Below are 535,991 nucleotides of genomic sequence, written 5' to 3'. Positions count from 1 at the left end.
AAGGTCTTGCTGTGTCACCCAGGATGGAGTACAGTGGCACAATCACATTGCACTGCAACCTCAATATCCTGGGCTCAAGCAATCCTCCCACCCCAGCCTCCCAAACTGCTGGGACTATACATGTGTGCTACCACGCCTGGCTAATTGTTTTAATTTTTTTATAGAGATGGGGGTTCACCATGTTGCCCAGGCTGGTCTTGAACTCCTGGGCTCAAAGCAATCCACCTGCCTTGGCCTCCAAAAGTGTGGAATTACAGGTGTGAGCCACTGTGCCCATCCTTATTTTTTTTTTAAGATAACATTGTTAACATTTTGTATTTCTCTGCGTAAATATATTTCAAAAATAAAAATAGAGCTCATGATGTATGCTGTTTTGTAATGCTTTTTTCACTTAATAGGAATTTTTTCCGTATCATTAAGTACTCTGATTTAATGGGTGCATATTATTCTATAATCTGGCTTGTCGTAATTTAATTAACTCCCTGCTGTTAGACAAAATCATTGTTTCTGTTTGTTCCATCTTGTAAATAATGCTGTTTTAACATCCTGGTGGATTATTACCATTTTCTTTTTTTATTATTATTTTTTAAATTTATTTCTTGTTTTTTTTCCTTATAATCTCATCAGAAGCTGGCAAGATCACTGCTATTTTCTTAGATTTGTTTCTGTAAGTGCAATCATTGAATCAGAAGGCATCCATGTTTATGTACATTTTTAAAGTCAGTGGTTTAAACTGTATACTTTTTGGGTTTTGGAGATGGAGGTTTGCTCTGCCCAAGCTGGAATGCAATGGCGCGATCTTGGCTCACTGCAACCTCCACCTCCTGGGTGCAAGCGATTCTTCTGCCTCAGCCTCCTAAGTAGTTGGGCTTACAGGTGTGCACCACCATACTCGGGTAATTTTGCATTTTTAGTAGAGACAGGGTTTCACCATGTTGGTCAGGCTGGTCTCGAACTCCTGACCTCAAGTGATCCACCCACCTTGGCCTCCCAAAGTAGTGGGTGGGATTATAGGTGTGAGCCTCCATGCCTGGCCTAAACTGCATACTCCTAACATCAGTATATGGAAATATTTTCTCTTTACTTCTATTAAAATTTTTAAACATCTTTATCAATTTAGTAGGCAAAGAATGGAAAATGTTTTAATTTGATCAGCCACTTTAAATTTAGTATATGTCTCATTTCAAAGCATATAAAGTATACAAGTTTCAGGTCCTAGCTTAAACCTATAAAAGGCCTTATTATGGGCTTATTTCCTTTGCAGCACTTTACCATAATGTGTTTCTTCTACCTTCCCTGCACATTGTTTATATGCCCCCTAAAATGTAACTTCTTTAGATTCCATTGTTACATGCAACACTGTATATCTCTCCATAGCACTTAATCAGAGTTTGTAATTAGGCATCTTTTTGTGTGATTATTTGGTAAATGTCCATCTCCCCTACTAGACTATAAGCTCCATGACTTCTAGGGACCCTGTCTAACTAGGTGTATCACTGTTCCTACCGCCTAACATTGCCTAGCACATTCATTGCTTCACAGGCATCTGAATATGGTTTTATAAAATACATTGCTCTAGTGCACAGGATTTTAAGCTAAGGATTTCATGAATGGGATTTGGGGTGGGGGTATCTATGAAATTCCTGAAATTGTGCAGAATTTTGAGAATATGTGTTTTCCTGGTGATAGAGTATGTAGTTTCTCAGCAACTCATTAAAGTCTGTCACATCATGCCCTAATTCTACTTGCCTGTAGCTAAACACCTAATAACATTAGAACTAAAATGATAGTGATACGCAAGATAGCACATGCGGTTTCCACATATTCTAAGAGGCATCTTCAATTAGATTCCAAAAATTTTTAAGAAAAAAAAAAAGATATTATGTGCCATCATTTTGGATGGTTCTGGGCACTTCAGGTAAACCCTTACTCAAAGAATACTTTTTCAGTTTCAATGTGTATTTTTAAAATTTCCAGAAGATAAGTTGAATATCAGCCCACAAACACTAGTAGTAAGCAAACTATTTTATTTGCTAAAGGCATAAATAAATGTCTCCATTGCTTTCAGGCAAAGGGAATGCTTCTTCAGATTTTTTTTTTTTTCCTAGAAGTTCAAAATAACTTGCTCATAGTCTTCCCAAAATAATTTTCAAACATTCTAACACCAAAGAAAGATCTTCCCAATTGAGCTCAGCCATCAGCCTCCTACTATTTTTTAATGTGCTGTTTAACCTTCTGAATGTGAGAATATTTTGAATGCACTGGGAAGGAATACTCAGGAACAATATGTAATGTGCTTTCTAGTTTTGCACAAAGGCATTCATTTTGATTTAGTAACAACCTCATACTTATATAGCATATCCTCCTGCAGAAATGCTTCACAGTCATGACTGCTTGAATTCTTGTCATGTTGCTTGTAAATGAGCTCCTGTTTTTAGATGGAGAAATGGAGGCAAAGTCTCACAATTATATATGAGAATAGCAAGTAGAAACCTTATGATTACTTCTGAGTGTTTTTTTTTTTTTTTTTTTGAGATGGAGTTTCACTTTTGTCACCCAGGCTGGAGTGCAGTTCAGTGGCGCGATCTCGGCCCACTGCAACCTCCGCTTCATAGGCTCAAGCGATTCTCCTGCCTCAGCCTCCCGAGTAGCTGGGATTATGAGAGTGCACCAGCATGCCTGGCTAATTTTTTGTATTTTCAGTAGAGATGGGGTTTCACTGTGTTGTCCAGGCTGGTCTTGAACTCCTGACCTCAGGTGATCTGCGCACCCTGGCCCCTCAAAATACTGGGATTATAAGGGTGAGCCACTGTGCCCAGCCTCTTCTGAGTCTTCAGTTCATCAAGAATGTCTCTTTTTTTTTGAGACAGAGTCTTGCTCTTGTTGCCTTGGCTGGAGTGCAATGGCACAGTCTCGGCTCACTGTAACCTCCACCTCCCGGGTTCAAGCGATTCTCCTGCCTCAGCCTCCCAAGTAGCTGGGACTACAGGCATGCAACACCATGTCCGGCTAATTTTTTGTATTTAGTAGAGACAGGGTTTCCATGTTGGTCAGGCTGGTCTTGAACTCTTGATCTCAGGTGAACCACCCGCTTTGGCCTCCTGAAGTGCTGGGATTACAGGCATGAGCCACCATGCCCAGCCAAGAATGTCTCTTCTTTATAATGTCTCTAAGCATGTAATCTTTTCGGCAAATTTTATTAAGCACCTATAGAGTTCAAACTACTGTGGGTTCAAAGATAGCCCTCATTCCTGATTGACAAAGTATCTTGCCCAGACCATCTCTTCTTTCCCCTCTAGTCAAAATTAATCTCTTCTTCACTCATAATGCAAAGTACATTGGATTACTATTATGCCACTTGAAATAATTGTCTTGATGAGTAATATATTTAGTAACATGGTAAATGTGGCAATTTGGATTGATCCCATTGGACTTTTCAATTGCTGTATCCAGGTGTAATTATCATAAGAGTGTAGAAGATAGAATCGTAAAGCTGAAAGACATCTTAAAGATGATTTTTGGGGACTGATATGGAAACAGATCCAAAAAGACTAATTGACTTGCCCAAGATCACAGATTGTGGCAGAACCAACCAATGTCTTTTTTAAACATTAAGGACATCTTATATGTATATTTATGCATATACATACTGATAAAATGTGCCTTTAACAATAGATGTGTCCAGTGATGTACTAATAAAGGTTTAACAACTGGTTCTAACTTGTAATGTTTGCCAGTTTCCATGACTGGATCTTACAAGTTGTTGTGCACTGACTCCATCATTCCACTGGATGTGCCCCTGAAATCATATTTACTACTAAAAGCATTAGATTGTTTCCTTACTTGTTCTAGTTATGCATTCAGATACTTTACCTTATTTTCTGATTACATTTGCAGGGAGAAATAACTCCTTACTTGTCAGTCTCAGCCTTCACTTTTAGTTTCTTTTTCTTTTCCTTTTTCCAACCCAGTATACCTTAGAAACTTTCAGTTTCTTTTAAGGATTTAATAACTTGCTAATAAGTGTTTAAAATGACTTAATGGGTTGTATCTTTTAAGGGAACTTTGGATGAATCCTTGAATATCAGTTATCTGTTGCTAATTAACAAATCACCCCAAAGCTCATTGGCTTAAAACAACAATCTTTCATTAGTTTGCGTTCTTCTAGGTAATTCTTCTAGGCTGGATCCAGCTCAGCTTATCTTGGCTGGACTTGCCCATGCAGCTGAAGTCACTAGTTGGGTTGTTGAGGCTGGCTGGTCCTAGATGGTGTCACTCATATGTCTGGTATTGAGTGACTGTCAGCTGGGGCATTAGGGGGACTGTGTCTCTCATCATCCAGCAAGCTAGGCCTGGATTATTCACATGGCTTTAGGGTTTCAAGAGTACAAGATTGGGGCTGGGCATGATGACTCACACCTGTAATCCCAGCACTTTGGGAGGCCAAGGTTGGGGGATTGCTTGAGCCCGGGAGTTCAAGACCAGCCTGGGCAACATAGTGAGAGCCCATCTGTAAAAAACAATTTTTTGAGATGGAGTTTCCACTCTTGTTGCCCAGGCTGGAGTGCAATGGCGCGATCTCAGCTCACCAGAACGTTTGCCTCCTGGGTTCAAGCGATTCTCCTGCCTCAGTCTCCCAAGTAGCTGAGATTATAGGCATGCGCCACCACGCCCAGCTAATTTTGTATTTTTAGTAGAGACGGGGTTTCTCTGTGTTGGTCAGGCTGGTCTCGAATTCCCCACCTCAGGTGATCCGCCTGCCTCAGCCTCCCAAAGGGCTGGGATTACAGGTGTGAGCTACCACGCCTGGTCTTCTACAAAAAAATTAAAAAAAATTAGCTAGGGGTGGGAAGGGTGGGGTGGTGGTGCTGCATGTCTGTAGTCCCAGCTATTTGGGAGGCTGAGATGGGAGGATTGCTTGAGCCCAGGAGATTGAGGCTGTAGTGAGCCATGATTGTGCCACTGCACTCTAGGCTGGGCAACAGAACAAGCACCTGTATCAAAACAAACAAAAAAGTGTAAGATTAGAAGCTTCAAGGCTTCTTGAGGCCTAGTCTCAGAACTGGCACAATATCACTTCATAAGGCTATCTCAGATTCAAGGGAGTGAGAGGAGAGATGCTACCTATTAAAAGGAGAAGCAGCAAATACTATGGCCATTCTCTTCACAATAGTGGTCACCAAAACGTAATTGATTTGTTTATGGGTTTACATTGTCATGTCTCCACAGGACAATGCACATGGTATGTTTGTCAGAACCCAGTTGGTTTTGTTTCCCAGCATCCAAAGGAAATCCCTAACTTTTGTTTTTTCTTCCCGTAAGCAGCCCCAAACACTTTTACTTATAAGCCATCTCTACCTGAATTAGCAATCATTGATAAGCTCAATAACTGATCATTTCCTTATCAGTTTAAACCATATATATTTTAACACTGTCTCTTTTTCACACACACTAGTTAGCTAAGAATGAGCTGGGGGGCTGGGCGTGGTAGCTCACACCTGTAATCCCAGCACTTTAGGAGGTAGAGGTGGGCGGATCACTTGAGGTCAGGAGTTTGAGACCAGCCTAGCCAACATGGTGAAACCCCATCTCTACTACAAATACAAAAATTAGCTGGATGTGGTGGCAGGCATCTGTAATCCTAGCTACTCAGGAGGCTGAGGCAGGAGAATCCCTTGAAACCGGGAGGCAGAGATTGCAGTGGGCCAAGATCACACCACTGCACTCCAGCCTGGGTGACAAAACGAGATTCCGTCTCAAAAAAAAAAAGAAAACTGCCAAACCGCTTTTTGCAAAGTGGTTGTACCATTTTATATTCTCACCACCATGAATGAAAGTTCCAATTGCTATATTCTTGCCCTCATTTGAAAATATTTTTAGTTTTAGTCATTCTAATGGATATATAGTAATAATTTGATGGTTTTAATTTGCATTTCTCTGATGATCAATAACATTAAGTTTTGATTCAGGTACTGGTTGGGCACTCATATCTTTGGTGAAATATCTGTTCAAATCATTTACTCTTTTTTTTTTTCTTAGCACTTAAAAAAGACTTTTTGCCAGGACAGTGGCACATGCCTGTAGACCTAGCTGTGCAGGAGGCTAAGACAGGAGGATCACTTGAGTCCAGAAGTTGTGGGTTGTAGTGAGCTATGCCGATCAGGTGTTTGCACTAAGTTCAGCATAAATATAGTGACCTCCTGGGTCACTGGGATCCAGAGTTGCCTAAGGAGTGTCAGAAATGGAGCAGGTCAAAACTCCTGTGCTGATCAATAGTGGGATCACACCTGTGAATAGCCACTGCAGTCTGGCCTGGGCAACATAGTGAGACCCTCATCTCTAGGAAAAAAAAAAAACTTTAGTTTTTAAAAGCAGTTTTAGATTCTGAGCAAAATTGAGAGGAGGGTACAGAAATAACTTATATATCCTCAGTGCTCCCCTCCCCTATGCCTCCCTCATCACCGTCCCCCAGCAGAGTGGCACATTGGGGTTACAATTGATAAACCTACACTGACACATCATTATCACCCAAAGCCTATTGTTTCCATTAGGGTTTACTCTTGGTGCTGTACAATCTATGAGTTTGAACAAAGGTATAATGACATGTATCCATCTTTATAGTGTCATGCAGAGTCTACACTGTCCTAAAAACCCTTGGCTCTGCCTCTTCGTCGTGTCCTCCCCACTAACCCCTGGCTACCACTGGTCTTTTCACTGTCTCCATAAGTTTTTCCTTTTTCAGAACGCCATATAGTTGGAATCATAAAGTATATAGCCTTTTCACATTGGTTTCTTTCACTGGGTAATATGCATTTGTTTCTTCTATGTCTTTTCACAGTTTGATAGCTCATTTCTTTTTAGCATCGAGTAATACTCCATTGTCTGGGTGTACAACAGTTTATCCATTCACCTGCTGAAGGACATCTTGGTTGATTGCTTCCAAGTTTTGGCAATTATGAATAAAACTGCTATAGACATCCATGTGTAGGTTTTTGTGTGCATTTAAGCTTTCAACTCCTTTGGGTAAATACCAAGGAGCACAATTGTTGGATTGAATGGTAACAGAATGTTTAGTTTTGCAAAAGACCACCAAACTGTCCTACAGAGAGGCTGTACCATTTTGCATTCCCACCAGCAATGAATAAGGGTTCCTATTGCTCAACATCCCTGTCAGCACTTGGTGTTAGTGTTCTGAATTTTGGCCATTCTATAAGGTGTGTAGTGGTGTCTCACTTGTTTTGTGTTGTTTTTCTCTGCTCAGACAGCTCATCCACATCACAGTTATTTTAGTTTGCATTTCCCTGATAATATGTGATATGGAACATCTATTTACTCTTATTATTTTTTCTTCTTATGATTGAAGTTATAATATTTATTTAAATATTTTGGATAAATCTTTAGTCAGATGTATGCACTGGAAATATTTTTATGGGGGACCAGTGTTAAGATTAGGTGTGTTTAAAGAGAAAGGAGAGAACGTTTCAGGCAGGGAATGCAATCAATGTGAAGGTTTGGGGTAATTTGTTTCATTTATCTTTAACACCAGGTTATGGATGGCAAAAATAACTTCACTGGCTTTTTTATCAAGAAAAGACTTACCTTTTCTGAATGCAGCAGTATTAGTAAACCCAATGGTGACAATAAAAGTGATTCTGAATAAATGAAAACCAAGAGATTGTTCTAATTTTACTCATAAATATAATTCTTCATATACTGAGTTCAGTTTTTTAGCCATAAATGAAGACATGGGAAAACCATAACTTGTTATTTGCTGAGAAGTTCTGGCAAATATAGCAATAAAATCATCAAAACTAAATCAACATTTAAATACAGAACATAAAGAGATAAGTCCAAAACCAGAAGATCTCTTTGAAAGAAAAACCTAAGTAATTAAAAAACTGAAAGCACAGATATTCAGTATTTCACAAATAAACGTTAATGTTTTTTAGCCATCTTATAAAGTAAGCAACTTTAGATTGCTAAAACTAAAAAAAAAATAAATGCTGTTATTAAGACAATAGTGAGAAACTGCATCAAAGATTCTTAGAAAATGTTGGGAGACTGTGTAGCAAAGAAAGTACCTCAACTACCAGTTACCAACACACAACAATTTGAAATATCCAGGAAGATCAACCCATAGAACAAAGAAAGCTAATAAATTACCTTTTCTTGCAATTGGTTTGATGTACCATTAATATATAGATATTGCTAATATGGCAATTAGTTTATATGCTATTTGAATATAATAGTAATATGAAGGAAGAATTCTCTTTTTTCCTCTTCATTGCCAACAAACAGCTAACTCTAAACAACAGAAAAGTGTGGAATAAATTACTTTGTCAATAAATGTGGTTTGAAGCTTTGTGTAGGAATACAATTGGATGGATAGCTGCAGTGGTAAGAAAACATTCCAGAATAATTACCTAAATTAAGGAGCTTGCCCTAGAATGTAAATCAACGTACTATATCTTTATTTGAAAAAGTCTTGGTAGAAAAAGCATATCAACTGAACTGTACAGTGTGTTCAGTGACTTAGTAAAGACTATAACTTGTGTAAAGGCTAATGCAATAAATTTGAGATTGTTCTCTTTATGTAATAGTTTGGAAAACTTAAACGACTGTGATTATATTTAGAGATATGATGGTTATCTAGAGGGAAAGTTCTGTTGAGCATATCTGAACATTTATTATTACTGCAAGAAGCCAGTTTGGTCCCAGCTTTATAAAGATATACATTGGGCCAGGCGCGGTGGCTCATGCCTGTAGGTAATCCCAGCACTTTGGGAGGCCGAGGCAGGCGGATCACCTGAGGTCAGAGGTTCGAGACCCGCCTGGTCAACATGGTGAAACCCCATCTCTACTAAAAATACAAAAATTAGCTGGGCATGGTGGCACACACCCGCATTCCTAGCTACTCAGGGGGCTGAGGCAGGAGAATCACTTGAACCCAGGAAGCGGAGGTTGCAGTGAGCCAAGATTGTGCCACTGCACACCAGCCTGGATGAAAAGAGTGAAACTCTGCCTCAAAATAAAATAATAAAATAAAATAAAGATGTAAATTGGCCAGCTAGAGTTACCATCAATTATCTGAAGATAGTTCTGATAGCTTCAGAATTCTTTCGTACAAGGCAGGAATGCAACTTGTTTTTTAATGGTAGATGAAATCAAAGAGCAAAAGCAAAAGGTAGAAGCTTGAAAGACCAGAGTTGCTACAGATTGTTATTACATGTTCTATAATTTAACAATTGTCATTGAAGTTGGTGATTATCTTGATATTGCACATCTGTAAGAAGTAATCAAACTATTATGAATTTGATAGAATGCTTTAAGTTTTATTTTCCAACAAAAGAATGTCTACATAGGGCAAATTCATATATCTGGAATCCATTTATTTCATCAAAAGAGGATTTAAATTTAACTGTAAGCTTATATGATACATTATTCTAACTGGCAACTAATGAAGGATTAAAAATGAACTTTGAAAATACCGCATCACTTGCTTCATTTTGGATAAAAGTTAAAAGTGAATATTCTGAGTATGCTGAAATTAGTTTAAAAACTTTTTTTTCCCATTCCGACCATTATTGTTTTGTAAATCTGGTTTCATCTTATGAATAATATTTTTAAAAACCATGGAAACAGTTTAGATATACATCAATCCATGAAAGTAGCATTATTGTCAATCTACCCTGGATTACATATTTTATTGAGGAAGAAACCAGCTCATTTGTGACATTTAGAACTTTTTTTTTTTTTTTTGAGAGAGAGGGTCTCATTCATTTTATTGCCCAGTTTGGAGTGCAGTGGTGCAATCGTAGCTCACTGTAACCTTGAACTTCTGGGCTCAAGCAATCCTCCCACCTCAGCCTGCAGCTGGAGCTTCAGGTGTCTGCCATCACGCCTGGCGAATTTATTTTTTGTAGACACCAAGTTTCCTTGTGTTACCCAGGTTGGTATCAAACTCCTGGCCTCAAGTGATCCTCCCATCTTGGCCCCCACAAGTGTTGAGATTACAGGTGTGAGCCACCTTGCTTGACCTAAAAACTTTTAAATATTAGTATGCATTGTGATTATTCAAAGTATATCTAATGGTCTAATAAACAATCACTACTTCAATTATAATCTTCAGTTATAATTGAAGAATGACAAAAAGTTGAGTTGTAGAAATTGTCTATGTTAATCTTAAATTCACATTTTCAGTGAAAAAGTTTCTTAATAATTTTTTTCTTTCCCTTTTATGTGTGTTCCAATTCTATTTATTGAAATTTAATTTTATATCTATTAACATAATTAAAAATTGGGGCTTTTAAAAAAATGTTTTTTCCTTTTCATTCTACTAGTTTCATTTTATAATTTATAAAGGTACTAGACCAGAATGGATTAAAGAACTATCCTTTCATCACAGATAGTTCAATGACTCTTGTTTTTTTTTTAGACCGAGTCTTGCTCTGTCACCCCAGCTGGAGTGCAGTGGCGCGATCTTGGCTCACCACAACCTCCGCCTCCCAGGTTCAAGCGATTCTCCTGCCTCAGCCTCCCGAGTAGCTGGGACTACAGGTGCCCACCACCACACTCGGCTAATTTTTGTATTTTTAGTAGAGACGGGGTTTCACCATGTTGGTCAGGCTGGTCTTGAACTCCTGACCTCATGATCTGCCTGCCTCGGCCCCCCAAAGTGCTAGGATTACAGGCGTGAGCCACCATGCCCAGCCAACTCCTGTTTTATAGTGTACATTCTGGAATATTATTCAGCTTTCTCTTGAATTCTTTCAGTAACTAGGAGTTCACTACGTTTCCATGGACCTAACTCCATTACTGGACAGTTTTCTCTATTTCTTTTTTTTTTTGAGATGGCATCTCCTCTGTCGATCTCGGTTCATTGCAACCTCCGCCTCCTGAGCTCAAGAGATTCTTGTGCCTCAGCGTCCTGAGTAGCTGGGATTACAGGCACCCACTACCACACCTGGCTAATTTTTTTGGTAGAGACAGGGTTTCAACATGTTGACCAGGCTGGTCTTGGACTCCCGACCTCAGGTGATCCGGCTGCCTTGGCCTCCCAAAGTGCTGAGATTACAGGCGTGAGCCACTGCATCTGGCCATTATTGGACAGTTTTAATGGAAAGTGTTTCCTTATATTGAGTGGAAATCAGTCTGCTTATGGTTTATAATCCTCAGACTTGATTCTGCCCCTGAATCTATATGAAATAAATTTACTCCTATTTGAAAATATTTGTCATATTCCTTCTTACTTTTCTTTAAGCTTTATTTTTTCTTATTATCCATATGACATGTTTCCAGAACCCTCCCTATCCTGGTTGTCCTCCTTTAGACACATGCTTTTAAAGAGATATTTCTTAAAATGTATTACCCAGAACAACATATTTTTTTTTTTTTACTGTGGACAGTATACTTTTATGAATGGTGCCAATAATGCATTACATTTTTTAGCAGTCATGTCATCCTGTTGATTTGCATTGAGTCATCATTTCTTAAGAGGGAATCAGGATATCAAAATAGTCTCCAAACTCAGCTGATTCCTTCTGCAAATACATTCTCCACCCTTCTTGATTCCTTTTCGGGAGAAAAGAAAAAAGTTTATTTTCATTGCTAACCTCACTGATTTTTAATTTTACCATTTAAATGTTAGTAACACAGCTGATAATGTAACCAAAGAAGATTTTTGGCAGGGGATGATGCATTCAGAGCCTTCATTCTGGCTACAGGGAGACCATGGAGGGTGGGCTGGAACGGAAGCACAATGGCATGCTGGGCACACCGTTAAGTGACTGATGGAGTCATTCAGCTGACAAATGATAATGGCCTGGATTAAGGAAGGAGAAGAGGGGACCAAGAGATGCCAGAGATACATAGGAAGTAAAAATTAATAGGCCTTGGCAACTAATTTTTTTTTTTTTTGAGACAGAGTCTTGCTGTGTTGCCCAGGCTGGAGTGCAGTGGTATGATCTCAGCTCACTGCGACCTCTGCCTCCTGGGTTCAAGCAATTCTCGTGCCTCAACCTCCTGAGTAGCTGGGACTACAGGTGTGCGTCACCACTCCCAGGTAATTTTTGTATTTTTAGTAGAGATGGAGTTTCACCATTTTGGCCAGGCTGGTCTCAAACTCCTGACCTCAAGTGATTCGCCCGCCTCAGCCTCCCAAAGGGCTGGGATTACAGACGTGAGCTACTGCACCTGGGTTGGCAACTAGTTTATATGGAATGACAGAGAGTGATTAATGAAGAAGGGGGGAGAAAAGCTGCTCTTGACATCTGAAAGCTGACTTGGCATTCACAGCTAGACTATGTTATTTTCCTATTGGGCATAAATCTCACAGAATACCAACATTAAACAAGATGACTCTGAGACCTTAATAAAGTGAGAAAAAACAGGTCCACTTCGTAATTTTGTCTAAGCACAGGCAAAAAGAGGGTCATGGTGCCATCCAGAAAATACGAAAAATCACCCTCTCAGCTAAAATGAGGAACTGCTACTTTACCAGTGACAGCTTTGTCCCAGCTCTAGTCTGCCTTCCCTATAGAGAAGATGTATTGAGATAATCATGAAATTCTCCTTCTTTCTGATAGTATCCAATCTGGAGCAAACCCCTGTTTCTTTAAACCCTCTCCCAATCCCAAATTCTATACTAGCTTCTTCTAAACACTCTTACTGAGACACCCCCTGGTTCCCTATGTTGTGTGTTCTTCTTTGCTGCAGTGAGTAATAAACTCAACTTGTTTAACTAGAGGTGTGTTCCTGTTGGTCTCTGGTTAAAGAGCATTGATGTTAGGAATAATTTCAGAGTTTCTTGCTTGGACAGTCAGGTGTGAGTAGTGCCAGTAATAGAAATAAAGAATACTGGAGAAGAAGAAAATGTCTTCAGTTTTTAACAAGTTACCTTTGAGATATTAGTGGGTTACTCCAAGTGGAGATATCCAAGAAGTAGTTGGATAGATTTATGGCTCTGGAGCTCAAGAGAGATGTCTGTGCTGAATCTATCTATCTATCAATCATCCATCTCCCTACCTACCTACCTACCTGTAGCTACACATAACATACTCAGAAATATATATATTTGAGAGCCTTTTTTTTAAGGCAGGATCTCACTCTGTTGCTCAGGCTGGAGTGCAGTGGCTCAATCTGGCCTCACTGCAGCCTTGACCTCCTGGGCCCAAGCAGTCCTCCCGCCTCAGCCTCCCAAGTAGCTGGGACTACAGGTACATACCACTACATCTAGCTAATTTTTGTGTTTTTAGTAGAGATGGAGTTTCATCATCTTGCCCAGGCTGGTCTTGAACCCTGGGCTCAAGCAATCTGCCTGCCTTGGCCTCCCAAAATGTTGGGATTACAGGTGTGAGCCACTGTGCCTGGCCCATTGTGTATATGATTGCTGAAGCTGTAGGATTGGTAAAGAGCATCCAGAGAAGGAAAACAATGAGAAAAGAAAAGGGCTGAGGACAGGGCAGCAAGGAATATCCCATATACTTATGGGATGAGCAGAAAATGAGATACAGAAAATGAGAAAATGACTCTTAGAAGGAGCCGTCATTGAGGAAAGATAATCAGAAGCAGAAGACCAGATGTTAGAGGAGAGAGTTTCAAGGAGGATGAGATTAGTAGTTTAATAGGCTGCTAAAAAGTCTAGTAAGATAAAGTGCCCTTCAAGCTATTTGATATATATCCCCATCATTTTTCGAGCACCTCTATTTTTTGGCACAATAAGATGTTCAGACTCCTCTTATACTTTCCTGTCCTAGCCCTGGAATCAGCCATTTCTTTAAGGAGTCCTGTATCCTTTTAGTGGAAAGTTATCTAGAAACCAAGATCTGGTGTAGTATTCCTTTCAAGAAGCTTCTCTGTGAAGGGTTATGGCTGTATGATCACACGTGGGACTGGAAGTACAGAGGGGATACCTGGCTCAGGTAAAGATGAACAAAACATTGCTGGGCATGGTGGCTCATGCCTGTACTCCCAGCACTTTGGGAGGCCAAGGTGGGAGGATTGCTTCAGCCCAGGTGTTTGAGACTGGCCTGGGCAACATAGACCTTGTCTCTACAAAAAATAAAAAAGTAGCCAGGCACGGTGGCAGGCACCTGTAGTCCCAGCTACTCAGGAGGCTGAGGTGGGAGGATCCCTTCAGCCTGGGAGGCTGAGGTTGCTGTGACCCATGAGTGTGCCACTGCACTCAACCGGGGCAACAGAGTGAAACCCTGTCTCAAAAAAAAAAAACGCGAAGCAGAGATAGTATGATCAGAACTGAAGCTTAAGACCAGGTGTGGTAGCTCACGCCTGTAATCTCAACAGTTTGGGAGGCCGAATTGGATCACCTGAGGTCAGGAGTTCGAGACCAGCCTGGCCGACATGGTGAAACCCCTTCTCTGCTAAAAATATAAAACTTAGCCTGGCATGGTGGTACACACCTCTAATCCCAGCTACTCGGGAGGCTGAGGCACGAGAATTGCTTGAGCCTGGGAGGCGAAGGTTGCAGTGAGCCAAGATTGTGCCACTGCACTCCAGCCTGGGCAACAGAGCGAGATTCTGTCTCAAAAACAACAACAAACTGAAGCTTAAGGTCAGAAGCAGGTTTGAAGATGATTTGACCTTGAGTCCCAGATAGCGAATAGAGCTCCTTAAGGTTGGGATTCATTTTTTAAGAAATGTGGGTGAAGCTCTGCTTCTCAATAGACGTGAAGTGATCTCAGCAGAGGAAAGAGGCCATCTGCCCAGGCTGGGCACCAAGCAAAACCTGAAACCACCTTTGAAATGTTTGGGAAAGCTACCTGTGCCAAGAATTTTATCCTGGTGTAAAAGCTTTGTATAAACAAAGCAATTATAGCTTTGTTTATTAAAGTGAGAATTATTATTATTGTTACTATTTTTCTTTTGAGACGGAGTCTCGCTCTGTCGCCCAGGCTGGAGGGCAGTGGCGCAATCTCAGCTGACTGCAGGCTCCGCCCCCCGGGTTCACGCCATTCTCTTGCCTCCGCCTCCTGAGTAGCTGGGACTATAGGTGCCCGCCACCTCACCCGGCTAATTTTTTGTATTTTTAGTAGAGACGGGGTTTCACCGTGTTAGCCAGGATGGTCTCGATCTCCCGACTTCGTGATCAGCCCGCCTCGGCCTCCCAAAGTGCTGGGATTGCAGGCGTGAGCCACCGCGCCCCGCCGAGAATTATTTTTATTGACTTTAATATTTTTCATTATTAAGGAAATAATGGAATGTTTTAGTTCCATTATTTGAATTAAAATCTTCCAAAGAAGGTTGAAGCTGTACTTCAACCTTGATCCCAACCTTTTTTGTTCTGGAAAATGCCCATTTTCCTACCGCAAATGCATCTCAAGGGGATTCCCTCCTCCTGGCCATAGTAGATTGGACTCGAGGTGAGTAACTATATTAAGTAGGGCTGACCCATTTATGGTGTTTTGTTTCTTGGTAAGCACATGACTCACACCAGGCCAGTGAGGGTCCTTTCTCAGAATTTGAAAAACCAGAGCTGGCCCAAGAGGCTTATTCGTTTTCTAGGACCAACAGAGACAGGGGACATTAGGTTTGTTTGTGGCGTAGTTCCTAGTAAGAAGCCAGTGCAAGAGAAACAGAGATGAAGAGAGAAGATTCCAGGCAGTGTTTGAATCTCTGATTCCTGGTCTTTGAGGCCCGGGTGTGCTCTTGCCATCTCAGAATCATGTGAACCTCTCTTCCAACACAGATTCCTTTTGGCCTTTGCTAGTTTGACTTTGGGTTTCAACCACATTTCACCAAAAAAGAGAGACTTTGCTCATAAAGTGACTTCAAATAAGCTTGGTTTCAATTTACATTGTCAAAAGCTAACTTCCTTTTGATAAGTATCTCAAATATCCCACCTAAAATGCCAAGAAATAAAGTGACCACAAATGGCTGATGTGTTTTTGCTAATAAAAGCAGCAATTGTTCAAAATAATTTTTTTCTATCTATACCTATTAGAACATTTATGCAAGCAACCCCCCAAGGATCTCTTTCTTGTAAATCACCTTAGTCTAAATTGTATTTCCACTTCTTCCTATCGCATGATTGCATTGAATGTATATTAACACTTCATTCAAATACTTTCTTCTCTAAAGCAACAAGAAGTAAATCATTTGTAAGAAAAAGTACATATACATTCTTATTTTCTTCCCTTAAGTTACATATAATTTCCCAGATGCCTACTCAAGCTTTTAGTATCTCTAACCACGACTTATTTTAATAGGTTGGACTGTCCCTATTTGCTCTTTTAGATTTTCAAGTCCTTAAGGTTAAGCAGAAACCCTAATCCTTGTGTTTATCCAGGCAAGTGCTAATTTCAAAGACAGCTATCTAATCTGGTTAGCGGTTTTGTTCTTTGAAAATAATCCTGGGTTTGCTTATAATAGCAGGGTTAATCATTCCACCGATAGTTTTTGGTTTTTGTTTTTGTTTTGTCTATACCTTCATAGAGAATCAGTCTCCTATTTCCTTCTGGGATTCACCCTTTCCCCATTTCCAGTCTGAGATCTCAGTGGGACTCTGATCCCCCGCATTAGGAATAGAGTCATGGCCCAGGGCCAAGACAGCCTGCACATGTGTTCCTGAAGTGGGCACATGACCTAAACCAGTACAATTAGAGGATATTTCAAGACATTTATGAACGCCACCAACAGATAAGCTTTTTCTCTCTGCTGGACATGACCTTGAGGGACTATGAGGCTGGCATTTCTGCAGCCATCTTATGATCATGAAAAGATTATCTGAGAATGAAGTCAGCCCAAAAGTCTTCTGAGAGATGGAGAAAGGGAAACCAGGTCCTAATTATTTGCTAATTACCTAAGCCAAAAAAGTGACTTTTTTGCTAAAACTCATTCAAATGGATCTTTGTTACTTACAGCCAAAAGATTCTTAACTGATATTATACTTATCATGTGAAATTCAATTAAGAAGAAAAAGTGAATAAATACATGTGTATCTGATTTTTTTTAAAAAAATTAAGATCTGAGAAACGAATGAAAACTCAGAATCTATTGGCCATATCAGCTTATACCTATATGTTTGCCACAATTATTTATCTGGAAAGAGAAACAAGGCTCTGAGCATTTTCTTCTAAGACAGTCAGTGTCTTGGGACATCTAGAGTTGGAGAGATTCAACCCAGTCACTTACAATCGCTATGGCAACAATCTACTACAATAAAACAGTTGTTCTGAATAGTGACCTTGAGATGCACTAAAGCCGGTCGTCAGAAAAAGATGCATAGTCTTACAGAATTTTAGATCACCTACTGCTTAGTAATGCCATTTTCAACAGTATAGATTGAAATACATACGTAGGGCTGAAACTTTAAATAACTAAAAGATTAAATATATGAAAACAATGGTTTTTCCAGTGCCTTCCCTTCTTGATGAAAATCCCTTCTTGACAAAAACTACTACACAAGAGAGTTTTTACCATGGCTGGGCCTTCTTAGGTCTTGCAGAACATAGAAAACTAATAAACACTACCTCTTTTTCCCCATCCTATAACTCCTATGCTAGGACTGGAAGATAAACAAATCTTTTTATTTTTTGAAGCAATCTTTAAGAAATATGATACATTTTCTTTCACATTACCCAGAAGGAAGCATATGGAGTAGAAAATGGAAGAAATTTACAATTAGCAGATTCATCTGAATTCTATCCCTGTCCATAACTGTGAGAACTACTAGATGTAGTTCTAAGCTAGACATAGGGTAAGCCCCACTGGGATATGGCCCAGATCTGTCTTAATTCACTGACATACAACCAATGCCAAGCACAGTGCCTGGCACATATACTAGGTGCTCAATAAATTTTCTTTAAATAAATTCATATATGGATTTTGCATGAGTTTCTTATCCTTTCTTAGTTAGGTTAACTGCTGTAACAACCACCAAAACCACAGTATCTTGATACAGTAAATGTTTACGTCTCACCTTTGTTACAGTCTAACTCTGGCCAGTGAATGGAGAGAAATGTGTATGCTCCACAGTGCCATTCAGGGATACAGCCTCCTTCCAAGTGGTAGTGGTGGCTTCCCCATTCCTTGGGGCCGTGGGCTCCTCTACTGGATTGAGGGCACCCAGCCAGCTGGCAAGGAAAAAAGAATGTGGAAAACAGAGGATCATGCACTAGGTTTCAATGGCCAGCCCTGGAGGGGACTCAAATCACTTCCACTCCTATCCCATTGGTCAGAACAAAGTTTTTTGCAAGCTCACCGCTGCAACTGCAAGAGAGCGGTGTGCCCTGGAAGAAGAGAAACTCAAACACTGGTGAATGTTAGCTTGCTTGGCTTCACTCTCTGAGCCCCAACTTCTTTTGAAAGGGGAATTAATAATTGCTATTTGCCAGCACTTTATGATTAAATGAGGCAATAAATGTGGAAGCACTTGATAAAGTGCCAGTTAAATCTTAGCTATAAATATTCCTGGGTAATTTGGTTAGTTACATTACCTCTGCACATCATCTGTGAAATGTGTAGGCTGAAATGTACTCTAGGAGTCCTTTCCAGCTCTAAAACACTTAGATTCTGTGTTTCTTTTAAACTTTCAGCAAGTGCCTTTGAAACTTTGTCGACCCTTTAGGATCCTACATGTGATTCTACAAGCTAACCCTCCTGCCCTCAAATCCTCTTTCATTGCTATAATTTTGCCTATGATCTTTTTGAGACATAACCTGACTCTGTTTTATCTCATTTTAATTCTGTTATTTCCAACTATAGATTAAAGATAATCTTTACCTTCCTATTACATTAGCCAGTTTCAGTCTGTTAGATTTCTTTCTTTCTTTTTCTTTTTTTTTTTTTTGAGACAGAGTCTCACTCTGTAGACCAGGCTGGAGTGCAGTGGTATGATACTGGTTCACTGCAACCTCTGCCTCCTGGGTTCAAGCGATTCTCGTACCTCAGCCTCCGAATAGCTAGGATTACAGGGGTGCACTACCACGCCTGGCTAATTTTTTTTGTATTTTTAGTAGAGATAGGGTTTCACCATGTTGGCTATGTTGGTCTCGAACTCCTGACCTCAAGTGATCTGCCTGCCTCGGCCTCCCAAAGTGCTGGGATTATAAGGGTGAGCCACTGTGCCCAGCCTGGTCTGCTAGATTTCTTAATTTCAGAAGGAAATTGTAGCTGTGAGGAAAAGAACCCAAGGAGATATTTGACAGATTTGAAATATTAAAAACAAATATGATTAATCCTGCCTTCAAAGAGTCTATATAATAGAAGTTTGGTTCAATCTGTCTTTTTTTCCTGTGGCTTCCTTAGTTGTCTTACCCCAGCTTCCCAGCCTTTTTTCTCCAGCTAAATTCCCCTTGCTGTCCATTGACAGCTGTTTTGAATGGTTCCTAAGGGAGTCAGCCAGGTGAAGTCTGAAATCTTCTATATTAAATTCAGGCGAGGGGCTGACGTTCATTAATGCTCAAGGGTATACTGGCTCCTAGGTCATTCACATAAAGGAGAGAAACTGGTCTATCCACTTCCATTATAGCCACTTCTAATCTTTCTCTAGACCAAAACCAGGGTGCTCTTTTTGCAGTGCAAATCTGGTGTCATTTCTGTGCTTTCAACACTTTAGCATGTGAATTTAACTTTTTAAAAACTTTTTGATATAGACAAATAATAAAATGCACAGATCTTCAGTACAGTTTGATGAGTTTTGATATACCTGTGAAACCACCACCCTAAACAAGATAATAGACTAGACCATCATCTCAGAAAGTTCCCTTGCTCTCCATTTCCTGCCATTTCACCCTCTTCTTACCCGCTACCCAAAGAGGCAACCGGTTTCTAATTTTTGTCACCATAGATTTGTTTTGTCTATTTTTGGATTTCATACAGTCATACAACATAGACTTTTTTTGTGTCAGGTTAATTTTACTGCACATAATCTTTCTGAGATTTTCCTGTGGTGGCGTGTGATCAGTAGTCTGTTTAATTTGTTTATTTATATGGAGTTTCACTTTTGTTGCCTAGGCTGGAATGCAGTGGCGCGAGCTCACCACAACCTCCGCCTCCTGAGTTCAAGCGATTCTCCTGGCTCCGCCTCCCGAGTAGCTGGGATTACAGGCATGTGCCACCAAGCCCGGCTAATTTTGTATTTTTAGTGGAGACGGGGTTTCTCCATGTTGATCAGGCTGGTCTCGAGCTCCTAACCTCAGGCGATCCACCCGCCTTGGTCTCCCAAAATGCTGTGTCACCCAGGCTGGAGTGCAGTGGCACGGTCTGGGCTCACTGCAACCTCCCTGTCCTGGGTTCAAGTGAATTATCCCTTCCCCAGCCTCCCTAGTAGCTGGGACAACAGGCACGTGTCACCATGCCTGGCTAATTTTTGTATTTTTAGTAGAGATGAGGTTTCACCATATTGGCAGGCTGGTCTCAAACTCCTGACCTCAGGTGATCTGCCCGCCTCAGTCTCCCAAGGTGCTGGGATTTCAGGCGTGAGCCACTGTGCCCAGCCTATGGCAATTTATTTATCTACTCTCCTGTTGATTGACATTTGGGTTTGGTTCTAGCTTGGAGCTATTTTAAGCCTGCTATGAATATTTGTCTTCAAGTCCTTTGTGGATATAAGTTTTCGTTTCTCTCAGGTAAATACTCACCAAATCATAGGGCCTTTGATAGTCTAAAGAGCCATTGTTTTTAGGATGAAGACCCAAACCTAAGGCCCCTCACGGTCCTGACCACTTCTCTGGAGGCGTCCTGCACACTTGCCGCTTCCCTTAACTCTGAATTTCAGCCTCTACGTATATGTTCTTCCCTATGCCCAGAACATGCTTCCTTCCCTCTTTTCCTGTTAACCTTGACTCATCCTTCAGATCTGGCAACATTAAGGTAAAGCCCCTTATCACAGGCATTCCCAGCTCTGTGTTCTTGATGCCGTAGCACTTACCAAGACTGTGGCTTTATATTGACATGTATGCGTATTTGTTTAATGTTTGCTTCTCGTACAACAGCAAGCGTCACTAGGGCAGATGTTGTGTTTGTTTTATTCACTCAGTGCCTAGCCTAGCTTCTGGCACATACTAATCACTCAACAAACCATTGTGGGATGCATGAATGATGACTGCTCTATACCCCACGGCGAATTTTCTTCTCTACTTTGGTGAAGTCCCATTTGGTCACCCAGAGAAGAAACCCTCTGTGCCCTCATCATGGATTTCTTCATGACCTGGACACACAGCAAGAGGGGAAAAGACCAGGCAATCAGTTACGTTCAGGCTACCTGGCTTCCAGGAAAGAGAAAAGCTTAAACTTCAATCTTGATCATTCTTGTCCTAAACCATTATGTAAACCAAATTCCTGCTAAACGGGCTTCCAACCCAAATAAGACAACGAGGCAATGCAGTTAGCAAATATTTCACCTTGAAGGAGGCCAAGAGATTTGCTCCTGGTGTTTTTTCCCCTTGGTTTGTCTTCTGGAACAACCGGGTACTGGGGGCATTCTGAAGACGGCACTGCGTTTCTTGGAAAGTGGGACTGTTTCTTGGTAGAAAGTTGTTCCAGAGGCCGGGTGCGATGGCTCACACCTGTAATCCCAGCACTTTGGGAGGCCGAGGCAGGCGGATCATCTGAGGTCAGGAGGTCGAGACCAGCCTGGCCAACATGGTGAAACCCCGTCTCTACTAAAAATACAAAAAAAATTAGCCAGGCATGGTGGCGGGTGCCTGTAATCCCAGCTACTCCAGAGGTTGAGGCAGGAGAATCACTTGAACCTGAGAGACGGAGGTTGCAGTGAGCCGAGAATGTGCCATTGTATCCAGCCTGGGTGATAAGAGTAAAACTCCGTCTCAAAAAAAAAAAAAAAAAAAAGAAAGGAAAAAAAAAAAAAGAAAAATTAGGGGCCATAATGTTCTTCCATCAATAAAATTTGTTTCCCACGTGGAAATGCACAACCATAGGGCATTTTTACTGTCTGAGTGGCCACAGCAGAGGTGCTGAGTCGAAAGGCACATTTAACAACGTGTTGTTATTGTGAGCAAGGCTAATGAGGGATGTGTTTTGCTATGCATTCCCCCAAAATCCCAATACGTGCAGTAATGAAGATGATTAATATAATCTTACATAGCTGCACATGACTCTGTCTTTTTCATGGATAATTTCCTCCCCAGGTGGGCATTTTGTCTGTCTCAAATGATAATGATGAGTAGACAAGTGTGTGGATACTGTCTCTTCTTTAGATGTTTTGCCTTTGCAAAAAGAGTGCAAATCAAAGTGATCCTACAGATGAGCTGTGTTAAAGAAAACATTAGTTTGTATCACCACCAGACTACTTTTATTGCCAGCAGAAAATGAAAGTGTTTTAGAAAACAGCAAATCCCTATAAAAGGAATAGAATGATGTCCGCCCGTCTTGAAATAGGGATGGGTGATTCTTGAAGAGGATTTGAGGAAGTCAAAGGTGACAATATACGTTAGAAAGTTTTGGGGGGTACAGGTGATGGATTGCTTTTTATTTTAAAATATTTATTATTATTCTTTTGTACTTGATCTTAGCCAAAAGGCTGAGAAGCAATTATTATTATTTTTTGAGACAGGGACTCGCTCTGTCACTCAGGCTGGTGTGCAGTGGTGCTCACTGCAACCTCAACCTCCCAGGCTCAAAGGATCCTCCTGCTTCAGCCTCCTGAGTGTGTGTCACTGTGCCTGGCTAATTTTTTTTATTTTTTTGTAGAGATGGTGTCCCACTGTGTTGCCCAGGTTGGCCTCAAACTCCTGAGTTTAAGCTATCCTCCTGACTCAGCCTCCTAAAGTGCTGGCATTACAGGCATGAGCCACTGCACCCGGCCTGGATTGCTTTTATAATTAAAACAGAAAATGATTTAAAAATCTAGCAGAGAAATGAAGGTTAACATAAAACAACAACAACAACATAGATGATATTAACACTTCCAGAAAAGCATTGAATAGAAGAAAGGAAGATGAAAACAACTCCTTCCCCTCCCCCAAAATAAACAACAAAAAACTTGATCTTGAATACGGGCCCATGGAGGAAACTCTCTTTCAGGACATTTTGGATGGAAATACAGTCCATATGCAGTAATGGGTGTGCTTTCATCTAAAATGAGCTTCTGTTAATAATAGTTCTAGAGCACTTTGTGTGTGCTAAATTTTTTTTCCGAGATTTTGGTTTGAGGATGTTTCCTAATTTAAGAGAATTTTATTCGTTCACTGTTTTGTTAGGTGAAGAGTTGGAAATATTTCTGTCTCATTAAACAGCCTCGATTCAAAGACAGACCACCTGCCTGATTTCCTACTCTCGTCCTCTAAAATAAAGACAGGCAACTGTGGGCGTTCCTGAAAAGTGTTTCCCTTGTCCATTTGAGCTCATTTTTAAAGAATGACTCATGGCCAATCTGCACTCCAGCCTTTGATACTTAAGAGTGTGTGTGTGTGTGTGTGTGTGTGTGTGTGTGTGTGTGTGTAGAGGAATGGTGGAGAGAGGTATAAAAAGAAAATGAACAAAGAAGTGTGGGTTATAAGCCATACTCTGAGCTAAGGGCTGCACTTCATTGGAAATCAGGGGCCAACCTACAACTACAATGCTATAAAACTAAGATCAGGACAAAGCCATCAAAGTCCAAGGTTACTCCGGGGGATAGAGACATGAGTCTGAAGCAAATGACACTGTGCCTCAGTGTGTGGGCAGACCTAGCTTTGAGGAGACTGGGGAAATGTTATAATTTTGGAAACCCTCTTGAATAAAGAATACAATTTTAGGATACAAATACAGGTGCTCCTCAACTTAGATGGAATTGCATCCTGATATACCTACCATAAATTGAAAATGTCCTAAGTCAGAAATGTAGCCAGGTATGGTGGCTCATGCCTGTAATCCCAGCATTTTGAGAGGCCAAGGTGGGAGGATTGCTTGAGCCCAGGAGTTCTAGATCAGCCTGGGCAACATAGACCCTGTCTCTACAAAAAAATTTAAAAATTAGCCAAGCATGGTGGCACATGCCTGTAGTCCTAGCTACTTGGGAGACGGAGGTAGGAGGATCGCTTGAGCCTGGGAAGTAGAGACTGCAGTGAGCCATGATGGCACCACTGCACTCCAGCCTGGCAACAGAGTGAGACCCTGTCTCTTAAAAAAAAAAAAAAAGAGGGAACAAAAAGGAAATGCACCTAACCTACTGAATATCGTAGCTCAGCCCAGCCCACCTTAACTGTGCTCAGGACACTTACATGAGCCTACAGTTGGACAAAATCATCGAACACAAGCGTGTTTTATAATGAAATGTAGAACATCTCATGTAATGTACTGAATACAGTACATTGTAGAGTACAGTATCAGTTGTTTACCCTCCTGATCTCATGACTGGCTGGGAGCTGCGGTTGATACCACTGCTCAGTATCTTGGGAGTATCTATTGCATATTGCTCGCCCAGGAAAAGATCCCAATTCAAAATGCCAAGTATGATTTCTACTGAGTGTATACCACTTTTGCACCATTGTAAAGTCAAAAAATCATAAGTTGGGGACCATCTGTACAATAACAAGACGACATGGCAGTGATTACTAAACACATACATATATCCACTACACCCGACTTCGTGTATCCCTAAGCCAGATTCCATAGTGTCCAGGGGCACTCCAGAGTTCCCTGACACAAGGGAGATTGTGAAGAAAGAAAAGTCAGAGAGAAAGGACTTATTTGTTAAAATGCATGACCAGGTGAGGTGGCTCATGTCTGTAATCCCAGCACTTTGGGAGGCAGAGGTAGGTGGATCACCTGAAGTCAGGAGTTAAAATAAAGGCCGGGTGCAGTGGCTCATGCCTGTAATACTAGTACTTTGGGACGCCGAGGCAGGCAGATTGCCTGAGCTCAGGAGTTCAAGAGCAGCCTGGGCAACATGGTGAAACCCCATCTCAACTAAAATACACACACACACACAAAAGACAGCCGGGCGTGGCAGTGGGCACCTGTAGTCCCAACTACTCAGGAGGCTGAGGCAGGAGAATCACTTGAACCGGGAGGTGGAGGTTGCAGTGAGCTGAGATCACACCACTGCACTCCAGCCTGAGCGACAGAGCAAGACTCCATCTCAAAAAAAAAAAAAGAATTTTATTTTTATTTCTCAAAAGGTATGCACACTTTCTATTTTGATACAGTCAAAATGCCCTCAGAAAAGTTGATGTCTGTGGGCCCACAATGGTATACAAGTGTTCTCTTATCCCTCAACAAAATTAAGTGAGATTCTTTTTTAATCCCTGTAAACCTGCTGGGTAAAAAATAGCTTATTGTCAATCATACTTGCTATTTTTATTATTAGCTTGATGGCTAATTTTATGTGTCAATTCGGCTAGGCTCTGGTACCCAGTTTTTGGTCAAACACCAGTCTAGATGTTGCCATGGTGGTGTCTTTTTAGATGAGACTAATATTTAGGCTGGGTATGGTGGATCATGCCTGTAATCCCAGCATTTTGGGAGGCCTAGGGAAAGGATCACCACTTGAGCCCAGAAGCTCAAGACCAGCCCGGGCAACATGACAAAATCTTGTCTCTACAAAATAAGGAAAGAAAAGAAAATTAGCCAGGCATGGTGATGTGTACCTGTAGTCCCAGCTACTTGGGAGGCTGAGGTGGGAGGATCACTTGCTCCTTGGAGGTTGAGTCTGCAGTGAGCCATAACTGCGCTACTGCATTCCGGTCTGGGCAACACAGTGAGACCCTGTCTCAAACAAAACAAAACAATATTTAAATCAGTAGACTTTGAGTAAAGCAGATTACCTCCATAATATGGGTAGGTTTTGTGCTGCTTATGAGAATCTAATACTTGATGATCTGAGGTGGAACAGTTTCATCCTGAAACCATTCCCCCCGACCCCTGATCTGTAGAAAAATTGTCTTTCATGAAACTGGTCCCTGGTGCCCAAAAGGCTGGGGACCCCTGTCCTGGAAGAAGTCATGTTGGGATTAAGAGTGTATCCGCCATCATCCATGTGTCCTCCACTTGAGGGATGCCCTTTTGCTCCTCCACTACCTTTTCTTCCACGTCTCAGACATATTGGAGGGCCTCTGTTTCTCAAAGGAGGTGGTGGTCTCCACCTACCACCACTTTCAAAAGATGGTTGGTTGGCTTGCTCTACTTGAATTGCTTTTCCATCCAAAGACTTTCCATTCATATTGTTGGCAGCATTCTTAGCATCTGCAGGGCTCTCAAAAGTAATCAGTGCAAAATCTCTGGATTTGATTTCCCCATCCTTCATCAAAGGAACTTCCGCTATGCGGCCATATTTCCCAAATACTGCTTCAAGAGCCTTTTCATTAGGTTCTGTATTATGGCCACCTATGAACAGCTTACCAGGTGGATCTGCTTCCACAATTTTGCTCCTTTTCCAGATTTTCTGAGATCTTGCCTTTATGCTTCCCTGGGTGATCACTAGCTAAACTAATCTAAATGTCTCTTTATATATAATTACACATACACACATACATAAACACACACACACACACACACACAAACACACACCCATCCTATGGGTTCTGTTTCTCTGGAGAACCTTGTCTAATACAATTAGTGAGGTTACCTAGGTCAAATGTTTACTGGTCATCTGTATTTCATTTCATCTTATTCCCTTCCCCCTTCCCTTTCCTCCTTTCCTCTTCCTCCTCCTTTCCCTCTTTATCTTTTTGTTCTTTGCCCAGAACTTTTTTTAGATCCTCTGTGTGAACAGGGGTCCCCCAAAGTGAGGGGCTCTGGCCTATGTTCCCTAATTTGCTGGGAGTGAAGAGCCTTTTTGACTAGGGACTTGTACTACCAGTGAGATTGTGCAAATAAATACATTAAATAAATAAAGCTAAGTAATGGAGAAGACTGCTTAGTTATGGGAACGTACTTTCAAAACCAGTTCCGCCTTCATTTATCAGTTAACAGCTGAATGCAGAATTTCCTGTTGTTTCTTTTTTTTTTCCTTTCCTTCATAGCAAGTGATGTCATCACAGCTACCTAGAAGAACGATTTCCCACAGTGACGGAGGTTCTGTGATGTCACTGGGATTACAAAAGCCAGCAAAGAAATTTGCTATCGGTATTTGTTGCCAGAAATTACAAAGCAAATTAATTTCAAGCTTTCTGGGAAGAAACCCTTCAGTGAAAGTAAACATTTAAGAAATTATTATTATACAAGGAAATTCTGTCCTTTATCTGCCAGAGAGAAAATGCCTGCAACCTCAAGGTACTAAATAAACAGGCCTGGTATAAGAGAGAGTTCTATTTTGGGGATATTTAGTGGGCTAAGTATCTGTGCCAGCGGTCCCCAACCTTTTTGGCACCAGGGACCTATATCATGGAAGATCATTTTTCCACAGACTGGGGTTGGGGATGGTTTGGGGATGAAATTGTTTCACCTTAGATCATCACACATTAGATTCTCATAAGGAGCGGGCAACCTAGGTCCCTCATGTGTTCAGTTCACAATAGGGTTCGTGCTCCTGTGAGAATTTAGTGGCGCCACTGATCTGACAGGAAGCCACGCTCAGGTGGTAATGATCGCTCACCGGCCGCTCAATTCCTGCTGTGTGGTCTGGTTTCTAGCAGGCCGTGGACGGGTACTGGTCCGCAGCCCGGGGGTTGGGGACCCCTGATCTGTGCCAAAACACTAACTGTCTTCAGATTGGCTAGGCTGGTAACTGGACTATTTTTCAAGAAACCAGACCTGTCCTGATGAAGCTTTGAAGTGTCTCGCTTTCTCTACCCTAGGTCAGATCTCCTGAACAAGGTCTTTCTTCCCTTTAATGGAAGTAGAGGTGCTAGTTTTCTGTGACTGCTGTAACAAATTACCACAAACCGGGTGGCTCAAAACCCCAGAAATTTATTCTCTCACTGTTCTGAGGCCAAAAGTCCCAACTCAAGGCGTCGGCAGGACTGGCTCCCTCTGTAGCATGTGGGGAGAGTCCGTTCCACGCCTGGCTCCTGTCTTCTGGAGGCTGCCGCCATCCTTGGCGTTCCTTAGCTCATAGGCGCATCCCTGTGATCTCTACCTCCATCTGCACGGCCCCTTCTCCATGTGTCTTCTCCCTTCTCTTCATGTCTCTTTTTTTTTTTTTTTTTTGAGTCAGGGTCTTGCTCTGTTGCCCAGGCTGGAGTGCAGTGGCACTATCATGGCTTACTGTAGCCTTGAATTCCCAGGCTCAGACGATCCTGCCTCAGCCCCCCAAGTAGCTAGGACCACAGGCATGTGCCACAACGCCTGGCTGAATTTTCAATTTTTAGTAGAGATTAGGGGTCTCACTCTGTTACCTAGGCTCATTTTGAACTCCTGGGCTAAAGCAATCCTCCTGCCTTGGCCTTCCAAAATGCTGGGGTTACAGGCGTGAGCTACTATGCCTGGTCATGTCTCTTTTATGGTGATAGTTACCATTGGATTTAGGGCCCACTCTAACCAGGATGTTAGGTCATATTCTCAGGTGAAAGGGGTTAGGGCATGGACATATCTTTTTATGTCTTTTTATGCCACAATTTAACCCACTACAGTGGATAAGGGTTTATGACCGCCAGGCCCCATCTTCTCCCAGAGGTGATGGTGACTCTTGAGAGCTGACTCTTTCAAGTGGTGGCATGTGGAATCTTCACAGGTTCATTCATTCATTACCGTAATGGGCTGAATTGTGTTCTCCCGCTGCTCTCAAATTCGTATCTTGAAGTCCTAACTCAACACCCAGTACCTCAGAATGTGACTGTATTTAGAGGTGGGGTCTGTATTAGTCCATTTTTATGCTGCTGATAAAGACATTCCTAAGACTGGGTAATTTATAAAGAAAAAGAGCTTTAATGGACTCACAGTTCCACGTGGCTGGGGAAGGCCTCACAATCACTGAGGAAGGCAAAAGGCACATCTTACATCACAGCAGACAAGACAGAATGAGAACCAAGCGAAAGGGGTTCCCCCTTATAAAACCACCAGATCTCGTGAGACTTATTCAATACCATGCGAACAGTATGGAGGAAACTCCCCCCATGATTCAGTTATCTCTCACGGGGTCCCTCCCACAACAGGTGGGAATTATGGGAGCTATAATTCAAGATGAGATTTGGGTGGGGACACAGCAGAACCATATCAGGGTCTTTAATTGGTATTAAGGTTAAATGAGGTCATTGGGGTGGGCCCTGATGCAACATGACTGGTGTCCTTATAAGAAGGGGAGATGAGGACACGGGAGAAGGCAGCCATCTGCAAACCAAGGAGACAGAACTCAGAAGAAATCAACGCTGCCAACAACTTGATCTCAGACTTCTAGCCTCCAGGACTGTGACAAAGTAGATTTCTGTTGTTGAAGCCACTCAGTCTGTGGTACTTTGTTACAGCAGCCCTTGGGAACTAGTGCAGTTACTAAGAACCCACTCTCTGCCACATCTTCCACAAGGCAGAGGCACATCCTGCCTGGGGAGTGGCTGTGAGTCTGGAGATGGTTACCATTTTAGTCCAGATAGTTAGCCCACCGAGTACCCCCAGAGCAGGACTATTTGTCTCTTACTAACATCTCATTGATATGGTTTATTGTTCTAAAGATTTGGGTGTGAACAAGAGGTTATTATGTCTTCAAATATAAAAAGCTACAGTAAAGAGCTGATTATTGAAAGTATAATGAGGAAGATGCCATAGAAACTGTGAAAGGGTTCAGTGAAACTAGAGGAGTCCACCTGGGCTTAGACAATGTGATGTTTAAGCCGGGATCAAAAATGAATAAATCATGGGTGAACGAGGAGGAATGTTCCAGTCAGGGAAAAGTAAAAGTCTAAAGAAAGCCTGAGCAACATGGTGAAACCCTGTCTCTAGGAAAAATACAAAAAATTAGCTGGGCATGGTGGCGTGCCTGTTGTTCCAGCCACTCGGGAGGCTGAAGTGGGAGGATTGTTTAAGACCGGGAGGTGGGGAGTGGTGATTGCACCACTGCACTCCATCCTGGGTGACAGAGTGAGACCCTGTCTCAAAAAAAAAAAATTCTAAAGCAGAAAAATATTAAAAAAACTAGAGAAAGCTAGGGAGATAGGCTGGGCCATATTGTGAAAGGACAATGAGAAGACCCCAAAGGTTTTGGGCAGGGATGTTCTTATTGGAAAGATCACTCTGACTGCAGTGTGGAGCCAGAGTTAGATAGGAGAAGACTAGAACCAGGAGACTCAGTTAGGAGACGTCCCAGGGGTCTGCGAAGGGGGATGGTGGATGGGGTGAGATATTGAGTGCAGATGGAGAGAAATGGAAGAATTAGATATTTAGGAAGTTGAAGAAAACACATTTCCTTATTAGTTCAGTGTAGAAGGGTTGAGGAGGAGGAAGGAGTTAAGTATGATTTGGATAATTTGATGGGTAATGAGTCATTTACTTTGGGGAATATTGGGATGCTTATGGGGAAAGGGATTATATTTATCAGGACTTCCATGGTTGCAAGTGACAGAAACTGAATTCAAATAATTTAAGGATATAGGACTGATGTGAAGAAACAGAGCTACTCTACCCTCTTTCTCTCTTTTTAAAATTTTCACTTCTCTTGGTGTGTTGGCTTCATTCTTTCCTATTGCAGACTTGCTTCCTCCAGGCAATGGAGAGAAGGTGGTATTGTTGCAACTTGACATTTACGTCTTCCCAGCTCAGGGACTCCAGAGAGAGAGCTTTTTTCTCCCAGCATCTTAGTTTGAACTTCACTGTGCAAGGTTTAGCCCCACCCAATTTTAACATTTCTGAAATTGGAAGTGTCTTTTAATAGATGTCATCTTCCTTTTTTGTTGTTCCAGTTGGCAGTATTATTTCTTAGTGATGGATAAAATAATAGTGTTTCTTACTGTAATGGAGTCTTAGATGTAATGAAATCCATGTAAAATTTTAGAGAAGGGCTCTGACTGGTTTAGTGTGTGTCATTGACTGTCCCTGGGCCAATCACGGTGACCCAAGAGATATGGGAGTATGATGATCAGTACTGGGATACAGGCCCATCCCTGTGGCCAGTGCCATAGGGTGCTATGATTGAAAATCCCATCTGAACTACACTTAGTAGGGAGTGGCAGTTGCTGCAAATAACAGCAATACTGCTGGGAACACATGAAGCTGGTCAGGCCCAAACACATGAGGAAGAGTGCTTGAGAAAACAGTGAGTTCAATGTAGACTGGTAGCTAAACTGGCTGGTGAGATACTGTATTAGTCTGTTCTCACACTGCCATAAAGAACGACCTGAGACTGGGTTATTTATTTATTTAGAGACACAATCTCGCTCTATCACCCAGGCTGGAGTGCAGTGGCACAGTCTCAGCTCACTGCAGCCTCCACCTCTTGGGTTTAAGCAATTCTTGTGCCTCAGCCTCCAGAGTAGCTGGGACTACAGGCGTGCACCACCATGCCCGGCTAATTTTTGTATTTTTAGTAGAGACAGGGTCTCACCATGTTGGCCAGGCTGGTCTTGAACTGCTGACCTCAGGTGATCCACCCGCCTCGGCCTCCCAAAGTGCTGAGATTACAGGCATGAGCCACCGCGCCCAGCTGAGACTGGGTACTTTATAAAGAAAAAGAGGTTTAATTGACTCATAGTTCCACAGGATGTATAGGAAGCATGGCTGGGGAGGCCTCAGGAAGCTTACAATCATGGTGGAAGGTGAAGGAGAAGCAGGCATGTCTTACATGGCCAGAGAAGGAGGAGAAGATAAAGGGGAGGTGCTACACACTTTTTTTGTTTGCTTTTTTTTTTTTTTTTTTTTTTTTTTTTTTTGAGATAGAGTCTCAGTCTATTGTCAGGCTGGAGTGCAGTGGTGCGATCTCAGCTCACTGCAAGCTCCGACACCCTGGTTCAAGCAATTCTCCTGCCTCAGCCTCCCAAGTAGCTGGGATTACAGGCACACACCCAGCTAATTTTTGTATTTTTAGTAGAGACGGCGATTCACCATGTTGGCCTGGCTGGTCTCGAACTCCTGACCTCAGGTGATCCACCTGCCTTGGCCTCCCAAAATGCTGCATTACAGGCATGAGTCACTGCGCCCAGCTGCTACACACTTTTATAAACAACCAGAACTTGTGAGAACTTACTCATGGGAACAGCAAGGGGGAAATCTGCCCTCATGATTCAATCACCTCCCATCAGGCCCCCCTTCCAATATTGAGTATTAAAATTCGATATGAGATTTGGACGGGGACACAGACCCAAATCATATCAGATACCCAAATGATGAGTCCCCTGCCCATTAAATTTGGCAGCAAATTTGTCACCTTCAACTTCACTGAGAAAATTTTCAATAGAGTGCAGGGCAGGAGACCAGCTAAAGGGAGTTGAGGAATGAATGAGAATTCAGGAAAAGGAGAGAGGGTGGTCAGAAGCCAAAGAGAATTAAGGTTTCTTTGGGGACATTCTCTGCATTGAGGACAGAATTGCTCATGCAGCCCTTCAGGATCCAAGGCAATGCCCTAGAGCAGTAGTTCTCAAAGACCATCAGCAGCCACCACCTGGGATTTACTAGAAAAGCAAATTTTGGGGACCCACCCAAGACCTACTGAGTCAGAAACTCCAAGGTGGGGTCCTGTGATCTGTATTTTAACAAGCACTCCAGGTGATTTGGATGCAGGCTAAATTTGAGAACTAGGGCCTTAGAAGCCTACAGCAACAGGCTTTTATGGAACTGAACTATGATATCTGTCTCAGGGAGGCAAATGTGTGTGTTGTTAACATGTTTACTTAGCTGGGCTTGCTGGAAGCAAAGAATCTGGTTTGAGTTGGGGCTAAGCGGGGTAAGGGCACAGATTTCTATAAGGCAATCAAATGAGAAAAAGGACTGTTGCCTTTCCAGGGCAGGATCCCTGCTGTCTGAGTATGAAATCCACCTATTTGGGTTTTTCAAGCGGATGAGCAATTTGACATCTTTCCACTCCTCTGAGCAACACGGTGTTAAGTGGCTCTCTTGAAGGATGAGCCTGGTGCTTGGCTGAAGCTGTCACAAAGTGGCATTTCTCACAGTATTTGCAGAGGCCCTGGGAAACGTTAACCAGAGACTCAGTTTGCTCTTTGATTTCAGTCTTTATGGTTGAAAACCTTTCTCAAATGCATCTTTTTACCACTTTAGAGGCTAGAATAAAAACCAAAAGAGCAAAGTTTGTGTAAGATTTTTTTATCTTTACAAATCAGAATGGGTTTAAGATGTAGCTCTCTAATGTCACTCTTACTCACTTGCATTCTGATTTGCTTTCTTGAGAGAAAGAGATTGGGATGCTTGGAGTTCCTGCTGGCTGCTGGGATTTGCATGTGATCCCCAACATACAATATCTGTGACACACGCTGGTATGCGTGTCTGTAGCTGATGTCCTATTAATAGCTGATACATGAATGTCATTTGTTGGTTGGGCAGATATAGGAAGTGTGGCATGATATAAATTCTGTGAAGACAGGACTGGTTGATTCAATGTTTTATCCCCGATATCTAGAACAGCACTCAATAAACATGTTGAATGAATGAAAAAAATGATAATTATAATTGAATCTTGGATCACTCAGAAATCTACAGATTCAGGGTCACTAGTCTGAGCATTAATTCTCACCATCTGGGATCCTAAATATAGCATGTGTAGGCAGCACTGGCTGCATAATTTGTTGGGGCCAGTGCAGAATAAAAATGCAGAGCTTCTTGTTCAAAAATTAATAACTGTGAGACAGCATTAGCAAAGTATTCAGCCAAGCATGCAGCTCTTCTGAGTGCAGAGCCCTGTGCTCCTGCACAAGTCACACCCACGATGCCAGCCCAGCAGGTAAGGAATGGGACAAAATTTTACCAATTCTGGTAATTTTCTGGAAATGGCTTTACAATTTTTTCCAGAAATCCTTGAAATGACTTTTTAATTTAATTTATTTTAATTTTAAGATGGAATCTCACTCTGTTGCCCAAGCTGGAGTGCAGTGGCGTGATCTCAGCTCACTGCAACCTCTGCCTCCCGGGTTCAAGTGATTCTCCTGCCTCAGTCCCCTGGGTAGCTGGAATTACAGGCACCCACCAGGACGCCCAGCTATTATTATTGTTATTATTTTTTTATTTTTAGTGGAGATGAGGTTTTGCTAAACCCCATTGGCCAGGCTGGTCTCCAACTCCTAACCTCAGGTGATCCACCCGCCTCAGCCTCCCAGAGTGCTAGGATTACAGGCATGAGCCACCGCACCCGGCCATGACCTTTTTATGTAGTTATTTTCTCCTTTTCCATGAAAAAGAAGGCAACATTAAAAATGAAGGTTGTCTGTGATAGGATTGGATTATCCCAATTCTTTTCTTCCTCCTTGGAATGTATCCTTTCTTTGCCATGTTGCTCTACAATGCCTCCTACTGGAGAGATTGGAGTCTGTTTCCCCACTTCCTCATGTCGGGCTGGATCGTGAGGCTTGCTTTGGCCAATGGAATGTTAGTGGGCATGATCAGAGGCTTTAAATGTGCTCATGAGGTTTGGCTTTGCTTCTCAGGCTCTGTCCTTTACCATGAGAACTGTCCTGGGCAGCTGTTGGCTCAAGCAAATGACAGAAATATGGGGTAGACTTGATCCCAATCAGCTGCCCCAACTAACCTGCAGACCTACATAGAAAGATGAAAAAGAAATGCTTTTGGTAAGCCAACAAGGTTTTGGAGTCTTTTGTTACGCAGCATTTACATAACAGAAACCTAACAAGGTATCCTTCAGGAGGATCCTAGTAAAATGAATATCAACTGTGTTTTTTTTTCAAATTTTGAGGATGCTGAAAAAGAACGACAAAAGAGACTAGAAAAAGAATCAAAATTAATGCTGAATATTGGTATACAACCCTGCTCAAAAGATGGTTTAACCTGATGCTCAAATCAAGTCATTAAGTCCTAAACAAACTCAGTGCTAAGCACTTTGCAAACTTTAATTCAAGTAATCCTCCCAGTAACACTATGAGTGAAGTTGCTAATATCATTGTTGTTTTCAGTTGTGGGAGCAAAAAATCAGAGAAATGTAAGTAACTCAGCTAAGGCCACACAGCTTAGAAGTAGTGAAGCCAGGATCCTAACCCAGGTGGGATGGATCCAGAGCCGCACACTTAATCACCACGCCTTGCTACACTGCCATCTAGAAAGCAAGGGCCACTGAGTGGCTCATGCCTGTAATCCCAGCACTTTGGGAGGCCAAGGGGGGTAGATCACTTGAGGCCAGGAGTTTGAGACCAGCCTGGGCAACGTGGTGAAACCCTGTCTCTACAAAAAATACAAAAATTAGCCAAGCCTGGTGGCTTGCACCTGCAGTCCCAGCTACTTGGGAGGCTGAGGCTGGAGAATCACCTGAGCCCGGGAAGAAGAGGTTGCAGTGAGCCGAGATCGCACCGCTGCACTCCAGCCTGAGCAGGAGTGAGACCCTGTCTCAAAAATAAAAAATAAAAGAAGGTCCTGGGGAAATTCAAGGTACTTTTATCTCCGTCCTGAACTTGACTTCAGACCACTTCTCCTTCTGCCTCCTCCTTGATGATCAACTCAAATACCTGTTTCTTTGCTCTTGCCTTCACCCACACCTTGAGTTTGATGCCCAAGTGGATGATACTCCCAGCTCCCAGCAGCCCAAACTCCACTCTCCTTACCTAGCATGATGTGTCTGAGGAAACTGAGTCAATAACTCACTTGTTTGCATAGCCCAGGGCTCTTTCTCCCAGGATGTAGCTACCAATCCCAACCTTAGAATTGGGCCCACAAGAAGACCTTGAGATACAAAAGCCTTCAAGGTATGTGGGAACGGTTTCCAAAAGGGGAATCAGGTTTATGGCTAAATGTCAATAAGAATGTATGCCCCTGCCTTTCTACACTTCTCTGAATGCCCCTCAGCCAGGCTTCTTGGTGACTGTGTGGTGCCCGAGGTCATTCCTATAGCATGAATATATTAAAACATGGTATAATCCAGACATTTGTCATTCTCCCTCCAGGTCATTACATATGAGCAGGTCTCTTTGACAATGCTGTAATATGCCCTCAAGGAGGCTTCATTTATTTAGAGCTGCATACAGATTTCGAAGAGAATGTATTTAAGACAAGTAGAAAAAGAATCTTTCATCCTTATTAGAGATTATGTAAACTCCTAGCCAGATTCTAATTTTCTTGCTGATCCCAAACTTGCCAAGAAAGCATTTTTTTTGGACATCATTAAATAGATCTTATTCTAGTTGTCTTTGTTTGTATTTTAGAGATTGTAAGTACTCCATAGGATCTCCTTAAAGAAGCAGCAGGAGGAAGAGGCCTCATTTTTAAGAAAGCTTGTCTTATGCTTGGGCAAAGGTGGACACATCAGCTACTGGTGCATGGGCCGGCAGTGGAGAGGAAGGATATTCACAAGACTTAACAGCTGGTACAGAAAGGGTTCTGATCAATCAGGGAGAGGCCCTTTTCTTGACCCATCTGCCAAGCAGATGGGCTGTGATCAGACCGGTCATCAGAAGGGGAACATCTCTTTCCCAAGAATCCCAGTCCAAGTTCCAAGCCTGTGCTGGGAGCCACTGTTGTTGGGTTGAACTGATCCAGAATATACGGTCTGAGAGTAGAAAGGGAAAGTTCCCTGCATTAGGCAGAATAATGTCCCCAAACCCACCCCAAAGAGGCCTATATGCGAATCCCCAGAATCTATGAATATGTTACATAGCAAAGGGGAATTAAGGTTGCCAATCCGTTGACTGTAACATAGGGATACTACCCTGGGTTTTCCAGGTAGGCACAATGTAATCCCAAGGATCTTTAAGAGGAGAAGAAGGAAGTGGAAAAGGAACCACCAAAGAGAAGGCAGCATAAGAGGGATCTGCCCTGGAGTTGCTGGCTTTGAGGTTGGAGGAAGGGACTACCAGCCGAGGAAAAAAGAAGCTGAAAAAGGCAATGAGACAGATTCTCCCTAGGGCCTCCAAAAAGAACACAGCCCAGTTAACACTTTGATTTTAGCCCACAGAGATCTATTTTGGACTTCTGATCTCCAGAACTATAAGATAACAAATTTGTGTTGTTTTAAGCCACTAAGTTTACGGTCATTTGTTGTGGCAACAATAGAAAAGAAATGCATTCCCCAACAGGAAATTAGGGCGCTCTTACCAAAAGGAGGAGGAAGATGCTGGGCAGGCCAACAAAAAGATCAGAACAGATGTGTACTGCAGGTGAAATCTCTGGGAGTCCTTGTTCTATAGCTCCCTGGATGGGTATTTTCCCAGGGGAGCCAGAATATACTTTCAAAGTATCAATAGTGGCATGGACCTGTTCCACAAAGCAAAAGCTAAGCTCACAGCACCTGTCAGCAAGACCAGAAGAGCTGGAGTTAGGAGTGTGGCCTCTGAAGGCGCTCCACACAGGTTGGAAACCTGGTTTCCTCATTCACCAGTTGGGTAACTCTGGGCAAGTTACTTAGACTCTCTGTGCTTCGGTAAAATGAGGATGATAAATATCTGACAGCATTTTCATGAGGATTGATGACATTTATACACATAAGGAATTAAGAATCACTTCTGGCATATGGTTAAGGCTCAATAAATGTTAATGGTTGCTATTATGACCAATACTATAACCTAGCTCTGGAGCCAGACTACCTGGGTTCAAAGCCCAGCTCTGCCACTTAGAACTTCTATGCTTGGGCAAATTACTTAGCATCTCTGAGCCCCAGGTTTTTTCATATGTAAAATGGGGATATTAAAGTACTTACCTCATAGAGTTGTGATGAGGATTAATACATTAATTTATGTAAAGTACTAGAACAATGCCTGATATGCATGATACATGTTATCTAGCATCATCATCGTTAGTACTAGTATGAGGTCACCATCACTCTAGAGGACTAATAACTAAAGCACCACCACCGTGATGATGCAATGGCATCTTATGTGATCAGTAAGACCTATTAGGTTGGGAAGAACCATGGTTCTCAAACTGTGGGGACCTCTGGGAGCAACATTATCTATCTCCCTATCAGAAACTCAAACCATGGAAGCACCCTGGTGAGATGGCTATATAATATATGAAAAGAAAAGAAAGTGGAAAAATTCGTCATCAGAAACACACTGTAAGACTCCTAAAAGGGATGTAGAGAGAACCCACTTGCATCTCCTATTTCTCTGCTCTGCAGTTCTACAGGGTTGCATTTGCCTGATGCTTTTGATTTAGTGTTTTTACACTATGTAACATAGTGAGAACGTTAGGTTAAGGAAGCTTGCCATTTCCCTTTTCAGAGCAGTCCTTTCAACAATACCAAGAATTTGCACTTTGGTAGATAATGACAAGAAATACGACAGCCCAGCTGTTAGTAAACAAGCAAATCATCTAATGGCAAAGGCTGATTTAATCAAAACATTCTGGTTCTCCCTCATCTGAACCCACACAAGGAATGAACCAATCCAATTGGAAAAAAATATTTGTTTTATCTTTGCCACATTTATTTACTCTTAAGGACTGTTTAACTTGATGGGGCAGAGAAGTTGGAAAGAACAAAAATACTCGAGGCAGTGAACAGCCTCTCAGGTCTCTGGCAGCAGGCAGGAATGCCAGTGGCCTGGAGGTATTTCCACAGGGGCCTGTTTGTGAGCAGTTTCTGAAGTTCTTTGCCCTCATCTTGAGGGGTGGAGAAATGACCTGCTTATGTGGCAGGTTTGCAGGGCAGGGGGTGCAGAATAAGAATTAGAGAAAATAAGTCAGGAATTTAACCCCTGCTCTGTAAATGATTCCAAAATATGAAATACTTATTCCAAAAACTTTACTGAGCATTCTATATGTGCAAGACCTTGAGACAGGTGTTACAGGAAGACAAAGATAAAGTAGACATAGATTCGAGCTCAAGAAACTCTTTGTCAAATAGGGCATGAGAAAGAAACACAGATACCTACGGGATGTAGAAAGCTCCAGGTGTGTTTTATTTTATTTTTTATTTTTTTGAGACAGAGTCTTCTTTCATTGCCCAGGCTGGGGTACAGTGGTATGATCTTGGCTCGCTGCAACCTCCACCTCCTGGGTTCAAGTGATTCTCCTGTCTCAGCCTCCCAAGTAGCTGGGATTACAGGCATGTGCCACCACGCCCAGCGAATGTTTGCATTTTTAGCAGAGATGGGGTTTTGCCATGTTGACCAGGCTGGTCTCAAACTCCTGACCTCAAGTGATTCACTTGCCTCAGCCTCCCAAAGTATTGGGATTACAGGCATGAGCCACTGTGCCCAGCCTCTAGGTGTGTTAAATTTGAAGCCCTAGAAACAGGGCTGGAGATGGGGCTTGTGTACAGGTGCTTACTGTTGTAAATTGTTTTCATTTTTTTAGAGACAGGATCTCATTCTGTTGCCCAAGATGGGTGCAGTGGCATGATATTAGCTCACTGCAGCCTCGACCTCCTGGGCTCAAGCCAGCTTCCTGCCACAGCCTCCTGAGTAGCTGAGACTAGAGACGTGCACCACCACACCTGGTTAATTTTTTTATTTTTTGTAGAGACGGGGCCTCACTATGTTGCCCAGGCTGGTCTTGAACTCCTGGGCTCAAGCCATCCTCCTACCTTGGCCTCCCAAAGTGCTGGGATTATAGGCATAAGCCAACGTGCCTGGCTTTATAGGTGCCATCTTGAAGAAGAGCTCTTGGGTGGAACCTTTAAGGATGCAAGTGAAGCAGAGTAGGGAAGGGGAGAAGCTGGGCAAAGAGGTGACCGCAGCCCCAGCCTGAAGCCATTCTTAGATCTGGAGGGTGATTGGTACCTGTGGTATAATACAAAATACATATTTAATCTTGGTCCCTGGTTCCCAGCACAGAGCTCCTAACACCCTTAGAAATTACTTTTTTGCTAATCAGATGACTCTTGTTGGGGAGAGAGGGCCTAGGTGGCTTTAGGATGGGGCCTGGACACAGGAAAAACCAACTGTGTACTGAGAAGGTTAGAACTTCCAGCCTTGCTCTCCCACCTCTGAGAGCAGGAGAGGGGCTAGAGATTGAGTTCAATCACCAGTGGCCAATGATTAATCAATCATGTGTACTTACTGAAACTGCCATAAAAAATCCCTACACAATGGGGCTTGGAGAGCTTCTGAGTTGGTGAACACATCCAGGAGAGTGGCTCATCCCAACTCCCCAGGGACAGAGGCTCCTGCATTCAGACCTTTCCTCAGTACCCCTCCATCTGGCTGCTCATGTGTGTCCATCATAATAAAGTGTAATAGTAGGTATGGCATTTTCCTGAGTTCTGTGAGGATTCTAGTGAATTATCAAAGCTGGGTGGGCAAAGTCACAGAACCCCTGAATTTATAGTCCACTGGGCAGAAGTGTGGGTCACCTGGGGATCCCATTTGTGGCTGGTGTCTGAAGTCTTGTGGAGCTGAGCCCTTTAACCTGTGAGATCTGGGCTTGGTAAAGGGAATCTGGGCATGACACAACAGCATTTACACAAGGTAATGTTACTGAAACACCAGGGGTCCAGTCTAGGTTCTGCTGCTTGTTGCGCAGAATGCCAATCACTGGGACAGTAACTATTGCCAGGGAAGAAAGCTTTAATGGGGTGTTGCAGCCAAGGAGAACAGGAGATAAATTCTCAAATGTGTTTGTCTGACCGACTAAAATTGGGGGTTTCGTATAGCAGGAAAGGTGGGAAAATAGGAATTAAGGAGGAGTATGGAAGCAATAATGGTGGATGAGGGGTCTGGCGTCTCTGTCTGGATACGGTGATCTGATGAGTTTTAGGTTTTTGTTTTTGCCTGACTCTCTGTTTTTTGAGGAAGGAATTCAGATGAGATAAATGTAAGTTTAAAATTTTAAAAACAGGAAGGGTTAATTTTTATGTTGCTTTTAAAAACTGTAATGTCATTTCTATGGGACAATTGGGCTGCTTTTAATCCCTTTTTTCTATTCATCAATTTTTCAATCATGGGGAATATGGTTGTCTGCCATTTTGGCTACTTAATGCTAAGGGGGGCATTGTGGGATAATGATGGGAAATGCAAACATCACCCCTGAATCTGAAGTGCTCAGGAGTACCTGATTGGCATCCTGCTTGTTGGAGCACCATGATTTAAAAAAAAAAAATACCCAAGAATTAAAGTGGATCCCTTAAGGAATCCAAGAGAACAATCCTAAGCCTATTAAAAAGTATTTCTGATTCATGGCTGGGTGCGGTGGCTCATGCCTGTAATCCTAGCACTCTGGGAGGCCAAGGCAGATGTGGCTCACTTGAGGTCAGGAGTTCAAGACCAGCCTGAGCAATGTGGTGAAACCCTGTATCTACTAAAAATACAAAAATTAGCTGGGCATGGTGGTGCACACCTGTAGTCCTAGCTACTTGGGAGGCTGAAGCATGAGAATTGCTTGAACCTGAGAGGTGGAGGTTTCAGTGAGCCTAGATTGCACCACTGCACTCCAGCCTGGGTGACAGAGTGAGACTCTGTCTCAAAAAAAAAAAAAAAATTACTAAAAAGTATTTCTGATTCATTACATCCTGCATGCAAGAAGGGTTTTGGGGAGAATAATACCAACCTGAAAAGCACATGTTCCCTTTATGACTTCTTATTTAGGGTCTTTGGCTGGGCATTGAATATTAAGGCCATCTTAGGGTTCACAAGAGCATGCCCATTTTTTTCTGGAGGGATCCCAGAGGGACAGGTTTTATCTGAGCGTGGTGAATCCATGGCTTAACACTGGCTAACTTGGCAGATGAGTGGGTAGTCAGCAGCATCTCAAAAGGGCTGACCCATTGTGGTTGCAGCTGGTTTGCAGCCTGCTGGGATTTCCAGGTCTTCAGCATGACTTGGTTTCTCAGCTTCAAAGAGAAAAGAGGCACATCTGTAGGACACTGGAGCCTGTTGGAAGCAAGCTCAGAAAGACTAGTTAATATATTTTTAAAACACAAGGTTAATATTCTTGTCATTATAAAGCCAGTTCCCAATGGCTTGCACATGAAGCATATTGGTTGCTTCCTCTGGGGTGTTCCACTTAACATTGATAAGTGGAGTTGGGCAGTCCCCTTCTCAGGGTAAACAGATCTTACAGTGGCTTTTATCCAGTTGACCAGGCTGGCCATTCTCTCAGGAATAGCCTCCTGTGTGTCTGAATTATATATACCCATCTGTGATTGTTCAGTAGTGAGCTGCGAGTCTTGTATTAACCAAAACATACTCTTTCATTTTGCAGCATTTAAAACCAAAGACATTCCTCTCGAATTAGTTATTTTTACAATTCATTTTAGAAGAGGTTTTTTGGGGAAGCTGATGATACCAGTTGGTATACCAACACAAGATGGAACAATCCCTTTGCATCATATCCTCTGGTTTTAATAGTTATTTGGTGTTGCATTTCCCCCCACTTTGACTACCTTCTTGGAAACCACAGATGTGAGAGGTACTTTCTGGTGTACTGGCATAGTTTTTGCTTTTGTGGGTAGCCTTGAGGCTAGTGATCAGAGCTTAGACACACCCACATCTGAGCTTGGTCCAGCCTTAAGGCCCAACTCAGTGTTTTTAAATTTTTAATTTTAGCTATTATAGATAATGATAACCAAGGGATTGAATATTTCACTTTTTCCTTATTCGTTCACATTAAAATAGATGTGTATTTAGTGAACCAACTTCCCTGGGAGTTGAATTCACTTTTATTTTACTTTTATTAATTATTATTATTGTTATTTTGAGACAGTGTCTCGCTCTGTCACTAAGGCTGGAGTGCAGTGGCACGACCATAGCTCACCGCAGCCTTGACCTCCTGGGCTCAAATGATCCTCCTGCTTCCACTTACTGAGTAGCTGGGACTACAGGCACATGCCACCATGCCAGGCTAGTTTTTTTTTAAACTTTTTGTAGAGACAGGGTCTTGCTATGTTTCCCAGGCTGGTCTCAAACTCCTGGCCTCAAGCAATCCTTCTTGCCTCAGCTTCCCAAAATGCTGGGATTACAAGTGTGAGCCACCATATGCGGGTGAATTCATTTAAATTTTTTTTCTGTTAATTTTTACCTTTAATAATTGAATGCAGCACAGACGCACCTCCATACCACAGAGGTCCGCTATTAGTTTAGTCTGTGCAATTAACTCTTGTTTTGCTTTATACTGGGTTAGCATTCCCTATGTACACATCAGCCTTTTAATTGCAGTCCTGGAAGTTTTTTTCTAGTTCAACGGCACAATGTCTAAACTTACCAGAAACCTACATTCAAGAGTCTTTTTATGAATTTTCCTAAAGAAGTAAGCTTTGGATTGTAACTGATTCTAAGCCACTTTTTGAGAAGAATCAAAGTAAAATAATAACTATAGATGATAAAAATTTTAGGACAGCCATAAAGACACAATTTGGTTATTTTGTGGCATATAATAACTTAATGTAATAATCATAATAATTACAGAAAACATATACTGACATATTAGAGTTTTAGAAATTTTGTGATTTGGGAATACATATTAACAATATATTTATATAACTATAACTCAGAATGGGTGGACATGTACCTTAGAACTTAAAGTATAAAAAATAAATAAATAAATAAATATAACTCAAGAAAGTTACACATAATTTTATATTTGACATATAAAATATGCTTTCTGTATAATTCCAAAATACCAGATAAGCATAATATGTCTCTCTTGGACTTTTGGAGACCCTAATGTCTTAAAAGTTAGTTTGAAGTCAAAAAGACTGAATTTTGAATTTGACATTTTTGCTTTTGGAAAGTTTGTCAAATATCAAAGGTTTAAAACACTTGATATCACAAAATAGAATCACAGGTCATTTATTTAGCCAAAACAATAATTTAAAGATTTAAAAAAACAAAAGCCTTTATTCTTTGATAAAGGGGGTACTCAGTTTCCCAAACAGTAAGACCAAATAAAGGCACAATGAGACCAACTAAATCTGTCTCTCTCCTCTTTTCCCTGCAGTTTATTCAAACGGTAAAATTTTTAAAAATTATTTTTATTAATTATACATGAAAATTTTGTTCAAAAGAGAAAAATTTTACTTTTGTATAGTATATTATTAATTTTGAAGCTAATTTTAATAAAATCTTAAATGTATCTAATTTTAAGCAGTTTGACCATAAGTTAAGACTTTTATAACCTTTCATAGGTTTTTACAATTTGTTATTAAAGAGTGGATCAATATTCTAAGAAGAGCCTGTTATTCTGACACAGGGGTCCAGATGCTGGCCTTGGAGCAGTGTGCTTTTGATATTAATGTTTAATTTACAGAAAAGCTCTGAACTATTGTTATCTCTCAAAATTGGCCCTTACAAGCTCACATGCCCACCTCTTCAGCAGTAGTCCCCAGGGCTAGAGGGATTGAATAGTTTTAATTTCTGGTCCTGTGTCTCATAAAAGCAGTTTATTTTGATTGTTGCCTTTTCCTGGGTCTGAAGATGAGGCTTTGACTAGTGCCAATGTTCAAGATTTAGCAGGAGTCAGTGAGTGTCTGTCTTTCTTTTCTTTTGCTTCCTTCCTTCCTTCCTTCCTTCCTTCCTTCCTTCCTTCCTTCCTTCCCTTCCTTCCCTTCCCCTTCCTCCCTCCTCCCTCCCTTCCCCCCTCCCTCCCTCCCTCCCTCCCTCCTCCCTTCCTTCCTTCCCTTCCTTCCTTCCTTCCTTCCTTCCTTCCTCTTAGATAGGGTCTTGCTCTGTTGCTCAGGCTGGATTACAGCTCACTGCAGCTTCAACCTCCTGGGCTCAAGTGATCCTCCCACCTTAGCTTCTCAAGTAGCTGGAACTACAAGCACGCACCACCACACTGGCTCATTTTTTAATTTTTTGTAGAGATGGAGTCTTTCTATGTTGCCCAGGCTTGTCTCAAACTCCTGGACTTAAGCTATCCTCCCACCTTGGCCTCCCAAAGTATTGGGATTACAGGTGTGAACCACTGAGCCAGGGCTAGAATTCTTATTCTTAATAACCTTAAATTCTAGTGAAAAACCTCAGAAGCAAGAAATCCTAAACTGTCTATCAGATAATAGCACTTTATTAGAACCTTCCACAATTTTTTAAAAAAATGTTTATTTTTATTACAACGCTCCACATTTATAAGAGCCTTTCACAATTAAAAAAAAAAGGTTCTCCATATCATAACCTTCTTAAAATTGGCCAAACATCTAACGAGTATCCTAAATTATTTTAAGATTTTAAATTACACAGAAGTTTATTTATAGTATTTATTCCATTAACGTTATTCATTTTTAGCAGTTTATCTAAATGACTTATGAGAACTGAGATATTAGACAAAGCTAGTCATTATTTCCTTGTTAATCATTTTTACAACCTGTGCATATTAGGTGTTCACCTAAGTAAGAAACTTAAATACACGGATATTTTCACCAATAACTCAGAAGATTCGGCTGTTTACATTAAACCGACAATATTAAATTGTTCTTATTTATCAAAAAATCATACAAACAAAGATTATTTTGTTTTTTGGCTGGGTTTACAGTATTATAACCTATTGTGCTAAACCCTGATACCTTAAAATATCTAGCACAGACAAACATAAAACCCAGACAAAAATATATGCTAGCCGGCACCTGAGCTGAGATCGTGCCACTGCACTCCAGCCTGGGCAACTGAGCAAGACTTTGTCTCAGAAAAACAAGAAAAAAGAAAAAGAATATGCAGAGGCCTCATCCTAGGGTGGGGAAGTCAATTTCCCCTTCCCACTGGCTCAGTGACCCAGTCCATAGCAGACAGGCCATCATGCCCACCAACACTAATTGCAGCTTCACACCAGGACATGTTGAGCACCTGGATCAGGGATGGCAAGAGGCCCCCGATAAGTAGCCCATGGATTGAGCTGGTGCTGCTACCCTAGAGTGGGGACAGCTGCTGCCTGGCCCTGGCCTGGGCACCATGCAGTGTGCATGCAACCCCGATCCTCTCTGTGTTTGTGCCCAGGCCCCCACTGGGGGCAGAGGGCAATGGCAAACACAAGCCTCCTCTCATCAACACAAGCTGGCTGCCACCTCGAGTGGAGGGTGGCAGTGGTTACTGGGCAGGGTGGGAGACCAAGTAGGGTGTGGAGGATGGGGTGCAGGTGCTGAGAACCCAGGGTGGAAAGGGGAGGCAGGATGTGAGCCAAGTCTCCAAACCCCCATGCTTGCTACGTTGTCCAACTGGACTTAGGAAGCACAAATTAGAAGGTAAAATTAAACTTCAGGTTCGAGGCTCTGTGTGGCTATACTAGTTGCACACCCATGAATTCAACTCTGGCCAGATAATATTTATATTTCTAGCAGGTTCCCAGGTGACCCTGAGAAGCACTTGATCTTTCCTTTCTTTTCTTTTTCTTTCTTTCTTTTTGTTTTTTTCAAGACTGCCCAGGCTAGGACTATATGTCCCTTCTTTTTTTTTTTTTTTTTTTTTTCCTTTGAGATGGAGTTTTGCTCTTGTCACCCAGGCTGGAGTGCAATGGTGTGACCTCAGCTCACTGCAACCTCTGCCTCCCAGGTTCAAGCAATTCTCCTGCCTCAGCCTCCCGAGTAGCTGGGATTACAGGCGCTCGCCACCATGCCTGGCTAATTTTTGTATTTTTAATAGAGATGGGGTTTCACCAGGTTGACCAGGCTGGTCTTGAACTCCTGACCTCAGGTGATCCACCCACTTTGGCCTCCCAAAGTGCTGGGATTACAGGTGTGAGCCACCATGCCCGGGCAGTCCTTTCTTTTGAAAAGGCGCAAAGCATTGCTCCACAGTGTGACTTTCCTCTTTTCCTCGGTAAAATGGTGATGCTACTTCCCGCATGTCCTGCCTCATAGGCTTTGGTGAGAGGACAAAGGGAAGGATGCCTGAAAGTGCCTGGCACCGTGGTTGGAATAAAGCATGCACTCAGGAAATGTTAGCAGCAGCACTAATAGTAATAGTTATAATTATTCTTGCTGCCATCACTTCCACTTTTGTTCGGGCTGTTGTGTCTGATGACTTTCTACTGCTCCCTATTTATCCTCTGCTGTCTTCAGAAAAGGAACTAGAGAAGTATAGGGGCAGGGCAGGGCTAGGGAGGGACACCTCAGGTCAGAGCCAGTTATTGCCAAAAGCCAAATCATGAGGAGATATGTAAGGATGCTGAGATTTGCCAGAACAAACTAAAAGCTCAGATCCTCTGAAACTGGCCCTGGAGGAAGAAATCTGAGTGTGAGGAGAATATAGGCAGACCATTGCACCCCATTGTTCCCTGGAGATTGAGTGCCCAGTTTGTAAAAGACACATAAATATCTCTAAGGGGTAGTAAGCTCCAGGTGTTCTTCAGAGGAGGACAGATCAAGTCCTGGAGATAAAGATCCAACTCCCACGGCCACCCTCTCATGTCCTTTCAGGAGTGAGTGGGGAGGTACCACTTTCCCTGCAACATTTAGACCAGGTTATGACGTTCAGAGCACAAGAACCCTGCACGGCCAGCCACAGAGGCAGGCTTCTCCCCACAGGGCTTTACCACATTCAAGACTACATGGTCTTGCTTGCTCTCCAGGGCTCACTCATCCCCTCACATGGCAGACATCCACTGTTCTCAAACTCCAGGCCAGGGGACCAAGGCCAGAGAAAGAGAACAAGCCTGAGTGCCTCTGCAGTGGGTCTTGACTGTGGAATCTTCCAGGGTGCTTAAAAAATACTGATGCCTGGGTCGCTTCCCCAGGAATTCTGATTTAATTAATTTACAGTACATTCTATATGTCAGTGTTTTGAAAACTCAGCAGGGGTTACTACTGTGCACTTGAGGCTGGGAGCCACTGCTGTCCCGCCCACTCAGTTCTGGGATATTCTCTGAGGATCCTTCTCTGAATGGCTGACAGGTAGGGTGAACAACCCCCTCAGAGGCACCTCCATTAATCGGATGCATGAACTTGCCTTAGTAGCTATCCAGGAAGGTCTTCAGGAACCGCACTGCATTACCACAAGAGAGAGCCAGCCACTGCAGGCGAGGTGAGGATGGCCTGTGCACACAGAATTATTTTGGGAAGAAGTGGGAGGATCATCAGGTCAGTACAGTCGATTGTAGGGCTGTGTCTAGGGCATGTTCCCTGGAAATAAAATAGCTTCTTGGAGCTGTACTGAGAGCAGCTTTCGACCATGCTAAATTCCTATTAGTATTTTTTTAATGAACTAATTTGCTATTAATATGTATTCTTTGGTGAAACTGTCTGTTCAAATATTTTGACCATCTTTTATTTTATTATTATTATTATTTTTGAGATTGAGTCTCACTCCGTTGCCCAGGCTGGAGTGCAGTGGCGTGATCTTGGCTCACTGCAACCTCCACCTCCCAGGTTCAAGTGATTCTCCTGCCTCAGCCTCCTGAGTAGCTGGGATTACAGGCGCCCACCACCATGCCTGGCTAATTTTGGCATTTTTATTACAGATGGGGGTTTCGCCATGTTGGCCAGGCTGGTCTCGAACTCCTGACCTCAGGTGATTTGCCCCACCTCGGCCTCCCAGAGTGCTGAAATTACAGGTGTGAGCCACTGCGCCTGTCTAGTTCAATTTTTTAAAAATATTTTTTATTGGCCTGGCACGGTGGCTCACACCCGTAATCCCAGCACTTTGGGAGGCCAAGGCAGGCGGATCACCTGAGGTCAGGAGTTCGAGACCAGCCTGGCCAACATGGTAAAACCCAATTTCTACTAAAAATGCAAAAATTAGCCAAGCGTGGTGGTGGGCACCTGTAATCCAAGCTACTCGGGAGGCTGAGGCAGAAGAATCACTTGAACCCAGGAGGTGGAGGTTGCAGTGAGCTGAGATTGCGCCACTGCACTCCAGCCTGGGCGACAGAGCAAGACTCCCTGTCAAAAAAAAAAAAAAAAATATTATTGAGCTGTAAAAGTTCTTTTTAAAATTAAAAAAAACTTTTTTTTTTTTTTGTAGAGTTGGAGTCTCACCATATTGCCCAGGCTGTCCTCGAACTCCTGGGCTCAAGCAATCCTCCCACCTCGGCCTCCCAAAATGCTAGGATTACAGGTGTGAGCCACCATGTCCAGACCAAAAGTTCTTTATATGTTCTGGATACAAACTGTCAGATATAGAAGCCTTCTTCTGGCTCCAAGCAGTTGTGCTAGAGAGTGTTCACCAAAGCCTGGTATAGGCACCCTGTGTTTATGAGCATTTGGCCCGGTCTGCCCTCTCTTCTCTGCCAGGCAGCACTGCCAGCTCAGGTACAACCTGCTCACATCAGATCAATTCCACAAACATTTACTGAACATCTATTCCCTGACAGGATCATGCTAGGAACCAGGGGGAATGAAATAAATAGCTCTAGTTTATTAATATTCTTTGTAGAATGTTGACCTCGAGCAAGTTACTTGCTTTTCGATATTTCAGTTTCCTGATCTGTAAAATGTGACTGTGAAAGGGCCCACCCTGTAGGATTGTAGTAAAGTCTAAGTGAGTTAATACATCAAAATACTCAGTAGGATGTCTGGCATATATTAAGTACCTAATAAATGTTAGCCAATGTTGTCATTATTTTAAAAATTCTCATTATTTGTTATGGCCTGAATGTTTGTGTCCCCACCCAAATTTTTATATACATATACATATACACATATATATATATATATTTTTTTTTTTTTTGAGACACAGTTTCACTCTGTTCCCCAGGCTGGAGTTCAGTGGCACGATCTCAGCTCACTCCAACCTCTGCCTCCCAGGTTCAGGCAATTCTTGCACCTCAGCCTCCTGAGTAGCTGGGATTACAGGCGTGTGCCACCACGCCTGGCTAATTTTTTGTGTGTTATTAGTAAAGATGGGGTTTCAATATGTTGGCCAGGCTGGTCTCGAACTCCTGACCTCAGTTGATCTGCCCGCCTTGGCCTCCTGAAGTGCTGGGATTACAGGTGTGAGCCACTGCACCCAGCCTCCAATGCAATATTATTAAGAGGTGGAGCCTTTTGGAACTTATTAGGTCATGAGGCAGAGCCCTCATCTATGGGATTAGTGCTCTTATGCAGGAGGCCTGAGGTAGCTTGTTCATCCCCACTGTCATATGAGTATGTGGCCAGAAGGCACCGTCTTTGAAGCAGAGTGCAGCCCTCACCAGCAACTGACTCTGCTGGCGCTTTGATCTTGGACTTCCCAGCCTCCAGAACTATGAGGAATACATTTCTGTTGTTTATAAATTGCCCAGTCTAAGGTATTTTGTTATAGCAGCCTGAATGGACTAAGACATTATGACAACCGCTACCACAGTGAGACAGAACTTAGAGGGTAATGGGGAAAACAAGCAATTATAATAGAGTGGCAGGTACTAATATACCTGGAAGCAGAGGTGCCATGGGAATATTCTGGAAGGGCCCTTATACAGGATTGGGGGTTATTGAAGGTTTCCTAAAGAAAACAATGGCTTAGCTGAAAACAAGAAACGATCAAGACATTTCCAGGTGTGGGAGAGACTGTGTATTAGTCCATTTTCATGCTGCTGTTAAAGACATACTCGAGACTGGGTAAGTTACAAAGTAAAAGAGGCTTAATGGACTCACAGCTCCACGTGCCTGGGGAGGCCTCACAATCATGATGGAAGGCGAAGGCAAGAGAGAGAATGAGAGTCAAGTGAAAGGGGTTTCCCCTCATAAAACCATCAGATCTCATGAGACTTATTCACTACCATGAGAATAGTATGGGGGAAACTGCCCCCATGATTGAATTATCTCCCACCGGTCCCTCCCACAACACGTGGAAATTCTGGGAGCTACAATTCAAGATGAGATTTGGTTGGGACGCAGCCAAACCATATCAGACTGTGAGGAGGAAGAACATTCCAGGCAGAGAGACTAGCAATGTACAGTCTTCAGGTGACAGAGGAACGGCTTGTTGGAGAAGTTGTGGGGTGCTGAGAGGAAGAACGGACACAGCGGTGAGGTCGTCCAGGCCTGATAAGCCATGATAAGGAGTTTGGACTTGATCTAAAGATGGAGAAGTCATAGATCCTGCCCTTTGAGTAGCTCCAAGTTAAACAGGAGATATGGACATAAAACAGATCATTTATTAATTATGTCATAGTTTAATATAATGTGAGATGACAGAGGAGAGACCCCAAACCCTGACTATGGCAGAGAAGCACTTCTAGAAAAAGCCAAGATGAAATGCCCAGATCAACATGGACAGGTGTCACAAGGGAACACTTCCTCTTCCCAAGCACGCCGTCTTGCCCCTCTTCCCAGAGTCTTTTGGTGTAACATCATCCTTCACCAAGTCAGAAACCTTAATGTGATCCCCCATGCTACTTTCTCCCTCATCCCTCCCTCACATTCGACCAATGGCAAAGTCCCACTGAGTTGTTGCCTCTAACTCTGTCTCTCCCAATTTCCCTAGGCAAGGGCTTCAGCATCTGTTCAAGGGATACTTTCAGCAACTGCTTCTATCTATCTGGATTTGCCCTATTCCCTTTCCACACTGTGACTGCCAGAGTGTCTTCCAGCACTTCCAACATGTCAATCCAGTCATGTCTCTCTCTTGGGCAAAACTATTTAGTTCCACAACATCTTGCTGTGTCTGAATTTCTACGCATCCATAGATCTATTGAGAGCTAAGAATGAATGTGTGTAAAATATCTTTCCCTCCTTTGGGGAACTGTAAAAGACCTCTTTTTAATCCTATTTTTAGTATTAAAGATATGTCAATATCTTTTCCTGTGTGTAATTTCACTAAACCTGAACTATTCTTTCTTGAAAAACCTGAATTAAGGTTGGAAGGTGTGTCTAGACCTTCTGGTAGTAGGGATTAAAAAATATATATATATAAATATGAATTCTTAACTTCCTTATTTGTTTTCCCAGGGTGAGCACCATATAAATGCTAAATTATTGGTTAGTGGGAAGGAAGGTTATTCCGTGATGGAGTCCTCCATATACACTGACCTCTTAGCCTGAATAATGTAAGATTTCAGCATTTTCCCCCTTCTTCGTTCTTCTCTAAGGTGGTTCTTTTCTACGTTTGCTTTTGCTTTTAAGAGGCAAGTTTATTAGAGACTAATTTTAATAAAATTTACCCCTGTACAGTACATAATTCAGTAAGTATTGTTGATTGCCTACAGTCATATATCTTTGTGAAGATATAGAATACTTCCATCAACTCCAGAAATCCTCTCATGCATCTTTGCAGTTGATCTCCTCATCCACCCCCATTTCCTGGCAATAGCTGATCTGTTTTCCAGAATGTAATATTAATGGAATCATATAAAATATAGTCTTTTGTTTCTGGCTGCTAATAGTATATTGGTTTTGAGAATAATTAATATTGTTGCATGAATCAGTAGTTTGTTTTTCTTTCATTGCTGACTATTATTCCATGGTCTGAGTGTAGTGGAATTTGTTTATCCATTTCCTTGTCGATGGACATTTGGGCTGTTTCCAGTCTTTAGCTATTATGAATAAAATTATAATTGTAATGTGAATACAGGTCTTTATGTAGACATATGAATTCATTTCTCTTGCATAAATCCCTGAGAGTGGTATTGCTGGATTATATAGTAAATGTGTATTTAATTTTATAAAAACTGCCAAACTGTTTTAAAGTGGTTTTATCATTTTTCATTCCCACCATCAGTGTAAGAGAGTTTCAGTTACTCCACATGCTTGCCAATGTTTGATAATGACACTCTTTGTAATTTTAGACATTCTAGTGGGTGTGTGATGGTACTTTGTCATATCTTAATTTACATTCCCCAAAATTCAAATTAGCATCTTTTAACGAACAGATTTTCCATTTATATATATATTTGTTGGTGAAAGTGTCTATTCAAATATTTTGATCATTTTTTAGTTCAATTTAAAAAATATTTTTATTTTTCAGCTGTCAAAATTCTTTATATATTTTGGATGCAAGTTATCAGATACAGAATTTTATAAAATTTTTCTGTCTCTGGCTTTAAATTTTTTTCTTGATATTATCTTTTTGCCCAGGCATGGTAATCCCAGCACTTTGGGAGGCTGAGGTGGGTGGATCACTTGAAGTCAGGAGTTTGAGACCAGCCTGGCCAACACGGCAAAACCCCTTCTCTACTAAAAATACAAAAATTAGCTGGGTATGGTGGCACATGCCTGTAATCCCAGCTACTCTAGAGGCTGAGGCAAGAGAATTGCTTGAACTTTGGAGATGAAGGTTGCAGTGAGTGGATATTGTGACATTGCATTCCAGCTTGGTCAATAGAGTAAGACCCTGTCTTAAAAAAAAAAAAAAAAGAAAGAAAGAAAGAAAAGAAAAGAAAAAAAGTTTATCTTTTTATAGCAGCTTTATTGAGATACATTCATATGACATCTTTTGAAGAGTAGAACATTTTAATTTTGATGAGGTCCAATATATCAGATTTTTCTTATATGGTTTGAGATGTTTGTGTCCTTTCTGAGAAAGCTTTGCCTAACTCAAGATCATATAATTTTATCCTATGTTTTCTCAGAAGTTTTTTTTTTTTTTTTTGAGACGGAGTCTCGCTCTGTTGCCCAGGCTGGAGTGCAGTGGCACAATCTCAGCTCACTGCAAGCTCCGCCTCCCAGGTTCATGCCATTCTCCTGCCTCAGCCTCTCCGAGTAGCTGGGACTACAGGCGCCTGCCACCACACCTGGCTAATTTTTTGTATTTTTAGTAGAGACGGGGTTTCACTGTGGTCTCGATCTCCTGACCTCGTGATCCACCCTCCTCGGCCTCCCAAAGTGCTGGGATTACAAGCGTGAGCCACCACGCCCGGCCTTCTCAGAAGTTTTATAATTTTGACTTACATGTAGGTCTATAATCCATTTCAAGTTAATTTTTGTATATGGTATGAAGTAATGATCAAAGTTCATTTGTTTTGATGTATGAATGTCCAGTTGTGATAGCACCATTTGTTGAAGAGCTATCCTTTCTCCATTGAATTACCTTGGCACTTTTGTTGAAAATCAATTGACTCTATATTTGTGGTCTATTTCTGGACTCCCTTGTCTGTTCCTTTGGTCTATATGTCTAATTCTTACACCAGTATTGCTCTGTCTTGATTCCTGTAGCTTTAGAATAAATCTTAAAATCAAATAGCATGACTCTTACAACTTTGTTATTCTTTTTCAAAATCATCTTTAGGTCCTTTGCATTTTTATATAATTTGTTAATTTTTACCCCAAAAAAGGCTGTTGAGGTTTTGTCTAGGTTATGTTGAATCTACAGACTAATTTGGGGAGAACGGACATTTTAGCAATATTGACTCTTCCAAGCCATGAGCATAGTCTGTCTCTTCATTTGTTCTACCATAATTTCTCTCAGTATTTAAAAACATTATTTCAATGTAGAGGTCTTACATCACTAAGTATTTCATGTTTTAAAAATTATTATAGGCCGGGCGCAGTGGCTTATGCCTGTAATCCCAGCACTTTGGGAGGCCGAGACGGGAGGATCACAAGGTCAGGAGATCACGACCATCTTGGCTAACATGGTGAAACCCTGTCTCTACTAAAAATACAAAAAATTAGCCGGGCGCGGTGCTGGGTGCCTGTAATCCCAGCTACTCAGGAGGCTGAGGCAGGAGAATGGCGTGAACCCAGGAGGCGGAGCTTGCAGTGAGCGGGGAGAGCGCCACTGCACTCCAGCCTGGGCGACAGAGCCAGACTCTGTCTCAAAAAAAAATTAAAAAAAATAAAAAAAATAAATAAATAAATAAAATAAAAATTATTATAAATTGTGTTTTTAACATTTTAAATTTCCAATTGTTTCTCACTAGTAAATAGAAAAACCGTTTTTTATATTGACTTCATATCTTGAAGCCTAACTAAATTTACATATTTTATTTTTCTAGCACAGGCTAGAACCTTAGGGGGGAAGCATTTGATCTTTTACCATTAAAAATGATGCTAACTGTAGGTTGTTTATAAATAAGATTTATCAGATTGAGGAAGTTTCTTTCTATTCCTAGTTTGCTGAAATTTTTTTATGATGAATGTATGTTGAATTTTATAGACACTTTTTTTGCATGTATTAAGATAATTATATAATTGTACTATTTTAGTCCATTGATATCAAGAGTTTCACTGATTGACTTTTAATGTTGAACTAACCTTGCCTTCCTAGAATATGCCCAAGCATGTCCCTTTTAAATATTTCTGGATTCAGTTTGCTAATATTTTGTGACTATGCTCATGAGAGACATTGGTCACTAGCATCATGATGACAGGATCAAATTCACACATAATAATATTAACCTTAAATGTAAATTGGCTAAATGTCCCGATTAAAAGACATGGAATGGCAAGCTGGATAAAGAGTCAAGACCCATCAGTATGCTGTATTCAAGAGACCCATCTCATGTGCAAAGACACCCTTAGGCTCAAAATAAAGGAATGGAGGAAAATTTACCAAGCAAATGGAAAGCAGAAAAAAGCAGGTGTTGCAATCCTGGCTTCTGAAAAACAGATTTTAAACCAACAAAGATGAAAACAGACAAAGAAGGGCATTACATAATGGTAAAGTGCTCAATTCAATAAGAAGAGCTAACTATCCTAAATATATATGCACCCAATACAGGAGCAACCAGATTCATAAAACAAGTTCTTAGAGATGTACAAAGAGACTTAGACTCCCACACAATAATAGTGGGAGACTTTAACACCCCACTGTCAATATTAGACAGATTATCAAGATGGAAAATTTAAAATGATATTCAGAACTTGAATTTAGCTCTGTAGCAAGTGGACCTGATAGATATCTACAGAACTCTCCACCCAAAAATAACAAATATATATTCTTCTCAGTGCCACATGGTGCTTACTCAAAAATCGATCACATAATTGGAAGTAAAACACTTCTCAGCAAATGCAAAAGAACTGAAATAATAACAAACAGTCTCTCAGACCACAGTGCAATCAAATTAGAACTCAAGATTAAGAAACCCATTCAAAACCACACAACTATGTGGAAATTGAACAACCTGCTCCTGACTGACTCCTGGATAAATAATGAAATTAAGGCAGAAATCAAGAAGTTCTTTGAAACCAGTGTGAACAAAAAGACAACACACACACCAGAATCTCTGGGATGCAGCTAAAGCAGTGTTAAAAGGGAAATTCATAGCACTAAATGCTCACAACACAAAGCTAGAAGGATCTGAAATTGAAATCCTAACATCACAACTAAATGAACTAGAGAACTAAGAGCAAACAAAGTCCAAAGCTAGCAGAAGACAAGAAATAACCAAGATTGGAGCAGAACTGAAGGAGACAGAGACACAAAGAACCCTTCAAAAACTCCACAAATCCAAGAGCTGGGTTTTTGAGAAAATTAATAAAATAGGTAGACTGCCAGCTAGACTAATAAGGAAGAAAAGAGAGAGGAATCAAATAGACACAATAACAAATGATAAAGTGGATGTTACCACTGACCTCACAGAAATACAAACAACCATCAGAGAACACTATAAACACCTCTGTGCAAATAAACTAGAAAATCTAGAAGAAATAGATAAATTCCTGGACACATACACCCTCCCAAGACTAACCAGGAAGAAGTTGAATCCCTGAATAGACTAACAAGTTCTGAAATTGAGGCATTAATACCTACCAACCAAAAAAAGCCCAGGACCAGATGGATTTAGAGCTGAATTCTACCAGATGTACAAAGAGGAGCTGGTAGCATTTCTTCTGAAACTATTCCAAACGATTGAAAAGGAGGGACTACTCCCTAACTCATTTCATGAGGCCAGCATCATTCTGATACCAAAACCTGGCAGAGATGCAATAAATAAAGAGAACTTCAGGCCAACATCCTTGATGAAAATTGATGCAAAAATCCTCAATAAAATAATGGCAAACCAAATCCATCAGCACATAAAAAAACTTATCCACCACAATCAAGTTGGCTTCATCCCAGGATGCAAGCCTGGTTCAACATATGCAAATCAATAAACATAATTCATCACATAAACAGAACTAAAGGCAAAAACCACATGATTATGTCAATAGACACAGAAAAGGCTTTTGATAAAATTCAACATCCTTCATGTTAAAAACTCTCAATAAACTAGGTATTGATGGAACATACCTCAAAATAATAAGGGCCATTTATGACACACTCACAGCCAATATCATACTGAATGTACAAAAGCTGGAAGCATTCCCCTTGAAAACCTGCACAAGACAAAGATGCCCTCTCTTACCATTCCTATTCAACATAGTATTAGAAGTTCTGGCCAGGGCACTCAGGCAAGAGAAAGAAATAAAAGGTATTCAAATTGAAAGAGAGGAAGTCAAACTATCTCTTTTGGCAGATCACATGATCCTATATCTAGAAAACCCCATCATCTCAGCCCAAAAGCTTCTTAAGGTAATAAGCAACTTCAGGAGTCTCAGGATACAAAATCAATGTGCAAAAATCGCTAGCATTCCTAGACACAAACAATAGACAAGCAGAGAGCCAAATCATGAATGAACTCTCATTCACGACTACTGCAAACAGAATAAAATACCTAGGAATACAGCTAACAAGCAAAGTGAAGGACCTCTTCAAGGAGAACTACAAACCACTGCTCAAGAAATCAGAGAGGACACAAACAAATGCAAAAATGCTCCATACTCATGGATAGGAAGAATCAATATCATGAAAATGGCCATCATGCCCAAAGTAATTTATAGATTCAATGCTATTCCCATTAAACTACCATTGACATTCTTCACAGAGTTAGAAAAAACTACTTTAAAATTCATATGGAACCAAAAAAAGAGCCCCTGTAGCCAAGACAATCCTAAGCAAAAAGAGCAAAGCTGGAAGCATAATGCTACCCAACTTTAAACTATATTACAAGGCTATGATAACCAAAACAGCATGGTACTGGTGCAAAAACAGACACATAGACCAATGGAATGGAATAGAGAACTCAGAAATAAGACTGCACATCTACAAGCACCTGATCTCCAAACCTGACAAAAACAAGCAATGGGGAAAGGATTCCCTACTTAATAAATGATGCTGGGAGAACTGGCTAGCCATATGCAGAAAATGGAAACTGAACTCCTTCCTTACACCTTATACAAAATTAACTCAAGATGGATTAAAGACTTAAATGTAAAACCCAAAACTATAAGAACTCTAGAAGAAAATCTAGACAATACCACTCAGGACATAGGCATGGGCAAAGATTTTATGACAAAAATATCAAAAGCAATTGCAACAAAAGCAAAAATTGACAAACAGGATCTAATTAAAGAGTTTCTGCACAGCAAAAGAAACTATCATCAGAGTGAAGAGAAAACCTACAGAATGGGAGAAAATTTTTGCAATCTATCCATCTCACAAAGGCCTAATATCCAGAATCTACAAGGAACTTAAACAAATTTACAAGAAAAAAAGCCAAACAACTCCATTAAAAAGTGAGGAAAGGACATGAACAGACGCTTCTCAAAAGAAGACATTTATGCAGCCAACAAACATATGGAAAAAAGCTCAACATCACTGATCATTAGAGAAATGCAAATCAAAACCACAATGAGACACCATCTCATGCCAGTCAGAATGATGATTATTAAAAAGTCAAGAAACAACAGATGCTGGTGAGGCTGTGGAGAAATAGGAACGCTTTTACACTGTTGGTGGGAATGTAAATTAGTTCAACCATTGTGGAAGACAGTGTGGCAATTCCTCAGAGACCTAGAACCAGAAATACCATTTGACCCAGCAATCCCGTTACTGGGTCCCAAAGGAATATAAATCATTCTATTATAAAGACACATGCATGCATATGTTCACTGCAGCATTATTCACAATAGCGAAGACATGGAACCAACCCAAATGCCCATCAATGATAGATTGGATAAAGAAAATGTGGTATATATACACCATGGAATACTATGCAGCCATAAAAGGAAAGAGATCATGACTTTTGCAGGGACCTGGATGGAGCTGGAAGCCATTATCCTCAGCAAACTAACGCAGGAATAGAAAATCAAACACCACATGTTCTCACTTATAAGTGGGAGGTGAACAATGAGAAAACATGAACACAGGGAGGGGAACAACACACACTGGGGACTGTAGGGGTGATGGGGGCAGTGGGAGCAAGAGCATCAGGAAAAATAGCTAATGCATGTGGGGCTTAATACCTAGGTGATGGGTTGATAGGTGCAGCAAGCCACCATGGCACACATTTACCTATGTAACAAACTTGCATGTCCTGCACATGTACCCCAGAACTTAAAATTTAAAAAAAATTTAAAAATGAGAGATGCTGGCTTATACTTTTCTCTTCTGTCTTGCCTGTCTTTGGTATGACAGACTACATAATGTTGGCCTCCTAATACAAGTTGTTAAATGTTCTCACATCTCTGATTTATTTTTTTTTAAAGTTCATGTAGGGTGGATATTATTTTTCCATGAAATGTTTGGTATAATTCATCAGTGAAGGCTTCTGAACGTGAAGAGTTTATTTCGTTAATATAAACAGGGCTATAAAGTTTTTTATTGTTTGTTTATTTATTTATTCTGAAGGTACATCAGCAATCTACTTCTTCTTCAATAAGCTTTGGTAGTGTGTGTTTTATTTTGTGGTGGTCTTTGTGTTGGATGTTGGTATATAACTATTTTCTGACTTCCCAGTGCTATAGTGATCATCTATATATTCATATCATCTTATGCTATTGTTATTTTTGTCCATTCAGTGGCTGGAATCAATAGATCACAATATAATCTGTTGTCAATGAAGATGTGGCAGGGGGAAGTTTGTGGTTGTGGCAAAGTAGAAAGCATTGTAGACTTCGGGCTAAAAATATAAGAAAGACAAGGATTTGCCCGATGGCTTTGTCAGACAAATTTGCCTCTTTTAATTAGTATGGGTTTTAAAAATGGGAGAAAAATTTAGAAAAGAGTAACTGGCTCAGAGAAACTTGTAATAAAAAAAACGCTCCTTCCCTGCAAGCATTGGAAAAGCCAGAGAAAAGCCAGATAAATTGGCAGGACTTATCAGCATGATGCTTTCTCTCTCTCTCTTTTTATTTATTTATTTTTTTTGGTATTGTATGAGAAACAAGACTTGACTTTAGTATTTATTTTAGAATTGTTGGCACATACTGAAATGTAACTTTTTTTCGATTGAGAGTTTTTGATAACAACACAGATAAAAAAACAATTTTCCTCAATTCTTTATCCCTGTCCTATGTTTAAATATTATAAATCACATTTGAGAATATTATAGTTATATTTGTTGGAATAGTACTCAGTGATTTGAATCATCTATTTTAAAAGCAACTTACTTGCCAAGCTACTTTCTCACTTAAAATGTTACTTTCATTTATACTAAACCCTATACTGTCTTCCTAAGGACAATTTGTTTACAAGTACAGAATAACCTACTTAATGTACTTTGGTTTAATTTACTTACATGTGAGGTAAGTATTTTTTTCTACCATCATCGAAGGGTTGCTACAAGAATAAAATCAGGCATATGCTATAATATGTTGGTGAAGAGAGATTAAAACCATAAATAAAGGCAAAGTGATAAAGGCAAACTGATATTATTACATCACATTCCTTTATGGTGGGACATGATCATTATGATTGTAAATTTAACGCAATAGGATAGCAGAAAAGGCCTATATGTGTGATCAGCTGGCCTTTCCATGTGGAATGTATATAGAAGTTGTCCTGTGGTTTGAGGAAGCAGCTACTATTTGCAGGGCCTCCCTCATGTGGTTCTGCCACAAGCCTTGGCTAAAGGTAGCCTCACCCGTGATTGCCAGCCTGCAGGTTGGTTCACTGGGTGCTGCTGCTTCTCAGAATTCCATGACTAAGCCAGGAGTGGTGTTTGTTCTTTACTGATAGGTATTCTTCTGCCTGCTCTGCTTACCACATCATCACACCAGGCCTTGACCTTTGTGAACCTCTCTGGAAAGTCAAACATACCTAGAGGCTGACCAGGCTTAGGTCTAATAACACCATCAACTGCTCTTTGCAAGGTCATGGAGAAGAGGCTGGAGGTGATTCAAATGAGAAGGAAACTTAATAGCTCATCCAGTCCAAATTTCTCATGACATGGATGGGAAAACAAAAATGCAGAGATGTTAGGGGCCTCCATCCAGGTCCCCTTTACTGTGATGCCGTTCTGGACATCCCAAGGTGATTGCAGTGGTGCTTCTGGCTGTTTGCAAAACATTCTGTGCACTCTCCCATGACTTCTCACCCTTTGTTAGAATTATCTGTTGATGGTTTCTCTCTCACTAGAACTAGACCTCTTTAAGAGGAAGGCTGAGCCCCCCTAATGGGTTCTGCAAGGCCTGGAACATTGTAAGTATTCATGCATGTTTGTTGACTTGATGAATCTCTCTCATGCTGTCTACTAGGTACTATTGTTTTGGGGCCAGGCTCATGGAGATTAAGCAGAAACTTCAAGAAAGCCAAGCTCCTCTTGGTAGCAGACCAGAGTCTGAAGGGTAAGCCAAAGAGTAAGCTGGGAAGCACATCGAAGCAGGGGAAGATAAAAAAAGTGGATCCAGGGCAGAAAGAAGGTGGCAAAAGTGTTTCAGTTCCCTCACTTACAGATGCATTAGATTTATTTATTCATTCATTCATTCAATAACTTTATATTGGGCCAGAAGCTGTTGCAGGCACTGAGGATATACGGGTGAATATAACAAAATCCCTGCTTGTATCACAGTGGGAAGAAAGACAGTAAGCAAATAAATGAGTAACCATTATATGGTCAGAGAGTAGTAAAGTGTTAGGATAAAAAAATAAAGCAGGAGGAAGAAATGGTCACTGGTGGGGCTTCTATTTTACATAAAGTGGGGAGGGAAAGCCACTCAGAGCAAAGACGTGAATGGAGTGAGGGAGCAGCGACATGGGACTACTAGGGAAAGAGCATTTCAAAGAGAACAGCAGGTACAAAGGCCCTGAGGCAGGATTGTTGTGTTTGGGAAATAAGGAAGCCAGAAGGCTAGAGCACCATGGCAGAGGAGAAAAGAGATAAAGAAATTTATTCTGCATGAGTAAAATAGTGTCCTTCCCAGCACCAAAGTCTTATTGATTGATGATCCTCTGACTATACAAACCAATTCCAATAAAGAGAGTCCCAGCCAGGTGCAGTGGCTCACGCTTGTAATCCTAACACTTTGGGAAGCCGAGGTGGGAGGATCACTTGAGCCTGGGAGTTTGAGACCAACCTGAGCAATAAAAGGAGACTCTGTCTCTACAAAAGTACAAAAATTAGCCAGGTGTTGTGGTGCACACCTGTGGTCCCAGCAACTAGGGAGGCTGAAGTGGGAAAACTGCTTGAGCCCAGGAGTTTGAGGTTGCAATGAGCCAAGACTGTGCCACTGCACCCCAGCCTGGGTGACAGAGACAGTGTCTCAAAACAAAAACAAACAAACAAAAAAGAGTCCCATACAATGCTGAAGGCAGACTTTTATTTCTCAGGAGTATCTTAATAAAGACCTTCCACTCCCTTAGAACAAGTGTTCTCACCTGAGGTCAACAGACCCATGCGGATTTAGAGTGAGGTGTCAGGTTGTCAATCAAGCCCCCAAATCTGTGCATCTAGAACATTTTTCTGCAGAGAAAGTCTTAGATGTAGCCTGCCAATAAATGCCTGCAGAGCCAGGTGGGAATATAGAAGAATGAAATACATCAGGTGTGAGAACCCAGTCTCTTAAACACAGAGGAATATTATTTTCTTCCACAGAGAAATATGCCTTCTCCCTTTTGTTCTGACATATTCAGTCTTCTGGGTCTGTCTTTTATTTTGTCACTTCTGGTAGAGACTTGGATCCAGATAAATATCTCTCCACCATAAGAAACACAGTAATGCAAGACTGATGACAAAAGGCAAGCAATGCTCAGTGTTGGGGAGACGTTGGGGCTGGTGAGGATTGGGCAAATGGGAGGGCACATGCCTTCTAAGGCAGGCAATCACTCCTCTGCTTCAGTTGATCACTGCCTTGAGGAAATGGGACCCAGTATTGACAGACCTTATGGCTGGTTAAGAGAAAGCAGAAATCTGGTTCTCTTTGGAGATGAAATCTCAATTTTATTCACATTTTCTTTAGAGAATCCTGGCAGGCCAACCAGAACACTCTGAGTGAGTCAAATATGGTCCCCATAGGCAGGTGGTTTGTGACCTCTGGTTTCTAGATTCTACCAGAATTTCGGATTGATTTGTGTCTTAAATAAGATTGTTGACCGCTGTCCTAGAACATGTCTCCCCTCCATTCTGTGGGCAGAAAGACAGAGGGCATGGACATTTACCATGTTCTTGGGTCCCAGAAGTCTAGGAGAAAGCCATCTGCCTCACTGCTCCCTGCCCCATCCTGGGCCCAGAGCACTAATGCCAGTGGCATGTGCTCTGCTCCTTTCCCTCTTCCTTTGTCTACCAGTGAGTGTCCTCCATTATGGGGATGGAGCAAGCAGTATATTGTAAAAGGGACTTAGTGCTGAGAAGCACCAGAGGAAAAGTAGGAGATGCTCATTAAAGTGGAAGGCAGCTCTCTTCTTCCCCTTCTCAATTCTGCATTCTGCTCTCTCCCCTAAATGCCCCCCACCCAACCCCCAAACTCTTGAGAATGCCAAAATCCAACCAGGTCAGGAAAAAATAAACTCAGTGGCTCCTGTATTGAGAAGCCCAAGTGTGGTGCGGCTTCCGGCATGTGGGATTCAAGCACTCAGGAATTTCTCCCTCTCACCCACCCTCAGCTCTGCTCTCTTCTCTGTTGCCTTTGTTCTTTGACAGGCTCCCTCCAAGTGGTGGAAAAGTTGACTTGTATGGTCATTATCACTCACCATTTCAGAAGGGGAGAGCCTGCTTCTCTTGTAGCATTTCCATCAAATCCTGAAAATAAAAATAATCTGGTTGGTTCTACTGGACTTGTGATACTGGACAAACCTCTATGTCCAAGAGCTAGAGTCATTCCCATTGGCTCACCTGGGTCACACACTCTTCGTTGAGTGCATCCCAGGATCACAGGGAGTCCTGAGGGTGCTGTGTGTGGTAGTGGTGGTAGGGAGATGGCAAACTCTAAAAGGAAGAGATGGTAGATACTTAAAGCCTACCTTCTGCCCACAGGTGTGTCAGACACAATCTCCAAAGGCCATCCTATTGTTACCCTATCCCCCAAACACACACTGAAAAACCCTCCTGGCAATTTGGATCAGTGTGGAGCATTTGTCAATTCCAGTACTAGAACGTCTGCATTGCAAAACCAGAAATGTCCAGTTCTGGTTGGCACACAGAAGAGATTTTCAAGCCTTGGCAACTCCTCAGTGCAGGCAGTGGAGGAAATGCTCCAGCTTTGTGAAAATCTTCTCCCTTCCCTCCTCATGGAGAATAACCGTTCATCACTGCAGCCATGAACCTGCCACACTGAATAGATATGGTCTGAAAATCTAGGGACAAATGGAATCACTTTGGAAACCTGTAAATTTTAAAGCCAAAAGGGCGCTCCAGGGAACCAACTACATGACGTTCTCTGGAAGCCACAGGATGGGAGGTTTGGTGGGGGTGGAGGTGACCATTGAATTTTACATAGGCAAATGTAAGACAATCTTATCCATAGAGAGAAAAATCCAAACTCACCGAGAGTAAAAGGATGACAGTTGAAATAACAGCTAATTGTTATTAAGTATTTGCTAAGTTCCAAAGCACTTTTCATAGATTAGCTCGATTAATTCTCACAGAAGCCCTGTAAGGTAGGGGCCATGATCATCTCCAGAAGAGGCTAAATAAATTGCCAAAGATCACACATGTAGCAAGTGGTGGCAGAGTGAGGATTCATACCTGGACAGCTTAACTTTAAAGCCATGGTGATAATGCATTCATTCATTCATCCATCCATTCATTCAATGATTATATAGGATGCCTACTACATGCTAAGAACTATATTCAGGGTGCTGAACTACAGCTGTGAACAATGCAAGTACAAATACATGAAGCAGAGTTGGGGAGAAAGTAAGTTGGAGAAATAAGACATAAACTAGGTTAGATGGTGATCATGATTAACGAAAAAACTAGAGCAGGGAGGAGACAGAAATGTGCAGGGGGAGGGTCAATTCTGAGTGAGCCAACAGGCAAGGTCTCACTAAGAAGGTGGCATTAAATAAAGATTTGAGGAAGTGAGGGAGTAAACCTTGCAGCTATCTAAAAGAAGAGCATGACAGGTAGAGGAGACAGCAAATACAAAGACCCTGAAGCAGGGGCAAGGCTAATGAGTTCTAGAATTAGCAAGGAGTCCAATGTAACTTGAACAGAGTGATCAAAGAACAGAGCAGGAGGAAATGAGGTCAGAGAGGTAAACAGGCTGGAGTGCAGTGGCACCATCTCGGCTCACTGCAACCTCCACCTCCCGGGTTCAAGCGATTCTCCTGCCTCAGTCTCCCTAGTAGCTGGGATTACAGGCATGCCCCACCACACCCGGCTAATTTTTGTATTTTTAGTAGAGACGGGGTTTCACCATGTTGGCCAGGCTGGTCTCGAACTCCTGACCTCAAGTGATCCACCCGCCTCGGCCTCCCAAAGTGCTGGGATTACAGGCGTGAGCCACCGTGCCCGGCCAGGATTCTTTTAATCAAGTGTGATGCAGCCATCGGGGTTAGAGCATTCTAGGAAGAGGGAACAGCATGCACCAAGGCAACAGGAAAGCACATAAAAAAGGAGTTGCTGGAAGATTCATTTCAACCCACTATCAAGTAGATATTAAACTTACTTTATAAAAATGTTAGGGCCAGGAGGGGTGGCTGACGCCTGTAAACCCGGCACTTTGAGAGGCCGAGGCGGGAGGATCGGTTGAACCCAGGAGTTCGAGACCAGTCTGACCAACAGGGTGAACCCCGTCTCTACTAAAAATACAAAAACTAGCCAGGCGTGGTGGTGGCGCATGCCTGTAATCCCAGCTTCTCGGGAGGCTGAGGCAGGAGAATTGCTTGAACCTGGGAGGCAGAGGTTGCAGTGAGCTGAGATCGCGCCCCTGCACTCCAGCCTGGGCGACAGAGAGAGACTTGGTCACGTCCCCTCCCCCGCCTCCGCCAATTTTAGGAATAAATACCTTTTTATTTAAGCTAAAGTGTGGGTACACCCTTCCTCTAGGATTCTCCATCAAGGAAGAAGAAACCATATTAGGATAATTTAGAGGGCAATTAACCCTAGTAGACATAGTGGTTCTTAAAAGGCTTGGGGCCTCAGACTGTACACAGGCTTCACATGGAATCTGATTTGTTCCTTTATCCCAGTCCCTCACCCAGAACCCGAATCTAGCCCTTCATGTTATAAAAAGGGCCAGAGGTCCAAAGAGGGTAAGTGCCTTGTGCAAAATTATTCAACTACTTTGTAGAGGATTTTAACTAGGGTTCAGTTAGCTCCGCCCACACTATAAAAGGCTCTTTCTAAAAAATGAAACATGATTAAGGACACACGGCTCCAGCGTTAACAAAGCTCTTTGTTAGCTGGGAAATGCCCCCCTCCCCGACTCATCTGCTTATCATCTGCATAGAATTATGTACTCAAAAGCAGGAAAATTATTGAGAAAACCATTGGTCCCCGGCTGCAGACCCCAAGGTTGGGAGCTGGTTCACGTTTCCTCCAAGAACCGGCAGGGGGGGCACCAGGCAAGGTTTGCAAGATGCGCCTCCCTCCCACCCCTCCCCCTTCCTCGCCCAACTTCCCATAGCCACGGCCTCAACTCAAAGTGGCCATTGACCTTTCAAGCTTTTGAGCAGTGATGCAATAGAATAGTATTTCAAATAAAAATGCTTATCGAAATTTTGGATCCGGTTTTCCCGTGATTGTTAAGGGCTTCTTTTAAAAAGTAGGTCACATTTCCAGTAGGTCATATTTCGGGGGCGGGTGCGCAGACAAGGACATGAGTTTCCACTAAGGTCAGGGGGCCTCCAACGGGGTTGGAGGTGAGAATCCCAGGTAGGGTAGAGGTGCGGGGATCCTTCCGAATCCCGGCCCTGGGGCGTCAGCCCTGCAGGGAATGGTAGAGACACTCCCTGGACTGCGGGAACCGAGGCCAGTCACCCAGCCCCTTCCGGGCGCGCAGGTAAGGGCGCCCCCTTAGCAGCCGGCGCAGGTGAGCGGGGCGGGCCGCCGGGTCTACCGGAGACGTAGGAGCAGAGGGGAGGAGGAAGGGAGGAGCCGGGTAGGTGCGGGTGACAAGGAGCCGGAGCGCCAGGGGGAGGGGACTAAGGACAGCTGGCGCGGCTTAAGGAGGCGCTGCTCTCCCGCTCGCTGCCTTCCAGGACCTGATCAAGGGGACCGCCTCCGGTCCCCGGCCGTGGGCACCGGGCCGAGCACGGCGTCCCCACGCCATCAATGTGTCTTAGAGCCGGAGAGGCTGGTTTCCGAGGACCCACAGTCGCTCCTGCACGCCCACCCCCCGCAAATGGGCGGCCAGGAGGGTCGCGTCGAGGGGGCGCCGCCGGGATGTTTAGAGGAACCCACCCCCGTGGCAGGCCAAGGGCCAAGGATCGCTATCCTTCCCTGAACCCGGGCGCTCAGCTGGCCCGGGTACGGGGCGGGCTCCAGCCGCCGAAACGGGCTTGGCTGTGGCCGGTGGCCGGGGACATCTCTAGCTTGTGCCCGAGCACCCCGGGGTGTGGGGTCAGAGGCAGACGGACCTCGGGCGTGCATACCGCCCGTCCTGCACCCGAGCGCTCTCGCCCGGTCTTCCCTGAAGCCTGTGTATTGCGACCGAGCCTCTTTAAAGCGGTAGCGGGGCCCGCGGTCACGTGAGGCCGATTCCTGGAAAGTTCCTGGAAAGCGGCCTCCGCAGCAGCCGGGCGGGGCGCGAGCGGAGCGCTGACTGGGGAGGGAGGCGGGGAGCAAGGGAGGCGCGTCGGGCTGGGAAGTCGCGCGCACTCGCTGCTCCTGGGACCGACGTTTAACTCTTGCCAAGTCTCGTCGCAGCCGCCGCGGCTGGCGGGCCTTGGGCTTTCCCTGAAGCATGAGCCCTCTCGCCCGCAGCCACCCTCACCGCGTGGCCCGCGGACAGTGCGCGCCGGGATCTCGGGCGCACAGCCTCAGGATCCCCCGTGCCCGCAGCTCGGGCGCCCGCGGCAGGTACCGGTAGCGGGGGAAGCCCGAAGGCTCCGCCCCGAGGAGAGTTGCCGGGGAGGGCGGCGAGGCGCGGCCGCGTGCGCCGAGGAGCGGCGGACGGCCTGGGCTTCCGCAGCTCGGAGCGCCGGGGAAGAGAGAGTCCGAGCCGCGGCTCTGCCCCCGCGGCCTGGCGTTGCTGCCTGCTTTCTCCGGCCCCTTCTCGGCGTCTGGAAGTGTCTGGAGTTTCTTTTTTTTTTTATTTCCCCTAAACTGCCATTCAAATTAATAATCCTCCTAATAACCTAATCTCCCGCTCCTCCCCACCGGCCTGCCTCCCGCCCTCGCTCCTTCCTCCCTCCCTCCCTCTCTCCTTCCCACCTCCAGGGTCGCAGCCGGAGGGAAACCTGGCAGCAGTCCGAGGGTGGGGGTGTCCCAGCCCGTAGGGGGCGTCGCGGCGCGGTGGGGGATGGGGTCGAGGCAACGATCCTCGAGGCTTTTGTGTGCTCTCTGCGCACGGAACTCCGGCCGCCGCCTCCGAGCGCGGGGCTGGTTGCATCCCCGGGCATCTCGTTCCCAAATTAAACGTTAACGGGGGAAACAAGGGCAGACGCCCCTCCTCTCCCGGGCCCCTCCCGCCTCCCCTTTCCCCCCCACCCCCCCCGCCCCATGTCCGCTGAGGAGGCTGCCTGGTGCGGAGGCGGCGGCGGCGGCCGCGGCCGAGGTCGAGGTAAGAGCGCGGCGTTGGTGGTTTGCACTTTCGGCAGCGCTCGCGACCGCCCGCTCGGCCCCGGCCTCGGCTCGGAGCCCCGCGAGGGCTGCGCGCTCGGGCCGATTCCTCGACAGCGCCCGCGGCGGCGAGAGCCACCGCAGCCATCCTGGTCCGGGAGCGACCGCCGCGGCGCCCCCAACCCCGCCAGAGCGGGCACCAGGAAGCAGGGGGAGGGGAGCGAGGAGCCTGCCGGGCGGAGATGCGGCAGCTCCCGCACCTCCGCACCCCGGGTTGGTGCCTCCGGGCCCCGCAGCGCTTTAGGGCGGAGAACCAAGTTTGTGTGGGTGCTTCTTCCTGGGGGCCCTCGGGCTGCGCCAGGTGTGAGACCGGAATGCCAATTTGGGGAATCTCTCCTGTTCTTTCCTTTTTAATTTTTTCCACTTGTCCTTGACAAGGGCCTATTCCCACTGGATCTGCAGGTGACTATTTGCTCTTCCTAGGTCGCCAGTCTTTGATTTCAGCTAGTGGCCCTGGGCGGGAAGACACCCTGTTCACCCTCATCCTGACCTCCGCCCCCCACCTCTTCAGCCAACTTTGTGTCTTGGAGCTCTGCTCTTTGTCCTTTCTCTAGAGCTGGGCCAGGGCGCTAACTGGAAGCTTGGGGTTAAATGGTGCAGGAACGTAGAGGCGGAGGAGTCCCTGGGATTTTCCACGTCTATTTCCCCACCCCCACCCCAGCCGCAGGGGTCCAGTTTGGCCTGACCCAACCTCCCGCTTTCTCTTTGTAGGCGATCAGTGGGTGACCGCGGCTGCGAGGGACTTTGTCATCCGTCCTCCAGGATCTGGGGAGAAAGAGCCCCATCCCTTCCCTCTCTGCCACCATTTCGGACACCCCGCAGGGACTCGTTTTGGGATTCGCACTGACTTCAAGGAAGGACGCGAACCCTTCTCTGACCCCAGTTCGGGCGGCCACCTGTCTTTGCCGCGGTGACCCTTCTCTCATGACCCTGCGGTGCCTCGAGCCCTCCGGGAATGGCGGGGAAGGGACGCGGAGCCAGTGGGGGACCGCGGGGTCGGCGGAGGAGCCATCCCCGGAGGCGGCGCGTCTGGCGAAGGCCCTGCGGGAGCTCGGTCAGACAGGTAGGGAGCCGACCGGCCGCGACGCGTGCGGGAAGGGGCGCCTCCCCAAAGACGCAGCTAGGAAGCGGGGTCGAGGTGGGAAGCAAAGAATAAGATGGAAATACGTCCCTTGCTTCCAAGGGACCGCGGAGAGCACGCTCGCAGGGTCCTGGGTCCTTGGGAATGCGTAAGGAAAGTGGTTCTCCAGGGACTCAGGCCTGGCAGAGCGCAGTAAGGGCTTCTTGGAAATAGCTTCTTAGCACGCTGGAAGCTTTACTGTTTTCCGCAGCTGCTCAGGGTTAGGCGCCCGGGCTCGAACCCCGGCCGGGGAAAGCGTCGGGCGCCTCCCTTTGCGCGGGGTGCAATCAGCAAGTGGGTGCCTCGGGCCCCGCAGGCCCAGCAGCATCTGGCTCCCGGGCGGAGCTGCGGCTGCAGCCCAGGATCTTGGCGGCCAAGTTCAGGGACTGACACTGCCGCGAGGGTGGCTGCCCGGGCGTCGAGAGTAGGCTGCGAAGCCCCCGCCGAGCGCGGCTTCCGTGGTCGGCGCGCCCAGGGGACTGCCGCTTTCAAGTACAGTCAGGCAATTTGCGCGGCACGTTATCTCTAGGCATCTGAAAAAAGAAAAAAAGTAAAGTATCTGACAAATCATTCTGGCTTTCCAAATCCGTATCCTAAAAGCTTACAGTTGTGGCACAGCTGAAATTTTGCTGGCAACAGGGGGAGGGAGAGGGAAAAGTTCTCTCGCTTGCGATTCCGGTCTTTAAGTGTGGGCCACGGGCTTTCCCTCCCGGGAAGGCACCGGCAGATTGCAAGTATCCTGGTAATTGTGGGGGTGGGGGGAGCACAAATGTTAAGACTTCTTAAACATGGACGGTCTTTGAGCCTCCTTAGAAAGCAGGGTGGGCCGGGGAGATGGTGCAGGCAGATGAAATCGAGAATGCAGGGGAGAGACCGGTGGTTGTGATTGGATTTGGATTAGGGCAAAGTTCAAAAGAGTTTAGGGAAGATTGTAAACTTGAAGCAGTAATTATCACTTGGGACTTCCCATTTCTTAGTGACTGGTAAGGTAGTCATAAAGCAGTGGACAGAAGCTATTGTACTAGAGCTGTGCTTTTACAAGTACATAGCAGTGTTTTCTACATAGAAGGCTGTTCATAGCAGGCTTTGCAGATTCTTTTTTGTTTTTGGTTGGGGGGACACCAACTATCCAAAAAAGTTGCTTCTGTTTTTACTGTGGTTCAATTACAGGAGTCGGGTTTTCCACTTTTTAAAGGGCTTGGCTTTTATTTCTAACTTCTGATTTTTTTCTAATTTACCTTTATTTTACTTAATGTTAAAAGTGTCATGCTTCATCAGCCAGTGTGTCATGCTGCAAATGTTGTTTTGGTTCATTATAAGAAAATCTTAAGAGCTTCAGAAAGTTAATTTTTTAAAAAAGAAAGAAAGAAAACTGGCTCGCCGTTTGTGTTCATAAAATTGACCCAAATTTTTATTAAATTCCTACTGAAAGTATTTGTGGTGGCCCCTGGTAAACTTTCACTCACACACCACCTTTTTTTTTTTCTTTTTTAGAGCTAAAAAAATTATTGCCAATTACTTGCTCTGTTCTAAAAATTCTTAATAATAACTGTTTTACCCTCTTTTCTTTTTCTTTTTGAACGAAAACCCCAGGATGGTACTGGGGAAGTATGACTGTTAATGAAGCCAAAGAGAAATTAAAAGAGGCACCAGAAGGAACATTCTTGATTAGAGATAGCTCGCATTCAGACTACCTACTAACAATATCTGTTAAAACATCAGCTGGACCAACTAATCTTCGAATCGAATACCAAGACGGAAAATTCAGATTGGACTCTATCATATGTGTCAAATCCAAGCTTAAACAATTTGACAGTGTGGTTCATCTGATCGACTACTATGTTCAGATGTGCAAGGATAAGCGGACGGGTCCAGAAGCCCCCCGGAACGGCACCGTTCACCTTTATCTGACCAAACCGCTCTACACGTCAGCACCATCTCTGCAGCATCTCTGTAGGCTCACCATTAACAAATGTACCGGTGCCATCTGGGGACTGCCTTTACCAACAAGACTAAAAGATTACTTGGAAGAATATAAATTCCAGGTATAAATGTTTCTCTTTTTTTAAACATGTCTCACATAGAGTATCTCCGAATGCAGCTATGTAAAAGAGAACCAAAACTTGAGTGCTCTGAATAACTATATGGAATGCTTTCTAAGAACAGCTGAAGCTAATCTAATTTAAATGCTTGAAGAGGTAGCTAGGTGTTTAAAGTTCCTCCAGATACTTTTACCTGAGTGATGCTTTCCTTCCTAAGGCTGACCAAGACCAGTTGATCCTTTTAGATTAAAAATAAAATGTCTCATGTAAAGGCTGAAGGCGCGTTTTATCGGAATGCCTTGCCTTCTTAGGTTCCTTTCCATTATAATTGTCAAAGGTCCAGGCTCCAGCAGGTGAGAAAGAACTCCTCATAGGAATACTGAAGAAGTGGGAGGAGCCAAGCTGACACAGGCCTCACTGCAATTTGATATGCCTGCTGATCAGAGTCTTTTGGGCATTTTATATTTTGCATTCTGATGTACCTAGGAGTTTTGTTAAACAGATTATGTATGTGAGTATTTATCGCATTTTATGCAATTAACCAAATCAACCAAAAAAAGTGACCATAAAGTCCTGTATTTGTCTTTTTACTACATGTATGAACTCTCATGTGAATGAGTACTGTAGTAATCCATTTTAAGGGAGCCTTATTTCAGAAATATTTCAAACTGGTGCAAATGGAAAAGACTTTCTCTTTTCCTTTAAGGCTAAAGACAAGAATGTCATGCTATACAGGTGCAACTCAATCCCTGTTAATAAAAACCAATGTAGGTATAGGCATTTTACCCTTTGAAATAGCTGTGTCCCAACCTGTTGCCATTGATTTTTTGGAAATGGCTTTAGAAATATCCAAGTTGTCCTTGAATTGTCTAACCATGGACATAAACAGTTGTCTCCCTTCTACTGTGTAGAATACTTTGACTTAATTTTCTTCCAGATACAGGGGGATACCTGCCTGTTTTTCAAAGTGTTTATTTACTGCTGTTACTATTTGATTAGAATGTATTAAATAAAAAAAAACCTGATTTCTACAAGTTGCACTTATTGAGTTCTAGAGAACGTACACTTTCATGGTAATAGAGAATTGCCATAAAAACTTATGCCAAGTGAAATAAGCCAATTATTCAAGAGGTAGAACATTACTTGCCCTTCTGTAAAGTTATGGGCTGTACCTGCCCCCTTTGCAATTTAGAAAGCATGGTTTAGAAACTACAGGAATTGCCAAGTGGCCGGGTCTTTTACAATTTGAATAGGCATAACACTGATGTCCTCTGTGTTTCCAAAAACATGGTTTAGAAACTACAAACATTATGGCATGGCCAGTCTTTTACAAGTTGAGTAGGCATAATACTAAAGAAAAATACGAAGTTTTATGGCCACTTATTTTTTGCTATGTTAATTTGCATAACTGTTATAAATGTACCATCTTTTCTAGAGTTCAGACATTATTCATTTTATGACTTTAAGATTTTCCTGCATAGCTACAATACTATGGTGTGTCACCACAAAGGTGGACCCTGTGTGAATGAGAAAATTCAGTTATAAATTATAATAAAAACTGCTTACTGCATATCTTACCTTATTTTCATGAAGAAGTTGAAAAATGGTTTTGTGCCTGGCAGGAAACATACTATGTATATCCAAACAGCAGAGCCAAACACAAAAGATTGCTAGGTGTGCCTTAGGAAGAGTTTATTTGTGGCCTAAAACTTCAAGAAAAGCTAGACATTTGGGGTCGGATCTATGATGGGGCCATAACCGTTTGATTAGGATGCTCAGAATCTGTGCTTCATTCACCCTTTTTCTCCCACTGACAACATCTGTTTAGTGTTGGATGTTTGATTTTTCTGGCAAAACTTCTATATGATCAGTGCCAAGGGGCTTTGTGGAATTTCTTTAAAGGTCTTTTGCATTTCTATTGTCACTGTTTTGAACACTGTATTTCTCAGTTACTGGGAGTGGGAGACAGTTGTGGGGCATGAGTACCTGTGAAATTGGAAAAAGTTCTGAGTTACTGCTCGCAAGTGACTAATTGTGAGAGGGCTGGAGGACAGCACAAACATCTCTGGAGTGTGCCATGAAACCTATTGCCTTATATTTCAGTCTTCCATATTGCAAGTAAGTTGATAAACATCAGCAGGTAATTATTTTTGGTTTGGTTTTGTTTTTTTACGATGACTGACATCATTTATTTATTGAGTTTATTGTGAACCAGGTTCTTACTCAGCACTTGTATTATCTCATTTAATTTTCCCAAGAACGAAATGAGCAAAGTACAATGATGATAGGAGGTTCCCCTCCTGATTTGTGAGTCAAGAGGCATTCCAGGAATATCCTAGCTCTTTTTTTTTTTTTTTTTTTTTCTGGGAGAGGAATTGGGAAGAGCAAATTGCTGCTGAAAATTTCTACATTGATCCAGACAAACAAGTTACAGCAGGCTGAAAAAGAACCTGTGGTGTTTTTACTGCTGCTTCAACCAGATCAACTGGAAAAGTATAGATACCTTAATTAGCACTGTGCTCTGTGGAATTCTAGTCAGCCTGGCCCAGTGGTTTTTTTCCCCTGAACACCCCTGAAAGGGAAGCTCATAATGACTGCTTTGCAGGTGGGCGGGGATGGGGCTTCCTATGTTATTTAGTGGCTGATCAATGCCAGTTACCAATTATTGGTAGCCCCATTTATACATGGTGGAACAAAAAGTACACTTGTCTAAATTATCCTCACCAAAGCCTGGAAAAATATCCAGTGTTTTCTCCCAATGTAGGGCAATTTAGGGCATTTGTGAGGATATTTATTATTGTTGTTGTTGAAGAATATGGTATACAAGACTTATATATCCCCAAACTCTGAAAATATTTTGACCTCGGTTTCTGTTCTGGGCAGAGATGAGGCAGTGCCGTTTTTCATGACCATTACAGTGAGCAGCGGTGATTGCTTTTTAGGGACTTGGAGATTTTTTGGCACTTTGGATAGTGGAGAAAAAGGCAGTTCAGCTTATGAGATGAGAGGTCTTTTTTGGTGTGTCAGTAAGAAAGTCTTGACTTCATAATAATTATGTAATCCAAATAGGTAACAGAATGGGACAGTTGTTTGGGAGTGTTTATTTTCTTGGGAAGGATTTTCTCTGCTTTTAGAAGCAGGAGGGTAGGAGACAGAGACGTCATCTTCGTCAAATAATCCAAAGGATGGAATGTCCTGAGACCAGGCTGTGCCCTTCTCAGTTGTGAGTTTAGGCACGGGATAGGTGGGGTTTGAGTGGCTGTGGTTATGTCTAACAGCTGGGCTGAAGTCTCCGTCTTTAAGCGGTCCTTTCTATCCTTCAGAGCAAAACAACGTTGTTGTAGGCCTTTAATTTACTTAAGAGGTCTTCTGTATTCTCCTTTCCCGGTTTTTTTTTAACTTCTTAGAATTTTAAAGCTTGAAACCACTTTTTAGATCACATATTATGGATTTTATGGAAGACTTTCAGATCCAGAGGGGCTGGGAGATTTGCATGCTCGCACACACATATACACACACACACACACACACACACACACACACAACCCAGCCAATCAATGACAGAGTCAGGATTCAAACGCAGATATTTTAGTCTTAGGATTACTATTTGTAAAAGTTGCATGCTCCTACCCTTTGTTAAAATTGCCGAGACTCTTCTTTGCTTTCCTGCAAGCCTTACAGTTCTCTTAACATCATGTATTTCTTCCGCTGGGATTCAGAAGCCAGGCCTGTGGAGTACCCTGTGGGATAATTACAGCTCTTGGCCTCCTCTACCCGAGTCTGAAAAATCTGCCTCTGCTGGATTTTATGATGTCTTGATCCACATTAGTTTTTTGTTAATTTTAACTCCTTAACATTTCTAATCTGTTTGCTGTTTTAAAATCCAAAACCTCCCATCCATGCTGTTTGATGATCTGATTTCTACCTCCGCCAGATGTGACACACACCCAGCCACAATGCCCGGGCGACTGCCCACCCTCCCATCCTTACCAGCAGGACCCATTCTTGCTTTTGCCCATTCATGGGCATAAGGGATAGTTAATTCCTGCCTTACTTTCTCCCTTTCCTATCATAAAGTCGCCCTCTTGACTCATCTAACACAGCCCTTCTGGCCGCATGATACTCCAGTGAAAGAGGATAATTATACTCTCCTTGAGTTGGGTAATTGAATGATTTGGACTATCTTAAGATTACATCTCTTTGTATCTCTTTTTGGTTCCATTCAGGTTGTGAAGCAAGTAGCCAGCCCCAGATGCCACACTTTTGTTATGGGCATTTTTTTTTTTTAATCTACTTATTTTTTAAGTATGGCAGGCTCCTTTTTCAGTGTTAATTAACTTCATTTGCACGGAATAAAAATGCCCTCCATTCCTTTGCTTCTGCTGCTGTACGTCTATAAGTAAGAATGATTCTGTGAGAGTTTTGTTTCATTTCTTCATATGCGTGGTTCTTATATTCTCATCTTCACATATTTTTGATTTTTCTAACTTGTCCTCTGTGTGGCTTGAGTTCAGGTGACTTTATTACTAAGGTAATAAAGGTAACAACTATTGTTAGAGTGGCCCCTAAAAGTCCTGGAGTCCCCAGTGTCTGAAGTCATGGAGCAGAGCTGGCTTTTCCTATCTACCCCTTCCTGAGCTTTGTCAGCAAAGGAGGCTGGATCAGCTAAGTGTGCCACAGAGAATAGGACTTACTTCAATAAACATGTATTTATAAAGATAAAACTAACTGCTTTTACAGACAACTCTCATTTTGACCCACATCCTTAACTTACAGGCATTCTGACTTGCCCTAGATCAGGAGTGCATTTTGTGATGTATTATTCACGTGGCTTTGCCTCTCTTAGAGAAAGGCTTGCCAGAGTCCTAGTGAGAGAAAAGGAAATATCACCAGCTGCCTTCTTCTCCTGTCTCAGCATAAATGCCACCCAAGGAGCCCCCTTGCCATGGTGGGGTGAGACTTTTTCGCCAGTTAAACCATCACACAACTTCATAAAATTTTCCTACATCTCCCCAGTTTCCAGTTTCCTACAGTGTTAAAGATAAAAATTTGTTTGTTTGTTTTTGCTAAGCATTTTTTCCCTTCTGTTAGTTTGGTATCCTTTTTCCTGTTTAGTGTTTGGTCCAGAATGCTGCTGTGATCTTTAACATTCAGAAAAAGTCCATGTTAGCTGGGCACGGTGGCTCATGCCTGTAATCCCAGCACTTTGGGAGGCCAAGGTGGATGGATCACTCGAGGTCAGGAGTTCGAGCCAGCCTGGCCAACATGGCGAAACCACGTCTCTACTAAAAATACAAAAATTAGCCAGGTGTGGTGGCACGCGCCTATAGTCCCAGCTACTTGGGAGGCTGAGGCAGGAGAATTGCTTGAACCTGGGATGCAGAGGGTGCTGTGAGCGGCAATCTCGCCGCTGTGCTCCAGCCTGGGCAACAGAGTGAGACTGTCTTGAAAAAAAAAAAAAAAGAAAGAAAAAGAGGCCATGTTATTTCTACCCAGAGAAAGTTGTTTGACTTCCCATTTTAACATTCCCCCCTGCCATCTTGATGAACTTGGCCCATCTTGGGTTTCCAGCATAGTTTGTTTCTCTTCATTTTTATTTCTAGGTTGTGGCCATCAATTCTATATTTGGTCAGAAAGTGTCTTTGTATTTTGCATATTGGATTAGAGCATCTGCTCTTAATTATCTGTAGGAATAAGAGGCAGAGAGAATGGGGAATAATAGGAACCCATAAACACATCTAGCCAATAGTTTCAACTTCCTCCCCATTCTATCTCCTTTGCTAGAACCACTAACAGAAAAATCAGCTGCTTCTCTGTTCTCTCATTTTATTTTCCTTGTCCGTCATGTGATAGGGATGTTAATATGCAACAAACTGGCTAAAAAAATATCAAGAGAGAAAAGTAAGGGAGATGGAGCATCAGTAGTGTGTGGAGGCTCTGAGAGATTTTGTGAGCTCAATCATTATGCATAAATTATTGATAGATTGAAATCAGCCATGGTGGGAGTATTACACCACAGAAATAGGCAGATGCTATAAATTAAGACTCCCTGCCACCAGACAGCTGATTTAACAACATAGCACTGATCTAGGTATTATGTCCTCCTCAATAATTGAGACCTCGTTAGGGTAAGATGAGTTTATTTGTAGCCTCTTTTATACCAAGCCCAGTGCTTAGAGCAGAGTAGGAGTGAACAATTCAAGGAATGATTTTTTTTTTTTAATGTGTGTCAATCTTATATTGGGCTACATTGTCTTCTACTGTGGATCAGGCCATCTCCTGATTCTGTGTCTTTTTCTAGTTACTCTGGGGTATCTGTAGCTACCTTTTCAATTTCTTAGTAGGAAGGTGTTAGGCAATCTCAAAATCATGTGATCATTGTTTACAACAACTCAGCTGTAATAGATCAGGGCCTCTTTTTTCCTTCTAGCTTCGTTCATTTATCTCATTAGTTTTCTCATTTTTTCCTCCCTCCCTCCCTTCTCACCTGCTTTCTCCCTCCTTCTCTCCTTTCTGCCAACGTTTATTGAATGTCTACAGTGTTACTTAACAGTAGGAAGTGTTCTTTCATTGAGGGAGCTCTTACAGACTATGAGAAAGGATGGAGAGGAGGGGGACTAACATTTATTAAACAGTCTAATATATCCCATACCCTGCTTAGCCATTGCATTTAATCTCACAGCAACCTGATGAGGTATGTATGACCCTCATTTATTCCAAATGAAACAGAAACTTAGGTAAAATATCCTGCCCAGTTAAGTAGGGAAGTCATGAATCAAACCCAGGTTCTGCATCTCAGGATACCATATTGTATAGGAGCTGTAATTACATGAATAACTTATTGTAAAATGCATTGTTAAAGGCAGTGTAGTTACTTTGCGGACAGGGTGCCATTGACCTGCTTTGAGGGTTTATAGAAGACAAGCCCCCAGAGGAAGGTATCTTGTGTCTGAGTGTTAATAGGCTGGAAGGAGTCCTCAGACCTGCTGAGTGGGGAAGATCTTTTGGCTGAAAGGTTGAAGAAGAGGGTAGAGATGAGGCTTGTGGGAGGTGCTGTCTGAGGGTAACGTGGGGCAGATCTTGCAGGCCTGGCTGAAGACCTTGGAATTTATCCTGAGGGCAGTAGGGAGCAGAGGCCTGCTTTTTAAATGGAGGGGAAAACAACAGAACTAAGTTTGTGTTTTATATCATCCCTCTGGGGGTCCTTTGGAAAAATGGCTTGGAACAAAGCAAGGGCGGAGTGAGGGAGACTGGTTAGGTGTTAGGTAGGAGGGAGGCAGTCCTTGTGAGAAGATTGGAGAGAGAGTCAGAGGTTGACTCTTTCCTTCCTTGGCTGCAGGCTCAGATTTGCCCTGGAGTTTGGGGCTTTGAGTCACACAGATTGCACGCTTCCACTTTGGGCAAGTTGGGGTAACTGGCACAGATTCTATTCTCAAGAAAGCAAGAGGTCGTGGTGCAGTGGGCACAACCCTGAACTAGGATTTGGAAAACTTGGGGTCCACTCTGGTTCTCTGACCTTGGGCCAAACATTGAATCTCTGTTATCTGTAAATTGAAGAGCCTAGAGCCTTCAGGATTTTTGGTCCCTTCCAAGGAGGTCCCCATCTGCCCAGATGTGATAGCACACTGGGATGGGAGTGCTCAGAGGAGAAGCAGGCTCCACCTATCAGTGGAATCTCAGTTTCTACGTAGATTGTAGTATAGATTTTACCTCTATGCCATAATATATTCTCATTTATTTTGAAAATATACTTCCTTCTTAACTCTGGGTTTTTTTTTTTTTTTTTTTTTTTTTTTTTTTCACAGCCAGCTGTTTTTTATCCTGGTTAGAAGAATTTTGTGTTTTCTTTTAGCTATGGATCTTTGAACATTACCCTATCATTGAAGAGTTTTGACTTGGGTTTTTAGATCTTGGTTGTCATGGAGAAACAGGAATCTGGTGTATGCCAGCCATCATCATCATCATCATCGTAACCCTTTGTATGAATTTTCATTATCAAGGTATCTGGAGGGCTGTCTTTGCTCTGCTCCCCAGCTAACAAACAGATGTGTTCCCAGAAGATGATGGGCATAGGGTGTGTTTTTGCAAGTCATTTTTCCCATTTACATAGATTATTCTTATTTCCAATTGATCCTCAATAGATAAGAGTGCCATTGAGCTTTATTTTCATCTGTCAAGCAATTAAGAAAAAAGTAAGGGAAACAAGCTATAATATACTAAGGAAATTCTTAGATTCTTTGGTAAAATTAAAAGAATCTTGGTGCATGAATGATCCGGCCCCAATCTATCCATCTTGCACATTTGGGTTTTCCTGGATCTCTCTTAAAGTGGGGCACATCTCTGGTCTTGATAGGCAAGGAGGAAGGTGGGGGTAATCAGATGTCTCAAGCAGAGGTGCATCATTGAGCCTGGGTAATGGCTGAAAGCCCCCCAGAGATCCAGTTTGAAGCTGCATTGGGCAGGCCATGGGATTTATTATGTCCAAGGCGTGACAGGAAACCATTCTATAACAAACCAACTCTTGGGCTTCCAGAAGACTGAAAAAAGCTAGAACATTTATTAATGCCAGGCGTTGCATTTGACACTTTATAAGTATGACCTCACTGAAAGTTCCCAACAAATCTCTGAAGTGGATTCTTCTTTTATCACCATTTCAGAGACAAGGAGATTGACACTTTCACAGATTAAATTATTTAACAGTGTCGAAAGACAAAATCACAACAATTTCTCTTAAAGATCTTAATTACCTTTATTTGCAATTCTAGAATTGGGTAACACTTTATTCCATAAAATAGAGTAAGTGTTCCAATGAGCTGAGTGGAAGAGGTTGGTTTTACATCCAGAGAGGAGCGGAAGAAAGCAAAAACAGAACCCAGAGCGGATTGGTCCTTTCAAAGTTAAGTTCCTTGTAAGGTGGGGACAGGGAGACAGAACAATAGAAAAGTAACTGATTGGTTAACATCAGGTTACTCCAGGTTACTTTTTTGTAAGGATTACGGTAGAGGGAACTTCATTATCATGCTGATTGAAACTAGCCTGCTTGGGAAATTAGGCTGTTATCTCTCTCCGGATTTCTCAGAGGGTCAGATAACAACTTAGTTTCAGTTTGGTAAAAACCTCAGCTTGAGTGACTCCATTTTGATTAGATTAGATTTTGGGGTCTAGTGCAAGACCTTAGTCCAAAACAATGACTTTCTTTTTTTTTTTTTTGAGACGGAGTCTCGCTCTGTCGCCCAGGCTGGAGTGCAGTGGCGCGATCCCGGCTCACTGCAAGCTCCGCCTCCCGGGTTTGCGCCATTCTCCTGCCTCAGCCTCCCGAGTAGCTGGGACTACAGGCGCCCGCCACCACGCCCGGCTAATTTTTTTTGTATTTTTAGTAGAGACGGGGTTTCACCATGTTAGCCAGGATGGTCTCCATCTCCTGACCTCGTGATCCGCCCGCTTCGGCCTGCCAAAGTTACAAGCGTGAGCCACCGCGCCTGGCCCAAAACAATGACTTTCTATAATTTTTATTTAACAGGAGGGAAACTTGAGATTTGAATTCAAGCCACTCTGACTCAGAAGCCATGGTTTTCTCACTCTTCTGTTCATTTTCTCAATAAGCTTACAAATGCTTTTAACCTCTGATGCTTGCAGCCAGCATGTACCTCAATATTGTCCACTAGTCACATGTAGGTAATATTTCATCATGTGGTTAATACTAAGAGGGCTATGACCTCTTAATAATGATGCATCTTAATAATGACGCTATTATTGGGACTTTGATTTCAGAAGTAATGCAAGATCTGCCCAAATCCTGATTATCCAGTTTGGAAGAGTCCCTGACATCTGAATTTACACCTTTTCTTCCCTTCTTTTTTTTTTTTTTTTTTTTTTTTTTTGAGACAGAGTTTTGCTTTTGTTGCCTAGGCTGGAGTGCAATGGCATGATCTCAGCTCACTGCAACCTCCGCCTCCCAGGTTCAAGTGATTCTCTCGCCTCAGCCTCCTGAGTAGCTGGGATTACAGGTGCCTGCCACCACACCCGGCTAATTTTTGTATTTTTTGTAGAGACGGGGTTTCACCATGTTGGCCAGGCTAGTCTCAAACTCCTGACCTCAGGTGATTCACCTGCCTCGGCCTCCCAAAGTGCTGGGATTACAGGTGTGAGCCACCACGCCTGGCCATTCCTCCCTTCTTTTAATCTCCTTTAGGTGTCTATCTAGTGCAACCATAACCCACAAGCTCTTCCCTATCACTCCTTTCCTTTCTCTGGAGGTAAATTTTATAAATGATGTGTCCATCATAATAGCCATTTTATGTTGTAGAACAAACAACCCCAAACTCTCGGTGGCTTAAAACAATAAAGGTTTCTACATCTATACACATCTGTCATAATCACCAGGGAGGCTCTTTTAGCCACTCAGAACCAGGCTGATGAAGCAGCTGCAGCACCTCCTCAAACAGCTGGTCTGAGGTGCTGAGCCAATGGGCAAGGAGAATCAGAGGATCTCTTACTGGTGTTTAAATGCCCTGTCACTTCTGCCCCTGACAGATTGGCCAGAACTCTGTCAAATAGTGCCACCCAACCATAAGGGGGCCAGGAAGCACAGTTCTCCCCTGTGTCAAGGAGGAGAGAAACAGAAATGTTTGCTGAGCGAAATGGTGTAACCACCACATATACCATGCCATATATATCCTGCTTCCTTCTTTTTTTCTGCCTAGCTTGGCAAATATGACTTCATGTAAACTTTCTAGGACACGTATAGCCTCTTTAATTCCATTTCTCTTTCGCCCTTGTCTTCCAAAAGTTTTTCAGGTACTGCAAAATAGTGTCTGTCCTTTGTGTAAGCCAGAAGGAAAGATCGGAAGCCTTGAAGTGAAATTATACATAATTCATCCCTCAGTATCTTCGGGGATTGATCCCAGGACTCCCGCCCCCGCCCCCCTAAAAGCCCTGCCAAGGATACCAAAATCTGAAGATGCTTAAATCTCTTATATGAAATGGTACAGTATTTGCATATAACCTGCATACACCCTCCCATATACCTTAAATCATCTCTAAATTACTTAATAATACCTAATACATGTAAATACTATGTAAATAGTTGTACTATATTTTAAAGGTTTGGATTATTTATTAGTATTGTATTGTTATTTTTTATTGCTTTTTTTTCCCTCCCCCAAATATTTTTGTTCTGTGGTTGGTTGGATCCGCGGATGGGAAACCCACAGGTACAGAGGACTGACCATATTAAAGAGCTAGGGCTACTAACCTCAAAAAGTTTCTGAATGACCGGAATTTCTTCTGATCTTCACAAACATCTCTTGGGCTTCCTCACTTGCTAAAATTAAACCTGTCTTTTCTCCAGTGTCAATATTCAAGGTAAATAAATTATGTTCACATTCACTCCTATTGTTTACTGTTTTGCTTAATTGGCTATATTTCAATAATATTAAATAGTATTATTTTCTACCAGTTTTTAATCAGACTTGAAGCTTTTCAGGCACATTAGAGAGTAAATGGACTTTTGTGTGATAAATTGGGTACCTAATCCCCAATTTTAATTTACTTCTGAGGAAAATTGTGTTGTAAATTCTAGACAACTGGTTTGCAAACCCTGCTTTAGAATGCAACCTTTTTCTAGGATAAGGCCTTTTTCTGTAGCAAATTTCTGTATAACGAAAATACCAGAATAAATGCTGTGTTTTAATGGACAATTATGCTCTACTACATTCATGGATCACTATCTCTGAAAAAATTAGAATATGAAAAATGTACTTAATTTACAACTCTACTGAACACAATTCAGTTTTTTCCTTCGTTCAATTTTTTTCATTTCAGTTTTTCTACTCTAAACCAGATTGAAACTTTGCATTATCTTTAACTTCTCTGTCTTTATATTTATTTCCTTCATTTATTTAGTTATTCATGTATTCAATCATTCATTCACTCACTCATTCAATAAATATTTACTGAGCATCTACTTCTAGTCATGAGGCAAGGTTCTGGGGAATGTTAAAAAACACAGTCCCTGGCCGGGCACAGTTGCTCACACCTGTAATCCCAGCACTTTGGGAGGCCGACATGGGTGGATCACTTGAGGCCAGGAGTTCAAGACCAGCCTGGCCAACATGGCAAAACCCTGTTTCTAGTAAAATTACAAAAATTCGCCGGGTATGATGGTGTGCACCTGTAGTCTCAGCTACTCTGGAGACTGAGGCATGAGAATAACTTGAACCCGGGAGGCAGGGATTGCAGTGGGCTGAGATGGCACCACTGCACTCCTGCCTGGGTGATGGAGTGAGACTGTCTCAAAGAAAAAACAAAAACAAAAACACAGTCCCCGACCTCAAGGAGATTCTGTGTAGCAGAGAAACACACAAGCCAGCATGCCATGATACATGGTACAATAAGATAATGGCTGCAACGGAGGTTTCTGCAAAGAGCAGCTGAGCAGAGAAGACCTATCTGGATCTGTCTGAAGGAGTCAAGAAAGAAATGAGAAAGGAGGCAGCTTTTCATCTGAGACTTAAAAAATCAGTTGGCGGCTGGGTGCAGTGGCTCATGCCTGTAAGTAATCCTAGCACTTTGGGAGGCTGAGGCGGGCAGATCACGAGGTCAGGAGATCGAGACCATCCTGGCTAACACAGTGAAACCCCGTCTCTACTAAAAATACAAAAAAGTAACCAGGCGTGGTGGCATGCGCCTGTAGTCCCAGCTACTTGGGAGGCGGAGGCAGGAGAATCGCTTGAACCCGGGAGGCAGAGGTTGCAGTGAGCTGAGATTGCGCCACTGCACTCCAGCCTGGGTGACAGAGCAAGACTCTGTCTTAAAAAAAAAAAAAGAGTTGGCCTGGCCAAAAACCCAGGCAAGGCAGTTCCAAATAGAGCAGACCACACGAAGGTGTGAGAGAACAGAGTTTGTTCCCACAAGTTCTACCACTGTGGGTGGAGCTTCAAATGCAAAAGAGGAAACCAACTAGGAGATACCCTAAGCTGGTGGGCAGGGAACTGAGCACTCAGGGCTTTGCCTGCCTTTCAAGAGTTTGTATTTTACCTGGGAAGTGAAGGTGCTATCTAAGGCTTTTGAACAACAGAGTGACTGCATCAGATTTGGTGGCAATGTGGAGACTGCTCTGGAGGGATGTGACTTGAGATCAGGGCTTCTGAACTTTATCCCTAGACTTGCAAGGGACCCATGGATAAGATGTCTGGGATCTGTGAACTTGGATTGGAAAAAAGTTATACTGTCATTGTCACTATCCTCTAAACTGAAATTTAGCATTTCCTTCAAATACGAATCTAGGCAACGGATCACAGTAGAATTAACAGAAGATGTGAGTTTGTCACCAGGAGAAATGTTCTGATAGCATATTACGGTTCTTGTAGGTATCTCAAAATATCTTTTACACTTATCACTAAACTGAAATTATTATAGATATTAGACTCACTGCCATAAATTGTTACTTAATGAATTAATAAAGGAGCACATCTATAACTGTGTGACAACTATAAAAAATAATTTGATATTTACATTTTAATATAATTTATCTGTGTATTTTATTTTATGATTTAAGCACAGTATTCTGAGAAGGGGTCCATAAAAAAAGTCAAAACTCAACACACCAGAGGATGTGAGTCAAAACTCACATCACCAAAGGAACGTGATCGTTGAGGAGGTCAGTGCATCCTAAGGCAGCAATGGGGAGAAGGAGGAAGAGGAGTTGGAGGAATTTGTGAGAAATTCTGGAGACAGTGATTTTTTTTTTTTTTTTTTGAGCCAGAGTCTCGCTGTGTTGCCCAGAGGCTAGACTGCAATGGCATGTTCTCGGCTCACTGCAATCTCCACCTCCCAGGTTCAAGCGATTCTCCTGTCTCAGCCTTCCAAGTATCTGGGACTACAGGCATGCAACCACCAAGCTTAGCTAATTTTTTTTTTATCTTTAGTGGAGAAGGGGTGGCCAGGCTGGTCTTGAACTCCAGACGTCAGGTGATCCACCCGCCTCAGCCTCCCAAAGTGCTGGGATTACAGGCGTGAGCCACCGTGCCTGGCCTGACAGAGTGAATTTGTTGATAGATTTGGGACATAAAGCAGGGGTAGGGGTATGCATAGACCCCATTTCCTCCAGCAGGTTTCTGGCTGGAGCAGAATTCTTATGCTTGTCACATGTGTTCCTTTCTTCCCAATGCTATCATTATTTACCTTACAGCATGGTTTAAAACATGGAAAACATCCATCCTTTGCTTCCCTCCTCTGTGCCTGCCAGTCCTACACCTTTCTCAACTCTTTTAGTGTTATCTTCTCCAGCTAGACTGCAGATTCTGGGCAGGCAGTGCCTTGCAGTCTGCAACCCCTGTCATATATTTTTCACAGTAGATGTCGAATACATGACTGATAGATTTCAAAGGCATTTCCTGTTTTGAGGTCACCATGTACACCATATTCTAGTTACAGAAATTATACCAACCTTGACATTCTGGGAATTTTTTTTTAATTCCCATGGGTTCTATCATTTGTCTTCTCATAAAATAATACAAAATGTGCAAATAAAAAAAATCCATATCCTTGGGCTGCCTGATTGTTTTTATTAAAGTGAGTTTAGTGATGGTGGGTTAAATAATGCTGTAATCTTAAGCCAGAAATTGAGAATATAGATTTGAAATGTCCTCATTACCTTTTTTTGGTTTTTGTTTTGTTTTGTTTTTGCTGTTGCATGTTCTTGGCAGCAGTGGTTGATGTCAGTATCGTTGCCCACGTTGTAGACTGCAGATGTTGCAGTGTAGCTGAGTACTTTGGTTCGCTTGCTGTAATTCCTCACTATGCTTCTTGTGAGGTCCAGGAATGTATAGATTTGCAGTCTGATGTATTTCGATGATTGCCAGATAAAACTGATGTCTGGCACTTTTTCTAGGAGAAACACATGTAGACGTTTCGAAGTTGATTTGTAGGCACTTAGTGTTATTAGAACTTTGTGGCAAAACTTTTTCTCAAGTGGCAGACGAAATAAAGGAACTTCAGTTTTGAGGGCTGTTAACAGCACTCCCATTAGTGCCAAAGCTGAGATGGTTGACAAAGTACTGGATTGTTAAGATGGACCTTCTAGGCCGGGTGTGGTGGCTCACGCCTGTAATCCCAGCACTTTGGGAGGCCAAAGGTGAGCGGATCATGAGGTCAGGAGTTCAAGACCAGCCTGACCAACATGGTGAAACCCCATCTCTACTAAAAATACAAAAATTGGTCGGGTGTGGTGGTGCGTGCCTATAATCTCAGTTACTCAAGAGGCTTGAACCCGGTAGGTGGAGGTTGTAGTAAGCCGAGATCGCACCACTGCATTCCAGACTGGATGACAGAGTGAGACTCAGTCTCAAAAAAAAGAATAAGCAAGTACTGTATTTGGAATTTTAAGCATTATGGATACAGTAAAATACAGTTTCAGCTACCGATGCAAGACTAGCATCCAAGATTTTAGAAAAAGGCACTTTTTCCCTTTTATTTTCCAGTAACATTTCTCAATCTGGTAACCAGAGAGACTACTCTGGGGTTGAGTTTGATTGCTGTTTACTGTTCTTGTTTTTTGGAGAGGAGAGCAGAGTTTAGGAGAAACGAACTATTAAAAGTTAGCTTCCCATATGGGCGTGGTGGCTCACGCCTGTAATCCCAGCACTTTGGGAGGCCGAAGTGGGCAGATCACGAGGTCAGGACATCGAGACCATCCTGGCCAACATGGTGAAACCGGTCTCTACTAAAAATACAAAAATTAGCTGGGCGTGGTGGCATTTGCCTGTAATCCCAGCTACTCGGGAGGCTGAGGCAGAAAGAATCGCTTGAACCCGGCAGGCAGAGCCGAGATCGCGCCACTGCACTCCAGCCTGGGCAACAGAGCAAGACTCTGCCTCAAAAAAAAAAAAAAAGTTAGCTTCCCAATGTACACATGAAAAGTACAATCCTTTTCTTCATTTATATTATAAGTATTTGAAGAGCAAATTAGATATTGTTAGTGAAGAAATGAGAGTGATTACCTGGTAATATGATGAGTTACTTTTTCTTTAAACTTACTGGCTTTTCCCTTAACACTAATGGGCTGGATAACAAGTTTTTACTTGTTGGCAGTGCAGTTTAGCCTCCGAATACTCTTGGAACAAAATGACTAATTTTTTTTAACGCTTTATTGAAATATAAATTTTAGGAGAGTAAACATTTTCGATTTGGAAGAAGTAGATAGGTTACAGACCTTCAAATCCAGCTTTTTCGGGAGACTTGACATGTAATCACTAGGCTAACGAAGCGCCAGAAGAGAGAGCTTTTATGGTTAGAAAAGGAGGTTTTAAAAAAAAAAAAAACAAGGCTCAGCCGGAGATACTGGAAGCGACTTGACCTTGATTTACATATACAAGGAACAGAAATGAATTAGCCCGGCTAGATACTTCTAGGAACTAGTTAAGGGAGAATGAACAAGATGGGAGCGAGAAGAAAGCGTGTGTGCGTTCGTGTGTGGCTGTCTGGCTGTCTGTCTGTCTGTCTGCGGCAAGAGGAATCTCAGAGTTTCGATTATTTCTCCTTGAAGAATTTTCAAACGGAGTTCCTGCAGGGGCTGGCTCTAGCGTCTACGATGTGCACACACTGTCTCTCAAGAGGGAAGTGATCCTGGCGCCACGGGGTGATGCAGCAAAAGTTCTGTCTGTGGCCAGGGTCGAGTGCGGAGCCCCACGGAGCTGTGGCGTGGCAGCTCCTCCCAGACGCGTCCGGGGCGCCGCTTCGGTCTCCCAGGACCTTATGTAACCCAGCGTCGGCAGCAAAGAGCCGGTCACAGGCTGACCCACGTCAAGGCGTTTCACTTTGGAAGCGCACCAGATGAGTGTGGTATTGAGAGCAGACGGCTGGGTGCGACGTTTTTGCCGCATATCTCATGGGTTATTTTAATCTTTTCACGTAGTCTTAAGGGTCTCACTAGACCGTATATGAGAATGTGGCCAGGGATGTGGCTTCCATAGATTGTCCCGGATAAGAGCATCCCTTTTGTTTTTGTTAATGCAGGGTAAATACAACCTCTCCTTAGGAGCTGGTTTTTCAATTATTCTAAAAGTGATAACATGCTCATGGTTCAAAATCTAGTCAGTTCGGAAGTGCACAAAATGAAAAAATTGTCCAACTCCCGTCCCACTCCCCAGAGGTAACTATTATTAAAAGTTTCCTTTTTATTGTTCCAGAATTTTTTTAATGCAATCGAAGCCTCTATTTAAATCATTTTTTAAATCACACACAAATATTATTGTACTATATTTTCTGCTCTGCAATTTGCTTTTAAAATTTAATATTTGGACTCTCTATATCTACCTTTATCTATCTATATCTATTTATATCTTTATGGCAACATAAGGCTTTGCCTCATTCTCTTCAACAGCTTCACAATATTCCATGATACGAATGTACCATTGCTGATTGAATCAGTCTCCTGCTAGTGGATATTCAGGTTGTTCCCAGTTTCCTGCTATTACAAACAATGGTGCGGTACAAATCTGTGTGCTAATTGTTGCTGTGTGCTTATGGGAACATATATGTTGAGTACATTCTTAGCAGTGGCACTTTGGGGCCCAAGGGTACATGGCACTAAACATTTTACTAGATATTTATTTCCAAATCACATTCCCAAAAGGTTGTACCCATGCATATTTCAGATGGAAATAAATTCTGTCTTTCAAGTTGTACACATAGCTGAGGGTTTTCCTTAAAATACTGTTCATTTTTAAACAGCATATTTTCCATTGAGATCAAATAAACTTGTTTATTTGCTAATTAATAGCCCTTGAAGTTAAATCTCTATTCTAGAAAAGATGTCTCAGAAACCTAGTGGAAAGGCCTCAACAACATCGTCCCAACCTTGATCAGAGACATTCACAGCTATGGGACAGGCACATGGCTCTATGCCTTGACTATGGCTTCATAGACAGCTGTCTTTAAAAACCCTAGGGTAGGACTGAGAAAGCTTTTTTTTTTTTTTTTTTTTGGTATGTGGAATAATATCATCTTCAATTAGTTCTGTTCAAAGGACATTGATTAAGCACAACTATAGTAAAAGTTTCTCCAGTTCCCCACTCTCTGTCCCCTTATCCTGGTTTCCTGTCTTCTCTCTCCCCTTTTGTGTTTGTTTTTTTTCATACCAGTTATCCTCTGCACCCACTCCTGATACCAGATTGGGTGGCCAGTTCTAGGAACAATAAAACTGATTTCCTACAACTGGAGGGTGGTTCTGGAGAGGGAATTAGCTTTGCCTAAGATTATTATCACACTGATCTGACTCTATATCTAGATCCTGCCTCCAATGGGATACTTGATCTGCTATGACTCCAAAATGCTTAAAGCACTCCACCTACACAGAAACACAGCATCTTCTTTAAAGCTCTAGAAGAGAGAGCTTTTATGGTTAGAGAAGGAGATTTAAAAAAAAGACAAACAAATAGGGCTCAGCCTGAGATACTGGAAACAACTTGACCTTGATTTACATATACAAGGAACAGAAATAAATTAGATATTAAAATTAATTAAAATCAAATTTTAATTTAGATTTGTATAGGTAAGACCTATTACAGATGAAACCAGATACCAAGATATGTTTCAAAAAACATGTGGTTCACATTGCTATTAAATTGCTTTATAAATGATCATAGTAGCATCCCAATTACCTTTTAGATTATAGCCAACTTTTTGGGAATTACAGGACTTTTACAAGTATTTTACTTCCCAAATCACCTGCTTATCTGGAAAATAACCCTAGTAAGACCAAGCCCACTCATCCTGAAAACTCATCTTAAACGAAGCCAAGTCAAGTCAGAATAGGATCTGGGTGTCAGCAAAAAGGAAAACAAACAAAAAAAATCAAATCAAACCACACTAAAATAAAATAAATTTCCCATTTAAGGTCTGAATCTCTTTGGCTTTGTAAGCTACTGTTACCATACAGAGGCATCTGCCTTAAAATAAAAGAAATAAATCAAGAGCGTAGAAAACCTGTTTAATCAAAACTCTTAATTTCAAATCAGTGTTTCCATAACACATTACAAGCCAGCAGGAAGAGAGGGGAGGCAAAATGTGCGGTTCCATGATGTCCCCAAATAGAATGTTCACAACTGACAGGAAGCACCTGGGGGATTATGATTATTTGCTTTAGAAATTCAAAAATAAATTGTTTTTTGAAATAAGAAGGGAAGAACAAATCTGTTTCTCAGTTCAGGTTGTTTTTAACATTTCACACACATCCCTTTTTATAATCCCAATTCAGAAGACAATGAATTCAAGTTAATAATGTATTTAAATTTAAGGATAATGCGGAGAATGTCAAAATAGGAAATTGCAATAGAACAGTTGAGCTGAACTCTGAGGCTCCTTTTCTTATTTTGACTCAAGTTGACCTTCAATATTACAGTACTTTCATTTTTACAGCTCTTTACATATTCTGCAAAAAAGCTTTTAAAAAGTGAAATGAAGATGTTTCTTAACTATTAAAATTTCTATTGCCTAACTCTTTTAATTTTTTGAGTCCATTAAGACTTTAGAAGATATTCTTTCTCAAATCTGTCATTTAATTAGCAATTTGCTAATGGCCCTGATAGGATTTTTCCATTTTTATTTTCCAAATCAAGAAATCTCCAGGTTCCTTTTATTATTCTCATTTTATTTCTTTAGATATAATTCTTTTTTTTTCCTGGATAATTAGTATAGAATTTATGTATTGTAGAGAACTCTGTTCTGACAGCTGCTAATATAAATATATGTTTGACCCACATTACTAGAAAGAATGTTATGTAAGGGAGTTTGTTGGGGAATATCAGCTCTCGAACGCTGGGAGTTCAGGGAAAGAAATGAATTTGTAGGTCATTGATCTTTGTGTTTTAAATAAGAATTAACCAAGAATTTTATGATTACGTAACCAGTACATGAACTAGGTTTTACTACATTTTGTTAATACATCGAATTGACTAATCCAATTCAAAACATAGGGTACCAATTCCTCTTGTCAGCAATACTTTGAAAGTAGGGATTTATTGAGAGTTCTTTTATTGCCTTGACTTCCTTACGTTTGTAAACTACGTGATGGGTATTACACTTAGATTTATTAGGGTACTTAAAATCTTGCCAAAATGAAACAAGCTCTTTTTGTCATAAGTATTGCCGATTTAAAAGCATTTGTGAGGGGACGGGGGGTGATTTTGCTTTTGGAGTCTTACTCGTTACTGAAAATAAAATATGCTCAGCTTTTTCTTTTTCCAGTAGACATTTATTTTACTGAGTTCCACGCTGATAGTTAACTTTAGGAAATGCTTCAAATATTTTAACTAATTTTATGATTTAATTTTTAAAAAGGAGTTACATTTTAGAATTTTTTCCCCCTTTTAGATACTTGACTTACGTGTTTCTGAACATAAATTGCAGATCCAGTCACTATAAACTCAGCTGGAAGACCAATCTTTCTACCCTTCTTTGTTGTTCTGATTTCAGAACTCCAGGCCGGTTTGTTGTCAACTTTAATGTACCTTTTGAGAAATAAATCGAGTCTCACATTTCTTGCATGTGTTTGTGCCCCTAGAGCTGGAATGCTTTTCTTCAGCCAACTGAAAGTAGAGCCTGCTCCTTCTCCTCTCACAGATTAATCTGCTTTCATTCGTGTTAAATTCAGTTAGTTCATGACCAAAAGAAAAGACGTGCTCTCCTTTTTCTTTTTAATTTTAAACAACCACCATCTATAGTCTTCCTGTAGTTTTTGAGGGCTTCAAGTTATATAGCTATTTTTGACTTTGTGTTTGCTTCATCTAATAGATCTACATTTTTGAGGGGCATTTAATTTGTGATTATCCCTTATTGCAGGCTACAGAGTCACATCAACAAAACGAGCAATTTTATTTTATTTTATTTTACTTTACTTTCTTTTCTGGTCTTTTTGTTTTTTAATTTATTTTTTAGTAGGGATGTGATTCTTCCAGCTACTTTCCAGTGGTAAATAGAGGGCATAAACCGTCGTAATTTTATTGAATTTGCCTCACCCCTGTGTTTGCCCCTGCTCCTACTTACTCACAATTTAATACTTCTCAGAACTTTCACATTTCACCTAGCACGGGAACCTGATTGTTCAATGGCTGGATAGTACCGTGTGTAGGAGAGTCCTTGGGATCAATAATAGACATATTTGGATTTATTTCACAGGTATTAGGCTGTGTTTCTTGACTTTTAGTTGAGTGCTTACTCTTGCCAGATTTTATGCCATGCACTTTACATGCATTATTTGATTTAATCCCCGTAACACCATGCTTGGCATGAAACCACATAGTCTCTACATTTTGCAGATGAAGAAACTGAGGCTCAAAGGAGGTTAAAGTAGAAAGGCATCCCTTTACTAAGTGGCAGAGCCGAGATTTGAATCAGCTTATCTGATTTTAATACCTGATTTAATATTTAATATTTGGAATCTTAAGCTATGCCATGCAGCCTGAGTTACTAACTGGGAAGTCATTGTTATATGAGATTCCTAAGATAAGACTACCAAGAGACCCAGGCCCATGCATTTGATCTCTTGAATGTTCAAAGAAAACTGCAGGGGCTGGGCACAGTGACTCACACCTGTAATCCCAGCACTTTGGGAGGCTGAGGCAGGCAGATCACATGAGGCCAGGAGTTCGAGACCAGCCTGGCTAATATGGCAAAACTCCATCTCTACTAAAAATACAAAAATTAGCTGGGCATGTTGGCCTGCGACTGTAATCCCAGCTACTCGAGAGGCTGAGGCGTGAGAATTGCTTGAACCTGGGAGCCAGAGGTTGCAGTGAGCCGAGATTACACCATGCACTCTAGACTGGGAGACAGAGCAAGACCCTGTCTCAAACAAACAAACAACAACAAACAACAAAGCTGCAGGTTCTGCAGGCCTTTCTGCCCTGCACCCTCCACCACCTACTACAAATTGTCTTTCTTCTTGGGGGCCTCGCTTGTCTCATCTGTAAAACAGAAGTATTATTTCATGTGGACTATATCTCTCCTTTAAAAGAACACATTTTTTAAAATTTCAAAATCATTATAGATCTAAAAGGAAGTTGTGGAGATAGTACAGAGAAGGCCTGTGTACCCGTCACCCGGTTTCCCCCCAGTGGTTGGTTACATCTTTGGTAACTATAGCACAAGTAAACCAGAAAACTGATCTTGGTATAAAGTGTTTGTGTAGTTCTGTGCCATTTTATTACTTGTAGATTAGTGTAACCACCAGTGAAATCAGGATACAGAGCATTCATTACAAAGATCTCCTTTGTGCTACCCATTTATAGTGACTCCCACGTTCCTAACCCTTTGCAGCTGCTGATTTGTTACCTATCGCTATAAATTTTATCATTTCAAATTCCTCTTTTTTTTTTGAGACAGAGTCTTGCTCTGTTGTCCAGGCATGATCTTGGCTCACTGAAAAACCTCCCTCTCCCGGGTTCAAGCAATTCTCCTGCCTCAGCCTCCTGAGTAGCTTGGACTACAGTTGTGTGCCACCACACCTGCCTAATTTTTGTATTTTCAGTAAAGATGGGGCTTTGCCATGTTGGCCAGGCTGGTCTTGAACTCGTGACCTCAAGCGATCCACCCACCTCAGACTCCCAAAGTGCTGAGATTACAGGCGTGAGCTGCCATGCCCGAACTCAAATCTCGCTTTTAAAAAATAATTTTTTGTATTATGAAATAGCTCAATCAGAAAAGTACAGGGAATATTGTAACAATACTTATGTAATCACCACTCAGCCATAACAGATAGCCAGATTTAATAAATATTGTTGTACTTCCTTTGCTGATTTATTTTAAGGCATCTTTGTCCTACTTTTTGACCCTACTGACCTCCTACCCTCCCTAGAGATAAACTCTACCCAAAAATTATTGTATATCCTTCCTGTCCATGTTTTTTCTCTTTTACTGCATAACTAGGTGTCTACAAACACTATGTAGTTTAGCTTTGTAGGTTTTAAAAATTCACATAAGTCACCAAATATATATTGAGTGCCTACTGTGTGCTAGACCTCAGGAATATGGTAGTGAACAAGGCAAATCTTTTGTTCTAAATATGTAAATATTTGAATACATGAGATAATTGCAGGCATCTGTAACGGTGTGAAAATGATAATATAGGATACTGTGCTTCAGACTGGCAGGGGAGGTGGGGAAGTGAGGGGATTGGCAGGGCACTGAGGAAACGCGTTCCTGATGATGCTGTGTTTTAGATAAAAACCTGAATGATGAGAAGGAAGAGCAAGTGTTGATGCCCTAATGTAAGATTGAGTTTGGTTTGTACAAGGAAGGGCAACAAGCACGATGTGGCTGGAACAGCGTAGACTCCAGGGAGGAAGTAGGAGATGAGCTCAGAGGGGTAGAAGGTGAAGGTGGGAGGAGAGGGGGAGATTAGAAAGGGCCAAAGAGATGGCACTGAGGAGTTTGGGTTTTATTAAGGCTGCAGTGGGAAGCCATTGAAAGGTATAAGCAGGGTCATGACATAGTTACCATGTAGGGGATGGCATAAAAGGCATTCAAGTGGGAAGAGTTAGGACAATGTTTCCATTTTCCAGGGAAGAACTCAACCAGAGGGATGGTGATACCTTCTATTAAGATAGAAAGACTTGATATTGATTTATCTGTCTGGATTTGCCTGAAGGATTCAACACTGTGTTTCAAAATTTACTTATGTTGATACTTTTAGATAAAGTTAACTCATTTTCATTGCTATGTATATTTCAATCTATGAGTACAGTATAACAAATATTCTTTATCTATTAATTTATTTACTAGTAGATGTTAAAGAAATATCTAACTTTTTTACTCTGTACACAATTCTGCCAAAGCATCCTTATATAGAGAGGTTTGTGGATAGGATACTAGAGTTTCTCTAGTGTATATCTAGCAATAGAATTGCTGGGGTCTTTTTGATATGCTCATTGTCAACTTTGTCAGATAGTTCAAAATTGCTCTCCAAAGAGGTTGTACCAATTATTGTCCCTAGTTCCTAGCTGTATATGAGAATTTCCATTTCCTCACATCCTCAACAGTTAGTGTTAAGCTTTTAAGCATCGCTAATCTGATGGATTTAAAATCTTATGTCATTGTTACAATTTGCATTTCCTGTTTACTAGTCACTATGTTTTTTGACCCTTTAGATTTAGATTTCTTTTCTAATTCCTATTCATATCCTATGTCCAGTTTTCTGTTGTGCTGTTTGTCCTTTTTTTTTTTTTTGAGGCAGGGTCTCACTTTGTGGCCCAGGATGAAGTGCTTACTGTAACTTCAAACTCAGTCTCAAGCAATCCTCCTGCCTCAGCCTCCCAAGTGGCTGGAACTACAGGCATGCACCACCACTCCTGGCTAGTTTTTAATTTTAATTTTTATTTGCATAGATGGGGTCTTGCTATGTTGCCCAGGCTGGTCTTGAATTCCTGGCCTCAAGTGATCCTCCCACTTTGGCCTCCCAAAGTGCTGAGATTACAGGCATGAGCCACTGTGCCCAGGCTGTTTTTTCTTTTTGAGTTATAGGACTTCTTTGCATATTCCAGGTAAACAATCCTTTGTTGGATTTTAAGCATTGATATATACATTGAAAAAACCTTTGTTGGCTTTTATGCACTGCTGTGGTTTGAATGTATCCCCCAGAGTTAATCCCCAGTGCAACAGTGTTGAGGAGAGGTGGGACCTTTAATAGATGATTAGGTCATGAGGGCTTTGCCTTCTTAAATGGATTAATGTAGTTACAACGAGAGGGAGTTTATTATTTCAAGAGTGGGTTTGTTATAAAAGCAAGTTTGGCTTTCTCTTGCTCTCTTGCACATGCATGCTCTCTTGCTCTTTTGCCTTCTACTGTAAGATGATGCAGCAAGAAGGCCCTTGCCAGATGCTGGCACCTAGATATTAGATTTCCCAGCCTATAGAAGTGTGAGAAATAAAATTCTTCACATGTTACCCTGCCGCAGGTATTGTGTTATAGCAACACAAAATGGACTAAGACATGCACTGAAATTTTTTCTTCCAGTTTCAGCTTGTCTTTTCACTGTTTAGAGTAATGCTTTACATTTACAATATTACTGTAGTCAGATTTACCAATCTTATTCTTTACATTTTGTGTTTTCCTACCCTGAGGTCATAAATATATTCAAGTCGTGCTTTTCACTTTAGTTGTTGAATTCACCTGAAAAAAAACTTCATGAATGGAGATAAAGGTATAGATTTAAAAAAATTTTTTTTCTTTTATTTAAGGAAAATGAACTAACCCAGTACCATTTATTGAATATTCTTTTCCTTTCCCTACTGATTTTTAATGTTATCTTTGTAATATATCAAGTTTTCCATAAGCATGGATCTGTTTATGAGCTCACTATTCTGTTCTGCTCTTCTATTTGTCTGTCTCCACACCAGTGCCATTCTTTTGCAATTACTATAGCTTTATAATAACTTTACTATCTAGTGTGGTGAGTGGTTTTTCTTTATTCTTCTGTGTTATCTTGGCCATTTTTGATTCTTTACTCTTTGATATTAGCTTAAGGATCAACTTGTCAAATGCTGTGATGGGAAAATGTATAGATTTTAATTATAATTGCAATGAATTTATAGATTAATCTGAAAACAATTGCCATCTTTGAGCTTTTCTATCCCATACATGAACATGAATATCCTTTCATTTACTGAGATTTTTTATGTACCACAATCAAGCTTCACTTCATAATGATCTTGTATTTCCTTTGTTAAATCTGTTTATAAGTTACGTAAAGTTTTTTTTTTTACTATTGTTAATGGAATCTTTTAAAATTTTTATTAAATAAAAAATTTTATTATTTATTATTTTCATTTTTTTTTTTAGAGATGAGGTCTTGATCTGTCACCCAGGCTGGAGTGCAGTGACGTGATCATGGCTCACTGAAGACTTAACCTCCTGGGCTCAAGGGGTCCTTTTGCTTCAGTCTCCCAAGTAGCTGGGACTACGATTGTGCATCACCACACGTGACTAATTTTTTAAAATTTTTTTGTAGAGACAGGGTTTTGCTAAATTGCCCAAGCTGGCCTTGAACTCTTGGGCGCAAGTTATTCTCCTGCCTTGACCCCCGAAAGTGTTGGGATTATGGGTGTGAGCCACCTTGCCTGGCTGGAATCTCTCTCTCTCTCTCTTTTTTTTTTTAAATATACCTTCTATTAGTTTTGTGCTGGTATATGGGATCACTATTGATTTTTGGATATTCATTTGTATCCAGCGACCTTTCTGAATTCTTACTAATTCTAATAGTTTGTCTGAAGAGTCTGGATTTTTAAAAAATTTTATATTTATTTATTTATTATTATTACTTTTTTGAGACTGAGTCTTGGTCTATCACCTAAGCTGGAGTGTAGTGGCGTGATCTCAGCTCACTGCAACCTCCACCTCCTGGGTTCAAGGGATTTTCCATCCTTAGCCTCCCGAGTAGCTGGGATTACAGGCGCCTACCACCATGGCTGGCTTTTTAGTAGAGATCAGGTTTCATCATGTTGGCCAGGCTGTTGTATTTTTAGTAGAGACTGGATTTCACCATGTTGGCCAGGCTGGTCTCAAACTCCTGAACTCAAGTGATCCACCCGCCTCAGCCTCCCAAAGTGCTGGGATTACAGGCGAGAGCCACAGTGCCTGGCCCAAGTCTGGATTTTTAAAATGTAGTTGTTCATATTGCTTATAAGTAGCTATTAGTTTTCTTTAAGAACGAGCATTTAGATAATCTCTTTAAGTCTCTCTTCCAAACTCTATGATATATGATTCTATTCAGTGCTTTTGTATCTATATATGGGTAAAAATTAAGCATGACCACTCATTCTTGGTACATTGTACAATATCTTGATGCATTATACAACTGTCTTTTTTTATTCCTGCCTCCTATTCCCATCTCTATTGAATTTACTAGAAAATTTTCACATAAATTTAGATTAAGATTTTAAAAATATATAGCAAAAGTAAAAATCTTTAAGAGATTCAACAACCTTATATCACTTGCTGATGACCATCAGCATGTACAGTTACTGACAGTGTGTGACTATAGACTCAAACACATACTAGACATATTACAGATTGCAAGATGGGGCCAAGAAAAAACAAGAAAAAGAGAATTATGTCAGTCCTTAGTATTCGTTTGTTTTTTTTAATACAAGGGCTTGCTGTGTCGGCCAGGCTGGAGTGCAGTGCCGTGATCACAGCTCTCTGAAGCCTCCATCTCCAGGGCTCAAGCAATCCTTCTGCCTCAGCTTATCCTAGACTACAGGCGTGTGCCACTCCATCTGGCTAACTTTTTTTTTATTTTTATTTTTAGTAGAGACAAGGTCTCACTATGTTGCTCAGGCTGTTCTCGAACTCCTGAGGTCAAACAATCCTCCTGCCTTGGCCTTTCAAGGTACTGGGATTACAGGCATAAGCCACTGTCACTGGCCAATCCTCAGTATTTGTAGCATATACATACACATGCCAACCACACATATGTATGTAGGTGTATGTATAAAGTCACGTGACCTGTACAACATATCCGCATGAGAACACGTGAACATGCTTCCTGTGAATGAATAATCTACTCCAGGAAATGGAACCAGTTTCCAATTAAGATTGAAAGGTATATGACAGGTCTACAAGAGACTTTGGGAGATATTATTTCAGGGTTGAGTCTCTCCACTTCAACAGGCCTTTCAGACCAGGAGTGGCTCAAATTTGGGTAGTACTCACCACTTAGGATTATGGTCAGGGCAGTTCACAGGGTGCTTTGTAACAAAACTCCCCTTCACTTCTCAGCTCCCAGGAAAGAAGGGGGCTCTTTCCTGCCTCAGAGCCCTGCATTCTGTAATCCACTAAGATACTCACCTTGACTCTGCGAGGAGAGGGTGGTGACAGGGAAAACACAGAAGTCAGTGAACTCATACAACTCACAGCCAGGTTGTGATCTGGGTCCTTTCCATCTTCGTAGTTTTCTAGGTGAAGTAGCTGACAAAGGGCCTGGCCTAGAGAGCGCTGCTGGGCCTGCTTTACTGGATTGTCCAAACTTCCCTGGAGTGAGGTCCATTCAAGATGTGGGCTCAACTAAGAGGAAGTTACCAGACTATTTAGTCCACTGCCAAACCTTGGTCTGAGACCAAGTCATAGCTGTTTCCCGAAGCTATGAGAGTAAACACTGCCTCCTATTTTTAGTAGTTAATTGCTTGCAAAAAATAGCTCGAAATCCAGACCTTTAAGTCTCAGCAGCCTTTAGCTTCACAGATCATCCTGTGGCAACAACAATCTTAACAACAACAATAAAAAAAACCACTAACACTTATCTGGGGCCACTGTGTGCAGGGCACTGTGCTATATGCATTGTTTTGTTTGGTCCTCACACTGGGTGGTCATTGTTCTTATCCCTACTTTTTCAGATGGGAAAAAGAAGACTCACAAAGGTTAGGCCCTCTGCCTCAAGTCACATAGCCCTTCAGAAGCAGAGCCAAGCCCGAGTCCAAGTTAGTACAGCCTAAGGCTACAGCCCATGGTTTTGACCACTTCTCTTTCCCACCTTTCCCCATCCTATAATGGCATCCGTGGTGGGATGTTTATTACATGGATCTGGTCCAGTTTCCTCAAAGCACTTTTGTTGGTAAACTGGATTCAATCAAGTTAAATAATCAAGAGATTATTACCTTTCTGATTGTTTTATTATTTTTTTAAAAGCCATTGGATTTACAAGTTACCTTGTCTTCCTCATCATGTTCCCTTTTTACAGAGAAACCCGATATTTTTCCAATGCAGTATTATTTGGGGTAATGCTTGACAATTTAAAGGGCACGCAGCAGTTGTGTGGAATGTAGTCTGAAAATGGCCAATAAAACCATCAGAGTATGAGCAAGCTCCAGGGCGGAACCAGAAATGTGGCCGCCCGCTCCTTGGGCTGATTGCTTTAGCAGAAAAATCAAGTTCAGGATCCCGTGTTTACTGAGATGATTGGCATGCATCATCAGAGTAGCTGCACCTGGAAGATTTCTGACCTAAATCTATTGACTTCATGTAAATGGCATATGGAAAACAACAAATGATAGTTTGGTTGCCAAATAAAAGTACACGGAACACCCACATGGAGGCAACATGCTTGTTTCTATTTTGACAGCTCTCAGAGGGAAAACGTTGCGGTGTTGGCCTCTTCCTGGTGAGTCCTCATTGGGTATATTGGTATAAAAAAGCTTTGAAACATCCTTTGCTCCTATTCTTCTGCACTCATAGATTCTTAAAAACAAAACAAAAAAAAACAAGAAAAAAAGAGTTTTTCTCACTGTTAATCCTCTGATGTGTGGAAAGAATGCGAAAAGCAGATGACATTCTTACATGAATAAGCCGTATATAAATGAAATACTGGGCAATGCCTATTTAAAAAAATTAACGCCCAATAATCTGCATTTTTATTCCCCAGACCAAGCAGAAATGATTCATTTTATCCTAATCTAATATTTTTATGCTTGAAAGAGTTTTATTGTTCAAATTAACAACAAAAACTACAATAAAATGTAGTTTTGTCAGACAAATGATTTTATAGGCACAGTTATGCCTATCAAATATACCTAAACTCGATGTTTTAAGAAAAAAAACTGTGGTGGGTATTTTAGAAAGTTAGACTTACATTTGTAAAGTGTTTGGTCACCCATTAACCTATGAGCAAGTTCAGAATTTTTGCATGTTGGGTTTTTTCTTTTTCTTTGCTTTTATTTATCTATGTTTTTTTGAGACAGGGTTTCGTTTCGTCGCCCAGGCTGGAGTGTAGTGGTGCGATCACAGCTCACTGTAGCCTTGACCTCCTGGGCTCTAGTGATCCTCCCATTTCAGCCCCCATTGTAGCTGGGATACAGGGGCACAGCCCCACACCTGGCTGATTTTTTTTTCTTTTTTTGTAGAGACAGGATCCCACTATGTTGCCCAGGCTGGTGTCAAACTCCTGGTTTCAAGCAATCCTCCCGCCTTGGCCCCACAAAGTGCTGGGATTACAGGTGTCAGCCATTGTGCTGGCCTGGAATTTTTTTTTTTTTAAGTTGATTGCTCACATGTATAGGGAAAAGTTTTTAGGAAATAAGCAGCCATGCCCGCTCCCCACTCCAGCCCCAGTAGTCTTGTAATGTTATATGTCAAAGCAGCTCTCAGTGCTTTTACATTTTCTTACTTTTAATTTAAAATTGTATTTATAATATATTTCAAATATACAAAAAGCACGGAGCACAGTAATTACCAATGCCATCACCACCTACATTTAACAAGGATAATTGTTGCAGCTTGTCTTTATCACTCTCTTAAACGAGCAGGTTGCTGAGTGTTACACACGCTATATAACTAACGTATATAAGGTAAGAAATTACCCCAAACTCTAGTATGTATTGCTTATGGGTACTTATACTTCTTAAGACATAAATACACAATGGGGAAAATACTTAACCACTTCTGAAGGGCCATTACCTGTCAGAAATTGGGTGGATGAGGCCAGGGGCTTCAACCATATCTATGAAGCCTTATTTTTTAAAAAAATCATCTGAGGTGAATATGGGAAATGTTAATAGTTGTTGATCCCTGGAGATTTTCATTGTAAAGCATACGGTGAGACAGTTTGACTCTTCAAGCAGAAACTAGTCCCTTAGAAATGCACCTCCTCCGCCAATCAGGCACATTTGTAATTAACAAAATGGAATTATGTGAAATGACCACAGGTGGATGCCTCCTGCATTCATTTCTGTGGTATGAATATCACTTGAGTCAGGTAATGGGGAAAAAGCAAATGTAAAAGAATGGGAGCAAGGGGCCGGGCGTGGTGGCTCACGCCTGTAATCCTAGCACTTTGGGAGGCCGAGAAGGGTGGATCATGAGGTCAGAAGATCGAGACCATCCTGGCGAATACAGTGAAACCCCGTCTCTACTAAAAAAAATACAAAAAAGTAGCCAAGCATGGTGGCGGGTGCCTGTAGTCCCAGCTACTCGGGAGGCTGAGGCAGGAGAATGGCGTGAACCCGGGAGGCAGAGCTTGCAGTGAGCTGCACGCCACTGCACTCCAGCCTGGGCGACAGAGCGAGACTTCGTCTCAAAAAAAAAAAAAAAAAAAAAAAAAGAACAGGAGCAGGGAAAGGAAATATACTTCAAATTGTGTCCTTCCTAATTTTATTCTGTCTGACACTCTTCTGAGGGGCAGTAGGGGCAGAATTCATAACCCCCACCATCATCATCATAGATGATATTTACTGAGTGCTTAATAATGTGTCTGTCACTTGCCAAGTACATTACTTGAGATATTAGATAAGGTATAGTTTCATCTGCCTGAACAGAGACCCAAAGTAACAGCAGCTTAAACAAGATAGAATTTTATTTCTCACTCACATGACAGTCTGGACATATGTATTCCACGACTGATATGATGGTTCCACGTGGGTCAAGGATCCAAGCTCCTCCTATCTTGTGGCTCTGCTCTTCCTAGAGTATCGCCCTTTTACTCACGACCCAAAATGGCTCGACTCTCCACTACAACATATAGTTGTTGCTTGTATTTCATTGGCCAGAATTTAATCATGTGAGTGCATCTGGCTGCAAGGAAAGCTGGGAAATTTGGTCTTTGTTCTGCACAGTTTTGGATGGCAGCCATAAAAATTGGGGTTCTATTCCTGTAGAAGGAGAAGAGATGGATATTGAGGGCCACTAGAAGTGCCACAAGTGGATAGTTTCTGTTAATCCTTCTGACACTAGGAGTCATGCCCAAGTTACCCCATCCAACACATGAGAAAAAGACTAGGTCGAATGCTGCAGGTCACACAGTTAGTACTTTGTGGAACTGCTGAGGTGTGGCTTTATTTTTGTTCCTTTTTGCTTTTGCGTCTAGTTTGCTGAGAAGCTCTAATACTAGGACCAGGGCTGAGAGTTCTTGGCCTCTTTGGGATTACCACACCTCATCAGTGCTTGCTTGATTTCATCACACCTTTTATTTTTTTTTCTATTTATTTATTTTTTATCTTTTTTTAAATTTTTTTAATTTTTTTATTATACTTTAGGTTTTAGGGTACATGTGCACAATGTGCAGGTTTGTTACATATGTATCCATGTGCCATGTTGATTTCCTGCACCCATTAACTCGTCATTTAGCATTAGGCATATCTCCTAATGCTGTCCCTCCCCCCTCCCCCCACCCCACAACAGTCCCTGGAATGTGATGTTCCCCTTCCTGTGTCCATGAGTTCTCATTGTTCAATTCGCACCTATGAGTGAGAACATGTGGTGTTTGGTTTTTTGTCCTTGCGATAGTTTACTGAGAATGATGTTTTCCAGTTATCCATGTCCCTACAAAGGACACGAACTCATCATTTTTTATGGCTGCATAGTATTCCATGGTGTATATGTGCCACATTTTCTTAATCCATTCTATCGTTGTTGGACATTTGGGTTGGTTCCAACTCTTTGCTATTGTGAATAGTGCCTCAATAAACATACGTGTGCATGTGTCTTTATACCAGCATGATTTATAGTCCTTTGGGTATATACCCAGTAATGGGATGGCTGGGTCAAATGGTATTTCTAGTTCTAGATCCCTGAGGAATCGCCACACTGACTTCCACAATGGTTGAACTAGTTTACAGTCCCACCAACAGTGTAAAAGTGTTCCTATTTCTCCACATCCTCTCCAGCACCTGTTGTTTCCTGTTTTTTTAATGATGGCCATTCTAACTGGTGTGAGATGGTATCTCACTGTGGTTTTGATTTGCATTTCTCTGATGGCCAGTGATGATGAGCATTTCTTCATGTGTTTTTTGGCTGCATAAATGTCTTCTTTTGAGAAGTGTCTGTTCATGTCCTTTGCCCACTTTTTGATGGGGTTGTTTGTTTTTTTCTTGTAAATTTGTTTGAGTTCATTGTAGATTCTGGATATTAGCCCTTTGTCAGATGAGTAGGTTGCAAAAATTTTCTCCCATTCTGTAGGTTGCCTGTTCACTCTAATGGTAGTTTCTTTTGCTGTGCAGAAGCTCTTTAGTTTAATGAGATCCCATTTGTCAATTTTGGCTTTTGTTGCCATTGCTTTTGGTGTTTTAGACATGAAGTCCTTGCCCACGCCTATGTCCTGAATGGTATTGCCTAGGATTTCTTGTAGGATTTTAATGGTTTTAGGTCTAACATTTAAGTCTTTAATCCATTTTGAATTAATTTTTGTATAAGGTGTAAGGAAGGGATCCAGGTTCAGCTTTCTACATATGGCTAGCCAGTTTTCCCAGCACCATTTATTAAATAGGGAATCCTTTCCCCATTTCTTGTTTTTGTCAGGTTTGTCAAAGATCAGATAGTTGTAGATATGCGGCATCTTTTCTGAGGGCTCTGTTCTGTTCCATTGATCTATATCTCTGTTGTGGTACCAGTACCATGCTGTTTTTGTTACTGTAGCCTTGTAGTATAGTTTGAAGTCAGGTAGCGTGATGCCTCCAGCTTTGTTCTTTTGGCTTAGGATTGACTTGGCGATGCGGGCTCTTTTTTGGTTCCATATGAACTTTAAAGTAGTTTTTTCCAATTCTGTGAAGAAAGTCATTGGTAGCTTGATGGGGATGGCATTGAATCTATAAATTACTTTGGGCAGTATGGCCATTTTCACGATATTGATTCTTCCAACCCATGAGCATGGAATGTTCTTCCATTTGTTTGTATCCTCTTTTACTTCATTGAGCAGTGGTTTGTAGTTCTCCTTGAAGAGGTCCTTCACATCCCTTGTAAGTTGGATTCCTAGGTATTTTATTCTCTTTGAAGCAATTGTGAATGGGAGTTCACTCATGATTTGGCTCTCTGTTTGTCTGTGATTGGTGTACAAGAATGCTTGTGATTTTTGTACATTGATTTTGTATCCTGAGACTTTGCTGAAGTTGCTAATCAGCTTAAGGAGATTTTGGGCTGAGACAATGGGATTTTCTAGATATACAATCATGTCATCTGCAAACAGGGACAGTTTGACTTCCTCTTTTCCTAATTGAATACCCTTTATTTCCTTCTCCTGCCTGCATCACACCTTTTAAAACAATTATCCAGCAAGGAACTTTGCAGTGTGTTCTTTAGAGTTGAAAACAAGCACACATTTAATTGTTTTTGTTTTTGTTTTTGAGACAGGGTCTCGCTCTGTCACCCAGGCTGGAGTGCAATGGTACAATCTTGGCTCACTGCAACCTCTGCCTCCCAGGTTCAAGTGATCCTCCTGCCTCAGCCTCCTGAGCAGCTGGGACGGCTGGTGCCCACCACCACGCCCAGCTAATTTTTGTATTTTTAGTAGAGATGGGGCTTTGCCATGTTGGCCAGGCTGGTCTTGAACTCCTGGCCTCAAGTGATCCATATGCCTTGGCCTCCCAAAATGCTGACATTACAGGCGTGAGCCACCGCAACCTACCCATTTAATTTTGTTCAAGGAATTCTGTGACACTTATTTAGCAGTGGATAGTACATTTGGGTATTGCCTAATCAGAACTGGGGACCTAGACCAGGGAAATGTCATTCTACAATTTGATTCAGATTATACCTAGCTTCTGGTTAGGCTAGAATATGTGCTCCCAAAATATTTTTAATAAGGACTTCTTTTAATAAAATATGTGTCTTTTTTCTATAACATCTTTTTCTAAGCCCTATCTTGAGACCGTAGACTATCTCCTACATATTAAATAAAAGATGGCAGATTTTCTAGGAATGGTTTTATTTGAAGGAGAAAAAAGTAGCATTGAAACCAGCTGTTGCTGGCATCTTCCATGAAACACAATTTGATAAGGGAGTGATCCCTTTTTTCCACCCAGGGTACAATTTCCAAGAGATGGCATGTGCTGAAAACAAAACTTAAAAAGGGAACCTGGTTCCCAAGAGTTCACATTTGACATTTTTCAAGGTCATGCCAGATCAAAAGGATACACCCTAGGAAGAAGAACACAAGCATACCTGCTGTAGCCCTCTGCCTTTGGAAACGTTAAAATTGGAATCTTTGCATGGTACAATACTGGAGTAAGGAATAGGGTGAGGCAAATGAGGCATTCACTCCTGGCAGCAAAATTCACAGGGGTGCCAAACCCTTTGTAATCAAAATCAATATTAATTTAATGCAATAGTTGAAACTTCATGACAAACAAATATCAACATTTTAAATAAAAATATGCTGTCATTTGTTTGTTTTACCATTCTGCATCGTTGTGTGATGGGAACAGTCATTTCCAATCAGCCTGAGGTTCCTGGCCCCCTGGAGTACCCCTCACTGTGTGGATTTATGAGGATTGACAATTGTGAGAACAGACTGGATGATGTGGGGCTTTATTATGGTTAAGGCTTCTAAAAAATTTATTCTCAACTTTATGGAAGAAAATTAGTATAGTCTGTCGACTAAATTTTGTTTTTAGTAGTTGTGGCTTTTGACTGTAAATCTTTTTTTTTTTTTTTTTTTTTTTTTGAGACAGGGTATCACTTTATCGCCCAGGCTGGCATGCAGTGGTGCAATCACAACTCGCTGCAGCCTTGAACTGCTGAGCTCAAGTGATCCTCCTGCCTCAAACTCCTCAAACTCCATGTGCCAACATGCCGGGCCCTTTTTTTGGTTTTTGGTTTTTGTTTTGGTAATGACAGGGTCTTGTTATATTGGCCAGGCTGGTCTTGAACTCCTGTCCTCAAGTGATTCTCCCACCTTGGCCTCCCAAACTGTTGAGATTACAGGCATGAACCACCATGCTTGGTAATGTTAAGCTTTTATTAATTTTTCTCACTTGGCTGAAAATACAGAAGGATATTTTGATGAACGTATATAGGAGGGCACATTTTTCTTTTGCTCCTGGCTCTAATGTGACTCTACAGAGCACTGTTCTGGACCTCTGAGAAGGCTGTTCTTCATGCTAGATGAGTCATGGCTCATCTAGGTTCTAATTTCAGGATGACATCACTTACTAACTCTGTGACCTTGGGGCCTCAGTTTCCTCATCTGTAAAACCAAGGATGATATTACATAGTTCATATACATATACTTCATATACATGAAGCACTATAGAACATGACGTAAGCACTGTATAAACATGACATAATCAGTGTTGAACTATATAAGTATTAGCAATTTTTGGTATTATTTCTTACAATGCGATGTCTTATTTATTGCTATGCCTTCTACCTTCTAAAAATCACCTCCTATATCACATTAAATCATCTCCTATTCCCTGGTGGGATGCATCCCACTCGGTGCAACATCAGTTTAATGGAACCACCACAGGCTCTGGAAAGTTACATCCCTGAACCCCAAAATACTAAGCTTAATTGGTGTTCCTTTAAGCAGGTCACTAAGTTCTCTAAATTTGAATTTTCTAGATGAGGATAAAAATATCTACTTTCCAGGGGTAAGTATTTACCTTAATAAACACTGTAAGAGGCCAAGCATGGTGGCTCATGCCTGTGATTCCAGCACTTTGGGAGGCTGAGGCGGGCAGATAACTTGAGTTCAGGAGTTCAAGACCAGCTTGGGCAACATGGTGACACTCTGTCTCTATTTAAAAATAAATAGGCCAGGTATGGTGGCTCATGCCTGTAATCCCAGCACTTTGGGAGGCCAAGGAGGGTGGATCACGAGGTCAGGAGATTGAGACCATGGTGAAACCCCATCTCTACTAAAAATACAAAAAATTAGCCAGGCGCGGTGGTGGGCACCTGTAGTCCCAGCTACTTGGGAGGCTGAGGCAGGAGTATGGCATGAACCCGGGAGGCAGAGCTCGCAGTGAGCCAAGATCATGCCACTGCACTCCAGTCTGGGCAATAGAGCGAGACTCTGTCTCAAAAAAATAAATAAAATAAAATAAAATAAAATAAAATAAAATAAAATAAAATAAATAAAATATCCACACATATGTTACAACAGTCGTTCTCAGACTTTAGCATACATAAGAATCATGTGGAGCTAGGGCAACCAAGTCATCTCAGATTGCCCTGGACTTTCCAGTTTTAGCACTAAAAGCCCCTCATCCCAGGACACCCCTCAGTCCCGGGCTAACCTGGATGGTTGGTCACTCTGCCTGGAGGATTTGTTCAAACACAACTTCCTGGACCCCCACCTTTAGAGATTCTGATTCATCAGGTCTGATCTGAAGGGGAGCCTGGGAGTTTGTATTTCTGACAAAGCTCCCAAGTGCTGCAGGGGTGTCTGAGACCACAGTTTGAGTAACATTGTGCTATGACTTGAGTCCATATGTTCCTCCAAAGTCCATATGTTGAAACCTAATACCCAATGTGATAATATTAAGAAGTAGGGCCTTTTGGAAAGTGATCGAGTCATGGGCACTCCAGTTCATGAATGGGCTCAGTACTCTTGTAAAAGAGGTAGAAGGGAGTGCCCTAGTCCGTTTTTGCTCTGCCATCTCTTTTGCCACGTGAAGACACAGTGTTCATCCCTTTTCTGACCTTCTACCATGTAAAAACATGGCCATAAGGTGCCATCTTTGTAGCAGAGAATGGACCCTCATCAGACACTGAATCTCCTAGATCCTTAATCTTGGACTTCTCAGCCTCTGAAACTATGAGCAATGAATTTCTGTTATTTCTAAGTTACCCAGTCTAAGGTGTTTTTTTTAATAGCAATAGGAATGGACTAAGACACACTTTCACAATATCATACTAATGCCCATACTTGGTGTTTTATTTCTAAAAGTTGAAAATTGCTCAATTTTTAGAACTCCACAGGGTTCCTTACATCCCTATGAGGCTGGTGTTTTAACTCTCATTTTATAAATCTTCAAGGAGGTGTCCTAGTTCCCCCCAGTCCCCCTAGTTTCCTGGCCTAGACTGGCCAGGAGATGAACTTCTGGCCAGTCATTACCATAGATCTGCAGTGGACACATAGAGACTCAAGTGGGGACCTCTGCTGAGGAAATTTTGCTTACATATCCCTTTTCTAATTAGGAACTGTCAAAAAATGATTTTTTTTTCTTTTTGAGGCGGGAGATGGAGTCTCACTTTGTCACCCAGGCTGGAGTGCAGTGGTGTGATCTCAGCTCACTGCAACCTCCGCTTCCTTGGTTCAAGCGATTCTCCTGCCTTAGCCTCCCGAGTAGCTGGGATTGCAGGTGTGTGCCACCACGCCCGGCTAATTTTTGTATTTTTGTAGAGACGGGGTTTCACCATGTTGGCCAGGCTGGTTTCTAACTCCTGACCTCAAGTGATCTGCCTGCCTCGGCCTCCCAAAGTGCTGGAATTACGTGCACGAGCCACCTCGCCCGGCCAAGAAGCAATGTTTGCTTTGCAGACGGCATTATTTCAACAAATTTCACACCATCAGCTATAGCAACCAAAGCACCTAATTGCTTACCAAAAATGTATTTTAAAAAATTATCTTTCATTACACTGTAATTATTCGTGGCCCCAAGAGTCATATTTTATTCTGATTTTATGTTTCAGCACAATTTATCCAATTTCTGCAGTCCCCAAAATGCGGAATTGCTAAATGAATGCAGAAATAAACAAAATCTAATATTTTACTCTATTCTGTTTCAATAATCAGTACTATTATGTGTAAATTTGATAAGACTTCCTTTGATATTCAGTTTATATTGATTTTTTTTCATCTATCACAAAGGAGGCCTCCGTTGGTTTGCTTCTCTGTTTTCTTTACAACTCCTCCCTCTGCTCAGAGAACTGCTTTTTTTGTTTGATCAGCCCCCATCTACTGGTTATACTTTTGATTCAATGCTCAGTCAGGCCTTGTCATTTCTGGGATTGGAGCTTTTCCACGTAGCTCCAGGGAATGTTGTTCTTTGATTCCAGGAGATGCTAGAACGATCCTGTGAGCAACACCTACTTCATCGGGTGGGAAGCAAAATAAAAGGATGTATCTAAACTGCTAAACATGAGACCTGCCCATTTTGCACTAAAAAAAGTTCTCCGATCTGTCCATTTCCTTTCACACTCCCTCCCAACCCACTGCCTTTCCGTGAATTCTCCCCCTGCCTGAAATTCAACCTCTCCTGCAGTCTAGGTTGATTCCTTGATGGTACTTTTCCATAGTATCATGCACCTGTCTTTGGAGCACCAATCACAGTGCCATTGTACTTTTTTTTTTCTGTGATTACTTCATGGCTGTCTTCCTCCTCTACACTGGGGACAACACTGAAAGGTCATCCCATCTTTACAACTCCTTGTGAGGCTGGCCCAGGCTTCCTTTGAACCAGTTTCATATTTTGACATTGTCCCCTGCTCAATCCTGCTATCTTCACTTCTTTCCATGGTGTTAATCCTAAGTGTACTCCCTAACGCAAGCTATGCATTCTAATCTCTGTCTCAGAATCATCTTCTTAGGGAACCCAACTTGTGCCATGGTACCCCCAACATAGGGAGGAATTGTATCATTTTTTTCCAATTGTGTATATTCTCTGTCTATCATAGTCCCTGGCACCAGGAGGATGTCAGCAGATAGTTGTGAAATGAATGAACAAATGAATCAATGAATCAGTGGTGGTAGTATCATTGGTAATTTCTGTTTTATGCCTCATCCTTCTCCTTTCTTTAAAGGCAATGTAACCCCTACACAGGAATTTCTTGGATTTCTGCCCAGTGAGCTATTTTATTGCTCTTCATTTCTTTCCCTTTTCCTTTTCCAGCCGCTTTTTCTCCTACCCCTCCCTTTTCTAAAATCTCTTCCTAGCAATAGCTCTTAGCTGTAGCTAAGGAGTGAGGAGGAAGCCCAAGGAAAGTGGCTGAGAGACAAAGAGGGAAAACAGCTAAATTAGTTTAGAGGCCAATTCAGGAACTCCGGCACTACTTTCTATCAGAGCCTGCGTGGAGCCCTGCAAGAAAGGGCAATGCCAAGGAACAGAGGAAGCCAATATCTGAAGGCTCTGCTAATTGCATGGCTGTCCGAAGGTATTTTCTCCTTTTGAGTGAGAATAAAGAGCCTTTTAAAACAACAAAGCTTCTGTATAAATAGAAAAAAGGGAGAACTCACATTTTCAGTCCATATGAAAAATGGCCTCTTTATTAGTGATTTCTCATCCTCATGTACAGCCTACTTCAGTCAATGCTTTATTTCTGCAGCCCTGTTTTTTGCTTTTATGGTCCTTTTTTTTCTTTTTCTTTTTGCTCCTTCTGCCCCTCCCAGAGAAAAACAAAAACAAAAACACACAAACAAACAAAAAAACAGATTCAAGCTAGAAGACTTGAGTTTGAGACCTAGTTCTACCACTTTCGTAGCTGCATAGTGTCTCTGAGCCTTAGTTCTTTATCTGAAGGTGGGCATTTTTTAACCAGCTCACAGAGACGGGCTACTGAGAAGCTCAAATGAAACAATGGATGTGAACAAGCTTTGAGAATTGTGACATTCTAAAGAGAAATTGTCATTGCCACTTAATTTTTAGTGAAACGGAACAGCATGCTGAAGATAGTTAACAATTGAGTACTCTGACTTTCAATATTGGTAAGAAAGTAACTTTCTAATGTTCTCATCACAAAAATGTTAAATATTTCTGGCAATAGATATATTAATTAGTTTAACTTAATCACTCCACACTGTATTCAAAAATCATAACACCACTTTGTACCCCATCAGCATATACTACTATAGTGTGTCAATATGCAATAAAAAAATAAAAAGAAAGTTAAAGCCGGTACCCTCCCAAAAAAGAATAGAACACACTTCAAAGCTAAATGTAAAAGGTTTTTTTTATTATTCCTCATTTTGCATGATGTTTGGAAAAGGTCCTTGTTAGCCCATATGATTAGGAATCCACTATACTTGGAATGGACTGAGAATGTCAAACTTCTAGGTTAACCAGCCTTTTTTTTTTCATTTATTCATTGATACATGACAGACTTGGAAGCCACTCGCTCTCTCAACCAGGGTTTTCGGTTAATCAAGTAGATGTTATTGTCACAGCTCAATGAATACTTCTTATTTCTCATCTGCCTAAGGCAGCCCTGGTGTTCAAACGTATCTTTGTTTTTCCTCCAAACATACGATGCTCTGAGGATTTACACCATTAGGAATAATCTCCTACCCTCAACTCTGGGTGTATAGGGATTCAAGATTTCCTTTGTGTATAGCAATTTTCTTTTCTTTTTTTCTTTTTTTTTTTTTTTTTTGTGATGGAGTCTGACTCTGATGCCCCGGCTGGAGTGCAGTGGTGTGATCTCAGCCCGCTGCTACCTCTGCTTCCTGGATTCAAGTGATTCTCCTGCCTCAGCCCCTGAGTAGCTGGCATTACAGGTGCCTGCCACCATGCCTGGCTAATTTTTGTATTTTAGTAGAGATGGGGTTTCACCATGTTGGCTAGGCTGGTCTTGAACTCCCGACCTCAGGTGATCCACCTGCCTTGGCCTCCCAAAGTGCTGGGATTACAGGCGTGAGCCACCGTGCCTGGCGCCTTGTATATAGCAATTTTCTATTAAAAAAAAAAAAAAAAAGACAGACTGATGAGGGTCGTGGAGCAGCCAGCAAAGGATCCTAGGGAGAAATTGTCATTACCACTTAATTTTCCAGGTCCTGTTTGAAATCTCCTTCTTTGGGATGACTTCTCTGAATCTCTCCTTATCTCCTCATGCCTTAACCCTCTCTCCCACTGGGATAGGTGCCCCTTTTCTGAGCTGCCTTATCATTCTGCCTCTGCCCTTGCTTGACGTTCTGAATTGTTCATCAGTGATCTACTCGTCTGCACCCACCTCAAGACTGTTGTCATAGACAGCAAGGACTTTTTTTGGTTCATTGTTCATTCCCAGAGTCTAGTACAGCTCTTGAGATATAGGAAGTATGTCATAATTGTTGGTTGAATTTATACTTGTTTAATACAGATTATTTAATCCTTATAATATGTCGGGGGCTGCAGAACTCTTGGATTGTTTTATAATCAGATGTGCAAAACTTGGGACTCAGATGTGGCCACATTTTCAGCAGAGATTTATAGATTACCTGGAAGCATTTCATGATCAAGGATGGGCTTTTAAAATGCCCTTCTCGCAGGTGCAGGCATTTTCCTGAAGGGTGAGCTTTATATTTCATGTGGGATAAGGTGAAATATGAATAAACGGCTATACACAACACAAACATTACATAAGCAAGCAGATACTGTGCATAAAGTGCTTCTCCTTCTACTATTAAGATAGTAAGATTATAGGCCTCTTGAAGGCAGCCCTCTGGTCTTATGTCTCCCTGACCTTGCATAATACTAGTAGATCCTTTGGAAATATGACATTTTGTTATTCCCCTGCTAAAAATCTTTAAATGCTTCCCCACGGTCTCCATGATGAAATCTAGTTATCTTGGTTTGGCACTGAGGTCGCTTATGATCAGGCCTGACCTCATCTCTTGACATTGCCGCATTTAAAATTCCACACTGCAGTCACTTGGCACAAATTATAATGTCCTGATCTTGCCCAATTAGGTGCATTTGTGGATATTCTTTCTCTGCTTTTGTCACCAGGCCAAATTTTTCTCTTTCTTCTTCCAGGCTCTGTTTGGGATCTCCTTCTTTGGGATGACTTCTCTGAATCTCTCCTTATCTCCTCATGCCTTAACCCTCTCCCACTGGGATAGGTGCCCCTTTTCTGAGCTGCCTTATCATCCTGCCTCTGCCCTTGCTTGATATTCTGAATTGTTCACCAGTGGTCTACTTGTCTACACCCACCTCAAGACTGTTGTTTTAGAGAGAAAGGACTTTGTTTGTTTCATTGTTCATTCCCAGAGTCTAGTACAGCTCTTGAGATACAGAAGTACGTCATAATTGTTGGTTGAATTTATCAATGAATAGATGCTTCAGATTCCATCCATTTCTCTCCACTGGCACCAATCTCTTTGGCTTGTTTTCCTATGACATCCCTGGGCAGGGATCCTACAGAGTAGATAGAAAAGGCCTGTGTCTATCATGGAACTTGTCCCTCCCAATTGGCTTATACAGGCAGTTATGTCACTACAGATCCTCATTTTAATTGAATTAAGGTATTCTCTGAGAAGGGAAAACAGCATATAATTTACAAGGGATATTAGGTGAGGTTATAAAGTGTGAAAGTATTTGTTTTGTTTTGTTTGAGACAGAGTCTCGATCTGTCGCCCAGGCTGGAGTGCAGTGGCATCATGTCAGCTCACTACAACCTCCACCTCCCAGGTTCAAGCGATTCTTATGCCTCAGCCTCTCAAGTAGCTGGAATTACAGGTATGCGCCACCATGTTCAGCAATTTTTGTATTTTTAGTAGAGATAGGGTTTCACCATGTTGGCCAGGCTGGTCTCAAATTCCTGCCCTCAAGTGATCTGCCCGCCTCGACCTCCCGAAGTATTGGGATTACAGGTGTAAGCCACTGAGCCTGGCCTGGAGTGTGAAAGTAGAAAGGACCTTAGAAGTTACAGGGTCCATCCCTCTTATTTTACAGAGAAACCAGGCTTAGAGGTGGAAAGATTTGTCCAAGCTCTCATGATTAATTCATGGCTAAGGAAGATATCCATTGCTTTAGCCTGCCTCAGTCCCTGTGGGGAATCAGCCCTTCCCACTTTTGGTCCTAGCATTTTGGCTGGTGCTGACTTTACTCTGAAATCCAGGATGAGCATGAGAACTAGGCCTCTTCAATCAGGGCACCAGGACTTATGTTCCCAGAAGGCAAATCAAAGCCAGTGAGACATGATTTCAGGACATTGGAAAGAGAAGTTTATATGCTCCATTGGGGTTGCTGAGAGGATGAGATTCAAGCTTGAGACTGTCGACAGCCATCTTGTCACCAGAGGCAGACAGCCAAGGGAAGCAGTGCCAAGAGATGGAGAGAATGAAATCCAGTTTTCTTGGTTTGGCACTGAGGTCTCTCATAATGACATCATTGGAGACCCTGATACAGCCATGCCTGACCTCTGATCTCTGTAGGAGCTAATTAATTACTGGAGTTTCTGTTTATTTTTTGCTCAGTCAAGTTTCTGTCACTTTCCACTAGTTAGCCTAAAGAATTCAACATTAGACCTAGAAGCAGGCTTCTTAACTTTCAAATGCTGTCCTCTTTCCACCAAACCACACCAGGCATTCCTCTGATTAACCCAGTACCAGCCACTGTCACATAACAGAAAGCAGAATTAGGCGGGAATGGGAGACAATGGACTGCATTTCAATGAGTGGGGGTATGTGTGAATCCAGTGACGTGCTCCGGGGACAAGTGGGAGGCATGAGGTCATGGGGTAATGAAAGGGTTACATCAAAACAAACTTTGGCTGCTTCCCTGTTTTAACCCTGGCAGTCTAATGAATAAGAATTGGTGGGTAGGAGATGGGGAAGTACATGTGACTAGAAGCTGATTCAGCTGGATGTTTCTTCTCAATTAATGGAAAAACCGTTTGGTCTGGACCTGGCAAAACCAAAAATCAAGGCATCACTGTTTTACTGTTAACCTCTCATGACTCACCTAAGGCTTGGGAAAATACAAGGCTACAGAAGAGCCACAGCCTTAATCAACAAACATTATGCAAACCCAGTACTACTGAGGTGGCTGTGCTGGGTCGTGTCCATTGATGGGGATCAGGCAAACAATGATATCACTGTGATATGCTAAGCACACTGTCTCATGCTTTGGGGATAACCTGGTTGCAAGTCTCTGAGATGAGTTCTTCATTACCAGGCACAAGAAGCAGGAACTGAAATTGTGGGCCTGTTCCTGGTAGGAATCCCATACTAACCACATCCCAGGGTGGGATTTTTAGCAATCTGCTTTCTCCTGATTTCCCCCCTTCTCTGGTACTGATAAATTTCAACAATCCGCTAAACTAAACTAGGGTGTGGGAGTAGTGACTTGGAGAGGACAGGAGAGGGGTTCCTGGAGTCTTGGTGATGTTGAGTTCCTAAACTGTGCTGCTTCTATGGAGATGTTCAGTTTGTGAAAATTTATTGAACTATGCACCTATGAATGTCGTATTTCCTCTAAGTATATTATGTCTTAATAAAAACACTACAGTATGTTAAATGCTGTCATTGTAGGCAATTATTTGGCACTGTGGAGGTCTTAGAAATAAAATTAAATGGGGCCACTGAAATTATGTGATAATACTATTCCGCTCTAAGGTGGCCATACAGATACTCCACATATTTATATTAACTTCAAAATATGTGGGGCCGGGCGTGGTGGCTCACGCTTGTAATCCCAGCACTTTGGGAGGCTGAGGTGGGCGGATCACGAGGTCAGGAGATCGAGACCACGGTGAAACCCCGTCTCTACTAAAAATACGAAAAAATTAGCCGGGCGTGGTGGCGGGCGCCTGTAGTCCCAGCTACTCGGAGAGGCTGAGGCAGGAGAATGGTGTGAACCCGGGAGGCGGAGCTTGCAATGAGCCGAGATGGCGCCACTGCACTCCAGTCTGGGCGACAGAGTGAGACTCCATCTCAAAAAAAAAAAAAAAAAAATGTAATAATCAAAATGAATATATAAATGTAAAAAATTTAGAGTTTTCACAATCCTCCAGGAGCCTAGGATACTGATTGGGAAAAACTGAAGCATTGTTATAGTTCAGAATCACAATGTAAGTTGACCTCAAATCTATTACATCTCTCTGCTTCCACTGCCATCACTCTAGTTCATGCCACTAGTAACTGTGGCCTGGACAGGAGCAGTACCCTCCACTCTTGCCTGATATGTAATCCTTTGTCTACTGATATGGTCTGGATCTGCATCCCCGCCCAAATCTGATGTCAAATTATAATCCCCAATATTGGAAGTGGGATCCACTGGAAGATGATTGGATCATGGGGGCAGTTTCTCATGAATGGTTTAGCACTAGTGCTAAACCCCTAGTGCTGAGGTTGTGATAGAGTTCTCATGAGATCTGGTTGTTTAAAGTGTGTGGCACCTCCCACTCTCTCTTCCACCTGCTCTGGCCATGTAAGATGTGCCTGCTTCTCCTTTGCCTTCCGCCATGATTGTAAGTTTCCTGAGGCCTCCCCAGAAGCTGATGCCACCATGCTTCCTGTACAGCCTGTAGGATTGTGAGCCAATTATACCTCTTGTCTTTATAAATTACCCAGTCTCAGGTATTTTTCTTTATAGCAGTGTGAGAATGCACTAAGACACCTACCCAGTAGAAAATCAGAAGATGATAGTTTTCAAATATGGCTCAAATTACTCTCCTTTCCCCCAGGCCTCCCACCCAAGCCCTTCAAAGACTTCCTGACACAAAGTCCAAATCCTTCTCCATGGCTCACTGTGTCCATCCTTGACCAGTCCCCACCTGCCTCTCTGACCAGCTGCCCACCACCCTTCCGCATCTCACCAGTCTCAGCCCCACTGGCCTCTTTTCATTCTCACAGCACCACATGCTTGTCCTAGTCTTAGGGCTTTTACATGTATGCCTCTAGTGCCTAAAATAGAAGTCTCCCAGATCTTTGGACTGCTGGCTCCCTCTGATTCCTTAGGTCCCAGCTTAAATATCATTCCCTCAAGTAGCCCCTCTCAGCCATTCTATGTCACTGTCTCACTACTTTACTTTATTTTCTTCATTGTATCCAAAGCTATTATGTTAATATGGTTGTTTACCAGAACATAGGCCCCATAAGGGCAAGGATCTTGTCTACCTTGTTTATGGTTTGTATCAGTCAGGGTACCAGCAAGGGGTCTCACTATGTTGCCCAGGTTGGACTTGAACTCTTGGGCTAAAGCAATCCTCCCACCTCAGCCTCTAGAGTAGTTGGGCCTGCAGCACACACCAGCACACCCAGTGAGATGGCATTCTTAAAGGAGTTTAACTGAAGGGAATTTAAGAAAGGAACCAGGTACAGAAACGTGGGCAGGGTTAAGGGAACACATGATGCGGCACCCAGGGCCTTCCACGGTGGAAAGCTATCCTCACCGGTAGAACTGAAGGGGCAAGAGTGCGGAGCTGTGATTGGAGATGGTAAGAGCTGAGGCTGTGGGAGAGGAGCTACCCACCACAGCCATGGCAATGCAGGGGACAAGTGGAGACTGGGTAAGTTGCCCCGCTTCTTTCTCCTCCCACCCTCACATTTCCTGCCATTATTTCCTGGCCAAGCCCAACTGGACGCCAGAGAGCAAGAGAACCTTACACAGTCCATAGAGGTCAGACTCTGGGGCCCCAGAACAGGGCAGGAAGGGTGGGGCAAAGGGCAGGATTGGAGCAAACAGAGCCTAGCCAACCCTACAATGCTTGCTACATAGGTGCTCCCACATGCTGATTGAATGAATGGTTGACCGAATGAATGAATAAATGAACCACAAAGAAAGCTGAAGAGAAAGACAAAGGGATATCCACAGGAATTAACATTTAGGAAGCTCCTGGTGGGTGCCATGTGGGCATCATATATAAATAATTTTGTTTAATCCACACAGGAATCCTATGAGCTACCTTACTGTCCCTGTATATGGCTGAAGATCCTGAGCCCTTAGAGGTTAACATACCGTATTAAAGAGAAATCATGGAGCCAGGATTCCACCTGAAGTTCCAAGTGTTTTTCCCTTGCATTACACTAAACATATATTGCATGTTTCCATGCTTGCATCAGCCTGGAACCTGCATCCCTCCCATTCCTGCCTGGAATGCTCTATAGCCTGCCTAAATCCCAGTTAACTTCTGGTTCAGCTCATGCTCCTCCTCTTCACAGCCTGCCCTGGATCACCACAGCAAAAGGTAATCTTTCTCTCTTCCGGATATTATAGCAACTGTTATATATCTTCACGTTTCAATTGCCATCTATTTCTTCATAATCTAATTATTTGAGAGCATCTCATCTCCTCAACTATATTGAAATATCTTGGAATTGGAAATTTTTGTGGGTTTTTTTGTCTATTGCTTTGTGTCTTTGTTGTAGGTAATCAATAAATATTTGCTGGTTTACTTACCTGTCTTATATAACTCATTTTCAATGTCTTTTTTTGTTTAAGAAAAAAATCACTTAAATGATACATTTTTACATATACTGTATAAACAACTTGTATCATTTTCTCATTTAATATTGGATCATAAGTATTTTTTATTACACATCATTTGTAAGCAATGTTTTGATGGTAGTCTAATAGTCAATTCTATGGCTGTACCAAAATTTAAATCATTTTCTATTGTGGACATTCAGGTGGATGGCATCCCCCGTCGTCTCAATATCAATGTTGTCCTGAACAGTTTGGAGCTACATTTCTTTTCTTTATATCTCTTTTTTTTTTTTGAGATGGAGTCTTGCTGTGTTGCCCCAGGCTGGAGTGCAGTGGCACAATCTTGGCTCACTGCAACCTCTGCCTCCCAGGTTCAAGCAATCCTCCTGCTTCAGCCCCCCAATAGCTGGGATTACAGGCATGCGCCACCATGCCTGGCTAATTTTTGTATTTTAGTAGAGTCGGGGTTTCGCCATGTTGGCCAGGCTCGTCTCGAATTCCTGACCTCAGGTGATCCACCCACCTCGGCCTCCCAGAGTGCTGGGATTACAGGCATGAGCCACCGCGTCTGGCCTGGAGTGACATTTATTTCTATGGAATCAATTTCCTTCACCAAGCCCTTCTTTAGGGAATGCTTAGTGAAGATTTGATTAAACACTATAATTGTTAACCACACCAGATAAGTTTAACTTTGACACTCTAGTTTATTTTGTAATTCATCTTATAATGGAAGAGTCAAAATAACAGTGTCTCCTGGTATATGCAGATAGATGAATACCTTTGGGAAGCCCATTCATTCATCTATCCATTCATCCATCCATATCCATCTATCCAAGTCTGCACTACTTGGGAGCTCAGGTGAGGAGAGCTGCAGTCATGATGGGAGGTTGGTGGTCTTCTCTGAAGATGTAACATTTCATCCTCTTCAGTGCAGCTCTTGTGCTTTGGCGACTAAGAGCTGAGCATATATGTCCTCGTGACTGTTCCAACTCCCAGTCAAGACTATATAGATTCCATGTCTCATTATACTGATCACCTATCTAGACATCACAGTAGTTTTTGAGATGCCTAATTGAAATGACAACTTTCATTAGTATTTAAAATACCCAACTGTCTTTCTTTAGCATCAGAAAATCCCCAATTCTGTTTCTGAAGTTGCCTCAAAGCACATGAGGGGATGTTGGGAAGGGAAATTACACAGACTATCTATCAGGGATCAGAAGCTTGTACTGCAAGCATAATGCATTGATTAAGAGAGGTGAAATCTGAATCCAGATTGCCTGGGTTCAAATCCCTGCCCCACGTCTTCATGACTGTATGACCAGAACAAGGTTACTTAACTTCTCTCTCTCCTTTTTTTGAGACAGAGTCTCACTCTATCACCCAGGCACAGTGGAACAATCATAGCTCACTGCAGCCTCGAACTGTCAGGCTTAAGAGATCCTCCTGCCTTAGTCTCCCCAGTACCTGGGACCATAAGCGCACACCATCATGCCCAGCTAATTAAAAAAAAATTTTTTTTTTGTAGAGATGGAGTCTCACTATGCTGTTCAGGCTGGTCTTGAACTCCTGGCCTCAAGCAATCCTCCCACCTTGGCCTTCCAAAGTGAGTGCTAGGACTATAGGCATGAGCCGCCATGCCCAGCCTACTTAACTTCTCTTATCCTTGCTTTCTTTATCTGTAACATAGAGATAGTAATTACACCTCCCTCATAAGGTTGTTCTGAGACTTAAATCAGTTAACATATGAACACTAAAGTGGTGAAGTGAGCAGAATAGTGCCTGACACATATTAAGTGTGATGTGAGTACTTGCTATTATTATTACTGATTTTATTTTAAACTCATTTAATTTAGTTCTTACAACAACTCTTAGTTAGATCGGGGCTGAAAATTGTCAGCCTGTAGGTTGAACTTGGCCTGCAGATGTGTTTTGTTTGGCTTGCACAATTTTCTTTAGTTTGAGCCAACATTTAAAACTCTGGAGTTTTATGTAAAAATCTTGATTTTTGGCTCTTCTTGTAAAATCCTTATCTGGCAGCAACCCACAGGAACTAAGGGCTGCTGATTTCTTTAGATAAGGAATGCACCTTGGTAGTGTGCCATGATTCTGTGGGGATGACGTCAGTGGTGAGTGACAGGAGACCCAACTAATAGTCGCTTCAAGTAAGAATTTATATCTCAATTAAGAGGTCTGAGGTAGGGTAGTTCCAGGTTTCATACAGAGGCACAAAAGCGTTGTCGGAGACTCTTGCTCCTTTACTGCTAATGTCTTCCACCTGTCCTCTCTGACATCGTTGGCATGTCAGCTATGATGCTGCACTCATACCTACTGATGCCTCCAAAGGCTCACACGTGTCACATGCAGATACATGACCAGTGAAGAGGTGTCTTTTTACTGGTCTCTTTTCCTTATAAAGGAAACCTTTAAAACAAAACAAAACAAAAAAAACCCTAGCTGAGTGTCTCCTGAGCTCACAATTGGCCAAGACTGGCTTCTATGCCAATACCCTGGTTGGAAGAAAGCCTAGGAAAGCTGGTCTCACACTTCCTGCCCTTAAGTGGGAAGGCAGGATGTGCCTATGAGGGATGAGGCAAGGGGTAGTGAACAGGCCAAGACTGCCAGGCACATCTCACTCAGAAATTGCTCAAGCACACGCACCCAGCTTCCTCCACCTATTTACCTAACTGAGGGCAACTGGATAAATGGAATCTGTATGTCAAGTTCAGGATTCAGCCCTATAAACTTATGGAAGGTTTGAGGCATGACTGGTTTGAGGCATGACTAGTTTCGGTGGATTTTTTAAAATAAAATCACTTTCAGTTCTTAAAAAAGGAATCCAGTTTAGGTTCGAAGTAGCATGATAACTTTGCTGTTCAGAGTTTGAAATTCAACAGGGATATTTACTCTTGCCTGGATAACCTGCAGCACTGATAGCATTTGGCTCTTTGTCCCCACCCAAGTCTCATCTTGAATTGTAACCCCCAAATGTCAGGGAAGGGCCTGGCTGGAAGTAATTGGATCATGGGGGCAGCTTCCCCCAGGCTGTTCCCATGATAGTGAGGGAGTTCTCATGAGATCTGATGGTTTAAGTGCCAAGAAGTTTTCCTCCTCTCACTCACTCTTTTCTCCTGCTGCCATGTAAGACATGCCTTGCTTCCCCTTCACCTTCAGCCATGATTATAAGTTTCCTGAGGCCTCCCTAGCCATGTGGAACTGTGAATCAATTAAACCTCTTTCCTTTATAAATTACCCAGTCTCAGGGAAGTTCTTTATAGCAGTGTGAAAACGGACTTACACAAGCACCAACCAATATTTATGGTGTCTCTGGGTGAACATGTAAGACGCCATTTAAAATGCTGTACAGAGACGTGCGTGCTACCCTCTAGGTACTAGCTATGGTCTAAATGCATCCTCTGAAATTCATAAGTTGACATTTAATCACGGATTTTTTTTTTTTTTTGAGACAGGGTCTTGCTCTGCTGCCCACGCAGGAGTGCAATCACGATCTCAGCTCACTGCAACCTCTGTCTCCCAAGCTCAAGTGATTCTCCTGCCTCAGCCTCCCAAGTAGCTGGGATTACAGGCACCCACCACCATGTCCAGATAATTTTTGTATTTTTAGTAAAGACAGGGTTTTGTCGTGTTGGCCAGGCTGGTCTTGAACTCCTGACCTCAGGTCATCACCCACGTCACCCTCCCAAAGTGCTGGGATTACAGGTGTGAGCCATGGCGCCCAGCCTGAGCCACTGCGCCTGGTGTTGATCACGAATATTAATAGGTGGGGTCTTTAGGAGGTAATTAAGTCATGAGAGTGAAAGCCTCATGAATGGGATTAGCCACCTTGTAAAAGGTCTGGAGGAAACTAGTGTTTGTCCCTTGTTATCCTTCCATCCCTTCCACCACATGAGGACACAGAGGTCAAGGTGCCATCTTGAAAGCAAAGACTAGGCCCTCACCAGACACCAAACCTGCCAGCGCTTTGACTTTGGACTTCCCAGCCTCCAGAACTATGAAAAATAAATTTCTGGCCAAGCGTGGTGGCTCACGCCTGTAATCCCAGCACTTTGGGAGGCCGAGGCGGGTGGATCATGAGGTCAAGAGATCAAGACCATCCTGGCCAACATGGTGAAACCTTGTCTCTACTTAAAATACAAAAAATTAGCCACGTGTGGTGGCAGGCACCTGTAGTCCCAGCTACTAGGGAGGCTGAGGCAGGAGAATCACTTGAATTTGGGAGGCGGAGGTTGTAGTGAGCTGAGATTGCACCACTGCACTCAGCCTGGCAACAGAGCGAGACTCCATCTAAAAAAAAAAATCTATTATGTGTTAATTACCAATTCTTAGGTGTTTTGTTATAGCAGCACAAATAGACTAAGACAACACTCATCACCCAAGTCACTCTGGAAGGCACTGTTTTATAAGAGCAGAACAGAGTGTGATACATGAATGCTGCAGGCATCAGAAATTGCTGGAACCTTTAGTAGGGCTCCCATTAAGTTGGGGGCAGGGTGGAATAAGTAGAAGTACACAGTATGCCACTGTGTGGGCAAAGTTGTTTCTGATTTCATATTAAAGATAGAACCCTAAAACAAGACCTAACAATAGGTTTCTTTGTGGAAACAATCTTCTTGGGTTAATAGCTAAATACAGTGGCTAATGCTTCTTCCTGTTCTTTCTCAACTATACCTTATGAGCCACCTTTAGAACAAGCAGGTTGAAGCTCTGCCTTTTACTAATCCCCTGAGATAATCTTTTTAAAACTCTCAGTGGCAAGTGAAGACCCCATTGTTTTCCCCATCTCTGAGATTTCTTTCATATCCCTTTAGCATTTGCATTTGCTCTTACTGGTTATTTCCCATGCTGAATCATTCACTGACTATCTGGTCATCTCCTGGGGGAGCCAAATAGTTTTAAACATTCTCAGTGACTCATCTATCCTCACCAGTTCTTTTATTTATTTGTTGTTGATGTGTCATACACACACACTCTCTCTCTGTCATTAAAATGCTAAAAAAAAGTTTCTATTTACCGTCATAGTGTACTCCACTTTCTCAGTGCATGTCTTCACTTGTTTTGTAGTTTTCTAGTTCATGCAATTGAAATAAAGGTATAGTTACTTAATCTTCAACCAAGTCCCAGGTTTAGCCGAAATTGTCAAACTCAGGATTCAGCCCTTCAAAGCTTACAAATTTATTGAGGGCCAGGCGCGGTGGCTCACATTTGTAATCTCAGCACTTTGGGCGGCCCAGGCGGGTGGATCACCTGAGGTCAGTAGTTTGAGACCAGCCTGGCCAACATGGTGAAACCCAGTCTCTACTAAAAACACAAAAATTAGCTGGTCATGGTGGCACATGCCTGTAATCCTAGCTACTCGGGAGGCTGAGGCAGGAGAATTGCTTGAATCCGGGAGGCGGAGGTTGCAGTGAGCCGAGATCGCGCCACTGCACTCCAGCCTGGGCAACAGGGTGAGACTCCATCTCCAAAAAAAAAAAAAAAAAGAATTACTTGGTGAAAATAATTCCGTATCATTACTATTTTGTAAAAAGAAAGCTGGTCTCTTAGCGCATTGTGTTGGTTGCTTTGCTACCTTCAGTTGCTCTGCGTCAAAACCCTGTATCTGAAATCCCTCAATAATGAGACTAGCTGAGGTAGTGGTGCTACTCTATCTTGTTATTTTAAAGCAGCCTGCAAATACTGGGTGCTCAGTAACCACGAGAAAAAAGGCCTGATACAAGCAACAACAGAAGCAAGTGGGACCCAAAGTGGACACCACGGCAAATCCTCAGCGCCTGGGTTTTAGACTGTTCTGCCAAAGATTTGGTTCTTTCCAGCCTGAGATCATTGCTTAGATCTTTCTGGGGTGTAGTTAAAGTAAAATGAGCCTCTTTCTACTTATCCCATAGATGCCGTTCTCTCTTAACAATGTACTCCTTGAAGGCTTCTTAAGGTAATGTCTGGTCTCTGCTGAATGCAGCCATAAAGGCAATAGGACACTACCTTTGCTGAATGTGCTCAGTCCTCCCTCCTTAGCACAGCTCACCCTGCTAGCCTTATCTTGCTGGCCTTCCTCTACCCCCACTGCAACCTCCCAACAGCATTTAAAATCCAGACATACCTAACGAATCACACAATTACCAAGCAGGTCAGGATGCTTTACACCAGAGCCTCTGAACATGCTGTTCTCTTCCCAGAATGCCCTTCTCCACCTCATCCACCTGGAGAACTCCTACGTATCCTTCAAGACCCAACTCAAGCTTTTTTGGTTTTAACCCCCCTACAACCTTCTCACCTTTCCAAATAGCACCAGAACTTTTCATCCACCACTGTACCTTGTATGCAACTGTGTTACAGCACTCTCTAAACCTTCATGTCATCTGCCTTACATTTTGAGCTTTATGAGAGGAGTGATATGGTTTGGATGTTTGTCCCCTCCAAATCTCATGTTGAAATGTGATTCCCAGTGTTGGAGGTGGGGCCTGATGGGAGGCGATTGGATTATGAGGGCGTATCCTTCATTAAGGGGTTAGCACATCTTCTTGGTGATAAGTAAGTTCTCACTTTCTGAGTTCACACAAGTTCTGGAGGCCCTCACTAGAAGCTGAGCAGATGTTGATGCTGTGCTTGTTGATATAGTTTGAATATATGTCCCCGCCAAATCTCATGTTGAATGGTAATCTCCAATGTTGGAGATGAGGTCTGGTGGGAGGTGTTTGGGTCATGGGGTGGATCCCTCATGGTTTGCAGCTGCCTTGGTGATAGTGAGTTCTCACAAGATCAGGTCATTTATAAATGTGTGGCACCTCCCCAGTCTTGCTCCTTCTCCCCCCCATGTGAGATACCTGTTCCCCCTTTGCTTTCTGCCATGATTGTAAGCTTCTTGAGGCCTCCCCTGAAGCTGATACTGGTGTTATGATTCCTGTACAGCCTGCAGAACTGTGAGCCAACTAAACCTCATTTCTTTATAAATTACCCAGTCTCAGGTATTCCTTTATAGTAATGCAAGAATTGCCTAACACAAGGAGGGACTTACATTATTTTCTGAATCTCAGTACTTATCTCCTGGAAAGTGTTTACAAAGTATTTGTTGAATGAGTAAATAATTATTTTGAAATATTTATAACTCTCTGATGACATAACATTATATGGTAATAGAGAATTTAAGAAATGCAGAATTATACAAAGAAGAACTAAAAACCATCTGTAATCTCTGGTTAATGATAATTAACCAAAGTTAATTACTATTCGGTAATTTTCTCTGTAGATTTTTTCTATATTTTTAAAATAACAGCTTTATTGAGATATACTTTACATATCAGTCACCCATTTAAAGTATACAATTCAATGATTTTTAGTATATCATAGAGTTGTATAACCATAATAATAAGTTTTATAACATTTTCATCACCCCAAGAAGTAACCTCATATCCATTAGGAGTCACTCTATTTCCCTCTAACTCTACCCTCCTCCCATCCCTAGGCAATCACTTACCTTTTTTTGCCTCTAAAGATTTGCCTATTCTGGACATTTCATAATAAATGAAACCATACAATACGCAGCCTTTCATGTCTGGCTTCTTTCACTTAGAATAATATTTTCAAGGTTCATTCATATTATAGGATGTATTAGTTAGCACTTCATTCCTTTTTATGGCCAATAGTATTCCATGGCATTAATATACCACATTTTATTTATATGGTCATCAGTTGATGGAAATTTGGGTTGTTTCTACCTTTTTGGCTATTGTGTATAATGCTGCTATGAAGATTTGTGTACAAGTTTTTATATGGACATATGTGTTTGTTTTTCTCTTAAGTACATGCCTAGGAATAGAATTTCTGGGTCAAATGGTAACTCTATGTTTAACCTTTTGGGGAAACTTCTAGACTTTTTTCTTTCAAAGGTGCTGTACCATTTTACATTCTCATTAGCAGTGTACCAGTGTTATTCTAGATTCTCCACATCCTTGCCTGCACTTATTATTAGCTATCTTTTTTATGTGGTATCTCATTGTGGCTTTGATTTGCATTTTCTTAATAGCCAATTATGTTAAGTATTTTTCCATGTTTTTATTGGCCATTTATGTATCTTCCTGGGAAGATCATTCAAATCCTTGGCCAATTTTTAGTTGTGTTATTAGTCTTTTAAATTATTGAGTTGTAGGCATTCTTTATACATTGTAGTTGCAATTCCTTTATAAGATATGTGATTTGTAAATATTATCTCTTATTCTGTGGGCTGTCTTTCCACTTTCTTGATGGTGTACTTTGAAGCACACAAGTTTTTAATTTTGGTGAAGTTCAGTGTATCTATTTTTCCTTTTGTTGCTGTGCTTTTCATGTTAGATCTAAGAAGCCATTGCTTAACCGAAAGTCAGGAGGATTTCACCTATCTTTTCTTCTAACAGTTTTATAGTTTTAGCTCATACATTTAAGATGTCTTTGATCTAGTTTGATTTAATTTTTGTAGATGGTGTGAGATAGGGGTCCTACTTTATTCAGTAGGCTATCCAATTGTTCCAGTACCATCTGTTGGATAAATTATTCTCCCCCCACTGAATTGTTTTGGCACTCTTGTCAGAAATCAATTGGCTGTAAGTATGGTTTACTTCTAACTCTGAATTACATGCTGTTGATCTATATGTCTGTCCTGGAGCCAATACCACACTATCTTGATTATTGTAGCTTTCTTGTGAGTTTTGTAGTTGGGAAGTATGAATCCTCAGCTTCATTCTTCTATTTCAAGATTGTTTGGATTATTTTGGGGACTGTTGAATTTTCATATGAATTTTGAGATTAGCTTGTCAACTTCTGCAAAAGGGCCAGCTGGAATTTTGAAAGGAATGGCATTGAATTTGTGGATCAATTTGGGGAGTATTGCTAGTCTAACAATATTAAGTTTCTAATAAATTTCCATTTATTTAGGTCATTTTCAGTTTCTTTTGTATGTTGGGCTTTCATTTTCATTTGCCTCAAAGCATTTTCTAATTTCCTTTGTGATTTTTTCTCTGATCCATTTGTTATTTAAAAATCTGTTGTTTAATTTCCACATATTTGTGGATTTCTAATTTAATTCCATTGTGGTCAGAGAATATTCTTTGCACAATTTCAAACCTTTTATTGGATAAAGCAAATATGGTATATATACACCATGGAATACTACACAGCCATTAAAAAGAGAATGAAATCATGCCCTTTGTTGCAGCACAAATGCAACTGGAGGCCATTATCTTTTTTTTTTGAGATGGAGTCTCACTCTGTCACCCAGGCTGGAGTGCAATGGTGCCATCTCTGCTCTGCAACCTCTACCTCCCGGGTTCAAGTGATTCTCCTGCCTCCGCCTCCTGAGTAGCTGGGATTATAGGCACGCACCACTACTCCTGGCTAATTTTTATATTTTTAGTAGAGATGGGGTTTCACCCTGTTGGTCAGGCTGGTCTCGAACTCTTGACCTTGTGATCTGCCCACCTCGGCCTCCCAAAGTGCTGGGATTACAGGCATGAGCCACCGTGCCCAGCCGAAGCCATTATCTTAAGCAAATTGACCCAGAAACAGAAAACGAAATGCTGCATGCTCTCACTTATAAATGAGGGCTAAACATTGAGTACACATGAACATAAAGATGTAAACAATAGACATGGGGGGGCTACTAGATGGGAGAGGGAGGAGAGGAATGGGGCATCAGTTGAAAAACTACCTATTGGATACTATGCTCACTACCTGGGTGATGGGATTAGTCAGATCCCAAACCTCAGCATCATTTAATATACCCATGTAACAAACCTGCACATGAATCCTCTGAATCTAAAAAATAAAAGTCGAAAAAAATTTTCAATCTTTTTAGAATTTATCGAGATGAGTAGGGTTGACCAGGCAAGTTGGCTCACGCTTATGTTCCCAGAACTTTGGGAGGCTGAGGTGGGTGGATTACTTGAGGCCAAGAGTTCAAGACCAGCCTGGGCAACATGGTGAAAACCCGTCTCTACTAAAAATACAAAAATCAGCCAGGTGTGGTGGCACTTGCCTGTAGTCTCAGCTACTTGGAAGGCTGTGGCAGGAGAATTGCTTGAACCCGGGAGGCAGAAGTTGCAGTGAGCTGAGATTGTGCCACTGCACTCCAACCTGGGTGACAGAGTGAGACCCTGTCTTGACAACAAAAAAAAAAAAAAAGAAAAAGAATAGGGCCAATACCACATCATGTATGCTGGAAAATGTTCTCTGTGCACTAGAAAACAATATGTATTCTGCTGTTGTTTAGTAAAGTGTTAAGTCTAGTTGGTTTATAGTGTTGTTCAAGTCTTCCTTTTTTGTTGTTGATCTTCTGCCTAATTCTATTAATTATCGAAAGTAGCATATTGAAGTCTCTAGCTATTATTGTTGAATTGTCTATTTCTTCATTTAGTTCTGTTATTTTTCACATTATATGTTTTGGAGCTCCGTTGTTAAGTGCAGAGATATGTTTTTAATTGTTATATCTCCCTGATTGATTGACCTTGTTATCATTGTAAAATGTCCCTCTTTATTTCTAGAAACATTTCTTAAAAATCTATGTTGTCTGAAATTGGTATTGCCACTTCAGCTTTCTTATGACTGCTGTTGGCATGGTATATCTTTTTCTATCCTTTAACTTTCAACCTATTTGAATATTTAAATCTAAAGTGTGTCTCTTATAGACAGCATGTAATTAGATCTTGTTTTTAACATACTGGCAATTTTTGCCTTTTGACTGGCTTGTTTAATTCATTCACATTTACTGTTATTATTGATGTAATTGCACTTATATCTGCTATTTTGGTTTTTGTGTTTTCTGCCTCTTGTCTGTGTTCCTCTATTCTGCTTTGCTGCTTTCTTTTGCATTAAGTGATTATTTCCTAGAGTAACATTTTAATTCCTTGATTGATTTTTTTTGCATTGCATTTTTGAGGTATTTTCTTAGTGGTTGCTCTAGGTGTTCCCGTCTATGTCTTAGCTTATCAGAATTAACTTCAGATTTATACTAAATTAATTATAGTAACATATAGAAACTTTATTCCTACATAGCCCTATTTTCTCCTTCCTTTTTTTGGTGCCATCGTTGTTACATATATAATATGTGTATATAATAGAAATCCAACAATATGTTATTATAATTATTACTTCATATCATTTTATGTCTTTTAAAGAAGTCAAGAGAAGAAAAGAAAGCAAGTATATATTTACAGAGTCTGTTATACTAACCTTATTTACCTTTTCTGGTTATCTTCATTTATTCCTTTGGATATGAGCTACTCTCTGGTATTACTTACTCCAATATGATTTTGCTACCATCTACCTCCTTTGTGTTGTTATTGCCAAATATATTACATTACTTTATGTTGTGGGCCTAACAATACAATTATATATGTATTATTTTATACAATTGCTTTTATAAAAAAGAAGAAAGGGAAAGAAATATGTGTTTCGATTTTCTCTTATAATCACCTACATAATTACCTTTATTGACGCTCTTTGGTTTTTTTGTGTAGAATCAAATAATTCTTTGGGATCACTTGCTTTTAGCTCAAACAACTTTCCTTAATGGTTCTGGTAAAGTGTGCCTATATTTTTTGCATTGAATCTTTGTGTGTTTCCCATAACAGTCCACCATGTCATTTCCTGTCAATTCTTCTTTCAAAGCACAACTTACTATGTCCACATGAAATGTTGTGACCAGCATGTATGTAACTATTCTCCTAAGGGGTTGTTTTTAACTTTTAATCACTGCAAATGATGCTATCATAAACACCTTTGCATATACATCCTTTAGAAAACTTTTTTAAAGTATACAAGTGATATGGTTTGTCTCTGTATCCCCACCCAAATCTCATCTCAAATTGTAATCCTCACGTGTCGAGGGAGGGACCTGGTGGGAGGTGATTGGATCATGGGGGGCAGTTTGCCCCATGCTGTTCTCCTGATAGTGAGTTCTCATGAGATCTGATGGCTTTAAAAGTGGCATTTCTCCCTTTGCTCTCTCTCTCCTGCCACCTTGTGAAGAAGGTGTCTGCTTCCTCTTTACCTTCTGCCATGATTGTAAGTTTCCTGAGGCCTCCCTAGCCATGCAGAACTGTGATGCAATTAAACCTCTTTTGTTAATAAATTACCCAGTTTCAGCAGCTCTTTATAGCAGTGTGAAAATGGACTAATATAGAAAATTGGTACCAGGAGTGGGGTTGGAGACCCCATACAGAGTCCCTACTGGGGCACTGCCTAGTGGAGCTGTAAGAAAGGGCCACTGTCCTTCAGACCCCAGAATGGTAGATCCACTGACAACTAGCACCATGTGCTTTCAACACCTGCCCTTGAAAGCATCTGTGGGGGCTGTACCCTGCGGAGCCACAGGGGCGGAGCTGCCCAAGGCCTTGAGAGCCCACCTCTTGCATCAGTGTGCCCTGAATGTGAGACATGGAGTCAAAGGAGATCATTTTGGAGCTTTAAGATTTAATGACTGCCCTCTGGGTTTTGGACTTGCATGGGGCCTGTGGCCTCTTTGTTTTGGTCAATTTCTCCCATTTGGAATGGGAACATTTGCCCAATGCCTGTACCCCCATTGTATCTTTGAAGTAACTAGCTTGTTTTTTATTTTAGGCTCATAGGTGGAAGGGACTTGCTTGTCTCAGATGAGACTTTGGACTTGGACTTTTGGGTTAATGCTGGAATGAGTTAAGACTTTGGGGGACTGTTGGGAAGGCATGATTGGTTTTCAAACGTGAAAAGGACGTGAGATTTGGGAGGCGCCAGGGGCAGAATGATATGGTTTGGCTCTGTGTCCTCACCCAAATCTCATCTCAAATTGTAATCCCCACATGTTGAGGGAGGGACCTGGTGGGAGGTGATTGAATCATGGAAGTGGTTTCCCCCATGCAGTTCACATGGTAGTGAGTGAGTTCTCACAAGAGCTGACTGTTTTGAAAGTGGCACTTCCAGCTGAGTGCAGTGGCTCATGCCTGTAATCCCAGCACTTTGGGAGGCTGAGACAGGTGGATCACCTGAGGTTGGGAGTTCAAGACCAGCCTGGCCAACATGGAGAAACCCCGTCTCTACTAAAAACACAAAATTAGCCGGGCGGGGTGGTGGGGCGCCTGTAGTCCCAGCTACTCGGGAGGCAGAGGCAGGAGAATCGCTTGAACCCGGGAGGCGGAGGTTGCAGTGAGCCAAGATCGCACCATTGCACTCCAGCCTGGGCAACAAGAGTGAAACTCCTTCTAAAAAAAAATAAAAAAATAAAAATAAAAATGGCACTTCTCCCTTTGCTCTGTCTCCTGCCACCTTGTGAAGAAGGTGCCTTCTTCTTTACAGCAGTGTAAAATCAGACTAATACAACAAGTAGTCTGAGAATATATTTATATGCAAAACCATTCAGACAACAAAATCTCCCTCCAAATCTGCTCTCTCTGGACATCCCCAACTCCTTCCCAAACATAATCGTGCTTATGGGCTTAGTGTGTGCACCTTTTTTCATGTTTGTCTATGCATTTACACATACGCAGAGAGATGAAGAGGAATAGGGATGATATGGTTTGTTTTCCTGTCCCCACCCAAATACCCAGGTGTTGAGGGAGGGTCCTGGTGGGAGGTGATTGGATCATGGGGGTAGTTTCCCCCATGCTGTTCTCATGACAGTGAGGGAGTTCTCATGAGATCTGATGGTTTTATAAATGGCAATTTCCTCTGGGCTTCTCTGTGTCTCCTGCTGCCTTGTGAAGAAGGTGTCTGCTTCCCCTTCACCTTCTGCCATGATTATAAGTTTCCTGAGGCCTCGCCAGACATGAGGAACTGTGAGTTAATTAAAGCTCTGTTTTTTATACATTACTCAGTGTTGGCAGTTCTTTACAGCAGTGTGAGAACAGGCTAATACAAGGGAGAAGGTTTTATATTTGTTGTTTGTTTTGGTTCTGGTTTTAGTTTTACATCAATGGGATCAGCTTGTACATCCTCTTTTTCACCTTGTTTTCTTCATTTAACAGGTCTAGGATATCTTTCTAAGTCATAATTGGAACTCCTTTTTATTTTTTTAGCTACCACATAGAATTCCAGAGTCAGTTAACAAGTACTTGTTGATCCTTACTAATGTAGCAGGTCCTGGGGATTCAGAGACTATGTTCTCATGGAGGTCAACTATTCATCACAGTATGAACATATCAAATTTAGCATTCTCATTTTGATGAATGTGTAGGTTTTTCTCCAAGGATAGATGCTTAGATGAGGAATTACTGAGTCAAAAGTCTCTTGACAAATAGTATGAAATTGCTTTCCAGGAAGTAGAACCAGTTTATATTCCCAAGAGGAGTGTATGAGAGTGCTGGCTTGCTAATTTGGTAGAGGGGAAATTTCAGTTTTAATTGCATTTTTTTATACTACTACTGAAATTGAATATTTTTTCATGTTTATTAACCAGTTTTATTTTCTCTGTGGATTGTTAAAAATTTTTTTCTCTTGTTCAACTTTTAATAATATTAATATTTTTGTGTTTTCTTATTTGCATAAACCCATGTATTGACTGTATTTTCTTCTTTTGTAGTTTTTGTTGCAAATATTCTTTCCTATTTGCTTTTTTACATCTCATTTTTTGTGATTTTTTGATAGACAAAAAGATTTTTTTAAAGATTTCATTTTTAAAGTCATTTTTCTCCTTTTTTATTTCTTTTATTATCTTTGTGCTTTCAAAATCCTTCCCCAGATTGATAAGATAATCTGTTTACTTAGCTATCGGTTTCATTTTTAGCATCAAACTTTTTAACAGACTTGAAAAAATATATTGTAAAGAGTAAAGAAAGATTTAACATTACTTTTATTCCCAAAATTGTGCTCAAACAGAATACTGCATGCCCCTTCCTTTGCCTATTGTATCTGATGCCATGGGATTCTGTCCTCCTTCATCCATGTGAGGCCCTTCTCTTTATTTACATTTTTTACTTTCATCACTGATCTCACTCCCATTCTATGTGATCTATAGACACCCATTTTAGTGTATTTGCTTTAGATCCTTGAATAATATGTGCATCCTTCTAAAATGTACCTAAAATATGCATTTAATGGTAAAATCCCACAGATCATTCTCTTTCTTACCTGATGAGTCTTACTATTAATAGTGTTATGTCTATTTTGTTCATCTTTTCAAATAATCAATTTTTGGCTTATTAGTATTTTTTATTTATTTTCTGTAGCTATCTTTATTATTTCTTTCCTTTATATTTCACCAGACTGATTAGACTTTTTCCCCAGTTTCACAAATTCAGAGTTTAGCTTATTTTATTTTGATTTCTTGTTTTCTAACAAATGTATTTAAAGTTGTAAACTATTGTTTTGGTTCTGTTTTAATTGTGTTTCATGCTTTCTTTTTTTTTTGAGACAGGGTTTCACTCTGTTGTACTTTCTTTCATGCAACATGTTCAGTGTGGTTCAATTCTAAGCACATTAAATGCTGCTGAATTTCTTCTCTAACCCAAGAGTTACTTTAGTAGAATACATTTTGATTTTCAGACATAAAGAATAATTTTAATATCTTTTTGTCAATGGTTTTTAATTTTATTAGAACATGATTGGTAAGAGGCTAACTCAAAAATAAAATTATTAAATTTTATTTTGGGATTAATTTTTATGAGGGTTCTATATTTGGTTGGAAAGAATGTTATATTCATTAAAGTTTACTTTGTGGTTTTTAGAATGAGAAAATTCTATACTTGCTTGGAAATAATTGGTTTATATTTAACTTTATTCATTGTTTTTTCAAATGATCCATATATTTGTTTTTATCTGCTTGATCTATCAGTTTCTTTTCTTTAAACTCTGATATCAAGAATCAGTCCAATGATCTATTGGTTTCTGAAAAGAATATGTGAAATATTCAACAATTGTACCTTCTGTTTCTTTCCATAGTTCTGCCAGCTCTTGCTTTATTTAATGGAGAGATGCTCATGTCATTACGTTTTATCGAAGTTAGTCTCTTTTTCTTTTTTTCTTTTTTGAGATGGAGTCTCACTCTGTCACCTAGGCTGGAGTGCAGTGGCGCAATCTCGGCTCACTGCAACCTCCACCTCCTGGGTTCAAGCAATTCCCCTGCCTCAGCCTCCTGAGTAGCTGGGACTACAGGTGCACACCGCCATGCCTGGCTAATTTTTTGTGTTTTTAGTAGTGACGGGGTTTCACCATGTTGGTCAGGCTGGTCTCAAACTCCTGACCTCGTGATCCGCAAAGTGCTGGGATTACAGGCCTGAGCCATCGTGCCCAGTCTCTCTTTTTCTAATGCATAATGTCCCTGTTTATCCCCTGTGCTTTTTGGTCTTGAATTCCATCTTGTCTGACAGCAAATGTTTCTAAGTAATTTACTTTTCTTTATCTTTTGTTCTTTTTTTAAGCATTCTTCTATATTTATATCTCTTTTTTCTAGGGTTTTTTAAAAAAGGGTTTTATATGGTAAGCCTTCTGACTCTTTTTTATATTTTATTTCACAGTCACATGGAAAAGACAGTTCAGCTGGATATAAATTTCAACATAGCACATTTAGGTGTTGTTTTTTCCTTAATCTTATTTGGCATTGTATAAGGACTTTCAAGCTGAAAAAATTTCCTTAATCCTGGTAATTCTCTGTCATCCCTTCAAACATTGACTACTCTCTTTTCTTTTTCCTCCTTCTGGTACACTCATTATATACATGTTGACATTACTATTATCTGTCAACTTTCCTTATATACTTTTATTATTATTATTATTTTATTTTATTTTATTTTTTGAGAGAAAGACAATCTTGCTCTATCGTTCAGGCTGGAGTACAGTGGTGCAATCTTGGCTCACTGCAACCTCCGCCTCCCAGGTTCAAGCGATTCTCCTGCCTCAGCTTCCCAAGTAGCTGGGACTACAGGTGAGTGCCACCATGCCCAGCTAATTTTTGTATTTTTTAGTAGAGATGGGGTTTCACTATATGTTGGCCAGGCTGGCCTTGAACTCCTGACCTCAGGCAATCCACTTGCCTTGGCCTCCCAAAGTGCTGGGATTACAGGTATGAGCCACTGTACTCGGCCTATTATTTTATTTGTTCTGGGTGTGATATGGCAGACTTCCAGCTCAGTAATTTGTTTCTCAGGTGTATTCCTTGAGATATTTATCTTAATTACTGAGTTATTTTATTTCAACTCTCATGTTTTTTGTAATCAGGTTTTCCACTTGGTTCTTCCTTATTCTGTTAGTTCTTATTTCATTTTGCCAATATTGTCTCTTATTTGTTTGAAGATTTTTATGCTTATTTAGCATTTGTTATTTACCTACTACATTCATTCTGTGTCTTTTCTTTTTGTCCTATTTCCTTTTATAGTGATGCTCTTCAGGTGTGTGGGTTTTTTTTTTTCTTTTTTCTCTCTCTTTGGGCTTCGATGCCCCTGGGAACATCAGCTTCTGTGGTTGGCAATGTGCACTGGGGAGTGATCAGTACACCAAGGTTGTGATGGAGTCAGGTCCTGTAAGGGAGTGGGGCTACAACCCCCCAGGTTGTTAATAAAGATTGGGTCATTATCTCTACCTGGAAGGAGAATTGTTCTTTTGTCCTCTTCCATTAGTATATAACTACGTATTATTTGATCAGATAAATTCTCTTCTACTTTGACACTCAGAAGTGACTTTCTGGACTTACCTGAGAAGACATAAAGTAAATCAATTTTAATGTGAGCTCATAAAAGGGTTCAGCACAAGGAACAGCAGACCTAGGAGTTTGGAATTGGCACCTTAGGTGATGTAGGGGGCAACCCTGGGAGGAAGGATTCTCAGAGAACCCCTCAGTTTCTATAATCATTCATTCTGCATCTTGGCAGAGAGGATAACTGGATATTGAGAATAGTGGCAAAAATGCTTACTTGACTCTGACACTTGATAGCTACAACCCCTCTGGGTAAGCATCTTATTTATGATCCTCAGTGTTCTCATCTGGAAACTGGGGTCATAATACTCACCTTAGAATGTTGTTGTTAGAAGTTTGTAAAATACTATATAGAGAGCCTATGAGTTTCAAGCACTGTGCCTGGTCCTCAATATATGTTTAATAAATTCTAGATCCTTCCCCAAAATATTCCCCATCACTTTCCTTTCCGTCCTAAAGTTATAAACATAAGGCAAGAGAATGAATGCTATTACTTTTCAGCAAATGTGAATATCTTTACATTTCATTTTTTTTCCATTTATATCTCAGCTCTGTTTCTTTACGCTATTGCTAGTCAGGAACACAATTTGCAATTCCCTGGGTTCATGAGTTCTGAAATTCAAGGGAAACCTATCTTCACACATGCCTTCCTCTTTCACCCCATTTCTGTGCACTTTCGTCCAAGCCTTTTTCTTTCCTGAACACTGTCGTTTTGTCACATACTCTGGTCCTAAAGGATAAGCAGATGAATTGTAGAGGAGTCCCCTTTGTATCGAAATATTTACAGCTTCTATTCCAAGAGTTAACGTGGCGAATTTTCACAATCTGTTTGTTGTTCTCATTCTTCAACCTTCTTTTGCACTTTTTGCAAAACAGCTGCTATTGTTAGTTTTTCTCAGTACTCTTGTGAACATTGGGAGCTGTTCTGTTGTCAAAATCTTTGCAGCTGGCTCCTGGCTAGTATTTTGTAATCCATTCTGAAAAGTTTAATAGCCCCTAGTTTTTCATGTCAGCTGTGTTTCTCATTTTAGAGATAACAGTGAGTAATGGTCAAGGCTTAGTTGAGCCATCCATTCCCTTTTTCAACATGTCTTTGAAAGTCAGAGAGTTCAGATTCCTACAGCTGACAGAAACTGACTAATCCTTTTTTGTTTCCTGCTATGACTTTGCTCAAAGACGTTGCTGTTTACTTCTTGAAATTTATGTGGTTTATCCTTTTAATATATATGGGTGTTTTCTTCGTTGTCTTCTTTTTTTCTTTTTGTGAATGATTCTTAGAGAGTTCTGGGTATTTGCATATGTACCAGACTTTTAAATTTCATGGACCAGTAAAAAAGAAAAAAAAAAAGCTGAGGACTGATGGAGTGTTGCCAACATTTTATTTCGCCATGAATATAAGAGAGAGGAAAAAAAAAGAATACCATCTTCTATCATCTCTTCACAAAAGGAGATTTAACATCAAAACTATGAAAGAAGAAATCTTGGAATAAAGGACAGCCTCAGTGAAAGGTATAAGGGAAACTTGCTACATTGTCCTTTTTTGTTGGGGACCAGTGAAAACCTCCACAAAGATATTTGGGAACTGCTGCCTCAAGAGCTGTATCCACATCCTCTTAACAGTTTTATTCCAGCACTTTCTGTTGTTCACTTTATTCTGTCAAGGTTGTTCCTACCTGGCACTTTCCTTTCTCACTCCAGTAACATTTAAAGACCTTTCCCCCGGCAAAGGCTTCGCTGCCACACGGGAGAGCCTTGATCATCAATTCTGTTAGGCTGGTTGTCAAAGGAGCTGGTGGTGGAAAAAGCCCAGCAGAGGTGGCAGCTGTTAGCTCTGAGGAAACCGAGCAGCTGTTTGCTGTCGTTCCAGGGTTATCTCATCATTTATTGTGCACAAAGGTGGCTTTACAGTTCTCCTTCAACCTTGTCCTCATCACCCAGGCTGTGACAACCCAATGCCTTTCATCTGGGTGCCATGACTCAAGGTCTTCACCATTTGTCTTGCTTTTCTTCAGGGCTTTCTGTAAGTTATTCGTGTCAGACACTGGAGTGTCTTCCAATGTCAAACACAAAATGCAGCCCTCCATAGAGAGAGGAGTTCTACCCTTTTGGCTTTGATTGGATTTCTTTCTGAGTTCCAGCCAAAACCTCTGCAAAATTATGAAGAAGATGAAGTGCGTGGTGTGCCTGGACTTTCCTCTTTGCACCCTTGATTTCATTTCTACTTACCCTTTCTCTTGAGAGCTGGTGGCTTCACGCTGTCATTCTCTCTTCCTCCAGACTGTAAGTAATCTAATAAAATCACTCACACTAAGGGGTTAGGAGTCTAATTCTGTCTCTCCCAGCAGCTTTTGCACACAGTGAAGTGGAAAGAGAGCCCAGCTTTAGAGTTTGAAGGATTTAGTTCCAGCCATGGGTCTACTTGCTGTTGCAGGACTTAGGCAATTCACATCATTTCTCTGGGACTCTGTTTCTCCTTCAGCAAAATGGGAATGATAGTAAGATCTACCTCACAGGTTTGATGTAAAAGTTAAATGAGATTGTCATAATGTTTTATCATCTGAAAGTGTTTTGATTATTTGCTAGTCCATAAATACTAGAAGCTCACTTGTGCTAGCTTGAGTAAGGATATTGGATTTGACCAATCAAGTGTCATATAGCACAAGATCAAGAAGGAATCCAAGACGTTATCTTTCCCGTATGTAGCAGATCCTTCTAGGGTTCACAAATATCTGGTTGTTTTTACCTTTGTAGGCACAAAGTGAAGTTAAATTTTCTAGTCTTCTTTGCGTCTAGATAGAACTGTTACCAAACCAAACTGGGTTCGTTTGCCTGCATGCAATGGAAAGCGAAACACTGAAGCACTGAGTTTTTGCAGCAAAAAGGCTTATTGCCAGTGAACTGGCAAGGAGACAGGAGGAAATGCTCAAATCTGTCTCCACAAGCTGGGGGCTGGGTCGGGTTTTATAAGCATAGTGTAGTGAGGTGTGATCTGATTGGATCTTACAATGCGGTGGTGCCAGGAGACATGACCTGATGGGATTCTGCCATGGAGTTACACCAGGGCTCAATCTGATTAGATTCTGGATCCTACCATGAAGGAATCCAAGACGTTCCAAGATGTCTGCTTCTTGATTCAGTCCTTGCCTCTCAGTCCAAGCACTTTGGTTCCACTTGTGGTTGCACGCTTGGTTCATCTGGGCATGCTCAGGTTACATGAACTTCAACCTGGGCAGGCGGGGGCGGGGGGGGAGGTGCCATAGCAACTAAAAAATAAGTCACAACTTTGTTACATAGGAGTTGAACCAGATTGATCCAGGGCAGTTACAGAACTATGTGATTGAGTTCTGGCTAATGGATAGTGGAAGGAAGTGAGGTATGCCTATTCCAGCATACATCACAAAATGTCTCTTGTGATCTTTCGCATTCTCTCTCTTCCTCCCCTCTCCTGGTTGGGATGATGTCATGGGGCTCTTGAAGCCATAAGATGATGGAGACATGAGATGGAAGGAGCCTGGGTCCCTGAGTCACCACTTGGAAAGAGCTCACAGGAGAGCTGTCCCACCAGCATCATCAGATTTGAATTTTTGCATGAGCAAGAAATAAACTTGTATTGTCTTAAGCTACTGAGATTTGGAGCTGTTTCTTATAGTAGGTAGTCTACCTTAATACATACAGTGTATCTCAGGTCTGCTTCTCCCTGCCCCCTGCATCATTCATCTATCTTGCTGCACACCACTTTCTCTGCCTTCTTATTCATCATGATGGAAAAAGGGCCTCCAGGAACACTCTGGAGTGTTGACCACTCTTCTATTCAGGGAAACAGGCTGATTGCAACTAAAAACACCTCAATTATTTCAAATTCCTTTGAGAAGACTGGGTTAGGTCCAGCTGGTATTGGATGTTGACTGAACCAATCAACATGTAGTGTCTATGAGGATATGGGAAGGACAATTCCCCAGAAAAATGGTGGTTGGCAGCCATCCTAAAACGTAGTTGACACTGTGCTCCATGCTTGCAGTTAACATTTTTAAAAAGAAACATGGGGAGAGTGAAGACATACATTTCTTTTTGTATACCCCAAAAGAATGAATCTCTATGGATGTCTTTTCAGTGTTCAGTTAGTGATTTACATTTTGGGGCTGGGTAGCTTTTCCCAATTGCTCTCAAATTATATAGCTTGAATGCAACAATATTGCCCATCCAGTGTTGGAAGGCACAGAGTTAGGGGCTGCAGGCTTTGGCCTGTGGGCCACACTGGACACGAGAACCATGCTAAAATATGCAGGTAAGTAAGGGGTAAGAATCATTATCCATGCATTGGTACTTAACGTGTGGTGCAGCAAAGTCCATAAAGTGACCTTGACATGGTGCTGCAAGACATGGAGGACAAAAATTGGAGTTTGATTCTCTCCGAAGCTGATTCTCCATGTATGTTTTCTCCTCTGCCTGAAATACCCTTTTCCCTTCACCAGCAGATAATCCTGGCTGACTTCAGGACTCAGCTCCAGCACAACTTCTAGAAATGGCCCACTCCCACTTAGGGTTAGGCCACCTCTCCTTTGTGCTCTATTATAACACCCAAATGTGATTCAGTTTTTAAAAATAACATTTTTTCCCTTCAGTTGCAAAGGGAAAAAATGTTAATGCTACAAACTGAAAAGTCCAAATGAGCTCAAAAAAGAAAATAAGAGTCTCTCATTATTCCACTGTCTAGGGGAATATATGTACACACACACACACACACACACACACACAAACACGCTTCTAAAAATTTTTGCTTTTGTACTTTTATCTCTTAACAGTATGTCATGAAGATTTTCCCACTCATTTACAATATGATTTATGAATATGTAGTAGCTTATGGATGTCTCATAATTTCTTAACCAAATTCACATTGTTGGACATTTATGACTGTTTCTAATTTTTCATTATAGTAAATGAACTCCATTCAAGGCTGTCCTATTCAAGAGAACAGCCTGATTGCAACTAAATAGACTTGTATGTAAAGTTTTGCATATTTTCTTAGTTATTTCTTTGAGATAAAAACCTAGGATTAGAATGCCGGATCAAGAGGTATATAAACAAGGCAGGAAAGCAGAGAGTATTAATTACTGTCTTGGGTCCCTTTCTAAGAAAGAAGAGAATCTTTCTAGGTACCCCCTCTCCCTAGCAGATTTCCCTTTGTGTCTCACGGACAGAATTCCATCACATGCTTTATCAGTCTGTTCTCACGCTGCTAATAAAAACATACCCCAAACTGGATAATTTATAAAGGAAAAAGGTTTAATTGACTCACAGTTCCACATGGCTGGGGAGGCCTCAGGATCATGGCAGAAGGCAAATGAGGAGCAAAGTCATGTCTTACATTCCGGCAGGCAAGAGGGCTTGTGCAGGGGAACTCCCATTTATAAAACCGTCAGAGCTCATGAGACTTATTCACTACCATGAGAACAGTATGAGGGAAATCACCCCCATGGTTCAGTTGTCTCCACCTGGCCCTGCCCTTGACACATGGGGATTATTATAATTCAAGGTGAGATTTGGGTGGGGACACAGCCAAACCATATTACATGCATATGCAGAAACTAGGTACCGGCAAGGGTAGTGCGATTATGATCAGTTTAGACCATCCAGATATTTCCTATAAGATTCAATACCTCAGAATTTTTTTTTTTTTTTTTTTGCTGTTAATTAGGAAGATTTGGGAGTAGCTGTGGTATAGGAACCAAGTCCCTTTCACACTTGCTACAGAATAATAAAATGTTTAAAAATCTGTTCTAAGTTAATAGGTGACAGTTCCTTCTTGTCATCTTTGTTTATATTTTATTGATTACTGGTAGATGTGAACAGTTTTTCAAATATGTATTGGTCATTGTATTTCTTCTGTGATTTACTGAGTCGTATTATACCTATGCATCCTTTAAAAAGTGACTGTTTTATTTTTTAATTCTACAGAGCCACAGATTATGTCAGCCATATAGTTAGCACAAAGTAAAAGCTCATCAGGTGAATAAACATGTATGTGCCTACACACAGTTTGCTGTGTGTTTTGTAGTTATAAATAATAATAGATGGGAGAGTGGTTCCTAGTGCAATTGGCCTACAGAGACTAAAAAGTTATGGAGAACAGACTTAAGGTAGTCCTGAAACAGAATAAGACATCGGGCAGTCATGTCTAAAATTCAGCTTTCTGGGCCAGGCACAGTGGCTCACAACTGTAATTCCAACACCTTGGGAGAAGACCAAGTTGGGTGGATCACTTGAGTCCAGTAATTCGAGACCAGCCTGGGCAACATGGCAAGACCCTGTCCCTCCAAAAATACAGAAATTAGCCAGGCATGGTGGTGCACATCTGTAGTCCCAGCTACTTGGGAGGCTGAGGTGGTAGGATCCCCTGAGTCCAGGGAAGTTGAGGTTGCAGTGAGCCGTGATCATGCCACTGCACTCCAGACTGGACGACAGAGTGAGACCCTGTCTCAGAAGTAAAATAAAACAAAACCTGACTTTCTTTTCTGTTAGTCTAGTATATTTTTTCACTGGCTAGCTTTTGAATCAATTTTACAATGACCACTACAATGTCATCTTTATTTAAGCTGAAAAATCTTAGTTGGGTTCGGAGAAAAAAAATCTATCACTCAAAGGAAAAACAAGAACAATAACAAAACCTAGACATTAATTATGGAATTGTTCCCTGACTGTAATCCTTTTGTTAGTGAGTCCTTGCATAATTATCACCCAGTTTAATGAGTGTGAATTTGCAGGTAGGAGAAATTATCATGATATCTTAAGGCTAAAATTACAGTGCTCTAGAGAGCAATGGCGAGAAACATCAGTCTATTGCCAGAAACCTAATACGGTGAGTCATCAGTTTGAATCCTGAGGTTTATGGAAATGGAATAAGCAGGAGGGACTCCTAGAAACTTCTTTTGACAATAGGAGGCTTGGCAGTTGGTCTTACAAACCCAGGAGCTTGAAGTTCTAAATGAGGAAAGTACACAATTTTAAAATGTCATGATAAAAAATAAAAAAGGAATCTTTTTTGTTTAGAGATTAAAAAAAGATCTACCTTCCATGGAGCCTTAAGCAAGTGAATAAGGTCTTTTTTAAAATGTGGCTAATGATATACATCAGCACAGTGAGAAATCAGCATTGCATCCAGGTAATGAATAATTATGTACCCTAGGGTCTATCAGTAACCAATTACTTGATTATGCTAACCTACCCAACCGTCATGTGCAAGTAGTTATTTAGATTTGGTAATAATTGATTATTGAATGACTTTTACAATAATTTATCTAATTCTAACTGCTTATGCTTATGTTTTTTTACCTTAAAGAATGAATGCATCAAATCACTCTTTCTTTTTTAAAAAAATAATTAAAAATTGAAATGACTTTTGCATGAAGGATATGCAGACCATTCAAGGACTGTGTAATTGATTAGGAGAGTCTATAATTGTTTGCAAAAGCTAAAATTCTCCATCATCTTGACGGGAGAGCAATCAATGGCAATGACAAGCTGATGAGAATTACAAAGCACATATGTGTTGAAATTCACTTATTCTTCAGGCATTCAGGTATGTGAAGAGATTATAGAAACATGCCAATAAGAAAAAGGCCATACAATTCTGACCAGTTTCCTCCCTGCCAAATCCACATGAGTCTCTGACCAGAGGTAGCATCCCCTAGAGCAGAAACCCTGCCTGCTCATTCTGTAAAATGATCATGGGTAGAGAATTAACTCTGGACTGATGTTATAGACTGAATGTTCGTGTCTCCCCCAAATTCATATGTTGAAGCCTTAACCTCCAACATGATGGTATTTGGAGGTGGGGCCTTTGGGTGGTAATTAGGGTTAGATTAGAACATGAGGGTAGGGCCCTCATGATGGGATTAGTGTCCTTATAAGAAGAGGAAGAGACACCAGAGCTCTCTCTGTGCCATGTGAAGATACAGAGAGACGGCAGCCATCTGCAAGCCAGGAAGAGGGCTCCCACCAGGAACTGAATCAGCTGACACCTCATTCTTGGACTTCAAAGGCTCATGAACTGTGAGAAATAAATTTCTGTTCCAGCTGGATGCAGTGGCTCATGCTGTTAATCCCAGCACTTTGGGAGGCCTAGGTGGGCAGAGCACCTGAGGTTAGGAGTTCAAGAGCAGCCTGGCCAACATACTGAAACCCCATATCTACTAAAAATACAAAAATTAGCCAGGTGTGGTGACACACACCTGTAGTTCCAGCTACTCGGGAGGCTGAGGCAGGAGAATCGCTTGAACCTGAGAGGTAGAGGTTGTGGTGAGCCGAGATCACGCCACTGCACTCCAGCCTGGGCAACAGAGTGAGATTGTCTTAAAAAAAAATTCTGTTCTATAAGCCATCCAGCCTATGGTATTTTGTTGTGGCAGCCTGAGGATTTGATCAACAACTGAGTTTATCAGGGTTATTGTTTCATGACTGTACCTTTCTTCATATGCATTTCCTTCCTCATTTTTATCAGCAACCATCAGCACACCTCATCAGCAATTATGGAATATGTAAGTTGGTTTCATTACTTTATTGAATAAGTATTTTTTAGGCATATAATAATGCAGCCATCCTGGACTTAAGCTTTGAGTAGGATACAAAGAGGAATGAGGGCCAGTCACTGCAATTGAGATCCTAACACTTTACACCTGAGTCATAAATAAATAAATGATGTGGGCCACAAAAGGGTACTGAACTGAACAGGACCTGTGGGAACCCAAGGAGGGAGATTTCCAGAAGATTCCAGCAAGGTTTCCAAGGGAGGTGATATTTGAGTTTTACTAAGTAATAAAACTGCATGTAAAAGTTAATATCAATACTATAAATGTTATTATAGACCATAAATTATGAAAAAATTAAGCATACAGAAAATATAGAAAATACTCTAATAGACTTTCATGTATCCTAATTTAATATAGGTAAGCTTTATTTTAGATATCTCCCTGAAATAGTTTGAATGTTTGTCCCCTTCAAATCTCATGCTGAAACCTGTTCCTCAATGTTGGAATTAGGGCCTAGTGGAAGCTAGGTTATGGGGGCAAATCCCTCATGAATAGTTTGGTTCCCTCTATGGTAATGAATGCGTTCTCACTCTATTAGTTTACAACAGCTGGTTGTTTAAAAGAGCCTGGTACCTCTCTTGCTCCCTCTCTCGCCATGTGACATGTCATCTCCCCATTTGCCTTCTGCCATGATTGGAAACTTCCTGAGGCTTCCCCAGAAACAGATGCTGGCACCATGCTTCTTGTACAGCCTACAAAACCGTGAGCCAAATAAATGTCTTTTCTTTATTAATTATCCAGCCTGTATTCTTTTGTAGCAATGCAAGATGGACTAATACACTCCCCTTCATTTTTTTTTTAATTTTTAGAAATAAAATGCAGTAGTTACAGCTGAAGTTCTATCTTTCTTCCCTTTATCTTTTCCTTGTCCAGAGGTAATAACTATCCTGAAATGAATAGGTATCACCACACATATTTTAGAATGCTTACTGTATTGGTAAGTAATATGTATATATAATATTGTTATATGTATTTTTATTTTTATTTTTTTTGAGACAGAGTCTAGCTCTGTTGCCCAGGCTGGAGTGCAGTGGCATGATCTCAGCTCACTGTAACCTCCATCTCGCCGGTTCAAGCCATTCTCATGCCTCAGGCTCCCAAGTAGCTGGGATTACAGGTATGTGCCACCATACCTGTCTAATTTTTGTAAATTATATGTATTTTGTAAATGCACATGATAGTATTCCTCTAAAACTTGTGTTTTCATGTAGCCATACATGTTTGAGATGTGTTCAAATGTAAATAGGTTATTCCTTCACTTTTTTTGGAAGGGCTATGAATTAGTAATGTAATGGGCATTTATACCTAATGCTTCTTTAAGAGCACAAGGGAGATATATATATATATATATATATATATATATATATATAGTAATTAATTACTGTATATATATGTTTGTGTATATATGTGTGTATATATGTGTAAGTGTCATAGATCATAAATCACGAACAAATTAAACACAGAATTAAGAGCACAAGGGACATATACAGACACACATATATATATACACATACACACACACATATATATACACTAATTAATTACTATATATATCCCTTGTGCTCTTAAAGAAGTATTCTCTAGGTGCCTAGAAATGGAATTTTTAAACCCCATTTTAAAGAAACTCTCTGACTGCATTTTAATTGTTTCAAGAAGGTGTTGTTCCTACCTAGGAAATTGCTTCATCATTTGAATGCAAATTGCAGTAGGAACCTTGTCAGTAACAATAATAAAACAACACAATCATTAATTATTGGGGCTTCATATATGTCTGGCACTGTTACAAGTGGTGTTGTAAGTGGTCATGTGATTAATTTACATGAGTTAATTACATGAATTAATGCAAAATGTACATTTAATACACAATCATGTGGATAGTACCACCGATCCTCTAATTTTACTGGGTTGGAGAGGAGTCCATCACACTCATAGGTAGGGTGGCTGAGAACAGCTAAAGCAATGGTTCTCAGACACGAATGTGTCTGGAAGAATTGTTGAAACATCTTTGCTGAATCCCACTCCCAGACTTTCTGACTCAGTAGGCCTATGGTGGAGCTCAAGAACATTAATTTCTTTCTTTCTTTTTTTTTTTTGAGACGGAGTCCCGCTCTGTCGTCAAGCTGGAGTGCAGTGGCACGATCTCGGCTCACTGCAACCTCTGCTTCCCAGATTCAAGCGATTCTCCTGCCTCAGCCTCCCGAGTAGCTGGGATTACACGCACACGCCACCACGCCTGGCTAATTTTTGTATTTTTAGTAGAGACGGAATTTCACCATATTGGCCAGGATGGTTTCGATCTCTTGACCTCGTGATCTACTGGCCTTGGCCTCCCAAAATGCTGGGATTACAGGCGTGAGCCACCATGCCCGGCCGAAGAATATTAATTTCTAATAAATTCCCCGGTGAAGCTGATGCTGCTGACCCAAGGACCACCCTTTGAGAACCATTGATCTAAACCATTCCCTTAGGCCCCAGCATCAATCACCACAAATCTTTAGGCATGAGCATAATGAAATCAATCAATCTTCCCTCCCTGCCTCCCACTACCCTGCTCCTTTTCTCTCTCTCTCTTTTTGCAAACATTTATTTCATGCTTATTAGTTGCACAGTACCAAACTGGGTGCTATGAAAAAAAATCAAATGATAAATATTGAGTAGTACATATGAAGAAAATATTTAGCGATGCTGGCAATTAATGAAAAGTTGCTGGCTTCAAGTGGATTTCACTTTATCTGAGAAGACATTCACACGTGAAAAATTAAATAACAACTGTGATTAAATGACAAATTAAAGTTAAAGAAATTACTCAGACACATCATAGTAATCCTGGCTAATGAGTATACAATTCAACATTTATAAGATGCTAGCTTTGTTTTTCTTCTAATAAGAATATCCCAGTAGCATTTTCAAGTAGAAGTGTAATAATGTGTAGGTTCGGACACTTTAACAAAGATCAACTTAATCTGGTTTAAAACAAAATAAAACTTTCTCTCATGTGACAGCCTGAAGGTAGTGATCCAGGGACGTCCATATTTCAGCTTCTGGAAAGGGAAAAGGGAAATGCAGGGCATGCCCCCCTTTTTTATGGATTTACCTGAGAAGTTTCACACATGACTTCTGCTCACATCCCATTGGCCAGAGCTCAATCATATGACCACATCTAGATGCAAAGGAGGCTGGGAAGTGTATCTTTAGCTTAGTGGCCATGTCCCCAGCCAGAACTTGGGCGTTCCCTTATCAAAGATGGAAAAGGAGAGTGGATGTTAGGGAACAACTACCATCTTTGCCTAAGAATTACTGTCCATTTTTATAGATGTAGAAAACTGAAAACAAAGAATGTAAATGACTTGTCCTTAATTACGTAATCAATAACTGGTGGACTTGGAGTTGAAGTTCTGGCTTTTTTGTTTGTTCATTTTTGTTTGTTTGTTTTGTTTTAAGTCCATTGGACTTTCCCTTCTATTAAACTCTTCAAGCGTAAAGCCATTCTATGTTAAACAATCCATAAAAGAAAATTTGATGTTGGTTTCTGTGATGGTTAATATTAGATGTCAACTTGATTGGATTGAAGGATGCTTAGATGGCTGGTAAATTGTTGTTTCTGGGTGTGTCTGTGAGGGTGTTGCCAGAGGAGATTGACATTTGAGTCAGTGGACTGGGAGGGGAAGACCCACCCTCAACGTAGTTAGGCACCAGGTACTCGGCTGCTAGTGCAGCTAGAGCAAAGCAGGCAGAAGACGGTGGGACAAGCTGGCTTGCTGAGTGTTCTGGCTTCCTTCTTTGTCCTGTGCTGGATGCTTCCTTCCACTCCTACTGCCCTTGGACATCAGACTCCAGGTTCTTCAGTCTGTGGACTCTTAGACTTACACCAATGGTTTGCCAGGGCTCCTGGGCCTTTGGCCACAGACTGAAGGCTGCATTGTTGGCTTTCCTGCTTTTGAGGCTTTTGGACTCAGAATAAGCCACTACCACCTTCTCTCTTCCCCAGCTTACAGACAGCCTATTGTAAGACTTCACCTTATAATCATGTGAGCCAATTCTCCCTAATAAACTCATACACACACACACACAAACACACACACACCCTACTTGTTCTGTCCCTCTGGAGAACCCTGACTAATACAGTTTCCTACGTACTTTTTTTTTTTTTTACAATACTCATTGTTAGGAATATTTTTCTGGAAGTAAATTAAGTTTCCATTTGCTGCAATTTCAATTCACTCTATTTTATTTAACCAACAAAATAGGACATAAAATATTAAAGACTCACTGTCCACTTTCTGACCAGACGCTAAGCTCTCACTTGACTTATACAGAATCTAAGTGTTCATAACCTCCAGCAGACACAAGTCATCCATTGATACGAGACCAAGGAGACTGAATCTACTTCGCCATTTCAAACCCATTCCAAATAATGCTTCCTTGTCAATATCTCAGACTGTGCCATCATGACTGAGATGGTTTTTTTGAACATCGATGGTTTGCAGAGCACTGTAATAGTTTGTGTGTGTGAAGGTGAATGTGCAACGTGACCAAACAAATCAAAGATCACTCTCCTTCTAGCTAAGAGTTTTCTTGTGGGGCTAATAAAAGCCACAGCTGGTCAAGATTAAAAAGTTACTCACAAGAAGGTAGTTTGAGAAAAAGGAAATGACAAACAAGGAAAATAAAAAAGTTGTGAGCTTCTGTGGTATGAAAATAGATTTAATTAAGAATGTTTAGGTGAGGCGCAGTGGCTCATGCCTGTAATCCCAGCACTTTGGGAGGCCAAGGTGAGTGGATCACTTGAGGTCAGGAGTTTGAGACCAACCTGGCCAGTGTGGTGAAACCCCATCTCTACTAAAAAATAAAAATAAAAAAAAAATTAAAAAAACTAGGTGGGCATGGTGGCACATGCCTGTAATCCCAGCTACTTGGGAGGCTGAGGCAGGAGAATTGCTTGGACCTGGGAGGCGAAGGTTGCAGTGAGCCGAGATCCGCTGCTACACTCCAGCCTGGGTGACAGAGCAAGACTCTGTCTAGAAGGAAGAAGAAGAAAAAAGAAAGAATAGATAATCTGAAATTGTGTTACAACCAGATTTGAACCCAATAATGATTTTCCTAACAATGTTGGCCAGGCTGGTCTTGAACTCCTGGCCTCAAGTGATCTGCCTACCTCAGCCTCCCAAAGTGCTAGGATTACAGGTGTAAGCCACTGCACCTGGCCTCAGTGATTTTTAAAAATACATCTGGGTCATTTCCCAACCAATAGGTCAACAAGAGTTCAGATGATTTGGTGAAGATATTGACTCTTCCAACCTTTAATAAATAGTGTTCAATGATAGTCTTATTAAGCTACCACAGATGAAAATAAAACGTAAAAATCAGAAAGAAATCAGGAAAACAGTAACATAAAACTAAAAAAATTATTGAGATACAATTGTGTGATATTCATATATAGCCATTCATGGATATATTCAACATTTTCCTGGCCCATACAAGAATTGCAACAGGATTCACCTTATTCTTACTACATTTTACAGATTAAAAGTTTTTCATATAATTATTTTATTTGACATGAGGATGAATCAGATAGATAGCAACTCAACTCAGGAGATTATGGTGGAGTAGAGGATGTGAGAGTAATACGCAAATAACGGTAATATACAGTCCTACATCACATAAGCACATTTTGGTAAATTATATACCACAAATATGACAGTGATTGCATAAGATTATAATGGTACTGCTCTATACAGATGTGCCATTTAAAATTTTTATACTGTATTTTCACTGTACTTTTTTATGTTTAGATATGTTTAGATACACAAGTACTTACTACCGTGCTACAATTACCTACGATATTCAGTACAGTAACATGCTGTACAGTTTGTAGCCTAGGAGCAATAGGCTACACCATATATCCTAGGTGTGCAGGAGGCTATGCTTGTATGATACACTCTATGATGGTATCACCTAATGATGAAATCACCTAACGATGTATTTCTAAGAACGTATCTTTGTCATTAAGTGATGCATGATTGTATTAGAAAAAGTGGTGAATATCATCAGGGAAGTTGCAAGGGAATTCCGAGAAGGGAGTAATGGTTTTTCATTGAGGAGGAGGGAGAGAGTGTGTCTTTGATACACAAGTGATACTTCTATCTGCTATACTCTGTTCCAAGCATCAGCACCACTCAGCAGGATGATTGCAACAGCCGCTTAACTCATCTCCATACATGCCCTTACTTTATTCCACTCCTGCCCTTTGATGTTCTTTTCTGTTTTGCAAGGGACTGGAAGCCTGAAAACTACATTTCCCAGACTCCCAGCTGTTCTCTGGTTAGATTCTGCTAGTAGGAAGCACTGGCTGGAGATTAGAATATGCTCTTATTTAATTATCTACTCTGAAAGCTAACCATTGGCATTAGGTAAGGATCTCTGCCTTTAGGAGCTCTTCCTAAGCAAAGCTGGACTTCTTAAGCAAAGCTTGCTTTTACTAGGGCAGAGAAAACAACAACAACAAATGGTTAAGCTGAAGTTTGCTTTCAGGTCCCTGGCATTCTTTTTTACCCTTCGTCTTACTCTTCCAACAAACCTCCTCAGTTGGCAACTAACGCTTTACTTTTGCCTACCTGAAGAAAAATAGCTCATAAACATATTGAGTCTAGTAAGGCCCAGGAAGGGGCAGTGCTAGTTCATTCAGAGTCTTTGCATGCAGTGAAAAAGGCTTTCTTCTTCCGTTAAGAAAAGCCCTAGGACAGGCTCACAGTTCGGCAAGGGGAGCACAGGCTGTATTTTGACCTCCTCCTACCTGCTTAGTCAGGTGTCTTTGCTCAGTGGACAATCTGCAGAACTGTATATGGCTGGTCAAGACAATACCTCAGACCTACTCACTGGAGTTCACCACTGGGGACTTTGTCCCTACCGCTGAGATCTTCGCTTAAGACCATTACTGGTGTCATTTCATAGATGCCCAAACATCCATTTCCCTACTTATTCATTCATTCATTATTAAGGCAGGGTCTTGCTCTGTTGCTCATGCTGGAGTGCAGTGGTGTGATCATAGCTCACTGTAACCTCAAATTCCTGGCCTCAAGTGATCTTCCCACCTCGATCTCCAAGTAGCTAGAACTACAGACATGCACCATCACACCCAGCTAATTTTTTAATTTTTTTTTTTTTTTTAGACGGAGTTTTGCTCTTGTTGCCGAGGCTGGAGTGCAATGGTGCCATCTTGGCTCACCGCAACCTCTGCCTCCAGGGTTCAAGCGATTCTGCCTCAGCTTCCCAAGTAGCTGGGATTACAGGCATGTGCCACCACACCTGGCTAATTTTTGTATTTTTAGTAGAGGCAGGGTTTCTCCATGTTGGTCAGGCTGGTCTCAAATTCCCAACCTCAGGTGATCTGCCCACCTCAGCCTCCAAAAGTGCTGGGATTACAGGCATGAGCCACTGTGCCCAGCCTTAATTTTTCAATTCTTTTGTAGGGATAGGGTCTTGCTATGTTGCCCCAGCTGGTCTCAAACTCTTGGCCTCAAGCAATCTTCCTGCCTCAGCCTTCTAAAGTGCTGGAATTACAGTCATGAGCCACCATGCCCAGCCTGATTAAGTATTATTAGATGCCTGCGATGCACTTGGTTCTATTCCAGACTCTGGAAACTAGAAGTAGACCTTAAGATGATTACAACACAGTGACCAGAGTTAGAGTCAAGCCTTCCAGAGAAGTTAATCTTCACACACAGCAATGCTGGGGAAATGGGTTCTGTGTTCCAATTTGGAATGGCAGTTTTATTCTTTCCTTACTGGGGCCTCCATTTTCCTTTACCCTTGTCTTCAGGGCTTGCTGTCAGCTGTTAATGGTGACTGTCTTGGCTTGAGTTTCCATTGGATTGGGTCTGGAGGGCTGACATTCAGAGTAGGGAGTTTACGGGATGGGAAGGTGATCTTCTGGCAGTTTGAACCCCGGGGATATGTTTTTAATCCTGACTTGATGCCCTCTCTGCTACCTTACTTTTCTTTTGCATGCCCCAGGGCCTGATGGTTTGCTTCATTTTCCACCATCTACAGCTTCTGAATGGTTTTTCTCTCCCTTCCCTGCCCTGTGAAGGAACAGAACATGAGCTTAGAACACCTCTCTTATCCTCCTTTCGCTTGTTAAGCAGTCAGCTCTTCTGACATTGCTGAGGGACACGTAGAAGGTTCTAATGCCCACCTTCCCATCTGCTTTTTAGGACAACTACAGATAGGCACGTAGGGTATGGGTGGGTCTTTTGTCAAAAAGAAAACTGAGGGAAGAGAATCCACAGGTAAGTTCCTATAGGTTATCTCCCATAAAGCCTCACAATAAGCAGGCTAAGATGGGCATTCTCTTCATTTTTCAGCAAGTGAAGAAACCTGCCTGGACCTACAGAGCTGGACTTGAACCTGATCTAACTACATTACCTTACACTCTCTTCCCTTTAGAAACTGAAGACCTAAGGGAGAAAGCTTCTTACATAGCTGGCACAGCACACTAAATCATCACAACCCTACGAGGTACATGTCAGTATTAGCTCATTTTACAGATGAGGAAACTGAGGCACCAAATGATTACTTTACTTGCCCAGAGTCACAGGGTTTTTAAGTGGTAGAGGAGGGATTCCAATCTAGGCAGTCTTCAAAGCCTGGACTATTCACCATTGTCTTCTGGGCAAAAGAAGGTGCCTCACCCACATCCCTGAAGTGTTCCTGTACCCCTGTTTGTCTTGAAGTAATGTTCACCTGGGTCAGGAGCCACTTCTGCAAAGTTACCAGATAACTCTGGGCTCCTGGGAACAAGAGAAAAAGCAGGATGTGGTAAGATTTGGGCTCTCAGTTGTCCCTGGCTTTGCTGTACAGGGACTATTATATTAGTCAAGTCTGTTTCTTTCCAGAGAAACAGAACCAATAGGAGAGAGAGAGAGAGAGAGAGAGATTATGGGAATTGGCTTACACAATTACAGAGGCCAATACATCCCACAATCTGCTACCTGCAAGCAGGAGAACCTGGAGAGCTAGTGATGTGCCTCCCAGTCAAGTCTGAAGGCCTGAGAACCAGGTGGTCCTATGTCCAAGGAAAGGAGAAAATCGATGTTTTGGCTCAAAAAGAGAGTTAATTCAGCTTCCTTTATCCTTTTGTTCTATTTGGGCCCTCCATGGATTGGATGATACCCACCAACATTGGTGAGGACCATCTTCTTTATTCGGCCCACTGATTCTAATGCTCATCTCATCCAGAAACATCCTCACAGACACACCCAGACATAATGTTTATCAGCCATCTGGGCACCCTTTAGCCTAGTCAAGTTGACCCATAAAATTAATCATCACAACTTTTCCAGGCAGCCACCCAGTTGTTTGATGACAATTTCTCTTAGGCACATCAGATGTAAAAGCCAAAAGGCTGGGTCCACTACATTATTTGTGAGGCTTAATGTAAAATAAAAATGTAGGTCCCCTTATTCAAAAAGTAAGAAAAGAGTGCCAATAAACATATTAAAATATAAGGCCATTTCCTGTCTTTCTTTAAATTGCTCGCAAAAACCTTACCAAATCTCTTTCTATTGTGCAATTGTAAATGCTAGTATAAGAGCATTTCATTCATATGTGGAATCACAGATACTGCACAATTTGTATTTTGCGGCCCATACGTGCACATGTGTCTTGTTCTTATTACAACAGTGGAATTGTTGCACAAAACTAAACTAACTCAGCTGTTTTTATTTTGCTTCTTGATGTGCATACTTGTTTTTCTTGTTGTTGTTGTTGTTTTTGAGACGGAGTCTCACTCTGTTGCCCAGGCTGGAGTGCAATAGCACAATCTCAGCTCACTGCAACCTCCACTTCCTGGGTTCAAACAATTCTCCCACCTCAGCCTCCCAAGTAGCTGGGATTACAGGCACCCGCCATCATGTCTGGCTAATTTTTGTATTTTTGTAGAGATGGGGTTTAACCATGTTGGTAATGCTGGTCTTAACTCCTGACCTCAGGTGATCTGCCCACCTTGGCCTCCCAAAGTGCTGGGATTACAGGCGTGAGCCACTGCGCCTGGCCGATGTGCATACTTTTACCAACACTGTGGAAGCTGGTGGCTTCCATAATTCACTATCTTGTACTCACTTTGAGTCTTGCTGACTTCCCACAGATCATGGGTTTGAAATTCTGTGTGAATGGATGGCGAGAAACCGTGGGCACATATTAATATATTATGCATATCTCCTCTGCTCACACGCACACTCCATTGTCCCATCGGATTTCAATTACAAAATTCAAGTTCAAAGGTAAAGTTATTCAGAATTTCAAGATGGTGACAGCAGAGCATTAAACCAAGCAGGAAGCCCTTTCTAACCTGGGGCCCATGAAGCCAGTCCTACCAAAGAGGAACGAAAAGATTTCACTGAAGCTCAACCTTTCATTTTGGTGGGAATGCCCAAGCCAGACCAGAATTAGGTGAGCCTTGAGCCTCTAACTGAAATGCATGACATTCCTAATTACACAATTCTAAAATTCAGAGCTGAAAAGGGCATTATTTAGCTATGGGTTTGTTTGTGGTTTTTTTTTTGTAATGAAACCTATATTTTGAAACCTAGGAAAACACATAAAATACTGTAATAAACATCATTTCACTCCAGAACCAATCATTGTTAACATTTTGCTTCTTTTCTTCAAAGTTCTTTTTTTTTTTTTTTTTTTTTTTTTTGAGATGGAGTCTCACTCTGTCACCTGAGCTGGAGTGCAGTGGTGCGATCTTGGCTCACTGCAGCTCTGCCTCTTGGGTTCAAGCTATTCTCCTGCCTCAGCCTCTTGAGTAGCTGGGACTACAAGTACATGGCACCACGCCTGGCTAATTTTTGTATTTTTCATAGAGACAGGGTTTTGCCATGTTGGCCAGGCTGGTCTCAAACTCCTGATCTCTAGTGATTCGCCCACTTTGGCCTCCCAAAGTGCTGGGATTACAGGTGTGAGCCACCGTGCCTGGCCCTTTTTTATTTAAATAATAGAACTGAGACATTTTAGGTAAAACTGAAGCCTCCTTCATCTTCCACCCCTAATCAGATTCCACAGTTCCTTCACCAGAGGCAGCCACTACCGTGCATTTGGTGTATATTTTTCCAGGTCACTTAAATACTATAATACTTTACTTGAATATACAGTATTCAGGAACAAGACAGATATTTTTGTATGTAAGTTTGTTTCTTTTAAGTTATATACAGTGGTATCTTCTAGTACAAATTGTTCTGTAACTTGCTTTTATTCTCATGCAACATTATATTTTTAAGATCTACCTGGGGGGGAGGGGGGAGGGACAGCATTAGGAGATATACCTAATGCTAAATGACGAGTTAATGGGTGCAACAAAACAACATGGCACATGGATACATATGTAACAAACCTGCACATTGTGCACATGTACCCTAAAACCTAAAGTATAATTAAAAAAAAGATCTACCTATCTTAATATGTAGGATTAGTTTATTCCTATGAAATGTTATAGTGCATTTTATGAATATGCCACATTTTATTTACCTGCTTAGCCTGGTGGACATGTAGTTGTTTCCAGTTGTTCACTATTATAAACAATGCTGCAATGAACTTTCTTTTTTTTTTTTTTCTTTGAGACAGGGTCTCATTCTGTTGCTTAGGCTGGAGGGCAGTGGTGCAACCATAGCTCACTGCAAGCAGCCTCAACCTCCTGGACTCAAGGGATCCTTGTGCCTCAGCCTCCAATAGGTGGGACTATAAGTGTGCACCACTACACTGGGCTAATTTTGTGTGTGTGTGTGTGTGTGTGTGTGCGTGTGTGTGTATGTGTAGATGAGGTCTTGCTATGTCGCCCAGGCTGGTCTCAAACTCCTGGCCTCAAGTGATCCTTCCACCTGAGCTCCCAAAGTGCTAGAGTTAGAGGTATGAGCCACTGAGCCTGACCTGCAGTGAACATTTTTGTGTGGGAGTTCTAGTGCACATATGAGAGAGTTTCTCTAGGACAGTACTTGCCGTGTGCCAAATTGCTCTCCAAAGAGATTGTAGCAATGTGCATGTCCACTGGCTGAGTATGAAAGTTCTCATTTCACTGCATCCTTGACAGTGCTAGATAATACCTATTTCTTTTTTCATTCTTGTCCTTCACATTTTATAGCCTTGAGACTTGGGCAGAAACAGTTCTAGAACCCAGGACTCATTTCCAGCCTAGGGCTCAGCAGTTGATTCAAATATTAACCTGTCATGCTCTTTTCCCGCTACCTTCCACAAAATTTTCAGAAACATTCTATGGTAGTTGCCAAAGTTGTATGCCTGGGATTTGGGTTGTGCCCTGACAACCTACCCTGTATTATATATATTGTAAATGTTCTGTGTATTTTGATGTTTTGATATCTTAAGAACCCTTTCTAGGTGAGGAGAGACTGCCCCTCCAAGTGCTAGCCAATTCTTACAGATAGCAAAGAGCCAAGATAGGAGCATGGCTTTGGTATGCAAACTAATCAGTGCAGAGCCATGCCTTCTCTATCAGGCTGCACAACCCAGCAGACAATATTCCTTTCCCTCAATCTTCCCAGGGCTGGGTACCAGGCAACTAAAGACCACTCTTAGAGTTTCAGAGCCCACTGAAATTATACAAACTAGCCAATCCTAAACCATTCACCCTGCCCTATCTTGCCTTTCTTGCAGAAACTCCAGTAAAGGCAGTGGCCTAATGTTCTCCTCTAGCTCTTGTCTTTTGCCTCCTGCCTACGCTGGCGCCTTTCCCACCTGGCTCTGTGAGGCATGCTGTGTCTCTAGGACTTGTGAGTATAATTAACTTTTTTTTTTTTGAGACAGGGTCCCACTCTGTCACCCAGGCTGGAGTGTAGTGGCACGATCATTGCAGCCTTGACCTCCTGTATGCAGGTGATCCTTCTCCCACCTCAGCCTCCTGAGCAGCTGGAACTACAGGTGTGGGCCACCATGGCTATTTTATTTTTTATTTTTTGGATTTTTTGTAGAGATGGGTTTTTTTGTAGAGATAGGGTTTCACCATGTTTTCCAGGCTGGTCTCAAACTCCCAGGCTCAAGCGATCCACCTGCCTTTGCCTCCCAAAGTGCTGGGATTACAGGTAGGAGCCACTGTGCCAGGTCACAAACTTTGTTTTCCTGAGCCTCTCCTATGTCACCTCTTGGGGGTGCCCCTGAGAGCCAGTCTCATAAAAGAATAAAAACAACCCCCACCCCAAGTCTGGCAGTAGAGGGGACCTAGCCAGTCTTATCTTTTGTCTCAAAAACCTCCAGGAAAACATTACTTCTTATCTTGTGTTTTCCTATGTGCATATGAGGACTTGCGGCAAAGTATCAGGGGTGAAATCATATACAGGATATAAGTACTGTTATTTGTAGGGTCTGAAGCACTTTAAGACAAGATTGGGGATAAAATTCAAGGAATAGTTGAATCAAAAACAGATTAATCAGAAGAGGTGCAGAGTATTATGAATGCAATCAAGGAGAAAGATTGTTTGGAGAGAAATGCTAAACAATTCAAGTCTGGAAGGTTGATGTGATTCCGCTGTTATGAAAATAGGGGGTGGGCTTTTACAGACCAACACACTTCTATGCAAATCATACAGAACTCATTGTTCAAAAATAATATGAAAAGAAATCCTTCTTCCTTCACCTTTGTCCCAGGGGACATTCTGTTGGCTAAAAGAATAGATATTCACAGAGGTTTATCAGCATGAATTAAAGCTTGGGTTTTTTCCCTGAGGGCCATGAGAACTGGAATTTGGCCCTGCATTTATGAATAATGCAAAGAGATGCTAGAGAAAGGGCAGCATGGCGGGAGGATCTCTGTCTATCCACACTCCTCGATTTTCTCCTTTGCTTAATCCAGACCTTGTTTGTTTACAAGCAAGCTAATTAGCCTTTAAGACTTGCAATCCTTGTCTGAAAATGAGGATGATAATAATTCTGACTTCACATGACTGTTGTGACTACTGAAACAGATAATGCATTTGAAGTGCCTAGCATATAGAAGGCGCTTGATAAATGCCAGCCCTTCCTCTTAATAGTTTCTACCCTCTTTGAATTCTTAAGAGGCTTTTCATTGAGAGCCTCATAATTTAGTAGCTAATTGCATACTGTCTTATACAGTTTGCTATTGTTTCTCCTAAGTTAATCTTATCTTTCTTATGCCTCATAGATCTTATGAAGGAGATATTGTAAGATCTAAACCCGCTGCTTTACAGTATATGCAATGTGTGCACAGATTTCTTTTACATGTCTTTTGATTCCTCCACTTGCTCGGCCCACAGCTGAATATGGACAAGGCACACTAAAATCTGTATTAACCGATTGATGGCTCTTTGCCAGAAAGGCGAATCCCTCCAGAACTTTTTTCAAAGACTGGGAATCAGAGACTTTCACTTTGAGGAAAGAGCACAGTGCATTTTCAACATCCTAAAAGAAAGCTCTCACCTTGAGAATTTTCAGTCTGCTAGATTAAATACAAAATGATTATGAATTCTTCCTCATGGGAGCACGGTGGTAAAGTTAAAAAGCACCTGTGGCACACTGTTCTTTTTTGAAGAGGAAAACACAGGGCTGTAATGGTACGGCAGAACCCATTGCTAAGCAACAGAACCAGGTCTAGACTGCACAGGGGCAAAAATTCTTCTTTGTTCAGTATAATGAAGAATTTTTAAATGGAAAATGCTTGATAGATTTCTAGCAGCAACAATACTCCTTAAGATTTTCCGAAGTACTAATCAGCAGTTGATATCTAACTTTCATGGGAGTCTCTCACAATAGCTCACTGTTCTGTTTTCTAAGTGAAACACTTCAACAAGAAGGTTTCAGACCATCAGTTTTATAAAAGGCATGGATCTAATGTATGGATTAGAAGTCACCAATCCCTGTGTTTTAGTTTAAATTCAGGATTATAAAAATCCATCTCAAGTAATGTCAATACCCGTTAATGTTGATGAAACTATGTTGTTTGTTGGCATAACTTGAAATGAGCAGCATCTGGAAACCTGTTAGAAATGCAGGTTATTGGCCGGGCATGGTAGCTCACACCTGTAATCCCAGCATTTTGGGAGGCTGAGGTGGGCGGATCACTTGAGGTCAGGAGCTGAAGACCACCCTGGTCAGCATAGTGAAACCCCTTCTCTACAAAAATGCAAAAATTAGCTGGATGTCATGCCTGGTGCCTGTAATCTCAGCTACTTGGGAGGCTGAGGCAGGAGAATCACTTGAACCTGGGAGATGGAGGTTGCAGTGAACTAAGACCGTGCCATTGCACTCCAGCCTGAGCAACAAGAGCAAAACTCAGTCTCAAAAAAAAAAAAAAAAAAAAAAAAAAGGAAGAAATGCAGATTATCGAGCCCCATCCTTGGCCTACTGAATCAAACACTCTGAAGACAGGTTCAGTGCTTGGTGCTTTCTGGGGCTCTCCAGGTCATTCCTCTATAGTTCAGAGTTTGAGAACCACTGAGTTAAGGGATTGGGATCACTGTGTGAGACACGAAGAAGCAGAGAGTAACGAGTTAGGTCCTGTTTGGTACTAGTGAGCCCTGGGAACCAGTGGAACCCCCGAGCCATTTGGAACTGGGGAAGAAATCTGTAGTGGTAACTCAAGACAGCATGCAGAAAATAGCATATGAAATGGAGGAGATGCTTCACAGTAGCCTTCACTTCCTGCTGAAATTGGATCTGTCTGTAAACACTGTCTGGGATGGTTAATTTTAGGTGTTGACTTGACTAGCTGAAGGAATACCTAGAAACTGGGTAAAGCATTACTTTTGGGTGTGTTTATGAGCACATTTCTAGAGGAGATTAGCATGTGTGTCTGAGTAGACTAAGTGGGGAAGATCTGCCCTCAATGTGGGTGGGCACCATCTAATCTACCAGGGCCCTGGAGAGAACAAAAACAGAGAAAAGAAGAACACATCGATCTCTCTGCTGGAGCTGGGGTACACTCTTCCTCTCCCGGCCTTGGACAACAACTCTGAGCTCTCTGGCCTTTGGATTTCAGGACTTACATCAGCAGCCCCGCCAGGCTGTCAGGCATTTGGCTTTGGACTGAGAGTTACACAATTGGCTTCCCTGGTTCTAAGGCCTTTGGACTTGGACTGAGCCATGCTGTCAGCATCTCAGGTCTCCAGTTTGTGAATGGCCTGTCATGGGACTTCTTGGCCTCCATAATTGCAGAGCCAATTTCCCTAATAAATCCCCTCTCATATATCTGTATCTCTTATTAGTTATGTTGCTCTAGAGAACCCTAATGCACCTCCCAATTGTCTCCAAACAATTAAAAAACGGCACTATTTTAAATGGTCATTTGTCTGTCCAGTATTTACTGGGTAACTCCTACGGGCCAGGCATCATGGTAGGCATTACAAACAATTGTTTGTAATAAATATATGGTATTTTGCTGAGTCAGCATAATAGGCTTATGCAGAATTGAAGAAGAGGGATATTTCTTGAAAACTGGAAATTATACAGATTAAAGGAATAGTGAATAGGAACATAAATAGCTAAAGATATAGAAATATAGTTAGTGAAGTTTCTATTCCTGTGGCCAGATTAAAGATGGCCACAAATTCTTTGATGTCAAATAATTCCTGCTGTTGAGAGGTGGGATATATTTCCCCCCTCCCTGGATCTGAGCTGTGACTTCTTTAACAAGTAGAGTATGACAGTTTCAGGCCTAGGCTTGCAAGAAGACCGGCAGCTTCTTCCTTGGTCCCTTGGAGCCCTGAGCTGCCAAGTAAGGCATTAGACTACTCTATCAGTCTGTTCTCACACTGCTGATAAAGACATATCCAAGACTAGGTGATTTATAAAGAAAAAGGTTTAATGGACTCACAGTTCCATGTGGCTGCGGAGACTTCACGATCATGGTGGAAGGCGAAAAGCACATCTTACATGGTGGCAGACAAGAGAGAATGAGAGCCAAGCAAAAGGGGAAACCCCTTATAAAACCATCAGATCTCGTGAGACTTATTTGCTACCACGAGAACAATATGGGGGAACCTTCCCCTATGATTCAGTTATCTCCCACTGCATCCCTCCCACAGCACATGGAATTATGGGAGCTACAATTCAAGATGAGATTTGGGTGGGGACACAGCCAAACCAAGTCAACTACCCTGCTGGAGAGGGCAGGTGAAGTGCCCTGAGACTACATGGATAATGAGAGGAGTCTTGCTGAGCTCAGCCTTTCATTGTCCTTGCCAAATAGCCAAGCTTGGGAATGAAGCCAGATGAACCATCAGATGAATACCACCAAGTAACACCAGTCGACACCACATCGAGCAGAAGAGTCACCCAGCCAAGCCCTGACCACATTTCCAACCTGCAAAGTTGTGAAATATTGTAACATTGTTGTTGTTTGAAGCTACTAAATTCTGGGGCAGTTTGTTATGAAACATGGATAGCCCTGCACTTTAAACCATTGCTGACAGAGATGGAAAATGACCTGAGACGAGGAAAGCCATCAGACATGGACTTATGTAGAACTATAAAGTGTAAGAAAGAAAAGCAAAACCAGGACAATGCAGATGAGGACCAGATTAGAACAGGCCACTCCTGAGTTAGGGTGTCTCCCAAAACCCAGTGAGGAGACACAAGAAGTCAACATCAGAATCACACTATTATTACAACTATACAGCAAAATGGTTAAGAGTGCAGGGTATGCAGTCAGGCCAACTTGGGGTTAGAGCCCAGTGCCACCATTACTGGCTGCATGCTTAGAAGAGAAACTTGGCCATGCTAAGATCCAATTTACTCTAGGGCATGTAGTAGTACCTGTCTGTTGTGAAGATTAAATCAGATAATCTGCATAGAAGTGCTTTATCAGAATATCTGGCTATGCAGTTTCTAGGTCTGCTTGACCTTGAATGTATACCTTGTCTTTCCCCTGACTTGCTCTGCATGCCGAGTTTCCTGGGCTGCGTGTTGTCTGATTTCCAGTTGGGTTCAGCCAAGAGGAGGCAATGGCAAAAAATTGGAGAGCCGATGGAGAGAGAAGCCTAGCTGTTATACCCTGAATGTCTTCTAGCCTTTTGTTGTTGTTCATTTTGTATTTGTTTTCTTCTGATGTTTGTTTTCCTCATCAACCTTTATTTTTATTTTTCCTGAAGGTATAGTCCATTGCCTATCCTAGCTCTGTGCAAGATGGTCTCCAATTCAGCTTCCCAACCTCCATGAGTCCAAGGCTTTACTTCTAGCCTTCCTCTCCCCCTACTCCCACTCTGCTACCCACTTCACCCACTGCTGCCAAATTTTTAGCCCTATAATTTGTAGGTGAGTATCAGGTGCTACAAGGCTCAGCCACCTCCCTGGACTCATGCACCCACTCTGGTCATGGCCTCAGAGCAATTTTCTTATTTTTTGTAGGCTTATGTATTCATAAAAGAGTAACTTTTATATTTTTTCTTGCATTTTTAACATTGTGTAGCATTAGGTTGCAGGATCTCTTATCCACCATGTTGCCAGAGATGTTGAAACTATTTTTTATAATATTAAGTATTTAGTAAACTCTATTATGTTTTTCCAGGCTCTTGGTCATTTTGATAAATTTCTTCTTTATTTGTTTTTTTTTTTAATTTTAATTTTAATTTTAATTTTTATTTTTTATTATACTTTAGGGTTTTAGGGTACATGTGCACAATGTGCAGGTTTGTTACATATGTATCCATGTGCCATGTTGATTTCCTGCACCCATTAACTCGTCATTTAGCATTAGGTGTATCTCCTAATGCTGTCCCTCCCCCCTCCCCCCACCCCACAACAGTCGCCAGAGTGTGATGATCCCCTTCCTGTGTCCATGAGTTCTCATTGGTCAATTCCCACCTATGAGTGAGAACATGCGGTGTTTGGTTTTTTGTCCTTGCGATAGTTTACTGAGAATGATGTTTTCCAGTTTCATCCATGTCCCTACAAAGGACACGAACTCATCATTTTTTATGGCTGCATAGTATTCCATGGTGTATATGTGCCACATTTTCTTAATCCAGTCTATCGTTGATGGACATTTGGGTTGGTTCCAAGTCTTTGCTATTCTGAATAGTGCCGCAATAAACATACGTGTGCATGTGTCTTTATAGCAGCATGATTTATAGTCCTTTGGGTATATACCCAGTAATGGGATGGCTGGGTCAAATGGTATTTCTAGTTCGAGATCCCTGAGGAATCGCTACACTGACTTCCACAATGGTTGAACTAGTTTACAGTCCCACCAACAGTGTAAAAGTGTTCCTATTTCTCCACATCCTCTCCAGCACCTGTTGTTTCCTGATTTTTTAATGATGGCCATTCTAACTGGTGTGAGATGGTATCTCACTGTGGTTTTGATTTGCATTTCTCTGATGGCCAGTGATGATGAGCATTTCTTCATGTGTTTTTTGGCTGCATAAATGTCTTCTTTTGAGAAGTGTCTGTTCATGTCCTCTGCCCACTTTTTGATGGGGTTGTTTGTTTTTTTCTTGTAAATTTGTTTGAGTTCATTGTAGATTCTGGATATTAGCCCTTTGTCAGATGAGTAGGTTGCAAAAATTTTCTCCCATTCTGTAGGTTGCCTGTTCACTCTGATGATAGTTTCTTTTGCTGTGCAGAAGCTCTTTAGTTTAATGAGATCCCATTTGTCGATTTTGGCTTTTGTTGCCATTGCTTTTGGTGTTTTAGACATGAAGTCCTTGCCCACGCCTATGTCCTGAATGGTATTGCCTAGGTTTTCTTGTAGGATTTTAATGGTTTTAGGTCTAACATTTAAGTCTTTAATCCATCTTGAATTAATTTTTGTATAAGGTGTAAGGAAGGGATCCAGTTTCAGCTTTCTATATATGGCTAGCCAGTTTTCCCAGCACCATTTATTAAATAGGGAATCCTTTCCCCATTTCTTGTTTTTGTCAGGTTTGTCAAAGATCAGATAGTTGTAGCTATGCGGCATCATTTCTGAGGGCTCTGTTCTGTTCCATTGATCTATGTCTCTGTTGTGGTACCAGTACCATGCTGTTTTGGTTACTGTAGCCTTGTAGTGTAGTTTGAAGTCAGGTAGCGTGATGCCTCCAGCTTTGTTCTTTTGGCTTAGGATTGACTTGGTGATGCAGGCTCTTTTTTGGTTCCATATGAACTTTAAAGTAGTTTTTTCGAATTCTGTGAAGAAAGTCATTGGTAGCTTGATGGGGATGGCATTGAATCTATAAATTACCTTGGGCAGTATGGCCATTTTCACGATATTGATTCTTCCAACCCATGAGCATGGAATGTTCTTCCATTTGTTTGTATCCTCTTTTATTTCATGGAGCAGTGGTTTGTAGTTCTCCTTGAAGAGGTCCTTCACATCCCTTGTAAGTTGGATTCCTAGGTATTTTATTCTCTTTGAAGCAATTGTGAATGGAAGTTCACTCATGATTTGGCTCTCTGTTTGTCTGTGATTGGTGTACAAGAATGCTTGTGATTTTTGTACATTGATTTTGTATCCTGAGACTTTGCTGAAGTTGCTAATCAGCTTAAGGAGATTTTGGGCTGAGACAATGGGGTTTTCTAGATATACAATCATGTCATCTGCAAACAGGGACAATTTGACTTCCTCTTTTCCTGATTGAATACCCTTTATTTCCTTCTCCTGCCTGATTGCTCTGGCCAGAACTTCCAGCACTATGTTGAATAGGAGCGGTGAGAGAGGGCATCCCTGTCTTGTGCCAGTTTTCAGAGGGAATGCTTCCAGTTTTTGCCCATTCAGTACGATATTGGCTGTGGGTTTGTCATAGATAGCTCTTATTATTTTGAGATACGTCCCATCAATACCTAATTTATTGAGAGTTTTTGGCATGAAGGGTTGTTGAATTTTGTCAAAGGCCTTTTCTGCATCTATTGAGATAATCATGTGGTTTTTGTCTTTGGTTCTGTTTATATGCTGGATTACATTTATTGATTTGCGTATGTTGAACCAGCCTTGCATCCCAGGGATGAAGCCCACTTGATCATGGTGGATAAGCTTTTTGATGTGCTGCTGGATTCGGTTTGCCAGTATTTTATTGAGGATTTTTGCATCAATGTTCATCAAGGATATTGGTCTGAAATTCTCTTTTTTGGTTAAGTCTCTGCTAGGTTTTGGTATCAGGATGATGCTGGCTTCGTAAAATGTGTTAGGGAGGATTTCCTCTTTTTCTATCGATTGGAATAGTTTCAGAAGGAATGGTACCAGTTCCTCCTTGTACCTCTGGTAGAATTCGGCTGTGAATCCATCAGGTCCTGGACTCTTTTTGGTTGGTAAGCTATTGATTATTGCCACAATTTCAGAACCTGTTATTGGTCTATTCAGAGATTCAACTTCTTCCTGGTTTAGTCTTGGGAGGGTGTATTTGTCGAGGAATTTATCCATTTCTTCTAGATTTTCTAGTTTATTTGCATAGAGGTGTTTGTAGTATTCTCTGATGGTAGATTGTATTTCTGTGGGATCGGTGGTGATATCCCCTTTTTCGTTTTTTATTGCATCTATTTGATTCTTCTCTCTTTTCTTCTTTATTAGTCTTGCTAGCGGTCCATCAATTTTGTTGATCCTTTCAAAAAACCAGCTCCTGGATTCATTAATTTTTTGAAGGGTTTTTTGTGTCTCTATTTCCTTCAGTTCTGCTCTGATTTTAGTTATTTCTAGCCTTCTGCTAGCTTTTGAATGTGTTTGCTCTTGCTTTTCTAGTTCTTTTAATTGTGATGTTAGGGAGTCAATTTTGGATCTTTCCTGCTTTCTCTTGTGGGCATTTAGTGCTATAAATTTCCCTCTACACACTGCTTTGAATGTGTCCCAGAGATTCTGGTATGTTGTGTCTTTGTTCTCATTGGTTTCAAAGAACATCTTTATTTCTGCCTTCATTTCATTATGTACCCAATAGTCATTCAGGAGCAGGTTGTTCAGTTTCCATGTAGTAGAGCGGTTTTGAGTGAGTTTCTTAATCCTGAGTTCTAGTTTGATTGCACTGTGGTCTGAGAGACAGTTTGTTATAATTTCTGTTCTTTTACATTTGCTGAGGAGAGCTTTACTTCCAACTATGTGGTCAATTTTGGAATAGGTGTGGTGTGGTGCTGAAAAAAATGTATATTCTGTTGACTTGGGGTGGAGAGTTCTGTAGATGTCTATTACGTCCACTTTATGTAGAGCTGAGTTCAATTCCTGAATATCCTTGTTAACTTTCTGTCTCGTTGATCAGTCTAATGCTGACAGTGGGGTGTTAAAATCTCCCATTATTATTGTGTGGGAGTTTAAGTCCCTTTGTAGGTCACTGAGGACTTGCTTTATGAATCTGGGTGCTCCTGTGTTGGGTGCATATATATTTAGGATAGTTAGCTCTTCTTGTTGAATTGATCCCTTTACCATTATGTAATGGCCTTCTTTGTCTCTTTTGATCTTTGTTGGTTTAAAGTCTATTTTATCAGAGACTAGGATTGCAACCCCTGCCTTTTTTTGTTTTCCAGTTGCTTGATAGATCTTCCTCCATCCCTTTATTTTGAGTCTATGTGTGTCTCTGCACGTGAGATGGGTTTCCTGAATACAGCACACTGATGGGTCCTGACTCCTTATCCAGTTTGCCAGTCTGTGTCTTTTGGTTGGAGCATTTAGCCCATTTACATTTAACGTTAATATTGTTATGTGTGAATCTGATCCTGTCATTATGATGTTAGTTGGTTATTTTGCTCGTTAGTTGCTATAGTTTCTTCCTAGCCTCGATGGTCTTTACAGTTTGGCATGTTTTTGCAGTGGCTGGTGCCGGCTGTTCCTTTCCATGTTTAGTGCTTCCTTCAGGAGCTCTTTTAGGGCAGGCCTGGTGGTGACAAAATCACTCAGCGTTTGCTTATCTGTAAAGTATTTTATTTCTCCTTCACTTATGAAGCTTAGTTTGGTGGGATAGGAAATTCTGGGTTGAAAATTCTTGTCTTTAAGAATGTTGAATATCGGCCCCCACTCTCTTCTGGCTTGTAGAGTTTCTGCTGAGAGATCAGCTGTTAGTCTGATGGGCTTCCCTTTGTGGGTAACCCGATCTTTCTCTCTGGCTGCCCTTAACATTTTTTCCTTCATTTCAACTTTGGTGAATCTGACAATTATGTGTCTTGGAGTTGCCCTTCTCGAGGAGTATCTTTGTGGCGTTCTCTGTATTTCCTGAATCTGAATGCTGGCCTGCCTTGCTAGATTGGGGAAGTTCTCCTGGATAATATCTTGCAGAGTGTTTTCCAACTTGGTTCCATTCTCCCCATCATTTTCAGGTACACCAATCAGACGTAGGTTTGGTCTTTTCACATAGTCCCAAATTTCTTGGAGGCTTTGTTCATTTCTTTTTATTCTTTTTTCTCTAAACTTCCCTTCTCTCTTCATTTCATTCATTTCATCTTCCATCAGCGATACCCTTTCTTCCAGTTGATCGCATCTGCTACTGAGGCTTCTGCAATCTTCGCGTAGTTCTCAAAACTTGGCTTTCAGCTCCATCAGCTCCTTTAAGCCCTTCTCCCCATTGGTTATTCTAGTTATCCATTCTTCTAATTTTTTTTCAAAGTTTGTAACTTCTTTGCTATTGTTTTGAATTTCCTCTCGTAGCTCAGAGTAGTTTGATCGTCTGAAGCCTTCTTCTCTCAACTCATCAAAGTCATCCTCCATCCAGCTTTGTTCCGTTGCTGGTGAGGAACTGCGTTCCTTTGGAGGAGGAGAGGTGCTCTGCTTTTTAGAGTTTCCAGTTTTTCTGCTCTGTTTTTTCCCCATCTTTGTGGTTTTATCTACTTTTTGTTTTTGATGATGGTGATGTACAGATGGGTTTTTGGTGTGGATGTCCTTTCTGTTTGTTAGTTTTCCTTCTACCAGACAGGACCCTCAGCTGCAGGTCTGTTGGAGTTTACTAGAGGTCCACTCCAGACCCTGTTTGGCTGGGTGTCAGCAGCGGTGGCTGCAGAACAGCGGATTTTCGTGAGACCACAAATTCAGCTGTCTGATAGTTCCTCTGAAAGTTTTGTCTCAGAGGAGTACCCGGTTGAATGAGGTGTCAGTCTGTCCCTACTGGGGGGGTGCCTCCCAGTTAGGCTGCTCAGGGGTGAGGGACCCACTTTAGGAGGCAGTCTGTCTGTTCTCAGAGTTCTCAGATCTCCAGCTGTGTGCTGGGAGAACCACTACTCTCTTCAAAGCTGTCAGTCAGACAGGGACATTTAAGTCTGTGGAGGTTCTTGCTGAGTTTTTGTTTGTCTGTGCCCTGCCCCCAGAGGTGGAGCCTACAGAGGCAGGCAGGCTTCCTTGAGCTGTGGTGGGCTCCACCCAGTTCGAGCTTCCTGGCTGCTTTGTTTACCTAAGCAAGCCTGGGCAATGGCGGGCGCCCCTCCCCCAGCCTCGCTGCCACCTTGCAGCTTGATCTCAGACTGCTGTGCTAGCAATCAGCGAGACTCCGTGGGCATAGGACCCTCCGAGCCAGGTGTGGGACACAATCTCCTAGTGTGCCGTTTTCCAGGCCTGTTGGAAAAGCGCAGTATTAGGATGGGACTGACCCGATATTCCAGGTGCCGTCTGTTTCCCCTTTCTTTGACTAGGAAAGGGAACTCCCTGACCCCTTGCGCTTCCTGAGTGAGGCAATGCCTCGCCCTGCTTCGGCTCGCGCACAGTGCGCTTCACCGACTGTCCTGCACCCACTGTTAGGCACTCCCTAGTGAGATGAAACCGGTACCTCAAACAGAAATGCAGAAATCACCCATCTTCTGTGTCGCTGGGGCTGGGAGCTGGAGACCGGAGCTGTTCCTATTCGGCCATCTTGGCTCCACCCCAAATTTCTTCTTTATTTGTAAAAGTTTCTGCTATTGTCTGAATATTTGTGTTCCCTCAAAATTCCTATGTTGAAATTGAATCCCCAATGTGATGGTATTAGGAGGTGGAGCCTTTGGGAGGTGATTAGGTCATGAGGGCGGAGCCCTCATGGAGGGGATTAGTGTCCTTATAAAAGAAGTCCCAGAGAGCTAGTTCATCCCCTCTACCATGTAAAGACACAGTAAGAAGGTGCCAGATTGCGCCACTGCACTCCAGCCTGGGCGACAGAGCGAGACTCCGTCTCAAAAAAAAAAAAAAAAAAAAAAAAAAAAAGAAGGTGCCATCTCTGGGCCAGACAGCGGGCCTTCCCCAGACACCAAATCTGCCAGTGCCTTAATCTTGAACTTCCCAGCCTCTAGACATGTGTGAAATTAAATTTTTGTTATTTACAAGTCACCAAGTTCATGATATTTTGTTATAGCTGTCCAAATGAACTAAGACAGTTCCAAATTAAAATAAATGCTTTATATATAATTAAAAGGAGTTATCTCAAGCAGGTAGATGCTTGCAGTCATTTTTCTGTTGTCCGGGGTAGCTGTTGGAATTCTGGGTGAAATGGCTCTTTATGTAGAACTATTCCTTGGATTACAGGCCATTTATACTAACATCCTTGTCCTCTAGACACCAAATGCCAGGAGATTTCTCTAATCATTATGAGAACCCCCCAAAAAATCTTCATACATTTCCAAATGTTAGCACTTCCTGTTGAGAGTCACTAGGGAAAAAAGCACCCACTTAGAGTGTCCATCTGCGGGACTTTTACTGTTCAAATGCGCCATATGTTACAGTTCCACCTGTGACAATTAATTTTTGAAGAGATCATTGATCATAAATGTATAGTAATTTTGTCTTGTTTTGTTTTTCCTGCAGACATTAAGGTGAAACGATATCTACTGCTCATTATATGGGCGACTGGTCTCTTCAAAAAATGTTATATAAAATATAAGGTCCAGAAAAAATATGTCCACATCAATATCATAAACTTGGTATCATTTTGAAAGTTTGAAATCAGGTGTGTTAACTCAGTTAAGATGATTGTAAGGACCATTGCTGAGATTCAGATTGAAAACTAAATTTGGGGCTGGACGCGGTGGCTCATGCCTGTAATCCCAGCACTTTGGAAGGCCAAGACGGGTGGATCACTTGAGGTCAGGAGTTCGAGAGCAGTCTGGCCAACGTGGTGAAACCCTGTCTCTACTAAAAAAAAAAAAAATTCAAAAATTTGCCAGGCGTGGTGGCGCACACCTGTAGTCCCAGCTACTTGGGAGGCTGAGGTGGGAGAATTGCTTCAACCAGGGAGGCGGAGGTTTCAGTGAGCCAAGATCATGCCATTGCACTCCAGCCTGGGCAACAGAGCAAGAATCCATCTCAAATAAAATTAAAAAAAAAGAAAATAAAATGTGATAAACAATGTAATTTCATTCTATAGGCTACTAGCCCCTCAGCCACAAGTCACTTCACCTCTCTGTCCCTCATTGTTCCCTTTCATAAAATTAGGTGCCATTTCTTAGTTCTTTTCCATTTCCAGAATTCTGTGATTATATTATGGTGCACATTCTATGTAATAGTTTATATTTTTTTCAAAGAGACATCATATGTGCTAGCTCACTTGATCCTTACAAGAACCCAATCCTGTACGTGAAAAGAAAATTTTGTCAAGTATCAACTTTGGAGGCCTGAATCTTAGAAAATGTGTAATAATCATTGTACAGGTTCAGCAGAACACTCAGATATTTATTAATTAACTAACCGAAGAAATGCTGTTTTGGCTAATGTCTTGCTGTGCTCACAGGATATGCGTCATGGGAAGAATGGTCTTGTATAGCCAAGCTTTGATCTCCACGTGCTCTCAAAGGAAACCACACAAATGCTGCAGCCTTTCAGGGGAGAGCCATGGGGTTCTACATTGAGGCTAAGCTGCCGTGACCTTACTTTGCTGGATGAGTGTTCTAGGGAATCTGGCCAATCTGAAAGGAACATTCATATTAATATGGTAATAAAGAACTTGGGACTCTGGAATAAGCCTGACTTTTATTTGAATCCTGACTTTGCAACTTAGCTAGTTGTAGTTACTTTATAAGGCTGTACAAGGATGGAATGAAATTCAGTGAGCTAATATGTGTAAAAAAATGTCCAGTTTCTGGCATGTAATAAATGTTCAACGATGGTTAACTAAAAAATATTAGGGTGGGAGCTGTCAAAGGAAATTGGATAATTTAAATTTAGTCTCAATGAATCTATTACTTACATAAAAACCTGTGTTGTTCTGCATTCTGTTCATCTTTCATGTTCAAATACACATTAGGCTTATTCACTAATTGATTCATTAATTTCTTAATTCAATGACTATTTATTGAGCACCTATTATGTGTCAAACTCTATTATAAACACTGGAAATATAGCAGCAAACAAGACATTAAGAGTCCCTACTCTTATGGACGTGCGCTTTAATGGGGAGTGACAGAAAATATCCTCCTTCCCAATAAAAAAACAAACAAGAAAATTAACTGGTAGTGATAAATGCTAAGAAAAACATGAAGTTAGGCAATGTGATAGACTCTGGGGAGCAATTTTAGATTGGGTGTTCAGGGAAGGCCTCACTATGGATGAAAAGATGAAGCAAAGTTCTGGGGTCCAAGCAAGAAATGATGTAGAAGAGAGTAGTGGTGGTTAGGATGGAGAGAGGTGAATGGGTTAGGGGATGATGTATAGGAAGAGCAACAGTACTTATTGACGGGTCGGACAGTAGGTGTGAGGGACAGAGAGGAATTAAGGAGGAGCCCTGCAGTCTTTGACTTGAGTGGATGGTGGTACCATTTACAGAAGTGGAGCAGGCTGAGTAGAGTAAATTGGGAGTGAGAGGATCAGGAGTCTGGTTTTGGAAAGATTAAGTTTGAGGTGCCTATTGAACTCCACTGGAGGTGTCAAGTAGACAACTGGATAACGAGGTCAGAGCTAAACATTTGGGGGATTTTTGCTTTTAGATAATATTTAATGGAGTGGGCGGGATGAGAATGGTTAGGGGAAAGAGCACACTCACTTCTCGACAATGGGAGTTAAAAAAGAGAAGAGGTTCCTGGCATATTCTTACATTTTCAGGTATCTGTGACTCATAACAAAAGCTTATAGTAATAAAATATAATCCTTGTAGAATTACCCACATGGAAATAAATTGATAGGAAATGCTGGCCTTTTCACATTCTTTAGTATACATGAATGGGGATCAGAAATAAGTTGGATTGTAATACACTAGTCATTCTTTGACCCACATTTTTGACTGCCTACTGCTAGGCACTGTATGTAAAAGGAAATCAATAGCACAGTCATGTTGTTGGTCAAACATTTACTGAGCACATGCTGTGTGCATAGTACCAGATGAGTTGGGTAGAGACTAAAAAGTGGAAAATTTTCTGCCCCAAGAAAAAACGGTCTAAATTAGGGAGGGAGTACAAACCACTCAAAAGTTTCAAGAAAAGAAAAATGTTTCCTTTTCCTTCCACATATCTGATGTTCTTAGGCCACTAGGAGTTCTTGCACTGCTATAAAGAAACACCTTAGACTGGATAATGCATAAAGAAAAGAGGTTTAATTGGCTCACAGTTGCACAGGCACATGATGCTGGCATCTGCTCAGCTTCTTGGGAGGCCTCAGGAAACTTACAATCACGGCAGAAGGCAAAGGGGAAAGAGGCACATCTTATGTGGCCTGAGCAGAAGCAAGGGGTGTGGGGTAGGTGCCACACACTTTTAAACAACCAAATCTCATGAAAACTGACTCACTATCATGAGAACAGCAGCATGGGGGAATTCCACCCCCATGATCCAATCACTTCCCAACAAGCCCCACCTCCAACATTGGGTATTACAGTTTGACATGAGATTTGGGCAGGGACACAGATCTAAGCCATATCAGACAGTATGCTTCCTTCCACATATCTGATGTTCTTAGGCCACTAGGAGGAACCTGTTTGTGCCAAATGGATTTGGTGAGGTAGGCCACAGTCCGTAACTCCTTCTGTCTTTTCCCCTCCTTTCCACTTCTTGACAATGGGCGGGCTTCTCTGAGTAAAGAGAAGTGTATTTCAGCCCATATTTTATTGCTAGCCAACAGGTACTGTAGGCACCCCAGCATTCATATTCCCATTATTAGAGGAGAAGGGACATGGACATTTTTAATGGTTGATTTTTTTGCCTGTTAAATCAAACACAGTCTCCACTTTCACATTAATATCCACTATTGGGGCCGGATGTGGTGACTCACATCTGTAATCCTAGCACTTTGGGAGGCGAAGGCGGGAGGATCGCTTGAGCCCAGGAGTTCAAGATGAGACCCTGTCTCTAAGAAAAGAAAAAAAAAATCCATTATTTGTTCAACGTGCTATGCTTCCTGTCTAGCTAGTATGTAGATTGGATGCATGCCCACTTATCAGCAAAAATGGGAGGGAAAGGAAGCACCCTATTCTAGGCCAATGGTTGTATTTGCCTTATTAAGATGCAGCAGAGGCCAGGTGCAGTCGCTCACGCCTGTAATCCCAGCACTTTGGGAGGCCGAGGTGGGCAGATCACCTGAGGTCAGGAGTTCGAGACCAGCCTGACCAATATGAAACCCCATCTCGGCTGGGTGCGGTGGCTCACGCTTATAATCCCAGCACTTTGGGAGGCTGAGGTCAGGAGATCGAGACCACGGTGAAACCCCGTCTCTACTAAAAATACAAAAAATTAGCCAGGCTTGGTGGCGGGCGCCTGTAGTCCCAGCTACGCAGAGAGGCTGAGGCAGGAGAATGGCGTGAACCTGGGAGGTGGAGCTTGCAGTGAGACGAGATCGCGCCACTGCACTCCAGCCTGGGTGACAGAGCGAGACTCCGACTCAAAAAAACAAAAAATGAAACCCCGTCTCTACTAAAAATACAAACATTAGTCTGGCGTAGTGGCATGCACCTGTAATCCCAGCCACTTGGGAGGCTGAGACAGGAGAATCCCTTGAACCCGGGAGGCAGAGGTTGCAGTGAGCTGAGATCATGCCATTGCACTCCAGCCTGGGCAACAAGAGCGAAGCTCCATCTCAAAAAAAAAAAAAAGATACAGCAGAGGCTTTTCATGGCTTATTGTCAGAAAGAACAGCCAGCATTAATTATGTGGAAACAAAAATCGTTATATTTAGCAGTCATTTAGTTTTTAAATGAACTTTATTAAATAACCCCAGATAAAAGCTTTGTTCCTTCAACTACTTGGGACATTTACTGATAAAACATCCTGGCAGACTAATGGTGATGTAATTCTGATTGGAAAGAAATTCTCAGTAGGGTCCACGGTGAAGTTCTTTTGTGGTCAATATGGCCAAATAAAATACTCAGGGATTTTTTTGGGGGGAGGATGTCAAAATAACTTCTTTATGCTTGATGTTGTCAAGTTCTGTGATCTCCAAATACTTGGCCATCTTCTGAAACAGGTTCAAACTCTTTTTGTTGTACATTGAGAAACATCTTGGCCCTCTTCCCTGGTACCAGTGCAGCCTGCTTCTATGTCAATTTGCTTGAACGAGAATGGAAAGTTAGCTATTAAATCGTTCGCCACAAAATGTTAAATCAGTCCCCTTCATGTCTGCTATCTGAACCGTATGTATTTCTCTTCCATCAATGATATGCAATGTCAGCCCAGTAGATATTCAGCAGAGATTTTTAGCTATTAAATTTTGCTATTCAGAATACCGAAGTTCAGGGTTGTTACTTAGTACCTGAGAGAATCTAAGTGGCATTCATTTACTAGTTTCTTTCAGTCACTGCATGTAGTTATATCACCAGAAAGTCACTACCTGGACTGCATTATCTTGTGGTTTATATTGGGTTATGATCAGAAATGTAATTTGAAGAACACTTTAGTATCTTATGCAAAATAATACAAGAAAATGGCAGTTTATTAACTTATCTGATATTCCTTACAGAAAGAATCATATGATAAATTCCTGCTTGAAACCAGTGCCAGAGAAATATTAGTCCTTTTAGGTGACTCAGTATATTTTCTTTCTTTGAGAGATGAGAACTCTACAATATGAATGATGTTGTCTTTTTACTGTGAGTGCCAGGAAACTAAGAAGTTATTTTAACATGTCCTCATACCTTTTTGTGTCCTAATACCTTAAATTCTTGTTGTTTTTTTTTTTAATCCAGCTGTTATTTATTTATTTACTTACTTATTTGAGACAGAGTTTCTCTCTGTTGCCCAGGCTGGAGTGCAGTGGCATGATCTCAGCTCATTGCAACCTCCACCTCCCAGGTTCAAGCAATTCTCCTGCCTCAGCCTCCCTAGTAGCTGGGATTACAGGCACGTGCCATCACGGTGGGGTAATTTTTGTATTTTTAGTAGAGACGGGATTTGGCTATGTTGGCCACAGCTGGTCTCAAACTCCAGAACTTAAGTGATTTGCCTGCCTCGGCCTCCCAAAGTTCTGGGATTACAGGCGTAAGCCTATGCCTGGCCATCTTTTAAACGTGTGTAGTACTGAAGGGCGACAGGCTAGTCAGAGACGACACCGGTGGCAGCCAAGAGATCTTTATTGGAGAGGTAGAGGTCAGGTCGCGCGGGGGAGAGAGAGAAGAGAAGAGAAGAGAGAGAGCTGCTGGTGTGCTGGGTTTTAAATCCCTTGGGCCTACGTGGGGCGGGCCCAAGGGAAGGCGGGAGATGCTTCTTTCTGATTGGCCCTCCTTTGGCGGGTTCAGACAATGCCCGGTCAAGGAGGGGAGAAGAACCCGGAACCGGCGCCATTAAGGTACCCCTGTTGCCTAACAAGTACAGTTTTATAAGTCCTGCCAAGTCTTTGGAAGAAAACTAGGAGAAAGATCATCTCCTCAGAGAGGCTTTCTCCGAAGATTGAGTTAGAATCAGCTCCCATCTCCCAGCTGCTGAACCAGTTTATCTTATTAAAGCACCTTTCCTTCATTGCACTTACAGTAATTTGTAATTATGACTTTTGTTTTGTTTCCTTGTTAAAGTTTGTTTTCTCCACTGGATTCTAAGTTCCATGAAGACTAAGACCATCTCTGTCTTTCAGTGGGTTATCCCTAGCTGACCATAGCATGTAATCAATGCTCAATAGAAATTTGTTGTTGTCAATTATTAATGAATTATAATAGTCCTAGTATTACCACCACTAAAGTCTTATGGTGTAATGCTTCAAATTTCTAGAACTGTTGGAGTATTAAATTAGTACATGATACTCTGCATAATAATGTATTTGGCTCTTTTAAAAGGTTTTTGTAAATAGTCTCAGGATTTTTACAACAAACAGTAATTAAGATGAAAATTAGATAGCAAGGAATTGAATGAATCATTGGAATTCATAACTTAGTAAAATAATAATTTATTTGTGCAGATGATATTATCTACAGCATATCTTAATCAAAAGTTATACAGGAAGAGGCAACACTTGCATATTCCAAGTGAGTTTTTTTTTTTAAGGATTTACAGTTATAGGGATAGATGTCTGTATTTCTTTTGACAAATTCTTATTTTATCTCTTTTTGGGGAGTGTTGGTCCAGGAAACAGAGACCATATGAAATTCTATGCTGCATGTCAAGAAAATAGCTAAGATAAAATGCGGACTAGGAATTTAGTCCCAGAAGTTTTCATTTCTCCCTGACTATGGGCAAGTCCTTTATGGCATTCCTTTTCTCCTTCTGTCTCCTCTGATCATCCCTCTCTTGCTCCTTTCCTTCCTCAAGTTGTCACACCACCTTGTCTTCTTCAATCTGTAACAATTTCTCAGTCTTTCATGACCTTGACACTTTTGAAGAGTACTTGTCAGATATTTTGTAGTGGCAAAAACCACAATTACTTTTGCACCAACCTAATAGAATGTCTCTCAGTTTGAGTTTGTCTGATGTTTTCTTACAAAAACACTGAGGTTATGAATTTTGAAGGAGAATATCACAAAGGAGATATGCCTTTCTTGTCACATTGTATTGGAGCACATGATACCTCCATGACTAATTACTGGGGATGTTTAACCTTGATCACTTGGTTAAGGCAATGTTTGCCAGGTTTCTCCACTATCACGTTTTTCTTTTTCTTTCTTTCTTTCTATATTTTATTAGTTATACATGTGTGACTTTTTTTAAACCCAAGAGTTTAAGAATTGTTTTATTTAGTTTCCAAATTTATGGGATTTATGGAAGCTATCCTGTCAAAATTCCTAATTTTATTATATAATTATAGAGTACATAGTTTGTATGATAGTGATTTTCAGGAATTTATTAATGCTTCTTTGTGACCTAATTTATGATCTATTTTAATAAATGTTTCAAGCATGCTTGAAAAGACTGTTTTTCCCCATGACTTAATTTCTACATCAATGAAACAGGAGGAACCAAAACATCCAGTTCCTTTGATTTATTTTTTGAAGGCTGCAAAACCAAAGACCAAATCGAAAGAGAAAAATACTACATTTGTTCTTTTTTGACTTTCTTTTGCAGACTCACAATAGGGATATCTTGACACAAGTAACATACTAGGGGAGAGAGAAAAATGAAAATATCTGTCCTTCCTGTGGATTTGTTACCACTGGGTAACAGGTGCTTAAACTCCGTGGGGGCACAATTTCAGACTACAGAGAGGGACTGGCCAGAGTGGAGGAGTAACCACCTGTGATAATGATTCTGATCTGTGTTCCATTCCTTAGAAGCCCTCTGGCCTTAGCTAATCTGTCTAAGTAAAGTTGGGTCTTTGGTGTGCTGCCATGAAGTATCGCTCTATGCTGAGGTGGGGTGGCTGATGGCAGTGGGCTAGTCGTTCAGCCTAGTTGCTTAAGAGACAGCATGGATCCTCATCTGTATTTGCCATGGGAAGAGGAATTTGATGATTAAAAGCTTCATGCTGCAGATTTAAGTCAGATCTTTAATGGCCACCCTCTCAGGTTGTTTACCATAGGACGCCATGCCCCTCGGCTGCTGCCCTGACACTCTCCTGCTGTCTCTTGCTGCTTCTCTTCCGTGAACCCTCACGGATCCTATTGTTGGTTCCCCACCTCCTCCTGGGCATCATCATCAAGGCTTACCTTCTAGCTCCTAGGACATCTCAAGCCTTTCCAAATATGATGAGTCATCAAGAAATATGAAACTTTATATGGGCATTCATTGCGCTATTTGTTTCAACTTTCCTATATGTTTGAAATTTATCAAAGTTTACAGTTAGAAAAAAATCCACTTGCTTTTCATCTCTAAAAAAGTTAGTATAGGCTGACAATCCCTTACCCAAAATGCTTGGGACCAGAAGTGTTTTGGATTTTGGATTTTTTTGGATTTGGGAATTTTTGCATATACATAATGAGGTAACTTGAGGATGGGACCCAAGTTTAAGCACAAAACTTATGTTTCATATATACTTTTTATACACACAGCCTTAAAGTAACTTTATACAATATTTTAAATAATTTTGCACATGAAACAAAGGTTTGTGTTTTAACTGAGACCCATCACATAAGGTCAGGTGTGGAATTTTCCACTTGTGGCATCATGTTGACACTCAAAAAGTTTCAGGTTTTGGAGCATTTCTTTTTCTTTTTTTTTTTTTTTCTGAGACAGGGTCTCTCTCTGTCGCCCAGGCCAGAGTGCAGTGGCACGATCTTGTTTCAGTGCAACCTTCACCTCCCAGGTTCAATTGATTCTCCACCTCAGCCTCCTGAGAAGCTCGGACTACAGGCGTACACAGCCATGCCTGGCTAATTTTTTGTATTTTTTGTAGAGATGGGATTTCCCTATGTTGCCCAGGCTGGCCCTGAACTCCTGGGCTCAAATGATCTGCCTGCCTTGGCTTCCCAAAATGCTGAGATTACAGGTGTGAGCCACCACTCTCAGGCAGGTTTTGGAGGATTCTGGATTTCAAATTTTTGTATTAGGGATGTTTAACCTGTAAACCTCAATGCTTGGCAGTGTTGCAAGTGGTCTGCACTTTATCTGAATGAAGACAAAGAATGGTGCTAACACTTGTCTATGTACAGATGGGAAATCTTGCTGAGGAAAGGACAATGATTCTCGAGCAAAAGGGGAAAAGGGAGAGAGAAAAGAGAGCACCTGGAACTCAAGAGTATCAAGAATAGGAGGTGGCAACAGGATGATTTGCAAATAATATTTGGCTATCATTAGAACAATAAACTCTTCACTATACAGGGTTGTATGGTGTATTGGAAAGAGCATGAAATCAGAGAAACTTCATTAGAATTCAAGTTTTGCTCTATATTAGCTGTGAGATTTTGGCTAAGACAATTGACCATTCTGATTCCACAGTCTTTATACATGCAAATGCTAATACAGTTATAACAGTGGAGATACATTGTGAAAAATGTGTCATTGTGCAAACAAAATAGGATGTACTTGCGCAAACCTAGATAGTATAGCCTACTACATACTTAGGCCATATAGCATAGCCTATTGCTCTGACCACCATCATATATGCAGTCTGTCATTGACCCAAATATTGTTATGCAATGCATGACTGTAATAATAATAATACTTGCCACATAGGTAAAAATACTGTCATTAATGATGTAGTAAAATGGTAACTGGCATAGTAACACTGTAAATTGAATACAATTTTTAGAAGGTTTTGAGGAGGGAGGTTCAGAACTGTTCTCCATTGATTTGCTTACAAAGATATTTTCATTTTCCATCAAAGGTTTTGGCTGTGAAAACCTTTGCAGAAATAATATTTTAGGAGTTTTTTCCCCCTGTACTGTCAACTAATTTTTAGTAAGCATATGACTTTCTGTATGTATCATCCAATTGATTTAAAAATGAATCAATGAATGAATTTATTGATCGACTGCCTCACTTCACAAAGGAATGTGAGGAAGGACACCCAATTTGGCATTCCTGTGTTTCTCTGTATTTGGGTCATGCATTTTTTCTTGCTTTCCAAATTGAAAATGTGGCGGATGCAGTAGATTGGCTTTTAGTATCAGCCCTTCCCTCGTTTACTATACCTGTTTGTGTTTCACAAGCTGTAAAGCTACCAACTACATGCTCTAAACATCCTTGCTGCTAATATTCTGCATGTCAAATTGGTCTCACCAATTGCATGCAGCAAAGCAAGATTTGCAGGTGCTGTTTTCATGCTGCTGGCAAATGCAGCCGTGGAGACCACGGTTTTTTGCAGCAGTGTTCCAGTGTCCTGTTAATTGTTCTGTCGGTGTTGAGAGGAGGTTGGGGACGAGGCATGGCAACTTCCTGACGCCATCTTCCTGATTGTGGGCAGCAGCCACAATCAGCAATCTTATCTAGGTAGTCATCCATGGATGTTCAGCCCTTCTCCAGCCTTCCCAATGATTTCGAATGTCCCCAGTTCCCCCTGACAAATCCCTTTCTGACTAGGAGTAGCTAGGTGAGTGCTGCAATGAAATCCTGACTGACAGATTTGTAAACTCTTTGCAGGCAGGAACACTTGATATAAATAAATGACCTTGCATTTTATTGGAGGGAAGCAGAAGGATAAACAAATGAACAAGTGAAAAGTTTTAATAAGATGGTGATACGTAAAAAATAAAGCTGGTTAATGGGGAGTACAGGAGATGAGCGCAGCTGTCTTGCCGTTTTAATCAGACAGGTCAGAGAAGGTCTTCTCTACTAGGGTGACTTTTGACCTGCCTCTCTGTTAGGTCAATTGTGTGCAAGGCCCTGGTGGAGTTACTGTGTTAAAACGCAATGATTCAATTACTCCATTACTTAGATACCCTCTAAGTGACGCTACGGTTGTCCATCTCCCTGCGATTGAATTGTTTACCCACAGTAAACATGGCGGGAAGAGCTTCGATCCGACCCTTGAACGCTCAATAAAAATGGCGACAGCACTTCCTGTGCTTGCCCTCAACAAAGATGGTGTCAACACTTCCTGTTTAGGGTTTTCGCCTTTAACAAAGATGGTGCTTATGGGGCACGTTCCCTAACAGTCAGGATTCCGGTTGCAGTTTTTCTCCCCCGCCCCAAAGATACGTGTTTGCAGACGTAAGTAACAGGAATCCATCTTTTCTTTGAAAGTCCTTCATTGTAGCGTCTGCGACCTGGGCCCTGCGGGGGCTTCCCCGCACCTCTAACTTGCCCCGCGTTTCCGATCCGGGCCAAGGCTGGGTGGCTGCGGCAGTGCCGGAGGCCCGCTCTCCCCTTGGTCTGCTCTTAAGTTCATTCCCAGCACTCCCTCTTTAGCTGGTCAAGTTGCCGCAGAAACCGCCCGTAGTATTCCTGTTTGATACAAGGGTTTCAGTGGCCGAAGCAGAGACTTTTAAAAAAGTTCCCAATGGGCGCTCACAGCCAAATGTGAACACCTCCCCCCTCACCTGTCACCTCCTGAACTTTACAGGGTTGTGAGGGGGAGTGTGGGATCGGGTGTCGCCTAGCCGTGGTCGTACTGCCCGGGTGTGTCTGAAGCCGCATCTGTCATCCCTGCCTGCCTTCCCGGTCACTTAACCTTCACTGCCTTACACACAACCAAGCCACAGCACACTGGTGCAGGGGTGGTGGAACTGCACCTTCAAATCGTGCCTGGCTACTGACCAGTGCTGGGGTGTGAGCTTTTTTTTAAAGACAAAAAATCCCATAAAATGTCCCATGCATGTGTGGCCACGACAGTATTGTGCTGGAGATTCGGAATTCTTAGTGGGAAGGAATGGAGTCTCTGACTGTATGTTGTGTAAAGTTTATTGTAGACTGGGCACAAACAATTTTCTTAAAGGTGATGGTGTAGAGGACTTAGCGAAAAGAGCCTTAAATTCTGAACCTGCTGATTTCTGTCCTGCACTCCTATTACTGATCAGGTTTTGCAAATACTTGTGATCAAAAAAGGACACCTGCGTCCACCTTGGCAGTTTCTGCCGTGGTGGTGGTGGTGGTGCAGGTCTGATGAGGGCAATGCTAAAATAAAACCACGATTTCTTCTCCAGCATGTTAAAATTAATGCTGCTCTGTAATCTTCAGATAAAAATTGCTTTTTCAGAAGGGTCTCTGACCCACTTTTTCTTTTTCCAAATTTCTTTATTAAACGAGGAATTGAGCTGGGACCCCATTGTGTGAAAAGCAGAAACAGAAAAGATGATTCATCTTCAGTGTTGTTCATTATGTTAGGAAACATTCAAAATTAACTTGGCTTGGCTTAACCAGTGAATTAAATACCATGACCTGGCAGTCTACTATGGTTTAAAGATGTGCTTGACCTGAAGGAACTTACATTGCAGTGACACTGTCTTTAGGGCCACATCAGCATGTCTGTAATTTGAGCTGTGATTTTGGCTCTTTCCAGGGAGAAATGGAGGCCAGAGACAAACAAGTACTCCGCTCACTTCGCCTGGAGCTGGGTGCAGAGGTATTGGTGGAGGGACTGGTTCTTCAGTACCTCTACCAGGAAGGAATCTTGACAGAAAACCATGTTCAAGAAATCAATGCTCAAACCACAGGCCTCCGGAAAACAATGCTCCTGCTGGATATCCTACCTTCCAGGGGCCCTAAAGCATTTGATGCATTCCTAGATTCCCTACAGGAGTTTCCCTGGGTCAGGGAGAAGCTGAAGAAGGCAAGGGAAGAGGTCATGACCGACCTGCCTGCAGGTAGGCCTCAGAAAGATCACTCCGAACCAGCTCCAAAATGTTGTAACTATTCCCTTTGCTTTTTTGTTTGTTTTTGAGACAGAGTCTCGCTCTGTCACCCAGGCTGGAGTGCAATGGTGTGATCTCGGCTCACTGTAACCTCTGCTTCCTGGGTTCAAGCAATTCACTTGCCTCAGCCTCCCAAGTTGCTGGGAATACAGGCATTCGCCACCATGCCCTGCTAAGTTTTGTATTTTTAGTAGAGATGGGGATTCATCATGTTGGCCAGGCTGGTCTTGAACTCCTTACCTCAGGTGATCCACCCACCTCAGCCTTCCAAAGTGCTGGGATTACAGACGTGGCAACCACACCTAGCCAGAACTATGCCCTTTGGATATGAAGTTAGGATGTAAGGCAGGACAGGGGTCAATGGTTGATGAAAGTGGGTAAGGTGTTGGGACTGAAGGGACATGACGTTGGAGGAATAGGATCAGGAGGTGGCACTAGGAAGTGCAGGGAAGGAAGAATGAACCGTGACTGGGAGGTGAGGGAGGGAGCTCAGAGAATGCATTTAGAAATGCTTCCAGGAAACCTGGCATGCCACTTGGGAAGCATGTTCTCATCAGAGAGCCAGGTCATATCTCAGCCGTTGGCATCAGGAGTCATTTGGAAAGTGCAGATGGGAAAGCAGGCATTCGGCCTACTGACAACTGATTTGTGAGGTGCCAGAGCTACCAGCTGGAAAAGGTCAGATTCACGGAGGAGGAGACAGCCTCTAGGAAGGCATGCCCTGCACCTGTCCCCTGGGCTGTCCTATGTGGCCAAAGGGGATTATTTTGAAGGCTGACTTAGTTTGTTTTTAAAGGTTATTCATTTAAAGTGTCCTTTTTAGTTTAGCTTTGTTCAGACACTGGAGTATTTAATTTTGCAAAGAGCAATAGTTTGGGGAGGGTCTCAGTTTAATTTGAAGGAGAATTGGAAGCTGGAGAAGAGAGAAACAGTTCTGGTTCTGTTAGCCTGGCTTGTAGCAGGAAGAAGATGTAATATGGAAACACTTGCTTCTTCTTAACCTCCCTTGACTCTGTTTTACAAAGATAGAGGGGCAGAGAACTGAACTGGGAAAAATTAAAAATTGGAAAAAAAAAAGTAATTGAAAGTTGACTTGCAAATTTTTAACAAAGTTAGAGAATCAAGGTTCTCTGGGGTTTCTGATAAGAGTGATAGAACTATTCCGGTTCAGTGGGCCCCAGACTTCGTGGTTGCTATTTTTAAATACTGATTAAAAAAAATGAATACTGCAGTGAGCCGAGATCGGGCCACTGCACTCCAGCCTGGGTGACAGAGCAAGACTCCGTCTCAAAAAAAAAAAAAAAAAAAAAAAAAGAATACTGATAATAAGACCACTTTTACTATTTTTGCTCCATGGACCTCATATTTTGACATATGTCTGACTACCTGATCAGCATGACATAGCCAACTAACTTTAGGAAGACCTGGTAAGATCCCAGTGGAAAAAGCAAAAGTAGTTTCATTCGTAGTCTGGGCTCGTTACAGGTAAATGTATCTTTAGGCTTTTTGAGATATTAGAAATAGCTGGCTTTTGAGGATCACTGGAATTCACTGCTTGGATTGTCCTTACAAAATTAAATACTCCATGTGTCTGAACAAAATGTATCTAAGATGTTTTTATGACTTTATTGAAAGCAGAATAGATAACATAGAGTTGGAGAAATGCCAAAAAATTATTGATGTTTTCCCGATATTTGACTTAGAGGTTTCTGCTGGCATCATATAGTTGGAAATAACAAAACAGGTGAACTGAAAGCCTTTCACTATCAAAATACTGAATTCAATTTTATGGTCATTTTGGGTGATACAAATCATGCTGTTGTATGTCATTTGTAGAGGTATAATACCATTTTTTTTTTTTTTTTTTTTTTTGAGATGGAGTTTCACTCTTGTTGCCCACGCTGGAGTGCAGTGGCGTGATCTCGGCTCTCCGCAACCTCTGCCTCCCGGGTTTAAGCAATTCTTCTGCCTCAGCCTCCCGAGTAGCTGGGATTACAGGCATGTGCCACCATGCCCGGCTAATTTTGTATTTTTAGTAGAGATGGGGTTTCTCCATGTTGGTCTGGCTGGTCTCAAACTCCCGACCTCAGGTGATCTGCCCACCTCGGCCTCCCAAAGTGCTGGGATTACAGGCGTGAGCCACCATGCTCGGCCATAACCCCATTATTTCTTCAGATTCATTCAGAGAGTTAGAAAGAATTAAGGCATTTTTACAATGTGATGAAAGTTACAGAGAAGCTGAGGAAAAATAGCTTTTTAAAAAAGCAAACAGAATGAAGCAGTACATAATGGGAAAAAAATTGAGCATATCTGTGTAGAAGTTTAGAAAAATAAGGTTTTTCTCAAGATTTGTTAATTCTGTAGAAGGTTGGCTCTGGAACAAATTCGTACAGTCATCTTAATTGTTTTACTTTTTATTGAGTAATACTGCTATTGAAAAAAACATTCTGAAGTGAGGGTTTGATTTATGTATGTCTTTGAATACCTTCCACAGTGACAATCACATAAACTCTTTTAAAAAAGACTTGTATTTATTAAATATTGACTTTTAAATAATATTACAAAATACAAGTAAGATATGGAGAATAATGGTACAGTGAACACCCGTCTCCTCATCACTCAGTTTAAGAAAAATAATATTACGATTGCCTTTAAAAACCCGAGGCACTCCTTCCCGATCTTGTCTCATTCCCAACCCCCACTCAGTGAAAAGCCCTGAATTGGGGGTTTATCATTCATTCACTTCTTCACTTTATAGTTTCCTATCTCCTAAAAATCACTTTTAAAATCTTCATATATTTTTGAAAATCCTGTATACCATAAGTTCTAGAGGTGTGTGTGTGTGTGTGTGTGTGTATGTATATATAGAGAGAGATATATATGTATATATGGAGAGATATATATGTTTTTTATGTGTGTGGGAAGGAAAGGGTGGAAGAAATGATGCATTTAAACTTGATAGTTAACACCTTCTCTTGTTTCAGACCTTAAAATATTTTTTACTGTTTAAAGTAATTTAATTAGTGGCAATATTTTAATTCTAAAATTAAATTGGGATTTACTGAATTGGAAACCTAGGTTTCGTTCTTTTGTAAATCCTGGGAAGAGTATCAGAGTTGAAATCCCTTCAATTTAACGTCCCTATAAAAAAGAAATCCAGAACCTACTGCCTGAGACCTCGGTGCTTCTCCAGTGTTGTAATAGAGTAATTTTAGTAAGATTTAAAATAGTCCACTTAAATTTTTGTAAAGATATATTTGAGTTTTGAGGATCTAGACTATAGGAGAATGTATGTACACATTAAACTCTTCTTACCTTTTCCTCATTTTGATCATACTTTTTAATTAATTTGTATGGATTCAGTAATCTTCTCTTGGGAGGCCTTGAGAACAAATGGGAAGGAATGGCCTTCTTTTTTAGCCAAGAGGTTGATCCTTCTCTAAGAATGAACTGATTTTATCTCATTAAGGTTTTCTTGTGTTGGTCTTCCCAGAGATGCTTGGTTTCTCCTTTATTGGTTTGTTGTTTTAATTTTTGTTGTTTCACTTGTAAATTTTGAGCTGTCTCAGAGGCTTTATTTTGGTGATTGATCCTGGTTAGTTGCTTTTTACTTATGTGCTGGATGTAATTTTTTTAGAGAATTGAGCTGTATCTTGTTCTTCTCTACTCTTCTGAACCCCACCCCCATCAAATCTCAAAACATACAAAAACACCCTAAACCTTTTGATTCTCTCAGAATCTGCCTAGGTGACTAGTCTCCCAATCTCTGTTAGAAAAAAAAAAAAAGGTCTAAGTTGTTAAAGTTGTTAATGGATCATTGGTTTTGTGTTTTTCTCACCCTGTAAGGACTCTTACCTTTTAAAAGAGGAATTCTGGTGGTAAAATGACTTAATCCACCTTGGCACCGTGGAGAGAACACTTCATGGTTTTTCTCTCCGGCCAAGGTCACATACTAGACATTAGATCAGCTGGAAATCCTCTCTGGGCTCCTGTCGGGTCATTTAGGAGATAGGGACAGTGCTGTATCTGGATGAAGGCAGCCTGTGCCTGCTTGCCTGGCTTCTCACTGCTCACGGGGCCTGTCGGCACTGACAAGCTCCCTCCAGTGCCTGAGCTAATCTGGATCTGGAAAGGAGGTTGATGGCAGCCCAGCCTCCCCATCTAGTGGGACTCAGCGTAAATCATGGTGGGAGTGACTCCTGGGCCACAGGACCCCCTGTTCCACTGTGTTGGCCCTGCCTGTGGGTCTGGGTGTCTGCCATGATTCTCTGCCTGGTAACCCTGCCTTTTGCCCCAGTCTTCCTTTAAGCTTGGGAGTGTTTTTGTTTTTCCCTCCTCCGTTGGTTTGATTCATGCTTTATGTATTCTTAGCCATGGCGAGAGCGAAGAACAGAGCTCTGGGAACACAGCTCAGTGCCTCCGGCATCAGCATTGGATGTCTCAATTCTTGAGCCTGTTGGAATGGCTGTCCCTAAGCGGACACTTGCTTCAACCTTCTCTGGGCTTGACCTTGTCCTCCCCATAGACTCTGTGCCCTGGACTCCCTGGCTGCTCTTATAGCAGCAGTGCGCAGGACTGGCTAGTCTGTCTCCCCCCTACCTGTGGGCTCCAGGGCTCTGCCTGCCCCTTGTGGCGCCAGCCTTGAGTGGCGACACAGAACCACACCTGCCGCCCTCCTGAGATACACTGTAGCTCTGAGTTGCATACTTGGATGCATCTGAAGTCACTGAGCTCTTAATGGCAGATATTTTAGATATTGTGATGGGTTTATTAGAGAGGTTTCTAGCTTTTCATAGGTTCCTCCAATCATACCATGTAATTGACCTTGCTCTGCATGTAAGTTCAGTGTTGATCTCAGTGTATCTAGCTTGCGGTCTATCCACGTGCTTCCACTGTGGCTGAGTAGTGTTTGCCTAGTGGCGTCCTGTGTGCTAGAGGGAGAACAGTGGGTCAGCATCCATAGCAAGACCCTTCCCTCTGGTAAGGGGAGAGTCTGCAGAGGGCCCAGATTTATGTGTATACCCAGCCTGATTTTCATATACTTCCTAAGCACCTACTGAATGCCAGGTACTGGGTATATAAAGACAAATGGAGGATCTCCAGATCAGCTGAGGGCGTTCATGCATTCATCCAGCAAATATTTGCTGAGTGTTGACCATGTGCTAAACCAGAGATCCCCAACCTTTTTGGCACCAGGGACTGGTTTTGTGGAAGACAATTTTTCAACCAACGGGGGAGTTGGGGGGAATGATGGTTTCGGGATGAAACTGTTCCACCTTAGATTATTACCAGGCGTTAGATTCTCATAAGGAGTGCGCGACCCAGATCCCTGGCATGCGCAGTTCACAGTAGGTTCATGCTGCTATGAGAGTCTAATGCCGCTGCTGATCCGACAGGAGGCGGAGCTCAGGTAGTAATCCTCGCTTGCCCGCCACTTACCTCCTGCTCTGTGGCCCAGTTCCTAATAGGCCACGGACCGGTATGGGGGTTGGGGACCCCTGTGCAAGACAGTAGGTGCTGGAGATATAACAGTAAACAAAACAAAGCCCTTATTTTCATGGAGTTCAACGTATTCTAGTAGCGGGAGGGTATAAGGGCAGGGACAGATAATAAGCGAATGAATAAATAACATTTGGTGTTGAAGAGCGCTATGAAGAGAAGCAGTGTGTGTGGTGGTGGGGGTGGTCAGGGAAAGCCTCTCTGATGAGGGGACACTGAGCAGAGAACTGAGTTTGGCCGCAGAGTTGATACAGGGAGGAGAGCTTTCAGATAGAGGGGACCACAAATACACAGGAAGTCGAGTGGGAGCCACAGGTGACAATGTGGCTAATAAGACGCCTTCCTCCCTGGGATGAATCACATTCCACATCAGCAGAGGCTCAGTGGCTACGGTTTGTTTTGCTTCTCAACATGTGAGATGTGTGTGCAGCCGTGATCTTGGGTGGCTCCTAGCATAACTTTAGTTGATATGTGGATGTGGGATTAAGTAATATTGAATTACATGATGAGAAAGTTATTTCCTTTCTATTTCTGTTTCAGTTCAGATAAGAACGGTAAGAGGTCCTCATGCTTAAAGCCTTCTGTGGGCAACAGTATTTAGCTAGAATCTAGTTGTATTGCTTTTTTTGTGTCAACTCAATGGGTTCCTTCCATTTATGGCAAGCAAAACTTTTCTATTTATGAAGTTCCTTTTAAAAATACATGACTTTTAGAGAGTAGAATTGTGGTTATTAGAGACTGGGAAGGGTATGAGGGAGGCAGGGATAGGGGAGGTTGGTTAATGGATACAAAATTACAGCTAGATGGGTGGAATAAGTTCTAATGTCCTAGCACTGTAGGGTGAATATGGTTAACAGGAATTTATTATGTGTTTTCAAAATGCTAGAAGAGAGGATTTTGAATATTCCCAACACAAAGAAAGAATACATGTTTGATGTGATGGATATACTAATTGCCCTTATTTGATCATTACACATTGTATGCATGTATTGAAATATCACCCTGTATCCCATAAATATATACAATTTTTATGTATCAACCAAAAATAAAAAGAAAAAAGTTACATAGGAATATTGAATGGGAAATAAGATTGAAAGTATACCAAATTATTTAGGAAAAAACCATTACTTACATTTAAGTAGAAATGTGTCAACATAAAGGAGACTATAAAAAAATAGGCCAGGCACGGTGGGTCACGCCTGTAATCCCAGCACTTTGGGAGGCCAAGGCGGGCGGATCACCTGAGGTCAGGAGTTTGAGACCAGCCTGGCCAACATGGTAAAACCCTCATCTCTATTTAAAATACAAAAACTATCTGGGCGTGGTGGCAGGCACCTGTAATCCCAGCTACTCGGGAGGCTGAGGCAGGAGAATCACTTGAACCCAGGAGGTGGAGGTTGTAGTGAGCCGAGATCGCGCCATTGCACTCCAGCCTGGGGGACAAGAGCGAAACTTCATCTAAAAAATAAAAAAATAAAAAAAAAAAAAAAGAAACCAACGGAAATAATGGTTGGGTGTGGTGGCTCATGCCTGTAATCCCTACACTTTGGGAGGCTCAGGTGGGTGAATCACTTGAGGTCAGGAGTTCGAGACCAGCCTGGCCAACATGGTGAAACCCCATTTTTACTAAAAATACAAAAAATTAACCGGGTGTGGTGGCAGGCACCTGTAATCCCAGCTAGTCAGGAGGCTGAGGCAGGAGAATTACTGGAACTCAGGAGGTGGAAGTTGCAGTGAGCCAAGACTGTGCCACTGCACTCCAGCCTGGGCAACAGAGTGAGACTCCATCTCAAAAAAAAAAAAAAGAAAAGAAAAGAAAAGAAAAGAAAAGAATAATGGTGTGAGGATGTGGCCAAAAGTTGCTTTTCATCATATATTTTTTAATTTAAAAAGAAAGACAGGCATTTTGGGGGAGGAGCCATCACCTGGCTGGCATAGTTAAAGCAGGAAGGCTCCAGTTCTAGTATAGATAGAAGTTAGAGCTGTATTCCTGATGCTTCACAGTTTTGCTCTTTCAATTTATGCCCAGTGACAGGAATTAGTTAAATTAACTAGAATTTCAAAATTCGTAAGTTCTCTAAATTTTAAACACATTTACTTGCTAGTGAAACAAAGTCGGCAAGATGGAGCCATATCCTGGTATTATGAATTTTAGAACTGGGTGGGACTCACAGGTCATCTAATTTTTCTCTGAGAAAACAGAGGCCTAGGGAGATTAAGTCAACTTGCCCATGATCACACAGCTAGTTAATGTAATTTATTACTGGGACTAGAATCCAGGCTTCGCAACTCTTGATTTAGGACTTTTTCTGCTGCGCAATCTTGGCTTCCCACTGAGTTTGAAATGGAATTGTATTATGCCGCAGTGTTAATAATTGAAAGAGGCTTTTTAAAAATTGTACTAATGCATTTTTTTTTTTTTCATTTTAAGAGGAGAATTTCCAAGGGCCTTTAGAGGTATGCTGGAATGAGATTTTACTAAAATATTTTATTTTTATGAATGCTAATTTTTATCATTTAAAAGGAAATGATGATCGTTCAGTACTGCATTTTATCAGAAGATTTTTTTTCTCCCTACCTCTGCAAGGCTGACATAAAGGAAAAGTGGAAGACTTGATTATCGAGTATTTATGGGACTGATGAAATAATGCATCTGTTGGCAGCTAATTGCAGGTCTTTCTAGGAATAGCAAACATGTGACAGGTCTTGCCCTGGCAGGGATGCCTCCATTTCACTTTAAAACATGGATTTGGTATTCTTTTCACTTAGAAATTCTGACTATGCCTTTTTTTCTCCCTTCTGTGGATGTATAGACCGTTCGGCTGCATCAGACACTGTATTGACCATCAGGGTTGATTTAACTCAGTGTTTCTCAGCTGCGGCTATGCTTTGGAATCACCTGGGGAGCTTTTACAAAACAACTGATGCCCAGGCTGTACTCCAGGTGAATCCATTACACAACCTCTGGAGGGTGGGGTCTGGGCAATGATGTTAAAGGCACACATGGGCATGCCCATGCGTAAGTCAGGCACATGTGCAAATGCCTCCCGAGGTCATCTTAAATTGCAGCCAGGGTTGAGAACCTTGAGCTCTGACCAGCTGGTTAGGAGCGTGCTTCCTTCCTCACTCACTGCTTCCAAGTCCTGGCTTCCCAAAGCTGTGTACTTGCTTGAAGCATTGTTCTTATTTTCAGGTAGCACCAGATGGAAGGGTGGTAGGAATCAGGGTGTAGAGGGATATTAGTTTGCAAATCCTTTTATTCCTTGAATTTCCTGAGCATCGTTGCTCAAGAATGTTCCAGAATCTCAGACCCCATACAGCGGGTAATGCTACTACCAACATTAAAATCCATTAGAGCTCTATGGGGATATATAGGCTACACACATGAGGCAAAAATTGGAGGATTTTGAATTGCTGGTGAATTTGAATTTGGGAATTATTTTTATTGCTATTCACATCATTTGGTACAGGCATTACAAACTACATGCAGTACCTTGTGCTCTGTAGATCAGGTTATGTCCAAATGGAGACAGAATCTCCTGCTGAAGGACGAGTTGGATGCTCCTCTCAGTTAAAAAGTGAGCCGAAGATGGCTTGAGGATGGAAGAAAGAAGGAGAGACAAATGGCTAGTTGGGAAGAGTGGGACTGGCTTAGTCTGTCAGACTGGCTGGCTGTCTGCTCACAGTCTTTGTTCATAATTAAAAATGAATTTCAGGCTGAGTGCATTGGCTCACGCCTATAATTCCAACACTTTGGGAGACCAAGGTGGGAGGATCACATGAGGTCAGGAGTTCAAGACCAGCCTGGGCAACATGGCAAAACCCCGTTTCCACTAAAAATACAAAAAGTAGCTGGGCATGGTGGCACATGCCTGTCATCCCAGCTGCTTGGGTGGCTGAGGCACAAGAATGACTTGAACCCAGGAGGCAGAGGTTGCAATGAGCCGAGAGCACACTTCATCCTGGGTGACAGAGCGAGACCTTGTCTCAAAAAAAAAAAAAAAAAAAAAAAAGAATTCAGTCTTTTGTGTCTCACAAAGAACTTAAGATAACATCAGTAAAATAATCATAATAGCTAGTGGGGACTTACTGTCTGCCAGCTATATTATAAATCCTTTGTGTTTATTAATTCATTTAATCCTGACAATGACTTGATGAGCGAGGTGATATTATTACCCCGTTGAACAGATGCAAAAATGTAAGCACAGAGATGTTAAATAACTTACTTAAAGTCACACAACATAAAGTCAAATTTGACTTCAAGGCCTTCTGATTCATATCCTATAAAAGCACTTTCTCGGCATTCAGTTTTCTCCTCTTCCTAATTCTGATAACCTGTGGCTGCTCCAGAGCCCATCACCCTCATTCTTCTTCAGAAACTCCCCCACTTCCGGTTTCTTCCAGACACACAGCCTCGGGAGGCTTTCTCTTTCCTGCCTCTTGTCCTAAGGCTGATTCCTGCTTGGTATCTCTCTCTCCTCTCATTTTATACTTTTTATTTTTTTTGGTTGGGGGAAGGCTAGGGTCTAATGGAAGAACATAAAGTGGGGAGGGGTCACGGAACAGAACCCCTGAATCTCTCCCATTTCAACTTGCTACTTTGAGAGTAAAAAAGAGACTAAATCTCCTTGGCTGTGATCAGGAGATAGTGTGTTGGCTCCCCTGATACTGGAATCCAGTCCCACTTTTGCAGCTCTTAAATCATGCTATCTAAAGCCATCAGTTCCAATAACCAGCTTTTCTGGTGGTGCAGCTTCGGAGTTTCACCAAATGCCTAGCAAGGTAGTGTTCTCTTTTTATGGGTATAGTTCAAACTTGTAGGCTGTTGTCGTAGCTGGCTGTGGGAATGTTTGCTTTACATAATGTTAATAGGCAGCTGTGTTTATGCTTGTTCCTCAGTTTAAGCAGTAAAGAGTGTATACATATGATTCTTTGAGGGCATTTCCCCCAGACTAAAAAAAAGAAAAAAAAGGTATGTTGTGTTTTTTCAAACAGTAAATTTTAATTGAAAAGGAATGTAGTTTCTAGAAGAAGTTTGGGGCAGGTTTTATTCCTAGGCTTTCTTTTGTTAATGTTATGAAAGAAACTTTAACTCCTTCTAAGAAGTGCCAAGTTGACAATTCCTGGAAGTGTTCATGTTCTATTTATGCTCAGCACCATAGCAGAGAGGGTGGCAATACCATTACCAAAATAATACCGCCAAGAGGTACTAAGTGGCAAATGAGAGGCTTGTGGTTTTATAACCTAAATACAAGACTTTAAAAGCATCTCCCAATTCTACCATTTGTTGATAAGGTCTGTGGGTGCTGAGTAGTAATGGTGAAGTTGCTGTGGAGAATTATAGATCAAGTAGAGCAGTGACTTGTCCTGTTGCTAGAACTATAGAAGGTTAGAGCTGGAAGGGATCTTGGAAACACTTTATAGATGAGGAAACGAAGGGATATCCAAGTCTAACAGCATGCATATGGGTTCTTCTGTTCAAATAGTAGAACTTTGTGTAACATAAAAATAGGAATTTCTCTGAAATATATTGGGTAGTTCACAACTTTGAAGGAATGATAAAGGTTTCAGGGCTTAATAAGGGCAGGAATGAGGCAACAGTGGGGGATCTCAGGCCATCAGATGGTCATTTCCAATCAAGTTTCTACACTGTACCTTCCTTCCAGATTCAGACTATTGGCCAAACTTGGGTCATGAGCCCTTCCCCTAGGACACCAGAATCACCTGAAGTGGGGAAAGGAAGTTCCAAAAGAAAGAAGTGAAAGCTGATTGAAGCAAGAGTTGTCTACTGTGCCATCCTCCTTCTTTTTGGATTGAATAGGTCTCACGCCCATGGGCCTGGAAAAAAAAAATGATAGCCCTTTAAGGGAGGAGGATGCTTTACCTCTTCTTCATACAGCAAGGCCCAAGTTGAGGGCCAAAGGTGGTAGATCAAACACTGGAGAGCAGTTTTGGAGCAGCATAGGTCTCCTTAAACTTTTCCAAAATCAGAATATATTGGGGAAGAAAAATGGATTGAGAATGTAGATGTAAAGAGGAGGTTTAGAAAGAGAATTTGAATTGGGTACTGGCCTAAGGGCTTTAGATATATGAACTTACTTTATCATCATCATAGCCCTTTGAAGTAGGCACTACTGTTATCATTTGCATTTCACAGATGAGGAGACTAAGGTGTTAGATAAATTGCTCAAGGTCACACAGCTTGGCAGTAGCAGAGCTGAGGTTCAAACACTGACAGTCTGGCTCACAGTCTATGCTTCTAATCACTAGGGTCCTGTCTCTATCAGTCTATTACCAGTTCTTAGATCTGATTGGAGTCACATGGCTTAGATGACCTGACCTGGGCTAGCTGCAGCTTCTTTATTTTCTGACCCTTGCTTGCCTCAGGTCTCACATATAGCCAGCATTTTCATTATGTGTATGTCAGTCTCTTTTTTAACAGTTACCAAATTTAAAAAAATACAAAAGAAAATGAAAGATGTTTTCTAATAAATATGATTAGGTAAAATAAAGGTTTTGAATGCGATTGACATGGACATTTTTGTTCATTTAGTTTTTAAACGTTTCTCTTCCCTTTCAATCTCTATTATTAATTAGTCATGTGCTATGGGCAAATGTGCCTTTTCAGGCCTTTCATATTTGTTTGAGCCCTTTTATTCCGTCATGTGCCAGTCACAATTCATTCAGGAGACAGAAACCGCACAGTAATTTAAATACGGAAAACTTAATATAAAGAATTTTCTTTTCTTTTCTTTTCTTTTCTTTTGGAGACAGAGTTTTACTCTCGTCGCCCAGGCTGGAGTGCAATGGCACGATCCTGGCTCACTGCAACCTCCGCCTCCCAGGTTCAAGCAATTCTCCTGCCTCAGCCTTCCGAGTAGCTGGGATTACAGGTGCCTGCCACCATGCCTGGCTAATTTTTATATTTTTAGTAGAGACGAGGTTTCACCATGTTGGCCAGGCTGGTCTCGAACTCCTGACCTCAGGTGATCTGCCCGCCTTGGCCTCCCAAAGTGCTGGGATTACAGGCATGAGCCACCGTGCCCGGCCAATATAAAGAATTTTTAACTGGTGAAAAGCAAACCATGGTTAACCACTAAATGGGGTAAAAGAGGTCTCTAAGTAGTACAGGAATGGCAGAAGCCACTTTTTCTGAGGTTGAAAGGTAGTGCAGGATACAGTCACTAAGAATGTGGAAGAGGGCCCTCCCCACCTCTAAGGCTGAGATTCAGACTTCGGTGGAGTTGAAGTGACTGTCACACTGGCTGGTCTGTAAGAGTAGCCTACCTGGTAGCTAACTTCAAGAAAATCCAGAGAAATAATTGCATGAAGTCAGAAAAATAATAAATGACCAAAATGAGAAATTTTGAAATTATTTAAAAAAATCAAATATAAATTCTGGAGCTGAAATAGGAAAAATAACTAATGCATGCAGGCTTAATACCTAGGTGATGGGTTGATAGATGCAGCAAACCACCATGGCACACATTTACCTATGTAACAAACCTGTATATCCTGCACATGTAGTCCAGAACTTAAAGTAAAAATTAAAATTAAATTCTGGAACCGAAATAAAAATTAATGGACTGAAAAATGCAATAGAGAGTATCAACAGCAGAACTGATCAAGCAGAAGAAAGAATCTGTAAACTTGAAGACATTATTTAAAATTACAGTCGGAGGAGAAAAAGAATGAAAAGGAATGAAGAAAGCTTATGGGATTTATGAGACAGCATCAAAAGAACAAACATTTGAGTAATAGGAGTTAAGGCAGAAGAAGAGAGACAAAGTGGTAGAAAGCTGTTTTAAAGAAATATTAGCAGAAAACTTTCCAAATCTGTGGAAAGATATAATATCCAGGTACAGGAAGGTCAAAGTCTCTAATTAGATTCAATCCAAACAAGACTACACTAAGCCATATTATAATTAAACTGTCAAAAATCAAAGACAAAGAGAAGACCCTGACAGCAGCAGGAGAAAAGAAGCAAATAACATATAAGACAATTTCAATAAGGCTAGCAGTACATTTCTCAGCAGAAACTTTATAGTCCAAGAGAGAGTAGGATGATATGTTCAAAATGTTGATGGAAAAAAAAAAATTGCTAACAATGAATAGTGTAGCTGGCAAAACCGTTCTTTAGAAGTGAAGGAGAGACTTTCCCAGATAAAGCTGAGAAAGTTTATCACCACCACACCTGTTTTTACAAGAAATGCTAGTGGAGTCTTCAAGTAGAAAGAAATGGAAGGTTAATAATAACATGGAAATATATGAAAGTATAAAACTTACATAGTCAAATTCGGAATCTCCAATACTGTAATGGTTGTACGTAAATCATTTACGTCTTCAGTTTGAAGGTTAAAAGATGAAACTATTAAAATGGATATAACAACTTATAAAGTATATACAAAACAAAAAGACATAAATTGTGCCTTCAAAAACATATGGGGGTGATGGTGGAGTAAAGTGTAGAATTTTTTGTATGTGATCAAAATTGAGTTGTTTTCAGCTTAAAATAACCAGCTATTTATAAAATGTTTTTGTAAGCTTCATGGTAACCACAAAACGAAAACCTATGGTATATACACAAAAAATAAAAGGTAAGGGACCAAAGGATATCACTAGAGAAAATTACCTAATCACACTGGAAGACAGCCAGAGGAAGGAAAGAACAAAGCATCTACAAAGCAACCAGGAAACAGTTAACGAAATGGCAGAAGCAAGACCTTATCATTAATTACCTTGAATGTAAATGGATTAAATTCTCCAGTTAAAAGACAGGGTGTCTGAATGGGTTTTATAAAAAGCACAAGACCCAACCATTTGCCACCCACAAAAGATTCACTTCATTTTTAAGAACACATATAGAGTGAAAATTAAGGGATAGAAAAAGATTTTCCATGCACATGGAAACCAAAAGAGAGTAGGGGCTGCTATACTTATGTCAGACCAAGTAGATTTTAAGTCAAAAATTATCAAAAGAGACAAAGAAGATCATTATGTAATAATAAGGGGGTCAGTTCATTAAGAAGGTATAATAGTTGTAAATATATGTGCACCAATCACTTGAGCACCTAAATATATAAATCCAATATTAATAGATCTGAAGGGAGAGACAGACTAGAATATAATAATGGTAGAGAACTTTAATACCCCACTTTCAGTAATGGACAGGTTACCCAGATAAAAAAAGTAATAAAGAAACAGTGGATTTAAACTACACGTTAGACCAAATGGACCTAACAGACATTTACAGAACATTCCATCCAACAGTATCAAGAATACATATTTTGATTAGCCTAGTAATGAATAAGGATATTGAGTCAGTAATACAAAGTCTCCCATTAATGAAAAGCCCAGAACCTGATGGCTTCATTGCTGAATTCTGCCAAACATTTAAAGAACAAATACCAATCTTTCTCAAACTCTTCTGCAAAATTGAAGAAGAGGAAATACTTTCAAGCTTATTTTGTAAGCCTAGAATTTACTTTGATATCAAAGCCAGATAAGGATACAAGAATAGAAAATTACAGACCAATATTCTTGATGAACATAGATGCAAAAATTGTCAACAAAATACTAGCAAACTGAATTTAACAGCACAGTAAAAGAATCATTCACTGTGATCAAAGGATGCAAGGATGGTTTAACATACACAAATCAATAAATATGAAATACCACATTAACAGAATGAAGGACAAAAACTATATGATCATCTCAATAGATGCAGAAAAAGCATTCGACAAATGTCAACATCCCTTCATTATAAAATCTCTCAACAAATTAGGTATAGAAGGAATATACTTCAACACAAAAAAGGTTATAGGGGACAGACTCATAGCTAACTTCATACTCAGCAGTGGAAAACTGAAAGCTTTTTCTTTTAAGATCAGAAACAAGAGAAGGATGCCCACTCTCACCACTCTTACTCAACATAGTACTGGAGGTTCTAGCCAGAATAATTAGGCAAGATAAAGAAATAAAAGGCATCCAGATTAGAAAGAAAGAAGTTAAATTATCCCTGTTTGCAGGTGACATGATCTTAAATATAGGAAACCCTAAAGACTCTACCAAAAAACTATTAAAACTAATAAATTTAGTAAAGTTGCAGTATACAAAATTAACATAAAAATCAGTAGTGTTTCTGTACACAAACAGCAAACTATTTGAAAAAGAGATCAAGGAAACAATCCCATTTTCAGTAGCTACCAAAAGAAAAATACTTAGGAATACTTAACCAAGGACGTGAAAAACCTGTATAATGAAAACTATTAAAACATTGATGAAAGAAACTGAAGAAGACACAAATAAATGGGAGGAAACCTCATGTTCATGGATTGAAAGAATTAATACTGTTAAAATGTCCATACTACCCAAAATGATTTATAGATTCAGTGCAATCACTATCAAAATTCCAGTGACATATTTTATAGAAATAGAAAAAACAATTCTGAAATTTATATGGAACCACAAAAGACCCTGAATTGCCAAAGCAATCTTGAGCAAAGAAGAACAAAGCTGGAGGTGTCATACTACCTTCCCTGACTTCAAAATATGCTACAAAGCTATACTAGTCAGAACAGCATGGCATTGGCATAAAAACAGACACATAGACCAATGGAACAGAATAGATAGTCCAGAAATGAATTCACACATTTATGGTCAGTTGATTTTCAACAAAGGTGCCAGTAAGACACACTGGAGAAAGGACAGTCTTTTCAATAAATGGTGTTGGAACAACTGGATATGCAGACGAATTAGACCCTCATCTCACACCATGTATAAAAATAAACTCAAAATGGATTAAAGACTTAAACATAAGACCGAAATTATGAAACTACTAGAAGAAAACCTAGGGGAAATGCTCTATGACATTGGCCTGGGCAATGGATTTTTTGGATATGACCCCAAAAGCACAGGCAACAAATACAATAGACAAACGGGATAAACAAAAGCTTCTACACAGGAAACAACAGTGTAAAGAAGTAACCTATGGAATGGGAGAAATTATTTGCAAACCATATATATGATAAGGAGTTAATGTCCAAAATATACCAGGAACTCTAAAAACTCAATAGCAAGAAAACAACCCAATTAAAAAATGGGCGGCTGGCGCGGTGGTTCATGCCTGTAATCCCAGCACTTTGGGAGGCCGAGGCGGGTGGATCATCTGAGGTCAAGAGTTCAAGAGCAGCCTGGCCAACATGGTGAAACCCTGTCTCTACTAATAATACAAAAATTAGCCAGGCATGGTGGCACTCGCCTGTATTCCCAGCTACTTGGGAGGCTGAGGCAGGAGAATCACTTGAAACCAGGAGGTGGAAGTTGCAGTGAGCCAAGATTGAGATTGTGCCACTGCACTCCAGCCTCGGCAACAAGAGCGAAACTCCATCTCAAAATAAATAAATAAATGGGCAAAGGATGGGAGTAGACATTTCTCAAAAAACATACAAATGGCCAACAGGTGTGTGAAAAAAATGATCAACATCGCAAATCACCAGGGAAATGGAAATTAAAATTATAATGAGATATCACCTCATACCTATTAGAATTCTAGGTGCTTATTAAAAATATGAAAGGTAACAAGTACTGGCAGGGATGTGGAAAAAATGGAACCTTTGCATACTTGGTGAGAATGTAAATCAGTGTAGCCATTATGGAAAACAGTATGGAGGTTCCTCAAAAAATTTAAAATAGAACTCTGTGTCTTAGCAATCCCACTACTGGGTATATATCCAGAAGAAGTGGAGTCAGTATATCAAAGAGATAGCTACACTTGCATGTTCACTGCAGCATTATTTACAATAGCCAAGATATGGAATCAACCTGAGTGTCCATCAACAGATGAATGGATGAAGAAAATATAGCATATATACATAATGAAATACTATTCGGTTTTTAAAAAGAAGGAAATACCGTCATTTGTGACAACATGGATGAACCTAGGTGATATTATGCAAAGTGAAACAAGCAAGGCACAAAAGGACAGATACCATATAATCTCACTTATATGTAGGATCTAAAAAAGTCGAACTCATGGAAGCAGAGAGTAGAATGGTAGATACCAGAGGCTGGGGGAGATGTGACTGGGGAGATGTTGGTCACAGAATGCAAAGGTTAGTTAGACAGGAGAAATAAGTTCAAGAGATCTGTTGTGCAACATGATGACTATAGATAATTAACAACCTACAGTTGGCCCTTTGTATCTATGGATTCAACCAACCACAAATAGAAAATATTTGAAAAAAAAAAACCACAATAAAAAATAACAATTCAGCAATAAAAAAGAATGCAAGTGAAAATATAGTAGGACAACCATTTACATAGCACTTACCTTGTATTAGGTATTAAAAGTAATCTAGAGATTATTTAAAATATATGGGAGGATGTATGCAGGTTATCTGGAAATACTGTTACCATTTTATATCAGGGACTTGAGCATCCATGGATTTTGGTATCTTGGGTGGTAGTGGGGGCCTGTAGTCCCCCCCTGCAGATACTGACAAATGACTGTAGACTTATTGCATTCTTGAAAATCACCTGAGTAAATCTGACATGTTTTCTTCACAAAAAATGATAAGTGTATGAGGTAATGCATATTTTAATTATCTCTATTTAGCCATCCTGCAATGACCATCCTGCTATGGTCCCAATGACTGCCAGAATTCAACTTAATCCCCATTGTGGTGGTATTAACGGGTGGTATTAAGGGGTGAAGTAATTAAGTCGTAGGGGCTTTACCCTCATGAATAGATTAGTGCCTGACTAAAGGGCTGGAGGGAACTAGCTTAGGCTCTTCTTGCCCTTTGGCATTCTGCTGCGGGAGAACACAGTGCTAACCTCTTCTGCCACGTGAAGATGCAGCAAGACGGCCGTCACCAGACACCAAATGCTTGATCTTGCACCTTTATCTTGGACTTCCAGCCTCCAGAACTGTGAGAAGTAAATTTCTATTGTTTATAAATTACCCAATCTGTGATATTTTGTTATAGCAGCAAAAATGGACTGCCAGTGTTCGTATTTCAAAACATCATGTTATGCACGATAAACGTACAATTTTTATTTGTCAGTTAAAATAATAAGTTAATTAAAAAAAGAGATAGCCAGTGTTTATGATAAATGAATCATCTTAACATTTGAGTTTTTGCTGTAGGGGAGGAAAAATCTCTTTTCCTCATTCATTCTAGGTTCATGACTGAGGCCCTTATAACAAAGGACAGATAAGAGCAAGCATAGAAATTTATTTAATATAAATTTTACATGACACAGGAACTTTTATAAGGGAGTGGAGACTCAAAGAGATGGTTAAACTTGTGTATTTTTATGCTAGATTTGATGGCATGTGGATGGTTGTGGGGAAATGGGATTGGAAAAAGAATATGAGCCCTAATGATAATGAACTAGGGTAAACTTTGCTAGGGCTATGTGTTCCTATTCTCTCTGTGATCTGCATCTTCCGAAATAAGGATGCTCCTTTCCTCTGGGGATAGGGAAGGCATTGCACCTGAGAGTCACTTTACCTGTTTCAGGGGAAGGTCAGAAAATCCTTTCTAGGGTTTACAACCTGCTTTAAGGGAGAATCGTGGGAGCTGAGGGGAGGTTAGAGTGACTTGCCTGCTTATGCTGTCTTCTCAGATTCCAAGTGCCATATCTTGGGCCAGTGTGTCCTGAATCCCATCATTACCGTTGGAAATTCCGTTTCAGAAGCCCACTCTTTGCTAAACTCCAGTTACTTCTAGAACTGGACACTGCTGCTGAAATCTGGAATTTCTTATGTGATGCCAAAACAAGAAGAAAATTTAGAAGATTACGAGTATGTGTGTGTTTAACAAAGTATATATACTTTTTTTCTTCAGAGAGTAAAACTTCTGAATCAACTTGAAGTAGTCTTTTCAAATTGTTATCAAGGCATGCTGCTATTTCAACTATCAGAGAGATAGCACCATACTTAAAAGACCTTCTCTAAATGACTCTTCAGGAACTAGGAAGAGTATTTTTCACTCTGCTGTTTAAAGTATTTTGTTTGTCTTTCTATGAGTATACTGTTTCAAAGTGTTTCACTAGATTATTATATAACCTGATTTTTTTTCAGTGTCTTCTGTTTGTATGCTTTTAAGTTTCTAAATCTTTTCTCTTCATTGTTTTTCCCCAAATTGTTGGACTCTGAGTAAGCTTTTGCCAGTGGCATTTTAAAATATATTTATATCCTTCAGATGCTAAAAATAGTTTGTGCACTTTTAAATGGTTGAAAAAGAAAAGAAGATTACGTGATGTTTGAAAATCACATGAAATGCAAATTTCAGTGTCTATAAATAAAGTTTTATTGGAACACAGCCATGCTTATTTGTTAACATGTTGTTTCTGGCTGCTTTCACAATACACCAGCAGGGCAGAGTCAGGTAGCTGCAATAGAGACCTTATGGTGCACAAAACCTAAAATATTTACTATCTGGCCCTTAACAGAAAAAGCCTACCACCTCTGGTATAGAGTGAGAAAGGCCAGAAACCAGAAAAAAACCTGTGGCTTTTCCCAAAAAAGCTTTGGTTTTTTTCTTATGACCGGAATCAGCTTTATTTGCCTTTCTTTACTTGCTGCCTAACTGAGTGCTGGATTAAAGCAAATGCTGAGTTCTAAAATTGTTTTGAGAGTCAAAACTGGGGAGGCCTTTCTTCAGGGTAAACTTTTCCTATGAATATATATCATTATCTTTGCCATTTTTTTGAGTTAGATTTTGCCAGAAGAGATTTGTCATCCCAGGGCCATTGAAGCTTTTCTTTCCTTTCTACAATTGTACATAAGAGAAGAAGTATTAGGTAAACCAAACAGATAAAACCCTTTTGTGCTCTGCACATTCACACGAGGATTTAGTTTCAGCTTACCCTGTGTATTTACTCATGGTTTAGTCTCAAGATTTTTAAGTATTGGCATGATGAGATAATGTTAGCATTTGAATACTAACCACAGAAAGCATTAAGCAAAGTCTACAGTCATGAAGCATTTGCCTTTTGTTCCCATCCATTAGGTATTTAATGTATTTTTTACATCCCCCCACCTTGTCTTTGTTTTCACCTCCTTTGAAGGAAATCTTTTGTCATTGAGACTCAAACGTTCTGATGAGTAATGCTAAGCCAGGGTATGAATTTCTTCCCATTCCCTGAGATAGCCGTTGTACTATTAATATTTCTGTCTGTTGTTTAGAAGTGTAGCCTGTATTAGGTTTCTCAGTCCCCTAAGGAATTTAACATTTTAAGTGCTCGTAGAGTGCTGTGGGCTCTAAAAGGTATCAAAAGCATTCCATCAGAAATAGAAGCTAGAGAGCCCTTGGTCCTTCAAGGAGTTTGAAGTCTGTATGGTAAGAGAGGGGTAACATGCATATGAATTCTGAACCTGTACTAGTAGCCTGCAAAGTGAATGGAATTCCATCAGCGCATGCAGCATGAAGGAGCGATCTCAGCGAGGAAGGGAATAAAGTAGGGAGTGATTCGAAGGTGAATCTGGGTTTTATGGAAGGTAGAGTCATTGGTTCCAGGGGAAGAAGCCAGTCCAGACAGAGGAGATGCCAAGTACTTCCCTGACATCTCAGGATGCCTTGCTAGAACATTAAACCCAGCATGTCGCAGATGGAATGAGTTTTTCTCACTGAATCTAGTTCCTGCTCCTGCCCTCAGTATTTCCGTCAATGTCATGGTTTTCTGAGTTATGCACCTGCCGCTTACTTTAGGCTTTTATTGCTTCTCCAAACTACTTTGTAACTGGTCTCCCTGTACAGAGAAGCTGCCAGATTTGTCTTCCAAAGCTTTCTTCCCATCACTGACCCCTGCACACCATTCCAGCATCCTTTGTGCCGTTCTCTGGAGAACCGCTCTTCCGCATACTAGCAAAATTTGACTTCCTTCAGTTTTTTTTTTTTTTTTTTTTTTGAGACGGAGTCTCGCTCTGTTGCCCAGGCTGGAGTGCAGTGGGGCGGCCTCGGCTCACTACAAGCTCCGCCTCCCAGGTTCATGCCATTCAGCCTCCCGAGTAGCTGGGACGACAGGCGCCCACCACCATGCCCGGCTAATTTTTTGTATTTTTAGTAGAGACGGGGTTTCACCGTGTTAGCCAGGATGGTCTCGATCTCCTGACCTCGTGATCCTCCCGCCTCGGTCTCCCAAAGTGCTGGGATTACAGGTGTGAGTCACCGTGTCCGGCCCAGTTTGTTTTTTAATGTGCTGTGCTGTTGGGTTTTGTTTGTTTGATTTTTGTTTTGCCTCAGTGTCTTTGCCTATAGTGTGAATGTTTTTACTTCTCTCTTTGCCACGTTAACTCCAGTTCCTCCTTTGGGGTTTAGCTTAGGGGTTTTTTCAGGAAGCCTTCCCACACCTTCTATGTTGGATTAAGTCCTCTCTCATGGGCTTCTGAGCATCTTGCACTTCCTATTTGGTGTGCTTCTCTATAGTAGGTTGTAACTTCCAGAGGGCAGGGACCTAGTGCTATTGGACAAATGATAAGTGCTCAAATAAAAGATTTTTTTTCTTAAAATATATTTAAATTTTCCTCATTGTCTACAAAATTAATTTCAGACATTTTTAAATTCACTCCAGACCTTCCGTAATATGGCCCGACCTTATGTATATTAATTATTGAATTAGATTTGGCAACATTTAACAGAAAACCCAAATGACTGTGATTTTAACAAGATGGAAGGTTTATTTTTCCTTTCTTCTCCTCCTCCTGTTTCTCCTCCATATCCTTCTCTCTCTCTCTCTGTCTCTCTCTCCGACACACACACACACACACACACACACACACACACACACACACACACACACACACATCTGTAAGTAGTCTCCAGGGCTGTGGGCTGGTATGACTGCTCCACAGTTACCAGAGGCCAAGGCTTCTTCTCTCTTTATGCCTTGCCATCCTTGGCACGTGATTTCCATTCTCAAGATTCCCTCACGGTCCTAAGTGGCTGCTGGAGCCCCAGGCCATCTTGTCCCTTGTGGGAATAGAGCTAGCAAAGTAGAAGGGAGACTCAAGAGAGAGGAAGACAAAAAGGAAGCTAACGTGAAAAAGACATTTTCGTCAAATGCTAGTTCTTTGAACTTCTGGGAAGAAAAGAGTTTCTAGGAGACCACAACTTTTTACTGCTTTGAAGATGCCAAATTCCTGAGAATATGATTCAGTTAGTGAGTAACATTCTCTGTGCTGGCAAAGGAGGAAATTACCTGGATCTGGACCTATCTTTGGAGGATGAGAGAGGAGTGGTTATCTCTCCCCCGCTGATACAATGGTGTTGTAATGTCTTTTCAGTAGGCATTTGCCTGAGCTCTTTTTTTTGGACTATAATTTCCCCCCACCCCACTTTCTCTAATCTCTGCTTCTCAAAATCTTATCTATTCTTCAGAGCCTAATTCCTTTCTTTTCCCAGAAGCCTTTTCACATTCTCCTCAACTGGGATTTTTTTTTTTTTCTTTGAACCTCCATAGATTTTTGTGATGATCTTTCTCCATGTTTTAACATAGTTACCTGTCAACTTATCTAACTCTTCCCTAGCTCCCCCTCACCATCGAATGCCATCCCCTTGAGTTAAGTCAGGGACTATGCCCTGTCCACATCTGCTGCAGCCATCACAGAACCTTTAACAAAGTAGGTTCTTAAATCTTAAACGAGTGCATGCTGTGAGGGAAGGAAAGCAAACAGACTTTTTAGCTCAAATAAAGAATTGATGTGCTTAGAAGACAGGTAAAAAGAGAGGGGACGAGTTGTTGGATGATCTTAATATCTAGGCTTTGGATCTGGGCTTGGTAGGGTGGGTGAGTGAGCCCTGAATATAAGGGAGCTGGCCTAGGGAGAGAAAAAAACCATCACTTCAACTCCTGTCTTCTAGGGTGTTGACTTCATTAACTGCCCCACATCCACCAGATTTCCCCAGATCTTAGTTGACATAGAGACATTCATTCTGTTTCTCACCTTAAGAAAATCCGACCTGAGTTAGCTTCAGCTGGTGCTGCTGCTAGGCCTGATGGTGATAGGCTTTGGGAGGAACGGAGAATCCCAAATGCTAGGTGGTATCTGAATGTGGCATTACGAGATATAATGCTCTCAACTCAGCAATTTCTCTTGTAAGAGGAAAACAATTCAACCTGTTCTTTGACTCCTTTTCTGGGTTTTCTTGGCTCCAGGCTTCTTAGAACACTGTTCCACCACCCCCAATCTTTAGCTCCATTCTCTCTACCCTCCCAGCCCCCACCAAAACACAATTCTTTTCAGGCAAGTGCACCATACAGGTGCTCTGGTGGTCCCGTAACTGAGGATGTAGTTGCCAGCCTTTTAGCAATATCGAGAGTTCTCTGCAGGCTCTTGAGAGCAGTGGCCTTGGTTAAATTGGACAGAATCACCTTTTTGGTAAATTCCCTTCCGATTCATTTCACAAATGGCTTAAATCATTTATGTTGTTTTGTTCAATCTACGCAGGAAATGAAAGCATTGCCATTTTAATTGTTTTAGAACAGCATTTTACACCTAATATAGACTCCCAAAGCCAGCCAAATGCAGATTTTGGCTCCTAGATCGTTGACTGCATGCTGACTATGTTCTTGAGCGCGGAAGAAAACAGATCCAGCCAAAGACTGATTACCTTCCAAAGGTCACAAAAGAAGTTTCTCTTTATCTAAGAAAGAAAGTAGGTGCCATTAGATGTTGAGTTTTTTTAAAAAGTCATTTTAATTTAAACAACATTTGAATAAAAATTATGGTATAGTCAACCACAAATCAGTTGATCAAGTCTCAAATTTTGGCAGTCTCCCTTGGTTCTGTGTTCTTAGGCAAGTTTACTTTCTTTTTCTTTTTCTTTTTTTTTTTTTGAGACAAGGTCTGGTTCTGTTGCCCAGGCTTGAGTGCAGCAGCGCGATCTTGGCTCACTGCAACCTCTGCCTCAAGCATTGCTCAAGCAACCCTCCCACTTCAGCCTCCCAGTTAGCTGGGACTACAAGCACATGCCACCACACCTGGCTAATTTTTGTATTTTTTTGTAGAGATGAGGTTTTACCATGTTGTCCAGGCTGGTGTAGAACTTCTGAGCTCAAGCGATCTGCCCACCTTAGCCTCCCAAAGTGCTGGGATTACAGGCATGAGCCACCATACCCAGCCTCTTTTTTTAAAAAATAATTTTTTACTTTGAAATAATTTAAGACAAGAAGTTGCAAAAATAGTACTGAGAGATATCAGGGTATCTTTCACTCAGCTTCCCCCAATGATAATATCTTACATGATCATAGCACATTGTCAAAAGCAGGAAATTGACATTGGTGCAATACTAGTAATTCAAGAACAGACCTTATTGGAATAGGTTTTACATGCAATCTGTTTTTAGTGTGTGTAGTTTTGTGAAATTTTATTATCTTTGTAGATTCATATATGCTTTTGATTTTTAATGCTCACTTACCTTCAAATTATTTGGACCTTTTTTTTTTTTTTTTTTTTTTTTTTTTAATAGAGATGGGGGTTTTACCATGTTACCCAGGCTGGTCTTGAACTCCTGAGCTCAAGGGATCTGCCTGCCTTGGCCTCCCAAAGTGCTGGGATTACAGGTGTGAGCCACCACACCTGGCCTATTTGGAGCCTTTGTGTGAATAATTAATAATAGCAAAACTGGAAATTATTTAATCTGGAAATCTCAATTTAATACTCTTAACAAAAAGACTACTGGATTAGAAAGTAGAAAGTCAGGTTCTAATTCCAGCTCTTCAACTAGGCAGTTAAACTTCTTTGGTTAAGTCATTTATATACTTGGTACATCATGTACTCATCTCTGAAATGAGTGAGCAAAATGAAACAAATCTTGATTTCCACTTGCCCTTCTCTAAACCTCCTTATGTGTACTGTATTTTAAAAGGCACCATCTGTATTTTACCACATTGTTCTAGCCAAAAACTTAGGCATCATCCTTGTTTCCTTCTTTGCTGTACCTACCCTCTTTCCTTCTGTATATTCCATTAGCAAGTCTTCTACAACATTCCCCAAATCTGTCTACTTGACTCCATCCCTTGCCTGGATTACTACAGTAGCCTCCACATGTACTTTCCCGTAAAACGTTTTCCACATGGCAATCAGAGCCATCTTTTAAAAATAGAAATCAGACTTTGTTATTCCTCTGCTTAAAACCTCCTCCTAGGACTTTACATTGCCCTGAGAATCAGAGCTCCTCACCAGGGCCCAAAAGGGACACCGTGACGTGGGGACTCCCGCCGGCTTCTCCAGTCACATCTACCATTCCCCGCCTTCTCCCTGTAGCCCAGCACAGTCCTCCTCTGTAGGCCTCCCTGTAGCCCAGCACAGTCGCTCCAGTCAGCCAAGTCAGTGCCCACCTCAAGGCCTTTGTTGCAGCCTAGCCGTTCTCTGTGCCTGGTGTGCCCTGCTCCCAGTTTTGCTCTAATAAGTGGCTCCCTCTGGTAATTTAGGTGTCAGGCCTCCTTGATGAGGCCTGCCTGATAAATCCAAATTAGCCACCTCCCAAGTCACTTTCTGCAGCATTATCCTGTTTTGTTTCTTGCATAGCATTTAACACTATCTGGAATTATCCTCTGCACTTGATTGGACTTGTTACTTGACAAGTGAATTTCCCTTCTCTAGACTGTAAGCTCTTTGAGAAGTAGGGCATCTTTAACTGCCTGGTTTATCCTGCATCCCCAGACCCCAGGACAGTGCCTGCCCCATCAATAATTATGTGTTGAGCAGATGCATTTATGGACCAGATCATCACAGAGGATTTTGAAATTGAAAAAATTACTTAATTAAATGAAATGTTTAAAATCATTAATTTTTTGGGATTCTGAAGGGAACTTTTATGATTAAATTTCTATGTACTACAGGTTGCCTATTGTGTAGTCGTGTTTTAGTAAAAGTTCTTTTCCTGAGGCAGGATCATTTCAGATGGGAAAGATAAGTTTTCTGTGCTCTAGGGACGGTTTCCTGTCTGCCTTGAACGCATTAGACAGATGACCTTAATGATCGGAAGAGATGCATTGGAAATACATTCCTTTCCCCCATCAGCAGTGCTTTTGCATTAGCATTGAGCAGAGTTTGACTTTCTTGGTGATACAGAAAGTGCAAGAAGCTTAGTATCATGTGGTTTGACATTTAATCAGACTTGCTTTCCTTGTTAACCTAAAGGCCTTCCTCTTTTTTGGAATTTAATGTGTCAGTAATGGCTCCTAGAGCTGGAACAGATGGAGCTGCTGATGTTCTCACTTAAACGAAAAGAACATGATTTATATCCTCAGCTTCATTTCTTAAATTCTTGTTGAACTTTCATTTGATTGTCGGAGCCACATAACCAGAATGTCACTAAATTTGCTTTGGCGGCATCACCATCTACTTTTGCTTTTTAAGCAGTTTTGGAAATGTGTTGTAGTATAGGAATATGAGTACATGTTTTTAAACACGTATTATTCAGAGTTATTGATTCACTGCTGCTGCAGGAGTGGTTTCTGTGTGAAGGCAATGGTTTTTTTTTTCATTAAATATTGTCATCAGAAGTTATTATGTTTTTCTTCTCTTATTCTGGAGTTCTCTTATAAAAAATACATGTACTCATATAGCCGCCAGTGAGACAAGTGTTGACATTTTGGTTTCTTTCGTTATGGTTTTATTGTTGTTATTGCTAATGAATGATTTTTGAAGCAAATGTGTACTTTCAAACAAATATGTGCAAATATGAAGTTGGAAGATGATATTTTCTCTTAAAAGCATTTTACCATTTTCACATTGCCATGCCCTTAGCTTTCAGGGTGTTTTCTTGAGTCATTATTTTCTTTTGTTGATTCTTTAAAATGTACCAATGGTGAGTGTGAATTCATTGTATGAAAAATGTGGGTGATAGACTATGATTAGACATAGTTCAAGATAACAGTTTATATGAAAAATTGATGCTCTAAAGCATTTGCTACCAAAATTTGTTTTTGTATGTGTGTGTTACCTTTACTCTTCTCCTTGGGTCCGCTTAATGGTTCTGTATTTTTTTGGAGAGCCAAATATGACTTGAAGGTAGTTGGGGAGAGGGATGAGGAGCAATATGAAATGAGTGTGCTGTTTTATCAGAAGCCTCTTATTCACAGGGCCTGAAGTGACAGCTGTTGGGAGAAGTGATATTCATACTGATGGGGGTAAAACTGCCTACCCGTTTTGGGGAGCTTTTGTTTTCATACTAAAACTTCTTTGTACAAGTAAAGGATGTTCTAAAGGAGAGGACTATTTGCAATTGAGTGTTTTCCATTCTGGCAGCATCTGACTGAAAATCATTTCAGAAATTCTTAGTATTGCATGCAATCATTGTTTAGTAGCTGGATCTTTTTAACTTTATGATAGAATTGTACATTTCATTTCTGTTTTAAGTCCTATCCATGTATTTAAGTAGTGTAATAAATTATTTTCTTGCCAGCAGGGTGACTTGAGTGAAAAAAATATGTATAATTTGGCCAATAGCCTAATTCTGTGACCTCTACAATCCAAATGGATGCCGTGGCTCTTACCTTGGTTACATTTCAAATGACTGTAATTGGTCTGAAATTATATTAGTATGAATGAGTATTCAAAGTCATCTCATCTGTCTGTGTCATTTGTCATGGATCAAATCTCTGGGCAGAGCGGTCATTGAACCTTGGTTAAACCTCAGACTGTGTCCGTCTGTCAGTTTTATAAATGATTGGGAGCAAGGCACTCTTGTGAGTTCTGAATCAGTAGTGATATGATTCTGTTTCTGTTTTTTGTTTTTTTAAATCTACTGCTACATAACAAACCACTCCAAAACTTGGTACCTTAAAATAACCATTTTATCTTGGTCATGATTTTGTGGGTTAGGAATTAAGAAAGGGCTCAGCTGGGCAGTTTGTCTCTGATCCACATGGTGTCAGCTGAGGAATCTGGGGATAGGGGATCCACTTTTGAGATCTCAGATTCAGATGTCTGGTGCCTCGACTGGGATGCGTGGCTCTGGGCAGGGGGCTTAGCTGGGGCCCAGCATGTGGTCTCTCCATGTGGCTTAGGTTTCTTTCAGCATGAGAGCTGGGTTTCCCAAAATGTGAGGATGGAAGCTTCAAGGCTCAAGGTTTCTTAGGATATAGACTCATAAGTCCCAGAACACCAGTTCTCCTGCTTATCGGTCAAGTAAGTCACTAAGTCCAACCCAGACTTGGGGTCAGGAGGGGGTCGGGGAGGGGAGTAGCATTATCCTTCACTTTTCATTGGGAGAAGAAACAAAGGATTTGAGGCCATCATTAATGGCTAGTGATGAGATCACATCAGAATAGCATTTATTTAATAGCAATTTATTACTCTCCTGAGGTTCAGGTGGCTTAAAGTGCAAATGTTAGTAGGTAGTTCCATGTAAGGGAATCCCATTCCAAGTGGCACAGCCTTCATTTAAACAAAACTCTGATGTAATTCATTCTAGTCATTTGATGGATGGAGACTCTAAAAGTGGCATGAATATAATCTCAAAATATCTAGAAAGATGTCAGTCCTCTGAGTCATTGTGCAAACTAGTTTGTTGAGAGAGTTCAAAGGCATCATGGATCTTAACAGCTAGAAAAGATTCTAAGAGATTACATCATCATTATCACCTTCCAGAAAGATTTATTTAGCATCTCTTAGGTGCCAGGCCCTGGGAATACAGGGGAGAATATGACTGATTCTTGCCATTGAGACATAGTTGAGGACATAGAACTGATACACAAGAGATGAATAGAAATCCATGGAATATAGACTAACTGGTAAATAAAAGTACAGGTGATAAGAGCACAAGAAGGAGAAGTAATCAATAGAGGCTTAGCTAGGGGCTGGGAAAGGCTGTAAGGACCTTCCATCACTCTGAAAACATAAAGTCCAAAGTGTTGGCCATTACCTACAAGTCCCTTTGAGATCTGGATCCCTGCATCCTCTCTGATCCCCGTTGCTACCTCTCTTTTCCTCACTCACTGGCCTTCTCCCATGGAAGTATAGACATTTGAGGATCTTTGCCACTTGCTCATTCCTCTGCCTGGAATGCTCTTTTTCCAGATATTCCCATAGTTTGCTTTCTCACTTCCATCAGATCTCTGGTCAATTGTGCTCTCCTCCAGCCTTCTTTGACCACTCTATCTACTTCCTGTTCATCAACACAGTTTATCTCCATGAAGCCAGGGACATTGTCTGCCTTGTTAATTATTGTATCCTGAGCACCTAGAGTAGTGCCTGGCATCATTGGTGCCCAACAAAATATGGCTGAATGTATGAATGAGTAAATGAATGCAGAATCTTGAAACAGGGTGTGCTTTTGGGCTGCTATAACAAAATAGTGTAAACCAGGTAGCTTATAAACAATAGAAATTTAATTCCCACAGTTCTAGAAGCTGGGAAGTCTAAGATCAAGGCACCAGCAGATTAGGTGTCTGGTGAGGGCCCATTTCCTGGTTCATAGACGGTACCTTGTTACTGTGTCTTCACATGGTAGAAGGGTCAAGATAGCTCTCTGGGGCTTCTTTTATATGGGTACCAATCTTGTTCATGAAGGCTCTGCCAAAGGTAAGATTTAGCAAAGTGGAGAACAGATGATATTGCTGGATGCCTGCAAGACAGAGTGAAAGAGAAGCAGAAAGTACATAATATATTCATAGATCATCTGTATCAGCTCTCTGACACCGGGGGTCCTTATTTTACAACTCTGAGTCCTGCAAACCATTTTGCAAATATGTAAGCATTGTAACAGGGCTTGCACAGGAAGTGATTTATTTTTTTCTTTATTTTTAACTTTTATTATAGGTTTGGCGATACATATGAAGGTTTGTTAGGTAGGTAAACACGTGTCACAGAGGTTTGTTGTACAGATTATTTCATCACCCAGGTATTAAGCCCAGTACCCAGTAGTTATCTTTTCTGCTCCTCTCCCTCTTGCTACCCTCTCCCCTCAAGTAGACCCGAGTATCTATTGTTTCCTTCTTTGTATTCATATGTTCTTATCATTCAGCTCCCACTAAAAAGTGAGAACATGCAGTATTTGGTTTTCTGTTCCTGCATTAATTTGCTAAGGGTAATTAGCCTTCAGCTCTATCCATACTCCCACAGAAGACATGATCTTATTCTTTTTTATGGCTGTGTAGTATTCCATGGTGCATATGTACCACATTTTCTTTATCCAGTTTGTCATTGATGGGCGTTTAAGTTGATTCCATGTCTTTGCTGTTGTGAATAGTGCTTCGGTGAACATTCATGTGTGTGTGTCTTTATGGTTGGATGATTTATATTCGTCTGGCTATATACCTAGTAATGGGATTCCTGGGTCGAATGGTCGTTCTGCTTTTAGGTCTTTGAGCCATAGTACTTTCCACAAGTGGTTCATTTTAACTAGAATAGCTGGTTCATGACTGGTGGCAGTTATTGGAGAACTTGCCTTTCTTGAAAAATATTCTGTACTATACCATTCTTTGTCTTTGCTCCTGCTCATATTTCTGTCTGGAATATCCAGCTTTTTGTATTGACCTGTTGAAATTCCACATGAATGTTCCAAAACATAGTGACTTAAAACCACAATTTATTATTTCTCACAATTTGGTGTGTTGGCTGGGTTCAGCTGAGTGGTTTTCTGTTCCATGTGGTGGTGTCTGCTAGCATCACTAATACAGCAGATGTTTTCAGTTTCAGAACTTGGCTGGACTAGAGTGTCCAAGAAAGCTGTACTCTCATGTTTCCTGTTGGCTGTGGACTAGAGTTCCTTAGTTTTTTTCCATAATGTCTCATTTCCTCTGGTATCTAGACCAGCCACCTTACAGCATGGTGGCTGGGTTCCAAGTGTGAGAATAAGGAAGCTTCTACTTCATTTTACTTTTACTTTTTTTTTTTTTTTTGAGACGGAGTCTTGCTGTGTTGCCCAGGCTGGAGTGCAGTGGCATAATCTCAGCTCACTGCAACCCCTGCCTCCCGGGTTCAAGCAATTCTCCTTCCTCAGCCTCCCTAATAGCTGAGATTACAGGTGCACACCACCACACCGGCTAAATTCTGTATTTTTAGTAGAGATGGGGTTTCACCATGTTGGCCAGGCTGGTCTCAAACTCTTGACCTGAGGTGATCCACCACTCACCTTGGCCTCTCAAAGGGCTGAGATTACAGGTGTGAGCCACCATGCCTGGCCAGCTTCTATTTCTCTTGAAGCCTAGATCTAGAACTGGCACATCACTTTCATCACATCCTATTGGTCAAAGTGAGTCACAAGGCCAGCCCAAATTCAAAGGGAAGGGAAGTAAATTCCCCTTCTTTTTTTTTTTTTTTGAGACAGAGTCTCGCTCTGTCACCCAGGCTGGAGTGCAGTGGCGCGATCTCGGCTCACTGCAATCTCCGCCTCCCGGGTTCACACCATTCTCCTGCCTCAGCCTCTCCGAGTAGCTGGGACTACAGGCGCCCACCACCACGCCCGGCTAATTTTTTGTATTTTTAGTAGAGACGGGGTTTCACCGTGGTCTCAATCTCCTGACCTTGCGATCTGCCCGCCTCGGCCTCCCAAAGTGCTGGGATTACAAGCATGAGCCACCGTGCCCGGCTAAATTCCCCTTCTTGATGAGATAGTTGGGATGCACAGATAGGGATAGGAAGAATGATTAGTGGTGATGTTTGCTGACAGTCCTCCTCAGTATGCTTAGATATTTGTTAGCATTATCTTTTCAGTAAGAGATAGGTATTATTAGTGAAGTCCAAGGCCTTTGAGTATTATTTGAACCCTTTGGTTTTGAGCTATGAATTGTTTATAGAGTGAATTGCTGTGAACATTTTGGGCTTTATTGAGCTGCAGCTGAAGATGATCATTGATTGACTCTCCCCCCACCCCGCCCCCCACCTTTTTTTTTTTTTTTTTGCTTTACTTGCCATTCATATTGTGTTGTACATGTTCCTCTGGGTATATTAGAGGTTGAAATCAAAAGCCAAAGGAATCTGAAGGGGGTCCTCAGCTCTTCTCTGGGTCTTACTGTAACCTAGAGCAAGAGACTCCATCAGCAGGACAAGTAAACTCAGGAAAAGAAGCAAAAAGGAAACAAGCCAGTTGCTCTGGGCTGATAATAATGTTAAATGGCAGAGGGAAGCTTGAGTTACTCAACTGCTGCTTGGCTTCCATCTTCTCTCTCCTTGTTTCTCTGATTCAATTCTTGCTTCCTACAGTTGATTTCCCACATAGCAAGCAGAGGGATCTTTTAAAAATGTAAATGAGATCATGTTATTCTCCAGCTTAAAAACCCTAGGGGGGATTTCACTGTACTTGTAATAAAATCCAGACTCCTCATCATAAATTAGCTCCCACTCTTGCCTCTTTACCTCTTCTCTTATTCTTCTCCCCTCCCTCTTTATCAGCCACATTTTATTTCTTTCTGTTCCTTGAGCCCTCGAGGTTCATCCTGCCAAATTCATCCCATTTTAGGGGTTTTGTACTTGCTGTTCCCTCTCTCTGGAACACTCTGACCCTAGATCTTTGTGTGGCTGGTTCTTCATTCAAGCCTCAGCCCAGAGGACCTCATAAAAACCTTTTGTACCCTCCTAGACTCTTTTTTTTTTTTTTTTTTTTTCTGGAGACAGAGTCTCACTCTGTCCCCCAGGTTAGAGTGCAGTGGCATAATCTCAGCTCACTGCAACCTCCACCTCCCCAGTTCAAGTGATTCTTGTGCCTCAGCCTCCTGAGTAGTTGGGATTACAGGCGTGAGCCACCACTCCTGGCTAATTTTTGTATTTTTAGTAGAATTGGGGTTTCACCATGTTGGCCAAGCTGCTCTTGAACTCCTGACCTCCGGTGATCTGCCCACCTCGGCCTCCCAAAGTGCTGGGATTACAGGCATGAGCCACCACACCTGGTCTCCTAGACTCTTAACGGTGCACTAGACACTCGCCCTCTCACAGTTCCTATGTTCTGTTTTTTCTAGCACTCACTGTTCTTTGTCTCTATTTTCTCATGTATAAAGGTGGCCACTTCGTAGAGTTGTTAAGAGGATTAAACTAGTTACTATTTAGAAGAGTATCTGAAGCATGATATTGCTCTCAAATATAGCTTTATTGTTGTATCATTCTTTACTACCTGAAATTGTCCTGCTTACTTATATGCTAGTTTATTGTCTTTCATTCATTGCTGGTATCAGCCTTTTGCAAGCAAGGACAGCATTTACGTATCTTTTTTACAGGTCATCCGTATTCCCAGTGTGTTGTCATGCACAGTAGGTCCTCGACAAGTACTCATAAAGTCAATAAATGAAAGGCAGGAATATTTATTTTGAACAGGCCAGAAAAAACATTAGTAACATTAAATTAAAGCTTGTGAAAGTTGAACGGATTGTAAAAGATTGTTTAGTTGTTCAAAATGGGTTTTGGATTTTTGGTCCAGAAGCATTCTGTTCCAGGACACTGAAAGAACCTAGGGATAATTCATTGTTAATTTTTATTTTTATGAAATTTTGAAGAGTGGGAAATTGTTGGAATTATGAAGACAGGTAAATGACATTCTGATTTTCGAGAGTGAGGAATGTGGGCTTAAAATCTGTAGACTTAGGAGCTTTATGCTACTTGTGGGCAGAATTCTGGAATGGATTATTAAAAGGATGGTTTGTGAATGCTTAGGACAGTGTTGTTTAGTGGGAAAGTGGAGCACCCTTAGAGAAAAGAGGCCTGGAGAAATGAATTGATTTTTTTTTTTCAGGTGACTACTGAGATTGGTGGCAGAATTGAGAATAAAGACTCCCTGACTTCAGACCAGTGTTCTCTCTGTTCCAGTAGTGTTTTCAATCTGGGACCATAGAGTTGCTCAAATTCAAGCAAAATAGAATCTTTTTTGTGTGCGTCTTTATTTTGAAGATCGTTTTTTTTAAAAGCCACTTTCAAAAACAGTTTTTCAGTTGGGTTACATTGACCTCTGAAAGTTCTAGACACAGTCTCAGGAGCCCATGAGATTTAGTTCTCCTTCCCACCACTTTAAAAGAGGTCTGTGCGGTACTCTAGGTTCAGAAACTTGGCACCATGATATTTTGCCAGTTTATCTTATTAACCGAATGCTGTCTGTAGTGACTCTGCAGAAAACAGTGTTATGTTCTTCTGTCAGACTTGTGCTGTTCAGTATGGTTGCACGTAGCCATATGTGGCCATTGAGCAGTGAAAATGTGACTCCTGTAAGTTGATTATAGACTATCATGTAATACAGTCACCCCTCAGTGTCCGAGGGGTATTGGTTCCAGGACACCCTGCACATACCAAAATCCATAGATGCTCAAGTTCCTCATATAAAAATGGCATACTATTTTCATGTAATCTACATACAGCCTCCCGTATACTTTAAATCATCTCTGGATAATTTATAATACCTAATACAATGTAAATGCTATGTAAATAGTTGTTATACTGTTTGTTTTTTTTAAGTATTTTTTTAATGGTTGTATTGTTATTGTTTATTTAAAAAATATTTTCAATTCAAGGTTGGCTGAATCTGCACATACAGAACCTGGGGATACAGAGGGCTGACTGTATCATACACATTAGATTTCAAAGACTGAGTATGAAAAAATAATGTAAATATCTCATGATTTATTTTGAATATCTGTTGAAATGATATTTTTGATATATTGGGTTACATAAAATATATTAAAATTAATTTCACCTGGCTTTTCCTTTTTAAAACGTGGCTACTAGACAATTTAAAATTATATGTGTGACTGGCACTCATTAGAACTTGATACCTCTCTCAGGAGGAAAGGTGGAAAGAACTGGTGGATATCACTTTGCAGATGAGGTGATATGAAAGCTGCCTTCAGCTTTTGGATGGCTCTCATTCATAAAAGAGATTCTTTCTGTTCTGTGTTTCTCAAAAGGTAGAACAAAGACATAGAAAAAGCAAGTTAATGTAAGATAGACCTTTCTAAAATAGTTGTCCAGAGAAAATATAGGCTCCTTCTAGAGATAATGAATTCCTTGTCACTATACATAATTCCAGAAGAGGCTAAATAGCTACCTAATGAGGTCGTTTAGAGGGAGGTCAGGTGGTTAAAAGTAATGCCTTTCCAATCCTGAGAATTTGTGACTTGACGAAATTGGGCAAACGGCTGATTTTACAGCTACATGAAATAAATGGATTCTGTGGGCAGGAGAAGAAAGCATTTTATTTCACTCCCTGTGCTTTTCCTTTAAACTTTCACGTGAGTATTTTCTAGTTGAGGAGCTTTGCATTCTTGGTTACAGAAAGATGTTTGATTGTCTAATCCCAGGAAATCTGGTGAACAGTGTATCAGTTAGGAATGTGCTTGGCAACAAGTAAACAAACAAACAAACCAAAGTGACAATGGCAAATAAGTAGAGATTTATTTTAATCCTATAACAACAACTCTGGAGGTCAGCTGCTTCTGGCATTGATTCATTGGCTCAAAGGCATCAGAGCGAGTGTCTCTGCTATTCTCTTGGCCTTCCTTTTCCTCGTGGTAGCAAGGCAGTCACAGCTACCAACAGTGCATCTGTAAGGCTGGAAGAGGGATGGAAGGGGCGCAGCCCCTACTGCATCTGTCGCTTTTCTCGGGAAAAGCAGTAGTCTTTCCAGAAATCCTCAACACAATTCCTCTTCTGATTCATTGGGCAGAATTGTCTCATGGCCACTCCTTGGTGCAAGGGAGGCTGCAAAGTGAATGTTTGCTCTTCTAGACTCTACGATTGAGACAAGACACGAGGAGAAGGAGGTTGGGAATGGCATTTGTGTCAGTCAAAAAGAACAGGGTCTGCCGCAGATGGTTTTAGGTGTGACTGAAGGCACCACTCCCAAGTCAAACATCAAGTGCTTGGGAGTTGAGACATCATCCAATGTCCTTTTTTTTTATTAAAAAAAAATTCTTTCACTAAGTAGTTTTAGCTGCCATTGATGATTGTAGTCTTGGATGAGTTTTATTAAACAATTCTTTCTTTTTAGAGAGGAGAAAATTGAGGACCCGAGAAGTTCACGCCTTTGATTTCTATTGAAATTATTCATAGGGTAAGAGTGAGAGTTCTTGCTTTGCCCTTTCCACCTTCCTGACTTCATCAGCAAAGAAGAGAATCTTGGTTTTATTTTTCATTATCTGCAAATGATATGTCCATAACAGTAGTTATTTGTCACAAAAATACTTCACAAGAACATTGCTAAACACATACAAATGTTAGCAGTTCCGAACAGGCATTTATTGTAGAGGAACCTGCTTATGATGAGAAATATGAAAGAATTGAGACAGTGGGCCTCTACCATAGAGGAGGTAAGAAACTAGTTGGGTGAAATTTAGTGTTAGGATGTTTTGTCAAAAAACTATCTTTGGGAGGCTGAGGCAGGAGGATTGCTTGAGCCCAGGAGTTTGAGACCAGCCTGGGCAACATGGCAAGATCCCATATCTACAAAAATAAATAAATAGAAATTTAAAAAAATTTTTTTCATCTTTAACATTAATGGCAAATGTTTAGAGCTATATTTAATGGAAGTATATGTGAATTGGTGGTATAAACAGATTTTTCCAAACTCTTTTTACTTGTAATTTCTGTGGCTGTAACAGACTTCTACTAGCCTCTGGGGAGTTTCTTAAATCCTTTTTCCCCATTTTCTTTGGTCTATGATAAAGAAGTAATCTGAAGTAGAAAAAAATTGTTTAGGCTGGGCGAAGTGGCTCACTCCTGTAATCCTAGCACTTTGAGAGGCTGAGGTGGGGGGATCACTTGAGGTCAGGAGTTCAAGATAGCTTGGCCAACATGGTGAAATACAAAAATACAAAGATTAGCCAGGTGTGGTGGCAGATGCCTGTAATCCAAGCTACTCGGCAGGCTGAGGCACGAGAATCGCTTGAATCCGGGAGGCGGAGGTTGCAGTGAGCTGAGATTGTGCCACTGCACTCTAGCCTGTGTGACAGGGCAAGACTCCACCTAAAAAAAAAAAAAAAGAAAAAAATTACTTAGATGAGCTAATTTTTGAAGATAGTCTTATAAAGTTTGTTTATTTTTTATTAATACACTTTATTTTTTAGAGCAGTTTTAGATTCCCAGCAATATTGAGTAGAAAGTATGAAGAATTGCTGTATACTGCCTTCCCCTACAGATGCACAGCTCCTCCCACTGTCTACAGTTCCCAGGAGAGGTGTGACATTTGTTATCATTGATGAACTTATATTGACACATCATTATTACCCTAAGTCCATAGTTTACCTTAGGGTTCATTCTTGATATTGTACATCCTATGGGTTGGGACAAATATATAACGACATGTATCCACATTTATGGAATCATACAGAGTATTTTCACTGCCCTAAGAATTCTCTGTGCTCTTGATTATTCATCCCTCCCGCACAACCCCTGGAAACCACTGATTGTTTTACTGTCGCCATAGTTTTGCCTTTCTAGACTACTATATTGTTGGAATCATGTAGTGTGTGGCCTTTGCAGATTGGCTTCTTTTACTTGGTAATATGCATTGAAGTTTCCCCCATGTTTTTTCATGACTTAATAGCTCGTTTCCTTTTAGTGCTGAATAATATCCCATTGTCTGGATATCACCGTTTATTTATCCATTCACCTACTGAAGGATATCTTGAATGCTCCAAGTTTTGGCAATTATGAATAAAGCTGCTATAAACATCTATGTGCAGATTCCTGTGTAGACATGTATTTTCAGTTCATTTAGGCAAATACCGAGAAGCATGATTGCTGGATCATATTTTAAGAATATGTTTAGTTTTGTGAGGAATTACCAAACTGTCTTCCAAGGTGGCTAGACCATTTTGTGTTCCTACCAGCAATGAATGAGGGTTCCTGTTGCATCACACTTTACCAGCATTTGGTGTTGTCAGAGTTTTGGATTATGACCATCTAATAGGTGTATAGTGGTATCTCATTGTGTTTTAATTTGTATTTCCTTAATGATATATGATGTTGAACATCTTTTCACATACTTACTTGCCATCTGTATATCTTGTTTGGTGAGATATCTGTACAGGTCTTTGGCCCATTTTTTAAATCAAGTTGTTCATTTTCTTGTTGAATTTTAAGAGTTCTTTGTCTATTTTTGGTAACAGCCCTTTATCATATGTGTCCTCTGCAAATATTTTTTCTAGTCTAACTCGTCTTCTCATTCTCTCGACAGTGCCTTTCGCAGAGCACCCTTTTTAATTTTAATGAAATCTAGCTTATCAATTATTTCTTTCATGGATTTCTGCCTTTGGTGTTATACCTAAAAAGTCATCACCATACCCATAATAACCTAGATTTTTCTGCTATGTTATCTTCCAGGAGTTTTAAAGTTTTGTGTTTTACATTTAGGTCTGTGATCTGTTTTTTATTTTTTTAGAGTTTCGCTCTGTTGCCTAGGCTGGAGTGCAGTGGCATGATCTTGGCTTACTACAACCTCCGCCTCCTGGGGTTTAAGCAATTCTCCTGCCTCAGCCTCTCAAGTAGCTGGGACTACAGGCATGCACCACCACATCTGGGTAATTTTCGTATTTTTAGTAGAGATGGGATTTCACCATGTTGGCCAGGCTGGTCTCAAACTCCTCACCTTAAGTGATCCACCCACCTCGGGCTCCCAAAATGTTGGGATTACAGGCGTGAGCCACTGCGCCCGGCCTGTGATCTATTTTGAGTTAACTTTTATGAAGGGTCTAACATCTGTGCCTGGATTCTTTTTGTTTTTTTACTTGTGGATGTTCAGTTGTTCCAGCACCATTTGTTGAACGAACTGTCTTTGCCCCATTGTATTGCTTTTGCTCCATTGTCAAAGATCACTTAACTTTGTTTATGTGAGTCTAGTTTTGGGTTCTCTGTTCTATTCCATTCATCTATTTGTCTATTCTTCTGCCGATATCACACTGTCTTGATGACTGTAGCTGTACATTAAGCCTTAAAGTCAGGTAGTGGCAGTCCTTAAACTTTGTCCTTTAACATTGAGTTGGCTGTTCTGGATCTTTTGCCTGTCTATATAACCTTTAGAATCAGTTTGCCAGTATCCACAAAATAGTGTGCTGGGATTTTGATTGGGATTGCATTGAATCTATAAAGTTGAGAATAGCTGACATTTTGACAGTGTTGAGTCCATGAACATGGGATATCTGTTTATTCAGTTCTTCTTTGGTTTCTTTCACCAGTTTTGTAGTTTTCCTTATATAGATCTTGTACATACTTTGTTAGATTTATACCTAAGCATTTTTATCTTTGGGGGGTGCTAATGTAAATGGTAATGTGTTTTTAATTTTTAATTTCACTTGGTCATTGCTGGTATAGGGGGAAGTAATTAACTTTTGTATATTAAGCTTTTATTCTGAATCTTTTTATAATTGCTTATTAGTTCCAGGGATTTTTTGTTTATTCTTTTGGAATTTTCTACATAGACAATCTCATCTGTCAAAAAGACAGTTTTGTGCCTTCCTTCTTAATCTACATACCTTTTGTTTCTTTTTCTTGTCTTATTGCATCAGTTGTGACTTCCAGTTTGATCTTGAAAAGCAGTGGTAATAAGGGGCATCCTTGCCTGGTTCCTGGTCTTAGTGGGAAAGCCTCAATTTTCTCTCTTTTTTTTTTTTTTGAGACACGGTCTGGCTCTGTCACCCAGGCTGGAGTGCACTGGTGTGAACATGGCTCACTGCAGCCTTGACCTCATGGGCTGAAGTAATCCTCCCACTTCAGTCTTCCAAGTAGCTTGAAATACAGATGTGCACCACCATGCCTGACTAATTTTTGTATTTTTTGTAGAGATGGGGTTTTGCCATGTTGCCCAGGCTGGTCTTGAACTCCTAGGCTCTAGCAATCTTCTTGCCTCAGCCTCCCAAAGTGCTGGGATTACAGGTGTGGGTCACCGTGCCTGGCTGACTTTCTCACTATTAAGTATGATGTTAGCTGTAGGGTTTTTAAAAATATGTTCTTTATCAAGTTGAGGAAATTCCCTTCTATTCCTAGTTTGATGAAAGTTTTTATTATGAATAGGTGGTGAGTTTTGTCAAATGATATGATTATGTGATTTTTCTAATTAAGTCTGTTGATGCGATGGATTAGATTACATTTATTGATTTTGTATGTTGAACCAGCCTTGCATAATTGGGATAAATCCCACTTGGTCATGGTGTATAATTCTTTTTATACATTTTTAGATTTGATTTGCTAATACTTTTTTGAGGATTTTTGCATTTATGTTCAAGAGAGACATTTGTCCATAGTTTTCTTTTCTTGTAATGTCTTTGGTGTTGGTATTAGGGTGATGCTGACTTCATAGAATGAGTTAGGAAGTATTTCCACTGCTTCTAGCTTCTGAAAGATATTGCAGAGAATTGTTACAATTTCTTCCTTAAATGTTTGATAGAATTTATCAGTGAACTCACCTGGGCTTGGTACTTTCTATTTTAAAGGTTATTAGATATTGATTCAAATGTTTAATAGATGCAGGCCAACTTAGATTGTTTATTTTTGTGTGTGAGTATTGGCAGATTGTGTTTTTCAATGAATTGTTCCTTTTCAGGTATGTTATCAAATTTGTGGGCATAAAGTTGTTTATAAAATTTCTTTATCCTTTTAATGTTCATGGGATCTGTAGTGATGTTCTCTTTTTCATTTCTGATATTAGTAATTTGTATTCTGTCTCCTTTTTTCTTAGTTAGCCTGTCTAGAAGCTTACTGATTTCATCTATCTTTTCAAAGAGCAAACATTGCTTTATTGATTTTTTTCTATTGATTTCTTATGTTCTCTTTCATTAATTTCTGCTCTAATTTTTATAATTTTTTTTTGCTTTTGCTTACTTTGGATTTAATTTGCTTTTCTTTTTCTAGTTTCTAAAGGGGAAAACTTGGGTTGTTGATCTTAGGTCTTTCTTCTTTCCTAATTTTTGCATCCAAATGCTAGGCATTTCCCTTTGCTTTAGCTAGAAACTACAAATTTTGATAAGTTCTTTCCATTTTTATTTGGTTCAAAATATTTTTTTAAATTATCTTGAGAATTCTCTCACCCCTATGTTATTTAGAAGTGTATTGTTTTATCTCCAAGTACTTTGGAATTTTCCAGCTATGTTTCTGTTATTAATTTCTTATTTAAGTCCATTGTGATCTGACAGCAGATTTTATATGGTTTCTATGTTTTTAAATTTATTAGAGTGTGTTTTATGGCCCAAAATGTGGTCTGTTGTGGTGAATAGTCCATATAAGCTTGAGAAAAATGTGTAATCTGCTGTTGTTTGATGGAATAGTCTATAGATGTCATTTACATACAATTGATTGATGTTGAGTTTATGTCCTTCCTGATTTTTTGCCTGCCAAATATGCCTATTTCTGAGGGATGCTAAGCCTCCAAATGTAATAGTGGATTCACTTCTTTTTTCTTACAGTTCTATCAGTTTTACCTAATGTATTTTAATGCTCTGTTGTTAGGCACATACACACTAAGGATTGTTATGTATTCTTGGAATATTGACCCCTTTATCATTTTGTAATGCCTCTCTGTATCTCTGATAACCTTTCTTGCTCTGTAGTCTGCTATGTCTGAAATTACTGTAGCTATTCTCACTTTCTTTTAATTATTGTTAATGTGGTATAGCTTTCTCCAACCATTTAAATCTACGTATGTCTTTATATTTAAAGTGGACTTTTTGTAGACCACATATGATTGGGTTTTGTTTTTTGATCTACCTTGACAATTCCTGTTTTTCAATTAGTGCGTTTAGACCATTGGCATTTGAGGTGATTGTTAGTTGGGTATATAGTTGGATACCTACCATATTTGTTATTGTGTTCTATTTGTTGCCCTTGTTTTTTGTTTCTATTTTTATCTTCCACACTTTTTTGCCTTTTATGGTTTAATATTTAGTATTAAATCATTTTACATTATTCCATTTTCTCTTTTGTAACATATAAAGTATACTTCCTTTTAAAAATTATTTGTAGAAATAAAGTCTCAACTGTGTTGTCCAGGCGGGTCTCAAACTCATGGGCTCAAACAGTCTCCCCGTCTTGGCCTCCCAAAGTGCTGGGATTAACAGATGTGAGCCACCATGCTCCTTTTTTTGTTTTTTTAAACTTTTTTAAAGTGGTTTCCCTAGAAGTTTGCCATATACATTTACAACTCATCCAAGACCAATTTCAAATAACTCTGTACTAATACATGGGCAGTGTATTTCATTATAATAATGAAATATTCCTAATTTCTCCCTCCTGTCTTGTGCTGTCATTCATTTCACTTATACATAGGCATATATAACTATATGTGTATGTACATACACAAACACACACATATATATATACACACACACAGTCAGCCCTCCATATATGTGGGCTCTGCCTCCATGGAGTCAACCAACTGTGGATCAGAATATTTGAAAAAGAATGGATACTTGCATCTGTACTGCACACGTACAGATGTTTTTCTCTTGTCATTATTTTCTAAACAATACAGTATAACAACTATTTGCATAGTACTAGGTATTATAAGTAATCTAGAGATGATTTAAAGTACATAAGATGATGTATGTAGATTAAAAGCAAATAATGCACCATTTTATATAAGGGACTTGAGCATTCATGGATTTTGGTATCCACTGGGGGTGGGGCCCTGAAGCCAATCTCCCATGGATAATAAGGGACTACTGTACACATAAGCATACATAACCAAATACATTGTTGCCATTATTATTTTGAACAAACTTTGATCTGTTAGATCAATTTAAAAAATAAACATTTTTATTTTCCCTCCACTTACTCCTTCTTGATGCTCTTTTTTTCTTTACGTAGATCTTATTTCTGACCTAATATTATTTTCCTTCTCTCAAAAGAACTTCTTTTAACATTTCTTGTAAGGCAGGTCTACTGCCAACAAACTCTGTCAATTTTTGTTAGTCTGAGAAAGTTGTTATTTCTCCATCAATTTTGAAGGATAGTTTCACAAGGTACAAGAATTCTAAGTTGGTGGGTTTTTTCTTTTCCTCTCCACACTAAATAGTTCACTCCACTTTGTTCTTGATTATGTGATTTCTGAGAAGGCAGATATAATTTTTATCTTTGCTTCTCTATAGCCAATTTACTTTTTTTCTCTGATTTCTTTCAGGAATTTTTCTTTATCTTTTACTTTTTGTAGTTTGAAAATGACAGCCTAGGTATAGTTTTTGTGGGCATTTGTCCTGGTTGGTATTCTCTAAGCTTCCTGGATCTGTGGTTTGGTGTCTGGCATTAATTTGGGGGCAATTCTCAGCCTATATTGTTTTGTATACTTTCTCTGTTTCTTTTTCTCCATCTAGTATTTCCACTATACATATGTTAAACCTTGTATACTTGTCCCACAGTTCTTGGATATTCTGTTTTTCAGCCTTTGTTCTCTTTGCTTATCAGTTTTGGAGGTTTCTATTGATACATCCTTAAGCTCAGATATTCTCTCCTTAGCTATGTCCAGTCTACCAATAAGCCTACCAAAGACGTTCTTCATTTCTGTTACAGTGTTTTTGATCCTTAACATTTTTTTTCTTAAGATTTCTTTTTCTTTGGTTACATTGCCTATGTGTCCTTGCATGCTGACTATCTATTAGAGCCCTTAACAAATTAACCATAGTTGTGTTAAATTCCCTATCTGATAATTCCAACATCCTTGTCATGTCTGTTTCTGATGCTTGGTCTGTCTCTTCAAACTGTGTTGTTTTGCCTTTTAGTATGCCTTGTAATTTTTTCTTGATAGCTGGGCATGAATATGGGGTAAAGGGATCACGCTTAAGTAGGCCTTTAGTAATGTAGTGATAGAAGTGTGGGAGGAGAGGAAGTGAAACCATCTTTGCAAAATTATGACCATGAGAAAAATTTGACATAGGAAAATTATGGCAGTGAAAGAAATCTAACCTAACTGACTCCATGTTGCTTCTCACCTCCAAGCTGTTCCTATTCATTCCTGGGCATAGGCCAAGCAAAATATGGGAGGAATTTACTTTATAGTTTAATTTTGAAGCAAAGTGGGTTGATAAGAGCCCCTTCCTAAGACAAACCCCCTCTTTGCTTAGGGATTAGACCACCTTTGTAAAACTGAAACATTAGCCACAAGATTAGAAATTCTGGCTCAGGAGGCATGTAGCCAGAGGCCACAAGATTCCTAAACTTGCCAGTTGCTCCTATAGATAACATCACTATTGTATAACCTAAGATTGGTGTTTGAGGTATTTTTCTGACCCTGCATTCTGATGAACCAACCAGCTGGTGCCACCCAGACTGGTAAACTGTCTCATCTGGTCTTTTGGCCCCCACCCAGGAACTGACTCAGTACAAGAAGACAAACTTCGACTCCCTATGGTTTCAACCCAACCAATCAGCATTCCCTATTCCCTACCCTGCTGCCTGCCAAATTATCCTTGAAGAACCATAGCCTCTGGATTTTTGGAAAGGCTGATTTGACTAATAATAAGCACCTGTCCTCTTGCTTCGCTGCCTCTGGGTTTATTAAACTCTTTCTCTATTGCAAAAACCTGCTGTTCTCAGTGCATCGGCTTTGCTGGGCAGTGGGAAAGATGAAACTGTCTGGTGAATACAGAAGTGTTCTCTTGTCCTGTGAGTAGGTCTCAGTCTTTGAGTAAGCCTGTGCCTCTGGACTGTGAACTTCACAGTGTTTCTCAGGTTTTATTTCCTCTTAGGTGGGACAGGGTCACTAGACTCGGCTGGAATTATATATTTCTGTTCATCATATGGAAGGCTTGAGTGGGCTAGAGCTGAGACTTTCTCTTCCCTCCAGGCAAGGTTAGGCTCTGGTAAAATCCACTGTCAGATGAGGCTCTGGTTAGATAGCTTCTCCTGAGGACAGGCCTTGTTAGGAAGACCCCAGTGCTCTGGCATATTTCAAAATGGTTCCTTTCCCTCCTCCTCCTTCTGGAAAGGGATTTTTCTTGGGGAAGTTTCTGCTCCAGGCCAGGTGCAGTGGCTCACACTTGTAATCCCAGCACTTACTTTGGGAGGCCAAGGTGGGCAGATTGTTTGAGCCCAGGAGTTCAAGGCCAGCCTGGATAACATAGAGAAACCCGGTCTCTCCTAAAAATGCAAAAACTAGCTGGGTGTGTGATGCATGCCTGTAGTCCTAGCTCCTTGGGAGGCTGAGGCGAGAGGATCCCTTGAACCTAGGAGGTCGAGGCTGCAGAGAGCCCTGATCGTGCCACTGCACTCCAGCCTGGGTGACAGAGCCAGACCCTGTCTCAAAAAAAAAAAAAGTTTGTTGTGATTCTCTGTATCTGCCTGTCTGTTGCTTCAATTTCAGAGGCATCAGTTTATCTTGTGATCTCACTTTTCTTACAGAACTAAGAAGACTTGTTGATTTTTCAGTTTGTTCAGGCTTTTTACTTGTTAGGATGGAGTGGTGACTTTTCAGTTCCTTAAATACAGAACTGGAAACTAGAAGCCTCTTGACCTTTCATTTTTTGCCTTTGGAAAAAGTCAGGTAGTTAATACTTCTCTTTCAGGGTGCTGTTTGAAAATTCTGTTATGCAAAAACACAATGTAGATAATTTGTATTCCCAGTAAATGATAAGGCACATTGGATATAATTGTTACTGTCTTGCATTTTTTAGCATAGTTTTAGATGTTTTATTTTGCTACAAAGGAATTTTGAGCAGAAGAATGTGACATATATCTGTAAAGAACGGACTTATTATTATTATTATTATTATTTTGAGATGGAGTCTCTGTCGCCCAGGCTGAAGTGCAGTGGCACAATCTTGGCTCACTGCAAGCTCCGCCTCCCGGGTTCACGCCATTCTCCTGCCTCAGCCTCGCAAGTAGCTAGGACTTCGGGCGCCCGCCACCACGCTCGGCTAATTTTTTTGTATTTTTAGTAGAGACGGGGTTTCATCGTGTTAGCCAGGATGGTCTCGATCTCCTGACCTCGTGATCTGCCTGCCTTGGCCTCCCAAAGTGCTGGGATTACAGGCGTGAGCCACCACGCCCGGCCCAGACTTACTATTTTTTATGTTCATCCCCCTGTTAATTATCTTTCACTCACAATATTCCCTTTGCTTTTCATTTTTAACCAGTGGTCCAATATGGGTATCAGTGGAACAATATATGTCTTAAGAATAAAGCAATTTTAAACCACCATGACTAGTAGCAGTGTTTAGCTGAGTTCTGTTTCCCAGTTGTCACCAACTACTGCATATACTCCCTAGATAAGCAGTTGCATGTTCTCACACTGTTCTGTTTTGAAGAAAAAAATGTTTTTAAAAAGTAGAAATTGAACCAAATGCCATTACTGTCTTTATTGACTTGAAAGGCCCTCATTCCACCCAATCTTGCCCTACTCCTCTTACCCCAATTCCTTTGTGAACTACTTTGGGAAATGCTACTGATGGTGGTGGTGTGATGATATTTGTAAGAGCATGAAAATAAAAAGCTGAAAATATATGAGAGATTCAGATTTTGCTGAAGCAGAGAATTTGACTTGTGGAGTATTGTAATGCAAAATTTGGTGCACTGTTAATGGAAAGCATTTGCTATATTAAACAGTAAGGGTCTATTGTAGGTTGAGAAGCTGGGGAGATTTATTTTACCATTTAGCATGTAGAGAATTTGAATAGGAAAGTAGGTGGGTATAGAGTGCCTGTTTGTCACATTAATTGTTGGGGTTTATATATACCTTTCTCTCTTAATCCTCAAAACCCCCTGCCTGTAATGTAGGTATTTTCCCCATTTTGCAGATAAGGAAGCTCACACACATGAACTTTTCCAAGGTCTCAAAGCTAGTACATCATGGGGCTGTATTCAAACCCAGGGCTGACTTCAAGACCCGTTATTCTTCTACTGAATTAACCTGAATGCTTGCAAAGTCTGTGGCTCTAATTGTTTCTGTGGCTAATTAATGTTCATAAACTGGTGAAGAGTAAATAGTTTAGTTTTTTTTTTTTTTTGAGATGGAGTTTCACTTTTGTCACCCTGGCTGAGTGCAATGGTGTGATCTCGACTTACTGCAACCTCCGCCTCCCGGGTTCAAGCAATTCTCCTGTCTCAGCCTGCCAAGTAGCTGGGATTACAGGCACCGACCACCATGCCCAGCTAATTTTTGTATTTTGATTAGAGATGGAGTTTCACCATATGGGCCAGGCTGGCCTCGAACTCCTGACCTCAGGTGATCCGCTTGCCTTGGCCTCCCAAAGTGCTGGGATTACAGGCATAAGCCCCAGCACCTGGCCAATAGTTTAGTTTTTTAATGACTCCCTCAACTTTGTTAGGTCTGTTTATATGACAGCATGTATTTATTTGGGGCCATAAATGTATTTTTACATTTACCTATTTTATTTATCTCAGGTCTTGCTTTTTACATTAGAGAAAGAAGCTTTACTAGTACTCTAGTTGGAGAGGTACATCTCTTTATCAGGAAAGAATCTTATTCAGATACATACATACATACATTGTATTTATTTATAAATACAATAATAACACTGAAGTATAAAGAACCACAATTTATTACTTTTTTCCTCATTTTTTATTTTTCCGCTGTGGAGCTTACCAGCTGGAATTCTGGTTTTGGTAGCAGGAAGGAACAAGTGGCAACTTTGTGAATTGTGGCATTTGAGATTAGACTGATATACAAGATGGTGTACTACAGCACTCTAACAGAAGGGAATAGCACTGTTGTCAAAGACATTGGAAGTTCTCTTGTAACTGAAAGAGCCCTCTTTGGCATTTGGCCGTCTCAGTTTCACGATAACATGACGAAGCAGGAACCTTGAAATTGCTCCTCTTTATATTCCATTCCTAGATAATTACCATCTATACTCAGATTTCAAAAGGTCCTTTTATTTTGTGATTGCATCTTTCAGCAACAACTCTTATTATCCTGTTATGCAATTTGTCTTATTTATGATGCTCAGGTGGGAAAACGTTCAGCCTCCACAATTGAAAAGATCGCCCTGATTGAGCATTTTGTGATGCTTTTGCTTGTTTTGCTGTTGAGCAAACAGAGTTCAAGACGGATGAATTTTTTCCAGATGTGCATTTGAATAATTGGACAGATCCCTGTGGTCTCTTCAGTAATAACACAAGTGACTGCTTATTCTCGCCTTCTTCCTCCATGCCTGGCTTCGTGTGGTCACTCTGCAAAGGGCTCTGTAGTTGCAAGATGACTCCACAGTTAATATTGAGCTCATAAGGAGTAAATAGTTCATCCAAGCTGGGAATCTCTGAGCTTCATTAGGTCTGCTTATTTGGGTACCAGAACCTGTCACTATCCAGGAGACACACAGCAGATCAGCTTTCATTTGCTTTGTTACCATTTTAGGCATGAAATAGAATGATTTTCTCCCAGAACATGATGTCCTTGTGTAGTAATAAGTGATAGCACTTTATGGGCTTTAAGGAATCTAGAGCCAGGCCAGTTAGCAACTGAAGCTGTAATGACTCAACTGGACACTGACGTCCTTTTCCTGAAGTTATATGAGCAGAGGCATGTAAGGGAAATGTGGCTCGGTGACCCACAGTGCTCAGTGCCCAGTTCAGTGACAAGCAGCCAGGAGAGCTGAGCCATGGAGAGGCCAGCAAGCCAAAGGGATTTGCTGCCATGCTGTGACATGGAAGGCAGGGTGCACTCAGCTCTGTATTGATGACATTCTTAAGTCTGAAGGACTTAATGCAGTTTCTGGATGTGCCTCCTCATCACCACACCTGTTCAAGGGGGAAACTGGGACCCACCCCAAGAGTCAGCTCTATAGATGTTTTTCCTGACAATACCCTCTACTCCTGGAGGTAGACTGTGTTTTTTCTCCTGTACTCTCCTCTAACACAGAACTTGCATGTTACTATATGCAACTTGTTTATCTGCCCTCTGGACTGTGAACCCTTGAGGACAGGGATATTGTCTTATCACTCTTTGATTTCTCAGTGCTGGGTACATATTACGTGTTCAATACATGTTTGTTAAATAAATGAAACAGTCATGTTTGGCTCCTTTCTTCCACAAGGCATTCCACCCTTCCACGGAAACAATTATAGCAGTATGGAAACAATTATAGCAGCTATCTATAATTGATAATCAGAACTAATGAAATATGGTAGCACAGGGATGAATAGAGCTGAAATTATCAGAGTGATTATAAAATACATAGGAATAAACTTAACAGAAATTGGGCAAGACCTTTATGAAGAACTCTTCCAAACTTAACTAAGGCACGTAAAAGAACACTTGAATAAATAGAGAAACGTGTTCATTGGTGAGAAGAGTCAATATAGTAAATATGTCAATATCACTTTTTGTCCATATTAACCTAAAATTTAATACAAATCCAGCATAAGCTGTAATGTTATTTTTATTCTATGGAATTTGATAAAATATAGTAAAGTTCAGAAAAACATTGCCTGAGACTAGTGAAGAATGAAAAAGAGGGGAAAATTTTATCTCATCAAATATTAAAACATAAAATATAGTAAATATAAACAAAATGGTAGACAAACTAAGAAATTGGAAGCCAGTATAATCTAGATACCAAAACTTGACAAAGGCACTATAAGAAAAAATTGTAGCCTTAAGCATAGATGCAAAAATCATCAACAATATATTAACAAATGGAATCCAGCAAAACGGAAAAAGGATAATATATCATTACCAAATGGGATTTATCCTGGAAATGCAAGATTGGTTTAGCATTTGAAAATCAATGTAATTTATTGCATTTATTGAAAAAAAGAGAAAATAAGAGCATAGCTACAACGGGAAGTCTAGAAGCAGGCTTGAGTATACATGGAAACCTAGTACAGGTCCACAGTCCTTTATCTGAAATGTTTGGGGCCAGTTATATTTCAAAATTTAGGGTTTTTAGCAGTATCTCATAATCAAATTCATGTAAATTTCCACAGCAGAACAGATTAATACAGACACTAAATGGGATGATAAAGACCAGAAACAGCCTCACATTAGCTCAGGTCAAGTTTTGCCACCAAATGAATTTAAGCACCAAACTGCAAGAAACAAAAAACTCTGTTTTCAGAGCTTTATGATTTCAGAATTTCAGGTTAGGAATTGTCAACTCTTTAATGCCAGGGTGGCACATCAAGTCAGTGATGAGATTTATAAAAGGCGTTGGGATTACATACTAGTCATTTAGAGGAAAAAAGGATAAAGTTAAATTCCTACTTAATAGCAATATTGTTTATGTTTAAAGATTTTATGTTAAAAAACTAAAGAATCTATAAAACACAAAATATATACTTAATCTTTATTTATAATCTTGTGGTAGTGGAGATCTTTGTAAGCATGATACCAATAGCAGAAACTAAATAAATTTTAAAAAGAGATCTTACAGCCAGCCACGGTGGTTCATGCCTGTAATTGCAGCACTTTGGGAGGCCGACGCGGGCAGATCACCTGAGGTCGGAAGTTTGAGACCAGCCTGACCAACATGGAGAAACCCCGTCTCTACTGAAAATACAGAATTACCCGGGCGTGGTGGTGCATGTCTGTAATCCCAGCTACTCGGGAGGCTGAGGCAGGAGAATCGCTTGAACCTGGGAGGCAGAGATTGCAGTGAGCCGAGATTGCGCCAGTGCACTTCAGCCTGGGCAACAAGAGAGAGACTCCGTCTCAAAAAAAAATCTTAGATTTAACTAAGCAAAAATTACAAAGAACACCATAATAAGATTAAAAACTAATGTCAATGTGGAGAAAATGTTGGTTACATATATAGTGGCCAAAGGGTTATTGCCCATAGTTTATAAAGAGCTCTTACAGGTTAATAAATAAGAGATGCATTCTCCATGACAAAATCAGACCAAAGATATGAAAAGGTAATTTGCGAGAGAAGAAATACAAATGGCCGCCAAATTCTTTACTACTACTATATCGCTATCACTACTACTAGCAGCTCCCATTTACTGTTTATTGTCTGCCAAGCACTGGGCTAGTATCATATCTTGCTTAAGAAAATACCGTGAGACAGGTGCAATTATTTACATTGTGCAATGAGGACAGTCCAATTTAGGGAGCTAAAGCAGCTTGTCCTAGGGCATACATTTAGCAAAACTGTAGCAGCCCAGGGCTATCTGCCTCTGAAACTCTTGCTCTTCAGTGTAACACTCACCTACTGCTCCTATATATCAGTATTTGTATAAAAAGAAAATTCAGTGAAAGCAACCAGAAGTTACCATTTGTTTTGCCTATTAGATTGGCAACAGTTGAAAAGGAATATTCATAGCCAGGCAAGATCAGAGTGTGAAGCCTGCACTCTCATATATTGCTGCTGGTAGTGTCAACTGGCATGATTTTTCTGGAAGGCACTTTGGCAATATGTATTGAAAGCTACATTCTTTGATACAGCCTTTTTACTTCTAAGAATTTGTCTGAAAGGACTAATTTGATAAGTGCTTATATGTAAACAGTGTTCATTTCAGTATTGTTTATAAAAGCAAAAGGTTGAAAGAAACTTGTCCATCAGTGAAAGATCGGTGAAATGAGTTATGAGAGAATTGAAGATGTAGAGCTATATTTATTATTTAAACATTGATCTTCATTTACTTTTTTTTTTTTTTTTTAAATGGAGCTTTGCCCTGTCACTCTGGCTGGAGTGCAGTGGCAGAATCTCTGCTCACTGCAACCTCCACCTCCCAGGTTTAAGCGATTCTCCCACCTCAGCCTCCCAAGTAGCTGGAATTACAGGCACACGCCACCACATCTGGATAATTTTTATATTTTTAGTAGAGACGGGGTTTCACCATGTTGGCCAGGCTGGTCTCGAACTCCTGACCTCTCAACTGATCTGCCTGCCTCGGCCTCCCAAAGTGCTGGGATTATAGGTGTGAGCCACTGCACCCGGCTGACCCTCATTTACTATTGGATGGAAAAATAAAATAAAACAAAGCATGTTGCAAAACAGTTTTGTGGTGCAACTGTATATTTGAAAAACTCCAAGTCATATACACATATGCCAAGAAAAAAGTCTGGGGAGGCTGTGAAACACAGTATTGACAGTCCATCAGTAATTGATAGTCCGTCAATTGACAGTGGTATAATTATTAGTGTTTTATTTTTTTCTTCATATTTTTTTGCAGTATTTATTGGTTTATTTTTGCTCCATACATAGACTCCAGTTGAAAAAGTGTTTAAAAACACATACTATAATTTTCTCAGACTGTTAGAACATCTCAACTTGAAGATTAAGCACAGAATTTGGGGATGTTCATCCAGATCTGTATATTTACTTTGCTTTTGTTAGGGAGTATGTAGGTACTTCCTGTAGTTATATTTTACTTTTTGAAAGTTGACGCAGGCATGTGCTCACACATACATTATTTCCCACATGTTACTCCAAGAATTGCCAGGCTTCTATTTCACTGTGTTTAAGGTAATAGTTTGCCAGCGACTTGGTTTACATATCCAATCAGTGTGAAAGTTACGTGAGTATCTTCTCCATAGATAAAAGGAAGTCCTGTTTGCCCAATCAGTAGATCAAGAAGGCGAACACCTTCTTAATTACAAATGAGGTTTTAAAAAGTTGGCTTAACAAATGTAGCTATAAGTTTGCTTAACAAATATAGCCATATAGCTTAACAAGTATAGCTAAGGAGACCTACCTGAGGATTCTTCTGGTTTAGAAAAGAATTATTTCTGATAGGGAGACAATCATGTTGGGCGTATCTTAAAATGCTTGATATAATCTTCAAAATTTATTATGAAACAGTGAAATCTGGCCAGGTGTGGTGGCTCATGCCTGTAATCCCAGCACTTTGGGAGGCCGAGGCAGGCAGATCACCTGAGGTCGGGAGTTCGAGACCGGATTGACCAACATAGAGAAACTCCATCTCTACTAAAAATATAAAATTAGCCAGGCTTGGTGACGGGTGCCTGTAATCCCAGCTACTTGGGAGGCTGAGGCAGGAGAATCGCTTGAACCCACGAGGCGGAGGTTGCGGTGAGCCGAGATGGCGCCATTGCACTCCAGCCTGGGCGACAAGATTGAAGTTCCGTCTCAAAAAAAAAAAAAAAAAAAAGAAATGGTGAAATCTAGTATTTTATATGACATGAGCAATTTGCACAGTGACTTTGAAAATTATCCTGACCATCAAAGAACATTATTTAATAAGAATTGTGGACTAAGTAACTTTAGTGTGCATTTTCAGTGTCTCTAAAGATTTGGGTGCAGAGTTACAAGCTCCATTTGATTGAACTGGTAGTTTTAGAAACAGATTTTTAAATTACTTACCAAATGTAAAAGGAAAACACTTGTATTGAAAACACTGGTTGCAGATCGTTCTAAAGGCCATTTGGGACAACAGAACACGGCAACATCTCAGAGAAAATGGTTAGTAATGGGCTCTTAGAGATGGTGTCTTAATGCAGTAGTTATTTTGAATTATCTTTAAAATGGTTTGTTGACCCTGTTCTTCTGTTTTGACATTCTCCTTTGAAGGCATACAAGTTATACTGATGATATTTGAATAGTGGAACTCTTGTGTAGCAGTTAAGAGGGTGCATTTTAGAGTCAGACAGACTTGGGTTAAAATCCAGGCTCTACCACTTAGTCGTTTTTTGAGCTTTGGCAAGTCACTCTAGTCTCTCTAAGCCTTAGTTTCTTCATTTCAAAAGTACAGACCTGACAGAGTTGTTGAGAGGATTAAATGAAATAATTTTTGTAAAGAGCATAACAGTGCCTGGCAGATTAAATGTTCAATAAGTGGTTGTTCTTTTTTATCTTGAGTAGTCCAATTTCTTTTAGAAGATTTTGATAATAATATGTAGTGTAATGGAAAGAATGCACACTGTCTTGTCTAATAGACCCAGATTTGAACACTGGTTCTACCCTAAACAACCTCCTAACCTTGGGCAAATCATTCTGCTCTGTGCCTCAATTTTCTTCCCCAAGAAATGGAGTCATAATGCTGACCTTGTTGGGGGTTGTGAGGATTTGAAGTGATATAGGCTAAGTGTCAAACTCTATGCCTGGAGGAAAGTCAGTATTCAGCGAATGGTTACTATCATTATTGTTATAAAGCCAATAAGTATCAAAGAACATCTTATGGCTTTTAATATTTTTCCTCTTCTCTTTTTTATCTTTAGTTGTATTTCTTTAAGAAATTGGGTACACATAGCTAAGACTGTGCAATATAAGAAAAGTGTTAATAAGTTATATAAAAATGTATTCTAATACTACATTTGGTAAACAAAGAAAAAGAATCTGTAGGTAGGGATTATATGAGTGGAGAAGGATGTGTGTACTTAGGGCCTGGCTTTGGGGTGCGTGTCAGAGACTAGTGTGTGAGGAAGAAGAAGCAGGAAAAGGCAGTGTTTCATTTCTCACAATCGCCCCTCTCACCAGCCACACTGAAGAGGTGATGTCATGGGCCTCTGACGCTGTGCTTGCCCCCATCACCCAGCCATCTGGAAGAGCTGCTGGAGGTGCCCAGCGTGCCAGCACTGAAGGAAGGCCTGGCTGCTTGGCAAGCAGTGGTGACGCTGTGACATTGAGTTCCTGGGGAGGCTGCCTGCTCAGGTGGACTTCCACACGCTGTATGTCTTGCTTCATATTTGCACAGTATGGTGCTTGATGTGATTCATTCATCCATTCATCTATCCTTTTTTTTTTTTTTTTTTTTTTTTTTGAGGCAGCGTCTCACTCTGTCACCCAGGCTAGACTGCAGTGGTGATCAAGGTCCACTGCAGCCTTAATCTCCCAGGCTCAATCGATCCTACACCACAGCCTCCTGAGAAGCTGTGACTACAGGCATGCACTACTACACCCTGCTAAGTCTTTATATTTTTTGAGGAGACAGGGTTTTGCCATGTTGCCCAGGCTGGTCCCAAACTCCTGGGCTCAGGCCATCTGTCTACCTCAGCCTCCCGAGGTGCTCGGATTACAGGTGTGAGCCACGTGCCTGGCCTGTCCATCCTTTTTTCCCTTCCTCCCTCCTTCCCTTCCTTTCTTTTTTTCCCTTCTTCTCTTCCTCCCTTACTTTCTTTTATCCAGCCATCCATCTGTTCATCAGTCCATCCATCTGTCCATCCATCCCGTCCATCCGTCCACCCATCCATCCATCCATCCATCTTCTAGGTCCTAGGTATAGTAGTGAACAAAATAGTCAAAGTCCTTTCCCTCAAGGAGCTTACATTTTAGAGATTCAAAGCATTTTCAAATGTGTTATTTCATTTGCTTTTTAAAACAAGTGTGTGAATTTTGAATTTTTTAGTATTTTCATTTGCTAGATGAGGAAACAAAAATATTTTGAGATTAAATGACTTACCCGGGATAATAGTGCTATGAATAAAACCCATTATTTTTTATTTAGAACTCTTTTATCTATACCACTTTTGTATTCTAAACAAGTTTTTCATTAATGAAACATGTTTTCACGCTGTGTTTTTTTTAATACTTCAATCATAGATAGCCAAGGTAATTTTAAAGAACATTAAGTGCACTCAACTGAGCTGCTTTAACCTTTCAATATGTTCTGCTGCTCTTAGAATGAGATTTGAAATCCAGAACACCATTGCATCATCAGACCAGTGCTTCCTTGCCAGCTCTGTCTCCGGACCCTGTCCCTTATATTGCCTGTCTTCTGCAAACGCTAGCCTTCTTTCCTGAACTCAGAGGTATCGTGTTCTTTCCAGCTTCAGCCCTTTGTATGCACTGTTCCCTCAGCTTGGAATCCTCTTCTCTGTTTCCCTCCTTGTCCCTCTTCCCCCTATCTTCACCAAGCTAATCCCACTCAACTCACAGAACTCAGCTTTCATGCCACTTCCTAGGGGAGGCCTTCCTCATCCCCCTGCCAAGGTCAGGTCCCTGTACCATATGTGCTTTCTCATGGCACCCTGTAGTTTTCCTTCATGACTCACCTATCACAATCCAGGATTTTGTTGACTGTCTGCCTCCCCTTCCTGTAAAGGTTAGAGGGTAAGCTCCATGGGGGCAGAACACTAGTTATGTCATTTTCACCATTTCCCTGGCTAGCACTGGGCCTCCTGTAGGTCCTCCAAAATATGCAGATAAATGAATGAACAAACACCCTGGCAGCATGGAAACCCAGAGCGGCACAAGCGAGTTCAAATGCGTATGGTTTGTTCCATCTCACTTCCCTCTAGGATGTGATTTTAGCAGTGTAGGCAGCTTACGAAATGGTGCAGGTTTCTTGTGTTTTACTAATGTGTAAATAAAGATAAAGTAACTCTTAAGATATGGAAAGTTTGTAAAGTGGCAGCAAAAAGTGACAAGGGGTGGGGACCCAAATACAGAGCCTAGGGAAAATAGAATAAACCAAGTTGTTTTTATGTCTCTTTTTCCATTAGACTGTGAGCAAGTTGAAGTCAAGTCCCAGAACTTATTTATGTTTATATCCTCAAAGAGACTGCAGTACCTGGTTCATAGTAGCTGTGGAATAAATGTTGAATGAATGAATGATATACCTCTTACCTTTGAAGCTGACTTCTTGTGTTCTTCATGCTGATATTAGAAATAGGAAAAGTCAGTCGGGTACAGTAGCTCAAGCCTGTAATCCCAGTACTTTGGGAGACCAAGGCGAGAAGATCTCTTGAAGCCAAGAATTTGAGACCAGCCTGGGTGACAAAGTGAGACCCCATCTCTACAAAAAGAAAGAAAAAAAAGAAATTGGAATAGTGTTATTTATAGAAAAAATACTAGGTCTAGAACCAGAGAGACCTAGGTTAAAACTGATTTAAAATGAGAATAATTATTCCTACCAAGTGGAGTTGTTGGGAGGGTGGTATACATATAGATGGTGTATATAAAGTGCATAGCAAGCTGGTTGTGGTGGCTCAGGCCTGTATTTCCATCTAGTAGGCGGCTGAGGTGGGAGGATCCCTTGAACCCTGGAGGCAGAGGTTGCAGTGAGCTGAGATCACGCCACTGCACTCTAGCCTGGGCGATAGAGGGAGACTCTGTCAAAAAAAAAAGTGCATAGCAAGCACCAGGCACATCTAACAGCTCCTCAGAATATTTAAGCTCCCCTTTTTTTGCTTCTTTCCCTTTGGTATAATTTTAGAAAGACTTTTGGGGATCATGACATATAAATCATTAAAAAAGAGAAAGCCTCAAAGCAGAATTGTGGCAATTGAGCTAGACTTGTATTTATCAAAGCAAGCATGATGCTGGGATGCTTAAATAACAGTACAGTACATTGCAAAGGAACTGGGGAATACTGTTCCTATTATTTTTGTCCATGGTCAGCCTATTACTAGAAAAGAGTGACCACATTGATTGCTAAAGTCTTTATATTCAAAACTTCCTGTGCTGACCACCATCATTTATGTTTTTCCCATCTCTACTTACAAACATCAACTAGCCCCAACTTTTCCTATAGTTCTTTCTTTTATTAGATTTATTCTGTTCTTCACAATAAAATCTATCTTCTATTCCCATCCATGCCAATTCAAGTAGTTATAATGGGTGGATATAGGGTGTGTTAAATGTTGGTAAATCCACTGAGTTCCTTGAGCTCCACATTGATGTCTTTTAGGATGTGACTAGGGGTAGGCTAAATATTTTCTAGTTTCTCAGCTCCTACCCCTGGTCTAATTATGATATACAGGCCAGAGAAGTGTCACCAGTTTTTCTTTCTCTTCTGAATGTAAAGCAAGAGCAAATGATTTCAGATGACAGCATGAGAAACTTAGGATCAACCACCAGCATCTATGTGAGTCTTGTACGAGGCTCATTCCAGTTAAAAGCTGTAAGTCATTTCATAGCCACATCAGTTGAGTTCTCTTTTATAGAACTTATTATGTGACACAAAATATGCAAGGCACTGGAGATACAAATACAATTAGTTCCTCAAGGAACTTTGAGTTGAGCAAACATGGTACTGTCTGGTAAGACCAGACATAGGAGCAAACATAGTACTGTCTGGTGAGACCACATAGAGAAATGTACAAGGGGCAGAGGAGGCAGTGATGACTATTGGTCTGGGATAGTTGAGGGAAGGTGGCATAGGCTGCCTATTGAAGAATAAATTTGAGTTTGCTATGTGAACAAGGTTGCAGAGGGAATAGTATATGGAAAAACAGGGATATGTGGACCCATATATTTTGTGCAGAGATGTCCAAGTACTTAGATATTACTATATTGCAAGTATGAAGAAAGCTTTTTTGAGATATGACAATGCCAAGGTAGGTTATGGACTCTCTTTGGAGTCCTCAAAATAAAAATAAAGCGTTCACATCTGCTGAAGATAGCTTGAATGGTATTTTTGCTAAGGGCAGAGTCATATACTGTATCTGCCAGATAAAAGTCAATGTCTATTATGTAAACATTGAGATTACATTAATTAATTTAAAAGAAAGGATTCAAACTTTGTACTAATCTGCATCTGGGGAACTAATCTGGTATGTGTTATTTTCAAGTCACCCAACTAAAGCAGTCTGTTGTATGGAACTCTGCTCCCTCTTAGTCAAACAAATGCAACCATAAAAAGCAGTGCAAATTCAGTGTCACCTTTTCTCCATGGGATTGGGTGGTTTCTTTTGGAGCAGAGAGAGTTTCCAGAGAATCAATATAGTAGCCAGAAGAAAAATGGAGGGTGGCCTTAACTTGTTCACTCCGGGCTGCTTGAGGGTGAAATGGAACCTCGGATATTGTACACCTTTAAATTGTCCATGTTGCCTGTTTCATAGCCTTCCCGGGCCAGGGAGCTGGGTAGTCAGTTTATAGTTCTAAGAACCAGAGCAGGACTGCTGTGCTTGCAATTGCATGCTTTTTATGGAACAGGCAATGTTGTTTGGGGAATTTGGGCAGCTGGAACCTGCCACATTAGCAATTTGGACTGAGGAAGAATTTCAGGGTGATAAAATAAAGCTCATTATATAAATTCACTTGGGTATTTAGGAGGCTGAGAAGGGAGAGGATGAGAGTATTCCGAAGGCAAGAGGGAGAGTTTCATAAACAGCTCCCTTTCTATTCGTTTTTACTGTAAGTGTTGAATTGAGCTAGGAGGATCACATGGCCCATTTTGCAAAGGGCAGTCATGTTCTGCTGTTTCTTAGCTGTTTTGTCAGTTGGAACAAAACAACAGCGCTGCTCATTTTTTGCAGGGTTAGAGGAAAAAAGGAAGGACTGGCCGAAGAATGGGGTGGGAAGCTGGAGAAGAGAAGGGCCAAAAGTGTCAGACTGTGGGGACGAGGACCTGAAGGAGGCCCATGAGACCTCAGGCATGGGCCCTGGAACTCTGCCTTTTTGAAGCCTGTTGACAGTCTCACCCTAATTTAACCCTTTGTGGAATTCTTCCATGAGATGCAGTTGCCAGCGTCAGGCTTCCTAGAGAATTGAGCCTGCCCACTCTGTTATGAAGTCTACCCGGAAGAGCTGGCAGAGTGGGCCCCTTCATTGGGACTGCAGCAACACTGACCGAAGCAAATGCTTCTCTTGGAAGAAACAAACTCATTCCTCACACCTGCCTCAGCCCACTCCCACCACCATGCCCTGCACCACACCACACGCCAGCCCTCAATAAAAACTAAAACTGGTGTCATTGTAACCTTTGGTTATTCTTTTTTGTGCATAAAGTGTCAACCTCCTGTTTTATTCTCATAAATAATGGAAATCTTAACTTCATTTCAGAAAATCACAAAAGATAACAGGGACCCTATTCAAACAGAATAAAAATAATTAGTAAGTCACAAACTCTGGCTAGAAAGAAAAAGAGAAAAGAGAGAGAGGGAAGGAGAAAGAAAGAAGGAAAGGGAGAGAGAAATGAGGAAAGGGAGGAAGGAAGAAAGTGAAAGAAGAAAGTCCTCTTGGTGTTAACATGTGTTTTTAAGGGGAAACTTATCATTTAGGTTACTAGTGGTTTCTTTCTTCATCATTTTAATTTCCATTGATAAAATGTGACTTTGAAAGGATACAGGGAGTTTGGGAATAGAGAGTTTTATTTTTATTTGTTTATTTTTTTTCCCCTTCTCCCAGCAAAATACACAGGTATCTGACTATATAGAGATACGAACCCACCTATCCTGACCGACCTTGGCAATGGTCAGGGGATAGGAGGAAGTATAGTGCCATGGGATGGGCATCAGCCCTGATGAACTTGACTTTCTTTCCATTTCTCTCCTGCATCCAAATGTTGAGGAGACTTTGAGTAGTAGTGTAGCCTGTTTTCCTTTTAAAAATGTGCACCCTGCTTATTTCCAATACAGATATGAGGTTGGTACCCACTAATCTTAACAGGATATATATATATCTATCTAAAGTATATAACATATTTTTTATACACTAAGGTATTATTTAGGTTTTATTAAATTATCCTGTTTTTAGGCTATGCTGATGGGCTAAATTTGCCTAAACTCCTGAGATTTAGATTCTCACTTATTGGCATTAGAGGAGTTCCTAAAAAAAAAAAGCTATTAATATCATAAAAATCTTTCTAGGAAAATATAATCAAAAGCATCAAGGCTATCTCCTACAGTTAGTGGTTTCTATTATTTTGGTTCTCAGAGCTATGACAATGTCACTGGATTTCAAGAATTCAGAAAGATAAAAAGAAAACTCCTAATTTTGAAATGGGGAAAGGGAAAGATCTTGGACATAGTCTTCTGTTTTTAAAATAGTCATTCTTATTTTAAAATAGGAAAAAAAAATATTTTTCATTTAACAAAGGAAAAAACCCAGTCTGTACTTTTAAATTAATACAAAGACCAGTATTTTATAGGGAGAGCATTAATAATCATTGTGGAGCCCATTAATCACAATTCTGCTTTTGATTTATTGTAAATATGCCTCCTATTTTCCTCCTCATTACCGATCACCTTCTTTAATTATAAGAGGGCTTTCATTAAAACTTTTGAATCATTTATTTTGGAGCACCTAACTTTAGAAGACATTTATTGATTTTTATAGCATAAAATACAAATGTTTTTATTTTAGAAAACATCATGAACTAAAACTTTACTGGAGGAGTTTGGCTAAAGATTCAAAAATATATAGAAGTAAAAATATATTTAAAACTGCACAGTTTTTACAACAGCATGTATGGCATTTGGATTCAGAATTTTAATTAGCAGTAACCTTATCTGTTTAGTAATGAATTTTAAAATAGAAAAAAAATCTGCCAAAACAGACCAGTTGTTTACTAGCTATTTAACTTTGATGAGCTGAAATTAGATAGTGAAGCAGAATAATTAGAACAGCTTTTTTTCTCAACATCTAAATATTTCTCTTTTTCATTAACATTTCAGTTAAGTTTGAAGAAATTCCAAAAATGAGACTCTCATTAACTAAAAGGAATTCTAAGGGTTATAAGCCATCTACATTTTTTCTATGACCTCAAGACTTTTTTTCGAAAAACAGTTTTGGAGAAGGATTGTCAGATTTACCTAAGGTTTTGTTTTTTAATTTAAAAAAATTTAAAGAAGCTATCTTAGTGATTTTTGTCATCATTTTTATTTGTTGCCATGATTAATATATGGAAATAAGATAAATTGGATTATATTTCTGTGAAAGCCATATTCTTAACATCAATGCCTATCTAAAAAATATAGGAGTCACACTTGATCATTCAGAATCATTTTGAAATTCTCTGGTAATTTTTTAAAAAGCCAATGTTGACTAGTATTATGTGGCTAGTTATATTTATTACAGCAGTCTAGTTATTGTTTGTGTAACTATAGTTTTTTTCTAATAGAAATAAAATGTCTATTTGCAGTATAAAAAGAAGTATGTATATTTGATAATTTTGTTGCAGAAAATACTTAATACCTTTTAAAAGCTGTTTGACTTTCGGTTTTAAAACAGCTGTGTAGCTTGGTGAGTCCTGCAAATTCCGGCTTTCTCTGTGGCCTTTGAGCCAAGTAATTTTTTGCAACATTTTCCTTTGCTTTCTTATAAACACTCAAAAATTGTACTTGCTTTTCCTGAAGGCCAGCTATTAAGTTAGAAAGCACCAAAGGTGTTATGAAATTGCCCTTTATTTTTTCGTACATCAGGGAGGAATGATAGATTTTGTGTATCTCTTGTGTGTCCTTCGAACAGAAATATTTAGGGCTGCTAACTCCCGGAGTTGTATACTTACCCTTATTACAGATGCAATGATTTTGTCTGACTGCATTGCTTTAAGATGAGTTTTATTGCTTTCATGCTTAGGCAAGGATATTTAATTTTATTTTTGTTTAGAGTATCTTGTTGTAATATACTTCTCCCCCATCTCGTGCTCCTAAGTTTGGGATAAGCATAGAATCCTTTTAAGACTGTAGGTTATTTTCCAGTTTACTAGAAAGCATGACACATATAAATTAGCGACTAAGGATTATAGCGTCCTTTCCTAAAGGTTATCATGAAAAAAAGTTAAAATGTCAAAGAAGATCCTACTCCAGTAAAAACAATTTCCTCTGTAAAATCCTGATACCTCATAGGAAGCTTTGGATCTTGTTCCCGGCTACCAAAATTCTTTAAATATGAAAGTTAACATGACAGGAAAGTGGAATACACTCTGTGCTGAAGACCCACTGTTCAAGGTGTGTGGTTATTAATCTGGGTTTGAATTTACAAATTATATGGTCTGATTAATTTGTAGATAGGGGTCGGTGGAGGTTAGACCATGGGCTTTAGAACAAAGAGGCTGATAAAATATTACTCACAAGACTTTCTGCTCGTTTGTGACTCTCTGGAAATGCCATTAGATAGTTCTCATAGCTATGATCAAAATAAGTAGGCTTAGAAATAAAAGACATTTTTTCCCCTGTAAAAGGAGGCAGCTGGCCCGTGCTCTTTCTAGGCTCTTCCCAGAGATAGGAACCTCTGCTTCTGAACCCTTAGTGCTCATTCTATGCTCCACCACGTCTCCTCTACACGCCGTGATCTTTATTATCTGATTTGCTAGCCATTGTTATGGAAAGTTCCCTACTGTAATGCAAAAAGCTCAGCCATGGGTCCTTGCTAATGTCAGCAACCCAAAGGCGCTCTTCAAATCACCTCGAAAAGAAAAATCCCTTAAAAGATGTCAAACTCTCCTTTCATGTTAGCCCAAAATGAAGTTCCCGAGCAGCATCTGGCAGAGCAGGGTAATTCAATCTATTTTAATGCAAAGATTTTCCAAGAAGGCAGGAAGCCGTCAAGGAGAAGGCTTTCAGGCATCTGCTGTTTTGTTTCCAGATCCCTTGTGTTAATTTAATGTTTCTAGGGAACCCGGCTCTTTCTTTTTTCTCGGAATCCCTGCTCTAGGAACTGGTGAGTGCGGGGGCGCTGTGGGAACCGCAGATAAGCCAGCGCTTGGCCGGGCACCCGCGGGCTGCGCAGCGGGGCAGGGAGGCGCGCGGCCCCAGCCGCCCTAGGGCGCTGGCTGCCTCTGCGGGCCCCGGCTGCCCAGCCCAGCACGGGGAGGCGGCGCCGACTGCCGGGGGGCGCCTGCAAGACCTGTTTATTTGCGTTTGTCCAGTTTGGCCCAAGTGAAAGGTAAATACGGAGCGATCAGCTTGTCCTCACTACAGCAAAACCAGGGAAACTCAGCTCAATCTCCAGGAAACAAACCCAACCTAAACCTGAGTGAAACGTAAATCTTGCATAAACAAACACTTTCATTTGCTTCTGGGAAGGAACACCGGAGAAATGGGCATTCCTTCTGACTGCCCGCCTCCCACTGTCGGTAAAAATAAGCGATCACAGGTTGCCGGCAATTTCTTGTTGTGTCCCGAGCGATTCCGCAGATCTTGTTTTGAAGGGGCGAGTCAGGTGTTTGTGCGGCTCCAGATCCTGAACAGGTTATGCGCTGGGTCCCTCCTCATCAGGAGGGGGGTCAGGCTGCCCTCACATTCTCATCTTCCGCCCCAGACCAGAGGCTACACCAAACTTCACTTTTGAAAAGAAATCCTGCAGAATTAAAAATAAATGTCTGCCCTTTAAAATAGTTTCGTTTTAGTATTTTGCATATTTCTGTTTAGGAACTTGTAATGCTAATAATTTATGTTGCTATGACAATTGTCCTGCATACCTAATATTAAATTTAATGAATTAATGTGGCATATAGAGTAATAGTAACAACTAGTACTCCGATAATGCCAGTATTCCCTGTGTTACTAAGTTAATGGAATCAGAATTTTGGAGTTACAATATAGAGGTTTTTTAGGCCAATTTTTCTATGGGATTCTAGGAATCTTTTTATAACATTTCTGCTTTTCGAAGCAGTCTATACCATTGCTGGAGATCTGTAATTATTAGGATGCTATTTCTTTTTTTGTTGTTTGTTTGAGACAGGGTCTTGCTCTGTCATCCAGGCTGGAGTGCAGTGGGGCCATCTCAGTTCACTGCAACCACCACCTCCTAGGCTTAAGCGATCCTCCCTCTTCAGCCTCCCCAGTAGCTGGGACCACAGGCCCTCATCACCGTCTGGTTAATTTTTGTATTTTTTAGTAAAGATTTGGTTTCGCCATGTTGCCCAGGCTGGTCTCGAATAGAACATTATTCCTTATAGTAAGCTGAATTCCCTGTGTAATTATTCTTACTGTCCTTTCAATAATAAAAGCCTAAAATTATTCTTACTGATATATTTTAGTGAGGGTGGTGCATGCTTGAAGACCGTGATGAGTGTTCTCTTCTTATATTCAGGGCAACTATAATCACATATTGGGCTCCAGATCCTTGCTTTATGCATCTTCTTTTGAATTGTTTAGAAACAATGGCAAAATTTCCAATTTCAAGGTAGTGCTTGAAATTATGCAATAAAATGTTATGTTAGCAACATTTTTTTTTTATTTTAAAAATTCCTTTGATTATTTCACACTTATATCCTGTTCTCTGTTATGGTAGTTTTGTTTTCTATTTTATTTTTAGTTTCTATGTAATTTATTGTGCTTTAGCTGAAATCACTAAATAAAGATAAATGAGTTAAACAGACTCTTATGTGCTCATTTTTGGTTCTTTTTTGCTTTACCCCTTGTATTCGTTTTCTATTACGGGCATAACAGATTACCACAAATGTAGTGGCTTACCATATCCATTTATTTTCTCATTATTTCTGTGGGTCAGAAGCTTGGCACAGGATGGCTCTCCTGGCTTCTGTGCCCAGGGCCTTCACAAGGCTGAAGTAAAGGGAGCAGCAGGCCTGGACTTGTACCTGTAGGCCTTCCAGGGGAGAATCCACTTCCAGGCTCATTGGCAGAATTTAGTTCCATGTGGTAGTTGTATTGGGGGCCCAGTTTCCTTTCTTGGAGAGCACTAACTGCTGGCTGTTACCCAGGGTCTTCTAGAGGTTGCCCATCTACATCTTCAAAGGCAGCCACAGTGTGCAGAATTTGCTTTAGATTTCCTTGCCTTCCCCTAACGTGTTTCTCTTCTACTTTTAAAGGACATGTGATTACAGTGGCCCAACTGGATAATCCAGGCTAATCTCGCTAGTCAACTGATTAGTAACCTTAATCACGCTTGCAGTGTCCCTTCATAGCAGTACCTAGTTAAGTGCATGATTGAATAACTGGGTATGGTACTTCTCGGGAGAGATCTTTGACATTCTGCTTACCATACCGCTCTGGGTACCACTTTGTTGTGATGGTAACATCATAGGCAACCATTTAAAAGAGATTTTAAGCACCTTAATTTTGAAAATTTTGCAAGGTAAAATTAAAATAAATCCAAGTAACATCAAATATTACTTATACATAATTCTAGAGGTTTAATAAAAAACAATAAACGTTCACCATAAGTAGTTGTTGCTTTTAAAACTCAAAGTTTTTCTACCTTGCAAAATCTTCCTTGATTTTCTTGTTTTGTTTTTGGTATCATAATAGATCAGTTTCTAGTACCACCACTATATAAAATAAAAATAATAATTGCATTTTAAAAAGAATGGTTTTCCTCTGCACTCTGATTTTAACCACGGGAAGTTTTTGGTATATTCAAATATAATTCTATTAGATTCCAATTTTGAATAAGAAACTGGGTTCCCTGACCTAGCTGCCACTTATTCATATCTAAAATGTACTTAAATTTGCAACTTCCAAGTTGCAAATTGTAAACATGTAAACCCCCTCTTCACTTCTTATAGAGCTGCATAGTTCTTAAAGCTTGTTGTGGTGACGGGAGGGCACACTTGCTTATACGTCCAAATTTACTGTTTATGGATCTCGATTACTGTTTTCTACTTAAATTCTAATTTTTCTCATTCATTAATTTTAACTGGACAACTATTCAGAAGTATGAATTACATATGGGCAAATTCTAGTGCTTTGAAATTACTGGAAAAAAATAAATGGATGATCAACAGATGCAAGGGACAGAAAATGTTTGGCTTTTAGGGGAGTTTTATGAATACTCTTTTGGACTTCCCCACTTTCTTTTAGTAACTCTAATGTCTTCCAGTAACTCTAGCAAGTAGGAGGCCCAGGGAGAGAAGTGGGGATCTCACAGTCTCATACGAGGAAGCTGTGCTATGGGGAAGTGACTGGTGGTCTGGAGATGTGAGGTAGAGGCATAGGCAGCAGGTATGTCGACACTTGAAACCAGCACCTCCTCAGCCCTTGCGGGAAATGTGATAATCTAATCTTAGCCATATATCTCAGGTGACTCTATAGCTGAAACGTGCAACGTAGGTAAGGTACTTCTGTTGTTTCTCTTAATTTGTGATTATTTTCATATAATGAATTATGGTCGTGGGCATTTTGGTATAGAAGGTTTTAATTATGGCTCAGTATTTGTGTAATTAACCAAGTGGAATGATTTAGAGTTCTGATATTACTGAAGTATTTACAGCTGGAAGTAAATGGATCCATGCCAGTACATTATTAAGTATACAATTACTTATTTGCCTATTTATCCCTCCTCCACCTTATTATAAAAAGATATTGAGGAAATTTAAACACATACACACACTATTACCACCACCACCTAAAGTGAATAGATGAAATTAAGGTAAAGGGAAAATAAGGCTAGGAAAAAAATAACCATGCTAGGATGAATAGGGTTAGGGCAAAGAACATGTAATATAAAATTCTGTATGGGGCTAGAGGTAGGCTGTAAATTTGGCTCTGGATTTTCTAGCAGCCAAAACAAAATGAGAGAAAATTAATGAGCTACAGGATTCATCATATTCATAAAATGATAAAAGAAGATTGGGATTTTCCCTCGGACCCATCTTGTTTGAAAGGGGGGGCATTTGATGCTTTCCTTCTGCTAGAAAGGTTAACTTTTAGTTGCAGTAAAAATCATAAAAACACAACTTTGGCAGAAACATAAATGAACAGTATGACACAATGGAAGCAGTTCACAGGATTTCTAATATTACCTCTCTTTTCCTCGGTCCACATTCTAATATTCCAATATGCTCCTCAGCACACAGAGTGGTCCAAGAAGATTGGCCATTCTTTCCGGAAGTTGGACTTCCCTGAAGATTATGTGGGAATGGGAAGTGGAACCTGATAATTTTTTTGCAGAATGGAAACCTTTTATCATGAAGATTTTTTCTTTATTGCATACTTTTATACAGTTAGGCCCCAACCCAGGAATTAGTGGTATTCCAAAAGTTCCTTTTTAAGTTGTTTGTTTGAAATTAAGAATGTATTTCCCTCCAGAAATGATGTTGGCTACAATCTAATTTCAGACTTGCGATGAACCCAAGGTTCAAAGAGGTTAAATCTGAATAAATACAGTTCTACAATTCTGTATTCAAAACCATTGAGACCAGATTTTGCTGAATTTGGATTTTTTTTTTTTTTTTTAAAGAAGGAAAGAAGGATACTATTGTGCATGTACCAGTCGTATAGCAGTGTGGTCTGGAGCAGGATCCTATAATCAAGCACATTAATATTTCTGCAGTGAAACTGATGAATATTCACACGCAGTGGGATAAATAAAATCTATAAATAGCCTCATGTCAGTTCAGGTCAGGTTTGTCACCAAATGAATTCAGGCCAAATGAGTTCAGGTCAGGTCAGGTTTTGCTGCCAAATGAATTATAAAAAAAAAGAATGGTTTTCACCACTTTTGGGGTTTCAGATTAGTGGATCTTTATTACACTTTTTTTTTTTTAAATAAAAAGCCACTAGTATTATAAACTTTAACCACAATGTAATGTTATTTTATGGAAAAATGTATTGAATTCCTATTAAGGAAGCCAATAAGTCATTGCTGTATTGCGGCCCTGTAGCAAAAATGGAGTGTTTCCATCAGGCTGGAGTCAGAGCAGAAAAGGACCTCCTCTGTAACCCAGGAGAGAGGGCTTTTGTCAGGCAGGTACTGGTGATAGTATTGGGAGACCTAGGGCTAGGAACTGGGGAGGGGCATGAGACAGGGAGACGGGAAAGCAAGGGTGAGTATTATTCTTTTCCTTCTCCCTTACTCATTTCTCTACTTTTTCTCTTTTTTCCTTCCGCTTAATTTTTCTTCTTCTTTTTTTTGTCTTTTTTTTTAGATGTAGTCTTGCTCTGTTGCCTAGGCTGGAGTGCAGTGGTGCGATCTCAGCTCACCACAACCTCCACCTCCCCGCCTCCCAGGTTCAAGTGATTCTCCTGCCTCAGCCTCCCAAGTAGCTGGGCCTACAGGCATGCACCACAATGCTGGCTAATTTTTGTGTTTTCAGTAGAGACAGGGTTTCACTATGTTGGCCAGGCTGGTCTCGAACTCCTGACCTTGTGATCTGCCTGCCTTGGCCTCCCAAAGTGCTAGGATTACAGGCGTGAGCCACCGCGCCTGGCCTAATTTTTCCTTTCCTTCTAATGCTAGGGCAAGGCCTCTAGCTGTGGGACCTTAAGTGGTTTGTTTGCTCAGCTTGTAAAGTGGAGAAAAAAAATTATATATATATATATATATATATGAAATACTTTATGTAATATTATATATCATTTAGTAAGTATACATTTATATAAATTGGAGCTGTGCATATATCTTTGATTGGCATCCCAGAATGGTAGAGAAGATTCAGTGCAGTGTTAGGTGATAGTCCCTCCCACAGAATGCGAGTTCAGTAGATGGTAATATCCTTCATCATTGTTCGTTGTCCCCTCTCGCACCTTCCGGAAATCCTTTCCTTGTCTCCCTGAACTCTGGCTGAGAAGCAGGGAGCCACAGTGCAGCTGTGAAGGGGAGGAAACAAGCTTCTTCTTTTTTTGTTTTGTTTTGTTTTGTTTTGTTTTGTTTTGTTTTGTTTTGTTTGAGATGGAGTTTCACTCTTGTTGCCCAGGCTGGAGCGCAATGGCACGATCTCAGCTCACGGCAACCTCTGCCTCCTGGGTTCAAGCGATTCCCCTGCTTCAGCCTCCCGAGTAGCTGGGATAACAGGCATGCGCCACCACACCAGGCAAATTTTGTATTTTTGGTAGAGATGGGGTTTCTCTGTGTTGGTCAGTCTGGTCTTGAACTCCCAACCTCGGGTGATCCTCCAGCCTCGGCCTCCCTAAGTGTTGGGATTACAGGCGTGAGCCACTGCGCCCAGCCAGGAACAAGCTTCTTAAGCGTTGAGTATGGCAGGCATACTGGGGAAGTGATCTGCAAAAGCATGAAAGCCCCAAAGTGTGGGTGTTTGTATCCGGCCTGACTGAGGGATCCAGTCCCCCTTTGGGACCTGCTTTTGGCTTTGGTAAATCCTAAGACTTAGAGGTTTATGGAAGAAAGACTAATCTGCAGTCTCTTCTGGGAGTTGATTGGAAACAGGTATCTTTGGGGCTTACCCAAAGCTGTTCACAGATGTGAGGGCTGATAGTGCCTTGCCTTATCCCATGGCCAGGGCCTAGCAGGAGTAGCAGTAAGCCCTCCAAGAAGCCACTAGAAATTGCACAGCTATTCTAGGACTTTGACATGGGCCCTGGTTGGTGGTACTATAGCTCCTCATATTAACTGCATGCAACCTTTCCATAATATTAAGTGCCAACCTTTCCATAATATTAAGTGCGTAATGTCTGCCAGGCACTATTCTGGGGGCATGATGGTTAATGACCTAGACAAGATCCCTGCTGTCATGGAAACAAATGAGGGAACTATGTTGGAAAATAGCAAGATAAGGGTGGATGGGTGGGTGAGGGCTGTCAGAGGAGGTGACACTGAAGCTGGCACCTAAAGGATGAGCAAGAATTAGCCATGCCAGTAGCCTCCTAGCTAGAGAGGCCAGCAAGTCCAAAGGGCCAAGATGGGGAGGAGCTTGGTGTGTTCTGGGACCTGCCAGAAAGTCATATTGTCGGAGCTTCATGAGCAAAGGGGAGAGGATCCAGGATTGAGCCAGACCTTGCTGAGCCTTATAAGTCCTGGACAGGAGAATGGATTTTATTCAAACAAGAAGCCCTTGAAGGTTTTTGGGTAGGGCAGGGACATAGTTTGCATAGAAGAGTCCACTTTGCCTCTAGTGGATGTCATGCAATATTAAAAACTGGCAGAGTGCTGGGCTTCTTCAGTGATACTCCAGCCTTTCTCTTGTTTTTAACTCAAATATAAATAATTTTAAGTCACTTTTCCCTCTTTATTTTTTAGGTTTTCTCTTCAAATCCAATTAACTATCATCATTAATTAAAGAATATGTGAGCAGTCATGTCTGTAGTATTGAGCAATTCTCCTGTTGCCTGTTTTTTGCTTTCTATTATGGGTTTTATCTGTTTATCTCCCAACACGCCCATCCTTTGCTGCCAGCACTGGCATGCTTTCTCTTTTAAGCTTTTCTCTTTTCCTCCCTGTTTCAGATTTGTGATAGACTCTTTTTGTGTTTGTCTATTTATTTCATGTCCGTTAGGGGCATTTTCTCTTGTCTGTGCTGATTTGCTTTATAGAACTTGGTTCAGTACAACAAACCTAACACAGCTCCTTGTACATAGTAGGTACTCAGGACATGTTTGTTACATGAATGAATAAACCTTTAGGGGCAAGATCTCCTGGGCTTTGTGAAGAACATGCAGACGAATACATTATGTTCCTGCCCTTAAGCAGACTACTGTTTAAGCAGGGTTACTTCAGAACCTAAAGCCAATGTTTGCAATAGAAGCCTAATAAAGGAAGAATGTAGAAATGTACAATGTAGAAAGGAACTTTGGGCATATAAATCTGACTCCCGAACCTCAGATCCAGCCTCTATTCTGGCTTTTTAGTAGGCGAGTTCTTCAGGGAGAGGGAAGTGTAGTTATCATGGACAACTGAATCGGGGCTTTATTCACACTAGGAAAAATGACCCGGAACTTGGTAATACGATGAAAGAATGATCTCTCAGAGTCGTAGTAGATCGTTGTCTAACAAGACCTAAGGCTCATCTGATTCTGTAGAGGATGTGACTTCATTTTAGAAGTTAACTTAGAGAAAATTGATATGATGCAAATAATTTCTGGCAGGTAGAAAAGATAACTCTAAAGGTTTTGTTTTATTGTCCTATAGAATATTCACATATTACATAAAAAAATACATAACAAAAAATACATACAAAAATTCTAAATTACATACAAAAAAACCCTACGTTTTGTATGTAATTTAGAATCTTATTCCAGTATTATTCTTCTAATACTGACTATATGTATCAATTTCTTAGCCACTGTACTGTTTTCATTAATGAGGTATATGTGTCTTTGACGTGCTCACTATATATTTGCATGTAGATTATATTTTTAACATTTTGAAAATTATATTTTGACATTCATATTCAGTAAAGTCTTTAGACATGAATGTACATGTCATTATCCAAGTTACCTAATTATGTCACACCATGTAACTTCTAAATGGACACATCACAGATGTCACGATAAGGGGAATTATAGTATGATAGAGAGGTAAGCATTTTACTTACAGAAAACGTGAACTTTAATTTTAAGAGGTTCTCAGAGGCACTCTGTCTTTGTAGAAGTTCGATAGAAACAATCTTAGTTAATTTTAGGCCAGCCTCAGGGAATGCTCTCACTGAACTGACTTGGTAACTTGCCTGTGTCTACTATACTCTTTCTTGTATTGTGGAAAAAATAAAAATTGTAAACTTGAGAGACATTCCACAAATACAAATCTTGCTTCTTTTGCTTAAAAAAATTATGAACATAATTACAGAAAAAGGTAGATTCCAGTTGTTTACCGTAAAGAATTACTACTAGACCAATAGCAAAGGAAGTTACAAAGCACAGATCACAAAAATCTCTCCAATTACGTTGGGAAGTTCAGCCCTGGATGGTGTTTGTTTTCTCAAAGATACTTACCTACAGTGAGGGCAGCCTGTCACCAGCTGACGCCCTGTTGAGAGCCTCTTGATCTAAACAGGAAGTTCAGTCAATCACTATTAACTGAAACCTACATTAATATGTATTATTCCTCATTAAACACTGTTAAGAAAATGAAGATTAATACATGCTGTATTTTGAACAGATGACACATAAAGACAAAAACTAAGGAAGCAAAACATTCATTTAGTACCTGTTGGTAAAAACTTCCCAATCACTGCTTAAACAAATCGTAGTACTGACCTCAATCAGGGTTTTAGTACAATACTTTAAATACTTGACTCTAAATCCTTTATCTTGGGCCAGGCACAGTGGCTCATCCCTATAATCCCAGCACTTTGGGAGGCGGAGGCAGGAGGATCACTTGAGGTCAGGAGTTCGAAAACTGCCTGGCCAACATGGCAAAACCCCGTCTCTACTAAAAATACAAAAATTAGCCAGGGTGGTGGTGTGTGCCTGTAGTCCCAGCTACTTGGGAGACTGAGGCCGGAGAATTGCTTGAACCCAGGAGAAGGAGCTGTAGTGAGCCAAGATCGCACCACTGCATTCCAGCCTGGGTGACAGAGCAAGACTCTGTCTCAAAAACACAAACAAAAAATCCTTTATCTTTACTTTGCTCCTTTCAGGATAGCTCTGGAATTTGAATCTGCTTTCCAGAGCTTTATTCTCAACTGCCAGCCACATTTTTCATACTGTAGTTACTTAAGAGTGGAGGTAGCCGGGCCAGCAAGTAACCACCTGCAGTGTACTTGAGAACCTTTGAAAGCATCTGTACTTGCCAAGGGTGGGGCATGATCGTTCCCGTTCCAGGGCTGTCATCCCCACTGAGCCCCAGAGGAGGGTAAAGCAGGGCTTTTGCTGAAGGTTTCCAGGTAGCATTCCAAAGTACATTAGCATAAAGGACTGGGGATGCTGACCGTCTAGCTAACTCATGATTTGGAAACCCTTCGGGTCCACTTATATGTGGTTTACTAGAGACAGTTCTGTTTTATGCCTGCTTTTACAGCATCATTTAAAAAACTGATTTCAAATTTTATTTTAGGTTTAGGGGGTACATGTGCAGGTTTGTTACCTGGATATATTCAGCATCATTCTTTTTTTTTTTGAGACGGAGTTTCACTCTTGTCGCCCAGGCTGGAGTGCAGTGGCACAACCTTGGCTCACTGCAACCTCTCCCTCCTGGGTTCAAGCAATTCTGCCTCAGCCTCCCAAGTAGCTGGGATTACAGGCATGCATCACCACGCCCAACTAATTTTTGTATTTTTAGTAGAGATCGGGTTTCGCCATGTTGGTCAGGCTGGTCTTGAACTCCTGACCTCAGATGATCCTCCCACCTCGACCTCCCAAAGTCCTGGGATTACAGATGTGAGCCACCATGCCCGGCCTTCAGCATCATTCTTAATGGGGCTCAATTTTTTCTCTCAGAAGTACCCAGTTTGCATGATAATTTATATAGCCACCTTACTTTACGTAACCTGACAAAATTTTTTTTTAACCCAAGTCTTGTCTGCCTTCTTTGGTCTTTCTTTCTGCCCTTCTTTTTTCCTTCCCTATGTGTGGCAGAGGCCAAAAAAAAAAAAAAAAAAAAGTCAACAGCCAAACAAGTATGTTTTCCCAATCAATTGTACTGCCATTTTTCCCCTTCACTAAGAATGGCCTTATTTTAGTTATTCAAACATCATAATAGCTAGCATTTATTGCAACTTACCATGTTCCATACACTGTCCTTTCCTAGGATTAACTCACTTTTTACAACAGTGTCATGGGACAGGTACTGTTATTACCCCACCTTATAAGAATGGAATAGATAAATAACTTGTCTTGGATCACACAATATGGAGCATAGACTTAAACCCAGTCAGTCTGACTTTAGAGCCCATTCTGTTGACCACCAATTTATATGTGTTGTTTATTCAAATGCATGTAGAGCTAGACAGAGTATGAATTGATAGTTAACATCTGATGGTTCATTTGTCAGCTAGTAACTTAACAATATAAAGGTTTATATTAGTTGTCTATTGCTGCCTAACAGATTACCCCCAAATTTAGCAGCTTAAAACAATAAACATTTATTATCTTATAAGTTTCTCTTGGTCAAGGATTTGGCAGTCCCTTAACAGAATAGCTCTGGCTTAGAGTCTCTCATGACATCTCAAGATATCAGCTGAGGCCAGAGTCACTTAAGGCTAGACTGGGGCCAGGGGTTCTGCTTCCAAGATGGCTCACTCACGTGGTGCCGGTTGATGGCAGGTCTCAAATTCTTCCCATTTGACTCTCTTCATTAGCTGCTTGATGGACCTTGAGGCACGGAAGCTAGCTTCTCTCCAGAGGGAACACTCCTTCTCCCAGGGGAACACTCCTTGCACTCCTAAAGCAAGCTGGATGCCACAATGTCTTTTATGACTTAGTTCTTGGAAGTCATGCTTCTCTGTCATTTCACTAATATCGTATTGGTTATATAGGTCACCCTGGGTGAGGTGAGGTGGGGTATGTTGTGATGGGAGGTCTACAAAAGGGTATGAATACCAGGAGGCAAGAATCACTGGGTCATTTTTCAGGCTGGCTATCTGTTTTAGTCCATTTTCCCACTGCTGATAAAGACATACCTGAGACTGAGTAATTTATAAGGAAAAAGTTCCACGTGACTGGGGAGGCCTCACAATCATGGAGGGAGATAAAAGGCACATCTTACATGGTGGCAGATGAGAGAATAAGAACCCAGCAAAAGGGGAAACCTCATAAAACCATCAGATTTCATGAGACTTATGCACTACCACGAGAACAGTTGGGGGAAACCGCCCTCATGATTTAATTATCTCCCACTGTGTCCCTTCCACAACACATGGGAATTGTGGGAGCTACAATTCAAGATGAGATTTGGTTGGGGACACAGCCAAACCATATCACTATCACAAAAAGACTAATCTGTTTTAAAATAAACAAAATTTTTAAGGCTTAACGTTTTAAAACTTAAAATTTAAATTCTTTTACTCTCAAATTAACAAAGCTTTTGAAAAGTTTACTTGTATCTAGTTGTTTTGCTTAGCTTCACTGACAGAGGACATTTTTGGTATTTACATAAAAACTACAGTTATTATTAATTTTCTGGTACAGACTGAACTCAGAATTTATATCCAGCAATGTGTGACAACAAAGAAGCAGGTTCTGAATATCTGGCAACAATAAATGAGTGGACATAGGCACCTAACCCTGAAGAAGACCCCTGGTAGTGAAGACACAGAAAATAGGGTAGTTCTTCCTTCTGAGGGTTGAGGTAGACAGGCAGGCAAGTATGCTTGAGAGCCCTTTAAAGCATCTTTCCTTGCTAAGGGGGCTATGACCATTCCCATTCCTGGGACTTCATTCCCACTGGGACCTCATTTCCCAGTGGAGGGTAAAGCATGGCTTTTGCTGACGGTTTCCAGGTAGCCTTCCAAAGTATATTAGCATAAAGGACTGGAGATGCTGACCATCTGGCTAACTCATGATTCAGAAGCCCTTTGGATCCACTTATAAGGCCATTCTATTTAGGCCTGCTAAGGATGTCTGCCATGCTAATGTCAAAAGCAGGGATTTTACGTTATGTTAGTGATCAGTGAGGAATTTTAATATGTTGTTTTGTCAACTACTGAGGCTATAGGCCCTTTTAGGTCTTCAGGAGAAGTAGACCAGTAAAGTAAACACTGTGTGTTTGAGCTATGAGGGCTCAGGATCCCTGTGGTTAGCAGTCATGAGGCACTTGGACACATATTTATACTAAGAGTTGTAGCTTTTACTTATCTTGGGTAAAAGATATACTCCAAACATTTAGGACAAAAAATTATATCTGATGGTAAAATGGATACTGTATTAGTCCATTTTCATACTGCTATGAAGAAATACCCCAGATTGGGTAATTTATAAAGAAAAAGAGGTTTAATGGATTCACAGTTCCACATGGCAGGGGAGGCCTCATAATCATGGCAGAAGGTGAAGGAAGAGTGTATTAGTCTGTTTTCATGCTGCTGATAAAGACATACCTGAAACTGGGCAATGTACAAAAGAAAGAGGTTTATTGGACTTACAGTTTCACGTGGTTGGGGAGGCCTCACAATCATGGTGGAAGGTGAAGGGCATATCCCACATGGTGGCAGACAAGAGAAGAGAGCTTGTGCAGGGAAACTCCCCTTTGTAAAACCATCAGATCTTGTGAGACTCATCCACTATCATGAGAACAGTGCAGGAAAGACCTGCCCCCATAATTCAACCACCTCCCACCGGGTTCCTCCCACGACATGTGGGAATTGTGGGAGTTACAATTTAAGATGACATTTGGGTGGGGACACAGCCAAACCATATCAAGGAGCAAAGTCACATCTTACATGGTGGCAGGCAAGAGAGTGTGTGTAGGTGAACTACCCTTTATGAAACCATCAGATCTTGTGAGACTTATTCACTATCACGAGAATAGCACAGGAGAAACCCGCCTCCATGATTCATTTACCTCCCCCCTCCATGATTCATTTACCTCCCACTGGGTCCCTCCCATTACATGTGAGGATTATAGGAGCTAAAATTCAAGATGAGACTTGTGTGCGGACACAGCCAAACCATATCATTCCAACCCTGACCCCTCCAAATCTCATGTCTTCACATTTCAAAACCAATCCTGCCTTCCCAAGAGTCCCCCAAAGTCTTAGCTCATTTCAGTGTTAACCCAAAAGTCCACAGTCCAAAGTCTCATCTGAGACAAGGCAAGTCCCTTCCGCTTATGAGCCTGTAAAATGAAAAGCAAGTTAGTTACTTCCTACATACAATGGGGGTACAGGCATTCAGTAAATACACTCATCCCAAATGGGAGAAATTGGCCCAAACAAAGGGGCTACAGGCTCCATGCAAGTTTGAAATCCAGTAGGACAGTAATTAAATCTTAAAGCTCTGAAATAATCTCCTTTGACTCCATATCTCACATCCAGGTCCTGCTGCATGCAAGAGGTGGTCTCCCACAACTTTGGGCAGCTCTGCCTCTGTGGCTTTGCAGGGTATAGCCCCCCTCCCAGCTGCTTCTACTGCTGGTGTTAAGTGTTTATGGCTTTTCCAGGCATATGGTGCAAGCTATCAGTGGGTCTACCATTCTGGGGTCTGGAGGACGTGGCCCTCTTCTCACAGGTCTCCTAGGAAGTGCCCCAGTGGGAACTCTGTGAGGGGCTCCAACCCCACATTTTCCTTCTGCACTGTCCTAGCAGAGGTTCTCCATGAGGGCTCCACCCCTGCAGCATACCTCTGCCTGGACATCCAGGCGTTGCCATACATTCTCTGAAATCTAAGTGGAGGTTCCCAAACCTCAATTCTTGTTTTCTATGCACCTGCAGGACCAACACCATGTGGAAACTGCCAAGGCTTGGGGCTTACACCCATTGATGCCATGACCCAAGCTGTTCCTTGGCCCTTTTTAGCCATGGCTGGGACACAGGGCACCAAGTCCTAGGTTCACATAGCATAGGGCCCTGGACCTGGTCCTTGAAACCATTTTTTCCTCCTAGGCCTCTGGGCCTGTGATGGGAGAGACTGCCTCAAGGATCTCTGACATGCCCTGGAGACATTTTCCCCATTGTCTTGGCGACTAACATTTGGCTCCTTGTTACTTATGCAAGTTTCTGCAGCTGACTTGAATTTCCCCCAAGAATATGGGATTTTCTTTTCTGTTGCATCATCAGCCTGAAAATTTTCAAACTTTTATGCTCTGCTTCCTCTTGAACGCTTTGCTGTTTAGAAATTTCTTCCTCCAGATATCCTAAATCATCTCTCTCAAGTTCAAAGTTCCATAGATCTCTATGGCAGGGGCAAATGCCACCAGTCTTTCTGATAAAGTGTAACAAGAGTCACCTTTGCTCCAGTTCCCAACAAGTTCCTTATCTCCATCTGAGACCACCTCAGCCTGGACTTTATTGTCTATGTCACTATCAGCATTTTTGTCAAAGCCATTCAAAAAATCTCTAGGAAGTTCCAAACTTCTCACATCTTCCTGTCTTCTGAGGAAGACATTTTCCTGTCTTCTTCTTAGCCCTCCAAACTGTTCCAACCTCTGCCTGTTACCTAGTTCCAAAGTCGCTTCCACATTTTTACCCAAAAAAATGAGCAGCACCTCATTCCCAGTACCAGTTTACTGTATTAGTCCATTTTCATACTGCTATAAAGAAATACTTGAGACTGGGTAGTTCATAAAGAAAAAAGGGTTTAGTGGATTCACAGTTCTACATGGCTGGGGATTGGCATGTTCTTGTAAGCTTTTATCACTGGACCTATTTCCTCTTTGGATTGTTCCTCCTTCTTCTACTCCTATACAGAAAGGGATGAATGAATTGTAACCTTTTAAGCACCATCACTTAAAACTATTCCAGCCACTTTTGCTGGAAAATTTACTAAAACATACTGTGTATTTCCCCATCTTCTTAATAAAGCATTAGAAGATTTTCGTATTATCTCAAGATCATTTGGGAAACATTGTGCTGTTATATAGTAGTACACTTATCATCTACTCCAGGTAGAGTTTTCATTATGCTGAAGACCATATATTGTATTTTTTGAATTCTCATGCCTGTTTTTCATGGTTTTACTGTCTTCTCTCTCTGGTAGGTTTTGTGTTTATTTTCTAATGCTGCCTAGATGGCTGCCCCAAGAGTCTCCAATCCCCCAAAACATACTCTCCCTGGTTATCTGTAGAAAAATAGATGGCCAAGTTTATTAGATTCATCTAAAATACAAAGGAAGTTTAATGTATGGACTTTGTGATACCCACAAGCCTCCTGTTTCATCTCTCCCATCTCTAGTTCTTCTCAGCAGTGCTCTGGAAAGTTGGGCTCATCAGACATGTGGCTTCTGGATAAATGAGGTTTTAATAACTTATCGTTTTTCTGTTCCAAATTTTGAGAGTAGCAGTATATCACTGCTTAAAATATGCCAATTTTTGAGATGACTTTTCTTAGCCTGGTTCTCATTAGAGCTTTAGAAGGAGACAATAGCGATAGGACGTTGTTTGCTCAGCCTCTCCATTTCTGTAGGAAAAGAATTGTTAGGAGGAGGAAGGTTAGGGAAAAAAAGTACAGGGGAGTGTCACCATCTGGTAGATAGTTTTAAAAAAATTCCTCTGGCTTTGGAGTAGGAAAATTGATTGTAGAGGATCCAGGAAGAATCAGAGAGGCTGTTGAAGAGGCTATGGTAGCTGTCCATGTGAGGGACAATGGCTTGGACGAGGGTGGCAGTGGTGCAGATAGAAAAGGTTGGTTGGACTCAGCATACATTGGAAGTAGAGCACACAGGACCTGGTGTCAGATATTTTGGTACATTTCTCCTATCATTAGTTTAGTCATGTGTATTCACACCCTACATGTGTTTCTTCTAAGAAATGAAGTGTATCAGTTAATGAAATGTATCAGTTAATCCTCATTGCTGCTGTTATCATGGTTGGATTTGCTCCAAAAGGTATGTTACCATATATAGAATTAAAACCAGTCTCTACCCTGTGGGCAAGCAATGCAGATGTTTTGAGATTAGAATTTAGAATCTGGTTCCAAAGACCTGTCAGAACACATGTTTAACAATGAGCATGATAGTTTTCCCCATTGCTATTCTTACTATTTTGTTTATCAAACAAAGATAATTTGGGGGCTTGTTTAGAAACTCCACAATATTTAAGAAAATAAACACAAATCTCCAAGTCAATAACTAAATGTTTCTCATGGGATATTAAGAAATGTAACTTATTTTATTAATGGTTATTAATATAACCATGAGTTTTAAATTAATATTAATATTAACTGATATTAATATTAATATAACCATGACTTATATTAATGGTTATTAATATAATTATGACTTTTAATTCTTTTAATTAAAATATTTATGGTTCTTTATAGTTCACAGCTTTGAATAAAACAAAATTGTTTTCATGTTTTAAATGCAGTGGAAAGTTTTACGTTTGGTGTTATTCAATTGGTAAGGCAAATTGCTTTGTTATTAGCTTGTTTACATGAAAATTTAGATTTAATTTTAGATTTGGTAGATTTTAATCTGATATCATTTTATATTGATTTATATCTGAATGCTTCATTAAGATCCTGGGTATACACAGTTTAACCTCAAGCATATAGTCTTATTATCTTATTTTATTATAAGAAACAGAAGTATGGAAACTTGAGGCTGGGACTGTTCAGAGCTAAATCTTATGAAATCAAATAAGTTCTTGTAATCATTTTGCAGCCATTATTTGTTGTGCTTTTGTGGTATTTTGTCTCTTTTGAGCTATCCTCACAGGTTTCCAGGAATTCAAGGCCTAAGAAACATTCTACTAAGAACTTGAAATACCAACGCATTTAATTTTTGGAAGTGTAGAATGTTTTATTACTTTTGAAGTTTTGAGGACCAGCAAAATAGAGACGTGTATTGTGTTACACAATTTGCTATGTTATAAATGTTTACTTTTAGTGGACATGATGTAACTAGAATGGAAAAAAACACAGAAATAGTAATTGTTGATATAATCTTGCCTTGGAGGTAGTGATGGGTGAGGGAACGGGGAGTAGGAACATAGCATGAGAGGAGAAAAAAATCTGTTACCAATTTACAGTAAAATTATTACAGTTAAAAAGAGTTGCATATATGAATAATAATAAAACCTTCACCCAGCTTTCTTGAAAGTTTACAAACTTCTTTCTTTGCTTAGAACTAGCTCGAGAAAGGAAAAAAAATAATCTCCTCTTAGGTTCTTTGCATAAAAAATGAATTCCTTTATTTTTCTCACCGATTCTCTTCATCTTTCATTTTGGTCCCCAGAGAATACTGTTTGACTGTTTTGAAATCATTTCTCTTCTCCACTTTGTTGCACTTTGCCCTCTGGGATCGTTTCCCGAGCTCACTCTTCTTCCTTTGTCCTACTGCTCCCTTTACCCCTGCCTCTCTTCCTATAGCCAAGAAAGAAACTTGTTAACCATGACTTTTTCTTTTAGGAACCAATTCAAAAATCCCTTTGGTACATACGTTTACAGGCACCCTATCTCAGTCTGATTCCAGAAAAACAAGCACCAGGAAATACAGGAAAACATGTAGCTATTAATAAATTCCATAGATAGGCAGAAGTTGCCAAAGGAAAATGGGAGAACAACAAGGACTGTTCATTGGACTTCCAGGAATGGAAATTGTTGGGAGTCTACTCTTTTCAAAATAAACTGACGTGGGGCTGACCACCTTGTCAGTTACTCCCATCCGATGGTGGGGTGTGGCAAACAAGGGCAAAGGTATTGTTTGGTTTTCAAGGTCAGGCTGCTAATTGTATGATTGGGTTAACCTAGCCTGCAGAGACATGGAGACTACCAGTCACTTGTTAGCCTGGGTCCCAAGGTAGAAGCAGCACAAAAGTATGGGGAGGATGTTCAGCTGAAATGGAAGGAAGAAAGAAAAGAGGATAGAGAAAAAAATACAGAAATGTCAGCCAAAGGAGTTGTAGTTAGGAGAAAACCATTATCTTATTAATCTCTGTGTGATTAATTAATTATAAATGACTTTTCTCTTGGAAAAGAGCTAAGCTACTTGGTATGACTTGCGGGGAGAGTGTGTGTGAGGAGAAGAAAGTATACTTTTTCTGCCCAATTATAGAAGGTCTTGAACACCAGCTACGTTTTTAGGAGTTTGACTAATAAATCCAGAAGGCTCATTATTTATTTTATCCAGGCAGTTTTATTTACTATGAGAGATCTTCTTAGTTCTTTTGTTTTGTAAAAAAATGAGCTAGGTTAGCAGTGTCCACTTTCTGTTTTTAGAAAATAAGATGTCTGAGATGTTAGAATCTTCACATATAATTTGCCCTACCCCACAGTCAGCAATTTCATATCTACTTCTCATAGTATGCCCAATCAGAGCACAGACAGGTGTGTGATGGTGGCCCCTCAGTAGGAACTTACATTTAAGGGCATTTGTCTTCATTGGTTTGTTTGCCATTCATTCACTCATTCATTCGACAAGCACCCACTGCACACCAGCACTGTTGTAGGGATGTTTATCCTGGGTGAGTGTGAGAATCGCCTTACTCTTCAGGTGCCTCTACAGTTCTCTGCTGATTTCTTTAGTGATGATTTGCTGCCACTCTGCACAGTGGTAGGCGGCTTTAGCAGATACTGGAAGGGTGTCCTAGAAGAAGTGAGTGACATTTGAGCCAAAACCTAAGTAATGATCAAGGGGAAGACTGGTTCAAGCAGAGGGGCCTGCGAAGCCAGGGCTGTAAGGTGGGCACGTGAGATAGGGAGAGGGAGCCGCTGAGGTAGGAGTCTAGCAAACAAGGTGAGAAGGTGTAGGAGATGAGACTGGGCAGTCTGGCAGTGTCTTCAACCCTGGCTGCACTTTGCAGCCATCGAGGTGGCTCAGGCCATACCGCAGATCAATTCAATCAGAATCTCTGTGGACTCAGACATCAGCATTTTGAAAAAGTTCTCCAGGTGACTCTAATGTGAGTTTAGATTTGGTCTGATTACACTGGGAAGCTTTGGAAGAGAATGATAGAGTCAGCTTTTCATTCTTTAAAAGGTTGCTTTGAGGCTGTGTGTAGTGTGAAGGGTACACGGGGGAGAAGGGGAAAGGGTGTCTTCAGGAGGACCAGTTAGGAGGCTCTAGTGATGGTTTGAGTGAGAGATGATGATGGTGGCTTAAACGAGGCTGGCAGTGAGGACAACTGGGAGAAGTGGTCACTTTCAGGTAGTGAGGAATGAGACTAAGAGAGAAATCAAGGATAACTCGTTGTTTGGGGACCAGAACAATTGGGTGGGTGGAGTGGCCATTTATAGAATTAGGGACGACTAGAGGAAGGTGGTACAGGTGGGAGGAGGATCAGCAGACCTGGGATGTCATATTATTCCCATTGTCCTGGGCTCCTGGAAGACACAGCTCACACTTCCTACAACTCTTTAAGTTCATACATCTATTATAGCACTAGTAGGCTGCACATTGCCTAGTATGGACTCTCTGCCTTATTTTCAGCAAAATTCACTGTGTGACCAAATTGGTATTATGAGCACTAGCTTCATTTCATGACAAATAGGAATAAAGAGAAAATTCTCAATAATTTTCCCGCTTTAATTCTCTGTTGCTCAGCATACTTTGAGCCCTGATGGATTTCTTGCTGATTTTTCAGAAAAATTCTGCCTATGCTTTAATATAAAGGAGGATGAATACTGCAGATTCAGAAAATTGTGGTGTCAAAGGATGAGCTTTGCTTTCCTGCCATCTTCTGTGCTTTGTTTCCCTCCAACCTTAAGAGAAATGCTACCCCACTTCAATAAAAAAACTAAAAGATTCAACTCAGCAGAAGGAAGAGCCCAATAAGCTTAAAATAAATTTGCAAAGGTTAATAACTGGAAACCTTTTTTAAGCTAAATAAAATCCTTGTCTTTAAAGTGATAGTGTGCCTTTTCTGGTCTGCATCATGATAGCTTCTAAATAAAGAAAACGGGCCGATGTTGTGAGTAATTGCAGCTGCTACTCTGGGGGTTACATCAGGCAAGTGATTCGTCAATAAGAATTTATTGTCTTCATTTCTGGGATGAGGCTGAGGGCAATAAGGAATTCAGAAGGCGTCTTCCTTGTCTTTAAGGAGTTTGTAGTCCATTGGAGAGATGTGTCTGGCTTTCTTGAACCGGTTAACAAACAATTACATTAGATGTAATTGGAAGCTAACTTTCGGAGATGAGGGCAGTACACATTAAAAGAAAGGAGAGGTCAGGCAGGAAAAGCCATGAGGTCAGTAAAGGCCTCATGGGCAATGGGGCTTGCCTCGCAAATATTTGGCTGAGGCAAGTTGGAAGTTGAGCTGGACCTTAAATGATATAGAGACCTTTATTTACCGTTATGTGCTAATAGTTAAATTTACTTATTTGGGACTGCTAACATATGCTCAAGTTAAAAATGCCAAAGGTCTCCTTTCTATTCCTGTCCCCAGACCCTCAGTTTCCCTTTCCTACAAACCCTTCCAGATATAGCATCATACTTTTTTTATATATATATAGCTTTTCTTATTTTTTCATTTGTAAAATTTATCCTTTTCCAAGTGCTAAAACAAGAAAGAACAGGTAAACTAAATAAAACAAAAAAAAGTCAACTTCCCTGTGGGGAGGCTGGAACAGTGCTGGTCTCATTGACTGGTGGGGAGCAGTACATGAGTGAGGTTTGCTTTTCCTAAGATATTTGCCTTCTCATTGATTGGAGTATTGGTGGCTAAAACATAAGCAACTCTGAACCCTCCAGCACTTAGAGAATGGTAATAATATTGTGTTGAGTGCTATACTATGCTAGAACTTCACATCTGTTTTCTCACATCTCTGTAAGGTGAGCCTTTTCCTCCCTTGACAGATGACGAGGCTGGAACTCAGGCTAAGTCAGCCTGTTGTAGGCCAGACAGCAAATAGGAGGTAGAGCTGACTTCTGACCTGACCTTTTCCTACCATATTATGCTACCCCTCTGGATCTAAAGCTCTTGGTTCTGTATTTCTAGTATCATTGTTGCCATTTTCTTTTATGGCTTTACATACTCAGTCCTTGGTATGAACTTGGGGTGAACCAAGAGAAAAAAGTGAGTGGAAACTAACTTCCTCTCTATTAAAAAAAATCTGCTCAAAGGAGAAGGGCAAATTCACAGCTCAGTTTCAGGGGCTTGCAAGTCAAGTCAATATTTTCTTCTTCTTTTTTTTTCATGTGGATAAACTGCCTCCCTCATTTTGAGTTTTTGAACCTGAAATAATGAGAGTCTAATGAATAACAAATATATACTTCTTTTTCTCCTTTTAATTCTTATTAGCATTTTGGATTCAAGTCTAGAAATTCCTCTTCATTTTTTTTTCTTTTTTGTCTAACATTTCTTCTGAATAAAGAGAATTACCTACTTTTAAATGCAAAAAATGTAAAATTGGGAAGACATTGTCTTCTTGCTTTTTACACAGGCAACATTTTTATTAGTGTGCATATGTATAAGTTTGGCCCCAGGCTGTGCTCACAATCCCCAAGCCCCTGGCAGAAGGGGACTCCAGGGTCCCCCCATCTCAGGGATGACATGTGGGTCAGTATAGTGTCAGGATGGTGACGATCCACTGGCCCTTAAGCCACAGAAATGTTCATCAGTGTCTGCTGCTGCCTACCTGTGGCCTTCTTGTTAAATGAGAGAAATAAACCCGATTTCTTTTAGTTGTTCTATCATTCCTGCAGCCCAGAAACAAGGAGAGGGTATGACTGGTTCAGGGAATTTTATTCAGTCTGGTGGGCAGACAGAGTGTGAAGAGCCAGCCAGGGTCCCAAGATGATGCTGGAGCCATTAGCACGGCTTACATTTTCAAGGGTCTTGTAAATCACATTATGGTTTTAGGATGTTTTTCCTGGGCAGTTATTTTAATCAGGGGATCAGACATGATCAGCTTTTTTTTTTTTTTTTTTGTCTTAAGAACGATCACTCTGGCTGCTCTGTGAGCAGTGAATTGGAAGTGACAAGACTAGGGTCAGGGAGACCTGTTTGGAGGCTGTCGCACTAACCCTGGTGACAGGTGGCCATGGCAGAGTTGCTGGAGGGAAGGGGAGAATTCTAGAAACGTTTAGGGATACAAGAGAACAGGGCTTGATGTGAGAGATGAGAAAGAAAGAGGACTTCAGAGTAATTGTAATATTTCTTGTTTGTGCAGCTGGTTGGTTGGTGGCACTTTTTGGTTGACAAAGGGTATACAGAGGATGATTTCTTAGTCCTCTTATTGATAGATTTTAATACAATAAAGTCATCTCAAAGTTTCAGATATATTTCTTCATGCTCTTTCTAGGTTTTTCTTTCTTTTACATTTTTCATGGGTGGGGGAGGGGTTAAGAGTCTCAATTGCTCTGGAAATTGACCTTCCTGCTAGGGAAGAGATGGTATCCTTATGACAGTTTTCTTCCAAATTGTGGAACGCTTTGTGATATTTAGTAATCATATATATTTTTTTTGTCTACAAGGAGTGGAATTACTTTCGTAGAAATATATAAAAATTCATTTTTTCTCTCTTATTTTTTTGTGATACATTTTTCTGTAAGGAGAAATTATAGGACTTTCTGTGAGTGTGGTAAAGAGGATAAATACCTGTTTATCCTTTTTATATAAATGAAAGACATCTATCCAGTTTTGACTTATTTGGGAAAAAAATCCCAGGGAGGAATGAACTTGAGATAATTAAATTTATCCAATTCAGAAATTCTGAATTTTTTTTTTTTCTTATTGGGAAAGCGGTTGAGATATGGCTAAATGGAAATTTAAAATCTTGAGCATGGTTATACATCCGAAACATAACATGTAGTCTAGGTCCATTCCAGAGAGCAAAAAAGACTCAATATTTTTGACATTATTAATGAATAGATTGATGCATTTGTTATGCCTGAAGAGAAACATTATTTTATCACAAGTTACCTGCAGCTCAGAGAGTAAAGGGCTTTTGGAAGAGTTATTCAGAGAGAGGTCAAGGGGGAGTTACTGATTTTTTGTTTTTACAAGGAAGTTTTAGTAAATCATATTAATAGTAATAATAACGATGATGATGGTGTACATTTGCATAGCACTTGGCAGTTTGCACTGCTCTTTAGAGTGCAGGATCCATTTAGCTCTCTGTGAAGTAAGCATTTTATAGGTGCCGAAACAGATTCAGAAAGTGTGCCTGAGGTCATCTGTTTCCTGGAGCGGTAATTTTTCCCAATAATCAGTAATATTCCCCATGCATTACAATGGTATCCACAATGCAGCTGTGTGGGGAGAAGGTAAGCCTCTTTATTGAGGGCGAGAGGACATGAACCGGCTCCTGGGTGCGCCCTCCTAGGATTGAGTTAGAGTTTGCAATGTTAAAAGCACAACTCCAGTCACACCTGTGGATGGTAACAAGATGCTGGACTGAGCATGATAGGCTATTTCTCATTTTTTTTTCCTAGTAAAATTTATTTGTTCTTTGTTCTCGTGTCTTCTGTTAGCATTCTTTGGGAAAGCATTAGTTAGTGCCACAGGTTTTAGAAAGAAACTAAGGGAAAAATACTAAAGCTGAGAATGTTTTATTAAGTTTTTTTTTTTTTTTTTCTGTGAATTAGTAAAAGACTGTCATGTATGATTTTAGCAGAATACCTTGATCCAGATTGAGGAACTCCAACCAGTAATCCTGGGAGGCATAATTTAAGAACCGCTAGCAGAAGCATTTTGAAAGTGATTGAAATTGACATTCCTTAAAATGAAGGTAGTTTATTGCCTTCTGAGGAACATTTGTTTAGATCTTTAAATTATTCATATTTGAAGGGAAAGCATTCTACAAGAAATCTTATTTTTGAGTTATAGCTGGTAAATATGGAAAACTCAAAGTGCCTGCCTGTTCTACTTGTCATCGTTCATCCTCTGACAGCTTATACCAGTCAAGTTACTAAGTCTCTGGTTATTTTTGAGACTGTTTCTCCCCAAGCGTTCCTTAGTGAATCTTAAGATTCTGGGATTTAGCTTAGCAGACAGGCTGTGCCACCATGCAGTGTCTTCTTTGGCCCTCCCTGCCCCATTGCAATGTCTTTTACTACACCTGATTTAGCCAAAAATGTGCAGTCCTTTAGTGATGAGAATGTAATAATGGAATACTTAATGTAATTAAAGATACTGCTTTTTCTGATTGAAACAAAAGCTAATAGACTCCCAATTGTCACCTATCACAGTATACTTTTTTGGAGTTGCCCTTTGATCTGTGTTATCTGATTTGAACTGTTCAAACTTCCTCTGGCCACACTGGGAGTTTTCTCTGGCTGTGCCCTGCAGTCCCTTTACTGAATTGGCAGTGCTCCTAATGCTTTTCTCTAGCTTTCATTTGACCTTCAGTAGAGGTTAAAATTAACTTCAAGGTGAAACTGGTCCTGATGATTGGTCGATTGCTTCTCTTTCTTGAGCAGTGCACCCATTTCAGAAGACAGATGGTTTTAGTATTAATGGCATCAACCATCCTTTGCTGGAAGATAAAGAGTCAGACTTTCTATTTGGAATGTAAGCTCCTTGAGGGCACTGAGCTTGTTTATTCAACCTTCTATTCCTAGTGCCTAGAACAGTGCCCAGAACACTGTAGAGGAAGATGTGTTGATTAAAGGAATGAAACTTTCCTGTAGGGACTCTCAAGAGATAGCTGGCCTAACTTAGAATAGAAATGTGTGTGCCAAGGACTCGTGGTCTCAAGAAACAGATACTCAAATGGGTGTGGACACATTTCCAGGATGTTCTCCCTCTCACATGTACCCAACCAGACCCTCGAGCCTTGTCCTTTCTGTGTGGTTCTAGGGAAAAAGCACATTGCCTGTGCTTTCTAAAATATTAAATCCCACATTCACAAAGGATCTGGTTTCTGCATGTTTTTCTGCATGTTCTAAGCTCCAGCCATGTGCAAGTGATATTAACAAATTTATTTATGATTTGTTCATATCCTCTTCCTTCCAGAGATTGGTTGAAATATTAAACTGTTCATTTCTATTCTTCACTTCCTTTAAGCCTTAATTGGAGCCACTTCTTCTATTGGATAAACGCCTTCCCTGGTTGGCCTCGTTTCTCTCAGGTCCCTTGTTTCACTTTGTGTTTCCTCAGTTGCCAGTAGGCTGTGCTGTGATGCTTTGCATTTATTTGGTTATATCATGCATACATTTATTCTGTGTCCTCTATTAGATACTCTTGTCATTTTTTGAGCTACCATTCATTGAGGTTTATTGTGTGTCAGGTCCTGTGTTTAGGGCTTTGGATCCTAAATTATCACATTAATTTTCACAGCAACTGTTTGCAGTAGGTGGCATTATCCCCATTTTACAGATGAGAAACCTAAGTTTTAGAGGAGAGACACACCCAAGGATGTACACCTAGTAAATGGCAGAGCTGGGGTTTGAATCTTTATGCGTTTAGTTTAAAAGCCTGAATCATCACATTTCACACCCCTTAGAGGAAGGCAGGGTTCATGCCATCTGCTTCCTCCAACCACCACCACTCTTCAGCAGTATACCACAGAATGCTGTAAGCTTCTTATGACCTGAAAAGATGTATTTTTAAATGCAATCAATACAAGTCTTCTGAAGAAATACACACAAGCAAATTCAATTCAACACTACCAAAAACTCCTTCAATTAAGATAAACCAGTATTGACATTTTGGAGTATATCTTTCCTTGTTTCTTATGCAAAGAATTAAGTATATACATTGGAAACACTCTTAAGGCTAAATGCATTCTGCTAATAAATTTCTCTTTCTTAGAACCAAAGTTGTGTGCTTACTAAGAGCCATTTGTTTTTTTTTGTTAGTACTGTTTATGCCAATCGAATTTACTGTAATTCTGTAATCTAATTAAATATTATGTAAACCAATGAAATATGAGTATAAAAATAGAGTTGTTGCCACTAAAATTAGGTTGAATGCTTTAGCAAAATGTGATAAAAACAAATCTCTAAAACAATTGCTGTAGAATTCAGAGTAGGTGGAATAACTGAAAGATTTGAAAATAAATGCTAAAAGTCACAAAGGATTCAACATTCATATTGCTTCACAAGTGTATTTAAATTTTTGTTTCATGTTAAAGAAATTGAAACTGAAAATAGAGAAGAAGATGGATTATGGATATGATTTATGCAGGAAAGATTATGTGGAATTCTAGCCAGCAAATACTCAAGTCCTCAGTGTTAAAGTTAAAATAAAATGTTTTAGGCAGCAGGTGGTTTTTTTTTTTTTTTTTTTATGAATCCTCACTTTCACTAGCTTTTGAAATTAAGCAATTAACTTCTGATCCTAAATGTGTTAGATAAGAATGCTTCTACTCTATATATCTCAAAAAAGAATAACATAATTTGCTAAGCAGCTTTTTTTCATGTAATATATCATGAACATGTTTTCAAGCCAAAAAATATAGATTAAAACATTTTCTGGCAAATAACATACATGCAGAAAAGTACACAGATCCTAAGTGTACAACTCAGTTTATGATCACAAAGTGAACACATCCATTTACTGCCCCCTACTTAGGTCAAGCAACAATATTCCCAGTACCCCCAGAAGCCTCCCATGGCCTCCTCCTCCCCACCAGAGATAATAGCTATTTCGAATCTAACATTATAATGTTTGTTTTGGAACTTTACGTAAATGAAATGTCTGTAGTTTTTGATTTTTTTACTTACTTTACTCAATATTTGTTTGTGAGATTCATCCATGTTTTTCACATGTATTATTTGTTTATTCATTCTCATTGCAGTTTATTATTTCATATGAAAGAACATACCGTAATATTTACTCATTCTGTTGTTTTCGTTATATACTTTTTTTTTTTTTGGAGTCAGGGTCTTACTCTGTTGCCAAAGCTGGAGTGCAGTGGCACAATCTCAGCTCACTGCAATCCCACCTCCCAGGTTCAAGTGATCCTCCCCAAGCTTAGCCGCCTGAGTAGCTGGGACTACAGGTATGCACCACCATGCCTGGCTATTATTTTTGCATTTTTTGTAGAGGTGGGGTTTCTCCATGTTGCCCAGGCTAGTTTCGAACTTCTGGGCTCAAGTGATCCACTCTCCCTGGCCTCCCAAAATGCTGAGATTAAAGGCATGAGCCACCACGCTTGGCCCTCCATTCTATTGTTGATGGCCATTGGGGTTGTTTCCAGTTTGGGGCTTTATGAAAAATGTTGCTATGAACATTCTTGTACATGTCTTTTGGTATATGTGTGCAGTTTCAAAGTTGTTCATTTGTTTATATGCCTTAGGAATGGAATTGGCAGGTGATAGGATATGTATATGTTCAGCTTTAGGGAATACTGTGAAAGTGGTTGCACAAATCTACAATCCCATCATCAATTTATGTGAGTTACTGTTGTTCCCTATCTTTGGCAACACTTGGTTTTGTCTGTCTTAACTGATTTTATCCAAACTGGTAGGCCTGTTATAGTCTCTTGTGATTTTGATTTGCATTTTCCTGTTGGCTAATGAGCACATTTTCATATGTTTATTGACCATTTGGATGTCTTTTGGGTGGGCATGTTGAAGTATTTGTTTAGTATTTGTCTCTTGCCTACTTTTCCATAGAACTGTCAGACATTTTCTCGTTTATTTGTACTTTATATATTCTAGATGTAAGTTCCTTTGTTGGTTATATGTGTCAGCAATGTCTTCTTCCACTCTGTGGCTTGCCTTTATTGCTCTCTTAATAGGGTTAATGGAGCTTCCCAATTTTAATGTTGTCCAACTTACCAATCTTTCTCTTTGTTGTTAGTACTTTTTGAGGCTTGTTCAAGAATCTTCCCTTATGCCCAAGGTCATGAAGATATCCTCCTATGTTATCTTTTATCAACTTTATTCTTTTACCTTTCACATTTAGATCTACAATCCACGTGGAATTAATTTTTGTGTATGTTGAAAAGTTAAGGTTAAGTTTCATTTTATGCTACATTAATATCCAGTTGCTCAAGCAGCACTTATCAAAAAGACCATCCATTCCTCATTGCTCTGCCATACAACCTGTTCCATAATGTAAATCAAATATCCATATATGAATGGGTCCAGCTGTGGACTCCTTATTCTCTTCCACTGGAGTATTTCCCTTGAGCTAATAACACATACTTTGATTACTGTAGCTTAGTAGACTGAGGACTACATCTTCTTTTCACCAATTCCTGGAGATTCTTGGTTATTCTTGATCCTTCACATTTCCAAATGAAAAGATTAGAACAGCTTAGAACAGCTTGTCAATTTCCACAAATACACACAGAGACACACTCAGATTTGCAGAGATTTTTAATGAGATTGTTTTAAATCTATAGATCAATTTCTTTTACAATCAAATCTCTAAGAGAATTGATTTCTTTGCAATATTGAATCTTCCTCTTTGTACATAGAGTATCTTTCCATTTATTTGGCTTTTCTATAATTCATTCAAAGTTTTGTGTTTTAGTTATTTACCTTCAACATAATTCTTTTCAATGGCTATAGAATATTTTTTGGTTAACATAAAAGTTTATTAATCTCCTTGTGTTGTAAACTTAGGTTGTTTCTGTTTTGTTTCATTGTTGTAAACGATGTGATTGTGAACATTCACAAATACACATATTTTAGGGCCTTTCTGTCTCCTTGGAATTGACTCCCGAAACTGGAATTTCTGGATCATACAGCATGCAGCTTCATATTCCCCAGTGAGTTCTATCATTTTAAACTCTCTCCCAGAGTTATAATAGGTTCCACTCTTGTGAACCTGGAGAATAACTCACTGTATTTTCCATTTGAATTTTTTAATTACTATTGACAGTGAACTAGTTTTCATCTGGCCATTTGTAGTTCTTTTGTGAATAGCCTTTTCATGGCTTTTGCTCAGTGTTTTTATATTTTCCTATTAATTAATAATTGCTCTTTCTGTACCACATATAACCCCTTGTCACGTGTATTTATAAAATATGTCTGTGTGATAAATGAATTAACCAGTATACTTTTGTTACTGGAGTGGACCTTTACAGAAGAGCACAAAAAGAAAACCTTGTTAAGCCTGTTTGAAATGTGATTATTCCCTGAATGTTTATGTCCTTTGCACGTTTAGGAATATCATAGCAATAATGAACTTGGTAGCAGGGACAATCAGCAACTAAATGAAGTAGAAAAAAGGTAATATAATTGCATGGGAAGAACATAGAAATTAGATCCAGAAAACGATTCCAGACATGACCTCACTGCTCTTTACCTCCATGATCTTGATTAAACCATATATTCTCTCTGAGTCTTAATGTCTTCATCTGTATAGTGGGTGCACTTATTTATCTTCCAGGTCTACGATGAGATCGTATATGAAATGCAATAGTGCAAACAGTGAAAGTTATGCCATAGAAATTATAATGCCAACAAATATAGTGTAAGTGTAGCAAGTTGAATGTATGCTTTATTTAAATTATCATCTTTCGGGGTAACCTAATTTGTAAAATATTCAGCCTAATGGCCATCATTCTGAGTCTGTGGTTTGTGAGTTTGTACTAATTTGCATGACTCCTTTTAAAAAGAAACGGTTTGTTGTTTGAAAAAATCAAATTGACATCCTTTGTGACTCTTCAGAGTGTGTCTGTGGTTTATTGGCTTCTAGGGCATTAGGTTTCAGTCTCCCATATTGACAGTCTTTATGAGCTCGTTAGCCACTGTTCTGGTAAAAGCCATTTTGATCTGTGATGAGGGCACTACATTAAAAGAGTATTGAAGTTGGAAATCTATATTTTGGTCCTTTCATTAGAATGTGCCCTTTACAAAAGAGGCAATATGAATTTGCATTGCAAAGGATAGCTTATTTCTTTTTAGAACTCTTGAAGCCAGGTTATTTAATTATGTCTATGCCATAACCTTTTATCTTCCTCTGCAAAGAAACTCTCTCTTCTGACACCACATATTGGAAGCCGGTCTTCTTAACCCCAGAATTGATTAACATGCAAATACTTGTCTAGAGACATGGGAACAGTGCTTTTCCAATTAGCATTTAAATGTCACTCTTAATGATGTTAGATTGACTCTTTTAAGGGAAAATTAAAGTAGTGTAGTCATCTCTGGATTATTTCCTAGAGCATATTATTGATATTTCTGAAGATATGGGCTTAGTAGGAACTTTTATCTTCTACGGTTCACAGACTGATTGAGTCAGATCCAGGGTTAGACTGGACAGCAAAGCCTGGTTCTGGCCTTCCTTTGCCTCTGATTTCCTAGCTAGGCCTGCTTATCATGCCCTGCGCTGCTTCTCAGTAGCAAGTGTATTTATGTAGGAGCGGCACCTGCAGGAACTGTTTACGACTGGGAAGGGTACCCAGGAGCAAGGAGGGAAGTATAAAGGAGCTTCGGTAGCAATCATCTCCCAAAAAATAAAGAAGATGAACTTTGGAGTTAGAGATGCATAGGTTCAAATGTTGCCTGTGCCGCTTTGAAGTAGTGTGATGTTGAGCAAGTTACTTCCCTTCACTGAGACTCAATTTCCTCATCTGTAAAATATAAATAGTAATATTTACCAGTCAGGTTGTTAAGAGGGTTAAACATGACTATATATGCAATATGTCTTACGTAAGTAGGCTCTCTGCTGTAACAAAGAACTCCAAGTCTCAGTGGTTTAACTTAGGTTATGATGTGGTTTGACTGTGTCCCCACCCACATCTCATCTTGAATTTCCACATGTTGTGAGAGGGACCCAGTGGGAGGTAGTTGAATCATGGGGGCAGGCCTTTCCTGTGCTGTTCTGGTGGTGGTGAATGAGTCTCACAGGATCTGATGATTATATAAGGGGAATTTTCCCTGCATAAGCTCTCATCTGGTCTGCTGCCATGTGAGGTGTGCCCTTCACCTTCTGCCATGATTGTGAAGCCTCCCCACTACGTGGAACTGTAAGTCCATTAAATGTCTTTTGTAAACTGCCCACTCTCGGGTATATCTTTATCAGCAGTGTGAAACAGACTAATACAGGTTATTTCCTGCTGGAAGAAAGGAGGGCTTTGCTCCATGCAGACATTCAGGGACCTAGACATCTTTCATCTAGTGGCCTTGTCATTTTTTAAGGCCTTGGTACCCTCATTGAATCATCTGTCTCTTGCTGGCAGGAGAGGGGAGAGAGTGAACAGGGATTGTGCAGGAGGCCAGGCTGGAGGTAGGGCACATTGCTTCCACTCAGATTGCATTGGCTAGAACTCATAGCCATACCTACTTGGTGAGTTTTTTTTTGAGACAGGGTCTTGTTCTGTTGCACAGGGTCTTGTTCTGTTGCCCAGGCTCTAGGGCAGTGGTGTGATCAGGCTTGACCACCTGGGCTCAACTGATCCTCCTGCCTCAGCCTCCCAAGTAGCTGGGACTACAGGTGTGCACCACTACACCCGGCTAATTTTTTTTTTTTTTTTTTTGTAGAGATGGGGTTTCACCTTGTTGCCCAGGCTGGTCTTGAACTCCTGGGCTCAAGTGATCCACCCACCTCAGCCTCCTGAAGTGCTAGGATTACAGGCATGAGCCACTGTGTCTGGCCTCCATAGCGACTTTCCAGTGAACCTGGGAAATTTGCGCTTAAGAGAAAACCAAAATGGATGTGTTTAATAAACACATAGTCCATCAGTATGTAGTTCACCACAAACATACAGTAATACTTGTTGAATAAATGAAGAAAAAATGAAATGAATTTTCTTCTTCATAGATTCCTAGAGTATTAGAGCTGATGGGGGCCTTGGAAGTGATAGAGATTTTACCCCTTCTTTTATAGATGAGGAGCCTGAGGGCTTGAGGAATTTAGTGGCCAATGCAAGATCATCCAGCTGTTTAGTGGCAGGACCAGAACTTGAACCCACTTTCCCCAAATGCTGCTATTTATTCTGCATTTAATTATTTAAAATATCATTGTTTTCTGCCATAGGGTTGCCCTTGCCTTTTGGAATGTGAAGATGGGTTAGCAGGTGGGAGAGGGGTTAAGGATGTAATTCTGATCATGATAGGTAGACTTCAGTTTTCTTTGGGGAAGAAGAGGTTTGGTATTTTAGGGTAGTAGGATAGATATACCCTCAGGGCTGGAGGCTCTACAGCTTCTCAGTAATTTGTACTGAGAGTAAAAATTAATCTTCACTCACTCACTCATGTGTTTAAATAGCTTTTCTTTAGTCCCCTCCTATGTGTAACAAATCATCCAAGGTGATATGGATACAATGATGAATAAGACTGGGATGTTCACAACCTAAGGAAGGTGTCAAATATTTACACAATAATTACTAAATGAAATGAGGAGCAAGGAAGCAACAAGGTGGAAGGGAACAGCTGCTAGGGTGGGGAGGGAGAGGGCATAAGGAAAGCTTCATGGAGGCCAGGTCTTGAAGAATAGATCACAGTTTGTTGGGAATTTGATCTGTCCTGAAATACACACACTTGTGTTTGTGTAGTTGGTGCAAATAACCTTGGCTAGTTGTGGATGTGCATTGAGAAAAATGAAAGAAAGAAACTGAGAAAAACCCAAAATGATGATCAATGCTCCTGTGAGCATTTGGTGCTCACATTTACCGTTCATCTATAATTTTGTCACGTTTTTACCAGTAAATAATTAATAAAATAACCTTCTAGGTGCAGCTCAAACATCAACAAGCAATATTTTATCACATGCCAGCAAGTTTTAGATCCAATGTGCCCAGTAATTTTTGGTTAGGTACAGACCCTTCAAATTTGTAGGGGCAGGGGTAGGATGCATGAAATAACAGTAAATTAAGTACCAGTATGAAGAGGAGGACACACACCTGTGTAGAGGATGTGCACAGGTTTGGATTAGGAGGCCTGGTTTTCAGAAAGGTTTCTGTGAGACGTACTATTTAGAGTTGAGTTTTGGAGGGCTGATGGACATGCTTAGGAGTTGGCATCTCAAGTGTAGTTACTAAACAGTGGTGAAAGAACACTGGTTACTCTATAGTCTGGCAAAGAGGATTTTTGGAGAAGGGGGATGGAATGAAAGTTTTATAGTTAGTAAGTGGCAGAGCTTGGCTTAGTACCCCGGGCTTGTCTGACACCTGTCCTTCTCTGATAGCACCATAGTGCCTTGCTGAGAATGTGGGTAGGGGTCAGAATCCTATGATGCTTTCCATTTGGAGGTTAGAGTCAGGGTTGCCAGGGGTCGATTATGAAACAGATGATGTTCATTTTCAGCATCATTAGCTCCTCTTTGGTGTGTCTCTTCTCTCCTTGGCATTCATTTTCTCATACCCTTCCCAGCTGATTCACAGTAGGGTTTCAGAGGACTCTAGGAAGTGTTTGTATTATTTTAAAATATACATTTTAAATTCTAAAAGTATCCTTATAGTAACAATTCAAGTTGTACAAAAAGGAGATAAAATGCAAAATAATTTTCTCTTTCTCTAAAACCTTTAATCCTCATCTTTAAAAAAGTATCTTTTCAGAAATTTTATATGGACATTCAAGCACACACAATATATCCTCTTTTATCTGAGAGAACCCATTTAATATATGCATTTTCTGTAATTTGATATCTTTAATTAATATATGGAACAATCTTTCATACGATTATATAGTTCTACTGTATTTTATTTTAATCAACAGAATAGTGGTCCACTGTACTGCTTTTCCGTGATTCTTATCGAACAGTATTTAAATTTATTTTCTTAATGTCTGCATTTATTATGCACCGTGCTGCAGAGAACATCCTTACAGTGATCTGCAAACTTGTAAAGGGGTTATTTGTAGGGGACTTGCAATGGAATTTCTAGGTTGAAGAGTGTGTGTATTTAAAATTTTGTTGAAGAGTGTGTGTATTTAAAATTTTGATAGATATTGGGGAATTGTCCTCCAGAAAGGCAGTACCATTTTCATTATATCCACAGGATATGTGAATGCCTGTTTCCTAAGGCTTTTTCTTTTTAAAGAGGACTTGAAGCCAGAGAAGAGGAGACAAAGAGCAGAGTGGGTACTAAAAATAAGTGGTGGCCAAGAGAAACAAAAACACAGGTTCACACAAAAACTTGTGCATAGCAGCATTATTTATAGCAGCCACACAGTGGAAACAGCCCATTGTTCATCCAGTACCGAATGGATAAACAAAATGGGGCATATACATACAATGGAGTATTATTCAGCAATAAAGACTACAAGGTGGATAACCTTTGAAAGCATGCTGCTATGTGAAATAAGCCAGTCATAAGATACCACGCATACTTATGTGAAATATCCGTATAGGCAAATCCATAGAGACAGAAAGAAGATAGTGGTTGCTTAGAGTGGGAGGTGGGGAGGATTTGGGAAATGACTCCTGACACGTAAAGGGTTTCTTTCTGGCATGATGGGAATGTTCTAAAATTAGATTGTGGTGATGGTTGCACAACTGTGAATATATTAAAAACCACTGAATTGCATGCATTAAATGGGTGAATTTTACAATATGTGAATTTTATGTCATTAAAACTATTTAAAAAATAAGTGGTGGCAGAATGCATGGTATAGGATGGAAAGGATGAGGATATGGTCATTCTCATGGGCCTGTGGGTCGGGCAGGAAGACAGTGCCATAGCCAGCGAGCCAGGGAAGGTGGGGGAAGGTGTTCTGCCAGGCTATGCTGAGCTGGGTATTCAGGTGGCTGATGACAATCAGCTATAGTGGTGGATGGTGGAGTTTTTTCCCCTAACAGAATAGAGATCAGAGGCAGTTGATGCCATGCCCTAGACAGGGTCAGAACTGAGGTTAGTACACTGAATTTCTTACTTGTTGTTCTTGTTCAGTCCTTCGAATACACAGAAGATACTGTTCTCCTGGAAGGCAGTAATAGTTTCCTTTGCTGACCTAGAAATGCCTGCTGTGCTCCAGCATTTGGAAAAGGAAGGTCAGAGAGAGGAAGCTGAGCTCAGCTGCTGAGTCAAGGAGAAGAGAAGGAAGACCTAGGGGTCACCAACGAAGATGAGGCCCTCATTTGTGAATAAGTGTAGTCAGTTTTAAATTTAGCAATTAAGCTCTTTCTACATAGTGGAAGTGACTGTTCTTTTGGAATGTGTTTGCTAGTAAATATCATAAGAATGTTTAAAAGGAAGTTATGATTTTAAGTGACCTCTGAGTTGTGCTGATGGATAAAATTTAGCTCAACGGAATGAGGGTTAATCTCATAGTATACCCTGAAAGTTAAAGGGAAATCAACACACTTTTTCACCAAAGCCCGTTTTTCCTGGTGCTTGCAGCTTTTTGAACTTGCTCTTTGCTTCTCATTCCCCATCATCGTGGCTCTGTGGCATACATTAAATCAAACCATGACCTCCATACATTAAATCAAACCATGACTTCCATACATTAAATCAAACCATGACCTCCAAATCTTCTTAGTTATTTTCAGGTCCAAGGTTTTCAGCTTCAGAAAGAACAGAGGTCTCCACGGTTCCGTTTTGAAGATTTTTGGGTGGCTACTGCTTGTTTACCAGCAGTTTGGTATAGAAGCCCAAGACAGTCCATGTGTGGTTCAGTATTGACCTAATAGCAGAATAATTTTGGACCAAACAGAAGTCCTTTTGTCACTGTGTTTGATTAACTATCCTGGATATGCTTTATTCTCTAAAAACTTAATTTTTGAAAATACCATGGTTATTAAACAAATAGTCTTTGTGCATGATTAGGACATAAACAGGAATCTCACCCACTTTTAAACCTTTCCAAGAAATGACTTTTCCACTGATTTTATTTTGAATTGCTAAAAAACTTTTAGCAGGGAGAGAAAATTTGGTTGATGATTCAGAGTGCGAGGGAAAGGAAGCGAGGGATTCTGGCACATGCGCATGAGTTGAATGACAACTGGTGGATATTTTTATATTTATTGCTATTCTTAGCCTAAGGCCTGGAGCTGAGTAGGGAGTAACTAAGCTTAGCCGTACTTATTAGTCTTAGAGATTTTACTTTGTTCATGTCAATGTCAAGGCCTTTGGGAAAACTTTATATGCTTAGCTGATTTCTTGAAATACAATCTTTCTGTCACGTAATTTCCTCTCATTCAGTACGTGAAGAATAAAATGTTGACAGGTTAAACTGCAAGACAGTCTAAGTTGCTGTTTATTTTTGTCTATTAGCCAAATCTTAACCCACTATTCATAGCCACACAGGGTGTATTTTTTTTTTGTTGGTTTTTTGTTTTTTTTTTTTTTGGTTTCAGTTTGTTTCTCCTAAATACATTTTAAAGATAATTAGTTATTGCCTGTATTGGAATTTCTTTTTGTGTTCTTGTGTTAGGATTCTGGAAGCAGCAATGAATTCATAGGAGAACTCAACAATGTAAGAGCAAGATGTTTCCACCACTTACTGAGTTGGGGGTATAAGATTTTATCCTTTGCCAGCCCCTTTAGAAATTGTGACTGTGAACTGCCATGATTTAACTTCAAAACACAGCCTGTTCTCTTGTCAGTGGAGCCAAAACGTTATGCCTGAACAACGATTATAGGTTAGTATAGACAAGTGAATAAGAGTTTTATTTTGCTGGATTCTGATACTACACATACTTAGGTTCAGCTAAATATCAAAATCGCCACAGCCAAGATGTAGTCATTGATGAGGACTTTAATTCTACCCAATGTCTGATCAATGTTTCATTCCACAGAAACATAGATGTTTCAATCCAGAAAAGTCTTTCTATTTTTTAAACCACAGATTGAGGAGGCAATGAGATGGAAATACTACCCCGAACTTAGTTCTAACTACCTAGAAACATTTTTTATTGAAGTAGAATTGACTAAAACCTTGGGCGGGAGTAACCATGATAGTATCGTTTGGTAACTTCAAGAGAAAGAAAAGTTGGGCATAACCAAATAGTAGTGGTGATATTAGGAAAATATATTTCAAAGGAAAATATAGATTTTTTCAACATATAGAGGGATTTTTCAACTATAGAGACTTGAAAAGAGAACAGAAAAATAAAAAGAAGAAAGGGAAATAGAGAAATAGAAAGGAAAGTTTCTGACAGCAAAATCATCTTTTGAGGGAATGAGGAAAAAGAAAGAACCTTTTCTTTCTTTTTTTTTTTTTTTTTTTTTTTGAGACAGAGTCTCGCTCTGTCACCCAGGCTGGAGTGCAGTGGTGCAATCTCAGCCCACTGCAACCTCCACCTCCTGGGTTCAAGCGATTCTCCTGGCTCAGCCTCTGGAGTAGCTGGGACTACAGGTGCCCACCACCATGTCTGGCTAATTTTTGTTTTTTTGGTAGAGAGAGTTTCACCATGTTGGCCAGGCTGGTCTTGAACTCCTGACCTCAGGTGATCTGCCCTCCTTAGCCTCCCAAAGTGCTGGGATTACAGGCATGGCCACTGCGCCCGGCCCAGGAACCATTTTAAGAACAAGGAATTTTTGATGGGCTTGGATATTAAGAGAACATGTATAGAAGATTGAAAGACAAGCACATGATCAGGGACAAATTCAGAAGAGTGGCGTAAACCGGTAAGAAAATATCTGCAAAGCACAAGTTCAGACTGAGCTGAAGCTGAAGAGAATGTTAAAGACAACAAGAAAGCGCTCTTTAAAGCTATGCTCATAACAAGAAAAACAAGTAAAGGCTAAGCTCATTGCTTGGGGCAGATGGAATAATGTTAAAATATGACGAAAAACAGACCTACTCAACTATTTGGCTTCTCTTTCTCTATTAAAGACAATGATGTTCAAACTGGAATGTGTAACATAAACATAGTTAAGGATAAATTGAAGCATGCACGATAGATAATGATAATAATAGTTGTGACTACAGTTTCTTGAGTTTCTATTCGGGACTGAGTACTGTAAAAGAGAATTTAGTTGCTTTTTAAAGTACTTACTGGCAGGCGTGCATGGTAGGTATTACTGTTATCAGTCCCATTTACAGATGAGAAAACCGAGGCACAGGAAGATTTAATGACAAACCTGAAGTTACACAGTCGGTAAATGATGGGCTGGGATTCAGATCAAGGTCTGACTAACTTCAAAGCCTGGCTCTTTTCACTGGACTCCCTGATTCCCATGCCTGTCACATCTAGTGTTTTCAACAGGATTGCATTTTTTTGGTTTAAATTATATTGTAAGGCACATAAACACATGCCAGTAGTTGTTATTGAAGAGCCACAGTGTGTAATTGCTGTGAAACAAGGAAAACGGAATATCAAAATGATAAACAACACATAAAGACTTTCTTGGTTACCTTTTTTTTTTTTTTTGAGACAGAGTCTCCTCCTTCTGTTGCCCAGGCTGGAGTGCAGTGGTGTGATCTTGGCTCACTGCAACCCGTGCCTCCTAGGTTCAAGTGATTCTCATATCTCAGCCTCCTGCATAGCTGGGATTACAGGCACCTGCCACCATGTCCAGCTATTTTTTTTGTATTTTTAGTAGAGACAGGGTTTTGCTATATTGGCCAGGCTGGTCTCAAACTCCTGACTTCAAGTAATCCACCCGCCTCCCTCCCAAAGTGCTGGGATTACAAGTATGAGCCACTGTGCCCAGCCTCTTGATTACTTTTTTTTAAAGGTTCTCTTCGAACCATATAGAGCAAAGCCATCAAAGAGACTGCTGGGATCGTGTCAGAATGATTCAGAAGCCAACCTGAGGGGATCCCCCAGAGGGCAAAGATGCGACAGTTTGAGCATCGAAAGGATTGAAATGTATAAAAATATATAAAAGTCCATAAGTTTATGACAAAATTCTAAAGACACAAGACAATAAAACAAACAAAAAAATCCCTCATTTGTCACTTCTGAGATTGTTAGGGCACCAAGTCATTGTTCTGAAAAGGGATTTAAAAAGATCTCACATCCACCCCTGCTTTCCTATTTACTTTATAGAGAATTACAGCTAATAAATGCAGAAGAGTGCTAGAAAAGTTTTAAAAACCTACAGTTTTGTAGCATCTAATGAAGTAATGGAGCTAAGCAACAACCATTAATGAATGATAAAATCAGGTAAAATTGGTGCTTTCTAACAGAGAATCAGGCTGACAACACTTGAACCCACGGATCAGTCTCCATATCACTAAAAGTGGAACAGCTGAACGTTAGTTATGCTCCTCCAATGTGATCTGATAGAAAAGAAACAGCACCACCTGTGAAGTATTCTTACCCACATCCCCTCCCTCAACGAGGCTGAACCAGAAGCTCATCAAACATCCACATCTAAATATTAATACCAGGTTATAGGAAATACAGGAGACAGAGGAACATGCTAAACACCACTGCAAGGGTACAGATCAGCCAATGCCTGAATGTAGGAAGTTCTACAAAACAAATGACCCATTTTTTTTTTCAGTATATAAATGCTATGAGAAAAAAGTAGAGATGGGGAACTGTTAAGTTAAAAGACTTAAGGGACCTGTAAACCAAATGCAGGTATGAATCTTGTTTGGAACTTGATTTGAACAACTAACTAAAAAGTGCCTTTTTTTTAAACAGGCAAAAATGAAACATACTCTGTTTATTACATGTTACTAAGGAATTACTGGTAATTTTGAGTTGGTGGTATTGTGAGTTTTAAAAGTCCTTATCTATTTAGAAGCACTTAATAATGAATTAATATGAGGCCTAAGACTCTTTAAAAAATACTCCTTCAAAAGAAAAAAAGCATGTGTATAGGGAAATACATGAAATCAGAATGGTAAAATGTAATAATTGTTGAAGCTTGGTGATAGGTTTTTGGGGGTTCTTTACACTTTACTTTGTTATGTATGGAAAATTCACATAATAAAAACAGTCAAGTACTCTATTTGAGAGGCAGAATTTTGGCAGAAGGCCTGGGTTATAACCCAATTTGTATAGCTTGGGGAGAGTCACTGCTACTCCCTCTTTTTTTGCCTCTTTCCTTTCCTTTTTACTTTCCTTCTATTTCTTAAGAAATGATTTGCTGGGCCACATTTTCCCCCAGGGACTGTCCTGGTACCACCAGCCTTCCAAGGTACAGGTATAGGTATTATTATTATTATTGTTTTACAGATGAGGAAATCAAAGCAGAGAAGGGACTAAGTTTCTCACCCACAAATCCAGGTCCGCCTGTGTCCAAAATCTGAGCTCTTTTGTTTTATTTTATGCTGGCTCCCAGGAGTAGTCTTTTGATTTTATAGTTTTTAAGTTTTTTTATTTTTAATTTTGTTTATGGATAAATTTTAAACAATGAGTAAATTAAGATAGATCAAGTAGAGTAGCATTTGTGTTTTTTGCATGTGAGAAAGATGCAAGGTATGGTCGTTACTGTAACAATTACAAAGACTTCATCAAAGGCAAGCAGTGATAAAAGCAAAATGTGTGGCAACTTTCTTCATATTCAGAAAAGAGTAAAGCCTATAAATTGTAACTTTAAGCCATAAAATAACATTTATTTATGCTTGTTCTTCAAAAGCATTTATTTGATAATCTTTTTATGGAAGTAGAAGCCTGAGAAAAATGGCTAATTTCATTTTTCATGTGTTTGTAAAATACTTTTAGGACTATCACAAGAAATTCCCTAAAAATGTCAAAGCAAATGAACAAGTGAAATTCTGCACATCCCTTGTGCCACGATTTTCTTTACTTACTGACATTGGCTTTTGTAAAACCTGGGTGTGCTGGTGGGCATGTGCAGATGTGTCGCTGTCATCTGTCATGTGTCATGCTCTGGCTGTCAGAACCAGACATCAGTCAGGGAAGAGAGTGAGTAGCAAGCCACCCCGCCAAACTCTTGCTGCAGGGTGCGTGGGGTTCACATCCTCTGCTTAGATTTAGCGCGACTTTCCAAAACACCTGCAGTGCGGTACTTCATGGCTGGTCCCACCTAACAATTTATGCCCTAGAGATGTCTGACTGGATCTTAGGAAATTATACTAATGGTTCTGACATTGTTTCCTTCAAGAATCAAGGCACTAAATATAGTCAAGCTGAATGACAAAATTTTACTCACACTCAGGGCATGTCAGTGAGGGCATCAAAAATGGAAGAATAATAAATATTGCTGATATTTACTCAGTTTTATGGTATGACAGGCACTGCACTAAGTCTTTTGAATATCTAATCATGTTTAACTCTCAATGTCCCATTTGACAGCTGAGGTGGCCGCAGCACAGAAAGGTTAAATGAGTTGCCCAAGGTTGCACGGTTAATAAGTGGCAGAGCTGGGCTCTAAACCCAGGCCGTCTGACCCCTGGGCCTTTGCTCTTCTAACCACTGTGCAGTCTCCAAGCACCAGCAGAATGAAATGAGCACCTGCTAATCCACAGGTGCCATGGTTTGGCCCTCTGTGGGCTTTCAGAGCACCTTAAAACCCTTTGTTCTGTGTCAGAGCTGTTTTTCAGCTTTGCAGATGTCTGAAGTCAAGCAGAAGAGATGGAGAGACTGATAAAGCACATGTGGCAAATCTCTGGCCGAGGTGATATTAGAACACAGAGTCCCAGAGTGATTTACTGTCCAGGGGGAAAGCCAGTTGGCCTGGCTACCTTGCAAGACGGTTAAAGGACATAAGAATAGATATTCATTCAAGACTGTCAGAAAGAAAGTAGGTCAGAAATGAAACAAAAACAAATGTCAAAGAAACACCACTTTGGTATAAATAAAAAGTCGATTCTTCTTAATAAAGAGCTGTCTATTCTTCATTAGTTTATTAGAAAAGTACAGAGCCTGCTTACTTTGAGATTCTAAAACCTCTTCGGGCACAACTTATTATTAATTTTATGCACTTTCCTCAAAAGAATGATATTTTGACAAATACAGTTTCTGGCCTCAGTCACATATAGAAACATTGGAATAAGTACAATGTTGTGTTTTGCTTTTTTTTTTTAAATAAGAACTGTATTTAATAATGCATATACTCCAAACACCTCTAAAAATAATTTTCAATTGGCAAGCTATTTTTTGGTGTATTTTCCTAGTTTGGGAGAGGAAGTTTTATCATTTAATTTGATAAACTTAGTACCTTTGAGAGAAAGGAGGAGAAAATTTTACCATCTTGTGTGGTTGAAATATGCTTTAGTATTTACATAATTGAAAATGATTCAAACTGATTTCCTCTGACGAACATCCGAAATGAAAATAAAAATTGTGTCTACTCCAAAGGGTAGTGGCTTGAGTCATCCACTGGTATGCGTGACCTATGAGTCACTCACTGGTATGTGTCTTCCCGATCCCCTGACCCATGGGTTAGAAGTCAAAGATGCTCCACTGGGGCTTCCTTTGTAGCTTCTTTTCCCCTTCAGTATTCAACCACAGCTACTGCTGGCAGCTCCTGGCAGAACAGGAATGGGAGACCAAGGAGAGGCTATGTGGAAGCTGAGTGATTTATTTATAGGGGACTTTCGGCAAACGAAAGAAAATAGATGTGAAGTCTTAGCAGTTCCAGCATGTTCATCAGAAATGCAAGCTCATGATAGTCATTTCAAAGGGAATTGTGGAAGAATGGTGTTACCCTACTTCACAGGCCATTAAATCATATATATGTTTGGTTGCCGGTGAGAATCTGAGTAGCAGAGCAGACAAGAATAAGGACGTATGGGATCGAGGCCTGCAGCTCATGACCGTGAACAAGTCACGTGACCCTTTGGCCTTAAATTCACCATAAAGTCGTGTACTTGATCTCAGTGATTGTATCTTACTTCATCAAAATGGTATGATTCTAAATTCCTGTGGGATATACAGGTAAGACAGGACTGGTGGAGCATTAGTTTTGGTTTTTGCTTTAAAAGAAAGTATTGGGGAGGCAGCAGGGAATAGCAGAGGTCACAGACTCAAAAGCATTAACTGCCGGGCCTATGAAGACGAATGATGTAGGTTTGATATAATGGAGGTACAAATCCGTATTTTATGCAAAACCTCCTATTTCTAAACTTTGGCAATTCATTCGTGTTTATCAAATCACTGTTTTAGGCCCCGTTTGGCTGGCCAGTGGGCCTTCTGCTTTAGACTTCTGGAATAAACTCCACAGTTGAGAGGTGAAGGACAGAGCTGGATTCTAACAGACCTGAATTTGAACCTTAGCTCTGCCCTCTAAGGAATATGTAAACTTATACATCTGTATTTAACTTCTCAAAGCTTCAAGTTTCTTTATCTGTAGAAATGAGAATGATAATACCTCTTTTGTAGGATTTCCTGAAGACTGCGGGTAGCATAATACTTAATACGTAGTAGGCACATCCTCAAAGGGAATTCCATTACCTTTTCTATGGAGGTAGATCCTGTGTAATTTTTTAATTTTTGTCTTGATGGCCAGTTGCTCACAGTTTTTAAAAGTGTAGTAGATGCCAGTGCTTTTTTATAGATTCTGAAATCCCTTCAATTTACATTTTAGTTGTTTTAAAATAAAGATTTCTTTTTTTTTTAAATGAAGAAAAGAGGTTTAATTGATGCACAGGTGTAGTAGGAAGCATGACTGGGAGGCTTTAAGAAACCTACAATCATGGCAGAAGGTGAAGGGGAGGCAAACACTTTCTTCACATTGCAGCAGGGGAGAGAGACAGCAAAGGAGGGGGTGCCACACACTTTTAAACCATCAGATCTCATGAGAATTCACTCACTATTATGAGAACAACCAGGAGGAAATCCACTCCATGATCCAATCACCTCCCACCATGTCCCTTCCCCAACATTGGGAATTACAATTTAACATGAAATTTGGGTGGAGACAGAGCCAAACCATATCATTCCAATCCAGAGCCCTCTCAAATCTCATGTCCTTCTCACATTTCAAAACATAATCATGCTTTCCCAACATTCCCCCAAAGTCTTAACTCATTCTAGCATTAACTCAAAAGTCCAAGTCCAAAGTCTCATCTGAGACAAGGCAAGTCCCTCCCACCTATGGGCTTGTAAAATCCAAAACAAGTTAGTTACTTCCAAGATACAATGCAGGGACAGGCATTGGGTAAATGGTTCCATTCCAAAAAGGAAAAATTGGCCCAATGAAAGGGGCTACAGGCCCCATGCAAGTCCCAAACTCAGCAGGGCAGTATTAAATCTTAAGGCTCCAAAATAATCTCCTTTGACTCCATGTCTCACATTCAGGGCCCACTGATGCAAAGCATGGGCTCCCAAGGCCTTGGGCAGCTACGCCCCTATAGTTTTGTAGGGTACAGCCCTCTTGGCTGCTGTCACGGGCTGGCATTGAGTGCCTGCAGCTTTTCCAGGTACATGGTGCAAGTTGTTGGTAGATCTACCATTCTGGGGTCTGGAGGACAGTAGCCCTCTTCTCACAGCTTCACTAGGCAGTGCCCCAGTGGGGAATCTGTATGGGAGCTCCAACCCCACATTTCCCCTCCACTAGTAGAGATTCTCCATGAGGGGTCTGCCCCTGCAGTAGACTTCTACTTGGACATCCAGGCATTTCCATACATCCTCTGAAATCTAGGTGGGGATTCCCAAACCTCAACTCCTGCCTTCTGTGTACCCATAGGCCCAACACCATATGGGAGCTGCCAAGGTTTGTGACTTGCACCCTCTGAAGCAATGGCCCAAGCTGTACCTTGGCCTCTTTTAGCCAGAGCTGGAGCTAGAGCAGCTGGGACACAGGGTGCCATGTCTCAAGGCTGCAGAGAGCAGCGGCGCCCTGGGCCTGGCCCACAAAACCGTTTTTTTCTTCTAGGCCTCCTGGCCTGTGATGGGAGGGGCTGCTGTGAAGGTTTCTTATTGGGGAACCTGCCCTGATAGTCATGTAGGTTCTTTTCTATTTTCCCTAAGCATTGGCCAGTTTGAGAAATAAAGGGACAGAGTACAAAAGAGGGAAATTTTAAAGCTGGGCATCTGAGGGAGACATCACATGTTGGTAGGTTTTGTGATGCCCCACAAGCCGCAAAACAAGCAAGTTTTTATTAAGGACCTTCAGAAGGGGAGGGAGTGTACAAATAGGGTGTGGGTCACAAACATCACGTACTTTACAAGGTAATAGAATATCACAAGGCAAATGGAGGCAGGGCGAGATCACAGGACCACAGGACTGGGGCGAAATTAAAATTGCTAATGAAGTTTTGGGCACTATTGTCATTGATCACGTCTTATCAGGAGACAGGGTTTGAGAGCAACTGGTCTGACCAAAATTTATTAGGTGGGAATTTCCTCGTCCTAATAAGCCTGGGAGCACTATGGGAGACTGGGGTTTATTTCATCCCTACAGTTTCGACCACAGAATACAGCCACACCCAAGGGGGCCATTTTAGAGACCCACCCTTAGGGGTGCATTCTCTTTCTCCGGGATGTTCCTTGCTGAGAGAAAGAATTCAGCGATATTTCTCCCATTTGCTTTTGAAAGAAGAGAAATATGGCTCTTTTCCTCCTGGCTCACTGGCAGTCAGAGTTTAAGGTTATCTCTCTTATTCCCTGAACAATTGCTGTTATCCTGTTCTTTTTTCAAGGTGCCCAGATTTCATATTGTTCAAACACACATGCTCTACAATTTGTGCAGTTAACGCAATTATCACAGGGTCCTGAGGCAACATACATCATCCTCAGCTGACAGGATTAAGAGATTAAAGTAAAGACAGGCATAGGAAATCACAAGGGTATTGATTGGGGAAGTGATAAGTGTCCATGAAATCTTTACAATTTATGTTTAGAGATTGCAGTAAAGACAGGCATAAGAAATTATAAAAGTATTAATTTGGAGAACTAATAAATGGCCATGAAATCTTCACAATCCACGTTCTTCTGCCATGGCTTCAGCCAGTCCCTCCATTTGGGGTCCCTGACTTACTGCAACAGTCTCTGACATGCCCTGAAGACATTTTCCCTGTTGTCTTAGCTATTAACATTAGGATCCTCTTTACTACTGCAAATTTCTGCAGCAGGCTTGAATTTCTCCCCAGAAAATCGGTGTTATTTTCTACTATGTGGCTGGGCTGGAAATTTTTCAAACTTTTATGCTCTACTTCTTCTTAAAATATAAATCCCAGTTTCAGATAATCTCTTTGTTCATGTATTTGAGCATATACTTTTAGAAAGAGTCAGGTCAATTTTGAATGCTTTGCTGCTTAGAAATTTCTTCTGCCAGAAACCTAAATCATCTTTCACAAATTCAAATTTCCCCAGATCTCTAGGGAGTGCAAAATGCCACCAGTCTCTTTGCTAAAACATAGTAAGAGTGACCTTTACTCAAGTTCCCAATAAGTGCCTTATCTCCATCTGAGACCACCTCAGCCTGGACTTCATTGTCCATATCACTATTGGCATCTTCGTCACAAGCAGTCGACAAGTCTCTAGGAAGTTCCAAACCTTCCCTCATCTTACTGTCTTCTTTTGAGTCCTACAAATGGTTCCAACCTCCTCCTGTTACTGAGATCCAAAGTTGCTTCTACATTTTCAGGTATCTTAATACCAATGCCCCACTCTTCAGGTACCAATTTTCTGTATTTGTCTGCTCTGACACCACTATAAAGAACTACCTGAGACCAGGTAATTTATGAAGAAAAGAGGTTTAATTGACTCACAGTTCCGCAGGCTGTACAGGAAGCATGACCGGGAGGTCTCAGGAAACTTACAATCATGGCAGAAGGTGAAGGGGAAACGAGCACCTTCATGTGGCGGCAGGAGAGAGAGAAAAGGGGGAAGTGCCACACACTTTTAAGCCATTAGATCTTGTGAGAATTCACTGACTATCATGAGAGCAAGGAGGAAATTTGCCCCCATGATCCAATCACCTCCCACCAGGTCCTGGCCCTAACATTAGGAATTAAATTCAACATGAGATTTGGGTGGGGACACAGAGCCAAACCATCTCAGCCTCTAAGCATTATTATGGAAGCAGCTACACAGTTCTTTGAAAACAACTCACAGAACTAAAATAAAGATTTCTTTAAGAGACAACATTCAGAGGGATAAATTTTCTACTTGCCAGTAGAGGTAGAAGGCAGTAAAACCAAATAGATCTTCAGTTACTGTCTTGAGGTAGAGCCCCTAAAGCAGTAAAACCCACCTTTGACAATGAGGAAACACGAGACAGCATTTTCTCCTTAGGACAAAAGTCTAGTGGGTGATGGCCCTTCCGTGACTAATGGTAATTCTGTATTTTATTCCCATAGGAAATCTAATTTGAAAGCATTTGCTGCATGCCCTACTATGTACTGGGCACTATGCCAGGGGAATAATGTAAAGATAACCAAAACATAATGGAATTGTTGCCTACAAGTATGTTTCGGCTGTTTAAGGATTTATATTGCAGTTTGTGCAAATTGTGTGTGAGTCCACTTTGAGAAGTTATACATATCTTCCAATAATGTTGCTATTGCTCAAAGTATCTCTGAAGTCTGTCTTTGGAATTTGGTTTTAGAGCCTTGGCACATTCTGCTGAAGATTTTTTTTTTTTTTTTTTTTTTTTTTTTTTACCCTAGTGGCATTCATTCTTAGAAGGTGGATTTGATGTCAGAGACTGGCCAAGAGTTGTTCATCACTAAGTCAGCCTCATGGGTGGTGGTTAAACTGGCTAGAGTAATTTTTGGTTAAAAATGAGCCAGGACTGTAAAGTAGTATGACAGGGTTTTTGTGTTTTGTTTTTGTGTGTGTGTGTGTATCACATCAACTGATTGTAGAGATAAAGATAGTTCCAAAAAGGCATTCTGCACATTTTTTGCCCCAAAACAGTATCACTGGAATATATTTGTAACTCCCTAACAGGCTAGCTTTGAAATAAGTGGTGCTCACATGTGCATATGTTGTAATATGTCTGCTGAGCCTTGTATTTAACCTCTTAGCAAACTCAGTTTCTTTGTTTTTTCCTTTTAAATGTTTTTTCAAGTTCAGGGACAGATTTTCTCCAAGAAAATGAAACAAATGAGATCCACTCTCAAAGGACTTTAATGGAAAGAAATACATGCTTATATGAAGTTCTTTAAGACTATCCAAACTGGAAAGGATTGCCTCGTAGCTGACTGTGATTATTCTGCCATGATTTAGGGACAGATAATTTCCCATCAGCATGTTTAACATGAGAATTAAAGAGTTCTGTAGTGTGGCCTGTTGACCTCATTTGTTCATTCCACAAACATCTTTTGGAGCCCACTGTATGGCAGGGATTATCACTTACCATGGTGATGATGGTGAGGCCGTGAGCATGCTTCACCTAAGGAAGTCTGATCCTCAAGAATACAAACTCACTCAACAAGAAACTTGAGTGTAATTAATAGTAGTATTGGTAATTATCTTGTCTTTTCCTTATAGGATTATTTGGAGGTTGTGAAGTGGTAAGCCTCTTTATTGCATTTGAAATATGGCTCATCTCATGACCATTGGAATGTGTGTACACTCTGGAGGAAATACATCTCTGCCATGTCATCTACATTAGTCTGTTCTCATGCTGCTATGAAGAAATACCCAACACTGGGTAATTTCTAAAGCAAAGAGGTTTAATTGACTCACAGTTTCTCAGGCTGGGGAGGCCTCAGGAAACTTACAATTATGGCGGAAGGCACCTCTTCACAAGGTGGCAGGAGAGAGAATGAGTGCCCAGTGAAGGGAGAAACCTCTTATAAAACCATCAGATCTCATGAGAACTCACTCACTATTACGAGAACAGGATGGAAGAAACCATCCCCATGATTCAGTTATCTCCACCTTGTCCCTCCCACGACAAGTGGGGATTATGGGAGGTACAATTCAAGATGAGATTTGGGTGGGGACACAGCCAAACCGTATCAACACCTGACCACAGTGTGTGTGGTCCCTGAGGCCCAACGGTGGCTCTCAGAGTACCTCCTTAGCAAATGTACCACTGGACCCTTGTTAGAATGATGTTCTTGATTTTTTTAAATTTATTTTTATCTCTTGAATATTCTTGATTCAGGAATGTTATTGATTTTAAAGGGAGGGTGTGAGGTAGCTGTTGTCTAGTTGTCTGGATATCCTCCACCTGAGAACGCTGTCTGGTGTCATAGAAACAGCAATGGCATTGGGATCAAAAGACAAACTTTCCAGCCCCAGCTCTGCCTCTCCTTAGCAGTCTCCTGACCTATGCAAGGTTCAGTTTTCCCACCATTTAAGGGAAACCAAATACCACTGTGGTATTCACAGCACTCTTGTGGGAATCACAGGAGACAGGGCATGAGAGAGCCTTTGGGGAACTGTGGATGTTAGTCCCTGTCGTCATCAGCCTTTCCATAGTGAAGCCTGGGCTACTCTGAAATAGAAGCACCTCTCCTTCCTCTGGACCCCTGGAGCACTGTGTTCTACAGTTCTTAGCTCTTCTTCTTATGTGCATTATTTATATGTCTTATCCTTGGTGGTCGACCATTTCAAGGTGAGAGACTGTGGTGGTGAGAGACTTTTTTTTATTTTTTAATCTCCCCTGCCCCATCTTTCTCTTTCCCACTTTGTATGTTGACTGACAAAATCTTCATATTTCCCAGAGTACCAGAGTTTTTCTGTGAGAGGCTAGGTCAGTGTTTCTCCCCAAGCAGAGGCTAAGAAGTACCTGATGCAGTCATTTATTTTCAGAATGTGTGTAGCTTGCCTCCAGCGGATTGCCTGGGAAGCTGGAGATGTGCTTCAGGGGAAAGGTGGTCCATGCACCTTTCCTGAACAGGCTGTGCATGCAGCCTTGACATAGCCAACTCTGCAGGAGCATGAAAGAACTGAAGATACGGTATTCGACTTCCAGTATTTCCAATCACTTTAGAGACAGAAAGGATGATGATTGGTTTAGAAGAGCCAGGGGATGACTAAGGAGCACATGTAAAACAATAATGTTCAGTATAGACTTTAGTTTCTGATAGGAAACATTTTCTAAAAAATCATGTATCTTTAAAAAATTGGAAGCAACTCAGTGTTTGCTGGAGATGAGGTGTAGAGTGTGGTGGAAGGGAGGGATGACAAAGGGGCAGGCAGAGACTTCGGGGGATGAGGGGTGTGCTTATCACCTTGCTGGTGGGGACTGTTTCATGGTTGGATACATGTGTGAAAGCATATCAAATTGCATGCTTTAAATATGTGCAGTTTCTTGTGTATCAAGTATACCTCAATAAAGTAGTTAAAAATGGTATACCTTTATTATTCTGAAAGAAGGGAAAATTTGGAACAGAGATGTTTTTCTGTAGAAGATAGCTTCTAGAAAGGAAAATCAAACACAGTCTAAGTTATTCTGTGTTTTGTTCTCCTCCCTCCAAAGATTTCTTGTTGTTTTGGGTCCTCTTATCTAAAATTTCACAATATGTGAAAGTAGCCTGAACTCTAAAGGTAGTAGTTGTGGTTTTAGGAAACTGTGTGTTTATACTGCCTCTGTAAATGGAACACAAGCCTCTCCCACCCTCTGGGGAGCTTGTCACTTAGTGCAATTTTTTAGAAACTCCTAAGAAGTTTAAGTTCTGGCCAGAGGTCCCAGAGTTAAGGATGTTTTCAACTCTGCTACTCATTTGAAAAATGTCTTGTGGAACCTATAGCCGCAGAAAGAGCTTTGCTTCTCTGGGTGAAAACAACAAGCATCATCATTTCTAATAACTTTAATGGATGCTGCTTCTTTCTTCTTTTTGGCCCCCAAGAGACTCAGAGATAAACTTGAAACTCAACTATAACAAGCATGGTCTGCATACTTGTGTTTATATTTTCGCTGGTCTCGAATTTCTATTTATTTATAGTTTTCTGGCTTGCAGTCTATATTTGTGTAATATTTATATGGTTTTATATGGTTCTTGATGGAAATCCCCTAAAATCCTTTTTGTAGTGAGTCAGAGAATGAAATCTGTGGTTTAACCCACTGGCTTTTCTTTAGGCAAGAGACAGCTGTGCTAGAAGAATTGAGGATTATAATAAATTTGAAAAACCAGAACAGTTCTTCAGGTAAGCATGATCTTTACTCCTGACCTTAGGAATTGACTCTAGGTCCCAGATTTTGAATTTCTTATGAACACAGTCATCTACTTAAAAAAAATCACTTAATTAACTGTGATTATTGAGTATCTGCATCTCCTCTAAGAAATAAAATGCCATGTACATAACACACACACGCACACACACACACACACACACACACACTCTCTTGAATAGTCCTACAAATGACTAATCACTCCCCACCCCCCCGACTTCCTGCCTTTTCATTCATACATTGGGGTTGGGATCTCTGCTACCACAGGAGCTGTTGCAGAGAAAAATATTTTTAAAATACTGTATTATGTAAATTAGTACAACCATTACGGAAGACAGTATGGAATTTCTTCAAGAAACTAAAAATGGAACTATCGTATGATCAAGAAATCCCACTACTGAGTATATATCCAAAGAAATTGAAATTGGTATATCGAAGAGATGGCTGCAATGCCATGTTCATTGCAGCATCATTCATAATAGCCAAGATAGAGAATCAACCTAAGTGTCCATTAGTGGATGAAGGGATAAAGAAAATGTGGTGCATATACACACAATGGAATACTATTCAGCCTTGAAAAAAAGGAAGGAAACCCTGTCATTTGAGACAACGTGGGCGAACCTGGCAGATGTTAATGTTAAGTTAAATAAGCCAATAACAGAAAGACAAATACTGCGTGATTTCACTTGCATGTGGAATCTAAAAGAGTTAAACTCATAGAAACAGAGAGTAGAATGGTGGTTACCAGGGCTGGGAGTTGGGGTGGAAGGCAGGTGGAGGTGAAGTTAGTCAAATGTACAAAATCTCAGACAGGAGAAATAAGTTTTGAGATCTATTGTACAGCATGGTAACTGTAGTAGTTAATAATAATGTTTACTTCAAAATTGCTGAGTAAATCCAAATGTTTACACCACAAAAATGTAAGTACATGAGGTGATGGATATGTTAGTTAGCTTGAGTTAGTCATTCCATAGGTATATGCATATGAAAATACCACATTTTATCCCCTAAATAGATACAATTATTATTTCTCAGTAAGAAATAATAATATAACATAAATACTATATTGTTTCAAAATAGAGGGAAGAAAACATGCAAATAGTCCTAATGGATTCTTTTTTTTTTAATCTCCAGGCTGCCTTCCAGACAAGGCTCTATGGTGGCCCAGACTGGTTGAATTTTTTCACTTAACTTTTTGTTACTCTGCCTTAATTTCCAATAACTAGAGATTCTGATAAGAACTTTAAGAATAGGAATACTTCTGAGAATCTTAAGATATTAGCCATATATAAGTAACCATACAGTTTATAAAAGCATTTTTCTCTTCACAATAGCTGGAAGCGGAACATCCTAGAGAATAATTCATTTTTGAAAAATAGAATGTCTTAGGGGAGAACTGGCGTGCTAAGTATTATAGGGGAGGACTCAGGACAAAATCAAGTTATCAGGTACATGGGGCTTAGAAAGCAAGGAGTTAGAAGGTAGAAGAGGCTTACAGAAAGGAGGAAAGAAGATGCTGGAGACCCTCTTTCATCTATTATAGAACATTTTCTATGGCTGGCCCGTATTCAGAGAAGGATACATATCTTGCTGCTTTCTGCACCGAATAGTTCCAAGATCCAAAATTCAAGCTAGTGCTGTTAGTGAATAGTTTGGTTATATTACAGGTTAAATGGGTTTTCCTATAAAGCTAGCCACCATTTATGGTATTTAGATCTACCACTTAGGAAGATTTCAGTCACATTCATGATTTTCAGGTTGTCCTCTCTCAGAACCCTGGTGTCATAAACTGTAATAGTTGTAGGAATTGTTGTAGTGGATATAGCAGTAATATTTTCTATGGAAAAAATACAGAACTTAATATATGCCAGGTACTGTTTCAGTTATGGACACTCATTTAAATATATGAAGTAGATGCTATTATAATCCCCAATTATGGATGAGGAAACTGAGAGACAGAAAAGTTAGATAACCTCCCAAGGTCATGTAGCTACTAAGTAGCAAAGCCTTGATTTGAACCTGCACTCTCTAGATCCCATTTAGGCTCTTAACTGCTATACTGTCTTAACTGGATTGAGGTTTTCCATAAAATTAAATTTTCCCCTGAATCCACAGAAAATGTTAACAATATATAGAATTTTCTGGATTTAATTTTTTTCTGTCTCAAATCTTTCTATCTAGGATCACAGATAACTGAAGATTGAACAAGTTGCAAATTTCTTAATAGTCACATATGTATCATTATATACTGAGAGTTTAGCTAAACAACCCACAATAAATTGCTAATGAAGCTTAATAATTTATAGTGAAAAAGCAAAAATAGAATTGCAAACCATAAGCAACTCAAGACATGCATGGGGGATTATGCATCCTTCCCCCAATTTACAGAAATTGCAACCATCAGCATATGCGTTCCACAACAGTGCCAGGCATTGTGTGGCAATCAGACTTCTTACCTAGAAACTCTAGAGATGTACTACTTTTAGTAATCCTAAATAACTTACTTAATAAGCTATATTACTTAAGCACAAATATAAAACTAGAAAACAAAAGGTGAACTTGGACTTCCTCTATCCTTTATAACAATGGAAGGACTTGTGCTTTGCTGGATTGGTTTGCTGTTCAGGTGGAAGCCCCTTGTGGTCCATTCAGTGGGTAGTGGGTCATAGTTTGAGAATCGTGCTTTAAAGGAAGAATACAGTTCGTACATTTTATTAAAGTCAGTCTGCTAAAGTGATGGAGCTGGAATTTTCTCAGTGAGAGCACTGTGTAACAGAGTTTTCTGTTTTCCTTTTTCATAACAAATAGTACTTCTCACTTAAAAACAATTGTTCCTTGCAATGATGTCTGGGATTTGCTTCTAAATAATCCTGTGGGTAAAGAGTTGGGAATGAGTTGGGGAATAGGTGGAAGAAGTGGGATGAGGGGCAGATAATTGTCAAAGCGAGTGACATGGGGCTTCATGATACTGTTTTCTCTACTTTTCTGTATCTTTGAAAATAAAAAGTTAACAGCAACAACAAAAACCTTCCTTGACTACTATCCTACCTACTTCATTTCTCTGCTCTTGTTCACAGCAGAGCTTCTAAAAAGAACTCTCTGTATATCTCATTTGTACATCCTCATCCTCCGTTATTTAAGCAACCCATTCACTTGGCTGTCCTCCCCACCAGCCGACTGAAATGACCTTTTTTAGGGTCCCCACCAATCACCATCTTGCCATATCGGGTGGTTAATTCTCTCTTCTTACGTTACTTGACTTTCAGCAGCATTTGATGTAATAGGTCACTTTTTGTTTCTTGGAGCATTTTCTTTTATTGGCTCATGTGCACCCACACGTTCTCATTTCCTCTGCATCTTGCTGGTTTCCAACAGCTGACCTCTAGCTGTTGGAAAGCCTCCAATGCTTCACCCTTGGGTTTCTCTGTACTCTTTCTGAGTAATCTCATTGGGTCCCATTGCTTTAAATACCTTCTGGTTGCTAACTTAACATCTGTAGCCCTGACTTCCAGATTTGAATCTGAGAGGCATCTCAGATTTAACGTATCCAAATCATAACTCTTAATCCCAGCCTTCCTTTCTTCCTCACCTCTTGGTTACCCCCGTCTCAGTAAATAACACTGTTGTATATCTGGCTGCTAAAGCCCTGAACCTTAGGCATCACCCTTGATTGCTCTTTTTCCCTCATATCTCACATCTAGCCTATCACTATAACCTATTGTCATATCTCCAAATTTACCTGAATTCATCTACTTTCCTCTCCTCTCTTGCTACCATCCCAGTCTGAACCTCTGACGTCTCTCACTGGACTTCCATATCACCTCCTAATCCATCTCTGCTTCTGTGTTTGCCCCTGGCAGTCCATGGAGAGAGCAGCCAGAGTGGTCTCTTTAAACTGAAGTGCCACTCCCCAACTTAAACTCGCCCATTGGCATCCCATAGCACTTAGGAGGAAAGCCAAACTCCTTTGTGATGTACCTGCTGCCTATGTCTGCCCCACCCTGCCAGGACTCACTACTGCAGTCACACAGATCCCTTTTCTGTTCTCCAAATATACCAAGTGGGAGTCTTACCTCAAAGCCTTTGCAGTTCTCTTCTCTCTCCCTGCTATACAGATCACCATAAGGCTGGCTTCCTCTTATTACCTAGGTTTCATCTTAAGTCACCTCCCTAGAGAGGTTTGCCCTGGCCACCCTATGTAAAGTATTCGTGTAATCCCAGGCCACACTCTATCTCATAGTCTATTTTATTTTAATTTATATAAAGCATGTGTGTTTCTGTATACTTATTTTTTTGCCCCTACCTATAAAGTCCAGAAGAGCAGGTACCTTGTTTGTCTTGTTCAGTGCTGTATCCCTGGCACCTAGAACAATGTCTGGAACATATAGAAGGTTAATATTTATTGCATGAATAAACAAATGAATTACTTTGTGATTCAGGATCAAGGAACTGTTCCCCAAGGGCTGATCTGTGCAGTTTTACCCCACGCTTCTTCCCCATCCGTAAGTTCCTGCTCATCTGGACTGTGTGCTTACAAACTGTGTAAAGACTTGTTCAACATTCTTAAATAGGTTAAAGACGCACTGCACTTTGGGCTCTTTGTCATTTTCAAGTCACTTTCTATCCTGGGCACCATCCGGAGGGGTCTTGTCCAGTTTCCTAGTTTCTCAGAAAGGAATATTTCATGGCTGCTCGCACGTCCTCTTCTCTTACAGTATTTGGACTTTACACCACTCACTGGCAGAGCCAAGGCCTACCCCATCTGAGCAAAGAGCAACAGAGATCTGTTGGCTCCATTCACTCCTTTGCTCTAAGACTCACTTGTTTCTTATCTTTTCCCAACTATTTTTAGTTGTCAAATTGCTCCTTTTTTTCCCTTTCCCATCTATTTTTCTTTTCCTATGGAAAACAACCCATATATCTCTAGTTTAGTCAGATTAGCTGCTAGGAAGGCCCTTTCTCAAGCTTATTTATATAACAAAAAGCTATACCCAAATCCTAATTTAATGGGATAATTGAGCAGCCTCTTGTAAAATAACTAGAACAAGGGCAAGGATATTAATTTGGTTCTTGGACTGAGACACACCAGGGATGTCCCAGGGATTTGAACAATTTCTAATCTTCTCAGAGGAGGGCATAAGGAAATTCCTAACCAAGGTGAAATCTTTGGTCACATCCTAGAGTAGATAAGTACTTCAAGAATCTTCTAGACTGGGGATAAGTTGGTATCGCTAAATATTATCTACTTATCTAATGCATGTAATAATAGCTATCTATGTCTATTTTATCAAGTGGCTGGGAGGATAAGTTTGTTTTTTTTTTTTTCAAGGACTTCTGAGCTTTTTCTTCAGGTAATATGTCTTAAGGGAACACTTTATATAAAGCTAAGCCATTGGGAAATTTTTTCTGCCACAGCCAACAGTTTTGTAATTACCATTCCATTGCATGGTATAAATACAAATCTGTTCTTTTGTCAGGGTCATTCTTTATGAACTACCACATAAAAGTCATCTGGGCTGGGCACGATGGTTCACACCTGTAATCCCAGCAATTTGGGAGGCCAAGGCAGGTGGATCACCTGAGGTCAGGAATTCAAGACCAGCCTGGGCAACATGGTGAAACCCTATCTCTACTAAAAATACAAAAATTAGCAGGGCGTGGTGGTGGGCACCTGTAATCCCAGCTACTTGAGAGGCTGAGGCAGGAGAATCACTTGAACCCAGGAGGCAGAGGATGCAGTGAGCTGAGATCATGCCATGGTACTCCAGTAGGGTGACAAGCAAAACTCTGTCAAAAAAAAAAAAAAAAAAGCCATCTGGATAATACATATTCTTTATTAGTATTAAGTATTTACTTTTAGATCAGTGAAAACATTTCTATGGGGCTAGACTTTTCCTGGTCGAGACTATAATTTTTCTTATGAGATTTTACCTGAAGCCCCTATTTTCTAAGACCCTAGGGTTAATGAGTCTCTGACATTAATCATTTCAATTTTGCTGGTTCTGATGACCCTGTGCTATCTTTTAGAGCTCTAACCCTTTGGAAACCTCTCTTCTGCCCTTGGCAGTGTCTCACATGCTCATGTGCATCTTAGGCTGGAGATCACGTGGCACATCCTGGTACCACCTCTGCTGCTTTCACTGGCCACTGTTGCATCTGTCTGGTGCAGCTGCTGCCTCCACTGGGGTCAACCCCTCCTCTTCCTTACAAATATTTGGAGGTGGGGAAAATGAAAATGCTATCATTAGAACATCTGGCATCAGAATTTGCTTTATGAAAAAAATAGTCTTGGGGGAAAACACTTTGATGAGTGCTTGAGGAAGAAAAGGAAACCCCAAAGGCCTGGGTATTGGGAGAGCTGCTTTGTGTGAGCCAAGGGCAAGCATTTACTGGTTGCTTTGAGAGTGAGGGGAACACATGAGAGAAAGAAAGAGAGGGGAGGGTGGAAGAATGGCAGGCATCAACTAAATGGCATAAAATTGTGGGGCGGGTCTTGGTGCACCTATTCCTCGTGGTCTCCAGACTTTTCTGTGAAGTATAGCATGTAATGTGGAATGGATTTCAGGGGGTGAACTTGGAGATGCGTACATTCACATCACGGTCAGTGCAGGTCAGTATAGAGACAACAGTCATGGGAAAGGGAGCCCAGGAATGAAGGAGGCCCTGAGAACATCATCCCTCACCAAAATGTTAAGAAGGGCTTTGGGTTTCCAGAAGCTGTAGAGTTGGTGGCAGTTTGAGCCAATTTTTTCCTACATCTTGAAGGGCAATAAGAATCCCACATAGTGTCTGGGCCACATCTTGGTGGTACCTGGCATAACTTTGCCACAAGAATTTTAAAACCACTGCAATAGGTAACTCAACTGCTGGTACTGTATTTTATGTGTGCTTGGTATGTTTATATGTCTTTAATTCTATTACAATTTTTTTATTGCACAAAGAACATTATAATAATGCATAACTATGTATCAATAGCAATATTAAAAATAAAGACAAAAGGACACATTCAGCCAAATGTGCCTTCAGTGTCTGGCAGGCAAGTATGGCGTAGAAAGGGCAATAAGAGGCAGTTCCTGCCTTCAGGGGGCCTCCAGGATCGAGCCTGCAGTCCCAGCACCCTATTGAACCAGCTGTTTCTGTTTTTCCATTTTAGTCGTGTCACTCAGGCTTTGGGTGATTTATTAAGAGAACCAATAAGGTTTTGCTCAAGATTGGAAACAATCTCTTTCCACATCATTTAAGCCTCAGTCGAAGCCTCATTTTCCTCCTTCAGCTTCACCTGAGACTCCTTCTGGTAAAATCCCGCTGCTCCTCTTTGATCCTATAGCTTTCTCTGTTTTAACCCTTGGAACATGATTTATACTTGGTGGGATGACTTTTTCATTGTTTCCCAGGAAATGATACCTTTCTTGAAGGCAGGAAACTGTGTTTTGTCTGTATTTTATGAATCCCCACAAATATTTGCTGGATGAATGTTCTTGGGGACACTGCCCTAGGTACAGTAGAAGCAGAAGTATTTTTCAGTTTTTGTGTTTTTTTCTGGAATGAAGGGTAGGGTGAAGGGTTATAGACAGAAATAAGACTGATTGAGTCATAATTGCACCTTTGCCAGTCACTCTTGTAAGAATTTTACATATGTTACACTTCACTCAGTCCTTGTAACAACCCTATGAGATAGCAATTATCAGCTCCTCCCTCCCCTCCATTTTAATCATGACCTCTCAGAAACACAGAGAGGTCAAGTGACTTACTCAAAGTCACAGCTATTAGGTGGTCATTAGATCTGAACTCAGATAGGCTCCAGAGACCGGGCTCTTGACCATTATTCTTCCTCTCCAAGGTTGGAAGAGACTGAGAGACCTCAGCTCCCGAACACCTGGAACTGCCAAGCCACAGCTGTTACTATTACTGTACTGTTACTAAAGAGCCAAACCAAACCACATGGCTGGCTCCTTTGGCAAGCACTTCCCCTCCAGATGTGCCTCTACTTAGCACTCTGATAGTGAGCACAGGTGAGTCCGAGGACAGCAGGCCAAGAAGTGCTGATGAGTTTCTCTCTGAGGCCCAGGGATACCCAGCCATGCCAACAACCAGCCCTCCCACACCAGTCCACACCCTGTAGCCTGGCTCTCTTACTGCTTTAGGAGCCCTGGGCTCTCTTACACCTGTATGGAAGAGGGAGGGACTCCCAGGAACAGAATTAGGAGTGGGGGAAGGGAGGAGAAGAAGGGAGGGAAGAGGGGGAAGGGAGAAAGGACATGCATTTCTACCGGGGTGCCTTTGGTTTCCTTATATTAATATAAGGGACTTCAACTGTGTTATTCTTTCTTAAATTGGGATTTAAGGACCCAAGGAATGCAAAAATTCTATGAGAACTAGGTGTTTTTATGTAAATGATTAACTAAAACAACAAATGTAACCTTATTCTGGATCATCTTCCAATGGAGTCCTGCCTCTTGATTTTACTTTCTGAGGTTATGTTTGTGACTGTGATGCATGCAAATGTCAGTCACCTACAGTGGCCACATTCAGACAATTTGAAATGCATTTTACATTGTAACCCAGCACACACATACATGTAAATAGAAATGCACCAGGAGTTTCCTAAACTATTCCTCACCCTTTCTGCATAGGGAGTACCCTGTTGTCCCGTCTCTTCTATTCCCAGGTAGTCATGACCCACTATCAGATTACAACCTTCAATAAAAAGATCATAGCATGTAACTGTAAGCATGACCAGTCTGCCGTTTTCTTTTGCAGTGGAAATGTTCCATTGAAAGGCATTTTATAGAATACATCTTTACCACCCTAAGTTGTTTAACAAACTGAATCTTTGACTTGAGATCATGAGAACAAAATAAAGATATGAAATAATGACTGTTTTATTCTGAATTGCTGAAAAAATACCCAGATAGTTTAAAGCTGTAAATCAGAACAGGGCAAATCAGAGTCTCATTGCTGTAGGGGTATAGACAGAAATAAGACTGATAGAGTAGTAATTGCAGCTATACAATTATTTGTATCAAAACAACCTATATCAAAGTAGCCGTGTTATTTACTTTGTAAGCAGATATGGTGCATGGATCTCATCTCAATATGCCAGCTTAAAATTCATTAGTAGAAAATGTGGTAAGTATACCATGATGACTTACTTTTTCATTAACTTAACATTTGGGATACACTGTATTAGGGTTCTCCAGAGGAACAGAATTGATAGTAGATAGATGATATAATATTAATAGATAGATTGACACAGAGAGAGTAACAGGTAGATAAATATAGATATGAGATTTATTGTAGGTATTGGCTCACATAATTTTGGAGCCTGAGAAGTTGTGTACAAGCTGCAGAATCAGGAAAGCTGGTGGTGTAATTCAGTATGTGTGTGTGTCGGGGTAGGGTCTGGGGGTGTATAGGGTGGATATGGTATATGTCCCAGTCAGTGTTGGAATGTCCAAGAAGAGTGCTGTTGCCCAAATGCAGGAGAGGATGGATGTTCCAGCTTAAGAAGAGGGAAAATTCACCCTTCCTCACTTTTTTGTTCTATTTGGGCCCTCTACAGACTGGATGGTACCCACCTACATTGGCAAGTGATATGGTTTGATTCTGTGTCTCCATCCAAATCTCATCTCGAATTGTAATCCCCATGTGTTAGGGAGGGACCTGGTGGGAGATGACTGGATCATGGGGACAGTTCCCCCATGTTGTTCTCATGATAATAAGTGAGTTCTCACAAGATCTGATGGTTTAAAAGTATGGCACTTACTCCTGCTCTCTCTCTGTCTCTCTCTGGCCACTATGGAAGATCTGCCCCTTGCTTCCCCTTTGCCTTCTGCCATGATTGTAAGTTTCCTGACATGCATACTGTGAGTCAATTAAACCTCTTTTCTTCATAACTTACCCAGTCTCAGGTAGTATCTTTATAGCAGTGTGAGAATGGACTAATACAGTGAGGGTGATCTTTACTCAATCTGTTGATTCAAATGCTACTCTCTTATGAAAATACCCTCACAGACACATCCGAAAATAATGTTTTGCCAGCTATCTGGGCACCCCTTAAGCCCAGTCAGGTTGACACACAAAATTAACCATCACATACACTATTAAAGTGGCTGAATCATTTATTCTGGATTGGGGTAATTTTATTGTTGTGGTGGTAGTTAATATGCTTTTCTGTTTGCTATATTTCCTGTAAGCTAGTCGTTGAATCTAGAGGCTCGATTAGATTCAGGTTAAATATTTCAGGCAAGAATACCTTTTATTGGTGGTGCTGTAGAGTTTCAACCATACCACATCAGGAGGTACATAAAGCCTGTCAGTCCCATGTGTAATGATCATAGATTGATTGGAGGTTTTGACATTTTCACCTTGACCTTTCCATTATAAAGTTCTTTATCAACCTTTCACAATGGTTTAATAGTTTATTGATAACTGCCAAATTCCAATACTTCATGAGGTGGAAGCAAAATGGTGGTTTCGTAATTCCTACATTCTTCTGCATTTATTAGCTGGTATTGATCTCTGAAGAACTTTCCCTCCTTAACTATTTGATTGCCCTTAGATGTAGTTCTTAGGCCCTATTTTATTTTTATTTATTTTTTTGAGATGCAGTCTCACTCTGTTGCCCAGGCTGGAGTGCAGTGGTATGATCTCGGCTCACTGCAAACTCCACCTCCTGGGTTCAAGTGATTCTCCAGCCTTAGCCTCCTGAGTAGCTGGGATTACAAGCACCCACCACCATGCCTGGCTAATTTCTGTATTTTTAGTAGAAATGGAGTTTCACTATGTTGGCCAGGCTGGTCTTGAACTCCTGACCTCAGGTGATCCGCCTGCCTCAGCCTCCCAAAGTGCTGGGATTACAGGCATGAGCCACAGTACCTGGCCTTTAAAAAATGTTTATTTAAATAGTTTTAGGGGTACAGGTGGTTTTTGGTTACATGGATAAGTTCTTTAGTGGTGGTTTCTGAGATTTTAGTGCACCTGTCACTTGAACAGGGTACACTGTATCCAGTACATTGTCTTTTATACCTCACCCCCTCCCATCCGGCCACAACAAGTCCCCAAAGTCCATTACATCATTCTTATGAATCCTCATAGCTTAGCTCCCACTTATAAGTGAGAACATACAATATTTGGTTTTCCATTCTTGAGTTACTTCACTTAGAATAATGGCCTCCAGCTCCATCCAAGTTGCCGCAAAAGACATTATTTCATTCCTTTTTATGGCTGAGTGGTATTCCATGGCGTATATACACCATGTTTTCTTTATCCACTCGTTGGTTGATGGGCACTTAGGCTGGTTCCATATCTTTGCACTTGTGACTTGTGCTGCTATAAACATGCATGTGCATGTGTCTTTTTCATACGACTTCTTTTCCTCTGGGTAGAAACCCAGTGGTGGGATTACTGGATTGAATGGTACTTCTACTTTTAGTTCTTTAAGGAATCTCTATATGTTTTCCATAGTGGTTTTACTAATTTACATTCCCACCAGCAGGGTAAAAGTGTTTCCTTTTCACCACATCCATGCCCACATCTATTGTTTTTTGACTTTATAATTATGTCTTAGGCTGTATTTTAAATCAGGGCTCTCTGAGCTTGATCTCATGTCAGCCATCATCATATCAGTGTGAAAACAGACTAGAACCAGGTATCAGTGATGCAGCAGCCAGGAGAATTTCTGGGCCAGGCCACAAGCTGTGTATCCCAGTGGCCAACTGGTCATGGCTACTTCCTTTTTCTCATCTAGTGCAAGCTCAAGAGGTGTGGGATGGGACAATCTTCCACTGTTCTGCAGGTAAATATATCTTTGTGGGGCCTCTGAATGTCCTCTTCGGTCTGCTAGTCTCCTGACAAGGGGGGGAAACACCATCCAGACCTTTTCTCTGGGAGGCCATTTGTTTTCCTGTAATCTGTAGAACAAACCAAGGTACTTTTGTGGGTGCAGCATCTCAGTTACTGGGGGAGCTTCTCAGTGTGAGCTCTGAATGCTTCAGGACATCTTCCAATAGCCAGCCTTTCCTTTGTGTAAAAGGTTTCTCTGGAGTAATGGAGATAGCATGTGTGCAAGTAGGCAGGAGCTCCCCTTAGTGTCAGCTTGAGAGCAAGGAAGGGAGAGGAGAGCTATGCCTCTGAAACAATACCATTTTGCTGCCAATGCCAGTTTTATTTCAGAGATAAAATGCCATGCTTCAGAGCCATCAATGGTAATTGTTTGAGATTGATGACCTTTAGAAGTTGACAGAATACTAACTTCTGGGAGAAGACTAGAGTAGATCAGGATGATTTCTTGGTATACTCTCAGCTGTTTCCCACCATGTGTTTCCTCTTCTTTCTGATATACAGGCAGACTACATTTCCCAGTCTGCCTTGCAGTTAAGAGAAACTGAGGTCTAGTCAATGGAATATGAATAGAGAAATATGTACCACTTCCAGGCCTGGCCCATGAAAACCTCCCATATGCTCTCTCTCTTTCATCCTCCTTTTCCCTTCAGGCTGGCTGGGGGGGAGGCAGCTCCTGGGAGAGATTTGGAAGTTGGCAGAGCCTCTATTAAGCTGGGTTCCTGAATAATGGCAAGAAAGAGGCCCACTCCTCTATCATATTCACCTGCCAAGTATTGTTTGTGAGCAAGAAAAAAAATATCTACTGTAGTTGAGGCCATCTTAAATACAGTTTCTCTTTTAAAGCCATTCCATGTCCACCATTTGGCATTACGCATCTTTAAAAAAAACTGTGAGTGCCCTGCCTTGCCAGCAAGCTGTTAGCAAGTCTTAACTCGGGAGATCTGTCTCTCCTGGCATTCTGAGAAGCAGAAGTCTCAAATTACTTCCAGCTGAAATGGAAAAGAAACAAAACAAAACAGAAACTCATCTGTGGTAGGCAGACTAATGTCTCTCCCACCGAGATGTTCATGCCTGAGTCCTTAGAACCTGCAAATATGTTACCTGCATGGCAAAGGGGACTTTGCAGGTGTGATTAAGGGTACTGATCTTGAGATTGGGAGATTATTCTGGATTATCTAGATGGGCCCAACCTAATCACAAGAAAAAATTGGAAAAGGGAGGAAAAGAGTGGATCAGACGGATGCGATGTGAGGATTTGACCCACTGTTGCTGTCTTTGAAGATGGCGGTAAGGCCTTGGAACTAAGGAATACAGTCTCTAAAAGCTGGAATAAACAAGGCAATGCAATCCCCTTAGAGCCTCCAAAAGGGAGCACAGCCTTACAGATACCTTGATTTTAACTCAGTGAGACCCAGGTCAGGCTTCTGACCCTCAGAACTGTTAAGATAATAAATTTGTACTGTTTGAAGTTATTAACGTATGTGGCCATTTGTTGTGGCAGCAGTAGAAAACTAATACACCATCCCATACAAAACACTTAAATGAAAAAAAATACATATATCTATAGAGTGGGCACATTTGTAGGTTCTTAATGCCTGTCATCCTTATCTGGAAACTTGGGTGTTTAGTGCATTTTGGCAAGAGTGATGCCAGTGAGGATGTTCCTTGGTAGCTAAAATATATCCAGGCTATTGCAGTGATGCCTGACATTGAAGGGAAAATCCACACATTTAGTCAGCCACATGTATGATTTCAAATATCTGGATTTTGGAATTGTATAACCAGGTATATACCAGCTACATCTGAGGGGAAATTTTCAGTTTTCATCCAGATGCTCTGGTAAGTGCTGACATACCCAGACTATGAGAGATTTGGATGGAACTAAAGAAGTCCCCAAGTCTCAGGAGAACAATGAAATGTAGCACGGGGTGTCTGCCGGAGTCATGGTGTACTCATCAGAATGAGCTGCTGAACACTGTGGTCAGGCCCTTGGCTAGTGACACCATTAAGATTTTGTTTCCTTCTAAATCACCACCCCTCCTCTACTGTTGAAATGTGGCTGTTTCATCTCTCCATTAGAGTCCTTCCAATTTACACCAAGCAAAACAGTTGGAAAATAAAACCTCATGGCCAGGCAGTGGGTAGGAGTGAGAGGGAGGAGGAAAGGATGTAAACACATAATTCAGAATCAAACATTGAATGAAAGACTCCTCAATTCAGACCTCATCTCGGTTTGCCCATAGACTCAGTGTCTGACCTTGCATTACCCTCCCTGATCCTTAACTTCCCAGAACTCTGACAGATGATTAATAATACCTGCTATACAAAGGGGTTGAGAACTAATAAATGGTAGTTAAGGATGATGAGTAAGCCGAGTATAATAGCTACTGCTTTCAAGATTTCTCAGAATCCATTAGAGTTTCTATTGTTTTAATGACTGTGATGAGTTCAGTAAGTCATTTCTGAGTTAGGCACCACTTATCTTTGTGTACTGAATATTCTTAAAGCCACAGTTACTTCCTTGCTGGGGTTATAAAGCAATTCTGAAGACCAAATCATGTTGCCTTTGTACATATCCATTGAGGTTTCTCTCTCTTACTCTACATGGAAATCCTGTAGTACAGATTTCAGCCTTACACTGAGAAAATGTATATTTTTGAGTCTTTTTTTCTTAATATATATGTGATAAAACTCTAAAGTAAGAATAAATGGAAAATCATTAGAAGAAGTATAGAAATTACTTTGAAAGGGTATATACAGTCTAATTCATTTATTTTTATTTTAGAAATTTGAACGAATTATTTTAATAAATGTATATGAAAGATTTTACATTATGTTATACTCAATTTTTCTTTTTCTTTATTTTTTTGAGCCAGTCCTCAGAGCCTGTTTCCTCAACTGCCCTTTTCTCCTACCCAGTACATCGAGCTGTTCAGTGAAAAAGAACACAGTGTTTTGTGTGTATAAATAAATAAATAAAAATAAAAATAAACAGCTAACGTAGGAAACCCTCCTTCTCCTTCCCCAACAAGTTGCCTGAAGAAATATCTATTAGCAAGACTGCTGGAAATCCACATTTGTTACATGAAATTAGGACATTAAAACCATATCCCGCTGCTTAGTGTCCAGACCTTGTACCCCATGCAGCAGCCTGCTTGTCGGCCATGGAACAATGTGTAGCAAATGCCTTGGTGATGACATATCTGTCAGAGGGAAAGAAGGAGGGCATGGATTATCATAATGTGGCATAGAGCTCTTTTCCTTCTGAAATTACCCAGAGATGCTTGGCTGGGCAAAGTACAGCAAGTCCTTGAAGGGGGCTGTAATTTCTCAGCCCTGTTGAAGGAAAGAAGAACAATATGTGTGTGAGTTGCTACGTCTTTAGATGTTGGCAGTGGCAGCAGGCTGGTAATGAGCAGATGAGGTATTTCAATATGTTTCTTTGCCTCGGGAAATTTAACAGGTACACCTGTTTTCTTTCAGTGGCTGAAAATGTCAGTTACCATGAGCCAGGTGTAGTTGGCCTTTTTAAAAAAACAAGAGGTGGCCAGGCCCAGTGGCTCATGCCTGTAATCCTAGCACTTTGGGAGGCCGAGGTGGTTGGATCACAAGGTCAGGAGTTCGAGACCAGCCTGGCCAATATGGCAAAACCTGTCTCTACTAAAAATACAAAAAATTAGCTGGGCGTGGTGGCACGTGCCTGTACTCCCAGCTACTCAGGAGGCTGAGGCAGGAGAATCACTTGAACCCGGGAGGCAGAGGTTGCAGTGAGCTGAGACTGTGCCACTGTACTCTGGCCTAGGTGACAGAGTGAGACCCCGTCTCAAAAAAAAAAGAAAGGTGGACTGACACGTGGTCAGTCTTTGTTCTTCTGGTGGCTTGAACATTAACAAAGTGTTCTCTACCCACTTAAGCTTCTCATCTGCACATCTGTGGTCTTCAAACTTTTTTTGTTATATACCATTGAAAGAATGTTTTAAAAACTATGTACCATCTAACTTTTTAAATTTTACATCTAAATGTTTCCATCATTTTAAAAATAAGGAGTAGAAGACATTACATGTTTCATAAGGTAAAGATTGATTGTGTGTGGAATAAATATTTTGTGACATGATTTGATAAACTAGGTTTTAATGACCTTATTGAATAACATGTTAAATTGGAAGGAAATCAGTAAAAAGCTTATATGTAGACTTTATCCAGCACATCTTGAAAGATCTGATGATTTCAGAAAACATTGTGGTTACTTAAAGATAATCCATATCACTTATGTGTACTACTTTGTCCTGACCTCAGAACTACCCAGGACTGGCCAACCCTACTCTTACAGACTTGCTTGCAAGACAGGGAGAGATAGAAAGTGCAAAGCCTTCCCCCAACCAGTATTTGGAATCATTTAGGGCAGCACACCATATTAAGATTTGAGATATGAGTGGTGTGGCTTTCTTTTGTAGAGTGGGAGAAAGAATATTGTTGATGCCCAAAGGCTCTCAGGCAGTTTCAGAAATTAGTACATATGGAAATTGTGGATGTAGAAACTCATTTTTATGAAACTATCCCTGCTCTAGTATCTTTGGGAAGTCCATTTGAAGACTGCTGGAATAAATCATGGACTCAATAAATACCTTTTCATAGGAGCACAGAGGGATGGACAAGGCAGACTGAAGGAGAGAATAGGAATGCTCCCCATGTCAGGTATGTGGAGGGTGCACCAAGGCTCATTCTGGGTGCAGGCAGTTACCTCCAACAGAAGAGGTGGAGGAGCTTCTCCTGAAGTAGCAAACTCAGATTACTCATGGCCTCAGCCCCCTTAATTCTTTCAAGCTGCTGGATCAAGAACCAGGCAGCCAGCCCTCCAGCTGATGACCAGAGACATTTATTATCTACCACGTGCTAGGCACTGTCCTAGGTACAAGAGACACCCTGGTAATCAAGACAAAGTTCCACATTTGTGAAGTTGGGGATCGGGGAGGTGGAGAGACAGAGAAAATAAACAAATCTATGAGAATCTATGAGAGGTAGTGATAAATGCTATGATGCAGATCACCTGAGTGATATGACTGGCATGGCACCTCCAGCTTGGCTGGTCAGAAGTGGCTTCTCAAAGGAAGTAGCAGCTAAGCTGAGACCTAAAGCCATCCATATAGAAACCAGTGAGTACATCCATCAGTCAGCAAGTAGTTATTGGGTGCCTGCTGTGTGCTAGGCACTGTTTAGATACTTGGTTTACATTGGAAAACAGGCCTGGGGATCTCACATTCTAACTGGGTGAGAAGGGGGGCTGGCAGACAATAAGCATTATAAATAAGTAAATTACCTGGTATGTTAGAATATGGTAAGTGTTAGGCAAAAAAAAAAAAAAAAGTATAGAGCAGGCTAAGGAACAGAGGTAGCATGGGGGTAGTGTGTGATTTTAATGAGGGTGGGTGGGGAGGGCCCCATTCAGTGGGTGTCCTGGGAGTGAAGACTTGAATGAGGTGGAGGAGTGAGCTGTGTAGAAGGAGCTGTGTGAAGGGAGAGCTCAAGCTTTTGCTCTAGCTCTCCCTCACACAGCCTGTTCTCATGCTGCTAATAAAGACATACCTGAGACTGGCTAATTTGTAAAGGAGAGGTTTAATTGACTCACAGTTCCACATGGCTGGGGAGGCCTCACAATCATGGCAGAAGGCGAATGAGGAACAAAGTCATGTTTTAAATGCTGGCAGGCAAGGAGACCCTGTGCAGGGGAACTCCCATTTATAAAACCATCAGATCTCGTGAGACTTATTCACTACCATGAGAACAGTATGGGGGAAACCGCCCCCGTGATTCAGTCATCTCCACCATGGGGATTATTACAATTCAAGGTGAGATTTGGGTAGGGACACAGCAATACCATATCAGTTCTCTTTTTATTATCCCATGAGAACATCCAGCTCCCCTTTACTGCAGCACTGTGCCCACCCAGTTTCTTAAGGAAGCCAATGAGACTAGCAGACATTGTCAGGTCACAGTATTTTGGAGTGCTCTGCATTGCCTCTTATCAGTCCAGCTCTTTGTGGCTGCAGTTGATACATTTCAGTCCCCAATCACCTCTGAGTGAGCCAATGCCGTTGAGTAGCTGCATGTACTGAGTACTGCATTGCTTGCCCAGGTCACCTCTGAAGATCCCCTGCCTTCCTCAGACTGACCATGTTCCTAGGGGGTCGGGGAAGGTAGACCACAGTGGCTCATCTCAAGCATAGAATCTTTGTGAAGGCTTCTGTTTATTATAAACATTTTTGTGAAATTTGACTTCTTTTTTTTTTTTTTGAGATTGAGTTTTACTCTTGTTGCTCAGGCTGGAGTGCAATGGCACCATCTTGGCTCACTTCAGCCTCCTTCTCCCAGGTTCAAGCGATTCTCCTGCCTCAGCCTTCTGAGTAGCTGGGATTACAGGCACACACCACCACACCCAGATAATTTTGTATTTTTAATGGAAATGGAGTTTCACCATGTTGACCAGGCTGGTCTCAAACTCCTGACCTCACATGATCGACCTGCCTTGCTCTCCCAAAGTGCTGGGATTACAGGTGTGAGCCACTGTGCCCAGCCGGAACTTTTACTTCTATTCATAATATATTCATATGTGTTTTAAGATAAAATGTTTATCATTTAAATGGACTCTCCAGGAAAGTACACCAGATTTATTCTTTTGCTGTGCATATAGTTGTGCTCAGAGAGTAGGTCTGCCTCAGTTTGAGGAACATGGGTGTTCTGGAAGAAATCCTGGATTGGGGGTAGAGATATGGGGTTCTGGCCCCATCTTTGCCATAAATTAGCTGTGTGACCTTGGGCAGATCATTTAAACCCATTGGTCTCCATTTTCTTTGATGTGAATTGGGTGGCAGTGACTGATCAGATTAGATCACAAAATCCCTTCTTTCTGTCATGCTGTAATGACATGGAGTCTTGAATGCCAGGACCATGCCTCCCCAGTGCCTGAGTGGTTGTGCTTCCTAGACCCCAAGGTCCAGTGTGTGCCAGTATGGCCTTACCCTCTTTACTGCCTCATAGTCACAGTAAGGACTTTTCTTTATAATTGAATGAACACGGAATGAACGGGCATCTTGGCATAGCTGGTTTACACATTATTCTTGTTTCCCTTTTCTACATATATGAAAATGTGAACTAAATCCATAGCCCTCCCTTGGTGGATAAAGACATGGGCATAATAGTTCCATGAATTTAGCCTCTTTTCGTATTCAACAGTCTCATCCCTTCCCCTCAACTTGTGTTCTTGATAGAAATCTAACCACTCCTACAAGCGGCAGCTAAAGAATTAGTCTTACATAACCTTCTCGCTCAACAACTGGAAAGTTGTACAAACCTTTTAAAGAATTTACCATCAGCAAGGGCTGTGCTTCTAGGCTTGTCCAAATTGCTGTGTAAAGTACACTCTCTAAATTAACCAGACCATATTAACCCTGAAAACAAGACTCACTCTTCTTAAGCTATGTCTCTAGACTGTATCAAATTGTACTTTCTCTTGAAGTAGGACATTCTGTGCCCTGTTTGAAAGCTGGCGTGACTAATGTAGCTGGAATTGCTGATGAGAGAAGACAGGAAGAGAAAGAACCGATGTGCCTTAAGAATAGGGGATTTCAGCTGGGCACGGTGGCTCATGCCTGTAATCTCAGCACTTTGGGAGACCGAGGCGGGCGGATCACCTGAGGTCGGGAGTTTGAGACCAGCCTGACCAACATGGAGAAACCCCATCTCTACTAAAAATATAAAAAAAATTAGCTGGGCATGGTGGTGCATGCCTGTAATCTCAGCTACTTGGGAGGCTGAGGCAGGAGAATCGCTTGAACCCTGGAGGCAGAGGTTCTGGTGTGCCAATATTGTACCATTGCACTCCAGCCTGGGCAACAAGAGCGAAACTCAGTATCAAAAAAAAAAAAAAAGGAATAGGGAATTTCACTAGGCCCTTTGCAGAATGCAGTATGGCTGATGTGTGTATTATGACATGGTAAATATTACTCCCAGCCTCCTTGTGAAGTGGCTCCATGTCATGCCTCAAGGCCCTGCTAAGTCATTGCTAGGGCTGAGCCTCAAGCCCAGCCCCAACAGTAGGCTCAACCTGGCCTTCTCTCCCAGCACTATCACTGCCTGTCTTTCAACCTATGCTATACATTGTGACAATCAGTTAACTGAGGTACAAGTGTATTTGGATTTATGCCAGACTGAGAATGAGAAATATTCAGATCACACCTGGAAAATGCAATGCAAAACTCCCTTGTCTTGAGCTGAAAATCTAGAAGCATTTTCAAGTGACTAAGTCCCTTTGTTTATAGATATGAGCCTGTGATAAGTTATCTTTAGTTGTTTCTGGCTTAAGGGGATGTCAGTGACTTTTTCCCTTAGCCCCCCTCCTAGAACAGCCGGCTGCTGGTGGTCTAGTTTTTTGAAAGAAGCCCTGAATTCTGAAACCTCACGCTGGGGCTTTGGGTTAGTGTTTGCATTACTGAGTGTGGTTTCATGGCATGATAATGCAAAGTTTAATAAGAGCAGGCTGTCTTTGCCCACAGCTAGAGTTGCATTGAGGCATGACTACTTCTAGTGCCTGCTCTGTGCCAGATTTACAGTGCCTTACAGCCGCTCCCCAGAACTGGGGCAGAGGAGGAAGAAAAAAGTGACTCTCTGGTTCAGGGGAAGGAGTAAAGTTTCAAGGCTGTGTGATAGAACATTTCCCTGATGCTTGTCTTTAGACTCAGGATGGGGACGTTAATACATTCAGCAGAGGCTGGCTACCTATACTGGCACCACTGAAGGACTCTGCCCTGGCTCAGTGCTGGGTTTGCTTGGTGAGGCAGTGTAGTGTAGCAGGATGATCACCAGCTTTAAAGCCAGATCAACCCAAATTTGAATCCCAGCATTAGTCCTCACTCTGCTTCGAGACGTCGGGCAAGTGATTTAATCTCTTGAAATCTCAGTTTGTTCATCTGAGTAACAGGTGGTAAAATACATACATTGAAAGGCTGCTAAAAGATTAAGCAATGAGAAGGCAAAATGGTACAGCAACTTTAGGAGACAGTTTGGCAGTTTCTTATACAACTAAACATACTCTTACCATATGATCCAGCAATCCATCTCCTTGGTTTTTACCCAAAGGAACTGAAAACTTATGTCCACACAAAAACCTGCACACACAAATGTTTGTAGCAGCTTTATTCATAATTGCCAAAACTGGGAAGCAACCAAGATGCCCTTCAGTAACTGAGTGGATAAATTGTGGTATGTTCATCTGTATCTTTTATTCAGTGATAAAAGAAATGAGCTATCAAGCCATGAAAAGACATGGAGGAACATTCAATACATATTGATAAGTGAAAGAAGCCAGTCCAAAAGGCAGTATACTGTATGACATCTGGAAAAGGCAAAACTGTATAACATCTATATATAAGTGAAAGAGGCCAGTCCAAAAGGCGGTATACTGTATGACATCTGGAAAAGGCAAAACTATAGAGAGAGTAAAAAAGATCAGTGATTGCCAAGCCTTCAGGGAAGGGAGTAAGGGATGAGTTGATGAAGCATAGGGGACTTTTAGGGCAGTGAAACTGTTCTATAGTATCTAGAATACTATATTACTATATCAATCATAGAATGATACTAGAGAACATACTGTAATGATGGACACATGACATTGTGTATTTGACAAACCCTTCTTTGTGTTGTACACAAAGAAGGAACCCTAATGTCAACTATGGACTTTAGTTAATAAGTCTTCTAAAAAGCTTAAACAAGGCAATGTATATAAACTAACTGACTAACTGGCATAAATAAATAGTAGACTTCAAAAAATATTCGTAATCCTAGCACTTTGGGAGGCCGAGGTGGGTGGATCAACTGAGGTCAGGAGTTGAAGACCAGCCTGGCCAACTTGGCAAAACCCCATCTCTACTAAAAAAATACAAAAAAAAAAAATTGTATTCTAAGTTCCAGGAATGTCATTTAGACATGGTTTCTTTTGGGGTTAGATGTATCAATTTTCATTAAAGGTGGTATTATTATTTAAAAATCCAGCTGGTTACTAAATGAGAATTAGCTACCCTTTATAACCAGGGATTGTTTCAAAGAAATGTAGTTATTTTCTCCCCTGTGGCCTATCTTGTGCAGTTAGTAATAGTTTGTTGCCAAATCCAAGGAAAGCAAACTCTGGCTCAGGCATAAGTTTTATTTTTCTCACCATGATTTACAACTGATGTAAAATTTAGGTCTGGACTTGGTTAGTTATAATGCGATTGCAATATACTGCATCTTGAGTTGATTTTGCCATATCCTGTATTGTTATGTAAAATGCTAACTTTAATTGAGAATTGCCCCAATAGAATATCCTTATTTGTCCTGCATGAAGTTTCTCCTCTTTTGTATCAGTTTTTGGTATGGTTCAAATTAGTGCAGGAAGAAAAGGCAGGAAATATAAATTAAAGTGATAGGTGTTATATCATAAAAGAATTGTATCACAAAGCATTAAGACAATGCGCAGAAAACTTTGCCAATAGCTGATAGAGTAGAAGGGATTGTATAATTAAATAAGAACTAACACCTATTTTGTAACTGGAAATTGCATTGTCAGAGTCCCTTTCCTTTTATCACTAGATGCCAAGAATCTAGCCATGTAAAAACTCCCAAAACATCCAAATTCAAAAAAACTGGAATCTAACGTGGTAATGCAGTTGTCAAGAACACACAATAGTCTTTGGGCTTTTACAAAGCACTGAAAACTAGATGTTGCATTTGTGCCCTTATCTTCCACAACTTCTTTCTTGGCAGCTTTTCTTGGCTCACTTCAGACACACAGAATTTCAAGTAATCAGGGAAAGTTGGGACAGAAACTTCCTCTCTCTTTCCATGGCCTTTTCTTTTTTCTTCACCGATCTGTGCTCCTATGCTTTCTCTCACATTCACATTATATGTGTCAGTTGGAGAAATCTTGATGCCCAGTTTCGTTTGTTTCTTCTGTCCCACCTGTAACTATTTTAGGTTGAGTTCTCTGGCTCATGTATCAGAGTGTGTATGACAAATTACCTCAAAGCCCAGAGGGCCTCGGTGGTCCAAGTCCCAGCAACAAGGGACACCTGCTGTCATGACATGGGCTTGACCTGGGTTCTGTGGACATTAAGGAACCACTGTCCTGAGAGGGGGGTATGGAGCTAAGCTAGGGGAGGGGGCAGGATGAGCTTAGAGCTGCCGAGGAAACGGAAAGAGTCTATAGGCTTTAAAAAAAGGAGAGAAAGAAAGAAGAATAAAAGATGTTTCTGGAGACTCTGAGAATAGTTAAGGGTCCAGGGCCAGCCAGAATCACCCTTTCCCCCAGCTACCGAGAGTGCCACAGAACAGAAATTGACTTGGAGGATATTGCTCCTAGACCAAAAGCCCAAATTAAGGGATATAGGCAGTTAAGGGCAAGCGAGGGCAGTAGAGATGGTTGTCCGAGTCCAGCGGCCATGAGAGGTTTCTCAGCTGCCTGCCAATTCTCTGCTGGGGCAATGCCAGCCATAAAGTACAAGCCATGCTTTGGTGTGGGCTGTAGACATATTGTTTTTCCATAACTACTGTCATTCAAACAGGATCTAGTTTCTTGGCATGAGCAAATTGTTCCCGCTGAATACACACACTATGTCTGCTATGGGGCAAGGCAAAGCCAATCCTCCAAGGAACTGGATGGATTTTTCATTCCGAGATAAGCAGTTTTTTTGTGGGGGCGGGGGAGATGGAGAGGAGCCAGCTTCACTCTCTGTTCATGTGAGTTTTGAATGAAATGCGTCAAGTTCATGTTGCCCCCAGAGTACACAAGGTTCAAGTGGGATTACCCAGTGGGAATCCAGCCCAATTGTAATTTAACTTGTTCGAGGGATCTAAATATTTAATCTGCCTCCATCACGGATCCTAGAATCCTATGTAAGCAGCAAAGGCCGAGGCTCTGAAAGTAAGCACTGCAGTTAGAATCAGAAGTGTTGCAACTAGCACAACTGCTGCTGTGACATCCTACAAACTTTGGAGAATGCCAGAGGAAGCTAGCCTGAGAGCACAGAACTGGCAGTCACGAGGCCTGCGTTCTCCAGCTTCGCCTGCCACCAACTCTCTGAGCCTCCAGGCCTCCTTTGTCAAGTAAGGACACAAGCAAAGCATCTCAGAAGACAAGTCATTTTCATAACTGGAAATGAGACAGAGCCAACAGGGATGCGTGAAACCAGCCACATAAATTGTGAAACCTACGTGATCATGTATATGTACAATGTTTTCTTAAAAAAATTACCATTCCTAGATCTAATATCAATTTTTTGTATGATTTTGCCCCACGTTTTGCTCAAATTATGCAGTGTTTGAAAGAGATTCTGTGCAGAGGTTGGAATCACCCCCTTGGGTGCTGGTAGCAATCTGTGAAGGTAGCTTTTTAGATGTCACAATGATTGGGGGTGGGGTGCTGGTGACATTGGATGGGCAGGTGCAGAACTGCTAAACAATGCTCTGGGCAATCCCACAAAGCAAGCACCTGGCGCATATCTGGCATGACTTTCATGTCCCACCAGACATTGAAGGAATCCAACTATGTTTTCTATATAAACATATAGTATTTTTCACATCTGAAAATATGCACTGAATTTTCCAGGAGTGTGTATAAATAGAGGTAAGATTGTACTTTATTTTGCTCAGAACTTTACCAAGAGTTATTAATAATCTCCAACAAATCAAATTATAGCAGACACTAATGATGTTTGAGTCACTAAGCAACACACCTATATCTGTCTGCATTGTGATATCACATTCGTGGTTATTCTACAGGTACAAGAATCTGAGCCTCCCTTGTCCTTTAGAGCAATCAAGCAGAGTATCCACATACTGAAATACACAACATTTTCTGTAAGCTATTTTCTTTTCATTTCTCCTTTGTATTACAGTTTTCATGTTATATTAATTTAAAAACATGGGCAGGTTATATGATCTATGGATTTTATACCAGATTAGTAGAGTACTATAAAATGTTTGTTATAAAAAGTGTGTTTTATCTGATTGGGTTGAAAACTACTGGGCCAGGTAATCCTAAAGTCTCTTAGCTTTTAAATTTTGTGAGCCTCTGAGATTATTTAGCCGAATGCCTTCATTTTTACTGGTGAGTAAACTGAAGCCCATTAAGTCTTACATGCATTGTATTGCATTCAGAAATTGCTGTGATCATTGGGAGGGGGGAGTGAAACAACCAACCAAAAGAATATGATTTTAGTTTATTCTCTCCTTTCTTTTCCAGGGTTACAAAGGCCCAGGAATAGCTAGTTAGCTTGCCCTGGTGTCACTGCTCACTCCTGTGAAGAGTAAGGATAAACCATGAGGATAGTAGTGGTAATGGTGAAACAGAAAGAACACAGAAAGCTGATTCTAGAGTAGGGCTGTCTAACAGAAATATCACGCAAGCCACAAATTGGAGCCACATATGTGGTTTACATTTGGAAGTAGCTACATTTTAAAAAGTAAAAAGAATATGTAACATTAATTTGAATGATATATTTTATTTAACCCAGTATATTCAAAATATTATTATTTCAACATGAAAGGAATAGATTATTATTTTTAAAGGCTTAATTTTATTTGTTTATTTACTTATTTACTTATTTTTTGAGATGGAGTCTTGCTCTGTCGCCCAGGCTGGAGTGCAGTGGTGTGATCTCAGCTCACTGCAACCTCCGCCTCTGTGGTTCAAGCAATTCTCCTGCCTCAGCCTCCCAAGTAGCTAGGATTACAGGTGTGTGCCATGATGCCTGGCTAAATTTTTTTTGTGTGTGTATTTTTGGTAGAGACAGGGTTTCACCATGTTCGTCAGGCTGGTCTCAAACTTCTGACCTTAAGTCATCTGCCTGCCTCGGCCTCCCAAAGTGCTGGCATTACAGGCGTGAGCCACCATACCCTGCCAGAAAACAATTATTAATGAGATATTTTATGCTTCTTTTATGCTAAGCCTTGAAAATCTGGTGTGCACTTCACATTTAGAGCACACTTCAATTCAGACACAGGTCATTTCAAGTGCTCAGTAGCCACACATGTCTAGTGGCTGCCATATTGGGTAGTGCGGCTCTAGTGCAATGGCTTTCAGCAGTTCTTCTGCTTCTACCCACTTCACCTGTCTAGGCAGGAGACTTCCCATCCCTGTAGAATGACAATGGATGGGGAACGGGGGTGCAACAGGTGGAGTTTACCATCACCCACTCCCTGCACTCTTCTGTGCGCTAGAGTCATAGGCTTTAAAAATGCGAGATGGTTTCTGCTAAGACTTACTTGCAAGGTTATGCAACGACGTAGCAGAGTTCAAGCCTTGGAAGAGAGGACTAGTGATCTGAAATCAGAGGTCTGGATTTGGAGAAGTGGTTGCTTGCCAGGAATTAGAGGGCTTAGTTCTGTAGAACTTTACTGAATAATTTTACAAATATACTATTTTTAAAGTAATACCTTTTTTTCTCATTGTATCTTAATCTCGTTTGGCTCATTCATGGTGCACAAATATAAAAGGTATTAGACCAGATGATTGTTTCTCTCCTTGTCACTGTCACTGTCTCCTTATTTGGAAGGAAGTCCATCAGAGACTCAGATCCGGTCCTTCAAGAGACTGTGACTTCTGGCCAGGTCTCTCCCCAAGTGGCTCTGAGGTTTTTGAGTGTATTTTCAATGCCCAAGAGCTATTTACATTCAGCTGTGTGTGTGCTTGTGTTGTGGAGTCGGGGTCAGGACAGGGAATGTGGAGCTTAACCAGGCAAAGTGCTTTACGTGTATGACCCTGTTGAATCAGTGGAACAACATTTGAGGTCGATGCTGTCGTTATTCTCATTTTCCACAAAAGGAAACGGAGGCAACAGAGGTTAAGCAACTCCTCCAAGGTCACAGTGGCTGTCGCCATTTCATTCTTTATGGTTGGCGGGCTGAATTTTCTTTCTTGGTGGAAACCTGCCTGCCCCTTCTTAGTCATCCTTCATTTCCTCTTTTTCATGACATCTTTTTCCCTTTTCTTCCCCTACTCCTCGACCACAAACATGCATCAGATGAGGAGCACCTCATCATAAAGCAGGTTGGGGGCTTCGGATCCACTCTCGGTGGCCCTTAGACTTCTCAACTGGTTTTCCATTTGATGGCTCACATTCCTTCCTCAGGAAGCTCAGGCTGGGAATGCATGGCACTCTCCTCTCACTTGGTCATTCTACAGCCAGTCAGGGATCCTGTTGGCCTGCCTTCTCTTGGGGACCCAGAATATGGGAGCTGTTGCTACTACTGTTGCAGCCTTAACCTGTTATAGGAAGCAAAGCTGCTTTCCAAGACCAGAGGAAGGCTGCTGGCCATGCAGCGGTGCCTTGTGGATAGGCAGGGCCCTGCCAGGGTCCGCCCCCTCCAGGTCTGGTCCTCAGCTTCGCAAACCAAGGGATTCCCGGACCCAGAGCAGATCAGGCTCGGAAAAGAGATGGGATAAAAAGATTCATGAACTGGTGTATAAATCAGAACACCTGTTTATTAATGGGTTAAGAGAAAAATTCCTCCTACAAGGACACGAACATGCATGCTTGCAGATCAGCATATTTTTCTCTCTGTAGAAAACCTTGTGTGAAGAGCCAGACTATTATCTGAAGGTTATTTAATGCACTTGGAAACAGAGCTAGGAGAGTTAGATTATTGCTGAAAATCTAAGTATTTATATTTGAAGAAGATGTAATACAAAAAGATACCTAGTGAAAAGGCGGCCTCTCCTTCACACCTCCCCAATCCCCACTCCCTAGCCCCTTCCCAAGGGCAACCCTTAGGACCAATGTCTTCTGTAAGTTCAGTTGCCTGAGGCCTCCATTTCCTTGGCAGGGATGGAGCTGCTGTGCAGGCCAGGTGACCTGTGTCTTCTGGTTAGGCTCCCTTCCTAGACGGGTTTTGTCTTGACATACTAGCGGGTGGGAGGTGGGGAGGAACATAAGCCGTGGGAGTGATAGAGGCCAGTTGGCAGAGGAGGCATGCAGGGGTTTATGAGTTAGAAATATCTGCAGAGGGGGCAAGGGGCAGGGCGAGGAGTGACCCAGTGACAACAGAGTGTCCCCAGACCCCTGGCAGGGAGCAGACAGTGGCTGTTCTCTGACACTTCTCAGCCCCTAAGGAACAGGACAGGAAGGAAAACCACAGGGTGAAAGAAATGGGGAGAGTCTGTCCCTGAAAAATCCTCCCAAAGAGACAGAGCATGATCCAAAACCTCGTGAGAGGCGGCCTGGCCCCACAGCATCCGTGCCATAGCATAGGTCAGTCCTGTCGTAGAGTGCAACCAGGTAAGGTGCCTTCCAGCTTCAATGCTGTGATCTAGAGACCACACTGGCGAAGATCTGCAGCAAGAAAGAACAATTAGCCAATTCATTATGTTGACATTTCTAGCTACAAGGCCAGTATTTTACAAAATAAGGCCTTTTCCCTTAATTAAGGTTGTGACAGATAAAAGTATATTCCCAGCTGACTCATGTCACCCATGTGGGCAGGCCTATTATCCCTACTTGGCCCGCCCTGTCCGCCTATGAGGGCTTGATCTGTGTGCGTACTCTTGGCAGCTTTATAAAGGATTCAGAAGGAATAAACACAGGGCCTGGTTCCTGCCCTTCATCCAGAAGAGAAGACTCATTCATACACATGGTCCAAGCCAGCAAACTTTAGTTGCTCAAGAGCAGGAAAATAAGGCTAATGAAGGAGGGGAACATCTAGAAACCAGCTCAAGCAAGGAGCAGGGGTATTTAATGTGGAAGGGTGAGAACTAAAAGTGGCCTTGAATATCATTTCTGACGTTTGAAGAGGCAGCAAAGCTTAATGTGTGGTGGTAAAAGGCATGACTCGGGAACCAGATTACTTGGTTCAAATTCTGATTAAACATCGCTGGCCTGTTCACACAAGGCAAGTTACTTCATCTCTCTGTGCCTCCGTTTCTCATTTAAGAAAGTGAAGATAAAGAAAATTTAAAAAAAAAAGAAAGTGAAGATAATATGATAGCTATCCTTCAAGGCAATTGTGAGAGGTAAGCAGGCTAACACATACTAAATACTCAGAACAATGCCTGGTAGGGCAAACACTATAGAAGTACTTGTTACTTGGTGTGCGTAAGAGGGCAGGGAGCTGACTGTGGGTTGCACCACATAACCAAAGGAGAATCAGTGAAAAATCTTCTTCAGTGTATAGATTAACTGTTTCTTTTCATATTAGAGTTAGCCAACAGAAGACTTCAAAAATAATGAGCAAAGGAAACTCCAGAGTTCGAAGGGATTGATTCTCTAACTCAGACCCATGTGGGTTCTGCAAATCTAGTCATTGACTTGACGTTTTTCACTCTGATATCACCCAGGCATCTCATGCGTCACATGTTCAAAAGTCATCTCTGGTTCCCATGTCTACCTGCTCCTCTTTCAGTCTTTTCCATACCACCCACCCAGTCATTCAAGGTAGAAACTGGACCGTCAGCCCCCTTTGATGCTTCCCTCTGTCTTGCCCCTATATTTAATCAGTCACAAACAGATGTCCATTCTACCTCCTCAATATCTTTGGAGCCTGTCTTTTTTTTCCTCCACAGCCACTGCCTCCATCTGAGTTCAAGAATCATCATTGTCCCTCCCCTGTAGGAGCTTTCTAGCTTGCCATCTTGTTTTACCCCTGCCCCCTGGCTAGAAAACCTACAGGGCACCTTAATATAGAGAAAGCGTGCTCCCCAAGGTCAGGAGATAGAGACCATCCTGGCTCACACAGTGAAACCCCATCTCTACTAAAAAAGAAAAAATACAAAAAATTAGCTGGGCACAGTGGTGGGCACCTGTAGTTCCAGCTACTTGGGAGGCTGAGGCAGGAGAATGGTGTGAACTCAGAAGGCGGAACTTGCAGTGAGCTGAGATCATACCACTGCACTCCAGCCTGGGCAACAGAGCGAGACTCTGTCTCAAAAAAAAAAAAAAAAAAGTGTGCTCCCCTCTGAGAAGACACATCACTGGGCCAGGTCTTTATGCAGCCCAGGGGCCAGATTTCCCCATCGCTTGCCACTCAGCTGGTGCTCATGTATTTGCCACACTGGCTTGACCAAGTATAGTGATTCTTCTTTTCAGTTCATTCTTCCCACAGCAGTCAGGATGAATTTGTGAAAATGTAAATTGGATCATGCCCCATTTCTCTCTGATATCACCCCCATGCGCAGTCCCTCTTGGTTTCCTGTTGCTCTTGAGCTCCAGATCAAATCCCAGCTCTGTCCTGTCACCTGCAGTCCCGCGCTGTGTCGTTTCTGGCTGCATTATCAAATGGCCATTCATCAGGAAGGAGATTTTGCTGTAAAAACATGCTCTAGAGTAGATCATTGGATGTTAGCTCTTAAAAAGAGCTAACACTGCCTAATGCAGAGGCCAAAGACTGTGCTCCTGAGGGCTGTAGCCAGCTTGCAGACACATTTTTCCTGGCTCACAGCATTTAAAAATCTTTTTAATTAGTTGACATTATTTAAAATAGAGATTTTACCTAAAATATAGACCCATGGCTTCTCAAAGATTAGCAGATGTGGAGACATTGGACCCTTCCTTCAGGGCGACAGTTGGCTGCTTCTGAGCTGCCACTGTCCCCCGAGATGGGGCATGCCTGCCCCAGTTCTCCCCAGCCCACATAGCTCTGTGTTCTATACTCATTTATATTCCCTACCAGGCCCCTGTAGACATTGACATTTTCAACTCCTAAGCTCGTTCAACCTCTTCATTTTACAGGTTTGGAAGGTGAGACCTAGCTGGCACGTCGGTCTCTAGGACATGTACTGGATCATGAAACATCTAATGGCTTCTGACTCCCAGTCCCCTATTCCCTCTGTTGAACCATACTTACCTCTCAGTGGAAAACAAAAAAGAAACACACCATGTAACTTGATTAATTATCCTTCCTGCTGTGACTGCTAGCCAACGTGCCTTTTAGTTGTTTTGCTTGTATCTGTTGCCACATGAAATTGGAACATATGGTCTGGAGGGCCAAGATGGTATTCTAAGAATATCTCATACCCTGCATGAAACTAGACCAAAGAAGAAAGGTAGAGAAATAGAGAGGATTGAAAATGACAGGGAAAATAAAATCTGGACAGCTTTTGAGAGGGGCACAGCCTCTTCCTTGTGGTGTTGCAGGACGGTGGGGAGTCAGTTGGGTTTCCACTCTTTAAGGGATGTGAACATCAAGATGTAGACAGCAGGCCAGGCGTGGTGGCTCATGCCTGTAATCCCAGCACTTTGGGAGGCTGAGGCAGGTGGATCACTTGAGGCCAGGAGTTCGAGACCAGCCTTGCCAACATGGTGAAACCCCATCTCTACTAAAAATATAAAAATTAGCCAGGCATGCTGGTGGGCACCTGCAATCCCAGCTACTTGGGAGGCTGAGGCATGAGAATTGCTTGAGCCTGGGAGGCAGAGGCTGCAGTAAGCCAAGATTGTGCCACTGCACTCCAGCCTGGGCGACAGAGGAAGACTCAGTTTCAAAAAAAAAGATGTAGGCAGCAATGAGTCAGTGGCACAAAAAGAATTGAAAGGCCTTTTCTTCTTTAGGCTTGATGCCCCATCCTACCCTGCCACTCCCTTAGAATTACTGTGGACAGGCAGAGCACTGCAAAAAAGGGAAATTTGTCATTTGCCTTGGGGAACAATGGCTTTCACCAATCAAGAGGCAAAATCAACCACAGTCTCAGAGCCTGGAGTAAGATGGAAAAATCTTCCGGTTGTCTTTAGAGCAAGAGGTTACATCATTTCACACGGAAATGAGCCTTGACAACCCCCACATCCCCTGATACTGCATCCTCTTTGTACCACAGTGAATTGTTGCCATGAAGCTGAGACAAGGCTTGGCATGGGCAACTCCAGGCATGGGCAACTCCAGACCTCATCCTTGTGGTGATCCTGGGCTCCTTCTTCATAAGCAATAGAGAAGCAGACTGTTTGGGAGGAGGAAAAAGTAGTGATGGGACAAGTTCCCAAAAAGAAGCCATGGGAGGGAGTTCAGTGTTAATATGCAGTCACCTTTTGGGTTTTGTCTCTATTGGATTATTCTGTTTTTTTGTTTCTCATTGGAGTCTAGAAATGTTTAATGATACTTGATGGTACTTCCTTTATCCATGTAAAAGTATATCTAAGAACTTCTGCGTATATTAACACTCTGTAATGATTAAGCCAATGTAATTAGAATATTGTATCAGCAAGAGAAATATTTTTCTCTAGACATAGATAGATAAATCAAATTTTTTTTCTTTCAAATCTCTGTGCAATTGCTCAAAAATGGAAATCACTTTTATGATTTCATGGATTGTCATCTCCTTATAACAGCAGACTAATGAACGTGATGATTTATGCAAACAAAATATTCTCATTTAAGAATATGCTCGCATTGGCTGGGCATGGTGGCTCACGCCTGTAATCCCAGCACTTTGGGAGGCCAAGGCAGGAGGATCACCAGGTCAGGAGTTCGAGACTAGCCTGGTCAACATGGTGAAACCATGTCTCACTGAAAATACAAAAATTAGCCTGGCATGGTGGCAGGTGCCTGTAATCCTAGCTACTCAGGAGGCTGAGACAGGAGAATCGCTTGAACCCAGGAGGTAGAAGTTGCAGTGAGCCGAGGTTGTGCCATTGCATTCCAGCCTAGGAAACAAGAGTGAAACTCTGTCTCAAAAACAAACAAACAAACAAACAAAAAAGAAGAATATGCTAGCATTGTTGATTTGATTTATAGACTCCCAAGGGCCTGTTCCTCTGACCCTCTTAATGAATACACCAAAAGAGTGATTAATGGATTAATAACTTAGCACCATCCCCTTTCACTTCCTACCCTCAGACTAAAACAATTTTTTCAAATTACTTCTACTAATGTTGTACTTTCATTAATTGGTTGGATCCACGGAGTAGAAAGCTGTTTTCTTTTTCTTTTAAGAATTCTCTGCCACTAAGTTCTTTCAGCCAAAGAATGTTCATTCACTATAATACCTCTTCAGTTCAGGCATTTATTTGCTTGAAGTGTGAATCCATTGCTGTTCTCATCGTGTCTAACTTTGTCTTTTTAGAAGTAAGGTATTTTTCCTTGCCTGTGGTTCACGCAGAAGTGGAGATAATGATTGTGTTGAGAATTCAGGGAGAGCCTACAAGTAGGTAATAGAGGTGGGAAGTGGAGTGAGGAATAGTCAGAAGAGAAAAAAGCAAGGCTGTTGGAATGGAGAAGTCTAAAGAGACTGTACTAGAAGGAGCTCGCATCATGAAACCTAGCTGCACAGGCCTGGGAAATTGTCAAATATCAGAGAGTCTACAGTTGAAGCAGCTTGGGAGCAACTTCTCTCTGCAGTGAAAATGCTGAGTTGTGGAGAACACAGTGACCCAAACTGACAAAATAATGAAATACATGGTGTGTCCCCAGTGAATGGAAAGTTGCTTTTTACCGTGTTCCAAAACACTGGCTCGGTTTGGTGTGTGTTTTGTTTTTATTTGTAATACCCTACTTTGATGTTTCCTGGAAACTCTCCTTTGAGTCTGTGAGTTTTGGTGCTAGCTCAGTGGCAATGTTACCCTCACCTCTAGGCTGCTGTAGGACACACCCCAGTCTCATTTTCAGTGTCTCAGCGTACTTTCCAATGCTTCCAGTAATGGATTGTGCAAAACACAAAACCAAAAGCAGATGGGACATATGTAGATAAGCTGTTTCATTTTTCATCCCTATAATTTCCTAGGTTTGATAGCACTTCAATTTTCTAACCATAAAAGCTGCTTCTGTGCTCTTTGGAAAACACACACACACACACACACACACACAACTAGGAAGTAGGCTAAAATAATATTACATGGGGTTTTTGTGTTGTTTTGCTTATTTCTTTCTTTTTAAAAGAAGTACCTTGCTGCTGGAAAAGAAATAAAAAAAATTTCTTTGAAGAGTATATTTACCAGAATTCAGTTTACTTAGGGAACTGTCGTGTTAACACTGAAGAATACATTAGAACGCATCGTTCTATGATACATTATCAGAGCTGAAGCTGAAACCTAGCCTTCTGCTGAGTAGTATTCCTGAAGCCAGTCACTCTTAGAAGTGATAATATTTATTTACCAGAACTTTAAATGCTGATTGTGGTGTCTTGCGTCTCCTGCCCAGGGGGAATGGCTCTTCTGTCCATGGAATGTGATAGCCCAGCAGGAGGTAAAAGCTGCCCCTGGACAGAGTGAAGCATGCAGAGGGAGGTGGAGTGAATTACAGCTGTCTCTTTGGACCACCCATCTTTTTGCCAATTAAATGTTTACATTATCTTTTTGCTTCGATAGATGTCACAAGTATATATTCATTAATACAAAGGGCTTGTTCCAAATCGATCATGAAAATAAGTTTTTGCTGTTGGTACTTTTTGTTAAAGTACATCTAACCCCAAAACTGTTTGATGAGGGCAGTTTCCCTCAGGCTGTAAAATGAATTAAGGGTGCACTCTTCTCTGCAGTCATTTTCTTCCCACGTTGGTTCTAGGCTCAACCGTTTAGATGTCTCTGGTATCTGCATAGTCTGGGAATGATACTCGAACTAGCCCGAAATTACTGCCCAGTAATCCTCTGTCTCACTCAGGAGATTTGTCAACATTCATCTAACCAGAGACTTAGCAGGACATAGAGAATCATCTAGAAGAGCACTGACTCTGGAGCCAGACAGACCTGGAGCCAGACAGACCTGGAGCCAGACAGACCTGGAGCCAGACAGGCTCTGTCACTTACTAGTCTGAGTGATTTGGAGCAGATTATTCAGCTTCTCCAAACATTAGTGACCCGCTGGGAGAAGATGCTGGTGATACCTATCTTGCGGCGATGGCTTTAGGAGTAAAAGTGTTTCCTTTGTTTTCCTTTCTCCTTGTTTTAAAATGATAGGAGGAGGGAGCACACTTATTTCAAAACTCTCTGAACCGGAAGGGGCTGTGTTAGAAACTGTTTCTAAGCTTGGAATGGAGCATGTGTCATATTTGTCATACAGTGGAGAGGGAAATGACTTCTTTTATTTCTCTTCTCTGTTATCCACCCAATAGCTAGGAGATAAAACAACGGGCTGGCTAAGCCTAGGAGAAGCACAGCAGTATTAGGCTGTGAGAACCTATTTTGCTTAACCTCTTTCTGGCAAGAGGAGGAGCCACCGACACCAAAAAAAGGCAAGCAGGATGTCCAGTACCTCTCTCCCTAACTTTTCAGACCCTTTGATGCCACAGAGGAAGACAGGCATATCGGCAACGTGGCCCCTCTGCCTCCTCCTTCCATCTCCCTGATGGTTTTGTCTTCCCCATTAATACAAGCACAGTTCCTTTTAAATGAACAAAAAGCGAGACAAATACATCCCTAGAATCTGACAAGTATTTATGGAATTCTGTGCTTTTATTTTCTCTTCTACCTATAAAGTGCATGAATGGCAGGGCTGAACTCTCTTCAGGAAAATCTGAAAGCCCGAAACTTATTAACATGCTTGACACCTGCCTCTATGAGGGACTTCTGAAGCCAGAGATATTCTTTGTAACTGAGGTCCATCTGTTGCACAGATTTTTAATTCAGATATCCTTCCTTCTCAAACCAAGGCTGAGAGAGCAGCCAATTTTGTGGAAAGATTTCTTTAATAAGAAATGAATAAAACTATCAATGCTAAATAAAATAGACCGCTGTGAAACTTGGGTTAAATCCCACAGGGAAGAGTATGTGAGATTAACTGCATTATATAACAAGACCGCCTTTAATAGCTGGCACGATTCTTTTTGTTGCTCCAAGGGAGAAGCAGCCAAGACTAGAACCAAAGCACATGATGTTATTTTAAAGTGCTGCAGCCTCTGGAATTTTTCCTCGGAGAGATGTCAGGATCCCAAGTCTTCCTGCAATTTATAGTTGTTTTAAATGTTTAATACTTTTTACATTTTCAAAGCTATATCCTCTGCTTCCAGCAGCCTAGGGGTGTGTTTCTGTTGCTTTGAAAGATGATTTCCAAATGGGAAGTTTTAAAACTGTGCAAAAAAGAGGTCTTACAGTATGGGGTGTTTGAGTGATTTTTAAATGGATGAAAGGGAGAAGGCTGTAAAGGCAAGGCCCACGGAGTCTTTTTCTCAGCTCCTTGTGATGACCCAACAGAGAAGTGGCTGGAGAGAACTTTCAGAGTATCACCACCTTCACGCAGCAAACGTCGCTGAACCAGACACTCCCAGACCTCAGTGAGCTCACTGTCAGATATGGCTGGCAAGCAAGTGTTAGGTTGAGCCATGTGAAACTGCCATTGTTGTAGACCAGAAATGGTAGAATATTGGCAATTTCAAATGACTCGACCTAATAATTAGATGAAAACTATACACAGTGATCAAGACTGTGATCAAGACGGTGATACACAGTGATCAAGACTGCAGTATTCTGGGAGAGTCTAGGGAACAGGCCCTAACCCAGTGAAGTGGGGCCAGGGACAAGAAGGGGACAAAACAAACCCAAAAAAAACCCAACTTTATTGAGGTATAATTGACATATAGTAAACTGCACAAGTTCTTAGTATGTAATTTGATGTTTCCACACACTTATACACCCATGAAACCATTGCCACAGTCAGAATGATGAACCTGTCCAACACTGCTAAAAGTTTTCTCATGCCCCTCTGTAATTCCTTCTTCCCATCACCCCCATCTCCAGGCAAACACGGATCTGCCTTCTGTCATTATGTGTTGGTTTCATTTCCTAGAATTTCACATAAATGGAGTTCTACAGCATTCTCTTTTGTCTGGCAACTTGCACTCCGCATATTTATTTTTAGATTCGTCCATGTTGAAGTGTGTATTAATACTTTGTCCTTTTTTAATGTAGAACAGTATTTCATTTTGCAGATATGCCATAGTTTATCCATTCACGTGTTGACAGACATTTGTTTTGTCGGCTATTACAAATAAAGCTGCTAGGAACATTCATTTACAAGTCTTTGCATGGACATGGGCTTTCTTTTCTCTTTGTTAAACACCTAGAAGTGAAATGGCTAGACTATATGGTAGATGTATGTTTAACGTGTTAAGTGACTGCTGAACCATTTTCCAAAAGGTTTGTCCCATTTTACGATTCTATCAGCAGTGTATGAGAGTTCCATTTCTTCCATATCTAGCCAAGATTGTCTTCAGTCTTCTTAATTTTAACCAATTTTTTTATTGTGGTAAGAACACTTAACATGAGATCTACACAATACGGTATTGTTAAGTGTAGGTACAATGTTGCAGATCCCTAGAAATTACCATATATATATGTCTATATATAGACATATATATAGACATATATATATAGACACTGTAGACCATATATATATATATATATAGACACTAGACACAATGTTGCAGATCCCTAGAAATTACTCATCTTGCATAAATGAAAGCATACCTGTTGAACAGCAACTCCTTATTTCCCCCTTCCCCCAGTAGTGGTTCCCCCCTGGCAATCACTATTCTCTGTTTCTATGAGTTTGACTATATTAGATACCTCAAATAAGTGGAATCATGTAGTATTTGTCTTTCTGTGACTGGCAACCATTCTAATTCGAGTAGAGTGGTATTGCATTGTGATTTTAATTTACATTTCTCTAGCGAGTGATGTTGAGCGTCTTTTCATGTATTTATTTGCCATCCATGTATCTTCTTAGCTGAAGTGTCTGTCCAAATCTTTGCCCATTTAAAAAATTGGGTTGTTTTTGTTAAGCTTTGAGAATTATTTGTATATATTTGTATACAAGTCCTTTACAAGATATGATTTGCAAATTTTTTTCCTAGTCAGTGGTTTGTCTTTTAATTTTCTAAACAGTGTCTTTCAAATAGCAGATGTTTTAAATTATGATGACATCCAGTTTATCAATTTATTCTTTTATGGATCATGTTTTTAGTATGGTGCCATTTTAAAGAAGTCTTTGCCTCAGCTAGGCTTGCAAATAATTCATCTGGAACTTCTAGAAGTTCCATAGTTTTAGGTTTTCCATTTGGGTCTGTGATCCATGTTGAGTTAATTTTTGTATATGATATGGGGTATGCCTTAAGTTCTTGTGTATGTCTGCATGTGTGTGTGCACATGTGTGCTTGTGCGTATGGAGGGAGAGTCAGTTGTTTTAGCATCACTTGTTGAAGAAACTATCCTTTCTCCACTGAACTGCCTTTGCACCTTTGTCAAAAGGTTTCCACATGGGTGTAAATCTATTTCTGAACTTTCTCATGTTTTACTGACCTATTTGTCTACCTTTTCACTAATATCCACTGTCAATTTCTATAGCTTTAGGATGTCTTAAAATCAGGTAGTGTAATTATTCCAGCTGCATTCTTTTTCAAAATTATTTTGGCTCTTCTAAGGTCTTCACATTTCTTTATAAATTTTAGAATCAGCTTGTCAATTTCTATTTTTAAAAATATGTTTGGATTTTGATTGGAAGTCATTTTGATTGGGAGTGATTGAGCTTTCCAGGGGGATGTGTTCATGGGAGGAAACACATTTTTATATGTGAACAACTGGCATTTTAAGACCCATACAGCATTTAAAAAATTTTCCACAGCCTTGCTCCCAAGTTTATTGAAAGCCCATCTGTGAAAAATAGTGTTATTTGATGCCAAAGGATACAAGGAAAAATAAAATGTTCTAATTCTGGTCCTTATTTCCTATGATTTCACCTTTTTTTTTTTTTTTTTTCAATCTCATCCCAGAGAGAGGGAAGACAGTTATCTCAGGCAGTCCTTTACCCCTGGGAAAAGACCACAGACACATGGAAGGGTTTGTGCTGCACGGAGTGAAAAGAGTCTGTTTTGTTATGCTCTCCTTCCCCCAGCTGGCTGGAGGCTCATCCACCAAGCCTTAGGCTATTATGCTGTGCAGGATTTTCTACCATTATCTGGTACAGGAGGCAGAAATCAAACCCCTATAAGGCTTACGAGTTCCTGGAGCTGAGAGATCATCTCAGCGACCGGGCTTTCTCATGCGTGGTAGGAGAGTGGATGCTGGGGGTAGCCAGCATGAGGATAGCTCTGGTGAGCTGACAAGCAAAGCTACAAATCTGGAATTTTGTGAAACCTCTCAATTTTTAAATGCTCTTTCTGTAGTTTTTTGAACTGGACGGGCCAAATGAAACACATCTATGGGCCAAATTCAGTCCATCGCTACCACTGTGCAGCCTCTGATGGATGGGTTCTTTTATTTGCTTTCAGGGTCAGCTCTTTCATCAGCTCCCTAAAGTTTTGTTTTTGTTGTTGTTGTTTGAGATGGAGCCTCGCTCTGTCACCCAGGCTGGAGTGCAATGGCATGATCTTGGCTCACTGCAACGTCTGCCTCCCAGGTTCAAGCAATTCTCATGCCTCAGGCTCCTGAGTAGCTGGGATTACAGGTGCCTGCCACCACACCTGGCTGATTTTTTGTATTTTAGTAGAGAGGGGTTTTCACCATGTTGGCAGGGTGGTCCTGAACTCCTGACCTCAGGCAATCCACCCACTTCGGCCTCCCAAAGTGCTAGGATTACAGGCATCAGCCACTGCGCCTGGCGGTAATTTCAACAGTTGCTTATGGAGCACTCCTGATGTGCCAGGAAATGCTGGGTGCACAGGAAATTGACCAGCGGTGGGGAGAGTCTGCCGCGGGTTCTAGAGGCTCCTGCTTCAATGTGGAGCTCAGGCGTGGCAGAGAGAGGCATCCCAGTGCCACCACCTACTCTCACCTGAATCTGCCCCCTTCCTCGAATCTTCACTCACTTATTTCAGGCCCTCCAAGAAGAGCATGGGTGATTTATGCTTGGAAGGCTCCCGGAAAGCTTCTTCGAAGAGATGACACGTGAGCTAATTATTGAATGTAGAGTAAGAATTAGCCAGCTGAATCTACTCTACAACAGTGTTGGTCAAACCTTGCTACCTGTTAGTGGAACATGAAATCAATTTAAAATAAAAGAGGATAGCAGGTAGTGAAGGTAAGTATTTTTTGTTTTGTTAAACTTTTTTTTAGTCTCTCTCACACACATATGCACCTGCTTCTTTTAAAGGAAACTTTTAAAAGAAAATTTTGGTTAAACATATGTAAAAACAGAATCTGGAAAAATGTTTGATTTCGAGAATGTTAACAAGGAGATTAAAAGAATATTTATTAAGGATAAGCCTACGTTATTTCTGCAGTCCTTTATAAATATGCCCCTTCACCTGCTTATTTGCAACACTAAGTAGGTACTGAATACTTGCTAGGACAATCATCTGCAAATCACTCTATTACTGACTGAGCTCCACAGTAATCATGAGACTAAGCAAGTGACTTTAATTCTCTTGACTTTATTTCCTTCATTGAAATAAGTGAGTTGGTCTAGAAAAGGTCATGTTCAAGCCTAAGTTTCACAGAGATGCTTTAGACAATCCCCAAGCAATTTACAGAAATAGCTAAATTTGCCCATTTCTGTATCATTAGCACCTAAAATGTACTTGGCAATATAGCAGGCCTCAATTAATATTTGCTGAATCAATATGTCTGTCTTCAGGGTGCCATTGTATTTTATGTGACATTGGGCATATTTGAATTCACTAATAAAATTCTTCACTGAATTCTCACTTGAGGCACAAAATTTGAAATATTGCCAGGCACATTAACCTGTGCCTGGAGTCCCAGCTAATCAGGAGGCTGAGGCAGGAGGGTCACTTGAGTCCAAGACTTCTGGGCTGTAGTGCACTATGCAGATGGGTGTCTGTGCTAAGTTCAGCATCAATATGGTGACCTCCTGGGAGCAGGGTCCACCAGGTTGCCTAAGGAGGAGTGGACCACCCCAGGCCAGAAAAGGAGCAGGTCAAAACTCCTGTGCTGATCAGTAGTGGGATTGTATCCGTCAACAGCCACTGCACTCTGGCCTAGGCAACATAGCAAGACCATGTCTCTGAAGAACAAAATTTTTTAATAAATTTTTTTTAATTTGAAATATTGCAAGTCCTAGAAAATTAAAAACATATGAAGAATCATACAATTTCAAAGCCAAATGGGATTCCCAACTGTGGTTAGCTCTTCCTGCATGGCAGCGCCTTCTGTGCTTTGTCAAGTTAGTTTTGCATTACGTGCAGCTGCACGGGGAATGCAGCTGCTACCCAAAATGCAACTGCTCCACAAGTGTTTTAAATTACTCTCTTAAAAGATACTTCTTGGGATCTGCTTCCTACCAGACATTGTGCTAGGGGCTAGCTGTGAACAAGAAAGACACAGCTCTCATCTTCCTTTAACTCTTAGTTCACCGCGGTATATGCCACACACTCTCATGCTGAGTTAATACCTGCTTGCAGGTTAATGTCTTTGGGCAGACCCTGTGATCACTGTATCATGTGCAGTCAGGTCACTGATTTGGAAGTGGTCTGTTTGATTAATGTGGATTCTGTGAGACAGTCATCTTCCTTGTTCCTGATTCCAAACTTGTGTGTTAATGGAAACAAGTTTGCTGTCAAGTTTTTGGTTGGTTTTGGGTTTTTTGCTAGGGTGATAGTGTACTTGCAGTCAGTGAAAACATCTGAACCTTTCCTTCTGAATTGCATTATAGCCAGGTTGAAAACATTCTATACATTTATGATTTTTTTTAACTTGATGATATCACATTTATCCCATGACAAATTAAATCTTGTTAGGATCATTCCATCAGTCTAATAAAGTTATTTTGATTCTTGATATGTCAATCACCATATCACTGTCCCTTACAGCTTTGGGAAGGCAGCAGATTTAAAAGCCTACCTTCTCTCTCTCTTCCTGGGATGCTGATAAGAGAACTGAAAGTTTCATTTATAAGATTGTTGTTGTGTCATAGCTTTGAAGGATTTTGCTTGGTAAATTTGCGTGACCTCCATACTTTTTTCATTTCTTTGGTCTTACTGCCAAGCCACTCAACACAGCTGAACTCCATCAAAGAAATATGCTTTTGATGCCTGAAATCAGCTGCCTTCTTAGCATTACTGATAATCTTACCCTTCTTCTAGGCAGGTTTGGCATTAATAAGGAAAACATAAGTCCATCAGAGTTGTTATTTTATAGTTTATAATATGCAATTAAAGCTTCTTAATCTTTATACTCTTTATTACTCAGTAAACAGCAGCAAAGATAATAGCAAGAAACCATAGGCCACCTTGTTTTCTTCAGTTTTAATATCTGTTTAAATACTTATGTATTTGATATTGAAGGTGAAACTAAAGTTATAAGTATTTTTAAACAATTTTGAATATTTTGGAGAACAATCATCAGTAGGAAATAGTTACGTGATTAGGGAGTTCATTTTCCCTATTTAGAAAAGGGGGAAGACTGAAGAATGCAAAATAGTACATTCATGTATGTAACTTCTATGTAAAGGAATCTTAAATGTCCTTTGCTAATAACCTGTGAAGAAGCAGTGTTGTCATTAATGTTGAACTTACAATAGTTATCTGAGCGTTTTGGTAAACAGACAAGGCACTTCAGAATTTTGTCTCTCAACATCTGTACTCTGCTTTTAACTTCAAAAGGTAGTTTTGAAGTACATGTAATTTTTGCCATCTGCCACTGAATTTGTGATTTAGAAATATTAGAAGCAGGGCCACATTGTGACTTTCTTGGGCTGCAGGCTCTTTTGCCTTTGTGGCAAAACTGCTCATGACTTTATTGTGTTACACAAATGATAAGTGTTCATTATAAGGAATCCAAGGGATGTAGAAAAGTAAAAAGAAACAAATCATAAATTCTATCATTTAAAAATAAGCCTCATTAACATTAAGGAAACAATGTGTTAGATATCACCCTACACATGTTTGCAGATGGGAAGATGGATGGAGAGATAGATATGCTTTCAAAGAAGTGTGATCCTATGATACAGGCTAAGTTTTTATTTATATTTTTTTTTTGAGATAGGGTCTCCCTGTGTCACTCAGGCTGGAGTGCAGTGGCACTATCACAGCTCACTGCAGCCTCCACCTCTCAGGCCCAAGCAATCCTTCCACTCTGGCCTCCCAAGTAGCTGAGACCACAGGCATGCACTACCATGCCCGGCTAATTTTTTATTTTTATTTTTGTACAGATCACGGGGGAGGTCTCCGTATGTTGCCCAGGCTAGTCTTGAACTCCTGGACTCAAGCGATCCTCCTGCCTCGGCCTTCCAAAGTGTTGGGATTACAGGTGTGAGCCACTGCCTCAGCTATACACACTAATTTTTAAATGTAAAAACTATTACACTTAATTTTACCTGATTTTAACTGGAGAAAACTAAGTGAGAATTAAGGAATTACTGAACTTTGAACAAATATTTTTTCACATAAAAATGGTATTTTTTTACCCCTCTATGGTTAAGTAAAGAGATGATAAGAACTTGCTGGTTTTCATTTTGTGTTTTTTTTTTCCAATTATGTTTTTATGGTAGGCACTGTTGCTGTTCACCCAGTTTTCTTCTTCTGGGATATAGGAGAATCATATTTGCTCACTCTCTTCAAGTTAGATGAGACCTTGTGGCTTGCTTTAGCCACACAACATGAGCAGAAACGACCATTATGGATGAATGAGTTTAATTGCCGGGTCTCCAGTCTCACCCTTTCTTCTATCACCTTGGTGAGCCTGGGTGCTCATGTTAATGTGGTGGGGGCATAAGATCAACACAGCACGGAGTGCAGAGCCAGCACGTGAAAGGCACAGCCCTGAGGACCCCCATGGGCCTGCAGTGCAGGGAGTATGAGCATGAAATGAACTCTTGATCTGTTAGGTCACTGAGACTTGGGACTTGTTTTTAACCATAGATTACTTAGCTTATCCTGATGCTATCATTTTCATACTAGACAGTATGGACTTCCTTTCTGCCATGATAAATAAGGTCATTAAGAACTTTCACTCTTTTTCCTTCCTTCCCTTTAGATTTTAGTTAGTTACATTGCTGTTTTCACATAGTCAAGTATACAATATTTACATTCTATTCTATAATCTAGCTTTGATTTTGATTAGTTATGTTATTTTCATATAGTTAAGGTATATAATGTTATGTTCAGTTGTTTAAAATTAGTTTTGGTTTTTTTTTTTTTTTGAGACGGAGTTTCACTCTTGTTGCCCAGGCTGGACTGCAGTGGCGCGATCTTAGCTCACCACAACCTCCACCTCCCAGGTTCAAGCGATTCTCCTGCCTCAGCCTCCCGAGTAGCTGGGACTACAGGCATACGCCACCACACCTGGCTAATTTTGTATTTTCATTAGAGATGGGGTTTCTCCATGTTGGTCAGGCTAGTCTCAAACTGCTGACCTCAGGTGATCCACCTGCCTCGGCCTCCCAAAGTGCTGGGATTACAGGCGTGAGCCACCATGCCCAGCCTAAAATTAGTTTTATATTTAAATGAATTCAGTGCCCAGTACTAATCTTTTTCCTATGGCTTTCCTGGTACTGATATTGAGGAACAGATCAAGGGGCTTAGTGGAGACTGCCTGGCAGAGGGGAGGGGTATTTTATCATTTGCATTGTTTAGAATTGCCTGCACATGGCGATGTGAAAAACAGACTTTTAATAGTTTTGTTACTAATTTAAAATTCTCTATAAACACTGCCTCCTTTATTGCCTGCATCTGAAGCAAACCATTTTCACTGACCCCCGCATTGATATGCACTACTGATAGCTTTATTTTATTCATTGCACTGACTAGATTGTCAAGACTTTTCAAGGAGGGCTCATGAATCATGAATTTTTTAGTTTTTTTTCATGTTCAAGAATATCTGATGATTACCTTACCTTTATACTTCAATATCATCCCTAGGAGTAATATTTATGCACTATACTTTATTCCCCTTAGAATTTTGGAGGAGTTGTTTCTTTATCTTTTGCATTTAAAATACTTTTGAAAACAATGACTTGCTTTCCCCTCATTGTAGGCAACTTGGCTTGTTCTGCTTGAAGAATTGTTTCTTGGAAGTGGAAATTTAATTATTGAACCAGGGTACATGTTTCAGTTAATTGTTCCATATTCACTTTTTTGTAAAAATGAAGTATGCTCTTTTGACTTAGAGCTCTGTTGCTTGCTCATTTTCCCTATTTTCTTGTATTGGATCTTTAAATACTTTGGCCTGGGTTCTCTACTTCAGGGATACTCATTAATCTTTCTGATGGATTGTATTTTTTCTCCTCTATGTCTATCATTTTTCTCTGTAAGTTTTGCCTTTTATCTCTGATTACCTGAAGGCTTCCTAGGATATAAACAATTTTGAGCCATGTTAATTCTATTCCTTGGTGTTTCTCACTTACTAGTTTCTTCCTTGGAGATTGTAGATTTTTGGTTTTGGCCCATTTTCTTCCACATAATGCTCTATTTTTAATTCATGTGTTACTCTGGTATGTTACTCACTTGCCATGCTGTTTCATTCCATCTTGCATATGTTTGGGTGACTGTGGCCTTTGGGGCTCTGATCCACTGGGGTGATTTCTCCTTGGCACCCTTCTGACCCCTGTGTATTACCCCTTGAGGACCAGGTATTTCCTGTCCTGTTCACTTTTCTTCAGGCTATAGGCACATGTAAGCAAAAGAGCAGGGCAGGGAAGTGAGCTCACCAAGTTGTTTACGCGTGGGCCACCCTATAATGCCTGTGCTGTGCAATCTCTCCTGAGAACATGCAGAATGTCTTCTCATTCTGCCAGGGACAGTTAGTCCTCGTTGTCCACATTTTTTATCTCCTGTCACTTCATGTAGCAGTTACCGTCTCCACTCTCTGAAATTAGAGGAGAAAAAAATGTAAGAAACCCACTTAATTTTTTCCTCTCTAGATTTGGGGATAGTAGAGTGAATCTCTTAGAGTTGAGTTTGGGTGAATAATTGATAGAGCTTCAGGAAGGTAGGAATTGGAAAGTGGCTCTGCCATCTTTTTTGATGGACTTCTTTTTTATTTTATTACCTTTCCTTTATTTCCTTAGGTGTTAGGGGATGGAGACTCTGGGGTCAGGCCTTACGCTGCCATATTTACCCAGAAGCCATCTTGGAGCCTGCCTGTCTTTCTCTTTTCAAATGAAACATGGATGTGGGAAAGGGGAGTTCACTGTAGCCCAGTTTGGCATAAAAGGAGGTAACAGCCCATGTCTAACCTTGACAATATTTTACCATTATGGAGTTTCCTCTCTTTTTAATTTTCTATTCACCCTCAGATTATGCAATGTAATTTCTCTGGTTTTAAATACAAAGTAAATTAAAAGTAGAAGCACTTGGTAACACTGTAGCTATAGAGAATAAAGCTAAGTGAGTATGTTATCATTGTAATGAATCATTCCTTTTCATTCATTCACTCATCCAACAAATACGTAGTGAGTGCCTACTATGTGCAAGGTACTACCCTGGGTGCCTGGAGTACATCACTGAGCAGGATGAACAAAGCTCCCCTGCCTGCGAGACACTTACATTCCAGCAGGCATGAGTGTGTAGGGTTGGGGGCAGGCAGCGACAATAGATACAGCACATCTATAAACTATGTCACATGTTACAAGGTGATTTATGGACAAAGGGAATGACAGTGGAATGGGAGTTGCAGTTTGGAATGGGGCAGTCAGGGCAGCTGCCCTGAGAAGTTATATTTGGTGAAGGGGTCAGTGAAAGAGTGTCGCAGGGAAAGGAAACAGCTTGTGCAAGGCTCTCTGGTTTGCAGCTGGCTGGTGTGTTCAAGGAACAGGATGAATGACAAATTGATGGAGTTGTGTCTGGTCCATGTGAGAGAAATGAATGGCCCAGCAAACTGTAACGTACGTTGTTTTTACTGTTTTGAAAATTTACTGTACCAGATATTCATTTCACGTTTTTTTGGGTTTTGTTTGTTTGTTTGTTTTTTTGTTTGTTTGTTTGTTTGTTTGTTTTTTAGAGGGAGTCTCACTCTGTCGCGCAGGCTGGAGTGCAGTGGTGCAATCTGCTCACTGCAACCTCCACCTCCTGAGATCAAGCAATTCTCCTGCCTCAACCTCACGGGTAGCTGGGATTACAGACGTGCATCACCACACCCAGCTAATTTTTATATTTTTAATAGAGACAGGGTTTCACCATGTTGGCCAGGTTGGTCTCAAACTCCCGACCTCAGGTGATCCACCCGCCTCGGCCTCCCAAAGTGCTGGGATTACAGGCGTGAGCCACCGGGCGGTTTCCTTGTGTGATCTTTAAAAGGCAGAAACAAATAAGCAAAAATCATTACTAAAGGCCCACAAGGGTTGTTTCTATCTTAGAAAATGTGTAAAGAAAAGTGATACAACAATAAATGGTTTGATTTAATGAGAAGTCGAAAATCATAAGATCTGCTGAAAATAACAAAATTGCTTTTAAAAAAATAATGTATTTTATTGAAATAAAGCCTTAGAAGTCATCTGGTTTTACCTTTTACAAAGAAGAAAGCAATCTAAGAGAGGCCAAATGACTTATCCCAATCTATATGGCTAGGTGGTAGCAGATTCAAATTTATACTACCCAGGCTTGCTAATTCTTAGCCCAGAGCTGTGTCCAGCCTACCACCCACCTTTTAATTCAGGGCTAGCTCAATTATTGCCAACAGTTTTATTGTTGACCTTCCATGGACTCGATAGTCAAATTGAGTCTTCCGTTACAATAAATGGGATTTATTTGTATTTTGCAACATAACCTTGTTCTTTGGAGTGGGTTTCACTTAATCATCCTGGAAATCGGTTTTAAAAAGACTAAACGTGATTTCTCCATCTCTCTGTGAGGACCAAATTGTTCTCTGTGATTATCTATCAGAACAAGCAGAACAAGGGGTTCTAATTAGTTTTCCTTTTGAGGTTTTTTTTTTTTTTTTTTTTTTTTCTTTTTCTAGGCAGCGAGTCTCTCAGCCAAAGGATTTTTCTGCAGAGCCTTTGCACTCAGGGACCAGGGTTAATTCATGAGTCCTGGGAGGTGGCTGGTCAGGTTAGTTTTTCCAGCCTGGAACAGCCCCGCCCTACCCCTGACCTCCTCCACTCCACCACTCCACTCACCCCACTCACTCCACTCACTCCACTCACATTAGCTACAGAGAAACTGGATGTTGTCAGCCCCAGGGATACCATGAGACAGCTGGGTTCAGAGTGACTCTTGACCTTCCCTCTCTCCCTCCGTCCTTCCTTCCCTTCCTCCCTTGCTTCTCTCTTTCTCTCTCTTTTTTTTTTTTCCTTTGCATTCATCAGTTTATGGCCTACTTCACTAATTGGTCTGTGAAAAGCTTCTTCCTTTTCCATTCGTGTACTCACTCTTGTTCCCCCTCCCTCTCATAGATAAAGATAACTATTCTGTCTGATATGTATTCCTTTGTGTGTGTTTTTGTAAGTGGTGTTTTGGACATACATTCTTTTTTGTTTTTTGAGACAGTCTGGCTCTTTCACCCAAGCTAAAGTTCGATCAGTGACGCAATCAGGGCTCACTGCAGCCTTGACCTCCCTGGCTCAGGTGATCTTCCCACCTCAGCCTCCCCCCGAGCACCTAGGACTACAGCTGTGCACCACCACACCTGGCTAATTTTTTGTATTAATTTTTTTTTTGTAGAGGTGGAGTTTTGCCATGTTTCCCAGGCTAGCCTTGAACTCCTGAGCTCAAAGGATCCACCTGCCTCGACCTCCCAAAGTGTTGGGATTACAGGCGTGAGCCATGGGTGCCCGGCCTGGACATATATTCTTAATTTGCATTTGTATAGACCTGATTCTTTTCCTTACATTTTTTGCTCTGCACTGCATTTAGTCCATCCCCTCTAACTCTGCCAGTATTCCCTATGTGCTGTTTTGTATTTCTATATCTCTTCCCCCAGCAATGAGCTCTTAGATTGCTTCCAACTCCTCTCTTCCGACAGTATTACCTCATATAAACAACCTCATAGTGACCCCTCATGGATCTGTGTAAGAATTTTCCTGAGATGGAGATATCTATACCTATATCTCTATCTCCCAAAAGAGGGTTTCTGGATTATAAGATATATGTGTATTTGCTAGCACAAATAATGAAGCTTTACACAAACAACTTAATACATGTCCCTTACAGGTCTTTCTTAGAACTTTTCTTGGGTACATCTAACAGAACAAGATTGGAAAGTACATTCAATTTTACCCACACTGCCAACTTGCTGGCCAGTATGACTGTCCGATCTTTATTTCCATCGGCGGTGAACAAGGTTCCCTACATCACGTCCCAGCCAAAGCTTGGTATTGTCTAGATTTCTATACATATAAAGTGCTTTATCATTGTTGTTTACATTTGTTTCTTAAATTTCTGCATTTGAGCATCTCTTTATGTGCTCGCTTTTGTGTTTCCTCTAATTCGAATCACCTGTTCATACCTTTGTTCTGTTGCCTGTGGAGGTTCTTACCTTTGCTGTTGGTTTTCAGAAGCACCTTACACAGCCTAGATAGTGTTTCCCTTATTGCTCTTAGACATTAGCTTGGATCGCATCTCCTTCATTGAGCAGAGATCCTTAATTTTGATATAAAAAATTTACCTTTGGGAGATTAATTTTAAAAACCACTTCTGACCACAGGCCATAAAGATACTCCTGCCTTATTTTCCATGAACTTTATAGTTTTACCTTTTACCTTTGGGACTTTGTCTCCGTGGGATCCACCACTGTTCCTGGTGTGATGCTCTAGGCCAGTTTTCTTTTCCTCTGTAATTAGCTAGTTCTCCTCAGTTTGGGGAAAGCCTCTTCTTTCCCCATTATGGAATTTTAATTGTCACTATAGGAATTGGCATCTTTATATTATAACAATGTCATCCCACCTAGCATAACAGTGACTCTCCTTTTAGTCAGATCTTGCTTTATGTCTTGTAATAAAGGCTTAAAATTTTCCCCATAAAGGTCTTATACAGTCTTTATTAATTTCATAGATCCTTTATCCTTCTCATTGCTTATTGTATTTTTGTTATGTTTTGTATTTGATTATTGTAAGAGTGTTGAAATGCTGCTTTGTAGTTTTTTGCTTTAAGTTGATCTTGTATCTGGCAATTTTGCTCAGTCCTCTTATTCTAATAGATTATCTGCTAATCCTGATATTTTTCTATGTATTAGGTCATATTATCTGAAAATATTGTTAGTTTTATCTCTTCCCTTGAAATGCTTATTATTTATAACTAATTTAACTCATTTCTTTTTTTTTTTTTTTTCTTTTTTTGAGATGGAGTTTCATTCTTGTTGCCCAGGCTGGAGTGCCATGGCTCAATCTCGGCTCACCACAACCTCTGCCTCCTGGGTCCAAGCGATTTTCCTGCCTCAGCCTCCTGAGTAGCTGGGATTACAGGCATGCACCACCACGCCTGGCTAATTTTGTATTTTTAGTAGAGACGGGGTTTCTCCATGTTGGTCAGGCTGGTCTCGAACTCCCGACCTAAGGTGATCTGCCTGCCTCTGCCTCCCAAAACTAATTTCTTTTCTTTATGGCACTGGTCAGGACATCCAATACTGTTTTCCACAGTATTGGATCTTATACAGTCCAGACAAGTGTGCATCCTTGTCTTTTAAAGAGAATACATTTAAAGTTTCTCCACCAAATCAAATGCTTTTACAATCTTTACCAAATTAAGAAAGTTTCCCATATTTTGAATTTTTAAAGAATTTTTTTTCAAATTATAGTTATGTGTCAAACTTTATCAAATTTTTCTCTGCATATATTAAGATAATAATGACTTTACTCTTTGGTGGATTGATATATTGAGTTAAGTGGTGGATTTTATGATGTTGAAATTTATTGCAAACGTAGGATAAATTCTACTTGTTCATGATATGTTACTTTAAATTTTTTGATTCAATTACTTAATATTTTATTTATAATTTTTGCTTCTAAAATCATAAGTGAAACAAGCCTATAATTTTTCCTCTTCTTGTATTCTTACCCTGTTTGGAATAAAAACTATAGTATCCTCATAAAATCAGCTAGATAGCTTTTGTCCTTTTTTGATTTTCTGGAACAACTTACATATGATAGGAAATTAAGTGTTCCATGAGCTTTTTCTTTTTCCCCCTTTAACTTGTCCAAGGTCCACAGGATCCATGAACATTTGATGGAGCTTACCTGTAAAGCCATCTGGGCCTAGGGCTCTTTGTCAAGGGAGGGCTTTGTTTGCTATTTCAGTGTATTTCATACTTTGGTCTGTTCAAGTTTCTGTTTTTCCTACACCAATAGCCAACACTTCTGAGTGTTTAGAGGTCATTGTTCAGCAAACTTTCACTCCTCCTACTCCGTGGGAAGATTTAATTCCCTTTCCTGTTGGTGTTGGGCTTGGCCACATATCTTGCTTTGATCAATGGAGCATTAGTGGACTGGACATGGGCAGAGGACTTAAATGTCCTCACAGCAGGATTTAGCCCTATCTTCTAAAAAACGGCTGCACTGGAACGGGACAGTCTCTTAGCTCAGCTTTTTTTTCTAGTCCCGCACACCTGCAGCATACGACACTTACATCAGTAACAGTGGCTCACTGCAGCCGTGAGCTGGGGTGACTGGTGTATTACCAGACCCTCCGGGGGAATGTATATAGTTTTTAAAAGTGCTACCCCATGACCAACCCAGTCACCGTCATATAAAAAAAAACCCATATCTGTTTATAACATCTCCTGTCATATCACAAAATAACTGAAGTTGAAAAAGGAATTTCATAGTTAAAAAACGTTTTTGACTCCTCCAGCAGCTGTTTGTGTGTCTGCTGCACCTCTTCTTTAGTCCTTGGTCTTCAGCTTCTCAACTGTGCATTTGAACCCTGGAGAGTTCCCATTCTCAGATTACCTGTAAGGTGATCACATCACTGAATGCAAGGTGAAAACAGGAGGTTGACCAGACAGGACCCTGGGCCTGTGGACTGTCCTTCAATCACAGAACCCACACCCAACCAGTTATTCCAGTGAAAGCAATAAGGAGTAGGTAGGAAGTACTGCTGCACAGAGATTCGTTAGAAGACATGGCTTTTTTCCGTAAACAGATGAAGTCAAACACCCAGCTAGTGGAGATGGTGAATCGGAAACTTGATTTGGAGGGCTTTTTTGCTTTAAGATGATCAGCAGCTCCTGGAAAGGTGTATGTTGAGTTCCCTTTTGTGCTTGGCAAAGGGCTAAATACCGAGGGGAAGGAGGTCACAGAAGTAGAAGACCTGGTCTCTGCCCATAAGAAGCTTCAGAGTCAGCAATGTCATATATAAAACCTGGAAAAATTATGTGAGAAACTTTCACAAAATGCAATGGGGATTAGAGAGGAGATTTTTAGTTTTGAGGCCAAAACAGTGATTGATAGGCATGGCTGAGGGAGGAGGAGATAGCTGGAGAAGGAGGGAGAATGCTTGTTGTTTTCATTCATGTAGTGACCACAGAAATGAGAGAAGGAGGGGCGAGAGAATAAGTTAAGTCGGGGGGCGGGGGTGGGGGAGAGTAGGGGGAGGGGTTTCCATTTTCCTTTAAGTGGATCCTTGGCTTCATTGCAGTAAATGGGGTTGTCAGTGTATATTGCCTGTTTTGAAACCAACGAGTTTCACTGACAATGGGATTAAAAGATTGCATGAAAACTTTAGGATCTGTATAAGGGAGAACATTTTATATAGCCCTGTATGAGGGCTGTCTAAAAGGAGTTAAATTCCCATTTAGGATTTTTTAAACCAGGATGAACATTCTATACCACACCGTCTGGTGGTTTTAACCAGAGGTAGTACTGCCTCACCCCAGGGTATGTGAACATGTGTGTTTGTGGTAGGGTAGGGGTATCACTAGCAATTAGAAGGTGCAAGCCAGGGATGCTGCTGACCCCGTCATGTACTGGAGAAGCTCTGTACAGCACTTTGTCTGCCTAGAATGCTAAGGGCACACTTGTGGAGAAATAATGCACTTCCCAAGCTTCAGTCATTTGGGGTCCCCTTGTTTAATTTTTGCAGTATCTAGGTACCATTTCTACCACTAATTTAATGCTTTTTTTCTTTCTTTTTTGTCGTTTTATTCTTTTTTTTTTTTTTTTTTTTTTTTTGAGACAGTCTCGCTCTGTTGCCCAGGTTGGAGTGCAGTGGCGCGATCTCACTCACTGCAACCTCCACCTCCCAGATTCAAGCAATTCTCCTGCCTCAGCCTCCCAAGTAGCTGGGAATACAGGTGCCTGCCACCATGCCCAGCTAATTTTTGTATTTTTAGCAGAGATGAAGTTTTAGCATGTATGCCAGGCTGGTCTTGAACTCCTGAGCTCAAGTCATCTGCCTGCCTCAGCCTCCCAAAGTGCTGGGATTGCAGGCGTGAGCCACCATGCCCAGCCTAATTTAATGCTTTTCTTTAAATTTATTTTTATTTTATTTATGTATTTATGTATTTATTTATTTATTTGAGAGGGAGTCTCGCTCTGTTGCCCAGGCTGGAGTGCAGTGGTGCGATCTCAGCTCACTGCAACCTCTGCCTCCCGAGTTCAAGCGGTCCTCCTGCCACAGCCTCCCAAGTAGCTGGAATTACAGGCGTACACCACCATACCTGGCTAATTTTTTTGTATGTTAGTAAAGACGAGGTTTCACCATCTTGGCCAGGCTGGTCTGGAACTCCTGACCTCAAGTGATCCACCCACCTTGTCTTCCCAAAGTGCTGGGATTACAGGCATGAGCCACCGCGCCTGGCCCTTTAAATTTATTTTTAACTGACTTTTAAGTTTTTAGTTGTCATTCTATATCTGCATTTTAATTATTGTGATCCTTGCAATCATGCATTTGAAATGCTATTGATATTTTTCTAATCATATTAAAATAGATGACTATTGCAATACAGAATGTTCATCTTGCACTCCACTAGTGGCATGCATGCTATCTTTGAGAAATAGTAGCCGGATGGTCACAGTGGATTAATTTACGGCTTGACCTGATTTTATGTAGTATATCCTTGAGAGTTGACACCAAAGCCTTGGGACTCTTATTTTTAAGTAACCTTGTGTTCAGCAGAATTCACGAACTGAACGGGTCTCTTGAGGATACTTTCCCTGATAGAGGTCAGACAGCACAAACAGCTGTGATTGCCTCTCTATATGTGCAAAGATGTCCATGTGGAAGGGCTTGATCTGCTTGGTGGGGTGGTGCTTATGTGCCAATTACCTTTGCTCTGGCCTGTGTCCACAGACTGCTGGCCATCTCCCAGTTATGTGGCCCTATTTACAAGGGCTAAGTGACCCTGGAAGTGTGGAAGAATCAGAGCAAACTCTGTCCTTACTTCCAAATAATTGGCTTGAAGCATATGTTGCATTCATGTTGGCCAAGAGTGAGAGAGAAGGATGACAGAGTATAGCAGAAACACAGACACTCCCTTCCCAACACCCAAGCAACAGAACCAAAATGCAGTTAGAAACAAAATCAAACCCAGCCCCATAGGCACTTGCAGCAAACAAACGAACAAAAAACAATTACAGCTTTATTTCAGCCACTTTGAAAAGTGGCAGGCAAGGAAGGGCGCACCCCACCGTGGCCCCTCAGAAGCAGTGCTGGAACAGGAAGGTGAGAGGACCAGTTCCTGAGGGTTCCTCCTAATACAGATCAATATGAGAAGCAGCTTGTTGAGGAGGTGAGTGGATAGACTTGGTAGATGTTAAAAAACAAAAAAAACAAAAAACAAAACCCTTGGCAGAGTCAGGAAGGCACCCGGGGAGGCCATCTCCTAGTCTCTGTGTTGCGTTACAGGAAAGACAACACAGGAGTGAGTCTGCCCTGGTTTGGCAGAATGGGCCCTGGTCTAAGGAATCTAACTCCCCTCCAAAAGAGGACAGACTGTAGAGCCCCCAAGGACAGGCCTCATGACTCCTACCTCTCCTCCATGGCAGAAATGTTCATGGAAAGCAGCAGCCAACCTAAAATTGTAGCTCAGAGGTAGAACGACGCCTGGTTCCCTATGAAGTGAGGAGAGTGTCAAAAGATACATCAGCTTGCTCTGGGAGAGCAAAGAGCAGTTCTGGACAGAGATGTTCACGTTATAAGTATGAACAAGATGGCAGTGAGTGTCATGACTGTTCTGTGAAATGCTGCAGCAGAGGAATGCAAGAGAGGAGCACAGCTTGTTGGCTGGATACGGTGGTTCACACCTGTAATCCCAAAACTTTGGGAGGCTGGGGCACGAGGATCAGTTGAGGCCAGGAGTTTGAGACCAGCCTGGGAAACACAGCAAGACCCTGTCTCTATTAAATATATATATATATATATATATATATGTATTTTTTTAATAAAGAAAAGAAAGGAACACAGCTTGCAAAAATAAACATACAACCAATCTGGTCTATAAGAAAACTCAGTCCTAGAAAACTCAACCTCACAGGTATTTTATGCTATAGAAAGACTCAGCATCAATTGAGTAGGAACAAAAACTCAAGATGTCGTCATGATAAAACAACAATGGAATTCTTTTAATTTTTATTTTTAATTGTGGTAAAATGTACATAACATAAAATTTGCCATTGTAACCATTTTTAAATGTACAGTTCAGTTGTGTTAAGTACCTTCACATTGTTTTATAACCAGTCTCCAAAAGTCTTCAACTTTCAAAACTGGAACTCTGCACCCATTAAACAATAATTCCCCATTTCTCCCTCCCCCACCCCCTGGCAACCAGCATTCTGCTTTCTGTATCTGAATTTGACGACTCCAAGTACCTCATATGAATAGAATCAGAAAGTATTTGTCCTTTTGTGACTGGCTTATTTTACTTAGCGTAATGTACTCAAGATTCATCCATGTTGGAGCATGTGTCAGAATTTCCATCCTTTTTAAGGCTGAATAATATTCTATTGTATGTCTCTGACATTTTGCTTATCCATTCATCCAGTGATGGATACTCAGTTTGCTTCCATCTTTGGCTATTGTGAATAATGCTGCTATGAACATAGGTGTACGAATTTCTCTTTGAGTCCCTGCATTCAATTCTTGTGAGGATATACCCAGAAGTGGGATTGCTGGATCATATGCTAATTCTACTTTTAAATTTTTGAGGAAATGCCATACCGTTTTCCACAGCACCTGCACCATTTTCCATTCCCACCAATAGTGCACAAGGGTTTCAATTTCTCCACACCCTTGCCGACATTTGGGACTTCTTGTTTTTTGTTTTGTTTTGTTTTGTTTTGTTTTGATAGTAGCTCTCCTAATGAGTGTGAAGTGGAATGGAATTTTTAAAAGATAGAGCCAAGAAAAGAAATTAACAAAAACACAATACAGTGTTAAAACCAGAAGACACACACACACACACACACACACATACACGATAGACATAGCTGAAAATCAAAGGGTGAGATACTCCCAAGGAGGGGATTAAAGCAATAAGGACAATATGACAGCCATGGAGGAGAGGCACAGCCGTCCAGCATATGGAGCAAGAAAAGAATGCAACCATGTGACCCAGGAAGATTTTCCCAAAAGGAAGAAACAACTGAATCTTTGGTAAGAAGATTATGCCAGCCAGGCGCAGTGGCTCACGCCTGTAATCCCAGCACTCTGGGAGGCCGTGGCAGGCAGATCACAAGGTCAGGAGATCGAGACCGTCCTGGCTAACACAGTGAAACCCCATCTCTACTAAAAATACAAAAAAAATTAGCCAGGCATGGTAGTAGGCGCCTGTAGTCCCAGCTACTCGGGAGACTGAGGCAGAAAAATGGCATAAACCTGGGAGGCAGAGCTTGCAATGAGCTGAGATTGTGCCACTGCACTCCAGCCTGGACGACAGAGCGAGACTCCATCTCAGAAAAAAAGAAGGTTATGCCACATATCTGGAAGTGCAGATGTAGAATGGATAACATATACCCTGGTCTAAAGTTTCAGTATTTAGGCCTCAGACAGGAAAAGCAAGTTACACAAAATACTGGATGACTAAGTTGGTATCAGAATTCTCCACATCAGCAACCCCTACCATAAAGTATGAGCAAGGTCTACAAACTTGTAAGGGAAATAAAATTTTTTAAATAATATAATTTAAAATTATGAATATAATTTTATATTATCCTGTTAAAAAGAATATAAAAAGATAAAAATAATATAAAATTGTTCTCTAAATATTAAGTTATTATTCCAGTGAATGCAATAAGCAGGACGCCTTGACCGGAAAGAAGTCAGGGACTATTGCAATCATGAGCATTTCTTGAAAAAAAAAATCCTCCTTATGATGAAATTGACCCAAATGACTCAAATCAGAAGAACAGACCCAGGAGTAGAAAAGCCACAGATGAAAAACAGTAACAACAGCAACAACAACAAAACACTGGTGAGCATTCAAACCATTATAATGCCACCTTAGGACTAAACAATGGGGCAAGGGGGCATGGATGATTGTTAAAGAAATGTATAACTATTAGGCATCTGACAAAATAAAAATTATGTAAGTGAGAAAAAATCAACTGTGAGGAAATGGAGAGGAAATGTAAAGTAATTATAGAGTATTACTATAAAACCATGCAGTTAACCCTTGAGTTTTCGTAACTTTTTTCTATGCATTAAATTATGTGTGTGTATGTTTTCAAGTATGTTAACTTGTAACCACTTGTCAGAATGTCATTTTGTTTCACTTCTGCTTTTTCTTCTGTTACATCCAAACAAAATTAAATAGCTCTTACTAGAAAGAAAAGTTCATATGTTATCATTTTAAATGAACCCATTAACCTCTATCTAGCCTTCTACCAGTGTATGTGCATACAGAGATATCCGGAAGGATGGTCACCAACTGTAAACACAATGGTGGGATATTGGATGAATTCTTTTCTTTGTGCTGTTTTCTGTTGCTTTAATTTTTTTTAATGAGCCTATGTTTTTATACAAGCCGTAAAATCATTGCTGTTCATCTCAACTATTGATCAGTAGTGTCATCAGTATTCTAATTGCTTCTTAGTCATTGTTTTTTAAATTGTAGTGTTGACAAACACCAGAAAGAGCCCTTGACAATATTTTTGCAACTCATCTCTAAGGTGCTGGCCACTGCCCAGAGGCCAAAGGCATGGGCTGTGGAAAACATCAGCTCTTGTAATAAGGTGCCTTTGCCTTCTTATTGAATCATAAATCAAAACACAATAGTGGACTGGTGAGCGTGAAGTAGACTGACCTGAATCCCTGTGATGCTGATGGATGGGAGTATAGTATACTGTGCTGTCAAACAAATGTCTGAACCTAGCAAATGACTTTGGATGTTTGGAGTCCCTCTCAATCTCTGCACTTGGCTGCTGTGAGTGCCTTTCTCTTCCACCATTGTGATTCTCCTGCCTCTGGGCCTTTGCACATGTAATTCTCTCTTCTCGAGATGTACCACGCCCTGTTCCTCCTTCATCACCCAGCTCCTCCTCCTAGTGTTCAGGGCTTAGCTTTAGCCTCCTTCCCCTGGAAGGCCTTCCCTAATGAAGTTAGGAGCTCTTTCTGTATAACCAAAGGCACTGCTCACTGGTTTTGCTGGGCACATTTATAACCATTCACTCAATGTCATGCTTCTTAGCAGACTGGCCTCAGGCAAATAAGAATCTAGTTCAGGAAGCGTAAGGTCAGATTTCCTCGTTGCCCCATCTCATACTCCCTGTTCCTCTTCTGGGCTCTGCCAGAACGGTAACTCCACTCTTGTGGCCTCTGCTACGAACAAACCCCGCTCTCTTCTCTTCTTGCTACCGCATGGCCTCTTAGGTTTATTTTGTTCTCAGCAGCCCTCTTGGCTCTGGCTTCTGTTAGCAGCTACACCTTTTCTCGGTAATATTTCAAATTCAACCTCATCGGGGAGGGTAGCTGTTTGGTTTAGCCTTTGTCCTCTAGCACCTGCCTTTCCTGCAGGGAGGGGCATTCCCAGTCTTGGAACAGGCCCCATCACTAAGGCCATAGACAGTGCCAGAGGGAGCTGGGGTCTGTGCAGCCATTCTTGAATTCCCCCAGAATGCCTTGCCTGGCCTTGAGTAAAAGGGATAGAAGTGAAAAAAGCCTGTTACAAAGCAGCATGTACAAGGTTACCCTTCATGTGTGTTTTATATATCAAAGGAAATAGACTAGTAATTATCGATGAGTTTTTCTGGTGGGATTTCTAGTTATTTTTATTTTGTTGCTGTGGCTCACGCCTGTAATCCTAGCACTTTGGGAGGCCAAGGCAGGTGGATCACCTGAGGTCAAGAGTTCAAGACCAGCCTGGCTAACATGGTGAAACCCCGTCTCTGCTAAAAATACAAAAATTAGCTGGGCGTGGTGGCAGTTGCCTGTAATCCCAGCTACTTGGGAGGCTGAAACAGGAGAATCACTTCAACTCAGGAGGTGGAGTTTGTAGTGAGCCAATATCATGCCATTGCTCTCCAGCCTGGGCGACAGAGTGAAACACCGTCTCAAAAAAAAAAAGTTTCTGTAAAAAACGTTTTCATAGATACTTAACAGCATTGAAGCCCTGAACAGAGCAGCCCCCAGGAAGACAAGAGCCAATTGGCTCTGCCATTTGGAAGCATTGCTTTCTTCTCCCCACGATTCTCATTTCTGCCCCCAAACGATGTGTTTGTTGCTTTGCTCATTTCACCCGGGTGTCTTTTTCCTCCTCAGGTGACAGATTGACTGGGATCCCCTTGCACATCCTCAACAGCTCCCCATCAGACCGGCAGATTAACCAGCTGGCCCAGAGGCTGGGCCCTGAGTGGGAGCCCGTGGTGCTGTCTCTGGGACTGTCCCAGACGGATATCTACCGCTGTAAGGCCAACCATCCCCACAATGTGCAGTCACAGGTGGTGGAGGCCTTGGTCCGTTGGCGGCAGCGCTTCGGGAAGCAGGCCACCTTCCAGAGCCTGCACAACGGGCTGCGGGCTGTGGAGGTGGACCCCTCGCTGCTCCTGCACATGTTGGAGTGATGGTGCCTCCACCAACTGCTGGGGAGTGTGTCCCTGAGTCATGTGGTCTGAATCCTGACTTTCACTCAGAGCAGGTGGTTTTTTGTGTAGGTTTGTTTTTTATTTGTAATGATCTTCAGATGGAAGGAGAAAACAGTGTTTCCACTAGACATTACTTGAAAGGCCAGGTTACTCAGCAGATCTTTCATGTTGGCTCAACAATTCTTTGTTTTTAATTGCTTGAAGATTGCATTGTTGTAATTGTTCAGTTTTTAAATGTGTAATGGCATTTTAATAGACTAGTAAATCACAGTGGTTCAAAATATATATCCATATATATCCATATATATATATAGTCATCACATTATAGGCAGGTGTCTCATATGTAAAACATCTACCTGAATGTTGTCTGAGGACTGAACTGTGGACTTTACTATTCATAATGATAAAATAATAAAATGTGAATTACTATATATAATGTGCCTCATTCATGAGAAAGTACTGTGTTGGGTTTTTTTTTCTTTCTCATTCCTGTGTTGCATAGATTAAGGGTGTAAAATTACAATAGTCTTTTTTTCTTTTGGAACAGAATTAATAGTAACAGTGAAGTGGTTACTTTCCCAAGTCAGGATAAATAGCTCAGGCAGGATGTCTGTATTAAATATTGTAAGACACTAAAGCTCCCTGCAAAGACCAGTTCAAGTACCAGCATGCATACCCGAGCCCTTCATCTTTAAAAGATTGCTCAAGAAAATCCTGTGCTGTTTATTGAAAGCATTAAGTCAGGGGACGAGAGGGGGTGTGGTCTTTCCATTGAAGCCAGAATGACTGAAGTGTTGTGCTCCTAAGGAGTATGATTTAGTCTTCTGTCCTTTTATCAGTAGCACATGGTGTTTATAGAATGCTGTACTGTTGTCAGAGCTTTTCCTGTAAGTGATCTCATTTGGACCTCTCAGCAATGCTGTGGGGCAGTGGGCAAGGTGGTTCACCTCCTTCTGTACAGAGATTGAGTGATTGGCTCAGGGTGAATGAGCTTGGGTGCCGGCTCCTGAGCCTTTCCAACTGCTCCACAGGGCTCCTCCCCTTCCCTCTTGCATGCTCATTGAAGAAGCTTGAATCTTGCTCCCCGCCTACTAGGTATATGGCCTTGGACAAGTTATTTACCCTCTCTACGCCTCAGTTTCCTCATTGGTAGAATGGGGAAATGATTGTACTCACCTCTGAGGTCTTTGTGATGCTTAAAGCAATAATGTCCGCCAACAGCACATCCAGATGCAGCTCATTGTCAGCTTTCAGGAAATGGTAGCTGTTAGTTTTTCGCCACTGTAGCTGAAGGTATAGTTAGACCACAGGCAAAGCTGAATAGTGGCTGAAAGCTGAGGGCACTGTGGGAGGAGCTGCTATTGCCACATTTCTTACTAAGCTTTAAAATGGGATTTGATTTTATAAACTTTACAATAGGGCCAATCTGTCATCTGTCCTTCTTAATAATTATGGAATCTTTCCTAATTCTAACATAACTCAGGATTTTTCAAAAGGGAGAAAAAAATCATGTTTTTTACTTCTCTCCATTCCAAGAGTAAGTTTATAGAATGGTAGAGTTGAGCACGAAGTGGGTGCTTAAAAAGATGACAATAGTGTGTGGATAATATCCATTCAGGCATCTTGTAACCATATTCCTGTTACTAAAAAAGAACTGCTATGCCACAGTTTATTCTTCCAGTGAATTCGGTTCAAAAGGATAGTCTACTGGCCTTATCAGTTCAAATTTTTCATTCTGTAGTCCAGCCAATAATTCATTAACTTGTAAAATTCTCATGCTTTTGGCCATATCGCTGTGCCCAGTGATAGACTGTACTGCTGTGGTATCTTCAGTGAATCACTTGTCATTTTGAACCTGGGACTTGTTACATTGCTGTCTTCCCCCTGGGTTTCCTAATAGAGAGTTGCTTTGGCTTTTGTTCTCACAGCTCAGAGTCACATTTATGGATGAGTGAGTAGAGCTGGGCTCTGCTGCGTCTGACTAGATGGTATTTTAGAAGCAGGTCTGATGATTAGCTGGGTCATCTTTCCACCATTCACCATTTGCAAGGAATCTGTCACGCATAAAGACACTTGTGGGCTCTGTCAGCAGTGAGAGACAATTAGTGAAGAACAAGCCCACGATGGGCCAGACAGACAGGGCCGAGGGGGCCCTTAGAGACCTCTGCCTTGTTGCTCTTCACAAGCAGAGTGTCTTCACCACCAAATGGCAGCAGCCCCTCCCTGGCCTGCTCACGTGCTTGCAGAAGATTTGCAGAGTGGAAGAACAGAGCAGCTGAATCCCTATCTTGGTACTACCTCTGGCCATGAAGCATAATGCTACATAGCAGCTGCCTGCCTCCTAACAGAACTGGGGAGGTGAAGAGACTGCAGGGATTTCCTGTGTTTTGTATGGGAGAAGATTCTACAGTTTCAGAGACTGTTTATCCCCAAGAAAACTCTGAATGAATGCAGCGAGGTGGCAAGAGCCTTTGTAGGCACTGACAGAAAGTATATGAATATACAGTCTTGCACCACTTTGGGTTGGGTTGGAGTGTGTGTGTGTGTGTGTGTGTGTGTGTGTGTGTATGTGCATATGCATGCATGAGTGTGGCCCTTCATGTTTTTAAAACTATAACTTTTAGTTTTTTCAACACGAAGTACATGTTTATTATGGCAGTTTGAAAAAAAGCACAGTAAATAAGATGAAGAAAAATAAGAATTACCCGTACTCCCATCTAAGCACTGTACATCCCAATTTTCATCCCTGTCCTCCGATTAGTTTTCTCTGCCTGCATATCCTTTTCATAAAAATAAAAGGATTTTCTCTGCATTTCCTTATAAAAAGTGTTATATTTTCCAACTGATAATACACTTGACTTATTTTTTTTTGTCGATGTGGGACTATTTAGAGAGACTAAAATGTGTAATTAAAATGGTGCGTCTTTTTAATATTCCTCAATGGCATACTCCAAATGGTCTTTATATTCATGGCTTGAAATTAACTAAATTGAGTTTTCAATTTTATTACAAAAATGGGATTATATCGTACCTGTTGCTTTACAAGTGGCGTCTTTTATATAACATCAAACTGTCTTTCTGTGTCATTATTTCTCTGTGCCAATGATTTCAATATCCTTTGTGTTCACAACACACTTTCGAGTCCTATAATTTTTCGTGGCATGTTTGAAGAGATAAAAGGACACTTAGCTACTAAAAAGATGACAATAAGTATAGCAATGTCTTTCACTCTCAAAACCATTGTCCCACTTTTTGCTCCATCCCCGTTTGGAACCATGTTCCACTATTTAAGTAGAGCTGTTTACGGCTCCCCTCTGTGCACTCTTATATCCTCAAAAAGCAAAGTTTAGCACAGTCTGGGCTTTATTCTGAGATTTTATCTCTTCCTTACAGCAAGATGGCCTCTATACTGCCTGATGATCCAATTAGCTTCATGTTCCATTTCCACAAGAGTACATGTTCTGGGAGGGCAAATGAATTTTACCTGTTGATCAAAATTTGATGGCACGCTTATGAAAGGTTGATAGTCTGCATGTTGCCACTATTAGCTGCTGTCATTTTCAATGGTGCATACCTTTTCAATATGTGGATGTGCCATCATGTCTTAACCACTTCCCTGCATGGATCTTTAGGTCGGTTTTGCCTTTTCATTGTTACAAACAGTGATGCAAGGAAGGGAGTGTTTGTGGTCAAATCTTTACATTCATCATACATTACAATGAACTGGATCCCTGCTTTGTTTAGCACTAAACATATTTTAATTTTGTTCTCTATTAGCTTTTTTATATAGCAAACCACCCCCAAGATGTAATGGCTTAAAACAACTAATGTATTGGCTTAAAATTTAGCCCACAATTCTGTGAGCTGGCTCAGCTTGCTCTTCCGATCTGGGCCAGCTCAGCTGATTTCTGCTGGGCTCTCTCGTGCATCTGTGGTCAGCTGGTGGGTTGGCTGAGCCAGGATGCTCTAGGACGGCCTCACTCATGTGCCTGGAAAGTAGCACGCTATTTCCTGGGGCAGTGGGTCACTTGTGTCTAGGTCACACGCCTTTTATCTGTCAGGTTACCCTGCCTTCTTTACTTGGTAGTAGTGGCAGGGGTTCCCTGGGCAGCAAGAAGGCAAGCTGCCATGTGGAAACACCTTCCAAGCCTCTGTTTGCATCCCTTTTGCTGACATCTCTGGCCAAAGCCAGTCATGTGCCAGCTCAGAGTCGGTGCAGGAGGGCTCTACCAAAAGGCATGGAGAGAGGAGGGGAATAATTTGGGTCCATTTCTTGCAATCCACCACAGCCAATATTTTTAAGTTGAGATTTCTGGGCCCTGTTGGAAAACAATCTTTGGCTACTCTGGATCCCTGTCCTTGAATCACAATAACAGGCAAGCCTTTTCTAGCATGCCATGGTCCTTCCCATCCCCCACCTCACAGAATGCACATCCTTTGCCCAGCTCCTTCCACCTGCTCACTACCTGCTCAGCCACACACGTTTATGTTTATGGCCTGTAGACATATAGCCATGATGATGCTTAGCATAATCTCCTAGAAGTGGAATCACTGGGCTTAAAGTATTAATAACATATTTTAAAAAATATTTTGACTTTTTAATACTTTTTTAAAACTTTAAAATAATATTTAAGGGATGGATGTGGTGGCTCACGCCTATAATTCCAGCACTTTGGAAGGCCGAGGCGGGCAGATCACTTGAGCTCCAGGAGTTCGAGACCAGCCTGGGAAACATTGTGAAACCCCGTCTCTACTGAAAATATAAAAATTAACCAGATGTGATGGCCAGCGCCTGTAATTTCAGCTACTCGGGAGGCTGAGGCAGGAGAATTGCTTGAACCCAGGAGGCGGAGGTTGCAGTGAGCCAAGATCGTGCCACTTCACTCGCATCTGGGAGACAGAGCAAAACTCTGTCTTAAAAAAAAAAAAAATTAACTTCGGTGGCCCACTGTGAAAGTTGCTGTTGGATGTACACACACACACACACACACACACAGCCCTGAGGCAGCAGGATGAGTCTGTCTTCATCCCTTTCTCTGGGGAGTTCTCCAGGTGTGGCAGCTTTGGACAGAGCCTCCCCTCATTCAGTTATTCAGCAAACTCTCAAGCAGAGGCTACTGCACACCCGTCACTCTGCTAAGCAGGGAGGTGAAAAGATTACTAATAAATACACAGTTCCTCTTCTCCGGGAACTCACTGTTTGACCAATGAGACAGACATGAAGCTCTAATTACAACACAATGCAATCAAGCCTGTGCCTGAGTGTCGAGTCTATGGGAATGCAGAGGAGAAATGATTCATTTGCCTGGCTTCTTGGGAAGCGAGAGGTATGGGAAATAATAAGGCTGTATCTAAGGCTCTATCACTTGGGCAAGTTACTCCACCTTTGGGTGCCAGTTTCCCCACATGTAAAATACAAACAATAACAGTACCCACCTATGGTCACAGTAAGGATTCTATGAGATGAAAGGTATAACCTGCTTAGAACAGTGCCTGGCAGAGATGTTTTGTTAAACCATTGAGTTGAATTCTTGTGGCTATCAGAGTTTTTCTTTTTCTTTTTCTTTTTTGAGACGGAGTCTTGCTCTGTCGCCAGGCTGGAGTGCTGTGGCATGGTCTTGGCTCACTGCAATCTCCACCTCCCTGGTTCAAGCGATTCTCCTGCCTCAGCCTCCCGACTACAGGTGGGTGCCACCATGCCCAGCTAATTTTTGCGTTTTTAGTAGAGATGGGGTTTCGCCATATTGGCCAGGATGGTCTTGATCTCTTGACCTCATGATCCGCCCACCTCAGCCTCCCAAAGTGCCGGGATTACAGGCGTGAGCCACTGCACCTGGCCCAGTTTTTCTAATCTTCTTCACCCTCCCAGGGCTCTGAAAAGTGTGAGGGTAGAATCACCTCCTGCAGATGTTTGTGGTATAGAAATAGAAACTGCATAGTCCCTCAATATCTTTATCAGGATTCTAAAGATAAGTGGCTATGAACTGTGGCACACTTCAGAGCATACTCAGAGTTGGGGTAGATTCTGGTCTAACAGTTGGCTACCATTAAATGAATACCTACAGTCTTTGAGCAAATTCTTGCTGATTACAAAACACTATGCAAGTTACCAGAGATACAAAGATGAATAAGACGTAGTCTCTGCCCTCAGGATCTCAGCCTATTGGGGAGACAGCTATAACCACCAGCAACTATGGCCAGCACAGAGGGAGCAATTAAGTTGGCCACAGAGGAGGTAATACTTCAACTGAGCTTTTGTAAGTCCTGCCCAAGTTAGCATGTTGGTCTCTTTGGGAGGCCTTAATGTGTATGGGCAGCAGAATCTCATTTAATTTATTTTACATCCAGTTTGACAAATGGCTCTCCTTGCCATGGGTATACAAGATAAATATGCCTCCAAAATGTGATCTCAGAGCAATTTAGAAACTAAGTGGCAAATATCCTATACATCAAGTTGACAGTGACATTGAGAAACATGTGGTTTGTTAATCCACAGTGGGATCAAGATCAGACTTCAAGTTTTAGGTATTAGGCATATTTTGGGGTTCTTTTTTATGACATCCCTATCCCTTTTCCTCTAAAACTCCCACATATTCAAATTAGATGTTGCTGACATACAGGGAATGTTTTTTAATGTAATAACTGCCTGTTTACTTCTTGGTACTATAAACAAAGCTTAGAAGAACAGGGATGTCTATCTTGTTGGCATTTACAGTTCTTACAGGAAAATTAAAGTCTCACAAAGACATAGTTCAGTGAGTCAATTAAGCCTTGTCTATTAAACTTACGCAAAATATGTGGCAATAATTCTGATAGCTATTGTTAATTCAAAGCATAGGCTATGAAATCCAGGTTTGAGCACTTAAAAAGTAAAAACAAACCCAACTCTTGGCAATACTCGTATGTTTCCATTTCATGTTCATATTCTATCTCTAAGCAGGCCTGTTTTTGATGTCAAATTACATTCTTAATGGAGAATATTTGGAGGAAATATAAAATGGGTTGGATTTGATCAAGTAGTTACTAGTCTTTCTTTTGGTGACGTATAACCTCCTACTTGTCAGCTTCTAGAAGATGAATCAATTTTGTGAGGACTTGGCCAATATCAAGGTCTTCAGCATGACTCATCAGCTCGTTGCTAATCCGAGGACAACAAATGCCTACAAATGCTGTAAGTAAGCCCAGTTATAGACTGCTGATGAATTTGGTGCTCCTTGTATGTGCCCTGGCCAAGAATGAGGGTGTTTCTGTCTAGGGAATATTTCTTTGTATATAAATAGTAGATAGTGGTTTATCTTTGTCCATTTAGTGTTGCTACATAGGAATATCTGAGACTGGGTAATTTATAAAGACAAAGGATTTATTTGGCTCACGATTCTGCTGACTAAAGACTGGGCATCTGGTGAAAGCCTTGGGCTACTTCCACTTATGATGGAAGAAGGCAAAGGGGAGCTGCCCTGTTCAGAGATCACATGGCAAGAGGGGGAGCAAGAGCTTGTAGACATGTGATGTATGACAGTCTCCATCTTCCAGGGACTTCTGCCTCCACCTCATCTCTTAACAACCAGAGCCCCCAGACAGAGAAGGACTGAGTCTTTTGTGGCTAGCACATTGGAGATAGTTGATTTCACGGACAAATTATATAAAGTGACATTTATTTTTTATGCTGGGAAATTACTTCCAACAATGTATTTTTGTCCAACCATCTGCTTGAATCAAGTTTCTGTCAGCCTCTGGAAGTAATAATTATTCCCTGCTCTGAAACTAAGCTTCATGCTGGTTTTCTGCTGAGGGAGCAGACCCTTTGGCTGTCTGTTATCTATTGTCAAGAGCTCTTTTGTCACTCATTATTGTCAGCTGCTGATTTTCCAACAGACACTTTAAGGCTATAAATAAACCCTCCCAACACAAATCCCCTCCTTATGAAAGTATGAAAGACAAAATACACCAGTAAATTAGGATATGATTTTTATTCAGGCTGTTGGCCATAGGTGGACATTCATTAATAAGAAATATCTCAAAGAAAAGGAATGAGCCTGGCTTTTATGGAGACAAAGAGAGTCTTATGGGAGCATGAGGAAGGACGGAGGTGGGTCTTACTTCAGAATATGCAAAGCCTGTGTGGTCCTTGGCAATTAGCCAGTTCCTACAACCCAAAAGGGCAGAAGATTTCTTACATCTCTACTTTTTAGAGTATGAGACTTAGATTAAGTTCAACATAGTCAGTCCTCCCTTTTGTTGAAAATGAACATCATTGCCACTGTTGGGACTCAGAAAACAATACCCCAAAATGAAAGCCTCCAAAGAAGCCTCAGAAGCAAAGTCTCTCTCTGACCTTCTGCTGCCCCCTCTATCTCTCACCTCTCATTCTCCCCTGAGATCAACCATAGAAACTGTAATCCCTCTTCCCCAAGATGAGTCATAGAAACTAGAACTCCTTTTCCCCAAAGCCAGCCATAAAACCTAGAAATATTATTCTAACCTTCCACCATTCTTCTGTGTAACACTTGGCCATAAAGAAACTAAGACCCTCATCCCAGAGGGGTCCTACCCCATACCTGGGAGGAAGGAATGCTGCACAGAGAGGCCAAGAAGAATCTGAACAAGCAGGCCTTGGTAGGTTTCCCCACGCAGTCTGTTTCCATTAGATCATACCCTTTTTTGTCCAGTCACATTTCCACATGACTGTCCCTGCTTCATCAAACCTAAGCATAAAATCAGACAGCTTCTCCTGAATCTCTGGGTCTTCGTTCTGAAGGCTCACCTGTCATGTAGAACTATGATCAAATAGGCTGTTCATTGTTTGAAGCAATAAAGTGCAAATGAAACCTGTCTTTACATGCACAGTGGGGCATATGCTTCCATAAATGCCTGATTGTGTGTGCAAATGAGTGTTTTACACACCCAGTTACCTGTTTGCTGTATTTATATTTTTAGGGTTAATGTAAGTGCTTTCATTTTTTAAAATGGAATTGCTTTAAATTATTTTAAAAAGGCTATAATCAAATACATTTGTTATTTTTTTTCTGGTTAACTTATCTTTTGTTATAGGGTGTTGGCCGTGATCCTTGTGATGGAGGGGAAAGGAATCACCAATTTTCTACTCCATCCCACGGAACAACTTAGAGATGACCTAAGGCCTCATTACCTGTGTGGAGTAACTGGGAATTGGAAGGTGAGGTCCAATTATATCTAAGTCTTGGCATCAAACTGTGAAAGACAAAATGCGCTGGACAATTAAGGATATGATTTTATTCATACCCTTGCAATAGGGAGAACATTTATTAATGAAGAATAACTCAAAGGAAAGGAAGGGGTCCTGGTCTCCCATGATTCCTCATGGGAGCCTTGGGGAAGGATGAAGGTGGGTCTTACCACAGAATATTCCAGGGCTGGGTTGTCCTTTGTGGATGGCTGTTTCTTTTGAAACGCAAAAGGGTGGGAAATTTCTTTCTCTCTCTCTTTTTTTTTTAAGAAACGGGGCCTCACTCTGTCTCCCCAGCTGGAGTGCAGTGGTGTAATCACGGCTCACTGCAACCTCAGCCTCCTGGGCTCATGTGATCTACCGCAGCCTCTCAAGTAGCTGAGACTACAGAACTACAGGTGCACCACCATGACCAGCTATTTTTTTTTTTTTTTTTTTTTTTTGTAGAGACGGGGTCTCCCCGTGTTGCCCAGGCTGATCTCGAGCTCCTGGGCTCAAGCCATCCTCCTGCCTTGGTCTCCCATAGTACTGGTATTACAGACATGAGCCACTGTATTTGGCTCATGTAGGGGGTTTCTTAACCATCACTGCTTTTAGGGAACAAGAGCCTTAGAGGAAGTTTAACAGTGTCGAAATTCTTCAACTTTTAAGAGGCCAACACAAATTTGAAAAAAAAAAACAAAAACAAGTTTTTATAAGTTTAGGTATGAGATAATATCAGAATTCTGACATCTTAACTGTTTGCTTGTTCAATAAGAGATACTTAAGCTAACTCCTTATTTAATTTGAGTAAAGAAAAACAAATGACTTGTCTGACCAAAGCTAAACAACAGGAAAGGAAACACAGCTCCTCTTACTTTCCTTGAGAATCATGGACCAATTTTCAGTTTGGACCAATCATGGAACCTTTTTCTGTAGCTTACAGAAATTCATTCAAAATGTACTTTTTGAGCACCTGCTATGATGTGCCAGGCATGAATATAGGTAGTGGAGATATAGCAGTCAATGTGACAGTCTGTAATTTCTCCCCTTGAGCCCCTTGCTATGGAGAAAGAGAATGCAACAAAGGGCAGGGAGAGCCGGGGGAAGGAGTAGTACTGTTTCCAAAAGGTCAGCCAGAGAAGACCCCCACAATAAGGTGACAGGAATTAAAAACCCGAGGGAGGGAGCCGTGCTGAGGCCTGAAAGAACATTTTGGGCAGAGGGAACAGTAAAATGGGAAAACCCTGAGATGGGAACTGTTAAAATAATTAATCGGGGGGACATTTAGCTGAGCCACCTTCAGCACCTTTGGTTCCTACCTAAGCAAATGGAAAACCAACTCAATGTAAACAGTAAAATGAAACCAGCATAACCAATCAGAAACTGCCAGCTAAATTCTAACTAGAGACTTTACCAATCAGAAGCTGACCTCTCACCAGGGACTTTCTGCTTTAACCAAATATTTTCTTTGTCTTGCTTCCATGAACACCTTATAAAAGCCCCCTCCTCTCCTCCCCTCGGAGCGCCGGGCTGCTTGTGGTCTGGTGCTGCCGGATTCCTGAATCATTTAAAGCTCAAATAAACTCATGAAATTTTAATACACGTAAATTTATCTTTTAACAGAACTTGCCAAGATTTTCAAAGAACAGCGAGGAGTTCAGAGTCTCTAGAGTGCCATTGTAAAGAGGGGTAGTGGCTGAGGCCTGAGAGCTGAGGGAGCAGAGGCTGTGGGGTCGTACAGACAACTGTGATGACTTTGGATGTTACTCAGGTTGAGGCAGGAAGGTACTGACATGATTGCTTTGAGCAGAGACGGGACATCATCTAACATATTTTCAAAGGATTACCCTAGCTTGTGTGATAAGAGGATCGAAGCAGGCAGACCAGTGAGGAGCTGTTGCACTGCTCTTGAGAAGATGGGGGCTCCAATCAAGATGGCCATAGTGAAGTGTGGTGGAGGATGCTTAGGTCTCCTTCGGGAATTAAACATTTATTCCTCCAGCAGCCGGGAAGCTCCAGCTAATGGCCTTTGGCTGTCAGCCTTCTTCAAGAATCTCCTCTGCTAAAGACAGCTGTCTTGCCCAGTGACACTTCCCCTGCCTGGAGGCTTGTTAGTGAGGGCTACAAAGGCCTGGCCCTGCACCTTGACTCAGGAGAACTCCTAAGGGTCATCCCAGTTCAGACCTCCTCAAGGAGTCCGCTCAGGCCTTCCTTGTGACTACCTCACAGCCCAACTTCTCCCTTTCCACAGGCATTGATCCCAAGAGTACCCCCTAATAAACTCTCTGCCCACTCAGCTCCATCTCAGACCCAGCTTCCAGGGGAACATAGCTTGTGCATTGAGGTGGTGAGCAGTGGTCAGGTTCTGAATATATTTTATTTTATCTTCTTTCTTTTTTGAAGACAGGGTGATATGGTTTGGCTGTGTCCCCACCCAAATCTCACCTTGAATTGTAATAATACCCAGGTGTCAAGGTCAAGGCCAGGTAGAGATCCTTGAATCATGGGGTCAGTTTCCCCAATACTGTTCTCGTGATAGTAAGTTTCATGAGATCTGATGGTTGTATTAATGGGAGTTCCCCTGCACAAGCTCTCTTACCTGCCACCATGTAAGAGAACCTTTGTTTCTCCTTTACCTTCCACCATGCCTTTGTGAGGCCTCCTCAGCTATGTGGAACTGTGAGTCCATTAAACCTCTTTCCTTCTCCACAGAGAATCTAAGTGGTCTTACAAAGGAATAAAGCTAGCCATCAGCACGTCCACCAGGAAATGTTTCCAGCAGTGTTTTTTTCTACAAGGCCCATGGTGCAATAATAGGCTCCCATGAGAAGTTGAAAATAGGCAAAGCTGCTTACAAACTACCTTTATCATACACCCCGAGAATAATTCCAAGGCAACATTGAAGTAATCAAAATGACATGACACCACCTTGTATAGATACAGTTTCACAGTAGAGAGAAAGTTCGCTGTAGGGAATAGGAGTTAAGGAGATGAATGTTGAGCTGGGGCTTGACAGGAGTATGGAGTAAGTGGAAAGCCTGGGAAAGGTGCACTAGGGGAAGGGGGAAGGTGAGAGAAGGCCCAGAAGTGAAGATGTTTTGATAAAATGCCTAGGAGGGGCCGTTGTTGTGAGCCTGCCTCTCATGAAAATTACATCTGTTAAGTAAGGTGGGGTGAGTCAGCTAATTTTTAAAACCAGGCCAAGAGTTTGGATTTCACCCTTCAGACTACCAAGAAAACAGAAGAAATCTCAACACTTTTAAAGTGCCAGTGTGAACTGTGAATCTCCATATCAGAATTGTGCAGTATTTCCCAAACTTATTTGACATTGAAAACCTCTCTTCCATGACACAACCTATTAATATCTTTGGAAAGATTTGTCCCACAGACACATTGAGGTAGAGAACACTCAACCTTGGTGTGTAATGGGAAAACTAGTGGGTCAAAGGGGCCAGTAATAACCAAGATTTTTAAAAAGGTATGAACAGTATCTTAGGTGGTATGCAGAAAACGTTGATTTATTCTCCTCCAACAATTCATGTTTACTGTTAGCAGCATATTATGGGGCACATGGCAGGAGACCCATGGTTTTCTGGAACCTTCTTTTCCTTCTTTAATGATTAATAAATCGGTCACATTTTTGGTTATATGACTTGTATCCTTGCAAAATATCCCATGGCTTGGTATCATACTGCATTTCTGTTCAAGCAGTGGTTGTATTGCCTGTTCCTCAGGAGGCAGTGGGCATTGTCTCTGGTCGTTGTCAGATGCCAGCTGGCACCTGTAAGACAAGCAGGAAGGAACTGGTCTTGCCCTATAACAACAGCCCCGAGCCAGGAAAGCTCTGTCTATAGCCCCAGGCCTCTGCGGTCTGTCCCCATGCTTGCCAGGACTTCTCATCCCTTTGCTATCTTCTCATTTCAGTTCTCATTTGCTTACTGTGGTGCCTCTCCAACTAAGCCACTTGGTAATTGAACTTGAGTTTTATCCTCCCTTCATTCTACTTCAGAAATACCCGAACATAGCTTGTTTGTTTTTCCAGTGGGGCATCTGACAAGTCTTTAGCTTCCGTTTAGCAATAGTTCCCAGTCAGAGGTGATACCAAATCCCCCCAGGCCTCTACTATGTGGCCTTTGAAAATGTGTGGAGGCGTTTGTGTGTGTGTGTGTGTGTGTGTGTGTGTGTGTGTGTGTGTGTGTGTGAAGCTGTCACCACACATCGGCGAGGATTAGGGGTAGCATTACTGCCATGTGATGGGCAGGGGCTGGGGATAATCCTACAGAATGAAGAGTTGCCCCACCCAAAATACAGGTAACACCCCCAATAAGCACTGCTGTATGCTTCACATGAGTACCACTTTGCTAATTTTCAATATCTAAAGTACCACCTGTGCCATTATTAGTTTAATATTTTTCTTTGAATTAATTCACTTAAATTTTTAAAAATTTATTCCAAACAGCAGTATACTTGAAATATGGGTCAATGTTATTTATATATTTTACAGTACACATAAAAATAAATACCTATCACCTAATACAAACTATTCTTAATTAATAATACATACGTGAAGTCGGCAAACACTGGAGCTATGGCCACATACCCAGTTAGATTTTATTTGTGTATTTATTTATTTTTATATAGAGACAAGGTCTTGCTCTGTTACCCAGGCAGGCACAGTTATAGCCTACTATAGCCTCCAGGTCCCAGGCTCAAGCAATCCTCCCACTTCACCTCCCAAGTGGCAAGGATTACAGGTGTGTGTCACCATGCTGGGCTCATTTTTATATTTTTTGTAGAGATGAGATTTCACTATACAGCTTAGGCTGATCTTAAACTCCTGGCCTTAAGGGATCCTCCATCCTCAGCCTCCTGAAGTGCTGAGATTACAGGCATGAGCCACCGTGCCCAGCCTCCTGTTGGATTTTGATGGAAATATTAGCCTTACACACATTTTCTCTTCTGAACCAGGAACGCCTGCACAAGTACACCACATAGACTCCTTAGCATGAGCCATATAAGGGCAAAGGTCACATGTTTAATGCCCCATAAACATCATTTATTTTATTTAAAGTAGTCTATCCCAATGACAATGACAGCATTCTTGACCTGAGTCAATTCTCTTTGCTGGTTCCAAAGTCAAGGATAAAAGTGAGGGTCACTTGGCATTTGCCTCCTTGAAATGTAGCTCTCTGAGGGCCCACCTGTGTCTTGTGTCCCCTTCTTTCCTAATGCAGTGTCTGGCACACGAAGTCGTGATTAACGAAGGTCTCAGTGAATGAAGGAAACACAAAAACGTATGTGTACCCCTCAGTATGGGGGCAAGTGATGGAGAACTGTAAATGCTACTGTCACTGAGTCAAAAAATCTTACACGTTTCTTATGCAAGTTATGTAACTTCTCTGTGCTTCACTGTCCTTACCTCTGAAACACAGATAATCATAGAACCAACCTCATAACACCGTTATAAGGAGGCAATGAGAGAGTATTTGTTGAGTGCTTAGAACAGTGTCAGGCATGGAATAAATGTTATAGAAATATTTGATGATGAATAAACGAATGAGTGGTGCCTGGCTTGTACTCAGGTTTGCAATGTTTGCTGAAAGAGTGAATCAACAAATCCTAGACTAGAATGTTCCAATGCTCACATCCTTGGTGCTCAGCTGTTCCCAGAAGTAGCAGTAGATGCTAAAGCAAAACATCCCAAGCTCCAGTGAGGTCTTGCTATGGTTAGCACAGAAAAGCTTTTCATAACAGACAGCCTAGGGTGATGCCCCATGTATCACCTTCCCCACTCCCCCAACCCCTGCCTAGTTACAGGCTGCACAGGAACTGCATACTGGTACAGTCCTCCCTTGGTATCCATGGCAGACTTGTTCCAAGACCTCTGCAGAAAGCAATACCCATGGATGCTCAATTCCCTTGTATAAAATTATGTAGTATTGGCATATAACATACCACATCCTCTTGTATATTTTATTTATTTATTTTGAGACAGGATCTCACTCTGATGCCCAAGCTACAGTATAGTGGAGTGATCCCAGGTCACTGTAGCCTCAACCTCCTCGGCTCAGGGGATCCTTCTGCCTCAGCCTCCCTAGTAGCTAGGACTACAGGTGCATGCCACCACGCCTGGCTGATTTTTAAAAATTTTTTGTAGAGATGACTATGTTGCCCAGGCTAGTCTTGAACTCAAGCAATCCTCCCATCTGGGCCTCTCAAGGTGATGGAATTATGTGAGTTACCATGCCAGGCTATCCTCCTGTATACTTTAAATCATCTCTAGGTTACTTACAATACCTAATACAATGTTTGCTATGTAAACAGTTTTTATACTATCTTGTTTTTTCTTTGTATTATTGTTATTGTTGTATTTTTTTTTTCAGAATATTTTTGATTCACAGTTGGTTGAATCTGGGGATGTGGAACCCACGGATGTGGAGGGCTGACTGTATTTATTTAGGGCAATGCTAGAACATGTTCAATTAACTAAATTCCTGTTCTGTCTCAATGAACTCATTCTGCAGGAACAACACACTCGTGTGCAGTGAGCACAGAGAGGCAGGGAAGGGGAGACAAAGGAAAGGAAGCAGCAATGATGAAGCATTTATTATGCCCCTGGCACATGGAAGGGGATTTCAAGTACATTGTGTCATTTAATCCTCTGACAATCTTAGGAGCCAGGAGCCATTTTGAGATTCAGAGTTTTAGCCTTTTTTCCTTTACTTTACAGGCCAGAAACGGATGCTCAAGGAAGCTTACTAACTCAGCCAAGGTCATTTGGCTAAAATACATAGCAGTGCCAAAATTTGAACTTAGGACCCTATGAAGTGTTTTTTAAATAAACCCGTGAAGTATTGTCCAGGGCCTCAGAAAGGTGCTGTCGGCTGCATATCAACATGTGCCCAGCCCACCAGCTGGATTTTTAGTGATCTATCTCCCATTATCATTATAGAGAACAAATGAGTGACATTAATAAAATAGACAATCTTTAATAGGTCCTGCCTGCCACCAGCCATCAAGTCCTACAAAACAGCAGAGCAAAGTGAGGTTGCAGTTACTGCCCTGTGGTATTTAGTAAACAGCCAATATGATCCCATCTGAGACAGTCTGTGGGCAGGTCATGGCCTGGGTTTTTTAATAGGGTATTTGTCTCAAGGCTGATGGAAAATCACTCCATTCATGACGTTTCATCCATAGCCTTTTTTGCATGAGAAAATGTAGGAAAAGCTGATTCTCAGGGAGAAGGCAGACAGGTGGATCCCATACCCCACTGCTGGCAACACTGATTTTAGATAAATGGTTTAAATTTTCTTTCTTTCTCACACAATTACAGGCACAGCACTACGAAGTTGTCTTAGTATCTGAGTGATCTAGAGAGTATTCTGACTTTATTTGGCCAAAAAAAATGAGCTCCTTCTGGACTTCTGTAAAGAATCCTCATTGCTCTCTGTTCCCACCCCAAACCCTTTCTTCTGTTCCCATGGAGCATTTCTATAGTGAAATGTCATTAGCTTACTCTACCCTCTGAGCAATAATCCTCCTGCCTTTTAGAGATGACGGGTGTGTATACTGCCTTCCAAACGGTTAATCTTATGAAGTCATCCACAGGATTGGGACATGGTCTATCCTCTGAATTTGTTAAGTCCAGCAAAGATTATCTGAGGTCACTGTTGGTCAGTCTGAATTTTGGGCTCCCAAGTAAAAATCCAAAGAATTCCCTCCCCTGCTTCATTGTCTATGAAATAAACAGATCTCCAAGCAGGATGGCCTCCCCTATAATGCAGGGCTTCCTTGAGTAGTGATTGTCCCAATATTTGAGATTCCTGGTGAGTGTTTCAGACACAAACCTGCCTGTATGTATCTTCACTGTTGGAATTTCCAGGCACAGTTGGCGCTCGTAAGAACTTCTTTCCTTCTGTTCTCTGTTGACAATGTAGAAGAGGAAAAATGATTTAGAGAAATAATTTTCTCTCTACTCTTTTGTAGTTCTTAGTTGAGATTGACCCCTGTAACAAAAGACAGATTAATCAGAGAAAAACTAACAGAAGTTTAATGACATGTATACATGGTAGATACTCAGGGCAAAGTGAGTAAATCTCAAAAATATTGCTTTGAGTTCAGGCTTTAATACCATCTTTCCCTCCAACAAAGAAAAAATGGTTTGGGGATCTGCCCAGTTATGACAAGATGGTCAGGAAACGCCCCCAGCCTCCCCTGGCACACACTTCTTATCCTTCATTATCTCAATGTTTATACCATAATTTTGGTGGGATCAGTATTAATATGACAATATAAATGTTGAACTATGATAACTTTTCCTTATCCAGATTTTGGATTTACCTTGAATTCCTCTTCTTGTTTGTTTGTTTAGTTTCTATGTATTTATCATTAATTCATCCCCAAACTCTCAAAAATGTTCACATGCAAGCATTGTATTAATTTCATCATCTTAGAGTCATTATCAGAAAGTCTTCTTGCTTTCTCTAATATAGATAAGTTGCCCTGTAGACTTGCTACATGGCTGTTATCCTGAAGATTTTCTCTGAATATCATGCTGGGATTTCTTTCACTTGTTTCTTGTGTGGGATCCCCTTTGTCCTGCATTCCAATATCTTTCTCTTTCTTGTTTTACTCCTTTATTTTGGTGGAGGAGCTCCTCCAATTGCATCTTGAGAAAGGTGCATAGAGGCTGTGCTGTTTCAGAGCGTATATGTCTGAAAAAGACTTTATTTTATTTGATAGCTTGGCTGGGTATAAAATTCTATAAAATTCATTTTTCTGCAGAATTGCTTCTAGTTTCTAGCATCATTGAGAAGATTAATGGTCATTCTGATTTTTTGTTAGAGTCTAACCAATTTTTCACTCTCTGGGAGCTTTAGAATTTTTTCTTTGATTCCAATGTTCTTAAATTTCACAATGATATGTTTTGACTAATATATTTTATTCATTTTGCTGGACACTTGATAGGAACTTTTATCTCACAATGACTTTCAGTTTGAAATTTTCTTAAATTACTTTTTGATGGTTTCATTTACTCTGTTTTATTTTTATCTCTTTCTATGACTCATAGTGTTTGGCTATTGGACTTCCTGGCTTGATCCTTAAATTTCCTTACCCTTTCTCTCTTATTTTTTGTCATTTTGTTGTCCTTTGGAAGGTTTAATCAAATTTCCCTTCCAACCTTCTTACTGGATTTTTAATTTATAACATAATATTTTTAATTGTTAAGACTCTTTTGTTGTATGAATGCGCCATTTCAAAATAGCATACTATTGCTTCATGTTTACAATATATTCTCTTAGCTCTCTGATAGTTTTTGTCTTTTTATCTAATTTATGTTTTCTCCAAATTACTTTAATCTCTCTGTTTTTAGTCTCTGCCTTTCATGTTAGAGGCTTTATTTAAAAGGTGATCATTGGCTGTTCACTTATATTTAAAATTGGGTCCCTAAAAAGCTGAATGAGACTCTGTATTGTGGGTGGGGCTTCAAGATCATTAGCTCACTTGTAGGATTATCAGGCTAAGCTGTTTGTTGGATAATCCTAATATCAGCATCTTTAGATCTTTTCTTTCTTCTTGTCAGATGTTTTCAGAGAAGAATCTTCTAAGATCCTGAACAGTTTTCTGGGAACCTAGTGATGGAAGAGGGCCATGAGCTGTAGCAGAGGGTTTCAACATTTAGTATTTAGTCCTCTTGCTTTCAAAATGATTGTTGCCCTCAACTGTGCCACATATCCCACACTTCAGAGACCTTCTGTTTTTGCTGTCTCTAGAGTATAAACCACAAATTTCTGCTGAGGGAAAGAGGGGTTAATTTTCTGATCACACAAAGTAAGCATTAGAATTTGGGCTGGGGAGCGGGGAGGATTTGTATTTGTGTCTGTCTGACTCCTAGACTTTTGTCTTCCCCTTTACTCCCAAATCATAAACCCCTGCTACTTCTAATTCTTGAAGCTTTGTGGTTCTATTTTAGAAAATGGGGTACTACTTAGCTTGCTCACTTAGGACACAGCTGTCCTAGACCTGCTAGGTCAGTTGTCTTTCCTTTTTCTGTTTTCTAACTCACAACATTTTATGGCTTTCATTTTTCCTCCAATTCTCCTTTCCTCCTTCGGTTTCCTTCCTATATGTTAGTTAGTGGGGATCCATAAAAAGTACAGGAAAACATGTGTGTATAATATCTGCTATCTTTAAGTTGTATTTGACTCATATATATATATATATATTTTTTTTTAAACTTGGAAGTCCAAGATCAACATATATATTTTACTGATAAAATGTTCCAATATGTAATTTCTCTCTTAATGACTACTTTTTTTAAGGAAGGAAGTTAAGGAAGCTACAGCAGTAATTCTTGAGGCATATTAGAATATTTCTTACTGACAAAATACTTTCGAACCAATTATTACAGGGATATGGTTCAACTGAAATTGTAGTGACCTAATTTACAAAGATAAAGCTGTCTATTTTAGAGAATGCAGTAAATTTCAAAAGTAAACGAGGGAATGTGAAAGGAATGAGGTAAATTGTGAATACCCATGGTAGAAGAACACTAGGAAATAAAGCCCTGGACCAAGTTGAACTGGGAATGATGCTTCATCAGTATAGTCAGAAGCAACATGCCTGGACATAGAATCCAAATTGTTTTTGAGTGGGGATCCCAGAGACAAAATTGATTTTCCTATTCTAAGACTGAGCCACAATGTTAGGAAATTAGAAAGAGAGATTTAAAATAGCTCAGAATCAAGATTAAGAACAGCAAAAGAGGACCTGACAATTTCACTTTTATAAAATGCTATGAGCATGTTTGTGTTTATGGGAAATATTTAAAGGTTGAAAACATCCAATATTGTTAAAATTGTGAAGACATAGGCAATTTCATTTACTGTTGGGGAGTATAGACTTATTAAGTAGTAATTGGTAATTATTTATTAAAATTATAAATGTGAATTTAGTTTGATTCAACATTTCAATTCCTACAAATAATCCTATAGGAAAGACTGAAAAGTAATGTACAAGGATGTTCATTGCATCATTGCTTGTAATAGTGAAAACTGAACACAACCAACATGTTCATTATAGAGGATTATTTCAATTCATGGTGCTACAGACCCAAATATAACTAATCTTTTGTGGTCCACTCTTATAAGGAGATTCATTCAAAAGAAACTAATTTAGTATCTCTCAAAGAACATTGAAAGAGACCTAATTCATAACCTATAACTCCATTTATAATTTATCCTTGTTTTACAGCCTTATTACTGAATACTTGGAACACCATATATGGGGCAAAAGACATAAAGTTAATTAAAATATATGTATACAATGATATCTAAAATATGTTGTTCAACTTTACCAAAATGTTAGAAAATAGAATATATAGTATGATTTCATTAATGTTTAAAAAATATAAAGGCTTCCAGCTTTGAGTAATGGCAGAGTAGTTTGTATCAGACTAAACCTTCCACTGATTATAAACTCATTCTTCTCTCTCTCTCTCTCTCTCTCCCCCTCTCTCTTCCTCTCTCTCTCTCTCGCACACACACACACACACAAACACAAGAAGGACCAGAAATAGGCACAAACTGGAGGAGATACAATACATATTCAACTGGTTTTTCACCTGCAGACATCCACCACGTGCAGAAAAAGTAGACTTTTTCAACTAAAGAATTAGAGACTTGAGTACAGGGCTGCCAGAGCAACTGGAAATTGAAGTGGGTTGTGGGGGGATCCCAGGAGGTTAGGAGTAATAGAACAGGGAGGTCCCAGAATTATGTACAAAATCTTCTCAAAACCTTGGCTGGCTCTTTAACCACAAATGTGCAGGGCAAGACTCCAAAGAGCATAGCAGAAAACATCAGCTGGATGGCTGAGCAGAGATTTCAGCAGCTGCCTAGTACTGGAGAGATACAGTTTGAAGTTGAAATCTCACCAAATTAGTGGGGGTTGATAAACATCTCTTGAATTCCATCAGTATGCCAGAAGCATCATGCCCTAGATATAAGGATCATATCCCAAAACTCAGAGTTACATCCTAGGAGTAAGAGCAAAAATAAAATATAACTAGCTTAACAAAGCCTAGAAACAAGCCTACACAGGATTAAGGTTATCCACAAGAAATTTACCTGCCTACTAGAACAAAACCAAATACTCATCTGATGAAAATGACAGAATTTAGAGTTTCTACATTGTCCAGCATACAATAAAAATTACCAGACATGAAAAGAAGCAGAAATATATGACAATAAAAAGAGAGAAACTCCAGAAAATAAAAGGATACCCACAAACAAAGCAGGTATTGGAATTAGCACATAAGGACTTTAAAATTACTATTGTAAATACGTTACAGAATTTACAGCAAACAATAGGTGTAATGTGTGGAGACATGAGGATTTCAGGAAAGAGATGAAAATGTTGGAAAAGAATCAAATGGAAATCAGAACTAAAATAATGCAATCTCAGAACTGAAAAATACAATATCTGAAATAAAAAATACAATACCTGAAAAAATGATGGATGGGATCAACATCAGTTTGAAAACAACAGAAGGAAAGATCAGAGAACTTGAAGAAAAGCCAACAAAAATCACCAGCTGAAGGAGAAGAATATTTGAAAAGAAATTAACAGAGCCTTCCTTACCAATAGGGAAATACTAAGCAATCTAACATATGTGTTATTCAGGAGAAAAGAGAATTAATGAGGCAAAAAATATTTAAGGAGACTCGGCTGAAAATTTTCCAAATTTGAATAATATTATCAATTTATGAATCTAAGAAGCCCAGTATACCTCAAACAGAAAAAAATAGAAATTCATATCTAGGCACATAATTGACAAATGGCTGAAAACCAAGGATAAAGAAAAAAATCTTTAAAACAGCCCGATAAAAGACACATTTAATACATGGAAATAAAGATAAGAGTCACTGAAAATGATTCATCAGAAATAATGAATGATTTAGACGTGGGAGCAGGACTTCCCAGGCCCTCTCCCAAGCAAAACAGCAATTTAACTGGTGAAAAGTATTTTTAAAAAAATCATTCCAGCCGGGCACGGTGGCTCACGCCTGTAATCCCAGCACTTTGGGAGGCCGAGGTGGGCGGATCACGAGGTCAGGAGATCAAGACCATCCTGGCTAACACGGTGAAACCCCGTCTCTACTAAAAATACAAAAAAAATTAGCCGGGCGAGGTGGCGGGCGCCTGTAGTCCCAGCTACTCAGGAGGCTGAGGCAGGAGAATGGCGTGAACCCCCGGGGGCGGAGCCTGCAGTGAGCTGAGATCGCGCCACTGCACTCCAGCCTGGGCGACAGCGAGACTCCGTCTCCAAAAAAAAAAAAAAAAAAAAAAAACATTCCAAGTCTGTGGAAATTGTCCTGAAGACATACAACATACAACACATGGAGAAGTATTTATTCAAGAAAATCTACTAAATATTGATAAGAACACTGACAGTCTGTGTCACTTGAACCATGACTTGCTCATTCCATTTCTTCACCTATCCTCAGGTCTGTGTTATGGAAGCTCTGCCCTGAGAATGTGCAACTAAGAAAATGAGGACGGGACCTTCCTCTCCCTTAAGTTCCCAGTCTGGGGCTACAGTTTTACCCTCAGAAGGGCAGGCTACTGACATTTTTTTGTCCATCCCAGCCCCGTGTTGCAGGAGCTCTATTCCTGGTAGACATGGCCAAGAGGAACAGGTCTTGCTTCCCCCATCATGCACTGCCAGCAGTAGGGTGGAAGCTCTGCCCCAAGTGCAGCAGCCAAGAGTAATGGGGCTCCAAACACCTACACCCCAGCCAGCTCATAGGGTGGAGGTTTCACACTGAGATGCGCAAGCCAAGAAGACCAGGGACTTCCAGTCCTCCTCAAAGCCCATTATAGAGTGGGGATGTCACCCCAGGAAAAGCAGGTCCCAACCCCAAACTCCTTTTGAGTGGCACCGGGGTTCTTCCCAGAGAGGAAGGCAGGCCATAGGATCAACCCCACATATTTGCCTGAGGGGACTGATTATTTGGAAGAGGAAATGGAGAACACCATGTCTAAAGCTATTGTGAAATGGAGATGATAGTGGACAACAATTAAAAGGAGTCTGGTAACTGTGACATAAGCAAAATGGGAGCACAGAAGTTTTCAAACAGACGAGAAGACAAGACCCAACTACATGCCGTATACAACAGATACACTATAAATGTAAAAGCAAACAAGTCAGAAATTCAGAATTTTTAATGGGATGTATCTGTATACCTCTCTCAGTATTCTTGCTTGGCACATAGTGGGCCCAGAATTATTGGGTTTTAAATGCTAACCTAACGACTTAATATTCATTTATTTACTTAGGCTAGTCAAGTGATATAGTGGGTGTTTCTCTACTAATGACTGCCTGTCATCTTATCCATGCTCTCCTATAATTTTTAAAATAAATGTGAATCTTTGTTTATCCTGCCTCACATTAAATAGAAACATTTTTTTAAAAATGTTGTGGGTACATGTAGTAGGTGTAGGTATAGGTATATAGGTAGGTAATGGGGTATTCATCCCCTCAAGCCTTTATCTTTTGAGTTACAAACAATCTGATTACTCTTTAAATTATTTTAAAATATACAATTAAGTTATTATTGACTATAGTCACCCTGTTTTGCTATCAAATAGTTGGTCTTATTCATTCTTCCTGTTATTTTTGTGTCCATTAACTATCCTTCACCTCTCCCACAGTTCCCCACGACCTTCCCAGCCTCTGGTTACCATCCTTCTACCCTCTATGTCCAGGAGTTTAATTGTTTTGATTTTTAGAACCCACAAATAAGTGAGAACATGCAATGTTTGTCTTTCTGTGTCTGGCTTATTCCACTTCATAATGATCTCTGGTTCCATCCATGTTGGAAATGATTGGGCTTGCATTACTTTTTATTGCTGAATAGTACTCCATTGTGTATATGTACCACATTTTCTTTATCCATTCATCTGTTGATGGACACTTAAGTTGCTTACAAATCTTAGCTATTGTAGACAGTGCTGCAACAAACATAAGAGTGCAGATATCTCTTTGATATATGGATTTTCTTTCTTTTGGGTATATACCTAGCAGTGGGATTGATGGATCATATGGTAGCTCAATTTTTAGCTTTTGAGGAACCTCCAAACTATTCTCCATAGTGGTTGTACAATTCACATCCCCACAAACAGTGTATGAGTGTTCCCTTTTCTCTACAAACTGGCCAACATTTGTTATTGCCTGTCTTTTGGATATAAGCCATTTTAACTGGGATGAGATGATATCTCATTGTAGTTTAAATTTGTATTTCTCTAATGATCAATAATGTTGAGCACCTTTTCATATGCCTGTTTGCCATTTGTATGTTTTCTGTTGAGAAATGTCTATTCAAGTCTTTTGCCCTTTTTTTTGAATGAATTATTAGATTTTTCCTATACAATTGGAATCCTTATATATTCTTATTAATCCCTTGTCAGATGGGTAGTTTGCTGATATTTTCTCCCATTCCCTGGGTTGTCTCTTCACATTGTTAATTGTCTCATTTGCTGTGCAGAAGCTCTTTAACTTGATGTGGTATCATTTGTACCTGTTTACTTTGGTTGCCTTTGCTTGTGGGGTATTGCTCAATAAATTTTTGCCCAGGTCAGTGTTCTGGAGATTTTTGCCAATGCTTTCTTGTAGTAGAAAACATAGTTCAAGGTCTTAGATTTAAGTCTTTAATCCATTTTTATTTGATTTTTGTATATGGTGAGAGATAGGGGTCTAGTTTCACTCTTCTGCATATGGATATCCAGTTTTCCTAACACCATTTGTTGAAGAAACTATCTTTACCCCAGTGTATATTCTTGGCACCTTTGTCAAAAAGTGTTTTCATCCTAGGTGTGTGTATTTGTTTCTGGGTTCTCTATTCTGTTCCATTGGTCTATGTGTCTGTTTTTGTGCTGGTACCATACTGTTTTGGTTACTATAGCTCTGTAGTACAATTTGAAGTCAGATGATGTGATTCCTCCAGTTTTGTTCTTTTTGCTTAGGATATCTTTGACTATTCTGGCTCTTTTTGTAGTTCTATATAAATTTTAGGATTTTTTTTTTCTATTTCTGTGAAGAATATCATTGGCATTTTGATAGAGTTTGCATTGAATCTATAGATTGCTTTGGGTAGTATGAATATTTTAACAATATTGATTTTTCCAATCTATGAACATAGAATATTTTTCTCTTTTTTTGGTGTCCTCTTCAATTTCTATCATTGGTGTTTTATAGTTTTCATTATAAACATATTTTGCTTCTTTGGTTAAGTTTATTTCTGGGTGTTTAATTTTATGTGTGGATACTGTAAATAGGATTACTTTTTTCATTTCTTCTTCAGATTGCTCACTGTTGGCATGTAGAAATGCTACTGATTTTTGTATGTTGATTTTGTATCCTATAAGTTTACTGAATTTGTTTATCAGTTCTAATAGTTTCTTTGTGGAGTCTTTAGGTTTTTCCAAATGTAAGATCCTGTTATCTGCAAACAAGGATAATTTGACTTCTTCCTTTCCAGTTTGGATGACCTTTATATCTTCCTCTTGTCTTATTGCTGTAGCTAGGACTCCTAGTACTATGTTTAATAACAGTGGTGAAAGTGGGCACATCCTTGTCCTGTTCTAGAGCTTATAGGAAATGCTTTAAGTTTTTCCACATTCAGTATTATACTATCTGTGGGTGTTTTGTATCTGACTTTTATTATGTTGAAGTATATTTCTTCTTTCCCCAGTTTTTTGAGGGTTTTTAATCATGAAGAGATGTTCAATTTTATTGCATGCTTTTTCAACATCAATTGAAATGATCATATAGTTTTTGCCCTTCATTCTGTGGATATGATATATCACATTGATTAATTTGCATATGTTGAACCATCCTTGCATCCCAGGGATAAACCCCATTTGATCGTGATGAATGATCTTTCTAATGTATTGTTGAATTCGATTTGTTAGTGTTTTGTTGAGGATTTTTGCGTAAATATCCATCAGAGATATTGGCCTGTAGTGTTTTGTTTTTCATTGTGTGTGTGTGTGTGTGTGTGTGTATGTGTGTCTTTGTCTGGTTTCGGTATCAAGGTAATACTGGCCTTGTAGAATGAGTTTCGAAGTAGTCCCTCCTCCTCTATTTTTCAGAATAGTTTGAGTAGGATTAGTATTAGTTCTTCTTTAAATGTTTGGTAGAATTCAGCAGTGAAGCCATTGGGTCCTGGGCTGTTCTTTACTGGGAGACTTGTTATTATGGATTCTATTTCATTACTTGTTATTGGTCTGTTAAGGTTTTGGGTTTCTTCCTGATTTAATTTTGGTAGGTTGTATTTTTCTAGGAATTTGTCCATTTCTTATAGATTTTCCAATTTATTGACATTTGGTGCTCATAGTAGCCACTAATGATCCTTTGAAATTCTGTTGTGTCAGTTGTAATGTCTCCTTTTTCAATTCTGATTTTATTTGCATCTTTTCTCTTTTTTTCTTAGTCTGGCTAAAGTTTTGTCAATTTCATTTAACTTTTTTAAACATCAACTTTTTGTTTCATTGATTTTTGTATTTTTTTAATTTCAGTTTCATTTATTTCCGTTCTGATCTTTATTATTTCTTTTCTTCTACCAATTTTGGGTTTGGTTTGCTCTTGCTTTTCTAGTTATTTAAGATGCATTGTTAGATTGCTTATTTGAAGTTTTCCCTCTTTTTTGATGTAAGCACTTATAGCTGTAAGTTTCCCTCTTAGTACTAATTTTGCTGCATCCCATAGGTTTTGGTATCATTTGTTTCAAGAAATTTTTTTAATTTCCTTTTTTTTCTTCATTGACCCACTGGTAATTCAGGAGCATATTGTTTAATTTCCATGTATTTGTAAAGTTTCCAAAATTCCTCTTGTTATTGATTTCTAGTTTTATTCCATTGTGATGAGAGAAGATGCTTGTCATTATTTCAATTTTTTTTAATGTTGTAAGACTTGTTTTGTGACCTAACATATGGCCAATCCTTGAGAATGATCCATGTGCTGAGGAAAAAAAATGTGTATTCTGTAACCATTGGATGAAATGTTCTGTAAATATTTACTAGATCCATTTGATCTACAGTGCAGATTAAGTCTGATATTTCTTTGTTGATTTTCTGTCTAGAAGATCTGTCCAATGCTGAAAGTGGAGTGTTGAAGTCTCCAGCTGTTATTGTATTATGACGTATCTCTCTCTTCAGCTCTAATATTTGTTTTATATATCTGGATGCTTCAGTGTTGAGTCCATATATATTTAAAATTGTTATATCCTCTTGCTGAATTGACCCCTTTTACATTATTTAGTGACTTTCTTTGTTTCTTCTTATAATTTTGGGCTTCAAAGCTATTTTGTCTGATGGCACTATAGCAACTCCTGCTGATTTTTGTTTTTTTTCCATCCTTTTATTTTCAGTCTATGTGTGTCTTTAGAGGTGAAGTGTGTTTCTTGTAGGCAACATATTAATGGGTCTTGTTTTTTCATCCATTCATCCAGTCTATGTCTTTTGATTGGGGAGTTTAGTCTATTTACATTCAATGTTATTATTGATAAATAAAGACTTACTTCTCCCAATTTGTTATTTGTTTTCTGGTTGTTTTGTGGTCTTCTCTGTCATCTTTCTTTCCTTCCTGTCTTCCTTTAGTGAAGGTGATTTTCTCTGGAGGTAAGATTTGGTTTCTTGCTTTTTATTTTTTGTGTCTCCATTATATGTTTTTTTGGTTTGAGGTTACCACAAAGCTTGCAGATACTATCTTATGTCCCATTATTTTAACCTGATAACAACACTGTTTGCATAAACAAACAAACAATCAAAGAGAACACTAATGAAAGCTCTACACCTTAACTTTGTCCCCTTGCTTTTTAACTTTTTGTTGTTTCTATTTATATCTTATTGTACTGATGATGTCTTGAAATGCTGTTGTCATTATTATTTTTTATTGGTTCATCATTTAATCTTTCTACTCAGGATAAGAGTAGTTTACATATCACAATTACAATGTTAAAATAGTCTGTGTTTTTCTGTGTACTTACCATTACCAGTGAGTTTTGTACTTTCAAGTGATAACTTGTAATGTTCCTTTCTTTCTGATTGAAGTATTCCCTTTAGCATTTCTTATAGGACAGGTCTGGTGTTGATGAAATCCCTCAGCTTTTATTTGTCTGGGAATGTCTTTATTTCTCTTTCATATTTGAAGGATATTTTTGCCAAATATACTATTCTAGGGTAAAAGTTTATTTTCTTCTTTCAGCACTTTAAATATGTCATGTCATTCTCTCCTGGGCTATTTCTCTTTTCATTTCCACTGAAAAGTCTGCTGCCAGACATAGTGGAGCTCCATTGTATGTTATTTGTTTCTTTTCTCTTGCTGCTTTTAGGATCCGTTCTTTATTCTTGACCTTTGGGAGTTTGATTATTAAATGCCCTGAGGTAGTCTTCTTTAGGTTAAATATGCTTGGTGTTCTATAACCTTCTTGTACTTGAATGTTGATATCTTTCTCTAGGTTTGGGAAGTTCTCTGATATTATTCATTTGAATAAACTTTCTACCCTATCTCTTTCTCTACCTCCTATTTAAGGCCAACAACTCTTAGATTTGTCCTTTTGAAGCTATTTTTTAGATCCTATAGGTGTGCTTTATTGTTATTCATTTTTCTTTTGTCTCTTCTGACTGTATTTTCAAATAGCCTGTGTTCAACCTCACCAATTCTTTCTTCTGCTTGATCCATTCTGCTATTAAAGGACTCTGATGCATTCTTTAGTATACCAATTACATTTTTCAGCTTCAGAATTTTTGCTTGATTCTTCTTATTTCAATCTCATTGTTAAATTTATCTGATAGAATTCTGAATTCCTTCCCTGTGTTATCTTGAATTTCTTTGAGTATCCTCAACACAGCTATTTTGAATTTTCTGCCTGAAAGGTCACATATCTCCATTTTTCCAGGATTGGTCCGTGGTGCCTTATTTATTTCATTTGGTGAGGTCATGTTTCCCTGGATGGTGTTGATAGATGTTCTTTAGTGTCTGGACATTGAAGAGTGGGGTATTTATTGTAGACCTCACTGTCTGGGCTTATTTGTAGCTGTCCTTCTTGGGAAGGCTTTTCAGATATTTGAAAGAACCTGGGTGTTGTGATCTAAGCCATGTCTGCTTCACTGGGCACCCCAAGCCCAGTAACAATGTGGTTCTCGCAGACTCATAGAAGTACTGCCTTGATGGCCTTGGACAAGATCTAGGAGAATTATCTGGAGTACCAGGCAGAGACTCTTGTTCTCTTCCCATACTTACTCCCAAACAGAGTCTCTCTTTGTTCAGAGCCACCTAAAGCTGGGGTGTAGTGACACCAGAACCTCTGTGGCTACCACCACTATGACTGCTGTGGATCACACCTGAAGCCAGCACAGCACTGGATTTCACCAAAGGCCTGATGTAACCACTCCCTGGCTACTGCCTATGTTCACTCAAAACCCTAGGGCTCTTTGGTCACTTGATGCCAAAGCCAGCCAGGCCTGCGACCTTCCCTTCAGGGTGGCAAAGTCTCACAGACACCAGGTGGGTCCAGAGGTGCTGTACAGGAGTCAGGGAATACAGTCAAAAACCTTAGAAGTCTACCTGGTGTTCTATTATACTGCAGCTGAGCTGGCACTCAAACCACAAGGTGCAGATCAGTGCACAAGATGCAGTCCTTCCTCCTCTTCCTTTCCCTTTCCAAAGGCAGAGGAGCCTCACTCTGTAGCCACTGCCACTCCAGGCCATAAATAGTACTGCCAGACTACCACCCATGTTTTCTTAAGGCCCAAGGGCTCTTAATTCAGCTTATGCTGAATGCTGCCTGGCCTGGGACTTACTCTTTAGGGCCATGTGCTCCCCTCTGGCCCAGGACAGGTCCAGAAATGCCATCCAAAAGTCAAGTCCTGGAGTTGAGGGCTCCAAGAGCCTGCTTGGTGCTCTATCCCCCTGTGGCTGTGCTAGTACCTAAGTTGCAAGACAGAGTTCCCTTTGCTTTTCCCTCTGCTTTTCTCAAGCAGAAGTAGTTTTGCCCCACAGCCACCACAACTGGTAATGTCCTGAGTCTCACCTGAAGCCAGCCAGTCTCAGAGGCCCACCCAAGGCCCCCAGCATATTACCTGGGTGTTGCTGCTGGTTATTTAGGGCCCAAGGGCTCTTCAGTTAGTAGGTGATGAATGCTGCCAGGACTGGGTCCTTTCCTTCAAGTAAGGAAAGTACAGGAGTAAGTATGGGAAGAGAACAAGAGTCTCTGCCTGGTAATCCAGATAATTCTCCCAGATTTTTCCAAGACCATCAAGGCAATACCTCTATGAGTCTGCAAGAACCACAGTGTTACTGCAGAGTGGGTTCCCTTCTGGCCCAGGGTATGTCTAGAAATGTCATCCGGGAGCTAGGACCTGGAAAGAAGTCCTCAGGACCCTGATTAGTGCCCTCTCCTGCTGTGGCTGAACTGGTATCCAAGATGCAAGACACAGTACTCCTCACTCTTCCCTCTTCTCTCCGGAATCAGAAGGAAGGGGTATCTTTTGGAGCCATGAGCTGTATAGCCTGGGGTAGGGTGGGGTGATGCCAGCACTCCCTTGGCTGCCCCAACTGGTGTCTCAGTAGGTCACATGCCCCACCCCCAGTCCACTCTCTTTAGGCCTTGTTCAGCACTAGGATTCGCTCAGTCTTCCAGTCCTTATGGCCTAGACTGCCTTTTAAGTTTATTTAGAAACACAGCACTGTAGCCCATGGTGGTGAGGTTTGTGGGAACTCAAGTTCTGACCACTGGGATTCTCTCTGGCTAGGGCTGGTTTAAATGCCTCCTCCATGGGTGGGTGTTAGCTGAGTTTGGTCCTGTTTCCCTTTCTGCTCTAACCTGACAGCACACTGGGGAAGGGTGGCATTGGCAATTCAAGACAGTTTTTTTCTATCTCTTCAGTGGCTCTTTCATCAGAATGAAGATAAAACCAGGTACTATGAGGGCTCACCTGATTTTTGGTTCTGATGAAAGTGTTTTTTTTTCTGTGTAGATCATTGTTAAATTGGTGTTCTTGCTGGGGGGAAGATAGGTGGCACGTTCTATTCCGCCATCTTGCTCTGCCTCCAAATCTCCCACAATTTTTATTAAGCAGATTTTTTTCTTCTGAATCTTCTATATTCTTTGTCTTTTTTCCTCATAATTTTTTTCTGTAGCTTTTTGCACTATATTCAGAGAGAATACCTTGATTTGGTCTTCCAAATCACTAGTTCTCTTTTCGATTGTATCTGTTCTGTACTTCATTTCTGGTATTGAGTTTCTATAATTTGTTAATCATATTTTTAGGTTTTAAAGATCTCTTTTTCTCTGATTGCTACTTTTTCTACAGCTCTTTTTTTATGGATCTAATAAGAATTTTATCTCAGGAAGCTTAATAAAATTACTTGAATGTTCTCTTTGGCTGCCTGCATTTGCTCTCTCCTCAGAATTTAATTCTCTACTCATTCAGCTTTCAGGCTATAAGGTTGGTTCTAAGGTCTGGTGATTCTCAGTTATTCCTTTTCAAATATAAATTGATCTGCATTGGTAACTGGTCTCCTTTCCTCACCAATTGTTTAGGTTCCCTTCCAACATCTCTTGCCACGTCTGCCCCCTAAATGTGGTGACTAACTGTAACACGTGTGGTTTACTCCAAGGTTCATGGGCAGGTGGGGGAGGCCAGCAGCTTGGCCTCAAATAAACAAGTAGGGAAAGTTACCTTTTAGAGCACCTCAGGGTATTTCACACCTGTCCCAAGTTGTGTCTTTCCTTAATTAACAGTTCAATAATAACTGGAGCAATGCTCTACTTTTCTCTCTGGCCCCAGTTCTTATTCTAAGGATCTCCCATGACTGATCCTTTACTCAGAGACCCTGGGAGCAAACACAATAACTAGTTGCTCTATGTGCCACTGGGAGAGGTAGGGTACTAGCCTGGCACTTTGACTATCTTGTCAAGCATCCTACAATACACTTCTACCCTGCCCTGTTGACCTTGGGTTTATTTTTCTCTTGAGAAAATTAGCATATTCAGATTTGATGGTAATATCAAACACCTACTCTATGCCAGGAGCTATGCAAGGCAGAAATAATACAGTAATGAATACAACAGGTGGTGACTTGTCCCAGTGAAGTTTACAGGCTGGAGAATTGTTTATCCAGCAGCCCCCTCCTTCACTGTGGTGGACTGCGTGTTTCTCAGTGCCTTGGTATTCCTGTCAGCCTGCTACCATCCAGAAATTCTTCAGCTCCCCTCAACTGGCATTTTCTAGGTAATGTCTAGGACTTAGTCTTATCTTATGGATCACATTCCACTGGGATCTGGAAAGGAGAAAGCATGTTGGCTTACTGCACCACCTTGAACCAACCCCCCCTTTTCTTTTGCTTCAAGTGGAAGAGGAAGAGCTAGTGGAGTTCAGATGTTCTTTATGACTCTATAAACAAAAGAAGTCATTTCCACTCCCCAAAGGAAGGCTTTGAATACAATTATTCCTACGTTGGTTCTGGCTCTGTAACTGGAGTTTCTTTGGAGATTGGCGGGAGAAATCAGAGTCCTAGTCATAATTCTAACATCAAGGAGCAAGTCTAGGAATGGGACTGCACAGCTCACCGTCTTGCTTTTTCATTTTGCTGCTTCTAACATTTTCCATGATCCCCTCATCAGTGCGACTTTTAAAAATATGGTTTCGAAGTGCCACTTTTGGAGCATGTGAATAGAAGAGCATCTCATCCCCTCACTCTCCCCGGTACATCCCAACCCCTACTATGCTTCAAAAGAAGGACTGTCTCTACAAATTTTGCTTCACTCCCTGGTGTCTGGAGATCAGTCAGATAGGTGGATTTCTTCAGGTCTTCTTTGGAACCCAAAAGATCTCTTTCTGCCTTTCAGTTGCTCCCAAGCTTTGGCAGAAAATTCTATTTTCAGAATCAGTACTTTTTCTAGTTGACCTTTGTTGATAAGTTCCTTCCTTGCTCTGGTTTCAGTAGATTTGTTTTTATTAGAACCAAACTGAGTGAAAGGCTTTCCTTCTCAGAAATAAGGACAAACACCTCACTAGGCAGCTTGTTTAGCCACCCTTAGGCAAACACCAAATTGAGCATTTAGCAATTCCTTTTTTGAAGCTGGAGGGAAGGGTCCAAGAAAGCCAACTCCCAGTTTCAAGAAAGTGTAGACACTATTTGTGTACTTTTCTTTAGATGGTTGTCATTTTTAACCAAGTAGCTACACTGTCAACCTCTGATATCTCTGTGACCGCATCTAGGTGACAAAGTCAGTCAAACCACCCTTGGCCTACCTGCCCCAAAGCAACAAAGATCTTATCTTCTGATGAGGATTTAAGAAAGACCAAGTCATCTGGCAAGGAGGCAGTTAAGAAAGGTTCAGGCAGCACTTTTTTTGTTTTGTTCTGTTTTTTTTTGTTTGGCAGCAGCAGTATTTTGTGGCTGTTTTTTTTAGCACACAAAAAAAGATTGTGGCTAATAGATATGTCAGAGCTTTTTAGAAACACGTCTTATTTTTTGTGTGTTCTGCAGCTCTCAAAAAAAAAGTGGGGGGCGGGGGGAATCAATCCTTTGCAGCTTCCAAGAAAATGGTTTTTCTTTTCTTCTTTTTGTTTGTCACACATTTAAATCCTAGAATCCCTTAGAAAGAGGGAGGGATGAACGTTTTCAAAAGAACTGGCTCCCTCACTCCACATATGCAGTTATAAGCATGTGCAGTAGAGAAGGTACTATTGGTATTACTGGGTCACAATTTGGACTTTTGATTTAAGTAGAGAAGACTTGTACTATATAGTCAGCATTTATTATATAAAGTTGCCCCTGAGACTAATCTTCAGAAACTAGATAAACCGAACTGTGTGGTCTGATAAAGTGTCTCCCTTGGAGATTATCTCACGAGGATATGAAAACATTATACCCTACACCAAAGATGTGAGTGATTGAAATATATAGGCTGGGCGCGGTGGCTCACGCCTGTAATCCCAGCACTTTGGGAGGCCGAGGCAGGCGGATCACCAGAGGTCAGGAGTTTGAGACTAACCTGGCCAGCCTGGTGAAACCCCATCTCTACTAAAAATATAAAAATTAGCTGGGCTTGGTGGCATGTGCCTGTAGTCCCAGCTACTTGGGAGGCTGAGGCAGGAGAATCGCTTGAACCCATGAGGCAGAGGTTGCGGTGAGCTGAAATCTCACCACTGCACTGCAGCCTGGGTGACAGAGTAAGACTCCGTTTCAAAAATATATATATATATATATATAAAGGCCAGGCACGGTGGCTCATGCCTGTAATCCCAGCACTTCGGGAGGCCAAGGCAGGTGGATCACAAGGTCAGGAGTTCGAGACCAGCCTGGCCAACATGGTGAAACCCCGTCTCTACTAAAAATACAAAAAATTAGCCGGGCGTGATGGCAGGTACCTGTGATCCCAGCTTACTCAGGAGGCTGAGGCAGGAGAATCACTTGAACCCGGGAAATGGAGGTTGCAGTGAGCCGAGTCTGTGCCACTGTACTCCAGCCTGGATGACAGAGTGAGACTCTGTCTCAAAAAAAAAAAAAATGGAAAAAGAAAAATATATACATATTATACACACATACACACACTCTCCCCCTACCCCCGTGTGTGTGTGTGTCTTAAACACTCATACATACCTAAATTTGTATATAAAAGATTTGTATAGAGGGCCTTGTTTTTGAATACATCATGAATATAATGTCTATTTATACTTCTTTCTTCTTGGCTGGGTAACTCTCACTTTTCTTCTTACTCACCATTAAAATAAATGTGGCCTCTTTCTGATTTAACGTTTTTGAACTTTTCAATACCTATACATAAATCAACGGATCAACTTCTGAAGACAGCGTTGCCTTCAAGGGAAGGAGGGGAAATGCACACAAAGAGGGAGGCAGGTTTCCTGGAGCCTTTGGCTCAATGTTAGGTGAAGCTTGAGATTCCAGAGTTAGGAGACACTAAAGATGGAACTGGCCTTTGTGGTTTCCTTTCCATTCTCTTCCTTTCCTTTCCATTTCCTTTCCATTCTGTGATTCTCAAGGGTACCCTCAGTCTTTGGAATTAACATCTGATTGTCTCAGGGGATTGTGTAATTGAGTAAAAACAGACCCAACACGAAGAGACTTGGAATTAATATATCTTTGGGGCCAAAATATTCAGCATATTTAAGCATAATTTGATTAACGTGGGATATAATTTAATTAGGCATATGGACAAAGGAGGGAGAAAAGGTTCTCCACTGTGAAGACGAGATCACTCTATCGTACATGCTGGAACTAAAATTATGAGGGCAAGTTTGAAGATAATATAAAAACCCATATTTAAGTCCAAGAGGTTTCTTAGACTTCTCTTTTATTTCCACATGTGGACTTATTCAGCAATCTATAGTGTCTATAAAATTTAATGTAAACTGCTACATTTGGCTTTCTACCAAAAGAAATTCAAACCCTACACTTTTGACATTTAAAATATGAAGTATTACTATAAGCTAAATATAAAACTAAATCTCCTTCTTTCTTTTACTGAATAATCATTTATTGAGATAGTAATATGGGTCAGGTACCACATAAGACATTAAGAATTTAAAGACAAGTAAGAAATAGTCCATCTCTGACCTCAAGGAGCGAGAAAGGCTGAGCATGGTGGCTCCTGTAATTACTCCTGTAATCCCAGCGCTTTAGAAGGCCAGTGTGGGAGGATCGCTTGAGGCCAGGGGTTTGACATCAGCCTGGGCAATATAACAAGATCCCATCTCAAAAACAAAACAAAACAAAAAAACACCACCTTAGACTGGCATGGTGGCACATGCCTGTAGTCCTAGCTACTTCGAAGGCTGAGGCGGAGGATCTGTTAAGCCCAGGGGTCCTAGGCTGCAGTGAGCTAGGATCATACCACAGTACTTCAGCGTGGGTGACAGAGTGAGACCTTGTCTCTAAAACAAAATAAAAAGGAGCAAGGGAATGTCAAGCAATGATTCATATAAAGACAATGAAGGGTATGTTCTGAGAATGGAATCCCATAGGCCTCTCCAGGAGTTTTCTCAGGATGTGGCAAGAGGGTGATCCAAGAGAAAGAGCAGCCAAGATGGAGGCTGCAGAGTCTCAGCCTCAGAAGTGACACACCAGCACTTCTGCCATAGTTTTTTGATCACACAGATCAACCCTGGTACAGGTGAGACGGGACTAAAAAAGGGTATCAATACCAGGAGCGGAGGCTCATTGGAGACTGTCTGGGGAGGCTGCCTACCACAGTTCTCCAGAGACAGGCAGAGGACATAAGTCAAATAACAAAGTACTGCATTTTACTAATTGAGCCACCATCCAATAACCTCCATTACAAGTTTTAACTAAAAATGAATAGAAGCTATAAGGCCTAAGCAGAATCTCCTACTTCTTCCTGAATCTAAACCTTGGGATCTTAGTACCTTCTAGAAGGATGCATAGAGGAAGGATAACAAAATTGATAGAGACAGGAGACAGCCAGAGGTCCCTGGCGAAACCCTGCCTTCAAGCCTAAAACAGCCTGAAGGCTGAAAAACCGTACTGCTGGTCCCAGATGAAGCCTATTATTTCCCGACTGATTCTTTCTGAATAACGCCCACCTGCACACAGGGAGGACGGGGTGGAGCCTCGGGAAGTTCATGGAATTTGCAGCGAGGAGGAACCTGGCCTCTCCTGTTTCTGTGTGGTGACCTGGGATTCAATCTGTGAGGTGGGAATCCTGCTAGCAGGATTTTCTGTCACTTTGCAGATAATTATTTTCCCTTTTTCCTTTTTGCCCAGTAAATTCCTCTCCTCACCCTTCTATGTGTCCGTGAGCCTAATCTTTCCTGGTCGAGTGACAAGAACCTGGTTTTAGCTGAACTAAGGAGAAAATTCTGCAACAAAATGACAGAGAAAATAAAATGACTTATCTCCTTAGTCACTTGTATGAGGAGGTGGAGAATCAGAGAGGGGGCTGGGTGCACTTGTCCACCCAAATGCATAGAGTGGGAGAGAAGGAGAACCATTCCTAAGGATGGCATCTCTGTCTACTAACTAACTACAAGTTGCTATCTCTGGTCCCACACTCTGTTCAATCAGATTAGCAACTCCTCTTCCCTTGGGTTGGGGGCAGGGGTGCTAGGAAGAGGTGGGAATGGCATGGGAAAGGGACTGACAAGTCCTTTTTCCTGTACAGAAGGTATTGTCTTCCCTGTTTTTCGTATAAGGAAACTGAGATGTGGAAAGGTTAATTAAAGTTTGGTGAGGCCTGTTTCCAAGAAACCATGACTGAAAATCCCAACTTTTAAATTCAGCCATAGTGGTCACATCAGGTCAAAGACACCGTAATTGCTGCTGAACTTGTGGTGAACTCCAGATTTATCTTTTAGGCATTTCTTCTATGTCACAGGTATTTGGGTTATCCATTAAACCAAAGATCCACTTAAAGAAATACAAACATGGGAGGAAACTTGGAAACATTTTTTGTGATCTGTTCTTTGCAGAGATAAAGAAACGGACATCCCTAGGGAATGAAGCCTAGGTCCTCGTGTCCCCCCGAATCTGGTGCTTTTTCCTCAGTGGCACTGTGGAGGGGTTGTTGAGTATGTGTTCCCTCTGAGGCTGATTGGAACCTTCCTCTTCCCCAACTGAGTGAGATGCAGGTGAGTGTCATTGAAAGAACAGTTCTTGGAGCTGGAAGCCCCCAGTGAAATCCCAGCTCCATTCTGCATACTAAGCTTGTGTGATCTGGGTATATTCTCCTCAGTTTCTCCTTTTGAAAAATGGGTATAATGAAATTTGCCACCCTCTCAGGATGGTTGTAAGGATGAAAGAAGATCCTAACTATGAAAGATCTCTGTAGGGGCCAGGCACAGTGGCTCACACCTGTAATCTCAGCACTTTGGGAGGCCGAGGCAGGTGGATCACTTGAGGTCAGGAGTTTGAGACCAGCCTGGCCAACATGGCAAAACCCTGTCTCTACTAAAAATACAAAAATTAGTCAGGGATGATGGCATGCGCCTGTAATCCCAGCTACTCGGGAGGCTGAGGCAGGAGAATCGCTTGAATCTAGGAGGCAGAGGTTGTAGTGATCCGAGATCATGCCATTACACTCCAGCCTGGGTGACAGAGTGAGACTCTGCCTCACGTAAAATAAAATAAAGATCACTGTAGGATCCCAGGTGCTGGGCAAAGGCAAGGAATCAGTCTTTATATCTATAAGATATACAACTGCCAAGCTAAGATGGCCATGCCTCTAGCTGCTGCTTTTTTTTTTTTTTTTTTTTTTTTTTTTTGAGACAGAATCTTGCTCTGTCACCCAGGCTGGAGCGCAGTCACGTAATCTCGGCTCACTGCAACCTCCACCTCCTGGGCTCGATCTTCCCACCTCAGTCTCCCGAATAGCTAGGACTACAGGTGCATGCCACAAAACCTGGCTAATTTTTATATTTTTTGTAGAAATGGGGTTTTGCCATGTTGCCCAGGCTGGTCTCAAACTCTTGAGCTCAAGCAATCTGTCTGCCTTGGCCTGCTAAAGTGCTGGGATTACGGGTGTGAGCCACCGCACCCAGCCTGCCTCTTGCTTCTTACATTTCACTGCCTTGAGAGTTTATCAACTCCCCACCCGTAGGCATTTCACTTTCTCCTCCTCACATGAGTTTGTTTCACCTGACGGTAGTCCAGCTGAATTCTGGAGATAGGCAGTTCAAGTAATGGGAGAGGTCAGTGACTCAGTCTTCTATGTGGGATGAGGTTTTCCCTTCCCCATGACCACAAGAATGAGCAGAGTATGTGGATCTTACTTTGACGGAACAAAAGCAAACAATCCTATCATTTAATAAGAGCTTTAAAAGCTTTAGCAGCATGGGTGAGTGTGGCCATCGAGACTGTCTGGCAACTGCCCTTGCTAACAGTGGAGATTTATTATCATAGAAAATCATTTCAATCTGCGGAGGTTCCAAAGGGACCATTATATGGTCATGGGCATAATTAATAGCAGAACTGTTTGGGAAGGACACTAATATTTATTCACTGCCTACCACGTGCAAGACAGAGAGTGAGGTGGGAGGCTGGTGCCATTCTGATTCTGCAGAAGAGAAAGCTGAAGTTCAAGGAAGTTAGGTGGGTTGCCCACAGTTATAAGCTTATAAACAGTAGTGTGAAGACTTGAATCCAGATCTTTGCACTTCCTGTAGTGTAACACAGGGAGGGTTCAGTGCATTTTGAATCTGCTAGTTTATCTGTTTTGAAAATGAGAGAAAATGTGTGGGGAAATACGATAATTAAAATAGCTTAACCAATCATCCAAAGGTCACAAAGCCCCAGAATTTGGAAACCTTGGGGTAAAAGGGAGGTCAAAACGATGATTAAAAATGAAAAATCAAAGTCTCAGCTTCTCCTACCTCTTGACACCAGGCACAGATACACTTTTAATGACAGCCTTTTATCAGATATTGCCATCAGCGGGAGATCTCAATGCCAGGGCCACTAATGAGTGGAGAGTAAGGAAGGTCACAACACAGAGGATGCAAAATAAGGATCTGAAGCCAGGTCCGTCTGGCAAGAAGAAATTAAGCGAAACTCAGAAAGTTCTTAAATACGTAGAAGGAGACTGTGTTTCACAACTTCTACAAACAAATTCCAAAATATGTAGACTTCTAGGAAGCAGAGAAGTTAGCAGATTGCCAAGGTGTTAGTAGTTGGTTCTTGGTATTGTTAAAGCACAGTTTGATTTGCACATCTGACTAAAATACTTGCTTTAGCAAGCACACTCTTTCCCAGTAGTGCCTCTTAATGCTTCTACTAAAAGGCAACTCATCTTTTTGAGGGCCTGAGCACTTTAGTCACAAAAGTAAAATTAATTGAGCACATACTACATGCCTGGTTGTGACTAAGGCACAGGGGATACAAATGAAAACAGAATTACACGTTAACGTTCATGGAGTTTATAGCTGGATGGGAAAAGCAGTCAAGTCAACAAGGAATTATGGCATGTATACTTCTTGTATAACATGAAGGCAGGGCAAGGTGCCCAGGGAAATGCAGTAGGTGGGTACCTAACTCAGTCTTGGAAAGGCAGCAAAAGCTTCCAGGTTAAAGTACCACCTGAGCTGGGACCCAAAGGATAAGTGGGAGTTAATGGAGTATATTCTCAGTGGAAAGGGAAACATGCACAAAGGAATAGGGATGAGAGAATGGGGTGTGTTTGGGGAACTGAAAGAGATTCAACCTGGACAGAGTATTAAGAATAGAGATGGCAGGCTGGGCGCAGTGGCTCATGCCTGTAATCCCAGCACTTTGGGAGGCTGAGGCAGGTGGATCACGAGGTCAGGAGATCAAGACCATCCTGGCTAACACGGTGAAACCCTGTCTCTACTAAAAATACAAAAAAATTAGTGGGCGTGGTGGTGGGCGCCTGTAGTCTCAGCTACTCGGGAGGCTGAGGCAGGAGAATGGCGTGAACCCGGAGGCGGAGCTTGCAGTGAGCCAAGATCATGCCACTGCACTGCAGCCTGGGCGACAGAGTGAGACTCCATCTCAAAAAAAATAAAATAAAATAAATAGAGATGGCAGATAGATGGGTGGGGGCTCACCTTCTATACCATGTGAAAGCATTAGGGCTTTCTCCCAACTGACTGTTGCAAGGGTTTAAGCATGAGGATAAGTTGATTATATGTGTGTTTTAGAAAGATCATCGTTCTGTGCATATGTGTTTCAGAAAGATCTGTTTGGGGATTTGGAGCATGCAAGGCAGGGTGGTGGGGTGTGGGATGGGGAGGGCAAGACCAGTAGCAGGAGACCCAGCAGCTGGAGTTGTTGTCATCCAGGCCAGAGATGGGGGTGGTCTAGTCCAAGTCAATCCATTAGAGCTGGAGAGAAGTAGACAGATTCAAGAGCTCCTTAAGAGGTAGACTGAACCAACCACATCTTGAGATTGTTGTCAGATGTGTGGAATGAGGTAGGGAAGCAGTCAAGAATGGCTTCCAGGTTTCTGGGCTGTGTGGCTGAGGATACCAGCTCCTGGACCGCAGAACCCTGCAGAAGGAGCAGGTTTCAAAGAGGTGGTGAGGAGCTCTGTTTTGGAAATGCTGCTGGAGGAGTGGGGTACAGCCAAGGGGAGCTGTTCCATAAGAACCACCGTCAGAATCTCAGGAGAGAGATCCAGAGGGGTTGTGGAACTGGGAGTCATCGGCACATGGATGGCAGTTGATGCCAAGGCTGACATCATGTGACAAGGCTAGCTCCAGCAGTCCCATCTTCAAAGAGGGTCTGGAAGCTCTCACTTTCTCCTGGTTTGTGCTTGTCAAACCATATGCAAGTAATTAAAACAGGACATTCATTAACATGCCACTTTATGCCTTTTAGTCTCCCTATGTCTCCAGGGCTAGTGGGTGAGGTACATAGAGAGATGCCATGCACATTTTATATAGGACCAAGTTCATGCAATGCCAAGCAGTGACAGAGCCCAGCTCAGGTTCCTCCAGGTGCTCTTCTCACCACACTGTAATTCCTCTGAGGTTTCCCTAAAGAAAACACTTAATTCATAGACAATCATGACAGGACTGAAATTCATGATGACAGATAAAAGGGGGCATCCTTTCTACCAGGCTCAGTGGCTTTTAGCCTCTGCCATCCTCACCCCCTCACCCTTGCCCTCCACTGCAGCACTTCCCACCTGGTGTTGGCCCGTCTACCCCCAGCAGGTCTCAGAGGAAGGGCCGTGGCTCCACGGCTCCCAAGTCTCTGGACACTTGGCCAAGCGAGGGTTGTAAGTCATAGCCCAATCAGGCCCCAGCTGCTCAAAGACGCAACTGGAGGTGATGCCGTAACATAAAGAGATAGCCCCGGAAGTGATGCCATAACATAGAGACATGGTCAGTAAATTGGGAACGGGAGAAGAAGGAGCTTTTCCTGCTGACCCAGGAAATCATGGTACCATGAAGGGAAGGTAAAGTGGAGATCACCAGGGCTTGGGGCTTTGTTTGGTTTTGTTTCTGAGCAGTGAGATTCTTTTTCCAAAAGACAACTTGAAGGGAACTCCAGTATGTAAAATGGTTTTAAAAAAAAGACCTGCCCTAACAAAAGTAGGAACCCTGGGGCCTGAGCCAGCTTCCTCCACCTCACCCCATACATACTCAGCGCGTGCCTCCGAGCCTTCTTGCAACACTTCTGAAAACTGATAGTTTAGTCCATACCTTCCAGGATGGTGGGAAGTACACAAATTTGAAAGCATGGAATTATAGTCAAATTCCCCTGGGTTTAACTGTAGCCAGGCTGTTTATTAGCTGTGTGTATTTTGGACAGGTTATTTAAGTTTTCTGAGCCTCAGATTTATCATCTATAGAAGGGAGAGGGAGTACAGAATTGCTGTGAAGGTTTAAAGAGAAAAAAACTAAAATATTGAGCACTGTGCTCAGCATTGAGTATATTCTCAGTACACAGGAATTATTGTTATCAATTGCTGAACATTTAGATATTTCCAGACAAGCTGGAAATTTGGATTTTAATAGATGGGCTAGAAATTGGGATTTTTTTTGTAAGAATCTCCCAATTTTTAAATGTTGGCAAATAATTTTAAAAAATGAAAAACATTGTTTGAGCTCAATAAGACGGGCTCCCGCAGTCAGTTTGGGACCTCTGTCCCTGCAGGAAGGAGGTTAGATCTGGAGGGGAAGGGCAGGAGCCCAGAGCTTGGGTCCCTGGGCAGGGCTTGTGGGTTTCAGTCGTGGGTGGAGACTGGCCCTGCCATCCTGCTGTAAATGCAACCAATTCTCAACCAGAAAATTTTTAAATCTACCTATAGCCTGCTTCCAGTTGTCCCACCTTACTGAACCAAACCAATGTTTTCTTTTGTTGTTGTTGTTGTTGTTTTTTTTTTTTTTTTTTTGAGACAGAGTCTCCCTCTGTCACCCAGGCTAGAGTGCAATGGCACTATTTGGCTCAATGCAGCCTCCACCTCCTGTGATTCTCATGCTTCAGCCTCCCAAGTAGGGAGGCTGTGTGCCTTGGGACTACAGGCACATGCCACACCTGACTAATCTTTTGGTATTCTTAGTAGAGATGGGGTTTTGCCCTGTTAGCCAGGCTGGTCTCGAATTCCTGGCCTCAAGTGATCCATCTGCCTCGGCCTCCCAAAGTGCTGGGATTACAGGCATGAGCCACCGCGCCTAGCCCAATGTATTTCTTAAATGTATTTGATTGAAGTCTCGTGTCTCTGTAAAATGTATAAAACCAAGCTACAGCCTGACGACCCTGGGCACATTTTCTCAGGATCTCCTGAGGGCTGTGTCACAGGCCCCTCTCATATTTGGCTCCGAATAAATCTTTTCAATGGCGTGTGTGGTGGCTCATGCCTGTAATCCCAGCACTTTGGGAGGCCGAGACAGGCAGATTGCTTGAGGCCAGGAGTTCGAGACCAGCCTGGCCAACACGGCAACCCCATCTCTACTAAAAACACAAAAATTAGCCGGGCATGGTGGCACACGCCTGTAATCCCAGCTACTTGAGAGGCTGAAGCACAAGAATCACTTGAACCCTGGAGGCAGAGGTTGCAGTGAGCCGAGATTGTGTCACTGCACTCCAGCCTGGGTAACAGAGGGACACTCCGTGTCAAAAAAAAAAAAAGGGAATAAATGTCTTCAAATATTTTACAGAGTTTGACTCTTTTTGTTTACTCTGGGATGGGGACTGGGGTATGCAGGGAGGTGTGCATGTACACACTTATGTGTGTGTGTGATGGAAGGGGTTAACACTCAGCTGTTTGCAGACCACACTAGGTGCTATGCACATATTACTTCGTGGTCAATCTATTATTATCCCCATTTTAAGACTGAGAAAACTGAGGCTCAGAGAGGTTGGAGAATAGGCTGAGGTTCAGTAGGCTGTCATAGCTGAGCTTAGACTTGAATGCAGGTCAGATTTCAGAATCTGGGCTCCTCACACTTCCCGCCACACTGCCTGTCCCTTACTCCTCCTGACCTCCTTGTCCTCTCTCCTGCCACTTCTCCCCTTCCCTTTCCAAGAATATCCTGTTTTACCCACTACTGTAATTACCAGTATTATGGTTATACTTTCTGTTATCCATTTCAAGGATGTCATAGATTATGGTTTATCAAATGCTCCCATGAACAAGATCTCATTTGGTCCCAACAAACCCTGTGAGGTAGACGAGTGAGTATTAAGCCCACTTTGCAAAGGAGAACAGAGCTCAGAGAGGCTGGAGATATACGTCATGCACAAGGCCCCCTGCTCTTCTGTCTCCAAATCCAGGGCTTCTTTGCTCACCCTGCTTTACCGATCTCCTTCAAGGAGGCCCTGCAAAGCCAAAGTCAAGTGTGTGCTGATCGGCAGGGACACCCAATGTCTGTGAAACCAGATCTTGATTTTAAACTTCAATATTTTGATATTTTGTTCATCCCGGATTTTTGACATCAATTTTCACTTAAAAATATTGCATTAAAATATTATTTGATTATTGCATTTATTTGGTGCCCTTAAATTTTGCACCACAGGCAGTGCCCCCACTGATCTTACCCCAATCCCAGCCCTGCGCCTGTCTGTACCAGTGTAAGAATTACGTTGTGATGGCAACTGTGACGTAAGCATGTGAGTGTGTTTTACCACAGTGCCGAGTCTGCCTGACTTTTCTGACCCTTCTTTGTTCCTTTGTTTAGTTCGGAGTGTCACTCCCCTAATCTCCCTTCAAGGAACCTTGTCTGACTGGAATGATCTAGTAGGAGTGGGTGGGCACCTTGGGTACCGGGACAGTGACGCCTGGCCTTAGAAAGGGGGCCCTTGCTGTTAGCTGGTGGGTGCTCTCAGTGCTTTGGGCAAGTGAACATAATGAAGCCTTTTTTCTGGAAGGGATCATTTGGGAATAAACTTTCATGGATACTTTCTTGCTCACCCCATCCGCTCCCCCGTGCTCCCCCTCCAGCCCTGTTGGCCACTAGGGAAATAGAAGGAACAGCTTGATCAAGATTTTTCCTAGAAAAGCCTTTCGATGGGCCCATTATGGAAAACGAAGCTGTTTTTGTTTTCTTTGATTAATCACAGTGTCCTGTTTCCCAAAGCAAATGTGGCCTTGGCTCTTCCGAAAGAACACAGCCTGTGCTGTAAAGAAGGGCTGCAGCCGCCTGGTGCTTGACAAGGTCCCCAAGACGGGAAGGGACACATGCAGCCCTGTCCTCCAGGACTCAGCTCTTCCTTTTTTACCTTCCAGGGAGCTCAGGTTACCAGTTTCCTTTGTGTTTTTCTGCCAGTGTGAACAGGAGAAATATTAGCCTTTAGAGATTTTACAGTTCCTTGAAAGCTGGAAGGGTGAAATCAGCCAGAGAATTATATAACAGCAAAGCTCATTTAAAGCAACAGTGTCTTTCTATAGGGCTGTGGTGGTTCCTTACCAGTTTTTGTTACTAACTATAAAGAAAAGGAGGCTAATTTTGTGAATAAAATAGAGGGGCATTCCTTTCCCTCATTACTTTCTGTTTGTTCATTGGACGGACACAATTCCTAGGGTGTTGATTTAAAAAACAACAACAACAATTTGAAGCCTCTTTCAAGGAAGACTAGGGGAAATCATGTACATTAACCTCAGGCAGACACAGCATACTTATTCTTGTTAGAAATCAGAAGAAAAAAAATAAAGAGAAAAGCTTTCTAAAGCATTTGTTTGTTTTAATTTAAGAGTCATAGGGAGTTTTAGAAATACTCGGCTAAATTCTTCAAAGGGAGCCATGTTCTTTAAATTTAAGCACTAGGCTGGGCACAGTGGCTCATGCCTGTAATCCCAACACTTTGGGAGGCTGAGATGGGCCGATCACCTGAGGTCAGGAGTTCAAGACCAGCCTGGCCAACATGATGAAATCCTGTCTCTACTAAAAATACAAAAATTAGCCGGGCGCGGTAGCATGTGCATGTAATCCGAGCTACTCTGGAAGCTGAGGCAGGAGAATCACTTGAAACTGGGAGACAGAGGTAGCAGTGAACTGCACCACTGCACTCCAGCCTGGGTGACAGAGCAAGACTCCATCTCAAAAAAGAAAAAAAAAAATTAAGCACCAGATCATCTATTCCTGCGTTGTTTGACCTAGAGCTTAAATACCTCTCAAAGTGCATCACACACATTAGCTCAGCTGATCGCCATATCCCTTGATTTGACCTTCTCTTTCTTCCCATTTTAGAGATGGGGAAACTGAGGCCAAAGGATTCTGTTACTTGCCTGGCTTCACAGCTCACCAGGAGATTCTGAACTGGCATCTTCCTCTCTCTGCCATCACCCCAGACCCTATCCTCTTTCCTCTACACCAGTGGTTCTCAACCAAGCGCGATTTTGCCTTCCAGGGGACATTTGACAATGTCTGGAGGCGTTTTTGGTCGTCACAATTCCGTGTATGTGCGTGGGTGGGCGGGGGGCAGGGGATAATGTTGGCATCTAGTGAGTAGATACCAGGGATGCTGCTAAACCTACAATGCTCAGATGGCCCCTAACAAAGAAGTATGTTGTCCAAAACGTCAATAGTGCAGAGGGTGAGAAGCCCTGGTCTATACAGAGCCCAGCAGTCCAGAGCAATTGCAACCTCTGGGAGTTGCCAAGAGCTTCTCTGCCCAGCAACAGGCTTGGCCTCTCTCCTGTGGCTGCCACAAGAGTTAAAGCCGCTGTCTAGAATGCCCTTTGGCAGTGGGCAAGTGTCCCCTGCAGAACCGACTGCGGGACGTGCGGTGCATCACCCGGAGCTGATGTGTTTGATAATTTATAGTCACAGGGCGCCTGTCTTCATTTAGCAGCAGGCCTGCTGGCAGCCTCCCTGCCAGGGAGGAAGCAAGTTCCACAGAGGCCCACAGCCCCCGCCAGCTGACAGCCCGTGGTATTTGGGGACGGCTGTTGCTCAGAGACACCTGGGAATAGGCCGGGGCCGAGATGGCGCTGAGCACTTGGTCTCCCCTTCAGACCCATCCGTCAGCAGCGGTCCCTGCCAGAAGATGGCCTATTGAACATTTCCAGAAATAGCACAGCCAAGCCTGTCAACTGCTTTCTTGGAAATACATTCAGTAAGGATGGCGGTCCTCCAGCAGGGAGAGCAGAAAGCCTGGCCTGGATCAGGCTGCTGAGAAACAGCAATGCCTGGCTACAGGCCATGTCGGTACCCTGGGAAGGGGGAGCGGTTCTCATGGGACTTCCCGAGCCCTGCAGCCTCTGAAGTCACTTCAAAATGTTCTCAGTATGGAGGGAGAGAGTCACACCTTGCAGAAGGACTTAGGCCCTGCCGACTTCTTCTAACTCAGTGACCTGCACATCTTGCTGTGTTTGTTCAGACACCCCGCAAACGGGAAGGCGATTCAGGCTTGGAGGCAAGGTATTAACTGTCAGCAGAGAGAGACCTCTGCATCATCTGGGGAACGTTTATTGCAGTCCCTCCTCTTGTGAGCGTCACTCCCAAGTAGAACCAAAGAAGCATCAGCAGGGGGAGTATTTTCTTCCCCAATCCTTCGGTCATTCCTAAGATACAGGAAATACAAGGCAAAGATGTCATATTGAAAGAAAAGCTTATAATTTCCACTCCTCCCCTCCCCACTTCCCGCAGAATTAACTTTCCCTTAACTTCCCTCACAGGGGCCTGACATTATGGTTGGAATTCAGCCACCCTGGGAATCTCTGCATCCCAAGCTTTCTCCAGTTTCTGGGATGGCAAAGTGATGGCAGGGCTTAAGAGTGCCCTAAGAAGGCCAGCTGCCTTTAAAAACAAGCTCCTGGAAGATGTAGGTGTCACATAAAAGCAAGAGACCAAAAACTCTCCACAATTTGGGATGTTCAGGAAATGTTGATTAATCACATTTTTTAAATTATAAGAGACTGCTGGACGTGGTGGCTCACTCCTGTAATCCCAGCACTTTAGGAGGCCAAACTGAGAGGACTGCTTGAGCCCAAAAGTTTAAGACCAGCCTGGGCAACATGACGAAACCTCACCTCTACAAAAAATCTAAAAATTAGCCAGGTGTGGTGGTGTACACCTATAATCCCAGCTACTTGGGAGGCTGTGTGGGAGGATTCCTTGAGCCCAGGAGACTGAGGCTGCAGTGAGCCATGATAGTGCCACTGCACTCCAGCCTGTGTTTACAGCAAGACCCTGCCTCAAAAAAAAAGTGTAAGACAGTTACCAGGTTTATTATAGAGAATCCATGGGACCTGGTTTTATCTGCAAGAGCCACCGATTCTCAGGACAAACATGATTTGAAGCCCACACTGAGCTATAGGTGGAGGCAGGGCTGTGAGAATACAATACAGGATGCCCATTTAAATTTAAATTTCGGGTAAGCAATAATTTTTTGTGTGTAAGTGTATTCCAAATATTATTATTATTTATCTGAAATTCAGATTTAATGGGCATCAGGTGTTTTGTTCAATCTGTTCACTCCATTTGGGGTATAAATTGATCTAGTTGTTAAATTGATAACAGGGAACACTGACACATATTCAATACATATGAAAGACGATACCAGTTAAGAGAAGAAGAAGGAGATTAGCAATGAAGAGGGAAAGCGAGAGACATACCAGGAAGAAAAGGAGATGGGCATAGCGAAGGAGAAAGAGTTCCAAATGAAAGAGAAACAGGAAGTGCTGAGGAGAGAGAAGAAAACAGGAATGTTTCTGAAGGACCAAAAATGTTTGATAAATTATGACTGTTACACGGAGAGCCATCTCCCTGGGAAATGCTGTTGAGTTGCCTAACCACCATTCCTGGATCTGCTGCTCTTTGTTCTGTCTGGTAAAATGCACAGTGACCACCAGGGAGAAATGACTCTCTAATCACGGTACCATTATCTGGGTCACTATTACCCTGGGCTCAGGTTGTTAAATAAAATTTACAGGAGGCCATTGCTTTGGACAGAGTCCTTCCACCGGGCTTCAACAGACCAGAGCAAACCAGAATAGTGTCACTTGTGCTACCTGACATGTGCTCAAACTGAACTTTAAAACGGGCCAGTTTTCCAAAAATCAGGAGATTTACAGCAACCAATAGAAAGTGAAGTGGTGTCATTCGTCTGGGGTGATACCTGAGGTTCACAGCCTCATGCCAAAGAAATTCGAGGACACGGACACACACAGAGTGAGTTTAACAGGCAAAAGAAAGAGAATAGGTCTCGCTCCTGCAGAGAGGGGGATTCTCGAATGGGTCTTCCGGTTCCATGGTGAAATGTACAGGGTTTTATAGATGATCTTGAGGAGGGAGTGTCTGATTTACATAGGCCCCAAAGGTTGGTTGGACCAGGTGCGTCATTTACATAACGTGAGAAGAAGATGGCCACCCCACTCTAATCTTTTATTATGCAGATGGGTTCACTACCTGGCTGGCGCCATATTGCCTGTTCCTTTACTGTACACGTGGTGACAAAGAAAAGGGAAGATGGAGCCTCCATGTTGAACATGCCTGGCCCCCAGGTAGCCTTTTCCTATTGGCATAGCTGCCAGCATTCATCCGTGCAAGCTTCCAGTTTGCTTATCTATGTTTGCAGTTCAAATTTTCAGGCCACTCTTTGTTAGAAAAGAAATGATTTGGGGGCTGCTTTTTATTAAAAGGGTAACCTTGCTGAGGACTCTCTTACCCTCACTAACTGCCTAATTTCTTTCTAGCTCCTGTATCAAAATGGTCCCCATCCACCTGCACAGGCATGAAAGGGAAGTCCCCTCTGTATAAACCCTATAAGGAAAGTAACTTTGAAATGACCAAGCCACTTCTTGTTTCTTGATCTTGCTATCCCCAAGCTTTTCTGCCCATCCATCTGCTCGGCTCTTCAGAGCACCTTTTCTGTTTTATAGACAAGATGCTGCCTGATTCACAAATCGATAATAACAACCAACTGGATCTTTAAATTCAATGTGTGAGAATTTTGCTCTTTGACAGGGTGAAGCCACATCTAAGGCTGTGTCCAACTCCAGGACCTAAGGGCCCTCCCTGCTCCTCCCACCTCCACTACCCTTCCCCCACAGGTTGCTGTCATTCATGGATTGAGGATTTTTGAAAAATTGGGATCTAAACAACAAAATGGATTTGGTTGCCACCATTCTTTGAAATTTGTTTGTTGTGGATGATTCAGAAAACCCTTCAACAGCTTCTTTCACCTCAGGGTCAATGTGTTTGAGGAGGAGAGTCATTGTAGGCCTGTGTGCAGACAATTGATGTTCCTTGAATTATAAACACCCTTATTCCCATCCCCACAGATGGGAGGTCAGGTTGGCTTAACCCAAAGGGAGAAACCTATGTAGGCTGGGGGTAGGTGCGGTAAGAGAGGAGGCCTCCCAAGGAGGGGTCTGTAGTAGTTGGACCTGCCATCACCATGGATGCTGCAGAATTGAAAAGATGAGACAAGCAGGGACCCTCCTCTTAGGGGCCTGTAGGGGATGGACTGGTGGGAGAGGGTCAAGCGTGGAAATAAAGGAAAACCTTGAGTCCCTTTAAGGGAAATTCCAGGCACCTAGCTAGCCCTGAGGAGCTTAGCCCCATGCTAAGACCCTAGTCCAGATAAGCAACTTGATAAGCAAGAAGGTAATAGTAGCCTAAAACAGGCTGGGCACGGTGGCTCACGCCTGTAATCCCAGCACTTTGGGAGGCTGAGGTGGGTGTATCACTTGAGGTCAGGAGTTTGAGACCAGCCTGGCCAATATGGTGAAACCTTGTCTCTACTAAAAACACAAAAATTAGCCAGGCGTGTTGATGCATGCCTGTAATCCCAGCTACTTGGGAGGCTGAGGCAGGAGAATTGCTTGAGCCTGGGAGGCGGAGGTTGCAGTGAGTTGAGATGGCGCCACTGCACTCCAGCCTGGGCGACAGAGCAAGACTCTGGCTTTAAAAAAAAAAAAAAAGTAGCCTAAAACAATAGCCAAGGAAGCCAGAGTCACAGGATGTTTGGTTCCCTATAGAAACTAAAGATAGCATCTTAACATGCATCTCTGAGTTGTTTTTCAGAAACCTGGACTCTCACCAAACCCATCCCCCCTACATATAGATCTCAGATAAGGAGGAACTAGAAACTGAACTCTGATCACTGTACTTTGTTCTAAATGTCTTCCTGAAGGGCCTAGGGAAAGTCACACCCAAAGAGGTAGCGCTAACCTTTATTTCTGCTGGCCCCAAATTTTTTAAAAAAGCTTCTCTTTCTTAACCAGTTGCAAATCAGAAAAGCTTTGAATCTACTTACGATCTGTAAGCCTTCTGCTTCAAGATATACTGCCCTTTTAGGCCCAAACCAGTATGTAACCTGGGTATTGATTTATGATTTTGACTGTAACTTCTGCTTTCCTGAAACTTACCCCTGCCTTTAAAAACCCTTACCTGCAAGCCATCAGGGAGGTGGGGACTTGAGCATTAGTTGCCTGGTTCTCCTTGCATGGTGCCTTGCAAATAAACACCTTCCTTTCTCCCACTGCAAACCTCGGTGTAGATATCTGATCTTACCGCACTGGGGAAGTGGACCCCAGTTAGATTCTATAATATAATAAAGGGGCTGCCTTTGGCTACCTGGGCTGGGGAGTAGGTCTCCCCATAAACTCCAGTGAGGAGCAGAAGAGACACACTAAATGTCTCACCATGCTAAGACCTCATTCCAGATACCTGGAGATATCTAGGCTGTCGATTTGGAACATCATCATTGCAACAAAAACATTTATGGAGCATCTACTCTGGGTCATCAGACAGAAAGTAATTTATATGCATGATCTCAATTGATCCTCAACAACTGAGTCAGGAAAAATTCAGCGTGGTCACAGGAGAATAGAAAATTCCAGGCAGCATTTTCACATGCCTTGGAAAAAGGAAACTCTTGAAATAACTACAGAAGCTAGGGGCTGATAAGACCCTGAAAAACCAGGGTGTGGGCCAAGCTGGCTAAGACCAACTGGACCCAACATAGTGCTGCATTTGACCTAGGTCTCTCCCAAGACCTCATTATACCCTCACTCACCAGCGCCATGACATTTCCAGGAACACCCATATTTGGTGTAAAAATGGGTGGCACTACAGTTCCAAGAAATCCTCACCTTTTTCCAGGAATCTTTATGAATATTCCACCCCTTGGTTAAAGAAATCAATAATGATTTCTTTAATCACAAGTTCCATGTGACTCTTTTGAGTACGCCAGCACTCTCTTGTCTTGAGTGTGTAGTTTTGCTTTGCAATCGAGCTGTGTGTCTAGCTAGGTGCAGTGGCACATGCCTGTAATCCAAGCACTTTGGGAGGCTGAGGCAGGAGGATTGCTTGAGTCCAGGAGTTTGAGACCAGCCTGGCAACATGGAGAAACCCCATCTATACAGACACACACACACACACACACACACACACACACACACACAAAATTCAAAAATTAGCTGGGCGTGGTGGTGAACACCTGTAGTCCCAGCTACACAGTGGGTTGAGGTGGGAGGATCACTTGAGCCTGGGAGGTCGAGGCTGAGATCAAGCCACTGCACTCCAGCCTGGGCAACAGAGTGAGACTCTGTCTCAAAAATAAAAATAAACAAATCTCCATACTTTCACTGTTGTTCAGCTCCTCCTTGAATTCCTTCTCATGAAAGTGCCAAGGGCCTGGACACTGGCTAGGGTCGAGGTCCCACCATTGTTTGGGGACCTCTCCCAGCCCACCAGTATCACAACTATCTCATGTTGTAGGTATAATATTATTCATATTATTACAGCAATGCCCTAAGTCAAGAGATGGAGAAATTAGGACTGCAAAAAGTTAAGTTGTTGTTTAAAAGTCAATTGATTAGTGAGTGTTGGGGCAGAGATTTGTCTCAGGGATGCCTCTCTCCCAGCCCAGGGATCATCCCCAACCCTCCAGTCAGACTGCTGGGTTCAAATCCCAGCTCCATCGCTCACAAGCTGTGTGGCCTTGGGTAAGTTACTGAATCTCTCTGCATCTGTTTCACTGTGTGAAAAGTGGTAATAAAAATAGGACTTAGCTCATGGAGATGCTGCAAGGATTTAATGAAGGCTGCGTGCAGTGGCTCATGCCTGTAATCCCAGCACTTTGGGAGGCCAAGGTGGGAGGATCACTTGTGCCCAGGAGTTTGAGACCAGCATGGGCAACATAGTGAGACCCCCACCTCCACACACACATAAAAAAATTAGCCAGGCATGGGTGGTGCCACCTATAGTCCAGCTACTTGGGAGGCTGAGGCAGGAGGATTGCTTGAGCTTGGGAGGTCAAGGCTGCAGTGAGCTATGATTGTACCACTGCACTCCAGACTGGGTGACAGAGAAGGACTCTGTCTCTAAAAGAAAAAAAAAAAATAGATTTAATGAGTGAGAACTTAACTCTGACTTTTTTTTTCTCTTGCCCAAATTCCTATCTAAGGGGCCTGGAGAGTCACACCTTAGACACCATAAAATCTCATTAGACGGGCTTTATTAGCCATTTTTTAAAAATTTTAACTTTTTTTTATTGTGATGGAGTCTCACTATATTGCCCAGGCTGGTCTCAAACTCCTGGGCTCAAGTGACCTCCTGCCTTGGCCACCCAAAGTGTTGGGACTACAGGTGTGAGCCCCCACACCTGGCTGAGTTTTATTAATCTTATATAATGTGGCTTACTTTACAACCTGACTCAGATATAGCATCACATGACAGATAACATACCCTGAAGGAAACCAAAATATTTTACCCCAAAAATATATTTCTTTAACATATTTTGAAATGGCTGCCACAGGGCCAACAGATTGAAATGACTTTGCAAAGCCATCTTTTGTGGGGAAATTTTGCATCTGTAGAGAATCTCCATAAATGTATCCAGGACTTTCCCCTTCTAGGTCTTTCCTTGATTAACTGAGAGTCTGACACCTTTAAAGTCTGAGAAGAGACATTCACCATCTATTCTCTCTGAGGGTTGCCACCTATAAGGTTCATCTACGTAAGAACCTTGGTCTCCACAACCTCCTTATCTTAATTCAGGCTTTCCTTTCTACTGATTTCAAGGATTTAAATCAAGCTTTGTGATGTCACACTTTTTGGGCCAATCCAACGTATACCCTCCACATATTGATTTATGATTTTAACTGCAATTCCTGTCTCCCTGAAATGTCTAAAACCAAACTGTAACCTGACTGGCTTAGGCTTCCTTTCTCAGTTCCTCTTGAGATTGTGCAACCTGGGATGAAGGTACTCACATCGGCTTGGAATAAACTTCTTTAAATATATTGTGGCAGAATTTGGTTTTGCCATCAACATAAGTTTATAAGCATAAAGCAGTTAGGACATGCCTGTCACATAGAGAACACTAAGTATTAGTGCTATTATTATTCCTATCATTGTTAGTGTTCAGTTATTTCCAAGAAATGATATGAGCCTGATGGGCCATCAACATTGTTCTTGGGAGGGTGCAGCAGAAGAGGCTGGTTCTGCCTCTGCTCTGTTCATGTTAGTGGTGGTGAATCTGTACGGTCTGTAGCAACCTCAATTCTTGCCCCTTCAGAAGACAGAATTTGACCAAGGGGCATAAGGCAAAGGGAGAGACCAGGGCAAGTTTTAGAGCAGGAGTGAAAGCTTATTAAAAACTTTTAGGCTTAGGGGGATGGAGCCAAGATGGCCGAATAGGAACAGCTCCGGTCTCCAGCTCCCAGCCTGAGCGACACAGAAGACGGGTGATTTCTGCATTTCTGTTTGAGGTACCGGTTCCATCTCGCTAGGGAGTGCCAAACAGTGGGTGCAGGACAGTCGGTGAAGCGCACTGTGCGCAAGCCGAAGCAGGGCCAGGCATTGCCTCACTCAGGAAGCGCAAGGAGTCAGGGAGTTCCCTTTCCTAGTCAAAGAAAGGGGTAACAGACAGCACCTGGAATATCGGGTCAGTCCCACCCTAATACTGTGCTTTTCCAACGGGCCTGGAAAACGGCACACTAGGAGATTGTGTCCCACACCTGGCTCGGAGGGTCCTATGCCCATGGAGTCTCGCTGATTGCTAGCGCAGCAGTCTGAGATAAAGCTGCAAGGCGGCAGCGAGGCTGGGGGAGGGGCGCCCGCCATTGCCCAGGCTTGCTTAGGTAAACAAAGCAGCCAGGAAGCTCGAACTGGGTGGAGCCCACCACAGCTCAAGGAGGCCTGCCTGCCTGCCTCTGTAGGCTCCACCTCTGGGGGCAGGGCACAGACAAACAAAAACTCAGCAGGAACCTCCACAGACTTAAATGTCCCTGTCTGACTGACAGCTTTGAAGAGAGTAGTGGTTCTCCCAGCACACAGCTGGAGATCTGAGAACTCTGAGAACAGACAGACTGCCTCCTAAAGTGGTTCCCTCACCCCTGAGCAGCCTAACTGGGAGGCACCCCCCCAGTAGGGACAGACTGACACCTCACTCGGCCAGGTACTCCTCTGAGACAAAACTTCCAGAGGAACTATCAAGACAGCTGAATTTGTGGTCTCACGAAAATCCGCTGTTCTGCAGCCACCGCTGCTGACACCCAGCAAACAGGGTTGGAGTGGACCTCTAGTAAACTCCAACAGACCTGCAGCTGAGGGCCTGTCTGGTAGAAGGAAAACTAACAAACAGAAAGGACATCCACACCAAAAACCCATCTGTACATCACCATCATCAAAGACCAAAAGTAGATAAAACCACAAAGATGGGGAAAAAACAGAGCAGAAAAACTGGAAACTCTAAAAAGCAGAGCACCTCTCCTCCTCCAAAGGAACGCAGTTCCTCACCAGCAACGGAACAAAGCTGGATGGAGGATGACTTTGACGAGTTGAGAGAAGAAGGCTTCAGACGATCAAACTACTCTGAGCTACGGGAGGAAATTCAAAACAATAGCAAAGAAGTTAAAAACTTTGAAAAAAATTAGAAGAATGGATAACTAGAATAACCAATGGAGAGAAGGGCTTAAAGGAGCTGATGGAGTTGAAAGCCAAGTTTCGAGAACTACGCGAAGATTGCAGAAGCCTCAGTAGCAGATGCGATCAACTGGAAGAAAGGGTATCGCTGATGGAAGATGAAATGAATGAAATGAAGCGAGAAGGGAGGTTTAGAGAAAAAAGAATAAAAAGAACAAAGCCTCCAAGAAATTTGGGACTATGTGAAAAGACCAAACCTACGTCTGATTGGTGTACCTGAAAATGATGGGGAGAATGGAACCGAGTTGGAAAACACTCTGCAAGATATTATCCAGGAGAACTTCCCCAATCTAGCAAGGCAGGCCAACATTCAGATTCAGGAAATACAGAGAATGCCACAAAGATAATCCTCAAGAAGAGCAACTCCAAGACACATGATTGTCAGATTCACCAAAGTTCAAATGAAGAAAAAATTTTAAGGGCAGCCAGAGAGAAAGGTCGGGTTACCTACAAAGGGAAGCCCATCAGACTAACAGCTGATCTCTCGGCAGAAACTCTACAAGCCAGAAGAGAGTGGGGGCCGATTGTCAACATTCTTAAAGAAAAGAATTTTCAACCCAGAATTTCATGTCCAGCCAAATTAAGCTTCATAAGTGAAGGAGAAAGAAAATACTTTACAGACAAGCAAATGCTGAGTGATTTTGTCACTACCAGGCCTGCCCTAAAAGAGCTCCTGAAGGAAGCACTAAACACGGAAAGGAAAAACCGGTACCAGCCCCTGCAAAAACATGCCAAATTGTAAAGACCATCGAGGCTAGGAAGAAACTGCATCAACTAACGAGCAAAATAACCAACTAACATCATAATGACAGGATCAGATTCACACATAACAATATTAACATTAAATGTAAATGGGCTAAATGCTCCAATTAAAAGACACAGACTGGCAAACTGGATAAGGAGTCAGGACCCACCAGTGTGCTGTATTCAGGAAACCCATCTCATGTGCAGAGACACACATAGACTCAAAATAAAGGGATGGAGGAAGATCTATCAAGCAAATGGAAAACAAAAAAAGGCAGTGGTTGCAATCCTAGTCTCTGATAAAATAGACTTTAAACCAACAAAGATCAAAAAGACAAAAAGGCCATTACATAATGGTAAAGGGATCAATTCAACAAGAAGAGCTAACTATCCTAAATATATATGCACCCAACACAGGAGCACCCAGATTCATAAAGCAAGTCCTGAGTGATCTACAAAGGGACTTAAACTCCCACACAATAATAATAGGAGATTTTGACACCCCACTGTCAACATTAGACAGATCAACGAGACAGAAAGTTAACAAGGATATCCAGGAATTGAACTCAGCTCTACACAAAGTGGACCTAATAGACATCTACAGAACTCTCCACCCCGAATCAACAGAATATACATTTTTTTCAGCACCACACTACACCTATTCCAAAATTGACCACATAGTTGGAAGTAAAGCTCTCCTCAGCAAATGTAAAAGAACAGAAACTATAACAAACTGTCTCTCAGACCACAGTGCAATCAAACTAGAACTCAGGATTAAGAAACTCTCTCAAAACCGCTCAACTACATGGAAACTGAACAACCTGCTCCTGAATGACTATTGGGTACATAATGAAATGAAGGCAGAAATAAAGATGTTCTTTGAAACCAACGAGAACAAAGACACAACATACCAGAATCTCTGGGACACGTTCAAAGCAGTGTGTAGAGGGAAATTTATAGCACTAAATGCCCACAAGAGAAAGCAGGAAAGATCTAAAATCGACACCCTAACATCACAAAAGGACTAGAAAAGCAAGAGCAAACGCATTCAAAAGCTAGCAGAAGGCTAGAAATAACTAAAATCAGAGCAGAACTGAAGGAAATAGAGACACAAAAAACCCTTCAAAAAATTAATGAATCCAGGAGCTGGTTTTTTGAAAAGACCAACAAAATTGATAGACCGCTAGCAAGACTAATAAAGAAGAAAAGAGAGAAGAATCAAATAGATGCAATAAAAAATGAAAAAGGGGATATCACCACTGAACCCACAGAAATACAATCTACCATCAGAGAATACTACAAACACCTCTATGCAAATAAACTAGAAAATCTAGAAGAAATGGATAAATTCCTCGACAAACACACCCTCCCAAGACTAAATCAGGAAGAAGTTGAATCTCTGAATAGACCAATAACAGGTTCTGAAATTGTGGCAATAATCAATAGCTTACCAACCAAAAAGAGTCCAGGACCTGATGGATTCACAGCTGAATTCTACAAGAGGTACAAGGAGGAACTGGTACCATTCCTTCTGAAACTATTCCAATTGATAGAAAAGAGAGAATCCTCCCTAACACATTTTATGAAGCCAGCATCGTCCTATACCAAAGCCTGGCAGAGACATAACCAAAAAAGAGAATTTCAGACCAATATCCCTGATGAACATTGATGCAAAAATCCTCAATAAAATACTGGCAAACCAAATCCAGCAGCACATCAAAAAGCTTATCCACCATGATCAAGTGGGCTTCATTCCTGGGATGCAAGGCTGGTTCAACATACGCAAATCAATAAATGTAATCCAGCATATAAACAGAACCAAAGACAAAAACCACATGATTATCTCAATAGATGCAGAAAAGGCCTTTGACAAAATTCAACAACCTTCATGCTAAAAACTCCCAATAAATTAGGTATTGATGGGACATATCTCAAAATAATAAGAGCTATCTATGACAAACCCACAGCCAATATCGTACTGAATGGGCAAAAACTGGAAGCATTCCCTCTGAAAACTGGCACAAGACAGGGATGCCCTCTCTCACCGCTCCTATTCAACATAGTGCTGGAAGTTCTGGCCAGAGCAATCAGGCAGGAGAACGAAATAAAGGGTATTCAATCAGGAAAAGAGGAAGTCAAATTGTCCCTGTTTGCAGATGACATGATTGTATATCTAGAAAACCCCATTGTCTCAGCCCAAAATCCCCTTAAGCTGATTAGCAACTTCAGCAAAGTCTCAGGATACAAAATCAATGTACAAAAATCACAAGCATTCTTGTACACCAATCACAGACAAACAGAGAGCCAAATCATGAGTGAACTCCCATTCACAATTGCTTCAAAGAGAATAAAATACCTAGGAATCCAACTTACAAGGGATGTGAAGGACCTCTTCAAGGAGAACTACAAACCACTGCTCAATGAAATAAAAGAGGATACAAACAAATGGAAGAACATTCCAAGCTCATGGGTTGGAAGAATCAATATCGTGAAAATGGCCATACTGCCCAAGGTAATTTATAGATTCAATGCCATCCCCATCAAGCTACCAATGACTTTCTTCACAGAATTGGAAAAAACTACTTTAAAGTTCATATGGAACCAAAAAAGAGCCCACATCGCCAACTCAATCCTAAGCCAAAAGAACAAAGCCGGAGGCATCACGCTACCTGACTTCAAACTACACTACAAGGCTACAGTAACCAAAACAGCACGGTACTGGTACCACAACAGAGACATAGATCAATGGAACAGAACAGAGCCCTCAGAAATGATGCCGCATATCTACAACTATCTGATCTTTGACAAACCTGACAAAAACAAGAAATGGGGAAAGGATTCCCTATTTAATAAATGGTGCTGGGAAAACTGGCTAGCCATATGTAGAAAGCTGAAACTGGATCCCTTCCTTACACCTTATACAAAAATTAATTCAAGATGGATTAAAGACTTAAATGTTAGACCTAAAACCATTAAAATCCTACAAGAAAACCTAGGCAATAACATTCAGGACATAGGCGTGGGCAAGGACTTCATGTCTAAAACACCAAAAGCAATGGCAACAAAAGCCAAAATTGACAAATGGGATCTAATTAAACTAAAGAGCTTCTGCACAGCAAAAGAAACTACCATCAGAGTGAACAGGCAACCTACAGAATGGGAGAAAATTTTTGCAACCTACTCATCTGACAAAGGGCTAATATCCAGAATCTACAATGAACTCAAACAAATTTACAAGAAAAAAACAAACAACCCCATCAAAAAGTGGGCAAAGGACATGAACAGACACTTCTCAAAAGAAGACATTTATGCAGCCAAAAAACACATGAAGAAATGCTCATCATCACTGGCCATCAGAGAAATGCAAATCAAAACCACAGTGAGATACCATCTCACACCAGTTAGAATGACCATCATTACAAAATCAGGAAACAACAGGTGCTGGAGAGGATGTGGAGAAATAGGAACACTTTTACACTGTTGGTGGGACTGTAAACTAGTTCAACCATTGTGGAAGTCAGTGTGGCAATTCCTCAGGGATCTAGAACTAGAAATACCATTTGACCCAGCCATCCCATTACTGGGTATATACCCAAAGGACTATAAATCATGCTGCTATAAAGACACATGCACACGTATGTTTATTGCGGCACTATTCACAATAGCAAAGAGTTGGAACCAACCCAAATGTCCGGCAACGATAGACGGGATTAAGAAAATGTGGCACATATACACCATGGAATACTATGCAGCCATAAAAAATGATGAGTTCATGTCCTTTGTAGGGACATGGATGAAACTGGAAAACATCATTCTCAGTAAACTATCACAAGGACAAAAAACCAAACACCGCATGTTCTCACTCATAGGTGGGAATTGAACAATGAGAACTCATGGACACAGGAAGGGGAACATCACACTCCGGGGACTGTTGTAGGGTGGGGGGAGGGGGAGGGACAGCATTAGGAGATATACCTAATGCTAAATGACGAGTTAATGGGTGCAGGAAATCAGCATGGCACATGGATACATATGTAACAAACCTGCACATTGTGCACATGTACCCTAAAATCTAAAGTATAATAATAATAAAAAAAAAGAAAGTAGAACGGTGGTTCGCAGGGTGGAGGAGAGAGGAATGGGCAGTTATTTTTTCATAATAATATGATATGAGGTATGAGGTTTCAGCTGGGGGTGATGATAGGGTTCTGGAGCAGATAGAGGCAATGATTGCTCCAAGTGCCTCATAGGACTGGAATCATACCCTATTTGTCTTTTTGTGATTGGCTTATTTCCCTTAGCATGATGTCCTCAAGGTTTATCCGTATTGTAGCATGCGTTAGAATTTCCTTCCTTTTTAAGGCTCTCTAATATTCTTGTATGTATACGCCTCATTTTATTTTTTCTATTCATCCATCAGTGGGCACCTGGGTTGCTTCCACATTTTGGCTATTGTAAATAAAGTTGCGATGAGCTTCATGTCTCTGCTTTCAGTTTTTGGGGGGTATGTACCCAGAAGCAGAATTGCTTGATTATATGGTAATTCTATTTTTAGTTTTGTGTGGGAACTCCATACCATTTTCCACAGTGGTTGAATCATTTTACATTCCTACCAGCAGTGTTCAAGGGTCCCAGTTTCTCTGGGGTCCTCATCCTTGCCCACAGTTGTTATTTTCTGTGTGTGTGTGTTTTTTTTTTTTTTTTTTTTGATAGTAGCCATCCTAGTGTATGTGAAATGGTATCTCCTTGTAGTTTCGGTTTGCATTTCTCTACTGATTTAGTGATGTTGAGCATCTTCTCATGCACTCACTGGCCATTTGTATATCCTCTTTGAAGAAATGTCTATTCCGGTAAAATGGTAAATTCTAGGTTATATACATGTGACAGCAATAAAAACAATCTGAATCTCTTTTTAAATTTTTTTCCACTTTGTCTACTGTTACTGCACCAGTTTTCAGAAATCATACTTGAATTGCTTTTTAATGTATGCTATCAATTTGTTTACTTGAGAGTACAAGTTGTTTTCAAAACAATCTCAGCAAAAGGTGCGTGTGTGTGTGTGTGTGTGTGTGTGTTAGAGTACAGAAGGATCTAGGTTATAACTGTGTGTAAAAAGAACAGGTAAAGCTGAGATGTTAAAAACTGAGGTGGAGAAGAAGGCATCCAGCTGCTGGGCTGTTCTTATTTCCTCCACATGTGGATTTTGGAGAAAATTGCAAATGTCCTATTTGAAAAAATTCAAAGTGCAAGGTACAGTGCACCTAACATTAGTAAATTTTAAGTGTTAAACTTTAGGTAAAGGTGAATATGATGGTTAATATTAGGTGCCAACTTGATTAGATTGAAGGATGCCTAGATGGCTAGTAAAGTGTTGTTTCTGGGTGCGTCTGTGAGAGTGTTGCCAGAGGAGATTAACAGTTGAGTCAGTGGACTGGGAGAGGAAGACCCATCCTCAACGTGAGTGTGCACCATCCAATCACCTGCCAGCATGGCTAGAACAAAGTAGGCAGAAAAAGATGGGATAAGCTGGCTTGCTGGGTCTTCTGGCTTTCATCATTCTCCAGTGCTGAATGCTTCCTGCCCTTGGACATCAGACTCCAGATTCCTCAGCATTTGGGCTCTTGGACTTACACCACTGGTTTGCCGGGGCCTTTGACCACAGACTGAAGACTGCACTGTCAGCTTCCCTGCTTTTGAGGCTTTTGGACTTGGACTGACCCACTACTGGCTTCTTTCTTCCCCTGCTTGTAGATGATCTATCGTGGGACTTCGCCTTGTGATTGTGTGAGCCAATTCTCCCTAATAAACTCCCTTTCATATATACACATATCCTATTAGTTCTGTCCCTCTGGAGAACCCTGACTAATACAGTGGGTGTACAAGCATTTGTCACCTATGTGATTATAAAAGTGAAATTCATTCATTCATTTCAAAAATATTTATGAGCACACGATGTGTCAGGCACTGGGAACAAAAATGAATTAAGCATCACCTCTCACACTCCAAAAGCAGGACTGGTTACATAATTTGTAGGGCTCAGTGCAAAAGGAAAATGTGATGCATGTTAGAGAATCATTAAGAATTTCAAGGCAACAACAGCAGAGAATTAAACCAACCACAAGGGCCTTCTAAGTGTGGTGGTGGGGGGTGGTGGGGCTTATAAAACTGCACAGGTCTCAGGCCTGTGAAGCCAGCCCTGCTCCAGTGGTCAGATGGGTGGCAAAAATGCTGGAATCAGTCTGTTGACAGCCTTGGGAGAGGAGCCCTGGACAGTGGGGCTCACAAGCCTTGTCCAAGGGCTTCTCATTGCCACAAGTACATTGCATCTCCCTTTGATTTAAGTAGATCTCTTTTACCTTTGAACATACATTGAACACCTGTCTATGGCAGTTCAGTAAATGTTCTTGTTGCCAATATCCTCTGTACAATCAGATTATAATCTTGTATTATTCAATTTTTGAAGTCCCGTCTCTACTCACCCTCATTTTTCTCCCCAGTAGTATACCAGGGAATTAGTAGGTGCTCAGTATACAGTTGACTGTTGAACAACATGGGCTTGAACTTACAAATTGTTAAGTTGTTAACAAACCCATGTTATTCAAGGGTCAACTGTATATTGGTGGGTCCACTTGTAGGTGGATTTTCTTCTGCCTCTGCCACACCTGAGACAGCAAGACCAGCCCTTCCTCTTCCTCCTCCCGCTCAGCCTGCTCAACATGAGGACAATGCAGATGAAGACCTTTATGATGATCCAATTCCACTTAATGAATAGTAAATGCATTTTCTCTTCCTTCTGATTTTCTTAATAACATTTTCTTTCTCTAGCTTTCTTTGTTATAAGAATATAGTATATAGCACTGATATGGTTTGGCTCTGTGTTCCTACCCAAATCTCATCTCAAATTATAATCCCCACATGTTGAGGGAGGGATCTGGTGGGAAGTGATTGGATCATGGGGGGCGGTTTCCCCCATGCTGTTCTCATGACAGTGAGTGAGTCCTTATGAAATCTGATGGTTTAAAAGTCTTTGGTGGTTCCCCCTCACTTTCTCACTCTTTCCCCCCCCCCACTCTCTCTCTCTCTCTCTCTCCTGCTGCCATGTAAGAGATGCCTTCCTTCCCTTTCCCCTTCCACCATGACTGTAAGTTTCCTGAGGCCTCCCCAGCCATGTGGAACTGTGAGTCAATTAAACCTCTTTAGTTTATAAATTATCCAGTCTCAGTTCTTCATAGCAGTGTGAAAATGGACTAATACAAATACAAATACAAAATATGTGCTAATTAACTTTTCATGTTATTGAAAAGGCTTCTGGTCAAGAGTAAGCTATTATTAGTAGTTACGTTTTTAAGGGTCAAAAGTTACATGCAGACTAGTGACTGCACAGAGAGTCAGGGCCCCTAACCCTCACATTGATCAAGGGTCAGGTATATACTTGTTAAAAGCTTTAATATTTCATTCTGAATAAAATATGGGTAGGATAAGGATGATGATGGAAGCTGATTTACTACTAGGAGAAATATAATTATGAGAACTATGATTTACCTACTATTACTGGGCACTGAGTTAGGTGCTTCATAGAAATGTTCTTACTTAATTCTTATAAAAAGCTTATAAAATAAGTAGTTTTGTCTCCATTTCAGAGATGAGAAATTGAGATTCACTGCAGTTGAGGAACTTGCTTAAGTTCACATAAGTTGTCAGTGATGGAACAGGGATTCAAACCTAACTCCAAAACCTTGGGAATTTCTAAGCTGGTAGGCCCTGTCTTCCTGTCCCCAGCTGCAGACCTCTATGCTTTCTAAAATTTGATGAACAGAAATTGTTCTGAACAGTGAAAAGCAGAAGTTTTCCATCTTGATGTCATATTTAGAAATGCATGTTATAATTTCTGAACATAGAATAGAAAATTTCAGGAAGATAGTATTTCAGTGTGCATAATAATAGTACCTACTCTAACTCTAATTTGATTACAATTTATTGAGCAACTACTAAGTGTAGGAAACTGCTAGATAATGTGGGAGATACAGGATGAACAGACAGAGAAATGGCCCTCAAAGAGAAGAGTAAGACAAGCACACAGATGGATAGAACAGAACAGGAAATTGTGCGTCCACATCACAACACCCAAAGAAAGTATGTTTGCCTAGAAAGATCATGATAATCTTCCTGAAGAAGATGGCATTAAGGGTTGGCCTTGAACGATGGCAAGATTCTGGTAGAAGTGGCTGGGGGCTGTTCATGCAGGAGCAAGGAGAGGCAGCATGGTCCCTCTCATTTGGAGAGAGGGAAGAGCAGGCCACACTTAGGAAGGTAAATCAGGTCTACTTCACGGCAGGCCTGGGACCACGACTGAGGCATTTGTACTCGATTCAATAAGGAGAGCCTTTGACAAGTTTTAACTGGAGAAAAACATGATAAAAGCTGGGCACTAGGAGATGGAAGCTGGCAGCTGTGGGAGGGAAGACAGAAAGTCAAAGCTGAGAAGGAAGACATGAGGTCAATTCAGGAGAGAGACAGTGATGACTTGAAGTTGGGTGGGCTGAAGGGATGTTTTATAGACCTTTGAAAAGATGTTTTACCATTAAAATAAAAGAAAACCCTGTGAGGCAGAGATCACATCTATGCAAAATACTCTTCTGTTTGATGGAGTTTTTGGAAGCGAGTCAATTTCAAGATACCATCGCTATTATTCAGCCTGAGGATATTTGCCTACAATTCTTGTTGGCTCCTGTGGGATCTGGCTCTCCTTGACTCCTGGCAGCAGCCTTGGCTGTCAGGAAAATAGCCATTGCACAACAAGGCGGAACCCACCGTGTGTTAAACCTCTGCAGTTATGTGGCTTCCTCTGGAACATTCCACCCTGCTTGGGCAACCAGACAGTTCAAAACGCACAAGTATTTTAAGTAAGAGATCATTTACACGGGATAGAAGATCAGATTAACCAAGCCTGCAAATCAAGTCTCCTTTAGAAATCATTGACTCTTCTGGCACCCAAGGCCACCAGGGCAAGGTCCAACATCCTAAGACCTGGAGGTCTTGGGAGAAGGTGCCTTAAAGGCAGGGCCCTTTCCTTGGCTTCCTATGATGCTTCTTGTAACTGGAAGTATGTCATTCATTACAGGAGACATCACAGTGATGATGCACAGGGGTTTGGGAGCCAAGGAGGAGAAAAGACAGAAAAATATGACCTGTTGGTATAGCCAAAAGTAACTAAAATGGGCCAGGCAGCTCACGCCTGTAATCCCAGCACTTTGGGAGGCCAAGGTGGGTGGAACACTTGAGGCCAGGAGTTCGAGAACAGCCTGGCCAACATGGTGAAATCCCATCTCTACTAAAAATACAAAAATTAGCAGGGCATGGTGGTGTGTGCCTGTAGTCCCAGCTACTTGGGAGGCTGAGGCAGGAGAATCACTTGAACCCAGAAGACAGAGGTTGCAATGAGCTGAGAATGTGCAACTGCACTCTAGCCTGGGCGACAGAGTGAGACTCCATCTCAAAACAAAACAAAACAAAACAAAAGGAACTACAATGTTTATTTGTTTATGAGATGTCAGCAGACTGGAAAACACCACGCCAAGCAGGAAGCCATGGTGGAGCACAGGATGCTGTAATTCTCATCCTACCTGATCCGCTAATGCGTGCGGGAGCTATGGAGACCACAGAGCAGTGTCTGCAGCGAAGGAAAGCTGAGTGGGCCATCTGTTACCTCCAAGAACAAAAAATGCAGTGAATTCAGAAGAAGCAATACTTCACAATGTCAACCTGTACATAAGGCTGCATAATGCTTTCAGAGAAAGGACATGGAAAAAGAGCTGTCGGGCACTGGCTGGTGGAGACTGGCAGAAGTGATTTGTATCAATAGGTGCTGATGTGTTCCAGCTATTCAGCCAAGAGTGACAAAACTAGTCCGGTTCTTGGTGCAAAAAAGGAGATCTGGGGCAGCTGAATGATGAAGTGGGTGTGGCTGATTCAGAAGTCTGGGTTGGCTTTTCTTTCTTAGTGTGTCCACCGGGGCTTCTAAGCCAGCTCCAGATTTAGAGCATCCTTTCTTTTTGTCTTTAGCAGTCTGTGGGAGGGAAGCTGTGGGAGGGGCTGTGGGCTCCAGTCCACATGATCCCTACAGGAACCCTCCTGGCCCTCCACCCCAGGAAGATTATGGGAGGAGCAATTCCAGCTCTTCTTTCTAGTCTTCCTTGGGAAAATGGGGAGAAAGCACGAAGTCCCCCTCCTCAACACTTTCTACCTTCCCCCAATGGCACCCAACCCCCTCCCCTCCACTCAGCTGAGAGTGCCTGCCCCACCATTGCTTGCTCTGTGACCAGGGTGCAACTTCAAATCAAGAGGAATGAGAAGACACTCCTTTTGGTCTTGGATCCAGGACAAGTCTTAAAACCAGCCTTCGGGGCAAGAATGCCATTCGTGCGATCTTTGATCCTCCTGGATGATTTCTCCATTGGTTTGGAATCCAAAGAAGAGGAAAAGTAGGATTCACCAACACCTTCAAATCCCCAAGGCTGTGGAGAAATCCTGGAAGCCAAGCCTGAATGACAGTAACACTTTCCTTGTTTTCCTTGCCTATTGCCTATTAAAGAACAAGCTCAGAATTTATCACCGAGAACACACCTATTGTTGCCCCAAACAGAGGTCTATAGTGTAGCAGGTTGGGAAGTCTTAAAAGGTATGAATAATACCTTCTAGAAAAGTGGTCAGGAGCTTCCTCCCCAAATATTCCAGCGTTCTGTTCCTATGGTAGGTGCCGGGATGCACACCCAGGTCCCCTTATTAGACCACTGCACCGCCGCACAGCTGCTGGGAGTGCTGGCTGCTGCCTGATCTCAGGCACACTCTTTCTGGAGAATTGTCCTCAGGCAGTGGGAGCCTCCTCAGCCAGAGACGCTTGGGAGAACCCCTCACCCTCAGGGGTGGTCTGCACCAGTGACTGGCAGACACAGGGTTATAAAGGCCTGGCCCCCTTGTCTTGAGGTTGGACAATTCCCTGGTGCCAGCCACACTCCAGAGCTCCCCATGGGATGGAGCTGAGGCTAGACTTCAGCGAACTCACATCTCTATCTTCTTCCTCTGTCTCACCTGCTTCCCTAACTCCTTTACATACTTCTCCTGAAATCTGTTCACACGAGAATACCAATCTCATAGGCTCTGCTCCTAGGGAACCATCTCTGAGATGATACCCAAATAGGAAATTCTTCTTTTCCTAATCACGATCCTTGGAGAATGTAGGAACTGACTGATCACTCTTTGCAACTGCCTCATAATTTGAAGACTTTTTAAGTGCCTACTCCATGAACCACTATTTATGGTTTGATTTTTAACATCGGCACTGCCCAGAATATGGGGGTGTAGATTTGAACTCAGTCAGCACGAACGGGACCATGAAAAGATTCTCTCTCAGTGCATCACTGCTACAATTAACCAGAACAAAGATGTGTGATTTCACCATCTCAAAGTTCTTTCTTATTTGTATATGATTTACTAGCATAACTCCATGGGAGAAAGTTGTATTTTTTTTAAATGAGGAAACTTAAAGTAAATACAGCTTAAGTGGGTTTCTTAAGTTCCTGGAGCAAGCTAAAGACACAACTGGAGTAGCAAAGACTAGAATGAGAGTTTCTGACCTTCAGTCTTAGGCTCATTCCGTGACCTCCATCCTTGCCCCAACCTATGCCCTTCTTGTATGGACCAAGATACTTTATGATGCTGTGTCAGTGGTGAACTGTGTTTGGCTGATAACAAGAGAAACCCCAGATGGTGGTTTGAGCAACCAATGCTTCATTCCTTCACAACCCAAGAGGTCTGGGAGGGAAGCAGCCTGGAGTTGGCAGGCAGCTTCACAGTCATCAGAGTCTTAGATTCCTTTAGACTTTCTGTCCCTCCATCTGGGCTATGTCCCTTATTTTCTTGGTCCAATATAGTTGCTGGAGTCCAGGCCACCACACGTTGAGTTCTAGATAGTGGGACGGAGGAAGGAAAGAAGACAGGCCTCTTTCCTCTCTGTAAGGAGACTTCCCAGAAGTCTCACTCAACACTTCTGTTCGCGTTTCACTGGCCAGACATGTGGCCACACCTAGAGCCTACTGAAGTTTAAGCCTCAGAGCCATTCAGTTGCGGAGTCCCTTCCAAATGTTTGTGCCTGGTTTTGTATTCTTAATTTTATATTATTTTCAATGATTTTCAGGAACAATTTATGGAGCCATTACGGTGTGCAAGTCTCTTGGACATAGAAAAGAGCTAAAAGTAGGGAACTAGAGATGTATTGTGCCAGCTTTTTTTTAGGGGCATTAAACCAGAGACCGCATGATGTATAATCATAGTTTTGTAGAAAGCATGGAGGTGGTCTTTAAATACAGTCATGCACCACATAACGATGTTTTGGTCAATGATAGACTGCCTATGCTATGGTGGTCCCGTAAGATTATAAAACTGTATTTTTGCTGTACCTTTCTGTGATTAGATATGTTTAGATGCACAAATACTTACCATTGTGTTATAGTTGCCTGCAGTGTTCGGTAAAGTAACATGCTGTACAGGTTAGCAGCCTAGGAGCAAGAGGTGACGCCTTCCAGCCAGCCTAAGTGTGTAGTAGCTGTACCATCTAGATTTGTGTGAGTACACTCTATGAGGTTTGCACATGAGGAAATCGCCTAACAATTCATTTTTTCACAATGTATCCTGTTGTTAAGCCACGTAGGACTGTAGTTATTTCTTATACCAGTCCTGGAACAGTATAGAGTCACATTTTAAATACCATACTTTGTTGAATTTAAGACATCATTGATAATAGATATATCATTATTTTATGTATCAGTAAGAAAAGGAAAACACTGCCAAATACATTATGACTTTCCATAGACTATAAAATTCATTCTAAATTAAAAGATGTTAAAATAAAAAAAAGGACACATTATAATATCAGTGACATATGGTGGTAACCATTCAATGAGTACATTTCTGTAGGGAGATAAAATAATATACTATAGAATGTAAGCTCTCTGGTGACATAAGAACATGGATAGAATTTAAAGAATTTAAAGAATGTTCAGACTGGGTAAGGATATATAGTCCCACAGAAGAAAAAATCCCTGAGAATCTCATACATAGTTGTGTGATCAAACTGTCTGAAGTAGCTTTCTGGAGTTTGAGTTGATATGATTTCACCAGCTATGCTTCCTGAGTCCAGTGGATACATATGAGGTCCCTATGAGACACAGGTTGGTGAGGGGCCCAGGAGCATTGTCCTGGGTGATATTGTGATTTTCCCTTTAATTTGGGTGAAATCTTAGGTCACATAACCTATTTCTCTAAAAACAATGTCTGTTGCGTCTCACAAAATTTTGAGAAAATCAAATAGATTAGTTGCTTTTTAAAAAGCATGCTAGAGAGGCAAGTGGGAAGGAAAATCAACTGCTCATATACAAAATAATAACACAACAACAGTGAACATCAATGAGTACTTTCTCTGTGTCAAGTCTGCTTTAAAGGTGACGGCATGTACTGTTAGTAGCCAACAAATAGCTATTCTTTTTTTTTAATTGTATTATTATTATACTTTAAGTTTTAGGGTACATGTGCACAATGTGCAGGTTTGTTACATATGTATACATGTGCCATGTTGGTGTGCTGCACCCACTAACTCGTTATTTAGCATTAGGTACATCTCCTAATGCTATCCCTCCCCCCTCCCCCAACCCCACAGCAGTCCCCAGTGTGTGATGTTCCCCTTCCTGTGTCCATGTGTTCTCATTGTTCAATTCCCACCTATGAGTGAGAACATGCGGTGTTTGGTTTTTTTGTCCTTGTGATAGTTTGCTGAGAATGATGGTTTCCAGCTTCATCCATGTCCCTACAAAGGACATGAACTCATCATTTTTTATGGCTGCATAATATTCCATGGTGTATATGTGCCACATTTTCTTAATCCAGTCTATCATTGTTGGACATTTGGGTTGGTTCCAAGTCTTTGCTAACAAATATCTATTCTTTGCTTCCTTCTTCTTGGCTAGCAGAGCCTGCTTCCCAAAGAAAGGAGATAAATTTCAGATAGTCATTGTCCCATCTTTCTGTTCATCTGGGGCAGTAGTTCTCCAAGTGTAAAGATATCTAGGGGTCTCTGAGACACTTTCATAAGTTTTCAAGGTCAAAGTTATTTTCAAAATTTTATATATTCAATGGGGAATATCTATATCTAATGAAATATGCATATATAATTATTTCAAGATATTATTTGCCTTTTTTACTGCATAGTCATTTGCACTGATGTTGGAAAAGCAATGGTGGGAAAAACTGCTGGTGGCTCAGCACAAATCCTGACACCAAACTGTAGTCACTGTATTCCTCACAACCGCAGAGTAAAAGAAAGCATTTTACTCAGATGCCCTTGAAGCAGTAAAAGTTAATTGTGTTACATCTCTACCCTTGATTTGGGAAGTACACACAAAGCATTTCTTTCTTTTTTTTTTTTTTGAGATGGAGTCTCACTCTGTCACCCAGGCTGGAGTGTAGTGGCGTGATCTCGGCTCACTGTGACCTCCATCTCCCGGGTTCAAGAGATTCTCCTGCCTCAACCTGCTGAGTAGCTGGGACTACAGGTGCGCACCACCATGCCCAGCTAATTTTTGTATTTTTAGTACAGACGGGGTTTCACCATGTTGGCCAGGATGGTCTTGATCTCCTGACCTTGTGATCCACCCGCCTCGGCCTCCCAAAGTGCTGGGATTACAGGTGTGACCCACTGCGCCCGACCCACATAAAGCATTTCTACTGCATAGGCTGTGATGGTTGTCTTGCAGAAAAGCACTTATGTGATTGTTTGAGTTGCTAGCTAAATTAGCTATTTGGTTTTTTTTTTTTTTCCACAGAACATTATTTTTGCTTGAAACGAAAACTGACAGACAAATTATAGTTATTCAAGTAGTTACTTAAGTTTGGGTATTAGATAGAAATGGTCTCAGAAAATGAAATGAGTTTTTCCAGTGAAGGAAAACAATATGAGTTAATCATGTCAAGGAAGATAATATTTGATGCCAATGATAAAATTCAAGCTTTCAAAGGAAATTAGAATGAAATTAGTGGTGATATTTATGAAGGTGATATTTTTATATTATATATTGAAATGTGTCAACATTTGGAAGGTCTGTACAACTCATTAAAACAATATTTTCCAAATGACCAGTGCATAACTTTACAAAATTTGAAAAAGTAATTGAGTATGAAACATTCATTGATGTTTTCAGATTTCATATGGCAATTTACCTTTTTTTTTTTTTTTCTTGAGAGGGAGTTTCCCTCTTGTTGCCCAGGCTGGAGTGCAATGGCACAATCTCAGCTCCCCACAACGTCTGCCTCCTGGGTCCAAGCAATTCTCCTGCCTCAGCCTCCTGAGTAGCTGGGATTACAGCCATGAGCCACCACACCCGGCTAATTTTGTATTTTTAGTAGAGATGAGGTTTCTCCATGTTGGTCAGGCTAGTCTCGAACTCCTGACCTCAGGTAATCTGCCCGCCTTGGCCTCCCAAAGTGCTGGGATCACAGGTGTGAGCCACCGTGCCCAGCTGGCAATTTACCTTTAAGAAACTACAACTTGTCAACCAGCAGAATCTTCACCATGATCTGAAAAGGCTGTTAATATACTCTTCCCTTTCCAATTACTCATCTGTGTGTAGTGGAACAAAAAACTAGAGAAACAGAATCAATTCTATATATATAGTCATCTCTTGGTATCTGTGTGGGATTGGTTCCAGGATCTCCCTTGGATACCAAAATCTGCAGTTACTCAAGTCCCTGATATAAAATGGCATAGTATTTGCCATCTTGCCTATGCACATCCTCCCGTATACTTTAAATCATCTTTGGATTACTTATAATACCTAATACAATGTAAATGCTACGTAAATAGTTGTTGTTTTATTTAGGGCCTAAGGACAAGAAACAAAAGTCTATACATGTTCAGTACAGATGCATTTTTTTCTCAAATATTTTTGATCTGCACTTGGTTGAATCCATGGATGCAGAATCCATGGACATAGAGGGCCAACTGTATATATATACATGCATATATGAAGAGATTTAGTATAGGAATTGGCTCATGCAGTTATGGAGGCCAAGAAGTCCCATGATCTACAAGTTAGAGAACCAGGGAAGTTGGTAGTGTAAATCAGCCCAAAGCTGGAGACCTGAGAATGAAGGGCAATGGTGCCAGTCCCTGATGTGGTTTGGCTGTGTCCCCACCCAGATCTCATGTTGAATTGTAATTCCCAGTGTTGGAGGAAGGGCCTGGTGTGAGGTGATTGAATGATGGAGGCACACTCCCTACTTGCTGTCCTCAAGATACTGAGTGAATTCTCACGCAATCTGGTTGTTTAAAAGTGTGTAGCACCTCCCGCTTTGCTCTCTTCCTCCTTCTCTGGCTGTGTAAGATGTGCCTGCTTCCCCTTCCCCTTCTGCCATGATTGTAAGTTATCTGAGGCTTCCCCAGCCATGCTTCCTGTATAGCTTGTGGAACTGTGAGTCAGTTAAGCCTCTTTTCTTTATAAGTTACCCAGTCTTAGGTCTTTATAGCAATATGAGAATGGACTAATACAGTTTCAGTCCAAATCTGAAAGCCCAAGAACCAGAAGGGCCAATGTCTCAGGGCAGAAGATGGATGTCTCAGCCCAAGCAGGAGAGTGGATTTACCTTTCCTCCCCAATTTGTTCTGTTGGATCATGCCCACCCACGTTGGGGAGGGCCATCTGCTTTATTCAGTTCACCAATGCACATGCTAGTGCCTTCTGGAAACACCCTCACAGACACACCCAGAATCATATTTTACCAGTTATCTGGGCATCCCTAAGCCCAGGCAAGTTTGACATATAAAATTAACCATCTCAGCATCTCAGAGGTCATACTGGGTCAGGGTGGACCCTAAACCCAATGTCTGATGCCTTTTTTTTTTTTTTTTGAGACGAAGTCTCACTCATGTCCCCCAGGTTGGAGTGCAATGGTGTGATCTCAGCTCACTGCAACATCCGCCTCCTGGGTTCAAGCAATTCTCCTGCCTCAGCCTCCCGAGTAGCTGAGATTACAGGCTCCTGCCACCATGCCTGGCTAACATTTGTATTTTTAGTAGAGATGGGGTTTCACCATGTTGGCTAGGCTGGTATTGAACTTCTGACCTCAGGCGATCCACCTGCCTCGGCCTCCCAAAGTGCTGGGATTACAGACGTGAGCCACCACACCTGGCCAACTGATGTCTTTATAAGAGACAGAGAGTAGGATACAGAAACATGGAGACACAAGGAAGAAGACTACGTGAAGATAAAGGCAGAGATTAGAGTGATGCAACTACAAACTGAGGAATGCCAAAGGTGGCCAGGAGCCACCAGAAACCAGGGGCAGACAAAGTAGGATCCTCCCTGAGAGACTTGGAAGGGAGCATGGCCTTGCTGACTCCTTGATTTCAGAATTCTAGCCCTCAGAACTGTGAGAGAATGAATTTCCATCGTTTTAAGTCAAGTGGTTTGTAGTACTTGGTTATGGAAGCCCCAGGAAACGAATAGAGGGTTCAACAGATAATCTTCATGGTAATTAAGGTTAGGAAGATAAGTTTCCTGAGAATCTAAAACAAGAGAAAAAAACACTTCCTGCCCTTGAGTCCAAGCCTAAAATGCTTTCACAAAGTAAAATAAGCAGCTATTTTCTATGCCTAATTTGGAAAGAATGAGAAGTTCCAGGAAGCTTTCCTGTGGGAAGCTGGTTCTCGTCCCTGTTAGCTATTGGGCCTCTTCACAATCTAGGCCTGTGGTTTTCTCAAATGTTATATACGGTGGTTGGACCAGATGAGCTATAAGATGCCATTTAGTTCTAAGCCTACATTGTTCTTATTGGCCTATTTATAGTGAGGGGAAAATTTTCTGGATAGAAGAGAAAGGTTTAATGTTTGAATGGCTTGCAAAATAATATGGATTTTCTTCTTTAGAACTATTTGTGAACAGGATCAATCTGATAGGTGCAGATTGATAAATCAACTATATGCTGTGTAATACTTCTTTAAAACAGGGGTAGTCAGATTCAAATGCCTCTGGGAACCAGACAGTAACATAAGTGAGTCAAGCAGACTGGCTGTAATAAAGTAGGGAGTAGTAGGGGCTATGGCAAAGATTATGTGTTGGGCTGTTTTGGCAATGATATAAAGAAATACCTGAGATTGGGTAATTGATAAAGAAAAGAGGTTTAATTGACTTACGGTTCTGCAGACTGTACAGGAAGTATGATGCTGGCATCTGTGCAGCTTTTGGGGTGGCCTCAAGTGGCTTTCACTCATGGCAGAAGGCAAAGTGGGAGCAGACACATCACATAGAGAGCAAGAGCAAAAGAGGGAGTGATGGGGAGGTGCCACACACTTACATAAACAGACCTCACAAGAACTCACTATTGTGAGGACAGCACCAAGCCATGAGGGATCTGCCCCTATGACCCAAACACTCAAACACCTCCAACCAGGCCCCACCTCCAACATGGGCCCCACCTCCAACATGAGATTTGGACGGAACATCTAAACTATATAGGATTACGTGTGATAAAATAGGGAGTGGTGGGGACTGTGGCAAACTAGAATGCTCTTATGGCTTTAGATGGAAATGATCATTGCTCAGCTTTGGTCAGTTCCTGCCAAACAGCAGTGGGGGTGTATTAGCCCATTTTCACATTGCTATAAAGAAAATTCCTGAGACTGGTAATTTATAAAAGAAAAATGTTTCATTGACTCACAGTTCCACATGGCTAGGGAGGCCTCAGGAAACTTACAATCATGGCAGAAGGTGAAGGGGAAGCAGGCACCTTCTTCACCTGGTGGCAAGGAGGGAGAAGTGCATGAGCAGGAAAAAATTGCCACTTTAAAAACCATCAGATCCCACGAGAACTCACTCACTACCGTGAGAACAGCATGGGGGAAGCTACCCCTTTGATCCAAGCACCTCCCTCCCTCAACACATGGGGATTCCAGTTTGAGATGAGATTTGGGTAGTGACACAGAGCCAAACCATATCAGTGGGTTTAGGATGCCTAATCCTGAGATTTTTTAAGGAAAGCCAAAATTTTAATGTGAAGTCTCCCAATTTAAAACATCTTAGTAACTGAATTAAATTCTAAAAATAACATCACTGGACAAACAAAATACTTTTATTGACTCGTTGTGGTCCCTCAAGTTACCAGTTTGTAACTTTTGCCTCAAAGCTTTGAATTCGATATTTACAAATACTAATAAACAGCTTAATGAAATGTACAAACATTTTAACAATCCTTGTTTGCTCATGTATAAAAAACAGTTTTTGAGATGTCCTGAAAACACATGATATTATTCCCATTTTGTGGTTAAGAAACTCAAAGGGAAACAGGTTTCCATTATTTGAAAGACCTGCAAGCAGAACTTAGATTTAGAACTTAGATTTCCTGGAATACCCAATATTCCTTTTCTCAACTCCTTTTTGCCATTCATGTTAACGAGAAGGGACAAGACAAGAGCTATTTGCACTGACACATCCACAGGCACATGGACCTGGGTACTGGACGCAGACCAAAGATGTAAATATTATCTTAAGACAAATGGTAGGCTGTCTGGGTCTTGTTATGTAGCGGAAAGGAAAATGATTGGGAAGTTTGGTGTTGGTTCAAATGATCTTGTAATTATAGGATATGGTTGAAATTATAAGGCCCAAAATATAGAAGTAGAAAAGGCAATGTGAAAGAGTAATTGGAAAACTACCAGAAAAGCAAAAGGGAAAATATCAGAAAGTGATTCCAGAGGCAGCGTGTATGGTTAGTACTCCTTACTGATAGGGTTATCTGTCCTTCCATCGACATGCTTAGTAACTGCTGTTTAATTGCTATTCTGTCCCAGGCAGTAAGTAAGCAACAAAGAGACAATAGCAAGCAAGTAGACATAGTTCTTTTTCTTCTAGAGTTGCTGTCTAGAGGGAAGACAGACAAGTAAATTAGCTGTAAGTACAGACTTGATGTCCAAGCCCAAAAGAATAATTAATACCTGTGTCCCCTAACCAGCCATGCATTTGACCAAGTGCCATCTCATTTGCCTTGTCACAGTTTCTCAGTGGAAACATGAGCAGCGTGCATCTTAACCCTCTGCTTAGAAATAGAAATCTGAATGTGAGGAAGACATGGGGCTAAGAGTGACCTCTTAAAAATTAGCATTAGCATAACTGGCAAAGAACTAAGAAGACCTGGGTTCCCATCTTGTCTCTGCCACTTTACAGCTGTAGGAGTTTTGGCAGGCCACTTGCCTCTCTGAACGTCAGCTCCTTTTCTATAAGTAAGAGTCTCAGCCCATGTTAGGACTGTTATGATGAATATTATGTATGTGACAGTGGTTATTGGCACTACGTGTAACACTGAGAAAAGCAAGCTTTCTCTACTCCCAAAGTGAGTTCGAAATAAAGGAAAAAATTGGGTTGTTTGTGACAAAGCATTGTGACCTGGAGATTTCTCTACAAGTGGTAGCTTTATTATTATGATTTCAGTGCTTCTAACACATATTAAAAGTATGTTTTGTACCCAAAGAGTGAACCCTAATGTAAACTATGGACTGTAAATAATAATAATATATTGTATTGGTTCATCAGTTTTAATAAATGTACCACATTTGGACATGCAAGAGTTAATAACAGGAAATTTTGGTGTGTCAGGGGGTGCGTGGAAAAGAGGAATATGGGACTCTGTTCTTTCTGCTTAATTTTTCTGTAAACCCAAAACTACTAAAAAATATAGTCTATTAATTGAAAAAAATAAAAAATTTCACTAGTGTTAACAAACTCTGTTAAATTTATAATCTGCAAAAAAAGTATGTTTAGTTGAATAAATTGAACTTGTTTACCTTGTTAGTCAGCTAAGAGCCTCTTTTGTTCAGATAGAACAGAAGTGAGGTTGGCCCAGCCCTCTCCGAACAGTTATAAATTAGCAATCAGTGGAGTCAGGGGCTGGATGAGAGAGGTTTCTGATACTTGGCAACAGATGGTGCTGCCTTTTGTGACCTGCCGTGGAAATAGATCAGGTGTCAGTTTTCCCCCCAACACCAGAGTTTCATTGTAAACTCACCTAGCTTAGTAAGGATGGTCAGTGTTTGGGAACTTGTTTTTCTCCTGTTTGAAGTCTTGTTCCTATCTTCAAAATACGCATGTCATGTAAAACAAAGCAATGTTTTCCTTTACTTTGAACTCACTTTGGGAATAGAGAAGCCTTGCTTTTCTCGTATAGGGTAAAGGGAGATGAGGGGGGAAGTTGTTCTTAGTGTTTCCCTCAGGATATAAGCTTGGTTACAATGTTTTTGGCTTTTTTTTTTTTTTTGGTTACAATATTGTTGGAGTGTTTTTTCAATGCTTTCAGCTGCTGAGATGAGTTAATAAAAAAGAGATTACTGTGTAATGCCAAATCTCAATTGCCTGAAACTAACTTCCTTTTGAATCAAGGCATAGGCAAAGTGAAGATTAAACTGTACTGTTTTGGGTAGGGGTCAAAATAAAGTTCGGTATCACCAGAAGAAGCAGGAATGTAAAATCCGTGAGTCCCTGAGAAATCATCAGAAAAGGCCCCCCATTAAACTTTATAAATTGCACAATGTAGAGAGAGAGCAACAAAAGGAGACCCTCTTTCTCTCTCCACCCATATTTTATTTTCAATGTCTCCTTATTGATCTCACTTCCCTTTCCTACCCATCCTCCCACACTTCATGTGCCAGGGCAGCTTGTTCAGAGCAAAGCCAGCTGAAAGCTATCTCCTGGTGGTGTCTTCAGTTGAAAGGAATGTTTTGGTCTAGCACAGTTATTGCATGACAAGATCAGGGACTCTAGAAGACTACTCCATTACTGAAAGCATGCCACCCAAATCCTCCTCTGGGATCTCTGACTCGCCCTCTCTCTTATACAGTTGATTCTCATTATGTGTGGTAGTTGCATTTTATAAAGTTACTGCCAACGCTAATTAGCGAATATGGGATCCTTGCACCTAGAGGAAATACAGGGTTAGTTCCTGTGAGCCTCTGGTCACAACGTTTTCATCAACAGATCGGCACATAATCCTATTTTATGTGTATTTCTGTCTAGAGATACCTTATTTACTATATACTGTTGATTCATTAGCATTAAACTCCCAGTCAACAGCACTAACTCATGCCTGAAATAAGCTTATTGAATGCCCATATTTTCTCCATAAGGCACAGCTTTTTGGGCTTAGAAACACTAGACAGCACTTCGGCATTTTGCTTCAGGCAATTTTAAACAGGGAAATCACCAACGAAATGCACAGAAATGTGAAAAATGTGACACTAAATATTCTGTGAAAAGGACACATTTATAGTATGAGAGTTGAAACAGGAAGGCAGAGCATTGCCTTGTTTAACCTCAGCTGGGGACAAGTGTATCAGGAGGATCCAGTTTTTTGACACTCTGAACAGGTGCCCATCCAGGAATGACCATGAAAGCACTGTGATTGTTGATTTTAGGGTCACAAATGCATTTTAGTGAGTAGGCAAATTTGCAAATACAAAATCTGTGAACAAAGAAGATCGACTCTAATCCTTTCTTTCCCCACCCACCCCATTCCTCTTCATCAGCAACATTTCAACAATCTCAAGTCTTTGTTAAAACACAAAAACAGCAAAACACTTTCTCCCTCTACCTCCTGCTTCCCTCCAATTACTGTCTTATCTCTGTGCCTCCTTAGACAGCATTCTTGCAGGATGACGTTATGCCTCCACCTTGAACTCTTCACTGTCCCCAGGTGGTCTCACCCATTCTCATGGTTTCAAATAGACGAACTATGGGCCAGTGACTCAAATCTCAAGTCTTCATCTTGAACTCAAGGCTCATATCTAGCTGCTAAGTGTGCATGTCCACTTGAAGGTCCCACAGGCCTTCAGTGTGTCCACATCAAGGTGTCAAAAGCTGAGCTCATTACCTGCCTCTCAAACTTCTGCTTCCTGGATTTCCTGAATTAGTGAGTGGTACCACCTTTCACCCAAGTTAGAAACCTGGAAATGAGATTTTTTTCCTCCCATTCTCTCACCTGATCACAGAGTCTGCAGGTCTGTCATTCTAACATCTATCCATGCCTAATCATTCCCCACTGCCAGTACTTTGACTCTCTCTTCTTTTATCTTTCACCAGAATTATTGCATTAGTTTTCCACTTGTCTTTCTGACTTTGATCTTGTCTTTCAACTACTCTCCTGAGAGTGATCTTTCTAAAGCTCAAATCTTATTGCGAAATTGCCCTGCTTAAAGCCTTTCAACAGCTCCTCATTGTCCTCAAGCTAAAATACAAACTCCTTATCATGGTTCTCCATCTTTGTGATCTGTGATCTGAATGGCATTTAGAACTCCTGCCGAATCTCTCACCTCCCATCTCAGAACCCACCCCTTGGGTTCATCTTGACTGCAGTTTCCTGAAAACACTGCTTGCTCTTGCCCTCAAAACTTCAGAAGAGCTGGTTTCCTCTAAAACTCTCCACATCCTTATCATCCATCTGCAAAACTACTCAGCCAATTTAGATGTTGCTTCCTCCAGGAAGTCCTCCCTGATGTCCCCTCTCCCAGATCAGATTTTCTCCTATGTACCTCTTCACCATGCCCTATGTACTCTTATTGCAGCATGTGTCTTGCTGTCTTGTGCTAGGAATCTACCATGTCTCTTTCCACCATTATGCTGAACACTCCTTATGCGTAGGGAACAGATTTTGTTTATCTTTAGGTCCCAGTTCCTAGAAAAGTTCCTGTTATATAATTGACAGTCAATAAATATCAGCTGAGTGAATATGTGACTGTATCTGGCTCCTATTTTGGACTTCTTTCTCTTGCAGCTCCTTTTTAAAAAAACTACATAAAACAATAAAAGGACACTAAAAATTACTGTCTTTCTGCCAGGCATGGTGGATCACACCTGTAATCTCAGCACTTTGGGAGGCCAAGGCAGGAGGATCAGTTGAGGCCATGAATTCAAGACCAGCCTGGGTAATATGGTGAGTTCCTGTCTGTACAAAGAATAAAAAAATTACCTGGGTGTGGTGGATTGTGTCTATAGTCTCAGCTACTCAGGTGGCTGAAGTGGGAGGGTTGCTTGAGCCCAGGAGTTTGAGGCTGCAGTGGGCTATGATTGCGCGACCACACCCCATCCTGCCTGGGTGACAGAGTGAGAACCTGTTGCAACAACAACAACAAAAATACTGTTCTTCATGTCAAGTCTTCTAAGTGGGTGGCTTCCTTCACCTAGCCTCATGTCTTTTTCCGAAATAAAAATAACCCTGCTGGGAATGTTAATAGCTAACTTACCAAGCACTTGACTAGGTGCCAGGCACTTTACTATGCCCTTTGCATGTATAAATCCTTTAATCTTCATGACAACCCTACAACTAGGTGTTACCCTTGTCCCTGTTTTACAGATGAGGAAGCTGAAGAACAGAGTAATTTGCCTAAGGTCATAAGTCTCATACATGGTAGAATTTCCATTAATACTAATAATCCAACCAACACTAAATAGATAGAAAACAGTGTTTTATTCTTGTGAGTGCTTAAGAACCTGAAATTGTCCAACTGCTCAGAAATTGACCGGCTAGCTGTATTTGGACAGGGGAACTTGTATATTTCTGGGTCCTTTAGGTATTATGATGATTCTTATTCCTTTTCTCTTTCTCTTTGTGAATTCTTACAATAAGGGGCTGAGTTCCTGGGAAGTGGACCCAATAGTGCCAGGAATCTGATAGCATGTTCAGAACCAGCGTGTGCAAACATCCCCCAGAGGCCAGCTGGCTGAGAAATTCTGCTACCGCTGCTCTCTTGCTAATTTATTTTCCATTCACCTTGATCCCTTGTCCTGTAGAAGTGTATTTGGGCACAACTAAAAGCCACTTTCTTCTCACATCTTATTACATTTTTTCCACTTTCTGCCCCACCTGTTTTGACTCAGAGCTGCAACATGAGGAACCTGGGATTCTCATCTCCTGAGAATCCCAGAATCCCAGGTTCCTCTATGGATGAGTGTAATAGTAGTAGGTGTAATCGTGTAATAGTAGGTGCTGTTTATTGAACACTTACTGTGTGCCAGCCACAAGAATTCCTTATAATTATAGAATTTAGTCCTCACAACTACCCTATTGAAGTAGGTATGAGTATCCCATTCTAGAGGTGAGGAACCCAAGCCTCAGATGGCTGAAGTGAGCTGCACCACATCTGTACTAGTTCCCCTTGCTGCTGTAACAAATAACCACAAATTTAGTGGCTCATAACAATGCAAATTTATTCTTACGGTTCTGGAGGTCAGAAGTTCAAAATCAGTCTCAATGGGCTAAAGTCAAGCCTGTGGCAGGACTGTTCTTTCTGAAGGATCTAAAGGAGGATGTTTCTTCTCCCTTTTTCAGCTTCGAGGCCACTGCATTTTTTGTATTCCTTCCTCACACCATTCCAACCTCCACTTCCATCATCACATCTTCTCTAACTCTGACTCCCCTGCCTCTCTTCGAAGGACTCTTGTGATTATATCTGGGCCATCCAGATAATCTAGGATAATCTCCTCAACTCAAGATCTTTAATGTAATTACATCTGCAAAGTCTCTTTTTCTCTGTAAAATAACCTATTTACAGGTTCCAAAGGATTAAGCTCTTTGAAGCTCTTTGGGGGACTATTATTCAGCCTACTGTATCATAAAGCAGAACTGTAACATTCCACTAGAAAGCCTACAGCCTTCAAAAGTGATTTTTCTTTAGTGAAGCCCTCTAAACGTATTAAATTATATTAAATACAAGTCCCAGGTTTGGAAGGGGCTATGTGTTTTGCCTCTATATCTTCTGCAGCTAGAACAGGAATTCTTAGCACTGGCTATATGTTAGAATCACCTGGAGAACTTTTAAAACCTACTTAAGCTAGGATCTACCTAAGATCAATTAAAATTAGAATCACTGGAGGTGGGGCTTGAACACTTGGCAGGTTAGAGCACATCTCCAGGTAGTTCTAACAGGCAGCTAGCTTTGGACCCATCATGCTAGAGAGAACTGCTGGCAAACACTTACAACATGCCATGTTCTGGGTCCAAGGAGGAAAAGCTTGGCTATAAAGATGAATGACAAGAAAATAAACTGGGAAAGCCATTTGTCCCTGGTTTAGTATCCTTGCTTGTGCCATTTCCTAGTTGCATGAGCTAGAGCAAGTTACTTGATTTCTTTGGTCTTTTTTCCGTTACTAATAGCTCCCAAAAGTTGTGCAATGACTAACTGAGATCATGAATGAAGAGCCCTTAGCTGAGTGCTGTTAGGTCCCAATAGAGGGCAGTGCAGCCTTTTTTGCATCCCGCCCCCACCCAGCCTTCGGAACAGAGGTTCCTAATAATAGAATTCCCTTGGCTCTAATTTTCCAGCTCAGAGAAGATTAAATTTGCCTCCTTCTTGGTTATGTCTGACTTTCACTTCCTTCTTGGTGTTTTTCTCCACGTCTCCCATCTGGGGGTCCTTCCACACCTTTTAATCATGCTGAGTCTAGGGGGCAGCTGGAAAGACTTCTGATCTTCCAGGCTGCTTTCAGAAGGTCCCAGAATTCCCAGGATGTTACTAGGGTTTCTTGATTGATGTCAAGGAATTAAGCTGTAAACTACAAAGAGTGACTTTCCTCCCTTAGAAGGAAATCGCTCATGGTATGTGGTTGGGGATGGAGAGCTGAGAGTTTTCCTTTGGGCTGATACAGTGAGAAGTCTAAAATATGGATGTGGTGGAGAAATGTTTTTAATGGAAAGAGTTCCCAGCGTTGGAAGGAAATGGAAGGAAATGGCCAAGCTACTTCCTAGTACTGATTTGCTAATGTTGATAGTGCTTGGTGCTTCTTCTAATTCTTTGCTCCCCTCCTTTGCTTCTCCTAGTTCTTGAAGGTATTAGGAAGGGCAAACGAGATGGAGATGATTCAGCAATTGGAACCGAGCACATTTGGCCCAGCAGGCTGTGCCTCTGACTGTGGGGCCAGGTTAATAGCATTAATGAAAAGCGTTCCTGATTGAGCGAGAGAGCAGGGCTCTGGCAACACCACTTTCCATTAGGGACTGCCAAAGCTGATGTCACTGGGAACTTTCATTTTTCTCTCTCCCTCTAACATTTTTAGATGCAGAATGATGGAATAATTCTACTGTCTTGTTTTGCCAAAGCTTGTTTCTCATCATTCAGGTATATCTGATTTTCACAAAGTCTATTGTATTACCCAATTCAGTTTTTAAAGATGATTTCTATGTCCCAGCCCATAGCTAATGAGTCAGCAGGCATTTAGCAGACACCTGCTTTGGCTGGGTGGTGAGGTGGAATAACGAAGGGTGCCCAGGCTTGGCACCTGACGCGTAATCATGTTGGGAATGTCAGAGTCATACTCACAGAATAACGTGGAGAGATGGCTGTTAACAGCGCCCTGAGCGGCGGGAGGTCAGTGAGAACTCTGGTCAGGAAAGACAGCGTGGAGGAGGGGAGCTTTGAGGAAGGGCATTTCAAATGGGGAGACAACATTGGTGGGGGTGGGCAGAGTGAGTCCGGGGGAGTTAGGAAAACAAAAGTAATAATGGCAAAAATAAGAATGTTAACTAGCTGTCTATGCAGGTACCTTGGGCCCCAGATATATAGATCACCTGAGCACAAGCACATGCTCCACACTTTTCTCAAGGTTTCTGTGTCTCCCAGGTGAGGGAGTGTTGCTTTTCTAAAATCAGCCTGGGCTCCAGGCTCAGGCTTTTGCACGCCGCATCTCTGTTCCAACTCATTCTAGGGGCCAGAGAAATGTCTGATGATCATGGCATCCGAGTACGGCCTCTCTCTCTCTCTCTCTCTGTGTGTGTGTGTGTGTGTGTGTGAGAGAGAGAGAGAGAGAGAGAGAGAGAGAGATCCTTGGGAGAAATCCCTGGTCATTTCACGAGACCGCAGGATCAGAGAAGATAAGGAGTCGTGTTTTTTAAGAAACAAATCTCTAAGTGCTGCTGGTCATTCTTGGAATTCCCCTGCCCTCTTCCTCTGCCACATGCTCAACTTATTCCAAATGGTTCTGGAGCATCTATGTATCTATAAAGCTTACTGTATTTTGAATGGATGGAGAAATGCCCAGCTGAAAACTTTGGGAGTGGATGACCAGCTGGTGGGCCTCTTATCTGGGCTAAAGAGATTGCAGGCTGAGGATATGGAAAACCCCACTGCCCATCTGGCTTGTGGAAGCATCTGAGTCCTGCTGAGTCAATGTGCAATTAGAACGTCAGGTCCTGCTTCAATCGGAACAGGCTGTCCCCTGGGCACTCACCCAGATCGTTATGGCAGGTACAATTGCTGATTTGGCCCTAGTGATGGGTTGGCTGTGGGAGAGGAGCCTAGGTCAGAAATGCTGGCATTAAAAAGCAGTGAGTCCTTAACTTCGTGGCATTTAGTAAAGTACCAAGAAAAGCCAAGACTGGGTGTTCTGGGGGCATAGGAGACAGGTGGAAAGAACATTAGAAATTTATCTTTAGACAAAAGATTCTACATTAAAAATGTCCCTTCGGAAGGGACGTGTGTAACCATTTATATTGCCTATTTAAAATTCTGACAAGTGGCCTTACCCAGCTATTTTTAATGGAACACAATGTGCCACCCATTGGGAATATTCAAACATGATGAATAAGGCCAGTCATTTATATTATAGGTTGGCGCCTATGTGAATGCCAAGAATCTATGGGCACTTAAATAATTATCCTTTATCCTCTTTTTTTATCCCATCAAACTTAGTTCCTGGACCAGCAGCTCCAAACTTTGTTATGCTTAATAATCACTTGGCTGGTTGGGAGGTGGGGAGGGAGAGACTTGGGCTGAGGTGGGACCCAGAATTCAGTATTTCATTAAGCAACCTTAGGTGATTCTGATGAGGGAAGTCCACGAACCACACTTTGGGACACAGTGGAAGGTGAGTGGGATTATGGCTTATGCATTTGAATTTAATAAATATTGTAATTCATGACCTATGACACCTTAATTCCCATGCTTTCTCTAATTTGATCCTCCTAATAACTCCATGAGGTACAGGGTCAGATGCTGTTATTTGTATTTTGCAGTCAAAGACTCTAAAGTTCAGAGAGGTAGTGATCTGTGATTGACAGCTAGTAGAGACCCAGGTGTTCAGGCTCCTCGTGCAGTGCTCTGGCAGTCCCTCCTGCCCCTCTTTCAAGCCCCACGTGGTCTACTGTGTGATGCGCTCAACATTTCTTCTCATTTCCTTGTTTATGTGCTAAATTATGGGAGGGGGAGAGGAAAAGTTTCTCTATTCTAGTGTTCCAGAACTAAATCTTAGCCAGAGTGAGAGGAGGGTGCTTAATAAATGTTAAAAGTTCTAGTCAGTTCAGTCTGGGGAAAAGTCTGTATTAAGCCAGGTGAGAAGTGGGGCTCTGGATCACAAGGCTCCTGCTTGAAAGGGGGCAATACCAAATAAAATCACTCAAGCCAGGAGCAGTGGCTCACACCTGCAATCCCCTCACTTTGGGAGACCGAGGCGGGAGAATTGCTTGAGGCCAGGAGTTTGAGACCAGCCTGGGCAAAATAGTGAGACCTTCTCTCTGCAAAAAATACACAAAAATTAGCCAGGTGTGTGCCTGTAGTCCCAGCTACTCGGGAGGCTGAGGCGGGAGAATTGCTTGAGCCTGGGAGGTCGAGGCTACAGTGAGCCATGATCGAGGCTACAGTGAGCCATGATCACACCACTGCACTTCAGCCTGGGCAACAGAGTAAGACCCTGTCTCAGAAAAAAGAAAAAGTCATTGAAAGAACTGCCTCCCACACACCCACAGTCACACACAAGACCATGCCCCAACTCAAGAACTGTCAGACTCTTAGAAAAGAGTCTAATAGTCAAAGAAAACTTTTCTCAAATGAGACCAAGCATAATTAAAACATTGGAAAGTGACATGCTATTCCCAAGAATGATCAATTGACCAGAAGCTGTCTAGAAATTGAGAAAAGAGCCATCAGGAAAGGAACACAGAACTGGCAACAGAGGACCATGTTTTAATTTCAGCTGTGCTCATCAGTAATAACAGCTGCCACTATTGACCAATCCCTACGCAGCAGGTGCCATGATCCTCACAATAACAAATCTATCAAACATCAGTAGGTCCATTTTACAGATGGAGAATTGAGGCCCAGAGAGGCTAAGGGCCTTGGCTTGGGCCACCCTGCAAATAAGTACCAGACTCAGGCTTGGTAGCTCCCAAACCCAAGCCCTGACATTGTGAACCCTATGAGGCTTTGATGATGAGCATGAAATAAGATTATTGACATGAACCTGCCACACAAACCACGGAGTATTGAGCTCAGGCTCCAAACCTGGTAGCAATCTTTGACTCTTCTCTTCCTCTCACACTCCACATGCAATCCTTCAGCAAATCCTGTTGACTTTAGCTTCACAGTATATCCCTAATCCAACCCAGTCTCCACCTATGCTTTCACCCTCATCCATTCCTCCCTCATCCCTGGCCTGGATAAGTGCTGTAGCCCCCTATTGGGTCCTGGCCCTCACCTTTAGCACCATGGTCTACTCTCCACACTGGGTCCAGAGTGAATCTGTTAAAATATAGGTCAGCTCTTGTCACCACTCTGTTCAAAACCCCACAATAGCAAAAAGTCAAATGCCTCAGCCGGGTGCAGTGGCTGCACTTTGGGAGGCCGAGGCGGGTGGATCACCTGAGGTCAGGAGTTAGAGACCAGCGTGGCCAACATGGTAAAACCCCGTCTGTAGTAAAAATACAAAAATTAGCCAGGTGTGGTGGTGAGCGCCTGTAATCCCAGGTACTTGGGAGGCTGAGGCAGGAGAATTGCTTGAACCCGGGAGGAGGAGATTGCAGTGAGCTGAGATAGTGCCATTGCACTCCAGCCTGGGTGAGAGAGCAAGACTTCGTCTCGAAAAAAAAAAAAAGTCAAGCACCTCTAGTGGCCTGTGATGCCCTTGTGCACCTATAACTGCACCCTCCTTCCTTCCTTGATCTCATCGTCTCCTGATTGGCTCTGCTCGAGCCCTCTGATGCCCCAGGTACACTCCCACCTTAGGACCTTTGCACTTACTACACCTGCTATTCAGAACACTCCCTCTCTGCCACACCAAACCCACATGGCTCCCTCCCTCCCTCCTCCAGGCCTTTGCTCAAACATCTCCTTAGGGAGGCCTTTCTCAATCACTCGATTTACAACTATGCCCCCCAACACTCCCTACTGCTCCCATTTTATTTGTCAATATCTGAAATATAGGGACATATGTCTGATATAGAACTATATATCTATATCTGTATATATGTGTGTTTTAAAAAATTTATGGTAAAATGTGCATAACAAAATTTAGCATTTTAATTTTTTTTATTGTTCTAGGGTACATGTGCACAACGTGCAGGTTTGATACATAGGTATACCTGTGCCATGTTGGTTTGCTGCACCCATCAACTCATCATTTACATGAGGTATTTCTCCTAATGCTATCCCTCCCTCAGCCCCCCACCCCCCGACACGCCCCAGTGTGTGATGTTCCCCACCCTTTGTCCAAGTGATCTCATTGGTCAGTCCCCACCTATGAGTGAGAACGTGCGGTGTTTGGTTTTCTGTCCTTGTGATAGTTTGCTGAGAATGATGGTTTCCAGCTTCATCCATGTCCCTGCAAAGGACATGAACTCATCGTTTTTATGGCTGCATAGTATTCCATAGTGTATATGTGCCACATATTCTTAATCCATTCTATCATTGATGGACATTTGGGTTGGTTCCAAGTCTTTGCTATTGTGAATAGTGCCACAATAAACATATGTGTGCATGTGTCTTTATAGCAGCATGATTTATAATCCTTTGGGTATATACTCAGCAATGGGATTGCTGGGTCAAATGGTATTTCTAGTTCTAGATCCTTGAGGAATCACCACACTGTCTTCCACAATGGTTGAACTAATTTACACTCCCACCAACAGTGTAAAAGTGTTCCTATTTCTCCATATCCTCTCCAGTATCTGTTGTTTCCTGACTTTTTAACGATTGCCATTCTAACTGGCATGAGATGGCATCTCATTGTGGTTTTGATTTGCAATTCTCTGATGACCAGTGATGATGAGCATTTTTTCATGTGTCTGTTGGCTGCATAGATGTCTTCTTTTGAGAAGTGTCTGTTCATATCCTTTGCCCACTTTTTGATGGGGTTGTTTGTTTTTTTCTTGTAAATTTGTTTGAGTTCTTTGGAGATTCTGGATATTAGCCCTTTGTCAGATGGGTAGATTGCAAAAATTTTCTCCCATTCTGTAGGTTGCCTGTTCACTCTGATGGTAGTTTCTTTTGCCATGCAGAAGCTCTTTAGTTTAATTAGATCCCATTTGTCTATTTTGGCTTTTGTTACTATTGCTTTTGGTGTTTTAGTCATGAAGTCCTTGCCCATGCCTATGGCCTGAATGGTATTGCCAAGTTTTCTTCTAGGGTTTTTATGGTTTTAGGTCTAACATTTAAGTCTTTAATCCATCTTGAATTAATTTTTGTATAAGGTGTAAGGAAGGGATCCAGTTTCAGCTTTCTATGTATGGCTAGCCAGTTTTCCCAGCACCATTTATTAAATAGGGAATCCTTTCCTCATTTCTTGTTTTTGTCAGGTTTGTCAAACCAAAGATGGTTGTAGATGTGTGGTGTTATTTCTGAGGCCTCTGTTCTGTTCCATTGGTCTATCTCTCTGTTTTGGTACCAGTACCATGCTGTTTTTGTTACTGTAGCCTTGTAGCATAGTTTGAAGTCAGGTAGCATGATGCCTCCAGCTTAATTCTTTTTGCTTCGGGTTGTCTTGGCAATGTGGGCTCTTTTTTGGTTCCATATGGACTTTAGTTTTTTCCAATTCTGTGAAGAAAGTCATTGGTAGCTTGATGGGGATGGCCTTGAATCTATAAATTACCTTGAGCAGTATGGTCATTTTCATGATATTGATTCTTCCTATCCATGAGCATGGAATGTTCTTCCATTTGTCTGTGTCCTCTTTTATTTTGCTGAGCAGTGGTTTGTAGTTCTCCTTGAAGGGATCCTTCACATTCCTTGTAATTTGGATTCCTAGGTATTTTATTCTCTTTGTAGCAATTGTGAATGGGAGTTCACTCATGATTTGGCTCTCTATTTGTCTGTTATTGGTGTATAGGAATGCTTGTGATTTTTGCACATTGATTTTGTATCCTGAGACTTTGCTGAAGTTGCTTATCAGCTTAAGCAGATTTGGGGCTGAGACTATGGGGTTTTCTAAATATACAGTCATGTCATCTGCAAACAGGGACAATTTGACTTCCTCATTTCCTGATTGAATACCCTTTATGTCTTTCTCCTGCCTGATTGCCCTGGCCAGAACTTCCAACACTGCGTTGAATAGGAGTGGTGAGAGAGGGCATGCTTGTCTTGTGCCGATTTTCAAAGGGAATGCTTCCAGTTTTTGCCTATTCCATATGATATTGGCTGTGGGTTTGTCATAAATAGCTCTTATTATTTTGAGATACATTCCGTCAATACCTAGTTTATTGAGAGTTTTTAACATGAAGGGCTGTTGAATTTTGTCAAAGGCCTTTTCTGCATCTATTGAAATAATAATGTGGTTTTTGTTGTTGGTTCTGTTTATGTGATGGATTACGTTTATTGATTTGTGTATGTTGAACCAGCCTTGCATCCCAGGGATGAAGCCAACTTGATCACGGTGGATAAGGTTTTTGATGTGCTGCTGGATTCGGTTTGCTGGTGTTTTACTGAGGATTTTCTCCTTGATGTTCATCAGGGATATTGGTCTAAAATTCCCTTTTTTTCTTGTGTCTCTGCCAGGCTTTGCTATCAGGATGATGTTGGCCTCATAAAATGAGTTAGGGAGGATTCCCTCTTTTGCTGTTGATTGGAATAGTTTCAGAAGGAATGGTACCAGCTCCTCTTTATACCTCTGGTACAATTCTGCTGTGAATCCATCTTATCCTGGACTTTTTTGGGGTTGGTAGGCTATTAATTATTGCCTCAATTTCAGAGCCTGTTATTGGTCTATTCAGAGATTCAGCTTCTTCCTGGCTTAGCCTTGGGAGGGTGTATTTGCTGAGGAATTTATCCATTTCTTCTAGATTTTCTAGTTTATTTGCATAGAAGTGTTTATAGTATTCTCTGATGGTAGTTTGTATTTCTGTGGGATCGGTGGTCATATCCCCTTTATCATTTTTTATTGCATCTGATTCTTCTCTCTTTTCTTTATTAGTCTTGCTAGGGGTCTATCAATTGTGTTGATCTTTTCAAAAAACTGCTCCTAGATTCAATGATTTTTTTGAAGGGCTTTTTGGGTCTCTCTTTCAGTTCTGCTCTGATCTTAGTTATTTCTTGCCTTCTGCCAACTTTTGAATTTGTTTGCTTTTGCTTCTCTAGTTCTTTTAATTGTGATGTTAGGGTGTCGATTTTAGATCTTTCCTGCTTTCTCTTGTGGGCATTTAGTGCTATAAATTTCCCTCTATACACTGCTTTAAATGTGTCTCAGGGATTCTGGTACCTTGTGTCTTTGTTCTCACTGGTTTCAAAGAACATCTTTATTTCTGCCTTCATTTCATTACTTACAAAGTAGTCATTCAGGAGCAAGTTGTTCAGTTTCCATGTAGTCGTGCAGTTTTGAATGAGTTTCTTAATCTTGAGTTCTAATTTGATTGCACTGTGGTCTGAGAGACAGTTTGCTGTGATTTCTTTTACATTTTCTGAATACTGCTTTACTTCAAATTATGTGGTCAGTTTTAGAATTAGTGCGATGTGGTGCTGAGAAGAATGTATATTCTGTTGATTTGGGGTGGAGAGTTCTGTAGATGTCTATTAGGTCTGCCTATTGCAGAGCTGAGTTCAGGTCCTGGATATCCTTGTTAAGCTTCTGTCTCATTGACCTGTCTAATATTGACAGTGGGGTGTTAAATTCTCCCATTATTATTGTGTGGGAGTCTAAGTCTCTTTGTATGTCTCTAAGGACTTACTTTATGAATATGGGTGCTCCTGTATTGGGTGCATATATATTTATGATAGTTAGCTCTTCCCATTGAATTGATCCCTTTACCATTATATAACGGCCTTCTCTGTCTCTTATGATCTTTGTTGGTTTAAAGTCTGTTTTATCAGAGACTAGGATTGCAACCCCTGCTTTTTTTGCTTTCCATTTGCTTGGTAGATCTTTCTCCATCCCTTTATTTTGAGCCTATGTGCATCTTTGCACATGAGATGGGTCTCCTGAATACAGCACACTGATGGGTCTTGACTCTTTATCCAATTTGCCAGTCTGTGTCTTTTAATTGGGGCATTTAGCCCATTTACATTTAAGGGTAATATCATTATGTGTGAATTTGAGCCTGTCATTATGATGTTCGCTGGTTATTTCGCCCACTAATTGATGCAGTTTCTTCATAGCATTGATGGTCTTTACAGTTTGGCCTGTTTTTGCAGTGGCTGGTACCAGTTGTTTCTTTCCATGTTTAGTGCTTCCTTCAGGAGCCCTTGTAAGGCAGGCCTGGTGGTGACAAAATCTCTCAGCATTTGCTTGTCTGTAAAGGATTTTATTTCTCCTTCACTTACGAAGCTTAGTTTGGCTGAATATGAAATTCTGGGTTGAAAATTCTTTTCTTTAAGACTATTGAATATTGGCCCCTGCTCTCTTCTGGCTTGTAGGGTTTCTGCCGAGAGATCCATTGTTAGTCTGATGGGCTTCCCTTTGTGGGTAACTCGACCTTTCTCTCTGACTGCCCTTAACACTTTTTCCATCACTTCAACCTTGGTGAATCTGACAATTATGTGTCTTGGGGTTGCTTTTCTCAAAGAGTATCTTTGTGGTGTTCTCTGTATTTCCCGAATTTGAATGTTGGCCTGCCTTGCTATGTTGGGGAAGTTCTCCTGGGTAATATCCTGCAGAGTGTTTTCCAACTTGGTTCCATTCTCCCCATCACTTTTAGGTATACCAATCAAACGTAAATTTGGTCTTTTCACATAGTCCCATATTTCTTGGAGGCTTTGTTAGTTTCTTTTTACTCTCTTTCCTCTAACCTTGTTTTCCTGCTTTCTTTCATTAATTTGATCTTCAATCACTGATACCCTTTCTTCCACTTGATCGAATCGGCTATTGAAGCTTGTGTATGCATCACGAAGTTCTCGTGCTATGGTTTTCAGCTCCAACCGGTGATTTAAGGTCTTCTCTGCACTGTTTATTCTAGTTAGGCATTTGTCTAATCTTTTTTCAAGGTTTTTAGCTTCCTTGCAATGGGTTAGAACATGCTCCTTTAGCTTGAAGAAGTTTGTTATTACTGACCTTCTGAAGCCTACTTCTGTCAACTCATCAAAGTCATTGTCCATCCATCTTTGTTCCGTTGCTGGTGAGGAGCTGCGATCATTTGGAGGAGAAGAGGCACTCTGATTTTTAGAATTTTCAGCTTTTCTGTTCTGTTTTCTCCCCATCTTTGTGGTTTTATCTACCTTTGGTCTTTGATGTTGGTGACCTACAAATGGGGTTTTGGTGTAGATGACCTTTTTGTTGACATTGATGCTATTCCTTTCTGTTTGTTGGTTTTCCTTCTAACAGTCAGGTCCCTCAACTGCAGGTCTGTTGGAGTTTGTGGGAGTTCCACTCCAGACCCTGTTTGCCTGGGTATCACCAGCAGAGGCTGCAGAACAGCAAATATTGCTGCCTTATCTTCCTCTGGAAGCTTTGTCCCAGAGGGGCAGCAGCCTATATGAGGTGTCTGTCGGCCCCTACTGGGAGATGTCTCCCAGTCAGGCTACACGGGGGTCAGGGACCCACTTGAGGAGGCAGTCTGTCCATTCTCAGAGCTCAAATGCCATGCTGGGAGTACCACTGCTCCCTTCAGAGCTGTCAGACAGGGACATTTAAGTCTGCAGAAGTTGTCTGCTGCCTTTTGTTCAGCTATGCCCTGTCCACAGAAGTGGAGTCTAGAGGCAGTAGGCCTTGTTGAGCTGCGGTGGGCTCTGCCCAGTTTGAGCTTCTGGGCCGCTCTGTTTACCTACTCAAGTCTCAGCAATGGCAGACGCCCCTCCCCCAGCCAGGCTGCCATCTCGTAGATCGATCTCAGACTGCTGTGCTAACAGTGAGCAAGGCTCCATGGGTGTGGGAATTACCAAGCCAGGCATGGAAGAGAGTCAGCTTGTCTGCCAGTTGCTAAAACCTTGGGAAAAGCACAGTATTGGGGCAGGAGTGTACCATTTTTCCAGGTAGTCTGTCACGGCTTCCCTTGGCTAGGAAAGGGAAATCCTCCAAACCTTTGCACTTCCCTGGTGAAGCGATGCCCTGCCCTGCTTTGGCTTGCCCTCCATGGGCTGCACCCACTGTCCAACCAGTCCCATTGAGATGAACCAGGTACCTCAGTTGGACATGCAGAAATCACCCGTCTTCTGCATTGATCATGCTGGGAGCTACAGATCGGAGCTGTTCCTATTCGGGCATCTTGGACCACCCCCCATTTTAGCCATTTTTTAAATTTTATGTTTTGATTTTTACAGGCACATAATAGGTATGTATACTTATGCGGCACATGAGATATTTTGATAGGGGCATACAATACATATTAATTACATGAGGGTAAATGGGGTATCCATCACCTCAAACATTTATGATTTCTTTGTGTTATAAATATTCAAATTATACTATTTTGTTATTTTTAAATGTATAATGAATTATTGTTGACTGTAGTCACGCTGTTGTGCTATCAAATACTAGATCTTATTCATTCTATCAAACTATGTTCTTGTACCCATTAACCATTCCCATTTCCCCCTCCCATCCCTACTGTCATATCCAGCCTCTGGTAACCAATATTCTACTCTCTATCTTCATAAGTTCAATTGTATTAATTTTTAGCTTCCACAAATGAATGAGAATATGTGAAGTTTGTCTTTCAGTGCCTGGCTTCATTTCACTGAATATAATGACCTCCAGTTCCATCCATGTTGTTGTAAATGACACGATCTCATTCTTTTTGTGGCTGAATAGTACTCCATTGTGTGTAGGTACTGCATTTCCTTTATCCTTTTGTCTGTTGATGGATGCTTAGGTTCCTTCCAAATCTTGGCTATGTGAATAATGCTGCATTAAACATGGGAGTGCAGATATCTCTTTGACATACTGATTTCATTTCCTTTGGCTAAATACCCAGTAGTGGAATTGCTGGAAGACAAAGTTCCCTTTACTCTTCGTTCCCCTTTCCTCAAGTAGAAGGAGTCTCTCTCCATGGCCACAACACCTGGGAATCTGCTGGGTCACACCTGAAGCCAGCACAGCCCTGGATTTCATCCAAGGTTCACAGGGAGAACTGCCTAAGTACCACTGATGTTTGTTCAAGGTTCAAGGGCTCTTTAGTCAGCAGATGATGAATCCTCCTAGGGCTGGGTCATTTCCTTCAAGGCAGTGGGTTCCTTTCTGGCTCAGGGTGTGCCTGGAAATGTCAACCAGAGCTCGAGCCTGGAATAGGGGCCTCAGGACTCTGCCTGGTGTCCTAGTCTACTGTGGCTGAGCTGGTATCCAGGTTACAAGACAAAGTCTTTACCCTCCTTTCTCCTGTCTTCAAGCAGAAGGAAGGAGCCTCTCCTAGAGCTGTAAGCTGCATTGCCTGAGGTTGGGAGAGAGGTGATGCAAACATTCCCTTGGCCACCTCAGCTGGTGTCTAACCAGCCGAGCCCACACCAGGACTTGCCCAGGAATTGCAGTCCTTGTGGTCTAGACAACCTTATGTTTATTTAGGACCCCAGAGCCTTTTAGCCTGTGGTGGTGGGGCTAGCCAGAACTCAGATTCCAGCTGCTGGGATGGGTGGTTCCTCTCTGGCTAGGGCTGTTCTAAATGTTTCCTCTGTGGACACCAGCTGAATTCTGCCATGTGTTGCTTTCCACTGTGACAGGGCAGCACTGAGTTCCAACAAAAGTTCCATGATCACTGTGCTTTCTCTTCCCCAAGCACACACATTTTCTCTCTGCACCAGGTGGCCACCGTCAAGGGATCGGGGAGGGGTGATGTCAGAGATTCAAGACAGTCTTTCCCACTCTCTTTTGTGCCTCTTTCCTTGATATGATGTTGAAACCAGGTACTGTGATTGCTCACCTGATTTTTGGTGCTAATGAAGGTGTTTTCTCATGTGGATAGTTGTTCAATTTGGTGTTCTTGTGGGGAAGGGGAGAACTGTTGCTGGAGGCTTCTGTTTGGCCATCTTGCTCTGCCTCCACCCCCATTGTAACCATTTTTAAGTGTACAGTTCAGTGGTATTAAGTACATTCACATTGTTGTGCAACCATCACCACCATCCATCTCTGAAAGTCCTTTGACCTTGCAAAATTGAAACTTTGCATCCACTAAACAACTACTCCCTACCTCACTACTCTCACCTCCCCCAACCAACCTCTGGCAACCACCATTCTACTTTCTGTCTGTGAATTTGACTACTTATATAAGTGGAATCATACAATATTTGCCTTTTTGTAATTGGCTTATTTCACTTCACATAATGTCCCCAAGATTGTAGCATGGGTCAGAATTTCCTTCTTTTTTTAAGGCTGAATAATATTCTGTGGTATATATACACATTTGTTTATCCATTCATCCACCAATGAGCACCTGGGTTGCTTCTACTTTTTGGCTAATGTGAATAAAGCTGCTGTGAACAGGCCGGGCGCGGTGGCTCACGCTTGTAATCCCAGCACTTTGGGAGGCCGAGGTAGGCGGATCACGAGGTCAGGAGATCGAGACCACGGTGAAACCCCGTCTCTACTAAAAATACAAAAAAATTAGCCGGGCGTGGTGGCGGGCGCCTGTATTCCCAGCTACTCGAAGAGGCTGAGGCAGGAAAATGGCGTGAACCCAGGAGGTGGAGCTTGCAGTGAGCCGAGCTTGCGCCACTGCACTCCAGCCTGGGCGACAGAGCGAGACTCCGTCTCAAAACAAAACAAAACAAAAAAAAAAAAGCTGCTGTGAACATAGGTGAACAAATGTCTCTTCAAGCCCCTACTTTCAATTCTTCTGTGTATTTATCCAGAAGTGGAATTCTGAATCATATGGTAATTCTATTTTTAGTTTTTGAGGAACTGCCATACTCTTTTCCACAATTGCTGTAACATTTCACATTTCTACCAGCTTTGCCCAAGGGTTCCGATTTCTCTATATGCTCATCAATACTTATTATTTTCTTTTTTGCTGTGGCCATTCTAATGGATGTGAGGTGGTATCTCATTGTGGTTTTGATTTGCATTTCCCTAATGGTTACTGATGTGAAGCATCTTTTCATAGGCTTGTTGGCATTTGTATATCTTCAATGGAGAAATGTCTAAGTCTTTGCTCATTTTTTCATTAGGTTTTTTGTTGTTGTTAAGGTATAGGAGTTCTTTATATATTCTGCATCTGGTGTATTTTTAAAAAGGTATTATTTATTTGTAATTGTCTCACTACTAGAATGTCAGCTGTCTAAGGTTGAAGGTATTTGCTTGTTTTGTTCATGACTATAAGCATAGTACTAGGCATATGATAGATGCTTACTATATTTGGTGAGTGAATGATGAAATAAAGGTACTGTGGTGCAATGTAAGCATAAGAGCTGGTTAAGAATACTGTGAAAAAAAAACAGCCAGGCATGGTGGCTCATGCCTGTAATGCTAGTACTTTGGGAGACTGAGGTGGGAGGACTGCTTGAACCCAGGAATTCTAGACCAGCCTGAACACCATAGTGAGCCCTCATCTCTTAAAAAAAAATTATCTGAGTGTATTAGTGTGTTCTCAAACTGCTATAAAGAAATACCTGAGACTGGGTAATTTATAAATAAAAGAGGTTTAATTGGCTCATGGTTCTGCAGGCTGTACAGGAAGCATGGTGGCATCTGCTTCTGGGGAGGCCCCAGGAAACTTATAGTCATGATGGACAGCAAAGGGGAAGTGAGCACGTCTTACATGGCCAGAGCAGAAGGAAGAGAGAAAAAGGGGGGAGGTGGTACACATTTTTAAACAACCAGATCTCTTGAAAACTCACTCACTATACAGTACCAAGGCGGACGGTACTAAACCATTCATGAGAACTCCACCCCTATGATCCAATCGCCTCCTACCAGACCCCACCTCCAACACTGGGGATTACAATTCAACATGAGATTTGGGTGGGGACACAGATCCAAACCATATCACTGGGCATGGTGGCATGTGCCTGTTGTCCCAAGTCCTATCTACTTGGGAGACTGAGGTGGGAGGATTGCTTGAGCCCAGGAGGCTGAGGCTGTAGTGAGCTATAATCGTGCCACTGCACACCAGCCTGGGTGACAGGGTGAGACTGTGGTTAAAAAAATAAAAAATTTTAAAAGACTATTGTGGAAAAAAAAATCACTTTCTTTCTTCTTGGTATATGAATTGAAATATTTTATTGAAAATTGCAAGAAAAGCCTAGGAAAAAAATTGCTGGAAAAAAATTGGTAATAGTTGGCTACAATTGGTTATTGGCTACAAATATCTATGACCCCAATTCCCTAGGGCCTATAAGAAATGCATGCTTACAGCACCAGTATATACAATTTAAGAGGTTCAGAGCCACACTTCAATTGTCCCAACATGGTAATAGCCCAAGTGTCTATCAGTAGTAGAATGGGTAAACACTGGGGTGTGTTCAAACAGTGGAATCCTACATAGCTATCAAAACAAGTGCCGTTTCACACCACAACAGGTGTGCTTCTTAAACACAACATTGAGAAAGAGGTTAGGCATCTAATAATACACATTACACAATTCCACTCATAAAATCCGAAAACAGACAACATTTAAATATGTTGTCCAGGTGTGCATAATGAGGAAAGGAAACTATTTTTAAAAGGCAGAGGAAATGAACACCAGTATGCTGAGGACAGTGGTGACTGTGAGTGGGGAGAGAGGGTGTTATGACCAGGAAGGGGGATGAAGTGTGCATAGGAGCAGGAGGCCTCCATGGGTTTCTTTTCATGCAGGTTCATGCTCCATGTACTGTTCAGTACATTAGTTAGATTTCACAATCACAAAGACAAACAATATAACATAAAATCCACTTTGACCTCACTTAAGCACACAGGACTTTCTGGAAATGCAAGCTGCCCTGTTGGCAAGGGACATGGGGTGAATTTTGAGGAAGTCATGGAGGCAGGCTGTGGCTAACCGAACTTGGGATTAGGAGAGCAAACAAATTTCAGGCACCAACAATGGAGGGAGTAGGTGCCAGAACCTATGAGTGGGGAGAGAGACGGTTGAGGACAGTGAAATGTACAGACTATCAGATCACAAAGTTTGTCTTCTCTCACCTCCTCTCTGGGAGTCTCCCTCCAGCCCTTGTTTCTTGTAAAGCCTTTGAGTGACTCCTCTACAGACTGTCTTCTGGCTATTGTAGTCTTCATTGTGGGCATTTCCTTCAGGCTCTATGATCAAAGATGAGCTAATTTGCTAAGCAACCTTGTGCTGTGGTATTAGTGAGGCCGGCCAGGTGGCCCCTGTCTCTTCTAGTCATAGATTTGTCTTGTAACAGGAGACTATGCAGACTGAATATTGTGCTGCAAAAGGGCAATTCACAGGTGGAAATTCATGCCTTTGGCAGTCTGGCAGGAAAGATATTAAGGAACTACTCTTTTTTAAATTTATTTTTTTATTTTTAGCAGAGTCTTAAATGCATCTGTCTTAGTCCGTTTGTGTTGCTATAAAGTAATACCTGAGTATGGGGAATTTATTTCAAAAAGTGGTTTATTTGTTCATGGTTCTGCAGTCTGTACAAGAAACATGGCACTGACATATGCTTCTGGTGAGGGCCTCAGGCTGCTTCCACTCGTGGTGGAAGTGGAAGGGGAGGAGATGTGTGCAGGGTCACGTGGTCAGAGGAGAAACAAGAGAGTGAGAGAGTAAGAGCGAGGGGTGTCAGGCTCTCAACAAACAGCTTTCATGGGAACTAATAGGGCAAGAACTTACTCATTACCTCAAGGATGGCACTAAGCCATTCAAGAGGGATCTGCCCCAAAGACCCCCCTGACTAGGTTCCACCTCCAACACTGGAGATCAAATTTTAACATGAAGTTTTGAGAACATCCAAACTATAACACCATCTTATTCCTCAAGGCCTACCTGTGTATAAATCCATCCCTTACCTAAAACCCTAAGACTAGCATTTAAGGGCCTTTTCAGGGAAGGCAGAGACAAAGAAAAAGTAGTAGCCACATGAAAACAGAGACTCTATGATTATTCAGAAATTAGCAATGCCAGCTACTGTTCATGGACTGAATGGAGCTATGTGGTAGTGCTGTGAAGCAGCATCCCAGTCAACAATCCTACAATATAGGTGGTGGCATTCTCATTTTATACGTGATGAAACTGAGACTCAGAATGCATAGTTACTCATTCCCTAGGACCGGGCGTGGTGGCTCATGCCTGTAATCCCAGCCGAGGCGGATGGGTCACTTGAGGTCAGGAGTTCGATTCCAGCCTGGCCAACATGGTGAAACCCTGTCTCTACTAAAAATAGAAAAATTAACTGGGCATGGTGGTGTGTGCCTGTGATCTCAGCTACTCAGGAGGCTGAGGCAGGAGAATCACTTAAACCTGGGATGCAGGGGTTGCAGTGAACCAAGATCACACCACTGCACTCCAGCCTGGGTGACAGAGTGAGACTCTGTCTCAAACAAACAAACAAACAAACAAACAAATTGGATAGTTATTCATTCCCGATCATACAGCTAGTGATGGCAAAGCCAGGATTCATGTTGCAATGGTCAGCAAACTACAGCCTGTGGGCCAAATTTGCCTAGTTTTGTACAACCCTTGAGCTAATAATAGTTTTTCTAATTTAAATTTTTAATTTTTTTGTAAAAAAAAAAGCCAATAAGCAAAAAAAAAAAAAAAAAAAAGAAAAAAAAGAAAAGAAAAGAAAGAAAGAAAAAAAGAAAAGAAAAATTATGCAACAGAGACTGTGTGCAGAGTATGTAGATTGCAAAGCCTAAAAATATTTACTATCTGGCCCTTTTCTAAATGCCAGTTGCCTATCTGCTATCTGCCCTTTATCAGGGAGGGAGGCCTAGTCTATGAACATTTACCATTTCACCTTCCTTGACTCATTCTAACCCTCAGATCTGTCGTTCCAAATATTCCCAACAGATTTGATGCTCTTTCGATCCCACTGACAGTACACAAGTATGTTGACAATGGACTTTCTCCAGAGAGCCCTGAGGGGACTTCCATGACCTTACTGAGATGAAGGATATGGAGTCTCCAACTTTTGTTTTCCTCTGTTCTAACTGACTTTTGGAGTTCATGGAAAATTTTCATGTGCCAGAGACTTCTGGAAGCCTAATTGCTTATGAAAAGAGTAGTTCGTAAAATTAGTCTTATGACTTGAGTGTCATATTTTTGGCTAAACAAGTTAACCAGGCAGGCATTTAAACAATGCCCTGTTCCTCCAGGATCATGTTTCTAGGAATGCCAACCCCCCAGGCCCCGAAATTTGAAGTCAAAGGGAATGGTCTCTAGGGGCATAGTTGTAGTTTACTCGAAGGAGGGACGAACAAGGACACATTCTTGGACCTTGATCTAAGCAAATGAGTGTTCATTAGGGAGCAGATTAGCACCAGTGAGAAGTGATGGCAGAGGCAACAGGCAGCACCACCAGACAAACTGATGGCTGACCTCACGGCACATAGCATGGGGGCCAATGGCCCTGCACATCCCAGGGGCACGTGAGGGACGAAATCACGCAAATCACAGATACCTTCCATGAACTAGGGGCATCAAGAAAAAGGATTAATTTATGTTTTATATACTCTGTGATAAGGCAAAGTTAAAATAAAAATACATTAGTAATTCTCAGTTGAACTCCAGCTTAAATTATGAATTAATTATATATTATGCATGTGGGAACTGAAAAGGATGCGATAGAATGGAAGGCTGGTGAGGGCATTGAAATGAATAAGGAAACGGCGAGCAACTGAGGTGTCAAGTAATTTGTTCAAAATCACAAATTTAGTTACAGACAAAACCATAGTTGTCTTGACTTTCAGGTTAGCATTGTTCATTCCCCACACCCCATCATATCAACGGTCAGCAAACTATGCCCTATGGGTCAAATCCAGCCTGCTGCCTGATTTGTAAATAAAGTTTTATTGAAACCCAGCTACGTCCATTAATATACTATTGCCTGTGGCTGCTTTTGTGTTACAGTGGCATAGTTAAGCAGTTGTGAGAGATTGTATGGCCCACAAAGCCTAAAATATCTATTCTCTTCCCCTTACAGAAAATGTTTGTCAATCCTTGCCCTATGACATTAGATCTAGATTTTGGACTGTTTCTCTCCTTACTTCCTATTTCTGTTTTCTCATCTATAAAATGAAACTAATAATACCTATAATTGTTTTAAGGATTCATTTGGGAAATTATATAAAATGCCTAGTAGCTTTTGGCATATAGCTGAGGCTCAAAGAATGATGCAAGTGACGGAAACTAAATTTGACCCTTAAAGAGAGGAACTCATTGGCTTGTGTGGCTGGGAATAATATCCCATCATCATAAATGTGGGCTTAGTTTGGGCCTGTAATCTGAGTGCAACTGTCTCATCAGTCTTATAAACTTTCTCAAGTTTTCTGTTAATGGAAGGATAGCCTAGGGTTTGGTGAATTCTGCCTCACCATAAACAGAGGACCAAAAAGGGAAGCTGACCCTCCAAGATCAGAACTGGGAGATGAGGCCATTAGGACTCGCTCACTTTCCCATTCATTCTCTCTCCCTCTCCCACTCCCTGGCTTCACTTTGTAGGCACTTCACCTCATGGTGGAGAGTGTGGCCACAGAAGTCCAGATTTGCATCCTCCCAGTGTTGCAACTTGGCTGGGAAGGAAAGTTCTCTTTTTCTCCCATCTTTTAAGTATCAGTCCCACAAATGTACTTTAATTGGTTCAGTTTGGGTCATGGTTCCGCCCTTTATTCAATCTCTGATGGCTAACCATCTACCAAAATTTGTACTGTCTTTTCCACAGTAGAGGGGTCTTTCTGGGAAGCAGAAGGCCAGGCAAGGACTACATTTCTCAGCTGCCCTTGCATCTAGATGAGGCCATTTAGCTAGTTCTTATCAAAGCAATACAAATGAAATTGATATGTATTACTTACTTCTGGCTCGTGGAGATTATGAAACAGATGGTCTTTCACCCTCATGTTTCCCTTCCACCAGCTGGAAATTAATACCCAAAGTCATCATGGAAGCACGTGGAAGGAGCTGCTAGACAGCTGATCACTGAATGAATATGTGGAACAAAGCCCTCTTCCTCCCCAATCTGGCCTTAATAGCTTTGAACTCTTTATGTGAGCAAAAAATAAACTTTTATTGTGTTTGAGCCCTTATGCTTTGTGGCTGATTTGTTATAGCAATTAACCTACCCTAACTAAAACAAATACTCTGACTGGACAGGTATTCTCATGCCTGTTCTTACGACTGGGCAATGGAAGACGAGCAGAGTCTGTTAGGAGAAGAAAGGGGAGAGAAAAAATGTGTTGGGAATGCAACAGATGAACAAGGAAGTAACTACTACAATCTGCAGCAATTAGTAACTATTTATTTTGTAGTTTTTTACTGTAAATAAAATACTAGTAGGCTGGGTGTGGTGGGTCACACCTGTAATCCCAGCAGTTTGGAAGGCTGAGGCGGGTAGATCATTTGAGGTCAGGAGTTTGAGATCAGCCTGGCCAACATGGTGAAACCCCATCTCTACTAAAAATAGAAAAATTAGCCAGGCATGGTGGTGGATGCCTATAATCCCAGCTCCTCGGGAGGCTGAGGCAGGAGAATTGCTTGAACCTGGGAGGCACATGTTGCAGTGAGCCAATATTGTGTCACTTCACTCCAGCCTGGGTGACAGAGTGACACTGTCTTAAAAACAAGAAAGATGCTAGTAATATTCCATCATCATAAATGTGGGCTTAATTTGAACCTGCAATCTGAATGAAAATTGTCTCATCAGCCTTATAAACTTTCTCAAGTTCTTTCCTCATGGAAGGATAGCCCAGGGTTTGGTGAATTCTGCCACACCATAAACAGAGGACTTGCTGCAAGGGGTCAGGAAGTGATGCTGTTGAGAGTGCTGACTGCCATGTGCCAGTGGCGATCCCTCTGGTGGTGGTGGTGATGGTGGTGGTTGGGAAAAAGAGGAATTGTTGACAGCTTTGAAATAGGACTGTGGAGACCTCAAACATCCTGAGGCCTCTCCTATCTCTCAGGTATGTATTCCACAGCCAGGATTAGGGGTTCTGAAGACCCCAAGAGCACTCAGATGGTATTTTGATATCAACAGGTGTATTGAAATTCAGTTCTGACACTAACCACCTGGAGTTAACATCAGACTCCACAAGTTTTGAGGGCGTGGTTTCTAAAAAGACTGCCTCTCCTTCAGTAGCAAGGCTGCCTGCACTTCTGACCAGTGAACTACAACACCCTCGCTTCGAGCAATTTGCTAGAATGACTCGCAAAGCTCAGAAAAGTGCTGTATTTATGATTCTAGTTTTATTATATAGGGTACAGTTCAGGACCAGCCAAAAGAAGACACACGTAAGCAAGGTCTGAGAGGGCCCTGATTGCAGAGCTTCCATGTCCTGTCCCCATGGAGCCAGGGGACAGCACTCTCCAACACATCAATGTGTTCATCAGCCAGCAAGCTCCACTGAGCCTTGGTATCCAGTGTCCAGAGTTGTTTTTTTTGTTTGTTTGTTTTTTGTTTTTTTTGAGACAGAGTCTCGCTCTGTCACCCAGGCTGGAGTATAATGGCACGATCTTGGCTCACTGCAAGTTCTGCCTCCCGGGTTCACGCCATTCTCCTGCCTCAGCCTCCTGAGTAGCTGGGACTACAGGCACCCACCACCACGCCTGGCTAATTTTTTGTATTTTTAGTAGAGATGGGGTTTCACCCTGTTTGTTGGGTAACAAGAGCACCCTAATGGCGCTGGTTCCAGATTCTTCTTCCTCCCCAACACAGGCCCGCCAAAAGGAGCCAATCAGAGGTCACGCCTTCCCACCTCAGCCTAGACCCAGCCCCTCAGCCAACCAGCGACCCCCATGTAACGTCCCTAGGCATAAAAGACGGAGGCTGCAGAGCCCTCGCTCTCTTTTCTTCTTCCGCTTCGGCTCTCCCTCGGACTCCTCCAATAAAGATCTCTTGACTGCAACCGGTGTGGCGTGGTCTGAGTCTGAGCCTACAGAGTCACCCTTTCAGTGTTAGCCAGGATGGTCTTGATCTCCTGACCTTGTGATCCACCCACCTCGGCCTCCCAAAGTGCTGGGATTACAGGCTTGAGCCACTGCACCCGGCCACAGTGTCCAGAGTTTTTCCTGGGGTTTCATTATGTAGGCATAATGATTGAGTGAATCATGGGCATGTGATTAAACTCAACCCCTAACCCTCCCCTTCTCTCCAGAGACTGAGCTGGCTCATAGCTCCAACCTTCTAATCACATAGTTGGTATTTCTGAGATCATATCCCACCCTGAGCTACCTCATCTTTTACACTCAGGTGTGATACAAGAGACGTGTGAATAACAGACACACCTATTACCTAGGAAATTCCAGGAACTTAGAGTCTCCCTCCCAGAAGCCAGGGACAAAGGCCAGTCAAATGCTTGATTATACAACAGATGGGTTGTCCGTACAAAGGTTTTTGGTGGTGTAATTAGAGTTGGGTAATTAGAGTCTCTTTGTTTTCCATTTAATGGAGTGAATTAATACCAAGAAATGAAACTGGTGGTCATAATGAGAACATTACTTTTGGGAAATTATAAATACTGTTAACACACTGTTGTCTTATCAGAGAACAGGGTATTCTAGTGAAACTAGAATAGATTCCCCTATATCCCTCTTTCATGGGAACATGTGAACAGAGCATAGCCTTCCACTTAAGCAGGCATACCATTTGGACACCTTGGTTTTCATAATGAAATGTGAACTCTACCACTCACCTATGTATTTTCGTACACACACACACACACACACACACACCCCTGTGGTCTAAAAAGACGCTACAATGAATCACTGCTAACATTACTGAGTGCTCATCATGTGCCAGGCATTGTGTTAAAAGCTTCACATACATTATGTAATTTAATCCTTTAATCCACAAACCTACAAAATAAGCATTATAATCATCCCATTTTTTAGATACGTAATTGTCTTAGGTCACACGGCTCAGAGGTGGAGGAACTTGGATTAAAAGCCAGAATCAGACTCTCTTAACCATTGTGCTAGAGCCCATTCCTGCATAGAGCCCAGCTGAAAAGCAATGAGATTTGGGGAAAGAATTTAAGGAATGTGGTATCTATTTAGTCCACCATATAGTCTCCGTGCTATTCTTAATTTGCATCACAGACCTCAAAAACTACCTGCACTAATGTTTTAATGTTGTTGCCTTTTATGATGCTGGATGCAAGAAACAGCATGGATTCTTCTGAATTCTTAGTGAAGCTGTTGGGAAAAATATTGAAATGATGCATCAGACAGTTGTACCCCATAGCTGCCTGACGTGGAGATTTCTTTAAGTTTCACACAAGTCACAATCTTCTGTCTCCTGAAGGACTGCTATAAATCTACATCTGAGGTATTATTTTTACCAGCTGCTGTGTTGCCCCCAATTTTTAATATGAATTTGTGCTGAAATAGAGCAATTATAGTGACTCCCATGACAAGTACATTTGCTTTTCTTTGCTTAATCCAGGTTTATCTGTTTTTATTCTCATTTTATTGCAATCCTGTTTTTGGTATGTTACTTAAACCCTCAAGTTCTTTTAGACTAGAGTAAAAACAAATATTCTAGATATTTGGCAAGTAATGTAAAATCCTATCTATGAATGACCAAATTTTATTTTGGGTAGAATACAACAAAATAGACTCAGCATTAAAAGTATACTGAGCTTATAGCCTTTGTGTAATCTTTATCCAATTAGTCAAATGATGTCTGGGAATCTTTATAGAATTTCATGATACCGTGATTAATACCAATCATCAGTATCCTATAGAAGTGTAGAAATGCCAGTTAAAGTTTTCTGGTTGATAATGATAATAATGTTGATGATCATAAAAGTGGTGAATATTTGGACATTGATTCATTCGAGAAAGATTAACGAGTGCTTTCTTTGTACCAGATGAATGATGTTCATGTTCTTTCTGGGAGAATGTTGTGGGTTGAATTGTGTCCTCACAAAATTTATATGTTGAAGTCCTAACCCCCAGTATCTCAGAAGGTGACCTTATTTGAAGATAGGGTCTTTAGAAGTAATTAAATAAAAATGAGTTCATCAGGGTGTGCTCTAATCCAGTATGACTGATATCCTTATATACCTGGGAAATTTGGACACAGACACAGAAAAAAGATGATCTGAAGAGACACAAGGAGAAGATGGACACATACAAGCCAGGGAGAGAGGCCTGGAACAGATCCTTCCTTCACAGCCTTCAGAAGAAACCAACCCTATTGACATATTAATTTTGGACTTATAGCCTCCAGCACTGTGAGATAATAAAATTCTGTTGTTTGGGCCACACAGTCTATGGTACTTTGTTATGGCAGCCCCAGCAAACCAATACGGGGCATGCAGACAATACAGAAATAAACAGAATTGCAAATAATTTATTTTAAAAAGGATGGTGATATATGCACTGGAGAACAAGAAGGCAGGCTGAGGGGAGAAAGGGCTGGTTAGGGATCACGGGTAAGGTGACATTTCACAGGACTGGAAGAAGTGAAGGTGCAAGTCAAGCAGATAGTGAGGGAAAGGGTGTTTCAGGCAGGAAAACATTGAGTGTCCCAGAGGGGAGAGCATGCTTGTTGTGTTCAAGGAACCACAAGAAGGCCAGGTGCAGAGGCTCACACCTGTAATCCCAGCACTTTTCAAGGGCCGAGGCAGGAGTATCGCTTGAGCCCAGGAGTTCAAGACCAGCCTGGGCAACATAGCAAAACCCCATATCTACAAAGAAAAAAAAATTGTTTTTTAAAATTAGCCAGGCATGGTGGTACACACCTGTAGTCCCAGCTACTCAGAAGGCTGAGATAAGGAGGGTCGCTTGAGTCTAGGAGGCAGAGGTTGCAGTGAGCCGTGATTACACCACTGCACTCCTATCTAGCTGACAGAGGGAGATCCTGTCTCAAAAAAAAAAAAAAAAAAAAAAGAACCACAAGGAGACCAGCAAGGCTGCCATAGAGAGAGCCAGGGCAGGCTCAGGGTGCACAGGTGGGGACTGGAGCATCTAAGTGCATATAGGCTTTGCAAAACTAGATTTTCCTCCAAGTGAGAAGGGGGATTCTGGAGGATTTTGAATAGGGGACTAAGTTAATGCTTTAAAAGCTCCTTTCTAGCTACTGTGAAGAGAATAAATTGAAGGGGCAAGAGAGCAAGATGGGTGCTGGGGGAGGTGAGAAGTGGCCACTATTGAATGATGGATTGGATGTGAGGGATGAGAGAGACAGTCACCAAGGATGACCGCAAGGATCACATTGGAGAGGGGGCGGAGAAGTGAAGACTGGATATTGGTGTGAGCAGCTGTTCATTGTTTAGTTCCCACCTATGAGTGAGAACATGTGGTGTTTGGTTTTCTGTCCTTGTGATAGTTTGCTGAGAATGATGGTTTCCAGCTTCATCCATGTCCCTGCAAAGGACACGAACTCATCCTTTTTTATGGCTGCATAGTATTCCACGGTGTATATGTGCCACATTTTCTTAATCCAGTCTATCACTGATGGACATTTGGGTTGGTTCCAAGTCTTTGCTATTGTGAATAGTGCCGCAATAAACATATGCGTGCATGTGTCTTTATAGTAGCATCATTTATAATCCTTTGGGTATATACCCAGTAATGGGATTGCTGGGTCAAATGGTATTTCTAGTTCTAGATCCTTGAGGAATCGCCACGCTGTCTTCCACAATGGTTGAACTAGTTTACACTCCCACCAACAGTGTGAAAGCGTTCCTATTTCTCCACATTCTCTCCAGTATCTGTTGTTTCCTGACTTTTTAATGACTGACATTCTAACTGACGTGAGATGGTATCTCACTGTGGTTTTGATTTGCATTTCTCTGATGACCAGTGATGATGAGCATTTTTTCATATGTCTGTTGGCTGCATAAATGTCTTCTTTTGAGAAGTGTCTGTTCGTATCCTTTACCCACTTTTTGATGGGGTTATTTGTTTTTTTCTTGTAAATTTGTTTAAGTTCTTTGTAGATTCTGGATATTAGCCCTTTGTCAGATGGGTAGATTGCAAAGATTTTCTCCCATTCTGTAGGTTGCCTGTTCATTCTGATGATAGTTTCTTTTGCTATGCAGAAGCTCTTTAGTTTAATTAGATCCCATTTGTCTGTTTTGGCTTTTGTTGCCATTGCTTTTGGTGTTTTAGTCATGAAGTCTTTGCCCATGTGCTAGGCTGAATTCTAAGATGGCTGCCAAGAGTTTGTTCCCTCCACCCTCTTCCTGCCCTGTAGAATCCCTTCCCCCTGAATGTGAGCAGGGCCCATGAATATGATGGGATAGTCACCCTTGATTAGGTTACATTATATAAGAGTCTATCTTATTGGATTGGTGCCATATTGTTGTGAGCTGCCTTTGAAGGGAGCTGTGTGGCAAAAAGCCAAGAGTGGCCTCTAGGAGCTGACAGCCAGCAAGGGAACAGGGACCTTGGTCACACAGCCAGAAGGAAATGGATTCTACCAACATCCAAGGAAACTTGGAAGTGGATCCCTTCCCCGTTGAGCCTCCAGATGAGGATACAACCAGTTGACACCTTGACTGCAGCCTTATGGGATCCTGAGAAGAAAACCCAGATAACATGTGGCATATACTTCTGACTGCAGAAATCGTGAGGTAATAAATTTGTGGTGTTGGCTGGGTGTGGTGGCTCACACCTATAATCCCAGCACTTTGGGAGGCCGAGGAGGGCAGATCACGAGGGCAGGAGTTCAAGACCAGCCTGGCCAACATGGTGAAACCCTGTCTCTACTAAAGGTACACAAAAATTAGCCAGGTGTGGTGGTGTGTGCCTATAATCTCAGTTACTTGGGAGGTTGAGGCAGGAGAATTGCTTGAACCCAGGAGGCAGAGGTTGCAGTGAGCTGAGATTGTGCCATTGCATTCCAGCCTGGGCGACAGGGTAAGACTCTGTCTCAAAAAATAATAATAATAATAATAATTTGTGGTGTTTCGGCTGCTAAGTTTACAGTCACTGGTTATGTACCATAGAAAATGAATATACATAGGGTGGTCAAAGAAGGTCTCTCTGAGAATGTGACTTGTAAACTAAGACATGAGGTTGAGGAGTCAACCAAGGGAAGAGTGACAAGACAGAGAGTTCCTGGCAAAGGACTCTGAGATGGGAAAGAAGTGAAGGAGTTCAAGAACAGAAAAGTGGCCAGTCCAGCTAGAGCCCAGCAGGTGAGGGATGGAGAGAGGAACAAGAGGAAGGCAATGTGGATAAACTTTTAACCTTTTACAAACACAGGACACTGCTCTCTTACTCAAGTTCAAAGCCACATCTGTGAATGTGGTATCAGATAAGCTACTATAAGAAAGGGACTCCAAAACAGAGTGGCTTAAGTAGGAGAGAAGTTTGCTTTTATTCCATGCAGTGGGGCAGAGGAAGGTGAGAGGTTTGGAGCTGGTGTAGTTGGTTGCTGGCTGGATAGATGTGCAACTTTCAGAATGTGGCTTTTTTTTCTGGGCCTGAGGTGGCTCCTTCAGTTGTTCCAATTTTCCAGCCAGTGGGAGGGGAAAAGTAAGAATGGAAGGCTTCGTGTTTCTGTATTAAAACAACAACAACAAACCACCACCACCACCAAAAACACCGTGATTTGGAAGTTGTTCTCATCAATTCTGTGCTCAACCCGTTGGCCAGAGCCCAATCCTGTGACCACACCTATTGCCACAGAGTCCTGGGTGGGTGTCTCTAGGTCACCCTTGAGGAGTCCCATGTCTTAAGAGTTCCCTGCTAACTCAGAGCTGTGTTTCTAAAAGTTAGAGTATAGCCTCTGGGGAACAATGAGCAGTCTCTGTCCCAGCCTAACGTTATTTAGCCACAAGGCTGGACACATCTTTAGCTTTTCCCCAAGGCTCCAGGATGGTAGAGGTGACATTCAAAGTAGACTGTCACTTGTCTTCTCTCATCTCTCCAATGATTTCCCAAGAATAGAATGGGATGAGCAGCCAAATGGCGGGCGCGAAGGCTTGTCTCTTTCATTTCCAGCACAGCCCTGGAAAAAAAATTCCTACCTCACCTGCAATCACTCCTCCCTGGTCAGAATGTTTCTGTCATTTGGGCTTCATCTTATAGCCTTCGTGCCCATCAGCCCTGGGGGCAGGCAGTTTTTGTGTTTGGCATGCCCTGTAACTAGCCAGCATTCTGAACCTTTACTGCAAGTCAGAGGCATTTATTAATGTTGCTAATAATAGTACCTAGCAGGGAAGGACTGGCACAAACATGTAAGAAGCAGCGTTTCCCTTTACTGTGCTTTCATTGTTCACTGGAACATGACAGATGGAGATAAATTCAGACTTGCCTTTTCAGTTCCCTCACTTGGGTTACTGATCCCATTACTAGAAGTTGTGCTTTGCTGGCACCCGTAGAAACATGCAGCAAATAACAGGCTGTAGGGTGTTCTCATGCTCCATTCGTGCAGCCTGAAACGGAAAAGTTTGGTTTCTGAGAAAGCTGCAGGTTCCATCTCTGTAGCCTGAGGTTGTTTTGAAATGAGGTGGCCATAAATGCTGAGCACAAGCCGAATCTTGCCTGTCTTCTTGCTTGCAAAGTTCAAAAAGACAAGCAGAGAAAACAAAATTACCTGCCTTTGTGTGCCTTTGTGTATCCCTATCTCTCAGTCTTTTACTTTGAAAAATTTCTCTATTTAGAACTGTATAAATTGATATCAGTTGCTAATCTCATTGAAGCCAGGTTTATGCCAAAAACTATGCAGGGAGCCTCCCATGTATTATTCCTTTTGAACTTCAATAACTCAGTGCTATGTTGTTATTCCCATTTCATAGAGGAGGAAACCAAGGCAGGGAGAAATTCAGGTTATACGTTCAATGTAGCACAGTTGGTAAGGGGCAGAGGTAGAATTTGAACCTGTGTTTTTGTGACCCTAGAACCTGCAGTGGCAACCCCAATATCCTGTTGCCTGTTAAGGCAGCAGAGGAGAGTCTGCAATCTCCAGCTGCTTCTTTCCACCACGGGCTGGCAGCTACTGGCCATTCCTATTGTGGAAAGCAAAAGGCATCCCAGCCTGGGAAACCAGCTGGATTTCATCATATCAGCTGAAGTCATGCCAGCTGACTTCAGGTCAGCTGAAGGTGTAGTCACCTGCCTCCACTTCCACTTTCCCTTCACAACTCTCTGTCACCCCACCCACCCCAGTCCTGACACACCAGATGGCTGCTTTTCTACCTGGTTAGTTGCTGGGTACTGCAGGCCTCTGTTTCTCCAGGCTTCTCCACCAGTGTTTCTGCTGCAGGATAGGTTTAACGCAGCTTTCATTGGCTGGCTTAGGACTTGATACAGTGGGCTGCACGCTGAGCTCTGAACCAGGAATTCACAAATAAGTTATTAGGACCTGCCATGGTCCGAATGTGTTCCCTCTCCCCTCCCCCGCAACAAATTCATATGTTGAAACTTAACTGCCAATGTGATAACATTAAGAGGTGGGGCCTTTAGGAGATGAGTAAGTCATGAAGGCTCTGCCTGTTATGAATGGGATAAGTACCCTTATAAAAGGGCTCAAGGGAACTAACTAGATCCCCTTTGTCCTTCTGCCTTCTGCCATATGAGGACATAGCAATAAGGCACCATCTGAAAGCAGAGAGTAGCCCTCAGCAGACACTGAATGTGTTGGTGCCTTGATCTTGGACTTTCCAGCCTCCAGGACTGTGAGAAAATAAATCTCTCTTTTTTGTACATTGCCCAGTCTTGGATATTGTGTTATAGCAGCAGAAATGAACTGAGGCAGGACTCTACTCATTTATTGTTTGATGAGTCTCCCGTAGTCCCGCCATAAGAAACTGAGTGCAGGCCGGGCGCGGTGGCTCACACCTGTAATCCCAGCACTTTGGGAGGCCGAGGTGGGCGGATCATGAGGTCAGGAGATCAAGACCATCCTGGCTAACATGGTGAAACCCTGTCTCTACTAAAAAATGCAAAAAATTAGCTGGGCGTGGTGGTGGGCACCTGTAGTCCTAGCTACTTGGCAGGCTGTGGCAGGAGAATGGCGTGAACCTGGGAGGCAGAGCTTGCAGTGAGCCGAGATCGTGCCACTGCACTCCAGCCTGGGCGACAGAGGGAGACTCCGTCTCAAAAAAAAAAAAAAAAAAAAAAAAAAAGAAAGAAACAGTGCAAAAACATGCCCGTGCAAAAGTGATCTGTTGAGAGTAATGTATCATGTTGTGAAGGGATTCGCTCACTGTGAGAACATGGTAGAAATGAAGAACACTAGCCTGGGATTCAAGTGAAGCTGTCCTTTCCTGAGTGCTTACTGTGGGCTGGGCACTGTGCCGGCCTCTTGCCTACCTGATTTCATGCAGGCCTCAAAATTGTTTTGTGAGGTAGGCTGCATTATCAATATTTTACAAATGAGAAAACTGAGGCTAGATATGTTAACTGGCTTTTCAAAGGTGGTTTGACTTGTAAAGTGGAGTCTTCAGTTTCCAATGCCAATGTTCTTTTTTCTTTTTTTTAACTCAGCTACTAATTTACTTTATAATCTTAAGGGGAAAAAACCCTTTTGGCCTTATTTTCATATCTTTAAAATGAGAGGTTAGATTAGATCACTGTTTTCTAATTTGTGTTCCAAGAAACTCCTAGTTAGGTGATCATAGCTACAGGCTTTTGAGCTACTCAAACTTGGATTCGGGTTGCAGCTTAAAAAAATTTTAATTTTTTTGTAGAGACAGGGTCTTGCTATGTTGCCCAGGCTAGTCCTGGCTTCAAGTGATCCTCCTGCCTCAGCTTCCCAAAGTGCTGGGATTACAGGAGTGAGCCATTGCACCCGGCCAAGGGTATTCAGCAAATGTACCGAGGACCTATCATGTGTTGGGCATTGTTCTAACCAAAGGTGATAAGTGATAATAAATTGACCTCAGAGAGGCTTTGGCAGGGTTTGAAAGAGATGAACAAGCAAATAAGAAGACAATATCAATGATAAACCCAACAAAAGAAATAGTTAGGGTGCTGTTACCGAAAATAAGGGGGGACCTTAGGGTGGTTAGGGAAAGCTTTTTGAGTTAAGGCTTGAAGAAAGGAAGTAGCTAGATAAAGAACATTTCAGGCAGTGGAAACAAGTACAAAGGTCCTGAGGCAGGACAGGGTTTGAGACAGCAGAGAAATGGAAATAAGGCCTATATCACTGATGCATAGTGACCAAGGGGAAGCGTGGACAGAGGAAAGAGGAAATCACATAGGACCTATAAGGAGTTGGGAGCATTAGCATTAATAATAATTATGAATAATAAACTTGCTAATCAAATTGCTAATAACTTGCTAGACCTGTACTATGCCCTTTATTCACCTTAAGAGTTGGGAAACAGTTACCTTGGGCAAGTTACTGAAATTTGCTAAAACTCAGTTTTCCCATTTGCTAAGTGATAATAACAATGTACCCCTTTCATGGAGATGCTGAGAAGATTAAATGAATTTAGCTCCAAGTCTGGCTTAGAGTTAGCTCCCAGGGAACAGTGGTTATTCCTGGGAGGAAGGAGGAGGACAGGCACAGGACTTGGGTCTCATCTCTTGATTCAGCCAATACTTTTCCAAGATGATTTGTTTTCCTCATTGGCCTTTGCAGAAAGCGTTGTCTATTAAAACCTGTTTTAAATCTGGTCAGATTGAAATTCCTCGTCAGACTTCAAGGCTCCATCCCAGTGTACCCTTTGGAGGCCCAAGTGTTTCTGGTAAATAGCACTCACCTGTCCCCAACCCTCTCTGGCACATTCCAGTCCCCACTTAGAGATCCCTGACTTCTTGTCAGGCTCAGGAGGACAGCAACTCCCAGATAAAGGCTTAGAAACCAAGGGCAGCAGAGAACCAGAATGAAGACCAAGCATTTCTGAAAAGACCATGGCAGTCAGTGGCAACATTTGAGTGGATTCATGGCTAACTTCTCAGGATCTCATTGGGGATATTAACTTATAGAAGATTGTCTGCTTGAAACTTTTTTCTCTCACTGGGAACCCAGTTGAAGGTTATATTCTAGGCAGGACTCATGGGATTTAGTACAAGGCCTGGCGGGAGGTTATTTCTGGAGGATGCTGTTGGTTGCCCACCAAGTAGCCATTTTCTTACCCTTTCTCAGGCCAGCAGAGTTCATTGCCCATAGAGGCAGACAATGCAGATTCTCACTTCCATAGCCTCCCTTGCAGCTATGACAATAGTCATGTGACCCAATATTGGCCAATTAAACCAGAGGAGAGCTGTGCTGGAGAGCTTCTGGGCAAGATATATTCTTTTTCCTTTTTTTTTTTTTTTTTTTTTTTTGAGATGGAGTCTCTCTCTGTCACCCAGGCTGGAGTGCAGTGGTGCGATCTCCGCTCTCTGCGACCTCCACCTCCCAGGTTCAGGTGATTCTCCTGCCTCAGCCTCCCAAGTAGCTGGGATTACAGGCATCCACCACCATGCCCAGCTAATTTTTTTATTTTTAGTAGAGAGGGGATTTCACCATCTTGGCCAGGCTGGTCTCGAACTCCTGACCTCATGATCCACCTGCCTCGGCCTCCCAAAGTGCTGGGATTACAGGTGTGAGCCACTGTGCCCAGCCTGGGCAAGATATATTCTATGTGATAAGGGAAATAGATAAGAGGAAAAGCCATGACTCCTTCCTAGCATTTTGTATGTGAAGACATAATGTCAAGACATTGTGTATGGAGCCTTAGCAGCCATCTTGCAGTAGTGAGGGAGAGTCTCTGAGAAGCCCTGATGATATGGTTTGGCTGTGTCCCAACCCAAATCTCACCTCTAATTTTAATAACCCCTACGTGTGGTGGGAGGGACCCGGTGGGAGGTAATTGAATCATGGGGGCAGGTCTTTCTCGTGCTGTTCTCATGATAGGAAATAAGTCTCATGAGATCTGATGGTTTTACAAAGGAGAGTTCTCCTGCACACACTCTCTTGCCTGCTGCCATGTAAGATGTGTCCTTGCTCCTCCTTCACCTTCACCATGATTGTGAGGCCTCCCCACCCATGTGGAACTGTGAGTCCATTAAACCTCTTTTTTCCCTTTATAAATTACCCAGTCTTGCGTATGTCTTTATTAGCAGAATGAGAATGGACTAATACACCTGATATGGTTGAGCCATTGATCCACCTGTCACTGGACCACTGTTATGTGAGACAAAGAAATCCCTTTAATTTAAGCCCATTATCTCTGGCTACTCAGTTATGTGCAACTGGAAGCATCTTAACTGATATATCTCTGCTCCTTTTCATCCTTTCTCGTTACTCTACCCTTTGGAAAGAATCAGAGAGCCCTTTTCACCTGTTCAGTGATGTCTACAGTTTTTTAAAAAGAAACAAAGCCTTTCATTTCTGGGGTGCTCTTAGGTCCAGTTTGTCCAGGACCCTTCCAGAGCAGCTGTGGTTTATTCCTGTGGTTCCGGTATAATTTTTAAGAGTACTCAAAAATGTTTTTGGATGGATGATAAATTATTTGGTCACATTATTTTCCTTTTTCAGAGGAAAAGCTTCAGTGTGGATGTCTCTGGAAGAGAGAGAGAGAAAATACACAGCTTTCAAATTCACAATAAAAGGGTAAATGGTGAACCCAGGGTTTGCGGGGGTGGGGTAGGCAGAACTGGAGGGAGCACTTGCTGTGAAAGAGGTTCCCTAGAGTAGGGAGGAGGCCCAGAAAGAGCAAACTTGGAGCTCTAAAGGCAAACTGCATGCACTTCCCAGCTTTTCCAGTGACCTGCCCTGCTTCTAAGAGCACGCAAAGCCTTTGTTGGTGCATTTCTGATCTTTCTCTGCTGCCTTTTCACACAGTCCTAATCCACTTTCTACCAACACCCCTGGGGTGAGTGGAGCCTAAGACTTAGCCAAGAAGTCTGAAACTCTTCCCTGTGGTTTTTGTCTGAACCCAGACAACTCCCTGTTTCTTTCTGAGCTCTTTCAGAGACCCTCACAGGATTGACAATGGCAACATACAAAGTGGGTAATGTCACTCTCACCCATGCTATTTCAATTCCTTTTTTTCCAGAGCTTTCCAGACCCCTAATAACTGGAAGGTGTGTGGAGCGCACCCCGTCTCCACTCCGTCTGTTGTACCTCCCTCCTGTGGGAAGAAAAGCAATTCACAAACCAGGCAGTTTATCCCTGCTGAACAACACATTGTTAAGTGCATAATTTAGTCTTGATGTAAATTATACAGGCTCATTATCTGTGAGAAAATCTGGCTGCCCTGTAAGCCAATGAGAATGATGAGCAACGTGCCTGGAGCCCCAGTAGCTGTCCCTGAGGAGTTGAATCCAGGAATAGAAGGAGCCCTTGTGCTCCCAGAGGCAGCACCAGGCATCAGGCCCCAGTTCTAGCCAATCTGCTGGGACTGGGGCTAGGCAGGGGGCCTTGAAAGGCGAGACCCTGCTTCTTGCACAGAAACATGCTTCTTTCTTGTTGCCTTCTGTGCCTGATCATCCAGGTGACTATTAGGGCTTGTGCAGTAGAACAAAGCAGGAGAAATGACTGAGGGGATGCCGGTCACAGGGGACACTTGGCCGGAGTTGGGGAAAGACTGGGCTGGAATCAATGCCTAGAATCCTCATCATTCATAATCTGGATCTGTGGGAAACTGGTAGGCTCCTTGGTGGGGGGACCTCAATGCTGAAAGAGAAAAGTCTTTTAACTCATTCAGTAATAACTGTCTGAGTGCCTACTACATCTTAGGCACTAAACTAGGGTCAGAGGCTACAAGAGTAAACAAAACACAATTGTTGTCCCTAGATGCTTTCAGTTTACGGGGAATTTCAGACAAGATAACAGGTAGTTACAAAGGAGTATTGATGTCACTGGTAAACACACAAACACACACACGCATGCACATTAGAAATTACCCAGCAAGATGTCTGTGTGTCCTTCAGTGTCATTCTAAAGCCTTGTCTAATGGGCCAGCCCAAGGGTCATCTGAAATCCTTGATTTGGCTCACTATCACAACTTCTTATGGTCTAGATCCTGAAAAGTTCGATCTTAATTTGTAGGAAATTGATAAGTTGCAAATGATTTTTGTCTGGCAGAGATGTAAATGATTTCTATCCATTGGAATAAACAGTTCTAAAGGGTTATAATTGTGTTGCTTCTAGGACGTTATTCAGTTTTGTACCTAGGTCAGCAGTCTTACTTCAGCATCCTTGCTTTCATTGACTATTCTGTATACACTCAGCTTCTCATAGGTTCCTTCGATCCAATTTTATCATCCTGCTGGTTCTCTCATTAATGAGTTAAATAAATCTTTGGCATAGACTTTGATGTATTTGCATGAGAGTCACACCTTTAACTTTTTGGAAATTATCATCTGACACCTTAGAGGTAAGACCACCTTAATGGTAAGGGGTAAAAGACAAGAAACATGAAATCCAGTCTTAGGGGCTTAGGGAAGTTTTCTCAGAGAGGGCATCTAAAGTCAGGTATGAAGGACAAAGGAGTTAGCTAGGCAAGGATGGATGCAGGAAAAGTGTACTAGGTGGGAGATTAGTATATGCAAAGGCCAGAGATGAGACAGTTGCATTAACACTAGAAGCCCAAGAAGGTGAGCGGTGAGCAGCAGGGATGATGAGGTAAGGAACAGTCAGACTGGAATGGACCTCAGTGCTATGCCAAGGAGCTTGGTCTTTATACAGAGGGCACTGTAAGTCATTAACAAGTTTTTAAACGGGTGCAAAATGTGGTTGGAGTTGGCTTCTGGGTTCACGGTCTTGTAAGCCAGGTGGGAATCTCATTCATTGTAGACTAATTGTAGCCTGCTGAGGTTGCTTCTAAGATACCTATGTAATTCTGGTTCCCTCCAGTTTTCTCTACAATTAAAAGACATTGGTGAATAAATTTATGGACACAATTCCTATATGTTAGCTGGAATGTCCAACAATGTATATTTGTCATGTATAAGGTTTTCCTTTTCTAACCTTGTCAAAAATATAGAGAAAGCAGAAGTGCAAAAAAAAAAAAATGCAAGGCTCACATATTTTAAAGTGAAATTCTCAGCAATGGACAAATCAGAGCTGAAGGGGAGACTCCAGAGACCAGCTATTAGATGAAATTGCTTTGGTCGGAAAGGTCGCTGCCTCTTTCAAGTTTCCTTAGCCAGATGTTTCCATTTAAGCAATAAATTGTGAAACATTTTTGCATTTTTGGCACAAGGGACTATTTATTCGGTTATGATGTAGCTTGCAGAGGACTTTTCAGCATTGGTAGCACTTTTGTTTCTTGTCCCATTTAATTTTCATAACAGCCTGTGAGGAAGAGAGGCTGTCTGCTGCCATGTCCATTTTACAGATGGAGAAGCCAAGGTCCAGAAAGGGTCAGTGGTTTGCTCAGTCACCACTACAAATTAGTCAGAGCCTGGAAAAGGAAGATCTTGTCACCATAGCCTTGTCTGACACTACCATGGAAAATTTTACCCAGTGGGTTTTTAATAAATGCAGTGAAGGAACAATTCTGTTCTTAATATGTATCAAATTATATAATTATACATCTATATGTTTACTGTTGATTAGGGCCACTAAATTGTAAGCTTCATTAAGGCAGTTTTCAATTTTCTGTTGCTGTATAACAAATGACCCTAAAACTTAGTAGCTCAAAACCAACAATTTATTAGTTTTCATGATGCTGTAAGCCAGGAATCTGGGCATGGCTCAGCTGGGTGGTTCTTCTGTTCCACATGGTGTCAGCAGGGGTCACTCAACTATATTATGCTAGTGGTTGAGTTGGACTGTATGATGGTTAATTTTATGTGTCAACTTGCCTGGACCACAGTGCCCAGATATTTTGTCACACATTATCCTGGTGTTTCTGTGAGGGTGCTTTTGGACATGATAAACATTTAAATTAGTAGACTTTGAATAAAGCAGATTGCCCTCCATCAGATGGGTGGGCCTTGTCCAATTAGTTGAAGGCCCAAATCAAATACAAGACTGACTTTACCAAAACAAGAAGGAATTCTCCAATAAATGGCCTTTGGATTTGAACTGCAATATCAGCTCTTCCCTGGGTCTCCAGCCTGCTGGCCCACCCTGCAGATTTTACACTTACCAATCTCTATAATTGCATGAACTAATTCTTTAAACCTCTCTCTCTCTCTGTATATATGTATATGTATATGACCAATCCTTCTTTACATGGCTAGCTTGGGCTTCTTTTCAGCATGGTGGCCTCAGAGTAGTCAAACTAATACATGGTAGCCGGGATGCAAGAAAAGTGAAAGCTGCCAGTCCTCTTAAACCTTGGACTTTGAATCTCAGAATATTCCCTCTAATGTAATCTATTCATCAAAGCAAGTCACACACCAGCTCAGATTCAGGGTGAGGGTAAATAGATTCTACCTCTTAATGAGAGGATTGACAGAGTCACATTACAAAAGACATGAGGAGTGGAAGATATTATTGCAACCATTTTTGCACAGACCATGTTTTATTCTTAATGTATTTCCCAAACTCTTAAGAGTTTTGGGGAATATTAAATGTAATAATGTATACAAAGAGCTAAGCACAACAAATATTCCTTAAATAACTGTATGTATTCATTTGTGGATAGATGGATGGTGATAGAGTTTGGATATTTTTTCCCTCCCAAATATCATGCTGAATTGTAATCCCCAGTACTGGAGGTGGGGCCTGGTAGGAGGTGTTTGGCTCACGGAGGCGAATCCCTCATGGCTTCGTGCTGTCTTCCTGATAGTTCTCATGAGATCTGGTCATTTAAAAGTGTGTGGCATTTCCGCATCCAGTTTGTCTCTCACTCTTTCTTTCCTGCTCCTGCTTTTGCCATGTGTTGTGTCGGCTCCTTCTTCACCTTCCACCATAATTGTAAGCTTCCCGAGGCCCCTCTAGAAGCTGAGCAGATGCCAGCATCATGCTTCCTACAAAGCCTGCAGAGGCTTAATTGGCCTAAAGAGCCAATTAAATATCTTTTCTTTATAAATTACCCAGTCTCAAGTATTTCTTTATAGCAACGCAAGAATGGCGTAATGCAGATGGAAAATGTGCCCAGGGTGTGTGATTGTGATTCACAGACTCACAGGTGACCCCAATCATTACTACACCTCATGTTTACCCATAGATAGTCCTTTGAGAAACAAGATAGGGCTGTGGTTAAGAGCTTGGGTTTTGAATTCAGACCACAGGGCTCCAGATTCAGTCTCCACTACTTGGGAGCTGTGGGATCTTGGATAAGTCATTTAGCCTCTTTGTGTCTCAGCATTCTCACCTATAAGAAGCTTGTGTTAATAACACTCACCTCTTAGGATTGTTGGGTTCCTTATTAATGCAAGTGAGATAATATAAGTAAAGGGCACAGTACAGGTTTAGCAATTTATTAGTAACTTTATTAGTCTATTTATTATAAATAATTATTACCGTTATTAGAGTTGTGCCCATGTTTATGTACTACTTGCTGTAATCTATTGCTTTTCCTCTCTGTGCATGTACCATCTTTCTCTCTTTCTGAACACTGCTATTCCATCTGTGACTGCAGTTCCTTGGCAAGCCACCACTGTGCCACATCATTTGAAGCTGGGGGGAAAAGAAAATAAGAGTTGGTGTTGCTCCGTGTCATCACTTCCCCTGACAGCTGCTTGGCGCCTCTTACAGTTTCTCCCCCACTTCCACTCCCCATGGCCTGCCTCCTGGAGCTGCTTTCAGGCAGACATTTTTGGGTAGTGGCTGGCTGGCTGTTGGCCAGGGTTTCATCAGGACCACTTCTCAAAGTCTGTGTTAAAGTTGGCTCTGTCAAGTGCCTAAAGAAGCAGGATGTGTTGCTGGAAGATGGTTTGGCCCCATGGTATGCAGTTTGCCTGCAGCTCTGAGTTGCAAACCTCCAGTTCTTTGTTGGTGTTATATTCTATCTTGTGGGATTCCAAGGGCATCCTGGCTTTCTGGATTAGGTACTGAAGTGGAGATGAATGAGTTTGGCATTGAATTCTGGCTTTGGCTTGAATTGTGTATACCTGAGTTTTGTTGGCTTATATCTCCATTATGCCAGACAAAGGCTCTTATCAGTCATTTATTGCTCCTATAGTTGTTTCTTCCTCTAGATTATGAAGAGTGAGGAGGTTTTGGCAACTCATTATTTGATTTATGGCAAGTAACTTCCTGATTGCCAAGATTCTTATATCCACCAGGATTAGGACTATCTAGTTATTAATATACAGAGAGTTACCTACTCTCTGGAATGCAGAGTGCTTGGTAGCAGGGCTGCTCATATATGGTTGTTCAGGTTGTGCACTGCAAAAGGGTGCCCAACCAAGTGGGCTGGTGTGGGTAAAATTCAGCCCATGCTAAACTCACCAAGCCATCCACCCTGGCTCATATTGTAAAAGCACCCTTTTCTAATTTGCACAGTCATGATACAGGTGTGCAGCAAGCCCTGCTTGGTAGGCTATGTGGAAGGGTTGACTTTGTACAGAAGGTAGAAAATGATGTTGGCAATCAGAAGCTGATCTTCAGAGGGCTTACTCTCAAGAAGAGACATTTATCGTTAATAGTTCAATCCAGAGCTATCAGAATGTTTTTCTCTCCGTTTCAACCTTGCTGCCAACGCGTCCCTGGAATGCCTAGATGGTACCCATTTATCCAAATCTGTGCTGGAATAAGTCTCAACTTTCATTATTTATCATAAACACTTCTTGATGGGCTTGGGATGTCAGAACTAGTGTCTATTTTGTTTCTAAAAATCTAAGCCTGTGAAACTTTCTATTCTTCATCAGGAACTGGGGTCTTGTCAGTGGTTAAGATGTAACTCACAGAAACAGGTGGCTCAAATTTCTAGTGCTGTTCTTCTATAAACAAGAGCTAACATCTAGTGAGAACTTGCACTGTGTCAGGCACAGGTCACACAAATTACCCATTTAATCACCACAACAACCCTATGAGGTAGAGAAGACTGTTATCATCATTTCCCAGATGAAGAAACAGAGGCACAGAAAAGTTAAATAATTTGCCCAGAGTTCGTCAGATAGTGAGTTCTTAGTGAGTATAAGAAGGGCTTGCATTAGCGACAAGGGAAATGCAAATCAAAACCACAATTGGATTCCACTGCACATGCACTGAGATGGCTATAATAAAAAGACAGGTGATAACATGTGTTGGTGAGGATGTGGAAAAATTGGAATGCTCATACACAGCTGGTGGGAATGTAAAATGGTGCAGCCACCATGGAAAATTGTCTAGCAGTTTCTCAAAAAGTTGGGCATAGATTACCACATGATCCAGCAATTCCATACATAAGCATATGGCCAAGATAAATGAAAACGTATGTCCACAGAAAATCTTGTACATGTTTTTGTTTTTGTTTTTGAGACAAGGTCTCGCTCTATTACCCAGGCTGGAGTGCAGTGGCACAATCAAGGCTCACTGCAACTTCTGCCTCCTGGGCTCAAGCGATCCTCCTACCTCAGCCTCCCAAGTAGCTGAAACTACAGCACATGCCACCACACCCAGCTAATATTTGTGTTTTTTGTAGAGATGGGGTTTTGCCATGTTGCCCAGGCTTGTCTCAAACTGCTAAACTCAAGTGATCTGCCTGCCTCGGCCTCCCAAAGTGCTGGGATTACGGGCATGGGCCACCACTCATGGCCTTGTACACGAATATTCATAGCAGCATTGTTCATAATAGTTAACAGTGGGAACAACCCAAATGTACACTGTCTAATGAATGGAAAAATAAAATGTGGTATATCCATACAATGGAATATTATTTGGACACAAAAGAAATAAAGTACTGATACATGCTACTACTATATTGATGAATCTTTAAAAATTATGCCAAGCGAGAGAAACCAGTCACAAAGGGCCACATGTTTTATAATTCCATTTGTTTGTAATATCCAGAATAGGAAAATCTACAGAGACAGAAATAGATTTGTGATTGCCTTGAGCTAGGATAGGGGACAGAGAAGGAATTGGGGAGTGACAGCTAAGGGCATAGAGTTTCTTTTAGGGGATGATAGCAATGTTCTAAAATAAATTGTGGTGATGGTTGCACAGATTTGTGAGTACACTAAAAGCCATTGAACTACACACTTTATTATTTATTATTTTTATTTTTAGTTCTGGGGTACATGTGCAGGTTGTGCAGGTTTGTTACATAGGTACACATGTGCCATGGTGGTTTGCTGCACCTATCAACCCGTCACCTAGTTATTAAGCCCAGCATGCATTAGTTATTTTTTCTAATGCTATCCCTCCCCAACCCCACCCCCAGTAGGCTCCAGTGTTGTTCCCCTCCCTGTGTCCATGTTTTCTCATTGTTCAGCTCCCACTTATAAGTGAGAACATGTAGTGTTTGATTTTCTGTTCCTGCATTTATTTGATGGCTTCCAGCTTCATCCATGTCCCTGCAAAGTACATGATATCATTCTTTTTTACGGCTGCATAGTAATCTATGGTGTATATGTACCACATTTTTTTTATCCACTCTGTTGTCAATGGGCATTTGGGTTGATTCCATATCTTTGCTATCATGAATAGTGCCGTGATGAACATATGCTTGCATGTATCTTTGTAATAGAATGATTTATATTCCTTTGGGTATATACTATGTTTAAGCCAAGAAATGACAAGCCTGAATTTAAAAGAAAAAAAGAAGCCTTCAATTGCTGAACTTGCAAAACAACGTTAGACCTCTAAACTTGCTCCAGGAGGAACCAGGGTCCCACAGTGGTGAAGCTTCCCAAGAGAACATACTAGTCAGCATCCAGCTTGGACATGCAAAGGAGAGTGACAGACAAGGCAGCGCTTCCCAGAGTCCAGCATTAGGTCAAATCAAGGAACTTCCCCCACAGCCAGGATTTCAGAATTGCTATGGGCAAAGACTGCTTCTTTTTTGGTTCCCTTGACTGAATGGGAGTTTTAATTTTGGATATCCTCTTTCCAATCCACCAGTGTGTAGGGGGCAGGGTGGGCAGATAACTCGTCTTCTAGTTCATAGGTCACCAGATCATAGGGAGCCAATCTGGACCCAATGGGGAGGACTCTACAACATCCCTGAGATCCTGGACTTTGAGATGATTGTAGTATCTACATGGTCTTTTTAGGGTGTCTCATTTGGGATGCATGAGTTCTACATGATGGGAAAGGAGTGAAATGAATGTTTGGTGAACAGATAGGTGAGTTGTGGCAGACAATGACAATGCTATGTGATCATCAAACCTGATTTCCTTTTCTTCCTGGTCACTCAGCGAGCCAACACTTCCCATTTTTCTTTGGACTTTGGTGGTGCCATGTGACTGAGGTCTGGCCAATAAAATGTGTGTGAATAATGAAGAGAGGGGCAATTAAGAGGCCCCAGAGGTGGGGTTGAGCAGACATTTGGGTAAACAGGAGAGACTAGTTGGTAGAATGAGGAAAAGTCTCCTGTTCCTACAGACTTTGACCAGCTCTTGGTGAGAACTCATGAGTTTCGGACAGGGCTGCCACTATGCAGATTATGTACTAAACTAATGTGCCTGGCCGTCAGGGCACACGAAGGCTAAATTCTATCCCACGTCCCACTCACCTAGCTGCTTGTCCTGGCACTAGGCTTCATCCACTGACTTTATCCACCTGGAATAAGGGGTACCTACATCTCTATCGCCTTCTCCTCACCAAGCCAAGTACCTTTAGAGCTTTGTCTGCTGGAGGGAGACACAAGTTTTCCTCATCGCCTAGGAAGCACCTCTATCTAATTATCACAATGGAGCCACATGGGCTAGAGCTGTGACTCTCTCTCTGAATGTATTTGACATTGCTGGGGGCTATGTCAGACTTTTGACCATCTCCCACAGTGACTTTGCTTCTAGAGGTGGTGGAAACATGAGACTTTGGCTCATCAAATATCTTCAGTTTGAAACAAACAAAAAAAAGTTTAGCCTTAGATTCAAAGAAATATTGAGCGACATGACCTACCTCTTTCCCCAGCTGCTTTTTACCATATATGGTAGTCTAACAGGAAGCCTCAGTTCTGGCAGCTCTTTGAATGTTCTGACAGCTCTCAGAACTACCAAGAACGGCTGAAAACTCATGCTCACCTTTGTGATGATCGTTTTTCTTCTTGCTTCCTTGATTTGGTATTTCTAGTAAACCTCCTCATTAAAGCCATATTAAGCGAACTCATAAATATGTATAGAGTCTTTTAAATTATCTGTTGATGGATATGGACTCTGATACATTTACATAATGAGCTTTTAAAACATGCAGATACATTTTACAACTAGACCTGGGTGGGGGCTGGGTGAGGTGGAAAACTCAGGAGGAAAAACAAACAATCTTGACAACACTGAAGGTTCCTCTTTGTAGAAAGCCTTAGATTTCAGGGAAAAAAATTATACTGCTGAGGAGCTTAGTTCCTGTGCACAGATTTCAGAGAATATTAGGGATGTTGTCAAGTTAGGAGAGAGGTGAAGTGGAAGGAAATTACATCATGTTCCAAATGCTGACAGGGAAGCAAATAAGTCAGAACCAAGGTGGTAAAGCAGCCAAAGCTAATTAGAGTGATAAACATTACTATGTTCATCGATATCTGATATCTATCCAGTTCCCCTTCACTTTGGGCACATGGGGGCGACAGATTCTGTGGTGTGAGATGTGGTCTGGCCAACGAAAGATGAGCAGAGGTGAGGTTGGTCACTTTTTGGCAAAAACGTTTAAGGGCTGTTTTGCAATTTTTCCATGTTCTCTTTCTTTGGCTGCCGGTCTGGAGACATCAGCCTGAGTCCTAGAGTGGGATGCCATGGGGCAGAGAACACTGCCAATACATGTGGGAACTGTGGCATGAGCTAGAAATGAACCTTTGTGTTTTAAAACACTTAGAATTGGGGTGCTCTTTGTTACAATAGCAAAATCATGCCCATCCAGACTGATTGAACTGGGACCAGGGACTTGTAATTCTGTTCCAGGGACAACCATTCTTGGAATCGACCAGTTCCATTCTGAAGGAGTCTGTGGTCCACAAAGAGATTGAGGAAGCTGAAACAAACCCCTTTTCCCTGTTCCCCAAAGGGGACCATTCAACTGGGTTCCCTAATTCGTATACCTAAAAGACAGCATGGTCTTTCCAGTTTTCCTGAACTCTATGGTGTTTCTTCCCAGCTTGAGTAGAGGCTCCTGAAGGCTACTACAAATTGATGTTCAGAATAAGTAAATGCAATAAATGCATCTGCCCCATCTGAAGGGCTATTATGATGGTTAGTGGGTGATTTAATAAATTCACTCTGTTAAAAAAAAATGGAGCTCCCTCAGATGAAAATTGCTATATAAATCCTTAGTTCATAGTAATACCCTGCCAGAGGAGAAAATGAGAAAGTACTGATGCCAAAAGTGTCCTAAATTAGAAATTGATTTTCATTCACAGAAGCAACAGAGGAGCTGGATGTTGCTTCCGGACTTGTAAGAGGCAACATGTCGCAGAGGGGGAGATAAATCATTTCTGTCCTTGCAACCTGAAGGAGATAAAACTAAGATAAAAACTAAGACTGCTTTTTTTTAAATTTTCCACACACTGTTTTTTTTGTGCTCTATGTATGCAACTCATTTATTCATCACAAAACCCAGTGAGGTACTGTCAATTTACATATGAGGAAACTAAAACTGCCTTTGCAAAATTATTACAGTGAGAAAACCCCAACATCACTGACTCCATCTTGGCTAGAATTCTAGATGAAGGGGAGGAGTCTAGGCTGTGGATGGGTACAGGCTCTTAAACCATAGACACTGTACCCTGTAAGCAAGAGTACAAAAGGAGGAGGGTCCCTGTTCTAGGACCCAAGCTTTATAGCAGTGACTCTCCAACTTTCGCATGCAAAGGAACGTGGGAGAGCTTTGCAAAAATACCCACCCAGATACTTGCCACCCACCCCGCTACTTCCAAAGATTCAGATTTAGTTGGTGTGGGGTGGGGCCTGGGATTTTGCACTTTTAAGGGGCTCCTGGATTATGTTGATGCAGTCCTCCCAAGACCATACTGGGGTGGCCTTGCTTTTAAGAACCCGGTGCAGGCCCTCCTCCTTTTGTGCCCTTCCTTACAGGGCACAGTGTGTATGGTTTAATGGCCAGGGAGGGAGTGAGGAAGGATTGTTTCATTCCCCCAAAAGTGATGAGAAAGAACAGAGAGAGACTAGAAGAAATGAGTGAAAACTGGTTGAGAATGTGGAGAGGAAAGTTTGGATTTGCCTTGAAGTGGAGGAGATTCAACAGATGGGAGGGGAGAGGAAAAAGGAAATCAGTTTCATGACAGGAAGACACAAAAACAACAGTAAGTTACCTTGCACCCAAGGCTGACATGTCGGTTAGATTTCCTTAGCTCACGGGGACAGCAAACACACACACACACAGACACACACACACACACACGCACACAGCGCATTTATACAACAACAAACCTGTGTTTTATTTTTATTCTCCATGGTTTCCTCTGTGATCCCAGATTTATCATCACACAAGCATTTCTAAATATTTGTTAGGACCAGATCAAAAGACCAACCATTGAATGTCTCACTGAAACTCACTGTGCTTGTTGATCACGTTGTAAAGAATCAGTGTTTCTGTCATTCTCTTCTTCTATGGAGAGTCCCTGTCTACATTGGATGGAGGGGTTAGGAGAATCGGCAATTAACTTTTTTTGTTTTGTTTTGTTTTGTTTTTGAGACAGGGTCTTGCTCTTTCGCCCAGGCTGGAGTGCAGTGGTGCAATCATGTCTCACTGCAGCCTCGACCCCCCAGGCTCTCCCACCTCGGTCTCCCAGGTAGCTGGGACCACAGGCATGCCCCATCATGCCCAGCTAACTTCTTTATTATTTGTAGAGTTGAAGTCTTGGTGTGTTGCCCAGGCTGGTGTCAAACTCCTGGGCTCAAGCAATCCTCCTGGCTCAGCCTCCCAAAGTGCTGGGATTACAGGCACGAGCCATCACACCCAGTCAATTAAGTTCTGAATGAGTAGTTATCTGGATTGTTTTTGTTCTACTTGTCTATTTTTTACTAGCCCAAAAGCTCTTCTGTCCCTTGCCTTTGGACATGTAATCACACTCAAACACCAATAGATACAAGTCCCCAAATGTTGTCATTTCAACTTCCCCAGTCCAGAAAATTTCACTCCAGCTCCCTAAGATTCTAGACTCTTACAAAAGTCCACCGGCAGCCTAGGAGTTGGGGTTGCTGGCCAGGGAAGATCATGCTTGCCAGTCACAGCATGGGCAACAGAGAGATTTATAGTGAGGGGTAAAAAGAGAAATAGAAGGAAACTGTAAGTATCCCTTTCGTCTCCTGACCATTACACCAAATAGGAGTGACAAGTAGAGTGTGATCATAAATAGTTTCATGGATATGCTTCTTTCCATGACTCTGCAGATCTAGTAGAGGAGAATTCATGGAGAAAGTCCTCGAGGCCAAAGGATGAGCAGGCAGGGAAGGGATGTGGTAGAGAAAACTTGATGGAAAATTAGCCAGTGATACTGTGGAAAGGGCCGGAGGAGACAAGGGTGTGTGGGTTCAACCTTGGTGGTGATTCTGTTACTTAGATCTTCTCGTGTCATCTCATAGTTATTAAGAATCACGTGGACAGACGCGGGGGCTCACGCCTGTAATCCCAGCACTTTGGGAGGCTGAGGCGGGCAGATCACCTGAAGTCAGGAGTTCGAGACCAGCCTGGCCAACATGGCGAAATCCTGTCTCTACTAAAAATATGAAAATTAACCAGGTGTGGTTGCACACGCCTGTAGTCCCAGCTACTTAGGAAGCTGAGGCAGGAGAATCACTTGAACCCAGGAGGCGGAGGTTTCAGTGAGCTGAGATCGTGCCACTGCACTCCAGCCCAGGTGACAGAGCAAGACTCTGTCTCAAAATAATAATAATAATAATAATAAATAATCACTTTCCTATTCAATGTGCCAAACTTTTAGGATGACATTTAGTTTCTCAAATGCTTTCTCTTCAATTGGGGGAAGCATAGAAAGAGTTTTAGGGCGAAACTTGGTGAGAGGGTGAAACCTGTGTTTCTGATCTCTCATCTGTCCAGCAATGAATGCTAAGTCTCCATTAATTAAAGACCTTTTTCCAGTCCCTTAGTTGTGTCCAGCTAGGGGCTTCCAACATGCTAAAGTATTGACAGAGGGTCAGAAGAGGGGAAGGGGCTGGTCCTTCATCCCCACCTGTCTGTGCTAGCGTTCACTAATATGCCCTCCTTCTCATCTGGCTTCCCATTGAGAGTCTACTCAGATGGCCATCTGTCTGCCTAGACGCCCCACTTAGCTGGGTCTCTAATGCTCACAGCCGAGCCTCACAGAATACCAGGGAACTCTGCCAGGTTTTCCCTGCACTTTCTTTTTCCTCTTGGTCCCAGAAGCCAGGTGAAGGTCTTTCTCCATTCTCTGATCCCCAAAACCCACCTGTGGTTTCTGTCGTTCCTCTCCCCAAGACTGGGATGGGGCATGTGGTCGGGAAGCAAAACCTCTTCTCAGGTACACATATATCTAGGTCTCATGTTCTCCTTGCATCCTTCTTGTGCCCCAGCTCACAGAAACTTGGTCTAGTCTCAGGTGAGGAAAACAGATTGTGACTGATCATATATCTTTCAAAAATTACATGGCATGAAATGTATGCCCTCAGTCCTTCAAGGCTTTTACCCAATCTTAATATGTAAAAGCTGAGGTTTTCATGATTTTACTTTTCTGTTTCTGCATCAACAACCTTTCCATGAAGCAGTAAATGGAGCAATTAACCTGGGGCCTGAATGGGAAGGTTCTGGAGGCAACAGGGAGTCTGGAGCAAAATATCACCAGATGACAATATCATACTAAGATGCTATAGAGTGTAGACCTACACTGGAAGCAATCTGGAAGACAGCGGTGGGTGTGAGAATGGATTGGAGTGGAGCAAGTCTGGATGCAGGGAGACAGGAGCCATGGAAACAGTCCAGGCAAAGACCACCGAGGCCTGACTTAAACAGAGGGATTGGAGAGGACACAATAGAATTTTGAGATTATAGAATCCAATGTTCATAAAATTTGATAACTCTTTTTGTGTGAAGAATGAGAGAAGATGTGAGATCTAGGATGACTTTCAAGCTTATGGCTTAAGAGTGTTGATGTACAGAATGCCACCAACCATAACAAAGAATGTGGAATAAGGAACAAGTTTGGGTGGTTCACTCTGCAAAAAAGAGGCTAAATAATTTAGTGGGAAGAGTACGGACTCTGTAATCAGTGTATTATCTATTGCTGTGTAACCAACCACTACAAATTTAGTGGCTTAAAACAACATACATTTATTATTTCATAGCTTCTGTGCATTAGAAATCTGACCATGGCTTAGATGGGTCATCTACTTCAAAGTCTCTCGTGAGGCCACAATCCAGGTGTTAAACAGGGCTGGGGCTCATCTGAAAGCTCAACTGGGGAATGATCAGCTTCCAAGCTCACTTACATGGTTGTTGGCAGGATTCCGTTCATTTAGGGCTGTGGACAAAGGTTTCCCTCAGTCCCTTGCCAAGCAGGTTTATCAAACCTGGCAAGTTGCTTCATCAAAGCTAGCAAGGGAGCGTGTCAATAAAGAGATTCTGCTAGCAGGGTGGAAATTACTATCTCTCGTAACCTAATCTCAGAAGCAACATTCCATCACTTTTGCCATATGCTACTCATTACAAGCAAGTTACTGGGTCCAGTCAACACTCCAGGGGAGAAGATTACATGAGGACCTAAATACCAGTATTATTGCAGGCCATTTTAGAGCCTGCCTGCCACATTCAGACAGACAGACCTAGAATTGAATTCTCTCTTTGCCATTCACTAAGTGGTACTTGAATAAGTTCTTTAACAACTCTTAGCTTGTTTCCTTATCTATAACATAGGGATATTACTACTTATCTCACTGGATGTCAGAAAGGTTGAGTAAGACAGTGTATGCAGCAAACCTAGCACTTTCTTTTTCCCCTCTGCCATATCGATTGATAGCTTTCCAGATGGTTCCATCTCTTTCAGCCTGAGTCTCAGAGCAATGACTTTGGCAGTGACCTGGGATCATCCCCACCCCAGCTGACAGCATGAGGGATAAATGAACCTTTGTGATCATAAGCCACTAAGATTTGGGGGTAGATATTACTGCAGCAAAACGTAGACTATCCTTATCAATGCAACCTCCAAAATGGGTTCACATTCTATTGATTTATTGTCAATTCCTTTCCCTTGATGGTGTACTGCATTTTGAGCTGTTTTTCATACTGGCTTCATTTTCTAATACTGTCATTTGGGTGCCACAGAAACAAAACAGATGTCCTTCTGCATTATTGTTTGCCTAAAGACCTAAGTTGGGTTGCGGTAAGAAGGGACTGTCATTTCCCAGCCTTTAAGGGATCCTACTCCAGCAGGCTGAGTAATTCTTTAAAGACAAAAGGGATGGGGAGGGGATAAAATGTCACCAGCAAGCAGAAAACATGCTCACATGGTTTCTTCTTGTGTGTCTGGCAAGATTTTTAATTGTTTCTAAAGAAACCACCCAACTGATGTTAACCATATGGAACTGTTAAAATATGGGGTAACAGAATAATACAGTTGGATCATGTTTCTTTGGTTGTCTGTAAAATGGCATGTAATTTGTAAACCAAAAATGGTGCTTAAAGCAACAATCACAGCAAGGTTCTTCATTTGAAATTCCTCTAAATTCTTTCCCCAAAACTATTCCAAGTAGATGGTATTCTTTAAAATATTTTACCTTAATGGCATTCGTTAAAGGACCATTGCACTTGCAATTATATTTTCTGAGCCTAATCCTCTGCCTAATCCTATTGATTATGGGTCACTCCTGCCAAGCCACACACACTCACACCATGTTATGTAGTGTTTTTTCCTACTAGTGCCCCAGGGGTCCCTGTTTGGTCACCATTTTAGTACATGTGTGTCACATACCTGCTCTGGGCAGCAGGACTGTGATTCCAGTGTCTCTATATAAACTTTCCAGAAGGTATTCTTTTAACTTGGGCTTTATAAAGACTTAACTTAGGGATAAGAATTAAACCCACAATATGGGAGGAAATGTATATAATTAAGTAATGGTTAAATAAAATATGTTATATACTATAGACAGCGAGTAACACATGTCTTTATATACAGTGTGATTCTGGCAGTAATTACCAATCCCTTCCTGAATTACAATTGTGAAAGATTCTCTCCAGGAGGGCCTGGAGTGAAGCTTCAGTTTCTTTCTGGCTCTAGAAACTCTTCTTCTTTTAGGGTCTTGGATCTATTTCTCTCTTTTTAAGACACTTCTGCATTCTACAGTCATCCAAGCATGATGTCATGGGAGTCCAGATAGGCATGTATTTGGGTCAAGGCTGCTGGTTTAACTACAGAGAGCTTTCTGTCTGTTTATCGGCCTGTCTTTGTCTCTCTCTATCTGTCTTGACAGTGGCTCAAAGCAACAGAGACTTAGAGACTCAATCTCTCTCCACTTTGGTCTTTTGCAGCTCCTGGACAGCCTTTATGCAGTCACTTCTGTGCTCTGGTGAGTAAGGCATCGCCCATATCTGTCCTTATGAAAGTTCGCTGCATGTTCAGACCATCCAACAATGGGCAAACATTCTCCAGGAACCTTTCCTCTTCTCTAATTCTTGGTTGCTTTTTTTTTTTTTGTCAGCCAAGCCCTGTAGCATCTACACACATCTGCATACATATTCACGGATTTTGTCCCCGAATGCTTCTGACGGATGTATTCTTTCTATTTTTTTTTAACACTGGTAAAATATACATAACATAAAATTTCCCATTGTAACCATTTTAAGTGCATAATTCAGTGGCATTAACTATGTGCACATTATTTTGCAACCATCATCATCATCCATCTCCAGTACTTGGTTTGTTCTACATTTTAAAATTTCTCATTACAGTCCCCAAGAGTAGCTTCTTCCAGACAGAAGACCACATTTCATCAACAGCCTTAATTGAGGCTTAGAATCAAGGGCATATTTGGATTTTTGGAGGTTACTACAAATTTGTGACCATGGGAGAAGAAAATTTTGCAACAAATCAGAATTCTTGAGAGAAAGAAAATAATAGGAATCAATAGCTGATACTTACCTTAGAAGGTTTTGGAAGTGAAATCCCATATTTTTCAGTGAATGTGTTGACCTCACAAATGGTAAGGAAATGGACAAGGCAACAACAACAAAACAACATAGATAGAAGAGAAATGTGGCCGGGCGCGGTGGCTCACACCTGTAATCCCAGCACTTTGGGAGGCCGAGGCAGGTGGATCACGAGCTCAAGAGTTCAAGACCAGCCTGGCCAAGATGGTGAAACCCCATCTCTATTAAAAATACAAAAATTAGCCAGGCGTGGTGGTGGGTGCCTGTAATCCCGGCTATTCGGGAGGGTGAGGCAGAGAATTGCTTGAACCCGGGAGGCAAAGGTTGCAGTGAGCAGAGATTGTGCCACTGCACTCCAGCCTGGGTGACAGAGTGAGACCCCATCTAAAAAAAAAAAAAAAAGAGAGAGAGAGAGAAATGTAAAAGCATTATAGAAGAGTTCTGTGATGACAGGTGATGTGGCAGCACTGTCACATTTTGTACACTCAGTGTATGACAAGGTATATCAGACCTGAAAAGAAGTTCAGGATGTGTGTCAAGGGCGAGAACTACAAAAAGATTTTCAATGACAAGACAATTATGGTCGAACTATTGCATTTCTTGCTCCAGGCCCTGTTCCAACAGGCTAGCTGTTGATGCCCTGATGCTCAGTGTGGCATCACATGTGATCATGCTGACTGTCCTCCTAGAGGATGATGCCATCTGTCACATCTTAAAGGCAACTGTCTGGCTTTGGAACTCAGGTGATAGTCAAATGTATATTTATTTTAAAATACATGTGGTTTTTGCAGTAGTTTCACCATTTAGTGCATAAAATGTAGTTGAAATTTATGAAAGTTGCAAAATAATTCCCATTTGGAATGAATGAATAATCACACTTCTGAAAATCATGGTTTCTTTCACAATCACCTTTTTTTCCCGGATGAACTCACTCTACCAAACCTCTAGGAAGAGAAGTCCCAGCTGTCACTGATATTCTAGAATAGCAGTTAGTGTGGTCTCTAGAGGTTTTAGCTTGTGAGTAGCAGACGACTGTTTGTGTTATAAATATGGAGGCAGTACAAGTCACTGTTCAAACTGGAGCACTTCTGAGAGTGACAGAGGACTCTATGATAATTATGTGGGGACAATAGTTGTAAGCTGGGACTGTCCTGGGTAAACCATCAGGTCTAAGCATACAGGAAATGCATTTAGTGATATGTTCAAATAGAGCGATCTTTGTTTAATCACATGTCCAGTCAATACTGTAGGGCTGCCAATTAGACATCAAGGTAAGAAATCCACATACAAGATTGTCATTGGTATCACTCCCAAGTCCTCCCACTAAGGAGTAACCCTCTGTCAGCATGCTGAGCTGCTGGACGTGCTGCAGCCAAGGAGGTTGGACCTGGCCATCCAGCTTCTGCACGGGTTACCTCTGAGAGTGCTCAAAACAAATAACTGCTGTTAAATGGAATCTCACCATCCAGCCTCACAGGAAGGTGATTCTGGTTTGTGTCTCAACAATATTATAAATTGCTACATGTCATGGACTCTTAGGTGGCTCCCCGATATGCCAATCCAAGAACCATAAATCTCCAAAGCTAAGGATCAACTGGGTCTGCCAAACACAGCTTGGGAATTTCAAACGTTTAAAACCAGTGATTCAAACTTGAAATGTAACCTGTAAGAGCAGAAAATCATGTCAAACTGCCAGTATGTATTTAGTATCTGCTCATGGTGGTACACAGGATGATACTAGGAAGTCAGACTGCCTGGGTTCAAGTCCTGGCTCTGTCATTTACTAGCTGTGTTTCCTTGGGTAAACTACTTTGTTTCCTCAGTTTCCCTCATGTGTACAATTGGGTTATAGTTTGCTATAGTTTGTTTGAGGCTTCCAAAGCTCATGTTGAAATTTGACCTTCAGTGTTGGAGGTGGGGGTTAATGGGAGATGTTTGGATCATGGGGGTAGATCCCTCATGAATAGACTAATGCCCTACCTGGGAGGGGAGTGAGTTCTCATTCTATTAGCTCCCATGAGAGCTGGTTTTTAAAAGGAGCCTGGCACATCTCCACTCTCTTGTTTCCTTTCTTCCCTTGTGATCTCTGTACTTGCTGGCTCTCCTTTGTCTTCTGCCATGAGTGGGAGCAGCCTGAGGCCCTAACCAGAAGCAGATTCTGGTGCCAAGCTTCTTGTACAGCCTGCAGAGTCATGGGCCAAGTAAACCTCTTTTCTTTATAAATTGCCCAGCATCAGGTATGTCTTTATAACAATGTAAACAGACTAAGATGAAGACCATCTGAGATAACGTATCTAAAGTGCTTAGTGCAGTATCAGGCCCATAGTGGATACTTGATGAATATCAGTACTCATGTTGAAGATGCTGAGCTCGGCATGAAGTTATAGACATGAAGAAAGCATAGGTCCCTTACTCACTGAATCCAGGCTACTTCAACCAGGCCGGCTTCCCTGTGGGGGCTTTGTGCCTTATATCCTTCCCATTTGGGGGTCCACGTTTGCTCCCAAATTCGATGGCAGCAAATACCAAGCTTTGTATACCTAATTAGCCACACATGTTCCTCAGTCTTTCCCACGTAGGGGAGAAAAAAGCTTTTACTTCTCTCCTCCTAGGTTCTCCAACTGAGGCTCTTCAAATTAAACTAACAAAAGACAGATGAATAAGAGAAAAACAAACAGAAATTTATTAACACATGCAGCATGCGTATACTTGGGAGAAACTCAGTGATTAGTGTATTCGTCCTTTTTCACACTGCTATAAAGAACTACCTGAGACTGGGTAATTTATGAAGAAAAGAGATTTAATTGACTGCAGGCTTAACAGGAAGCATGGCTAGTGGGCATCAGGAAACTTACAATCATGGCAGAAGGTGAAGGGGAAGCAAGGTGCATCTTCCCATGGTGAAGGAGGAGGGGGAGAAAGAGTGAAGAGGGAAGTGCCACACACTTTCAAACAACCAGATCTCATGAGAACTCACTCACTATCACAAGAACAGCAAGGGGGAAGTAGTATGCCCCCATGATTCAATAACCTCCTAGCAGGCCTCTCCCCCAACACTAGGGAATTACAATTCTACATAAGATTTGGGTGGAGACCCAGAGCCAAACCATATCATTCTGCTCCTGGCCCCTCCCAAGTCTCATGCCCTTCTCACACTTCAAAACCAATCGTGCCTTTCTAACAGTTCCCCAAAGTCTTAATTCCTTCCAGCATTAACTCAAAAGTCCAAGTCCAGTCTCATCTGAGACAAGGCCAGTTCCTTCTGCCTATGAGCCTGTAAAATAAAAAACAAGTTAGTTACTTCCAAGACACAATGGGGGTAAAGGCATTGGGTAAATGCTCCCATTGCAAAAGGGAGAAATTGACCTAAACAAAGGGGCCACAGGCCCCATGCAGGTTCAAAACCCAGCAGGGCAGTCATCAAATCTTCAAGTTCCAAAAAAAACTCTTTTGACTCCATGTCTCACATCCAGGGCACAATGATGCAAGAGGTGAGCTCCCAAGGCCTTGGGCAGCTCTGCCCCTGTGGCTCTGCAGGGAACAGCCCATGTGGCTGCTTTCACAGGGTGGCATTGAGTGCCTGTGGCCTTTCCAGATGCACAGTGCAAGCTGTCAGTGGATCTACCATTCTGGGGTTTGGAGTATAGTGGCCCTCTTCTCACAGACCCACTATGCAGTGTTCCAGTGGGGACTCTGTGTGGAGGCTCTGACCCCACATTTCCCCTCTGCACTGCCCTAGTAGAGGTTCTCTATGAGGGCTCCACCCCTGCAGCAGATGTCTGCCTGGACATCCAGGCATTTCCATACATCCTCTGAAATCTAGGTAGAGGTTCCCAAACCTCAACTCTTGCCTTCTGTGCACCCACAGGCCCAACATCACATGGAAGCCACCAAGAGTTGGGGCTTGCACCCTCTAAAGCAATGGCCCAAACTGTATCTTGGCCCCTTGTAGCCATGGCTAGAACTGAAGTAGCTGAAATGCAGGGCGCCATGTCCCGAGCTTGAATAGAGCAGCAGGGCCCTGAGCCTGGCCCACAAAACCATTTTTTCCTCCTAGGTCTCTGGGCCTGTGATGGCAGGGGCTGCCATGAAGATCTCTGAAATGCCTTGGAGATATTCTCCCCCTTGTCTTGGGTATTAACATTTAGTTCCTCACTACTTATGCAAATGTCTGCAGCCAGCTTGAATTTCTCCCTAGAAAATGGGTTTTTCTTTTCTACTGCATGGTTGGGCTGCAAATTTTCCAAACTTTTATACTCTGCTTCCCTTTTAAATATAAATGCCAATTTCAGACCTTCTCTTTCTTCACACATGTAAGCATACACTTTTAGAAACAGCCACGTTACATCTTCAATGCTTTTCTGCTTAGAAATTTCTTCTGCCAGATACTCTAAATCATCTTTCTCAAGTTAAATGTTCCACAGCTCTCTAGGGAAGAGGCAAAATGCTGCCAGTCTCTTTTCTAAAGCATAGCAAGAGTGACCTTTACTCCAGTTCTCAATAAATTTCTCATCTCCATCTGAGACCACCTCAGCCAGGACTTCATTTTACATACCGCCATCAGCATTTTGGTCAAAACCATTCAACAGGTCTCTAGGAAGTTCCAAACTTTCCCACATTTTCCTGTCTTTTTTTGAGCCCTCCAAACTGTTCCAGCCTCTGCACGTTACCCAGTTCCGAAGTCACTTCCACATTTTCAGGTATCTTTATAGCAGTGCCTCACTCTCCTAACACCAGTTTTCTGTATTAGTCTGTTTTCACATTTCTATAAAGAACTACTGGAGACTGGGTCATTTATGAAAAAAAGATGTTTAATTGACTCACAGTTCCACAGACTTAACATGAAGCATGACTGAGAGGCCTCAGGAAACTTACAATTATGGCAGAAGGTGACAGGGAAGCAAGGCACATCTTTCTATGGCAGAGGAGGAGACAGAGAGAGTGAAGGGGGATGTGCTACACACTTTCAAACAACCAGATCTCACGAGAACTCACTCACTATCATGAGAAGTGAGTGTCTGACCCCATGATTCAATCTCCTCCCACCAGGCCCCTACCCCGACATGTGGGGATCACAATTTGACAGGAGATTTGGGTGGGGACACAGAGCCAAACCACATCAATGAGTAACTCAAAGGCATGGTTAACTGGGGCTTATATAGCATCTTAACAAAGAGCAATAAATTTGTAGAGAATTGACAAGGGAAAAGGAGTTTAGGCCTTTAGGTGTGGCCAACCATGGGAAGGTCAATATATGGGAAAACTCATGGAGAGGGATAAGGATTGTTTTAGCAAGGTTTGCTATGTAGATTCCTCTGGTGCCATCTCTGTGCTGCTGAGTCTAGAGTGTCTTTGGTGGTTAAAAATTGTTCTGCTGTTCCTTGCAGAGAAGAGGAGACCAGAGAGTTATTTGCTGCTTCTCACTTTCCTTTAGCTCAAAATTATCTTTACATCAGAATGGCATATTTCAAGTGGAATACTTTGAACCCCTTCATCCACTTCTTCCTTTTTTGTTGTTAATAGAGTTTTTTTTTTTTTAAGTTTTAGATTTACTGAAAAATCGAGCAGATAAGTACAGAGTTGCCCTAAAAAGTTCCCCCACCCACACACAGTTTCCTCTATTATTAACATCTAATATTAGTATGGTATATTTGTTACAATTAATAAACTAATATTGATACATTATTATTATTAACTAAAGTCCATAGTTTACTCAGATTTTTAAAGTTTTAGGCCAGACATGGTGGCTCACACCTGTAATCCCAACATTTTGGGAGGCTGAGGTGGGAAGATTGCTTGAGACCAGGAGTTCAAAACCAGCCTGGGCAACATTGGGAGACCCCATATCTACAAATTATTTAAAAAATTGGCCAGGCATGGTGGCGTGTGCCTGTACTACCAGGTACTTGGGAGGCTGAGGTGGGAGGATCACCTGACTCTGGGAGGCTGAGGCTACCGTGAGCCGTGCTCACACCACTGCACTCCAGCCTTAGCAACAGAGACCCTGTCTCAAAACTAAATAAATAAATAAATAAAATTTTTACCTGATGTCCTTTTACTGCCCTAGGATCCCATCCAGGATACCACATTATATTTAGTTATCAATTTTCCTTGGGCACTTCTTGGCTGTGACAGTTTCTCAGACTTCTGTTTTTAAGCATCTGGACAATCGAATACTGGTCAGATATATCATGAGATGTCTCCTTCTTGGGATTTGTCTGATATTTTGTTCATGATTAGACTTGAGTTATGGATTTTGGGGAAGATCAGAGGTGAAGTGCAGTTTTCTTCACATAATAGCAAAGGTGCAAACTATTAACATGATTTATGACTGCCAATGTTGGCCATGATCACCTGGCTGAGGTCATATTTATCAGCTGTCTCCACTGTAAAATGACTCTTTTGTTCCTCCTTCCCATACTGTACTCTTTGGAAGGAAGTCGCTATGTACAGCTCACACTTAAGAAGTGGGCTTCCCCCTACCCCAACCACCCTTTTAAGGGCCACAAGATAAATTACTTTCTACTATATTTATATACATTTATTAAAAGTTGGAAATTGGGGCCAGGCGCGGTGGCTCATGCCTGTAATCCCAGCACTTTGGGAGGCCAAGGCGGGCGGATCACGAGGTCAGGAGATTGAGACCATCCTGGCTAACACGGTGAAACCCCATCTCTACTAAAAATACCAAAAAAATTAGCCAGGCGCAGTGGCAGGCGCCTGTAGTCCCAGCTACTCGGGAGGCTGAGGCAGGAGAATGGCGTGAACCTGGGAGGCAGAGCTTGCAGTGAGCGGAGATCGCGCCACTGCACTCCAACCTGGACGATAGAGCGAGACTGTGTTTCAAAAAAAAAAAAAGAGTTGGAAATTGGCCAGGCACAGTGGCTTACGCCTCCCAGCACTTTGCGAGGCCAAGGCAGGCAGATTGCCTAAGCTCAGGAGTTCGAGACCAGCCTGGGAAACACGGTGAAACTCCGTCTCGACTAAAATACAAAAAAATTAGCCAGGCCTGGTGGCATGCACCTGTAGTCTCAGCTACTAGGGAGGCTAAGACAGGAGAATCGCTTGAACCCAGGAGGCAGAGGTTGCAGTGAGCCGAGAGCGCGCCACTGCACTTCAGACTGAGCAACAGAGCAAGACTCCATCTCCAAAAAAGAAAAAAAAACAAAAGAAAAAATTTATCCAAGCATGTTGGCGGGCGCCTGTAATCCCAGCTACTCAGGAGGCTGAGGCAGGGAGAATCACTTGAACCCAGGAGGCGGATGTTGCAGAGAGTCAAGATCGTGCCCTTGCACTCCAGCCTGGGTGACAGAACAAGACTCCATTTCATAAAAAAAAAAAAAATGGAAATGTGACTAATGAGCAGTGGCTGGCAAGGCAGGAAGTCATCTTAGTGGAAGGCTGAGCTCACAGCCTGAGGACAAATGGCCTAATGGAGATAAGCAAGTTTTATTTTCTTTCTTTCTCTCTTTCTTTCTTTCTTTTTCTTTCTTTCTCTCTCTCTCTTCCTTCCTTCCTTCCTTCCTCCCTTCCTCCCTCCGTCCTTCCCTCTCTCCCTCTCTCCCTCTCTCTCTTTCTTTCTTTCTCTTTTTATCTTTATTCTTTCTCTCTTTCTCCTTTCTTTCATCTTTCTTCTTTCTCTCTTTCTTCTTTCTTTCTTTTTCTTTCTCTCTTCTTTCTCTTCTTTCTTTCTTTCTCTCTCTCTCTCTCTCTCTCCTTCCTTCCTTCCTTCCTCCCTCTCTCTCTCTTTCCTTCTTTCTTTCTTTCTTGGAGTCTCACTCTGTTGCCCAGACTGGAGTGCAGTGGTGCCATCTCAGCTCACTGCAACCTCCACCTCCCAGGCTCAAGTGATTCTCCTGTCTCACCCTCCCAAGTAGCTGGGACTACAGGTGCCTGCCGCCATGCCTGGCTAATTTTTGTATTTTCTAGTAGAGATGGAATTTCTTCATGTTGGCCAGGCTGGTCTTGAACTCCTGACCTCAGGTGATCCACCCGCCTCGGCCTCCCAAAGTGCTGGGTTTACAGGCATTAGCCACCATGCCCGGCCTCTTCTCTTCTCTTCTCTTCTCTTCTCTTCTTTCTCTATTCTTTTCTTTTCTTTTCTTTTTCTCTTCTTTCTTCTTCTTTCTTTCTTTCTCTTTTCTTTCTTCTTTCTCTCTCTCTTTCTCTTTCCTTCTTTCTCTCTCTGTTTCTTTCTTTCCCTCTCTCTCTTTCCTTCTTTCTCTCTTTTTCCTTCCTTCCTTCCTTCCTTCCTTCCTTCCTCCCTCCCTCCCTCCCTCCCTCCCCCTCCCCTCCCCTCTCCTCTTCTCTTCTTCTTTCTGACAGGATCTCACTCTGTTGCCTAGGCAGGAGTACAGTGGAGTGACTATAGCTCACTGCAGCCTCAAACTCCTGACCTCAAGTGATCCTCTCACCTTGGCCTCCCAAAATGCTGGAATTACAGGCATTAGCCACTGCACCTGGCCAAGATAGGCTGATTTTCTTCCAAAGCAGTCAAAAAAGTCAAATGAGGTTAAAACAACAGGAAGAGAAGAAGGTAGAGATTTGGGTGATGTCAGTGATGGAGAACATCTGACAGATGGCCTTGTAATGAATACTCTTATGATTTAAAATGTCTTCTTAAACTAAGGCTTGTGGTAATTCTTTGAGTTCCAATGTAATTGTCATGCATTCACTAAGGAGATTCTTTTAAAAAGCTGTCAATTTGGTTGAGGAGGATTAGAAAAGCAGAAGCAAGAACGTTTTTAGACATTTTTAAAGAACTCATTTAGCTGCTTCCTCATTAATCAGTCTGTTTTCTGAGAACAAACTGCTGTATAATTACCAGGGGGAAATTGCTCTTAAAGAGAAGCTGCAAAATGTCTATAGGAAAACGTGATTTTCTCACTGGTATCCAGAAAGACTTAACCTGCTTAACACAGATGAACAATTTTTATTAATAAAGTGATTTTCCATCATCTGGTCATTTAGGGAGTTTCCTATTTTAGAGCTGCTTATTTATAGGGAATATTGATGGAGAAAGAGGAAAAGTGATCAGCCTGATAGGCACCACATCGGAAGTCCTGAGACTCCTTCTTATTATATAAACTCTTCTCCCATTGTGAGCACGGCACTCAATGTCCCAGGTAGTCCTCATAACATGTTTAGACATAAAATCTCCCATATGATAAATGCCGAGTATTATTTAACAAGCCAGCAAGCCAGCATCTGGAAGCAAGTCTACAGGCAGATCTTTAACTTCCAGGAATTCTGTTGGGGATTTTATGTTTCTATAGCAATGCTTATTGTAGCATAAACTAAATTTGAAGAATGTTGAGGGTTTGCTTCTGTGATTTATTTCTTTTATCTCTGAACATAAATTACAGAGGGTCTCAAGATTACATATATACATCTAATCTATATTGTTATAAATATACATAATTGTTTTTGCTAACATTTCTTCTTTTCTGAAAACTCATGTAGCAGCAGAAATGCAAGTCTTTCAAATGCTTTTGGGAAGACTGTGTAAAGAAATGGCTGTCCCTTGTTCAAAGACTGATATCAAACATTTCTATGCAAGATGTCTTATTTCACCAGTAGTAATATGCTCCCATCATAGGAAAATTGGCTGTCTACATTTAAAAGAAAAATGAAGACATCATTAAAACTATTAGGAAGTCTGGAAACAATATAGCAATTTTTAACCTAATGGTGCTAAGAGAGTGACATGAATGTTCTTGATCACCCAGTCTTTGATGGTGGAGGCAGGTCTTTTTAGTCCATTTTAATGGTCAAGATTGGTTAGCTTCAAAAGAAAAAGATTTGCAAAAAAAAATTGTTCACCAATGACAGACACTTTTTTGAGACCCCTTTTTTTTGTAACCTAGATTATTAAGTTGCCTGTGGCTTCATTTTTATAGAAAATGAGTTTCAGCAGGTAGAACTGAAAATTACTGTTAGGAAAGAATGATTTCCAATGAGGTCAGAATTAGTATACATTTATGTTTTTACTGTTTATATATGTACTTTCTCCACTTCTTATGACCCAAAGTCATAGTCTTCTCATTGTAAGGTCACAATTATGACGCAGTAACTAGTAAAAGGTTTAAATCCTTTTATAGCAGCAAAACATTGAACCTTTGCCTTGTGGATTCTCATTTATTAAAGCAAAGAGAAAAGGAGTATAAGATATAAAGTTTCATGTGCAGATCTTCCCTCCTTATGAATTCTGTGTTGAAATGAATCACTCTAAAATGAGTATTTAAAATTTTTTTCTCCAATACATTAGAGGAGGTTTAACCATCATTATTAATTAAGTTACAAGCTATTCATTAGGCAAGGTGACATGTCCAAAGGTCAGGATGACCGTGTTCAAAAGCTTATTCACAACTAAAAGATTAAATTTGGCAAGGTTTCCCAATTGGGGATGTAAGGGTCACAGAAAGCATACCATACAAGTTTAAATACTTTTTAAATTCTATACTTTAAAGTCAATCTAAGACAAGTTTGGTATAGTCCCTAATGTTTCAGTTTACAAAAGGAACACAGTTTACATGTGGCTTCATCAAAGAAGTAAGAGGGTGGCTTCATCTTTAGAACATTCTGGTATAATTCTATCCAATGTCAGAGTTGTTGTGTGATTTTGGAGAAACCAGCAGGTGCCAAGAAATGTCACTCAAATCATGTCTAAGAATATTCTATTCTTAGAAAGAGTATTTGGAGAGACTGAGTGGTATAGAGAAGACAGCATTAATTTGGAAACAGAACTTAATTCCCAATCCAGGTTCCACCAATTACCAGCAGTAGCCCTTTGGGCATCTTTGACCTCATCTGCAATCGCAGATGTGAAGTCTCTATCCTGGGCTCATCTGGTAGCCACTCCCATTCCCCCTTTCCCTGAGTGCCATTCACCATGCAGACTGGAAACCCTAAGTCTTTGCTCTCTCATCTTCCATGCAACTGGGAGGAGCCAGGTGGCCCAGTCTAGCCATTCAGATGTAAATAGAAACCTGTTGGAGGCTTCTGGAAGAACTTTTGCTTCTTTGTCAAGGGGCCAGACTCAGAAAGAGAGCACACCAGCATCACCTGTTTTCTCTTTTTTTTTTTTTTTTGAGACGGAGTCTTGCTCTGTTGCCCAGGCTGGAGTGCAGTGGCGCGATCTCGGCTCACTGCAAGCTCCGCCTCCTGGGTTCACGCCATTCTCCTGCCTCAGCCTCTCCGAGTAGCTGGGACTACAGGCGCCCGCCACCACGCCCAGCTAATTTTTTGTATTTTTAGTAGAGACGGGGTTTCACCGTGGTCTCGATCTCCTGACCTGGTGGTCCGCCCGCCTCGGCCTCCCAAAGTGCTGGGATTACAAGCGTAAGCCACGGCGCCCGGCCTTGTTTTCTCTTTTCCCATGAAAACTAGAGCTTCATTAGCCCTCATGCTTCTACAAAGAAACAGGCATAAGGTTGAAAAGGCAATGTGTTAAGTATAGCAAAATTGAAAAATAGAGTTTGGGAGTCTTCGATGGCATGGTTGAGCTGGAAACAACAACTTCTGGACTTTTGTAACATAAGAGAATGAACTGTCTTTATGATTTACACTACCATCAGTGAGATTTTCTGATACTTGCAGCTGAAAGCATTCTTAACTGCCCAACCCACAAGCATAGTATAATATTAAATGAGATAAGATGATAACACCCTAGCACAAGACTAGGCTCACAGTAGAGAGAGAATAAATTTTAGTCATTTTCTCTACCCAGTGCTTTACATATCTTTTTTAATACAAAAGCACATTAATAGAATAACTCATTAAATGGTTCACATTGTTATTTATGTTGGTAGTTGCTTTTCTTTACAGCAGGGAATATAAAGAGCCTTGTAGGCTATGTAGAGTTTGTGGTGGAAAAGTCCTTGATCAAAGGTGCACCTTTGAAATAATCTACCATAAATGACGAGGGTTAAAACTGGGGCAGCAACAGCAGAAGATAAACTTTATACAGAAGGTAAAGTCATCAGGATTTAGTGTTTGGTAGGATATGGGTGTGAGGGGCAAGGCACAGTTGAAAGATGAATTCTATTTCTAACTTGAGTGACTGGGTGGATAATGATACAAATAATTGAGAAAATATATAGTTATTGCTGATTTGGGGAAATGTTGACAAGTTTAAGCATATCAAGCTGGTTATATACATGAGGCAAGGTAGTTATCAGAGCCTGCAGCTTCTGGAAAATTTGGAAACCATCAGCTTAAAAGTGGTAGCTTAAATCATAGCAGTAGGTGAGATCAACCAAAAAGAGAATATAGAACCATAACTTTATGTGTCTGAAGACAAATAGTGTGGGGAAGAGACAAAATTTATATTATGAATTTATATAAATAGAAAATAATGAAAATGAGTCCATTTACACCATAAGACATGAAAGACTGATAAAGAAAAGCTTATAGTTGCAATTTTCTCTGCTACTTAAGAAGACAAACATTTACAAAATGGTAGTACTTTTCTTAAAAAATTAAAATTTGAACAAGGAAATAAGCTAAAAATGAAAGTTATAAAGATAAAAGCTGAAATTAATGATTCAGAAAATAATAGTAAAAGGTGAACTAAATTCAAAAGCTACTTCTTGATCAGTGAAATAAATATGTAAATCACAGGAGTGATTATGAAAAAAGTATAAAAATTTACACATTTGGAATGAACAAAAAGACATAATCACAGATACAAAATAAAAAAGGTGGATGTGAGGGTGATCTTCCTGGGACATCCATCACCCACTGATTGCCAGGGCTGCTGATCAGGCTGGCTAGGCAGGTGTCCCAATCCTCCCTCACCACTCTATGTGCTTCCCTCTCAAAGCTGCATGCTCAGTTGAAGATGATGACCATCCTGATTGAGAAGGACTTCAGTCAAGGGTATATGAGTAGCTGTGTTTCCCTGCTTGAACCTCCAAACAAGCTCTCAAAATAAAAAATATTATAATAAAATGTGCGTGCAACTCTTTGACAATAAATTTGAAAACCTATAATACACAAAGGATTTTCTTATAAATTTTAAGTTCTCAGAAGTGACCCAAGTAGTAGAAAACTTTAAGAGATCATTTGCAATAAAAAGGTTGGGATAGATAGCTAATACACTATTGTGTTAGAGGCCTCAGGATCAGGTAATTTCAAACTTGAGTTGTAGCTAGCTTTAAGAATAGAGAATTCTGGTAAATCGTAATTCATAAACATAAAGATTAAAAATTTCCCAATTCATATGAAACTAGCATAATTTAATAACCAAACTGAAACTGAATCAGAAAAAGTCATTATCGGTCACTTCCAAGATGGCCGAATAGGAACAGCTCCTGTCTACAGCTCCCAGCAAGATCGATGCAGAAGATGGGTGATTTCTACATTTTCAACTGAGGTACCTGGTTCGTCTCACTGGGACTGGTTGGACAGTGGGTGCAGCCCACGGAGGGTAAGATGAAGCAGGGTGGGGTGTCGCCTCATCCAGGAAGCACAAGGGGTCGGGGGATTTCCCTTTCCTAGCCAACGGAAGCCGTGAGTGACTGTACCTGGAGGAGCAGTACATTCCTGCCAAAATGCTTTTCCCATGGTCTTTGCAACCAGCAGACCAGGAGATCCCCTCCCGTGCCTGGCTCGGTGGGTCCCACGGCCAGAGAGCTTTGGTTGCTGCTAGCACAGCAGTCTGAGATCGACCTGGGACACAGGAGTTTGGCAGGGGGAGGGACATCCACTATTGCTGATGCTTGAGTAGGTGGTTCTATGCTCACAGTGTAAACAAAGCGGCAGAGAAGCTCAAACTGGGTGGAGCCCGCCGCAGCTCAGCAAGGCCTACTGCCTCTCTAGATTACACCTCTGGGGGCAGGGCATAGCAGAACAAAAGGAAGCAGAAAGCTTCTCCAGACTTAAATGTCCCTGCCTGACAGCTCTGAAGAGAGCAATAGTTCTCCCAGGGTGGCGTTTGAGCTCCAATAACGGACAGACTGCCTCCTCAAGTGGGTCCCTGACCCCTGTGTAGCCTGACTGGCAGACACCTCATACAGGTGAGTGCCACTCTGGGATGAAGCTTCCAGAGGAAGAATCAGGCAGCAATATTTGTTGTTCTGCAGCCTCCGCTGGTGATACCCAGGCAAACAGGGTCTGGAGTGGACCTCCAGCAAACTCCAACAGACCTGCAGCTGAGGGTCCTGTCTGTTAGAAGGAAAACTAACAAACAGAAAGGAACAGCATCAACATCAACAAAAAGGACATCCACACCAAAACCCCATTTGCAGGCCACCAACATCAAAGACCAAAGGTAGGTAAAGCTACAAAGATGGGGAGAAACCAGAGCAGAAAGGCTGAAAATTCCAAAAACCAGAACACCTCTTCTCCTCCAAAGGAACACAACTCTTCACCAGCAAGGGAACAAAACTGGATGGAGAGTGAGTTTGACGAGTTGACACAAGTAGGCTTCAGAAGGTCAGTAATAACAAACTTCTCTGAGCTAAAGGAGCATATTCTAACCTAACGCAAGGAAGATGAAAACCTTGAAAAAAGGTTAGATGAATGGCTAACCAGAATAACCTGTGTAAAGAAGAGCTTAAATGACTGGATGGAGCTGACAACCACAGTACGATTACTTCATGAAGCATACCCAAGCTTCAATAGCTGAATCAATCAAGCAGAAAAAAGGATATCAGTGATTGAAGATCAAATTAATGAAATAAAGTGACAAGATTAGAGAAAAAAGAGTGAAAAGAAACGAACAAAGCCTCCAAGAAATAAGGGACTATGTGAAAAGACCAAATCTATGTTTGATTGGTGTACCTGAAAGTGACAGGGAAAACAGAAGCAAGTTAGAAAACACTCTTCAGGATATTATCCAGGAGAACTTCCCCAACCTAGCAAGGCAGGCCAACATTCAAATTCAGGAAATACAGAGAACACCACAAAGATACTCCTTGAGAAGAGCAACCCCAAGACACATAATTGTCAGATTCACCAAGGTTGAAATGAAGGAAAAAGTGTTAAGGGCAGCCAGAGAGAAAGGTCGGGTTACCCACAAAGGGAAGCCCATCAGACTAACAGTGGATCTCTCGGCAGAAACCCTACAAGCCAGAAGATAGTGGGAGCCAATATTCAACATTCTTAAAGAAAAGAATTTTCAACCCATAACTTCATATCTAGCCAAATTAAGCTTCATAAGTCAAGGAGAAATAAAATCCTTTACAGACAAGCAAATGCTGAGAGATTTTGTCACCACCAGGCCTGCTTTACAAGAGCTCCTGAAAGAAGCACTAAACATGGAAAGGAACAACCGGTACCAGCCACTGCAAAAACAGGCCAAATTGTAAAGACCATCGATGCTATGAAGAAACTGCATCAATTAGTGGGCAAAATAACCAGCTAGCATCATAATGACAGGCTAAAATTCACACATAACAATATTAACCTTAAATGTAAATGGGCTAAATGCCCCAATTAAAAGACACAGACTGGCAAATTGGATAAAGAGTCAAGACCCATTGGTGTGCTATATTCAGGAGACCCATCTCACATGCAAAGACACACATAGGCTCAAAATAAAGGGATGGAGGACGATTTACCAAGCAAATGGAAAGCAAAAAATAGCAGGGGTTGCAATCCTGGTCTCTGGTAAAACAGACTTTAAACCAACAAAGATCAAAAGAGACAAAGAAGGCCATTACATAATGGTAAAGGGATCAATTCAACAAGAAGAGCTAACTATCCTAAATCTATATGCACCCAATACAGGAGCACCCAGATTCATAAAGCAAGTCCTTAGAGACCCTCAAAGAGACTTAGACTCCCACACAATAATAATAATGGGAGACTTTAACATCCCACTGTCAACATTAGATCAACGAGACAGAAAATTAACAAGGATATCCAGGATTTGAACTCAGCTTTGCCCGAGCGGACCTAATAGACATCTACAGAACTCTCCTCCCCAAGTCAACAGAATATACATTCTTCTCAGCACCACATCACACTTATTCTAAAATTGACCACATAGTTGGAAGTAAAACACTCCTCAGCAAATGTAAAAGAATAGAAATCACAACAAACTGTCTCTCAGACCACAGTGCAATCAAAGTAGAACTAGGATTAAGAATCTCACTCAAAACTGCACAACTACATGGAAACAGGACCACCTGCTCCTAAATGACTACTGCATAAATAACAAAATGAAGGTGAAATAAAAATGTTCTTTGAAACCAATGAGAACAAAGACACAACGTACTAGAATCTCTGGGACACATTTAAAGCAGTGTGTAGAGGGAAATTTATAGCACTAAATGTCCACAAGAGAAAGCAGGAGAGATCTAAAATCGCACCCTAACGTCACAATTAAAAGAACTAGAGAAGCAAGAGCAAAAAAATTCAAAAGCTAGCAGAAGACAGGAAATAACTAAGATCAGAGCAGAAGTGAAGGAGACAGAGACATACACACCAAAAAAAAAAACTTCAAAAAAATCAGTGAATCCAGGAGCTGGTGTTTTGAAAAGATCAACAAAATAGATAGACCACTAGCAAGACTAATAAAGAAGAAAAGTGAAACGAATCAAACAGATGCAATAAAAAATGATAAAGTGGATATCACCACCGATCCCACAGAAATACAAACTACCATCAGAGAATACTATAAACACCTCTATGCAAATAAACTAGAAAATCTAGAAGAAATGGATAAATTCCTGGACACATACACCCTCCCAAGACTAAACCAGGAAGAAGTTGAATCTCTGAATAGACCAATAACAGGTTCTGAAATTGAGGCAATAATTAATAGCCTACCAACCAAAAAAAGTCCAGGACCAGAGGGATTCACAGCATAATTCCACCAGAGGTATGAAGAGGAGCTTGTACCATTTCTTCTGAAACTATTCCAATCAATAGAAAAAGAGGGAATCCTCCCTAACTCATTTTATGAGTCCAGCATTATTCTGATACCAAAGCCTGGCAAAGACACAACAAAAAAAGAGAAATTTAGGCTAATATCCCTGATGAACATTGGTGTGAAAATCCTCAATAAAATACTAGCAAACCAAATCCAGCAGCATATCAAAAAGCTTATCCACCATGATCAAGTCAGCTTCATCCCTGGGATGCAAGGCTGGTTCAACATACACAAATCAATAAACGTAATCCATCACATAAACAGAACCAATGACAAAAAGCACATGATTATCTCAATAGATGTAGAAAAGGCCTTCGACAAAATTCAGCCCTTCATGCTAAAAACTCTCAATAAACTAGGTATTGATGGAATGTATCTCAACATAATAAGAGCTATTTATGACAAACCCACAGCCAATATCATACGGAATGGGCAAAAACTGGAAGCATTCCTTTTGAAAGCCGACACAAGACAAGGATGCCCTATCTCACCACTCCTATTCAACATAGTATTGGAAGTTCTGGCCAGGGCAAGAGAAAGCAATAAAGGTATTCAAATAGGAAGAGAGGAAGTCAAATTGTCCCTGTTTGCAGATGACATGATTGTATATTTAGAAAACCCCATCATCTCAGCCTAAAATCTCCTTAAGCTGATAAGCAACTATGGCAAAGTCTTGGGATACAAAATCAATGTGCAAAAATCACAAGCATTCCTATACACCAATAACAGACAGAGAGTCAAATCATGAGTGAACTCCCATTCACAATTGCTACTAAGAGAATAAAATATCTACGAATCCAACTTACAAGGGATGTGAAGGACCTCTTCAAGGAGAACCATAAACTACTGCTCAAGGAAATAAGAGAGGACACAAACGTATGGAAAAACATTCCATGCTCATGGATAGGAAGAATCAATATTGTGAAAATGGCCTTACTGCCCAAAGTAATTTATAAATTTAATGCTATCCCCATCAAGCTACCACTGACTTTCTTCAGAGAATTGGAAAAAACTACTTTAAACTTCATATGGAACTAAAAAAGAGCCTGCATAGCCAAGACAATCCTGGGTAAGAAGGACAAAGCTGGAGGCATCATGCTACCTGACTTCAAACTATACTACAAAGCAACAGTAACCAAAACAGCATGGTTCTGGTACCAAAACAGAGATATGGACCAAAGGAACAGAAATAACACCACACATCTACCACCATCTGATCTTTGACAAACTTGACACACACAAGCAATGGGGAAAAGATTCCTTATTTAATAAATGGTGTTGGGAAAACTGGGTAGCCATATGCAGAAAACTGAAACTGGACCCCTTCCTTACACCTTATACAAAAATCACCTCAAGATGGATCAAAGACTTAAACATAAGACCTAGGACCATAAAAATCCTAGAAGAAAACCTGGGCAATACCATTCAGGACATAGGCACGAGCAAAGACTTTATGTCTAAAACACCAAAAGCAATGGCAACAAAAGCCAAAATTGACAAATGGGATCTAATTAAACTAAAGAGCTTCTGCATAGCAAAAGAAACTGTCATCAGAGTGAACAGGCAACCTACAGAATGGCAGAAAATTTTTGCAATCTATCCATCTGACAAGGGGCTAATATCCAGAATCTACAAAGAACTTAAACAAATTTACAAAAAAAAAAGCAAACAACCCCATCAAAAAATGGGCAAAGGATATGAACAGACACTTCTCAAAAGAACAAAAGAAGACATTTATGCCGCCAACAGACATATGAAAAAATGCTCATCATCACTGGTCATTAGAGAAATGCAAATCAAAACCACAATGAGATACCATCTCACACCAGTAAGAATGGTGATCATTAAAAATTCAGGAAACAACAGATGCTGGAGAGGTTGTAGAAAAATAGGAATCCTTTCACACTGTTGGTGGAAATGTAAATTAGTTCAACCATTGTGAAAGACAGTGTGGCAATTCCTCAAGGATCTAGAACTAGAAATACCATTTGACCCAGCAATCCCATTACTGGGCATATACCCAAAGGATTGTAAATCATGTTTGTTTATTGCAGCACTGTTCACAAAAGCAAAGACTTGGAACCAACCCAAATGTCCATCAATGATAGACTGGATTAAGAAAATGTGCCACATATACACTGTAGAATACTATGCAGTCATAAAAAAGGAAGAGTTCATGTCCTTTGCAGGGGCATGGATAAAGCTGGAAACCATCATTCTCAGCAAACTACCACAAGATCAGAAAATCAAACACTGCATGTTCTCACTCATAAGTGGGAGTTGAACAATGAGAATACATGAACACAGGGAGGGGAACATCACACACAGGGACCTATAGCGGGTAGGGAGCTAGGGGAGGGATAACATTAGGAGAAATACCTAATGTAGGTGATGGATTGATGGGTGCGGCAAACCACTATGGAACGTATATACCTATGTAACAAAACTGCACGTTCTGCACACTTAACCCAGAACTTGAAGTATATATTAAAAAAAAGAGCTGAAAATTATCCTACCAGTCTAATTATCATAACTGGCTAATCCTGAATACTATTAGATTTGCATTAAGTAAATCCCAAATGTTAGTTATAAATGCAAAATGTTTTGAAGTGCATTTTGGCAAAGGAACCTATGTAATACCTTAAGAAGTTTAATCAAATAAAAAAGTAAAAGTTTAATCGATCAAATAATAAAACCATACTTTTTTATTAAAAAAAGAACATTATCAACAAATCATACTAGAAAAAAGAAGCAAAAATTGCTTCTATATATTGATGAATATAGAAGCAAAAATTTTACACGGTATTAAATAGAATTCACTGGATTACCAAGAGAATAATCCATAGTTATTCTAGAAATTCAAGGGTAGTTAAGTATAGGAAAAATTATAAATATTACATCAATAAATTAAAAGTAGACAACTGTTTTATATCATTAGATATTGTGAAGAGTTTGGATAAACTCAACAATTATCTTTTAAAGTATGTATGCACATACACACACATACACACTTGCAGAGTAAAATACGCATAGAAGAAAATTGCTCAGTTCATGATAAAGATTTTGCATGAAAAAGCAATAGCAAATGATGAAATGCTGTGGTAGATTGTACTATTGTTCTCAATTGTTTATTCCCTTGCCTGTGAGAGGATTATATCGTACTTCTTAGCCATATTAACATCACTGGGCCATGATTTGGCCATTTGATTTGCTTTAGCCAGTGAATACGAGGGGAAGTGATGTATGTTACTTTAGAGTTGAAGTTTTAAGAGCCATTGTGTAAATTGGCCATTGCTATTTTTTATCATATAATTGGCAAATATCAGTGAAAAGTTGGACTTAGCCTGGATCCAAGAATGAGAAAACAGAAGAGCAGGGCCACAGCTCACCCACAGCCAATAGGTAAGGTAACTGAAAAATAAAACTTGATTGCTATAAACCACTGTGGTTTTTGGGTTGGTTGTTACCACAGAATATCATAGCAAGTGCTACATAATACAAAAATTGCCACCAGAAGTAGAGTGCTGCCAAAAACAAACAAAGAAAGGAAAAACCAACCAACAATGAGAACTTAAAATACAGGGCATTGGCTCTCAGAGCCAGGCAGTTATGGCAAGGAAATTGTCATTAGAAGATGGAAAGATGAGCTGATGTTATCTAATGGTAAAACATTCTCAGAATTATTGCTGGTGGTATCTCAGAAGACAGATAATATACCAAATGAATTTATGGATTTCTAGGAAGAGGTTGGGAAACAAAATGTTACAACTATGGCTTGGTAGCTATTGTCTTAGTTTGATAAATTAATAGGAGGGAATAAACTCAGAAAAGAATTGCCTGGTTTACATGTATGATTAGAAAATTCAATTGTTTATCATCCCCAACCGTTATAAAATAAAATTTAGAAATGCTTCAAGCAACAAGGACCAATAAGACAGCTTTCTGGCAAGAACCAAATCAAGACTACAGCCATCAAATCTCCTGTTAAAGCCTCAGAATCAATTAAGGTGATATTCAGCAAATCTTTTCAGTTGGAAAACATGGCTCAGGGGCAAAATGACCACTTTATGACTTTCCTACAGAAATGTATAAGCCCAAGTTACTTCCAATAAAATCAAGAGAAAAGTGGGCACCACTCTGAGAAAGTTGTACCACCAAAAGAGCCACTAGCTTGGAGTGGTCAGTGGCTACTCAAGACTGGAAACAACTTTTAGACTTTCAAACTTCTACCACTGACAAAGGGCAAGAGGAGAAAGACAGGTGTTGACCCCCAAAGGAAGGCATATTCTCCAATGCCGTTTAAAAATATGACCAAGCTGGGTGCAGTGATTACGCCTGTAATCTCAGCACTTTGGGAGGCTGAGGTGGGCGGATCACCTGAGATCAGGAGTTCGAGCGCAGCCTGGCCAACATGGTGAAACCCCATCTCTACTAAAATATAAAAATAAGCCAGGTGTGGTGGCAGGTGCCTGTAATCTCAGCTACTCCAGAGGCTGAGGCAGGAGAATTGCTTGAACACAGGAGGTGAAGGTTGCAGTGAGCCAAGATCATGCCATTGCATTCCAGCCTGGGCAACAAGAGCAAAACTCCATCTCAATATATATATATATATATTTATGACTAAGAGGGATAATGGAAATGGAAAGATCTCAGAGACAGCAGAGCCTCTCAAACAGAAAACAAAACAAAACAAGAAAGAAAACAGAAAACAAAACAAAACAAGACAAAAAGCTACTTGCAAGGGGCAAAGATGATGACTAATCAAGAAATTCCCCTCCACCCAGGATTTGAGGTTCTTGCATTTCCTCTGAGGAATTTCAGAATTGCTATGGATCAGTGACTGCTGTGTACCTTTCGTCGTTCTTCTTTTTAAATTGGAGTATGAATTGGCTCATCCCTGTTTTCTACCACTGTATGTTGGGAGCATTTTTTTTTTTTTTTTTTTGTAGTTTTTAGGTTTTGAGATCAAGGGGAGCCACATCCAAATTTGGTATAAGAACTATGAAAAAAATCTTGAATAGCCTTGTCATTCACAATTGGATGAGACTTTTTAGGGGACTTCCTTGGGGAAGGGGTGAGTTCATTTTTTCAGCAAAAGAGAGGAAAGCAAATATTTTTAAGCTGGGGGGAGATTATGGTAAACTCTTGTCTCCAGTTATTTGCTTCTCTCTCTTTCTGAGTTATTCTTTTCCACAACATTGACATTAGGCTTGGCTTGTGACTTACTGTGGCCAAAGAATGTGAGTAGAAGGAATGCATGTCACTTCTGAGCAGAAGCATTAACAACCATCTCATGGTTTGGCCTTTGTTTTTTTCCTTCCTTCTATCACAGAATGGCAGATCCCAGATGGATTCTTTACCTTTAGTGTAGATTCAGACTGAAAACCAAATGGCACAAAACCACAGCCTATTAGTGGCCAGCACATAAAGTCAGCAAAAAAAAAAAAAAAAAAAAAATTGTTGCTGCAAGATTCTGATATTTTAGGGTTATTATTGCAGCAAAGCCGAAGTTATATAATACCATATGACTAATACATTTATATTCCTATAGTTATAGCTATTTCTGTTAAAATGAAAAGCAAGACAGGAATGTCTACTGTAGAAAAAACTAACTCAATTTCTCCCACTATTCTCTCACGACCTGCTTCTGACACCAGAACACAAGCAAACAATTCTGCAGCAGACACCAACTGGGTGTCCTCTTAATTCAACTCAATTCTGACATGGTTTACCTGGAGATAGCATCCAATCACACAAGTTGAGGACTCAGACCCACAAGACTGAGCCCCACTCTGATGCCAGTTGCAAGCCGCAGGTTGTTTTACCTGTGCTTCTGACCAACTGGCTGTAAATCGGAGTTCCCATGAGACCCTCTTCTAGGGTTAAAATTAATTTGCTAGGTCAGGTCAAAAAACTCAGGAAAACTCTTGTGTTTATTGGTTTATTATAAAGATATTACAAAGAATACAGATGAAGAGATGCATAGGATGAGGTGTGGGGAAGGGGAGGGAAACTTCCATGCCCTCCCTGGGCAGCCACCCTCCAGGAACTTCCATGTGTTTGACTATTTGGAAGCTCTGCTGAACTCTGTCCTTCTGGGCTTTTATAAAAGCTTCATTATGGAGGCATGATTCATTCAACCATTAGCCATTGGTGATCAACTTAACCTTCAGTCCCTCTACCCTCCTCAGAGGTTGAGGAGCAGGGTTGCAAAGTCCCAACTTTCTAATTGACCATTGGTTTTTCTGGTGACCAGCCCCCATCATGAAGCTATCTAGGGGCTGCCAGCCACCAGTCAACTTATTAGCATACAAAAAGACATTTATCACTTTGGGGATTCCAAGGGTTTTAGGAGTTGGAGCCAGGAAACAGGATGAAGACCAAATATATAGTTTACAAATCACACCTACTATTACTATTATTATTTAATATTGTTTAGATATTTTAGTAAATGCAATAAACCTAATATGCACAGTATAAATATGGAAAGAAAGAGGTGAAACTTTTTGCTGACAATATAATTTTATACCTGATATCATCAAGAAACTCTAGTAAAAAAATAAATAGAAGTAAAAAAAAGAATTTGATGGATTGGGTAGATACAACATAAAGATATAGAATCATTAGCTTTTTCTATATAAGCCATACCCACATACAAATGAAAATGAGGAAACTATTCCATTAATAATAGTAACAAGAATCATAAAATAGGAATAAATTATATGAGAAAGAAATAGGACCCATGTAAAAAATAAAATCGTACTGGAGGACAAAAATGGGATCTGAGCGACTAGAAATTTATACCACATTCTTGAAAAGTAACACTTATTCTCATAAATAGATCTGTTCTCCTGAAAATAGTATATAAATTTAGTACAACTTCCACAGAATCTCTGTCCATTTTAATTGGATAAAATATTCAAATTGATGAATGAAGAATGATAGTATTATCCTGGCCAACATGTGAAAACCCATCTCTATTAAAAATACAAAAATTAGCCTAGGGTGGTGGTGTGCTACTCAGGAGGCTGAGGCAGGAGAATCGCTTGAACCCAGGAGGCAGAGGTTGCAGTGAGCTGAGATCACACCATTGCACTCCAGCCTGGGTGACAGATCGAGACTCTGTCTCAAAAACAAAAAGAATTACAGTATTAAAACTACTTAAAAGCCAGTATAATAAAAAAGTACAATATAGGCACAAGACTTTGAAAAAAATCAGTAAAAAATAATAATAAAGAGAGCTCAGAATTGTGTAATACCTCATGAAGATGATACTTCATTATTTCATTGTGGGGAAATTTAATTAATAATCTCATCACAATTGGATATGCTCTAGGAAGAAAATAAATGTGGACCCCCCCAGTTTATATTAATTATGAAGTAAATTCCTAATGAATTTGACTTGAAAGTAAAAATAAATAAATAACCATTTTATAAAAAAATTAAGTTATTATCTGTACAACTAAGAATTAAAGAAATATCTTAAACAAAGGTAGGTGATCAACCTAACCTTTATAAAACTTCAAGATATTATTTGTAGTGCAAGAGATACCAAAAACAAAATCAGTAGGTAAACAAGCTGGAAAAAATATTATAAATCAAATGATAGATAAAAATTTGCATCTATATATAAAAAAAGCTATATCACAATTTAAAAAGATAAAGATAATCAACCCAATAGCAAAATAGTTTGGGGATATGAATAGGCAATTGGCAGAAGAGCAAGTATGATAAAATGTTCAATCTCCTCCAATAGGCAGAGAAATGGAAATGAAAATTACCATGATCATAGCCATCAGAGTGGCAAAAATCAAAGAATAACTGCACCTATTATTAGCAGAGATGGGAGTCAGGGCAAGGGCACTTTCTTTTTTTTTTTTTTTTTATTATACTTTAGGTTTTAGGGTACATGTGCACAATGTGCAGGTTTGTTACATATGTATCCATGTGCCATGTTGATTTCCTGCACCCATTAACTCGTCATTTAGCATTAGGTGTATCTCCTAATGCTGTCCCTCCCCCCTCCCCTAACCCCACAACAGTCCCCGGAGTGTGATGTTCCCCTTCCTGTGTCCATGAGTTCTCATTGTTCAATTCCCACCCATGAGTGAGAACATGCGGTGTTTGGTTTTTTCTCCTTGCGATAGTTTACTGAGAATGATGTTTTCCAGTTTCATCCATGTCCCTACAAAGGACATGAACTCATCATTTTTTATGGCTGCATAGTATTCCATGGTGTATATGTGCCACATTTTCTTAATCCAGTCTATCGTTGTCGGACATTTGGGTTGGTTCCAACTCTTTGCTATTGTGAATAGTGCCGCAATAAACATACGTGTGCATGTGTCTTTATAGCAGCATGATTTATAGTCCTTTGGGTATATACCCAGTAATGGGATGGCTGGGTCAAATGGTATTTCTAGTTCTAGATCCCTGAGGAATCGCCACACTGACTTCCACAATGGTTGAACTAGTTTACAGTCCCACCAACAGTGTAAAAGTGTTCCTATTTCTCCACATCCTCTCCAGCACCTGTTGTTTCCTGATTTTTTAATGATGGCCATTCTAACTGGTATGAGATGGTATCTCACTGTGGTTTTGATTTGCATTTCTCTGATGGCCAGTGATGATGAGCATTTCTTCATGTGTTTTTTGGCTGCATAAATGTCTTCTTTTGAGAAGTGTCTGTTCATGTCCTTTGGGCAAGGGCACTTTCATATATCACTGGTAGAAATGTGAAAAAGCAATTCGTGATCTCTATTAAAAATTTAAATGCACATGCAGTTCAACCCAGAATCTCAATCCTGGGACTCTATACTATAGAAATAAAAGCCCCAGTATGTATAAGTATGTGTGTATGAGTGTGTATGTACTGCAGCATTATTTTTAATAACAAAAAGTTGATAGCAAATCAAAACTCTATTTGTAAAAGAATAGCTGAATGATAATAATGCTTGCAGTAGAATTCTATCCAAGAATTAAAAATTAATTACCTATACTACCTGACCTCGAGGAATTTCCATTTTATATTGTTAAGATACAGAGAATTATATATCACCAATCCCTTTAAAAATGTCCCCCTTAAACCTTGTGTGTGTATAAAAATGCACATAAATGAGCACACACACACACACATACACACACACATACATTATGCCTATGTGTATGTAATGCAGAAAGAGTTACATGGAAAAATGGTCACTGAAATGTTTTCTCAGAAAGGTGGCTTTTACATTTTTCCTTAATGTATTTATTATTTTGCAATTTTCTTTTTTTTAAATTTCAACTTTTATTTTAGATTCAGGGGGTACAGGTGCAGGTTTGTTACCTGAATGTATTACATGATGTTGAGTTTGGGGGTACAAATGATCCCTTCAACCAGATACTGAGCATAGTACTCAATAGTTAGTTTTTCAACCCTTTTTCTCCTTCCCCCTCCCCACAATAGTCCCCAGTTTCTTTTGCTGCCATCTTTATGTCCATGAGTATCCAATGTTTAGTTCCCACTTTTAAGTGAGAACATGCGGTATTTGGTTTTTGTTTCTGTATTACTTTGCTTAGAATAATGGCCTCCAACTGCATCCATGTTGATGCAAAGGACATGATTTCTTCCTTTTTTATGGCTGCATAGTATTCTATGGTGTGTTTGTACCACATTTTCTTTATCTAATCCATCATTGATGGGCACCTTGGTTGATTGCATGTCTTTGCTATTATGAATAGTGTTGCAGTGAACATACAGGTGCATGTGTCTTTTGGTAGAACAATTTATTTTCTTTTGCATATTACCCAGTAATGGGATTGCTGGGTCAAATGTTAATTCTGTTTTTAGTTCTTGGAGAAATCTCCAAACTGCTTTCCACCGTGGCTGAACTAATTTACATTCCCACCAACAGTGTATAAGCATTCCCTTTACATTCCAACTAACAACATATAAGTGTTTCCTTTTCTCCACAGCCCTCCACAATCTCTTACCTATTGACTTTTTAATAATAGCCATTCTGACTGGTGTGAGATGGTATCTCATTGTGGTTATGATTTGCATTTATCTGATGATTAGTGATATTGAGCATTTTTTTATATGTTTGTTGTCTGCTTGTATGTCTTCTTTTGAGAAATGTCTGTTCATGTCTTTGGTCCACTTTTAATGGGGTTATCTGTTTTTGCTTGTTTAATTGTTTAAGTTCCGTATAGATTTTGAATATTAGACCTTTGTCAGATGCCTGGTTTGTGACTATTTTCTCCAATTCTGTAGGTTGTCTGTTTAGTCTGTCAATAGTTTCTTTTTGCTGTGCAGAAGCTCTTTATTTTAATTAGCTCCCACTTGTCAACTTTTGTTTTTGTTGCAGTTGCTTTTGAGGGCATGGTCATAAATTCTTTCCTAAGGGTGATGCCCAGAATGGTGTTTCCTAGGTTTTTTTCTAGGATTCTTGTAGTTTGAAGTCTTACATTTAAATCTTTAATCCATTTTGAGTTAATTTTTGTACGTGGTGAAAGGTAGAAGTCCAGTTTCATTCTTCTGCATATGGCTAGCTTGTTATCTCAGCACCATTTATTGAATAATAAGTCATTTCCTTATTGCTTATTTTTGTTGACTTTGCCAAAGACCAGATGGCTATAGGTGTGTGGCTTTATTTCTAGGTTATCTATTCTATTCCATTGGTCTGTGTGTCTGTTTTTTGTACCAGTACCATACTGTTTTGGTTACTGTAGCTTTATAGTATAGTTTGAGGTCAGGTAATGTGATGCTTCCAGCTTTGTTCCTTTTGTGTAGGATTGCTTTGGCTATTTGGGCTCTTTTCTAGCTCCATATGAATTTTGGAATCATTTTTTCTAGTTCTGTGAAAAACGATGTTGGTTTGGTAGGAATAGCATTGAATCTGTAGATTGCTTTGAGCAGTATGGCCTTTTTAACAATATTGATTCTTCCAATCCATCAGCATGGAAAGTATCTTTCCATTTGCTTGTGTTATCTGATTTCTTTCAGCGGTGTTTTGTAGTTCTCACGATAGAGATCTTTCACCTTGTTGGTTAGATGTATTCCTAGGTATATATATTGTGTGTGTGGTTACTATAAATGGAATTGCATTCTTGATTTGGCTCTCAGCTTGGATGTTATTGGTGAAGAGAAATGTTACTGCTTTTTGTACATTGATTTTGTATCCTGAAACTTTACTGAAGTCATTTATCAGTTCTGGGGCCTGTTGGCAGAGTCTTTAGGGTTTTCCAGGTATAGAATCATATCATCAGCAAAGAGAGATAGTTTGACTTCTTCTTTTCCTATTTAGATGCCTTTTATTTCTTTCTCTTGCCTAATTGCTCTGGCTAGGACTTCCTATTGTACAATTTTCAATGTTTGATTTATATCAGGAGTGCCTTAGTCCATTTGGGCTGCTATAACAAAACACTGGGTAGCTTATAAACAACAGAAGTTTATTTCTCACCATTCTGGAGGCTAGGAAGTCCAAGATCAAGGTGCCAACAGAGTCTGATGAGGGCCTGCTTACTACTGCATAGGCAGCCTGCCCTTTTTGCTCTGTCCTCACATGGTGTCTCTTTTTCTATGGTTGCTAATTCCAATCATGAGGCTCCACCTTCCTGACCTAATCACTTCCCAAAAGCCCCACCTCCTGATACCATCAACTGCAGGTTAGGTTTCAATATATGAATTTTGGAGGGACACAAATATTCAGACCATAGCAAGGAGAGCTTCTTCCACCATGGGGAGGAAGAAATTGAACAAATGCTTAAAGCTGTATGCCTGAATAGGGATACCTTAGCATTCATAAACAGTAAATACTTATAAAAATGTAAATGTTCAAAATTAGGCTTTGATTAAATAAATTATGATCTATTCATGAAAATACTGTGAAGCAGACATCTAAAATTATAAAATAAGTATATATTTGTTGACATGTAAAATATTCATTTTATTAACAGAAAACAGAATTACTAAAAAGCATCCATAGCATACCATCTAAAAGAAAAATATATTTTATGTGTGTATGTCTACTTATATGTACATACATAAATAAATACAGAATTATACAAATATGTTATAATCAGCATTTTGAAGGAGATATGCCCAAACATATTAACAGGGTTTATCTCTCCATGCCAGGCTTACAAGTGGCTTTATTTTCTAATTTTTGATATTATACCTGTGACTTGCATCAACAAAGAAAGTGCTGAACTTTTCTTTCCTTTTTCCATCACCCTTCCCCAGTTTGGGTTGGTTATTTTTCAATCCTGAGAGGGAAGAGGAATTACCTACAGAAGGGAACATTTCTGGGAGATCTTTCTGGCTCTCGGTTCTTCTCCTTGGAATTTTTGATTGTCCTGGAATCTAGCTCTTATTAGAAGAGATAGAATTTATTCCTTATCTTTATTTTTTCCTTGTTGTTAAACATTAAAGTCAAGCTTTGGCATCAACTTTATTAGCTGTAATCATGGCTGCATGCCATTAAGATTAATAATTCTGTTAGTTATTCCCCACCCACCACACAATTTTCCATGTCCCTTAAGGAACTGATATGTGTTTATTCCTACAGGATCTGTTTATGAACTAAATGAGAAAGACAGACTTGTCACTTCAAAGTCACAGCTTGTTTAAATGCATTTGACCTGATTCACCACATCTAAATCCAACTGACTTCTGGCCATTTTGAAAAGAATGAAGGTTAGCTACTTCCAAGAAAATCCCAGAGAATATGCACAGGCCCTAAAGGAGCTTACAAGTAAGGATTTCCAGGAATGCTTTTGAGGAATGGCTGTGAAGAAATTGGGCCTCCTCTAAGCTCAGGTCCTGGGTACGGAGCCTCAGGATAAGACCAGTTTGCTGTTTATCCCTTTTAGACCCTAGGGATTTGGCCAGCCTCTTCTCCTGTCTCCTGCCAACTTTGACCTGGTTTTCTACAAGACTTAAGAGGTAATATATTCATGTCTCAATTTATTCAATAGTTAGGTTTCTATAAATTCTGGGAAATTTGTAAAAGCTTATATAAAAATCAGTTCAAAAATGAACTAAAGGCGAGGGATATATTCTAGAATCTTAACCTTTTTTTCTGTTTCATATTAATAAGAAGAATAAATAGTTAATGAAAAAGTTACTTATGTAATAGTGACCAAAAAGAAGCCACTGAATAATAAGGTATACTTGAATTGCAAACAACATAAGTTTACGAATATAGTAGCTGTGTTTTAAATGCCTTCATTATGGGAATTCTTGCATGTGAAGTCTTTATCACGCCCAATGATGCCCAGGTTTTGTCTTTTCTTTAACCTTGAGGTAATTTTAATGAATTATAATGAGTCTGCTAATGTCTATGTTTCATTCATCTTTTGCAAAACAGGCTGATCACCTCCATTTTTACATATCGATAAGATTTGACTTCTTTTTCTTCTGGGGACCTCCCTGTGATGCTAACTGATGATTTCCAGTTATTGTTTTACCTGCAGGTTAAAAATAATTTAAAAAGTTATTCGAGTTATTTAAAAATAACTTGAACACACAAGTTCATGTGGTTTGATGAGTATAGACATTAGGAAGGAATCAACGGCTGGTCCTGTGCCAGGCATCTTATTGAGAGTTGCTTTATACCGCTTGGACTTGGCCTTGTTCAGTATTGTCAGAGAAAAAGCTTCCCAAATTTTTGGCAGGCATTTTGATCTCATTATTCTGAAATTTGCATGTGTCCTTTTTTTTTTTTTTTTGCTCTGTCACCCAGGCAGAAGTGCAGTGGTGTGATCTCCGCTCACCTGCAACCTCAGTCCCCTGGGTTCAAGCAATTCTCGTGCCTCAACCTCCCGAGTAGTTGGGATTACAGGCACCCACCACCATGCCTGGTTAATTTTTGTATTTTTAGTAGAGATGGGGTTTCACCCTGTTGGTCAGGCTGGTCTCAAACTCCTGACTTCAGGTGATCCATCTGCCTCGGCCTCCCAAAGTGCTGGGATTACAGGCGTGAGCCACCACACCTGGCCGCATGTGTATGTTTTTAAACAACGTTAACTTGACTCAGATTTAATACTTGTCTCTGTTTACTTTTTAGTATAAATGAAGCTAGATCTATTCTTTCAGAGCTGTTTTACCTGGTTCCAATCTGAGCCATAATTCTTGGTTTAGGATCCATCACCCAACCCATGATTTGAAGCCTGTTCAGACTCAGGCCCCACATGAGTTTGAGCTTCTGTCACTACTGGAGAGTGTTACTTCTCCAATTCACTGTCATTCCTTGTCATGTATATTTCGAGAACACTTACATAAAACACAAAAAAGGACAGCTCAGCCTCTGGAGGTGACTAGGTTCCTGTGTGGAGTCCCAGGCTATGTGGATCAACAAAAGCTGGCCCTTATCCTGGACATCTGGAAAGATGCAGGAGAGAGGGACAGGAATTGGGTCTAAGGCAAAGTGGCTGAGCCAAGGAGAGGCAAAGTCAAAGTCAGCCCAGGATCTGGGCAGGGTTGAGGGGTGGTGTGGGGGGTGAGTAGTTTTCCCAAGGCCAAGAGGTGCAGAAAGGGAGAGTGTTTTACAGATGTCATGTGGTGTGTCAGGGTCCCTGAATGCTTCTAGAAAGCTAAACTCATGTGAAAGCAGGGGTCCCTGGTTGTTAATATAAAACATATTGCTTTAAATTTATACTGTATATTTATTTTTCAGCCAACACCTAATCTTATCTTTGCTTTAGTCCAGTGGCTTCCAAAATTTGCACTGAGACCCATGGAGAACCTTTTATATCCCAACCCATTACGCACATCTATACACTCTTAACTGAGATACAAGTTCAATAAAACAATATGTATTGTTATTACATGTGATATCCTCTGATACTTACCTTGCCTTCCCCTGCATTCCCCTGCCTTCCCTTGTATTTTTTTGTTTTTGTTGTTTGTTTTTTTGACACAGGGTCTCGTTCTGTTGCCCAGGCTGGAGTACAGTGGTGCAATCTCGGCTCACTGCAACCTCTGCCTCTCGGGTTCAAGCGATTCTGGTGCCACAGCCTCCCAAGTAGCTGGGATTACAGGTGTGTGCCACCACTCCTGGCTGATTTTAAAAAGTATTTTTAGTAGAGATGGGGTTTCACCATGTTGGCCAGGCTATTTTCAAACTCCTGACCTCAGATGATCAGGCCCGCCTCGGCCTCCCAAAGTGCTGGGATTAAAGGTGTGAGCTACCACACCTGGCCTCTGCTCCTATATTTTTAAAGATACTGATTGTGACCCACCAAGTTCATCCTATAACTTACTAATGAATTGCAACCTGCAGATTGAAACTCTTTTTCATTCCAGTCAGTATAGCTCCTTCCAACTGCTATGGCCACCCCAGCATAAGCACCATGCTGTTCCCACCTTCTGAAGCAAACCCAAGGCAGCCCTAGATCTGCTGCCCTACCTTGTCCTTCTGTTTGTCTCTCCCTCCTCACCTCTCACAGCCACTCCCTCTCAGCCACTTTTCCCCATCTTTTACTTGATCTCTCAATTTTGGAGAGAGAACAAAAAGCCATTTCCCAAAATATGGTAAGCATACCTGTCCTGGGGCCAAGATGATTTTAGGGACACAGAGATGAACTTATTCTCCTTTTGCTAGTTTCAGCCCTCTTTTTTCCAGTTGTCTTCTATACATAACAAGTGATGCTGGTTTTCTCTTTAGAAGAATAAAAAGTAATTGTAGCTAAAGTTTGTTGAATACTTGCCATATGTCAGGCACTATTTTCAGAACTTTACATATGTTTAACCTCCATGACAATCCTATGAAGCAGTTGCTAATATTATTATCACCATTTCACAGATGAAAAAACCCCAGAGGTACAGGGAGGTTAGGAATTTGCCCAAGATCACACAGCTGGTAAGTGGAGGGACCAGGAAGTCTAGCACCTTAGAAGAAAGTCAACTCTAGAAACAGCATTGAGTCAAACTCTCATTCTACCACTTTCTAACTGTGTGAACTTAGGCGAGTTATTCAGCCTACCTGTGCCTCAGTTTTCAAATCTCTGCCTCAGTTTCCTCACTGAATCTAACACATCATCAATTTATATATCACTAAAAAAAGATTTAAAAGTATAAATTTAATCATGACTGGCTGGGTGTGGTGACTCATGCCTGTAATCCCGGCACTTTGGGAAGCTGAAGCAGGGGAATCACTTGAGGCCAGGAGTTTAAAGCCAGCCTGGGAAACATAGCAAGACTCTGTCTCTTAAAAAAAAAAAATTTAACCATGACTTATATGCTTTCATATCAATTATTCATCCTGATAACAGAGAATGTTAAAATATAAAAAAGAATATCTTAGAATCAATGAAATATAATAATGCTACATTGTAGGATTATCAAGAAGAGTACATGGATCTAGCATTTATTATGGTGCCTGGCACACAGGAAGTTCTTCATCCATGTTAGCTATTCTGGTTGTTACAATGGTTGTGCCTATTTAAGAGGGGAAAGAGCTGAGGCACAGAGAGATTACATTCTCAGGTTGCCCTGGTAGGAAATTGGTGGTCCCCAGATCTAGCGGAGGTCTGTAACTCTCTTGCTGGCTGGGGCTGCCTGTCTCCAAGTCAGGTGAGGCCTGGCTTGTGTCTAAACACCAGACCAGTGGGCTTTCATTTTGCTTTATGTGCCTTCACCAAGAAGGTGGGTGTGGTGGCTCATGCCTGTAATCCTAGCACTTTGGGAGGCCGAGGCACGTGGTTAGCCTGAGCCTGGCAGTTCGAGACCAGCCTGGGCAACATGGTGAAACCCCGTCTCTACTAAAAATACAAAACTAGCCAGGCGTGGTGGTGTGTGCCTGTAATCCCAGCTACTCAGGAGGTTGAGGCACGAGAATCGCTTGAATCTGGGAGGCGGAGAGTGCAGTGAGCCAAGATTGTGCCACTGCACTCCATCCTGGGTGACAGAGTGAGATTCTGTTTCAAAAAAAAAAAAAGAAAAAGATCTATTGAGCCCACCATTTGCCTCAGGACCTTCCAGGTCTTTGTCATTCCTGTTTCCAGAGTCCTGAAGGTCACAACCATGGCCCACATTCCCCCCACTCCCAGGGGAATGTCTAGACTTTCTGACTCAAGACAAATTACCAAATGTATAAATGCCCATTCCGCTTAATGACTTTATTTCCACTTTTCACAGACTCTCGGATGTGGCTAGAAATAGTCCCAAACCCTGTAATCTTTCATAGAGCTGAGCTAAATTAAGTGGGTAGTGTTCCTCCAGAATTCCTCTCCCAAGCACTTAACACTGATGTACGTCCCTCCCTACTTTGCTCACAGAACAGATGTTTGAAAAAACGTCACTTGACTGTGAAGAAGGAAAAAATGTTACTAAAACGTGGATTTCCACACCCACCCCCATACATAAGTTCTTGGATCTACTGCTAATGCACTCTTTATGCATATTTATTCAACACACATACCCCTCCACACATGCACACACATATATGCAATGGACTCCCTACCCTCACCATTCACATGAACGTTGTCACAAGGATTTTCTAACTTATGTTTTTAATATTTTTGCTCCATAACCATGGCTTTGAGCTAATTATTTCACATTTACTTAACGTACACCAAAAATGGCATTTACATCTCAGCCTAGCAGCAGGTTCACTGGCAGGCAAGACAAAAAGAACAAATTTAAATTTGGTCATAGCCAGATGACAGAGCCACAGACCCCTGCTTAATTTCTGGTGTCCTTGGCAGGCTGCCTGAGAAGGAACTCTGTCCGCTGGGAACTCAGGCATTGGATGTAATAAGCACTGACTTCCACACGAAAAGACTAAAGCTTTGTCGTACAGAGAGCACTAGGTCTTAGAGGATGACTTAGTGCCTTAGATTCCCATATTAGCACAAAGGTTAAACCTGACACTATTAATTGCAGCCTTTCCAGATAATTATTTTCTCCTTTACCCTATTGGGACCGCTTATGTCCTGCGAGAAAACTCCCTGGGGTGAGCTTTCCTTACTTGCCACCTTCTTTTGTCTTCAGGGAGAGCGAAAATGATGCATGGCGCAGCTCGGGTCAAGCGTTTGCTGTCTCTCGCCTTTTTACCATGACGACACACCGAGCGCACTTTGACAGCCAGAACTGTCCTCTACAGGGAGAGACAGGAACACACACTGGAGGCTGAATGTTGTCTGTATCATCCCCAGTAGTTCTGAATTGTCATACTTTGCAGGAGGACCCTGGCTGGGGGCCTCCATTTTTCTCTCTGTGACTGAATCCTCTCTTGCTGGCTGTGTCGCAGTCAGCCACCCTTCGCTGTTGACTGGTCCTCATACATCCATGAGAGCCTTGGGAAGCGACACACTCTTTCCTTGGCTCTTCCCTCTCAACGGCAACACAGGCCTTCCAGCTCCAAGACCAAGTGGCTAATATTGGGGCTCAAAAAAACAGTACACCAAAATGAAGGCCTCAGAGCAGCCACAGACAAAAGTTTTTCTCTGATCTTCTCCTGTCCTCCTGTCTTGCAGTTCCTTTCTCCCCTGCAACCCAAGGCTAGCCATAAAAACTAGAATCCCTCTTCCCCCAAGGCGAGGCATAGAAACCAGAACGCCTTTTCCTGAAAGCCAGCCGAAAAACCTAAAAATATTCCATACAAAAACGGGCCAGAAATAAATGATCTGACCTACTTTGTTTGACTGTAGGTCAGAAGACCCCCATTGCAGAGAGCCCCCATTCCATAGAGGGCAAAAGTCCCCATACCCAGAAGGAAAGAATGCTACAGAGGGAGACCAAGAAGAACCTGAACAGACAGGCCTTGCAGAGTCTCCCTGCTCAGTCTATTCACAGTACATCAGACCCTTTTTGTCCATATTTCTACATGGCTGTCCATACTTTGTTGAACCTAAGCATTAAAATGGACAATTTTCCTTTTTTCTTAGGGTCTTCATTCTGAAGCCTCGCATGTATACATGTGAAATAAATGTGTATGCCTTTTCTCCTATTCATCAATCTGCTTCATGTTAGTGATCTTATAGCAAACCTTTAGGGGACCAAGGGCCTCAGCCCCCACACTAATCTTACAATCACAGGTTGAGGCTGGCTCCCACCCAACCACCAGCTGACCTCTCTGAGGCCAGGGTGAGCTTACTCTTCAACACCAGGAATCATCAGGCTTCTCCATTTCATGCAGGAGAGACCCAAAGCCCTCTCCCAAGCCCAGGAAAAGGGAATGATTTGTTTTCCTCTTCACATCTTGTAAAACTGAAACTCTGTACTCATTAAACACCAACTCTCCATTTCCCTCTCCTCCAGTCCCTGGCAAGCATCATTCTACTTTCCGTCTATGTGGTTTTGACTACACTTATACCTCATATAAGTGGAATTATACAACATTTATCTTTTTATGACTGGTTTATTCCACTTAACGTAATGTCCTCATATGTTGTAGCATGTCAGATTTTCTTTTCTAAGACTGAATAATGTTCTATTGCATGTATACGCCATATTTTGCTTATCCGTGTGTTGACGGACACTTGCCAAAGACATATTTTTTCACTGAATTATTTTCAGCTTCAGAATTCTAAAGATCCAATCTATCCCAGGAAACTCCATTTCATATGTATTTTTCAATGATTAACCAATACTTGTTTAAAACTTGCAATTTTTACTGAATATATAATCTGTATCTGTCCTTTATCATCTGACATTTTTCTACTATGTAATTTTCATGAACTGTTTAGTGTCCCATTGTGGCCTATCAGCCAGAATGGTCTGGGTTAAGCTGTAGTAACAAATACCCCCAAAATCTCAGTGACATAAAACAATTTTTAATTTCTTGCTCACTCTGTGTGTCAATTGCAGATCAGTTAGGGATTGGCTCTGTCACATAATGTTCTCACTGCAGGACCCAGGTAGAAGAAAAACTGACCATAGGAAAAAAAATTATACATTGGTTCTTAAAGTTTCTGCCTGGATGCCACATTGTATTTCCTTTCACATTTCCTTGGCTAAAGCTAGTCACATGGCCTCACTTAACCTAAGGTGGGAAAGAAATGAAATCCTACTATGTGTCCAGAAGGAGAATTGGAAATATTTGGTGAACAGCACTAATGGTTACCATATATGAATGTAATATAATAAAGGATTCCCTATTTTAGGGCATCTAAGTTTTTTCTAATTTTTCCTTAAGCTGAGCAAGTTTGTGGATACATATTTTTTTTAAGATGATCAAGGAAGTGTACAAAATTTCAGGTGGAATGTTAGTAAAACCAGCCATTTATGTTGAGGTGGTGCAAATCTTAAAAAAATTATAAGTCTCAAGCAATGATAATGATTTTGAGTCTTGGCATCCAGCATTGCTCCAAATACCAACAATCCAAAGTAAAACATGCAAAAAAAGAGCCAGAATACTTAAATTTGCTCCTTAGATTGCCTAAAATCTGTTTGTCTATTGTCTGTTTTTTATTGTTAATAATGAATATTCTGTATCTTTATATAAGAAGATTCCCAATATTATCAGGTCCAGCTAAAACTTTACCAGTTTACAAATTATTCATCATCTGTTGCCCCCACTACTGAATCTAGTGTGCAAGGTTTTGCATGCCAAACTGAGCACATGTGGCTTCAGGTGCTGTTTTCCAATCTTTTCCAGATGATCCCTCATGAAAACTTGCTCAGACACCCAGGTACATATTACCTCTAGCTGTGGACAAGTCCATCTGCAAATAATCATACCCTCCACACCCACTGACAGTAAACTCATATAACAGCTAATGGGCTAATAGCCAACATTAACTTAAGGGACTGGCCACTACCCAAGGTAAATCAAGATACCACAGAGGTAATAACACAAACCATCTTGACAAATCAAATTCAAGGAAAACTGTTGTACAGGGCCAGTCGTGCGACTGTATCTGTGTAAACGCTGGCCAGACAGACTCAGTTGGTAGCTATTCTGCATGGGTTATCTCATATTCCAACTGCAAGACAAAGAGCAAAATGGCACTACTTTCCATGTTATGTGAAAAATGCATACTGCATTCAAACTACTGTCCTCATTGAAACATCCATCCAACCAAGCTATGTGTATGTTACAAATATACCTTCAATTGTTTTTGTTATATCTTTTATTATTTAAGACCACTTTACCCTAATCGTCTTCATGGGTACTTACATGTGTGAAGCGGGGAAGGGAGATGAAAATTATCATTTTGAAACGTGTTTGAGAAATACTAGATAAAACAAAGATAATTAAGATCCTTAATTGCAAGACTTCTCAGAGCCTTTGATATACTAATGTGTCAGTAAATTTTCAAAAAGTACCTAGAGTTCATGAATATAAATGACCACAGTGCATTTTTTAAAGTAAAGAAACAAAATATCATTAATGTATGAACAAATGGTTTGCCTCTTTCTTGACCTGTACCCTCAATGAAAACGTCTAAAATTGTTCACTCAGCACCTTTCCCTCAATTTGATATTTATCTCATGGTCCTCACTCTACATCCTCAGCTAATCAGAAGTGGAAGACTCAGGGTATCTGGAACGAGGGATTGTCATCAGACAGGGTCAGGGCTTTCTTGAAAGAAATTTAAAATGATGGAGAGAAAGGGGAAGAGGAAGAAAAGAGAAGATCCTACAAAGGTAGAGGGTGTCCAAGATAATTTGGTGCGGAGCTGAGTGAAAAAAAATGGGGGAAGAGAGGTGTTGAGAAAGCTTTGAGATGTGAGACAATTATATAAGGAGAAGAATGAGGAAAAGAAAAATTTAAGAAATGAAGTTAGGAATTATGGATTGGATCTCCTTTAATATTCTTTGAGAAATGAAAGAAAGTGAAAGAGTGATCACACTTGGTTACTGAACTGTTTCTTTGAATGCTAACCCTGTTGAGACTGGCCACGTAGGCCCCGGGATTTATTCAAGTTACAACAGAACATCTCCACACCAGTATTCCACAAAATACCTTTAGAGAAATGCTGAATAACACTGTCAACTTACACAACCTAGAATAGAGATAGGGAAAGAAGCAAAATATTGATTGCTTTTGGCCCAGGGGCCTTTCAAGATTTAGAAAACAAAGCTTAGAAGCAATGGCATTTTGTTTTTAAATTTTAAGCGTTGAAACAAACTAAGAATGAATTTTTCAGTAAAAAACAAGGTTACAATTTTTGATATTGATTTCATAAAAGAAAACATCAAGGCTGGGTGTGGTGGCTCACACCTGTAATCCCAGCACTTTGGGAGGCTGAGGCGGCAGATCACTTGAAGCCAGGAGTTTGAGACCAGCCTGGCTGACATGATGAAACCCTGTCTCTACTGAAAATACAAAAGTTAGCCAGGCATGGTGGTGGGCACCTGTAGTCCCAGCTGCTCCAGAGTCTGAGGCATGAGAACTGCTTGAGCCCAGGAGGTGGAGGTTGCAGTGAGCCGAGATTTCACCACTGTGCTCCAGCCTGGGCAACAGAGTGAGACTGTCTCAAAAAAAAAAAAAAAAAAAAAAAAAAAATCAGAGCACTGCTTTCTCACACAATTTTAATTATTGCTTTGATCGAAACATAAATTTGTCAGTTCAAATAAAGCTTTTTAATAACCCTACTTTGAATTTACATTGGTTCTAAGCCATTTGTTTGGCTAATTATGGATATTATTTGTATATCATACCTGTATACTTGTATAGCTACTCCATTAGATTGTTAGTATTAAATGAATTAATACATGTAGAACAGTTAGAACAGGGCCTGCCATCATGTATAAACATGTAACAAACCTGCACGTTGTGCACATGCACCCTAGAACTTAAAGTTTAAAAAAATAAACAAACAGGGCCTACCATTTAGTTAGAACTCCATACATTGAGTTATCAGTTTTATTACCAAATTTCATCACTTTAAAACATTTTTTTTTTTGCCTTTTTGCAATATCTCTGAAGTTGGGATGATATCTTAGTCTGTTTAATCTACTATAACAAAATACAATAGCATGGCTTATAAACAACAGCAATTTAGATCTCATAGTTCCGGAGGCTGGGAAGTCCAAGATCAAGGCACTGGCAGATTCAGAGTAAGGGCCTGCTTCCCCACAGACAGCTTTCTTCTCACTGTAACCTCACATGGCAGAAGGAGCAGAGAGAAGGGGCATATGCAATCTCTTTTATAAGGACACTAATCTCAGGGGGATTCTGTCTTCATGATGTAATCACCTCCCAAAGGCTCTACCTCAAATTGGGCAGAAGGATCTAACATATGAATTTGGGATACACAAAAATTTAGATTAGAGTGGATGGTGTGCCATAAATTCACTGGTAGCATGTTTTTTCTTCTTAGTAGTACATTAAATAATAGTGTTTCCAACAACTGATATTGTTTTTGATTCAATAAAATACATTATTATTATCACTTGGCCCCTTTTCTCCCATTATTTTTGAATATTTTGCTATATTATTGTTTTCCACAAATGATTGCCTTTCATTTTATAAATTGATAGTCAAATACATATACCTTATATATTATTTTTAAAAATCAAAGTACCACCCCCTTCTACTCCCATAAGATCTGTCAGGGTGAAAGATATTGTGGATAATCAGGGTTTTAGGTAATATATTGCCCATTTATTATACCTTGGGGAATGTTTGTTAAAGGAGTTGAAATAAACAACAAATTAGAAGAGAGACTTCAAGTCAGGGAGATATAAGGAAGACAAGATATGGTATTGTGTAATAACCCTTATAAAATATGTAGAAGTTTTCTTAATCAATATTCACATAATCAGCTTATTGGATTTACCAATAGTCTCCATTCCCTTGAACATCTGTAGTGGAAACTTTGAGTACATGAATCTGTAGCAGCTAGGGTTCTTTGGTTGCAAGTAACAGAAACCAACTCTTTCTTGTGGACTTAAGCAAAACAGGAGATTTTTGGAAGGCAGTAGGACAGCAAAAACAATAGGCTGAGAGATCAAACTCAGAAATGGCTGGAGCACCAGGCTTTGCACCAGGGAAACCTTATATGGATCTTTATGGTGTCAGGAACACCCAACTTTCTTTTCTGGGAGCTATTCCTGGTCAAAATGGGTCTACTCTTTTTCAATCTGTTTGTCTTTCTGGTCAAGGCCGAAAGTGTAGGGAGGCAGCCCATAGATCCCCAGGTCGTGTGCCTGCTCCTTGACTGAGGGAGAGTGGCACAACTTGATCAAAGTCCTACCAGACCATCTCCAGGGGAAGAGGCAAATCCCCAGAAGGAACTAGGCACTATTGCCAAAGGAATGTGGACTGGACAATGGTCTGCCAAAATAACCAGCAAATGACCCCTACCAATCTAAACAACAACAGCAACTAGCACTTGGTCATCCCATCACGCTAAATTCCACAACCAGTAGGAAAGTTCATTGTAAAATGGAAAGAGCCATAAACACAGCTTTTGTACTTGTACTCCAGAAGACCTCTTACCTGGAATAGTACTATAAATAAAGAGGAACTTGAGGGCAGCGTGGGTGGGGCAAATCTTATTCAGCTCAGCCCTCATCCCTCACAGAGTGAATGCACAGGCCACAAAGAAAGGCACTTCCCGAGGGCACCTCTAGCTTTTGCCTTTATCTTTGACGTGCCTATTCAGCTATCAGAGCTGCGTGATCCTACAGGTCAGTCTCATTAGCTCATGTTCAAAATACTCGAATTTGTTTCCATGCACAAGATTAATTCTAGCTGGTAGCTTGACTTACACATTAGATGACTCACCACGTGCATGCAAACAGTCTTAGCTTTTCTCACAGTTGCATGAGTCAACTTGCTTCTGTTAACTTGGGCGAATGATAGTTCGCTTTGCTTCCATCACCTGGCTTTTTTGGTGTTTTGTTCTGCCCCCAAGTGCCACTTTCTCCTTCCTGACTGACCTTTATCTCCTTGCCTTTGCATTTGCTGTCCTACTGATTCCACAAACAATGCCCACTCAGGGGCACATGTTCCTGCCATAAAGAAAAACAAACCAAAGCACAGCTGCTGAGCTTGTCACCTGCTTTCTTGGAAGCAGCAAGATGTTATTTTTTGCAAAGGCAGTTGTGGCAAGAAGCCCAACCCTTAGCCTTAGCAGGAGCAGAGTAGGAACTAAAGCTTCACGTGAATCTAATCTGCAAAAATCCCTGGGTGGAGTCTTTCTGGTTTCCATCTGCCACCTTTTAAATGGTGTTTTATTATTACTGCACTTACCAAGAGTTATCTTTTCCACTCTGGTTTAAATACAATGTTAAAGACATTTAGAGAAGAACCAGTAATTTAAAGGAAAGTTGCTAAGCCAATATTTTTGTATGAACTTGGGTATAGAAGACTGAGGGAAACTAGAAAATGGATGTTCAATATGGCATTTCAACATACGGTTAGATGGTATTACTTTGATTTATGTTTTTGCTTATTCACGTGTGAGTGCATATTACATGCGGAGTTCTGTTTAATGGCTGACCCTGCACAGAGGCAGGTCTGAGAGCTCCAAGAAACACTTAGGTCTGAACAATTTGCCTTGTCCCAACTTGCACTCTGCAACCCCACTTGCTTCCCATCCTTCTGGCTCCTGAGCTCTGGTTTTTCCATTTGTTGACCTTGCCTCGCTCCCTGGATCTCACATCTGGCACCAGTTTTCTGCTTACAGCCTTTTACTGCCTTTCTTGATGAGAGCTTAGATTTTCCTTTTGGTCTTCTTTTCTTCTGCCACTGGCTCAGCTCTCAGCACCTTCACCATCTCCTCTTTGACCAAGGACAGCTATAAACAACTCTGTGAGCAGAACCCAGACATTTAAGGGAAAAAGAAAACCAGAATGAAGAATGTATGGTTTATTTGAGGAAATAGACCCTGCATATATTGACAAACAAGGTTTGAAACACACAAAAAGCATTCAGAGATAGAGCACTGTCAAAAGCCTAACTTTTGGAAATAATTTTATAGGCTAAGGGTGGTAAACAAGATCTATCTTCCATGCCAATTCTAATCGGTTGGTAGTGCCAACTGTGGGAAAGGATTCTAAAGCTTCATCTGCGTTGAGCTGGAAAGAGTATCTTGATCAATTAGTGAAACTGACCTTGAGCAAGGCAACATGCATTTGCTTATTGCTACCCCTACTGTGACAAATGGTCCACCCTTTAGAAATTTTTAAGTAGGAGAGTTTTTAAAAATGAGATCATTATTTTAAGGAGATTAATTTGGCTCTGCACAGAATGATTGAGAGGAGAACAAGATCTTTCCAGAGACACAAGTTAAAAGGCTCTTATTGTCTTGTTAAATGACAAAATGGCTAAACACAGCTCCCAAAAGATGGGGAGAAAGATGACATAAGCTGGAGGAGGACTGTTCTTTGGGGAGTGAGGCTGAACCAGTGTCAGTAGGAATTAGCTGGACCTGGGAAG

At 41.3% G+C, this 535,991-nt stretch overlaps 1 protein-coding gene and 1 long non-coding RNA gene across 11 annotated transcripts; both read left to right on the top strand.

Annotated features, from left to right (window-relative positions):
* The first annotated feature begins 67,629 nt into the window (after nucleotides 1–67,629).
* LOC100604623 (suppressor of cytokine signaling 2) lies at nucleotides 67,630–405,858 on the top strand. Of its 10 annotated transcripts, XM_030819854.1 has the most exons (5): nucleotides 182,539–182,643; nucleotides 183,932–184,235; nucleotides 190,098–190,105; nucleotides 197,033–197,037; nucleotides 212,695–212,705. In XM_030819854.1, the coding sequence occupies exons 2-4, from the start codon at nucleotides 183,938–183,940 to the stop codon at nucleotides 197,033–197,035; spliced, it is 309 nt and encodes a 102-aa protein (XP_030675714.1). In that variant the 5' UTR covers nucleotides 182,539–182,643; nucleotides 183,932–183,937; the 3' UTR covers nucleotides 197,036–197,037; nucleotides 212,695–212,705. The 10 variants fall into 10 exon arrangements, with proteins under 10 accessions (XP_030675707.1, XP_030675710.1, XP_030675708.1 ...); XM_030819847.1 differs by lacking the exons at nucleotides 182,539–182,643; nucleotides 183,932–184,235; nucleotides 190,098–190,105; nucleotides 197,033–197,037; nucleotides 212,695–212,705 and adding exons at nucleotides 67,630–67,869; nucleotides 69,343–69,694; nucleotides 71,345–71,796; nucleotides 358,358–358,430; XM_030819848.1 differs by lacking the exons at nucleotides 182,539–182,643; nucleotides 183,932–184,235; nucleotides 190,098–190,105; nucleotides 197,033–197,037; nucleotides 212,695–212,705 and adding exons at nucleotides 68,485–68,572; nucleotides 69,343–69,694; nucleotides 71,345–71,796; nucleotides 358,358–358,430.
* Nucleotides 365,734–396,539, top strand: LOC115836916. Its single transcript, XR_004031924.1, has 3 exons — nucleotides 365,734–365,851; nucleotides 367,732–367,855; nucleotides 396,389–396,539. It is a non-coding gene; the product is annotated as an uncharacterized LOC115836916 (long non-coding RNA).
* Nucleotides 405,859–535,991: the final 130,133 nt, after the last annotated feature.

This window comes from Nomascus leucogenys, chromosome 10, assembly GCF_006542625.1.
Source record: "Nomascus leucogenys isolate Asia chromosome 10, Asia_NLE_v1, whole genome shotgun sequence".
Lineage (NCBI taxonomy): Eukaryota > Metazoa > Chordata > Mammalia > Primates > Hylobatidae > Nomascus > Nomascus leucogenys.
This window is presented reverse-complemented; position numbering and strand designations above follow the sequence as displayed.

Coding starts and splice junctions, on each gene's coding strand:
- LOC100604623 (XM_030819847.1), top strand. CDS start 69,556: ATGACCCTGCGGTGCCTCGAGCCCTCCGGGAATGGCGGGGAAGGGACG. Junction 69,695..71,344: donor GCGGGAGCTCGGTCAGACAG/GTAGGGAGCCGA, acceptor CGAAAACCCCAG/GATGGTACTGGGGAAGTATG.